The sequence below is a fragment of the Ostrinia nubilalis genome, chromosome 8, assembly GCF_963855985.1.
Source record: "Ostrinia nubilalis chromosome 8, ilOstNubi1.1, whole genome shotgun sequence".
NCBI classification, from domain to species: Eukaryota; Metazoa; Arthropoda; class Insecta; order Lepidoptera; family Crambidae; genus Ostrinia; species Ostrinia nubilalis.
The window spans coordinates 13,836,407-14,413,122 of record NC_087095.1 but is presented as its reverse complement, the minus strand read 5'-3'; the positions used below and the strand labels follow the sequence as shown (position 1 = coordinate 14,413,122).

Genomic DNA, 576,716 nt, shown 5'->3' with positions numbered 1-576,716 from the left:
CACCCAGTTGTGTATACTTGTGGGCACGGTAAAAGGTAAATGTTGGTTACGGTAGTTAATGCTCGGTACAGTTTGGGGCTTTGTCCGGACAAAGCCGATGCCAAAAATGGATGGCTATTGTTCGTTTTGTATCTTTTGGTCGCATATCCGATTATCTTCATAGGGATAGATTAGCAAAAATTTTAAATTGTGTGTCATATTTAACTTTTTAGTGATATTTCATGCTTATTTGGGTCTCGTAAAATGTTATTTTATTTTTTGCTCTGTATTACTCGTAGTTTAATCGTTATTAAATTTAAAAGTATTTGCTAAGCTGGCATGCACATTCTGTATTTAATTCTACAGTTTATGAATCAACAGTTTTTAATCACCAAACATAGTTCTAAAATTTTTCATATACCTACTTTTTTACTCTGTCGGAATTATTGAAAATCATTTGAATGTCCTAGCCTCGTAAAGTCCTTTTTCATTTACCTAATAATTATAAAGAATCAATGAAATTACTAAGTGAACATTTATTACCCATTTATTCACAAATAAAAACAAAATCCTTTGTACAAACATGACTTACACGTGCTTGTTGTAAAGTGAGAAGATACCGTAATTGACGTGATCAAATGTCGTGATTTAATTGCAAAGAAACAATAATATAGTTCACAGACAGGGACAACACTGAAGGAAGCAGGTACATCCCTACTGGTAGCGTAGGAAGTAACTGTACATTGAGTGTCTCTGTCGAAACTAGATGATGGAAGTCATGCATGCTCCTCCATTTTGCAGATGGTGGATCTGTAACATTTTAATGGTTTAGTTGTTAGTTTTCATAGTCATAATACAGATGTTTTAATCTAAACAACATTCAGAACTTATGGCTTTGGTGAAGCCCTTAGGTACTATTTACTAATATTGGGTTTGACGCAGAATGTGCATTGTCATTGTTACTGACGCTAGACGTAGTCACAAACATTACTATGAGGTCGCACAGGGTGACACGCGAACCACAGAGCTCTATTCAACGTTGATTGTTCGATTTGCTGCTTCACTTATGCAAGCACTAGCTTTTGCCAGGGGCTTCACCCGCGTGGAATTAAGTTTGTCACAGATCGTCATAAATTATAACCTATATGTTATTCTGGGTTATAAACAATAATAATGTAAAGTTTTATCAAAATCCGTTCAGTAGTTTTTGCGTGAAAGTGTAACAAACATCCAGACATCCAAACTTTCGCATTTATAATATTAGTAGGATCATTTTTGTATATACGGGCGGTGAAGCTGTAGATACTGGCTACACAGGAGTTGCAGTGATGGGAACAATAGGTGGGAATAGTCCCGTTATTGTTATATATAAATACCTGCGTGTATAGAAAGCTTGCAACAAACTTTCGCCAAGAATAGTTTCAGTCTCACAACTTCGTTTCTCACACTTTGCCCTCTTAAAGCTATGATCACAAATAGCATGCTATATATACAAAGATGAAGAAAAATGTTTAGCTGTGCCGCTACAGTGGTGTCTTTCTGGAAAGAAATACACTAGACTAAATATACATATTTGTAGAAAATATAATATAATTTTATAGATTGAAATATCACCTGTGTAAAAATTATATTAAACAATCTATATACGATAAAGATGAAGTGTGATGCCGCTAAAAATAGATAAACGAGAATCTGAAAAATGAAAAAAATCAGTTAGGTAAGTATATGAATTTTAAAATAAAGTTAATAATAGGTACAAAATGTATTAAATAATGTAATACTTGTTGACCAAAACACTTGTTCAGCAATCGGCAAGATTCAACGGATTGTAGATAAACTGACACATGAGTATTTAGATTGAATTCGAGTGAGTCATTTGTCTCTTGGTCTTTCATTAAGTTATTAATGGTATGAAGCATATTTCGTACAATAGCAAGTACTGAGCAATAAGTGATTAGACCTTGCATGGCCCGCGATACGCCTAATATCTCAACGATGAAATACAAAAAATATGCACTCCACGTCAGTGAATCATATAACAAATTCAGAGCTATTATCAATTCAAAAGTTGTAAATGTCTTTATTAAAATAAAAGCAGTGATAGAAATTGAGACTCTCCTTTTAAGTTTGATCAATAATTCACTGTAATAAGTTTGAGTTATTAGAATATTGTGTGAACGGGACAACGTTGACAGTAATTGCTTAAAGTCTTTTCCAGAACGAGGAGCGAAATATGAAATTATGAGGTTACTATAAATTATGTATAGTGAATAGAAAATATAAGGGAGATAGTTATTAATATTGTTAGACTCTACAATATACGAGTATGTTGCATAATGATATCTTTGGGCAGATACACTTATGACAAACTCGAGTAAGTTTACAAATGCTATGATTAATTTCTGTATGGTCGTCAAATACAAATAATCTCGATGGATGTTTAATATTTTTTCTGTCACACGAAAACGTTTGAAAACTTCAAAATTCTCCATAGCACCGCTTTCGACGTCTTACTTTTCTTAACTGAAGCAATATAACTTAGACATTATAAAATATTTAATTTCCTTATTGACACTTTTTACGGTAATTTCGTCTATCTTTAAATTGCGTCTTAAACACATAGAAGTAAAATAGATGTGTCTGTTTGTAATGACGATAATAAACAGCTCACTAATATTATGAAAGTATTATAAAAGCATTACAAAAGTATTTTCAGTACATTACTTACAAAAAAAATCTAAATATTTATATAACTCAAAGGTGACTGACTGACTGACTGACAAGTGATCTATCAACGAACGCACAGCCCAAACCACTGGACGGATCGGGCTGAAATTTGGCATGCAGGTAGATGTTATGACGTAGGAATCCGCTAAGAAAGAATTTTACGAAACTCCACCCCTAAGGGGGTAAAACAAAAATAAAAATAAAATTGGCAGTTGGTCAGTTTTATGTTTGTATGCTGATCTTCGAAACAGTTGCATGAGACTAGACTGTTACTGGCGACTGATTCATTTTTTTATAAATAATAATTAAGTTTTAAAAGCCATGAAATAGTGAACAAAAACCGCCACAGACCGAATCCATGCGGGCGAAACCGCGGGCTGAAGCTTGTAGATAATATATTTGAACATTGTCAAATATACTTACTCGAATGAAACGACTTGAATGATGACCAATTTAGGATAGAGCTTATGGGGTTCCCTGTATTTATATTTGTTATAAGTTTATATTTGTGTTTCACTATTGTAATCTAGTTTTTTTCTCATTACATGACATTGGTCTGCCCTCATGGTCTGTATTTCAAGCTGCGATGAGATTGATAATACAAAGTAGCCTTACACTATTCTAGTCATTTAGGAAGCGTCTATGCTTTCTTAAAGAAATGCGACTACCGACTGTGCGAATGTTGGAAATCTTTATTGCAGCATACAATATCTCTTGCGCCTTCATCAAGCAATCTGACACTGACTGAACTGTAGTTCAAGAACGCTAGAAAAGGTAAAATTAAGGTATCCGTACTATTATCATGACTAACCTCTATGTATTAGTGCTCTTAATCCAATAAGCGCCAATAACATCACCGCTTTCCCGGTGACATCTAGAAGGACGACCATTTTAGTCCGAGAGGGGGACCGTAAGAAACCCTACGTCATATGGCCGAAACATGCCCATTAAATATGTCAAACTTTTCAATTTTTTTTACCTTCGGCTAAATTGGAATTTAATAATTAATATTCCAAGCTTAGCACAACTTTTCTGAACGTGTGTTTCTTACAGTCCCCTCTCGGACTATTACGCAAATGCTGCAATTTATTGGAGAAGGCAGCTTCGAGCTTCAATACATAGCATAAAGCAGTGTTTTTCAACCTTTTTCATGACACGACCCCCCTTGTATAAAAACATTTTTGGCGACCCCCCGACCGTTGGTTTTTTTTCATGCATTTTATAATGTTGCAAAGATGTTTGTAGGGACCGAATACTTTCAATCCATACAACATTTGCATAATTCGATTTCGGATTAATATGTCTTTATAAGAATTTTTTTTACTGAAGTAGTTTTTACGACCCAGGGGATCGCGAAACCTCAGGTTGAAAAACACTGGCATAGATAGAGTATGCAGTATCATCATACCTGATACTAATCAAACTGCAGACCAAAAAACCGGCCAAGTTCGAGTCGGACTCGCGCACCGAGGATTCCGTTCCGTGACCACTGATTTATGAAATTAAAATTATTATTTTTTATTTAAGTTATTAGTATGAAAGACTACGCGGTAATAAGCGGTTTACGATTTACGAGGTATTAAAAAAAAACTACTTACAGATCTCGTTCAAAACAATTTTCGTTGGTAGTTTTTATAGTAATCATAGGATGTACTATGTTTTTTTTAGATTTTTCATTTTCTTATTTTAGAAGTTAGAGACCAACTTTTTTCCACTTTGGAAGCGTCTGTCACGCAAACTATTCGGTTTAGAAAAAAAGTATTTTAGAAACCTCGATATCATTTTTGAAGACCTATCCATAGATACCCCGTATGTGTTTGACGAATAAAAAAATGTTGAGTTTCAGTTCTAAGTATGAGGAGCCCCCAATAATTTTTTTTATTTTTGCATCAAAATCTTAATGCGGTTCACAGAATACATCTACTTACCAAGTTTCAACAGTATAGCTCTTATAGTTTCGGAAAAAAATGGCTGTGACAGACGGACGGACAGACAGACAGACATGACGAATCTATAAGGGTTCTTCTTCCTTCTTCTATGTATTTGTGCCCTAACAAAATTTCTAAACCATCGCCTTTTCAAGTCTCTAGAAACTTGAACGTTTGTTTCCTAAATAATTTACTGTAACCTCTTGTCAAAAGTTAGTCCCGATTAGCCCATTTACCTCAAGTTGGGGCAAGCAAACCTTTCGGTTGTAATTAGATAGATCAACATTGACAAGACGGCGACCCCTTCAATGTGATTTTGGGTAATTTTGAGCAATCCCTTCGATGCAGACAACTTTGTAATGGAAAAAGTTGGTTAATGCAATCGTGCGAGGTATTAACTTGCTTTGTAGCTGGAGTTGAGAAAATAAAGACGTATTGCAACTTTGTTACATAGCTAACTGTATATAAAATAAATATTTGTGGTTCTCAACGACTGACTACTACTTAAGTCTGTTTAGATATATACGAACGTATTCACAAACATTAGAGGTCTCACAGTGCGCGTAGACGCACAGGGTGACACACGAACCAATCACAGAGCTCTATTCAGCGCTGTGCGTTCGATTTGCTACTTCACTTAAGCGAGCATCGTTTGTGAATACAGGCGTTAGAAGATCCTTAAGGGCTTAGTCCCATCTCTCAATGCCACTAAACTGTTTATAGAAAGAATCTCAATTTTGAATGCCAATGACAAAGTGGCATAAACACGACTAATCGTAGCGTCTGTTTTCAATAGAATAGTGGCATAAAGACTCTCATTTTTCATACTCTGCTGTCTCATCACACCGTATCACGTTACACACAATATACAATAATGGTGATTGATAAAAATAAAAATTTACGAAGTATTCAAATGTGTTTGAAAGATAATAAAATTGTTCAATGGAACTGAAAACTTAATCGCATATAAGTGGTAAATCTATTTTACTTATATAATGCGTAATACGAAAATCGTTTGCTCTATTTAACAAAATGCTCGATTATTTATCTTTGATTGATTGCTAATGCATCTATAACTGTACATTTCTTAATAAGCAAGTCTTGCCACTAATTAAGAACGTAGCTTATTGTCAATCCTTATTATAATATCATGGATAATTTTTTTGCAACATGCAAGCCTCTGACTCAAAATGAGATGGAATGATGATGATCTAAATTTTGGATTTAGTTATATTGTTATAACAAATATAATGAAGACGCCACGTCACAACAAAGCGCCATTTTCAACCGACTTCAAAAAAGGAGGAGGTTCTCAATTCGACCCGTATGTTTTTTTTTTTTTTTTCTATGTTTGTTACGCGATAACTCCGCCAGTTATGAACCGATTTGAACAAATCTTTTTTCGGCGTATAGGTAATACCTCAAGGGTGGTCCCATTTAAATTTAATAATAGAAAAAACAACCCCCAAGGGTGGAAAATTGGGGATGAACTTTTTTATACGCAATATCTCCGCCGATTATAAATCAATTTGAACGATTATTTTTTTGTTGAATAGGTATTATCAAAAGGGTGGTTTCATGCGAATTTGAAGAAAATATTTCACCCCCAAGGGTGGAAAATTGGGGATGAACTTTTTTATACGTTTTTTTTTGTGTTCACGCATTTGAAGTCGGTTTTATTTATTTTAAAAGTTATAGAATCTCGCCTCATCATTTGTATTGTATAATCAGTTTTTTATAAGTTTATATAATCATCTCTCACTTAGCCTACCTTGGAAAGGCAAACAATTCGAACAACAAACGTACTAAAGTGGCAAAAAGTTTTAAATACGGTAAAATGTCTCTTTACGACGCTCCCTCCATCCCTCCTTGGTTGTTAGCTGAGAGTAGGGCTACCGTTTATGAGGATATGTTTAGATATTCAAGTTATGCTTGGCATAACCTAGACACAGTTACGAACCAACGTCTCGATCATCCAAGAGCTTGATGTCAAACAGCGTCTTTCTTCCATTGTCCAATGTCGTATACTCGCTTTCTTTGGTCATATAACACGTGGAGACGTCGCTTCTGTTGAACGACTTGTCGTGCAGGGGAAGGTTGAGGGCACAAGAGCGCGCGGCAGGTCGCCAATGCGCTGGACTGACCAGGTCAAAACCGCACTCAATGGTCCACTCCACGAGTGCACAAGAAAGGCTGCAGTGCGGGAGGAATGGCGACGGAGTGTGAGGCTTGCTACCGGACCTGGTGTGACGACCACGACCACTCTGGCAAGAGTGTAGCGACGAAGAAGAAGAAGAAGTTTAGATATTCAGATACCTGAAAAGAGAATATCTGAGCATAAAGTTTTGATATTTAGACGTTTCTTTTTTTTCAGCGTTTACTTTTTTATCGCCATAATGTAAATTACATTTACTGATCAAGTTTTTTTCTAGTTGGACAGTTCATTATCACTTAATTTACATTATTATACGGTTATCAAGTGGCGACCACGGGCCAGTAGTGTGGACAGGCCCCCCACTAACTAGGTGGACCGACGATCTGGTGAAGGTTGCAGGAGTTGTGGGTAAGGCCTTTGTCCAGCAGTGGACGTCATTTGGCTGAAACGAACGATTATTTACTTATTTTAACTTGTATTTAAGATTTACCTCTATAAAACGGGAACGATAGCTCTTTAAAAACTCATAAAACGAATGCTGAGTTTTTTATGATCACTATAACACTGGCAGGAACATTTTTATGAAATGTTAGACAGATATTTTCAAATTTCTTTCTTGTGGTAACCCTAGTCTGGAGAGCCCTCGTCAACTCGAGGTACTTAAGAAAAATTTTTAATAATCACGGTTAAGTTTGTGATTATAATTTAGATGTGCTTGTGTTAAGAAGTAAATAAATAAAGTTAATGGAAAACACTAGAACACGCTCTTAGATTTCACAAACAATTATTTATAACTTTTATTAATATACCTCGTGTCTTTTTTAGATATAAACTTCGCGAAAAAGCTCAGTGATATTAATTTCTACATTTTCTTTAATATTTTAACGGTTACAACTCACAGTTTTCCATAAAACACACTTTAACAGATAAGCATTTTACAATAATGTAGACTGTTCAATATTTTATTTCCATCAAAAATTACAGACTGAAAGTCTTTTGTATATTTCCATTTCAATACTAAGAATTTTTCGAACAAATTCAAGTACCCATTTCCCCAGTAATAATACACTTCTTATAAATCAAAATAAGCAAATTCTCGTTCATAAAACACAATAATTTCTCTATCTCGGATCTTCCTTTGTATCTTTTGCACTGTCCCTAAGGATGGAGCATAATCAACATTCAGTGGAACTCATAACAAATTACCATAATTATTGTCTGCGATCTGTTTGATGTATGCATGAGGCTGTTATTAAGTAATAATGCGTTGGGAAGCTTATTATAATATGAGATCCAATATGGCTTACGGTATTCAGTACCCAGTGGGTAGATTGATGTAGAGTTGACAGCACATCGGACTGCACATTTACGTTGCAAAATGACCCCTATTTTAAGCACATAAGATGCCAAAGTGTTAAGCTTAATGTGTTTTCGTTTGTACGAGTATGATGTTTGTAAACCATCAGTATCGGTAGTGATAAGTTATTAAAATGGTAATCGATTACTTTTAGAAGTCGTTAAATTAATTGGAAAGGACACATTAACAGTGGCATGTCATTTTACAAAAAGAAATAGTTTTATACTTGGATAAATAACTACAATAAAATCTACTTATGGAGCCCACTTTTTGGCTTATAAAATGTAATTGAGACTTGTACGAGTAAAAGCTCTTTTCTTTCCGTGTTGCTCTAGCAACACATTTTTTACTCTTCATATTTTTTAAACATTTTAAAGATTTTAAATTAGTAAGTTAGTATGAATAAGCCAATTGAGTTTAGGTTAGTTAATTCGAATGTTTTTTGTATAAATGGTATAAATGGGTAGTACCTACCTATTCTAAACCTAGTGACATGCTATAAGAAGCATAATTACAATCCGACCAATAACTAAGACCATGGGAACGTGCCAGCTTCGCTTGTAGCGGTTAGCACAGAGGCTCTACATAATTTCCATATAGAGGGTGTCCCGTAATGATTGAACTGTGGTGAAAGCTAGTACCGGTTAACCGAAATAGCTTTTGTAGAGCACCATTTTTGAGACTGGTCATTTATTTGGGCTGGTTGTATTAGTTTTTGAGAATATTTATAGCAATCTGTGAGAAGGTTATTGAATTTGTATTTGAAAGTTTCAGATAAGTAGGTATCTGACAAGATGTTTACTTATATGGACAAATAAAGATAAAGTTTGTATGAAAATAAGTCTTTATTTGTTTTATCAACAAGTAACAGGCCTCTAAGCTGTTGTACAAACATACATTACAATGCTAGATCACACTATTATTTGAGAAAAGTAAACAAATAATAACATTTTTTCTGATTATGTATGTAAGTATGTATTGTTTTTTCAAACATACCTATTGATTGAATATTATTCCAAAATTAGAATTGTTGTGAAGAAGAATGTAAAGTTTACAGTGCTCAAATGCCAATAAAGTGCTTGTCAAAAGAATCTCCACCAAGTTTCGAGACTCGATTTAAAGTTTAAAGTATCAACTCGCTATTTCCGACCATAATCGGCTTACTCCAATCGATATACTCTTAGATCTTTGAGTATATCAAAATTAATCCGACACAAGTGTTTGAACTTACCTACAACGCTGTCTGAAGTTGAGGTTTTCAATCTGACTGGGGAAGTGGGGAATGATAAAAACGGACTTAACAGAGCATAAATTAATCAAATAATATAATAACTACATGACTAAAACCCACAAAATAAAAAAACGGATTACCTATTAGAACGGGTTAGTCAGTCATATTAATTAATTAATAATGGTACGACACTTTTGCGTCCAAACAACAACAAACCATTGTGTAAGCCGATTGCGTGCCATAACGTCGCATTTTTCGTTCCCTTTTGTTGTAAATCGACAAAATAAAACAAAAGAACGTTAAAATAGTAAATTAACCCACGTGTTTTATTGCAAATTATTCACATTCTGGTCTCGGTTGCGTTCAGCGCAGTCCACACGTGGACCTATTAATCCGGGTGAAATAAAATTGGGTTAAGTTAATGCAAAACCGGCCACAGATGGAGGCAGAATACATTCACAGCCTATGGAAATATTATACAGACAGGCCACAAAATAGGCCTAGTTGTATAAAAACATTTCTTTGTGTGTATTTTTTTGATTAAGGTAATGAAATTACAGCAGTAAATCCTTAATGGCAGATTAGGCCGCGTTCCAACTTGATAGATCGATGACCTGAAGGAGATAGTTGGCTGGATGGATAAATCGAGAGATCACTTTGGCACCCCTTTAGGAACTACTGGCTGATGATGATAATCAAGGTTCAAGGCTTTAGTCGATATGTTAGGTTAATGCATCGCCTAAAAATAATTATTTTTAAATGGATGACTGTATTAATAATTATCTATGATGATAAATTAACGTAATTTCAGAAAAATACATTGTTCGCGTACTAGTAAATTTGAAGTACACTCACACAAAAGTTGGTCAACCATAACAATTCGTAAACTTATTCACCCAACATAGTCTCAATGATGAATATTTCATGTGTTCACTTCAATGCTATGTCAATGGACAGGCCACATTTTTACCTACATTTATATGCACTCTCTAATATCCAGTGGCAAATGGGAGATCGCCTCTTCGACCCGTCTGGCCAGTGCGGGGTGTGTTGGCCAAATCCTCCATTTTTCTCTGGTACATCAGACATTGGAAACCAAAATAATTATGTCCTGATGTCGAAATGAGAGATTTGGCCTAAACTATATAATTTATTTCATCCATAATGTTAAAAAAGGTAGTATGGTAATGCTAGATACAATTATGGACCCCTCAGGCAAAGCATTTTACAAGAGAGGAAGAATATTTGAAGGGTACAGGGGCAAAACAAAGAATGTCCCTAAAATTCAAAAGTATATTTTTGATGGCAATATTTTCGATTTCCCGCGTATTTTTATTTGAAATTATACAAAAAGCGTAAAAACAAGTAATAGTCATAATTATGTATTGATATTAGTAGTTTATAATTTTAAGTGACACATAAGAATATTTTAAACTTTAATAAAATTAAATGTTCATTACATAACTTTTTGTTTTTGTGACATTTCTTGTTTTGCCCCTGTACCCTTCATTTTGGCTGTTTGGGGAGGCTGAGACCATAATGGTTTTGTATAAAAAAACTAAAAAAAAACTGGACTGTAGCTGTTCTGCTTAGGCTGGGAGGCCGAATCGTCGGGAATTCAAATTTGTTTTATTTAAATTCAACTCAGCGGAATCCAAAGCAAATGACCACTGTGCAATTAGCGCGGCGTAATGCAGCACGCGTCCGCTGTACTCAAATGTACCAGGACCTACACAGTGGGCCCATTCATATTTGGGTGTACTTTATTTTTAGAGTTTTTACTTTGGATCTGAATCTGAGTTTTTCCGCTATTCTGGAATGTACCACGACATGCACAGTGGGCTCACTAGGGTATTCTTTTATTTTGAATTGAAGTGTAACTGGATTTTAACATAAATAAAGGCTGTGGATTTATGAGTTGTTTTCTATTTGTTTCGATCATCATAGTTTTTGTAATTTGTACTAATAGCATACAGCATGAGCACGGATAGATAATATTCACATAATTTATATTAATTTATTCGGCTCAACAGTCTTTGATAAAACCATATTTAGTTGAATGTCCATTCTCTAATTGACTTATAACTAAAACAAGAAATCCAGAACTAACTTAAAAGTCGGTTTCCAGACCACTTAGATACTGCTTAGATAAAACCTTTAATATTTAAAGAGCAGAAAAACTTACTGTGTAGCATTTTTATTGTGTATGAACGTTTCGCCTTTTTACCAAATACCGCTCCACTGTGACGCTGCCTCAATGGATTTCGTGGGATTTTCGAGGCTATACTAAAACTTTTGCTAAGGGCCGGAAAATGGCTGCTACGAGGTAAATTATGCTTAAACTGAATGTGTAAAAGTGTTTATACGATGTATAAACATTTTTCACACGGACAATATACGAAATCTGTCGGATATAGGGATAGAAAAAGGTCTATAATATTTGATTATTGTAAATATGGCTAATAATAAAGCACAATCTTTTTATGTAGAAGAAATTGACCCTTCCTTCGGCCTGATCATCACTTATCATCAGGTGAGATACAGGCTAAGAGCTTCCTCGTTGTGGATAAAAAAAATATTTTAAAAAAATCTGAGCTAAAATTCTAAATGATTACTAAAAGTGCGATGATGGAAGATAGCTTTTCGCATATGCGTAAAATTATGATATAAATTTTATAAATGTAATCTACTCTTCAATTTTTATCAATACAAGTAATAAGAAAGAAACAATCCAAAAAGAGACAATAACTTTTTCTGAATATTTTTTGCAAAAAAAGTTGCCAGTGAAATCCGAGCTCAAGGCGCAAGTAAAATAACACGGTAATTCATCAATCTTAATTCTTTAGGACAGGCGAGTCAAAAGATTTTTCCAACTGGCAAGACAGTTTCATTATTCCTTTCTTTTGAGGAGCAGTTTTCCTGTGAGGGGATCAATACAATTCGTCCAAAAATGTGATCTAACTCTATATTGTTTAAGTTTCAATGTCAGATTTGTGTTAGGTCTCTTGATGCATTCGATTCTCTAGTGCTCACTACTAGTTACTTGTATAATGGAAAATGAATTTGGTACCTACCTGGTAGATATGAAAATATTCCATACATGGAAATCGATGGTTTTCAAAATAAAAACGAACTAGCCTAATAAAAGTTTGATAAGAGTTTTATACACAGAATCACTTCAGCCATTGTAATAATAATATGTTAGATCAAATTGAATCTACCATGAATGTTAAATTGCTGAACTAATGTACATGATTTTTTAAGCATAAATTCATGGGCTATTCTTAACCTTCAAGCGGGCGCGCGGCGTCGAATCGACCGCGCCTAACACATTTTCGTTCATAACTTTTTTTTAACTTGTTACACATATTTTTCATTTTCAGTAGCCTGTCGCTTGCTCATTGTGAGTGAAAAAAAGAGTTTACCTCAGCTCTCCGCGCTTTTCCCACCCCATGGCTTGCTATTGTTTTGGTCGCGGCGCCGGCGTCGAAAGCACGCCACGCGCCTGTCGTCGAAAAGGTTACGCGCGACTCTCTATGCGATATACCATTTCTTCGGCTATCACTCAATATTATTGAATTAAGCTTGCAATACTGTTTTTTCTTATTATATAAGTCGTAGACTGCTAGTACAAAGTGAAATAACAGAGGCATCACTAAGAAAAAATGAAAAAGAGAGTGAATCGAAGCTCATAAACCAAGCTAAACTGAACCAAAATTATAAAATTATTTTTTATCATTATTTTGCCATTTTTATCTTTTTTCCCAGGTATATGAAATATTCTGAGGTATTTTAAAAGAGTTTGTGTTCCAAAATTGGTTTTTGATCCAAATAATATTTGCGTTATGTTAATTGATGGACGGATGGACTTCAAAGACGTTTTCTATACCACCTTGCGTATTCTAACAACAAATGCCGTAATTTAACGTCCTACACTCAACGCCTTTCGTACTATAAATTGGAGCCACTGTACATTCGACGTAAGAAGTCTGACGTAGTTTTTGCCTGCAAGTTGCTTCGTGGATCTTTGGAGTCTTCTTGCACCCTCGAGCGACTGTCACTCTCCGTCCCACGCCCAAGCAGCCGCCTACTGAACCGGAAAACTTTCGAAAATCCTCTATGCAAAACCAATCTCGGTCAGCATTCACCACTCTATCGCATTGCGTCGGGCTGTAATTCTGTTCGCACCGAAGTTGATATTTTTCACGGTTCTATCGCCTCTATCAAGAACAATCTAGGTAAATTTTATTGCTGCTCTAATGTTAAATGAAACTTTAAGTACATAGGCCAATAACTTCTTTTTGCTAGCATTTTCTGTTTACACAATATTATTATATGCATGCGGTGTTTGCATCTAGGAGGTTTTACATTATTAATGCCAACTAAGTTAAGTTTATTTTATGTATGTAACTTTGTAAAACCAGTTTTGCAGACCTAATAAAAAAAAAAAAAAAAAAATTGATGAAATAATTGTTTCTTTAACTTAATTCAAATTACTTATGACTTTAATACAATCATAATATATCTGCGTACAAAATAATAAATGATTATTGGAAAATAAGTGCTTTATTTCTCTACTAGACCCTATAGGTCTTTTCGTTTACGCGCGACCGCTGCCGTTACAAAAGACCACGCGCCCGCTTGAAGGTTAAAATGCCTCTTTCTCATGATTATGATTCTATTTATTATCTTTTTTTCTTGCTCTAAGTTTTAAAACATTTTTTGATACACATAAAGAGTTAACAAAACAAAATGTATGTTCATAAAGAGCCCAACAACAAAAATAGCGGTCAATAATACAATTTAACTCATGAATGTCTGGCTATCACAGCGATTCCGTTCAAACGTCCGGATGCGGTCTTAAGTCACGTCCCAACAATGCACTAAATGCCAATATTTGTCCATTAAACAGAGCAAACAAAGCCGTTGTACCCATGTTTCCTGTTTCAGTAATCGCTGAGAACCTACGGCTCTCAAACTTCAAGAAATTACTCTGGAAATGTCCAGCCCTTTCTCTTATGGCTGAGTAGGTAACTAAATTTTAATTATAATTTAAGTGATCCAATTGCATCGTAACTACATTTTAACTTAATTCCAAACGTCAAGCTCTTACTATGAAACTGCTTGTCGAAACGTGTCAAGTGACAAGCCCTGCCCACCAACTTGACAGAAAAATCAAGTAAAAATTTAGTTACCTACTTAACTACATACTTAACACGTGTAAATCAGCCTTTAATCTGCGCAATCCGTTTTGCAGTATTGGATTGTATCTCTTTTCATATTTTGTGTCAAATAATTATGTATTTCTTACACATTTCATAGATTCATGGATTTTCAATCATGAAAATCACGATTTTCAGTCCCGAAGCCATCGAAAATGAAATACATTAGCCAATATTTTAGTTCCACCGAATCTAATAACGACGAAATAAGCGCTGAAATGTGCTCATATTTGAAAATAGGAAGATTCCTAAAGAAACTAAGTAAGCAGATACTTGCTTAGTTTCTTTGTGTGTAAGAGTGAAATCGATTAGCATACATATATTTGCCCAATAAGATATTCGATAGAATATGGGAACGAACTCATTTTTATCACTTTGAGAACCACTGCCCCACAGTGACTTGATAGTGTTAAGATGCTTTAGCTTGGGATTATCTATATTATCAACTCGCAACATAGCTTAGTAATGTGTTTTAGAAGACATCATTACTTGCTTCAAGTGCTTTTAGTGCGTTTATGGCTTTTGGGCCCTAATAGCTCTCTAACTTATTATTGTATTATTGTAGCTTAAATTATTGTGGTCGGTTGAGATAATATTTTACCCATACATTTCTACTACACTAACTTCTGCCCGCAGTTTCGCTCGCCATTTAATCAAACTCTTTCAATTTCTTATCTGAAGTTTAATTAATGTAACTATTCATATCCCTACTTGAGAAATGTTGGATTCCCCTGTCGAATATTTTAAAAGAAAGTTAAGATAAATAAAAGAAATAGTGTTGTAATAATACGTATAATACAAGGTGTCTCAAAAGAAATTTTACTTTTAATGGATCGATTTAAAAAAAAGTAAGCCGTGTATCAAAAAAATGTTTAGTAACTATTAAAGTACACATTTTGGGAATTTATTTCTTAAAAATAATATTGTCCAAATGTAGACCCTCGCGTTCGTAGCACTCATTTAATCAAACAGTAAAATCACTTATGACGGCTCAGGCAGGTAAACTCAGTGATGGCTGCCATTTCATGACGGATATTTTCTTTCAAATACGCCAGGGAAGTTGGTTTAGTGGCTTAAACTTTAGATTTAAGTTAATTCCATAGGAAAAAGTCCATACTGGTTAAATTAGGACTGTGTAGAGGCCAATTGATGTCATCTCTCCTGGAGATCAATTTTCCAAAGAAAATTTCACATGACCAGCCTCTGATTGGCATCTTGGGGCTTTAACTCTTGCATCAATTGAATTTTGTAGGAGTGTAGCTTTAGGTCTTTGTGAAAAATGCGGTGTAATGATGATCTATGCACATTTAAAGCACTAGTGCGCTTTAGAATTGAAAGGTTCGGGTCGTCACGAGCAGACTGACTAACACTCTCCACGTTTTCTACCGTTTTTGAAGACCATAGTCGCCCGGATTTTTACTATTCCAGCGTAGTACCGGTCTCCTAAATCTTTTTGGCCCATTTCCTAATAAGGAGAATGCTTGGAGCATCATTTCGGTGGCGAAATCTACGCGCTACAGTCGCAGAATAACCATTTTTGTAAAATTCTCGCAAGGACAACGCGCGGTCTGCTCCCGAGAAATACTCCATAGCACCTAAATTCCCAAGAGCCAGGCTACTGATTGACATAACCCTCACACTTCTCGGATTTGTTGCGTTCACGCAGTAAGCTAATCAAATGTAAACTTTCTTTTGAGACACCTTGTATTACGTACCTACGCTTCATCTAGAAACAAAACAAAAACTAAAATCCATCCTAATAGCTAATTACAAAGTCACAAACGGTATCTATCTAACTGATAAACAAGCATAATCGTTAATAACGATTGAATCCAATAAATCTGCCGTTAAAAGGTAAATCGTTGACACTCCTCCCTATTCCGTTATAAATCGAGTGGTCATTCGAATCACGGCATTTAATACAAAGAGAGATAATTTATGGCGGCCATATTTTTTCTTTTAGAGCCGCATCGAAAGGTAAAAGGGCCGATGCCTTTTAAGGGAAAATCAATTGACCAGTAAAAATACATACGAGCCCTTGTGAGTCAAACACAAAGTTATTGGACCGTGATGCAATTAAAAAAATATCTTGCAAAAATAAAATATATCAATGAATGTTATTTTGTGCCGGTTGTTTTGTAATGTTGACAGCTGCTTCGTCCTATGAGATTTATTTGAATCCATCTGCTGTCTTCCGGATACGATGTCCAGGTGGAACAAACATTGTAAATTAAATCACCTTATTGGTTCCCAGTTTGGTTGGATCTTTTTCTTCTTCACAGTCGTTTCGCTCTTGGTAGACAGCGGCCGTAGTCACCATGAGGCGTCCACGTCGATTGTAGAGGTGAATATAGCTCTCTGCATGATCTCCTATCATCATCATCATCATCATCTCAGCCATAGGACGTCCACTGCTGAACATAGGCCTCCCCCAATGCTCTCCTATATCGCGAAATAACCTACTTTGTTAGTAAAACGTACATACCTTACATATACGAATTCGAGCACTTTTAAAACAGAACCATGCGACATCGTGAAACTTTCAAAAGCATCTATAAAACTGATTTACCTCCTTTTGTCTAACTTCGAACGAGGCCCGCTCGAAACCGGAAATACGTTGTCTCGACAAAGACAAATCTCACATTTCGGTCACACCCCAAAAGTTTTCGTAGTAAGTGTTTGTAATTTATCCGGAAAAAGTTTCGGCTTGATACTGCAGGGTTTTTAGAGTTTGGGACTTTGGGTACGTTTGCTGATATTTGGACGATTATAATACATAATGTGTACCTACATAAGTAAGTAATAGTGACTTTTGTCCGCGATATCACTCACGTGAATTTTATACTGTCTCAGAAAGAACTTACCGTTTTACCCGGCAACGAAAACGTGATAAAAAATACCTATCCTATTTTGTTCCTTCAAACTCTCTTTACCAAAATTTAATTAATCCTACTAATCCTACGAATATTATTATAAATGCGAAAGTTTGGATGTCTGGATGTCTGGATGTTTGTTACTCTTTCACCCAAAAACTACTGAACGGATTTTGATGAAAATTTACACTATTATTGTTTATAACCCAGAATAACATATAGGCTATAATTTACGACGATCTGTGACAAACTAAATTTCACGCGGGTGAAGCCGCGGGCAACATCTAGTAACTCTATAAAGTTCACATAAAAATGGTGAATATGATTTAACTAGCGGTAAAGTTGCCGCAATGTTGCTGATTACAGTCATAATGATTAAATTAATATAAATTGCAACATGTTAGCGGTTCAATTTATCAATATGTCGATCATTTCCAGCTTTGCTGTTTGATTTATCAATTAATTGTATGATTCAATTTCAAGCTATATTACAAAACAATTCCGTCAAAATTAATATCAATTTGATTCCTTCTAAGTAGGTACTTACGGTTCTATTCAATTCCCTTTCATGATTTCGTATCTAATTCATTCAATTAAGCCAAATAGAACGATTTACTTCTCGATTGAATTGACTGTTATGCCAATTATAATAAAACCGAAACCCAACTATTCCTTCGAAATGGCTTTGACAAATCGCTCCCCAATTTTGCTCCTTATTGATACGTAATAGGCGTCCCATTGCATTGCCAAGTATCGCCTATAAGATTTATTTTTTCCCCTCACCTTGATACCGTGACATTATACGAACTCGTGTTATTTCCAGAGAATGCTTGATAAATTTTATGATACATTGCTGTGTAATACACTAAGGGGGTACCATATTTTCCGCATAAACAAGTGGTGTTCAGTACAGTCAGTAAAAAAAGCTATTAAATGCTTTCTACGCCTACTCCTCCTCAATAGTTTTCAATATAACTTTACCTGCATAAAGTGACGGATTGTGATGTATTATGGCATGTTAGCATTGCGTTTTTACACAAACAATAATAAATCTCGATGCTTTCTACTAAAGTCGGATTCTTTAGAAATTTCCCTATATGTAAACAAATATGGCCAACTGACATTAAAACATTTATAATCTGTGCCCTAGTGAGGCGACAAAACCTCTCGTTAATCGCGGATTGAAATTATTGTAGTACTTACGTACCTATAGAAAGAATTTATAATGCTTTATAAAGCAGTGCATTAAACAATTAGTAGTACATTCAATAAAGAAAAAATACATTGTTGATTAAGACCCTATTTAAATCTATTTAAATGCAATCAGTAATAAAAATTATTGAATAATTGAAATAAAATCGATTAAATTTACCGATTATTGTCTATGACTTACAGGTTACAACACTGATGTGTCAGAGACAACATGGAGATAAAACATAATTTTAAACTTCAAGTCAATTTGACAAGTCTCACAAATTTTCAACGTCCACATATTTTGCTAAAATAATTTGTTTAAAGATTGATTCCAAACTTGTATAATCGTGAGAATAAAGTTGGTTTCATGGGCTTGTGAAATAATGTGTATGATATTATGAACACGTAAGTGATTATGGTGTTATTGTGTGCACAAGTGTTTGTTTACATTTGAGGAAATTTCTAAAGAATTTAGGTATACAGCAAAAGCATATCAGACTATATTTTTGCTTCAAAATAGACCTTATATCAACAAAATAAGTTGTCACAGTTGACGTGCCTTTCCAATATGCGATCTTCTTCTTCTTTTCGTGTCGACAACAAACCTACACAGTGTCAGCCCAAAACTCCGCCACAAGGGTAATATGCGATTAGGTCCTGTTTTTATCAACACACTAGTTGTGCCCCGCGGTGTTACCCGCCTATGTCCAGCCTATGTCTTAATCCAGGGTGTCAGCTAACTCCAAACCAAATTTTATTAAAATCGCTTCAGCCGTTTAGACGATAAAAAGTAACAAACATACACACTCACAAACTTTCGCCTTTATAATATTAGTGTGATTAGTATTTTGTAAACCTACTTTCCAACCAAAGTGGGGTATGAACTATTCAAATTTAGAGTGAACGGGTCCCGAGCACATTGACAGCCTCTGTTATGATGCAAATGTCCATAGGCGAGGATAGCCAGTTTCCATCAGGTGGATAGCGAAAAGCTTCTGCATAAAAATAATATCCATACACGAAGAATAGATGAAGCTCTATTTGAAGACTCTCGAAACATCCTATTCACACTCGTCTATGCTTTGAAACATTTCAATGGACTAATCAATCAAATTGAAGGCTTAAGTCTCAAGTCTTAATCGCGAATCGGACAATCTAGATAGCTGATTCAGTTTTATCGTAGGTACTATCAACTGTTTTGTTTTTAGAATTAGTATAAAGATAACGGCATCAAAATTTTAAAGGAATTACAACTGTTCCTTTAAGAATCTACAAAACAATGAAATTCATCATTTCCCGGGATATCTATATTATGATATACCTACAAATGGAAAATGGTGTGGCTCGATAAAAAATAGTTGTATACAATTTCGAGCGACAGTTTTCTCTATACAGCATTGAGAGCGTATTCCTTTTTCTCAATTATTTTCGAGCCCTCAGGGCAAGATCAAATTTAGATAAAAGCTGATAAGTTTGCGGGTTCACTGTACATCTTGCCATGCAAATTTATGCAAAGCACGAAAGTCGATACGCGGTCTCTTGATAAACAGGACTAGCATCTTCATGTACATGCCCCGTAGCTATGGCAGTTCAAGTGCCCCGTAGCTGTATAGAGCTCAAGTGCCCCGTAAGCAGTTTTAATACTCGCAAACCGCTCGAAAGTTAAGGGAAACTACTTATTTATGAATCAGCGTAAATCGTACTAAGTTGTTACATGATATTTGCTCAGCTAACTTTATAGGCAGCGTAATTGACTAAGGTAGAGTAGGGACTTGGTACCTACACGTTAAATGAGTTAGAATAGGTTAGTTTCCTAAAAACTCTTAGTCCGTCAATACATTATCAATAAATAATGGACACGTATATTTTAATTTGTTAATCAAACAAGAAGTTAGTAATTACGAAGTTTTGATGCGTTGAAGTTCCGCGTGACGTCACAAAGTGCTACACTTTTAAGCATGCCTTGACGACACAGTTTTTGGCGCTCTCTTTCAATTTTTATTAATTCGAAAAAGTGAAAAATAAGTGATAAGTTTTTACTTTTTAGCTTATTTACCTACCCAGATAACATACCAATTTCAACTGACAACGTCGATTAGAAAGAAATGCCTTATGGCCTCTTTAGTACCAATTTATACAGTGTTCTAAGAGTTGTGTGATCATAATCTAACTATAGATGTAAAAGTATGACATTGAAAAATTCAAAGAATTGTAGAGTTCCAAATGAAAGAACATTTTGAATAAATAAACTAAGCTTTTATCCTTAACAACCACTGACGAAAATAAATATCAGTGGGTGCATTTACAAGCTTTTGCTATTTCATTAACCTACACATGTCGTATGTATAATTAGCTACTCAAATAAACATAAATGTATATTAGGTACGCCCGTATTCAAAACATTACTACGAGGTTTCACAGTGCGCGTGGACACACACACGAACCAATCACAGAGCTCTATTCAACGCTGTGCGTTTGATTTGCTTCTTTACTTAAGCAAGCATCGTTTGTTAATACAGGCGTTAATGTGGGTTTACTTCTCCTAAGCCAACTGCGAGAACTGTTAGCTCACATTCGTTTTCATTGCGTACCGAGTGGTTATTTGACTTTAAATACTGTGAACGTTTTTCAACGACCGCAGCGAAGTCGGATTATTTTTTAACTTTGTCGAAGGGGAATATTACTAATTTTAATGCTATAGAGACATTGGATGGGAGTTTAAGTACCTAAGCTATTCCTTTAGCTTCATTTTCAACTTCAACTTATGTTTCCAACTAACCATGACTTCGTTTATTGTTAAGGGAATCCGTCTAAGGGTGGATTTGACCAAAATATAGTAAATATTATCACAGATATTATTCTCAGAATAAACTTGTCATTTTGACATAATATGTATTTCCCATTCTGAAACTGTCAATGTGCCAGTTATAACCGGTAGTTATTCTCGGATAAAAGTTTGGTCAAATCGGGCCTAATAAATGCTATTATATCACAGGATCACAGGATAATATTATGTGTATCCTGGATGTTAAACTATTATTATTGTAATCAAAATTAGTGAAAAAATCTAAATGGTAGTTGTAGAATCCATAGATATTCATGCTGAAATTATGAAAACTAGAATTTTGCACTCTACAAGTCCTTAATTGATAGATCTGGCCCTGCCTTCTTATCAAACGTAATAAAAATATTTTTTCTAGAGTTTCATTACATTATTATAAGTAAAGGTGGTTGTCAAATAAAATATTAACCCCCTCCTAACGACGAGTTTTCATAAACCCATATTGCTGTACAAAGCCTCCCCATGCTAACTTTTCTCATCATCTGTCATGTTACTGCGAGAAAAAGCTCAATATTGTTCCCACAAGGAATGTTAGCAAAAACCGGTAAAGGGCACCGAAAACGAACAAACGGTTTGAACCAACGTTTGATGTTGGTTTAAAGACTCCTCAAACCAAAGTGAGCGTGTCCACGATCAATCGAGGCTTTAAGGCCTATTCAAACCTGAGCGATATTCGCTGCCGCTGTGGGTAGAGGTATATACCGCGCGGGTTTCGCTCAGGTATTTAGTATCAAGTATCGCGGCTAGAGCGACCTGAGCGATATTCGCTGCCGCTGCGCGCTGTGGGTAGAGGTACATACCACGCGGGTTTCATATACTATTACATACCGCTTAGGTCTGAACAGTATTATTACCGCATACCCACTGGGTTTTCTCTGCCGCAGACGGTAGCGAATACCGCTTAGGTCTGAAGGAACTGCAGGTACAGTCGTCAAATAGTTCGTGACACCCGAAGTAGCCAAAAAGTTCGCAACGTCTTTGTTACAATTGGAATAAGGTTGTTCAACTTTTTGGCAACTTTGGATGTCACGAAATATTTGACGCTGACTGTACCTACAGGCGACAGGACATCAGCGTAAAAACTAAACGCTTAATGAAAAAGCTTATGTAATTGTAATAAGAGTTATTTTGCAATAATATTATGTATAGTCAGATGTGTGTCGACTCTACGTTACCACTTGTTTCCAATGTTCATTAAACCTTTCAATGTCATACGAGATGAAACAGTCCTAAACACCATTTTTTCTGTGCTTTTACTCATTTACCTTTTATATTAGTTAATTTTTAACGGCCGTATTCACAAACATTACTATGAGGTCTCACAGTGCGCGTGGACGCACAGGGTCACACACGAACCAATCACAGAGCTCTATTCAACGCTGTGCTGCTTCACTTAAGCAAGTATCGTTTGCGAATACGGGTTTAAGTGAGTTGTGTTTTAAAATAATGTCGAAATATCATTACCGTTGTTCTTTGTAAAGATTTTAATTAAAATCCTTATGGTTATATGTTAAAGCCAGGTTTCCATCTCTCCTGAACAGTGGCGGCGTAGCATGGGTTGGCACCCGGGGCGATCACCCCCCCCCCCCCCCCCCCGTCACAAGTCCTATGGCACCCCCCGGTACCCCCCAGGACTTTGGGGTTACCTACCGATTCGAAGATTGAAAGACAATTACACCCCCCCCCCCCCCTTATCATGACATAGACCGCAGATTTGCCATGCAGATGTGCCAGTGAGTACTAATCTGCGCGACTTGTGTCACCCCCTGATGCTTGGCACCCGGGGCGGACCGCCCCCACCGCCCCCCCCTTACGCCGCTACTGCTCCTGAATGTTATCTCCTGATAAAAAATGCTGATTTTAAAACTAAATCATAGACTAACCTTTATTTGCCATGGAAAAGTTTCTGAAAACTTTAATATAAACATCATGATTGTAAATTCGTTAGCACATAATTACAGTATCAAAAGCAACTGGGGCGCCATTTTCTAATATTTTATTACGAGCGAGCAACCTCATTTTGTTTTTATTATGTGTGGGTATTCGAGCCTGATAATATCATGGTCGTTACGTGAACTTAGCCTTTGTTCAATAAAGTAGGTGCTGGTATTTTTCCCCATATTGTAGGTAAATGTAGGACTATGGCAACTCCTTGGATAGGGAGTATTATAGAATATGTTTTAGGAAATATGTAAGTTAAGTAATTAGTATAGATCGTTTCATCCACGAAGATGCTCCCCACCATTCTTCCACTAATGTTTGAGTGTTATCGGTACACGCTAATATTGAGTCTTTATTGCTTTCACAAATTATACTTACTAAAATGTGTGATTAATGTAATTATTAATAAGAAGAAAGCAACTGGAGGTGGCGCAGCTAACGCTGCCTAAGAATATTTCAGACAGCGCTGATTTTCAGTCACTCCCATATCTCTATATGTGGATGTTACGCGAGAATTGGGTAATAAATTATGACTAAAAGTATATTTACAACAAGCAAAAAAATTTGAAAAGCCCTTTGCTACATAGTGATCGTAGCCAAATATCGTAGCTGACTAGTGACTACGCAGTGGGAACAAAAGCTCATTTCGAAGCTGGTCAGTAATACTTTTTCATTTCGGTTGAAATCATATCTGCAAATAAAAACAAATTCCATAAATGTAGCTGAGCGTAAAACTCTAGGAGTAAAACAATCAATGTTGAAATCCAAGAATTGTACTTAGTACTGAGAAAAATTGCAAAAATGTTCCCGGAAACATTCAAATTCGGAAAACACTGAGCGTTCTTTTTTCTGTGGAATAGATTACAATGGAAATATTTTTCAAACAAATATTTTAGATACTACCAACCGGGCGATGTGGAAATAATTGAGGAGGCCGTTCAGCAGTGGCCGTCATATGCCTGAAATGATGATGATGATTATGATTTTAGATTAAACTGAATTTAGGCATGTAGAAGGAAATTTGATGTTTATGCTTTGCTCTTTAAGACTCTCTTTACTTGTATTACACGTCAAGTTTTAGGATCCCTTTCTCTAAGGCCCAGAACAGACGGTGAAACGCAACTGCAACGAAACTGCAACTGTTAGTTACTTTTGAGTTGCATCTAAGTTTCTGGCATAGGGTCCGTTGAGAGACCACACATTACGCGACCAGTTTAAAACTTTCAGTTTCAGTTTCATTCATCAGAATCATCACAAAGTTACAGTTTCGTTGCAGTTGCGTTTCACCGTCTGTTCGGGGCCTAAGTGTAACGGGACTGTTTAAAATACTAATAATTTCCATTTAACCCAATTGCAACACCGCAAATCTATTAAACTATCAATTCGTCTGCAAATCAGTCGGTCCTGTATCAGCGTTTTGCTTTGTTGCGGTTTCGACCAGACATATTTATTTTGGTATTCGCTAATGAGCTGTTTTCCGCCACTAACATCAATACATTATTTCCCATGTTGACTATAATGTCTGGTTCATTGTTGAATTACCAAAAGTACCATTTTAATCAACATTTTGCTGATGATTGGCACGATAATGCGGCGGTTGGATGGGATATTGTAAAAGCTCAACGGAAGTAAATGGGCTTTTTCATAACAATTTTCATAATTTCATTATCATCATTTCAGCTATAAAAAATATTTTTTTTAAACGTTAAGAAGTTAATATTTTGAATTTAAAGGATTATAAAATGTATTGAAACTAAAAATGGTTGATTTAATATTTGAGATAATATTAATATATCCAACAAAGTGCTACAACATTAAGGCTGGGTTGCACCATCTTACTTTAACTTTGACAAACGTCAAAAATCTGTCAAACTCCATACAAAATACACCGGTTATCGTCAAAGTTACCGTCAAAGTTAGGTGGTGCAACTCACCCTAAATAGGCTATTTATAGAGTTTCATAGCAATGAAATACGTTCCAGGTACGCTTAGCTTTGTAACTTACATTTAAGTAAAAACACAGAGTAAGAACTTTGGCGCGATTTTAGAGCTTTTGGCTGCTACTTAATATTATAGCAAATATAAAGTTTATAGTTGGATCGTTTTACTTCCATTTCAATACGAGTATACCATAATGCTTGGTGACAAGATGCATGTTTTATTACTTTGGGTAGTAAAACCATAGTAGGTATAATAATTAGTATTGGTAAAACTTTAGGCTTCCAAGCTTTAGTTACATCCATAATAAGAGCATCGGTGTAACGTTCTATAAAGGTTCGGCCAAACCAACGCGATCAGCCGGCGTGCAGCGATGGCGATCAGAGGTGGAAATGTGTAAAGCACTCGTAATCATTTGACAATTCATAACGTACGATTATTCTGTCAAACGCTTTGTTTAACTGACTTTATCGTACGTTATGAACTGTCAAATGATTACGATTGCTTTACACAATTCCACCTCAGACTTAAATGCATTGATCGCCATCGGTGCACGCCGGCTGATCGCGTGTGATCGCGTTGGTTTGACCGAACCTTAAGTGATTTCACAACTCCCAACTTAAACTTCTATTCGAGTAAACTAGGTTCGCTCTTTATGTAAATAATTTTCTTTACCAAATTCAATTTATTGAGCTTGTCTAAATAATAATTATGACGTGATTAAAAAACGACTAAGGGACAAAATAATGTGACTATCAAGCCTCATAACCCGTCTGATCAAGTCATTTATTTGCCACTGCTTAAAGTACCAGTGGCAAATAAATTGATTGAAGAGGGTTGTTAGGCCCAGAACAGACGGTGAAACGCAACTGCAACGAAACTGCAACTGCTAGTTACTTTTGAGTTGCATCTAAGTTTCTGCCATAGCGTCCGTTGAGAGACCACACATGACGCGACCAGTTTGAAACTTTCAGTTTTAGTTTCATTCATCAGAATCATCACAAAGTTGCAGTTTCATTGCAGTTGCGTTTCACCGTCTGTTCTGGGCCTTACTTTACTTTGTGTTTAGCTTTCAATATCATTTTGGATTTAAAATATTCAGACGTAAAATAAAACACTGAATTGAAATACAACTCTTTATTAAAAATGAATTGAAACATCCATTCGATATTAATACGGGAACATTCATAATGCAATCGAAATCAAATATTCATCGATACGTTATAGTAAAGTAAATAAATTTAGGATTATTAAAGTTTATACATTCAATTGTTTTCACACTATTTTAGACAATTATTTTACTGACATTTTGGTCGTAATGAAATAATGGGATAAAAAGCAATATTTAATGTAGAGCTTAAATTCTAGTTGTTCCTCATTTACAATTCGAAACTTAGGTTTAAATTTAGTTTATTTACATTACAAATAATTTACTTTTAAGTACATCTATATAATATTTAATACAGATTATACAGAAGACTGAGGAGTATAACTTGCCACTATGCTTGGCGTTCGTGGACTATGAGAAGGCCTTCGATTCGATTGAGACTTGGGCAGTGCTACAATCTCTCCAGCGGTGCCGTATTGACTATCGGTATATCGAGGTGCTGAAGTGTTTGTACAAAAACGCCACCATGTCGGTCCGAGTACAGGAGCAGAGCACGAAGGCGATTCCACTGCAGCGAGGCGTTAGGCAGGGAGATGTTATATCTCCGAAACTGTTCACCGCTGCATTGGAGGACGCTTTCAAGCTCCTGGAATGGAAAGGATTCGGCATAAACATTAATAGCGAGTACATCACTCACCTTCGGTTTGCCGACGATATTGTGGTCATGGCAGAATCGTTGGAAGATCTTGGCACAATGCTCGAAGACCTTGATCGAGTTTCCCAACAGGTAGGCCTGAGGATGAACATGGACAAAACGAAGCTTATGTCGAATATTTATGTTGCGCCCTACCCAGTTTCAGTTGGGAGCTCAATTCTCGAGATTGTCGACAAGTATGTCTACATCGGACAAACGATCCAGCTAGGTAGGTCCAATTTCGAGAAGGAGGTCAATCGTAGAATCCAACTCGGCTGGGCAGCGTTCGGGAAACTACGTAACATCTTTTCGTCCAAAATACCCCAATGCCTGAAGACGAAAGTCTACAATCAATGTGTGTTACCAGTGATAACTTATGGCTCGGAAACGTGGCCTCTCACTATAGGCCTTATACAGAAGCTCAAAGTTGCACAGCGTGCTATGGAGAGGGCTATGCTTGGTGTTTCTTTGCGAGATCGAATCAGAAATGAGGAAATCCGTAAACGAACTAAAGTCGCTGACATAGCCCGACGGATTAGCAAGCTGAAGTGGCAATGGGCAGGGCACATAGTGCGCAGAACTGACGGCCGATGGGGCAGCAAGGTTCTGGAATGGAGGCCGCGTACCGGAAGGCGCAGCGTGGGACGTCCACCTACAAGGTGGACCGACGACATCGTGAAGGTAGCAGGGAAGCGCTGGATGCAGGCCGCTACCAATCGATCAATGTGGAAAGCATTAGGGGAGGCCTATGTTCAGCAGTGGACGTCCTATGGCTGACATGATGATAATGATGATGAACTGTCAAATGATTACGATTGCTTTACACAATTCCACCTCAGACTTAAATGCATTGATCGCCATCGGTGCACGCCGGCTGATCGCGTGTGATCGCGTTGGTTTGACCGAACCTTAAGTGATTTCACAACTCCCAACTTAAACTTCTATTCGAGTAAACTAGGTTCGCTCTTTATGTAAATAATTTTCTTTACCAAATTCAATTTATTGAGCTTGTCTAAATAATAATTATGACGTGATTAAAAAACGACTAAGGGACAAAATAATGTGACTATCAAGCCTCATAACCCGTCTGATCAAGTCATTTATTTGCCACTGCTTAAAGTACCAGTGGCAAATAAATTGATTGAAGAGGGTTGTTAGGCCCAGAACAGACAGTGAAACGCAACTGCAACGAAACTGCAACTGCTAGTTACTTTTGAGTTGCATCTAAGTTTCTGCCATAGCGTCCGTTGAGAGACCACACATGACGCGACCAGTTTGAAACTTTCAGTTTTAGTTTCATTCATCAGAATCATCACAAAGTTGCAGTTTCATTGCAGTTGCGTTTCACCGTCTGTTCTGGGCCTTACTTTACTTTGTGTTTAGCTTTCAATATCATTTTGGATTTAAAATATTCAGACGTAAAATAAAACACTGAATTGAAATACAACTCTTTATTAAAAATGAATTGAAACATCCATTCGATATTAATACGGGAACATTCATAATGCAATCGAAATCAAATATTCATCGATACGTTATAGTAAAGTAAATAAATTTAGGATTATTAAAGTTTATACATTCAATTGTTTTCACACTATTTTAGACAATTATTTTACTGACATTTTGGTCGTAATGAAATAATGGGATAAAAAGCAATATTTAATGTAGAGCTTAAATTCTAGTTGTTCCTCATTTACAATTCGAAACTTAGGTTTAAATTTAGTTTATTTACATTACAAATAATTTACTTTTAAGTACATCTATATAATATTACTTCAATTACAGACGAATCCAGATGTACAAATACAGAATTTTGTCAACAATAAATATTAATGTAGAAAAACGTAACGTAACTTATTAAGTTAAAAAAAATGATTACATCGTATAAAAAACTTTTGATTTCACTATATTAAAATAAATAAAAATTCAAATATTGACAATAATTAATATTTAAGTATTTAATTTTAAATATAAATGTTCAAGAGTTAAATTACATTTTCATTTATTTACAGTCATATGCACTAATTGTAATACTTTACTTTTGTTATATTCTAAACAATAACATATCTACCTAGTACGGTAGCAAGCTATATCACAAACGCGTTTTAGAGCTATCCAATAACATACTTTATTACATTTAGTTGAAGCACAAAATCCATTATTCTAAAAATATGTTTTCTAGTCGAACTAGATGAGTACAAAACTCGGGACTATACACTATTTATACATTATAAAGTTAACATTTTATATTTATTTTATAATTTACAGCGGACCAGACAATGTCAGTCATAATGACATCAATATTACTGTCATTCCTTCCTTGGTAATGACATTTTAAATCTATTTAAATACAAAATAGCCTTGTAGCACAATAACCGTTATTCCTTCATTCCCACCCAGTGTCCGGTCCGCTTAAGAGTAATGTAATAGTATTATGTTACAAGAAACATACAGGGTGTATTTTTTGATTGGGGTTACGGCCCTGACCCAAAAATTACAAGTATGTCACCCAAATTACAAAGCAAACAAGTAATTGGAGCGATTGGGAAAAAGGGAAGGGAAAATAAAAATGACATTCGCTAAAATCGTCAATATTTGTGTCAAAAACATGACAAAATAAATAGAAAAATGCCAAATAAATACGAAATCAAGTAAAGTGGTTCGGTCACAAGTGAAACGTGGAGCGAAGAAGTTACATGTTTTCGTTTTATTTATTTTTATTTCCTCTCAGATTTTGTATAAAATCCAGTCGTACTTCTCATTTCAAATTGTTAACAAAATGGGTATTTGGAATTTTGGATACAGAATAAAAAGGGTTTTAAGCTGAAAAATGTCACATGCTTCGTTACTTAGTCTGCACATAAGCTAGAACTAGCTGCTTCTCAAGAAATGTTAGAAATTTTTGAATAGGAAACAAGGATACATATTTATCTTAACAAAACACACATGTATTAAATACAACACACTATATTACTTCAAGTGTCGTATGCAATAATACAATACAAAAATCTTTAGTTACATCAAAATGTCGTATCATATCCAATCCCGTGTTTTCACGTCACAAAAAAGTCACTTACAACATAAACGCAACTCCAATAAGGGTGAGTACCATCATGAGCGACGCGACAAGCGGAGCGGAATCGCCGGCCGCTGCGAGCGCGCTAGCGGCCGCCTCCACACACTGGCGGTAGGCCAAGTGCTCAAGACACGTGATCGCGCAGAAGTGCTGGTGCGCGCACGCACCATCGCAGTTGTCGCTGCTCTCGTATCGCACGTTGTATGCTCGGAGGTATCTAATGGAGAAAATAATAGAAAAGTATTTTATATGCACACACACAAAACTTCTTGAAAATGTCTTATATTCAACAAAAACAAATACGAATGTTTTTGAAATTTTTCCGTGGTATCTCTCCAGCCCCCCTAGACAAAACGCACTTTTTGATCGAATCGAAAATCGAATCCGTCAAAACTCCATACAAAAAAGGGGCTTTTCGACCACTTTTCGACTGGTTTGCGATTATAATTTGCACTTTGTCTAGACCCACAGGACGTGCATGAAAATAGACTTGGTGCACTGAAATGTTTCATTTTAAGTAACAAACCTACACGCCCAGTATTTACACTCCGCTTTAGCCTGTAGAAAAAAATGGTCTTATTCTAATGCATTTCTTTTACCAACGAGACAAATGGGAGCAACTGTGCGAAATAAAATCGTGACTCATTAATTTAGTAAACTCTATCATAACCTCACTCTAATGGATTGTGAGTCTAGTAGAAAAAAGTAAACGTAAAAGTATTTCAATAGACTACTTAGATGACTTTCCTGCTTTGGGTATGGTTCTGACACGGGCGATAACCGCACGGTTATCTGGATAGTTCTCATTGGCGAGGCACTGAGGCTGTAACGTAAGTACGCGTGACGCCCATGGGACTACGGGTGTCTATGGGCCACGGTAATCATTTACCATCAGGTGATCCTGTCCCATAAAAAAAAGATACGGTTTGATGCAAAATTACGAGAACTGCTCACCAACCGCGCAATTATTTCTGTGTCTGTAAGGCCTTAAAGTATAAAGTTCTTACTTGTAAAACACGTTAGTTTCATGCGGAGTCCCTATCCGCAGCTTGTCGGCCAGGTTGTGCAGCGAGATGGCGGAGACCTCGTGGAGCCCATAATACTGAGTGAGGTTGTACTCAGCCGTCCACTCCGCTGCGCCTGCGTTGCGATTCGCAGCAGCCAGGTCTAGGTAGTACTGCGTGTAATCTAGCACCTGGATTAAAAAGTTATAGGTTTGATTTTTATTTATAGGTTTAATGTTTATTTTTAATGCTTAACTCAGTCAGTGAATGGGTATGGGAGCGACACGGGAGGGTATTTTTGAGACGTCAGCGTGACTTTAGATATTCTTCAGATTTGTATGCTCTGTCATCCCTCCCGTGCCGCTTTCACACCTAAGACACTAAGTTAATCGCTACCTATAACAAAAATTATAATTATTTGTATTTGTTTTGATGGATAAAATTGGCCTATTTGAAGCAAACCCGGTTTCACCAATGACGAGTGTAGAGAAGACATGCACAGCGGAGTTTAAAAGTTTTCCATGTTATAAGTATTTATTATTGATAATATTGCTCAGAATAATTACTAACTGAATTAAAAAAGCAAAATACTATCGTAAAATCAGTCAGGAAAATCATCATTAATCAAACTCAGAAAGTTTATAATTAAAAAAAAAACATCATAATTAAAAATTGTATCATTATGTCTAGTGACCTTTAAACGGTTTCAATGTATAGACTCTACCTATGGCTTTTACATTATACCAGCTACAAGTTTTTTTGCTATATACGATACTAGAGATTATATCCAAATAATATTATTTCGTAGAATAGTGTTTATGTTTCCAACAGCCTACATGTAACAGAATTTAGCTTAATCCCATAATGTAATTGAATAATTACAATAGCCTATATTATGAGACATCTAAAATATCCTTACATTTAAGACGCATCGTAATTTTCTGACGAAAATATGCAATAAATAAAAATAAATAGTGTTTTTACTATACCACCCAAAACATGTTTAAAATTGTTATGGCGCAGTTACACTATGCGGAAAATCGATCGAACAGAAACGCGACCACGTACACCGAAGTATGCGCGACGCACGGCGAAGCTAACTGAAGTGCGTCTTTACACTTTGTCTCCATCAATATCCTGCATAGTGCAACTGCGCCATCACACTTAATAATGACTTAGAGTAGGCGCACACCGTTGATTTTTCGTCGGCCGATAGTTTAGTCGGGCAGTTGATCAGTATGGGCATGTATGGGAGTGCGCACACTACGCCGATTCGATTTGGCCGATTCTTCATACAATTTAAAATCGGGCACAACTATCGGCCAACTAAAAATCAACGGTGTGCGCGTACTCTTACCTTTCCATTGTTGGTGTCAAACTTATAAAGCCTAAGGCCGGGGTTGGAGGATCCTCCGGGTTCGCGGTGCGGGCTCACTGAGGGCGCCAGGAGAGCCCATGATACTGGGCGATCTAGACAAAAAAGACACGTTTTATTTTACTATAACATTTTTAGGGATTATCAGAAAATAACCCATTTTCCACAACCAAACCATAAGTTAAATTATTCTTAGATAGTTCTAAGTTAGGCCAGTGCCTAGCTAGAAAACTTAATTTTCATTTGACCGTAAATACAATTTTAGTGCAGAGGGCTATCTTGTTTGCGCTAACAGTTGACGTGACCTTAAAGTAAGGTTGTATCAGAGGCAGACAGTGGTGTCAATAGGTGAGTGCTGAAGCGGTAGGAGAACTATCGTAATTACATTTACTAGAGCAGCGCCAATCGGTACGATAATTGGTGAGAAAGTAACGTTATTGTTTGTCTTGCTTGCTTGTTTAACCACAATAATATGGCGAAATTGCGTTTTGACTACTCATAAAAATACCTATGTAAGGGGGTCAACTAGCCGATTGATTGCGTGTGTCAAACGCCACCAAGAAAAAAGTATTACCTAGTATTCTTACCATTATCGTAAATGACTCTAAACGTATCAGCGTGGAGGTGTCCGAAGAACTGTCCGGCGATGATGCGCGCGTGCCGCCTCACCGTCCGGAGGTATTTCGCGTTTGCGTCCGGAGACGTGTCGTACGGATACCGGGAGTCCGAACCGGGGGCGGCGTGGCCTACTATGTATACCTGTGAAAGAATATAAGTCTTGTAAAAGTGTTTTGTATGGACGAAAGAACATTAGACACTATATGGCATATTAGGCAAAATAGTCCTCAATAGCCCTGAATAGAGATTCAGGTTTTTTGTGTGATTGAGTCCCGGTAACGGTCTTTTCACAGACATTACTGTGAACCCTGAGTAAGTCTGAGCCACTACTTGTTTGAGTACTTCCTTTATGTATATTCAACTCAAGCTTATAAGATCAGCGTTATGTTCTTCACACTTACTCGTATTACATGTTTTACAACAAGCAATGCAATATTGCAATGCCTGTCATCGTCTGATATAGAAAACGTCCAACATAATAATGCATATTAAAAGATAAATGAGCATGAAATTCTACACCAAGTATGGCTTCACATCTAAATACATATAACTCAAAGGTGACTGACTGACTGACATAGTGATCTATCAACCCAAACCACTGGACGGATCGGGCTGAAATTTAGCATGCAGGTAGATGTTATGACTACGTCCGCTAAGAAAGGATTTTACGAAACTCAACCCCTAAGGGGGTAAAACGGGATCTACGCGTACGAAGTCGCGGGTGGTCGCTAGTTAACTATAAAATACTTGGGGTAAGCCAAAACTAGCCTCAGTTAATTCAGCTGAAAATGCCCTCAAAATTTCATGCTGATGAAATTTGATTACGTCCTTGGTAAATAATTATTTTCAGTCCTAATGTCAAAGCTTTAAGTTCACTGGTCCAAACTTAGTCATGAGAACTTTCCACTGAAATAGTTTAATATTTCGTGACTTTGGTTAGCAGCTAGAGGATATAATTTAATTTGAAATAGAATTCTGTAACACATAAAAATGGATTTTACTGTCTCGTAGTTCTTGCAACTCACGAAGGCGAGTGAGCTTTACTTGTGTTTGTTTATAGCGTAATGTCTATCAAAACTTTTGAAAAACGAATAGTGGCGAGCCACCACACGTGTAAAGCTCACTCACCTTCGTGAATTGCAACAGACTTTCTAAGGAAACCTGTAGAACAGTGATCAGCTTTATATCTATGTCCTTCCCAACATACTTACGTAACCAAAGTACTTACTTCTTTTCAAGGGGATTTTCAGATCTTAGTTTGAGAAACCAAAAGAATTCATCAAAAACTTCATACATTTTATTCCAATAAGCAATTTAAAACAATGGAAGTCTCATTGGAGTAAAAATGCAATCGAACAACGTAAATATTATGAACGCAAAAGTATAAATAAGATCCGAAATTGGGCATATTCTCGATGTTATATAAATGAAAAACAAACAATCGCAAAAGGAAAACCGACCGGACCGGCTTCCAAGAAAATTAATTTTAGTTACGCAATTACTGCTTCACTAATTGAAATAGCCTTCAAATCCCTAGTTAATTTCACAAACGTACCTACTACAAAGTGGACCTTCATTAAAATGCGTACGCGCAACAAATTGAATTTAAATCCAGAGATTTACGGGGAATATTTGTTGTGGAAAATAAATTGGATTTTTCCAGGCCCGCATCGTTTTCAAAGCCTTCGTGACGGGATCTGTGTCGTATGGTGGTCAGGGATTGATATTTTTCCATGAATACTCGTACACACGTAATTTTTAATTACAGATAGCATTTTGAGCATGTTATTATGTCGCAAACTTTGCAAGCTTGGACAGTTATGCAGCGAATGAAAAACTTTTAGCAATAATTTTCAAAACTTTACGAGTTCATTATTTTATAGTAGGTATATTGAAATTTCTCATTTCATTGTTTTTATTTACAGTGATTTATTGATTGTAGAAAGAATTCAAGTTTTGAATGTACAATTCAATTCAATTCAACACATAAATGTAAACATGCCAAACATTACTCTCTATTCTGCCATCAGTTAAAATTAAATATACAAAACCCTCTCATTTCTGAATAACATTAAGTACTTTCTAAATTTAGGTCGTGTTCGTTGTAAATATTTCATACATTCGTATTTACGCTGGACAATTTGTTTATTTTATTTGTTCGCCTAAACGTGCCTAGACTATCCCGACGAGTATTTCGCAAAATTAATATTCAAACGTATATAAAATCAGAAAATTTTAGTACATTTGCAACTCATCACGCTTTTTATCCGCCTGAAAAGAACCACGATTGCGGGTTTTGTGATGTACTATTACACCGTGGTACATTGTTAATACTGAACTGCTATTGTACTTTTAGCTGTATCAAATTACTTTATTTCCGTTTTGAATACACAGCGTAATAAGATTCAGTATGCAAGATTGTATCGCGGATCTAAGTATGACTATAAATATCACTTGTTGTAGTCTAATATAAATGTGGCTAGATTTGTAACTGGATTGCTACGGGTCAAGTACCTACTGTAATAGTATAGTATGTAATATAAAAAATCTTGTAAAATGTTGGGAATTAAACTCATGATCCTATTTTGAAAGTCATATTATTATTAATTTAATTGAAGTGATCATTCTTTTCTCACAAAGCAGCGCGCTTACACTCACGATCAACATAACTGGCTTAAATGTTTTTTTAATAAATTTAAAACATTGGCACCACAAAACGATGTAATTAGTAATTTGTTAAAAAAAACTCTAAATACACCTCTTGATCGAACTCTGATTTTTTTGAAGGATCAAAAATTTGTGGGAACTTCAAGGCGAGGGTGAATAGGGACTTTCAGGACAGCTAGGTACCTACCAACCTATACTGCATCTCACTTTGTGCTGCATAAAAAAATATCTCAACTACTGGGTTGGTTCTAGTTTCGTTCTAAATAACACAAAAATATCATACAAGACCGCCATTCCAAAATACAAAACGTATCGGCAATCTATTACTCACACCACACGGGCACTATACGGCTGTTAACCGCCAGCCCAAATTCTTGTTCTTCCATATTTTTGCTTAATGTATTTACCATTACATAAAGTTTCCCATGTCGCGTGTGTGTGATTTGTAACTGCAATGTTTATTTGAGTCACGTTGGAAATACATTATTCCATGTTGGCCAGCTGTTTTTATCTGGTCCGTAATACAGGTGAATGTAGTAAACATACTTCTTTCTTATCATACAAATATTAAAAAGAGGTATAATGTATGTGAATGTGAGTAACGTATAAACTCCAAAACTACCAAATTGATTTCTAAAATGTTTCACTGATAGAATGATACATTTTACTTAGTAACGTAAGGTTATAGACAGTGGAAGCAGCATGCAAAAGCTAGTTATATTAAGCTGAAAACGAATAAGTAAGGTAAGTGCCCCCTACTTCGGTATATTAAGGCTCTTACGACTTAAACATTTTATTTAAAAATAACCAAGCATGATATCAGTATGAAAGCTTTTTTATGCTAAACTTTGGTCTTTTGACAGTAAGTTAATACATAATTTATAGTTATATAGTTTGAACTTTTTTTTATATTAATTGTTCTGCGGACCTCTTGTTTGGATCCTGTTTCGTGACAAAATTTTGCTCTGTTTCTAAGTTCGTGAACTCATGTCCCCTATTTCGGGATAAGGTTTTATGCATCCAGTTAGGATATTTTAATAATGATTAAGGGTTTAATAAATTTAAAAACGATAATATAAATTTAGAATAAAATAATTATGTGAAATTGACGATATTACTTTCCTGAAATATTCATAAGAAATAATGTGAGTCTAGCTAGGTACGTACCTACGTATAATATTTTGATTTGTTAATTCTAACAATATGTGAAAATATTTATATGTATAACCATTAGTAATGTAGGGGGGGGGGGGGGGGGGAACTTACCCCCCCCCCCCTTGGTACCCATACAATTTTGATTTGTTATTTCTAGCGATATGTGAAAATATTTATTTAACCATTATTCTCCCCATAATCCCACCCCTGGAGCTGTTTCAAGTGAGGGTAGCCCCCCCCCCTGAAAATAACCCCAGATACGCCAATGACTCATAATAAAAAGTAAGTAATTAATTAATTTCTTAGGTAGGTAAGTATTAAAAACTAAAAAATATGTCGATTTCTTTAATGGTATGTGTCATAAAAGTACCTAACACCATACATTTCTATATCACGAACTTGGAAAAAAGTAACAATAATACGGTTCCTTGTTTCGTGATACTGATTATTCCAAATTCCCCAAGTAAAATTCATGGATTATTGTCAAAATGTGTCAATTAACTATTATCTATCCCATATGCAATACAAATAAACAAAGATAAATGAAATAAATCGAAATAAAACCAAAATTATGCTGGTACTACTTATGCTAATTTATCTTAAAATTGGTCATTTATGTGAACTTCAGACTCGTGTCATATAAATTCTAGTGGACGAAACATATACCGAATTTGGGTCATGAGAAACTTAAATAAATGCATTATTTGTTTCATAACTTACATTTAAATTATCATAAATAATTATTTAAAAACCAAGCATCAAAATATTATCCATAATATCCTTGAATCGGTAGTGTCACGAAATAGGGGACACCCGAAAAATAATATGTACGTTATTTCGTGAGTCAATTAATCGCAGTTTTAAAGGAATTCTACGTTTTCATATAACTTTTTTCTAAGCCAAATCAATTGTCAAGGAACACATGAAACCACTATTACAAGTTTTATTTAAATGGACGTTCCTTCGCCTTTTTATAAGCTTAAGAAGTTGGAGCGCTAACCTTACGGTGAGAGCAACCTTTGCAAGCCGCACGGATGTTTTTGGCTCTCTGAGCGTTTGAAGCTTCGTATTGCTCTCATTTTTGGCGCCACAATGTTGGTACTTGATTTTTTAGATAGCTTAAATAATAGAGTTTTTGTAGTAATGAAGATATTTTATAAATAATATTCCATTTGCTTATTATTTGAGCTAGAAAAAAAAGTTACGAACTTACGTACTATCACGAACTAGTAGCCGTTTACCTTAGGGGAAAGTAGTACGAGTTGATCCCCTGGGGTAAGATGATCCTTCGCGATTGTGCTGAAACCACTCACGTCATTTAGTTTCTTTCACTGGTAAAACATAGCTCTGGACACCTCCCTGCCTCAGTCAAATCGTAATGGTGGCGTGAGCGATACATCGAATTTGACGAGAAAAAAGAAAAATTGTGTACTTCTGATCTAAAATAGGCATGACTTTGAGCTTATGTTACTTTTATTCAAACAATGTTAAATGTAATTACTGTTGTCTTTAGGCTTTCTTTTATGTTTAATTTTAATATTTTGGCCATAAAAACATGGCCGCGTACTTGTAGATTATTTTAGCAAATATTTAACAAATCCCTTCCTATATGTACGAGATGATCCCTGGGAATTAAAACAAAAAAGTCAATGTAGTTGGTAAAGGGAAGTGAAATAAAAGAAAGAGAACTTCATATAAGTCACTTGAATCTGAAGAAGATGATACTGAGTGGCTGTACTGAACAGAAAAGTTTTTAAGCGATACCAAGGGTGAAGGATGGATAAAATGTTATGCATGTGGAAAATGGGGCCATAAAGCATGTGCTGGGGTAGAGGGTGATGAAGCAGGTGAATTTATTTGTGATATATGCAACACAGCTCCAGCCAAAAAGCGTTTAAATTATTTAAACGCTTTTTAGCAGGTACTTAGAAAGAATAAGTTATTTTCGTTATTTAATTCGTAAATGTTTTTCTTTTCTAACTTTTTAACGATTTGTTCGCATAATTAGATACTCCGAAAGGAATACAACCAGAAAAGAATAGATCATAGAATAGAATCATAGGGATCATCTTACCCCTACCTGGGGGATCATCTTACCCACAGGGGTGTACAAGATGATCACTTTGTAAGGTTTTGCAAAAAATGTAATATTTTAATGAAACCTCAATTAATTTCTGGTTTTGAGTATAAGGAAAGTTGGATAGATAAATATACTAGTAGTAATCGTCTTTATTTTTGGTTTACCTTGAAAAATATGTATTTTACAGCGATTCCCGCTTAAGGGGATCATCTCGTACTACTTTCCCCTACACTTATGAGAGCTTTCCCTGAGCTTTATCGAATAACATAACTTATGACATTGTACTCATTTACATTTACTTTCGGTGCTCGACATTATATTTGCTTTAATATGTAGGTATTTAAATAAATAATCCATTTTACATACACAAAAAAGTATAGGTATTAAACCTGTATGTCTGTTAAGGTAAGGTAATAAGTTTTTCATTTTATTACTACACTCTGGATCTTGTGATTGTTGGATTAATAATGTAAATTTTTATTTTTTAAACCTACTCCATTTTTCTCCACTGTGCCTTCCCTCTGCCTGGGCCCCGCGGCCATTTGTAAACTTGAATTATCACCGGGCCTATTGAAATGATTCATAATTGTAGCTGAAAACACGTGCCGTGGCAGCTAAAACCTAATGTAACACAACATAGAGGGTTGTTACAGATAACGAAACGAGGTTACAACGTTTCTTTGGTAACAAAGATTGAACAACTTTTGTTAATTTGATTTTATTGCTCAGGTCTTTTTGTTTTGGATGCTTTATTAAAAGACAACATACGACGTAGTTATTTATTTAACATTTTCTTGTTAAGCCTGGAAATAATATTTATTAGAGTTTTATACGAATTCTTGTAATACTTGAGAGGAAAAAATCATATAGACTTTTTGCTGATGTTAAAAAAATAGTAGAAGTTAGTGTGAATAAGCTGCAGTTTGAACTAAAATAAATAACTTATTTATAAAATTGAGCAACACATAAAAAAAGAAAAAAATGATTTTAAGTGATGCGAGTAAAGTGAAGCTTCACCCCTAAAATCATTCAATTCATAAACTGTAGCTATAATAACTTTTTACTAAACGAAATAGAGTTAAATCGGCTCCGACATCAGAAAACATTGATTTATGACAGGAGAATGACGCCCGTAGTCACAAACATTACTAAGAGGTCTCACAGTGCGCGTGGACGCACAGGGTGACACACGAACCAATCACAGAGCCCTATTCAACGCTGCGCGTTCGATTTGCTGCTTCACATAGGCAAGCATCGTTTGTGTTCATACGGGCGTAAGGAATGTTACTCAATCAGTGTGCGTACCATGAGTTTACGTTATGTGAGCTCGCTAGCGAGTACGTCAAAAAAATCTATGAAGATTATATTTCTTGAAAGTAGCCGCTAGGGTAGCGCATTTTCTTACATAACTTTTCAATTCCTATCATTGGAGGTCCGAAAATATTTCTCATACAATTTGATACCATAATGATCATTCTTCATAAAAAATTTAAAACCTACATATTTAAAAACATAATCATTGATATTCATAATATCAAAAATCATACACTTAGTTTTTACTAATACTTGTTTTCATATATTTTTCTATACTAATGATCGAAACTCATAATCATTCGAATAAATAACTATAATATTCATAAATGTGATGTATCCTAATATTTGTTTTCATAAATTTATTACTCATAAGTGTATTTATTTATCCATATTATTGAAAATCATGATGTCTATATTCGTATTAAATCGTATTTTAACATTAAATTAATTTGAAATGGTCCAAAACAGGCAATATTTTGTGCCAAAAAATAACATGACAGAAACGAATCGCTGCAAAACCGACTCCACGTAGTCTTGTCTGCCCTACCCCTAGAGTGTAATTTAACACTAGAAGTGCCGAAGATTGCGACCCCCCTAAAAGCGCCACTGGGTCAATTTTGTCCCAGCATATATTTTGTAACATTTTTTAGTTTCAGACATGAACATTATGGTTAAAACTATTTGTAGTATCCTTAAAAAAAGGTATATCTATATAATTAAATCAATATGTACTTATTTCTTTAAAAATACAAATGTATTCAATTTTAATTTTGAATTATTAAAAGTTAGATATTTTTGGTTTCGTCTCATATTACATGGTGTTATACTGTATTTAAATTATGAAATCACATCTTTCACTAGTCATTATTCTTTTTGAAAGAAAAATAAATATCTTAAAAATATCAGTGCACATTTTGCACAAAGTGTTTTTGTATGTTTTTTTTGTCTCTCTGGTGTACTATGTGTTTATGAATGTCTATAGGTATGGTTATTTTTCTGTTATCCGTACACGTACAGTGAAGTTTTTTACCAGTTACAATGAAAAGTATGTACGTAAAATTTTCGAAATTGTATAAGTCACACATTTTAAAAATGTATCAAATCATAAAATCTATGAAATTGCCAATGTCTAGAAGCCACCTTTCTTCTAATATTATACATGTAAAAGTTACTAAAGATTGATGAATTGAAGGATGGGTGGACTGATGAATGGATAGGAAGGATGAATGGGTGGATATATGCCTTGAACTTGAACTAAGTGAGTATGGATTCATGGTTAGATCGATGGATGTTTTTTCACTCTTTTACGCAATAAATACTAAGCCGATCCTAATAAAACTTTGCAGTTTTATTGCTAATACTTCAGAATAACATAATATAGGCTATAATTTAGAATAATGTTCAGTTATTTGGTCAAATAACAACGATAAATGTAAAGGAATTAGGTATTTTTATGATAAACTTAATTTCTCACGGGTGAAGTCACAGGCAAAAACTAGTACAATATATTTACATTTCTGCATTGTCACGACTCGTGCTCGTGGCTCACGAGTCACCTAAACGCTCCTCACCTCTCCACTCTCGTATCTCCTCGAAACAAGGACTCTTCGTCGAATAATTGTTGCAAATACCAGGGTGGGACAAAATTGACCCAGTGGCGCTTCTAGGTAAAACCGATTTAAAAAAAAATTCTATTAATATTATAGTATTAAAAACATTAAAAAATAATAAAACTCAATAAATCAGAAAAAGTCAAAAAGTTTCATGGACTTTCGTTAAAAAATAAAAAAGTTAGAGACGATCAAACTCGCGAGTGGGACAAAAATGGGACGGCGGCCTTTCTAGTGTTAAAAGCCGGAGGCGCGGAGGGAGGGCAGCCCTCGCCCGCTGTAACGAGGCTCAGGCGCCCGGGTGAGCTGGAGTGGCTGAGGCTGGTCGCCGAGGCGCCGAAGGCGCCGATGGCGATCCAAAAAGCCGAAGCTGCGGAAGCAAGCGTGGGTGCCTGAGCCTCGTTACGCAAGGGCGGAAGGGCTGCACATCCCGCAGCGCCGGAGACGAGGAGATACCAATGCATGCTGCATGCTTGCTTTCATGCTGCATGCTCTGCATGCTTATCTACTCTATTAAATTATATATTATGATTTTTTTAAAGATACCAGTATGTCGGTTATAAAGTAAATTATTCTGAACAACAACATTATGAGTTGAAGAATGTTCTTAGTAACAACATTATTAATTAAAACAATATGATCAATGAATGTTATGAAGAAAAAAGATCTGAAAATAAAAATTATGTATTTTAAATGGTTCTTGGTAGTAACAGTATTGATAAAAAAATTATGATTACTAACTGTTATGAGCTCCGATGGTAGTAATAAAAATTTATGAATAAAAAAAGTATGAAAAATAAAATTATGAAGAGAGATTATTATGAACACAAATCGGTAGTAAGACAAAGAATAGGATTTAGAATTTTATGTGAGCCAATATAGAACCAGCCGCTAGGGGCGCTGCACAAATTATGTCATATATTAATGTCATTTTTTACGCAGTCGCTAGCGAGCACACCTAACGTAAACTCATGGTAAGCACACAGAATAGTGAAAGTAAATATTCAAGGGTTCGACTTTTAAAACCGACTTTCACTTGTGTTTGAAAGCGATTAGATTAACGAGTTTCTAATCTGTAATTTATTAGAAGCGGCGGCGCCGGATTTCCTCGCCGCTGTTCCGGCGGGGTAGTTATGAGACCGCCCGTAGTGCATTACTTGTTTTATCACATGCCGGCTAAAATGTGGTGAAAACACAAAATAAAAGTACAAATTAGTACTTTTGTTACGCCTATTTAAAGTTAACTGGTAACTTAATAATAGGGGATATTATGCAGTAAAAATAAAGCAAGTAGGTAAGTCGAGGTTTTTGGTTGAAAAATATAATTTACTATCGGCCGCCTGTGACCTAGTACGCGCGATCTCCATTTACCCCCTTAGAAATTGAATTTTGCAAAATCCCCTTTTAATAAGCTCCTACGTTCTAAAAAGAAGCCCCATGCAAAATTTGAGACTCCTAGCACTTGTAGTTTCTGAGATTTCGTGATAAGTCAGTCAGTGACCTTTCGCTTTTATATAGGTACATAGATTGCAACTTATATTAAATGCTCCAGTATTAAGTCTGATTTGTAGCTGTCCGTACCTGCTAAACTCAAAAAGTTTTGCAGTACAAAACTTTTTCCAAGAAGGTGTTCAAAGCTTAAACTATGCGATTTCAGGAAAACCTGGGAGCTTTAGAACTTCCCAACATCTGGATTGCAATCTTTTCTCTTTGAAATACGAAAGAGTTTATCCTACATAACCAGATATCCCCTTTTCAACCGACTTCAAAAAAGGAGGAGGTTCTCAATTCGACCCGTATGTTTTTTTTTTTTTTTTTCTATGTTTGTTACGCGATAACTCCGCCAATTATGAACCGATTTGAACAAATCTTTTTTCGGCGTATAGGTAATACCTCAAGGGTGGTCCCATTTAAATTTAATAATAAAAAATACAACCCCCAAGGGTGGAAAATTGGGGATGAACTTTTTTATACGCAATATCTCCGCCGATTATGAACCAATTTTTTTTGGTCTCAGTGTACTGCCTACCTTCAGTGGTAACATCAAGGTAATAATTAGTTAACTAAAAAGCAAGAAATAAGTAAAATTTTATAAAAAAAAAATAAAACCGACTCCAAAAAACCTACACTAAAACGTAGAAAAATAATTACTAATTACCTACTTATTTATTAGGACGAATTATTAATATTTATGTAGGTATACCATGATTGATACTTTTGGAGTCGGTGCAGGCAAACTTTACATGTTTCATAATCTTGGCACTGGGAGTGCTTGGATGAAAAACAATTTAAATTAGTCTTCAACTTCAACGACCGGTCTGCCCACATCCTTTCCGCGACCTTCACCAGTTCGTTGGTCCACCTAGTGGGAGACTTGCCACACTAAACTGGACACACGTGTGTCCAGTCTCTTTCGGCATGGGGCACACTGAAAACCAGCGTCGTGGCCTTCCTCACGGCATATGCTGAGTGGGCTCCCATTGCATCGCTGTGCGACAGGGTGGCACTGCTCAGTTTACTTTCTCTTCCATTGTATGTTTTATGTGTTACCTCTGTCTTGTTTGTTTTTTTTATTTACCTCTTTTGTCCATTGCAATAAATGTTTCTTTCTTTCTTTCAAGTTGGTAAATAAGCCAAAATTGGGTTGTAGCCCGTGGTCGCCACTCGGGAACCACTATGCCCGGGCCCATTCTAAAAACTATGTGAGCCATCTATTGCCATTTAAGTTTGACAATTCTGCGATTCAATCTGATTAACTTAAAATAAATAAGATTTCTTGTTTTTAGAGGGTCCTATTGAGTTTTACAGATGCCTATGGTGGCTCATTGAGTCTGACACCAGTGTGCTTATCATGACGGTGTGCTCGCTAGCGATTGCGTAAAAAAAATGACTTAATAACACGATATTGTGCAGCGCCCCTAGCGGCTACTTTCAAGAAATAAAATCTTCATAGATTTTTGACGTACTCGCTAGCGAGCATACCTAACGTAAACTCATGGTAAGTACACAGAACTGTGACTTCAGTTATTGCAATCCACACTATACATATTGCCGGCCGTTTGCTGTAGTGGTTCGGAACGGACTACTATGCCGAGAGGTCCCGGGTTCGATTCCCGGCCGGCCAAAAATCCCAACTAATATTATAAATGCGAAAGTAACTCTGTCTGTCTGTCTGTCTGTCTGTCTGTCTGTCTGTCTGTCTGTCTGTCTGTCTGTTACGCTTTCCCGCTTAAACCTCGCAACCGATTTTGATGAAATTTGGCATAGAGATAGTTTGAGTCCCGGGAAAGAACATAGGATAGTTTTTATCCCGGTTTTTGAAACAGGGACGCGCGCGATAAAGTTTTTCTGTGACAGACAAAATTCCACGCGGGCGAAGCCGCGGGCGGAAAGCTAGTTGAATTTAATTTTAATTTCTGTGATGGGTCTGGGTATGTTCTATGTATAATATGTATGCATTTACAAAAATAAAGTATTTAAGTATGTTTATATCCGTCGTCTAGTACCCATAGTACAAGCTTTGCTAAGTTTGGGACTAGAAGCGTAGTGTAAAATGACCAAGAATAAAAAAAAAAAGTGTAAAACAAGAAGACTAACTAGATTAAACTATTAATACACAATATCGCGAGGACAAAGCCAACATAAAAGTTCCCGAACCATTCAAACAAGGAATCTAAAAGTCTTTGCCGCCAGCTGAAACCACGAAATGAGTTCCCCAACTTTTGATTAATACTAAAGGTATTATGAAACTTTTATTGGTTGTTGTTAGGTTCAGGCAATTAATATCAGTAATATGAAACTCTGAATGGATATTATTAGTTTGAATATAATAGAGCCTTGGGGAGTTAGAGGGCACTGGCAGAAACAGGCAAGGGTTTCCTTTAGTGCTTTACTAGCAAATAGCATAAAATATAATCATGCTTACACGACCCAGATATCAATAAATCTAAAAGTTTTTACACGTGTATCATTGAAAGATCCAATACATAGTTAATTTACTGACGGAAACCATTGAAGTAAAATAAACATCAAAAACAATACTTGTCAAAAAAACCAAGTCTCGCAACTCAGTTGTTCTACGGTAAAAAGTTGTGAGATCCATGTAATACCAAGTCCAGGCCAGGAAATCTTTAACGTTTTACATAAATTATTGACTTGGCCATCGCATGAAAACACGTGTAAATTAAATTATTTAGTGCGATGGATGGATGGACTACTGGTTCAAATTGAATGAAATTTGAAATATACCGTGTCTTTACAATGCCTGCATGGATACTGAAAATTCAGTCTTCTAGTTTTATCCACAACGATGATACAGGGGGTCGAAAATGGCCAGAATTGCTTCGAGAAAAGGATGGTACGGCCGTGCCGCTTTTTGCTCGACTTGGTGGGGGCACGGCAGTGCCCCCAGATAATATCGACGGCTTCCTAGCCATAGAGGAATCATTCCTCGCACAACGAAAATTAAGACTCCCATGTTATTCACACAAGGGATATTACCCAGTTTAGCATAGTATATGTACACATCTAGGGATGTCAATACCGTTTATAATGGCGTGCATTTGCCCAGAATTCTCAATTCCTCATGCGATGCTTTTGAAAGTGAATGACAATATCCTTGTGGAATTATCATTCGGCAAATCTGAAAATCCTATGCTCAGCAGTGACGTCCTGTGGCTGAAATTATGATGATGATGAATGGGTCCAAATTATGGCTGATTAAGCCCCATTTTTTTATTCTTAGTTAAAAAACTAAGGCTGGATTGCACCATCTTACTTTAACAGTAACTATGAAAATAACTGGTGCTTTTTGTATGGAATTTGACAGATTTTTTACGTTTATTGAAGTCAAGTAAGATGGTGCAACTCAGCTTAATTGTAAAATTTTGCTACTAATGGTTAATTATGAACAAAATGTAAACAAATAGTTAAAAAATGTACTAAAAGTCAAGCTAACCATTGTGCGAAAAACATTTTTTTTTCTGATGTTTAACCACTTGTCATTTGACATCTGTCAAATTTGACCATTAGTTTTTTTTTGTCTTCGGCACTTTTGCGATTTTGGTTAAAGTACCTAATAATGTGCTCACAGTTTTTATTGAACTTCGAAAGTTCTGAGCTCAAAGGGCGTTTAGTTGCAGTCTGCTAATGGATACAGTCTGCTACCAAACGTGAAAAGAGAGAGAGATCCAACAATACGTAGCTTACAAGCTATGTTTTGTTGATCCCCTTGAGTTGATGGACTATTGAGTTGATGAGGGCTATGAACGTGACGATTGGTTGGGATTTTGTTATGATTTGTTGTGGTTTATAGGGGTCAATCCTTAAATTGTTACATGTCATCTCGTGCTCATGCCGGAGTCTGCTAAATATTGGGCAGTCTCGCATGAGAAGGTCAATATCCTGTACGCTGGAGTCATCGTAGGGGCAGTAAGGGTTGTCTATGATCTTGAAGCGGTGTAGGTAGGATTTGCGAAAACCGTGGCCAGTAAAAATCTGCGAGCTTTCAAAGGACGGCCCCTGGTTATTTTAACTACGAATCAAAAAACCGGGCCTTATCTGTAAATCCTTACCATATCCTTATTAGTCGTAGCCTTCTCTAGCTCAGCGTCCAGCCAGTCCCACTGGCGCTTGGCGTGAGGGCTGCTCGACTCTCGCACGCTGAACAGGTTGGTGTTGAGGACCACTATCCTTAGCTTGCTGTAGGATTGTTCTATTGTGTAGTACCCGCCTGGGGACAAATTATTCAATGTAGTTAAATTAATTGTTCCAAGGGCTGATCTTATTTATTATGTTTTTCTTCTTGCATTTACTGATTGGTAAGACTAGAGGCAGATAGTGTCAACTAGAAAAAGTCTCAGCAGCTATCTGTGTGCTTACCACGAGTTTATGTTAGGTGTGCTCGCTAGCGAGTGCGTCAAAAAATACTATGAAAATTTTAGTTCTTGAAAGTAGCCGCTAGGAGTGCTGTACAATCTGTCCTACATTTAATGTCATTTTTTCAAGCAATCGCTAGCGTGCACACCTAACATAAAGTCATAGTAAACACACTCATATATTTTTATTAATTAACTCACAAGAAGATGATGGCGTATGCATAAGCTAAACTTAGCAGTAATTGTATAATTTAGCCCTAACGAGCTCTAAATCTTATTCAGGGCTGTACCCACTTGTCATTAACTACCCATAATTTATTATGTTCACTTCCGTAGTCTTCATAAAAGTTCTGGCAGTGACGTAACTGTTAGGGTTTACCGTGTTTGACTCTTTAAACACTCCATTAAATCAGTGTGCTTACCACTGAAGCCATTAAAGAAGAATAATTAGTACTAACCGTTTTGAAAGGTCTGCATAGCCTCCAACGGCAGCCAGTGCATCCACAAGTTAGTGAGGCTGGCAGACGGCGCTGGATCCAAGTGACCCAGCACTGGGAACACGAAGTGGGAACTGAAGGTCTGGCTCAACAGCTCCGTCATGTTCCTGATCGCCTGGTACTTTGTGTCTTCGTTGCCGGTGTACCGGGCGGCTATGATGTCACTGATAAAAAGAGTGATGTTAGACGTTTCTTTATAATAATAAATAATTTATTTCAGACTTTCATAATTTTATGCTCTACGATATTTAGGTTGATGTATATTGTTACTGAAAGTGTATTACCCCAAAAATACAGTATACTTTGTTATGTTGCCTAAAAAATATATTAAAAACTCAGCACAGACATTGAATTTTGAGTTTAAATTAAGGACAGTTTTTCAGAAGCGCAAAATTTATGTACAACATACTAATGTGTCATTAAAAAGCTCTTAGATTTATTCCTAAAATGGTATCAGTTAGCGTACCAAACACCAAACACGACAAATAATTTAGCTGTCCCTCTAAAATTCTGTCCAAATTGAATAGTTTATTGCAATAAATGCATCACAAAAAAAAAACTCTGCATCGTGAAACGAAGTAATCGTAGGATTTATTTCGGATAATCATACTTTTATTTTTGTCTGGAGATTTGATTTTTTTTTTGAAGGGACACGCGCTGATATCTTCAAGAGCTTTTCCAGCTTCACCGGGCAGAGTGGTGAGTACAGAAGGTACTCTAGCCGTTTGGCGACCACTCTCGTCGAGTGTGGGCTTCGCTTCGATTTCTTACCCTGTCCACAGCACGAACTCCACGTTCTCCGAGTGACGCGTGCGCATATACCGCGCGGCCGACTCGATCAGCTCGAGCGAGCTGTCGCAGGAATAGTCGCCGAAGCGGCCGAGCGCTCTATGGTGGCCGGAACTGCCCCGCTCGTCCGCTCTCCGACAGTCTGGAAGAAACGATGGCTTTATTATTACGTTCTTCTTATATCGTGAGTCGGAACATATGAGGATCAACCCTAGAGTCAGATTCAATGAGTGAGCGCTTTTTAAAAGTGTAATTGAGAAAGAAGACTTTTATGAGTCATAAGGAGCTACGAGTATGCACAAGGCGATCAGCTCGATCGAGCTGTCGCAGGAATAGTTGCCGAAGCGGCCTTGCGCTCTATGGTGGCCGGAACTGCCCCGCTCGTCCGCTCTTCGACAGTCTGGAAGAAACGTTGGTGTTATTGTGATATTCTTCTTCTATCGTGAGTCAGAACATATGAGGATCAACCCTAGAGTCAGATTCAATGAGTGAGCGATTTTAAAAGTATAATTGAGAAAAAATACTTTTAGGAGTCATAAGGAGCTATGTAAAAGGCGATCAGCTCGAGCGAGCTGTCGCAGGAATACTCGCCGAAGCGGCCGAGCGCTCTATGGTGGCCAGAACTACCCCGCTCGTCCGCTCTCCGACAGTCTGGAAGAAACGATGGTGTTATTGTGACATTCTTCCGTGTGGATGAAAATAAATGAGGATTAATCTTAGTGTCACAAAAAATAAATAACTTTCATGAGTCATAAGGAGCTATGCACAATCTCAGCTCGAACGAACTGTCGGAGGAATGAGCGCTCTAAGGTGGCTCCGAAAGTCTGGAAGAAACGATGGTGTTATTATGACGTTCTTCTTCTATCGTGAGTCAAAACAAAATTAAATTAGAATCAACGCTAGGAACAGATTCAATGAGTAAGAGCGCTTTTTAAAAGTATAATTGAGAAAAAATACTTTTATGAGTCATAAGGAGCTATGCAAAAGGCGATCAGTTCGAGCGAGCTGTCGCAGGAATAGTCGCCGAAGCGGCCGAGCGCTCTATGGTGGCCGGAACTGCCCCGCTCGTCCGCTCTTCGACAGTCTGGAAGAAACGATGGTGTTATTATTACGTTCTTCTTATATCGTGAGTCGGAACATATGAGGATCAACCCTAGAGTCAGATTCAATGAGTGAGCGCTTTTTAAAAGTATAATTGAGAAAAAAGACTTTTATGAGTCATAAGAAGCTATGCAAAGGGCGATCAATTCGAGCGAGCTATCGCAGGAATAGTCGCCGAAGCGGCCGAGCGCTCTATGGTGGCCTGAACTGCCCCGCTCGTCTGCTCTCCGACAGTCTGGAAGAAACGATGGCTTTATTATTACGTTCTTCTTATATCGTGAGTCGGAACATATGGGGATTAACCCTAGAGTCAGATTCAATGAGTGAGCGCTTTTTAAAAGTGTAATTGAGAAAAAAGACTTTTATGAGTCATAAGGAGCTATGTAAAAGGCGATCAGTTCGAGCGAGCTGTCGCAGGAATAGTCGCCGAAGCGGCCGAGCGCTCTATGGTGGCCGGAACTGCCTCGCTCGTCTGCTCTCCGACAGTTTGGAAGAAACGATCGTGTTATTATGACGTTCTTCTTCTATCGTGAGTCAAAACAAAATTAAATTAGAATCAACGCTAGGAACAGATTCAATGAGTAAGAGCGCTTTTTAAAAGTATAATGAAAAAAAACGCTCGCTCGTCCGCTCTCCGACAGTCTGGAAGAAACAATGGTGTTACTGTGGCATTCTTCTTCTACCATGATGATTATGACGGAGTCGAAACTGCCTAGTTCACACCAATACATAGTTTTATAGAGGCTGAGTATAGGGACCGAGCGTCTAGCTTTGTTAGTTCTCCTCAGAATTAGCCCATTATGAAATTTGTAAAACTAAGTCCTTCCTTCCTTCCTTCCTTTATGCATAACAAGGCAGGTATTTGACCACAATCGCACCTGATGTTAAGTGCCTTATTTTCCACTTATTGATAAAGTCTTTGATAGCTTATTGGAAAGTAAATGTCTACTAGATAAACTAAAATGTTGTATTCACAAAACTCTTAGATAGAGATATCTAGCAGATTATGTAACTATTAAGTAACCTGCCATTACTTAGAAACTTTATCAGAAACCTGTAAACCTAAAGTAATTAATGTCTCTCTGCTCTACCATTATTGAAAGAGCTTGATCTAATAAATCTTTTATTAACGAAATGAGTAAACTAATGGTTTTTCCAGCTAAACCTTTTCTGTCTAAATTTTTTATAAGTTACGAGTACAGAAAATTTCTCAGGGGAAAACGTAAACTTCAATATTCATTAGATCATTGTTCCATTATTTGAAATATTTTCTTTGTATTTCACAGAAATGAATCCCATTTTAACGTATTACTTTATTTTGTTTGCTTTGTGAAAACGACATAATTTACAAGTAATCTTGTAGATTATTTTGTGTTTTTATACCATTGTAAGTACACCTACCGCATTGTTTCTTCTTTTTCATAGATTTTTAAAATATTAACACAAACTTATTGTTCGCAGACCGACGTTCGCGATCGGGCTGTATCGAGCGCATAAGGCGCCCGATCAGTAGCGAACCCAACTAGAGGGTTGCCCACCGCGGTGTTGGACCAAAGTCTAGCCACTTTAGCTCACTCTAGGGGGGACCACGGACGCGGCCTGAGGGCGCCACGGTAGGCTCGGACCTCGGCTCAGGCCGTGTCCGGGGGACGGATTGGGACTTATTGTAATCAAACAAGTGAAGGTTTTATAAAGGTGTCAAAAGAGTTACGTTCAGAAATAAAAATTGCGATTAGTATAGATAAGTTAAGACAACTTTTACTGGCGGTACGAAGTTCGCGGGGTCAGTTAGTGTTCTATAATTTTTGTAGTAGTTCTAAAGCACTTCGCAAACGAGTCATTTATTGAATAATAAGCCTAAAAATAAACATACAATTAACATAAAATTACAAAGGGCGTATCTTAAAACGTTTGTCACAAGTCACAACACATTTAACTGTATGAAAACATATTTTCCAAAGCTCGCGTAATTGGAGGACGCTTTTATACATTATGCTCTGATTTTTTACGCTACAACTGTTGCCAAGTCAATAAAACCTAGATTTTATTATAGGGCTATTTCCTAAAACGGCCAAAAATAAAATGGCCGTAAAGAACAGGCTTACAGAATACGAAAGTGTCATCCGTGCTATCTGACCTTCGATTTGCGTGTATTTTATTCCCTTTGATGTTATAAATCGTATCCACTACTCAACTTTAATCCTGTTACCGTTTAATCTTCTTAAGTACTTAACTATTTATTGCCCACGCAAAGATACGCTCTTAGCAATTAGATTTTCTTTAATGCCAGAAGCATTTGTTTTGGTTCAACTTTTAAACGATTTTTCTTGATAGCGGATATCTTTAATTTCTAATACGGGATAAATTTAATTTGCGAAGGTACGCGGTATTTTTGTAATCGACTGAAAATAGAGATTTGCGAGAAAAAGGATTTAAAAAGTCTGACATAAAAGATGATAAATTAAATTTAGGTTTCCACTTCTACCGAAAACAAATCTTACGTAACTAACGCCCGTATTCACAAAGGATGCTTACGTGAAGTAGCAAATTGAACGCACAGCGTTGAATAGAGCACTGTGATTAGTTTCGTGTGTCACCCTGTGCGTCCACGTGCACTGTGAGACCTCATAGTAATGTTTGTGAATACGGGTGTTAATCTTTATCATCATAGCTAGGTAGATTCGAACTGTCCTTTTTTCGGGACATATTACGATGTTTTAATACGACCTAGATAATAATTATTATATTTTAATATAAATAACATAGTAGAGCGACTTTAGTTCGTTTACAGATTTCCTAAATCTGATTAGATCTCGCAAAGAAACACCGAGCATAGCCTTCTCCTAGTACTGGAAAAAGCAGCGTAGGACGTTCACCCACTAGATGGACCGACGACCTCATAAAGGTAGCAGGAAGGTCCTGGATTCAGGCCGCCAACCGACCTTTGTGGAAATCATTGGGGGAGGCCTATGTTCAGCAGTGAACGTCCTATGGCTGAAATGATGATGATGATTAATAAAGTAGAGAATAGGATCAAAGTCAGATACATAGATCGTTGTAGAATATTCAACAAGAATAAAAGGCTTCCTAAAAGCCCTCTTTTTTTAAAGTTCCCGTTATCCTGAGCTCACCACAATAGTCGAGCGGCGGCGGGGACCGAACCCGCGTTCCCCGGATCACGAATTCACGAGTCGGCTAGTCCGATCCAATCACCGTTCGGCTATCGTGGCTTCAATATTGTCTCTTATATTGCAAAAATGTACGCGTATTTTGTACCTACGTCTTCTAGTGTCGCCTTGAGGGGTGTACAGCGGGTCGTAGTGGAAGTCCGTTATGTGCCAGAAGTAACCTGAAACAAGGAAAAAACACGTTAATTAATGTGCCGGTAAACAATTATTGTCGAAGAAAATTGCCGTTAGAAAGAAAGCATTATGATAAGGTTAATTGCTTACAGTTCAGTTTACATTTGAGTGTAGGCTTTTTTTAACAAATCTTGGAATAAATTAGTAATTACAAAGATTCGTAACATGACAGTAATCCTACATTTGTAAATTAAAACCTAATTTAAAAAATAAAGACTCATCATACTAGGTAATTTTACAAGTCAAAAGCATTTATCATGAGACAACTCCCAAGTAACATTACAATTACTGTTTTGGTCAAACCAAATTCAGTTTACGTGAACCCCCTTTTTCCCAACAAACTTAACTTTAATGAATGACTAAATCTCTATTTCGCAAACTCTGAAGCTGAGCTTCATTACTAATGTTTCTCTACACTCTGCAACCGAAACTATTGCACTCTAGGGTATAACTATACTCGTAGCAGGGTAATTGAGATGGCTGCCAAGAAACCCCATTCTCTATGTTTAATGCTCATAAGCCAACAAATTAATGTTTCAAAAGGTTATACCGCAAGCGTTTTTGTACGGACAACGGCACATAAAGTTCAACACTTTGGTGTCTTATACCGTTTGTAGTAGAGTCGATTTTGCCTCAAAAATGTGTAGTATGACGTCGACTGTACGTGGTAAAGAAACGTCATCGTTATAATTCGCACGAGAAACGCAAAAACGTGATTAATGGCGTTGCGCTAACGTTGCCTTTTGACAACTGCTTTATTAGGTACAGCCGGCGGAATGTGTTCTGCTACAAGGTTGAAATTCGCTTGTACGATTAAACGGCTAGTTGTTTGCTGTTAATCTTGTATGCTAGAATTTATACACGCAAAAATAGCCCTTTGTGACTTTGTATCCACGCCTTGCGACTAAACTAATGTTTAACATTTTTTTCTATACTAAATACGTAGTACTTTGAACCTGGGATAGAAGACGTTACTTATTTTATTGCCAGAATTTAATTTAAAGGGGATGAAATAGGAGGTCGAATCTTTATAGAAAATCCATAATTTTTCAAGTAAAAAATAACGAGTGATTCAAAGCCTAGTTTGAGGGCTGAAGGTTCAATACTTACGACAAACCAATTCAAGTATTTATAAGCCCTTTTTCTTGGAAAACTGTACCTTCTTAGTTATAGATACTGTGTGTGATTTGTTCAGAGGTAAGTATATTCTCGCAGCTCTCTTAACAGTTTTCTTTAGTAGAGTAGGCGCACGCGCACACCGTTGATTTTTAGTTGGCCGATAGTTGTGCCCGATTTTAATTTGTATGAAGAATCGGCCAAATCGAATCGGCGAAGTGTGCGCACTCCCATACATGCCCATACTGATCAACTGCCCGACTAAACTATCGGCCGACGAAAAATCAACGGTGTGCGCCTACTCTTAGTCTCGTTTTTGTTAGAATTTTTTCATGCAAATTACTACCTATTCATACCTGTTATTACTTTTTTATTGTCAACTATAATGAGTATAGTGATTTCTCAGGACTATTTCTTTTTATGGCAATATTAAATAAATACATAAAAAATATTACTTCAAGGTTTGATTTCCCTTTATAACTTTTCTTTGAAATAGTTACCTACTTAAATTAAGTAAAGCCTATGGAACCACTGCGTGCTTTTATAATTACTAAAATACCTAATAATATCATAATCCTTGTCGTATCTAAAGTGCCTTTTCAAATGGCATATGTTCATGACATTATCTGTACATGCAGCAAAATTACACTAGACTTTTATTACCATTCTTATAAGGCCGAGATTAGTGACTCTTGGAAGTTGTACCCCCAAGAGCAAACTTGGCAGATCCAGCTGGATTCGTAGAATAAATGAGGCAAGCGATTTGTATGGCGCGGGATTAAATTGTCTTAATTTATTAGATGGCCCTTATAATCGTGGGGGAACGCTACAGTCAAATGTACGGCTGGGGCGTGAGTGAGAGTGGATTAGACATGACAGCTTTGAATTCTATAAAAAGCTTGTTTAAAAATATCTTCGAAAATATATTGTTCGTGTGTAATGGGCAAGCTTTGTGGATTAAGTTCATCGTTTTATTAAGCCTTACCTGATTACTTGATGAGTGACACAAATAGAATATTGGATTGGATAATGAAATGTTCAGCAGATCGATTATTTACCAATCTTCAAGCAGTTCAGATTTCCACATCAACAAAAGTAATCTATACTAATATTATAAATGCGAAAGTAACTCTGTCTGTCTGTCTCTCTTTCACGCCTAAACCACTAAACCGATTTTGATGAAATTTGGCAGGGACATAGTTTGAGTCACGGGAAAGGACATAGGATAGTTTTTATCCCCGGTTTTCAAACAGGGACGCGCGCGATAAAGTTTTTCTGTGACAGACAAAATTCCACGCGGGCGAAGCCGCGGGCGGAAAGCTAGTTAGAAATAATGCCATTCTCATAACTACGACAAAAATCTTAGAAACAAGGAAAATAAAGCTTAATAACTGTTTGATTATTAAAGAATGGTCCAATAATCAACTGAACTTCAAAGACAACTTAATTAAAATTTTCCTTATTCTCATAACCGTCGCTTAAGGTCAGACCCGTACCGTAACAAGGTATGATATTATACTTTACACGTGCCGTTAACCCTTATAATTTGAGTTTTACCTTGACCTATTCAGTTAACGCTGTCGTAACCCAAGAAACACAGCCTGGACTATCAACTCAGAAGTTCGTAAATATTATATTGGGGTCCATATTACAAAACAATACTCAAAGCTTGGTTTTATCTCAGTCATAGAGTCTGTCCTGACTGGCAAGACTTAAAAAAAATTTCATCCTAAATTAAAATCTCAATTGGAAGACGTAGCGTGGGCAGGCCTCCTACTAGGTGGACCGATGATCTGGCAAATGTCGCGGGAAGAGCCTGGATGCGGGCAGCGCAGGACCGTTCATTGTGGAAAACCTTGGGGGAGGCCTTTTTCCAGCAGTGGACGTCATTTGGTTGAAACGAACGAACGAACGAAATTGAAAATAAGTTTTAAGCTTCTATTCGTTCTGTAAGGGCTTGTGCCTACGGCATTCTAGTAATGAAGGATCCCACAAAACTGGCCTGCCATGTGAACACAAATGCCATGCCATAAGTTGTTTGAAATTCTAAGGTTGAGTTGCACCACCTAACTTTATCCGTAAGTATAATGATAACCGGGGATTTTTTGTATGGAGACAGATTTTTGATGTTTGTTACAGTTGAAGTAAGATGGTGCAACCCAGCCTAAAGCTACAAATTCGAACGGATTGGTTTTTTGCGGGACACTGTAAACGGGATGTTAGTTTGAACGTTGATCCTGCAAAAATGGTTCATACTAAAAACGGGATATGTCTTAATCAAATCAAATCAAATCAAATTTCTTTATTTGCGTAATTCCAGGTACATAATGCATCGATAGTCAAAAGTAAGGACAGTTTTCTCAAGTTATTACTCAAATGAAATGGATAAAAGCTAGACCAAAAATACGCTTTATACAGACTGCCTCTTCTTTCTTAGCTACAGCAACGTTACTTCAAGTGCAAACAATTAAACCGTTGCCATTCATATAAACCTTACTTCACCTTTCACAAGTTCCAGCCGAAATTATTTTCACGGTAGTAATTGTTCGCTAAAATAGAAAACGTGTCTGTTTGGGAAGCGTGGAGGCGTAATTTTAATTAATATTAAGCTGATAGCATCAGCACGAATAGCACCTGGTTTTATAAAGCTATTACGAAGGCTGTTGTGGTTCCAATTCACAAAGATGGAGCTGTGGATGAAGTGTCAAACTATCGGCCTATCTCGCTCCTCAGTACGATAGGTAAAGTAATTGAGAAAGTTGTCAACAACCGCCTAACCAACTACCTAGAGTCTAACCTCCTTTTGTCGCCTAATCAATATGGCTTTAGGTCGGGTAAAAACACAGAAGATGCCGTTTCCTGCCTGGTGAACAAAGTAACTGAACAATTAGACAAGGGACACAAGTGCGCTGCCGTATTTCTAGACCTTAAGAAGGCTTTTGATACTGTGTCCATACCGATACTTTTAAACAAACTGGAAGGGATGGGGGTTCGTGGAGTTGTACTTGACTGGTTTCGTAGTTATTTGACGAATAGGAGCCAAGTTGTCAAAATCAGTCAACAGTATAGTGATAGCTCTCCGACTACATACGGCATTCCACAAGGCAGCACGCTCGGACCAACTTTATTTCTGGTATACGTGAACGATTTGTGTGAATTGAACTTGAGAAATGGGTGCACGCTTTCTTTTGCAGATGACACGGCCTTAGTTTTCAGAGGTGAATCATGGCAAGACGTGCAAAGAAGCGCAGAAAAGGGACTGCAAAAGGTGACAGAATGGCTAAATAACAACTTGCTCACTCTGAACATTAAGAAAACAAAATATATCTGCTTCAGAATAAACAACAAAACAACGCAGCCCTCACATTTCAGTATCAGGGCTCACTCCAACTGTTGCTCTGGGAACGGCGGTATCGGCGCTGGCTGCGACTGTACTTCGCTAATCCAAACAGACTCTCACAAGTACCTTGGTGTCGTAGTTGACCAAAATCTTAACTGGCAATCACAAATTTCAGCGCTAAGTAAAAAAATAAGGAGGCTTTTGCACATATTTAGGAACCTGAGAGATGCTGCTGACCAAGAACTAGTCACACAAGTCTATTACGCTTTGTGTCAATCCGTGCTGACGTACTGCATCTCAATTTGGGGCGGTGCAGCTGTCACTCATCTTATGGAAGTGGAAAGGGCACAAAGAGCAGTCATTAAAGTCATGCTTCATAAGCCAAGAAGATACCCATCCGACCTACTTTATGAGGAAGCGAAACTATTAACGGTCCGGCAACTGTATATTATATCTTCAGTGCTTCGCCATCACCGTAACATTGATCCCCAAAAATTGCCAAAGGGCAAGAGGAGAGTACGCACCACGGTACAATCCTGTAACACACATTTCGCACAACGACAAATAACCCATATGGGTCCATACCTGTACCGACATTTTAATGATTTAAACCCGATTTTTAACATGAATCGCAAGCAGTTGAAATCATTTATGACCACAGCCCTGCTGGGGCTTGATCATACCGCAACGGAACAACTGCTAATAATCCAAAAATAATAACCTTGAGCAGTGACATCGCTTGCTAGACCGCTTACATATAGCACCCACACACACAAACACACTCACACACATAATCACCAAAATAAACCTCAAAAATTATTTAGTATTAATTATTTAGCTAATAGTTACAAGTAATCAGTAGGTATGTAATATAATTAAGATTTTTGCAGAGCCCATAGTAGTATTAGAGGTGGAGGGTTGGCAACCTGAGATACAGGATCTTTCCTAGTTCAGGTGTCAACCCGCCATAATCGGTAAAATGTTCATTTTTCAGTCTTATGTACCTTATTTGTAAGATTATGGTGAGAATAAAGATATTTTATTATTATTATTATTATTATTAATTTTAAGCAAGAGTAAAACTTAGCGTGGGTTGCCCCATTTTACTTTAACTTTGACAAACGTCAAAAATCTGTCAAACTTCATACAAACAACACCGGTTATCGTTATAGCTACGGTCAAAGTTAGGTGGTGCAACTCAGCCTAAGTGTGCTGTAGTTACAACGTCTCTAGTTTATTGATTAGAGTTGGTTTTCCTTGACTTTCAAGGTCCTTGATTTGATTCCCAGATGGAGCATTAAAATCAAACAACATTAGGCTTCAAAGGGCAAGCCGGAAAGCAATTCTGTAAATGACAGAATGAAGCATTGAGCAGTGTGATTGATCCTTGTAAAACCTCTTTAATAAAGTATGATGCGGGGTTTTGTGTTACATTTATGCGCCCATATTCACAAATATTACTATGAGGTCTTACGAGTACAGTGCGCGTGGACGCACAGGGTGTCACACGAGCCAATCACAGAGCTCTATTTAACGCTGTGCGTTCGATTTGCTGCTTCACTAAGCAAGCATCGTTTGTGAATACGGGTGTACACATTATAAAACCTCTTTAATAAAGTCTGATACGGGGTTTTGTGCCATCAACTGCTCAGTTTGCAGTTAAAATAATGAAGCATTTGACCGAAATAACTACGTATCACTAATGAAAATAGCCCAGACACAGTTCACTAATTAACGGAGTGAACTCCCAACTGGGTCAACTACGACTTCCACTTAATGAAAGATACAAGAACAAAAGGTCTACAAAATCAATACAGTTAAAAGTACAGACGTGGCATGTCAAGCTGTGGCATCTTAAGTAGTTATATTAAGTGCTGTTTTTCAACAAATAATGTAGAGTCGGGAAAAAATCGTTTATTTTTGTAAGTAGGCTTTTGAAAAGCACATTTACAGGTCCCAGTATTAACCCTACCACTGCTTCGGGAAAATACCACTACTATGAGCCAGTGCTGATGTGACATAAACTGTGCAATAGACAGGTTAAATTAAGATTAAATGTAGGATTTTTCGTTTTTATTAACTAACTGTGTAGTCTTTTTTACGTAGGTAGGTTTAAATTTTTGTAAATATCGGTCAATTAGTTTATTCGTTTCAGTCCTGCGCTGCCCGCATCCAGGTCTGACAACCTTAACAAGATCGTCGGTCCACTAAGTTAAATACAGTAACTTAGTTAACTACAGGAAATTTTAAAATGTTCAATTTCTTATTGTTACAAGATGTCACATGTTTTATTAAGTAGACAAAAGATTATTTCTAAAATATCAAGTTACTATATATAATAATTTTACCCACATTATATTATCCGTACTGCCCAGAACAAGCACGTTTCGTTTTAATAAATTTCAATGAAATATAGTATCTCTCGCACCCCTGAGTTATGGGGAATCTTTGTTAGAATAAATCAGGAGAGATATTAATGTTACGGCCGAAACGTACTGACATAATGTAAGGAGAAATAGTAAGTTAACTTACACTTTTCACGGGTAATTTAAAGCTTGGAAATTTGACGTGTTTTTCTGGGTCGTGGGTATCATAAGCACTAATATTGTTTACTGATATGACATGGCCCAGAGACTAATCAGAAAAGCTATTTAGACTACATGGAGAACAAAGGTAAGTACCTACAATCGATAGCACATATTTATGTAGCCAAGTTACCACAGATTTAAACTTTAATGGTGTAGTCTGTACATCAAAAAAAGAATAAATAGTTATACACTTATAACAACTATCATTTGGCTTCCTTGACAAAAGCCTAGGCGCAGGCCACCGATTTTTAGTTGGCCGATAGTTGGGCCCGATGCTAATTTTTTTAAAGAATCGGCCGATACCAAATCTTTGCAATGTGCGCACTTTCATACATCTCCATAGGTACTGATTAACAGCCCGACCCAACTATCGGCCAACTAAAAATCGGTGGTTTGCGTCTAGTCTAAGTAGTCTTACTTCTAACTGCACTGTGGTTATGACGTAGTTCTGTGACAGATGTAGAATGGATAAGGGATGAGTAAGTGTGAATTAAGCTGATGTAAGTAAGTATAAATTCGTTTGAACATACTATTAGGAATGAAATAGGTTTATGTTATCCTATCTATGAAGATTTACGAACTTAACGTTGTGGGTGGGTTGAGGTAACATTAAGATTAAATAATAAAGAAGAAAAAATAATACTTACCGCGCACCTAGATTAGGGCACCATCTTACTTTAACTTTGAAAAACGTCAAAAATCTGTCAAAATCCATACAAAAAGCACCGGTCATTATTGTTAATGTTACTGTTAAAATAAGGTGGTGCAACTCAGCCTAAGAGTAGTATATCTCAGAATACTTATTTTACAAGAAAAGGACAGTAGTTAACGTAGTTTTTGACGCAGATTTTGATAAAAACAATAACTCGATGCCGTTATTACGTATCATATCGAAAAAAAGTAATATCTATTACAATAAGGCCTAGAACAAAAGATAGAATAATCATTCATTTGTTTCTGCACCACTACGTTCAGTTCTCGACATGCTTTTAGCAGTCTAATGAATGGAATGAATGATGACATATTCCTGCAACTAAGATTGAGCGAGAGATGGACAAATTGCTGGATAAAAGGTTTTTAGCTCTTATCCATCTGATTATTATAATTATGATGGCAATTGTGGCAAATGTGTCATTGTTGTAATATTGAAAAACCACACACCAAAAAATAATAAAGGAGGCAGCACAAAATTAAATGTGTAACGAATAGATTTTTTGCCAAGTGATTTAAAATTAATAGAAGTTGTTGTAACACTTTCTGGTGAATAATTTATTGATGAGAAAGGTTTTACAATTCTAAATAAAATTATGGGGAAGAATAAACAATGACGTCTACGTTGTTTCAGCCAAATGAAGTCCACTGCTGGACAAAGGCCTCCCCAAGGACTTACATTAATATCTTGCTTGTAGATTGAACATTGTAATGTATTCTCTTTGACACTACTTTTTCTAACAAATTACACATTTTTATAAAACACCGAAATTGACTGTACAACCAACCATACTGTGGTACAACTAATGGAACTAACTCTACATTAAGGGTACGAAAGCCAAATTGAAGCCTTATAGTAAAGCATAATGCAAATCAAAGTCGTGAAAAACCTCATTTTGGCCTTAATTCACTCACATCCGGAAGTTCCGGAAGAATTTGCTGACTAGCTAATTTATGTGAAAGTCACTCGTCATCGAATGAAGATTTAACGCGAGCCTTGGAGTTGCGTGTTTTACCTTCGCGGGTTAAAATGGTACAATCAGCAACGCAATGTAGACGGAATAAGTACCTAACTTTAAAAACTTTTTTTACCTAGTCTATTTATCTTTTTGCACTGTGGCAATTATGTATTGGACTTAATTGAAATTGCAATATCAGTATGCTATGGACGTAATAAAAATAAGTCCATATCTATTCATTTTAAGTTTAACTAGCGGCCCGCCCCGGCTTCGCACGGTTGCAATGGAATTTCTCGACTTTTCTCCTCTATAAATACATGTTTTATACATAAACCTTCCTCTTGAATCATTCCATCTATTAAAAAACCGCATAAAATCCGTTGTGTAGTTTTAAAGATCTGAGAATACATCTTTAAAAATTTTGTACCAACTCAATGCTTTAAGCATAGTAGAATTTAAATCTTTAGCCAATCAATCAAATCAAATCAAATCAAGTGGCAGTGGGCGGGGCACATAGTTCGTAGAGACGATGACCGTTGGGGCTGGAAGACGTAGCGTGGGCAGGCCTCCTACTAGGTGGACCGACGATCTGGTAAAGGTCGCCGGAAGAGCCTGGATGCGGGCAGCGCAGGACCGTTCATTATGGAAAACCTTGGGAGCCTTTGTCCAGCAGTGGACGTCATTTGGCTGAAATGAACGAACGAACGAAATCTTTAGCCATCCATCATTAGATAAAAATTACATACAAATAACTTATCGCCGCTCGCGCTATATCTATGTAGTAAGGTATAAGACGGTGAGATTATTGATCTATACTTGAAAGGTGCCTTCGTATTAACTCACACAAGTTTATCACTATTAAGGGCCTGTCAAACTTTACAAGTGACATAGTTTTGAAGACAATTAATTATGTACGAAGGTACTTGCGTACTTGAAGTAATTAATAATGGAAATAAGTTTAATATGAACCTTAATCTCCATGGAGATAACTGGGAAAAATGAAAATGCATTAACAACATAATATTCATTATTCAGTTTTCTTTTTTTCCACATCACTTCATTTGCAATCAAGACTAACTTTCTAACTCACTAACTGAGGGCTTAGTGTGAGTTTACATCAAACGTCCTCCCTAGTGAGCGCGTCAAAAAATACATGAAAATTTTAGTTCTTGAAAGTTTCCGCTAGGGGCGCTGTACAATCTGTCATACCTTTAATTTTTTTACGCGCTCACTAGTGGACGGCGTTTGATGTAACTCACACTAAGCCCTCTGTTGGTAGTCGTCATTTTTATTCCAACGCAGTTGTCACAGAAGTGCAGACAAGTAAATGGATGACTCCATGATAGTAATTCAATGATTCCAAAAACTATACGATATTTTAATACTGTCGGTCTTTGTATGCATGACAAAAATAATGTCACTGACTATTTTACTACAATCCATCAATCACGCGTTTTGTAGCTGATTGTCATTGACTTTACTGTCATGCGCCATCATGCGCTCAGGGACATCAATTATTAACGATTAATTAATGGGAAAAGCATTATACAAAATTTATTATTCTTCAGGGATAACGGAGGCGCGAAATGCTTTCACGCTTTACGCACTGCGTCACATTTTCAATGTAAGTTACTCTTGTAAAGCTTAAAAAGTAATTATAAACAATGAACATCCTTAAAACTTACTTATAAGTAAGTACACTCTTAACATGACATTTAATTAAATTAACCCAACAATTTTGGTCTAGTTTATTAAGGCTGAGTTGCACCAACTTACTTTCACTGTAACTTTAACAATAACCGGTGCTTTTTGTATGAAGTTTGACAGATTTTTGACGTTTGTCAAAGTTAAAATAAGATGGTGCAACCCAGCTTATTACTGCTATACTGTATTACCCAAATATTCTTTAGAACTAGTAACTACATTTTCCTTTATCTACCGTTTATTTGATAAAAAAGGCAATTTTCGCAGTTCCAAAAGAAGGTTAAGCAAACATTAGCCACTTTTTCCGACTGTACTGCCACAATAGCCACAGTGATTGATGAACTTGTCCACGTCTGGCAAAGTTCAGACACCTCATCGAGTTCGTACAGTAATTACACCGGGTTTTAACTATGTGTAAACTTATAAGTTTGCTCTATTACCGGCTACGGCGTAGAGCCGTAGCTGCGCAGTACACGCGCTACGTTGTAGCACTGTAGTATACAAACGGATTATGGTAAAAAATATTTTTTTCGTTTGCGTTCGTTTTATACAATTGTTTTGTTGGGCGTAACAATAGATAATTCTATATTGATGTTTTGATGACAAAGCAAAAATCTACAAACGAAAAAGGATGTTTTGGTTTGAAAAGTAGGTATTCTTTTGTTACTTTGAAAACTTAGGCTGGGTTGCACCATCTTACGATAATACGGTTAAAATAACTTTGACCGTAACTATAACGATAACCAGTGTTTTTTGTATGGAGTTTGACAGATTTTTGACGTTTGTCAAAGTTAAAATAATGTATAAGTATGAAAAAATACATAAAATATACTCTTGATATCATTTCAATCAGGGTTAAAATCACTACTTTGCATTGATTTGAAAACAAAACACAACATATCGCCCGTGTAGCTACTAGAAATGTCATTACTACATATCAAAAGCTAAATATCAGCGTATTTAAACTCACAACCTGCCAATTAAGATATCAATCACAACGATAGTATCGTTGAAATGACCAAATGAGTACAGTCACGGAAAAAAGAGAACAGCTTTTTGCTTTTACAAGAAGTACAGTCGACAGCACATCGGACTATACAGTTTTATTGCAAAATGGCTCGTGTTGCACGGGAATATGATTCCATAGTGAATAGCTTGACATGCTGTAGGTAAAAAATGTAGAAAATGTATACCTACCATGTCACACTGGAACGGTGTTAGCGAGAGGCAGGTTTTTAAACGAAAACTTTCCCTGGGTGACAATTTAATTGTTTTATTGCTGCTTTTTATAAAGTTGGCATATTGTGAACAATTTTTACAAAATTGTACACAGAAAAGTTTTTGCCCGTATTTACAAACGATGCTTGCTTAAAAGAAGCAGAAATTCGAACGCACAGCATTGAATAGAGCTCAGTGATTGGTTCGTGTGTGACCCTGTGCGTCCACGCACACTGTGAGACCTCATAGTAATGTTTGTGAATACAAGCGTAAAGCATGGCTCATATAAGATATGACCTAAATGCTGAGGATCTATTATCTAGGTAGTAATATTGGCTAAGATATTAGCTTTGCTTAGGTAAATTGAAATTAGTGTGATACTCAGAATAATTTACTATTACGGGTATTATTAATCTGTGTATCTTTCTTGAGAATTGACGCAAGAAATATTACAAGGCAACTGATATAATTACAGCCAATGATAGCCCTATGGGCATAAGTTATCAAGGAGCGCTTGCTTATCACGTTCTTTTTTACAACCTACTTATTCAATTTGATGCTGCCTACTTTCTTCTCAAAGTCGTCAGTCCATCAAGTAAGGGATATTTGCCAAGACGTGGTATTTTCTCCAGAACTCGTTTTCTCGACCTTACATTGCTTCAAGCAAGCATTTACTGAACCAGCTTATAATTTTATTAATCAGCGTGTAAGATCGTCTTACTACTTAAATGTTATACTAAAACATACCACAGATTAATTATTTAACGTAAATCTTACCCCTTTTGTCCAAACAAAACAAAAACAAGTGAAAAACTTGCAAAAGAAAAGAAAGATTCCAAGCAGTTTTTCCGTAACTGCGTTGTGTATAGAAAGATAAAGGGCAGTGTTCACATAAGCTAAACTACTTGCGCAAAATAAAGGCCAGTGTTCACATAAGAAAAACTACACGCGCAAAAAGCGTAACATGTGCGCCCGAGGCCACAGGGAGGTAATATCACTTGGCATTCACACGTCGTTCTGCTTTTTACGGACAAGTATTTCCATCATGAATACTTAGGGGTGGTGGATTATGGGGATCAACTACACAGGCTGGTATGAGAGCAAATACAGTTGTAGCTACGGGTTACTGATTACTAGGGCGAATTAAAGTGGCACAGTAAAAATGTCCTGACTCTAACTACTTATTCAGTCATAAAATTTACGCGCACAAAATCGAGGGTACAGCTAGATTGGATAAGATTCAATATTCAACTCCTCAAAGATAAGACATTTCATAAAAATTATAATGCGTCATGAAAGTAGAATATCTCAATAAACCCAGTGATTTTTATATCTCATAAAATAGATTTCCCTTTTTATTGGATGCCGTCTTAAATGTTAAACTTTTTTGCTTCGTAGCAAACTTAATTGAACGTTTCGCGTCTACCAATAAATTACTCGTATGTCAACGTCAGTGCCCATGAATGTCAAACTTCTGGCGTGTTGCAAAAAGCCTTATTAGAGTCGCTTCAAACATGCTATATGCGGGGTGTTCTCCCCGTATTGTGTTGAAGATTAACTCCACACTGGTGGAGTCGGATCATCAATCAAGCTTTCCCTTCGACAAAGGGAGCGGGCAGCCTGTGATTAGCGCTTCTAAATTATCTACCTTCGTGCGTGTATCACGTGCCTACTAAATCGGGATTTAAGGGTGTGTTCCGTGAAGCTTTGCAGCGAAACGGATCGGGAATATCGGTTCCGGAACGCGGATCGGTTTCGTTTCAGCCAATGACGTCCACTGCAGGACAAAAGACTCTACTCGAAAAAGTTTCGAGTCTGCAACTTAACATATCACCGATTCTGCAACAGATGAGCCCTCTGGTACTTCAACTGGCAACATTTTGCATTTTGTCCATTACTTTGATTTTCCACCTTATGATCGTTCTGGATTTTATCCCAGAAATAAAGTCCTTGTAACTGATACTAAAGTCGCCATAGCACAAAGTAAAAGTACCTACAGTAATCTAAGGCTGAGTTGCAACTTTGACCGCAACTACTCGTATAACGATAACCGATGTTTTTTATAAAATATGGAGTTTGACAGATTTTTGACGTTTGTCAAAGTTAAAGTAAGATGGTGCAACCTAGCCTAATTCTTATGATATTAGCTCATCGTGGGGTTTATCACTGTGGTATTTTCCGTCATTAAAAATACATGTCCACGATGAGCAATTACATAGTTGAGGCTTAAACAGACTTCAAGGACAGGAGACAAGACAGTTTTATTGTCTCTTTGTCGTAACTTTATGTAAGTACCCTGAACCAATAAATACAATTACACATTTCACTAAACTATCGATAGTCGACAAGAAACCTTTGCGCGATTCCATTTTCAGTGCAGTCGATAATTGGGAGCTAACTGCAAACGTTTCTGATTTGCAAAGCGCTGGTAATGTCGTAACGCAGAGAGGAAGCCGCAATAGTAGAGCGCTGGTGCGAAATTGGCAGTCGATTGGGCCTTATTACTTGCTTGCTATTCGGGGAATTTTAGAGTGTGCGTGAATAGCTTTATAGATTCTAACTATTATGTACATACCGCTTTAGATGAGGTTGTATGTATGAGATGATGATGAAAAACAAGTCTTTTTAATCTTTGTATCATCATCATTAGGTATTTTAGTCTCCACTATAGGTGCATGATGGATAACCCACTTTGTGCCAGACAGAGGGAAAATGAGAATTTGTCCTTCACTGACCAAACACTGAATTTCTTCTGTGTAAAAAGTATTTATTGCATGTAAAAAGTTTGTCTAGTGCGGAAAACGAAACCACAACTAGTACAATCTGGATGCGAACTGCTAGGCTAGCGGCCATCTAACAGTCAACTAGCATTCGGCGCTAAATAAACAAAAACATATCATGATTAGCGCTGCATACAAACTTACTATCTATATCCTGTAACTTTGAAGGGCCAGCCCCCTATAATTAGTGTTTTTTTATCTTGTCAATCTCGCGTGTGAAACACAAACAGAGCAATTAGACAGTCACGTTTCAAATCTAAACGAGGATCATTTGAAGCCAATAGATTTTTATTACTATACCGTTTACTGTCACGCTCTTTTGCATGCACTATTTTGGGAAAGGCCAGATACTTAATTGATACAATATTAATCAGGACTGGTTTTCATGTGATGGTTTAATAGCAATATTTATTTACAACTAGCTTTCCGCCCGCGGCTTCGCCCGCGTAAAAAAATGGCTGTTTTTAGGGTTTTCCCGGAAATTATTCGACTTTTTCTCGCCTTAAAAACTATTTGATAAAATTGGTCAAGGCGTTGTTGAGTTATGCGCTTACCAACACATTTTGCGATTCATTTTTATATTATGGATGAATACGTGATATGAAATCATCAACATCAAGACACAAAGATAAATTTATCACTTGAGTAGTTTTGTAAGTCATAGTCAAAGTAAAATATACACCCTAAAGTACAGATTTAAGCCTGTTACCTACATGTTATAAAGTTATGGAATTAAACATTCTTGAATATACCCGAGTTTTAGTCGCAGACCATCGACTTTTAGTCGGCCGATAGTTGTGCCCAATTTTAATTAGTATGAAAATCAAATCGGTGTAATGTGCGCACATCCATACATGCCCATACTGATTAACTGCCCGACTAAACTATCGGCCGACGAAAAATCGGTGGTCTGCGCCTAGGCTTAGTTGACTTGTTTACTGTTTTATAACACAGGTCAAATGTTACACCCACCAAACAAATTTTGTTTATCTTTCACGAGCCAAACGTTCCAAAGCTACATCAAGGAAGAATTTAAATCGGACCCTTCATTGAACCTGTGACCAAAAAAGGATTGTGTATCTAACCTCCATCACGACATCGGAAAGCACGTAATAAAAGAACAAAGCATATTCGTGGAGGGATAAAGGGGAAAAGGAAGGCTAAAACCGGATACTTTAATTTGAAAAGAGCTAAAGCACAATAAAGAAATGGTAGGAGTAGGTCCAGAGGCTGCTGTATAGAATCTAAATTTATATAACACAAAGGTGACTGACTGACTGATTTAATGATCTATCAACGCACAGCCCAAACCAATGGACGGATCGGCATCCGCTAAGAAAGGATTTTACGAAAATCCAACCCTAAGGGAGTAAAACGGGGTCCACGCGTACGAAGTCGCGGGCGGCCACTAGTCGGTTCATAAATTGCTGTGCATACTGTGTTTTTTTGTGCGTTTTCATCCTTTTTTTTTCTTCTTCTGTAAATAACTTGAATCATTTTAGCTCATGGTACAAAATAATGCGTTTTTTAGAAAAAAACGTGTTTTTTTTGTAGTGACAGTTGAACCCCAAAGATATCAAACTTGGCTCTTCGTCGCAGACTAGGGAATTGCACAAAAACAAGATTATTTCACAGGTTTTATTGGAAAAAAATCAGGTACCTAACATCTAATGGTAGGTTTCATACGAAGATTACACTAGTGTTACGGTGGGCGTGACTGAGCGCAACGTAATTTCTCGTATTGATTTCTAAAGATGTGTTGTGTAAATAGATTCAGTGAACTGAAACACCTCATATAAAAGAAAATAAATTGATATTTAATTATTGCAGACATCAAAAGCTATTTTCGGACAGAGCATACTGGTCCTACTTACATTAAGGAACGCAAGGCAAGACGGTTATTCCTAAAATAACCCATGCCTCGTTAGTTTTATCCGGAAGCTGCTTGCTATAATAGAGGTATTTCGCTTTTGTCAAAGTATTTGCTATATCAGTTGCTCTTTTCTGTGCTGCAAAATGCAGTTGACAATGCAGTTTTATATCACAACTTTGTAACTGAGTTATTTATCAAATAGTTTAAATTATGATTTTAATAAAAAGGTTTACTTTCCACTTTGTGTATTTTGGTGCTATTTAATTTTATAAGATAAGAGCTTCCGTTATGTCTAAATATAACTCAAAGGTGACCGACTGACTGACTGACTGACATAGTGATCTATCAACGCACAGCCCAAACCACTGGACGGATCGGGCTGAAATTTGGCATGCAGGTAGATGTTATGACGTAGGCATCCACTAAGAAAGGATTTTACGAAACTCCAACCCTAAGGGGGTAAACGGGATCCACGCGTACGAAGTCGCGGGCGGCCGCTAGTTTTTACAATATTTACGCAGCTCAGAGTAGGGGTAGATGATTTTCTGATCTGTCAAATTGCCTACTCTTGTGAGCATTATGTGAATCTTATTAGCAAAGTGACTCTTAAAATGTTTTCAAAGAGTTTCATACCAAAACTCTTTCATCGTCAACTTATGTAATAAAAACTTCAAATAACATACCAACCTCGTCATGCGACCTTTGCATCTTCACCAATTTACCTCATTTACCTTGTAAATAAATGATATTCAATTCCAACAAAGGAAATTAGGGGGATGCTTGGATATTACCAGGCCTGCACACGTCTGCCCGCTCACCGTGAAATGAGGGCGTAGGGTAAGACGTCCCTTGTTGTTATTAGATTTTTTAATCCCATCAACTGCTCTGCCTAAATTGATTGCTCTGTCTTAAATGTTTTTCGCCTACAGAATAGCAAAAAACTGACATATTGCTAAAAAATAAAAGTAAGATTAAAAGTACTTTTCTTGACCGTATTCCGTCATACCACAGATAAATTAATAATACTCGTAAGTAGTTTTGTTTAATTTGTTTTTACACCAACGGCACTAAACATTTTTATTGCAATTTAGATTCACGTGCTGCCGTCTGACTTCGCAATCACCTACCACCTTTTTTTTTCTTGAATTACTGTATGTATTCTAATTTATATTTGGCCTAAAGAATATCAAGACATAAAGAATAACATAGAATATCAAGGCCCCTTTTACCCGATTCTTTGGTAGGTATTTAATTAAGTTTTAAATGCTATCAACTATTCATGCCCGTATCACAAACGATGCTTTCTTAAGTGAAGCAGTAAATCAAACGCACAGCGTTGAACTCTGTGATTGGTTCGTATGTCATCCTATGCGTCCACGCGCACTGTGAGACCTCATAGTAATATTTGTGAATACGGGCGTTAGCCAACAATTATTATTATTATCTCTAACATCTACAAAAAATATAACACAAAATTATCTGACCGTTCAGGTGATAAAGCCATACTAGGTCAAATTCTGCCCTAGAATATGATTGAAAATGTCTAGATGATAGGATGAGAATACCTCCACTACATGTGGGTCAGATAGTTTGGCATCCGTGAAAATATGTAGCCTCGCGCGTTGTACGTTTTATCTGCTCCAGATACGTGTTTATGACCCGGGATTGAAGTCTGGACTTTATGGTGGCAGTCGATTATGGCATAGTGGAGGCGATCGCAATGTGGCACGTTTTAGCTTTTAAATATAATATGTATTTTGATCTAAAAGGTTTGCTGAAATTTAAGAAAAAATCGTCTACACTAATATCCGATGGGGCAGCAAGGCTCAGGAGTGGAGGCCACGTACCGGAAAACGCAGCGTGGAACGTCTACCCACAAGGTGGACCGACTACCTGATAAAGGTAGCAGGAAGGCGCTGGATGCAGGCCGCTACCAACCGTGCGATGTGGAAGTCATTGGGGGAGGCCTATGTTCAGCAGTGGACGTCCTGTGGCTGAAATGATGATGATGATTATAATAAAATAGTAATGGGATAACTTACGATCAGATAAAACGCAGTTCAATAGCAGGCTAGCATGATATTTTTAAGCCTAAATGATCAAAATGTTGGAAAAATTAATCAGTTACGACCATATCAAAATAATTCGTACTGAGATCCAAATATTTCGGTCTATTCACACAAATATCCACGTACCTAAATTAATTCTAACTATCTTTGTTGTTCCAATGCGGTGCGGCATACATTAGACCTAATGTAGTGCCTAATATTCAGATTTAGTTCAGCAAATATTGCAAGAAATAGAGTTTTCCACTTTTCAATTTGGCTATCTGCTCTAATCGCTAATCTACTATAATTTTTTTAACTTTCTGTGTCTTTATTTAGCCAACTGAACCCAAAGCTCGATTCCAAAGCTCTTATAACTGCTGCAATCACACTAATATTATAAAGGCGAGAGTGTGTATGTTTGTTACTTCTTCATGTCTAGACGGCTGGAGCGATTTTAATAAAATTTGGTATGGGGTTAGCTTACAACCTGGATAACAACACTGCGGGGTACAGCTGGTTGTTACTTAATAATTACAATTTTGGAAGACGTAGCGTGGGCAGGCCTCACACCAGGTGGACCGACGATCTGGCGAAGGTCGCGGGAGGTGCCTGGATGCGAGTGGCACAGATCGGTCTTCCTGAAAATACTTGGGGGAGGCTTTTGTCCTCCAGCCGTGGACGTCTTTCGGCTGAAACGAACGAACGAATTACAATAAAGGGCAGTAGCACCGCATTCGCTTTGGTATTATAAAAGTATGTTGTCGTGAAAAAGTGTCACGCGCCCTTTACGTTACACGTTTTATCGGGTCGCACGATACATGTTTATAGCCGCGATGTGAGATCGAAAACCAGACTTTATGGCATCAATCGACTATTGAAGAGTGCGCGTTTCACATTTTACGAGCTTTTTTTCTGATTAAATTCACATAATTTGATCAAGCAATAAAATTGTTGTGAATGTGTCTCGAGATAAAAACAAAGTACATTATTTGTGTCGTTATAGTGTAAGCACGAATAGACAATTTAATTTTGTTTGCTAAAAGTTTTGATTGGGAATCGAAACTTACACTTGAACCAACGTGTCGCGTTGTCAAAATGAAAGAAACGTATTTGCTTTGGTCATTGTCATAACATTTGCATTTTTGATCGACTTTCAATGTAGCCTTTTTCAATATTACGTCTATGATATCTGACTTCAACAGTATAAAGAATCTCTTGCCCTCTCCTATCAAGTCCATTAAATCACAACAAACTTTGAAACGTCATCCTTTCTGTTTAAAGCAACATAGCATCCATTAATAATGTTCAAAACTCAACCCATATGGAAGCTAAAAGATTTTTCTCCAAAATGTTTGCCTGAAACTTGGATGGAACATCGCAGACTCTCCGTGGACTCATGCATAAATAATAGGGGACCGGACAGCAGCCTACGTCTGCTTTAAGACAATCGATAGGTCAATTATTTAGTCTGTGGACGTGACCTTAGAACTACAGTTGAGAGTCCGAATCAAAATACAGACTGCTAATCTAAAACACTAATAAAAAATACGGACTGCTTGTAGATGGTATAGTTTTTATGCCTTTGCCTACTTTTGTAATAAAAAGTTTCAGGAATACGTATTGTAGGTTTTAATAGAAAGGGGCAGAAAACCTGTTTCTACTTACAGGCATTTGGTTAGTCACGTTATGAAGTAATGGTAGAATTTCAATAATTATGCCTTTGCCTAGTTTTCAATAAAAAAGTTTCATTTCAATAGGCTTCAAATTGAAATCTAGCATGTTATGTAAGTAAGCCCACAAGGTGGAGCAACGACATCATAAAGGTAGCAGGGAAGCGCTGGACGCAGGCCGCTACCAATCGATCAACATGGAAAGCATTGGGGGAGGCCTATGTTCAGCAGTGGACGTCCTATGGCTGAAATGATGATGATGATGTTATGTAATTTAAGTACCTAAACGTACGTTCGTATCTGGGGGCACGGCAGTGCCCCCACCAAGTCGAGCAAAAAGCGGCACGGCCGTACCATCCTTTTCTCGAAGCAATTCAGGCCATTTTCGACCGCCTGTAACTTCGTTGTGGATAAAACTAGAAGGCTGAATTTTCATTAGCTATGCAGGCATTGTAAAGACACGGTATATTTAAAATTTCATTCAATTTGAACCAGTAGTTTAAGAATTATAACGGGTCAAAGTTACTTAATTTTGTCACTCACTGACTGACTCACTGACTGACTCACCGATCATCAAAATTCTAAGGCACTTCTAGCAGACCTAGAAGCTTCAAATTTGGAATATAAGTAGTGTTTGGTGTATGAATCAAGGAAAAACTAAAATATTTGGGGGCACGGTAGTGCAACCGCCAAGTTGAGTAAAATTTTTCAATTTCGGTCCAGTTTTCTAGATACATAACTGCTGTCTACAAAATACAAAAAGAAATGAGATTTGGGGGCACGGTAGTGCAACCACCAAGTCGAGTAAAATTTTTCAATTTCGGTCCAGTTTTCTAGATACATAACTGCTGTCTACAAAATACAAAAAGAAATGAGATCCCATCAAAAACAATACTTGTCAAAAAAACCAAGTCTCGCAACTCAGTTGTTCTACGGTAAAAAGTTGTGAGATCCATGTAATACCAAGTCCAGGCCAGGAAATCTTTAACGTTTTACATAAATATATTGACTTGGCCATCGCATGAAAACACGTGTAAATTAAATTATTAAGTGCGATGGCCAAGTCAATAATTTATGTAAAACGTTAAAGATTTCCTGGCCTGGACTTGGTATTACATGGATCTCACAACTTTTTACCGTAGAACAACTGAGTTGCGAGACTTGGTTTTTTTGACAAGTATTGTTTTTGATGGGATTAAATTTACCTACGCCTAATGCTTTTTTTTGAGTTTGAAGTTTAAAACTTGTAATTGAAACGCCAGACTTGACTCTTCTAAAAGCAATCGATCACTTCGAAGAGTTTACTAAGTAACTTGACGTAGACTATTAATTCATTAAAATTGCAAAGTTTTTTTACAACCTTTAACTGGGTAAATGAATTATACAATGTAAACTAACTCGAATACCCGATTCACTATAAAATTCCGTATCTACAACCACTTATGACGTCAAACGTACCGAACTAACTTTATTTAACGGACTCCACATAAACCCAATTAGTTTCAATTAGTTAATTAATGTTAATTACGGAATTAGTCCTAATTAGTATACGAATAATTTATACGGACAGCAATTGAATCAGGCCTCGCAAAATTAGCCAACAGTAGACATTAAGAGCTTTACCCTTTTATATTATTTATTATTATCTAAATATAAGGTGACTGACTGACTGACTGATTGACTGACTGACTGAATGACTGACTGACTGACTGACTGACTGACTGACTGACTGACTGACTGACTGACTGACTGACTGACTGACTGACTGACTGACTGACTGACTGACTGACTGACTGACTGACTGACTGACTGACTGACTGACTGACTGACTGACTGACTGACTGACTGACTGACTGACTGACTGACTGACTGACTGACTGACTGACTGACTGATTGACTGACTGACATAGTGTGATCTATCAACGCACAGCCCAAACTACTGGACGGATCGGGCTGAAATTTGGCATGCAGGTCGATGTTATGACGTAGGGATCCGCTAAGAAAGGATTTTACGAAACTCCACCCCTAAGGGGGTAAAACGGGATCCACAGGTACGAAGTCACGGGCGGAAACTAGTTATACATATGTCAATTAGGAATGTGTATAATGAAAAGCATGGAAAAAGTTACTCGTAGCAATAAATGACTTAAGATGCAAACAAAAATGACTTAAGTATTTATAAGTAGTACAAATAGAACTTAAAATGTTTTGTTTCTGAAATTCAACCTAAGAGCGTTTTCACATTTAGGCGAAAATTTCATACAATGTGACAGCGGATGCATACCTTATACATTCATTCACATACATTATAAAAACGCCGCTGTCGCGCTTTTAACGCCTTAATGTGAAAGCGCTCTTAATCAGCTTAGTCATGATAGTCTGTATGGTTTATTTTTTAAGTGTTTAAACCCTTATTTTAAATATGCAACTTTGTTTACTATCGTGTAACATAAAAATTAGGAGGTATTTCATTCGAATTTGAACTCTAGTGCTTTGAAAATTGATAATACGTATCCGTTATACATCTGCCATTCATAACTTTATAATGATAGCTTGTTATTGAAGCAAGCGATTTATACAATTATAGTTGAATAATAACCAAGTAATTTAAGTTTCAAATGTGTTGTGCCAGTATTACGTTACCTTTAATTATGTTCAACAATACCATACATTATTATGTCCTATAAAGTGCTCGTTTAATTAAAAAGATACTTATTTAAAAATACTGAACATGAAAAAGAACTTTAAGTGGCTGTTACTACCCTAAAAATTACAGTAGCAATGTAATGATTATCTTATTTGAATCTAATAACATTGACTTGGTTTAAAACAAAAAAAAATTAACCTGCCTACGACGAAAAGAAGCACCAATATTGGTGCAACAAGAACCTTAATACAATGACGTTAATAACATTTCAACTGACAATATACTTTCTATGGGTATTTTTATTTGTAGAAATTTCTAAAGATGGTAGTTACTGACAATTTTAGAATGTAGAGTCCAGAAAATCCCGACTCAAGCAACCGAGGCACAAAGTAAGTCAATAAATACAATTGAGGCTCAACGTCATTAAATACTCAATAGTTATTAGGAAGAAAAATAAATAAATCAATTCTTACCTACTAACTGTGCTAATGAAACAAAAATATTCCTAGACTAGTTTCGGTTCTGAGATTAAGAGTGGGCGCACACCGTTGATTTTTAGTTGGCCGATAGTTGTGCCCGATTTTAATTTGTATGAAGAATCGGCCAAATCGACACGGCGTAGTGTGCGCACTCCCATACATGCCCATACTGATCAACTGCCCGACTAAACTATCGGCCGACGAAAAATCAACGGTGTGCGCCTACTCTAACGTTGAGCCCAATATCGTAGAGTCAGAAAAAAGTTCCAACCAGTGATCCGGAGCGCAAGTCATCAAAAAACTTTTGTGCTAGCGCTACCGACATAGTCACAATCTATTACGCGCTCTCATGAAATATTATTGGCCTACGGTGTTGTATTGATTCCGTGTAGTGACTCTAGCAATGTCAGACGCCTGTGCTAGTTCGAAAAGTCCTAGGAAAAACTATGAATGGTACAGAATAGTTACAAATGAAAGAATGAAAAATAGTTATAGGAGCCCTGCCACACGGCCACGCCGCTTAGAAAACGCTTGCAATCCACCAGTGTGGCAGCTAAAAATGGGTGCTTAATGATTTTGAATAATGTATGAAATAAGAGTATTATCTGTTTATCATTAGGGTAATTCCAGGATAGGTGCCGCGATTTTAAGTACACTATGTTACAAGCAACTTAGCATAAAGTTATAGTATGTATAATAGAAAGGGACCTCCCCGTACCACTTTTCGCCTCGCAAACCATCAAAGAGTGAGTTCGTTTAGCCAGTGAGAGCAAAAATCTTCCGCGGCCAAACCTTAGCGAGCGTCGAAATAAAATTGGTAAGTATCTTTTAATGGATAATTTTTTTGTCAGCTGTAAAATGAAGCAGATTTTTATATAATTTGACAGACTATCTTATAAATTAGACGGGATAGCTATGTTTAATTCCATTTTTAGTGTTATTATATTTTTTATTAAAAAAGGCACCTATCCTATGCTAAAAGGATAGTTGCCTAATTTTTTTTGGGTATAGATGCCCTTAGAGCCCTGTCCCATGCTCCTAGGGGCATCTATCCTAACCTGCTCTTTTTGTCACAAGTAGCAAGTAAGTAGAAAAAAAGAATGTAGTACGGCTAACCTTAGGAAAGTAATAAATAGGGTGCCCTTCTGATCGAATTACCTCTTTTCCCGACTTCAGGTGGATGTACTATGTACTATTTTTAATAAAAAATATTAAATTTCATATTTAATTCATTTAATAACAATTAATCTTAAATAATAATACTTGGCTTGTTTGATTTCAAAAAGCATTTGATCCTTAGAATTCAAAAACTGTATTAACGAGTCATCTATCCCTGCATCAGGCATCTATCCTTTGAAGCAATTATACAGTGAGTCTTCTATCCCCCACATTAGGCTTCTATCCCACTTTTTAGAGGTCAATTAAAATGCTATTTACTCAGAATCGGTATAACTTAAACTTGCGATGCTGTCGCGCGCTACAAAAAGTCGCATTGGGCAATGTTTAAACGATAGTTCGCGAGCGATACAGAGAACTATTGCCCGTTTTCACCATCAATCCCTTATTTTTAAGTGACCCCTGTGAAAGGAATTTTGTTTTTATAAGGGTCACTTTAAAATAAGGGATTGATGGTGAAAACGAGCTTATGTCACGTAAAGGCGACAGAGATAAGCGACTAAGACAAGAGACCGAGAGGCGAGTCCGCGACCATTACCTACTTGACTTAGGTTTTAATTCCTGTCTCTGTCTTGCTCGGGAACTGGACGCTTATACATTGTTATTTAATTTTAAGCGTTAAGAGTCGCATCTCAAACTAATTTGAAAATAATAAATAACTTGAAAAAATCGAACTGCCTAAGGCTTGAAACTGCGTTAAGCGGACGCCCGCGCGGTTTCATACGAAAGTCCCCCGCGCGGGTGCCCGCAACGAAGCACTTTGTATGAAACCGCGCGGGTGCCCGCTTAACGCAGTTTCTGCCCAAAGGCTTGCCTAAAGTCAAGTAACGGTCTTCCGTCTCGCTCTCGTGTCTCGGTCGCCTGTCTCTGTCGCGGTGCGAACCGCTACCTTTAGTCTGTGCGAAGTTTGAACCGCCATAGATTATGTACGAGCGGGGATTGACAGGGGTGCACCGTTTGATGTCTTTATGAAACAGGGGCAAAGATTACGGAGCTTTGGAGACTTGTCGAGGGAGAAACGGGTTAAAAGCATTTAAATCTGTTGATTAGCAAACGTCAAGGAAAACAATTACGTACAGAATTAGAATTTTGATCACATATAGTTGTGTATCCCTGCCTCACACTTTGGGTAACAAAGCTTTGGCCTAGTTTATTTTATTTTTAAGAATCTAAATTGTGAAGGGCTTAATAAATATTGTGAAATTTTCATCACGCGATTCGAGTAGCAATAATTTGTAATATCACTTGTTTATCAACTCAATCAACTACGAGTATAATTCGTATATTTTTATTTCATAGCATTATCAAACTTGTCAAGTTAAAGATCCGGTTCTATGACCTAAACTGAGTTTTGACACCATCGGACCCATCTGTTTCTCATTAATTTGTATAAAAATAGTTTGTCATTAAGACAATAAAAGGAGCAACGCCCCACGAAAAATGTAGCTATTTTTACAGCCTTGCGGGGCTTCTGCAAGTTTCTACCTACAGTATGGAGTACACAGAATTAACTAGTGTTAAAACTGCATAATCGAGTTACAAAGTATGTGAAAGTGGAATCGTGGGAACTCGTACAAATTGACGGTAAAGTCTGCAGAAATTTTCTTTGTAAAGCTTGCAGAGATCGTCTAGCAAATCTTAAACATTTGAGAGGGTGTAAATAACTTACTGGTTTTCACGCAGTTAATTTAAAGCTTAAATATTTAAACGTAATTTTGACTAGTGGTTTGGTGTAAACACATTATTTTCTAGTATTGACCTATTCTATAATATTATAGAATTTGCTTGACCTGAATAGGTAGATAAAAATACTTCCATGCCTTCTCATACTACATAATTATTAACCAAAGGGATCAAAACCGTGACATTTGAACACAAACCCCCTTAATAATAAAAAATTACATTCTAGCTTTAAAGTGACATTTACATACTAAACGTCACTTCAAAACAGGGTTCAACTATGGTGTAACTTTTATTAATAAGGGGGAATATTTTGATAAAAAAAACACCACCTGAGTCTAGTCTACGAGTTAAATAAAAACGTATACTTTTAGCACTATTTCTGCAAAACATTAGACCATCCAATGTCTGCCATGATCGCACCCTGCATTCAAATAGGCTTATAAAAACAGAGAAGAGATATTCAGATATTATGTTAAGGTGGTTCCGTATAGAATTTTATTAAAGTCTACATTTTTCAAAACCTGAAATTTAAATCATTGATTGCTTTAATAAAAAAATATATCAAATACAATAGAATTAATTTCTTACAATTCAGACAGTTCTACAAATGGGTCCAGGTAAGGTACAGCAACTTTGCTTTGGAAGTTTATCTGCTATGTTGAATTTTACTATATTTTTATCAATATTATTAATTTATTTAACCACAGACCCCTAGCACTCATAGAAATAGTTAGTGTCACACGATCACGTCCCTCCCAATCGGTTTTTGTACAATAATATCGTTTTCACAGGTGCCGTTTAATGTGTGAGCCTACCCCATTGGTATTCGAGGCACGATCCACTTCACAGGCTGGAAGTGGGAATAACCCTAATAGAGAACCTAGCTTGGAATGCGGTGGCAAATATTTAATTTTTAACAGGCCTCAGGGTTCCGTATGGGAGACCGAAGTGAGTTGTAACAGAGGTAAGTTGCAACAAAGGTGAGTTACAAAAGAAGTGAGTTGTAACAGAGGTGAAAAGTAATAAAGGTAAGTTGTAACAAAAGTCAATTTATCTACATCTTAAACGGCCAACTGTCAATTTCACGCGAAAAATTAAATGTGAAGTGGCAAAAGAGCAACGAATTCACGAAGATGCAAGCATCTTCAATAAATTGTTGTAGATTCAGAGAAATTGACTTTCTTACAAATTTTAATCTATTCTTTTACAGTTCTCCTCGGTCTTTGAGATATTTTTATGCAGAATAAGGCAAAGATGATTCGAAATCACATCCACAAGTCTAAATATTGACTCTGACCCGTATGTATACTCGTAAAATACAATTCAAACTAGACAGACCTAACGAGATATCTATGTTGAGACGGGACTCGTATTATCTACGCCTCGTGATACCCGAAAGATCCAAGATTTAGGGCCTGTCATGTCAGCCACGCAATATCCTTGTCCAGAGCACATGCGTCTTATCATTTCCTCTGCTAGTCTTGTCTGAGTCTAGGCAGACGCGAGTATTCAGGTCACGCGCCTTCCCGACATTTATAAGTGAACATGAGCCGTAAGGCTTCGCGCAAACTGGCTATAGCCACCAGTGGCTAGCGACAAGTATAGTAGGGAATTAGTCCCGCTATTCCCACCGCTGCAACTCCTGTGCAGCCAGGATCTACAGCTTGACCGCTAATAAAAACCTAACCAGTGAAGACCAAGTTTGTCCCGGAAAGTTAAACTGTGATTGGACCCGCATCATTAGAAGAACATAAGAGTTTGATATTAAGGATAGACCTCTCTCTAGTGCAAAGCAGATGGCAGGTAAAAAGCCCGAGGAAAAAAGCTGTTTACATGGTTTAAACAAGTTTTGTATGGTTTGTAACACGTAAAGCAGGCGACAGCCACTCGATAAAAATCGATTACAAGTTGTAGCGGCCATCGACTACTTACTAGTGGCGGTGAAGCACCTTAATTTGGTGCCAAAGGACGTAGCGCACGATAGCCATTGGTGGCTATGGTCAAATGCACGTGTGCGCAAAGCCTTATCGCGCCGGGAATCGAACGCGGAACGGCCGAGGCGACAGCGTGACTGATGACCGCGTGTGAGTGATAAGCCCGCATTTTCTTGTATTGTTAATGTGTTTTACAGGGGTGGGCTGGTTTATTTTCTAGCTTTAGTTCTATTTTATTTATTATATTAACTTCAACTTCAAGTTATTGCTTAAGGTGTGGTATGTAATGTAGGTATTGCTGCTCTATTTATACCTACGCATCTATACACACTAAGACACTGTAACTGTAAGTTTTCTATGGATAAAATTATGGTTTAAACCATAAAATAAATCTTCTGTGAACCACCAATTTGCCAATATTGTAGCATTTATGAAATTTCTGAATCCAGATTTTTCAGTATACGCATACTGCTTCAATATGAAGTAACTTTAAGGCTGAGTTGCACCACCTTATCCTAACCGTAACAATAACAATAACCGGTGCTTTTTGTATGGATTGTAACGTTTGTCAAAGTTAAAGTAAGATGGTGTAACTACTTCCAACGTTGTCAACCTGTATGTAGTTATGCTATTTGACCAAGGCTTTTATTTCTTTTGTCTCCCAAAATCTCGAACAAGCCAAATCACTTTGCTAACTCTCCTTACTTTCTTCATAACATCAACCAGGGTTTATTCGTCTTTGTGGAGATTACCAACGTAACTTTCAGAGTAAGTCCACCTTGGAGACCACAAATTGAAACTGGGATAAGGGACAGCGACCCTGGGGAAATTTAATCTTTCTTGAAACACGCAACGGATTTAATCAGATATAAAAATCCAGGTATACGGAGAAATCTTGGGGTGAAACGTTGGACACGCAATTGGCACGATTGTTACGGATGAAATCATGCTGTTTTGTTTTTTTTTTTCGTTTTTTTTTTAACTCTCATTATGTTGACTTGTTTTTATATATCTACTTTTTCTCTTTATTATAATACAGTTTTGACATGTAGGACGCCACGCGGCTCACCGATGAGCCCCGAAAAATTATAAAATTTCTGTTGTGTCTAGTGTCTCGACAGTGTCGACAGTCAAAGGCAAAAAAAAATATTGACGATATTCAGTTTAAAATCCTTTGCTTATCTCAGATTTTATGTCCCAGTAGAATTATAATAATTATATTGAAGGGTGTTGTGTATCGCTGTTAACTACTGAGAAGCAATTTATTTAATGCCTACGAGACATATTACACATTAATGACGTTACTCATTCATGAAAGTAGAGTGATAATGTATCTGAAATATTCGAGAATTTTTGGTATTTATTGCGTTCCGTTACAGTTATACCGAGGTTAAAATCGGTCTGCTTGTGACTGCTGTAGCTATACAGCTGAAATGCCAAACATTATATGGCTGAGTTGCACCATCTTACATTAACTTTGACAAACGTCAAAAATCTGTCTAACTCTATAAAAACCACCGGTTATCGTTATAGTTACGGTCAAAGTTAGGTGGTGCAACTCAGCCTAAATGTCGGGTTTATGTAGCGTTGCTTTGGTATTTTGGTGGATTGGTTTAAAATATAAAATGACTTACCTATTTTCGCGTGCGTGCATGTGAATGAAATGACACATATGAGTGTCAAAACTAAGTTTGCGATCTCCATCGTGAACACTGCACTTAAGTCACTTGCATTTTCACTGTTTCACTGCTGGGATCTGGAACAAAAAATAACTCAATTTTAGCAATCTGCTAAGTGACAGCTACATAAATGTTACAATTTGACATATATTAAATTAATGGCCGTACACGGATTACTAATGTTTGGCCAAAAAACGTTTCCCAAATTATCACATCGCAAACAACGTTTCGCAAATTTTCATTTGGCAAATTCTCATTTGGCAAAACAACTTATTGCAAACTTTTAATTCGCAAATATCGTTTTTGGCATATTATTGTTTAGCAAATTATTGTTTGGCAAAGTACGTTTTGCCAAATGTTTCATTTGGCAAAAATATTTCACGATAAACTATTTACAAAATAATTTGATTGGTGCATAAAATGGAATACAAATTAGCTTGTGGTATTATTCTGTTTAGTGGGTAGTCAATGGGTACTTCTCATTTACACTCAAATTTGATGGTCACACAATAATAGTTCATAAACGGTATAAGTTAGAACAATAACTTTGAAATCAGATGATAAAATATCTATTTAGCTACATACAAAATAAATTTTATCGTAATAGAAGCAAAAATAATATGAAAAAATCACATGAAACCATAAAAAACGGGGTAATTTTTCGCGTTCTCATCGTGTCACACCTTCGGTTGCAATGAAACATTTGGTTACTGCATTCACAATTTTCATTCATTTTGTTTGTAGCATATACTAAAATCATCGTTATTAAATATACTTTCCACACAATAGTCAAAAAAATATCTTCTTATAATTATTTTGAATTGAGAAAGCGAAATACGTTGGTCACACGATTTTAGGTACCTTGTAACACGGCGCGCCCTTTTATTTACTTCGAGCGACCAGCGCCGAGCCGGCCACTACGTCACAGCGAGATCTACGCGCGCGCGCAGCCGGTTTACCCTGCCCCGAGACCCCGCACGCCGCCGCGTACGTCACACGCGCTCACCGGCTGGCTATAAAAGGCGTGCGAGCCGGCCTAGAAGTCAGCCCCTATCCGTCCCCCGGACACGGCCTGAGCCGAGGTCCGAGCCTACCGTGGCGCCCTCAGGCCGCGTCCGTAGTCCCCTCGATCGGGCCCACTAGAGTGAGCCCGCCGTAGGCTGGACTTTGGTCCAACACCGCGGTGGGCAACCCTCTAGTTGGGTTCGCCACTGATCGGGCGCCTTATGCGCTCGATACGGCCCGATCGCGAACGTCGGTCTGCGACCGACGCGGACGAGCCTGGGCTTCGCTTCGCGAAGCCCACACTCGGCCTCGTCGGCACGTGCACCGACGATCGCCAAACGGCTAGAGTACCTTCTGTACTCGCCACTCTGCCCGGTGAAGCTGGAAAAGCTCCTCAAGCTACCAGCGCGCGTCCCTTCAAAAAAAAAAAAAAAAAAAAAAAAAAAAAAAAAAAAAAAAAAAAAAAAAAAAAAAAAAAAAAAAAAAAAAAAAAAAAAAACTAGAAGTCAGTTCGTCCGCGACGCTCCGCGCTTCCGTACCACGGAACACGATGCGTCCGCCGGATTGAACTCGCACACACCACATGGTAAGGTCTGCTTCCGTAACACGGAACTGACTGGACATCGCGTTGTATCGTCCTATGCACGCTTCACGTGCTGATAGATAGATAGATCTATAGATATTTAAATGTTGCCTTGTAATGATCAATTAACTTTGTTTCGCTAATTAGATGTTGCACATTATTTATATTCATGCTTGGTTCAAATGCATAATCCAATCCTGTTTTTATGACTTAGATAATTATTCACGCTTCTTGCTATAAATTTATTAAGTGAATGCTATTGTACTAAATATGGCCCTAATGCATACGCCGATCCTAGTTTTATGCTTTGCACATGCTTTTGTTATGAACTTTATTAATTAGACGCAATTGTTTAGTTTTCAATTAAGTTTAGATCATATGCATAAACCGATCCTTGTTTTGTGTTCTAATTGAATTACTCACGCTTTTGTAACAAAGTTTATCAAGTAAATACAATTGTATAGCTTACTATTGGATCCGGCTCAAATGCATATACCGATCCTCATGTTTCGCTTTGAATATTTAATTAGTCAATGCAATTAGTATTGCTTTGTTCATATGTATATGCCGATCCTAACTTTACTGTGATATTTTGTTTCTACCGACTAACTAGCTCCGTAATTGAGAGGTTGTCTGCTTTGATTGTGTAATTTAGTCATAGGTTGATTGGCAATAAACACGAGATAAAGCCCTATAAAATTGGTTTTGGTCATTTCTCTCTGTAGGTTAGGCCCCCCTCCTACAAATAGGGCGACCCAACGCGGCGCCCTCTTACAACCTAAAATTTTGAGTAATAATACAAGATTGCCGTTAAACCGAACACCAGCAACCAATCACAGCGTTCTATTCGGTTAACGTCAGTCGCGCTTCGACCATTGGGGATGTGAGATAGGTCGATCGTCGCTCCGCGAAAAAAATACGTAACTTTTTGTGATTATCCATAGACATACCGTCGCTTGCTTGAACAATATTTTCTACCTCTAAAATTTAAACAATTTAATTGAAACTTTGCCATTGAAAACTTAACATGTTAGACTTATGTGTGTAGTATTCGACTTGAACCGTTAAATTCAAATTTAAGGATAATTCATAAAAAACTGAAATTTTCGTCACCTTCGTGGCATCACCTTCGTGGTGTTTTATACACGAAGGTGATTTTAGGCCACGAAAGTGATTTCTTGCTTTAGTTTATTTTAAAATATAGTGACTGGTGTTCATGTTTTTATAATATTTTAATAACTAATAAATTATACGTGGTGTCTAAGTAGAGTTCAGTACATCAATAAAAAAATAAGGGCCTCGTATTTTTGTTGTCTGTCTGTATGACTGTATATATGTCTGTATATGTGACTGTGTATCTGTTTGTAAGATTTTAATCTGAAGTTTGAGTTAAAAGTTGTACAACAAAAATACGAGGCCCTCTGGCCTAAATAAAAAATATATTTTTGTTGAGGGACTAATAATCAGTTAGAGTTCTTTTTTATTGAGGTACTGATAATCCGTTTTTTGCTTCTTTAGCATTTCAGAATGCCACCAGTGTCACCCTTAAAACCAATTGCGTAGAATCTTGTAACTTAGTAGGTGACGTAATCGGTAAAATTTTATCTTGTATTTAAGTAGGTACCTATTTATATTATGTTATTGCTATTTATCTATGAAAATAAGACAAAATATATGTTTTATAAACACTTAAGAGTCATTTACAGCAGTAAAGTTTGAAAAAATTATTGCTGTGAAGTACAGAATCACTTTCGTGGCATCAAAAAATTCAAAACGTTAAAGCTTCCAAACGAGACTCACTATTTGACTGATTTACTGAGAATACAATCTTCACATCAAGCGCTACAATTTTTGTTTACAAAAAGTTGAAATAAGTTAGAAATAAAATTCGCCACGAAGGTGACGATGAGAACCGTGGCGATGAGAAGTACCCTAATATAAAATTTGTTCTAAATTAATTTTCATATTTCATTCTTTTTATCGTTTCCAAATGATTAATTAACAATAGAAGTGATTCTAGCGCTCGGCGGCCGCTGCCGCGGCACGCTTCGCTCGCCTTCGCGCGTTAAGGGTCACTGTTCTAACCTAACCTAACCTACTATTTTCTGCAATACCTACTTTCTGCAACCATACTATTTTCTGCAATGCAAAAACCATGATCATCTGCCTTATGCTTTGATTTGTGGGAAACGGTGGGTAAGTATGTGAAGTGTCAATTTGACCAAACAAATTATTTGGGATATAATATTTGGCAAAATAAAACATTTGCTATATAAACATTTGCCAAGTAAAATTTGGCCAAATGATAATTTGACCAAATGAATTAGTTGCGAAAAGTACAGTTGCTAAAAGTTTATTTGGGAAATGAAACTTTGGCTATAAGTTGTTTGCGAAGTGAAATTTGGCGAAAAGTAATTTGGCCAAACGGAAGGATACCGGCCGTACACATCTTCTATCAGAGGGCTTAGTGTAAGTTTACATCAAACGTACTCTCTAGTGAGCGCGTTAAAAAAATGTATGAAAATTTTAGTTCTTGAATGTTTCCGCTAGGGGCGCTGTACAATCCGTCATATAGTAAACTCACACTAAGCCCCCAGAAGACTTCCTTTGTTTCGGTTTCACACTCAGGAATTACAGCTTGACTACTAACAAAACCCAAATACCTAGTCCATTCGCGTTAATAAATTAGTGACACAATCAGTGCTAAGGCTAAGTTAGTAACTACGGCAATCGTAGTGTAAGATGCCTCCCACCTAAGCAGAGTAAAAATTTGAGATCAAAGACAATATTAATTTCCTATAGCAACAGGTCATCACCATCAGGTGATGCTGAAAGATGTGTTCGTAAAATGAGATTGAATAAGAAATAAGTTTCAAAACCAATCAAAATCATTCGTTCGTAAATGTTTAATCAACTAACATAAACTGTCAATAAAGAACGATAACAAGATTACTCCCAATCCCATTCCAAATCACTTAACTACGTATTCAGATGTATTCTTACACAAATTCAATAAGATAACAATCCTATTCGGCGAAACTATTAAATCAGCCGCAAAATCTTCCATTACACGCACGAATATTACACGCAAATACATCTTCGCACGTTCAGATGAGCGTAAATCTCCTCTCTTATCTCCAAATATGAATATCAAAGTAACGATTGTGCTCCGAATGTCACTAGTGATGTAGCTCAATAAGCAAGTATCGATAGAATTAAGTATTCGTATCCCTACTGAAAAGAGTCGAGTAAAATTGATCACTTCAAAAAGAAGAGATTAGGTACATGAAAAAGTATTTGATATGAATTGGAGTAAGTACCTACCTACTTATATAAAATTATGTTGCTTTGCCTGAAAAAGTGTTATTACACTCAAGAAACCCTTAGGAGAATAGAAGATTAAAGCTAGTATTTTACACTTCACTTTAAAAGTAGCTTAATTAGCATAACATAAAATATTAGTACGAGTACTGCAAGAATCATGTTCCTCTAATTACAACGAAACAGGATTGACTAACAATATTTTCACATACATCGACATCGATAATCCCCCATCCCCAAATGTCACACCCCACGGAAATGACGTAGAGTGTAGTTCGGTGGCGCCACACGGAAATGACACATCGCCGCGTGACAGCCAGAAAATGTGTCGCCTCAGTAAGGAGCGTCACAAAGTGACATAGCTTGTGTGCTTGTCGTTCTAGTTGACAATGTTCACTGGCAACACATTTTGGAAGCTTTTTGAAGTTATAAATACGGATGATTTTAATGAGACCAATTTTGGAAAATAATGAGAAAAAACTCGATGACTACCAGAAATGGGTGACGGATGTGTGGAGTATAGTGAAAAAGAAGAAAGTCACTTAGTCGAAACTAAAGGTAGACTAGCGGCCGCCCGCGACTTCGTACGCGTGGATCCCGTTTTACCCCCTTCATCTATCTTACGCGGTTTAGATTTTTGCATTCAATTTTTTTCCCGATAACTCCCGTTTCCGTGGGATCTTTGCAATATCCTGTTGTAACTAAGCTTTAAGTTTACTAAGGTACCTACATGCCAAATTTTAAGCGTCTAACTTAAGCGGTTTAGATTTGTCATACAAAAGGATTTTCCCGCTAATTCCCGTTCCCGTGGGAATTTCGGGAATTCTTTTCTTAGTGCACCTCTACGGTACCTAAGCTACGTCCCTTTCAAATTTCAAGTGCCTACCGTACCGTTTAGCCGTTTAGGCTGTGCGTTGATCTGTCACTAAGTCAGTCAGTTTCTCCTTTTATACGTATATTTAGATTAGATAATTGTATCAATGTGTACATAGCAATGCTCTCTCTGTTTGCGAATATTTTAGTCCATACTTTCCAAGATTATATCACATTATCATTCCAGTAACTTCATTGTTAAATCCAAGTTTAAGAACAAGTTGAATAAAGTAATACACGGCAGTTCATAGCCAAGTTACATTACCATAGCCTCTGTGAAGAAAAAAGTTTTTACTATTCAAACTAAAAGAAGAAGTTTCCATTATAACTGGTTCCTTAGCTACCTTAAGGTACAGCGGAAGTTTTAATGAATACAAAGCAATGGTTATGGTGATTTGGAACCTGCTGTATTGGATGGTAGATAATAGTTCGTTCGTTCCTTCGTTTCAGCCAAATGACGTTCACTGGTCAAAGGCCTCCTCCAAGGATTTCCACAATGTCCGGCCTATCGCTGTCCACATCCAGATGTTTCTCGCGACCTTCACCAGATCATCAGTCCACCTAGCATCTAAAATTTGTCCACAGTGATTTCTTTGAATAAGCTTACATACAAGGTACACAATCAGTACCTTATTTCTTACCAGTACCTATTATGTGAAACAATGCCGAAAACTCGAATCAATCTCAAGATTATAGAGTACCTGTTTGGCTTAAATTATTAAGAGAATAATTTCATAGGTAACATGAGTTCATGTTTTAGTATAGCTTCTAAAGTGCTATTGAAACTAGAGTATAATTTCACAACATGGCTTTAAAAGTTTGATATAGGTACTATTAAAAATAATAACCAGTAAAACATTTGAAACGAGACGTCCAACGCAAGTGGTGAGCCCGTAAATCTAGCGGCGAAAGTTTGCGAGGAAGTTTGTGCTCGCCACTTCTGTCTAGTCTGGTTTTAAACTTCATATTTCGTTTCGTTAAATAACTGTCTGGGGATAGGATTAAGCTCCTATGTAGGTTTTATGGGACGCTTGATGTTAGATTATCAAGGAAATAACAGCTGTGGCTCTATTATAATAAAATGTTATCGGGGAAAAGGGGCGTTCTTGGCTTAAGCATTATTAGTTCTTTAAGAAGAACAAAAGATCTGCATGAGAGATAAAGTCATCATAAAATAAAGTTTTCAAATTTTATTCACCTGTTCCACTTCAAAAAGAAAACAGGTATCTAAGGGTGAGCAGGTATTTGTGTTATTAAAGATGCCTTTGCCTAACAGTGAGATATTCTGAAAAAAAAAGCTTCAAAACGAGTGCAAACATCAATCATTAAGTAAACTTTTTTGGAACATCAATAAAGATACTAAAATCCAAGACTGCAAACAAAAGTATTTTCTACGTGACATTTGAGCAAAAAACAGTATTTATTTAAAGATGCTAAGCGTTCAAGCAATGCGCTCTTAAAAGGCAACTTGGAGGCAATTAAATAAACTTCCGAAACGTCTCGCAGGCTGGGCAGGCCATTATTTTGTGGGAAACTCGCTGTCGCCTTAAAAACGTACGGCAAAAAATAGGTTGGCTTCTCCCACAGGCCCGAACTTAGGGCCAAAACTTTTGGAACTTCAGTTAAAACACTTAATTACAAACTAAAACCACTTTAACTTAATACCGTAGTAAGCACTACTATTTAAAAGCCTAATTTTTGAAGTACCTTTTGACTTTATTACACCAAAGAATTAAAGAAACATTGAAAATGTTTTTCTAACTGTCAGCCCTTGTTAACTGACAATATTTATTCAAGAATTATTGGAGAAAAATGATATTTTTCAGTACACAATAGAGAGGGTTTATTTTTGTTACCTTTTATAGCAACACTACATAATAACGTTGATTGATACAAAAGCAATACTTGTGTTAAACCAGTGGTTCTTAACCGATGGTCCGCGGACCACTGGTGGTCCCTGGAGGCATTCCAAGTGGTCCACGAAGTGCACTTGCACGCCTTACTCAAAACCACTTAACTGATTTTTGCAGTCAAACTGGTTTACTTTTGACCGATTTATGATTATGAGGTGGTCCCTGACAAGACAGAAATTTGGTAAAATGGTCCCTCATGATAAAGGTTAAGAACCACTGTGTTAAACGGTTCAAATAAAATATAGTTTCTCTGAATTTCAAATAAAACATTTCTACAGGTAAATTAGATATTACTTTATGTATCTGAAGAAAGCCCGTCTAGGTAATAATAAAAGACTGAAAGGCCGAGCGAGGAACTCGCGAAGTATTTTGCATAAAACAACGGCACCCACTATCAAGTTTCTTTACGCTCGCTGACTACGAAACTTTTAATTTTAAATGTGGACGGCACGTCAAGCTAAATACTGTTATCTTATATAGAAGGAATGGGCGCTATTTTGCAATAAAAATAGTTTAATTTTTTAATAAATTGTCATTTATTGTTATAGAGAATACGAATCACGTTGCATTCGATTAAAAGTATACTTTTACTGTCTATTCGCTGGGTGCGAAGTACTGGGTGGGGGTAACATAATCTATCGCAGCGCTCATGGTGGTCAAAAGTAGAAATAATGTAAGCTCTGTCATCAGATGTATCTGTCAATGGCAAAGCGATTCTTCATAATACATTTTAATATCATTAATTAATCACATGAAAAGGGTCCTACTGGGAACTTAAATAAAAGAGTGAACTGTATTTCGATAGGGCTGGTTTAATAGCCGTTTACAATTTGGAAATAACTAGACTATACAACGTGGTAGTACAAAAATGAGTCACAGTAGTTGATGTGCACAGATGTTCGCCTTATGATGAGAGCGTGAATTATTGAACTCTGCCCTTGTTTTGTTCTTAATTCTTCTACATCTCGGACTTGTCCAGCCAATACCAACAACTTTCCTTTAAATACGGTTTGTGGTTGGAATATAATATTGTAACACTCACAAACCCGGTCTTCAAAACAATACTCATTTCGATCTGAAAACGATATTTAATTTATTACTAGCGATACAGGAACATTTAAATATATTTACTGTTATATAATGAAACCGTTAAAGTAGCTTTTTCTTTTTGTTTTACTGTAAAACTACAACTATAAATGAAGTAAACAAACCCTGACACAATCAAAAATAAACACACTTTTTGGACTTACCTCATTTGATTTGAATGACCTAAATGATTTCAAAACCTTTTTTCCACCCAAATCGTGGTATCACAACAATTTATTAGTCGAAAATATTTGTTATTTTTTCATTTCGATATTTTTTCACAAATAACGACCTAAATGTCAATGTGACAGAGCCCATAAAGTTGTGGACGCTAGTTGGCGCTGTAATCGTGCACAGAGCCAATAGACAGTGAAAATGCCTTGCGAATTCGTTAAAGATGGCGTCTGGTTACTAAAAATATGCAATACATGCGTTATTATATTGAACACTTGGCGCTAATTGGATTTTGGTGTAAGAGTATTTTTATTTCTCTTTTTCATTCACATTTATTTTCGCTGTGTGTGAAAGCGTAAAATATGAAATATTAGTTAAAATGATGTCTTAACACTTTGGTGGACAGTATAAGTTTAAAATTACTTACCAAATGACACTACTTATTCACATAAATTGCTTGGGCGTAGTGTTAATATGTAAAACGAGTAAAAACTATGATGTCTATAGGCGTTTTATCGTATCATTATATTTACTATCTGAACGCCCGTGGACGTTACTGTCCATCAATGTGTTAAGTTTGCTTTTGGTTCCAGTGAATTAATCCTTGTAGGCTTAAATTATTTCGATTGAATTAACTATCAAATAGCAAACTTCACTCGGCCGTTTCCGAGAATCTGTCGTAAATCCCAAATGCGGCCCTGTCCAACGGCCAAAATTCTGGCATAAAACGAACTATGTAACATCAGGCCCAACGGATCCCTCGTAATAGGTCTGTCACGGCTTTTCAATCTCTTTTGATAATATCTCCACTATTATTGAGGATCGAATATGCAACCCAGATATTCGGGAGCCTCCAGAAGGAATGTAATACAAAGAAATAGTGGTCAAAGATATTGTAAAGAGATAGCCAGTCCTTGGCATTTTTTGGCATTCCGCAACCTTTACTATGAAAATGAACGAAGGTTTATTTTGATGATATATTTGAAAGGTTTTATTATTAATTATTCAGGTATTTGTAATTGTTTTTCGAAATACGAGTAAAGTTGATTCTTAGAAAAAATATTGCCATGATTTAGCTGGTTGTAATCTAAATATTTTTTACTTTTTACCTATGTTGACTACAAACTGCGCTATTACACGTACGTATTTTGTATAATTATCAATCGAGGAAAACGGTAAATAATGATTTGTACTTCACTTTGTGATCGATTCACTACATAGTATAAAACAAAGTCTCTTTCTACTGTCTGTCTCTATGTATACTTAGACCTTTAGAACTACGCCACCGATTTTGATGCGGTAGGAACCCTAAAATTTACCCTATTTAATAGATAGAGTGACTCAAGTGGAAGGTTTATAGATATTTTAAAAACACGCATATTATAGAAGAGAAAAGCCAGGAAATTCCATTGCAACCGTGCGAAGCCGGGGCAGGCTGTTAGTTTAAAATTTTAAAAATCAAAATTATATCTTCACCATCCTGAAAATAAATCAGTTTGATTCTGGCTCCTGTTCTAAATACTTTAATTTTCTGTTGTTTTTCTAGCTAAAGTACCAACTAATCAAATCAAAAAGAATCGGAAAATGAAATCTTTCAGTCCTCAGCTCTAACATTATTGGAGTCATGATTACATTAAGTTTTTGCGAATAGCGACCTAGTACTTAATGAATTGAATCACACCAAGTTCCTGGCGTAAATATCAGTTTGCATGTAGCACACGTGATTTCATTTCTATTCGCTATTGCTTGGGCTTCCTAACATAGTGCAGATAGGATAGTAGGTTTACTGAGGGCTGAGTGTGACTTTTTTTCAAACGTGCTCACTAGTGAGCGATTGTACAGTAGGGTGTCCCGAAATATCTTTTTTATATTTTCGCTACACAAGACCCCTCAAAACTTGCGTCATAAGATGTAGATTATAATAAAAAAAATAAAAAATAATGTCTCAAGGGCTCTACCGGCATTTTTATGTCTCAAAAAATCACTTAATCAGCCCTTCACTGTTTGTCATCTATTATATTTTTTTCACAATTATTTCATTTTATTTTGTTATTGCAGTGGTAGTGGAACCCTAAGATACGATTTGCAGGCAATGACAGATCGTTTCCAGTGAAGAATAGGTTTGGTTCGAACTCGCAGAATTCATATTTTGACTTGTTTTTCTCAAATTTTCTACTTCTTCGGCGAGGCTGTTGGTATTATTTCTGTTGAGGTTTTATTGCTGTAAGGTATCGCACCGCACTTTTTTGTTATAATATTAAATAATTTTAGCATAAATTTAACAAAAATTTACCAAATTATGGTAGTAATATATTTTTTGATTTTTTCAGGTAGAAACTACCTAGCCAAAAATCTTTCAAATATTATATTTAAACAGAATACTAATTAACATGTTTAATAGTTTTAGCATACTATTAAATATAAATAACATTTTTGAACGTTACATACACTTTCTAGCTGAAGTTTTTGTTCTGTACGCAGTTTTTTATCAATGGTGAACTTCAACAGAAGTAAACATATATTTTTAGCTATGAAACGCATACATGTTATATATCAAATTAAAAATAATTTAATACACTTCTTTGGTTTGTGTAAAACTTTTAGTAGAGTATAAGAAATTTTGTAAAAAATTGATTTAAAAAGTAGCATCACAAAAATGTAAAAAAAATCAATTTTCCTTTAATTACTAACTAAAGATTGATGTTATCGACACAATTTATACCAAAAAATATCAAGCGCACACGTAGAGCTTTGATTTAAATAAAAAAGTAATCAAATCGGACAAATGGTTTTCAAGTTATGGTTGATTTTCTAAAATTGACTGCTGTTTTTGTTAGCTTCCACTTAGAAATGCCAATCATTGTTTTATAATAGCGTGATAAAATGATTAACCAGCTGTAAGAAGGGAATTGAGTACCCCCAAATTAAATCGATATCTTGGCTGACCCATGGATTAATTAGGAACACATTAAAATCTCGCGCGTAAAAGCCTAATTCTGGTCAAAAAGCCAATTCTGTTTTTAAAGTATTTATGGATTTATTGGTTTTTCAACTATTTTAAACCTTGCTATGACTCATTGTGTACCCTCAAATTTCATAAAAACGCTATTTTTGTATTATTTATAGTTTATGTTAGGAACCCCTAAAATAGCAATGTTAAAATTGTTCAAGGACAGGTAGAGGCCTCAAGATGACAGATACCTAATTAAAGGACATTGTCAGAAACCGCCTTAGATTCCTGGGCACAGCAGTAAAGTATCAAAATTAATCTCTTACTTTTTGAATACTTAAATATTAATTAGATTGTAACGGACACTTGAGGATTAAAAAATGAAATAATAAAAGTATTTTATATGTATTCCATAATACTATGACGACATCCGGACATTTTAGGGCGTGGCCTGCTCCATATCCTATGAAGTTCCATAATTTGTGTCGATAAAATCTATGTAAAATCGGCACAAGGCAATGCCGTACTTCATTGTTAGGAATCCATGTAATAGTGATGTTGACTGCGGTCATCATAGACAATAAGATACCGATCTTGTAAATAAAATAAATCGTCCAAATTGCTACAGTATGACTAGATTTTAATTAAAAGTTAAAAATATATTGCACGATACTACAAGAAGCTATCTAATGTGTCCAACTGGTCGAAGGTCATGAATAAAATAAAAAGAATTGTGATCATAACACTGATATAGACAATGACAACAATATGGGTACATCTTTAATATATCTGTTACAGTTTCAAAATTCGATGAAAAATCCAATGCCGCTTAAAGTGAGAGAAATGTCTAAAGTTCTAATAAAATTGAAAGTTTTATTCGCTCAAAATGCTTATAACAATAATTGGTAATACATTTCAAATATTAAGTACCTTTATAATGTATCGATAGAACCAAAATGATATCCTCTCAGCTTGGAAAGGGAAAACCCAGGATTGGGGGAGCGCTCCAGGCAATTTTTAGAACATTTCATAGGTGGTAGTAAATAATATTTATTTTATTATTAAAATTGAATATTTTGATATTGATAAAATTGAATATATCTTTCGATTCAAATACCGAATATTTTTCAATCGATAATAATTATTGAGAATTGTTAATAATATTCAATTAAAAGTTGTTCAATCCCTAGTCATGCATAGACTAAGACGGTAACCATGGAGATAGTTAGTTTGGTAAGTCACGTGTTAAATGTCAAGAGTGGAAAGTAAACATAGGATTCATGTTATTTATTTACGTGCAAAATGTAAGTAAGTAAATCATAAAAGTGGAACGCCGAGCTATTTCCAAAACCCGTCCAATATTATAATACAATTTGGCTGCGACAACTACAATACAGAACATCTCCCAAATCGATGTGCATAAAATAATATAATACAATACTAGTAAGTAAGAGGTTATGATAACAATATTGCTATCAATAAGTTTATAGAATTGGTCCGCCAGGAATAATTGTTCTTACATAAAGATTTGTGTCATTTAGAACCTAGAAAGTATTATTTCGGCACTGTTGATCTAACGGCGAACAATGTATGGAGAACGAACATTGTCCTTTAATGTTAATCGTAATTTATATGTCAAAACGCAACTTTTGATAACTCTTGCGTAACCGTAGCTCAATAAAAATTATTTCCCATACAACGACGGGACACCCTATTGTACAGCGCCCCTAGCGGGAAACTATCAAAACTAAAATATTCATACAATTTTTAAACGCGCTCACTAGTGAGCGCGTTTGATGTAAACTCACACTCAGCCCACTGTAGTGCTTAGAATTTGGTTACTCCTCTAATGTATCAAGAAACAGTCATAGATTTATGGCTTATTTAATTCCTTTTGTCTGAAAATAAGCAAGGTAACAGGTACTTAACAAAACAAATATTCATATAGACAGTATTCAGTTGTGTTGTGAGCTTTGAATTAGTAAACACTTGCACGAAACACAAATCCAGGTGACTTTCAGTTTATGTACCTACTAAAAACTTTATATTATGACGGTGACTAAGTTTTCAATTAATTTGAGAAATAAAATTTTGAAATTAATCTTCAACTTTTTCATTTGCAACTTTAATAAAGGCTTGCTTATGTTCAGGTACTAATTATGACTTACTGTAATTATTTTCAACTGTGGCCCCGTGTGGTGTGAGGTTGGCTTTCTCTCACAAATTAAATTTCCGATAGCACGTCATGGCCCGCTCTGTTTTAATTTTCTATTACGCTATAAATTGAAGGATTACCCACACCTCTATTATGAACAGAATATAATTTAATATAATTATAACTAGCTGCAATAATAATGGCGTGTAGTTTTTCAGTAAAATTCATAATCGTTTCAGCCAAATGACGTCCACTGCTGGACAAAGGCCTCCCCCAAGGATTTCCATAAAGACCGGTCCTGCGCTGCCCGCATCCAGGTACTTCCCGCGACCTTCACCAGATCGGTCGACCTAGGGGCCTGCCTAAACTATCGCCCGTATACACAAACATTACTACGAGGTCTCACAGTGCGCGTGGAAGCACAAGGTCACACACGAACCAATCACAGAGCTCTATTCAACGCTGTGCGTTCGATAGCTGCTTCACTTCAGCAAATATCGTTTGTGAATACGGGTGTCAGTCTTCCGGCTCGTGGTCGCCACTCGAAAATTCATAAAGAAAAGTCAGAATAATAAAATCAATTCGTCCGAATTTTTAGCAGTGTGCGTTCTCGTAGCACCATTTAGTTTCAATTTTGTAACTAAATCGCGCAGAGAGGTTTCACATACTCGGATAATATTTTTTGTGCCGACTCGCCTGCTATGACTTTTTGCAATCCAGCTGTATTTTAGGGATTTTCCTTACCAATGCCCGATTGATGAGAGGCGTACGGTTTTTTGATATTTTTCGGTCAGTGAATTGCGATCCACAATTTCACAACCACGGATTTGTACACGGTTTTTAATCCTAACTTCAAAGGAGGACTTTTTGAAACTACCTACAAGAGGTTGGAAAATCATTTTCGTCTGTACTACGAGATTTTGGTATACATTCTTCGCATGCAATTTTTACTGTTTCAGTGCTAGCTTTTGGTGTATTTGGTATTTGACCTCTAGCAAGAATAAGACAAAAGCTGAGATGGGTTTAAACTAAAAATTAGTAAATCTAGCTATCTATAGCAGCTTTTGGGGATCGTCTTCGAACATACGCCTCCTCTTCAACCTTCCAACGACTTCTGGTCCTGGCCACTTGCATTCAGCTTATTCCAGCTTGTCGCCCAATGTCATCTGTCCATCGTTTCTCCGGTCTTCCTCTGCCGCTGTATTGCGGTAAAATGAATAATATTCGATGTCAATGGGCTTGAATGTTCACACTAAAAACTATATTTGACTGTCACGAGATTGGAACTTGCAAAAGCAGCTAGTTTTAATCTCATAAACGGACTGAATTTGCTAAAAATAATAGGTTCGCACTAGGTACAGTGTAAAATATATGAAAATTAAATAACCCATTTATAAATGTCATGAATTTGAAAAATAATTAAAATATCAAACCAAATTGAAATATAAAAACTGCCAGTATCTGTCCTATCGCAATCTACAAAAATACTTTTATTAAATTCAAAAGCGATCCTCGAATGGGAAAGTCCAACCCATGTCAACTACCTACAGACCGATAGAGGGAAAGATAATTAGATTTTACTGAGGGAAAATAAAACTGGGACGTGTTTTCTTTCTTAAGTGAAAACCACTTCGATTCCACCATAACGCTTCGGTTCAATTCATTAAACTCTTAGTTTTATGTGCGTTTTGTTTAAATTAGTTGGGTTGAAGTCTAGATATAAATGAAATCGGTTAAAAATAGAAGATAAGTAACGTTAAGTAGATATTAGTTACTCAATTTAAGTCATAATTAAATTAATTAACTATGTACATCTCGATATGTTGAAATGTGAAAAAAAAAATGAAGTATCAAGGAGTTATTGTAAAAATAATATTTATCATCACAGTTCCACGAGTAATATTAAAAGACGTGTGTGAAAAACCTAAGCGATCATAAACTAGAAAATTACGTTTTCCTTTTAAGCTGATACCTTCATCACACATTAAAACCAAAACATTGGTCTGCAATTTTCATTGCCTCAGCTTCAATTACAAACTTCGTAATGAGAGTTAAATTTCTAGAACGTTACTGCATCGTACATTAATTAATCTGCCGTATTAATTTAGCCTCGCTTCCGCTTTAATATAAAACGAAGCCTTTAATTATGACATTAAGGCTCTTTCATTAAATTTCACATGATTAAGCTAATGCGTTATACGGGTAGAGATAATGGTTTACTAAGTTAGTTGTTTTTAATTGGCATTCTCGTTTCAGTAATTTTCATGGTTTATTTTTCCACTGCTAAGTACCTAGGTATAACTGGTCAAGAAGTGTGTTAGTATGTTGTACTTTGAAAACATGGAAGTGTCTAAGTCATGTCATGTATCGTACTTAATCAAAACAAATATTACAATTGTCTGGATGAAAACGAAATACCTAGTTGATAGATTTTCGAATGACCTTTCTTTATCTCATTACTTAGATCTGTATTCAGATTTTATGAAAATAATTTCACCCCTACTCCTTTTTAGGGTTCCGTAGCCAAATGGCAAAAAACGGAACCCTTATAGATTCGTCATGTCTGTCTGTCTGTCCGTCCGTCCGTCCGTCCGTCCGTCCGTCTGTCCGTCCGTATGTCACAGCCATTTTTTTCCGAAACTATAAGAGCTATACTGTTGAAACTTGGTAAGTAGATGTATTCTGTGAACCGCATTAAGATTTTGATGCAAAAATAAAAAAATAATAATAAATATTGGGGGCTCCCCATACTTAGAACTGAAACTCAAAAATTTTTTTTTCATCAAACACATACGTGTGGGGTATCTATGGATAGGTCTTCAAAAATGATATCGAGGTTTCTAAAATACTTTTTTTCTAAACCGAATAGTTTGCGTGACAGACGCTTCCAAAGTAGAAAAAAGTTGGTCCCCCCCCCTCTAACTTCTAAAATAAGAAAATGAAAAATCTAAAAAAATCACATGATGTACATTACTAAAAAAAACTACCAACGAAAATTGTTTTGAACGAGATCTAGTAAGTAGTTTTTTTTAATACCTCGTAAATCGTAAACCGCTTATTACCGCGTAATCTTTCATACAAATAATTTAAATTAAAAAAAAATAATTTTAATTTCATAAATCAATGGTTTTGTGCGTGAGTCCGACACGCACTTGGCCGGTTTTTTTGCCCTGATTCTAAAATAACTTATCAAAAAGATATTTAAGGAATGTCAATGATCTCCAAACTTCTAAGGTAAGTTATACCTAATCATCCTTTTTTAACTGGCAGCTCAAAGAGATTGAATTTCCTGATAGTTTTACTTTATAGAGCCAAAAATCACAGGGAAATTCTCCAACTTTCATACTTCGCACTTCTATAACGAGTGCCACGAGGAAGCTGGTATTTCGAAGCTTCCGTATAAAGCAAAGTTGCACGTGTGTAAAAATGGTTTAAATTGACACCGAATTTTTGGTTATCTTCACTATGTTTTAGTTACTACTGAGCTGGGGACACATCATCATCATCATTATCTCAGCCACAGGACGTCCACTAGTAAACATAGGCCTCCCCCAATGCTTTTCATGCTGCCCGGTTGGTAGCGGTCTGCGTCCAGCGCCTTCCTGCTACCTTTATGATGTCGTCGGTCCACCTTGTGGGTGGACGTCACACTTCGTCTTCCAGTACGCGGCCTCCACTCCAGAACCTTGCTGCCCCATCGGCCGTCAGTCCTGTGTACTATGTGCCCTACCCATGGCTGCTGGGGACACAACACTCTCATATTTATTAAATTATTTTGGTTTGGATTGAATTGATGTTTAAGTTCATAGGTATGCATTTAATTTAGGCGACAATTATAGCCCAATGGTGTTAGACAGTTTCAGATTCGGGGAATGCTAGTTCGATCCCCGTCAACCGCTGGACTATTCTGGTATTCAATCACCACCAACTCTTAACGCAAGCATACTTATTACATTCGCTTACTTAAAAGAGTGACTTACGTGATCGAATCAGAAATGAGGAGATTCGTAGGAGAACCAGAGTGACTGACATAGCCCGCAGAATCGCTAAAATAAAGTGGCAGTGGGCGGGGCACATAGCTCGTAGAGCTGATGGCCGCTGGGGCAGGAAAGTTCTTGAGTGGCGACCACGAGCCGGAAGACGTAGCGTGGGTAGGCCTCCCACTAGGTGGACCGACAATCTGGTGAAGGTCGCGGGAGGTGCCTGGATGCGAGCGGCGCAGGATCGGTCTTCGTGGAAATCCTTGGGGGAGGCCTTTGTTCAGCAGTGGACGTCTTTCGGCTGAAACGAACGAACGAACTTGGATGAGGTAACAGGGATAAGTGATTTGTTTTAATATTAATTTTAATGTAAAAAGACCAAATAATAACAACTTCACAGATATTTCCTCTGTGTCAGTGTCTCAAGGAACTATTGGAAATAAATCCGGTGTCAATAAATCTAAACGCGATAAAAAGTTGCATAACACTATAAACCGATTGATTTTTTCGAGTCCAACAACGTCATTGCTCTTGCTTGTTGAACATTGAACACGCTTTGTTCTGTGGATACAACCGTTGCATTGCACATTTTTATTTTATTACTAGCTTTCCGCCCGCGGCTTCGCCCGCGTGGAATTTTGGTCTGTCACAGAAAAACAATATCGCGCGCGTATTTGCTCACCGTTTAGACATACCCTGGACTACGACAAACATTTTAAAACCAAAATCAGCTCAATCGGCTCAGCCGTTCTCGAGTTATAATCAGACTAACGAACATCAATTCATTTTTATTTATATAGATTTCGGATACGTTTTTACATATAAAGAGAATAAAGCATTAGCTTTTATTGATTTGAATTTGTAAATTATGCTCAAACATGCATTACGCAATAATGCCCTTGCGACCATGTTATCTGTTGTTTAGTTTTTTAGCTTAATAATTAATGTTGTTGGTATAAAGGTACTAGTTGAACTCTTTTTCTACGTGGGCTCATTTTGGGAATTGAAACAAGTATCTTCAAGGTAAAGAAAGTTCATAAAAGTAACACTCTAACCGCACCAATGCGTCCTCTTATACCAAAATACCAAAACACCGTGTGACTACAGCCTTAGTCGCGTTGGCCGTCCGGGTCGAACGTAAGAAAAATCCAATTTCCTGTATAAAATCCGGACAGAATGCGTCAGGAATGGACAACTGACATATTGACCGTTTTACATAGGCATCCTGGCTATCCACTCTTGGACGACACGATTTCAATACACTACATTCTATCTACGATTTTTCGATCGATAATAAACGCTACACTAGTTTCTGATACATTATTTGTCACAACAAAAAAGTTATTAAAATAGGAGTAATTTCTTTTCATAAAAAAAGTTCACTTTTTGTACAGTAAAATGAGCACGAATTTTCATACCAACCATCGTTAAAGCCTTTCAGAATATGAAATAACTTTTGTAACTTATTACTTAATCTGGAGAATTTATCACGTAAGAGACAAATTTTGTATGAATATCATATTTTGTTTTAAAGTCTGCTGGAATAAAATTTTATGTCGCATCATACTCACGAAATTTTAAGTGGCTCCCATAACACTGACGTACTACATAATTTAAAATTTTAGCATCCAGTAGGATCACCAATCTTCTTTCTAGCAATCGGAAACTGTCAAGCTCGTCTCTAGATGAGGGAGGAAAAGACCACATAAATAAATAAATAAATAAATAAACCCTTTAAAATCATCAATATGATATTGTGGGTGGTACTAGGTGGACCGATGATCTGGTAAAGGTCGCGGGAAGAGCCCGGATGCGGGCAGCGCAGGACCGTTCATTGTGGAAAACTTTGGCGGAGGCCTTTGTCCAGCAGTGGACGTCATTTGGCTGAGACGACGATGATATTGTAACATTATTTTAAGTTTGGGGCTTAACGGAACTATTCCCATCTCTCTTTTCCACCACTGAATCTCTGACATAGACCGGATCTAAGATTGTAGACCTTAGAACGTAAGCTTAAACTATTCAACTTAAAGGCAAAGAAAGGCAGAATAAAAAAATTGTACCTCCTTTTATCAAAATAATGAGGGTAATTTGCGCAAAAAGCTGATTACAAAGATACTCGACGGCTAACGAGTACACTAAGCCAAAAAGCCGTCATTCCTTCAGCCGCTTAAACGTCTCAGGCCTAGTTATTATTCATTTGCGCCCTACGCCTGATAAATGTAAGTGCATTATGGGAACATGAAACTTTTACGATCGTCCGTGACGTTATAATGTCGTCGACGTAATGATGCGCAATTTAATAAAGCACCCGCCTGAACAGCGTTTTTAAACTTTTAATGGATCGACGGTTGAAGAACCAACCATTGTCTATCATTCTTGAGAGACTTTTGCCAGTATCCGGCATCGCTTCCCGCTTTCTCGTTTTTGACGTCACCCTATTCCTTCCGAATTAGCCAGATATTCGGAGTTTGGGAAACTTATTCCCTTTTCATATTTGGGTATTGTGTTGTGCTCGGAGGATGCAATCAAAAGCTTTTTAACTTCTTTCGGTATTGTCGAGTTCTATTCAGCAATTGTAATTCTTATTTAACGTAAAGAGTTTTTGCTTCAGCTTTCTTTGTATTGAATTTTGACTGTATTAGCTGTCTAAATGCTTAGTGCCTTGTTCCAATTCGGTATACAGAAATATGGCTCGGTAATCTTAATTGAAAATCTTCAACCCACTTCCATTGAATGTTTAGAGAAGTTTGAAGACAATTTTATGTAACGCCATTTTCTTGTGTTGTTTCTTTGACAAAGTTCTGGCGGCTGAAAATCCGGTATTCCCAGATTCGTTGTGAGCCGGATACATTTCGGGATATAATAAAAGTTTTGATCGATTCCCATCGGTCACGAAGTGTTAAGGTTTGTATCAAATCCCAAATGACACTTCTGTTTCAAGAGACGTTCGGATGGGGCAAAATTACTTTTTCCTGCTAAAAGTAAAACTAAAAAGATTTCGTGAAAGTTTTCCTTTCACAATTCGGAGAAGTACTCGATTACTGAATCGATACTGAAAGATAATACCACATAGTTGTTTCTTCTATTAGGATGATTTTTGGAACCAAACTACATACTCGTATCGTGACATTTTGATAAGTAATCAAAATACATTGAATTATAAATCGGTTACATTGAATTTTAAAAGCGTTATTAATTTTTTATAAACTCAAAACATTGAAAATAGCACGTCGATCAATAAATCATACGTTTAGTTCTGTCCACCTTCGCCTAGCCTAACCGCATAGCACCGAGGCATAGCGTACTTAGTTATTTATCAAATCGATCATGTCAACTTCACCAGGAGTTCCAATTAGCATTTTTTATTTACAAGTACTTAATGGTCTTTGAATAGGTCGTTATAGTTAATTGTTTATTGATCTCAGTCGATTATCACAGTCGATTGGTAAAATAATTTTAGAGACGCAAAACGTACAGTCAAAGTTACATTAGGTCTCTCTAAGCAGTTCGTGGAAGATTAATTTGACTTTTTAACAGTGTTCTTTTCCTGAGCAATAAAATCTTAATAGAGCTCAGCATTATTGTTAAATGTAGTTCAATGGAAATCAAAGAGGGTGTACCATGTTATCATGATGATTTTAGCCACCAAATGACACAATATTTATGCAGAGTTATGAATGTCCCATGCTTTTGATTGCAAAGGACAATGTTCGTTCTCCATACATTGTTCGCCTAAGAACCAACAATTTTGACATATTACTACCCGAAAGCGAAATAATACGATTCTGTGTGTAAGAACAATGATTCCTGATGGACACTTGCCATAAAATTAATGATTAAGAATATTAAATCACAGCGATTTTATAATATGTCGTTTATGACAACATGGCGTCTAATGTATTGTGTGAATGTATGAACACCGATTCGCGAAAAATATTTTGTATTGTCGTCACGCCGAGTCGCAACCAAATAGTATAAAATAATAGAACAAGTTTTAGAAATACAACTCGGCATTCCACTTTTATAATATGTCCACATATTGCACGTAAATAAACAACATGAATCGTAGGTTGTTTCCACCCTTGTCATCTGACACATGAAATAAACTCCTATTGTATTATAGATATCGAAGCCGAATCGTATATAATAATAGAATGGGTTTTGGAGATCACTCGGGGTTCCACTTTTATAAAATACCTACATATTGCATAAAAATAACACGAATCATGGGTTTCTTTTCACCATTTACATCTGACACGAGATAACAAACTCCTATCTCCATGACTACCGTCGTAGTCTATGCCAAAGACTACAATATTTCAAGCAAGAAGTTTCAAACCTTAGCGGCTACAGTAACCCCTGGGCCACATACATCGTGATAACAGTCGGTCGACACCGGAACGAAGTTTTGCGATTATGCAAAAAAGCACCGTATTCTAGTGCGGCTATATCACGTTCAACCGGGGTTTTAATTCGACTAAAGTCCTGACTAAAGACTAGAAGAAAATACGCCGCATTGTATGAGCACTTCGTGTTCGTTAAAGCGGCTTCAGATCTAGAGCCTATATAGTTTTCTTGCCAATAATATCCGCAAGTAGCGCTGCATGATCTTTACAACAAAAACAGCAATAGTTATTAAGGTGCCAACATTATAATTATGATTACTTTGGCACGGTATTATACACGTTCGAAGATTTGTCATTTTCATTCATTTCATCATCATCATCATCATCATTTCAGCCACAGGACGTCCACTGCTGAACAAAGGCCTCCCCCAATGACTTCCACATCGCACGGTTGGTAGCGGCCTGCATCCAGCGCCTTCCCGCTACCTTTATCAGGTCGTCGGTCCACCTTGTGGGTGGACGTCCCACGCTGCGTTTTCATTCATTTATTATTTTCTTAAAGTGCCGGAAAAAAAATAGTTTCTAGCTGTCCCAGCAACTTCGTCAATAAAAAGTTGTCTTGTCTTATCTTTAAAATCGTAATATTAATTTCTGAACGTATCCTGTTCGACACCTAATAATATTATTTGACATAGCGGGCTCGGCGAATTTCGGCAAATTAATTTTGACATTGCAGAATATGACTTTTGATAGGTTTATCATAGAATTCGGCGGGGATATCCTCACGGAGGAAGTTCGAAAAATGGCGGAACAAGATCTTATAATAATGCAAGGCCGAAGCTGTAACGCGCGTGCTCCTACGTGTAATCCGGCGAGTATACAATAAATAGTAATGTCTGGTAAATAGTGGTAATACGTATCGTTCGTTCGTTCGTTTCAGCCGAAAAGACGTCCACTGCTGGACAAAGGTCTCCCCCAAGGATTTCCACGAAGACCGATCCTGCACCGCTCGCATACAGGCACCTCCCGCGACCTTCACCAGATCGTCGGTCCACTTAGTGGGAGGCCTGCCCACGCTACGTCTTTCGGCTCGTGGTCGCCACTCAAGAACTTTCCTGCCCCAGCGGCCATCAGCTCTACGAGCTATGTGCCCCGCCCCGTCTATGTCTATATGCGCTACGATTACAGGGTATCATTTTGCATAGTCGCAAGACTTCACTCCGCTGCTGTCAAATCAATGTCGCATAATGTTATCGCAATGTGTGTGGCCCTTGGCCAAATCACAGAAGCCTTTGCGAAGAAAGAGCACTTGAATGACAATGAAAATCAGGGTTACCATTTTGTAAGATCTCCTCACTATTGAGGGTAACAAAGTAACATTAATAATCTAGCCATTAATTACATTTATTACCTATACGAGAAAGTAAAGCAACATGCGGTTTTATTTTAATTTGTAAAATATTTGTAACAGTTTGTTCTAAGTTTAGTTTTACAACAGTATTGCTGTTTCAGCTGTCACTGTGAAGCTTTGGGAAAATAAATAAATAGAAAAAATATTAACATAAATATTTATTTAAGTTTTTATGTTCATTATCATAATATTTTATGCCAATTTAAGTTACACTGTGTGACAGTCTTTGACACTAAACAAACTCTTCAGCTTAATAATACCTACCTACAGGGCGTTTTTATAGTTACTCTTGCTGATGAAACAAGAAGGGTTGATTCTACTACTGAAATACAACTACTTTTCTTACAGGACCAATATCAAATTCTCAAAAAAAATCACATCCTCGTGATGGTGATAATTTCTATGGAGAGGTTTTTTTTTTATATTCAGTCTCTTGGGATAAGTTATTCCATTTGAGCAGTAGAATTAATCCTTTTTATTTGATCACATATAAAAATAACACAAGTTTTTAGGAAAACTTCTTCTTTGGTATGGTATCACCACGGAGTTATAATGGCGGCAACTCTGTATCACTGAAATGTAACTTTCAAACAGTATGAATAATAAGGGCACCACATTGGTTTTTTTTCTGAAAAAAGGCTTTCACTTTTAGTACTAACCCTTTAGCACTATTTCATTGAAATAAAAATACAATAAACGCACAGAAGACTGAAATTGAGTCAACTGACGTGACATTTATAATTTGTTGACATTATGACAGTTTGACAAGACTAGGGATTGAAAAAGTAAAATGACAATTTATTAAAACGATTCACAAGGATATAATCGATTAAAAATATTTATAAAATGTTCTGATACTTGCCTGAAGCGATTATCCAATCCTGGTTTCTACTGAAAAACTACCTCGTGGCAAGATTTTAATAAAATAATAAAATCTTTATCTTCTCTTTTACAATCTATAAAAGTTCATTTGGTCTATTATTATACATGTGCTATGAATGAGGGTTTTCGCGATTGAAAAATCCGCGAGATGGCAATACGTAGACGCGAGGTCCAAATGCTGCATGATTGGTGGATTTTGACATATCTGTCAATGTCATGTCAAAAATAACCAATCATGCAGCATTTGGACCTCACGTCTACGTATTGCCATCTGGCGGATTTTTCAATCGCGAAAACCCTCATTGGCATAGATTATGAGAGACTGGCAACTATACTAGGTTGATATATGTTTCACTCACTTCAACTGGCATTGGATTCAACATCGGATTCTGACACTTTTACAGTTATGATACCATGAATATCAGTTTATGGTCCTAATTATTTTTATTTTATTTACGACCTTCGACCAGTTGGACACTTTAGATAGCTTCTTGTAATAGTGTCAATATCTTTTTAGCTTTTAACGCAAATCTAGTCTTCAAAGCAGTTTAATCGATTTATTTTATTTTCAAAATCGATATTTTATTGTCTATGATGGCCGCAGGAACATCACTATACATGGACTCCCAGCAATAAAGTACGGTAATGCCTCGTACAGATTTTATCGGCAAAAATTATGGAACTTGATAGGTTTTAGACCATGCCACGCACCAAAACGTCCGGAAGTTGTAATAGTATTATAGAATAAACGTTAAAAGACTTATTTATTTAATTTTTCAATGCTTAAGTGTCCATTAGAATGAAAGGGTGCTTAATGTATTAAAAAAATTAGAAAATAATTATGATGGGTTAATGTTTTTGGGCGGTTTTTTAGGCGATTTCTGACAATGTCCTTTATAAAATGCATTTTCAAATTTCACCACCCGTGTTTACCACACCAATGTACGTTGTAACTTTGTAAAAAATCTACGAACCGGAACGCGGCCGGTTATAAATGTGTTGACCGTGATAGAGTAAGAGCTAGTGAACGCAAGACCTACGTCATTTTATAAAAGCTGAAAGTTTGTCAGCGTATGCTCCCAATATAGGATATAATGTTAGTGAATTATGAAGTTTGGGTCATCGTGGCTTTGGCAGCTACCCTAAAAAACTGTCTGCCAAGGAGCTGGAACTGTTAAAACTGTCTGGCTGTTGGGGAAAATACTTCTAATTATTGTCCAAATATTATGTAATACATAAGAATCAAATTTAATCGTTAGTAGAATTACAGTCTATTGAATATACAGAAAAAGCCATCGTAAAAGTTAGACTTACGCTATACCATAAAATCTGATTTTTTGATGACGTAGGTCTGGCGTTCACTAGCTCTTAGTCTATGAACGCGCACTGACTTTGACGAGTCGATCGCATTCTGCGGAATACTGGTGTTACAGTTTTTATAGACAGGAATAGGTTTTGCCTTTTTTTAATACTTAATGGACTTTCTCACATGCCTTTTTAACACTAGAGTTTTTCAGACGCTGTGAAACACCTACCAATTATAAGTCGATCGCCCTCTGCGGAATAGACAGATTTTTTACCCGACTGCGCCAGAACTGACTGATTTTTAATACTTAGGGACTTATCCACGACTATCACTTGATTACAGAACTGTAAAAAATGGTCCCATAAATTGGCTTTTAATGAGTCGATCGTATGTGTGTGTTTCACTTTAGTACTTGTTAAATAAAATTTTATTAAACCTACTTTTTCAAATTATATGCAAAATGCGAAAGTTTACCCACAATTTACTCATTTAAAAGAGCTTGCAATATTTTAAAATAGCTCGCACTGGTTACTACGGGAATTTCAAGCAAAATATAGAGAGTTCAAATTCTACTTATGGCAGTAAATTTTTAACGTGAAAAATTACATCGTCAAGAAAGGTTAAATGAAAGTTTTCCTTACAAAAAAAATATGCTGAAACCACCAATTACGGAAAACAAAGCAAACACGCCGTCTGTTGCTATACAGCAATATAATAATTATAAACAGACACAGACGTCATTACGAAATGTTATTTCACCGAATAAAGATAAAAGGCGTAGGCCGCAATTAGATCTAAAGACAAGACAGAGCTAGTTATAAAAGTAAGGTAAAATTAGTCTCAAGATTTAATATTATCGTGATATATTTAATTTTATAATAATCATAATAGGCTGGGGCTGGTCTCTGGCTACATCCCATGATATAGTCAGAGACTAGATCCAGCATGTGCACCACTTTCACTTTTGTCGATTATTTTGCGCTTAAAACGGCCTCTACGTGTTGGATCTGTATCCCCACGCAAGCCTTATAAAGGACCGGGCCACTTTTGACCCGTGAGCTCCAAAGCGTACAAACATACCTAATAATAATAATAATAATCTGTATCCCCACGCAAGCCTTATAAAGGACCGGGCCACTTTCGACCCGTGAGCTCCAAAGCGTACAAACATAATAATAATAATTTATTTAATAACCAAGAAGATGACGATTTACAATATTGTACAATGTATTAATTACTTAAACTACGATTGACAATCGTGTTAATCTTAAGTATGTCCCTGCCAACTAAACTAGGATTAAACCTGTATCTTAGATGACAGTGATTCCTCCAGGGTGAAGAAAGTAATGTAAGTTAAGTGAATCAAAGGAAGTTTAAAGTAAGTTTACAATTATTAAGGTTAACGGACAATAAGTACTTAATAAGCTAAAATAATAAATTTATGTTTGTGGTGCAAACGAGCACAGGAGCTGTGGGTGTGTAATGTGGAGTGTAAGTGTTGAGTGTAGTGAATGTGTATAGTGGGATGTGAGTGTGTTAGATGTGATTTCGCCTATGTTAGTTGTTTAGCAAGCTTTCGGTTTCTTTATAATTTATTGTAAGAAGGAACTTTAGGACTATTCGTTTAACTTCAAATTTGTTGTATAAATATATATGTAAGGTGTTATTAAGTTTGTTATATAATTTGGCACTTAGTGCACTATATTGTCTTTTAGCCCAACCAGTGCGACATTTGGTCAGAGGGCAAGCTCTCATTGCCCCTCTACGCCTAGTCGCAATTTGAGGGTCAAACGGTAGCGAAATGTGCTTGCGGAGGACCGAACGGAAGACCGCAAGTTGCCTGACAGTGAGAACTTGACACTCGTTATACAGTTCAGCGGTTGGGTATATTCGTCGCTTTCTGGTCATAACCTTAAGAACAGCGCGCTGAGCACGCTCTAGTTTTATCATAGCCGTCTTATCGGCACCACCCCATACAGGGATGCAATAAGAGATGACCGACTGGCATAATCCAAAATATACCGTAAAAAGTGTACTTAGATCGGCCGAGTTTCTAAGATTCTTAAAAATGTAAATAAGTTTACGAGTTCTTTCCTTGACAGTTTTAATTTGAACATGCCAGTCGAGTCTCGCGTCAACATGAACTCCCAGGTATTTAACGCTCTTTACCGACTCCAGAGGCGCACAATCACATGAACTCTGATCATCGTCCTGACAAGTATGGACAACCAAGCGGTCCGATTCAGGGTCATGATTTGTAGCTCTGGCGATATCGAAGCGAATGAGTTGCGTTTTTGTCAAATTAAGAGTGAGAAGATTATCGGCCAGCCACTTCATTACGGAACGAATTGCATTTATAGCATTTGCTTTGGCCGTTAACCAGCAATCTCCATGAACAAGTAGAGCGGTATCGTCCGCATATGTAAATATGCTGCAGTTGTTGAGTGACATGTTACAAAGCTCATTTATGTAAATGAGGAACAATGTGGGTCCCAGAATGCTACCCTGTGGGACTCCGTAAGAGATACGTTCTTCTTTACTGACTAAAGACCCTATTTTCACACACTGAGTGCGGTCGGAGAGGTAGCTGGCAAAGATATCAAGAGGAACGCCGCGGATACCGATCGATTCGAGTTTGGATAAAAGAATTGGAACAGAAACAGTGTCGAAAGCCTTTGACAGGTCTAGAAATATGCCATAGCATTTTCTTTTATTGTCTACATTGGTGACAAGGGTTTCCGTTAATTTCAACACAGCATCTTCGGACGATTTGTCATTACGAAATCCAAATTGGTTATCTGATAAGATCCCATGGCAGTGGAGGTAGTTTTTTAGTGATGAGTTCAGATAACGCTCAAAAATCTTCGATAAGGCAGTGAGGACTGAGATAGGCCGGTAGTTTGTGACAAGGTCTCTGTCACCTCCCTTGTGAATTGGGTGGACTACAGCCCTCTTAAAAACCGCAGGGAATACTCCTTGGGAGATGCACAGGTTGAAAATGTGGGTTAGTGGGCTTACAAGGCGATGACAGGACTGTTTGATCACTCGAGCGGGGATGTCATCCCAACCAACAGCACAATCTGATCGGAGATTCAGAATCAGTCTTTCCACTTCTGACTCATGGATAGGGAGTATAATAAAGGAATTCAACGAAGTGTTTTTTGTGCTTATGTGATTCGGGTTTAGTGGCAGAGAAGCAACAGGGAATTTAGATGCCAACTTTTTCCCAACATTGACAAAGAATTCATTCACATGATCAATTGATGCCTTAGTATCACCAGCATACTGAATCAACTCTTCGGGCGATTTATGTAAGCGCTTTGTATGGGTAATTGTTTTGACAACGTTCCATAAATGTTTGGGATTATTTTTTGCCTTTTCAAACTGGATTTTTTCATAAGAGATTTTTACTTTTTTCAATAAAGATTTACAAAAGTTCCGATATCTATTGTATGTAGTTTTTAAGATGTCATTTTCTTGATCTTTTCGTAATTTTTGATGCATTGAGTCCCGGTTGCGAATACAGCGAAGTAATCCCGGCGTGATCCAGGGTTTAGTAATTTTAGACTTTCTCGGGATGGATCTAGCAACCTTGTGTTTGTTAACTACTGCATTTATTAATGAGACAAGGTTGGTCGAAGCCACTTCTGGATTGGTTTCTCTAAGTATGCGATCGAAGTTAGTATTGTCAAGTTCTGTTTTAATACGATCATAATTAATATTAAAGTTTGTGTTAGATGACCGTTCATTAGGGTTATTTTTTAAATTAAGCGACAGAAGTATAGGGTAATGATCGGTGATCTCGGTCTGTATAACAGCCACTGTGGAAGTCAGTTTAGTTTTGAGCATTATATGGTCTAAACAGTTACCATCTCTAGTAGGGAGTAGATGTGCTGGGAAGAGACCTGAAGATGCCATTAAATTCAAATAATCATCAGAATCGGGATGTACATTTCCTTGCTTAATATCAATATTAATATCTCCCATAATAATTACATTCTCAGAAGAAGTAGATTATATAGTATTTTCAAGACTATTAAGAAATCTGTCCAGTTTGTCATATGAAGGAGAACGATAAATAGCTATGATGGAGGTTCTTCCGAATTGACATATCAAAGAATTTGCATCCATTATTAAAGGTTCGGTAACACAGCACTTAATAGAAGTTTTTATGTAGAGAACAACGCCATCATTTTGTATAGGATTCTTGCTGGAAGAGTGAACCGAGTAGCCATCAAGGTGCGGAAGAGAAGGATTACGTTGAAGCCAACATTCCGTCAAAACAATGAAGAATGTTCACTAATTTTGTTTTTTAGCTTTCTGTATTCTCTGTTAAAAATAAAAAATACACGTGAAAGAATTATTTCGATACGTCAATTAGTTTCCAAGATATTGAATTTTAAAAGTGCGGGCGGCGGCCGGCCCGCCATTTTATGCGCGTGACGTCATATTACAGTGACTGGCTCATATTTGTATGGGTGGAATCTTGCAAGCTGAATTAAGACCCACTTCCAGGCTACCGATTAAGCTGAAATTTCGCAAACACATGTGATTTGGATGACCATGCAATATTATGATGACATGGAGCTGATCTGATGATGAAGCTGGAAGGTGGCCATAGGAACTCTATAATAAAACGACTTAAATCCATCGAGTTTGGGCTCGTTCGTTTTGTATTGATGAGTACTTTAATTGTTTATAGTAATCAGGGTCTAATGATGGAGCTGGAAGGTAATTCGCAATAAAACGACACAATCGCATCAAGTTTGGGTTTGGTTCAATTTTAATTTCTGTGATGGGTCTGGGTGTTAATATGTATAATAAGTTTGTATTTACAAAAAAAAATGTATTTAAGTATGTTTATATCCGTTTTCTAGTGAGCGGACACTGTGAATGTACGTCACGCGGGGTCACGTGACCGTCGGCGGGACTCAATATTTAAGCGAACTTTGAATGCCTATAAAATCATAACTACTGGGTATTTTTGAATGAAATAAAAACTAATGTATTTGTAAATGTAAAAGCCTAACTGTAACATAGGTTTCAAGTGATTTTGCATACCTAGTAACATTCTCAATTATATCATAATCTAAGGTGGTTGTCGTCATAGTAGCCAAAAAGTTGTCGAAGTTTTTACCGATGCTTCTAATATTGAGGTGGATTATTGTGAGTCTTGAGCCATCTGTAGATATATAATCCTTACATTTCTCAGGGGTGCAATAGTATAGCTGAGTGACATTGATGTTATCAATGTCAGTAACAATGTTTTCTATGGAGGCCATTTTCTTTGGTCAACTGGGTTATAAAAAAGAGCAGCAGGCATAGTGCCTACTACTAGAGTGAGTAAGATATAGTATACTATAGCGATCTCCTTCAATGTCGGGATTATTGATTTTCTTGATTTATAAAAGTTGGTTAGCATCGGCTGGTTTATAAAAAATATGATCTGATAAGTAACAAATGTAATCACATATGTAGGGGCTAGTTGAGGCGATGGATTTTGTGTAAAATGTGTGCATGTTGTGTATGTGTGCAGTTTGTGTGAAATGTGACTTCGTGAAATTGTTTGGCTGTATTTACTATTAACAATTTGATATATTTTACTTAACATTGTCCTAAATAAAAATGTATATCTAATTATCATCCTTAAGCAAGTCATGCAGACAATTCTCAGTTTTGATATGGACATATGAAGAGCTTGGATCTTTGCGGAGGAGCACTCGACCCCGTGATGTCCAACAAAAGGAATAATTATGTTTCTTGGCAAATTCACGGGCCTGAAAAAACAATTTACGGGTAGAGAATGGTAAGTGCTCGTCCACATAGATCGGTTGTAAGTCACCATTTCCTCTGATTTGTCCATGGTTAAGTCTGTCCGATCCTTTTCTGCTCTTATTCCATCGCCGAGCGGAACTGAGGATGTTGTCCTTGACTTGAACGGAAGTAAATTCGGCAACTATCGATCTTGGTGTCCCAGGCTTCCCAGGTCTGCGGTAGACGTCTCGAATGTCTTGGTCTTGAATCTTAACATCCAAGATAGAGCCTAATTTTTGAATTATTTGAATAAGTTCAAATTCCGTTTCTTTTTCTTTGTTAGGCACATTGCGAATCTCAATGGATGAAGATCTCGACAGCTGTTGTAGTTCGTTCAGTTGGTTACCCAAGGAGACAATATGTTCTTTGGTTTCATTTTTCTCAAGGTCCAATTTCTTGATTTTACATTCGATATCTTCGAACTGTGTCTTCATTGAAGAGATCGAGGATTCAATTTCTGAATTTGTTTTATGGATTTCAGAGCACTGTTTTTTCACGTGAGCGACGTCCTCGGTTAGCCTCGCCATGGAGGCCACCTGTTCCGACCTCCAGGAGCTAAGCATCATCATTATGTCTTTTTTAAAATCATCTAGGTCTTGACGTGCTAATGGCTGCCGTCCAAAGTCCGCAATCGGGGGCGAGGCGTCCATTCTGGGGCGTTTAGTGCGTGAAGTTACGTTGGATGTACCTTCCACTTCCTCACAAGTCGCTAAGTCCGGCTCCGATTGAGATTGTGAAGTTGCCAGCAATGGCGAGGCCGGTGGAGTCCGTTGTAATTTGTGCATAATGAGTAGGAAATAAGGGTTAATTTGCTTATCTGTTCGTAGCAGCGATGTTCTTAGCAGCCAAAGCACTGTTTATCCGTAGCGCTGTGATGTCGTAGCACTCTGTTGTTGTAGCACGTCGTAGACGACTACGGGGCCCCGGAGTCAATGAAGTAGAACTATGCGTAGTTTCGGCGCGTGACGTCAAGCTCGATTGGTTTCGTGGTTAGCGCGGCGACTCGGGTGCCGTCGGATGCCGGTTCGAATCCCAGTCAGAGCCAAGCCGAGAGAATATCACCATCCAGCTCTAGGACCGCCCAGAGGGAGGAGTCTTTGAACTTAAACGTCTCAAGAGTAACAAGGAATTGAAATTCGCACTCACAGCCAATCAGAAAAATAGACTTCAACACTTTGTGAATTAGAGAAGCACAGGTCCCGCGCACGACCGCTCCGGACCACGGTAGGCGGAGGAATCGATGATGTGGGTTAGCTACAGAAATTACGGCCCTAGAGTCAGTGTAGTAACGAATATACCATTTTGACATTCATCATCATCATAATAATTTCAGCCATAGGACGTCCACAGCTGAACATAGGCCTCCCCCAATGCTTTTCACGTTGATCGATTGGTACGGATTAGCAAGCTGAAGTGGCACTGGGCAGGGCACATAGTACGCAGAACTGACGGCCGATGGGGCAGCAAGGTTCTGGAATGGAGGCCGCGTACCGGAAAACGCAGCGTGAGACGTCCACCTACAAGGTGGACCGCCGACATCGTAAAGGTAGCAGGGAAGAATTGAACGCAGGCCGCTACCAATCGATCGATTTTGACATTACCTACTCAATGAAATCTGTTACAAAATCTCCTCATTAAGAGAGTTTAACTCTATAACTATTGGATCAGGGTAGCGTAATGATAAGAAATTTAAATAAATCAACGTCACATCAAAATAATATAAAACGCTTTAAAAAAACAACCGTAACATTTTAAACTATTATGTTGCATTTTTACTATAAAATTATCACTTCACGGGATTTATTGCAACAATATCTATTTTAACGGTAAATAAAATAGATATTGCTCTTCAGTCTGCCCGCGACCATGACTCGTGCAACCGAGCCGAAACGTCGGGAGGGTAAATATTTTATTTACCGTTAAAATAGAAATTGTTGCAATAAATCCCGTGAAGTGATAATTTTATAACAACCGTAACCTCCACTTTCAGGCGGCTTTCTTACAGACCTACATTTTAAAGCAGTCGCTAGAATGGTTCGTCGCCGTAGGCACGTGTATACGACATTTTTCTACACAACTGAGCATACATACTTCTACTTCGCCCAACAACGTCGCAACTCCAAACCATACCGAAAATTACTCGCCACTTTGACGTATTGTTACTGAAATTCGATTAAAAGTTCCGCGAAATGGATTTCGGATCGTGATAAGACGCGGTGAAGTAATATTCGTATAATAATAATAGCTATAAGTTTCCGTTAATGACTAAAGTTGGATGTATTGAAAGTGTTAAGGTTCCGTTGTTGGAGCGGTTAGCGGTGTAGTTACCCTTTTCGTGGCGAAACTTATTATAGTAATTGATTGGGAAGTTCTCATATTGAATTACGTATAACGATACATATATCTATACTTATCCTTTAACCGACGACGTGATTTTTTTGTCACGCCGTCTGCGACGTGCGGTCTGTGGGACCGCTATACTGTTTACTCAAAAAGTAATCATTTTTTGTATAAAAGTATATTGGTTTTATATTTTTTGAGAACATTATAGTATTACAAATAAACATACGTATAATTTGTGAGGAATCAATGTATATTATTTATTTAAATATGGCTAAAACTTTTTTGACCCTTAATTTCATTGAAATTACACTAGAGCTCCATAATACCTATATAACTTGTAAATTTTAATCAAAGCAAGAAAAACTTTACTCCTTCCTAAATATAGTGAACATAATTAATAAAATAAAAATAAATGACACGTACATCACATGCACAAAAAAATTTTGACGTAGGGTAAACATTAGGCACAATCAGGACATTATTTTTTACCGCATGCCAAGCATTTTCGGAATGCATAGGTAACACCTGTAAGATAATTTCGTTTTCAATTTAGGTGGACTAAAATGTACGTCCTTTTTGCAGCTGGTGCAATGACATCAGGCTGAATTGGCATGTCAGAGCCTAGAATAGATGTCACTGTTTGCTTTACCACCCGTTTCGCGGTATTTTTTTACAGACTACCATCTTTTACATAATAATAAGTCCTAATATCAATATATCATTAGGAAATGTCTTTTGCTAGGTTGTGGTGGCCCAGGATCCATCAATTTTACAAAAAATGAGTCGTCTAAAACAAAAACGCATGTTTTAGTATGGTACAAAAAAGTCACGTAGTCTGCGACGTGCGGTCCCACAGACCGCTGTTGAACTTTAAATCGAAATGTCTTATCAAAACTGCCCTTATCGATGTAACCACTACCTGTAATCGCGTATGGGCAACTAAACTCGAAGGTACTGAGACGCTCGGGACACGGGAGTAAGTAGAACATTTCAATCCAGAAATTTCAAAAACCGGAGCGGTCTGTGAGACCGCACGTCGTCGGTTAAAGGTTATAATAGGTAAATCTGTAGAGAGGTCAATTCTGTACATGAAGAATATTTTCAAAATAACTATCAGGGGGTGATAAGTGATCGATACTGATGCCAAAAATGCAATCAGTAAAATTTTTGTCTGTCTGTCTGTCTGTCTGTATGTTCCTTATAGAAACTTGGTACAATTATTCTTCATACTCCTGAGCAGGTTATACTTAGGAATTCCCACGGGAACGGGAATTAGCGGGAAAATCCTTTTGTATGAAAAATCTAAACCGCTTAAGTTAGACGCTTGAAATTTGGCATGCAGGTACCTTAGTAAACTTAAAGCTTAGTTACAACAGTATATTGCAAAATTCCCACGGGAACGGGAGTTAGCGGGAAAAAACATTTGTATGAAAAAATCTAAACCGCGTAAGATAGATGAAGGGGGTAAAACGAGATCCACGCGTACGAAGTCGCGGGTGGCCGCCAGTCACAAATAAAACTTGTCGCCAACTAGTATAGCAATCTATAGAAATGAGGTAATCAAAACAGTATGGTTTAGATTCCGACTGCTGGTCTGAGGTCATCCCAGTTCGAACCCCGTCAACCACTGGATTGTGGTAAACTCCAACACAAGCATAGTTAGTTGGCTTACCAAGAGAGGTTAACATACATAATAATAATTATTATTATCAGGTAAATAATTTGTTTATCATAATAGTAATCGAATGATATTTTAGACGAGTCAAAAAATAGCTCTCGTCATTGATTTTCTCAGTGGAGTTCGAACTTTCATATGGCGTTTGGTATTTAACCCACTAGCTCAAGGCTTCGTATAAATAAATGTCTAAATGCAAGCTTATTTTTACAGACTATAATTCTAAAATTGCCATCTACTCGTAAATTGGCTTAAATTATTAATTGTTTTAAATTAAAATACCAATTAAGCGGTTGATCATGATAGAGCACGAGGTTTGTAACAAAACAAAAAAGGAACAATCATTCATCTTTGTTAATTAAAAGGTCATATTGGATCATTGTTTATTATAGAAAAACCAACCGTAAGTTATTGTGTATGAATCATCATCATCATCATCATCATCATCATCATCATCATCATCATATTAGCCAAAGAACGTCCACTGCTGAATATAGGCCTCCCCCAATGATTTCCATAATGATCGGTTGGTAGCGCCTTCCTGCTACCATAATTAGGTCGTCGGTCCACCTTGTGGGTGGACGTCCTACGCTGCGCTTTTCGGTAAGTGGCCACGACTCCAGAACTTGTGAATGAATGGCTTTCAATAATTAATTTAGGCATCTTATTTACATGAGTAACTTAATGTAATTCGATTGCGAGTAAAGTAACTAACTTATGTAAATTAGAATAAATATCAAACCGAATCCTACTTAAGCAAACCGTATTATAATAATCTGATTAAGGTTTGTTTACCCGAATTTCAAATCAAGATTATGTAATTATAAGCCCAGTTTAACACTGTAGAATTTTGGGTCGATAAAAATTACATGCTAAGTGAGATGTTATGGGTATTACTAAAAAAAAATACGCTCGTCATTTAGACCACTTTCACATCAAGGCGACAGGAGCGCGACAGCAGCGCGACAGTAGCGGATACCTGCCTTCATATTATAAAAATACTGCTCTTGTCGTATCTCGTTTTAACCTTCCTATACCCGCGCGTTGGTCTCTCAGACCGACGAACTAATAAATCGAAGTTTTTTCAAAAAGTAATAACTCTATGACTTTGCGGTTTTTAGTAGCTTCATGATTTGTGGCCTGCCATTGTTTAGTGTTGGGCGATCGCTGCTGCCAAGTGTACATGTGTCACTTTTTGCTGTTATTCGGTCTGTGAGACCGACGCGGGTATACGTGTATCTACTTCAGGTATGTTACTATTATTTTATTTTACAATATTACTCAATAAAATGTATTGTCATATTTTAGTGGCGTTTCATATAAATTAAGTATTACTGTATTTTATTATTATTAATTTGTTTTAGCCATTTTTGTCGTCATAATGAACGAAGAAAGGACAAGGGCGCTGTTAGAATGTGAAGATTCGGACTCCAACTATGATGACCAGAGTGACAGTGATGAGGTGGAGGATGATTTAGAAGTGCAGGAGAACAACACAGATTCTTAGCAGGAGGGTGATTTGTCAGATGCAAAAAGTATTTTTGTCATCATACGAACATGCAGTTATGGTATGTTTCGGATATTATTCCACTGAAACCACTGGTGATTAATGCTGTTTTGTTCTATTATATTACTAAGGATACTTCCATTTATTGTATTTTATAGTAATTTTTTAGGCATCAAAAGAAAAAAAGTTTTTTTTTGTTATTAAATTTAGGAGATGTATAATTTTGTTTGAATTTTAAGTCTGATTTAAGAGGCTGATTAAACCAAAATATCTATAAATGTAACATTGGTTTTAATTTTTTTATGCAATTATAACCTTAACGTATAATTTAAAACAAATTATAGTACAATACAGTACAAAATTATACTATAAAACACGAGCTCAACTTTCGGTCTGAGAGACCGTGCGCGGGTATATGTGTAATGCTTTTTCGCGCGGGTATACGAAGGTTAACCAAATGACCAAATGAGGAGGTTCTGCGCCGCTCGTGACCTCTCTTAAGGATTTTCATATCGACAGGTTTTGCGCCACCCGCATCCTCGAACCTCCCGCGACATTCACCAGATCGTGGAGTGGGTGGCCTGCCTATGCTAAGTACGTCTTTCGGCCCGTGGTCGCTACTTGAGAACTTTTCTGCCCCAAAGGCCGAGACGAGCTATGTGCCCCGCTCACTGCCACTTGATTTTAGCAATTCTGCGGGCTATGTCTGTCACCTTGGTTTTCCTATGGATCTCTTCATTTCTGATTCGGTCTCATAAATCGATATAGTTGTATGGTATGAAGATAATATCAGCAGTATGTTTCGTGCGTTTGTCGCGCTACTAAAGTCACTTAAATGTGAAAGTGCTGTTATAGTCACTTCAATTAACCGCCCTCTGGTGGCGAACGGTGGGGAAACTTGGATTACCGCACAAAATATTAACAGCCCTGAAGGTAGGGCTTATTAATTTTTACGATAACGACTTCCAAAGACATCAAGCGTTCCATTAATTGTGTGAAGTTACAGGTTTTGCTCATCGAAGTTTGGTACCGTTTTCTTCATATTAATGGTCACTCTAGTTTATGTTTAATGGAGCCGTAAAATACTAACTAGATTTGGTGATCCTCGTAAAGTTTCCATCAAAAGGGATGGATACAATTTAGATATACTTAGATGGTGGTCGGCAGCCGTTGGGATATTAAAAACTTCTATACTACATTGGGCAAGCTGCTCAGCAGTAGTGGTTATCTAAAAAAACTTAACACTGTGCAGTTGTTATTTTAAAATAGCTTACAGAATATGTTACACTGTTACAATTAATACTTACCTACTCCTATAATTTGTCGTAATTTAAAAATGGCGCAGTGCGCAAACTTCATTTACTTTTTAAATCTCTAAATTATCTTGAATTAGATAAAACAATAGAATATCATATTTACAAACGATTATCATATACCCATCAAAATCTGTAAAAATGTCATGAACCTAATTACTCTGTTGTATATAGGTATATTAACACCAACATTAGATTTAAATAGGAATACATTTTTCTTAGCCTAATGTGACGTGACGGTATCTGTACGTGTTCTTTTAAAAAGACACAGAAAATGTCCGTGAATTTTAAAGTACACAAAATTAAATGCATACCAGATTCCTCGTCCACAACAAATTACGGAGGCGAATAAGGAAAATGTTTGGACTTGTTTTAAGTAGCGGTATTTTCTAGACACACCAACGTTATCACAAAAGTTTTAAAGTCGAACAAACAACATGCATAAACAATTTATATTACGATTCATTTCAGACTGTAAACATATTTTTTTGCTAATTGTATTAACGCCCGTATTCCCAAACATTACTATGAGGTCTCACAGTGCACGTGGACGCACAGGGTCACACACGAACCAATCACAAAGCTCTATTCAACGCTGTACGTTCGATTTGCTGCTTAACATAAGCAAGCATCGTTTGTGTATACGGTTGTTAGTATCTGAAGAAATAAATAGGTAAAGATTTCAATTTCGATATAGCGCTGTGACAATACATTCTCGTGGCTAGTTGATGAAGTTAATTTCGAATTCTATAAAGAGTAAAGTATTCTGGGACAATTGCTAAAGATACTTCGGTAAACTCGTTTAATAGATCCAAAATAACAAAATTCAAGGTGAAACAAACAAAAGCATCTCATTAACATTTCAGAAAGTCTTATTTCAAAGTTTAAATGAGAAAATTATCTGACAAACTCAATAATGGAAATCAATTAAAATTAATTCAGTCAACTTGCGAGTTGAAGTTGACACAATGCTCACACAGTCAAGTTGTCAAGTAACTTCGTACATTAATTAGTGACAAATAAGCATGTTGCTTGGTATGTCATGACCGAGATATTGAACATTAACAAAGTTTTGGTGTAATTAAGCAATTGGTAAATGTTTTAGCTTGGCAACTGGCAGTGTTATGGTAGTTTTAGAAAAATACCTTAATAATTGAGTAGCTAAAAGCTCACGATATACTCGTAGGTTCCTATAGTAAGTGCTTAGTGTTCACTGTGATTTGACAATAATAATTGTCCCTCACAGACTGCCACAGTGGTAAACATTTTTAGCCTGTAGCTTGAATGAGCCACTGTTAGTGTTAAAGCAGGGTTAACCTGGCTCAGACTGCACGCTGTGTATAAGCAACGTGTAATTTTTGTTAGCAGATGAATTAGCAAGCTGAGGTACGCAAAACTGACGGCCGATGGGGCAGCAAGGTTTATGGGAAAGCATTGCAGGAGGCCTATGTTCAGCAGTGGACGTCGCAGATGATGATGATGATGAATTTTTGTTTTTAACAAAAACCTATTGTCTTCATTGACTGAAAGATCTAACTCCAAGGACCTCACAAACGAAGACTAAAACGTCCCGATCTTTAATTCTAAAATGGTTATAGGCAAGATTTACTGCGAACTTGTAAGAACTATTTATTAGTCCAAACAAATAAAGAAATTTTGACTTTGACTTTGACTTTGAACCGATTAAAATGGAAAGCAAGCTGTTCTTGCCTGGGCACACACCGTTAAACTTACTTTATGTCCAGGAACCGCACAGAGGTGACGATCGGCAATAAAATCGGAATGGAGGAATTTTACTCTGGTCATAAATATTGCCATGGTTCAGGTTATACGAACAATAGGCTACCTGCGATGCGCTATAACACTAATGTTGTTTGAAATAGCTTATTATCAGTAGGTATGTCTAGCTTATTTTTGGAACTTCTGTAACATTGCGAAGTGAATAAATGAATATGAATATGAATCAGTAGCTTTTTATTTTCGAATTGGACATATTATCATGATTACAGGTTTTCTACTATGTAATAAACCATAATGCAATAAGCTCGACTATCTAGTAAAGCGCAAAATCATGTTTCTTATTCAGGCTATGGATTGTAGAATGGATTATGATTATAAAATTACTTTACATCCAAGTTTACTTTAAGATTGACACAATTGCCTCCCTAGTCTAGAGGTAGGTATGCGACAAAACATTAATTACCTACAAAAGTACCTTCAAAGGGCGCTTAAATTTATTTACTCCTAATATTTAAGATAGTCTTCCACGAAGTAGCTCAGAAACAAAAGTTCATTTAGTGTATTTTAGGAACGTCTTTTAATAAGCTTCAAAACGTAACCAAAACTTCTTGCTTTAAACTTTTGGTGTTGAGCTAACCAAAAACTGTTTAAACTTCACCAAAATACCAACAAATCATGATTGAACCTCAATGCATTTCGCAGTTCCAGATAAGCACATTCTTAAGACTTTTGTTTATGTAAGAATGAACTGGACTCAACACGAAGGTGAAACGCCATAAACGTCCTGACTCTCGTTGTGGACATTAAACGGGAACAAGCCACTGTTTCACAGTCGCATAAAACGGTTTATGTCACACATTTAGACTTTGTTTTACACAATGTGATAAGGTCTCAAAATTTCACATAATTCTGTACCCCCAGTGAAAAGGGATATAACTCGACTCTACACGATTTTACACGTTGTGAATCTCTGAAAATTTTGCTATTTTTGTTATTTAAACGGTGTTTTTACGACTTATAGGCCTTTGTCCAGAAGTGGACGTCTTTCCGCTGAAAGGAACGAACGAACGAATTATAGAGATGATTATTTATTATATTTACTAAGGCTGAGTTGCACCACTGAACTTTGACCGTAACTTTAACGATAACCGGTGTTTATTGTATGGAGTTTGACAGATTTTTACTATTTGTCATCATCATCATTATCAGTCATGTTTCGTCTCCATTGCAGGAGACCGACTCCCTCCAATTTATTAGAGGGTATCTCTAATTAACACTTTCCCGGACAGTAACCCAGACACAATAGAAGTTTAATTGTTATGACGGCTATAGCAGTTCACTGTCCAGGAAAGTGTTCAAGAAAAGTTCTCAAGTGGTGACCACGAGCCGGAAGACGTAGTGTGGGCAGCCTCCCACTAGGTGGACCGAACATCTGGTGAAGGTCGCGGGAGGTGCCTGGATACAGGCGGCGCAGAAGCGGTCTTTATCAAAATCATTGGGGGAGGCTTTTGTCCAGCAGTGGACGTCATTCAGCTGAAACGAACGGAACGAATGTATCATTTATGTACGAATTTATTATTTATGTAAGTATGAATATAACAATAGGTAGGTACGCTTTAGATTCATAAACAAGTGCGGTAAAATGTTAGTACCTATCTGACGGGCTAAATCTAATGTCATAACTTGCAAAGCAGCTTAGAAAGCACCTTTCTTATCGGAAGAATAACCTAAGATCCAAAAGCGAAAACAACGAATTTCCCACAAAATTCAAAAACCACCATAAAAGCTGTTTGGTCACATATCTCGCTTGACGATCTATATTTACAACCATAGTTTCGATCGGCTTCAAAATAAACATTATTTTTCAGCATTATCTGAGTTTTGACATCGGCGCGGTGGACGGCGTAAAGGTATTATGCTACTTTATGTTATAGCAATAGATGCGATTTTACAACCAAAATTTAGTTTCGTGCGGTGCTGAGTGCAGTAGACTCTACTCTATCATGAGTATCTGATATTTACTAGAAATTTTGTGTCTCTTAAAGTATGCTATTTGATTATATTCAGGCACTATCGTCTTTAAATTTTAGACTTACGCCCGTATTCACAAACATTATTATAAGGTCGCACAGTGCGCGTGGACACACTTTTTTTCTGCTTCACTTAAGCAAGCCCTTGGGTTAGAATTTAATTGCAAGACAAAATGACATAGATATAAAACAGGTTGATTAGTTTATTTGTTCCCGTAACGTTTGACAACTTACTTTAACTTTAACAAACGTCAAAAATATTTAAAACTCCATACAAAAATACCGGATAATGTAATAGTCACGGTTAAACTAAGTTGGTGGAAATCAGCCTTAGTTTAAGCAAAGGGCAACATAACAACTCACAATTATTTTAATATTTCGCTCATCTAGGTAGGTACTACGACCTTATAGAGACAATGACACTAACACTAACACTGTTAGTGACACAAAGTCTCCCAAAGAATTGCTATCTATAGAGGGGACCCCTTTAGACTCGGTTAATCACGTAAATGGATACTTTAGAAATGTTGGAAGGACCCTTGCTGATAAAATAATCTCAAAATTGAACAAAAGTCAAACCGAATTAGCTGCTTCGATCACAGATACTTCTAGCCCACTGAAATCGTTTATGTTGCTTCCAACCGATGATTATGAGATTATAAAAATCATTCGAACTCTAAAGTCTACTGCATCGACGGGCTGGGATGGGATATCATCGATCTTTTTCAAGATGGGAGCTGAACACCTAGCGACACCGATATGCCACATCTGTAACTTATGCTTCTCTACCGGGACTTTTCCTAGACTGCTTAAGAGATCAGTTGTTGTACCTGTCCATAAGTCCGGAGATAGAGACAGTGCCAAGAACTATAGGCCGATTTCACTTCTCCCAACCCTAGCAAAAATATTGGAGAAAGCAATTAACACTAGACTGGTCAATTACCTGGAAACCAACAAATTGCTTTCCCCAAACCAATTCGGGTTTAGAGAAAAGATGTCAACCACAGATGCAATTGAAAACGTAATTAAACACATTGTTAATAAACTGGACACAAAAAATAAGTGTTTAGCTATTTTCCTAGATTTAGCTAAGGCGTTCGACACTGTCTCTATTCCCATCCTGACTCGCAAATTGGAATGTATGGGCGTACGAGGGATTCCGCTTAATTTATTTCAATCGTATCTTCGTGAGAGGACTCAGTGTGTCTGCATTGATGGTGTGCGGAGTGATAATTTGACTGTTGACTATGGCGTACCTCAAGGTTCAGTACTTGGTCCTACGCTATTTTTGATATATTTGAATGATCTTAGTCAAACAGTCCTAAAAAACTCGAACATAGTATCTTTTGCTGATGACACTGTGCTTCTGTTCCACGGATCAACGTGGGATGAGGTTAGGGAATCGAGTGAGAGCGGCTTTGAGATGGTCTTGAAATGGCTTGAAAACAATATTCTAACTTTGAATTTAGACAAGACAAAATATATGACTTTTAGTATCTATGCCAATACTCAACCAACGAATCTCTCTATAACTGCACATAGTTGTACTGACCGCACTTCATGTCACTGTGGGAAACTTTCTCCGGTGTCATCAATAAAATACCTGGGCATAACTATAGACAGTAATCTCAATTGGAAAAGCCATATTGACACGCTCGGGAAAAGAATTCGAAAATTAATCTGTATCTTTAAAAAAATTAGACATATAAAAGACCCAAACACTATCAAAACCGTATATTACTCATTGTGCCAATCACTGTTAACCTATGGTATAGTGGCATGGGGCGGAGCCAAAAAATCTAATCTCATCAACATAGAGCGTGCACAGAGGGCCGTTATTAAAGTTCTACATTTTAAACCTTTCCGTTATCCTACGGCTAAACTTTATCAGGAATTCGAGGTACTTACGGTAAGGCAGTTGTTCATAAAGGCTGCGATCCTACACCAACATCGTTTACCACAACCTACAATTATATCAAGGAGACGTGTGCCTCCTGTTTTTAAGGTACCGAAATTCAAAACTTTGTTCGCACGCGATTTTTTACCCTATCTGGGCCCTTGGCTGTATAACAAAATTAATTCTGCTTTTACTTCTATTCGGGATGTAACGTACATAACATGCAAAAAAATTATAACAACCCTACTATTAAAACTAGATTATGAAGCTACAGAGAAATTATTGAAAATATGAGGCATATTACTGACTATATATTTTATATTATCTACATTATATAAAACTTTATTAATTATTCTATGTACGCTATGATATAAAATGGCGATTTTGTAGGTAGGTATATTATTACGTTATCATATTATTAAGTATTAAAATATCATACTAAAAAAAAGTATTTTACTTTGGCGTACTCAAATATAATAAATAATATGCATTTATTTCGTCTTACAAATATTTTAATTAGATAAAAATACTATACATAGACCCTAAATTATATTATCATTATTCCTTTTGCTCATAAACTGCATCATTTGGTTGACACAATATTTTATTTTATCACAATAACTAATTTGTTTATAAATATTACACATTCGAGTAAACCTAGCGAATGTGTACTGTCTGTTTTGATTGTGCTATGTGGCTATCATGGACGACGTGCTGTCACTACTCTGCCGCAACACAGTTTTATTACTAGCGCGGAGGGTAGTTGTCAATCTCGCCTACCAATGTACTACATAAATTTTTAACATGTACCTTATTTAACATCACGATTGTGTTTTGGACAAATAAAGTTATTATTATTATTATTATTATTAATGATTGACAATAGAGCTCCCATGAATTCATTGAGCTTCAAAACCGGTGTATTTGACGACTCTATTATAACATCGATATGACAATGGACTCGATACAAATCGTTCAGTATCGATTACCGAAGCGAAACAAAGGAAAGTATAGAGAAGTTATTATTCGGACGCAAAGGTCAATGTGAAAGTAATAAGTAGGTAGTAAGTTAATAATATAGTAGACTCACCTTCAAAGTTCGCGTATAAATTGATGGGTTTATTATAGAAAGATGTTTTTATGTTTTAATATAATAAATAATTTATAAATACTGTACCAGAAAATAAAATAACTCTAATCTATACTTATAATAAATCTGTAGAGAGGTCAATTCTGTACATGAAATATACTTTCAAAATAACTATCAGGGGGTGATTAGTGATCGATACTGATGCCAAAAATGCAATCAGTAAAATTTTTGTCTGTCTGTCTGTCTGTCTGTCTGTCTGTCTGTCTGTCTGTCTGTCTGTCTGTCTGTCTGTCTGTCTGTCTGTCTGTATGTTCCTTATAGAAACGAAAACTACTCGACGGATTTTAACGAAACTTGGTAAAATTATTCTTCATACTCCTGTGCAGGTTATAGTATAGGTACTTAGGAATTCCCACGGGAATGGGAATTAGCGGGAAAATCCTTTTGTATGAAAAATCTAAACCGCTTAAGTCAAACGCTTGAAATTTGGCATGCAGGTACCTTAGTAAACTTAAAGCTTAGTTACAACAGGATATTGAAAAATTCCCACGGGAACGGGAGTTAGTGGGAAAAAACATTTATATGAAAAATCTAAACCGCGTAAGATAGATGAAGGGGGTAAAACGGGATCCAGGAGTACGAAGTCGCGGGCGGCCGCTAGTGTTTTAATATAATGAATAATTTATAAATATTGTATTAGAAAATACAAATACTCTTCGAGTACCTACTCCAAGTATTAGATACTCGTATAGTACGAAGTATCTGTCAAAAAAATATATTTATTTTAAAAATTATCTTTCATGCATGAATAAAATTAGAAGAGATCATCATCCAATCTGACTCAACCAGCATCGAATCTGCGACACTAAGGTATTTTTACACACCATACTATGAAGCCGACAACAATCCCATAAGTTGTGCTTTTACATAATCAAATCAGTAATTGAAGAGCTTTTCATTCCAAAAATACGATGTTCATATTTATTTACCCGAGGGCCTAGTGAGCGCGTTAAAAATGACATTAAATGTATGACGGATTGTACAGCGCCCCTAGCGGGAAACGTTCAAAAACTAAAATTTTCATACATTTTTTGTTTGATGTAAACTCACACTCAGCCCACAGCTCACCAGACTATATTTTTGTATTAAAAAATAGCTCTTATTTCAATTAAATAGGATGCCACAGTGTACAACTATACCTTCATTACATTGTCACATAAACAAACGTTTTAATGTCAGTGAGACCCGTAGATGAGCCGGTGAGTCGCTTGAGTGCTATGGCGGCCATAAAATCTGTCGCTAAAGCCTACGCCGTAAGCCCGAGTTGTTAAACTTGCTGTAAAGTTTAATCTGATGGTAATCTAAAGTAGATAATAATAAACTCTACTTGGATTTCATATTTAATGAGTTCCTGGTTAATTTCGTCCTCGCTTAAATTTAAATTTGAGTTCTGTGATAGTAAGGCTGGGTTGCACCATCTAACTTTAACTTTGACAAATGTCAAAAATCTGTCAAACTCCATACAAAAAGCACCAGTTATCGTCATAGATAGGCGATAGACTTTTTTCTCCGTTTATAACGCTGGCGCATCTTCTATATCCGATTTTGAGATGACCACTAATTCAACATGCAGAGCTGAAATGCTTGATCTTACGACAAGGATTTGACTTTGAAATGCATAATCATGTATTATTTTCCTACGACAATGGTTCAATCATCCTCAAAATCATCCATAATATTATCATGGCCATTTTCGGAATTCTGTCTTATTAAAAACATTTTCTTAGGTCCGCATTAAGGTCCTTAGACAACAAAGATCATTTTTAGTGTACTTATCTGATAAGTACATGAAACCTCGCCCATAACTTGTGTACCGCTTAATTCTTGGAAGAGATAAGCTGAAAGGGTCCTTTGGTCCATAATAACCCGTTCTGCTATACATAATCCACGCTAAGTTACATCCTGAAGAACCTTGTGTATATTGCGAGTATTATTTTAGGAAATTTCATAGTTAATACGGCAGTGGAGAGCTAGTTCATAAACTATGTTAATGATCCACATGCACCTTGATTACTGAAACGAGTACCTACATAATACATCATATGATGCTCAAATAAAATATTTTATATTGAAAGCATATCCAATTCAAATTTGAATTCAAATATCTTTTTAGTCAGACAACAGTTGGTATCGATTTTTCATTAAAATTCAGCTAGGTAGTAAACATGAGTTGTTGTTTTTTTTTTTCAGATTTAAAATTGTATTTCGCAGATTTTTCAGTATTTATAATTATGCACGAGAATCGCTCTCTTTTGAATCAGGCAGGGTATTTCTAACATACTGTAGAGCATTGCGTAAATTCTAATGCTCATCACACTTACATTTATTTCGGACCCAGTGAGAAAATAACTTCTCAATTGGTGTTGAAGCCTATTTCCACTGTCAAGTTAATATAAAACACACGTTGGTTTTTCGGTAAGGATGTTCCAAAAAGGTGTCTTTATCTATAAAGCTATACTCAATTCTAAAAAATATTTTTTTTTTTATGTAGAGAACAACTTTTTCGAGTTATCGTGAAATCTACACGAGGGTAAAGTTAAAACGGAACTTTACAATTTTAGTATTTGTGTAACTCTTCAGTGTTTACACAACAACTTGGCTAACAGATAAATACACGAAATTTCTAGCTAAATACAGCCTACTTCTTTACTTGCATAGATTTATTCTTTCCCAAAATATCTCAGCATGGATAAAATAAACTATAATGTTGGTAAAATGCATATTTTGCCCAATTTGTGTGTTATTATATAATATTTGAAACTGCAGGAACACGACCCTCTCTAATACACCAGAGGTAAATGTAGGATTTGACCCACACACTCCCACGCAAATCATTACAAACGGACAAAATAGCCTTTCTTATTTATTAATACAGTTCACTCAGAAGAACAACGCTGTGCAAATGACGTGGAAGTCCCAAAACATCGTAATTATTAGCACAATGTTGGTTCCAATGCATTAACTTTAATCGCAAACGAAACAAAGACAGAGTCCCAAACTACTGCAGAAACTACAAAATTAATTCAGAGATTTCCTCTTATTGCGTTACAAATAAATATGGATGAAGCCGACGGATTCTATATGAATATGGAGGAGGAAGAAATGGGCCTAATAGAGACAAATTGTTTAACAAGCAACCTGAAGTGTGCGCATGTTATTAGTGGTAATATACCTAATGCTAATACTGTTAATTACTTATCTATGAAATTGCTGAAAGTTCAAACACTTACTATAACTAACTCAATGGTATCTTTATTATTTAAGTTTTTTGATTACAATGTTTTTATTTTAATATTAACTAGCGACTCTCCCCGGCTTCGCACGGGTGCTAAGTACATAATATAAACCTTTCTCTTGAATCACTCTATCTATACTAATATTATAAAGAGGAAAGATTTGTACCTATTTTTGTATGTTTGTATGTTTGTAATGAATAGGCTCAAAAACCACTGAACGGATTTTGATGAAACTTTACAGTATTATTGTTCATAATCCAGAATAACATATAGGCTATAATTTATGACGATCTGTGACAAACGTAATTTCACGCGTGCGAAGCCGCGGGCGGAAAGCTAGTCTATTATAAAAAACCGCATCAAAATCCGTTGCGTAGTTTTAAAGATCTAAGCATACATAGGGACAGACAGCGGAAAGCAACTTTGTTTTATAGGTACTATGCTTATGCAGTGATACTGTTAGAAAGTACAAAATGCTTTTATTTAAACCACCTTATATTTTCATCTTTTGTAATGTATAACAACCTTCAAATACATTTCTTCCCAAAGGTAATCCGTGTCAATGACAAGTTATTCAAAAATGTAATGCCTCACGGACCGCATCGTGATAAATGTAGAGTCCAAGTTGTCCTAAGATTTGGATAAGGGTTGAATTTGAAATTAGGCATCTCAGCAAGAAAATCACGCTTCAAATAAAAGGTTTTCTGTACAGAAGAATGAACGCGAAATAGGTACATATCAGTTTATTTAAGTAATAAGTAAATCTACTCATGTGCCGAGTAACCTTGATTTTAATTTCATAAGAGCCTACCTACGTATTTAATTTTCCTTATACCACTGTAAGTCTTAGCCAAATTGATCAATAATGTAAGCAACTGATCTGCGATGTTACGGAGAATTTACAATACGTTATTGGTATTATTAATAGCGCCCCGCCCCAGTTTTGCAGTGCTATGTCATTGTATTCTAACTAAATCTTCCTCTTAAATCACTCTGTTTTAAAAATCGCATCAAAATCTGTTGCGTAGTTTTAAAGATCTAAGCATACATAGGCAAAAGGCAAAAGGGAAGGAAAAGCAACTTTGTTTTATACTATGTAATGAATATGAATAAAGAAATATTTTTTATCTATTCAAAGAAATAAAGAAAAACCAATTACACTTAAGTGAGTCCTTTCACTGACCGATAATCCTCAATGGCTTTTAACTATCTAAGATCCAATTGAAACGTAGCTTAAATACACATCAAAGGTACAACTTCAATTAGAAACGGGCGGTCTACATAAAAAATTACTTCGACAGTGTTTAAGTGAAAAATTTAATGAAAATCTGTTTATCTAAAAGTACGTACACTGCGCTAGTCTGGGTCAGATACTTTTGAAGATATAGTAGATTTTCTAACTGCCCCTTTTTTGCTGTCCAGTGTATTTATCTTACCTAATTTAAAATCCAAATAGTACTAACTATAAAACTGAGTTTACTACTATCCCATATTACAGCAATAAATACTAATTCCGGAAAGTTTTCCCTAAAGCAACTTGCTCAATGGGAAAACTGTTCGACCAAACGAGCCATTAATTTTGGCACTAATCGTATATCCTGTACATCGCATACTATATTCACTATTCTTCCATAAAGGTGTATATAAAACCTCTTTTTATAATTTGTGGCCCAAGTTTTAAAAAAGGGAATACAAAAATATTCGCACGTTATAATGTGTTATTTAACATTATGAAAAGTTTCATTCAAAAAAATACTGAAACAGGAGTTAGAAAGTAGTAATAGTATGAGTTGGATTTATCCTTTCCTTCTTTCATACTTTGATTTATTGGTACATAATTGTTTATCAACTGTGAAAATCCAAGAAACTTTCATTGAAGTTGGCAATGTTTTGAAGTTCCTCATTTGCCCTTAAAACGTAATAAAATGGATATGTGGATTAAAATAAATCGGTAAATTGAAATCAGAAATTACTTACTTTCTGACTAAATATTTTTAACACTTTTTTATTATTATTAGTCAAGTAAAATCGTGTCAACTCCTACTTTTAACTTACCTGTTTCTATCCTATAAGGTTTGCATGCCAATAAACACGGCACTCATGTCCAAGCACTTTTAGACACGACTATACCACTGACACAAAACGATCGCGCGGTAAAATCAAAGGGCTTAACACGTCCGCCCCCGACCGAGACCACGGGCGCACTGAGCTTCAGCAGTGCCGATCCGAATATTCTGAAGATCGGAGCACCTCGGGAAACTTCGTGTTAGGTGCAGTTACATATCTTTTGCATTACAGCCTGTTTGATATGTGAATAATTTAGACACTGAAAAAGGTGAGGCATCTGACGGCTTAATTGAGCGTTTGATCATGCGGATGATGGAAGGTAAACGGTATATCAAAGTGACCTAAACCTTTTCTTGGTCCTTTTTGATGCTTGTGTAATCGTATTACGTATAATCTAATTTATCCTTAACAACGTTGTATGTAATACTAGCAGTAATGATTCGGCAACCTTTTCAAATAACAGTTTTTTTACATAAAGTTTATCTAACTATTTGGCAATTTTGTTAAGAATTTCTTTGGTTATGATTTTTTTTGCCAAGTTCAAAGCCCGATTTTTCTCACTGTATAAGATACAATACAAGCAATGAAGATTATTTGTTTTTCTGTACTACGAAATAAACGCGTAGCGCTTCTATAGACACGTCGTAACGCATATTGCTACGAGTAATGCTACGGACTACGAGAAATATCTACGTTAAATACTAAACTTCTATACCCGTACAATGAAGGCAAGCTTCTGGTACATGACGACGGCATGTCAAGGTAACCACTGCGGGTTCTTGTGCAGTTGTAATAGGGGCGAGTTTGCAACAAAAATGGGTAACCTGATGTGCTGTCGTGTGTACATGAATTATTTTCCTTCAATGGAATGTATTCAGAGAACTGCTCCTGAATTAATATACCTACTCAATACTACTATTTATTTCAACCGACAGACAGTGGTGACTGAGTTTGTTGCGGCGCTTCTTCTCAGCACTTGCCAAATATTGGTCTCAAAGCGCTGCACTGGTAGGACAAAAATATTATGAGACGTGTGAAGGCTCCATAAGAGCAAAACTTTAAAGTTTTTTTTAATTAGTCCTTATTGGGGTTCCGTAGTCCTGACAAGGAACACTTATTTAATTTTAATTTTGGATTTGTAAGCACTATTTAATAGTCCATGCAAATAAAGGAATTTTGAATTTGACTTTGCATTTTGTAATAATGACATAATTAATGAATAGGGATATTAGTTCACACATGGTTAATAATACCAAATTCCATGTAATTTATTTCAAAAGGCAATCGAATAATAAATTTCTGTCTAATTACCGTTTCATTGAACATTTAAATCTAAATTAACGATTAATTTTCAAGGAAACGAATCAGTCGAGCGTATCACCTAATTGCTTGCCGCAATGATGTCAAATACCCAATAGGCATATAAAAAAAGGAATCTATCTAAATATATATAACTCAAAGGATGAATGACTGACTGACTGACTCACTCACTCACTGACTGACATAGTGATCTATCAACGCACAGCCTTAATCACTGGACGGATCGGGCTGAAATTTGGCATGCAGGTAGATGTTATGACGTAGGCATCCGCTAGGAGGTAAAACGAGGTCCATGCGTACGTAGTCGCGGGCGCTTGCTAGTATCTTATATTCACACTAGCGAAAAGGCCGTTCTTAGCGGATGTCTACTACACCCTTTATGGAACCTATCTGCCATTTTTCAAGTTTGTAGATGTTTTAGTTTCTGAGATTTCTCTTTTTTAGGTATACTCTACTTAGAGCACCTACGTTCTAAATGGAACCCCCATGCAAAATTTAAGACTCCTTAGCACTTGTAGTTTCAAGATTTCGTTATAAGTAAGCCAGTCAATCAGTGACCTTACCTTCCCTTTTATAGATATAGATACCATCACCATCCTCCTCGTTACTATCGCATATTTGCAATGCCTGGTAGTTTCTTAATACTTTGGCCTTGTTTCATAGAATTCAATAAGACCAAAGTAAATTCCATACAAAAGTTTGGAAATAACGAAAGTGCCCGTCGCAGCCAACCGGCTAACAACGAGGGTCACAGCCTCCTAATTATCGCATTAATCATACGAAATCGTTAAAAACCAGTGAATGGGCCTGCGATAAATTCGGCAACTTCTTTTATTAGAAAGAAGGTCAAACAATGTTTCATGTTCGATCCGGGATAGGGATGTGCTAGTGTAAAGTAACCGGTTTCGGTTCAAGACATCAGATGTTTTTTTTTGCTTTTTACAAGCGTTTTTACAAGAACTGTTTTTTTATTTGAGCAAATTATAGTGAGGATTTGCGTGTAAACGGATGATCGGGATTACTGTAAATAATTAAAATGTAAACTTTCAATGAGGATCATTTCGATTTTTAGCTGTGAATGCAGATTTATAGGGCTAAGAAATCCTTAATACACAGTGCAAAAATTTTTGTTCTACGACAAAAATTGACGAAGTTATGGCCAAATTACTAAAAAAGTTCACTGACCGCCCGGCGCGGGGACGATGACGTCATTATATCCGAACCGAACGCTGCCGGCGTACTGCGTGGATAGAAAATATTTTTTTCTAGCCAAATTATCAGTTTTAGAGAAAAACTTGTAATGACATTTATTCATCAGAATAAAATAAGCTATCGATAGGTAATTTTAAAAAATAGAAATTGTGAAAAATAACGCAAAAAATCCATACGCTCATACGATTCAATGGCACGCAGAGACGCGATTGGGGTCTCCGCGGTGGTATATTTGGCGATTTATTCAAATAAAGTGTTCATAAGTGTTGTTAGAGTCATATCTTCTTCCAAGTAAAATATAAAAATGTATAAGTATTAATTTATTTACTTCTAACAATAAGGTATAGCTGAGGCAGATACACTCTGCCTAGGCTACAAGACATTGCTATGAAAATAATTTCGATGTACACGCAATACCTACCTGTTATTTAGTTTTTCTGAGTTAAACCTACGCACCTACCTATCTATTCGCCGTTCCCATGGGCGGGCCAGCTGCTGCAGGAAAGGACAGCCGCTCCGTGCTGGAAATCTATTTAATCTTAGCCTAGAAGCTGGGTATGACTTGACCCCTCCCCCTCCCCCCAGGCAAGAAGCTAGGTAAGGCTTGCCCCTACCCCCAGGCCATAAGCATAAGCTGGATATGACTCCCCTTCGGCCAGAAGCTGGGTATGACACCCCCTCCATGCCAGAAATGCCAGAAACTGGGTATGACTTGACCCCCCCCCCTCCCCCAGGCCATAAGCTGGGTAAGGCTAGCCCCTCCCCCCAGCCCATAGAAACTGGTTACGACTTGACCCCTCCCCAAGCCAGAAGCTGGGTAAGGCTAGCCCCTTCCCCCAGTCCATAAGCATAAGCTAGGTATGACACCCCCTCCGTGCCAGAAATGCCAGAAACTGGGTATGACTTGACCCCCCCCCTCCCCCAGGCCATAAGCTGGGTAAGGCTAGCCCCTCCCCCCAGCCCATAGAAACTGGTTATGACTTGACCCCTCCTTTCCCCCCCCCCCCCCTCCCCAAGCCAAAAGCTGGGTAAGGCTAGCCCCTTCCCCCAGTCCATAAGCATAAGCTAGGTATGACTCCCCCTCGGCCGGAAGCTGGGTATTACTTACCCCCCCCCCCCCCCCCCCAGGCCAGAAACTGGGTATGACTTGCCTCTCCCCCCCCCCCCCAGGCCAGAAACTGGGTATTTGCATCATATTATGTATTATTATGTTCAATTCATACAATCATTAAGTTACACTCACCCCAACCGCGTCTCCGCATTGCATCGAATCCTATGAAAATGTGGTTTTTGGACATAGCAATATTTAATTTTCACAATTTTTATTTTTAAAAATTACTGGTCGATAGGTTACTTTATTTTGAAGAATAAATGTTATTAAAAGTTTTTTTCTAAAACTGATAGTTTAGCCGGAAAAAAATATTTTCCATCCCAATAGTACGCCGGCTGCGCTCGATTCGGATATAGTGACGTCACGCGGCCTTGCGTACGTTGACTTTTAGCGGCAAAAACGGCCTATGTTTATTACTTAATATCTTCGTAAGTAATGGTCCGATTTGGATAATTCAAAAAGATATATCTTTCTTATGTCTTAAAGATTAACGTAGATACTAGTTTTATTGAATTTTCTACAACAGTACTGATCCTCATTGAAACAAATATAAATTATACAATAACGCTTAATGCGTGTTTTACTTAATTATAGCGGTGAAACGCATTGGATAAATATTTAACGCAAAAAAATGGTTTCAATAAAGTCTTATGCTGAGTTAAACTTTGACGATCGTCAAAAATCTGTCAAAGTCCATACAAAAAGCTTTTTATAATGAAAACTTTTTATAATGATTTCAAGTTGATAGAATAAGCTTAAAATATTCAAAGTAGCGTGACCTAATCGGTTTTTCCGAAGAAAATTGTTTCCCTTCCCTACTGACCAATGGGCACGCTTTATGCCAACTCCAGTTCTTTTGAACTTTTGTTCGAATTCATAGAAATTTTCAGAGTCACTTAGCTCTTTTATCTTTGGCCTAAAGTGTTCCTTGCTGTGACGTTCGTTAAGGTAATTAAGTTCCTTACTCACGACAGGTTTCGCTTTAAAAATAAATCGCATGGAAAAATTACAGTTACTGTGCAGGTGAGGTTTAATTTCAGTTGGTTGGGTCAGGTAATCATAATTATGCTTAACTAGCTTTCCGCCCGCGGCTTCGCCCGCGTGGAATTTTGTCTGTCACAGAAAAACTTTATCGCGCGCTATCCTATCTAAACTATCCTATGTCCTTTCCCGGGACTCAAACTATCTCTATGCCAAAGTTAATCAAAATCGGTTCAGTGGTTTAGGCGTGAAAGCTGACGACAGAGAGACTGAAAGGCAGATAGACAGACAAACAGACAGAGTTACTTTCGCATTTTATGATATTATACTATAGATTTAAGAGTATAGTGTTTTAGGGGAGACATATTATGTTCAGTAGTGGACGTCCTGTGGTTGAAATGGTGATGATGATGGTGATGATAGTTTGATGATTAGTGACTGACCGAAAAGAATGAGAATTGTCACAAGAAATTAAGAAAAATAGTTTAAGCTCTTTAAAACTATTAATTGCTTAAAGTATGCGTCTCCTAGTATATCAGCATCGTATACAAAAACGTTAGTATTAACTTCGAAAGTAAAATCACACAAACGATTGTATAAGTACAATCGACAAAAGTACAAGACAAGTACAAATATAATGTATGATAAGTCATACATAATATTCCGAGAAAATCAAATATCTACCAACACGGTTCATGAAAGCTCGCTGACAGACGGACTGACGGCAGAGGTATATAGGAGAGACCCTTTGGTTGCTAGGGAAAAGTCTTAAAAGTTCATACAAAGATTTAGACAAGCTGATTTTTTTGAGATGAGGATTTTAGTTAATGAGATGTACATTCAGTATCCTCTAGACTTAGGTACAAAGTGAATGGCTCTTAGCATTATATTTGCCTGTTCAAGAACTGAACTCCCGACCCTTGTCTTTGTCGAGGACGATCCACTAGACCAGACAACTATTTCGCTTATTGCCAGTCCAATACGAACTTCATGCTCTATTGTATACAACTTCAAATTGTCATTAACTAAATTAAATTCGCCATTATACGTCTGCTAAAACGAGACACTTATTAAAACTTTTGTAACTTAAATATTATAACAATATTTTATAATTAAAACCGATGGAATAAAGTTGGTCCTTTGATTGCTAATTTAATTTCGAAATACTTGCAAATATTTATCCTTTTTCATTACAAAGTAGATAATTTAAAATGTTGCAATTAATTTCTCGATCTATTTTTGGCAAAGAATTTTTGAAATGTCATCAGTGAAAGTTCTATGTAAAATAAACCAGCCTATTTTTAGTTACTACAATCTGTATCTAAAAGATGACTCGCGAATGTTGGTGAACATAGATTAGGTATTATTACTCCTACACACTAAACTTTACTAGACCTTTCATGAACTTAAACTCCTCTCTTTAAAGATATATTTTTATAGCAGATGATAAGCTATAACTAAGTACTGTCTTTAAATCTACACACGAGTAGATAGCAACGAAGGCATTTTTCCGTTCGTTCAAGTGATCTTATTTATGTCTGGCGACAATAATGCGCAAAAATATTGGTCTAACGGTTGCAAATCGTACAACAAATATGATTCATCCATTCACCAGCATGAGGAACGAAAAATGAAGCATATTCTTTCACTGTTTATGACCAAGCAAAAACATCATGCGTAGTTGCAAACCGAGAACACTTCTTGGCAGAGCTTTCCTTAACAATATGCCAAATATGAGCTAGAAATTTATTCTTAAAGTTTACGGAAAAAGTGATGTTACTGATCATAGCTCCAATATTGTTACCAAAGATTAAGTTAATATTATCGTAAATTACATTTAAGCTGCTAATCTAAATTTAACAGCTGATACTGTATCCCCAGACACCAGACGTAACATAATTTGACAGACGGCTCCTAAAGAGGTTAGCATAACTTTGCATACACTATTGAAAAGCTGGAAAGATAAAATATTCAATAGGTACTTTTAGTTCGTGACAGTTTCTATTAGATTAAGTATGGTAATAAGGGTTTGCGAATTTGGACTTTGAAATAACAAAGGCATAGTTGAGGCGAACTATGTAATTGTGAAGAATATTAATTATTTTTGGAGCCTTCTAAGGCCGTCTGCTCACTAGCTGTATTTGTAACTACGCCTGAAATTATTTTCGTTTTCAAAAAATCCTAGAGATATTGGTATTTAGTTAACAATCTGTAAGTAAATAATTAACATTCATATAGTCGAGGTTCTAATGCTCGTAGCAATAATAAATATTCGTCATTAAATATTAGTCATTTTAGTCTTTCAGTCACTACACTACTAGACTCTAGTGCATTGGTTCCCAAAGTGGGGGGCGCGCCCCCCAGGGGGGGCGCAAAGACTTTTAAAGGGGGGCGCGGGCCATCTGTATACTTAAGTATAAAAACCTGCGACCGCTGAGAGAATGCATTCCAGACTGCTCGATACGACCAATAAATGATCTTGACTGGAGGAGGGGGGGCGCGGAATTTTAGTATGGTCGAAAGGGGGCGCGTCTCAAATAAGTTTGGGAACCAATGCTCTATTGTATATGTATCGAAAAATCTATCCGACTCTATCTGCAGTATTCGTTGGCCTTAATCGGCTTCCTGCACACCGTGCATTCCGTTCTGGCGAAACTTTCGAATGTACCCAATATTTTGGTAACAGCAACGTGAAACAGATACAGTTTGTTTACTAAGAGTTTACGTTAGGTGTGCTCGCTGATGGCGAGTGCGTCAAAAAAATCTATGAAAATTTTAGTTCTTGAAAGTTCTTAAAGCCTCTAGGGGCGCTTGTACATAATAATATAATGTAATTTTTTGTCATACAATTATTATAATTTTTACGCAGTCGCTAGCATCTAACGTACTCATGGTAAGCACACTGTTTGAGTTCGCTAGTGCGTACTCGGCCTAAGACGGCAGAGTGGGAATGTACCACACCACAATCCTGACCGATCCTAATTTAGAGCTGCCGTAAACTGGTACCAGCCAGTGATTATAACCACAAATAGATTTATTCACTCATACATAACTCAAATATGACGAGGTACATAAGGAGCCTTCATGCACATTTAGAATAAACATTTTTATTTTAAATCGCCCTCCCTACTGGATTTTTTGATCCAGTGAGGCTGGATGCGGGCAGCGCAGGATTCATTATGGAAAACCTTGGGGGAGGCCTTTGTCCAGCAGTGGACGTTATTTGGCTGAAACGAAACGAAACGAAGACTCTAAGTACGTGTATTACAATATTCCATAAGTAGTGTGTATGGCTTGGTGGTTACGCTCTTGACTTTAAATTACTGTTTGCGTTGGCGTGGGTTCATATCTCGTCCATGTCAAATGTTAGACCCTTACCATAAATGTGTTGAACTAGTCGCCGCCGCAGTTAAATTTTTCTACCATATCATGATGTGATTATTAAGAAAGACTATTAACTTTAATACCATGAAAGTGTAAAGTGTTTCTACGGGTAGGTGCGTTTATGGCAAACTGACTGACAACGTTTCAAGATTATTTTCTTTTCAAATTCCCAAAATTAAGTCCTATTTTAACAAATGGGCAACCTTCAAGTGATTCAATTCCGCGTTTAAGGCTTGGTATTTCTTCTCAAGTAGGTATTTCGCGCTGTCAAAATCTGCGCGCGCAATTCTTCGCCGAAAACAGCGCGTCAAAGAGCTCCCGCCACAATTTCCAGCTACACAGTATAGAAATACGCAGTTGGTTAGGTTAGGTTGACTTCCTTCCCTTCAAGCGTCACACTCACAACACTTTCTAATACAAATCATATCCAAGTGATACAAATTAAAACACCTTTCAGACTTTTTGGGAATATATTCTAGAATCGAATAAATATAAAATATAACTGCAGAAGTAAACACGGTTCAAAGTGGCCGTGGCGTCGCCCGACCTTCTGGAAGTGCTGCGCCGGCTTAAAGAATTTCAAGATTACGTCACCCGACCTATCGGTAGGCCCTTGGGAGCTTGAGCGTTTGGATTTTTTTTTTATGATAAGTTACTCTTAGTAGCGATTATTTAGAGCTTGGATAATAAATTTAATTATAGTTGTTGCAATTCACGAAGCTTTGCATGTGGTTAATAACATTAATCAGTATAGGTACGCATCAATTTTGTTCAGTCTCTTTGTTTATTAATAAATAAAAATATCATACTAAAATTGCAGAAACATATTTGTTTGTATTGGTCTGGGTGTTTTCTTTCTATAATATGTATGACGTATGTACGGGGTTCTGTACCTATCGAAAATTGCTATGAGCATCACACGCAGTTACCTGCGTACCTCTGTGCACTCATGGGAGTTTAAGCAGAGGTCCCTAGAGTTTGACTTTGAGCTTTGTTTATAGTCATTACGAAGCAGACTGATGGGAAACTGCACTGTCTTGAATTCGAAAGGGTAATTTGACGGTGTTTGGGGAATTCTAGGAATAAATACAGAGTCTCCTCATTGAGATTAAGACATTTCAATTTGAGATTTCACTTGACATTGAACACAATCTAAAATGGAGTTTTCAAACACTTGTAAAAATAAAAAGTAATTAAATCAAAGGCACTAAGTAGTATTGATATCAACTTCGAAGAAAATGACTGCCAAAATTACTTTCTACCCGTTCCACACGTCTTTCATGAATTATTTAAGGTATTGTTAAACTAAATTTCAAGTAGATTGAACCAAGGAATCACTTTGTCCCATACAAACTTTGCCCCCTTTTTTCACCCCCTTCATTTCATGACCCCATTTCGGAAAATCTTTTCTTATGAGATGTCTACGTCATAAAAAGAACACACCTTCCAACTTTCAGGTCTCTACGATATCCGTCAGTCATTTAGGACAAAGCATTTTTATTAGTTGTTCAAAACTCTATCGTTCCAGGTATGTCATTGACAGGAGGGCGCTACTATCTTAATGGGTTATTCATTAGTCCACTTGACATTTCAGAATCGTTTGACTTTAGATACCTAAGCGATTTGAATCAAGTTCTGAAATAACTTGAGGTGTTGTACCCGATCAAGCTTTTCATTGCAGGACAGTTAAATAGTTTTATTATTAGTTTCTTCTCTAAGTCTTAATTTGTCAGAGTAGGTAAAGGCTCCATGAGAGCAAAATTTAGCTTTATAATAGTTTTTATTTTTTTTCTTGAAATATTTGACGCCTTGTAATCTCTCGTTAATATAGGTCCACACAAATAAAGAATGTTTGACTTCGACTTTAATAATTATGCTCTTACATAATTATAAATAAACTAGCTTTCCGCCCGCCGCTTCGCCCGCGTGGAATTTTTTGGTTTTTATATAACCTATTATTACACTCAGATAAAATATAATGTGGCTTTCTATTGGTGAAAGATTTTTTAAAATCAGTTCAGTAGATCCCGAGATTACCCCTTACAATTTAACAAATATACAAACACACAAACTTTACCTCTTTATAATATTAGATTATAGATAGGTAATTTGAAACCCTATTTTGTTTTATTATTTTTTTTATTTTAAATATTTCACGATCCAAACTAATATTTACTGTAAGTAAATGCTAAATAGTAAATATTAGTTTGGATTGTGAAATATCCTACTAATATTATAAAGGCGAAAGTTTGGAAGTCATGATGTCTAGATGTTTGTTACTCTTTCACGCAAAAACTACTGAACGGATTTTGTTGAAACTTTACAGTATTATTGTTTATACCCCAGATTAACATTATGACGATATGTGGCAAATAAATTTCAATAAATAAATAAGACGTGTCTAAAAGCGCCATCTATCGTCATTGGTTAAAATCTACAGCACTGGACAAACTACGGTATGACGTTCGTAAATATTCATTCGGGGGAAACCGTGAAACGCCATCTATCAACATGGGTAAAATGAGGTAAAACATCATATCTAACGGGGGTAAAACGAGGTCCACGCGAACGAAGTCGCGGGCGGCCGCTAGTTTATAATAGGTAGCTTTCCCTCCGCAACCTTATTGGTATTCCATGTATAAGTCTTTTAACTGAGTTCTGTTAAACATTTCATGTAAAATTTGTTCAATTATAACTCTATTTACATCTGCATCTGTAAGCAAGGATTCATGTTCTCCAGCCCAGATGCCGAGTAAACAGAATCGTCTTTCAGTGACGTGCAGCTGCCCCTATATTTGACCCACTGACCTAATTTTTTATTATTTATTTGTGTCAGTGTGCTCTTCTAAAGAGTGAAGACGATTGTATGTAGGTACTATTAAAATGTAATTTTAACTCATTGGTTTTGTCTCATATTTGAGGAATGTATCATGAGTAGAGTCTTAGTTTAAAAGGATGCCAACGATTTAAATTTCAATAGGTAGACAAAATTCAGAATTCTTTATTATCAAAAATTTTAGCTTTCTCCAGTAACACTGGTATTATTATACTGTGACTCATCAAAGTCATCATTGTCAAAAATATTGACAAATCGAGAACTGTCACGGCCAAAAAACTGGCACGCGTCCGTCCTCCGTAAGCGCCACCGCGCGACTGATTGAGATTGTTCAAGCCGTCATGGGCGATTTTTTCCACATTTTTTAACATAGTAACTAAATAAGACGCAATATAAAAATTTCATCCGTTAAAAGCCCTCAAGTTATTTCTGAACTTTAGTTTAGTAAAAGATTCAGAATCTCAAATCGCTTATTTTAAAAATAAAACCATAATTAGAAAACGAATAGAGGTAACTTTGGGAATTTATTCTATCGAGTCAACTTCATCAAATCGTGTTTCCATCCGTTAATAGCCCTAGAAAATATCCTCAACTATGCCCAAAAAAAATCTTAGCCTTTTATTTTACTGTTTAGTACCTCAAAAATGAAAAATGAAAACCTCATTTTCGCCATTTTCTCTGTTACCCGGCCTTAAAGGTTAAACCATACCAGACGTAGGTTCAGTAAGCCCATAACTTAAACATCATCTACAATTCTTTAACATTAATTTTGATATAAATAAATTAATAGTCTACTCGTATAAATATAAACCAATCTTTCCCTTGGCCACGCCAATCCTTTTTAATCGGATATTTTCAGAAAACTCGACAATACTCTATCTTCGTGCGTTTTATGATTTACTAACCCCGCGATTTCGTACGTGTGGATCCCGTTTTACCCCCTTCATCTATCTTACGCGGTTTAGATTTTTTCATACAAATGTTTTTTCCCGCTAACTCCCGTTCCCGTTGGAATTTTGCTATATCCTGTTGTAACTAAGCTTTAAGTTTACTAAGGTACCTGCATGCCAAATTTCAAGCGTCTAACTTAACCCTTAAGTAACATCCTTATTTTTGGTTACACTTAGAACACCCTGGGGTAAAAAAAATACCCCAAACGGAAATTGAAAAATTTTAAGTAAATATTTAAAATCAATTTAATTTGTGATTTACAGTGTATTAATAGACTCACTAAATTATACTATTGTTTTAAAAGAACGTCTATCTAGCGTAAAGAAACATCTTAAATCAATCATAACAAAAAACAAAGATTTTTTCATTGGCAACTAATAGTCTCCACAATGGTCTTCTAGAAAAATCTTGGAAAGTTATTGTGGGAACCAAAAACTTACACTAATTGGACATTGAATAGATGTTTTATACATATTTTAAACACAAAATGAAATAAAACGAAAATTTTTGGCTTTATAATAAAGCAAAATAAAAAACTTTATTTTTTATAAAATTATGAAAAAATATTTTTTTATTTATTTTATTCCTAATTATTTTTTTCAAAACACATCAGACACGCTGAATTATTACATAATTATCACTTTTGGGCTCTATTTCTGTGTCGAATTTATGAACGCTGTGTTCTGAGGGGATGTCTTCAAATTTCGGAAAGTATTATGTAAATCAAGCTCTATTTATTTCTCTGCATTCTCGAGACAACGTGCTACTTAATCTTCATATAAATTTTTACTCATTTTGTTTAAATATTGTAAAAACCTATTAATAAGATATTAGGTGATAATAAATTAAAGCATGCGTAACTAACACCCTGGGGTAATTTTCCACCCCACCTACCTGTACAAGCCAAACAGATGATTTTTTTCACATCCCGCGTCTACGAGCTTAAAGCGCACACTCTGCATTGAGAATACACAAAACGACATTGCACTAGCTTCGGTAGAAAAAAAGATATGTCAATTTTTATGCGCCTGGGGTAAAAAATTACCCCACGGTGTTACTTAAGGGTTAAGCGGTTTAGATTTTTCATACAAAAGTATTTTCCCGGTAATTCCCGTTACCGTGGGAATTTCGGGAATTCCTTTCTTAGTGCACCTCAACGGTACCTAAGCTACGTCCCTTCCAAATTTCAAGTGCCTACGTTTAGCCGCTTAGGCTGTGTGTTGATATGTCAATCAGTCAGTCAGTCAGTTTCTCGTTTTATATGCTGTTGCGGGATATTTTTTAGACAATTTTATGTAGAATATATTTCCGTCATACATGATTTCTATGTAAATTTAACCATTAAGGCTGCACTCGCGACGGAAGCTTAAAAAATGGAGTAACTACTACTCTGCTCCTAAGTATACTATAACCTGCCTAGGAGTATGAAGAATAATTGTTGTAATTTGTAGTTTTGTTAAAATCCGTCGAGTAGTTTTTGTTTCTATAAGGAACATACAGACAGACAGACAGACAGACAGACAGACAGACAAAAATTTTACTGATTGCAATTTTGGCATCAGTATCGATCACTAATCACCCCCGAGTATGAAGAATAATTTATTGTTGTAGTTTGTAGTTTCGTTAAAATCCGTCGAGTAGTTTTTGTTTCTATAAGGAACATACAGACAGACAGACAGACAGACAGACAGACAGACAGACAGACAAAAATTTTACTGATTGCAATTTTGACATCAGTATCGATCACTAATCACCCCCTGATAGTTATTTTGAAAATATATTTCATGTACAAAATTGACCTCTCTACAGATTTATTCGTATAGATTATGGCGCATCCACACATGCCGGGCGACACGGCCGTTTGACCATAATAGGGAGAGTAATATTAACCCTACTCTATGTATCCATATTGCATTAAATTATGTAGGTACCAATTTCCGCAAAAGACAAACCACATCGCGTGCCGGAAACGATAGAATCCGAATTGCGAGTTACGGCCTATATTTCAAAATCAAATTGGTCCCGAGCGGCGTCAATTTAAAGTAACAATAATTTTACAGAATCGTCCCCCCTTAAACGTTTTAAAAGGTTGTTTTGAGAAGATTTCGCTAGTCAATACGCGATTGTCTGTACCATTGACTTGTTTACAAAAAAATTTAAACATTGTGGCACATTTTGGCTGAACTGTGAAATACAGCTTAAAATTAATATTGTAGAGTCGGCACTATATCAAAGTAATGTCCCCCGACGATGACGCTTCGATAAAAATATTACTCATATACTTAAAAGCTTGCAATAACCAAGTATTGGTTATAAGTAAATAATTTAAAAATCCTTGCTTAATCTTGGCTCAAGGTATTTTCAAATAATTTACATCTTACATTTTGAACGACGTAACGTAATGTACTTTTTTCTAATTAGGTACGTACTCTATGTAATTACTTGACACTGTTTATTTCTTTTTACAGGTTTTTCATTGTCCGAAGACAAAACCTAAGTTTTGTTATCACATGGCGTGTATGTAAAAGCATGAGAGGCTCTATCGACGCCATAGAAAAACAGTCAATTACAAGAAATATTAATATAAGAACGGCACAAATCGGTCTTCACCGCGGGTTGGGGGCGAATAATTAATTAAAATATTTAAGTATTACATAGCTTTAGAACTGTAATTAGGTATTAAACTCGTAACACACTTTAAAGGCTAACAACGTTACCTATTACTAGGGTTTGATACCCGCCTTATGCAGTGTTTAACTTGAGAACAACGCTTGTTAGTGAACAAAGCAGATCCCGAATTTAGGTTCGGTTATTAACATTTAGTTGGGGAACGTAACTTTGCGACTGAATCTCACTTAGTACACCCACGTCTAGTTATACCTTGATATTTGTAGCGCATCGGTAACGTATTATGAGAGGACGATCTGTGTGAGTTTTAGTGCTAAAGTTAGTCGTATGGTTCTGCCAAAGTAGAATAGGACCCCACACTTCTCGTAGATGTTATAAGAGACTAAGGAAAAAATATGCAAACATCAGGAATTCTCAACCCAGCGTGGGGAGTGTAGGTCAAATCCACCATTTTCCTCTGGAAAATAATAAAAGGTTGTCCTCCTGTAGTAGCGACCAGATAACCTAACGATGATGATGGTGACAATAGATTAGAAAATAATGAATTCTCCCTGGAAAAAGCTGTATTATTTATTGTATAGCTACTGAACTTTTCGTATCTCTCGTTCCCACTGCTGCTAGTTCTGCGTAGCCAGGATTATAGATTTTAAATAATAGCAGAACAAATTTACTAGGCAATTAATACGAGTAATTTTCTTGCAGATCCGCTCGTGTGGTTTTCGCTTAGTCAGTTATACTGGTTATACTTAGGACGTTCACAGTTATATTGTGTGTGAACTAGTTTTTCTATACTTACTCGTTATGGAAATCAAGAGTCTTCGGTATTTTCGGGACACTTATCTTCTGGTTATTATTTCTATTGTAGTACAAAACCTAAAAAAAAATTATAACTCGTTATTGTAATAGAAAAGGTAACGTTACTGTTATTTTACCACAAAGGTTTACAGTTTATTTACAAAAGAGTCGATGACAAACATCAAAGCAAACACTGGCAATTAGGACCATTTGACGCGCGCTGTAATATAATACTGACATTAATGTGACGCACTAGTGATGCCTGTAACAATATCGATAAAATTATGAAATTAAAAATTATGTCTTAATTTTTATTATTTATAATTTCCCTTTCGTCATTACCGCGCCTTCTGTTAGGTACCTGGGATGAAGCGACTGGCTATGTTAAACTACTTTCATGAGTAATATCAATAAATATGTCCTGTTACCGTGTAGCTTCAAAATTTTAATGACATTACAAGTCTTAGTGATCCCAATTTATTTACCTAGCCAATACAATGTGAGCATCAAAATTCACCTTTTGCCACTGTAGAGCCAACAATACTCAAAGAATTGTTTTTATTAAGTTCTATTTTAGTACCGCTTCGAAACATAAAAGTAATAAATAGGCTACAACAAACTCAGTTTTCTTCATTTTATTCAACTTCATTGATTATTATTTATTGCTATAGGTACACCGGTTTTACGTCGATTCCTCTGAATTAATAATTGGTATTTGTTATTTTATACAGGGTGGCCAAAACAGTGAGGTCTAAAAGAAAAATTTAGATTCCTTACATCAATGTGTATCTAAATCACCCCCATGTGTATCATACGATTGTGCTTAGTTTAGGAGATAGAGTTCATTTTGTGATATTTTAAAATTTGATGACCTAGTAGGCTTTAAACATTTTTATCTTTTTTTTGGGGTGACTTTTCTCAGATTTCTTTTTTTCGACACATTTGTTATTAATTGCAGATGTTTGAAAAAAATAATCACTTTCCTATCTTTGATTCAAGATACAAAAGTTTTGCTAGAAACATTAAAATTATGCATTTATCAGAACACTATCAAATTTTCAACTTAAAAGTTTAAGTAAAAAAAAGAACTTCCATAGGTCCAAACCATTTTAAAAACTGCGCCGTTTCCTGAACATTCCTAATAATACAAAAAAATATGTACTTAATGGGCCACTATTTCCTGTAATCGGTCCACTAAAGTGGTAAGTCGGAGATTCCGTTACATGTTTTTGACTTTCTTAGAGCGAATTAATATTGGGAATCCTCTAAGTTTACATTACGTAGAACAGATTTAGAGCAGTAACTGGACAGAACATGTTTTTATTCTCAACGATTAAGCTTTTGCCCTTCATCACACCCGGTGGAAACTGATGATTAGGCTGAAGGTGGAAAGGAACTTCAACTACAGAGGAACTATGGCTTCCTACCTCCAAATGCCGGAATACAGTAATGCTATTAACATTATTGTGTAGTGACAGACTTAGGAAAATAGAGTTGTTAGCCAGGAAGACTTAGATCAAACCCTACCACCAACCAAACCGAGCAGAAAATTTCGCCTCCACTGGGAATCAAACCCGGGACCTCTGATGCTTACCTTTTACCACTTGAAGACAGAGGCAGAAGAGCAGTAGAAGTACCTACTACAGTGAGAAGAAGAAGGAGGGATATTTGGTTTATGTTCATTAAAACTTACTTAAAATAACAATGTGTTCCGGAATTTGGAGGTAGGAAGCCATAGTTCCTTTGTAGTTGAAGTTCCCTTCCACTTTCAGCCTAATCATCAATTTCCACCAGGTGTGATGAAGGACAAGAGCTTCCTCGTTGAGAATAAAAACATGTTCTTTCCAGTTACTGCTCTAAATCAGTTCTACGTAATGTAAACTTAGAGGATTCCCAATATTAATTCGCTCTAAGAAAGTCAAAAACATGTAACGGAATCTCCGACTTACCACTTTAGTGGACCGATTACAGGAAATACAGGACCATTAAGTACATGTTTTTTTGTATTATTATGAATGTTCAGGAAACGGCGCAGTTTCTAAAATGGTTTTGGACCTATGGAAGTTCTTTTTTTTACTTAAACTTTTAAGTTGAAAATTTGATAGTGTTCTGATAAAAGCATAATTTTAATGTTTCTAGCAAAACTTTTGTATCATGAATCAAAGATAGGAAGATGATTATTTTTTTCAAACATCTGCAATTAATGACAAATCTGTCGAAAAAAAGAAATTTGAAAAAGTCAACCCAAAAAAAAGATAAAAATGTTTAAAGCCTACTAGGTCATCAAATTTTAAAATATCACAAAATTAACTCTATCTCCTAAACTAAGCACAATCGTATGATACATATGGGGGTGATTTAGGTACACCTTGATGTAAGGAATCTAAATTTTTCTTTTAGACCTCACTGTTTTGGCCACCCTGTATGTTCCTTGACAGCTAACACGACCAATAGTTATTTCATAGTTGATTAATATACAAAAGGGCGTCGTCACCGTAGCATTCATTTATTTAATTGTGTTATCTACAAAATTTGTTGATGGTTAAATTAATTGACTTTTAAGGAGTCTATACTTTTTGATCACATTTTTGATACAATAATAATAGGTTTAGGTGGTAACACAAAGTAAGTTCTATAGCAAAGCTTTAAAAGTGTGTAAAATGACCAAGCATATTCTTTTATTTTTAAAATATTTTATTTTTCTCCGGCTACGTCGAAAATGACACTTACTAAATTTGTTACATGAAAAAAATCTATGAGACAAACTTTTGAGATCATCGACATTCCCACTTCACTACCCCCGGCTGTAAGCTCAAAACAATAAAAGTTATATTATTATTCCCATAATTATAATGAACGAAAACAGAGTAAATTCTGAGCAAGAGCTCCTGGTAGCCATAAAAGATCTGCTCAAGAAAAGTGGCCATTTGAATAAATTACAGGCTGAGGTAATTAACAATTTGTTCGTTGTTCTGTGTGTAGGTAATTGAGGTTAAGCCAAATGGTATTGGAAAATAATAATTATGATGGAACGAAGATGGAACTGAATACGTGAAATATGTGCGTGAATTTGAGTGGAATTGTTTCAAAACTTTCTCAGAGTTCAATGCCATACTTATGACATGCTCTGAATACATTCCATAACAATGCCATATTTTTTTATGGTTTTGACAAAAATTAGGTGCTTTTGATCTAGAGACTCTTCTTAGTCAGACACTCTTGTCAGAGTGGTCGTGATTGCGCTGACGAGGCACATGGTGGAGTGTTCGATATCATTTCCGAGGGTAGGTAGATCTGGAGAAAGTTGTGATTAATCAGTCTGTATTTTTGGAATACTCTTGTGAAGTCTATCACGATACACCATATCCTCAATCAGAGTCGACCAACGAACTGCCTATCCCTATGAAAATCAATTTAACTAAAGACATTTAGTGACGCGATTCTACTCCGTTTCAGATGCGTGCCAAAGTGACTGAGGTGCTCCAAGAAAGGCAATTCTCGATAAATGCCGGTGAAAGGAAAACCCTGATACCCGCTCCAACTGATGAAGTCCTTTTAGTGAATGAACTGGTGCGGGAATACCTTGAATGGAACGGGTACTTGTATACAGCATCGGTGATGACGTCAGAGGCAGCCATGGCTAAGGATAAAAGAACAAGGGCGGATCTGTGTGCAGAGGTTGGTGTGAGAGATGATGAGAAGTCATCATCGCTGCCGCTTCTGTCAAATATAGTGGCTGCGTATACTGAGAGGATTAAACGCAAAATTAATAAGAGCAAGAAGGATGCTTGTTAGTAATTTTGTTTTATTTGTTATGTTTGGTTGAATAAAACTTGCACTTGGATATTTTTATGGAGTGTTTTTATGTTTGAAGAATTTGGGGCTAGTTAATGTGTTTTTTTAAACAATTACAACATAATTATTATTGTGAAGATCCATTCAACACCCACAATAATACTTTAAGCCCATTTAGTACAAATAAAGTGATTTGATTTGATTTGATTTGATTTAAAAATCAATTGAAATAAGCATCCAAATACGTAGAATAATTAAGTTATGCTCTATTTTGCACACCCTTTGTACTCGTATAACCTCGATTAATGCAGTTGCAGTCAGGCTAACAAAAATAGCGCGCGGCTTAGCGATATTTTCTTAGCTTTGGAATAAGAAAACGAAGTTAGCATCTTAGATGGTTAGCAGAATGGAAACTTGCCGGAACAGTCAGCTGATACAACAATGTGTGCTTGCAAACTGTTTACGGTGTGTGAACTCTGCCTACAGTTGATAAAGGTGCAAGTATACTCGTAAAGGCCTATTCAAACCTGAGCGATATTCGCTGCCGCTGTGGGTAGAGGTACATAGGTAGACGGTAGCGAATACCGCTTAGGTCTGAACAGTATTATTACCGCATACCCACTGGGTTTTCTCTGCCGCAGACGGTAGCGAATACCGCTTAGGTCTGAATAGGCCTTTAATGTTGCGTTCAAAGACTAAAAATGCTCATTGGAACAAAACAGCGTGTAGTTCGTTGTGAAACTCTATTTCAGTCCTTTTTAACTGACTTCAACAAAAGGAGGAGGTTCCCAATTCGGTTGGTTTTTTTTTCTATGTATGTACTTACACCGATTACGCTGAGATTTCGGAGCCGATTTGCGTGGTTCTTGTTTTCATCAATGCGAAATAGTTTCAGTTTAGTTAGGCCTAGTTTCCACGCACAATAAGGCGGAGTAGAGCGGAGCGGAGCGCAGAAGTGTTTTGACTATTTCCATTTCTTTTCTCCGCTACAGCTCCACGCTATCAAATTCTATAGAAAAATTGGTCCGCCCACACTTCTCCGCTCTGCTCATCTCCGCTCCGCCTTGGTGGAAACTTTGTTGGAAACATATTATCGTGTTATGGATCTTACCAAATATTAGTTTTTTGTTATAAGTAGTTATGAACTAATCGACCTTAGTTATGTAAAAACAACTGAAATAAGAAAAGATTCATTTATATTTTAACAAAGCAATCTCTGTCAGCCAACGGTCACGTGGATTCCAGGAACAGTGCCTTTGGGACCTTTGTTTTTCCCAGAATATGTTTATGTTAACAGAATAATTATGGAAATACAGCAGAAAATATGATTGTGAACATGAAGAAAGTAAAACATGCAGATTAATTTTTTGTTTGACTGTAGTTTTATTACCACTTGGCAGATTTTAAAGAACTTTGAATCAAGAAGTTCCTTTGGGTGATTCTGTAAAAAATATGTGAAGTTTGATCTGCCCAGAATATTTTTTTGTAGCTACAAGTATAATAGTGTGTAATAGGTAATAAAATAACTTGTTGTGACAGTTGAAAGCGCTGCAGCTTACTGCAGCTGTCTTTGAAGCCGGTGGGCATGCTTATTACGTTAATAAATTAAAAAGGCACTTTACGTGGTCATTAATTAAATTCAAATTGGATTGCCTAGCATAGTAGACATCAACGTAGAATAAATCACCTCATCCATACCCATTAAGGTGTATTACGTGATTGATTGCTACCCTGCTGACCTTCAGTCAGTGGTATGTCAATGAGTTAATAGCCTACGTCTTGGCTATTCATACCCTGCCCCCTGGGTGCCCCTTGGCCATCAGTCTTGGCGAAGTGCAGGTTATTTGTTATTGTCCCCAGTAACGCCGTGCTGATTGATGGTTTTTGGGCATAGCATCTTTAATTGACGACCAAAGGTGGATACCCTTTATTAAGAACTTTCATTTGACACGTAGGTACACCAAAGTAAGGTTTCTCTTATATGTATGTATAATGTGACACAACACAATGCTAATTAAAATATGTAGAGTAGAATAAAATATTATTTAATGCTATGATATCTGTGTACACTTGTACAGTTTGCATTATTTTGATAAAGGCTTATAATTCGTTACAACTTTTGCTCATAGCGTAGCGTACGTTAAGAAACCGGAAAGGGTATTCCTTTACGTTAGTTTGATCGCGCTCGAGTCTAACCTCTAGTTAAACGACTCTATTAGTTGTCCAAATTCAACTCAAAATTGTGCCACCTGCGGCATTCGAACCCGCCACCACGCATAGTCCTTTACACAAAAATTAGACAAGGAGACAAACTATATAACTTTTTAGTTGATAACAACAAGTTAATTTATTTTGAGTATCCAATCCAAAATATTAGGATAACATATTAATACTTATTTTCATCAATCAATAACAGCTTAGTCAGAATCGCTTCAGTCACGCAATCAACATTAGGAATAGCTCTAATTATGGGACGTAAACTTCACAAAAGTGCACCATTCGAAACACACCTTTACTCCGCCCACGAATCAGTTTAATGCCAGTTTTTGACACAGCGCAGAAAAAGTAGTAAAGCAATGAGAAAATGCAGACACGTTCAAATTATGTATTAACGTATTTCAATGCAAGTAGGCAGGTAAGTAGTGGTTTACATACATACCTACCTATATCATCATCATCAAAATTTAGCCTCGTCTACAGAAACACGACCCACTCTAATAATTTTGTAAAGGAAACATTTGGCCAAAGATCACCCCCTTTACACATCTGGGCATAACAACCGCATTTCAATTTGTTTGATGCGTACTGAAAATGCTCAATACTGTTTAAAAGTTTCGATTACTATATCTCAACAAGGAGAAGTAACTAGAACTAGTTTTTGAAGTATAAAATATACGTTAACAAGGTTTAAAGAACTCTCCACCAAGCTACGCTTGATATAATTATAATACTACTTCAATTTACACTATGACCTTACCTCCGAGCCATTTTTGAAATGGCCACTCAAAGCCACAATGAACGGTAACGGACGAGTACATTTATCTTCGGAAATCTGTCCGCTATTCAATCGTGTCAAAGAACCATTGTGCCCTAACTGATTACTACAGGTAATAGAAGCGAAAATACGACTTGTACAATGGGATCATCACGGATGCCAGCTTAGGCTACTCACGGGCGATGGGGTTTTAACAGCTTGAGTTATGATTTTCCGTTTCGTTCGTTCGTTTCAGCCGAAAGACCGGTCCTGCGCCGCTCACATCCAGGCACCTCCCGGGACCCTAACCAGATCGTCGGTCCACCTAGTGGGAGGCCTGCCCACGCTACGTCTTCCGGCTCGTGGTCGCCACTCAAGAACTTTCCTGCCCCAGCGGCCATCAGCTCTACGAGCTATGTGCCCCACCCACTGCCACTTGATTTTCCGTTTAATAATGACTAGTCATTTAAAACTGAGTTGTAATAAAACTATACACTCGTTTTGATACTGCTTCTAAAAAGTGAAGCCAACGGACAAAAAACAATGCCAATATAGTTTCCCAAATATTCATAGAGCTCCAGAATCAGAAAAAATGAGGAAAAATTGATTCTGTTCTAACATCAAACAGCCATTAGCTTAAATAGAAAAGTACTTTTAACATGATATTATAATTGCAAATAAAAACTAAGTATTGATGGATACCGACGATTAGCCATGAGGTTCAGAATATCCTTGTCGTCAAAATACGAGTATGACAGTGTGACTGTGAGAAAAAAAATCTTCTGTGCCACACTGGTGCCTCAAAATGGTGTGACAGGGTATTCTCTCAAATCATGGCTTGTACTTGAAACTTGTCAGTACCTAATTATCTAACAGCCAATTATTATATCCAATCGAAATGCTGGACGTTCTTCCCTTCCATGTGTATCCCAACAGAGCTCTTCCTGAATGGCAAGCGATCTAAGAGCAACCCCATGCACGATTTAGGCCAGTATGGGATTCAATTTGCCCGGGAGACTCCATTAAAACTACGCGACCGTATATCAAAACGGATTATAACTAAGTACATATCATGTCGGAATTACGTTGGCATTCCATACAATTAATCACAAACTGTATGGGATTAAATGGTCCAATTCAACAATTAAATTAGTTTACTGTGGAAATGGGGGGTTGCATTTAACGAGTTGTGGATATAACGTTTATTACTAGCGGTTTAGTCCACATTTGGAATGTGGTTTTGGGTACGGAATATTGATAATTTTACAGCGAATCTATCATTCGTTTTAACGAAATTACGAAGCAGTCAAACGAAATTAATGATTTGTGTACATTAATTATTAATTCACATCAAAGCTTGTGATCAAGCAATTTACAGTCAGGAATCGGGAAAGTAATTAGTATAATATTTTACTGTCCTGAGCTCGGGATAAATACTATAGATACATTTAAACAAAGTTGAAAGAAGTTACACAACTCCAAAATCCTAAATACTTGCAATTATGTATTGATAAAATCTATGCCTTATGAGCTTTGGACGAAACTTGGCACAAATAATGCTATTACCGTGCCTAGCTTACAGACATAAACATTAACTCACTTGTCACATAAGCACTTAGGCGATTAAGTACAAAAGGCTAGGTAAAAACTGTTTTCCTGCCAAATCAGGTGACCCCAATAGGTATTTTGCCAAGTGAGATCGTCAAATACTTATGTCTAAGAGTCCTCGACTCCTCGCAGACTACATGGCGCAAGTACACTATGCAGAAAATTGACCGAGACGAAGTGCGAGCCGGCACACCGAAGTATGGGCGAAAGTGGAGTGGGAAGGAGAAAGTAACCGAGATGCGTGTTTACACTATTACGTGTCGGTCAATTTCCCGCATAATGTATTTGCGCCAACAGACTTTTTGTCGACCGAAAGTTTCATCGGGCTAATTCTGTATGAAGAAGTGAGAAACTATACACATAAAACCGATTTGGTAGGACCGGCTGATTTCTCAAACAAATTAGTAGCCGACCAAAGTTACCGCCTGAAAAAAATGTGTAGTTTGCGGGAACTTTAATAAGTAACTATAACGCCCGTATTCACAAACGAAGCTTGCTTGCTTGAACGCATAGCGTTGAATAGAGCTCTGAGATTGGTTCGTGTGTCAACATGTGCCTCCACGCGCACTGTGAGACCTCATAGTAGTGTTGGTGAATAAGGGCGTAAATATTGGAAAAAGTCAGTGAGACGCAAAATAATAAAGTACCTAGATGACGTGACGCGTTCTACGACCTTTATTTAAATTCTAGTCATATTTTCTAGGCTAATGGATGCCATTGTGGAGAGAGTGACATTTTATTTCTATTCATTCTGTGGGAGTATGAATTGTTAGTCTTTTAGGGTAATTAGGTTGTATTAGGCCTAGTTGAGGTTTTCCATGACGCTTTAAAAACCTAGTTAATGCTTGACAAGTTCATTTTTACACGCGATATTATGTCCTACTTATCTTCTATTAGTATAATAAATCTGTAGAGAGGTCAATTCTGTACATGAAATATATTTTCAAAATAACTATCAGGGGGTGATTTTAGTGATCGATACTGATGCCAAAAATGCAATCAGTAAAATGTTTGTCTGTCTGTCTGTCCGTCTGTATGTTCCTTATAGAAACAAAAACTACTCTACGGATTTTAGCGAAACTTGGTACAATTTTCTTCATACTCCTGGGCAGGTTAAAGTATACTTAGGAATTCCCACGGGAACAGGAATTAGCGGGAAAATCCTTTTGTATGAAAAATCTAAACCGCTTAAGTTAGACGCTTGAAATTTGGCATGTAGGTACCTTAATAAACTTAAAGCTTAGTTACAATAAGGAATTCCCGAAATTCCCACGGGATCGGGAATTAGCGGGAAAATCCTTTTGTATGAAAAATCTAAACCGCTTAAGTTAGACGCTTGAAATTTGGCATGCAGGTACCTTAGTAAACTTAAAGCTTAGTTACAACAGGATATTGCAAAATTCCCACGGGAACGGGAGTTAGCGGGAAAAAACATTTGTATGAAAAAATCTAAACCGCGTAAGATAGATGAAGGGGGTAAAACGGGATCCACGCGTACGAAGTCGCGGGCGGCCGCTAGTTTAGTAATAAACATCATTTTAGCAGACACAGTGACGTGCAATTTAAGTTAATTATGCTAAATACAACAAGTAACTTATGTAAAAGCATAAACTGTTTCTGTTTCGGTCATTCTTGCTTTTTTCGAACCAAAAATCTTTGGTTCTTTTCCCCTCCTACCCAAACTCAAAGTGGCAAACTCCGGGTCCCAGAAACGTTTAAAGACGAATACTTACAAGTTTTCCGGACAGCACCCTGTTTTAGGGATGTCTCTCTATAATCAACCAATCATAAAATCATTATTAGGACGGGTAAACATCGTAAAACTTACTCAAATACCTATTGTGAATACTCGTAGGTAAAATTGGCATAGTTTATTTGATTGTTTTTTTTTTAAGTTGATTACCAGTCTTTATTGATTTAGGCCTGATTTTTCAATCATCGGATAATATCTTGCTGGTCATTTTGACACATTTCCCATATTGAGACTGTCAATGTGCCAAACTTACCTATTATTCGGTCAAAAGTTATGACGATTGAGAAAAGAGCTCAGAAGATTGACTGAAGTATTATTCGCCTTTCCAATTCAAGTTGGAACTTCTATACATATGTGGCAAAGACTAGTGTGTCTTTTTATGCTGGAATCCTGATGATAGAATCGAACGGATAGAGTCTACTCGTAATATTTAACAACGCTAACCAGACTTTAAATGCAAAAATGATGTGTACTCGATCACTTGCAAGAAAAACAATCGACTGCCGACTCGATTGGAGCTCGATGTGATCGCAAATCGTTTCTGACGAGTGCATCCCTAGTGGGTTTGCCGGAGCGACAAATTAGGCAATTTGCGGCGCTGGCCCGGCGCTCGAGCAGCCGGTGTCCGCGACTCTAATTGATTGTGCGTTCCCGTTGCGTATTAGTTGATCAACCGTCAGTTGACTGCGGTGATTGGGTGTGTTTGGCCGAAATGATTACAGCTACAGACATGAGTTCGACAAAGGAACGAAAGCTACTACTAAAGCCTACTCCAGCGCGTGTTTTGCCGTACACAATCAACAAAAACATGTCAACATTCAACACTTTTTGTAGGCAGTGCAGCAGGCACGTTAAATATTGACAGAATTTTGTTGGTTGTGTACGGCAAAACACGCGCTGGAGTCATTGCCAAAAATAGATACTCAGCAATCATGAGATAGGAGACTCTACGTCCTGTCAAATATGTGTCCTGTAACTTTAGTTTTTTAAAGAATAATAAGGTAGGTACCTGAAGGGTGCAAAGACGATTTTGTGGTTTCTCATAAAATGCCTATTCTTTTTTTACGCGTTCAGTATTTAAGAAAATTACTGGAAAATCCACAGGAATCTGGATGGTAACCAACGGAAAAACAATGCAACGACGTTTTCAGCTATTATTTTGGATTTTGAAGCATTCCAATTTCATTGCATCAATAAATTACATTCATTCAACAAAGTTTATCCACATTTATTTCAATAATTTAACCATGTTTTAAAAACTATTGCAATAAAAACTGGATAGTTTCCAGTTAACCACAGTTAAAATCAGTTTGAAATACTGAATTGAACTCTCTATATCGAGTTAATACACCGTGGCACCTCATTTTTGTTACCCACCTCTTGTGTAAGTCTGACATGCTTATTTTGGGACACCCTGTATTTGAATTAATTGCAATCATCTCCAACAAACACAAGCTTTGAATTATGACCTTGCTGGGATAAGCCTGTACCCAAAAGCAATTAGTTAATTGACTAGTTCTAACGATTGATTGACTAACCAACCCAACCCTAATTCTCTTGTAATTGGAGTTGGTAATCACGACCAGAGTAAATACAAATGAGTAGGTCATCTTCATAGAAACGCACCGAGCGCGTTTTGTATCTGAGCGCGTGCCAATACGTAAAAACACAAAATTCGGGGTAACTCACCGCTAATCAACGCTAAATTTTGTCAGTGTGTGCGTGCGCGCCGCATACGTATTGGCGCGCGCTCACATACAAACCGCGCTCGGGCGTTTCTATGAAGATGACCTACTCATTTGTATTTACTCTGTCACGACGCAACCTCAAGACCGAACAATCAGTGTTCTGGGTCGATTTAAATAGGCCACATTTGTCACAGGTCAATATATAAGCGGTACTCCGCTAATGATGCTGTTTTAAGACACATAAGTATCGATAAAATAAAGATTTTTCATCTATTCGTGATCAAAAAAACTCTCACCATGAAACAAGATTCTACAGATTTTGAAAATTGTACGCAACAACCACTAAGGTTGATGGTGCTAACGGATGACAGAATCTTATTGGTTACATTAACGTTAATTGCTTTTATTACGATTAATCAAGTCGATTAAATCTTCAAGTCCTAATGAAATTGGAAACCGTAACACCTAACTGGAAATGGAATGATGTTACTAAGATACTGGACTATTAATTAACGTCCATTCAGTCCAAGACACATAAGAGTATTTCTCAAAAAAAATGTACGTAACGAAACAGTAGTAACGAAATAGTAAGGCCATAAGGCTTGTTATACATTGGCGAAATATTGTGAATGCTCTTCATTTATTCAATTCGAAATATTTGTAAGTATGCACCCAAATACGGGGTAATATTAAGGGGTTAGAAATAAAATAAGGGAGTAATCATTCATACTATTTTAATAAAATTATTTTTGTTCCATCATGTTTATCCATTTTGAGATGTTCTCTGTAAGCTTTTTGCCTTTCGGCATTGGTTTTTGGCGGCATTCCTAAAAAAACAAAAGAAGAAATCACATAAAAACGTAATCTAAATGATTTGATTATTTTTTGCTGGTGGCACTTCGGTAAAGCACATAGTATCCAATCCTTTTGTTATTGACGCTCTATATTTTTTGAAATAAATTAAGTAGTGAATGTTACTATGCTTAGTCAGGTAATAACAGTATACACTCAGCATTATGTTGTACTTTTTCGTAACGTAACGAAATTCGTAAAAAACGTAACGAAATATTAGACAAAATGAGATCAGAAACAAGTATTTTTTTCATAAAATTTGTTACAGCAAATATAAAAGCTTACTAAATGTTCGTACCACACGTATTACAAAAAATGGTTAAATGAAGACTTACCGTTCTATATAAAATCGCTGATTTTACTGCCTGTTACGAAAAAGTAATCCCACAAAACACACACGTTTTCACTAATTTTCGCGATAGATGTAATGGCGGAGACGTCAGGCCAACAGCCATTCAGAGTGCAGCTATTGTTGTCCGTGTAAAATAAATACGGAATTGTTCAGAAACCATGGGAAAGTAGAAATAAATCGTAACTAAAGAGTAAATAACGAAATAGTAAATGAGAGCGACTCATATTGTTTTTTTGCTTTAAATTGCCAATTCATTATGACACCCCATAGAAAATCAATTTGATATAGAAACTGCGATTACTGTAGAACGATAATACAAAGAAATTTACAATAATTTAGTTACGTATCGCATTTTATGAAACAAAAATACATGAAAAAGCTAGGGTGGCAAACAGGTTTTTGTATGAAAGGTAAAAAAGGACTATTTTTAAAATATCTAAATATTTGGTAATAAGTAGGATTATAGCTATAATTCTTCGTTATCTTAAAGATTAATATTCATCCTTCAAAATTGTGTGTGTTTTTTTTGTGTGATGATTTATAAATATAAAACTTTTGAACTGTTTCAAAGCACACTTTTTTTTTTCAAGATGTACATTTTTTTTGAGAAATACTCATAAAAGTAATCCAAAGGGGAAGAATATTTTTTTAAGAATCCAGTTGATAACCTTATCGATAGTAGACATACCTAACTATCGACATTGCACATCACTAAGTCCAACTAATGGGCAAGAATTGGACCCGATAAATAAGGTGGTGGCCGTGTGGTGGCGTTGGCAGCGACACAATTAATTACCACACGGACTATTTACCTTGTGTGTAAGGCATTTTACTGTATTAACAGCAGTAAACAAGGGACATTAATTTAATTTAATATAGTTTTCGCACATGTATTGTTTAAGTATAGTAGAAAACTTCAAGACATACAGAATAGCTGGTGAGATTATCCTTACCAAAATTTTTCTTCTAGCGTGATAATACTAAAAAATATGAACACCATGTAAAATCCCCCATTTGACCCCCTAAAGGGGGTGAGATTTTGATTTGAGCATCACAATAACTCCTTTTGCGTCAGTTAGGGTTCGCATGCTATAATTGTACCTTTTGATATGAGAATCCAAAATTATTCTAAACATACTCGTAGTACAGGCACACTTCGGGATGCATAATAATCAAAAGCTGATAACGTTTTCGTTAATCAATACATTTTTAAAGTAATCACTTAAAAAATAATATTCTCATGCATACCGGATTAGTTAACCCTCGAAAGACATAAATTATGAAATGATATATTATGACACGTTTAAATGAGTTACCCCTTACTTTACGGGTCTCACAACCCCATCATTTATAATTAAATATTACATTCAAAGCCAGAATTTTCAAAGCAATGTTTTAGGTAGTTCGCAAAACTCATTAAGGCGTACAATACCAAAAATAAATATATTTCCTCAGAGCACAGTTGAGCGAAATTTTCAACACCCACAAAATCATTTTCCAATCTCGGCCTAATCTTCGTTTGGTTCATAAAGCTTTGAAACTGTATTCAAAACGCGAAATATAAAGGAATCCTTTGTAATAACTTATATGAGATCTTGAGTTTGTCTGTATGGTACAGAAATAACAATATGTTATTTTAAGCTAAACTTAATGACTTGCAAAATATGCCAGCTGAGACAAATGCCTTCCCTAGGTGCTCGACATTAAGTAAAAAACCTAATAACATTGAGAAAGAAAGATTCTTGAGACCGCTTAGTACTTACCTACGGGAAAAGGTAATAATAGAAGACTACAGGAAGAAAATAATAGGTATGTATGCTGCCAATATTCACTCTTTCTAGCTTATTGGGCAGTTAATAATTTACGTACAGCAAGCTAGGGGAGCAAGCAAGGTAGTGGACGTCATTTGGCTGAAACGAACGAACGAAGCTAGGGGTTAAATATATCAATTATAAAGAAACTAGCTTTCCGCCCGCGGAATTTTTCGGTTTTTATATAACCTATGACACTCAGCAATAATGTGGCTTTCTATTGGTGAAAGAATTTTTAAAATCGGTTCAGTAGATCCCGAGATTACCCCTTACAATTTAACAAATGTACAAACACACAAACTTTACCTCTTTATAATTTAGTATTAGATAAGAAGAAACACACAAATTGAATAGGTATACCTAACCTTAACCTGCTTTTTTGAAGTCAACTAAACTGATGGCATATTTAGACTGGACTTTAATACTGATGTAGGTAGGAACGTATATTAAAATCTAATTTTGAATTTCCTCATAAACATAAAATCCACGTATAAAGTAACATGATTACCTTGGCTTCAAACAAAGCATGTAAACTCAAACGGTAGGTAATTCCATACAAATTGTATGGACGAAATAAAAAGGGTTGAAGTTTACAAGCGTTTTATTTTGGCATACATTACGAAACAAGAATATATTTCACCCTATTGTATTAGACTGGGAGATCGAACACAATAAAAAGGCAGTCAATCACACCGAACTGAACATTTGAAGTACCTACCAAAGCCTAGGCGCAGACCACCGATTTTTAGTCGGCCGATAGTTGGGTCAGGCTGTTAATCAGTTCGACATGTATGAAAGAGCGTACATTACACCGATTTGATATCGGTCGATTCTTCATGCAAATTAGAATCGCCCAACTATTGGCCAACTAAAAATCGGTGGTCCTCGCCTATGGCCTAGGCTAACTAATCTCCCACATTAACAACCCGATAGATAATAAGATTGGGATACCTAACCTATTGGGAAGAATCAATCATTTCACCCTAGGGATCATTGACAAGATGATATGAAGAAACCAAATTAATTGTTTGTCAAAAAGATGATTTAGTTCAGAGGGCATCACTTCTATCACTTGGCACATTACAGCGCTAGCAGCATCCTCTAAATTTAGACCAACCGATCGCCCGGTTATTAGCGGCCAGCATCCAGCGCCTTCCTGCTACCCTTATGAGGTCATCGGTCCACCTTGTGGGTGGACGTCACACGCTGCGTTTTCCGGTACGTTGCCTCCACTCCAGAATCTTGCTGCCCCATCGGCCAGTGACGGATTTACAGTTTTGCCGCCCGTATGCTAGGGTGGGGTTGGATCTTTATTTAACTTTTATCTTCTGAAATCGAGTAAGCGTCATCTGAAATCTGCCGCCCCTAGGCCACGGCCTATACGGCCTATTGACAGATCCAGGACTGCCATCGGCCGTCACAAACTTATGAAAAAATTATAACAAATTCCAATATTTACGGTTAACTTCGGTGTGATAAGCAGTCGCGATCACGACCTTCCGACTGAAATGGGGCGTGAGCACTTAGATGTGTGTTTATCTTGCAGATAGTACTTGCTAATGCTCCAGCTACTTTTTGTTTGGCTTTGGCACGGGCTTTCTGAGATGTAGATCTTGAACGGTTCTACTCGGTAGGTAGGGATTAATTTGTTTCTTTGCAGTTAAGGTAGACAATACTGAAATTAAGCCTGCAGATTAGGCATTTCAGCGTGTTATTCGATTATCTGATAGAATATTTTTGTTGAAATATTTAAATGAGATTTTTTTATGAAAACGTATTTTATTAACGTTCAAAGTAAATAATAATAACGCCCGTTACAAAAGTGAATAGGGAGATTCAAAAGAATACATTTTAATTTATTGACGATGTGTTACGATATGTTAAAGCTTGGAAGAGCATGGAACGACGTGGGATGCGCACAGTAAAATCATTTTCTTTGACGTAGTTACATTATTACCTAATATTAATTGTATCATGATAGGAGAAATTCAAATTCAATAATTTATTTGCTAGAATACATAATAACATGCTCGTTTTACAAAGCAGATCTTATATCTATTAATGAAAGTTGAATCGACAGAGCATAATATCAAAATAACATTGCACCTACTCAGTGTAGCTAAATAAATAGCCTTGTTTTATAAAGACAACCTACAAACAAAGCATTACTCGTCATTATTTACCTACCTGAGATTTTAACTCTTCAGATGCAAGTCACACGACCTATAAAAACGTAACAATGAGTCTACATAACTTTTTAACCTTACAACCGTTTTCTGTTGTTCAAATATTATTTTTCGTGCACTTTTCATAAAAGGCAAGCACAAAACACGCATGAAATTAATTGAAAAAGATGATTAAACAGCAACCCTCAAAGTACAAATCACACGCCCTTACAAACGTCCCTTCTGCAACAATTGGACGGGAGAAAAATATATTATTCAAGACAACATTTTGTTGTCCCGGATGAACTTTTGGGTTCACAAACGCTCCAAAGAAATTTATTTTACCATGTTCGTGATTTATGCATATTATGCAAGTAGGTATATTGATTAATATCTTTATTTAAAAGCAACTACTTATTATAAGGCAAAGTAGATGAAGTAGTCAAATATTTTAAGATAATTTTACATTGGTCACATTTGACACCAAAATCCTCCATACAAGTACATCATAGCGAGCGCTTCTAGACCATTTATATCTAGTGGCATCTCACTTTTTTTTTACCCGACTGCGCCAGAAGGAGGGTTATGTTTTTCAAGTGTATGTATTTAACTAAGTCATTGGTGAACCAGCTGATGTACCTACGCTGCATTTTTTTAAATGACACCTTCACACCTACTTATGATGCCGTGCTTAGTTGTGACTTTATCAGTACTTACAGTAAGAATAAGTCATTATAATATTAACTCGTTTGTAACTTTCTGCCAACTTACTATTTGGAACTGGGATTAAGTAATTTAAACGTTTTATCTGGTGCTTATGCAAAACCAGTCTTGGCACATAATTGTGTATTAAAACCAGTTTAGGTAAACAGCCAAGGAAGAGTATATTCTAGATATTTAGGTCAAAGGAAGTTTCGGCTGGAGAGTACAACGTTAGTGCTTACATCGATCGTTAGAATCACAAACTAGCTACATACTTTTTAGCCACTAAGACTGTTTTGTAATTACATTAATATCGAAATAAAAAATAAACAACTCCTTCAACAAATTGTAACAGCTGATCGATTTATTAGATTTTAGTGACGAAGAGTTAAAAGACAAAATAGCATGGCATAGTGACTAAAAACAGGACCATGTTATAAGTTGGTATAACTTTCAAAGGCTCTCAATCAACATTTATTAAAAAGACCGCATAGACAACTTTTAGTAGGTACCCTTGTTAATTTGCTAATGCATTTATGAAAACTATAACTTATTAACTGAGTTACAAAAATATTATTCCGAGACAATGGTTCTAATTCATCAAACTTAAAACAATGGCATCATTTCACCGTCAACTCTTTACCACTTCGCCAATATAAAAAAGGTACCAACAAGTACTAAAACAAAGAGATTAATTATAAGTCCCGTCCAAGTATCTCCTAATTAAACGTTTTATGAAAGAAGAAGATAATTAATTTACGCCTCGTAGGAAACCGCTTGCGAAATCCACGAAAAATTCGTACTCCAACAAAAAGGACAGATAAGCGTGAAAATTTTTGTTACTTTGGGTTCCGTACTTCCTTACAATGCTGTACAGGTGTAGCGATGCTAAAGGTTGTATTTAAACCATTGTCATCATAGTTCCAGCCAGACTTGACGGCTTCCTGCAACCAAGTGGTTTGTGTCGGTGGACGCCACACGCTGCACTTGCTGGTTACATGACCTCCATTACAGAACCGTGTTGCCACTTGAGTTGGAATTTAGTCTTTGCTCAGAAAGTTAATAATTAATGGCTAATTATCACAAAATTTGCTTTATTTTGAAATCTTTTAGAATTAATTTCCGTAGTCTTTTTAATCAAAATGTAGGTATATTGTAGAAACAAAGTTGTATTTCTTTTTCTAGGTTAGAAATTTCCACACCTTTCAGATTATGTCCTCTCCAAAGACAGTCCCAAATGTCAAAGAAAAAAAGTTACCCATTAATTCAATACGAGTACAGTTGATGGTCTGCCCTTTGACATGCGAATCTCTAAACGTCTACTTAGGAGGGAAAAAACAGAATTTCGCTCAGACATTTGACGCAGCCCTAACAATACGATGGGACCCGGAGTGCCCTTGAACAAGGCGCCATAAAATTGAAAGAAGATTTTGCCCCCGAATTGAGCAATTCGGTAATGTTTTTCACGCGTTCCTTTTAAAATCTGACGCGAGGTTGCGGAGTAAGGAAATATTTTTTCGGGTGCTTTATATTCCTGATTGAAAATGTAACAATAGGTAACATATTATTACAAACCGACGATCTGGTGAAGGTCGCGGAAGGTGCCTGGATGCGAGCGGCGCAGGACCGGTCTTTGTGGAAATCCTTGGGGGAGGTTTTTGTCCAGCAGTGGACGTCTTTCGGGTGAAAAGAACGGACGAACGATGTAAGTCCACTTTTGGACGCAGCTGTCACTCTAAAAGAGAGTAGAGGTCTATTTTGCTTTGAGTTTTAAAAACTAAGTAATACTTATATCCTATAATCAAATAACATCAATTCTCTACAGTCCTCATCAGCAACACATTGCATCCATCGTTCGACTCATCTCAAAACTGAGCTCACTTTATAGCAAATTGGTCTCCACAAAAAGTGCTGGCAAGACGATCACGAGATAGACAATGAAACAAATGAATCTGACCGCGATCACCTCGATGCAACACAGCTGGACTCAGTAGACATTATAAAACTAGGCTTTTTAAAGTCATTTTTAATTAAAATTTGAGTGGTAGTATTTGTTTCATTGGTTATGGTATTTGTACAACCAATGTGTGTTACCAGTGATAACTTATGGCTCGGAAACGTGGCCTCTCACTATAGGCCTAATACAGAAGCTCAAAGTTGCACAGCGTGCTATGGAGAGGGCTATGCTTGGTGTTTCTTTGCGAGATCGAATCAGAAATGAGGAAATCCGTAAACGAATTTAAGTCGCTGACATAGCCCGACGGATTTGCAAGCTGAAGTGGCAATGGGCAGGGCATATAGTACGCAGAACTGACGGCCGATGGGGCAGCAAGATTCTGGAATGGAGGCCGCGTACCGGAAAACGCAGCGTGGGACGTCCACCTACAAGGTGGACCGACGACATCGTAAAGGTAGCAGGGAAGCGCTGGATGCAGGCCGCTACTAATCGATCAACGTGGAAAGCATTAGGGGAGGCCTATGTTCAGCAGTGGACGTCCTATGGCTGAAATGATGATGATGATGATGATTCAAGTCCACCTGGCTAGCTAAAATCATCGCACCTTAGTCAGTCGCCAAAGCAGCGATACAGCTTGTTGTGTTTCGCCAGTTGGGTGTGAGCTAGTTCTTTTGTAGTCAAAGAGTGCGGGTGAACCTCACTTCCACCATCAGCCTGATCATCACTTAGCCCAGGGATTAATGGGCCGTTCTGTTGGATGACACCTACCAATAACGGCTGTCAGCCGACAAATACTAGTGCAGGATGGGTTCAAGCAGTAGTGGATCACCCTGGCATCACCTAGATGCCTGCTTGAACCATGAGTGTCTCGACTCCCTTAACCAGAGCGAAACGACTGGTTTTAACTTGACCTAGTTCTTATGGTCAAGTGACCCTTAGGAACATAGGCTGATGTATGCTGTTTAGTGTATTCACCAGTCGCAAAAAAATACGCGATGCAGAACAGCTAGTTACTATTCGTTTTTCTTTACAACAATGTAACCCTTCTGTGTACCTGTATCGTATTGACGTCTTCAGCTAGAAATGTAATACCAAGTTGCAATAGTTGAGTCAATACTTGCAATCAGTGTCGCCCCCTGGCGGAGCGCCAAACGGGTGCGGCTAAGGACTCAGATTCACTGGCAGAGGTACAAATCTTGCTGCGCTGAGAACTTTTGTGGCAGAAAATGTACTTAGTAGTAAGTCACTTATCTTTGAGAAAGAAAATCTTTATTCGATTAACGAGTTTTAGGAACAAGAGAGCGTGTCTAAAATAGCATATTATTTAAAGATTTTTGTTACACATTTTGGTAAAAATTCGTAATATTCCCGCTACACTATCCAGATAAACTAATTAAGCATGCTTGAAGTTCACCTCAAATGTAGTTCAGCGGACGACAGCGATCGCACTTGCGACCCTCAACTAAGCAGTCCAATACAACTGTTGGGCTAACACCTAAGAGTCATTTTACAAAAATATGAAATAAAAACAAACACAACACAACAATCAAACAACAAATCATAAAGAGCAGACAAAAAAAATACAACAGGAACGTATATAATATGCCTGTCTGTATTTTATATCGATTTAATTCTGAAACAGTTACAGAGCACTAGTAGTAGGTACCTATTTTGACCTCTAAACTAAACAGCGTCCCATAAAGTGAGAGGTTTCAATCAATTTCCACGCGTTCAAAGTCACAGGTACACCTTGATAATGTTAATTCAGTACATGACACTACCGTAGCCCAAAAGGTTAACCAAAGTGGCAATAGGCCCAACACAAAGCAAACGCAGTCACTCAGCCATGTTAGGTTGAGTCAAGTGGACTCGAATGGAGTGTGATCAATAAGCGATGACCTGCTCAATGAACTGATGATCAGTTTCTGGGAACCAATAGATAGCTACATATTAGTGATTACTAAAGTCTTGGGTTCTGTTCATCGTGGTACACCAAGGAAATTTACTTGGAGGTTGGAGCGAATGGGTTTCCCACTGAAAACCAGAAACATAATGACGTCTGAATTAGGATTGAGCCCGTTATCTAATTCTTAAACATCAATATGTTTATTATGTGTCAATAAAGTTGTCTGTATCTAAGTAACTATTTTTTTTGTGTCTGGCTTGATTGCTCATTCATTGGTGATTTAAATCTAGCAGCTAGAGCGTTGTGTGACGTGAATCTACATAGTTTGAATCGTTACCAATTTCATTTGAACACATGCCTAGCCCAGTCCTACAGTAGGTACGCTTCATACATTTTTTCAACTGCCGAAGGTGACTGAAAACTGTAACGCAAAAAATACATAGGTTTATTCCTCAAAGAAAACAGACATCACATGTTAAAAACAAACATGTTCAAACATTTAAATCCCCTGTTTCCCCGTACGTCTAATGAAATTTCTCGCATACTATATCTTAGGGCGATATTTATACACAATTGCAATGTTTGCTCGAGATCTCACTGTCCTCTAAGGCACTGTTGGCCCGAGAACGCCCCTTAATTGAATAACGGACAGGTGGGGGTAACAAGGAAATCTAATATGCCGGCATTCCTTTGTTTTTGCGAAGAAAAAAATAACGATCGCGACTGGATTAGGTTTGTTAGTTGCGATTTTCAGGATTTTTCGCTTTGTTTTTAGGTTTATTGTGGCTGTTTGTTTAAATTGTTTTCTTTAAATGAGGGTTTTCGCGATTGAAAAATCCGCCAAAATCCACCAATCACGCAGCATTTGGACCTCGCGTCTACGTATTGCCATCTGGCGGATTTTTCAATCGCGAAAACCCTCATTGTGATTAACGTTTTTCATTTATTTAAAAGAAATGGTTAGAATACCCAATAACGCTATACCTGCTCTGCGATTTGCTGAATATAAACTGAAGGGTGATGTTGATGATGACCATTTTGTTTCCCTATGCTATGAAAATTGTGAGTTAAAAGTTCTCTTCTAAAATGTAGGTCTGTACGTTTTAAATATAGGTACATGAACTATGCACGATATTCTTTCACCATGTTTGTGATTAAATAAGATTGTTTTTATACTTAAAAATCTTTTATTTAGTTTTTTCAGATACGGTCTAGACATTTTAATTTCGATTCGATTCTAATTTCAAGTAGACTGGGACAGAAACCCTATGAACATAGTAGAAATGATTACTGTTGGTTCTATACTATAAAGTTTTTAATTAAAACGAATAATTGAAATCGTGTCTACCAGACCAACCCTTTTTGCGAAAGGTCGATAGAGTATAAAAAAATTGGCCAAGTGCGTGTCGTGCCACGCGCAGTGTAGGGTTCCGTAGTTGTCCGTCGTTACCACAATATATTTCAGAAGCAAGCAATTTCTTCATCTAAAGTAACTTTTAATATTTTCTTCTAATGAAATTTTACTAGGTACGAAATTGTATAATACATGAGTTAAACGACTATTACTCTTAAACTAACTGATCTATCTTAACCGTTATAGTTTTGACAAAAAACTAAATTGGAAAAACCATATAGAGGAACTAAGCAAAAAAACCTGTAGTTCAGCTTTTGCTTTGTTTAAACTTTCCACCGTAGTAAGTACTGATGCTCTGCTCACAGCCTATTATGGACTGGTGGAATCAGTCCTTAGATATGGTATCATTTTTTGGGGAAACTCAACGGATAAAGAAATAGCGTTTAAAAGTCAAAAACGATGTATCCGAGCTATGTTTGGCCTTCAGACAACCGATAGTTGTATTCCATACTTTAGAAAGCATAAAATTCTTACACTTCCGTCATTATATTTATTGGAAATAGCACTATTTGTAAGAGCAAACTGTCACCTGTTTCCGCGGCTTGCTGACAAAGTTGTCCGCAATCGTCGCGATGGTAGCAAATTATGCTTGCATAATGCAAAGACAACTCTGATGCTGAATAGTGTAGTATGCATGGCTCCCAAAATTTATAATAAGATTCCCCAGGCCTATAAATCGCTTAATAATAATCTCTTCAAGAATAAATTTAAGAAACTATTAATTGAAAAATGCTATTATTGTATAAATGACTTTCTTAATGATAAATTTTGACATTATATATTTTTAAATTAATTTGTATTTGACTTCGATGTATTGACTTATAATGATAAAAACAGACTAAGTAATTATAATTTTTACACGCCGAATATCGGTAAGACATGTTGATACTAACAAAATCTACTAACACCAAAAATATATTTCTGTATTGTCTCACACATGGTCTGATAAATAAAAATATCTTTATCTTTATCTTTATCTTTCCTTGAAAGTTCATAAAAAGTACTATTATCATGAATTTTTCCAGATTTTTTACGCCTACAGCCCTACTCGAACAAAAATTGGCACTTTAAACTTTAATAATTTGCAAACAGATTCCTAAATGGAAAAATAGTCTTAGAAGCCCCTAAACCATTTTAAAAGACCTATCCAACGATACCCCACACGATGGGGTAGAAAATGAAAAAATCATCATCCCCTCTTTAAATGTAGGAGAGCCACACTAAAAATTTTTTTATCAAAATTTTATTTAACAGTTTTGTTGGCGTTATTAATATACATACTTCCACAAAATTACAGCTCTCTAGTGCTAATAGTTTCCAAGCAAAACCCCGGACGGACAGACAGACAGAGAGACGTACATAACGAAACTATAAGGGTTCCTTGTCAGGACTACGGAACCCTAAAAATGTAGGCAACTTTTCTCTAAAAAGCCAGTTTGTGAAGACTTTAAAAGTGTTTGTTTTTACAAGTGTTGAACGGATTTTGAATTTCCAATGATTCTGAGAACAGTAACTTTTTCGATACCATTTTGTTCGGACTTTGTTACTAACTTGACGCGCTTCCAACGCCAAACAAAAATTACCATACTGTGTGCACGTACAAAGTAAATAAATGCAAAAACACAAAACACTATCAAGCGTACAAAGCAATATATTCCAAAAAAACAAAGAGTTATGGCATATACGAGGTGTGTTCAAAAAGTAAGGTGACTTTGTATTTTTAAGAAAAAATATTTATTTATTTATCAATATTTATGTTGTCCCCTTCAAAGTAATCCCCCTCAGATACAATACACTTATGCAAACGGTTTTTCCAATCCTCAAAGCACTTCTCATAAGCACTTTTCGGTATAGCCATTAGCTCTTCCAGCGATGCAGTCTTTATCTCCTCAATCGTTGCAAATCTCCGTCCTTTCATAGGTTTCTTTAATTTTGGGAACAAGAAAAATTCACATGGGGCCAAATCCGGTGAATATGGTGGCTGAGGCATGATTGTGGTGTTGTTTTTAGCCAAAAAATCTCTCACAAGCAAAGATGAGTGAGCAGGGGCATTATCGTGATGCAAAAGCCATGAATTGTTTTTCCAAAACGTTAGAAAAAAATTCATGGCACGAGCCAAGCGATATGCCGATATCCTCAGCAACTTCTCTGATAGTGATTCGACGATTTTCCAAAACAATTTTCTTCACTGCTTGATCGTTTTCATCAGTTATTGACGTTCTTGGGCGTCCAGAGCGAGGCTCGTCATTGGCATCTTCCCGGCCATCTTGGAAGAGTTTGAAACATTTTTTTTTACTCAGAACAGTTTCACCGTATGCCACTGTCAACATTTCAAGTGTTTCGGAGCATTAAATTTAAATTTTTTTACACAAAATTTGATGCAAATCCTTTGATCCATATTTTTCGATAGCAAAAAATCGCCGAGCACGCAAAACACTTATAACCTTTACGCCTCTCACAACCAAACAAAAAATGCTATACACTTGAAACTTGGTACAGATGTTCGGGAAGAGTGTACCAACATAACAAAACAAAAAAATCGATAATCGAAAGTACGTTGCCCGGGAAATTTGAAAAGTCACCTTACTTTTTGAACACACCTCGTATTCCCATCAGAGGTATGTGGAGTAGGCCCACGCACAATCATTAAATGGGTCATTTGTAGTTTTTACCGGTCATAAAGTCTGACTATGGTTGTAATTTTGAGAAAAACCTAATTTATTATTTGATGTCTCTACTTACATAAAATTAAATTCAGTTAGGGGCTTTCGAAGTGAAAATATAACACATAATTTAGTTAGTCGGAAAAGAACCTAGATGATATTTTCTGTTCCATAAAATATGATGAAATACTGATTTATCTAACCAGTCTACCCAATCAGTTGTCTACGAGTCAATGGAAAGGCTTCGCAAAGTACCTAATGTTGTTTCTTAGGAGAGCCAAGACTCTTATTTTTTCCAGTGATGACAGATAATATCGAAGGTCACCCACAAGAAGTACAGATAATCTCAGTTAAGTATGTAAGCTAGGAAGGCGCTGGATGCAAGCGGCTACGAACCCTCTGGAAATCATTGGTTCAGCAGTGGACAGGACAGTAGTAATGGAGTTCTACTGATTTTTGAAAGAATGTATACTGAATCTCGCTCTGCTATGTGAATGGCATACATTGTAGGTTACTCACTATTTTCGCCAACGTTCAGTAGACTATAAAAAGGTCACAATGTATTGGCTTTAAAGGCGGTAGAGCGTGAACAACAGATAAATAAGGATAGTTCTACACGCTTTGAGGAGTCCCGTTCGGTTTCCAATAGGACAACAGTTGGGAAATGTGTGTTGAGTATGAAAAGAAATACTTATTTTGTATTGTATTGCTTCAGAATATTTTGCATTTTGTCATGGGTTATCTTAATCAAATAGAAGTAAGTAGAGTTAACTCTCACATTATAGATCGTTCCATCCATGAAGACGCGCCCCACCATTCTGCCGCTTATGTTTGAGTGTTATCGGTACACGCTAAATTATCCATGAGTGCATGCGCACAATGCAATAATGACGCCCGGATTACTTGGATCAAACTCCCCGCGCTTCCCTCTACCAAAAAGTAGTGGGGCGCGTCTTCGTGGATGAAACGAACTACTGCTATTTTTTTGCAAAATTCTGTATATTTTATGTAATGTGGAAGATCCTTGTGTAAGAAGTTCGTTCACCACAAAAGTCTACTGGTGAAAATGGTATAATTCTTGGCGTGTGCTTTGCAACAATTCGGTAGAGCGCTTACCACAATTACCTTCTATACCTTCCTTCACTGTAGTGTTATCAAGCCGAGTGCCAGAAAAGTTAGACCGATTTCTGCCAAATAGGCAAACTGTGTGCCTATTTATTGTCCTAAGTTTAAAATAACGCCAAATCTATTCCATTGTCCGGTGCGGTACCGATAAATCGTAGTTAGGAACTGATATCGATTTTCTTGAGACCACAAATTGTGAAACTTGGCTATTGTGATACCAGCCAAACCGCACTTACAATGAGATAAAAGCACTATTGAAACGTGTAGCAATCAAATGTCGAACTCTACCATCTTCCCTCGAAGTAATTTTCCCTCTTTTCAGAAGGAAAAATTCCAATCTTCTTCAATGAAAAAAAGGAAAAATCCTTACTAATAAATCAAACTGTAAACGCAAACTGCCGAAAATAGGTGCACCCAATGCACAAAGACGACGGAACTTGGTAAGCGTTCGCAATCTGGCGCACAATGGGCGAGTTCCACAATTTGTGGCCGCACGGAATCGATGGCAGTTCCTAACTATTGGCAGTGCACAATGGCTTAGTTTTGGCCGTCTTGGTTTGGGCAAAAGTAAGAAAAATAATTATCATTTAAAATTATTCTAAAGTATACACTGAGCCTTAAAATTAACAATTCAATGTACTATTCCTGCTTTTATAAGTTATAATGGATTTATGTAACATTGCTGGTGTGGTATCCTCCCATATTGGAATACAAAGCCACCTGTGGTTGCAGGTTCAAATCTCGCTGGAGTCAGATAATTCATTCCTATGTCTCTATTTTTATCTACTCGCAAAACTGAATTGTTAGGACGAGTAATTAATATTATGACAGGTAATTAAGTAGAAGATTGAATTGCACCACCTTTTTTTTTTATCCCAGTGCTAGACGACGGATGCTATGCTATATAGTTAGACAATTTTTGACGTTTGTTAAAGTTAAATTAAGATGGTGCAACCCAGCCCAACTAGGTAATAGATAAATTTTATTACTGATTTAGTTTAAACTTATGTTAATGTACGTGAATTCAAATCAGTTCGGTGTCACAAACACCGTTATGGCTCACAAGTCTGCCACAAAAGTTGTTTCAGTCTCAGTATTGGATTATTGTCCTCTATGACGTTAATCAATTCTGAACCCAAACAATATAATCAATCAATGCGGTACAGATCCGGACACAAGTTCCTACTGACCAAATAGATACGTTTAGGCCAATCCCGGCCGTCAATCCTGCACAATCGGATAAGGCGAACTGCGTAATATCAATTACAAACATAACTAAAGCTTGAGGTGTACACACATGAGTTATACAGCTGTGGTTTGGGGACCAACACTGGCCACATAGCAATAGGATTATTCAAAATGTCTTAGGAATATAAAAATATTTTTAATGTAGACAAAAAAGGACAACATTAAGGCTGGCTTGCACTATCTTATTTTAACTTTGACAAACGTCAAAAATCTGTCAATCTCCATACAAAAACACCGGTTATCGTCATAGTTACGGTCAAAGTTAGGTGGTGCAATCTTACCTCAATACACTGCTGGACAAAGAATATCCCAAATTCCCAATATATGCCATTAACACTAATAATTATGTAGTATAGCTTCTTTACGGAAAACGCAGCGTGGGACGTCCATCTACAAGGTGGACCGACGACATCGTAAAGGTAGCAGGGAAGCGCTGGATGCAGGCCGCTACCAATCGATCAACGTGGAAAGCATTAGGGGAGGCCTATGTTCAGCAGTGGACGTCCTGTGGCTGAAATGATGATGATGATGGTGATAGCTTCTTATCAAGGTTCTATTCGAAGTTATATGTGCACGTAATCTTCAGTTTTAATTTCTCTCTCTCTCTGTATAAAAACAACCAAAATGACAACCAAAACAATCTTTTTCAGTTTCAGTCACTTTTTGTGAATAAGGAAACCTAAAGGTTTTTCTCAGTGTTGTGTGCAACACTTGTATAGAAGCAACCAAATGCTGTTCATTTATTTCCAAACGTATTGTTTTTCAGTTTCAGCACTTTTTGTGTCTATGGAAACAAGAGTCGATCACTTAGGCCGAGTTGAAGCATTTTACTTTAACTTTGACAAACGTTAAAAATCTGTCAAACTGCAACTCAGCCTTAAACGCTTTTCTCACGCCCGTATTCACAAACATTACTATGAGGTCTCACAGTGCACGTGGACGCACAGGGTCACACACAAACCAACCACAGAGCTCTATTCAACGCTGTGCGTTCGATTTGCTGCTTCACTTGAGCAAGCATCGTTTGTGAATATGGGTGTCAGTTTTGTGCACACGGCGTTATGGTCGGTTCACACATGTCTCCGTTTTACTGTTCCGTTTTATCGTGTACGTTTTTTTTCGTCGATGTTTGTATTACTGTATATGTTACAGGAAATGTATGAAATCCGCCATTGTATACAATTCCTAAGATTTGTGTATAAGTCCTAAAATCACCCGGAAATGTGTGATGTAAATTATATTAGACACATTTCCTAGGAAATTTACACATTTCCTAAACAGCAATCGGAAATGTAATTAAGATGAATACGCGTGGACATACGGTGCGAGGGGAGGATATTGCATCATCCGATTACGCGGGGTCTCTATCGAATCGTAAAATTTTTTGCACGCCTAGTTGTCTATGGCACACAAATTTTAAGCCAAAAATTTTTTTACACAAAATTATTTTTATTACGCCACTTTTTTTTCTCCGAAACTTTAATGCCGATACCGCGCCGCGGCAGCTGTGTATGTGTAAGGTCGCAAGTCTAACCTAACCTAACCGAGACTTTGTTATCCAGCTACAGAAGTATTAAAACTTTCATGCCAATAAGTTTAATAAAAGAGATGTTAAAATTAGGGATTTCCAATACTTCAGCGTAATATGCGTGATGCCGAAAGAAAGGATGCCAATAGGCAAATATTTTTTTCGGCCAAAGTATAATAGTGCGAAAACAACTGGCAGGCTAAACAATAATAATTGTGTGTTAAAAGTACCTATCGGCCAATGTGGTTTGGCTAAATGAAATTTTAAGCGTACCGAGGGGCACCCAAACACGCGACCGCGCTTGTGCCGCTTAGTTTTATATATTTCCTAATACAATATTGGAATTCTATAAAATTCCTAGGAAAAGTATACATTTCCTAGGATATGTGCGTATTAAAAAATCTCTGAAGCAATATTTTATACATTTCCTAAATAGCTTCGGAATTGTATACATTTCCTAGGAATAGTATACAATTCCTAGAATTCATACATTTCCTGTAACATATACATAATACTGTGTCATGTGTGAAGTTACTCATACAACTACATACGCCATCGACGAAAAAAAACGTACACGATAATACGGAACAGTAAAACGGAGACATGTGTGAACCCGCCGTTACAGTGCTACGTATACGATATCAGATATTATTGCAGCTAAAGCAACACAGCAAGCCGCTCTAATTTACTTAGCGAGTAAGCGCAAGATAGTGGCGCTTAGTACAAAGGGGACATTAGTTTGGTTCCAAAACTATTGGCAAGTAGACAATTTATGCTCACTGTACTTCTTGCCAGGGTCGGACTGGGTTTGAAATTCGTAATGCCTGAACTAACGTGATTAATACGCTTTGACTTTTTCAAATAACACAAGAACACATAAATGGAGACGTGAACCTACAGACATCAAGGTATCTTATCAAGGTAAAGACGGTATGGTAGTTAGGCATCAACTGTAACATTTACCTAGTTAAGTAGTTTTAATAATATGGTGCTTCTTATCTGGAGAGTGGAAAACATTTCAGAAGTTAATTAAAAAACTTTTCTGTCGCCTATTTAGGTACTTGATGAGTTAACGAAGAGATTGGACACTAATAACCGATGAAACTCAACGAAAAAATAATTTGCTGAATAAAATTACGTCATTATTATTCTGTGGTCAATGCTTCTGTTTGGCGTATAGTGGGAGATTCTCGTGGTATAAATATTTGAGGCCATGAAACAGTTTTCTCATGCAAATTCCATCAGTCCCCGAATCCAGCTCCAGCTATTGGTAAATACGGGACTGGCCCGCCGTCAGTTCGGTTTCGCTAAGATTGCGCCAGAGGTCGCCTTTGTCGGAGGGAAATTGGAAATCATTGTTTATGTGTTCCGACCGGGGTTTAATGAAACCGATGTTTGGTATAGTATCAATATTAGATGTAATTAACAATGGCGTTGAAATATTGGGACGGCAGGAATGGAAAGGTTCCATATCGGTGATTGGCTTAGACTGGTGACTCTACATTCTTTTTTATGGGTTGATAACAAACCCACATTCTAATTCACTGTCCTAAATCAGATAGCATTTATTTATTTCTCTTTCAATTGTTGTGAACCACCCATTTGGCTGTCACCAATTTAGATCAGCTTGGATGAACTGGTACTGAACTTCTTGGCTACTTTGGGTGTCAGGAACTATTTGACGCTGACCTGCTGATTCAGTTGAACGCAATTGTTTTGTATTTTAAAGCTACGTATCCCAAGCTTCAACGATTTAAATTGTGTGAAATGTCTAAAGAAACAAAATGCAATAAAAAAGTTTGTGACAGGACGAGCATCACAAAAACGGCATATTTTTGCGATTCGCTGCACCTAACCCGTGCCAACTTTGGAGCCACTTTAAAAATACATTTTATGTCACAATTTCGCGTCACCACAATGGTCGTTAGCGTTTGTTACGTAGGCAATAAAGTCTAAAATCAAACGGTATAAATCAAATTTTGATTTGGGGCTCGCTGAATGCATAACAATCGTATCACGCTGGTGGCGCGAGTTGAATAAACAAGCAAGGGACAACTTCACTGATCCGTCCCTTACTGTTGGTTTACTTACTATACATCACTACCACTACATAATTATAAAACAAAGTTGCTTTCATGTCTGTCTGTCCCTATGTATGCTTAGATCTTTAAAACTACGCAACGGATTTTGATGCGGTATTTTAATAGATAGAGTGATACAAGAGGAAGGTTCTTAAATATAATAAGTACACATACCTATGCGAAGCAGTGGCGGGGCGCTAGTCTATTTTATTACAACATACCAAAATGGTACTTTCAGGTACTTAATAAAACTCGACTCTCAAAACAGAAAGACTTATTATAAGATTTTAAACTTTTAACTAAAATAGTAAGACACGTGCGAAAAACCCGTGTCATAGTCATAGTCATCTATTCCATAAACAATAACATCTTACTATTTTAGAAAGACTTATCCCACCAAAAACATTCTGTAAAAAACTAGCCAAGTCTCGATGGAGCTGCTTGTTTATCTCTAAAAAGTAATGAAATCTAGACAAAGTCGTGCCAAGTCTATGGTTCCTTACTGCGATTTCTTTATTATTATAGTTAATGTTGTGTGACTTGGCCGTTGAAGGGTACAAAACGAGGTGCTCCATGACACCATTGCACCAATCTGTCTCTAGAACCGCTACCCATTGACGATGGAAAATTGCCACTTGGAAAACGTTGATTCAACAATAACCAGTCAATTGTAGGTTTAATAAAGCTGCGTATTTCAATAATACTTATGTATGATTATCTTAATAAAGATTGTTCAACGGCCAAGTCACATAACATTAACTATAATAATAAAGAAATCGCAGTAAGGAACCATAGACTTGGCACGACTTTGTCTAGATTTCATTACTTTTTAGAGATAAACAAGCAGCTCCATCGAGACTTGGCTAGTTTTTTACAGAATGTTTTTGGTGGGATTTCACTTCTTTTTGTAGAAAGTGGCAAAATTATTTGACGTCGTCGTTTTATCAACATTTTTTACGATATTAACGAAATTCAAATTACACAACATTCAACTTAATCGACGGGGGACTCAAGAAAGGAAAAAAATCTGGACACCGCTTGCTAGTGCTAGCGCCACCTAGCGGTGAGCGATACATGCGAACACCACGGTGCCGGAGTAGTATTGATTATGAATGTGGTGTTACTCCAGATCTTCGATTTTCCTAGTTTTTATAGTTTTCCCTTTATGTGGCCATTAAACCCTAACTCTGTACCAAATTTCAGCTCTCTGAGTTTATGGGAAGTACTAGTTCTATTTTGATGATCATCAGTGAGTGAGTGAGTGAGTGAGTGTCGTAAATGCGAAACTATGCTTTCGCTTAACTTTGGAAATAAAAGACCTACAGACTTGAAATTTTGGATTTTAAGTATGTGATTATAGCTTACTAGATGACGAAAATTTCTGCGTTGTGGTCTTATCCAGAGGTTCTCAAATAGGGGCCTGAAAATGCGGCGAAATGGTTCCAGTAAAGGATGGTACGGCAGTGTTTGCTTCCCGCTCGACTTGGCGGGGGCACTGCCGTGCCCCCAGATTCATCTCAAATTATTTTTACCACACAAGATATCAAGCTCCGATCGGCGGAGTAGGTAATATTAACGAAAGCCTGAAAGACAACGGGTTTGTTACTTTACTTCTTTAATACCTACTCAATTTATTACCAAACAATAAATGTACTAAAGGCGTTTACGGCACGCAAATTTTCCGTCACGGGCTTAATAAGTTTAGGCAACTGGGAAGCAAGCTTTTGGGATTTGCAAGTAAGCTCCCTGAATGGCTCAACTCACTAATGAAGATTTGATTTTCCTTTACAAAAAATCTTACATAGCAAGTAAAATATTCGTATAAAACAGGCGTTTCTCGTAACCCTTCAAGTATCAGCAATAGAAAACAATTGTTACCGCGGTCTCATGCGACCACTTAAATTCCACTACTTAGATTGCAACTAAATTAAGGTAAACAAGAGAGTTCTAAACAGTGAGTACCAAGTGAGTACCAAGCGAGTACCAAGTGAGACCCAAGTGAGTTCCAAGTGAGTACCAAGTGCGTACCAAGTGAGTATCAAGTGAGTGCCAAGTGAGTAACCAAGTGAGTTGCACCAGTAGTTTCCGAGCTGATCTCAATTTCCATGTAACATGTCGAACTACGCCGCGACGCTGTCTGGGCGACTGTCCCGGTTTCTATTTCGGATCCATGTTGACAGCGGAACGTACTATGGAATGTCTAATTGTTAATTTACATTACTATGCATTGGAATATTAACTTCTGTTAACTTATATTGTCCTATAATGTTGTGTAAACTTATGTAGGTAAACTTCCAGTCATTGAACTCTACCAGCCATTGACAAAACACAATAAAACCAAGTTGTTCTAAAACAGGAACACTGCAACTGATGTCTTCCTATAAAGATATCAGTTGGTGTACCCTTTTTAAAGCAACACTAATCAAAATAATAATATGGTTTTACTGTATTCTGTCCTATGACTAAGCTTCCAATCTGTATGGTGCCATTCTTCACCATCATACACTTTTTAAGCGTTTAATAAGTTTCAGTTTAATAGAATAAACTTTTGAATTAGTAAATCACTCGGACACATTTTAAATGATAGGTACATTAATAATGATTCAACTCTTTGAACCGCTCGACGTTTTCTATTAAGCATTTTCTCCATGAAGTATCTAATAAATATTCAAAAGTTGCGGTCTGGTATTTAGAAAAACATTTTGCTTGGTAAGCTCTCACAGCAGTCTTATAGAAAAGAATGTAAAACTTCCATGGAGTAGAGGCGTGTTTATATGGGTAAATCTATAAAATACAGCTGAAGAATTTGTTTTAACGCGCTAATCTCAAAAACTGCTGGTCCGATTTGAAATATCTTTTTGTGTTGGATAGCCCTTTTATCGAGGAATGCTATAGGCTTTATAACATCGCCATACAGCCAATAGGGCCGGAGTAGTAAAGAAAATTGTTGCAAAAACGGGAAATATTATTCAAACTATTTTCACGCGTACGAAATCGCGGGCACAGCTAGTTTTTAATAATTATGAAAGAAGGTTTTATTGCACTGAAATTGTGGAAGACAAGTCGCAGTTGCACAATGAGCTTTTGTTACCTTTATGAGAAAAGGAAATACATCAGAAAATCGTGAAGCTCGGCTTTTGCAGGGGTCAGAGCAGTCGGATTATTTTTCGAGCTTTATCGGTGCTCTTTTAATGGTAAGCTATTATACTCGTATACACGTATAGGTATGGTTTATCAGTAGACATTAATTTATCTAAGTGGTAGAATATGTACCTATAATAACAAGACAAATAAAATTATCATTCATGACGACCTACTAAGTCAACGAAAATCAATAAATCACTAATATTATAGTACCTACTCTGCCGGAAACACGCCTAATAATTTACTATAACTATTTAAACTCTACCCAAAATCATTACATACCTTTAACAAAACTTAACTCGGTAAACAATTTTAGATCGATAGGTACCTAATACTTGCATACCTAAACATAATTGTGTTATATCGGTAGATGATGAATTTGTTACTATTAATAATAATTATTAATCATAAAAATGTTATCTAAAAAAGGTTTTTCCAGCAACTTCATGAATCGACTCCATAAAAAAACTTACTGCTTCTGACCGTTGGGGATCTTTTGAAATAAAAATACCCGCTCTCAGTGGACTCCGCCTTACAATCGGTGTCATAAGTTTTATAACTGAATTTATGGTACGTCCCTTCACAGACATTGACATTTGGAAGGGGACTTTAAACTTTAGATTTTCTTTTAAGTTGTTCCTCTGATAACTTTTTGTGAAGGCGCCCCACCACTGGGGACATTCGTATGTAATGGAAAGGTTCATATACTACTACATAAACATAACGTAGAAATCAGTGAGCGAGTAAAGATTGGTACAGTGCGCAAATTGTAAAATATGACATCAATGAGTGAGGATACTGAGCAGTGGTGTGGTAAGTATAATTCAAATTATTAAGATTATTTGTCTCATTATAGGAAAATACTTTACACTCTTGCTTTACTGATTGCCTTTAAAGCAAGTGTTATAATACCTAGGTACATCTTATATTTTAAAAGTTTATAAATTAAAATGAATGAATTGTTTAATTTTAATGAAATGATATTAGTTACTTACCTTAGGTTTCAGTAGTAATTATGAACAGTCACGCAGACTTTCTTGAGAGAATCTGAAGACGTGACCTTGCGGCGTTTTGTATCACTTGCACACTTATTTCACAAACACTTATACCTACGTATTTTATCATTAGGTATTGCACGTGAATATTCGATTCGAACATCTTCTTGGATTTTACATTACAGGCAATAGTCCCGGTGAATGAGCACCTTAACGAGGACCTATCGGGTCTCATAGATGCCAGATGATAATGTTATTACAGTTTGACATCTCGCTGCTAGAAATTTCTTCGGAGTTTCTTCGAAATATTCTGGCGATTGTTGTTATATTGTACAGTCGTGGACAAAAACTGATACAAGCCAAAAATGAGTGTTTTTGCTCCACGACTGTTTTCGTGTTTCGGTTGAAAATTGGGACTAACAGTCACTTGTTTCTATCAGAAGTTGTTGATAATTTTGTTGTGTAACCGTGGTAGTGTACAGAGGTAAAAAGTTAAGGTAAATAGTGTGCTCGCCTTATGGTGAACCATAAGGCGAGCACACTATTTACCTTAGGTGACCGAGTAGATGAATCTACTCGGTCAAGTGTATAAGTTTTTTAATCTTGTTATAGTAGAAACACATAATAAATACGTAGTACTAATAAGTATTAATTCTGAAGATAAATATCATTTAAATTACCATGTACAGAGCCTTTTCCGCAAGGAGCACTATGTAAAATAAAAAGTAAATTTTTATAAGCCATTAATTTGTAAGATTATTTATTATTTGGTTAATAACAGTAGGTACATTTTAATTGCTACATTATACTTAGTAAGTTGCACTTTTAACTTTCACTATTGGTGACCGTTGGTACTTCTTTGTATTTAGTTAAACGATAGTTTACCGTCCTCTGTCTACGTGGTCGACCCGATAAGACAGCATGACTTCTGTTGGTATAATAAATCGTCATCACAAAAATCGGCCCACCTACGTTTTACAGGAAAACTCGTTTCTACTGACACAATCATGGTGCCCCAACAATATTGGTGTTATTTGAAAGCCCAATAAATATCCTTAAAGAAAAACACATTTAATTTCCTAATTAACGATTAACATAATATACAAAAATGTGACTTGAAAAACTTGAAAAAAGACCTCACTTTGGGCTCATCTCTGGGATCAATTAGACCAATTTTTATGGTTATAAAACCAAATAATGATCTCACGTGTCCTCTTAAACAGATGGATAGCGATTAATCCCAACTTAACAGTTTTATAGCCATAAAAGTTGGCTCAAGCGTAACTACCTATTTTTTGAAGAAGTGACTCTGGATTCTTCTACAGACACATTTTTGGGGTGAAAACCTTTCCTTTAATGAAATGAAGTTTAGAACTAGGCTTTTAAATGGTAATATTATAGTATAGTGATATTGGTGGGAAGTGGGGATGCATACGTTTGAAAGTGCTTGTCGCGGGTGGGTCGATTTTTATGATGACCAGTGTAGTTATAGCTAATGCGTCCACTTTTATTTATTGATAGTCTTCTGCTTGAGAACATCGTAAGGCGCGAGCCAAGTCGCTGTCAGCGCCATCTATTACTGACTATTAGTCCGTCCTTGTATTTAGTTGATAAAATAAAAATAAAACTTAGAGTAGCCCTTCAGTTGGCGCCTTGAACATGGCATATATCTCCAACAGTTGTCGCGTGCTCTTGCAAGTCTTAGCACATCTGAATTCAGCATAGTGCATCACTCAAATTGTTCGGTCTCAGTAAATAAATAAAATAAAAATAAAACTTAGAGTAGTCCTTCAGTTGGCGCCTTGAACATGGCATATAACTCTAACAGTTGTCGCGTGCTTTTGCAAGTCGTGGTACCTCTGACGTCACCAAACTGCATCATGTGACCTTCTGAGGTATGTCACGTGATCTACAGTAGCCCTTAATTTGGCGCCTTAAACAGAGAGTATAATTATCCCCAACAGTTGCCGCGTGCTCTTGCAAGTCTTGGCGCCACTGAAGTTATCATAGCTAAATAAAAAGTTTCATAAATAAAAATAAAACTCAGAGCAGTCCTTCAGTTGGCGCCTTGAACATGGCATATAACTCTATCAGTTGTCGCGTGCTCTTGCAAGTCTTAGCGCCTCTGACGTCACCAAACTGCATTACGTAACCTTCTGAGGTATGTCACGTGCGTGACCTACAGTAGCTGTTCAGTAGGCGCCTTGAACATGGCATATAACTCTAACAGTTGCCGCGTGCTCTTGAAAGTCTTGGCGCCTCAGACGTTAGCGCGGCGTATAAGGTACGTCATAATAGAGCAGTTCTCGAGTTGGCGCCATAATCACAGTATAATTATGTAACTCTAACAGTTGTCTCAAGCTCTTGCAATTCTTGGCTACTCGGTGGAATGTCACATGACCTACAATAGCCCTTCAGTTGGCGCCTTGAACATGGCATATAACTCTATCAGTTGTCGCGTGCTCTTGCAAGTCTTAGCGCCTCTGACGTCAGCTCAACGCATCACGTGCCCTTCTGCAGTGTGTCACGTGACCTACAATAGTCCTTCAGTTGGCGCCTTGAACATGGCATATAACTCCAGCAGTTGCCGCGTGCTCTTGCAAGTCTTTGGCGCCACTGAAGTCAGCATAGCTAAATAAATAGTTTCATAAAGAAAAATTAAACTTAGAGCAGTCCTTCAGTTGGCGCCTTGAACATGGCATATAACTCTATCAGTTGTCGCGTGCTCTTGCAAGTCTTAGCGCCTCTGACGTCAGCGCGGCGCATGACGTGTGCGCGTGCGCCTTCTATGCCCGACCAGGCCTTTGCGCAAGCGACCAGCTTACTCCACGGCATTGGCCATTCGTTGCGGAGGAACTGTGAAAGAAAACTGACTTCAGTGCAGTGCAAAACAACTAGCATAAAGGAGCACGTCCAATGCTGGAGGAAAGGACTATCCAAATGATTTCTACAACGACCGATCCCTTAAAAGAATGCTTATTTGAAAAATATTTGATTGAGGACATCCTATCCTGTTATTTAATTAGGGTTAAGCATTGATTACAATTACTGAGATGTAATTTTAGGCCAAATAACTCAACATTTGAGTTAACTGAATTGTTAAAATAAACGTCATACAAAAAAAAGCAGTAGAAATCAAGAGATTAACGGGATTATTAACCAGGACCTACACTCTGCAGTTTGACCGCTAACCAGGACCTACACTCTGCAGTTTGACCGCTAACGAAACTTAACCAGTGAAGTCTTGTATAGCTAGAATCTACAGATATTGTTTTTTTTTATACACAACGAGGCTTGGCCTGTATCTCACCTGATGGTAAGTGATGATCACGCCGAAGGTGGAAGCGAGATTCACCCGGAATCCTCAACCTCGGAGGAACTGGCTATTTTAACTCTAACTGCCGGAACACAACAATGCTGTTAACATTATTGATATGGCGACATACTTAGGTAAGATGGTGGTAGCTAGCCAGGCGGACTTAGAACAAGCCCTACAACCAACCAAACCGAACAGAAAAATCTGCACCCATTGGGAGTCGAACCCGGGTCCTCTGCGTCTGAAGCAGGCGCTGTACGACATAAAGATCAAGAGATTAATAAAAATATTACCTGATCAAACGGTCGCCTCCCAATGTGGAACATGATGTATATGAGCGGAGCCTTGTTCAGCGGCACCGAGCTGTCGCAAGGCTCTTGCGTACCGAGTTCCTTGTATATCCTCTCTGCGTGTAACTGGAGGTGGTCGTAGATTACCTAGGAAATATGTTAGACTAGCTTTCCGCCCGCGGCTTCGCCCGCGTGGAATTTTGTCTGTCACAGAAAAACTTTATCGCGCGCGTCCCTGTTTCAAAAACCGGGATAAAAACTATCCTATGTTCTTTCCCGGGACTCAAACTATCTCTATGCCAAATTTCATCAAAATCGGTTGCGAGGTTTAAGCGGGAAAGCGTAACAGACAGACAGACAGACAGACAGACAGACAGACAGACAGACAGAGTTACTTTCGCATTTATAATATTAGTTGGGATTAGTATCAAGCACATTGTTAGCTATCACATCCCCAAGCAGGCTCTGGATTGAAACCCCCAAGGAAAACTCAAACGTGGTCGCCCCAAGCAAACTTGGCGGCGCACTGTAATAGCAGACGAGGCGAACAAAATCGGCAAGACTTGGAGCGAGATCAAACGAGGACTGTTGTGGACTCCCTCTGCTCCATCTATGGGACATAGGACCTTAACTCAACTAACTCAACATTGGTAGCTATAGGTCTAGGGCCTGAAGCGGCATGGGAGAGGTGACATATTATGACGTGACAGGACAGAGCATGGAAGTCTGACGTTTGACATCACAAAAAACCCTCCCGTGCTTACCATGCCTCCCATACCTTACGATAGACTACTCATCTCCATAACATTGACATTCAGTGACATTATTAATTTTTATTATTTGCTTTGTATACAGGGTGTTAGGTAAATGGGTATATGAGCCGACACTAGCCCATGTTAACATGGGCATATAAATGGTATGGTGAAGTCAGAAATTTGATATCGTAATTTTTTTATTTTTATTTTCATACAAAATAAATTTGATAAAATCCGATTTACATGAAAATTAAAATAATTAAAATGAAGATATCAATTTTCTGACTTCACCATACCATTTATATGCCCATGTTAACATGGGCTAGTGTCGGCTCATATACCCATTTACCTAACACCCTGTATAACTTGTTGGCGCTTTGGAATCTCTGTGAGCCTTCAAGCAGCTTATTATAAACTAGCGGCCGCCCGCGACTTCGTAGGCGTGGATCCCATTTTACACCCTTAGGGGTGGAGTTTCGTTAAATCCTTTCTTAGCGGATGCCTACGTCATAACATCTACCTGCATGCCAAATTTCAGCCCGATCCGATGGTTTGGGCTGTGTGTTAATAGATCACTATGTCAGTCAGTCAGTCCGTCAGTAAGTCATTTCAATAAATAGGTTTGGAAGTTTTTTGGGACACCTGTATACATATTAGTAACATTTATTATTTAAAAAGTTTAGTATCATATTTTTTATATTACTTACCCTCAAGCTATCTCTCCCCGGTGCCGACATCAGAATTTGACTAGTCAGAGCCGCGGCGTCACTCGCCCGTTCTGCGTTAGATCCTGGTACATCTCCCTAGAATAAATAACATATACATATTCAGTCTGCTTGTGACCACGGCTGCAGCATCGGAGCCGAAACGTCAAGCCGTGAGTACATAATGTAACTCATTAAGAGCCATTTCACAAAAATATTCCGCGCGAATTTAGGTAAAAGCTGTCAACGCAACGTCAAAAGAGTAAAAAGAACGCTGAAATTGACAAAAAAATCTTGAGCCGTGACCGTATTAAGACTTGATTTAAGTTATTAATTTTAAGGTAGAATGAGGTATTCAAACTTGATAAATTAATTTAAATTTTTAATAGAGTTTATTAAGTCTTTTATATTTCGATTCATAATGAAACACGAATAATATGTAAAATATATATTAAGTACAAAATAAAGACAGTCACATAGCGAAAAAAAAATCTGCCCCCTTCCGGCTCCATCATCGGACCCTGGATACGAATAATGAAACACGAATAGGTATAATATGTAAAATATATATTAAAAAACGAAAATGTATAGCTTGATGTGCTGTCGACTGTACAAAATAAAGACAGTCACATAGTGAAAAAAAAAATCTGCCCCCTTACAGCTTCATCATCGGACCCTGGATACGAAATATTCGTCAAGGCAAATCACACAAGCCCTAACTCCATAGGGTTCTATTGTTTTGTTACGGAGGTGGCCATTGCATCTCCTCCAGATCCATTTATCAGACAGAGCTAAGAAATAAATAAATAAATATTATTATAAGTAACCAAATAACTAAAATAATTCATCTTACTATCTTACTTCTTACTAGTCTTACTAATATTATAAATACGAAAGTTTGTGTGGATGTCTGGATGTTTGTTACACTTTCACGCAAAAACTACTGAACAGATTTTGATGAAACTTTACAGTACAGTACAGCAGTACTAGGCAGTCTGTGTTCAACTATCACTCGGGTCGGACGTTCCTATCGCAAGACCTTTGGTTCACTCAGTTCCGATACGACTCTAATGCTGTGTGTAATTATTTTCGTGAATACACTGAGTTTATTAATTTCTACGAGTGGATTTCATTTTGCCTGAGACCTACGCCATGAACCCTAAACCAGAAGACCCTGTCGCCAGCGACATCGACGCTCATCCATCCCTGGCGTCGACCAGAATAGCAATGTATAGGCTATAATTTATGACGATCTGTGACAAACTAAATTTCAAGCGGGTGAAGCCGCGGGCAATACTACATATTTCATACTAGCTTTTTGCCCGCGACTTCTTCTGCGATGAAGTGGAAAATGGTTCTAACAGAATTAAAATATTCTAAGAAAATTAATTTTGTTAAATGATTATAATATTTTTTGATATAAAATCTACTAATTATTATGTTTAAATATTTGAATACTTACAAAATTATGAGATCTTTCTAAAACAAAATTAAAACACTACACCTGCCGCAGATTTCTTTGTAAACAATGTTTTTTTGTTTTTCCTTCAGGTGCTAAAATAACCAGACTATTGTGTGCGCATACTCTGGAGTATTCCACATACAACTGGTTGTCGGAGAAGCATAGATTTCCATTAAGTCTACTCCCGCTACCATATGGAACTTCGCTAAAACTCGTGAGGGCGCCAACACTTGCTTTTGTATCGAAAATTAGTATGAGCAGCTGCGCACGCGGTTGCCCGTTGCAGGCTCTATGCAACCACACTATTTTAAACCGTGGTCCCTAAGCATGAGATGGGAAACTGCACTCTCTTGAATTCTCTTGAATTTGATGGTGTTAGGGGAATCCTAGGAATGAATACAGACTTTCCAATGGAATCTCCTCATCAATATTGCGAAATTGCGAGTTGCAATGCAATGTTACGTTTTCACTTGTTATTTTATTGTAAAAGACCTTGATTTTTCAAACACGTGTCAAAAAAAAATTTAAATCAAAAGTACTAAGAAATATTTCATTGATATCAACTTAGAAACAAGCACAGATCACAGAAACTAAAGGGAAATGTGACAAGGGACAAATTAGAACATATTGCTTGTGAAAGCAATGATGACAGTAGCGACGTCATTATGTAAACAGTTTATATTGCTTGCATAGTACTAAAGATTATTCGAACGTTGAATACTGATACCGCAGTGGATAATGAGCACATATATTGATTTCTTTGTGTGTGTGAATTTCTAATACGACACTGAGTTTCGAACTCAGCGCATTACTTATAATAATAATACAAATAATAATAAAATCATTTATTTGCAAACTTAGCATCTCTCTATATTTCTATGGAACCAAGTTATCTCCAAAATACCATTCCACACCTTTTTAACCTAGTCAGGTAATAATTTTAATAAAATACGAAGCACGTCATCTATCAATAAATGTATATTTTAGAAGTTAATAAATTATGCATAAAATATTAAACACTAGACGTTTAGTTAAATCGTAGAATTTCTGAAAAACAAGTACTAAAATCGTACTGAAAAAAAAGTATTAATATGTTATCTAATTTATTTATTAAACGTCGAATTTTATCAAAGATTTTGGACTAAAGTTTTTGAAAATATTTTATGGCCTAAATAGAAAAAAATTAGGATTCTAAATCGTGAAAGAATTTTTTTTCGGAGCCTATTGCCTCCAAACAAACAAACAATTAAATCTTTCCTCTTTTATTAGTATAGATTTAACAACAAAGCTTCCCTCTCGAAACAAAACGCTTCTTTTTCTTCTTCACGAAACAAAACTCAAAGCGGATAAATCAATAAACAAATCTTTGGACAATTTCACAGCGCCATCTAGTCCAAAAGTAGGCAACTAATATGCTTGTGTTAAGGGTGCTCGCATAATGGATATTCTTTTTTATAATTTATTTATTAAATTAAATACTATGTACCTACATATAATACATAGTTACACCCAGATCCGTCAAAGAAATTAAAATACATCATTTCAATTTCTGCTCGGCCGGCCAGCCTCTCGGCATAGTATCAAATGTATTTGGTCGCCGTACAAATCACCGCTTTACGACACGAACGCACGTAAACGTCACGGCGGGAAAAATGACACAGGTCCTGCCTTGACGGGCGCTCGCGCCATACTAATCGATGTCGGCTTGCGTATTGTAATTTATACTGATATTCACATCAATATTTTGACAAAGTGGTTACTAATATTTAAACAATAACTGTAGAAATCAATTCTACAATGAATATTCTATATTTTGGGATACTTTTATTGCAGTTATTGCTGTGTTTTTAAACCAAAAACCACGATCAAAATGTGACGTTAATCTTCAAATTTGCCAAATTATTTTTATATTTTACTCAATAATGGTAATGAAATTCAAGAATCTATTTCATTAATGGACTACAAGAATATATGTCCGATGATTACTATATATTTTTAAGCTTATTATATGAGCATAAATAATAGATACAGGACTTTGAAAATGAGTCTGCGGCAATTTTTCCGTAAAATGGTTGTGGGAGATGGGGCACTGTGAATTAAGCAAAAGAGTTTTAGTAAATCCGTTTCATTAATGGTCAACACCAAGGATTGACCTATCTTTCGCAGTTATTAAATAATCTCTGGGTGTTGCTTAAGATAGTAATTCATGCTTCCAAAATCTTAGAAATTCGCACGAAAATGTAAAATGGCTCTTAATAAACGTCGCGTTAAGACCCGTGTCTTACTATTAAAATAACATATTATTAGGTATTTGGTTATTCATAAATGACGTCAATGTTCTTGATAAAACATCAACCGTGTGTAGCAAGGATATCTACTGTGGATCTAGCTTATCCAAAAAAATGCCGCATGCAGCAAAATGGGTAGAAAATGAGAAAACACAAAACAAGGCAGATATGTACAATCCTAGACTGCATCTCTCTTAACACCAAGTGTGGTTGCAGTCAAATACCTGCTTTGCCATGCATAAAAAATGGCTGTGACATACGGACGGACAGACGGACAGACAAACATACATGACGAATCTATAAGGGTTCCGTTTTTTGCCATTTGGCTACGGAAACCAAAAAAAGCCGGCCAATTGCGAAATAGACTCACGAACTGAGGGTTCAGTATCCTCCAACTCTTTCTCACAATCAGTTAACTCCTTACTAGAAATAAAATAAAAAAATACCTCTTCAAAAAGTTCCGCGAACTCCGGAAAATCCTCCAATCCAAATATATTGGACAACGCAAACGTTTTCTTAGTCTGTGCCACTAATTGAACAATTTCTTGTGTGTGTTTGTCATCTTCGTCTATAGAACATAGCGCTTCGGCGATCGCTAATGCTATGGAAGATGGTGAACTGTGGCTTCCATCGAAACTCAGCGAACTTGAGGTATCTGAAAATTAGACTTTATTACTGTGACATAAAGATGATGTCAGCTTCGTCTATGGAACATACAGCTTTGTCAATCGCTAGTGATATCGAAGACAGTGAACTGTGGCTTCCATCGAAACTCAACGAGCTTGAGGTATCTGCAAAAGTGGACTCTATTACTAAGAGATAAGATCGCAGAGCTTCGGCGATTGCTAGTGCTATCGAATATGGCGAACTGTGGCTTCCATCGAAACTCAACGAACTTCAGGTATCTGCAAAAGTGGACTCTATTACTAAGAGATAAGATCGCAGAGCTTCGGCGATTACTAGTACTATCGAATATGGCGAACTGTGGCTTCCATCGAAACTCAACGTACTTCAGGTATCTGCAAAAGTGGACTCTATTACTAAGAGATAAGATCGCAGAGCTTCGGCGATTACTAATGCTATGGAAGATGGTGAACTGTGGCTTCCATCGAAACTCAGCGAACTTGAGGTATCTTCAAAACTAGACTTTATTACTGTGACATAAAGACGATGTCAGCTTAATCTATGGAACATAGAGCTTTGGCAATCGCCAGTGCTATCGAAGATTGCAAACTGTGGCTACCATAGAAACTCAAAGAGCTATAAAATTGGTCTTTATTACTAAGAGATAGAGATGATATTGTATGTACGAACAATACTCACTGGTTGTATGAGACAAACTCATGATCCGAACATGTTTCCCTCTCTGTCTTTTTGACTTGCTTCCCATATTGTGCGGTTCTCCATTGGCTGTAGCAGCTGAAACATTAAATTATAGATGAAATAATTAGTAAAGAGCGTAAAACGCGACAGCACATAGTAGTAAACACTATGTGTAATTGATATAAGTGCGATTTTTCAATAAAAATATAGTCTGAATCTGAAATATTTGTGGTTTCAAATTCGTAAGTACAGTTATTACATCAATGTATCATTTCGTTGCATAATAGGTAGCATAACAGGGCAGATATGTACCATCCTAGACTGCATCCCACTTAACATCAGGTGCGATTGTGGACAAATACCTGCCTTGTCATGCATAAAAAAAATCTATCACAAACAGAAGGTATTCGCACCAACTAAAATGGCTATCACTCAGCAGCTTCATTCGTCCATACATTTGATTAACTAATAGTACTTTTGTTACTAACTATTTAACTAGTAATTATTGAAGTTAACCACTGAACCAGAATTAATGTAAACAATATTGACCCTTATCACTATCCAATTCAACGCAAAACCTCACCTTTTTCCTTCGCAGCTTCCTTCTTCGCCCACTTCAGCATTTCTTCATACGTCACTGTAATCAGCATTTGTAGTAACACACAACCTCCTACAGGGTTGACGTGGGAAGGCAAAGTCTTCTCTATGATTGTACACGCGTTAGTGAAGCTACGCGGTATGCAGTTTAACGAGCGGGATATGCAGGTTAGGCAGAGAGACATTGTCTGAAACGAAGAAATTTTATTATGAAAAGAAATATATTTTTTGTAATGTTTGTGGCGTGATATAACGCCCCGAAAAGGGCCAACATACTAATAAAGAATTTGATTAACATGTTTCTATAGGTTAACCAATCAAAATGAAGAGTTAAAGTGCCTGATTTTTTTAATTATAAAACGGAAAATAAATCAACTTAAACTGCTGAATACATACAGAATCTAATTCGAATCTAAGACGATTTATTAAAATAGACTTCTCTTTACCCCTCTTTCTCTCTTACCATCACTGTGATTGGGACGAGACGAGAAACAACACAATTAACACATTGATAAGAAAAACGTCATTTTTCCTGGAAAAAGTACAATTTCGCGTAGTGACAGTCCTTTTATCAATGCGTGGATGAGAATGGTTCTGACAGTGATATAATAAGATTTAATTATAGGTTACCTGATACATAGAAGCTCCTGAAAGAACAGCATTGACTAATATTGGTGGTATGAATTCCAGCGCTGTTCCGACGATTGCTAGAATCCCGGCCAACCACGGAGGTCTTCTGTCGCACCAAACCTTGAAAAAGAAGTTACAACATTTTAAAACCATTCAATTCACCCAGCTTTGTGATATTTAGCTAGCTTTTTTTGATTCAAGGATATAGAGGGAGACTTCAAATGTTTACGCCTAAGTTTAAAATTAATTCAAGTAGCTTAAAACAATTTGTACAGGCTCCAACAGCTAATAGCTACATCTCAGCACCAATGAATTTTATAATAATAATAATAATAATAATAAATTTATTTCAACAACAAAGTGTGACTTACAGAATAGTCGTATACTTGTAAAGTAAGTAGGTAGTTATACAAAAAAGAAACTATAAATCTAAAATGCAATTTAAGTAATCTAAGTAAATAAAAATAATAAATACAGTCTTTTAAGATTAAAAACTATGATGGAATACATTAATAAATGTGGGTATACGGCTAAAATCCTTTACCTCCCGTACTAGTTAAAACTGTGTTACGGCAGGCCTGGCTCACTCCGCGCGGTACATCCGATAATTACCTACAGCGAAGCGCCCCGCCGGCGGGTATTATATCAGTCGAGTGTCACGCGCGCGCCCGTCAGGACGCTGGCGTGCGTTGTAGTAGGTAGGTACGTACCTAATTCTATGATCGAATTATTATTTAAAAATTGACATAAAGAGAAAGAAATAGTGTGCGGCGTTCGGGTGTTTAAATTCGAAAAGAAATCTACACCGGATTTATATTTTTTTTCGCTTCCCAAAGATGCTGAAAGGTATGTTGGCCATGTAGGTAATCAATAATTCTTAGGATAGTAGTATAGGAACCTAACCTACCATGACTACTGCTCAGAATGCGTTCGTTCGTTACAGCCAAATGACGTCCACTGCTGGACAAAGGCCTCCCCCAAGGTTTTCCATAATGAATGCGTACTTACCTACATACGTACCTCATTACATATAAGTAGATTAATTAATTTTTCACTAGACAGCAACCCTAACAGCGTAAGAAGAGTTCAGAGGCACGCGATAGAAAGAGATAAACTTGTAGGTGAATAAAATTGTAGGTACGTAGTGCTGTGCGAGCTGAATTCCACTGTATCGCGTCGTAGCAAGACTCGCATTTATTTAAATCTTCTTGTGGAGTAATCCTTCTGTACCTGTACTATTACTTATTCTGTGGTTACGGCAAGGTAGTGATTCTCGCTCCATACAGATAAGAACCATATTAGCGAGCGTGCGTGTTGACTCGGCCGAGAAACCGGTCGCTGCGTTGAGCATGATGACGTGAACTAGCGAAATACAGTATACGCGCGGAATACAGATAAATTTTATTTCGCTATTTAGATCATAATCTGTATGGCTAGAATGTAAATAGTTCTGTTATTTGACATCAGACTTTTATTTAAAGATATGAATTAGTATGTAGATGTAGAAACATTTTTTTTTTTATTTTTTTTTATTTTTTTATAAGTAAACAAATAACAATTATGTAAATCTAAAATACTGAGATCAGATTTATATTGCTGAAGATACGTAAACTGGTAAATTTTTACATTTCTTTATATTTAATTAACATTGTGCATTACTTTCTCTTCGTGTGTTTTAAAGATACTATCTTAAAATGTACCCTATCATGGAAACTACGTTATGCGTGGTCATGGTCCTCTTACCTGTCGTTTATCTAAACAAGCGGCCCAGTCTCTGCCTGATATCTCCAAGGCGTAACAGAGCGTGGACTTCAGTTCAGCTTTGCTTCCAATAGTGGCCAGAATGTGGGTCAACGCTCCAGCTGTTCTGGCGTATTCTTCTCTGGCTGAAAAGTTTTTACCGATTAAATAACGTATCGTCACCATCAAAATTATAAGAAGTACTAAGACGGTCAAGATAGTCAAGCGTAGTGTGGTTCAAAAATAATATTAACAAAAAAATTTAAGTAACTCCAACAAAAGTGTACTAAAAGTGAAAAAATAAAATTCATTGTTTTTATTAGAACCAATTTTTAACAATGATTAATATGTTCAGAGTCATTGCAAGCATATCAAGTTTCTTCATGACTTGAAAAAAGATTCTCAAGTTAGCTGTATGTTTTATTTATATGTTTGTTACCGCATTTTTATACTATTTCTTTTTTTCTGAGTCTGTCATTAAAATTTGAAAGAAAGAAAGATACATTTATTACAATGGACATCACACAAATACAGGCAATTACATAGACATGACAGTGGCACATAATAATAAAAGAAGAAAAAATAAAAACAAGAGTAAACTGAGCAGTGCCACCCATTCACCAACAAGATGCCCACTGCAACGGGACCCCACTTAGCATATGCCGTGGCCCACGGTGACGAAGGCCACGGCGCTGGTTTTCAATTTAGTGATGGATTAGCGATAAATATTGTTTTACGGGACCCAGGTGCCTATCTCCTCATATTTGACTCACCATCACTATCTCCTTTAAACTTGCAGAATCCGTCAGCCGTGCATAGAAACCCGTTGCACTTCTGGTTTTTTCCATCCACACTGTACCACAGACCATCAGCTGGCCAGCGAGAGTTGTCCGCTGACATGTGCTTAATAGCTCGGATTAGCAGCATTCGGGCCAGGTGGCAGTTACGCATCATTAGGACCTTAAGAACGTGGACATAAGGTTGATTATAGTGTCACTTAACAAATTCAATAAGGTCGTTTTTGGAGTTATGGATCGTTTATGCTGATATACGAATGATAGCTCGGATTAGCAGCATTCGGGCTAGGTGGCAGTTACGCATCATTAGAACCTTAAGAACGTGGGCATAAGGTTTATTATAGTGATACTTAACAAATTCAATAAGGTAGTTTTTTGGAGTTATGGATCGTTTATGCTGACATATGTATGATAGCTCGGATTAGCAGCATTCGGGCTAGGTGGCAGTTGCGCATCATTAGAACCTTAAGAATGTGGACATAAGGTTGATTAGTGTGACTTACATTTATAAGGTTGATTATAGTGTTACTTAACAAATTCAATAAGGTCGTTTTTCGGAGTTATGGATCGTTGCGGCGAGAGCCAGCGAGTTGTCAGCTGACATGTGCTTGATGGCGCGGATTAGCAGCATTCGGGCTAGGTGACAGTTACGCATCATTAGAACCTTATGAAGGAGGACATAAGGTTGATTATAGTGTTACTTAACAAATTCAATAAGGTCGTTTTTCGGAGTTATGGATCGTTGCGGCGAGAGCCAGCAAGTTGTCAGCTGACATGTGCTTGATGGCTCGGATTAGCAGCATTCGGGCCAGGTGGCAGTTGCGCATCATTAGAACCTTAAGAAGGAGGACATAAGGTGGCTTATAGTGTTACTTAACAAATTCAATAAGGTCGTTTTTTGGAGTTATCGTTTCGAGCTATTTTTGGAATTATGGAGTTTTTTGGAGTTATCGTTTTTTGAAGTTGTGGCGAGAGCCAGCGAGTTGTCCGCCGACATGTGCTTGATAGCTCGGATTAGCAGCATTCGGGCCAGGTGGCAGTTACGCATCATTAGAACCTTAAGAACGTGGACATAAGGTTGATTATAGTGTCACTTAACAAATTCAATAAGGTCGTTTATCAGCCGGCCAGCGAGAGTGTCAGCTGACATGTGCTTGATAGCTCGGATTAGGAGCATTCGGGTTAGGTGGCAGTTGCGCATCATTAGAACCTTAAGAAGGAGGACATAAGGTTGATTATAGTGTTACTTAACAAATTCAATAAAGTCGTTTTTCGGAGTTATGGATCGTTTATGCTGACATATGCATGATAGCTCGCATTAGCAGCATTCGGGCTAGGTGGCAGTTGCGCATCATTAGATCCTTAAGAAGGAGGGAATAAGGTTGATTATTAGTGTCACTTAACAAATTCAATAAGGTCGTTTATCAGCTGGCCTGCGAGTGTCAGCTGACATGTGCTTGATGGCTCGGATTAGCAGCATTCGGGCCAGGTGGCAGTTACGCATCATTAGGACCTTAAGAACGTGGACATAAGTTTTATTTTAGGGTCACTTAACAAATTCAATAAGGTCGTTTTTTGGAGTTATGGATCGTTTAGGCTGACATATGCAATTATGCATGATAGCTCGGATTAGCAGCATTCGGGCGAGGTGACAGTTACGCATCATTAGGACCTTAAGAACGTGTACATAAGGTTGATTATAGTGTTACTTAACAAATTCAATAAGATGGTTTATCAGCCGGCCAGCGAAAGTTGTCCGCTGACATGAGCTTGATGGCTCGAATTAGCAGTATTCGGGCCAGATGGCAGTTACGCATCATTAGGACCTTAAGAACGTGGACATAAGGTTTATTATAGTGTCACTTAACAAATTCAATAAGGTCGTTTTTTGGAGTTATGGATCGTTTATGCTGACATATGAATTCGGATTAGCAGCATTCGGGCGAGGTGGCAGTTGCGCATCATTAGAACCTTAAGGAGGAGGGAATAAGGTTGATTGTCAGTGTGACTTAACAAATTCAATAGGGTCGTTTATCAGCCGACCAGCGAGAGGATTAGCAGCATTCGGGCCAGGTGGCAGTTACGCATCATTAGAACCTTAAGAACGTAGACATAAGGTTGATTATAGTGTTACTTAACAAATTTAATAAGGTCGTTTTTTGGAGTTATGGATCGTTGCGGCGAGAGCCAGCGAGTTGTCCGCCGACATGTGCTTGATGGCTCGAATTAGCAGCATTCGGGTTAGTTGGCAGTTGCGCATCATTAGAACCTTAAGAAGGAGGACATAAGGTTTATTATAATGTCACTTAACAAATTCAATAAGGTCGTTTTTTGGAGTTATGGATCGTTTATGCTGACATATGCATGATAGCTCGGATTAGGAGCATTCGGGTTAGTTTTTAGTTGCGCATCATTAGAACCTTAAGAACGTGGACATAATGTTGATAATAGTGTGACTTACATTTATAAGGCTTGAAGTATAAGTTTCAAGTGGTTCCTGACTAAGGTCCTATTCTTATTGACTAGCTTTTGATTGTGCCTTTGTCCGCGTGGAAATATTTTTTATGACAGTTTAGCCTATATTGGCTAAACTTCATGATTCATAGTGGAACATTTCCCGGTTTTTGAAAGGGGTAGGGGGATACTTTATACCCTTATGTGATAGACCAAAATTTACAGGCGAAGCCGCGGGCAAAAGCTAGTAGGCTTATCCAGAAATCTTTGAGCATGTTCAGCAGTAGATGTCCTGTAGCTGAAATGATGATGATAATGATTACCTACCTTCACAATCAAAGCCCAAGATGGCTGGGGTTGCGCCAACAAGACAACCAGCTCCAGTCCAATAGCAGTCTTGTTGGGCAGGTCTTGTGTGCTTTTAACATTCAGGGATATGTCATCAAAACTGCCTTCGAATAGATCCGGACTGACGAACGTGAACCAAGGGTAGGGGCTGTCTTTGGACGAGACTGCTGGCTTGTCCTGCTCTTTGAAAGCCTGGAATTGGTGTAATAATGTTAAGGAGAATCGACCTAAATGATATGAGTGAAAGGTTCAAATTACGGTGGCAATATATGGGACAGAGCGCTGTTATTACAAGTTTAACCCTCATTTACATCAAAGATTGAAAATGTTAATCGATTTTCGACCTTATAATAAGTGAATAAGGTAAGTGGACATCCCTCACGTCTCTCGTCTGCTGTTTTATGTCCAGTCCAGCCAAGTCTGCACCGGTTGAGCAGATTGATGAAGTATCTGAGCTATGCTGAGCAAACTTACTTGATGTATGAAATGTAGCTCAGCGCCCCTATACTTGAACAGCTTGTTGCACTTCGCATGGACATCCCTAATATCTCGAGTCTGCTGTTTTATGTCCAGTCCAGCCAAGTTTGCACCGGTTGAGTAGATTGATGAAGTATCTGAGCTATGCTGAGCAAACTTACTTGATGTATGAAATGTAGCTCAGCGCCCCTATACACCAGGCACTTGAACAGCTTGTTGCACTTCGCATGGACATCCCTAATATCTCGAGTCTGCTGTTTTATGTCCAGTCCAGCCAAGTTTGCACCGGTTGAGCAGATTGATGAAGTATCTGAGCTATGCTGAGCAAACTTACTTGATGTATGAAATGTAGCTCAGCGCCCCTATACACCAGGCACTTGAACAGCTTGTTGCACTTCGCGTGGACATCCCTAACATCTCGAGTCTGCTGTTTTATGTCCAGTCCAGCCAAGTCTGCACCGGTGGAACAAATCGATGGAAGTAACTGAGCTACACAGAGTAGGATATTGAGAATGTCGTTGAGGAGCAGGCGGTTAGTAGCTTCTGTTGTTGTTGTCTGGAATAAACAAAAAAATATTTTTAGAAGCTAAAACTGGGCTATTATAACATCATCAGGTCATTTAGTTTATATTACAGGAATACAAACATATTTAATTTACAGGAGGCAAATGTAAGATTTGGCCTAACATCCTCATTCTGGCCAGACAGACACGTTAGGGAAGTTTTATAGCAAAAAAAAAACTAAATATATCGAAACGTTTTAGCACATTATCATTTTAATAGCTATCCACCATGCACCCTACTGTTATTAAAATTTTACGTAAGTATAAACCTATTTTTTTTTCTCTTTTTATCTCTGTAGCGACTGTGCGACGGGCGCCAGCAGTGAGTGTGCGAGCGCGACAGCAACATAATTACGCGCGAGCGATAAGGATGGGTAGCTTGGGGTCATTGGACAAAATTCTACGTGCTCGCAGACCAGGCTTTAGTAGAGATAATTCATTCAATTCATGGATAGATAGCGTGAGCGTCCAGCGTAGCTACTAACGTTAAATAATATTTACCGTTTAAACCAAAAATGCACCTTATTTACCTGGCAATACCGCACAGTCAATATGGTAAGAGTCTCATTCAGCATGCCAGCAAAGATTCTTTGAGCCATTCTCGGAGGCACGGTATCCCATAGATCTTTTCTACTACCTGTAACGAAAACAAACATTCAACGATAAGGAGGCGACTTTAAGATGGCCTTAAAATTCGTAATTATTACTATCCGTTCGTTTTAAGTTTCCCGCAGACTAAAGACTGTTAGTCGGCCGATAGTTGGGCCCGATTTTATTTGTACGAAGAATCGACCGGTACTAAATCGGTGTAATGTCAGGCCTGTTCATCTCCGCGAGTTTACATCGAAAACAAAACACGCACGATGGTCCACCTACAGGATACTATTCGACAAGGCCTCACATACGAGCGAACATTGACTCACGCACGCGTATTCTTGTGTATGATGTAAGAAAATAAAGAAAATGGTGTACTAAATACTGTGCAGTATTTAACTGCCTAAATAATAATAAAAACACAGAATGTACTTTTTTAAGTTGCCTCAAGACACTGAGAGGTAAATAAGTAGTTAATATTATTCATGATATTTCCTCCGCCATTTTCCGCAGTTTGGCACCTCACGTCACATCATTTTACCGAAGTCAGCCCTTTTGTCGGCCGATAGTTTAGTCGGGCAGTTAATCATACGCATGTATGAAAGTGCGCACATTACACCGATTTGATTTTCATACAAATTAGAATCGGACCTAACTATCGGCCAACTAAAAGTCTAAACAACTAATGCATACTACCTTTCAAGCTGTAGATCCTGGCTACACAAGAGTTGCAGCGCTGCAGCGGTGGGAACCAAAGGTGGGAATAGTCCCGTGTCTGTCAGTATAAAGCAAACGTACCGTTCATATAAAGCCACCATCCCTGCACAGAGGGTGTTCCGGCTTCATGCACCGTCCGCGTCTGCCCGTCTATAGGCCGGCCTCCGGAGTCCTGCAGGATGTATAGAGAGAGCACCCTGTTGTGGAGATCTAGCACCCTCTCTGCGACTGCCTCTGACATCGTTACGTAGCGTTTGTAACAAGCCTGTACAAAAAAAAATTAGGCTTAGTGGAATAAGCCCAAAAAAAAACAATAATCTTATCAATAAGCTAGCTCGATTCGTCTTTCTCTCTCTTAGACATCATGTTAGCACATGAGACCAAAATAATACAAATCATAAGAAGTTTTTATGAAGTAAACAAAAAAGTACTCGTCTCGTATAACTTAAGTAAGATGCACCTTCAGGTTCAATATTGACTGCTTTTGTAATAACTGTTAGTTCTCCACTAATCCAATGAATAAATTAGGCCCGATTCGACCAAACTTTTATCCGAGAATAACTCCTGGTATAACTGGCACATTGATTGTATTTATCTTTAGAAGTAGTTTTCACTCCTATGACGAAGTGGTTACTTCTAACTCTATGTTTGAAGGTTGACTTTATGGAAGCAACTTTGAAGACTTATTGCAAAATGTATACAATTAGTCGAGTGAAAAATGAACTACATTTTTTTTGGAGTTTAAACCATATTACATTAGAATAAATTACATATCAGTGCTTGTGACGGAAATATCTCTAACCTGCAGCAAAGACAGTCTCTCCGAGCTCCCCATATCCTCAACGTGTTGCAGATAGCAGAACAGACTGTTCTTCAGCAGGGCAGCTGCTCCAAGAGTAGCCGTCAATACTGGCAAGTCCGCGTGATCGAGAGCTTCTTGGGCCAACATATGCAGGTGCTCTAGAAGTTGACAAAAGAGACTTTATGACGTTGATGATAAGGGTGTGAAAGTTGAGAGAAACCCTGATCAGAATAGATATGTAGAAACATGCAAATATGAACCTTAATGCTGGAGAACAGATGTTCTGAAAGTTGACAAAAACATGAATAAAAGAAACTTTATGACGTTGATGATAAGGGTGTGAAAAGTTGGGAGAATCCCAGAGCTGAAAACATATGAAGAAACATGCAAATATGGACCTTAATTCTAGAGGACAGTTGTTCTGGAAGATTACAAATAACATGAATAAAAGAGACTTTATGACGTTGATGATAAAGGTGTGGAAAGTTGAGAGAAACCCTGATCAGAATAGATGTGTAGTAATATGCAAATAGGGCCCCAAAATGCTGGAGGTGTTAATACAAAGGACAGCAACAAATCAGTTTAGGTTTTATTAGTGTACAGAAGACATCATATCAATGTAAACACTGGGACATCTTATGTAGCTGTAATAAAAGCGATTTTGCAAACAAAAATAGGTACATATTTTAGTCTAAAGATAAATTAACTACATAAAAACTTACCAAGCAAAGAATCACTGGATTTAATGGCTAATTGCACGAATTTGTCAGGATCTGAAGTTTTGGCGACACCAATATCTCCAGAATCATCTTCTTCAGTCTTGACAAACATTCCTGAGCCTTGTCTGAAAGAAAAATAAGTTCAATTTTTTTAAAAATCTCAATTTTGTAGTTAACAAAAATTTTATCAAAGTGCTCATAAAACCTTTCATTAACAAAGGCATACAGTTACTTAGGTGTCAGTGTACCTATTTAACTGCCTAAATAAATTAGGTAATTTCATTGCCTCCAGTCATTCATTGGATCAGTCAATAGAACAAATTCTAGATCAAAATGATTTTCCACCTTCTTTTATAGATCTACACCAGTAAATAACTATGTACTCACTTGAAAGCAACTGAAAACTCCTCTTCCAACCACAGCACAATTTTCACCGCTGCAAACGAGGCATTTCTGGGAAAGTCCAATCTCCCACCGACTACTCCAGGACAAATTGTCTCAGATAATACCGTCTGGTTTGCCTGGAAAATGGGATCAAATTAATTATACACTCGCAAGAGCTAGATAATTTTTAAAAATCTAGATATTACAACAGAAGAAAAAGGAAAACAGCCTGAATAATAAAAAGTGGTTTTGTAGCCTAAATAAGGTATACTATAGTGCATATTACCTGATAATATTCCAAGTCCCTTTGCAATAATATGGGAATCCGATCCATAATATTTCCATCTTCTATCACCTCCATCTTGATTTAGGTGAAAATAAAACAAAATTGGAACAAAAAAAAACTATTTACTTACAATAAATAACTAAAAAATAAACTAAACTAAACTATGTGCACAATTTTTGAATTGAATTTTGTTGTCGACTATTTTTGATATTTCTTCTTGGAGTAACCGGTGTAGAGGGACGCCGTCGTGTTTGTAGATCCAGTAGCCTCCGTTTTTAAGAATCAGGTCGTAACGCTTGGGTCCGGAGACGGGAGAACTGAGCCAGATCTGTTTGTTCGGTGTTTGTCTATTTATTACGTACGTTCCGTATTTTGGACCAAGCGCTACAGTTAGAACTCCATCCTGAAATAAGTGTTAAATCTTTATTATTATTATGGTAATAACCAATATTATGAAATGAGAACCAGTTAATGATACAGAAGGAAGACTTAAATGAAACCTGATTTTCGTTTGTTTTTTAAGTTTGCCATACTTTGAAGTATTTAAACCAATGATTTAGTTATTTATGGTAACAAATTTGGGGGAGGCCTATGCATAGAGTTAATGGGCCTATGTTCAGCAGTGGACGTCCTATGGCTGAGATGATGATGATAATGGTGGCAGCATTCATGCATGATCTTTGATTATATTTGTATACTCATAATATAATTTGTCCACAACACAGGTAAATAATGAAGTACTCACACTGTACATAACATCTGCGCCTTTAAGATTAGGCGAGTCCTCGACAATTTCTTCGAAGTAATCGCATAAAGATTCTAGAGTTTCATTGCAGATTTCTTCAAAAACTACCTGGTCAACTTGATCAGCAGATTCAGTTTCAGATGAACTGGAAAAATTTCGCGGAACATGGAAATAGGGACTTTTTACACTATGTAGGGCACACGACTGTTGCCGCACTACTAAGGGTAAAATATTGATTTGCCTCCGCGCCAGCCACCGGCTGGTACGAAGAATATTTCTGAGCATTTTACGAAATATCGAACGACTGAATTTGAGGTTACTTTTTTGTTGACTGACTCACTGTAGGATTGGGTAAAAAATATCGATATATCAAAATATCGATATTTTTTCAGAAAAATATCGATATAAATTAGCGATATTTTTTCCGGCGATATATCAATTTTCGATATTTATTTTCAGATATCAAAATCGATATATTTTAATATTTTTAAAGCTCTACTGTCTGCTCATGCGTCACATCATTTATGTTTTTGACCAATCCGATTTCTTATATTTAGTAAATATGCAGTAAGCTGTATGGGTTTAGTTTCTTTGCTTCAAACACAAACAAAAATTACGCTCTATGACTTGCTTGTCTATGCACATCAAACAAAGAGTGCTCCTGAGCCCCGATTACGGTAACTTTTAACGTCTACAATCCAGACACGCTTCATCGATTCTGCGATACGATTGGTCAAAACAGCTGACGTACGCTGTTGAACGACCAATCGTATCGCAGAATCGAGAAGCGTGTCTGGATTGTAGACGTTAAAAATTACCGTAATCGGGGCTCTGATGTCAATATCAGACAAATACTGGTTTGAATAATGTTTTTTTGTCAATGTTTAATTGCTAATTCGAAAAAATAAATTGAAATTTTACAACTTGAGTTGAAACAGCGACATGTGTTTTCTTTAAAATTTAGATAATTTTGGCCATTTTTATAAATAATTGCAAATTGGACAAAAAATATCGATATATCGAAATATCGATATTTCTTGGGCGATATATATCGATATATTTGAAAAATATCGATACGATAAATATCGATATTTTTTTTCCGTTTGCCCATCCCTAACTCACTGACAGAACAGCTGATTCGAGTCTGTCATTGTCAATGTCATTTTACTATTTTAACGTTCTACGGAAAAAATATTTGTTTTTATCATTATTTCTTATGTTTAAATTAAATAAAAATATTAAGACTCTTTCTTACCTCAATCGATAAAGATAACAATGGCGCAGTCCCTTTTCCAAAAAAGTATGAGCGTGAATTCGGAAACAAGGTAGTGACGACAGCGACATCTATTTTTTCATGACGCCAACATGAATTGTTGCCCAAAGCAAGCAAACCTTGGAAGGTTTTAAGCCACAAAACTAGATGGCAGCACTAATTTCAAAATAATTCTTCGCTGAGACTGAAAGCTAAGGAATGGATCGAGTCGTCTTTTTAGAATTTTTATTTTTTATAAATATTATTTTTCATTTAATTAAATACTTAGTTGTCGATCTTTGCATTTTTCCTGAAGCCTTTATATCATGCAGTGGCGTAGCTTGGGGGGGGCAGGGGGGGCCATGGCCCCGGGCGGCATATTAAAGGGGGCGGCGGATAAGAAAAAAAACATTGCATGAACAAGAAAAAAAAAAGGTCGACTATGTCTACGTTGAGACTAACAAATCTAGCTATACTGGCAATGAGGATCATTTCGATTTTTAGCTGTGAATTAGGGGTCGCAAACCGGGATACCGAATTTCGAAAATACCGGAATACCGGGCCAAATTTAGGTCTAATTAATACCGGTATTCATTTCACAAAAACCGGGATTTTCGGTATTTTCGGTTTTAGTAAAATAAATAAAAAACAAATATAAATAGAAAAATTTACGCGCCGTGCCGCCGTGTAATTCAAAATACGCGCGCGCGAGTTCTTTTTGAGTTGATTGAGTGATAGTCGACGTAAACTCCGCCGCCGACGTCCTGACACCTCTCATCGACAACATCTGGATGGAAGAGGAACTAATAAGGGGCTTTTAATGACTGTGCCAAAGAAAGGGTACATAAGCTAGTGTAGTAATTGGAAAGGTATCACTTTGCTCTCGATACCGTCAAAGGTTTTCTGCAAGATTATCTTGGATAGGTTATCGGGGGCCGTTGAACCTCTTTTGCGTAGGGAACAGGCTGGCTTCCGCCCGAACCGCTCGTGCACCGACCAGATCAATACTTTGCGTATCATCTTGGAGCAGGCATCAGAATGGCAAAGGGACTTTGAAAAAGCCTTTGATACGCTAAAGTGAGCAAGCATATGGTCGAGACTCGCTGACATTGGTGTCCCGCCGAATAATATCCATCTACTTAATGAAGGCCATCTTCAAGAAATATTCATGTACTGTCACTCACGACGGCCTCATCTCCGAAGACATCGAGGTGCATGCGGGCGTCCGGCAAGTCTGCCTACTTTCGCCGCTTCTCTTTCTGGCTGTCTTGGGTGGAATCATGTGTCGTGCATATCAAAACCAACGGCGTGGAATAGAGTGGGGTATAATCGGAGTCTTAGAAGACTTAGATTATGCTGATGACCTCTGTTTGCTGAGCCACACGCATCACGATATGCAATCCAAAATTGATGACCTACATCGAGAGGCGGGCATCACGGGGCTCAAAATTAACTGCTGGAAGACCCAAGAGATGCGATCTGGAGTGAGGAATTGCACACCATTACGGATTGGTGCAGAGGATGTGGAACGTGTCCACAATTTTACCTACCTCGGGAGCGTCGTGTCAGAGACTGGAGGTACCGAAGAGGACATCACTTCGCGCATTGCCAAGGCTAGAGCTACCTTCGCACAACTTCGCCCCGTATGGCAGTCACGGAAACTGACCCGAAGGGTCAAGATCTAAAATTTTCGGGTCCAACGTTAAATCCGTTCTGCTCTATGGGTGTGAAACGTCACCAAGGTCATCTTGCTCCAGCTGCAGAACTTCGTCAACCGCTGCCTTCGCCGAATTCTCGGCATATACTGGCCTCAGAAAATCTCCAACGTCGAGCTATTGGAACGGTGCCACGAAATTCCGATCGACCAGCAGATCAAGCGCCGCAAGTGAAACTGGATTGGCCACACTCTCCGAAGAGATCCCGATCACATCGCCAAGCAGGCTCTGGATTGGAACCCCCAAGGAAAACGCAAACGTGGTCGCCCCAAGCAAACTTGGCGGCGCACTGTGGCAGACGAGGCGAAGAAGATCGGCAAGACTTGGAGTGAGATCAAACGCGAAGCTCAAGACCTAACGCGATGGAGGACTGTTGTGGACGCCCTCTGCCCCATCTAGGGGACATAGGACCTTAAGTCAAGTAAGTCAAGAGTGATAAAAGTTTAGATACTTTACTGTTTCTACGATCTCATTACAAGGCCCAAAAATTTAATCTAGATTTAATAATATTTAGATTACCTCTTTATAACTCAATTTGATTTGGACTGAATTTTGTTTTATTTAGAAGATAAATTAATTTAGGTTAGGTACCTACTTACTATACCTCCGCAAACTAACTTTATTATACTAAATTTGCTAAATTAAGCTTAATCTCGGAAATATCGAAAATACCGGATTATCGGTATTTGTCTAGAGCCAATACCGAAAATACCGGTTTTGCTGAAATGATTCGGTATTGCGACCCTTACTGTGAATGCAGATTTATAGGGCTAAGAAATCCTTAATACACAGTCCAAAAATTTTTGTTCTACGACAAAAATTGACGAAGTTATGGCCAAAATACTAAAAAAGTTCACTGACCGCCCGGCGCGGGGACGATGACGTCACTATATCCGATCCGAACGCTGCCGGCGTACTGCGTGGATAGAAAATATTTTTTTCTAGCCCAACTATCAGTTTTAGAGAAAAACTTGTAATGACATTTATTCATCAGTACCTCTAGTAGGAAAAACTTTCGAGTTCGTTTCGTTGCGTATTCAAAGTGTCATCGAAAAATTTTGTATGAAAAATTAAACAGCGCCCCCTATATTATAGCCGCCCTAGGGGGCGCTGTTTAATTTTTCATACAAAATTTTTCGATGACACTTTGAATACGCAACGAAACGAACTCGAAAGTTTTTCCTACTAGAGGTACAGAATAAAGTAAGCTATCGATAGGTAATTTTTAAAAATAGAAATTGTGAAAAATAACGCAAAAAATCCATACGCTCATACGATTCAATGGAACGCAGAGACGCGATTGGGGTCTCCGCGGTGGTATATTTGGCGATTTATTCAAATAAAGTGTTCATAAGTGTTGTTAGAGTCATATCTTCTTCCAAGTAAAATATAAAAATGTATAAGTATTAATTTATTTACTTCTAACAATAAGGTATAGCTGAGGCAGATACACTCTGCCTAGGCTACAAGACATTGCTATGAAGATCATTTCGATGTACACACAATACCTACCTGTTATTTAGTTTTTCTGAGTTAACCCTACGTACCTACCTATCTATTCGCCGTTCCCATGGGCGGGCCAGCTGCTGCAGGAAAGGACAGCTGCTCCCTCCTGGAAATCTATTTAATCTTAGCCTAGAAGCTGGGTATGACTCCCCCGCCCCCCTCCTCTCCCTAGGTCATAAGCTGGGCATGACTTCCCCCTCGGCCAGAAGTTGGGTATGATTTACCCCCCCCCCCCCCAGGCCCGAAACTGGGTATGACTTGACCCCTCCCCCTCCCCCCAGGTTAGAAGCTGGGTAAGGCTTGCCCCTCCCCCCAGGCCATAAGCATAAGCTGGATATGACTCCCCTTCGGCCAGAAGCTGGGTATGACACCCCCCCCCCATGCCAGAAATGCCAGAAACTGGGTATGACTTGACCCCCCCCCCCCTCCCCCCAGGCCAGAAGCTGGGTAAGGCTAGCCCCTCCCCCCAGCCCATAGAAACTGGTTATGACTTGACCCCCCCCTCCCCCAGGCCAGAAGCTGGGGTAAGGCTAGCCCCTTCCCCCAGTCCATAAGCATAAGCTGGGTATGACTTACCCCCCCCCCCCCCCCAGGCCAGACACTGGGTATGACTTGCCTCTCCCCCCCTCCCACCAAGGGCAGAAGCTGGGTAAGGCTTGCTCCTCCCCCCAGGCTATAAGCTGGGTATGACTTATCCCCCCCCCAGGCCAGAAACTGGGTATTATTAGCATAATATTATGTATTATTATGTTCAATACAAACAATCATTAAGTTACACTCACCCCAACCGCGTCTCCGCATTGCATCGAATCCTATGAAAATGTGGTTTTTGGACATAGCGATACTTATTTTTCACAATTTTTATTTTTAAAAATTACTGGTCGATAGGTTACTTTATTTTGATGAATAAATAAATATTATTAAAAGTTTTTTTCTAAAACTGATAGTTTAGCTGGAAAAAAATATTTTCCATCCCAATAGTACGCCGGCTGCGCTCGATTCGGATATAGTGACGTCACGCGGCCCTGCGTACGTTGACTTTTAGCGGCAAAAACGGCCTATGTTTATTACTTAATATCTTCGTAAGTAATGGTCCGATTTGGATAATTCAAAAAGATATATCTTTCTTATGTCTTAAAGATTAACGTAGATACTAGTTTTATTGAATTTTCTACAACAGTACTGATCCTCATTGAAAATGAGATACAATTTGATATCGACGATTGTGTAAGAGATTTTGCTTTGAAAAAAGCACGAAGAGTACATTTATAATCTATTTTTTTAAGTAATAGTAACAAAAATATTTAAGGAGCTTACTTACCCCTCTAAAACTTGCGCCACAGATAATCTTTCGTGATTTCTCTTGTTACAAACCGAAATAAAAAAGTGGTTTGTAAATAGTTAAAGCCATATCTAAGCTACTTTTAAAACCGTGTATTTATTATATTCTGCAAGTTCGAAATTCAAAATTAGCTAAAATGGTAACTTTTAGCAGTAATTAAATCTGTAACTTGCTGCAAATATCTAATGAATTCAAACAAATTATTTTAAAAAATAGCTTCGATACATATTTTATTATACATTTTTCATACCACTTTTTTAATTTCGGTCTATAACAAATGTAATCAAGAAAAAATATGGTGGCGCTGGTTAGCTAGGGTACAACCCTTAATAATATTAAGCACATTATGTTAAGTATTCCTTCTAAGTTCAATGAGCACTATACAGTGTGAGTCACGTTAAAGTGTACATATGAAAATATGTGAAACTAGACCTATTTTTATCGATAAAAAAGAGGTCAAAAAATTTTTATAGAATTTTTTTTCTTCCAATTACTTATTGTAAAGAAAACGTAATAACTTTTAAACTAAGCGGTATATCCTGATAAAATAAAAACAGTAATAATGCTAAATAACAGGCAATACTAAAAAAATACATGAAATACCTAGAAAATGCCAACAAATAATAAAAAATGATACTTTTTGAAAAAAATCTGCTTAAAAATTCGTATTTATTTGGTTATTTGATAAATTTCTCCAAAAAATGCCCCTATAACAGGTAGTTTTTATTACTTTTTATTATTCTCTATCGTATTACTTTTGTAAAACCAAAAATTGCATGTCTCTATCCCCATCACAACGTTTGCAATGATCGTTTGAACTAAGCCTCTCCGGGCGCGCCATTCAACGCTTCGTTAACAACGGAACTGAAAGTGACTCTAGATTTGTAATTTTGATAAAGACAAGTTAGATTTTAAATAAAAACAAAAGATTTCGAAGTAAAATAAGCATTTGAGTTAAAATTAAAATTGTCTCTACCTGTAGCGGAGAAAAATGTGGTGGCAGGCCTTGTTCAAACGATCATAGCAAATGTTGTGATAGGGATAGAGACATATGATTTTTTAGTTTTACAAAAGTAATACGATAGAGAATAATAAAAAGTAATAAAAACCATCTGTTATAGGGGCATTTTTTGGAGAAATTTATCAAATAACCAAAAAAATACGAATTTTTAAGCAGATTTTTTTCAAAAAGCATAATTTTTTATTATTTGTTGGCATTTTTGTGTATTTTTTGTATTGTTTTAGTATTGCCTGTTATTTAGCATTATTAGTTTTTATTTTATCAGGATATACCGCTTAGTTTAAAAGTTATTACGTTTTATTTACAATAAGTAATTGGAAGAAAAAAAAATCAATAAAAATGTAAAAAAAAATCTCAAAAATTTTTTGACCTCTTTTTTGTCGATAAAAATAGGTCTAGTTTCATCTATTTTCATATGTACACTTTAACGTGACTCACACTGTATAATTTAAGATAATATTTACTCTCAATTGACAAATAAATACTTTAATACTTGTTATTATTGTTTATTGTTATCATAGCTGGGCACCGTTAATCAAATAGTTAACTTCGTTAATCGTTAAACCGTTACTAAAAAAATTAACTTCGTTAAACGTTAAAACGTTACATTTCGGAAGATTTAACGCAAGTTAACGTTAATCGTTAATCCGTTAACACGTGATAATAAAACAAAAAAAAAATGTTCAAATAATTTCGAAAGCTTGTATCGCGCATGGAATTTATTCCTCTTTTATGTTTGCGCTACAAACTTTCGAAATTATTTGAAACTTGCATAATTACAATTATTTTTTTCGTTTTAGTACAACTGCATTTCAGGATAAAAGCTTTATTAAAAAAAAAGTTTTTTTATTATAATTTTATTACGAGTATACACTTTTTAGTTGTACCTATCTCGATCTCAGAGCCTTGATACAATTACAAGTACAATACAATTTAGCACCAAAGTGCTCAATAAGACAAATCCAACAAACCCAAACTCGATAAGTTTCCACCGTTTCGTTTAGGGATTCCTATGGCCACCTCCTGACTCCATCATTAGGATCCTGGACATCATCTAGTACTAAAGTGCTCAAAAAGACAAATCCAACGAACCCAAATTCGATGCGATTCCGCCGTTTCTATGGCCACCTCCTGACTCCATCATCAGACCAGCTCAATGGTACCATAACATTGCATTGTCATCGTACTTACATAAGTATACTTTCAGCTCAATCGGTTGAGGATAACTGGTCTTAAATTCAGTTGTAAATAAATCAATAAATAAATTGCATTTTTTATATCGTCGCGTTGGTGATCTGGTTACAAAAACTCTTGTTTTGGGTTCTGGAAGTTCTGGAAGCCCGAACGTTTTTGTCAGAACGCGTTTTTCAGCGTGCCTGCTGTATCTTTTTGGTAAATATTAGGTACTGGATTAACGATTAACGGACTTAGGATAATTTAACGGAAGTTAACGAGCCCGTTAACATTTTTTAAAGTTAACTTAAAAGTTAATCCGTTAATAGAAATGTTAACTTCGTTAATTAACGATTAACGGATTAACGAGTTAATGCCCAGCTATGATTGTTATACACCTTGTGTTACATAATCAAGCTGAGCTATTTAAGAAAATCAAACTTCCTGTGGGTTTCAAGCAATTGCTTCTCTTTAATGTATTTTCCTTCTGAAGCAGTGCGTGGTAGTTTATTTTGACTTTCAACAAATAAGGTGAATATAGTGTACCTGAAGTCCATTCAATATAATATTTAAACTTTAAAATATTTATAATTAAAATAAAGGGCGGCGGATTTCCGGACGGCCCCGGGCGGCGAAAAGCCACGCTACGCCACTGATATCATGCAGTCAATCAGAAGCAAATTCGTCGAAATCAGAAAAAAAATGGAGTAGAAGAAATCAAATTTCCAAACAAATAAATTTTATTTTGACTTGACACGTTATAGAAAATGAGGAAGTGCTTATCTATTTCAACCTCCACAAGCAGGTTCATTCTTTCTTCTCTTCCTCAGTCTTTTCCTCCTCTGGTTGTGGTATCATGTACGCGTTCTGTGGCGGGAGCATCCAGTAGTTAGCTTCGTATGCTGGCGACAGCACCGATATGGAAGGTTCTGGAACCCTCGGGATAGGCAGCAAAGAGTTGTACTGGCTCCAGTGCGGGCTTATGAAGAAGACGTGGCGGTCCTCGCGTTCTTGCAATGGCCTGTTGTTGCCGCGATTCGGCTCGTCCCATGGGTCCCATAGTTTTCGGAAGGCTTTCATCTGTTGTGGAAGATAAATTGAAAGTATACGACTTAGGCCCGCTTTTCACCAAGGCAGAGCGGAGCGGACTGCGGAGCAGAGCGGCGAAGTGTTTTGAATAACCAATCAGTTTTTATTATTTCTACATCTCCTCTCCGCTCCGCACAACTCTGGCCCACGCCACGCCGCCGCTGTCAAATTCTATTGAAAAATTAATCCGCCCGCTCCGCCTTGGTGGGCATGTTGCATTAGTGCTAATCTTTTACTTTACGAGTAAATCTTCTTCCCTACATTACTGCTTAATTTACAAACAGTTTTAACTACTGACGTTTAGAAGCCTCTGGCATGAAGAATAGGTACTTACTTACCACCCAATTTCAATGACGGGGTTCTAAACTCCCATCTCACCTGGTCAAAAGAAGCAAACAATGTTATTCTCGGCACCAACCACCGGACCGTGAACTTCTCTCCTCTGACCGTGCTCAGGCTGCCCCAATACAAGAAGTAGTCTTCAAAGAACATCGGCAGCAGACGAGACATCGGATACGGGCCTATCCGAGTGCTGGTTTGGGCTTCTTGCACCCGAGGGAAGCCTTCGATCACCCAGCTGAGACGGTCGTCTGGGTTCACACCGTACTGGAAATAATAGAGGTGTATTTAATAACCACAATAATTAATTATTCATCAATTTTAAACAACAATGACATTTCTTCAATACCGGGTGTATTCACATCACCATGCGTTACCCTGCTCGCTCATTCCTACTGGTCTTAGCTTTCTTGATTTTATATCGGTAGGTGCACCCCTGAAAATCTAAATTATTTACCTGTGACCAGTAGAACTCAGCAATGGGATCGCAGGCAACACATGCATAACTATGATACCAATAAGAAACGTTCACAGTAGGTAGTCTAAAAATGAGTTATAATATTGCTAGCAATAAGAGATGTAGAGTTTCTGATATAACAAACTTTCGTCCTCAGATAGATTTTTTTTTAAAGATTATTTCACAAATTACTGATCTTCCCGTTAGCCCTTCATGCTAAGCTAAGCTAAGCTAAGCTTCGTAATAAGTATATGCTTGTGTCACAAGTGAGCTCACCACAATAGTCGAGCGGCGGCGGGGACCGAACCCGCGTTCCCCGGATCACGAGTCGACCAGTCCGACCCCTTCACCGTTCGGCTATCGTGGCTTCAGGTTACCTCTTGGGCATTACTATGTGAGGGCGAAGATTTTGTAGATCTCGTAGATTTTTACGAGATAAAAAGGTACCTGCTTATATCATGGGAATGTTCCATGATTTAAGCTTATTAATAATTTCCTCTTGCACAATGATGCAACGGGTAATGAGCCTGGTTTTGCATGAAATCTCGTCTAAATTAGTTTGGGAGATAAATCCCGTAGCAGAAACTACGCTTAAGCCCTAATTGCTCCTTTGATACCATCCAAGGTAGGAGCCGCTCTATGCGTATGACAAAGCACGTGGGTACCTTACTTATGTATTAATTGTATACCTTAATCAAACTTTACTATATGTTAGACAGAAGTACTAAATCTACTCGGTACAAATCAGGCGCTATTATCGCTAGCAAAAGGTTTCTTCCAGACAACCCTCTTCTTAAGTAATAACCAAGTACCTAATTAGTATTGTAACTTTGTATTAGTACTTATAGATAGAACAAAACATAAGACTTTTTCAAAACACGATAAAATACTACCTACCTCTAATAACATATCCTGCAAGTAATATTACGTAAGTAAACTTAACCTCGTGTATCGTTTCTTGCTAAAACACTAGGCCAATATTCTAACGCTCGTGGATTCTTGGAATAAACTGAACCTTATAATTGGAAAAGTAGGGTACGGAAGTATGTTTGTATGTCATCCGGCCGCAAGGATTAACTAGAAGTTATATCATGTGTAAGTAGGTAGTGGTGTGTTTCAGAATACTTAGTTAACACAATACAAACAATCAAACTAGGATAGGATATTTTTTACTATGAGTACATACATTCCTGAAAAAACCTCCTTACTTTTTGTAAGCAATGAACAGAAATAATTTAAAAGTTTTATTAATGCCTAATTATTTTAATACTTAAATAAAATATTAAGTCTAACTTAGACTTGAATAGTGTCTAGAACTTAGTTTAGAAAAGTCTAAAACGAATTTGTTCGCTATTGTATTCCATATTTTCAGCATGAATAAAATCTTTCTGAGTGAGGATATTGTTCGCTCCTATTCTGTATTTTGATATTTACGTCGAAAGTTATTTCTAAAGCTGGAGCTTCCTCTTTGTATGTGCTCTGCTCATGCTTTGTTTTAGTAATCTCTTTAAGGGTTAAAATATTACAGGTTTTGAAAGATATTAAAGTTTAAGCCTTTGACTGTGGGCTCAAAATTTAGGCAGATGTTAAAGATAATTCTTTCTATTTTTATGCGGAACAAAGCAGGTATTTGATTACAATCGCACCTGATTATAAATAATTAACTTTTTAAAAAAATAAAACCGACTTCAAATGCGTGAACACAAAAAAAAACTAAAAATTAAAAATATTGCGTATAAAAAAGTTCATCTCCAATTTTCCACCCTTGGGGATGAAATATTTTCTTCAAATTCGCATGAAACCACCCTTTTGATAATACCTATTCAACAAAAAAATAATCGTTCAAATTGATTTATAATCGGCGGAGATATTGCGTATAAAAAAGTTCATCCCCAATTTTCCACCCTTGGGGGTTGTTTTTTCTATTATTAAATTTAAATGGGACCACCCTTGAGGTATTACCTATACGCCGAAAAAAGATTTGTTCAAATCGGTTCATAATTGGCGGAGTTATCGCGTAACAAACATAGAAAAAAAAAAAAAAAAAAACATACGGGTCGAATTGAGAACCTCCTCCTTTTTTGAAGTCGGTTGAAAATGAGATGCAGTCAGATGAGATGTGATGAGAAGTGATACATACCTGTAAGTATACCTACCCACTATCGCCTTGAAGCGGCCCGGATTTATTACCGTTACAAGTTCTATTTATTTTCGATCTAGTTACGTATGTAGGTTTTAAATTGATTACCTTGATTAAATAACAAATCATTACAACCCCGTCATCGTGACGCAAAGCTTCTTCTTGCGTCATGTATTCGGACCTGAAGAACGTCACCTGAAATCAAAAGTAGAAAATTATAATAAAAACTTTAGCTATGGCTTCTACTTGTACCTACCTAGACTCTCTCATTTTTTAAGGGACAGCCATGTTCAATTTTATTAAAAGCGAGTCTCTTGCATGTCATGTATCCTCTTTGAAAATAACAAGCATTTTACATTGAGTTATAATGTACTACGTAGTAATATTACTTCAATGGTATTTTATGCTAATTAATGAGGAATATTTTCTTCTAGGTAAATATTTGTCTCAAAAAATACTTCAGTTAGCAGTTAGAGCATTATAATTTAATCAATTTTCTCGGAATAAGAACGAAGTTTTTGATTTCATTATAATTACATTTCCAATTAATTCTGCCTTTGAATCATTTGATAAAGTTTCGAAGAAATAAAGTCAATTTCTGCCTGGTTTCTGCCTGATACCTACAGATTCCAAAAAGGTTTAAAGAACAATGACCCTATAAGTGGTCCAAATGTCCACCACTAATGAGACCTATATTGGCTTATTGTCCATCAAATAGAGATTAACTTTCAGTATGGGACAAAAAAAAATAAGCTGTCAGTAAAAAGTTATGACTGTTTGAAGTAGTGTAGTAGTTTACGCGCTAATCTCAGTCCGATTTGATTTTTTTTTTGTTATGGATAGCCCATTTATCAAGGATGGTTTTAGGTTATACAACATCACCCTACAACCAATAGGGGCGGAGCAGTAAAGATAAATGTTGTAAAAATGGGAAATATTATTCAAACTATTTTCACACGTTCAAAGTCGTAGGCACAGCTAGTATAATATTTAATAAAATTCATCTATAACCCCATGCCACATGCGACATGACATAACATACGTAGATTAGTCCAAAATGTGCGATGGATAGAATGATATCAATAACATTTTTCGGATGAAAAGGTACAAAACATGACTTTTCATTCAGTCATAACTTTTTACTGACAGCATATTTTTGATTGCGGTTTGTTTATAATGAATCAGTATTTAGTAGACTATTTTACTACATAGGTCTGGTTAGTGGTGGACATTTGGACCACACTCTATACATTTTTGGTCATTGTCCTTTACAAAAAGATTTCACCATCATCATTTCAGCCATGGACGGCCACTGCTGAACATAGGCCCCCCCGAATGATTTCCATTTTGATCAGTTGGTAGCGGCCTGCGTTCTCTACCTTTATGATGCCGTCGGGCTACCTTGTGGATGGACGTCCCACGCTGCTTTTCCGCACAAAAAGGTTAAGCAATAATGTAATTTCTTACTACTGCGTTGAGTAATTGCCTTGTTGACTTTCTAAAGATTTATACTATCATTACTTACTTGCATTTCCCCAGGATACCTCCTCTTGTCAATAGTGTGATCACTCCCATCCATCATATCTGGTCCCCAATGAAAATGGATTTGTGATAGGATATGTTTAGATAAAAATGGTCCACCTTCTAAATATGGTCGCTCCGTCTTCCATTTCGCTCCTATAAGAACTAGTAGACACAAAAAATATGAGAGCCTAACGCCCGTATTCACAAACGATACCTACTTGCTTAAGTGAAGCAGCAAATCGAATGCACAGCGTTGAATAGATCTCTGTGATTGGTTCGTGTGTCACCCTGTGCGTCCACGCGTACTATGAGACCTCATAGTAATGTTTGTGAATACGGGCGTTAGTTTGCCTAGATTGCATAGTTACCCTGAGAATAGTGGTAATTTTGGGAAGCTGTCGTAATTATCATTTAATTAGAACTCGCTGACTAGGATTAGGCCGAATGTGTTCATTAAGCTTACTGAGCTTTCCTTGAATAATGATTATCATTTTATTTATTTAGGTAAAATGTAATTCTCCCACCCAGTATGTGAGTGACGATCGTATTCCTCCCGCGGTCAAACATGACCGGTTGTAAAAAGTAAAGTTTTATAAAAAACAGTTAGGAGATAAGGAGACTTACGAGTATATCCCGTATTGGTCATCTTGACCTTATGAGGGTAGACATCAAAGTTGTACCACTTTAGTTCAGGGCAGGAGTATTTAAGGGACCCCGTGATGGACACATCTATGGGGGTAGGAAGGTGACCCTCGAACTCACTCCAGTAGTATATCCATTCTACGGTTCCGTATGGAGGTACAACTTTTTCCTCTTCTTTCGGAGCTGTTGTTTCTTCCTCCTCTGAATTATTAAGAAATAGGTTACAAGCTTATGATGGTAAGGCATGAATATAATCATTGGTAGAGATTGCGGTCTTTCGATTAGAAATTATGAAACTGAAAGACACCAAAATTTCACTACTTTCTTGCTATTTGTAACATGCTGCTGTGAAGGTAGATAATCGTACTAATCGTAGTAGAACAGAACAGACTTCAATAGTAAGCTGCTAGTTCTATCTTTATGTATTTGTAGTATAGAAAAGTTACCTGTTTGTACGACCACAGCTATCTGCATTATTTAGTACACAATAATTTTTTGATAAGAATTTGTAAAATAATTTTATCCCAACGCTACAAACAGCTACATTTTGAAATGTTTTGATGGAAAATGACACCAATATGACGTAAATAATTTCCTTATTACACAAACTCCGCTTAATATAAAGCTAGATTAATATAATTAAATTCATGCTTACAATACATAACTGTATTGTTTTCCATACTGTAATGAAGAGATTAATTATTTTACATTAAGGTTATGATAAGATGTAGCATAGCATGTAATTTCTTTTGCTATCATTTATATAAAAGACAATTTTATTAATATTGGACTCTTTTGTATAAACGCCCAACGTCAATCACCAAAATAACTGAGTTAAAAAAGAAAATGTAATGTCGTAAAAGTTATAAATTGGTAAAAAATAAAACAGATTATTCAAATTGATTGAGGTTTCAACAAACAAACATGGAGAGAAGGGAAAATATCGACATAAAAGAGATTATCAGGATGAGCGATCACATCGAGCCAGATCACGAATTACTTGTTTGGGAAAAATGGATCAAAATTAGGCAAGAGGAAACTACGAGACTGGGAAAATTAACTAAGCGCCCTCCAGCCGATCTGACAATGAACCTTTTAGAGAAAATTCGTGAAGATAAAGAAAGGAAAGTTGCTTTAGAGCATGCTCAAATTAAAAAGAAGCCTTCGTTGAGAGGAGGTCTTTGGGAGCAACCTCTTAGATTAAAACAAGCATGTTTTTGTCAGCCCGTTTACGAAGTGCAGAGAACAGCGGCTGAAAAAGGAACACCAGCAGTAATTGAGCACATAGGTGTACCAGATTTTGTCCAGGAGAAAGAAAAGGGGTTAACTGGAGAGCCTAAACGCAAGCCGTGTGTGCAATTAGATGCAGATTACGTAAAGTACAGGAAAGATAGAGAAGAAAGACTCGCCAAGAAAATCAAGAGAATTGATCCTTTTAGGTAAGTTCGATTTATTTTATTACAGAGTACATACCTAATATACCTATTTCAATTTCATCTTATTTTTATGAACACGTGATATGTATGCAGTGAGTTTATTTCAGACCTCTCATTGGTGAACTGATAGTTCGTGGTGGAAAACCCAAGACTCCCGTGAAAAAACTTCCTCCGTCACCTAACATTACTATCACGGAAGATGGTCCATACGAGCCCGAGATTACGGCTGTCTACGCTATCAGGATTAACAATACCATAATTTACAAAGATATACCTGGACAGAATTTAGCATGTTTGGATAAAATAAAGAAAGAGAGCTGGCATGAAGAATGTACCTCTTGGACGTACTATTTCAAAGTACCAATAAAAAGGGCTGGTCGTTGTAAGCTCTATTTGAAAAACTTAGGCACCGTCACACTTCGTTATTGCTGGAAGAAACTTAAGAAGACTATCCCATTTATACCAGAAGACATTTACGAGCAGGTATTTTTCTTCAACAAAAACGAAGATGTCATATCCCCTGGACAGAGCAAAGTATTTTTCTTTACTTTTGTATCCGATAAACCTGGGATATTCAGCGAGTTTTGGGAACTCAGTTTCTGTAATATTTGTTTCTTCGATACCTTAGCTGATAAAATAGTTGTCAATTTGTACGCTGATTCCATCGAAGATCTAGAAAGCCTTCATAGAAAAGTTAATATACTTAAATCGAGAATTGATATCAAAGCGGTTTATAATATCGTTAGAGATATGGTCGACGATGCTGTGACAAAAGCCAGCACTATAGAGCCTCAAATATATCCATACAAGAAACTGTTTTTGGAGTCTGAAATGTTCTTGATGAAGAATCCAGTATGTTATTATCATCAGACAGAGGTGATGAAGATGAAAGATCTCTACACTGAAATGGTTCCAGGAGAACTTTGGGATTTGTCCATTACTTCGTGGAGGGCAGCAATGATGGATAAATTATATGATGAAAGGATGAAATACTTTGAGTTATTGAGGAAGTCTCATAGTGAGATGCTAAAGCCCTGGTATGAGGGTGAAAGTGTACTGAATCAGAAGTATAGAGCTATGAAGTGGTTGCTGGGAATGATGGCCGATAAGTTTGATGCGGAGTATGAGCGTTTGTTAACTGTCAGTGGAATTCGACTGCCAGCAGAAAGTCAGTCTGAGATCCTAAGTGAAAGCAGACTTGAGCTGGATTTGGATCCACGTAAAGTGAATTTAATGCGAAACCTTTTCTACATGTACGCGTATGAACACGTCGTCACGACCATCGAGATGTGTGCTGGCGTTTTGAGTAGCATAGATTTGAATAGATGGATCGAATTTGACTTTTGTCGCTTTTGAGTTGCTTATTACTCTTTAAATTGACAAACTTATCATGTACTTTTTTCTTATTATTATTATAATCTTGTTATTATATTAAGGAATGGAAGGTATTTTGATTAAATCTCGTAATACTAATTTAAAGTTTTTATGATTCAACAGTAGGGCGAAATTCGTAAAAGATTTTACGACTTGTTTAACTTTCGAAGAATTCACCCCTCCTAGAGTGTCACACTGAAATTGGAGTTTGTTTTGGTTGTGGTTTAATGAAAATGTCCCTACTTCTAAGCGGCCCTACTTCTAAGCGGCGTGTAATTTTTAAGAAATATTTTATTTGAACAATACTTTTGCCTCTGAAGGGATTTGAACCTACACCATGCAACCTTTCTCTAGTCGGACGACTGATGTGGCTATTGAGCCTCGTAACATTAATTTATCGTGTTGAATTATTTTCAGTTTGAAATTGTTATTGGCAGCGGAGTTCTATCATTGAGAGCTCCAATCACTTTTCCCTTTTCCTCCAACTAAAAGTAAGAAAATGAAACGAAGGAGTTTTGAGTAAAAATATATTTTCTAATAAACGTTGTCATAGCTTCGCCTTGACTTGCTTGACGTAAATGACGGAATGACCTGGGGGATGACGCTGGGTGGGTCGCACGTTCCTCTCGATCGGCTTGTGGTCGAAGCCCTCCAGTTGCCTCAATAGGCCCAGCTGTGGACAATAATTATCATCAGAGATCAGTTGCAGAAAGCAGAATAATCAGCTGGCTGACAATAGTGACTGAGTTTCTTGCGCTGTTTCTTCTCAGCACTGGCCTATTTATTGTCCTGAAGCAGTGGTAGGATTAAAAGTAGGACGTGTAAAAGTGCTTTTTATAAGTCTACTTGCATAAATAAATGAGTGAGTTTTTATGAATTTTTGAGTTTAGTTTTGTAAAAAAAGAATTACCCATTTAAAAAAGGGGAGGTTTTCAGTTTGACCTACACGAGTATGTTCGTATTTTTGGTTGAACCGATTACAATTTAAAATTAAACTGGATTTTACTCGTAAAAGAGAGAAATTCTTTTTTTTTATGAAGACACCGCAGTGCACATTTATTAACAACTAGCTTTCCGCCCGCAGCTTTGCGCGCGTGGTCTACATTATCTACATATTTTACGGAACCCTATTTTTTTCCAAAATAAAATTTAGCTTATGTTACTCGTGAATAATGTAGCTTTCGAATGGTGAAAGAATTTTTAAAAACGGTCCAGTAGTTTTTGAGCCTATTCATTACAAACAAACAAACAAACAAACAAAGTTTTCCTCTTTATAATATTAGTGTAGACTGCAGACATCTGATCTCAAATAAAGATTAAATCTCTCCCGTATTTATGTGCACAAGAGGTTTACGTTCGTTCGAATTCGAGTCCGAGCTTTACGTAAAGATGGTGAAATTCAGTGTGTAAAATTACCAGCATCTGCAAACCCAATTTCCGCCTCCGCAAATGATCCCAGCATATAAGTTCATCGTCATATCATATTAATATCATTATAATTATGTTGTTAAAATATTTATGCTCATGTTGACTCAATTTGATTTGGTATTTATAAAATGACAACATTTTGTTTAGCGTTGTTACCAGAACTTCATGAATAAGAAAAAGAACCATTATGGTTCGACACAAGACAAGAAAAGAAAGAGAAAGAATTTTATTATACAAAAGATACGGCATACTTAAGGTGGTCTTATCACTATAAGGCGATCTCTTCCAGACAACCTTGAGGATAGTTATTTAGAATCAGCAAAGTATTATTTTATTTGTAAGAGATCCGAATTCTTTCATCCGTTCGTTCGTTTCAGTCAAAGGACGTCCACCGCTGGACAAAGGCTTCCCCCAAGGTTTTCCACAATGAACGGTCCTGCGCTGCCCGCATCCAGGCTCTTTCCGCGACCTTCACCAGATCGTCGGTCCACCTAGTAGGTCCTTCATCCAATTTTCTGTATTTTAATAACATACTGAACCATCGTAAATCGCGCCATTGAATCTCGTCAAAAAAAGGTCAACAAATTAAAATTGGAGCTTTTGATATTATTCCACGTCATTTAATAACGGACGGGAAAACAGGAAAACGTTTAAATTACTTTTTTGTAGTAAAATATTGAGAATTGTTCGCTAATAACGCTACTTTATTATTTATTATTTGATTGCTTAGTCTCTACAGAAGACTGGCTACATCTTTACAATGCCCATAGGCAAGGACTAGAATTGTATTTGCCTGTTTCTGTGTTTCCTAGCTCTTTCCCTAAGTGCTACTGTACACGTAGGCTTACTTTATAAACGAGTGTTCGTCATTTTCAACCGACTTCAAAAAAAGGAGGAGGTTCTCAATTCGACCCGTATGTTTTTTTTCTATGTTTGTTACGCGATAACTCCGCCAATTATGAACCGATTTGAACAAATCTTTTTTCGGCGTATAGGTAATACCTCAAGGGTGGTCCCATTTAAATTTAATAATAAAAAAAACAACCCCCAAGGGTGGAAAATTGGGGATGAACTTTTTTATACGCAATATCTCCACCGCGTATTATTTTACGCTAGACATGAAGAAAATGGTCTCAATGTATACTGCCTACCTTCAGTGGTAACATCAAGGTAATAATTAGTTAACTAAAATGCAAGAAATAAGTAAAATTTTATAAAAAAAAAATAAAACCGACTCCAAAAAACCTACACTAAAAAGTAGAAAAATAATTACTAATTACCTGCTTATTTATTAGGACGAATTAATATTTATGTAGGTATACCATGATTGATACTTTTGGAGTCGGTGCAGGCAAACTTTACATGTTTCATAATCTTGGCACCGAGTCCAGAAGTATCAATCATGGTATACCTACATAAATATTAATTCGTCCTAATAAATAAGCAGGTAATTAGTAATTATTTTTCTACTTTTTAGTGTAGGTTTTTTGGAGTCGGTTTTATTTTTTTTTATAAAATTTTACTTATACTTGGTGTACAGTACAATGTACACCAAGTGCAAGTTCCTTCAAGTCTAGTAAGTATTTTTCTTTCTAGAATTTTTACCTGTTCCGCTCCAATTTGCACTGGTTTCTCGTAGATGATCCAAGTGACGCACTCTGTGTAGGGCGGCGTGGTCAATGAACCTTTGTACGTCACGTAGTTCCCTTCTTGCAGGTCTGACGAGTCCATCCAGGATAAGGAGTCTGTAATTGTCAAGGGAGTTTGATTCTTAATTCTTGAAAAACAAAGGCTTTTTTTACACCATGATTGTGGAAACGATTTGAACGATTGGTGCCGTGCTTTGAATTGTGCACCTGTTTAAAATTAATCATTATGTTTTGAATAAGACTTCAAAGAAAAAATATCTACTGAGTGTAATTTAATAGGCAAAAGGAAAAAAGATTGTTTGGCCTGGTTTAATCATAATGAAATCTACGATAAAAGATTTAATTAAGTAAAAAAGTCAATTTTGATTGACCATTAAAAGGAAAGATCGGGAAAAGTTAAACCCATTGCTTGTTAAGACAAGTCTATTTTCTTTTCAGTTCAATATAATGTGTAGCGGATTTGGACGCTTAATTCCGAATCAGTTAACTGTCTAGTCTTTTATTGCAAAAAATCATAATAGTTTATCTCTCATTTCAATGTTCTGCAAGATGCCCTAGGCAAACAATGATTCTTTGTTATCTACTTAGAATCCAAGGGTATCTTATAATGGAAACGTCAAAAAGAAAATTAGTTTTACAGTCAACGTAAATAATGTCCTCACAGTCAAGCCTTTACACATTTACTACATACACTATCAATAAAGATTTTGTTGAGCTCTTTGTAAAAATATTTTAACCGTTAATATTATACATATTTTATACGTTGACTGCACCACGACTGCATATTTCATATTGCTCTACAATTTACTGCATCTCTATTACTTATTACTTTACCACTACGTCTAAGGTTAAGGAACTGACCTGACGTGACCTGGACTGCCTTCTCCAGCTGTTTGATGCCCTCAAGTCCCTCTATAAGTTTGTCAAACCGCGGATTGGGGGCGTTGACCGCTTCCAGAAGGAATCCCACCACCGCCAGTCCATCTGGATGGCCTACAGCTGCTTCCAACGAATGGTATTTGCTATTGTAGTGGACGAAGTGGCATTCAGCAGCGTATCTACGGATTCAAAAATGTGCGGTGTTGAATTGGAATAAGGTATACTTTGGCATACAGCGCATTGCTGCAACATATTTGTGAGATATTCAACTTGGAAATCATAGGCGTATGTCCAGTCGTGGACGTTCTGTGGCCAAAATGATGATAACATTTTAGTAGTAGTACCTGCAGGATTGATACATTGATAGGTACCACTCAAGGTCGTATGTTGTTGGTATTATCTTCATCTTCTCTTATTCTCTGTCCCATGTGTGTCTATTTGTGTGATTTTGCAACTTCCGTACTACAGTTTGAGCGCTAATGATTTTACAGTAGGTTGTTATCTTTATTCACACTATTTCGATTCATTAGTTCGATAATAAGGGGTCGAAATGCGTCCTCTGACATAAAACAAATTAGGCAACCATCAATAATTGCTTTTCGTATTACTAGAGGACTAAAGTCTATTATGCTCACCCGTGTCCATCTAAAACGTGTTCGCATCCAGTGAAGTCATCAACAGACCAGTGGAAGTGCATCTGCTCGAAGATGTACTCGCCCAGCAGTGGGCCGCCGTTAAGAGTGGGCTTCGCTGAAGACTCGAACGTGAAGTAAGCTGAAAAAAAAATTAAATAAGAATATGTCACAGGAAAAGAAGCTTTTCATAAAAGGTTCGAATTCGAAAAATCTTTGCTTAAATGGTAAGATTTTCTATCTATTTGATGTTCCACTTCCACGTTCAATTAAACAAGTAATCAACGTTTATTCGTTTTTCCTTGATTTCTTCCTCGATTCCAAAATAGCTGAGACAGTGTTTACGTTCTTATAATCTGATGTTCTCCTTTAACTATGTGCAAACTTATGGATTCTTTTGTTCATGTGTGAAATGATAACTATCATGTTTGATAACTATCATGCTGAATGCAAAGAAGCAATAGGAAATGAAATATTCGGTGTACCCTTCTGACCCACCTACCAGTAGTGTCGTGGGGAATATTTTTCCCTTCTACACTACCAAGCCAGTAGTGTCGTGCGTGGGTAACTTACATCTTCATTCCCATCGACACTGTTTTAAACAGTTTTCATAGTAAGTTTGCTATTGATTAGTATAAACAAAGCAGTTCTTGGTTTTCAGATCAATACAAATATTTGTAGAGTGGCTCAACTAGCCACTCTTAAGTTTTTTTTTGTTCTTATTAAATCCAGTTAAATAACTTTGGACAATTCAAAGGTTTTTCTCGTGAATAAATAACAGAGGAATTATGTTAATATCGTTACCCTGAAAATGTTGTTTACAAAAAAAGAAAAAGGAAAATGGTTAAAATATTAACAGCAGTTAAACCAAGTCATTTATCAGTGTCAAGAGAAACACCGAATTTATCATGTCACCTAAATACAAATGGTAATAATTCAAGTTCAATATAAATCCTTACTTGTGTTACCATGTCATAATATTTGTTATCTTATCAACTTGTCGATAACAGGTCTCTGATTTTGTTTGATATAACTTTTTGTTTTCGACTTGTTTAGCACCGAAGTTAAACGCCCGTGTTCACAAACGATGCTTTCTTAAGTGAAGCAGAAAATAGAACGCACAGCGTTGAATAAAGCTCTGTGATTGGTTTGTGTGTCATCTTGTGCGTCCACGCGCACTGTGAGACCTCATAGTAATGTTTGTGAATACGGGCGGAAATCTTGTTAGCGTTTGAACTGTTGACTGTAACCATGAGTAAATCCCTAAATACTCCATGTTTTTATAGGAATGCCACAAAAGTTTTATGATTATAAAGGCACTCGACAAGCTAAAGGTAGTTGGTTCAAGTCTTATCTGAGCCTTTTTAGTAGAATTGATCCACCTTTTTCAAAAGCCAGCCAGAAAGAAGGAGAATTTGTTTTTTTTTTGCGTAAATTTTGATCAAATAGGGGAGAGTTCGGTATTTGTACCGCCGGGTAAATTGTACCACCCTCATATTTCGTAAAGTATTTATTGAATTTCTGTAATTGCAACACTCAGCGATACACAAATAAATTCAATTCATATCGGCCATGTGGTTTTTGCCGTGACAATTAACACGTGTATTTTATTTTGAAAAGTATTTTTTCATTGTTTTCAAGTAACTTTTGACAATGCATGTTTAGTTTGTAATTTTGTTAAATTTAATCACAGGGTGTTTCTAATATATTATTTAGAAGCGTAAATTAGTGTGGATTACAATTATTTGAAAGATTTTTCGGTATTTATAAGCTATATTTTTTTCCGATTTTTTAATAGCACTATCACCTAGTCGGCTAAATTGTACCACATCAAGTTGTATGGAACTTTACCAAAGGATTTGAAATTTTTTTTAGTAAATCATATTTTGAAGTTTTATTTGCGTAGTTATGTTTAACTAACAATAAATGAAAGCAAAAGACTGGCAAAGTAGGTTAGGTACAAGTGTGCGTTACGATAATTGGAATTACAAAACTTTTACTCAAAATCGTGATAACGTGTAAAACAATATCGATTGTGTATGTTATTAACTACTGTTCCTTTTCGTTACCTAATTTGTTAAGAATGTATCATATAATATTTTGCCATAGTTTTTTTATAGGCTTGAACTTTATTGAAATCCAATTTAGTAACCCTGTGGTACAAATTATCGAACCGGTCGGCTAAATTGGACCGAAGCTCTGAACTCGTATTTTGTTGATTTGTGCTAAATATACAACAATTATGTTGATTAATACCTATGAAATAGTCAATTGAATAATTTCTCTATAATTATACACCATGAACATTAGAAAAAACAAAAGAAAACTATGTGTAAAATGGGATTGAAAAAAACTGGTCCAAATTAGCGGACTCTCCCTTAGCTAGAGCGGTTCAGATTTAAAAGCAAACTTTTCATTATCAGCATAAAGTTTTCTAACAAGGAATATTTCATTACCTGTCGATTCAGTAGGTAATATACATAATTATGTAATCCTGAAACTCAGCTGGTCTCTTACCTGTGTGTCCATTGTTGACAAGAATGCCGTTGACCTCGTTGTCCCAGTAACCCCTAAAGCGCAGTGGGTCCAAGGACGACCAGGTGGGACACCGCTGCAGCGATATGGCGATGGGGGACTGTGACGCTCTGAGCTTTGAAATTTGTTCCGCTGGAAAAGTGATAAGATCTGAATAAGTACCAAAAATAATTGAAGTATGGTTAATTTTACAGACTACTCTAACACAACAATATTTGATATAATCTTGTCTAACTAAACCTGTCCTATCTCGTTCTTCTTAACATAATTCTATGACTTACAATTTTGGACTCGATTACACTGATTTTTTCTATAAAACAAACTAACTAATAATAATGGGAACCTCATCCATTTAAATACATAAGAAGGTACAAAACTGATTACCATAAAATAACTTTTCTATTTATTTGAAATCAAAACCGAGACTTATGATTTAAACTTTATTCAAAACGCTCTACATTGCTAAAATATTCTTCCACGGAATTACTTAAGTAGGAGCTGAAACATTTAATTCAACGAATTATGGAAATAAAAGCGTGTAAAGTCTAACTTTAAGACATTAATGGAACGTTTACAGTATGTTTATGCGAATTTGCATAGTTCAACCGAAGTTTCTGACCTGAATTAATGTTCTAGTTTCACAAAGTTCATCATGGATTTATTTATTTAAGACTTGCTAACGCCAACTTATTTTAAGACGAAATCTGGTGAATTGCTAAAGTTTTGAAGTCTATGCTTGGTGATAATGTGGGCACAATCGTTTTCGAAATCGATTCAAACACTTTCAGTTTTATTAATGCCTCATTGATGGAGATAATAACAGCATCATGCAATAAGTAGTACGCAGTCACCGTCAAATAGTTAATGACACTTAGGCTGAGTTGCACCATCTTACTTTAACTTTGACAAACGTCAAAAATCTGTCAAACTCCATACAAAAAGCACCGGTTATCGTTATAGTTACGGTCAAAGTTAGGTGGTGCAACTCAGCCTTAAAGTGGCCAAGAAGTTGATAACACAACATTATTTTAATTGTAACAAAGACGTGTTGCGAACTTTTTGGCTAATTTTGGTGTTCGTTCGTTTCAGCCAAATGACGTCCACTGCTGGACAAAGACAAAGGACAAATTTTGGTGTGCTGTCAAATAACTTTGTACAGTCGACAAACGAGTTTGTATAACAAAGAAGCAACTCTAACATTTACCTAAGTAAGAGCCCGCAGTGTTTGGTTTGTACTAGTTATGTAATAAATACGCCAAAGATAATTACGAAGCGTAATAATAAACACAACCAAAATAAAACATTGTAGTAATATAACGTACGTAAGTTAGTGTATAATATTATCCAACAATCTCCAGTCACGTATAATGTACCTACACGTCAGTATTATGCATAGTTTTTCCTACAACTTCAGGACAACATAATCGGTATTGTGCCGTTTCTGGGAAGTTAGTACTTATTCAATTATAAGGTGAAGGTCAAACCTGAAACCACAGATGAGCAGTGGCAATGTTACGTAGACGATATTGATATCGATATTTAGGTTATCATTTGAAAAAGGAAAAATATAGTTAATTTATGGTAACAAAACCCAGCTCATGAATCAAAATCGTATTCGAATAGTTCTATCATTGCAAAAAATTGAAAATCAAACACGTTTCTCAATTGTTTTCAATCTAATAGAAACAAATGACATTCGGAAAAGTCGTTCTCATGTTTAAATAGAGAACCTTTTATATAGAAACTAGCTTTCTGCCCGCGGCTTCGCCCGCGTGGAATTTTGTCTGTCACAGAAAAACTTTATCGCGCGCGTCCCTGTTTCAAAAACCGGGATAAAAACTATCCTATGTTCTTTCCCGGGACTCAAACTATCTCTATGCCAAATTTCATCAAAATCGGTTGCGAGGTTTAAGCGGGAAAGCGTAACAGACAGACAGACAGACAGAGTTACTTTCGCATTTATAATATTACTAGCTTTCCGCCCGCGGCTTCGCCCGCGTGGAATTTTGTCTGTCACAGAAAAACTTTATCGCGCGCGTCCCTGTTTCAAAAACCGGGATATAAACTATCCTATGTTCTTTCCCGGGACTCAAACTATCTCTATGCCAAATTTCATCAAAATCGGTTGCGAGGTTTAAGCGGGAAAGCGTAACAGACAGACAGACAGACAGACAGACAGACAGACAGACAGACAGACAGACAGAGTTACTTTCGCATTTATAATATTAGTTGGGATAGTTGGGATGGGATAAGCGTTATCTATGTCCAAATCATAATAAGTCCACTCTTTTACCGGGATTTGGAGGCCTGTGTAATCAACCACACACGCCTCTCCATACCGATTTAATGAAGAGGATACTTTCTCCTTATACAGGGTGATAGGCGAAATGGTCGACTGGTTTCTGGAGTCGACAGAGGACACCTAAATATGATAATTTTAAGTCATGTCCCTTATTGTGAAAAGAGTGATTAGTAGTTTTAGTTTACCTTTTTACCTTTACAAAAATGTTTGTGTGTCACCAAATCCCATTAGCTTTTAGCTGTCATCAAAATTATTTTTTCGTAATAGGGACAATACAGGACAAGGAAACCTTTGTCAAGCAGTGGACGTCTTTCAGCTGAAACGAACGAACGAAACGAACGGACTGGGAATAAATCTCATTAGGACCAAAAGTCAAAATCATAATATTACCAAAGCAATAAGCATCTAAAACTGAGTTGCATCACCCACCTTTGACCGTAAATATAACGAGAATCAGCGTTTTTTGTATGGAGTTTGACAGATTTTTTGAATTTTGTCAAAGTTAAAGTAAGATGGTGCACCCAGCCTAAACATTTTTGACTATAACAAAAATGATCACCCTTTTCACAATAGGATAGATGAATACCTATGATTCATGAGTCAAACTGATGATAGGTATCCACTGTCAACTCCAGAGATATCTATCCAGGGTCGGACTGGGCCGGAAGGGCCCGGGTGGCTGATCGCAATCACGAGGCCCGAGACTAGATCATGGTGATGGGATACTATCGAAAAATACTGAGATACACAAATTGAGATAAACAAATGTAACGGTTCTAGCTACTAAAGAAATAAATAAGAAAAATTTTTCAGTTTAACTAATGTTTATTACAATAAATAATCTAATTTAATTAACGCTAAATAAGAGGTCAGCAGAGCTGGGCGAGGGTGTAGTATATATTCGCTGAATAGCCGAATGCGCAACAAAAACTTAGCCACAGTCACTGGCCTTATCAGTAGCAGGTTGACGGGTACTGGGAGTCCGACGGCCGGTGATGTAAGTGGGCGGTTCTTCAGGGCGATATTCAGGGAGACGGTGCTGCTCGTATGTTCTTCCGGTACTGGAGCGGAGGTCCCTGGAATGCCATAGAAACCAGAGACTTTAGAATCACCCTAATTTTTATTTTGACCGCAACATTCGTGATCCTCGGCCGGAAGCGATGAAGGCGAAATTAATGACTATGGATAGCACGAATAGTGATCAATGATGAGGCTTACAATAATCAACTATTTAAATGACATTGGGAACTTTTTGCCCCACTTTTCGAAAAGTAGCGGACACAAACGAAACCTATCACAGGTGATACATACTAATATCCAATGAATTTCCGTGCATTTTTTTTTTCTCTCTTATATGGGAATATTGAGAAAATGAAGTTTTAATATTTTATTTTATTTTACATTTAGGTAACATTTTTGACGACCTCCGTGGCGGAGAGGCGCACACACCGGTTTTCAAGGTGTGCCGGGCCAATCCTGAGGTCCCGGGTTCGATTCCCGGCCGGGACAATATAGAAAACGATCTTTTCACATTGTCTCTGGTTTGGGTGTGTTGTGGTTCGTCGTTCCCGATTTCCATAACACAAATGCCTTAGCTACTTATTTTGGGTTGGAGTAATATATGAGATGTTGTCTAATATTAATTTAAGTATTTATAATATTTTATTTATTTATATTATTTTATTTATATTTTTTATTTATTTATATTATTTTATTAACTTTTATTGGTTACTCTGCAATGCCAAACAACATAACATGTAAAAATATTCATATAAAAATAATCATTTTAGACAAATATATTTTCAACTTAGACTCGTCATATCTCAGAATTCCCTTATCTCACAACATAGCGCTTTAAGTGAATATACCTACAAGTATAAAGCTTTGAAATAAAATACGTTTCATCTTTGTCCGCCGTGGGGCATTTTCTCATATTAAAGTTCCCAATGTCCTTTAAAAGGAAAAAGCGTTGGTGATTGTAATGTTAGGTATAGGTAACTTATTCTAATTATGTAGGTAGGTATAAAATTATAAACCCAACAAGGGCGGTCATTTACAGTAAATTCTAGTTTATTTTTATTATAGCTAATCTATGATACTTTTATAATTGTATTAAGGTGTAGCAAGCAAAAATGAGTTTGGTAATGACAATGTATTGATTGCAATAATTTCATCAGTGAGAATCATGCAACGTCATGGACTCGGTAGGAAAATAAAAAGAAGACATCAATAGCAAAAGAGAATTAATTATTACCGTGGATAAATAGCTTTGAACGTGCGTTTTAATAAAGTAAATTTTGAAAGCATGACGTAGCATAACTGTCATCGACCAATTTTATGATTTAACTACAGCTAAGTTTTTATAATTTATGCAACACTTACCCAATTTCTGGGGATTTCACTTCACTAAATAGCAAGAAAACTGTTTAATAATAATATAGTGATTATTGACTTTCGGTACTTAGTACTTAGAAATACGTAAGATAGGTTCGTATTCGCAGTATTTAATAGTAGGCGGACAGCCAGTCAGTTCACTGCCGCAGAAGAGAATGGTCAGTTTTCGTTTCTAAGATGGCGGCGGTAGACCCGGTCCGGGAGAACAATAGCGCACGAGCACGGCGCGTGCTACATGTTGTGGCACGAAGTGTAAGATCAGCCATTGCGTATAGTTTCTAACGGGCATTATTTGAAATGTCTGTTATTTTTTTTATTAGATCATATTTTTTTTTGTATATAGGTAAGTATAGGTAGTTAATTATATAGTTTAACAATAAATAGATTATTTAGGTTGTATATTTTTATTTGTTATTAGTTTTATGTATAGTCGTAACGGAACCGTTACATACCCCCCTTTTTAGGTTAGGATTTTTCTTATAAAATCCGACTGCTAACACTTTAGGTTAAAAAAATCTAACTGAAAAATTAAATATAATAATTATGTAGTTTTTGCTATTAGGTTAATTTAAAATCTTTGATATGCCAGGCTCCTAGTTTGTTTCCTGCCATATCTTCAAGATAGTAAACTAGTTTTGATTTCTTTTCAGCAATACGACATTTAATGAATTTTGGTGCAAGTTTTTTTGAAAATTTATTATCTTTGTCACTCTGATAAAAGGTTTTTCTCCAGATTATATCTCCCACGTTAAAATCTATATTCTTTCGACGAAGATTATAATTTGTGCTATTCCTTGAATGTGCTTTTATTATTGAAGCTTGGACCTTATCAAAAATATTTCTAAGACAACCGAGATTTTCGGCATAGGCATCTCGAGGAGCGAAGATGATGTTATCTTCAATATCAGCATCATTGTAATGAGAACCGCAGATCACCATTTCGCGACCAAATACTAAGAATGAAGGAGTGAAACCTGTTACCTCATTTACTGAGCTATTCAAAGCGAATTTAATTTTCGGAATAAATGTATCCCATGTCCTATGGTCATTTTCTATAAAGGTAGAAATAGCTGTAATAATAGTTTTGTTATAACGTTCGACGGAGTTAACTTGTGGTGTGTATAAAGGCGTGTAGAAAATGTTAGGTATGTTATAGGTTGTAAATAAACTTTTCATTGTATTGCTAATAAATTGTCTACCGTTGTCCATTAATATAGTGCTGGGTACGTCATGGATTAAGAAAACGTGTTCTTCTAAAATTTTACTAATTATATCAGCGGTTGCGCGACGGATCGGGAACATTAAACAATATTTTGAAAAACAGCAGTTGATAACTAATAAAAATGTATTTTGTTTTCTAGTCGTGGGTAAGGGTCCTACTAGGTCGATGCTGATCATTTGAAAGGGACGGCAACAATCTTTTGGGCGGCCCATTGTACCGAGAGCAGTGTGAGTAGGGTGTTTATAAGACAAACAAGTATCGCAGTTCGTTACAAATTTACTGACGTCAAGATGCATACCTGGCCAAAAATATTTTAAAGACAGACGTTTAAAAGTTTTGAAGATGCCAAAATGTCCGGAAGTAGGTTCCGAATGATTTTGAATAATAATGTCTTGTCGGAATTCAGATGGTATCACTTCCTTCCATTCAAATTCTCTAGTAAGAGGGTTGATGGATCTAATGTATCGAAATAGTTTACCATTGGAGACCCGGTAATTCTCGAATGAAGTAGGGGAACTTGAGCAACCAGCGTACATCTTCAAGAACCACGGATCATCCGTTTTATAAATAGGGTAGTTTTGTAAGTCCGTTTGGTTGTTAATAGTAGCAATAGGGACTGATCGGGATAAACTATCTGGAACGATGTTATCTATGCCCTTGCGGTGCTTGATGTCGAAGTTAAAAGCAGAAAGACGAACGCCCCAGCGAGCCAACCTGCCGGTAGGATTGTTTAGGTTAAGAAACCATTTTAGTGAGGAGTGGTCAGTGAAGACTGTAAATTTGAGACCGTTCTCCAAATAACATCGCCAGTGTTCAATAGCGGACAGTACTGCCAAGGCTTCGCGTTCAGTGGCACTGTAATTTCGTTCTTGCTTACTTAATGATTTGCTCATGTACGCGATCACCTTTTCTTCGTCTTCGAAGGTCTGTGTTAAAACTGCACCTATTCCATAGTCACTGGCATCAGTATGAACTGCGAAGGCTTTAGTATAGTCGGGACATGCTAAGATAGGTGCAGTAACGAGGTGGTTTTTTAGTTTTTTAAAAGCTTCGTCGGCTTCTTTAGACCATAAGAAGGGTGGGGCATTTTTACCCTGTGAAGTTAATTTATTAAGGGGAGAGGCTATTTGGCTGAAATTTGGAATGAAGCGGCGATACCAGGAAGCCGTGCCAATGAACCGCCTGACCTCTTTAGCATTATTAGGGATAGGGTATTTAGAAATGGAGTCCACTTTTTCAGGATCAGCGTGTAGGCCATTAATATCTACAACGTAACCAAGATATTTGAGTTGATGCCTGAAAAACTGGCTCTTCTCGAAGTTTATTGTAAGGTTGGCAAGCTTTAATTTTTCTAGGACTTTATTTAAAAGTGTGATGTGTTGGCTGAAAGTTTCAGATACGATTATTATGTCATCCACGTACACAAACACTTTGTGTTCGAATTCTGGTCCATAGAACAATAAATCTACCAATCTTTGTTGCGTTGCTGGTGCGTTAGTCAATCCAAAAGGCATAGATTTGAACTGATATGTACCGCGGGATGGAATATAAAAGGCAGTCTTGCACCTGTCCTCATCGCGTATTAATATTTGCCAAAAACTTTTTGACAGGTCGATACTGCTTAGGTATTTGCAATCTCGTAGATTATCAAGTATTTCTGTTATGTATGGTAAGCTGTAGGCGTCTTTTTTTGTAACCGAGTTTAGTTTTCGGCTGTCTAGACAGAATCGTAGTTCACCGTTCTTTTTAGGGGTTAGAAGAACTGGTGACGACCACGGACTCTCACATGGTTCGACAACGTCGTCCTTAAGCATCTCATCTAGTTGGGAAACCAAGATGCGCTGCTTTTCAGGGGACATACGGTAGTAACGTTGGCGAATGGGGGCAGCATCCCCGGTATCAATCGGATGTACGATTAATGAGGTTCGACCTAAACCTCTTTTTTCATATGACATATCATAGAATTGTGATATTAAGTTGTCTGCAGTACGCTTTTGAATAGCTGATAGTTTATCATACGAATATAAGGCCGGCTCTAAGGAGTTGGTAGTAAATTGGGTAGCAGAGGTAGCAGATTCAGAGTCTTTGAGAAAACTTACGGCATCAAGGTGTTTTGGAAAGAGACCAAACGTCCGCCAGAAGTCCATCCCTAAAATAAGTGGATTTTTAATATCAGGAACAACATATACGTTCAAATAATGAATTTGTCTCTGGAATTGAATAGGTAGGTTAATGACTCCTATTGAATTTAGTTTTTCGCCACCAGCAGACACGAAGTGGGCATTATTAGTCTCCAGAAGTTGGAATCCCAAGCTCAAAAGATTTTCATGAGATCCATTACCTAAAATTGTGACACATGAGCCTGTGTCTAGGAGTCCAGTAAAGGTTTTACCGAGTATTTCTACAGACACATAAGGACGAGTAGTATCTAAGTTTGATTTGTTTTTATCGATTGAAGCGACAGAATTGAAAGCAAAAAAATTTTTTATAAAGTTTAACCACTCCTTCCATTCTTTGTATTGGTCACTCCAACCGACTGTATTTAGTTTTTTGGCTGATCATTTTTATTTTCACGTAAGTGACAGCTCGGGCATTCGGCGTAACGTACACCCTTCTTTCCGCATTTAAAACATATTAAGAAGCGCGGTTGTTTGCAATTAGAAAGTGAGTGAGAATCTGATCTGCATCTAGGACAATAGATGTGTCTATATTGAGTTCGTTGAACAACAGCGACCTCATTATCGGATGTTTCACAGAGATCTACAGCATTTATTTTATTATTATTGTTGGTAAAACCTTTGTAAGTATTAAATGAGTTTGAGTTAGTTTGTTTGTTTTGATTATAATTATTTCTATATTTATCGTTATTTTTAGCATTATTTGTGTAAGTTGGTTTATAAGCAAATTCAGGGGCAAGTGTATTACTAGTTATGCGAGGAGGTTCCTGAAATTGGGTAAATCTTGATTGAATATTTTCGTAATGACGGCAGACAGTCTTGAGTTCCTCAATAGATCCGATGCTAGGAGAAGCAGCTAAGGTGTTAGCGTAACATGGGCGTATGTTATGCATGAGTATCTCTAATTTATCGTCATCGGACATTGGTTTGCTCAATCGCGAAAACATCCCATGCATGATTGACAAGTAGACTGTGATGTTTTCTTGTTCGCCCTGAGTACGAGAGCGAATTTCATCAGCAAGGCGGTAGTCGTAGTCCTTGCTGCTGAAATCTTCCTTGAGTAGCATACATAGCTCATCCCATGACTTAACCCTATCTTTATTGTATCTATACCAATGAAGTGCGTCATCGACGAAAATTTCATATGAAAGAGACAGTATTTTGTCAAAGGAGATCCCTCTTGATTGAAAAAATTCATTGACTTTTTGTATAAAAGAATGAACGCAGGTTTGACCTGAAAATCTAAGTTTATGGATATCATTAGATATGCTGCGGTCGCATGTGATAGATATATTAGAAGGGCCGGCAGTGTTGTCCGTTGCTGTACTAGGAGTACTTTCTTGAGGGGCTAGTTTAAAGCTCGTTAGCTCGTTATATTGAGACTTAAAATTGGATGTGCAAACGTTATGGGTGTCATGAACATCCTGTGTTTTAGAGATTCTACTAATACGATGGTAGATATGATGTAAAAGAGTCTCAGTTCTGGTGAATAAGTTTTTGTCAAACTGTCTTTTAAGAGATTCCAAATTATTTTGAGATTTTAAAAGTGACTCTTTTACTTCTTTTAGATCGACAATGGGATCTAAATGTGACTCGAGTACGTCTTCGGATGGTGAAAGTTGAGATAGTTTAAGAATCTGTTTTCTAAGTTCCTGGACTGAGTCACCGCTACCGCCTCGTAGTTCTACTTCGTATTGTAGTTCTGCTTTTTGAAGAGAAAGGTACTTAATTGGATAAGCCATAGTAGAAATTTAGGTATGTGTTGCACAATATAATTTCCTTTTCACTACAACTACGTTTGATTACAAAGCGTAAATATAAGCTAATGTGTGGCAACAGTACTGTAATACAGTTAAATGAACAACTAATTATAAAAATGTAGAAGATCAATAAATAAGCTTAAAATCAGTCTATTAGCCACACAAAAGTAAGTTAGCATAAATCAACCTTAATCTAAGGAGTTAGGCCAACACCAAAGAAAACTATTAAATGCAACAAAGCTCCAATTACGCAATTCAGCAGCGAATATATCCTATAGTTGGGCGCCAATGTAACGGTTCTAGCTACTAAAGAAATAAATAAGAAAAATTTTTCAGTTTAACTAATGTTTATTACAATAAATAATCTAATTTAATTAACGCTAAATAAGAGGTCAGCAGAGCTGGGCGAGGGTGTAGTATATATGTTACGGTCAAAGTGATAAATGTGAAAATTATGAATAATCGCCGGTTATTATGAATAATTACCGCATGATTTGGTAAATGTGATTAATATGAGGTCATTTATGTGTGTATAAAACTAAATAGGCGGCTTAGGGGTGGCCCAAGGGCCACCCCCGCCGCACCTTAACCTATTTTTCACTTTAAAACAAAACATTATGTTATAGGCATCATGGAAAAGTAATATTATGCAAAAAACATTCCAAACTCATTATGCCAAATTACATTAATATATGATATCAAAACGTTCAAAAGTTTGGCTGTACACGAGCACGTACACAAGATATTGTTCTCTTTAATGAAATTTGTTAGTACTAAGGTTGAATTATTAAATAATCACTGTTAAATGTGATTAATTTATCACTTTTACCGCGACTGTCGGTAATTATTCATAATAACCGGTTATTATTAATAATTTTCAATTTATCACATTAACCGTAACATATAGTTTAACAATAAATAGATTATTTAGGTTGTATATTTTTATTTGTTATTAGTTTTATGTATAGTCGTAACGGAACCGTTACACAAACTGTAAAAAATTTATTACAATACTAAAATAAAGTAAAATAATAAGTAGGTATTTACTAATAACAAATAATAATATAAAGCTAGCCAATCAACATTTTTATTAAAACAGGAGAACTTTCAGCTAAGCAGTTAATGACTCGATCGTTAAAGCTGCTGTTTTCGTAATCCTTGATTAGATCCGATTCTGTATTTAATACAGTGTGAGTTACGATAAAGTGCACATATGAAATTAGGTGAAACTAGATCTATTTTTATCGACAAAAAACAGGTCAAAAATTTTTTGAGATTTTTTTTTCATTTTTTGTAGATTTTTTTTCTTCCAATTACTTTTTAGGGTTCCGTACCTCAAAAGGAAAAAACGGAACCCTTATAGGATCACTTTGTTGTCCGTCTGTCCGTCCGTCCGTCTGTCAAGACCCTTTTTCTCAGGAACGCGTGGAGGTATGAAGCTGAAATTTATATCAATTACTCAGGTTTACTGTCCCTTGAAGCTGTGAAAAAATCAAACTTCTAAGCCAACGCAATCAAAAGATACAGCCGTTTATGCCGCAAATTTTCGACACTTGCAAGGGAATCAAAACCTACAGGGTGCTTCCCGTGAACTCAGAATCTTGAAATTTGGTACGAAGCAACGTCTTATAGCATAGATAAAGGAAAAATTACGAAAACCATAAATTTTTAGTTACATCACATAATATATATTTTTTTAATAATTTTAAACTTACTACCCATTTCCTCATAAACGCGTAGAGGTATTAAATTGAAATTCATACCAAATACTCAGGTCTATAATACCTTTAAGCTGTAACAAAATCAAACTTCTATGTCAACGCAATCAAAAGAAACAGCAATTTAAACTGCATATTTTGAAACTCGCAAGTACTCGCAAGGGAATCAAAACCTAAAGGGTACTTCCAGTCGACCTAGAATCTTGAAATTTGGCATGAAGCAACGTTTTATAGCACACATAAAGGAAAAATTCCGAAAACCTTAAATTTTTAGTTACATTACAAAATATATATTTTTTAATAAATATAAACTTATTACTTTTTTCCTCATGAACGCGTAGAGCTATCAAGTTGAAATTCATATCAAATATTTAGATTAATTGCCTTTAACCCGTGAAAACCAAACCAAACCAAACCTTGAACCAGATTTCTAAATAGTGACTAAAAAACTTAGTAAATAAATAACTTTAATAAAAGAACTTTCGCAAGTCTGCTGCAAGGCTAGTATAAGTGTTTCAGTTATATTATAGATAAATGATATGTGTTAATATAAAATAAAGGATTACTTAAACGATAAAGAGATCTTTGTCTTAAATTTATGCTCCTCCATCTTTCCCCATTGTAATGTTATGAATTTCATTTTGCAATAAAAATACCATAGTTATGACTCGATTTTCGTAATGAACGAACTTTGTAAACCTTGCAAGTTTGTACGGAACCCTCGGTGCGCGAGTCCGACTCGCACTTGGCCGGTTTTTTGTAAAGAAAACGTAATAACTTTTAAATTAAGAGGTACATATCCTGTAAAAACAGTAATAATGCTAAATAACAGACGATACAAAAAAAAAATACATAAAATACTCAGAAAATGCCAACAAATAATAAAAAATGATACTTTTTGAAAAAAATCTGCTTTTAAATTCGTGTTTTTTTGGTTATTTGATAAATTTCTCCAAAAAATGCCCCTATAACAGGTGGTTTTTATTACTTTGTATTATTATCTATCGTATTACCTTTGTAAAACCAAAAATCGGATGTCTCTATCCCTATCACAACATTTGCTATGATCGTTTGAACTAAGCCTCTCCGGGCGCGCTATTCAACTCTTCGTTAACAACGAAACTGAAAATGGCTCTAGATTTGTAATTTTGATAAAGACAAGTTAGATTTCAAATAAAAACAAAAGATTTCGAAGTAAAATAAGCATTTTAGTTAAAATTAAAATTGTCCCTACCTGTAGCGTAGAATAATGTTGTGGTAGGCCTTTGTTCAAACTAAATAAAATAAATAATTTGCATTTTTTGGAGAAAACCAAAAAACACGAATTTATAAGCAGATTTTTTTCAAAAAGTATCATTTTTTATTATTTGTTGGCATTTTCTTAGTATTTTTCTAGTATCGTCTGTTATTTAGCATTATTACTGTTTTTATTTTATCAGGATATACCTCTTAGTTTAAAAGTTATTACGTTTTCTTTACAATAAGTAATTTTAAGAAAAAAAATTATATAAAAAATTAAATAAAAACCTCAAAAAAAATTTGACCTCTTTTTTGTCGATAAAAATAGATCTAGTTTCACCTAATTTCATATGTACACTTTATCGTGACTCACACTGTATAATTAACGAATCTAACAGTTCTTGCCCCAGTAGAGAACGAAGTCTCGTTTTAAGGCGATTAGAGTCCTCAATCCGCGCCAAATGGGCATTTTGTAAAGCCTACTCCTCTTTTACCGCTGGATAGAAATAGTTGAAAAAAATATATGTTATACAACAGTTCAAGGACTACATTTGTGACGTTTGAATTTTCGCTACGTCTCTTTGTTTTGGATTAAAAAAATAAATACGGGACATCGATTTTTTACTTAAATTCCCTACTCCTCCAAAACGGCTATGTTAATTTAAAAGATTTTTGCACGAATAGATTAGGAATTCTTTAATCTTTAAATGACACGTTGCGTTTTTCAATCGAACATTACTTTCATTCATAAATTTTACTTTTGATAAATTCCGAACGTTTTGCTGTTGAGGGGGCCTTCGCGGGGTGCGGGCGGCAGTCGGCCGCTGGCCTTCAGACGGGGAGGTTGTGTCACTCGCTGCAAACTGACATTAGCGATCAAAATGAATTTTTTCTTTGGCTGAGTTGCACCACCTGACGTGACCTAACTTTGACCGTAGCTTTGGCGATAACCGGTGTTTTTTGTATGGAGTTAGACAGACTTTTGACGCTTGTCAAAGTTGAAGTAAGATGGTGCAACCCAGCTTTTGTTCGACAATAGATTTTATGTCAGAATTGTTCAAAGAGTACGTGCAGTCAGACGATACAATTGAATTATGACGCGCTCAGACGCTATTTTCTACCTGAATAGAATCTATTAGTGTAAAAAAACTATAATTGACTCCAAAACAACTGCACTAGATAAATACAAGTAGAAAAATTATTACGTTATTTATTTACTAGGCCTTTGCAATCAGTATCCAAATTAGGAGCTAGTCAGAATCTGTAACTTAATCGATTTACGTGAAGAAAACAATTTATATTTTTCATACTTATTAGAATTAGATTTTCAATATGTTTCTTCGCGAAAATACCACAATTAAAAATAACACCTGTAACGCCCCTGGGTCTGCGGGTGTCTATGGGCGACGGTAATCATTTACCAACAGGTGATCCGTTTGCTCGTTTGCCTCCTGTCACATTAAAAAAAATTAAGATAAGGTGGTATTGAATTTTTCTATAGAGTTTATAAAAAAAATTGGATACTGATTACAAAATTAGCCATTTTCGGAGTCGGTGGCAGCCTACCCTTTGGTGAGTCGTTTTGGAGTTGGTTTTAATTTTAAGTGAAATTAATCTATTTCATGCCTTTAGTAGACTATAGGTACTCAGTAGACCTTGTTGTTGCCACTGAAGGTGCATAGGTACACAGTACATTGATACCATATTTTTCATGTTAAGTGCAAACAAACTTCCCTAAATTACCAAACCATGAAACGTACCTACCTATATTATTGAAAAGTTTCGCAGATAAAAACTGAAATCCTCTTATAAGGTGATGAATTTTAGGAGCATGTCATGAAACCAAAATTATTAGCATACAAGAGCTTATTTAAAAAAAAATCTTTTTATTTATGATGGGGAATTTACTGCGGCGTAGTAGCAGAGATTGTCCGTTTGTAGATCGTAATAATTTCGAAGAATAGGGATGTTTTGTGGATAAAGCAAGAAAGTAGCAAGAGTTTGAATTAGTCCGTCGGTGAACTTACCAAAAAAAAAACTCTAAATGTATTTTTCACTTTTTTAAACTTATGAAAATTTAAAGAGATGAAGCGCACCAAAGTTCAGAAGATGAGGCACATGACGTCAAGGCATGCTTAAAAATGTGGCGATTTGTGTCGTCACGCGGAATTTCATCGCAACATATCTTCGTAATTACTTGTTTAATTGACAAATAAAAATATCCTGTGTCCAATATTTTTTGATAATGTAAAATTGACGAACCAAAAGTTTTTTTTAAGAAACTAGCCTATTCTTATGGCCACATTCCAGCTCCATCATCAGACCCTGCAGTTTACCTTAGAGAATTGAAGACTCATGATTTTCAAAGTAGCGTACATACATAACATTAGGTACTTGCTTATACAGGGTATCCCAAAAACAATGGATAACCCTTCAACCATCGATAGGCCTCGCCATTGTCTCCCTAACGTCCAATTTTGACCCCAGTAAAAATATCACCGTTTTCAAGATTTTTAAGTTTTTGTGCATTTTTAGAAAATTGTAATGAAATTATTTAGGTATAATAATAAATAAATACAAATCAAACGAGCCTAAACTCGATGGAATCGTTTAATCCCGGAGTTGCTATGGGGCCACTGGCATTCCAGCTCTACCATCAGATCAGCTCCATGTCATCACAATATTGCATTGTCACCCGAATTACATGTATATCCGAAATTTTAACTCAATCAATTGATGAAGGATTTCTAATAAAAAGACAAATACATTTTCAGTTTATTCTTCATAAGTGACACAGAGAGAATGACAATAGACAAAAGCAGAAACATTTGCTTTTTTAGGCCATAGACAATACTAGGTACTAATGCGTTCCAATAGGGATGATGACTGGGTAATGAAATCGAAATTCTATTTAGTCCGTCAGACAGATAATTAGAAAATATTAGACTCATATTTTTTAATTTTTTCCATAATCGAATAATTACAGTATTATATTGAGTTGAAATGTCGCGTGACGTCACATTTGAGTAAAAATTCTACTCAAGCGTGGCGTATCGCGCCATTTCAACTCGATGTAGCACTGTTATTATTTAATTATGAAAGAAAATAAAAAATATGAGTCTAATATTTTCTAATTATCTGTCTGACGGACAAATAATTGAAATTTTGATCTAGCCTATGTCGTCAGGAAGTTGGTCTAACTAATTCAGCTTGCAAGATTCCACCCGAACAAACATTTATGTAATTACCTACATACATCATAAATTGCAAGCTAAATAAAAGCTTGTAATAAAGTCGGGTTTGTTCAAATTTCGAGAACGACTGAACCGACAAAAGCATTAGAAAATTTACGAAAAATAAAATAAAATTTTATCCCGTACAAAATGTTCATGGATTTTGTTATTTTTATTAAATACCTTTACGCCTGAGTTAAATGACACCGACATCAAGGTTCATCAACTTAAGTTTAAAATAATAGGCAGTAATGTATGAAGAAAGAGCTTCTATTCTGTATCTACCTATGCCCGTGTATTTTTGATCGGTGTCAAATCGGAGTTTTTGGTGCGGGGTACGCGGGTGTTGCTCGCGGCGTGAAGGTCAAACGCCCAAGGTCATTGAGGACTCTAATCGCCTTAATGCGCTTTAATGCTGAAAATCGTCTCTCACAAGTCACTTGGGTGAATGAAATTGTGAGAATTAAACACTGTAATACATAAAAAAAGCAAAATAAAACTCCCATCATTTTCCGGCAATTTTCCGAGTATTGCATTTATTAGAGAACGCAATTTTATTTTTGGGACATGTGTGGGTCAATGTGGTCAATAGAAGCTTAACCTCAAGTTTTTGGGGTCGCCACCCTTGTCCCCCAACCGCCATCTTGAAAAAAGGGGTGAAAACACTTTTTTAAGCGTCTTACAAAAAATTCGCTATGTCATAATTTGTAGCAAATTTTTTGCCTACAAATATGTTTACACAGGCCCCTCTTTCCCACTGGGCACTTTGGGCACGTGCCCAGGGCCCCACGACGGAAGGGGCCCCCGTCTGCTCAAAAGACCTTTTTCCAGATGATAAGACCCCCCTTGATCCTTAAGTGCCCAGGGCCCCTAGTAAGTTACTCTTTCAAGGTCACTAACATAATTATTATTACTGGACGGGATTATTACTGATGGAAGAAACATATTCCATAAACAACAACCACTCACCGATCACAGCGGGCATCAGCTCGTGATACATGATGTGCTGGTACCTACATAGCAATGTTCACGTCCCTGGCGACGTGGTAAAGCTTGTCGTCGCCCCATCAAGGGTTGAGCTCGTGCAGTTTGTCGGCCAAGTAATTGTGGTTGCGGAACAGCCAGAAGATCAGGTTGACCTGATCTCAACATCAATGCCGTGGAGAGCGTTGCGCTTAGCTAAATTATGTTTGTGTGACGAGTGGTTTCCCCACAATAGTCCAGCGGCGGCGGGGTTCAAACCAGTGTTCCTTGGATCCCGAGTCGGCCAGTCTGACATCTTCACCGTTCGGTATTGTAGCTTATTTGTTCTATAGTTCAGGATTCTATGTGAGTATCTACTGCTTGACTGCCAAAAATCCAACCAATGAAGGCCAGGGCATCATGAAAGAAACATAAATGGTCAAAGCCCTCTTTCCCACTGGGCACTTTAGCCACGTGCTCAGGGCCCCGCGACGGAGGGGGCCCCCGTCTGTCCGTCTCAAAATACCTTTTTCTAGATGACAAGGGCCCCCTTGATCCGTAAGTGCCCAGGGCCCCTAGTAGGTTAAAGACGGCCCTGTGTTTACATAACTTTTTGTCCTAAATTAAATTAGAGAAGTTATACATAAGCAAAAAGGATTTTTTTTGCTTATAACTTCTTTAATCTTTAATTTAAGGCAAAAAGTTATATTAACATATTTGTAGGCAAAGCAATTTTCTACAAATTATGACTGTACAATTTTTTTGTACGACGCAGTTTCCGAGACATGCACGCGGGCAACCGTAGCTCAGGGCCCACGCTGCGCGGGCCCCCTGCGCTACGGTTGCCGCATGCCCCGCAACCCAGGCCCGTGGGGGGCCCGCGCAGGCTGGGGCCCGGCTGGCAAATGCCACCCCGACTGTATGGCCAGTCCGACGCTGTATCTATCTATATCATTCCGCCTAACGCCCTGTATAATACGAAATGAGCATTATTTGTACAGGCTGCCCCGTAACGCGTGGATCATTGTCAGACGATAACTGGACTGGCCTGTATTATTTCCTATCTAAACAACCTTAGCCCTCTGTGAAATGCTACAACTGAGATAATTTGACTTTAAATTACACTATGTTACCCTTTTATTCTTTAACTAGCTTTCCACCCTGAATTTTGTTTTTCACAGAAAAACTTTAACACGCGCGTTCCTGTTACAAAAACCGGGATAAAAACTATCCTATGTCCTTTCCCGGGACTCAAACTATCTCTATGCCTTTAATCAAAATCGGTTTAGTGGTTTTGGCGTGAAAGAGAGACAGAGTTACTTTCGCATTTATAATATTAGGTAGTATAGATATAGATTAGTATAGATTTAGAGTAATTCGTTTGCCCATAATAAAGCCTAACTTTTGCCCGCCTGGAATTTAAATATAGCTAATATCACTCACAGGAATTAAAGATAACTATCTTAATTTCAAGGTTAGGTTCTGTTCCAGAGATTGCCTACTTTAAACAAACTCTTCAATAAAAATGTAATATATATATAATGTAATAAAGACGATTCATTAAAAATGTTAATTCAAACAATAAATTGATTATATTGATTAGGGAGTAAAAAGAAAGTAATGATTAATAGTAGTGTCGCCTTCATATCTTGATGATTAATTTACAGGACAACATTCCTTGTATGGGCTGACATCAGACGGACTGCATCGCAGCTACCGTGCGCGGTCATAGCGCGCGGTCGATATATTTAACTGCATGCAGTTGTACACACGGCCAGAGTGTTATCTATCCATTTCCGTTTTTGCGCTCGCTCTCAAATGGTGATTCTTTGCGATAGAAAGAGACGACATGGGCAGTCATTGTTGCCGATAGAACGTTCGACTTCGTGCAATGGTGCAGTCTAGTCGTGCCTTCAACTTCACGCGGTCGGCTACACAGTTACATTTTGTGGTTGTGTAGTGTTACCGCGCCGCTCCGTTCGCATACAGTTATTCTGCAGTTAGTATTGGAGCCGAACGCGCGTCGGTTGCGTCGAATGGTTTGAAAAATGGTTTTCGACACCGAATTCTTTATTTCTTTAATAAAAAGTAAAGTCAGCATATGGAATTATAAAACTCCAGAATATAGTAACAAAATAAAGCGCAATAAAGATTGGGCTTTTGTATGCGAATCAATGATACCAAATTTTGCAGAAAAGAATAATAAGGAAAAAAATGCTATTGGTAAGTTTTAAATTTTTTATTATTTTCTTATACACCACTAAGTTTTTATCACCGAAAAAAAAATCTGGGTAATGAGTTATTGATACTGATCCTATTTATGTAAAAAAAAGTTAAATAAAGTTACTTAATATTTCATCCCAAAATTGGTAATTTATGGACACACGCGTCGCTAGCACTATTTACGTAAGATAATTAGGTACAACTCAAAATTACTTGAAATGGTCTAAGTTAGCTAAGTAAGTAATATAACACAGGAAGCGTGGTCGAGGCGTGAGCGAGACAGACAGATCGGGGCAATTTACGAGCGCGTACGACTACTCTAGCGAGCAGCGGAGTGCCCCAGCTGTGACGCGGAAAATACGGACTAAAGAAAATTAAATTAAAAAATTAACTTTATGAAAATACTCTAAATTTTTCACACATAACCTGTTAAAATTATTTCGTTGATAAAAATGTAGTGGTGTATTAAAAGAGTTTTGATAGTAATAAACAATCCCATCCCAACTAATATTATAAATGCGAAAGTAACTCTGTCTGTCTGTCTGTCTGTTACGCTTTCCCGCTTAAACCTCGCAACCGATTTTGATGAAATTTGGCATAGAGATAGTTTGAGTCCCGGGAAAGAACATAGGATAGTTTTTATCCCGGTTTTTGAAACAAGGACGCGCGCGATAAAGTTTTTCTGTGACAGACAAAATTCCACGCGGGCGAAGCCGCGGGCGGAAAGCTAGTTATTAAATAAATCGATATGTAGCCTAAGATGTTTTTATGGCACGTTGACACGTTGACATGAGCTGTCAGGGTGTTCAAAAATTTGTATGCAAAAAATAGTTCAATCGTATCTAAGCAGGCGTTGTGGTAATAAGAATGTCCCCCGCCCCCTCTAAAAACTAAACTGTTGGCTTGAAAAATCTGGAAAAATTCGTAATGATAGTGCTTTTTATAAACTTTAAAGGAAAACTATAACGGTTAAGATATGTAGCGTCAGCGTTTGTTTAATAGACAAAACTGTAGGTCGCGCGTCACACGACTGACGGACATCTTATTGGTATATAAGCAGTTAATAATTCATAAACTGTGCTCTTGATTATCGCACACGCATCCAGCTGTTTCATTTTGTCGTCTCCCTGCTCAGGAGCCAAAGATAGATCAGTTTAGTTTAATGCCCGTTTTCCCATCAATCCCTATTTTTTAAGTGACCCCTATGGTAACACATAACAGGATTTTTGTTTTCATAGGGGTCACTTAAAAATTAAGGATTGATGGTGAAAACGGACATAAGAGTAATAGTCGTCTAACTCGTGTATTAAAAAATTTCATACCTCATAAAAAATCCTTAGAAAAAAATATGAAAAGTGACTTTAGTTGAAGTATAATTGCTTGCTTCTGATATACAGTGTGTCCGGGCATGTAGTGATCAAACTTTAAGGGCGTAATCTATGGACAAGTTTATCGATGAAAATACTTGAAATTTTGGGCTTGACCCATTTCTCGAAAAATTACAGCGATTTAAGTTTTTAATTTTTAGTTTACACCTCTTCTTTAAAAAACAAGTGAAAGCGTGGGTAGCTTAACATTAATAGGCAAATATTTTATATCATGCGATAGCCAATAAAATTATCTATTAGTAGAAGAAGAAAGCAGACACAAGTTTCGTACATTTTATAAGAGTAAGAATGGATTTAATTAGAAAAATACATTACTTTTTTCACTTCTTTTTCAGTTATTTTCCAACACAAGAAAAACCAGGTCGTTAAGGTATGTTTTATTTGCATTGTATTATCAGTGTTTGAGCTATTCTACAAAACGAATGTAAATTTATTAGCCTACGTCTATTAGTTTCGACGTAATTGTTGAACAAAGATACCCCTTCCCAGCGGTTTCCATAGTAATCGGAATAGGTTGTGTGATTCTTTCAGGCAGTGCATTTTCGCATGTCGCGTGCGCTATGGAAACCGCTGGGAAGGGGTATCTTTGTTCAACAATTACGTCGAAACTAATAGACGTAGACTAATAAATTTACATTCGTTTTGTAGAATAGCTCAAATACTAATAATACAATGCAAATAAAACATACCTTAACGACCTGGTTTTTCTTGTGTTGGAACTTAACTGAAAAAGAAGTGAAAAAAGTAATGTATTTTTCTAATTAAATCCATTCTTACTCCCATAAAATGTATGAAACTTGTGTCTGCTTTCTTCTTCTACTAATAGATAATTTTATTGGCTATCGTATGATATAAAATATTTGCCTATTAATGTTAAGCTACCCACGCTTTCACTTGTTTTTTAAAGAAGAGGTGTAAACTAAAAATTAAAAACTTAAATCGATGTAATTTTTCGAGAAATGGGTCAGGCCCCAAATTTGAAGTATTTTCATCGATAAAATTGTCCATAGATTACGCCCTCAAAGTTTGATCACTACATGCCCGGACACACTGTATATTGTGGTAACGACGGGCAGTGCAGGACCGTGCATTGTGGAAAACCTTGGAGGAGGCCTTTGTCCAGCAGTGGACGTCATTTGGCTGAAACGAACGAACGACAGACAACTACGGTACCCTACACTGCGCGTGGCACGACACGCACTTGGCTAATTTTTAATATACTGTGAATAATCAAAATATTCAAAGACGCAGGCCGCTACCAACCGGGCAGCATGGATAACATTGGCCTATGTTCAGCAGTGGACGTCATATGGCTGAGATGATGATGATGAATGAATCAAAATATAAATATTAATATCATGTTTTTGTTTATTTACAGCAATTAAACTACAGGGCAGATGGAAGGTGTTAAGAGATGGTTTTATGCGAAGTATAAAAAATCAAACTAAGAAAAGTGGAGCAAAAACGAAACTGTACAAATATCATAAACAATTATTATTTTTAAAAGATACAATGACTGTTAAAGGCAGGCGTGATCCAGGCGGCGCCGGGACTTCCAATGTACAAAGTGAAATTACACCTGATGAGATTCCTACAAAAAAAACAAAACGAGCCTCAAAGGAAACATCATTGGAAACATCATCTGACGATAGTAATATTTTAATTGAAAGCTTGACTAAAAACGTGATGGAAAAATTAAGTAGCGAGGAAAAAGATTCCGATAAACAATTCCTGTTATGTCTGCTGAATGATTTCAAAGCGATACCTGCTGATGATAAACTAGACGCGAAAAGTGACATCATAAATGTAATTAGATATTACAAAAATAAATCTTCACATCAAAACGAACCTCAAAGAAACCAGCCTTCGCCTCCAGACTATTTCAGAAGATACACTACTGCTACACAATATTCGAGAAATGTGGCAAATGACTCAACACAAATTCAAAATTACAACAGTTTGCAATCAATGGGAAGTACACACCTCTCTTGCAACCAACAAACTCCTAGCCAGAGTATTTCATCGCCAGAAATGTATGAAGACAATATCATGATTGATGTCAAACCTGACACTGACCTACTGGTCTAGAATCTAGATGCTTGGCGTCAACTGCGTGAAGTCAGATCCGATTGCAGACAACTGCATGCAGTTGATTATAGCGACTGCGTGCGGTTGCTGATGCGACTTCGTGCGGTTGTTGTGGTGCAGTCCGTGTGATGGCGGCCTAAGCATTATTGTTCTTATTTTTACGATCTATTCATAAGTTATAGATTTTATCTTTATTTCTGAAGGGTTACCTATCTCGTGTGATAAAAAAAGATAATACGTAGTGGGAAAACACGCGCGATATACTATACGGAAACATCAATTTCTAAGCCAAGACTTCTTTCAACCCTTCAATGGAACTCTTTCTTAAAAATCACTGAAGTCAAAGATTTTTTGTCTTAATAAAATTATGGAAGTGATATTGTTTATAGCTGAACATCCACGTAGGAGATGCCAAAATTATAATAGATAATTTGAGGTTATTAATAAACTTGAACTGTGGAGCTAGTAAAATCACTAGGATTGCAAAATGGAAGAAAACAACCGCCACCCACTCTATAATTCTCTCTCACTGGACTGAAAATCACCACAAAATGGCCACGCCAGTTGAAAAGAACAGAATGTGGCTGAATTCTCTCTGAAGTACACTTCCTTTTATTTAGCAGAGAACTCAACAACTTCAATCTTTTAATCCTTTTCAATCGAAGTACAGAGAAGTGAAGTATACTTCAAGTTTTGCAGTTTTAAGCTGAAAACTTCCGTATCTATCATTAAAGAGTCAATTTTAGGGCAGATTTCCTCTGATCTTGTAGAATTTTCCATTCTTTAGTAAGTACAGTCAGCGTCAAATAGTTCTTGACACCCAAATTGGCCAAAAAGTTGACAACATAAACTTATGCCAAGTAACAAAGACGTGTTGCGAACTTTTTGGCTACTTTGGTTGGAACTAATGAGGGTTTTCGCGATTGAAAAATCCGCCAGATGGCAATACGTAGACGCGAGGTCTAAATGCTGCATGATTGGTTATTTTTGACATGACATTGACAGATATGTCAGAATCCACCAATCACGCAACATTTGGACCACGCGTCTACGTATTGCCATCTGGCGGATTTTTCAATCGCGAAATCCCTCATTGACGATGACTGGACCTAATCTACGCAAAAATATTGATCGCATACTTGCTGTAAACTCTAAAAAAACTAATCCCGAGCGTAGAGCTGATTGAGATTAATTCCACCTTTTGTGGTGTGTTGTTCTTTTGGTTTAATTGTGTTTTTTTTTAATTGTGGTGGATATGTTTTCGCAAGATGAAGACTCTTTCTAAATAACAAATGGTATTGGGACTGACATCTTTTCGAACAAAAATCCTTAAATAAACTCAGATTAAAAAAAAACCTTAACATTAAACTTTCAAGTCATGATAAATCGATAAAAATGTAGTCTGTAGAAGTACAGTCAATACTTAGCATGTCAAGTAAAACAGTGGAGGATCTTATTTAATTGTAAGAGTGGCGATTTTACTACAAAAATGTGTAGTCTGATATTATGGTAGTCGACTCTGATACCTTTTGTCTCCGGATAAGATAGTAAAACGTTAAACTATGGCTGAACGTTTGATAAATTATCCTGTTATCAAATTTTTCATTGATTATTTATTAAAAGGCACTACAAAAACCTGCACCTGGTCTTCGTAAAAAAAATAAAAACTTTATTAAAAATACTGACTCACCATTATGGGCCTAAAAGGTTCTGATTGGGTCAACTAACTCGAAATTATTAGTAATAAACCAAATCTAATTTAAAATATCCTATGTTTGTTTTTATTAGATTAACTAATTTAATGTAATGATTACGATTGCCTTATCTTGATCATACATTGATGATAATTATTGATGTAAATGCCTCGTTGCACGACTTACCTTTGAAACACCAATCAGATGTAGTCGTATGTAAACGTCAGCATAATATCATGTGCGTTTGAACTGGTCTCTTAGTTCACACGCATATATGCCGACGTCACACGGAACATTGCAAAAAAAACTAAATCCTATGACATCTTAAGCAGTTTTAATAGGTTAAGTAAATGAAAAAAAAACCTTGATAAATGCTGTCGACTCTACATTTAAAATATATTAAAAATACTTACCATCAGAAGATGATGTCCCCGACGCTATGGCCGTCACAGACTTCGGGTTGATTCGCATTATCCTTTTCTCCATTTTAAAAATTAAATTAAAATAAATATAATAAATTATTCAACACAGAACACGTCTGGTTTCGGATTGTGTACGTCCGAAAACAAATTGATTTCTTCATACCTACATAATCCAATTCTGATTAGATAGTAGCTACTATTTTATCTTGTTTTTGACATAGCTGAAAGGATTAAACATAGGTATACATATTTATACGTTTATAAAACATTTTGCATTATTAATTTTATTTATAAAAAAAATGTTTTTTTTATTAACACTTTCACCGACAATTCGTCATTTTCGGTACTTCCACACATTTCTTCATGTGGCATTTTGCAGACCGTAAATGGTCATGCAAGTGACTGGAATGTAATATTCTTCTGTAATACGCAAATAAATTTGGTCCAAATCAACTGAATTCTGTCGACTGTACAAAATATGAGTCGATATTAATATGTCAAGACACAAATATTTGAAGATAATATTAATAAATCAGTGATTAACAAAGTTATCTCATGTAAATAACTCATAAATGTTTATGTAATATGTAACCATTAATATGTTTTGTTATCAAAAAATTATCTTCAGCATGTCAGAAAAAAGCACATAAGTAAATCTACGAATAAGAACCATGGTATCGTACCTCAGAATACGGAACAAACCAGAAACCGTCAACGGGCGTAAATGTGTATTCATATAAAGTACTCCAAATCGCACTACTTTGACTTTAGAGCAATCAGTCAATGGCCGGCGCGCGCATTGTTTACATATCCGTCAGATTGACACTTTATAATTAAATTATGCCGTCTTGTGCCGTTCCAACATGTAAGAATGCTACTGGAATTACGAAGAAAGTGCATGGGATCATGTTTTATCCGTAAGTAGGTAGCACATTTCCAATTCATTTTAATTAAATAATAATTTTCAAAAAAAATCACGGTTGTATTTTGTAAGTGTTGCCACAGGTCAACGGAATATTTTACCCTACTTTTTTATATTGAATTACATTTGTCTACTTATAAAAAATTCACGCGTTAATTTTGTTAACGTTACCACAGAATAATGGAATATTTTCCCCATCCTTTTTGTTTTAATTAGTTTTTAGTGTAATTTCATCCATGACATGACAACCTGATTAATTAAATTATAAGTGCCACTTGTGGTCTAAACTGAATAAATATTTTTGATTTTGATTTGATTTCAATATATTGAATTAATTTATAATATTACTCCCTAATAATGAGGAGATAATAAATTACTATCGTGAATTTCATACTTTCCCATTTATTCAAAAGTAAGGCATTGGTCCAGCAGTGGACGTCATTTGGCTGAAAAGAAAGAAAGAAGAAGAAAGAAGGCATTGGTATCAACAGATCAGCAGCAGCAATATTTGTATATTTAATAATATTTTAAGTAATTAATTATTGCTTACATACTTACTCTGATTTTTTTTCAGGATACACAGCCAGAGTTGCCTCGCAATCAAATTTAAGTATTGGTGATGTTTTTGATTTGGATTCTGTTTTTGACTCCAAGAAAAGTTAAACTAAAAGCACTACTGCGCCGTAAACAAATGTTTTGTTGTCGATATGTTTACATAATAAAGAACCTTAAGTTTCTTTTTTGTTTTACTTGGCATTCTAAAATTTATATTCGACTTTTGTAATTGACTTTTAAATAACATATTATACCTACATAAAATATAGTACATATATTACACTATTTAATAGAAATAAATAATCATCTTACACTTAGTTACTTCGGAGTAAAAATTAAATTCATAGGTAGGTAGGTACTATCTATGCCTATGGCCAGTCATGTCGTCTCGTTCTATCGCAAAGAATCACCATTTGATAAGAGCGAGAGCAAAAACGGAAATGGATAGTTAACACTGGCCGTGTGTACTTATTTCACTTACTTATTTTTTACTTGTTTAACATCTCTTTAAAAAATTACATAATTTTACCCCAAAAATGGGGGTGTCACACGGCGCTAGTAACACTAAAGGGGGTAGAGGGGCGCGGGAGGGGAAGTATTTTGGACACAAGTTGCCGCGTAGAAATGTTATCGAACACTCCTTCTAGTTTGTTCTGTATTCTGAGTATCGTACCTATGTAATATTAATTATTTTTAATGTATTATTCATATTAATCAATAGGTGCGATTTTGCAACAAACAAATCTAGAGCCAAGTGTATTAATGATTGTTTAAAATTATGAATTTTGGCCTTGTTTGGACATAATTTTCTCTAAATTATTGTATTAACTACGTCTTTAACGTAATGGAAGAAACCGCTATTAGCGTATTTATTAAAACAAAGAAAAAACAATGAAATTATACAAAGTTTTGATTGGATCTTACAAGGATCCTTAGCAGCCTCTTAGCGAGCCAGTATTTTAAATTATATTGTCGTGAATAAATCTTTGAAAATTGTCTTATTGTTTTGTTGAAATTGAATGCCAAATTGAGGATGTCTAATAAAACCGAGCAATTTTCGTGAAAAATGTGGGTATTTCTTTGTGTTTTCATACATTTTCAAAGTAATTTACATGCAATCCTATCGTGTATTTCACGCTCTCATTATGGCGTGGTCTTTACGGATGATTTTTGTGCAGATCTCTAACACGTTTCGGCCAAATGACGTCTACTGCTGTACAAAGGCCTTCCCCAAGGATTTCCACAACGAAAGGTCCTGCGCTGCCTGCATCCAGGCTGTTAACGCCAATCGCGCGCCGGCGCAGGAAACTGGTTTCGAAAACTGGACGCGCACCGTCGACCAACGACGAAAACGCCCTCGGCTCCACTCGCCGCAAACCGCCGGGCAAGACGCACGTACTTAGCCTACTCATATATTTTTTTGTAAATTTCACGTTACGAAGTAAATCGTTGTAAACATCAAGAAGTCTTTCATTTCTCGATAACCACATCGTCGTCCTTCAAATGGGACTGATTATTCTAATACACTTTCCAATTTGAAACACACTGAAAAACATCTCATATCTCTATCTAAACGACACTGATGCATGTTGTTTCCATCAATAGTTCGAAGATGAAGGATTATACGTTTGATAGAAAGAAGTTCAGATAACGAAAACAAATGGCCAACGGAACGGCTCTTCCGATAAGATAGTCCGCATTAACTGGTAGGTTATGAATAAGGAAAGTGACTTTTAAGCTGGGTTTCTGTGAGAAAGGCTATGCAACGGGTTAACATTTTCTAAATTTGCAAATGTCGAAGGGTGGTTGATTGTTTATCATCAGGTCATCCATATAAATTCTTGTCTTGCTACACTCTTTTTTAATGAAACATTTAGTGCCATAAAAGTAAAGGATAATAATGTTTAGTCAAACTGACGACTTATAATTTGGATTAACCCTTTAACAGCCGTTCACATACTCGGTCTGTGTTTATTATGATTATACGCATATTCCGCCGGTTAAAGTGTTAATTAACTCGTTCGTTTGAGACTGAAAAAGCGCCTAGGTAATTAATAAGTTCATAGAAAACTTTCCCTATTTTAAATTATTACTGAAATCAAAATAATTTCTTGAAGTTAAAGACCCAAAACTTAGTTATTGAAATTAATGACTAAAAAAACGTTAGGTCGAAATAGATAAACGTCTGTTAATAATTATTCATCATCTCCACTGCCTAAATAAAAAATCGATCTGTAGGCCTCAGAATACGGAACAAACCAGAAACCGTCAACGGGCGTAAATGTGTATTCATATAAAGTACTCCAAATCGCACTACTTTGACTTTAAAGCAATCAGTCAATGGCCGGCGCGCGCATTGTTTACATATCCGTCAGATTGACACTTTATAATTAAATTATGCCGTCTTGTGCCGTTCCAACATGTAAGAATGCTACTGGAATTACGAAGAAAGTGCATGGGATCATGTTTTATCCGTAAGTAGCACATTTCCAATTCATTTTAATTAAATAATAATTTTCAAAAAAAATCACGGTTGTATTTTGTAAGTGTTGCCACAGGTCAACGGAATATTTTACCCTACTTTTTTATATTGAATTACATTTGTCTACTTATAAAAAAATCACGCGTTAATTTTGTTAGCGTTACCACAGAATAATGGAATATTTTCCCCATCCTTTTTGTTTTAATTAGTTTTTAGTGTAATTTCATCCATGACATGACAACCTGATTAATTAAATTATAAGTGCCACTTGTGGTCTAAACTGAATAAATATTTTTGATTTTGATTTGATTTCAATATATTGAATTAATTTATAATATTACTCCCTAATAATGAGGAGATAATAAATTACTATCGTGAATTTCATACTTTCCCATTTATTCAAAAGTAAGGCATTGGTATCAACAGATCAGCAGCAGCAATATTTGTATATTTAATAATAATTTTAAGTAATTAATTATTGCTTACATACTTACTCTGATTTTTTTTCAGGATACACAGCCAGAGTTGCCTCGCAATCAAATTTAAGTATTGGTGATGTTTTTGATTTGGATTCTGTTTTTCACTCCAAGAAAAGTTAAACTAAAAGCACTACTGCGCCGTAAACAAATGTTTTGTTGTCGATATGTTTACATAATAAAGAACCTTAAGTTTCTTTTTTGTTTTACTTGGCATTCTAAAATTTATATTCGACTTTTGTAATTGACTTTTAAATAACATATTATACCTACATAAAATATAGTACATATATTACACTATTTAATAGAAATAAATAATCATCTTACACTTAGTTACTTCGGAGTAAAAATTAAATTCATAGGTAGGTAGGTACTATCTATGCCTATGGCCAGTCATGTCGTCTCGTTCTATCGCAAAGAATCACCATTTGATAAGAGCGAGAGCAAAAACGGAAATGGATAGTTAACACTGGCCGTGTGTACTTATTTCACTTACTTATTTTTTACTTGTTTAACATCTCTTTAAAAAATTACATAATTTTACCCCAAAAATGGGGGTGTCACACGGCGCTAGTAACACTAAAGGGGGTAGAGGGGCGCGGGAGGGGAAGTATTTTGGACACAAGTTGCCGCGTAGAAATGTTATCGAACACTCCTTCTGGTTTGTTCTGTATTCTGAGCTGTAGGCCTAGGATGCGCGCAGCGATAAGCGGTTATCACGCCATTTTATCGATTTTGCCCATACATTTTGACATCAATAAAGTAAGTATATCTAAACAAACCGCAGACCGTTTAATATTCCATCCACACAATTGTCGGAAAAAACACGTAAATGTCGGTCGTCGGTCCCATCGGTCTAAATCCCGCAAGCACACATTTCGGTCAACCCACCACTAAGGGCAAACCGCAGACGCAGTGGACAAATTTTGCGAAATCTGATCACGGTGCGCACCTCAATCCGGCTGATGTGTCAAGTCAAAGCAGAAATAATGTTATCACCTAGTCAGAAGTTCAGTGGAACGGTAGCTTAGAAAACTACTCCGTCTAGGTCAATTTAAACTGCGAGGCTAGTTGATAACTCCGCGATCAATAAATAACAGCTGTTCTGTTCGACACATGGACACATGGTGCAGCCTTCGTGCTGATTGCAGGCAATCTTATTTATTTTTCACCAGCAATGCCAGCCACTTTGGATACGTGCTCGTTTTCTGGTCAATTCATCCGTTTATTCGTTTCAGTGACGTCCACGGCTGGTCAAAGGCTCCCAATTGCTGGTCAATTAACCAGAACTAATAGGAATATCAATTAACTAAAAACTCTCATTTCAATGGGATTAGGTTTAACCAAAAATTCGTTCGTTCGTTTCAGCCAAATGACGTCCACTGCTGGACAAAGGCCTCCCCCAAGGATTTCCATAACGACCGGTCCTGCCCCGCATCCAGGTTCTTCCCGCGACTTTCACCAACCAAACTAAAAATTAACATAATTAGGTATAATCGATATAAATACGATTATATGTATATCATCATGCTAGTCAATAACGTTAAGTTACGTAACATCAGTGGGTCAAGCAGTCATTTCCGTTTTTTCTTTTGCTCTCAAATGGAAAATTCGTTGCGATAGAACGAGACAATTATGACCGGAAATTGGTAGTTAAAACTGTGGCTGAAGGATATAAAATTATCGTTGCACCGACTTAGAGCAATAACAAATTATGAAATCAAGTAACTAAAATAGGATAAAGTAATGTCAGAAAATAGAAGAGCTTGCTAAAATCCAACTTGCCATAGTGACTTTTATTTTACGAATGATCAGTCATCAATTCATTAAACTGTAATCATTTAAATGTAAACAGTGAAAATTGATTTATAAATAAACACATTACAAATATTTCCATGAAAACGCACGCAGAAACCAGAAATGGCAATGATTAATGATCATTACACTAATTGGATTAATATCGGAACATGCATTTTCGCTCAGCGTCAATTTGGGTAACGTGATGCTCCATTTAGTGAGTTCCCATGTGTAATTGTCAATTGACCTGAACGTTTGCGTTACGGTGATTGCAAATATAGCAGAAGAGTAAATAATGGCAACATTAAGCTGATTTTTAGACTTGAATTCATGACATTGTCGTGCGTTTTCAGGATCGTACATGGTAAATTGTAGGTATGACCACTAGGTAAGTCGGAATAAAGTTGTCTGAAATTAACAATAGTAGTGTGCGGTCTTGCAAACGCACGGCAACACGACTAAATTGAAAACACCCTTACAGTTTTGCAATCGGTCTGCAATCGATGGAATATTTAATTTTACTGCCCTAGCTACTTGATTTTCGATCAACAAAGTAGATAATCTACTTCAGGCTTTTGGCTAATAAACTAATATTTTGTTTATTGCCGCGAACATAGTGATAAGGTGTTTACATAAACGGTAAATAGTTTTGAAGAAAAATTACCGATCACGAAACAGCAGAGAAATTAAATACACATCTACAGAAATGAGCAGATCCGCAAACGAACTTAAGTCGATGACATAGCCCGACGGATTAGCAAGCTGAAGTGGCAATGGGCAGGGCACATAGTACGCAGAACTGACGCCAGCTGGGATGGATTTCTAGGCTGCGTACCAGAAAACGCAGCGTGGAACGTCCACCCACAAGGTAGACCGACGACATCGTAAAAGTAGCAGGAAGGCGCTGGACGCAGGCCGCTAGCAGGGGCAACATGTAAAGCATTGGGGGGAGGCCTACGTTCAGCAGTGGCTGAGATGATGATGATGATGATTATGTGTAGTCTGATATCCTGTCGACTGTATCCCTCAAGTGATTTTTCCTTTATGTCTTATTACTTTATTTTAGCAACTATTATAACAAACGATATGAGGAAAAGTGAAGGCAATAAGGTTCAAGTTACTGATAGCTGAACAGGTACTGAATTAAATTAGTGAACACGAGAACCCATTTTATTGGTCATTCACATTATGAATTAACCTTTGCTCTAACTTCAAGCCGATCCTACACGAGCAGAATAATACAGGGCGTAAGAAATAGTTTGGATTTTATTTCGAAATTCAGCGGAATATGCTTTAGAAAATTAGTGGAATTTTCCGCTGAAAGTTCTAGATTTACTCATATTCATAGAAACATTAATAAATAATGAGTAAACCGAACACGAAATCGCTTGACTCTATTACCACAGAATAATAATAAGTACATTACTACGAAATAATTTGAAATAGCGAACTGAGTGGGTTTTGTTTACCCACAAACCACGAATAATAAAAACTTAATGCTCGTTTTGTTAAAAAAAAGTTTTTGCTCTCATTATTAATTCAAAGTTCGATTTTGCATAACAATTAGGCATTGGCGATGTAAGTATGTTTATTACAAAATGTATAAAACAAGAAATAGAGAGCTGAAATTTCTGATAGCTGTCAGCTTTTGCTTATAGTTCTTGCAACTCACGAAGTGAGCTTTATTTGTGTATGTACGTGTACATGCAAAACTTTAGAAAAACGAACAGTAGTGAGCCACCACACATGTATAGCCTGACCAGGAACATAAAAACCCTGGCATAGAGGCGCCTCAATTGCATTTGATAGTGCAACACTGAGTACAGTCGTACCTGTGTTAAATTAATAGGCTAACTTTATGTATCAGGATTCAGGATTACGGGCTAATTTGATATTTTCATAAATTAACGAAAAAATATTATTATAGGTAACCTGATTTAAATAAATTAAATGAAACCATCAATCGAGCTAGTAGATTTATTTTATTATTCATCAATAATCAAATTCAGAACTTGAATATTCAACTGCAATGTCTGCTCATGAACGCTTCAAACTCGGTACTTCTTTCCCAATCCCACAAAATTCAACACTTAGAAAGTGACAAAATTTTTAAAATAGGTAGTTGAAACAAACCACAGCTAATTTTCATAGTGGACTGTACTATACGATAAACATGTCAGTCAATTTGACAACCTTTGTCGGAAACATTATTCAATGAAAATATTGTCCGAACCCTTAGTATTTCTCTTCGACAAATACTTTAACACATTGTGAACCACTTTTCTTTCACGACTATAAAAATATTTTAGCAATTTAATTCATAAAACCAATTGCGCACATTTAAAATAAAGTTTGTTTACACTTTGACAGCAATAGACTGACATGCAAGGTGACATGTCAATGAAGTTTTCAGTTACTGTTGCCATTAAAAGAAATTAGTACCATTAGTTTTCCGCAACATGGCGAGGGTTTTTATGTTCCTGGTCAGGCTATAAAGCTCACTCGCCTTCGTGAATTGCAACAACTACCTACACCTGTTTCTACAGCCTGTATAACGTTCATATGGAACGGTATAAGCTTTTTAGTGGCAAATTAATACTGACTGCGAGTCTACTAAGTTACTAAATTTCATTTTACGAATTTCGCAAAATAATACGTAAAAATAAACTCCTAAGAACAAGAATACTCGTATACTCCTAAACAACTTTTTAACTTCTTAACGTATTTTTGAAGAGCTATTATAATAAATGTACAAAATATGAGTATTATACACTAATTGTTAACTAGCTCTTAAGGGTGGGTAATAAACTTTGTCGACACGCAACTTCGCAAAACAAAAGATAAACAATTTTAAAACTCACAACTCGCTGGTGCGGTTTTTAACCCTATGAGGATAGGATTTTGACCTCTCGTTACTACCCACACCATAAAGGATAACTTTATTAAGATAACTGAAATTATCAGCTGCAATATCAAACATGCAATGACGTCTACCCCCAACGTCTGGTTAAATGTTCTACCAATTATTAGTTTCTTAAGTACCAACAACGGAGTAATATCATGTACTTATAACGGAGTATATTATGTACTTGTGGCAATTATGCGACAGCAGATGAGGTCTTTAGTGTCCTAGAGACACTAAATTGGTCTTTATTAAAGATCCCAGAGCAATAAAGACGGGTTTACATCATATTTCGCTACATTCTCTCTTGAACGATGAAAAAGTTTTGTACCAAGACACAAACACGAACCTAGGTAGGTACATTTTGTTTTCGTTTTGGGTTACGAAATTACTTAAAGTAGTTGACTTGGTACTAGTTTGCACCAAGAACGTACAGTCTGAATTTTTCACTAACAATGACTTACTTATTAAGGTTTAATAAAGGCATTATTTAGTAGATGGAAAGTTAAATGAAATCGGCTATCAAAATAAAATCTACTATATAAAAATAAGTCGGGTTTTCCTCCCTGACGCTATAACTCCAGATAGTCCAGTCATTATAGTAAGTTCACCTCGGAATTCGAGATACCCAGCTGTAAGTCTGTAAATACGTGTATATTGACACCCTAAAAGTTGTCTCAAAACCTACATATGGTAGGGTGTAAGCAACTATTAAAGGACAATGTTCGTTCTCCATACATTGTTCGCCTAAAGAACCAACAATTTTGACATATTACTACCCGAAAGCGAAATAATACGATTCTGTGTGTAAGAACAATGATTCCTGATGGACACTTGCCATAAAATTAATGATTAAGAATATTAAATCACAGCGATTTTATAATATGTCGTTTATGACAACATGGCGTCTAATGTATTGTGTGAATGTATGAACACCGATTCGCGAAAAATGTTTTGTATTGTCGTCACGCCGAGTCGCAGCCAAATAGTATAAAATAATAGAACAAGTTTTAGAAATACAACTCGGCATTCCACTTTTACAATATGCCCACATATTGCACGTAAATAAACAACATGAATCGTAGGTTGTTTCCACCCTTGTCATCTGACACATGAAATAAACTCCTATTGTATTAGAGATATCGAAGCCGAATCGTATATAATAATAGAATGGGTTTTGGAGATCACTCGGGGTTCCACTTTTATAAAATACCTACATACCTATTACATAAAAATACCACGAATCATGAGTTTTCTTTTCACCATTTACATCTGACACGAGATAACAAACTCCTATCTCCATGACTACCATCGTAGTCTATGCCAAAGACTACAATATTTTAAGCAAGAAGTTTCAAACCTTAGCGGCTACGGTAACCCCTGGGCCACATACATCATGATAACATTCGGTCGACACCGGAACGAAGTCTTGCGATTATGCAAAAAAGCATCGTATTCTAGTGCGGCTATATCACGTTCAACCGGGGTTTTAATTCGACTAAAGTCCTGACTAAAGACTGGAAGAAAATACGCCGCATTGTATGAGCACTTCGTGTTCGTTAAAGCGGCTTCAGATCTAGAGCCCACATAGTTTTCTTTCCAATAATATCCGCAAGTAGCGCTGCATGATCTTTACAACAAAAACGGCAATAGTTATTAAGGTGCCAAAATTATATGATTACTTTGGCACGGTATTATACACGTGCGAAGATTTGTCATTTTCATTCATTTCTTCATCATCATCATCATTTCAGCCACAGGACGTCCACTACTGAACATAGGCCTCCCCCAATGACTTCCACATCGCACGGTTGGTAGCGGCCTGCATCCAGCGCCTTCCCGCTACCTTTATCAGGTCGTCGGTCCACCTTGTGGTGGGTTGACATTGCAGAATATGACTTTTGATAGGTTCATCATAGAATTCGGCGCCCGGGGATATCCTCACGGAGGAAGTTCGTAAAAGGGCGGAACAAGATCTTATAATAATGCAAGGCCGAAGCTGTTACGCGCGTGCTCCTACGTGTAATCCGGCGAGTATGCAATAAATAGTAATGTCTGGTAAATAGTGGTAATACGTATCGTTCGTTCGTTCGTTTCAGCCGAAAAGACGTCCACTGCTGGACAAAGGCCTCCCCCAAGGATTTCCACGAAGACCGATCCTGCACCGCTCGCATACAGGCACCTCCCGCGACCTTCACCAGATCGTCGGTCCACCTAGTGGGAGGCCTGCCCACGCTACGTCTTTCGGCTCGTGGTCGCCACTCAAGAACTTTCCTGCCCCAGCGGCCATCAGCTCTACGAGCTATGTGCCCCGCCCAGTCTATGTCTGTATGCGCTACGATTACAGGGTATCATTTTGCATAGTCGCAAGACTTCACTCCGCTGCTGTCAAATCAATGTCGCATAATGTTATCGCAATGTGTGTGGCCCTTGGCCAAATCACAGAAGCCTATGCGAAGAAAGAGCACTTGAATGACAATAAAAATCAGGGTTACCATTTTATAAGATCTCCTCACTATTGAGGGTAACAAAGTAACATTAATAATCTAGCCATTAATTACATTTATTACCTATACGAGAAAGTAAAGCAACATGCGGTTTTATTTTAATTTGTAAAATATTTGTAACTGTTTGTTCCAAGTTTAGTTTTACAACAGTATTGCTGTTTCAGCTGTCACTGTGAAGCTTTGGGAAAATAAATAAATACAAAAAATATTAACATAAATATTTATTTAAGTTTTTATGTTCATTATCATAATATGCCAATTTAAGTTACACTGTGTGACAGTCTTTGACACTAAACAAACTCTTCAGCTTAATAATACCTACCTACAGGGCGTTTTTATAGTTACTCTTGCTGATGAAACAAGAAGGGTTGATTCTACTACTGAAATACAACTACTTTTCTTACAAATAAGATATAAAGAAAATCTAAGTATATCTTACAGGACCAATATCAAATTCGGGATAAAGAAAATCTAAGTATATCTTACAGGACCAATATCAAATTCTCAAAAAAATTCACATCCTCGTGATGGTGATAATTTCTATGGAGAGGTTTTTTTTATATTCGGTCTCTTGGGATAAGTTATTCCATTTGAGCAGTAGAATTAATCCTTTTTATTCGATCACATATAAAAACAACACAAGTGTTTAGGAAAACTTCTTCTTTGGTATGGTATCACTACGGAGTTATAATGTCGGCAACTCTGTATCACTGACTTGTAACTTTCAAACAGCATGAATAATAAGGGCACCACATTGGTTTTCTTTCTGAAAAAAGGCTTTCAGTTTTAGTACTAACCCTTTAGCACTATTTCATTGAAATAAAAATACAATAAACGCACAGAAGACTGAAATTGAGTCAACTGACGTGACATTTATAATTTGTTGACATTATGACAGTTTGACAAGACTAGGGATTGAAAAAGTTTTAATTGAAAAAGTAAAATGACAATTTATTAAAACGATTCACATGGATATAATCGATTAAAAATATTTATAAAATGTTCTGATACTTGCCTGTAGCGATTATCCAATCCTGGTTTCTACTGAAAAACTACCTCGTGGCAAGATTTTAATAAAATAATAAAATCTTTATCTTCTCTTTCACAATCTATAAAAGTTCATTTGGTCTATTATTATACATGTGCTATGAATGAGGGTTTTCGCGATTGAAAAATCCGCGAGATGGCAATACGTAGACGCGAGGTCCAAATGCTGCATGATTGGTGGATATCTGTCAATGTCATGTCAAAAATAACCAATCATGCAGCATTTGGACCTCACGTCTACGTATTGCCATCTGGCGGATTTTTCAATCGCGAAAACCCTCATTGGCATAGATTATGAGAGACTGGCAACTATACTAGGTTGATATCAGGTGATCCGTCTGCTCATTTGCCTCCTGTCACATAAAAAAAAAATATATATGTTTCTCACACTTCAACTGGCATTGGATTCAACATCGGATTCTGACACTTTTACAGTTATGATACCATGAATATCAGTTTATGGTCCTAATTATTTTTATTTTATTTACGACCTTCGACCAGTTGGACACTTTAGATATCTTCTTGTAATAGTGTCAAACTGTCAATATCTTTTTAGCTTTTAACGCAAATCTAGTCTTCAAAGCAGTTTAATCGATTTATTTTATTTTCAAAATCGATATTTTATTGTCTATGATGGCCGCAGGAACATCACTATACATGGACTCCCAGCAATAAAGTACGGTAATGCCTCGTACAGATTTTATCGGCAAAAATTATGGAACTTGATAGGTTTTAGACCATGCCACGCACCAAAACGTCCGGAAGTTGTAATAGTATTATAGAATAAACGTTAAAAGACTTATTTATTTAATTTTTCAATGCTTAAGTGTCCATTAGAATGAAAGGGTGCTTAATGTATTAAAAAAAATAGAAAATAATTATGATGGGTTAATGTTTTTGGGCGGTTTTTTAGGCGGTTTCTGACAATGTCCTTTCAAGGTCAACGGTCACAAAAATCGGTTTTTTGCGCTTTTTTTAGAAATATCTCATTTCCTGTGGGTTTTTTGCTATTTGTATTTATTATCAATATTGTAGAATACTAAATCCTCTACAAATTTTGTTTAAAAACTTTTTTTATACGGTGAACCGTTTTCGAGATAGAGGGCGGAGAGCGCGCGGTCACTGCATCACTTCAGGTCTACTTAAGCGGTTTAGATTTTTCATACAAAAGGATTTTCCCGCTAATTCCTGTGGGAATTTCGGGAATTCCTTGTTGTAACTAAGCTTTGAGTTTACTAAGGTACCTACATGCCAAATTTCAAGCGTCTAACTTCCGTTAAGCGTTTAGATTTTTCATACAAAAGGATTTTCCCGCTAATTCCTGTTCCCGTGGGAATTCCTAAGTATACTATAACCTGCCCAGGTGTATGAAGAATAATTGTACCAAGTTTCGTTAAAATCCGTCGAGTAGTTTTTGTTTCTATAAGGAACATACAGACGGACAGAATTCTATACATGAAATATATTTTCAAAATAACTATCAGGGGGTGATTAGTGATCGATACTGATGCCAAAAATGCAATCAGTAAAATTTTTGTCTGTCTGTCTGTCCGTCTGTATGTTCCTTATAGAAACAAAAACTACTCGATGGATTTTAACGAAACTTGGTACAATTATTCTTCATACACCTCGGCAGGTTATAGTTTACTTAGGAATTCCCACGGGAACAGGAATTAGCGGGAAAATCTTTTTGTATGAAAAATCTAAACGCTTAACGGAAGTTAGACGCTTGAAATTTGGCATGTAGGTACCTTAGTAAACTTAAAGCTTATTTACAACAAGTAATTACCGAAATTCCCACGGGAATTAGCGGGTAAATCCTTTTGTATGAAAAACCTAAACCGCTTAAGTTGACCTGAAGTGATGCAGTGACCGCGCGCTCTCCGCCCTCTATCTCGAAAACGGTTCACCGTATAAAAAAAAAATTTAAACAAAATTTGTAGAGAATTTAGTATTCTACAATATTGATAATAAATACAGATAGCAAAAAACCCATAGGAAATGAGATATTTCCAAAAAAAGCGCAAAAAACCGATTTTTGTGACCTTTGTCCTTAAAATTTAATAGTTGCTTACACCCTACCATATGTAGGTTTTGAGACAACTTTTAGGGTGTCAATATACAAGTATTTACAGACTTACAGCTGGGTATCTCTAATTCCGAGATTCTTACCTAATTTAAGCTTAAATGACTGGACTAAGAACGCACGAACCGATTTCCACGGTTTTGCATTCGTTGGAAAGGTCTCGGGCTCCGTGAGGTTTATAGCAAAGAAAATTCGGGAAAAGGGGGTAAAACAGGATCCACGCGTACGAAGTCGCGGGCGGCCGCTAGTGTAAATATATTTCCTGGATAATTTACCTTTAATATTAATAATAATAGAAACCAGGGGTTCAAGCAAGTAAAAAAACTAAAATAAAATATTATACCTTTTTATTTACGCTACCACTGAGGCCCCAACACAAACACATTGATATTATATTGCTAGGACTTGAAGTAATAAGCCTTTCTATCGTTCAAGGGCTGTGTACTCCTGAAGAATACCTTTCCATACTCGCCGGGGAGTCCCAGTAAAGTCCGTGCGGACTCCACAGTTTCCTGAAAATAATAATAAACGATGTGATTAATAATGATAAACTGTTTCCACTTTTTGTTGTTTTTATTGCTGGGCCACATACTAAGAAACTACACGAGTAAGCTCGTAAAAAACATACATTGGTAATAAACTATAAGTTTCATAGTTTTCCGCACAAACTATAGTACACAAAAGTACAGTCTGCGTCAAATAATTCGTGACACCCAAAAGTGGCCAAAAAGTTGACAACATCATTCCATTTGTAACAAAGCCGTATTGCGAACTTATTGGCTACATTGGGTGTCACGAACTATTTGACGCTGACTGTACCAAAATAAATTAGTGAGGATAACATTTCATCTAAAATAGAAAATCAGTTTGCAAAATAATTGAAATCAATTATTTTGCAAACTGATTTAAATAATTTATAAGATTTAAATAATCGGATTTCCAGTTGTAATGAAAGTTAAAGTTCCCATGAATATGTATGTAAAACTGCTGTTTTTCAGAATTTAATAATTTATGTAATTCTTCACGTTGGACGCCACGCGGCTCACCGGTGAGCCTCGAACAATACAATTTCCATTGTGTCTAGCGTCTCGGCGTTCAATGACTTAAAACTTTCTCGTTGCATAATTAAACTATTCATAATAATCTAAAATACTGACTAAGCAAATTAAAGAAGTATGACGGATAATTAAATTGATTAAGAGGTTATTTCAAAACTGAACATTCATAAAATACTGGTAGTAACTTGACTTCTTTAAAAGTATTTATTTAGAAAAGTAGGTAACTCTTGCAACGACAGTGACTTATCTGTTCTTTCTAAATTTGTCTTTCTAAAAGTACTAATACGATTGGATAAACTTTGGGAGTTTCAAGTTCCTTATCTATAATTACTTGCTGAAGTACAGTCGAGAGCACATCAGGATTTACTCGCACTTATTTTGTAACTGTTTAAGGTGCTACAGAGTTAACTTTGACGTGCCGCCGTCTGTAATCCTCTAAAACTGATCTATTCTAAGACAAGAAGGAAAACGACACTTCTGCAGGTGGAATGCACTTTCAATCTATTTTGACTTTCGTCTAGACAAGTCGTAAAATATGATGCAGGAAAATCAGATTTCATCCCTAAAATTTTTGACCAGTGTGCTTACCATGAGTTTACGTTAGGTGTGCTCGCTAGCGACTGCGTAAAAAAATGACATTCATTGTATGACATATTGTGCAGCGCCCCTAGCAGCTACTTTCAAGAAACAAAATCTTCATAGAGATTTTTGACGTACTCGCTAGCGAGCACACCTAACGTAAACTCATGGTAGGTACACAGTTGGGTGTAAAAATACGAAAGCATTTAACATGCAATTTTTTTTTTTTTTTTTTATTGGGGTAAACAAACAGTGACAAACGAGAAATTATACAAATAAGTATACATTACAATAGTAAGTGTCCATTTGTCACCAACACCGTTTACCACAGATTTATTAAACAAATACACATTTTATGCAAAGTACGTAACAGATAACGTCTGCATTCACCAAATCTGCATACCTATCCAATTTAAATCATCTACCTATTGATCAACCGCTCAAATCAGTCAGTTCCTAAGGTATGAGTGGCACGAGGGTGTCCCTGAGACGTCGATGTCAACGAAACTTCAATTACTTTGACTTTAGCAAATGTCAAAAAATCAAAATCAAAAGTATTTATTCAGTTTAGACCACAAAAAATCTGTAAAACTCCACCCAAAAAACGCCGGTTATCGTTAAAGTTACGGTCAAAGTTAGGTGGTGGCAACAAAATTATATTTTAGAATTTGTTGGGGAAACTATCTTTTTTTTTTTCAAATTTAAATTCTTTAAGTTTCTAAAACTGTATTGAGAGTAATACGCTCGATCTAAAATACATTACACGTTTGTAAATTACTTGATTTATTTTACTACATTAATTTACTTCCCTACATCCTACTAATTTATAAATGCGAAAGTTTGGATGTCTGGATGTTTATTACTCTTTCACGAAAAAAGTACTGAACAGATTTTGTTGAAACTTTACAGTATTAATGTTTGTAACCCAGATTAACATATTATTATAGGCTATAATTTATACCGATCACAGCACATAATTTCACGCCAGTGAAGCCGCGGGCAAAAGCTAGTATGTATACCAAACTCTATCATACGTCATACCACGAGTTTTAACAGGTATTTTTAAAAGATGTTTATTAATATCGTAAAAATTATAGCCTTAATCTGACCTATAACAATACTGTATAGTGTTCTTAATAATTTTTGCATGATACATTAATAAGTATACGAATCCATCATAAATACTATAGGGTAGGATGAGAGGGTAGTAGACTTACGGCCGAATACTGAAACACTACTCAAATCTGTCACTCAGCTGACGGGCTCCTAAATTTAAGTATCCTTCAATTTTAAATGGTATTCTCAAACGCCACTCAACGGATTTGAAGCCGTGATCAGCTAAGCAGCTCTCAAATGTTTATATAATGGCAACATTTACCAAAAAAAGTATGTTTTCATTTACACAAATGATAACTTTACGTTTTTTATCCATTACACGCAGCATCGTTTGGTTATGTATTGTCTTTTATGGAAATATACTCAATCAAGTTAACATAGAACAGTTTATTTTTAGTTTCTATTATATATAAATCTCGTTTTATCATATAAAAAAATTAATGCTTGCATTTTTATTTAATTAAAAGAATAAATTTAAAGGTGATACTTTTTATTGTTGAAATCTATTAAGTGGCGATCGTGGACCGAAACGTAACCACAATTGACATTTATCATTGTTGACAGAGCATCAAATTGACAAATCAACAACTCTTGGAAATGCTGCTATAGATGACCCACGCTGAACTATCCCACCAAACTCAATGACAGGGGGGCGCTACCATCGTTCAACTAAATGGTTTCCAACATGGCAAAAATCGGAACCAGCGATCCGGTATTGACGGTGGCGCCCCACTGTCAATGTCATGCATAGGACAGTTCAGTATTTTGCAACTATATGCGATGTTCCCATATTCCTCAGAAATAGGCATGTTTATGTAAAGCGATTTCATAGCAGCTATTTTGGTTGTTACTTTGTGCACTAGTACTATGCACAGTTGGCTGTTCGATGTGGAAGATATCACCTAGTACACGTTCATAACTTCCCGTTGCGTAGAACAGTAGGGTTAATAGGTATTTGGTCTGGTTGTATGGCGTTTGGTGAGGGGTTTCAAAGAGCTTCCAAATTATGAATCCAGAAACAACACCGTTTCTTTAGAGACGCGGAACCTCGCTCGGAATTGCATGTCATTATAATAATATTTTTCAATAGCGTTCAGCCTTATTGCGTTCCTGCAATTAGATCTAGGTATTTCCTCGAGGCTCGAAAGAAATGATAACGATGACACACATTATTTACCACTATTTATGTCGATTTAGGTATAAGAATAGGATTTAAGATACCGCGCAAGCACTCTCAAATTTAACGGCTGCTCAAGACGATTTGACAGTTGTTTGAGTAATGCTTAGCGTTGAATGGCGTTTCAGTATGCGAAAATTCATTTAAGTGGCGTTTGAGTGCAACTTAATTTGAGAGGTGCTTAAAAATTGAGAACTGCTCAGATATTGTTTTGAGTATGCGAAATGTAAGTTTAGGAGCTGCTTAACTATTTGAGAAGCCGTCAAATATTTAAATGGCGTTTCAGTATTCGGCCGTTATATTTCATAAAATATACTTACACAACTTTTATAATTCTAAGAGATCCTTATACATTAGCCTAAGAAGGATCTCTTTTCAAAAATTTACTAAATGTTGTGATTAAATATATGTACTCGTATAACTTGACGTATAAGGCACAGTTTGAAGCTGGTAACCATAAAGGTACTAATAAATTGGAAAAAAATCAAATGATACCGTGAAATAAAATAGCACAGCGCCATCTCATGGCAGCCCTTAAAACGGAATTTATAACGAGATGACTCGGCTAGTCGCCAGAGGTCGCGATTCGATTCTGCACAGATTCTCAACAATTTTGTCGGCTTGTAACTAATATTTTAATTTTAATAGCTTACATTATGATCCAATATGCGACAAAATTCCGATGTGACAACTCGTATCTAAAGGTGAGTATAGACTAGTCACTAACTAGAGCATTTCTTTTTTATCCACAACGATGAAGCTCTTGGCCTGTATCTCACCTGATGGTAAGTGATGATCAGGGCGAAGGTGGAAGCGAGCTTCACTCGGAATTCTCAACCACGGAGGAACTGGCTATCTTACCTCTAACTGCCGGAACACAATAATGCTGTTAACATTGTTGTTATGGCGACAGACTTAGGTAAGATGGTGGTAGCTAGCCAGGCGAACTTAGAACAAGCCCTACCACCAGCCAAACCGAACAGAAAAATCTGCCCCCACTGGGTATCGAACCCGGGACCTCTGCGTCTGAAGCAGGTGGTCTTACCACTAGACCACAGAGGCGGTTAAAATTCTATGTAATGTATCGTTATTCCAAATGGTCTAATACAGGGAAAATGTACGACGTTTGGTTCGTGAAAGTGTGAAACGCTAGAACATTTCACAAAGCGGATCGTTTTTAGTTACGATTAGGTATTTTTTTTTATTTATTTATTTATTTTATTTATTTATTATTCATTATTGAGCAATTACATATTTGATCCAAATAGCGTCCTAAATCCTCTAAATGCTCTAGTGTCTATACTCACCTTTAACTTTTTGATGCAGAAGTTTCGTTTTTACTGTACAAAGTGTTACTAATACTCGTCTACTTTCTCTAATAAAATAATTTTAACCTAGGTTTTTATTTTACAAAAATTAAGAAAATAAAATATTATTTTCTTATTTTTTGTACAAAATAAAATCATCTTGATGAGAGCTATAGAATTTGTACCAACCCTAGTAACAGGTAAAGTCCTTCCCCTAATCATCCATAACACAGCCTCAGTGCATGGCGGCGCAGTCATCGAGCCCTGGTAGCATGCGTATTCCTTGAAGGGTGGGCTGAAGTGACTCAGGGGCTTTGGAGCCAAACAGCCCGTAATGGTGGTACTTGTTAGGTCGCTTAAGCCTATATGAAAGCTATAGAATTCGTACCAACCCTAGTAACTGGTAGAGTTCTTCCCCTAATCATCCATAACACAGCCTCAGTGCATGGCGGCGCAGTCATCGAGCCCTGGTAGCATGCGTATTCCTTGAAGGGAGCGCTGAAGTGACTCAGGGGCTTTGGAGGCAAACAACCCGTAATGGTGGTGCTTGTCAGGTCATTTAAACCCAGATGATAATAGAATTCATACAAACCCTAGTAACTAGTAGAGTTCTTCCCCTAATCATCCATAACACAGCCTCAGTGCATGGCGGCGCAGTCATCGAGCCCTGGTAGCATGCGTATTCCTTGAAGGGAGCGCTGAAGTGACTTAGGGGCTTTGGAGGCAAACAACCCGTAATGGTGGTGCTTGTCAGGTCATTTAAACCCAGATGATAATAGAATTCATACAAACCCTAGTAACTAGTAGAGTTCTTCCCCTAATCATCCATAACACAGCCTCAGTGCATGGCGGCGCAGTCATCGAGCCCTGGTAGCATGCGTATTCCTTGAAGGGAGGGCTGAAGTGACTCAGGGGCTTTAGAGTCACACAGCCGTTAATGACGGTGCTTGTCAGGTCGTTTAAACCTAGATAAAAGCTAAAGAATTCATACAAACCCTAGTAACAGGCAGAGTCCTTCCCCTAATCATCCATAACACAGCCTCAGTGCATGGCGGCGCAGTCATCGAGCCCTGGTAGCATGCGTATTCCTTGAAGGGGGGGCTGAAGTGACTCAGGGGCTTTGGAGTCAAACACCCGTCGATGGTGGTGCTCCTCAGGTCGTTGAAGCCTAGATAAAAGCTAAAGAATTTATACAAACCCTAGTAACTGGTAGAGTTCTTCCCCTAATCAACCATAACACAGCCTCAGTGCATGGCGGCGCAGTCATCGAGCCCTGATAGCAGGCGTATTCCTTGAAGGGGGGGCTGAAGTGACTCAGGGGCTTTGGAGTCAAACACCCGTCGATGGTGGTGCTGGCTACGGCTGTCTTGATCAGGTCGTTCAGACCTTCCTGGGTATGGTTTGAGTACTGCGAACATAGGTAAGTGCTGGTTTAAAAAGGTCTAGTTGGCATACAAATTATTCAGTGTCAGATTTATTGAGATATCTGACATGGGTCCATCAGATGTGTCCTCCGAAGCATTCATATTTCTTAGGGGACAATGAGTTGACTCAAATTTGCGATGTGATTAAAGTGGATTAAACACAAAAATCACATAGATACCATAGATACACCGCCGGTTCATTATGACCCATTTGGGAATTGAATCTCTGAGTAGAGGAGAGCTAAATTTTCTTACAGTCAATTAGTTCGTGACACCCAAACTGACCAAAAAGTTGATAAGTATGTAACACAATTTTATTCCAATTGTAACAAATACCTATTGTGAAAGTTTCATGCTTACGCTGCGAACACAAAAAGTAGCTAAACGTTTATAATATAAAATTATTATTATTGATAATATTTTAATCTTGTCAACATGGAATAGTTATTTCCGACTTTCAATACAAACTTATTACTTATGCTTATCGTATATCAGACGTGGTCTATGATTGATAGTAGCAATCGCACGCTATCTGACATAGTGAATGATAAAGACAAAAATATACAATCGTCGTACATACAGTTTAACAGTTAAGATACAGGCAACACGTGCAAATACAAAAGTACGTGATAACGTATTTTTTTACTTAAATATACATTCCATACCCTGTGCCTTATGTATTTATGTATACTCTTGTAGAGAGTTCTACGAAGACCTTGACCGTGTGACTTTTGTCATTTAGACATTAAGGATGAAACAAGAGAGGAAAGGAAGCTATAAAATGAAATTATTGCTTACAGAATTGCCTATAATAATAAACAGTGGTTTATTTTCTGTCTTCAGCTATTTCGAAATGCAAAGACAGCAGTCATATACTGGTATGAAACGTTTGCTAGCAGCTCAAAATATTTAACCTAACATTGGCCTTTGCAATAAACAATGTCCAGCTCTCGTTCCAACAGATGCAAGCCTAAGCCAGGATCTACAGCTTTATTATTAGCTTATTATTATTATTGTTATTTTTTATTGTGCTAAATTATTGTTTCTTCTTTTTTTATGTGACAAATAAAGCGTGAAAGTTAAGCTGTTATTGAACCCGCAACGAAATTAATCATAGGAGGAGTTCGAAGTTAAAAATTGACTTCCCTCTAGTCCAAAGTGGATGATAGATGAAAAACTATGGTAAAAAAACAATTTACTTATACTTGATCCAATTTGATATAAGAATAAAAGAGTAGAAGAGTATTAAAAGAGTAATATTATGCTTGGTGCACATAGTACAAGCTCTGCTTACTTTGGGACTGGACGGCGCAGTGTGCGAAGTAAAATCAATTTAATATTTTATAAAGAAAATGTATGTACAGAGGTAAAAAAAATAACACACCACAGAGCCGTTGATCTTTTTAACCCATATCATCGCTCCGACCCTTGTTCCCGGTTCTCCAGGGTGCCATTACGCAGTGCGTCAAATACTGGAAAAAAGATTATTCCGTGGACGTTGCGACCGAGAGGCTTATTTCCCTTGATATTTAGCCTGATTTCCAATAATACACTGAATGATAGAAATGGATTCGGTTTCTACCTTTGAAAGGGTTTGGCAACCCATGACCTTAGCTAAATCTAAATTAGGGACTTATCTACTTATGTTACTATTTTAGTTAGCGTAACGTGGATAATAAAGCCTCCAAGTCATTTTACAACTTTAAATACTATTGATTCTCATTGTATTTCGTAAATGTAAACAGAAACAGAAAATTTCAAACAAAACATGTTTCTTGTATAGAACAAAAAAATCTAATTAAATAATAAGACTATGAAATAAAGCAAAATCTTCACACCATTTCCCAAATTTCTGAAGATTCAAAATTATATCACTTATCAGAATTTCCTGCAACTCTGAAGATAGTGTAACCAGATACATTCAATCTTGATCAATTCAGCGACTATAGACTATGAAATTCAACCGTTTAACCGCTGTAGCTGTAATAGTCTATTTGCTCAACCTGCGCTCAGTTATGCTTGTGAACTCAACTGGAAACTACGATTGGTATGGATCGATCTGTGGAACTACTGTTCAACCATGGGATTCCATTTGTTCGAATCAAGCGAAAAATGCACGATTCTGGGAGTAGAGATGCTACAGTAAACATTATTTCGTATCTTATCTTTAAAACCACAACCATTAAATAATTTTAGCTTGTTTTTCCAACAACACAGTACCAACTATTTGTTAAGCAAGGAAAACCTGTTATTTTCCAACATTTTGGACAAGTTTTAGCGATAATTTATCTATTGTAATATTGTTTGTATGAATTTCCGTTTGTCGGTGAATAATTAACCTTTGAACGCGATGTATGTTATTCTTTTAAAAATTTCGGGACAGATTTTATTGATGATTTCCCTTTATCAGAACAGCACAATAATTTAGGCTACTTTATTATAAATATAGGCGGGTGAAGTCATGGGAAAAAGCTAGTAAATAATGTTGGTTGAGCTTTATTCCGAAAACTGTGCCCCATCAGAAAATTTGTTAACTTACTCAAAGCTTTTAGTAAATTAACTTTTCAAAAATATCGGTACATAGTGGCGCAAATTTTACACGAGTATTTACTGAACACTTACGTAAGTGACAATCTGTGTCGACCATTGAACTAAATATAAGCGCCTGCAGTTCATCGTCTAGAGCCAAGTAGAGCAATAAATCCCTGACATTTAGCTGTCAATGTTTGGCGAATTTCATGAGTGTGGAAAGGTTAAAACCAGAAAAGAGTGACATTAATTGAATTTGTCTATTTCCTTAACTCATCGTTAAATTGCATCTATTTAACCAAATTACGGGTTCTCTTCTACGTACAAAAGTTATTAATTTCCGTAGCAGATTATACTCTATGGTACAAACAAAAGGCCGAAACTTTCTAGCAGACTGAGCTTATTATGAGCATAAACAATAATGTTGGGTAATCTCTAAACGCTTACAACATGTTTCCCTATTAACCAGCGGTCGTTCATCAAAACAATGTTGAGATCCTGGTTTGACTACTCATGGGATATCATCTTACGTTATTGAATGTATACAGGGTGTTAGGTAAATGGGTATATGAGCCGACACTAGCCCATGTTAACATGGTCATATAAATGGTATGGTGAAGTCAGAAATTTGATATCATCATTTTATTTCTTTTAATTTTCATACAAAATAAATTTTATAAAATCCGATTTGTATGACCATACCATTTATAGGTATGACCATGTTAACATGGGCTAGTGTCGGCTCATATACCCATTTACCTAACACCCTGTATATTTCAAGACTAACAAAAGACAGTAGATTTATAATGAGGGTTTTCGCGTAGGAAAAATCCGCCAGATGGCAATACGTAGACGCAAGGTCCAAATGCTGCATGATTGGTTATTTTTGACATGACATTGGCATATGTCAAAATCCACCAATCACGCAGCAGTCAGACCCCACATCCACGTCCCGCCATCTAGCGGATCTTTCATACGCGAAAACCCTTATTGAATTAAAATTTAAATAACCTTATTGTAAGTTACGAAAATTGTTACGTATTATTTTTACGTGATTTAAAGAATCCGATTAGGATCTATTACGATTACACTTGCTCATTCATCAAATTAAAATTAAAAAGATAATAGAATTTTTACCATCACATTATAACTTAGAACAGATAATATCTGAAAACAGTTCAGTTTATCAACAACTAAGAAATGTTGGCAGAGGGAACATTTCGAATGAAGCACCAAGCGACAAGCCAAATCCTATTCTAGATAGAGTTGAATATCTAAAAGATGGATGCCCATTGAGACAGCTTAATCTAAATGAAATAAATCTGAGGCCAACGTTCGCCAAAGACAATGTCTTTAAATCAGTTTACAATATTATTAATTTCCTATTCAAAGTTCTGGTAAAGTTATTCATTGAACTTTAAAATTTCTATTAAATTTTAAATACTGTAACATTTTCTTTGTAAATTCACTTTTTCAGCACAAAGTTAAAAAGTATTTGTTTAATTTCATGGTTTACTCAATTTTGAATTGTATTTTATTTAGCAAATGTAATAAACTAATGTGAAGTTTCCGAAATATGGGAAAGAAAGTTCAATCGTACAGTCAAAAAGTTCATATAAACACGTCTTTGTTACTTAAAATAATATTTGGTTGTGTTTTCAACGTTTTGACCATTTTGGGTGTCACGAATTATTTGACTTGAGCCGCTAAAATAAATTCAATCTTAACTTTACATCAATGCTTTAACGATTTTGATTTTTGCTCTTAAAACCTCTTTGTCAAGTTAGAGTTTTGATTAATAAAGACACATTTTAGGTGGTTTCCGCGATCCATTAGGATTACGAGTTACTTTATACATTGAAAGATTCCTATGTTCTACGAAAACCAATCAATTTTCTGTTAACTTTATGGCGGATAAGGAAATTTCTAACAGAGCTGTTATGTCTAACAGTTCTGTTAGAAAGTTTGAAGAGGAAGTTTGTTCCAACGATTCTCTTTAGCACTCCACCGAATGTTTATTCCGAAACGCTTTTAGGGCAATTATGACATAGTTAAGTAGAATGTCTTGTTTTTAATATCCTGTTTAATTGTTTGTTTTGATTTAATTAACTTAAAGTAAGTACGAATATAACTTCATTTCACTTTTGTTTCATAATAGTACAAGTTTCTTTTCACCACCATAGCCCTGTGATCGACTGGAATCAAACGTGGGGTCCTCTAATCTCTGATAGGGAAGTTATTGCTAAAACTCTAGGGCTTTCAAAACCTGGACTTTGCTTATTAGCAAAATAAAGCCGACCCGAGCACACTTATTGATTTTTGGAGCAGCCATTACGCTTAATTGCATCTTCTTTAATATTTAAATTGAAGAGTTTAACAATAACAAAGCTTTACTGGTTGGGTTTTTATTGGCGGTCAAACTGTAGTTCCGGGCCACATAGGAGTTACAGCGGTGGGAACGAGAGACTATTCTCAAGTCCCGTAAATAACATAGCTCGGTTTTGTTTTTCTTGAAAATGTCCCTATTTGTACTGTTAGGCTAAGAACTCACGGCGCGATTTTGCGCGGGTGAAAATCGCGCCGCGCGCTATGAAACAAAATGATCGCCCGCCGATCGGGCGGTGCAGTTACCGCGGCCCGCGCGATTCTGCCGCGCCCGCTGCGGGCGAAAACCGCGTCGTGAGTTGTGCATTAGTTTTTTCATAAGTATTTGCATTCTACAGAAGCTGCGGGCCATGAGTTCTTAGCCTTAGGAATCACGGTCACGGACTGTCCTTTGTAAGGTCAGTGTATCAATCAGTCAGTGCGCCACGAATGGAAAGACAAACGTAGACTTACATGAAAGGATTGAATAAAGGCCAAATCTATATTCATTGGTGGAATCAAGTAGCATCAACCATTCCGTCTGTAGTCTAGACGAATGAATTTAAAATATGGCATTGCGTCTGCCTTAGGGCATTTTTTGTGGATCAAAGGCAGTGTTTTGTATTAATTAGACTTTTTTTTTACATTATCTATTAGAGCTCACAGACGAGCGATAATATATCGGCGACTGCTTGCGACTTAAGTTGGCGACAGTCACCGATAATAATCGCCGACGACAGATATTCAACCTAAAAACTGTCGCCGATGTATCGCGAATAGGTACCACTGATGGTCGCTGGCAGTCGCCGATGCTGCATCGCGACTCTCTAAGACGGACTGTCACTAATGTATAATGTATAGTCAGTGTCAACATGGTCATGACAGCAAAAGGCAGGAGTCGGAGACAGGCGCCGACTATCACCTAACACTGTCGCAAGCAGTCGCCGACATGTGTTTTTATAGGTACCTTTTTACTTTGAAGTCTTGTCATAACAACGTAAAAGTTTGCAAAGAAATAATTCCAATTTGCAATCGAACACGAAACCTTTCCACTTCTTTGCAAACGCATTCGAAGGTTACTTCTCAAATGTACCAATCATAACAACAAGCAATCTTAATTCATGTTCATATCAGGCAATGTCTCTTCTCGAGGGTTGTGTTGATGTTTGCAATAGCCCATTAAAATTTAGACAAATAGACCCCATAGTTATTATAAAAACTTTCAAAGAACTAAATATAAAAAAGACAGAGGATATATGGGGCATATCAACAGACATAATAAAACCCATCATTCCTCTTATAGCTCCCCATTTAGCTCATATCTTTAATGAATGTATTAACGAAGGTCAGTTCCCTACCCTGATGAAACATAGTAAAATCATACCATTATTTAAAGCAGGAGACAAAAGTGACCCATCCAACTTTAGACCTATATCGATACTACCTGCGCTCAGTAAAATATTTGAAAAAATTATTTTCAATCAACTACTGTCTCATTTTAACTTAAATAAACTGTTTCATGAAAAACAATATGGGTTCACAAAAGGGAAAAGTACGACCGATGCAGGGGTTGCTCTTATCAAACACATTTTCGATGCTTGGCAGGAGAAAAAAGATGCTATTGGTGTATTTTGTGACTTATCGAAGGCGTTTGACTGTGTTGATCATCAAACTCTGTTATTTAAGCTAGAACATTATGGCGTATCAGGCAAGGCCTTAAGCCTATTACACTCTTACCTCTCAGACAGATTACAAAAAGTAAATATTCACGGAACTAACTCTTCGGGCGCCCCCCTAAAAATGGGAGTGCCCCAAGGCTCAATACTGGGACCATTGCTCTTTCTGATTTATATAAATGATCTACCTTTTTATTCAAAGGACCTTTGTGAGATAGTATTATTTGCTGATGACACTTCTTTAATTTTTAAAACTGACAGGCGTCAGGAAATATTTGACGACGTGAATAATGCTCTTTCCAAAGTATTAGACTGGTTTACAACTAATAATTTGCTATTAAACGCAAAAAAAAACCAAATGTTTAAAATTCACTATGCCTAATGTCAAACAAGTTAATACTAATATTACAGTAAATAATGAACGCATTGAACTGATAAACTCTACTGTCTTTCTAGGTATTACCCTAGACTGTAAATTACAATGGGGCCCCCATATTGCTGCCTTGGCGGGAAGACTTAGTTCAGCTGCCTTTGCGGTGAGAAAGATCAGAAACTTGACTGATGTTGAAACAGCAAGGCTTGTATATTTTAGTTATTTTCATAGTATTATGTCTTATGGTCTTTTACTGTGGGGCTCAGCAGCAGACATAGAATCAATTTTCATTTTACAGAAAAGAGCTGTTCGGGCAATATACGGTCTTAAACCACGTGACTCGCTTAGAGAAGTTTTTAAAGAAATCAATATATTGACTGTGGCTTCGCAATACATATTTGATAACATTATGTATGTCCGTAAACATATACATTTATTTACTAAGAAAAGTGACGTCCACTCATTTAACACGAGACATAAGAATAAACTTGCTGTTCCATCATTTAGGTTGCATAAGATAGGTAATTCATTCTTGGGGAAATGTATTACCATATTTAACAAAATACCACACAACCTTGTCGAATTGCCAATAAACAAATTTAAGATACATATAAAAAATACCCTTATGTCCAAAGGGTACTACAAGGTTCGAGACTATATTGATGACAAGGATGCGTGGTCAGTTCAGTCTGCACATATTTGATGTACTTAAATTTGACTATTCTTACCGTTAGATAATTCCTGGCAATAAGTGGTGACTGAGTTTGTTCCGGCGTTTCTTCTCAGCACTTGCCATATGTTTGTCTCGAAGCGCTGGTAGGGCCCAAAAGATAAGGAGACATGTAAAGTGCCCCATAAGGGCTACCTTTTTCTTTTTTTATTATTTTCTATTGACGTTCATAAGTGCCACTTGTGGTCTAAACTGAATAAATATTTTTGATTTTTTGATTTTGATTTTCTAAGGTACGATAACCATTTTGTTCATCTGTTACTCGACAAAAATACAAGCAATAAAATATATTATTGTATGTTGTTTTCTGATTTCTTCCAACAAATTTTATTTTGATCTAGTTATTTTACCACATTTGGTAATTGACATTTCATAACAATTGTGTTCCCCCTCCCCCTTGACATGGGACAATTAGTTTAGGACTAGGTAGAGTCAGCATCAAAATAGTTCGTAACACCCAAAGTTGCCAAATAGTTGATAACACGAACTTATTCCAATAACAAAGACGTATTGCGAACTTTTTGGCTACTTTGGGTGCAGTCTAAATAAAATGTCGTACCTATTTATTTGCTATTTCCATACATTTCGTTTAGACTTAAAATCCATTCCATTTTTCCATTCTATTTAATAAAATAGTACGACCGAAATGTCATCATTAAAAATAATCTACAGCTGATACTTTCAATTAAAGTGCCAGTTGGTTTTCAATATTGAAAGTCCTCTTTAAAATTGAGAATTTATTCGAATTTAAAGTGTCACATTGACCCACGGTCATCGCGTAGGCAGAACAATATTGCGAATTTGCGATTCATGTGCGTAATTGTTGTTGTTGAGAATGTAACCACATTCTTTGAGTTTTTGTCTTTTGATTTTTATCCCTGATCACTGAGTATTTGCAGAAGTATAATTGTTTTAATTTGACAATTACAGTCCAATATTTGAAGCGAATATTAAATTATTTAAACCATAGAGTACCTACATTATATGCATCCCACTTAACATCAGGTGCGATTGTGGTCAAATACCTGCCTTGTTATGCATAAAAAAAAAAAGGATTTAAACTATTATTTCTTATCTTTGTGACACTTTCAACTTTCAATAGTTTGTAGTTAAAACAACTTTGTAGTTTGTAGTGACACCTAAGTTATTATAGGTATTGAACTCAAAAGAAAACCGAGAAGTGAACCAATATTATAACTTGCAAGATACAGAAGAAGACAGGTAAATGTCTAAAACCTTGTAAAATCAGTCAATTTTAGGTGGAATTTAACTGCCTATTAACAACAATTAAACTAGAATATTTGGCTATTAAAACACTTACCCGATACAACGTAGACACTGCCAGAAACGCCAACGGATCGCTCACAGATCCTTGCAGAGCTTCTTCCATGGAATTGTATTCTGCTGACAGGTGCATAACCTGGCTCTCTATGGGGTACTGCAGACCACCCACTGTGTGTTCAGAGGGCCAGTGTAGGGTGAGGGAATGGAAGACGTAGCGGCGGCTGTGCGCTGCCCCTCCGTAGATGTAGGGCCGGGTGTTGTTCTTCCATTTGGCGATTAGGGTCACTGGAAATGGAGAAAAAGGGATTTAAGTTGTGAGGACGGGACTATTCCCACCTCACATCCCCACTGCTGCAATTCCGTGTAGCCAGGAACTAAAGCTTGACCGCAAATAAAAACGCAGCCAGTGAAGGTCAAGTTTCCCCGGGGAAAGTTAAACTATCATTGGACCCGCAACGAAATTAATGAGATCATAGGAGGAATTCGCAGTTAAGATCAACTTCCCTGCAGTGTAAAGGTGCTGTGGATGGGTGGTTAGAGGATGCCTCAACTGTGAGATGATTACATCGTTATGGCACTCTGGTAGTTTCTTGAAATTAAAATAAAACATACAATGTAGTAGGTACTATGATAATTAGATATTAAATTATTTATGAGGACTTTCTTAGACCTAGCGCCTCATCTCAAAATTATCAGTTAATCAAACTTAATTTCAAAATCTCAAAAGAAATGTATCTGAAATATCATTCAAACTATTCATAATATCATTTATGATGTTTTAATTAAGCTTACAAAATATCGGCTTAAATATAAATAGTTACTAAGATGAAAGTGATTTAGATGTCAAATTAAACCAACATAGATTTTTACAAGACTAATTTTATCCTCAATATATTCTGTTTATTTATCAAGGTCAAGCAAACTGGGGCAATGCAGACAACAAAACAAAGCGAATTTATGCAAACGTCAGCCTCCCATTTTATTTCTTGCTGAGATTTGCCCCACAAAATTAGGAGGGTGGGGCAAGTCGTCCACTTCTACGCATTATGGGGTCGCCCCGAAAGTTAGAAATATGTCTTGAGACTAAGACCAGTTTATTTGTTTTGCGACTGTGTTAAACAACCATAATACGGTGAACTACATCTGATAAAAGTTGTATTGTTTTCGAGAAGTTTTTCGTAAACAAAATAAATAGTTCAGTTTTCGCTGCGTACTGCTGCCACTTATAAAAAAAGTAAGTTTAACGGTGTTGTAAATTAATAGTTAAAGACTTAGTTGCATCAACTTATTTTGACTTTAACAAACGTCAAAAATCTGTCAAACTCCATACAAAAAGCACCGGATATTGTTAAAGTTACGGTCAAAGTAAGTTTGCAACTCAGCCTTATAAATAGTATCATTGGAATCTTCTACATTGTTTTTGGAGCGTTAGGGCCTTTACACACAGAATGCTATTATTCGATGATTCTGAGATGACGTTAGTTAAAATAATACCTAAATCCTAACTGTAATCTAAACAGGGTAGTGTACAGTTAACAAACAGAACATGAAACTATAATTTTTTGATGCAGAATAGCATCTATTACAATGATATAAGATGCCACAATGTATAGCTTAATGTGCTGTCGTCTGTGTATTATCAATTTTTTTTGTTTAACATTTTTTTGTGAATACACCCAGATTATGATGAAGTCACATGTTGCAGTAATAAATTACGATAAGATTTGCAGCAGCTATTAATCAACTCGCTAAATCTGAGATTATTATTGATAACTAAATCTGACTGCATATTTAATTAAATAATCGAATTAATGACTAATACCTGATATTATTTGTAGGTCAGCTTAAGGTGAATCAAAAAGGGCAAGATATTCTACTTAATGTAAACTAGGCTACATTGGGGTCTAGGTTTATGGCCTAGCAAATCTGGCTTCATCAATATGAAAATGGGCTGTGAATATAAAGTGTTGTTTACTACATAATCTAAAGTTTTGGTTTATCGATTCCTAGACGACTGGGATAAGAATTGAAATTCATGTGCGTTTTATTGATAACAACATTCGATCGATTTTTGAGCATTTATTTATTTAACAACGTTAAACACCTAATCTTTTAGTCATAAAATAACTCTCACCAAGACTATCGAAAGAACTATTTTCTCATCATAAAATATCTCGTCACAAACTTCTCATATCTTTTTGAAAGTTCAATTAGTTCTAAGAAGTATTTTTTCGCATGAAAAGATGACGAGAAATGTCACTTTAAGAATTAGTAAAGTGCAATCTTCGAAAATATTACTTTGTTTTATTCAATTTTGTAAAAATAAAATAAGTATTTGTCTACGACTACTCTCTAGTAGATATTTTTCACAACACGACCGTAAGTCAATCTGTATTTGAATTAAAAATACTAACTAGATCTGTATTCGAACTGGTACTTAACCTGAAACCAGTTTGTAATATTTACTTCCCGAGTAAATTTTGCAAGGATAGAGCTAAATTTACGGTTTTTAAACTGAAAATACAAAAAATACACCTGTATTCAATAGTGTCATTTTTTTAGTGTATAAGTTATACTTACTGCCTGAGCAATATTTGCAAAGATAATGCTAAAATTTTACCAAAAATGGTACCTTTATTATGCAGTACTCATTTTTGTGCAAGTGCACTAATCCTGAGCAAAATTAACAAAGGTAGACTAAAATACAAGATTTTAAAACTAAAAATTCTCTCTAGCCTTAGTACTTTAGGACTCTGGCTCGTTGGGAATGCCATTCAAAATTCCTCACGAATATTTTACCTTTGAACAAACGAAATGTGCGGCCGGTATCAAAGTTGTAATGAACAAAAGTTTCTTGAATAGGAAAAGGCTCAGGAAAAAGTTATCTGTGAATACATATAACTAACAAGAAGAAAACTGGTTGAAAAAAAGACCTTTGAAACAATGCAGCAACAAGATGATAAGTTAGCTTTGGTCTAGCTACTAAAACAGGGTTTAAAAAAGTAAGAACGAGTATAATAACGCCTTCCTAATATTAAAACTCCTCATAAGAAGGCTCAAGGTCACCCAAAGGGCGATGGAGCGGGCTATGCTCGGAGTTTCCCTGCGTGATCGAATCAGAAATGAGGAGATCCGTAGGAGAACCAAAGTAACCGACATAGCTCGCAGAATTGCTAAAATCAAGTGGCAGTGGGCGGGGCACATAGCTCGTAGAGACGATGGCCGTTGGGGCAGGAAAGTTCTCGAGTGGCGACCACGGGCTGGAAAACGTAGCGTGGGCAGGCCTCCTACTAGGTGGACCGACGATCTGGTAAAGGTCGCGGGAAGAGCCTGGATGCGGGCAGCGCAGGACCGTTCATTGTGGAAAACCTTGGGGGAGGCCTTTGTCCAGCAGTGGACGTCATTTGGCTGAAACGAAAAAAAACGAACGAACGAAAATATTAAAACACGGTGAAGAAGCGCCCAACTGAAATATTCCTAAATAACGCTCTGAGCTCTCGTTGACCTAGGTTTGATTTTGCTTTCATCGCCACAGATCTCTACCCTGTTTTTAGGGTTCCGTAGTCCTGACAAGGAACCCTTATAGTTTCGATATGTCTGTCTATCTGTCTATCTGTATGTCCGAGGTTTTGCTTAGAAACTTTTGAAACTAGAGAGCTGTAATTTTGTGGAAGTATGTATATATGCGGCATTCATTGCTATGCGGACGACAGCACGGTTGATGCCGCTTATACCGGCCGCGCAAATATCTCTCGGGAGAACGTCATTGAGAGCCGTAACAAACTTGTGTCCGACATTGAAACCTCCTTGAAGGAGGTCTCAGACTGGGGTCGACGCAATTTGGTCCAATTTAACCCTACAAAGACACAAGTTTGCGCGTTCACCGCCAAAAAGTTGCCGTTTGTCGTATCCCGCTGTTTCGAGAGCACTCCCCTAACTGCCTCAGCCAATATCGGAATCCTTGGTGTCGACATATCGAGCGAAGTCCAGTTCCGTGGTCATTTAGAGGGTAAGGCTAAATTAGCCTCGAAGAAGCTTGGTGTGCTCAATAGATCGAGACGGTATTTCACTCCAGCCCATCGTCTGCAACTTTACAAGGCGCAGGTTCGGCCTCATATGGAATACTGTTCTCATCTTTGGGCAGGTGCACCCCAGTACCAGCTTCTCCCTCTGGACCGCATTGAACGGAGAGCAGCTCGAATCGTTGACTGCCAGGACATTTCGGATCGGCTTGACCCCTTGGCGCTGCGTAGAGATGTATCCTCACTGTGCATATTCTATCGCATGTATCACGGGGAGTGCTCCGAAGAATTATCCGGACTTATTCCTGCCGCCACTTTTCGCCACCGATCTACCCGACAGCACTTCCACCCCCAGCACTTAGATGGTTGGCAGTCCACAACAGTACGTTTCTCTAGAAACTTTCTGCCCCGTACAACCAAACTGTGGAATGGACTGTCGTCTGCGGTGTTTCCGGACGGATACGACCTGCAAGCTTTCAAGAGGAGAGCGTATCTTTACCTTAAAGGCCGGCAACGCACCTGTAACGCCCCTGGGTCTGCGGGTGTCTATGGGCGACGGTAATCACTTACCATCAGGTGATCCGTTTGCTCGTTTGCCTCCTATCACATAAAAAAAAAAAAAAAAAAAATATTAATCACGCCGACAGCGATAAAACGAGAAAATAAAATTCAGATTTATTTATATTGTAGCTCCCCTACATGTAAAGTGGGGATGTTTTTTTTTATTTTATACCGGAGGGGTTTTTCGACTATTTATCGATTTAGGGATCCGTTAGCAAAATATAAAAATTTAAAGTGCCAATTTTTGTTCGAGTAGGGCGTCCCCCCTCTAAAACTAAACTGTTGGCTTGCAAAACTTTAGATGAAGTAATTGCTAGCTTAAAAAAATAAATTGTACGACGGACAACTACGGAACCCTACACTGCGCGTGGCACGACACGTACTTGTTCACCGTACTTTCACGCCCCAATGCTAATCTTCCGAGTGCATATCCGCGTACTCAGCAATCAGTTATGTTATCCCAGTCGACCTGTAATAGGTGAGTATGTTTGATATGTGGCCGATTGACCTGGATTGCGAGTTTAGCTGAATTAATCGGCTTACCTATTAAGTGGTGGGCCCTGTTAGATCAGATCACTGAAAGTGATTCGATTCTTATCATCGATATCAATGAACGACTAAATCTGCTTTCGACTGACGTAGATATGTTACTAAAATTAGCTTAAATCTCACTTGTTTAACTAGATTGGATTTTTTTAGAGTGAAAGTATGAGTAACATAATTATGTCTAAAAATTTAAGAAGTAGTTCAGGGGTGATTTATGTAGAGCTGATGGTCGTTGGGGCGGAAAAGTTCTCGAGCAGTGACTATGAACCGGAAAACGTAGTGTGGATAAGCCTCCCACTTGGTGGACCGACCATCTAAAGTCTGTTCGCCGAGAGTTGATAAAAAAAAAATTAAATATCAGATGTTCTAAACTCATTATAAATTGCGGCCCGCTAATTATTTTTGTCGATGTAATGAAAAAGTTGGTAGATTATCATTATTATCTCTTTTAAATTTACGGGAATTATTCCGGTTAGGGCATACGTGGGGATACGGATCAAACACGTGGCGTCCATGTGTTGGATAAAAAGTATTTCATTATTATCAAGTGGCTTATAGTGTATCCCAATGTTGGGCAAAGCCCTACCCACTGTCATACCATTCATTTCGGTCTTATCTATACTTATAATAAATCTGTAGAGAGGTCAATTCTGTACATGAAATATATTTTCAAAATAACTATCAGGGGGTCATTAGTGATCGATACTGATGCCAAAAATGCAATCAGTAAAATTTTTGTCTGTCTGTCTGTCTGTCTGTCTGTCTGTCTGTATGTTCCTTATAGAAACAAAAACTACTCGACGGATTTTAACGAAACTTGGTACAATTATTCTTCATACTCCTGGGCAGGTTATAGGATACTTAGGAATTCCCACGGGAACGGGCATTAGCGGGAAAATCCTTTTGTATGAAAAATCTAAACCGCTTAAGTTAGACGCTTGAAATTTGGCATGTAGGTACCTTAGTAAACTTAGAGTTTAGTTACTAAAAGGAATTCCCGAAATTCTCACGGAAACGGGAATAAGAGGGAAAATCCTTTTGTATGAAAAATCTAAACCGCTTAAGTTAGACGCTTGAAATTTAGCATGCAGGTACCTTAGTAAACTTAAAGCTTAGTTATAACAGGATATTGCAAAATTCCTACGGGAACGGGAGTTAGCGGGAAAAAACATTTGTATGAAAAAATCTAAGCCACGTAAGATAGACGCTTGAAATTTGGCATGCAGGTACCTTAGTAAATATAAAGCTTAGTTACAACAGGATATTGCAAAATTCTCACGGGAACGGGAGTTAGCGGGAAAAAACATTTCTATGAAAAAATCTAAACCGCGTAAGATAGATGAAGGGGGTAAAACGGGATCCACGCGTACGAAGTCGCGGGCGGCCGCTAGTGTAAAATAAATCTATTCCGTTTCACACATTGCGGCCCGCCGGCCGGCCGGGGCGCTTGACGACAGCTGCGTGGCTCGTACCATGGTACTCAGTGCGCGTTGTGACAAACGACGCCCGCCATAGTCGCTATTGCATGACATTTCATAATATTTATCAACTCTCGGCGAACAGACTTTAGTGAAGGTGACGGAAAACACCTAGTTCGTTGTGGTTATCTTTGACGTTCCCTTGTCCACCAGTGGGCGTCATTTGATTTGGTTAGCTTAAATTGTAACAGAAAGACAGACTTCTTTTCCCATTTTATAATATTAGTCTGAATAAAATGCCTCTTCAAAGTCTCGTATCTTATTGACAGTGCAGACACGTAGTGCTCCCGATTTGTATATTTCCCAGAGAGATAAAACATTTTACTACCTAAACTCTGTGATAAGAATCTCAATGTTTATAAGCGTTTTTGTTTTAATTTTATCAAGATTTTCTCTTTAAAACTAAGATCTTGTTACGATAGATGAATACTGAGCCCAAAAGTTTTAAAAGCGTTGGTCTCAAGTTAATGATGATGTATGGATTAATATTTTAGTGCCTAAAGTACATGAACGTTTATAATTCATGAAAATATTTGACTTAATTTTATTCAAATTTTAAGGGTTCTAATGCAGGCACAAATACTTTTAGGCATTTACCTCGGTAGGTATTCGGTGCTCATCGGAAATCAAAACTCTTGAACTCAAAATGTCTAAATTTAATACGCACTAAATTACTCTCTCTTCATAAGACATAATCCAAATTCATAATAATGTGGTTTTATATTGTATTTTGACATCACCAGAATACTTGTTTACCCTTTTTATGACATGCCTAAGTATTGTAACAAGGGAACAAGTTCTGAGAGGGTACAACGACGTCATTAAACAAATGTTAAGACTTCCTTTATGTAAATAAAAGCTAACAACAACAATGAACATTACTCCCTGTTTTACCATGCCGAGATAATATGCTAATGCCTTTTTATGAATTACGTCCTGTACAAGTGTACATAGACCCGAGAAGTCCTTGCATTAGCATTTTCATGGCAATTCCTGTCGGTCGCAAGGTACTAGAGTTTATTGATATCCTGAATCAAGTAAACAATGGGTCTATAATATCCTAGATAGTTTAATAAATACCAGCTATCTTGGTTTATCTAGCTCAAGATTTAAGTATTTTCAAGGTAAGTAAGTATCTGTATCTGTATAATACGTATGGTCAATCTAAAAGATACTATTGAATAAATTTAATAAAAGAGACGGCAAATAGACATTTACTTCTATAATTTGTATGTTTTTGGAGTACGACTACGTACGGGAACGCTACGAGAAAGCTACGAAAATGCTACGAGCATGCTACAGATATGCTACAAGTTAGTTGTTACGGATATGCTTTTTGTCTTACGATTCCTGTGATTTTTTTGTACATAGGCTACTAATTGCATCAAGATAACAGGAAAAATATTTAAAAAAAATTTGATCTCACGGAAAAGCTGGAAAATGGTGTTTGATATACGGAACGCTAGTAATATGTACGGCCGCTTGTATCAACTTATAGATAATACCAACTCTTTGCGATCTGTATAAGTTATTAATAGTATTTGTATAAAATATGGAATATTTATAAGTAAAAACATAACCCTCTTTCTGGCGCAGTCGGGTAAAAAACATTATGGTTAAATCATAACACAAGGCAATAAGTCTCAAATAAAGTAGTAACTACACGAGTAATATCTGAGGCTTTTCAATGCGGTATCAATGACCCTATCAATGGGTCCGTGGCCGAGTCCCCCTGTGTTCGACGCACCCGTGGTCGACGCCCCCGGTCAGGTAGAAGCAATTTTTAATCAAATGTACAGTCAGTCACAAAAATATTTATAAACGAATAAATATTTATACTGATCGTAGAAATAAATGTTTAATATTATTTTACCATAGTGATACCTAAAAATATTTTAACCTATCATATTTTATCATAGGTTTTATTTACCTATAATAACATGTAAATCGTTTTACTTAATCAAAATAATTGTAACAATCAGTCTTTAAAATAACTCTACTCTCTCTACATTTAACTAACTACAAATAAAAGTTTAAATTATGAAAGTTTTAAGTATTTTTAACAAAAAATTAAATACATCATTTTAAATAGCGTCAAACATGCATGGTTTTCGTTGACTGTACTTAGTGCAAAAGCCGAAAAAAATATGATATTAAATTTATTTAAATCGGGGGCTTCAACCACGGGTGCGTCGGATACTGGGGGACTCGGCCACGGACCCGTATCAATACCTCTGTTCCCATCGTTAATGAACTTCATGGCGTCCGGCTTGACGTCATAGTTTTTGAACACCAGTTTCCTTCCAGCTCTTGCACCAACCAGGCCGTGGTAGGGAACGTCGACGGGAGACTGCGACCGCCCTCCGCAGTCCGGGAAGATCTTAGGCCAGGTTCTTTGATCTGATAAAAAGATTAGAACCAAAATAAATGACCTAAAAGTAGTAAATCTGAAACGACTAGGGAACCTTTTTGAATCGCGTTTCAAAGTGCGTAGTAAGTATGTCAGAAAATTCCAACAGAAATACAGCTTCTAGAAGCAGTTTTGTGTTTCACCGTATTTTGAGTTAACGACATTGTAATATTTGCGCCGATTCAGATCGTTTGATGGATACTAAGAGCGTAAAAATATCTTTCTTTTATTACACGCTTCAGTCAAACGCTTATCTTCACTTTTACAAAGAACACAATTGATAATATCCTAATTATGGTTCAATATGTCTCATCTGGAGGTTTTTTAATTTAGTCATTTTGAGGTAAAGTAAGAGCGCGGCGCTATCGGTGTACGCGTTGCTCTCTAAGCTCCTACGTGATTTGAAGGTATTTAACGAACTTTAATTTCTATATTTTTTATTATTTTAACATCATTTTACAATCTGATTTCATACGCAAATTGTTTATCTTTGTTTTATAACCCAGCTCTACCTAAAATTTTCACTCGTAAACCAAGTAAACAGTGTCGATCCGGATCGTTGGAAGGTTTCCTTTTAATTTGTGCCGACTATTTGCCGGCCAACAACCACAGCTCTGTGGCGAATACAGAATTGTTGAATTCATTTCATTTGTTGGAACAGAATCGTGTTATAAACTGGTCCCATTTATTTTCAATTGGTGAGCGATATCGTGTTTACAGTTTGCTTGAAATATTGGTGAGATATGTATTGATTTATCAAATTGTATAGTAGACACCATTAGCTCGTGAATCTGATACACAACTTTTTTTTAAAATAACTTCATTCTCAGTCAATTATGTTCGAGTTGAAAACTAGTATCGTCATAGTTCCCTTTGCCATATCAAATCTACAGGGTGTCCCAAAATGTGCACGTCACTCTGACACCAGGGGTAAATGAGTTTAAGACGCATCTAACAAGTATATTAAGTCCATTTTAAAAAATAACTAATATGAGTCATATTTCAAAACTCATCATACTTTTCAATGGTAATGAATAAATAAAATTGGTCATATCTTAAAACTTATGAAACTTTTCTTTGGACATAAAGCTTGTTCGATGCGTCTTAGACTCAGCTACCTCCAGTGTCAGTGTGACGTGCTAATTTTGGGACACCCTGTATAGGAGATGCTCAGCCCTTCAGCTCATAGAGAGTTTATGACAATAGACTAGTGTTGTCAACTACCCTATTTTGAGTATCTAGCATTCGTCAACTGATTTTGTCTGTCGCACAATACGAGCAAAATAGCCATACAATCTAAAAAAAATTAGTCCTCTTTCTTCATCTCGCCTACATTATTGATTAAATACCAATAGTTTACTAGCAATACCTGCAAACAGTTCTATAACATCAAACATTCGATCTCAGCGTGTACATTCATCTTAAAAACTTAACACAAAAAAGTGTATTGAACATTTCCGCCGATAAATTGAATGGGATTGTTGAATGCAATTTAAATCTCTTTGCACCGGGTTTCAGTGTTTAGGATCTCGTGAAAGGTTTCATTTATAAGTTGGGGACGAACTAGTGTTGCATTTAATAATAATTTGACTATCGATAGTTATTGAGCTTTTTTTTAAAATGCTAAGTTTAATCACACTTTATTTAATAAGGTCTGATTTTTCAATAATTTCGGATAACTTTTAACTGAAGAATAAGTTTGGCACATAGACTTTCAGTATAGGAATTGGGAAATATGTTATCCGACGATTGAAAAATCAGCCCATAAAAATCTAATTTGCCTGAGATGAGACTTGAATCCAAGACCTTCCCTTTGCTGCGTGACTGTATTGACTATGTCATTAGAATGTTGTCTGAACTATGTATTATTTCGTTACCAAAAGAGCAAAACACTTTTGCTTTGGTTGTCACAAGTTAACAACACCGATAGTTTAAATCTTATAGCACTTTCGATTTTATCGATAGCTCCTATGATTTATTCTTACACCACTACACTTCAGATTCTCTCTGAGTGCGGGTTGATTCGAATTTTCGTGAACATTACTGCTTTGTGGGATTGTTACTCGATTCTCGCGATAAAAGCATGTTAACTTCGCATAGCTTCGATAAAGAGATTTCGCGGTCACCTTCTGATTGTATTTGCAGCAATATTTTTTATTATACTAAAGATAATAGGTCTATTGATGATGTAAAATTAATTTATAATTTGATATCGCGACCGATATTATAAGACTCTAAGTTCCCAAGTCGCGTTGAAAGTTTATAATCTAGATAGTTTGCATTTAACAAGTGTCATTTTTGTAAGGTTTTCTTGTGAATGCTACAATGTAACCTTGCCTACTGTTGGAATTGAGGACAAAGTACACGATCCGCTACAAAAAATAACCCTCCTTCTGGCGCAGTCGGGTAAAAATTGTTAATCTGCTAAATATTTAGACAATAGCTCTCGAAATCGCAGTATCATTGCGCTAACGACCTCAATTTATCAGCTAGCAAAAAACAAAAGAAAGTCAAATTTCGTTCTAAAAATAAATTCTCGGAGTGAACCGACTTGTTTATTAAGGAATAAAGTACTCAATTTCGTTTCCGAGAACAATAACTCACCTTTGTAACTCCATTCCTTGAGCGTTTCCGCTGCAACAAAAAGTTTTAAATGAGATCTTAATGACGTAGAAATTGATATGTCTGACTTTATGTTATACTAGCTGACCCGGCGAACTTTGTTTCGCCTTAATGGCAATAAATAAGCAGACTTTTTTTTTTAATTTCGAACGGGATAAAAAGTATCCTATGTCCTTCTCCTGGCTCTAAACTACCTCCCTGACAATTTTCAGCTAAATCGGTTCAGCCGTTCTTGAGTTATAAGTGGAGTAACTAACACGACTTTCTTTTATATATATAGATTAATTTGAATCAGCATGAGTGTTCCCATATACGAGTAAATGGTAGTCGTGTATAGCACATATAACTAAGGCTGAGTTGCACCACCGAACTTTGACCGTAACTATAACGATAACCGATGTCTTTTGTATGGAATATGACAGATTTTTGACGTTTGTCAAAGTCAAAGTAAGATGGTGCAACCCAGCCTTAGTCAAGGTAATAAATAGCAAGATGAAAATAAAATAAACATTGAGTAACTATGTTCTTTACCTAAATATATTATATCTCAAAGGTTACTGACTGACTGACTGACATAGTGATCTATCAACGCACAGCCCAAACCACTGATAGTTGGCATGCAGGTTGATACAGGTTGGTGTAATATGACTGGCTGAGAATGCTTAAATAGCATTAAGTCCACCTTTTGTACTATTTTATTGTGCAATAAAGTTTTATAATAATGTTATGACGTAGGCAGCCGCTAAGAAAGGATTTTACGAAACTCCACCCCTAAGGGCATAAAACGGGATCTATAAGCGTACGAAGTCTACAAAATATTTTAAAAATAATTATGTAGATTAAGGTTATAAGTCTACTTTAACCGTAAATAACCGGTGTTTGTGTATTAAAGTTTGACAAAATTTTGAAGTTTGCGTAAGATGGTGCAACCCAGGGTAACTAACTGTTAGAGAAGCGACTGTCAGTTAAAGTAGACCCTTGTTTTGCTAACAAAATATTACATAATACAAAACCTTAACATCTTCCGGCATGTTTCCAATAAATAAAAATATCCGTTTCTGAACTGAACTGAACATTTTCCAAATTGCGGAGTATTACGTCATAGTTAGACAGGGGACAAATTGTTTTGTCACCTGCAGTCGACAAATACTGGCTGTCAGTAAAGTTGAAGAAGGCCTATAAGTTAACTTTAGTACACTGTATCCCAAGCACGACTGAATCTCGTAATCCTATAGTAATAAATAAATTGAAAAAACTATGAAAGAGCGTTAGGTTCTGCGCGCACGGGTTACTTTTTGTCATCGTGACAGTATATCTTTCTCTTTTACACTTTTAAAATCTGAAAAAGAGAAACAACCTTCGACTTATTCTTATCTATGGAAAAGCATACACTTAGGTACTGTCAGGTGACAAAATGTAAAGTCACACGTGCGCGCGCGCCTTTAGCCATTAGCTTTCTTCGAAAGATATATTTTTTTCATTTATTGATTATTGATAAACAAAATTATTTTCCTTTGCAAACAATCCGTTGTCATGATAATGACAGCTTTACGATTACGGGGGTTTTTCGTGCTTGGGGTACTGATCGCGATTATGTCAAGAAATGTTCCAAATGGGTTTGTTTAAAATTAATTCAGGCGTCGGATAAAATTAACCCTTTTAATTATGTATCAGATAAACATTTCTATTTTAAGCGCTCATTAAGTACTTTCTGTCAGAAAGTGCCTAGAAGCTTCACAACTTTGTTTAGATAATAATGTCTGCTATTTTTAAATACATCAACTCCGTGGAAACTTACAAGCCAGTTAAATGTTTTACTAGGAGAGTTTTTAGATATTGAGTTAGTTGCCAAAGTGTGAGAGTAAAACTCACAATTTTGAATTTAATGTATTAAATTCAAAATTGTGAGTTTTTTACTCTCAAACTCAAATTCAAAGCTTTCAGAATACGGGGCTTACTCACTTCCCTCTTTTAAAAGCAAAATATCATTTCTTGAACAAGTTCAAACTATTGCTAGTGGTGATATTTACCAGACGTGCCTTAGTACGTATGAAATATCATCACCGAACTTTTTTACGATTCAAACATGTCTGTGGCAGCTGATATCTAGAATTTCATAATTAAATTCTCCTAGAAGTCCTAGAGCATGTTTTTATCACTCAATTTATACGACAACAGCGTTTCAGCTATGGTTCCTAATTAGTTCCCAAATAGACAACCCTATCAGTGTGGAAAGAAAAACGACAGCAGTGAAACAAAACAAGTTTAACGCCCTTAATCACAAACATTACTATGAGGAGGTCTCACAGTGCGCGTGGACGCACAGGGTGAGACATGAACTAACCACAAAACTCTATTTAACGCTGTACGTTCGATTTGCTGCTTCACTTTTAAGTAAGCATCGTTTGTGAATACGGGCGTTAGTCGCAACCTTTTTGTTCAAGCTTTTCAATGAAATATTTCAACATTGTCTGTACTGGGAATAAACTTTGTTACAGACAGTTTAATGCATTATTATACAGGCTATGTGAACTGAGATGTTGCTCAGTTGTTGATAGTAAACAACTCATTTAGTCAAATAATTGCGAGCTAGCGTTAAAACCAGATGCGCCATGCGACCCGCAAACATTTTGAACTTTGCTTATTTACTATTTGCAATTTTATTCATGTAGTTAACTTAAGTTCTTGCGATAGTAAAAAATCTTTATATCGATGCAGGAATACCGAATACAGGTAAGGTTTATTTATTTGTGTGATTATTTTCACTTTAGGTTCCGTTAAATCTGACAAAGCGGAAATGCTGGCAGCAGCAATGATGACGGCCGATTTTTCAAATTGCAACCAAATGGAACAACAAATTGAAAAAATGGCCGCCACACCTGCCGCTCGCTATCACATAACGTTTATCCTATGGATATCCCTTAGTAACTCAAGCTTCGGCCAAACCAACGCGTCAGATCGCCTCGGTGATGGCGATAGCGATGGCGATCATTGCGCCTGCCGTGCATACATCGCCGCGACCAATGACAGGACGCGTTGATGTGAACTCAATACAATACAAATTCATACACGACATCTGATTGCCATCGCCATCGCACACGCAGGCTGCACGCGTTGGTTTGGCTGTACCTTCACTTTAACCGCATTTGTTTTACGTGTCTGTGTATTTTATGCTTTATCTATTTTCCTGCTAATGTAAAGAAAACATTTACCTTTCTTTTGTCCTTTCTTGCCTCGCCGAAGAAATTTCTGGAACAAACGTTAGGATTGTTATTAGGCAACTAAATTGCTTATTTTGGTGTCTCTACTCATATTTCTTTTAGGAGAAACCTACGTCTTTATTAATACAACAATTTTTTGGTGATAGTTTTTTAATTTTGTTTGAAGTTGACAAAGATAATAATGATCATTCCAATTAGGCTGCCCTTTTCAGCTTTAATCTAAAATTTCCATTTCGAAGTTTTCATAACATTAAGTAGGTATCGTATGCTTTTTCACTGAGCAACTTTTTCAGTTAATTAATTTTTGTTACATTATGATTTAAAGCTATAAAAGCTTTTTGTAAAATAGGTTAGTGGTGAAACAATAGAACCAAATTAAACTCGACCATAAAATTTAGAAAGCAGTTAACATTCCAATTAGGTGTTTAATGAGAGAATATACTCACTACTTTACGTGGAGGTCTCGTGGCCCTCTCTACAAGATTGATGTCAGGAAATTGGGTTGGGAAGTGGAACACCCAAATGGTCTTCGGCTGTGGAAACAATGTCTGGGTTTATAAACTAAATAATCCTTAGATTCTAAGCTAAGATGTACGGTACTGCAAGTTTTCACTATTAGTCATGATTTTTCACCTGGGTGTGTCTTAGGCTTAGGCTGATACTTGATCAACCATGACTTTTCTAATGAAGTTTCTTAGTCGATGCTGTAAATCTAAAATAGCCGTCGACCATTGAAGCTTTAGCGGCCGAGTGTACCGCTAATTTATTTGTATAGAAGGAGTGCGAGGAAGAAATAATAACGCAAAGTTACGAGTGATAGTCGCGTCAGCCGGTAGGTATAGTGAGCGAGCGAGCGGCGTGCGCTCCGCGTCGTGCATAGGTTCGGACTAGTTTGAGGTGCGGCGGCGCACGCTCGGCCACGATCGCCGAACGCTCGGCTCGAACAATAGGCGGGCGCGGTGACGTAGTAAGCGGCACTCGCAGGCGGCGAGTACACTGTGCCGCGCCGCGATAGCTACTTCGCGCGATAGATGCGCGAAGCTATAATTCGACTTGTTGGCTACTACGCGTGTGTAAATATTTGTAGGATATGAAATGTTATTTATGTATGTGTATTTAAATGTAAATAATAAATGTAAATGTGTTAATGTGTAAATAAGTGTAAATATGTTTTGTATGTAAATATAAATTACTTATATTTAATTTTATTATTTAAGGTTTTAGTTTAAGTTAATTATTTATTGTTGTTGACATTTACATAAATATAATGAGTAGCCTACATCATACCCCCCCAGAGACCGACACTACGGGCGATAATAATCAGGGAACCTAACTTTTCGGCCAGAACGTGTGGTTCTAGTTACTGGCGGATTGTTAGCATTGGTGTTATGATGGGCAATGATATCTTGAGCAAGAGATGTCGGCTCATTTAAATTATTTTCGGGTGACAGTATATAGGCTGGTTTGAGTCTTTCTATGGTTACTGTCACCGTTTTACCTTTAACATCTAATTTAAATGTTTTATGTCCTCTGTCCAAAACTTTATATGGGCCTGTGTATGCGGGCTGTAAAGTGCCTTTAACAGTGTCGTCGCGTAAAAATACATGGCTACAGGTGGTTAAATCCTTAAACACGAATATTTTATCGGAACTGTGACGTGAGGCTGGACAAGGTTTGAGTTTTTGAGCAAATGATTTGAGTCTTGCGATAAAGTCGGTCATGTCAGTCGTGCCATCTGTGTAGGTATTAAAAAAGTCTCCGGGAAGTCTCAGGGGCTCACCATATAATAGTTCAGCTGGTGAACTTTGAAGATCTTCCTTAAGTGTGCTACGTATACCTAAAAGTACTAACGGTAACGACTCTGTCCAGTTACTTTTAGCGTGACAAACTATGGCTGCTTTCAACTGGCGATGAAAACGTTCAACAAGACCGTTACAGGCTGGATGATACGCTGTAGTTCTGCGGTGCTGGAATCCAACTTTTTGGGACAGATAAGTAAATAGTGCGGATTCAAACTGTCTGCCACGATCTGTCACAATGATGGTAGGGCAACCGAAGCGTGCGATCCAGACTTCAATGAACGCTTTTGCTACTGTTTCAGCCGAAATGTCAGTTATTGGTATCGCCTCAGGCCATCGCGAAAAACGATCGACTGCTGTGAGGCAATATCGGTAACCGTTTGATATAGAAAATGGACCGATCAAATCTATGTGCACATGTTTGAACCTACCACGTGGCAGTTCAAATGTACCTACAGGTGTGGAAACATGTCGGTTCACTTTAGCACGTTGGCAGTTCAGACAAGCTCGTGCCCACTCCCTACAGTCTTTGCGTATACCGGGCCAAACGTATCTTTGAGCTACGAGCTTGGCGGAAAACTCTTACACCAAGCCCGATCATCTGGCTATACCATCGAATTCGCGTGGATTAAGGCCCACGCTGGATTCGATGGCAACGAAGAAGCAGACTTGGCAGCAAAGGCTGCTGCAAGAATGCACAGAATACCAGACTTCCAAAGGGTACCCATCAGCCTCGTTAAACATCAAAATAGGCAAAAATGCAAAGAATCGGCCAAAACTTTGTCAAATCTATGTGCACATGTTTGAACCTACCACGTGGCAGTTCAAATGTACCTACAGGTGTGGAAACATGTCGGTTCACTTTAGCACGTTGGCAGTTCAGACAAGCTCGTGCCCACTCCCTACAGTCTTTGCGTATACCGGGCCAAACGTATCTTTGAGCTACGAGCTTGGCGGAAAACTCTTACACCAAGCCCGATCATCTGGCTATACCATCGAATTCGCGTGGATTAAGGCCCACGCTGGATTCGATGGCAACGAAGAAGCAGACTTGGCAGCAAAGGCTGCTGCAAGAATGCACAGAATACCAGACTTCCAAAGGGTACCCATCAGCCTCGTTAAACATCAAAATAGGCAAAAATGCAAAGAATCGGCCAAAACTTTGTATATGGACCCGAACACCTGCGTCCATACAAGATCTCTCCTGCCAACATACAACACCTTGCAGGAGTTCATAAAGATCGTTCGGCCGGACTTTGCCACCACCCAGGTCTTAACCAACCACGGTTATCATAAGGAATACCTACATCGTTTCCATATCGTCGCAGATGACCGCTGTCCCTGCGATGACCAGACTCCACAGACTTGGAAACACCTTTTAACACAGTGCCCTAGATTTGCTTCAGCCCGATATAATCATGAAATGATATCCCGTTTGTTAAACATCGATCCATACAATCTCTCAGAAATAATCAGAAAAGAAGATACAGCAAAAAGTTTTAAAGCCTACATTACCAATATAGTCGATCATTTAAAAGAATTCAACCAAACATAAGCAGCCAACACATTACAACAATAAAAATCACAAACTAAATCACCGCACTGCAATTGGAGTACTCCACTAGCTCCAATTGCAGGTGCATATCAATAGCACTCATTAAAAAAAAAAAAAAAAAAAAAAAAAAAAAAAAAAATCGAACACTTGACGACGCATAATTTTCGGTATGAATGGCCTGGGAGTCGATGTACTGACGTCACAGAACAGTTCGTATCGACTTCCTGGTATTTTCATTTTCTCCAAACGGAGTGATGTGCCGTCCGTAATTATAGTTCTGAGCTCGTTGTCCGCGTCTTGGGCCTTGGCGAGAGAATCATGATCTACAGGACTTTCAATCTCCTCAATACGCGAAAGTGTGTCCGCGACAACATTGTCTTTACCCGAAATGTGCTGAATATCCGTAGAAAATTGCGAGATAAAATCTAAGTGACGATACTGTCGCGGTGAGTAGCTAGACTTTCTTGTATGAAAGGCAAAGCTGAGTGGCTTGTGATCAGTGTAGATCGTAAATTCTCTCGCTTCCAGCATATGGCGAAAATGTTTAATTGCCTGGTAAATGGCAAGGAGTTCGCGGTCGTATGGAGAGTATTTACGTTGCGCGGGACTCAACTTGCATGAATAAAATGCTAATGGCTGCCAGACGCCTTCAATTCGCTGCTGAAGAACAGCGCCTACTGCCACATCTGACGCATCTGCGGTAACGGCTAACTTAGCATGACAGGTGGGGTAAGCTAAAAGTGTTGCGTTGCTGAGACTGTCTTTGCAATCGTGGAAGGCTTTTAGCGCGTCTCCTGTCAGTTCGATGGGGTGGTTGCCTTTTACTGAGCCAGTTAAAAGAGCATTAAGAGGTGCCTGGATTTCGGCTGCACGGGGAATAAACCTCCTGTAAAAATTAATCATGCCGAGGAACCTCCTAAGCTGTTTAACCGTAACTGGCTTAGGGAAATCTTTAATAGGCTGAACCTTCGTGTCGAGTGGTTTAATGCCGTCTGCCGATATCCTGTACCTCTGAGGCGCCAAAAACGCACTTTGACGTGTTTATTAAAATACCGTATTCGGACATTTTTTTAAAAAGTTGTCTTAGGTGGTTTTGGTGTGACAAGGGGTCAGGGGATGAAATTAAAAAATCATCCAAATATGGGTAATCGAAGTCCATGCCGCGTGTCAGCTCATCTACGAAACGCTGAAAAGTTTAACCTGCGTTGCGCAAGCCAAATGTCATATAAGGGAATTCGTAGAGGCCGAAAGGTGTTGTGATCGCCGTTTTGGGAATGTCGTCCTTATTGATAGGTATCTGGTTATAGGCTTTGACAAGATCTATGGTTGAAAAGATTTTGCAACCTGAAAGATTGTGTGTAAAGTCGTGAATGTGCCTTACCGGATATCCATCAGGGATCGTACGCGCGTTCAATCGACGGTAATCACCGCAGGGACGCCAGCCGTCTTTTTTGGGAGCCAAATGCAGTGGAGCTGACCAAGGGCTGTCAGATGGTCTTGCTGTGCCCTCTTGCAACATGATGTCGAACTCTTGTTTGGCTATTTTTAATTTATCGGGGGCTAAACGACGAGGTGTACTAGCCACAGGTGGACCAGGAGTTGTGCGTATGTGGTGGACTGTATGATGTTTAGTGTAGCGTGGTGAGCCAGCAGGTCGAATTAGGTCTGGAAATTCCCTAAGGATTTCGTGATAAGTGGAATCACCTGTCAAAATTTTAACAGACGAGATGTCACTATGTCTATCGGCTGCTACGGCTGAAGTATTTAATGACGTAACATTATCGATCAGTCTCTTGTTTCTTATATCTACTACAAGGTTATAGTATGCTAAAAAGTCTACGCCGATGATAGCTTTATTTACGTCAGCTATAACAAAACGCCACACAAAGTCCCGACGCAAGCCTAAATCTAACCGAAGGCTTGCATAGCCATACGTATGTATTACAGTTCCATTAGCCGCACTTAGTTCATAGTCAGTTTTAGTTCGTCGTTCCTTAAATGCCGTACGGGGAAACACGCACAAATCACTTCCGGTGTCAATCAGGAATTGGGTTTTGGTGTTCCGATCGGTGACAAATAGGCGACCGTGGCTGTTAGGGTAATCGTCCGTCGCCATTACCGACCACCCTGTCCGTTTTCCGCTTGAAAGTTGCAAGGCTTGACACACGAATGAGCTTTGCTGCCAAACTTCGAGTGGTACCAGCATACTGGATACATTAATTATTTATTGTTGTTGACATTTACATAAATATAATGAGTAGCCTACAAAGCTACAAATCTAATGGCGCCAAGAAAACCTACATAAAATACCTTAAGTTTTTCAGCATTTTTAGATTTTTTTCACCGTAGAACATGATACCAATCTAATGAATTTTAAATCTTATTTGTTTCAGAAATCTATTATCCGAGCTTTGTTTACAATTCTTAGACCGTTTCCTTGCTCGTGCAAAAGGTAGGTAGTAAACTCCAGGCCCGAAGAAAGCAATAAAGGACAATGGGCAAAATGGTACCCGGCTCCAATAGATATGATTCTAGTATCGTTTGAAAGGTCTTACCAAGATGAACAACATTTACTATGGCCACCAGCCTCAGATCTGGTTGCGTTAGAAGATAAAGATACTTTTTGTGTAACCTAAGTATCATACAGTATGAAGGGGGACGCGCTCGGGGCAGGGCACCGACGAGATGGTCGGACACGGTGAGGAAGACGGTGGGCGGGAGTTTGCATCGTGCGGTCCACACAGCTAATGACCGCAGTCGGTGGAGGAACACTACCTGTGGTCGCGATCCTCATCAGTGAGGGAGGAAGAGACCGAGGAAGAAAAAGAAGAAGTATCATACGTGTCCATCGTATGGTACTTAGGTAGGTTATGCGAGTCAGGAAGGGTTTACTGTTCCAGCATCCTTCCTTAACTCTATAATTATTGATGGGGATGATTGTGAAATAAATATTTTTATTTAAAGAAGTACTACCCCCTTATTAATAAAAAGTTACACCTAGGAAGAACCTTGGATTAAAATGACATTTCCATACCAAATGACAATTTAAGCCAGAGTTCAACTAGGGTGTAACTTTTGTTAATAAAGGGGTTAAAGTTTTATTACTTCTTAAGGGTTTTATTATGGGTTGCTAAAGCGAATAAACCCACAAGACCCAACAAGTCCACCCACAAGATGGACCGACGACCTCACAAAGGTAGCAGGAAGGCGCTGGATGCAGGCCGCCACCAACCGACCATTGTGGAAATCATTGGGGGAGGCCTATGTTCAGCTGGACGTCCTATGGCTAAAATGATCACGATGATGATGATGAAAGCGAATAAAGGTCTAATAGCTTGGGTAGTTCATCGTAGGTATAATCCTTTCCTTTTCAATGCTTCTTTTAGTTATATTAATAGATTGTAGTCATAATACATACTCGTATACATGGATGATTGTGTTATACTTTCATTATAATACTTAATGGAATTACTGCTTTTAAAACGTGAATTAGATCTGGCCCCATAGCAGACATTTACCTACATCTAAAGGCCTTTTAAAACATATATTGGTTATGGCTATTGGAGCGGGTACCACTTTCCATACATTTGTGCCCATCATCCTTTTATCTTGAAATGTAAAAATTTGGGGCTTGACTGACCCACTTTCGTACTAAAACAACTGAAGCTATAAAAACTGGCCAAGGTTCATCCACGGGACCTATTTACGGTTTTAATCCGACATTTTATTGAAAGCTAATTACAATTTACGACGACCCTATAATTTTATTAATCCCGGAATCGGGTGCCATCGTGTGCATCCCGAATTGCGGTGTGGTTAATTTAGTTTAGCGGAAATATGATATTCGGTACATTTTATGATCTTTTGGGTAATTTTGTCTCTCTTTTGACTATGTTTAAATGATACTCATACTCAAGATTTTTTTGGAGCAAGATGCACAAGAGTGGTAGAGATTTGGTAAGTATTCCATAAGACTGATAAGATAATTAACTGTCGTAAACTTTGTCATATCATTTGATTGAACAGGTACTCAGATTGAATTTGTTCTAATCTTATCTATTGAGATACATCTCGACATGTATTCGGCATAAGAGCCAAAGCCAAATTTAGTCTAAACAAATAAAAATAATTTTGATTTTTTTTTTAAAGCACACGATACGTTGCGGCTAAGATTTCACCGTATCGCGCGACGCTGCATCGCACCGCTCGTGTGCCCGCCTCAGATATTTCTATGTAAGACGACGTAAAGACACCGTTCCGGCGTCACACCGCGCCGCAACGGATCCCAATCAATGTGATCATCATCAACAGCCCTTTACAGTCCCCAGCTGGAATATGATCCTCTTCCATACTTAATATACTTTTGCCATACGCTTGGCAGGCGGGTTGGAGATCGCAGTTTAAAACATTGATGTTTTTCAGAGAGCGCTAGCTGCCTGTTTTCTGTTTGATGAGTAGCCCCTAAATCGGCTCTTACGACACCCGCGGGAAGAGTAGGGGTTGGTGACAAATCAACGTGATATTTATATTTAATTATGAAAACGGTACAAACCCGTCCATATTTGATGCGGTCCCTCGCCTCGTTGTCGAGCTGTCTCTGAATGTCGTCGGCGTCGTCCAGTAGAGTGTTGGCCCTGGCACTTGTTTGGTCCTGGGTCGCTTCTGTCAATCACGAGAAACTTGTAAGGGCAAACTACCTGTTTGTTACAAATGTTTGGGAAGTCCAAAAACACTATCTTTAACCCACATACCTATACACATACATACATACAAGTTGAAAAGACGAAGTCTAATAAATAAATAAATTATAGCTTAACGATGAGCAAGTTAACACTTTCTTTATTAAAATTAAGGTAATACAAAAATGTTCATATTTTTTTGTTGCAACATTGGCAAATTCCACTATGAATAAGTACTCGTCGATTGGTTACATTTAATTATACCCTGAACACGAATAACTCTCGTACCTAATCATAGCACCTAGGTCTTATTCCAGAAACAACCGAGACTTTGTGGTTTTTACAAAAAAGATTACCATACCATAACGAGAATAAAGAATTTATCGTGCTCCAGGTACAGTACCCAAGTTTTATAGCTTAGTAACTTTTTATGTTATATTATAAAATCTCCATGAGAAGTTTGATTGGAAATTTGATATTATGTAGCTATGAAGATAAGAGAATTCGCAAATATCCGAAGGCCTTTATACACAAACAAATAAATGCGGATGCTATCAAGGACGATAATAGTCATAAATTATGTTATTAGGTCACAATAACAATGCTAACATATGAGAAAAGAAAATTGGCTATTATGTAACCAATAAATTGAAAGGTTACTCATACTCAACTAAGAAAGGTATAATCTATAGCTATTATTAGAAACCATCAGATTAACTAGAACACAAAGTAGTAGAAATCACACTAATAAAGGCGAAAGTTTGTGAGTGTGTATGTTTGTTACTTCTTCAGATCTAAACGGCTAGAGCAATTTTAATAAAATTTGGTATGGAGTTAGCTGACACCCTGAATTAACACATAGGCTACTTTTTACAGCGGGTAACACCGCGAGGCATAGCTAGTATCTAATAAAGTACATTACCAGCAAAGTTCGTAGCTCGTGCACATCTTCCATTGCACGACAAAAGTAAACTGTATGAAATAAAACTTATCAACACCACATTAAGAATCATACATTCGTGTCATTGAAAATATCATTAATTATTTGATTTTACTTAATTTATCAAAAGTATAAACGAAATTACAGCACCGTAACAAAATGACAAGAATGGTAAACAATTTTTTGTTTTTGTATTGAGCAAATGTCATTTAAATTGTCATTGTAATTGTTGAGGTTTTATATCTGACGTACATTACCAGAAATATATAAAGGCCTTCTTTCTTACTTAGTTAAGGCTTGATATACACAGCCTAGCAGCAGGCAGAAAGGTTCTGGAATGGAGGCCGCGTACCGGAAAACGCAGCGTGGGACGTCCACATACAAGGTAGACCGACGACATCGTAAAGGTAGCAGGGAAGCGCTGGACGCAGGCCGCTACCAATCGATCAACATGGAAAGCATTGGGGGAGGCCTATGTTCAGCAGTGGACGTCCTATGGCTGAAATGATGATGATGATGATGATGACACAGCCTAGACTGCTGAAATTATTGAACAGCTGAGCACACACCTAGTAGAGTAATGATTTTCACTTGCTCGGCAAAGCTGCACAACACCGACATCGATCTTTTAAAATGCGTATAATAACAAAGTCCTCCGCTGTTGCTGTCTGTCTGTTCACGATCAATAATCCTTTCAGTAAGATTTTCATGCGGTTTTCACCAATAGATAGGGTGTTTCATGATGAAGGTCTCTGTAACTTTCAGTCGTCGTTCGTCGTTGTCGTTTCAGCCAAATGACGTCCACTGCTGGTCAAAGGCCTCTCCCAAGGATTTCCATAACGACCGGTCCTGCGCTGCCCGTAATCAGGCTCTTCCCGCGACCTTCACCAGATCGTCGGTCCACCTGGTGGGAGGTCTGCCCACGCTACGTCTTCCAGCCCGTGGTCGCCACTCAAGAACTTTTCTGCCCCAACGGCCATCGTCTCTACGAGCTACGTGTCCCGCCCACTGCCACTTGATTTTGGCAATTCTGCGAGCTATGGAACTTTCTGGAACAGACCGTAATTCACACGGGAGAAACCGTAGACAAATGCTAATTTCACATAACAATGCTCATACTAAATGATAATACTTCGCGAAATTCGAACCCGTAATCAAAGCCTTCTTGTAATTCATCTAAACAATACCATGATCTTCACACAAATACTGATTGATTTCTCAAAATCTTCTTACATAACATCCCCAAAATAGAATACAGAAACTCTGGAACAATACATGTTCCCTTCGACAAATAACGAAGCATTCAAAACGTCACAAAGGTTCACGTTTGCTAGGGTGCGAAAGGGGGGTTACCTACGTATTAACTTACCCCTTTTTCTGGGTATTTCCCAGGTTCATTAGCCGATTAGAAAGGCTTTTATACAACAAACTGCTGAAACACGACACGAATAAGCTGTCATTGTGCTGAGAACAATGGGATATTTTGGTAGAAGTAAATACTTTAGCTTTATTAGGATGCTTGGATATTCAGCTAAATAATAAATAAGGAATAGAATAGAAGTGTTCTATTATAATAATGATCTTAATGTCTCGTCTCACTAAAAAGGTACTTACCAATACCACAGCCAATACATAGTTTCAAAGTTTTCTAGACTCATCCTCATCAAAACTCTACTATGAAATATGAAACCAGAGGATACAAATTAAGTATACTTACAGAAAACACTACGATCTTCATGTCATTTTTATGATAATTGTATTTGTTCAATAATACTCTTCTCTTATTGTTCTAACAGATTAAATGCTTTAAAATGAAGTTAGTAAGTTGAAATTGTAAGAAATCTTCTTAAAAGCATCAACAGTGTGGACTTACGAGATAGACTGGAGAGCAAAATAAATGCAAACTTAGTTCCAAGAAGATTGTACAAACAACTGAGAGAGATGCAGGTCTCTAGGTTTGTTCTCTTTGATATTAAAATAAATAATTTTGGCTTAGGTAAGTTAACATACCACTAAGTAACTATAAAATCTCATTGCTAACTTAGGTGTGGTCTCTCTTGCAATTCATTGTGTTTTTCTGATTAATTTTTGTTCAATAGATTTATTAAAATCTACAGAATCACTTTAATCAACGTGCTATTCTTTTCTATTCAGTTTTTCTTCTCCTTTTATTATTTTTCCGAATATAAAAGTGTAGTTTAGTAAAAGAAAAAATACTTAAATTTTTAAGCTTTCGCATTGGCTTTGAAAAGACTTTAGTAGGTACCTTAAAGATTACTTATAATAAGTGCCATTGAACTTCGGTCATAGAACCCAACACTTAATTGTTTAAAATAATTACGCTCGCATTAATTGACACCTCACGTTTACTAAATGAAATTGCCGATCAAATAACGTGCGAGGGAAGCCCTAAGTTCATGTTGCTTTTCCAAGAAACCTGTAATATTTCATGCACACGGAACTTATAAGTTTATTAATCTTTGCGCAATAGTTGGTAGCTTAAAGTATAAGAGATTCAAAATGAGAATAGTCTCATTGATTGGATCAGTATTGATGATATGACAAACATTTAATTTTCTTGCCAGCTGAGTGAATTTTCATTGTATCATTATTAGACAGCACATAATTATTAACTCGTAATCCTAATGAAACCAGGGTGATGAAATACTCGTAAAATAATTCTTTTTCGTCTATTTAATGTGTCGATATAAATTATTCGGTTTTCGGCAGTAGGTACAGAGTCAATAATTATGAAAAATTCTAGTAATTGGTATGAATTTAATCGTTTTCGTGAACTTTTCAAATAAGCCAATAGTTATTTATCTACTCTATCTTCAGATCCTAAAGTGAAATCTATCTATTATATAAAAGAAAGTCGTGTTAGTTACTCCACTTATAACTCAAGAACGGCTGAACCGATTTAGCTGAAAATTGTCAGAAGGTAGTTTAGAGCCAGGAGAAGGACATAGGATACTTTTTATTCCGTTATTTATTGCCATTAAGGCGGAACAAAGTTCGCCGGGTCAGCTAGTATGAAAATAATTAAGAGATTGAAACTCGAACGAAAATTTCTGCAAGGAATAATATTTCTGCCAAATTAAAAACGAGAGGTTAGTTTTAATTTTAATTTCAGAATAAACAAAATATAATTTTCTTAGCTTTTAAAATTAAAATAGCCACAATTTAGAATTCAGTTTTTTACCCAAGTTTTATAGAAAGCTATTTTGCACGAATGCTAATGCGACAATTATATTTAAAGTGAAGATCTATGTACCGATACATAAAACGCCAATAATCTAAAATTAAAAGCGTTTTGTCACGGCATATTTTCCAAACATTTGCCTTTATTAGGATGGCACAGTTCAATCAGTTAAGTAAACTGCACGGTTTGAAAATGTTAATTTTGTTATTTTTACTGATATTTGAAACTAAAGCGAGGGTAAACCCATTCGGCCCAACAATCACCAATGATTACGCTGGTTGTATTATTCAGCTAATGGAAGAGAATTTCAAAAATTCTGGACTTCTTGTGTTTGCAGACACAGACGATGTTAGCAGTTCGGTGGCAAGAATTCGTGGAGAAATTTTGAAATACATCCACCAAAGTATTCACTATTCCGTTCAAGTTTCAAGTCCTGACAGTGAAATGATAATTTGCGGAGACGATGAAGATGTACATGCTCTACATAAATCGGATGTTTTCGTTGAAGCGGTGCCTCCTGCTGAATACTTTATTATCATCGTTGACAACTTCAAAGATTTCACTCACCTTATGGGTAAACTTATAAGGTCGCGTAGTTGGGACCCGAGTGCTAAGTTTATTGTATTACTTTTCAACTATGCATCAAGTGATGAAACCAACGTTCACTTTGTTGAGAATATTCTCACCTGTTTATTCAGATATAATGTTATTAACATAGTAGTAATCGTACCCCAAGCTAATAAAATCAGAAACGCTTTCGTGTATGGATGGAGACCGTATGATCCTCCTGTGTATTGTGGTTATAGAAATGAAACAGCTAAAAACAGACTAATTAAAGAAAACATTTGTGAAGAAGGTAAAGTAAAATACAAAAAAGATACATTTGTAGATCAAACTCCAAGTAATATGGAGGGTTGTGTTCTATACGTTCTTGCTCTAGAAAGGCAGCCCTTTGTTAGTTCAGATGATGAAGATCCTAATATTGAAAAGCTATTGATGACAGAAATGTCGAATAAATTTAAATTCAAAACAAATTATGAGATTATCAACGCGTTTAGAGGTGAAAGAGAAGACGGACAGTGGGACGGCGCTTTGAAAGAGTTAATTACGGGAAGAGGAAATGTTTTATTGGGAGGAATATTTCCAGATTTTGATGTCCACGAAGACTTTGCATGCAGTGAAGCATACTTAGCAGATTCATATACTTGGGTTGTACCAAAAGCCTATGCGTCTCCACGTTGGTTGGCCTTAATAATTATATTTCAGAAAGTTGTGTGGATTTCTGTAATATGCGCTTTCATTGTTTGTGCATTTTCTTGGAGTATTCTAGGCCAAATGAGTAATGATACAAAATATAACAAGTCATTTGGTCACTGTTTTATCAGTACTTGGATATGTACATTAGGATTCGGTTCATATTTTCGGCCTACCAAAGAAAGCTTGAGAGTTTTCTTCGTTTTCTTTAATTTGTATTGTATACTATGCTTGACAGCTTACCAAACTAAGTTGATTGATGTTCTAAGAAACCCATCGTTTGAATATCAGATAAAAACTGTTGAAGAATTGGTTATGAGTGGGTTAAAGTTTGGTGGGTTTGAAGAGTTGCACGATTTGTTTTATAATTCAAGCAACCCTTTTGATTATCGTCTTGGAGAACAATGGATAGATGTAGACGACATATCTAAAGCAATGATAGACGTGGTTGTTCATCGAAATTTCTCGCTACTCTGCAGCCGTCTGGAGCTGGCCCATCTCTCAGCGAAAATGCCTGAACTCAGTGATAGCTTTGGAAATTATAAGTACTACCCTTTTGAGATGAATGTCTTCACAGTACCAATGGAGATGGTCGCTATGAAAGGATTTCCTTTCATGGATGAGTTTTCAGACACATTGGGAATTTTGAAACAAATTGGAGTAAATGATGTTATAAAACGCTATTTTGATTCGTATACCAAGAGAAGGAGAGCGAAAATTTTGCATTATATTGAACAAAAGAAGCCTGACATTGATGCACTGACTCTGCAGCATTTACAAGGGGGCTTTTTGGCTTTAACACTTGGGTATATTTTTGGAACTTTTGCATTGTTGATAGAAATTATTGTTAGCAATCGTTATGTCAAAAGTAAGTTATCTCAATGTAAGGCCGCTTTCAAAAGAGACTAATCTTAAATTAAGAGGTACGAAAGATAGTAAATATTTACTAAACAAAACATTTATTCATTACGAAAGTGCTTATCATTAATACAATAATGTTAATGCTGTACAGGTTCTAGATTACAATAACAATATTACTTATGCATTACTCCATTTTTATTTATCTAAAGACTAGTTCTTAACTACACGAGTAAAACTTATGCTAAAAGTATTGCCATACCCTAAATTAATCTCAGTTTTATTTAATATTTTTAATTTAATATTCATAGCTTGATGCAAATGACCATAGCGAGATCTCATAATTTTGAATCGTATAAAATTAAAACAGGGTTATTGGGACGAATGATTAAGAATCGGCATGTTCCTCGACTGTTGAAACTATACAGGGTGGAAACGTTAAGTGATCTCATTCGGTTATTTCTAAACTATACAGGATATCGAAAAACTGGTTACTGATCCTGAAAGTGCTTAACGAGCTCTTTCAAACGGCATCAGTAGTAGTTTACAGAATTAACTGGATCTATCCGAAAATTCAATGTTTTCAGCCTCCATACTAAATGTATGCCAGCCACACAATATTAGAAGTGTTAAATGTTTTTAAAAAGTAATAAACACTTAAAATGAACTCTTAATGCATTTTTATTTAAAATTATTCATGGAAAACATTGGTTTTAGGCTTTATTTGCTAAAATATTATCAAGATATGAGTGCCATGACTGTGGCAGTACTAAATGTATGGAAGCTGGAAACATTGAATTTTCGGATAGCTCCACTTTATTTTGTAACTTATTATTGGTACCGTTGGATAGAACTCGTGAAGCACTTTCAGGATCAGTCACCAGTTTTTGGATATCTTGTATAGTTTAGAAATAATCGAGTGAGATCACTTATCGTTTCCACCCTGTATATGTTGAGAAACTGTTTGATTTATTTATGAGTAATTTATGTTTTTTTTTCTTTTATTTTGTAATTTTAAGCAAAATATCCAGTGAATTCATAAGTTACTTTTAAATAGAAACATATTTTACGTATTTTTTTCGAAAAGCATGATCGTTTTTCAATTATTGTCTTAACTAAACTTAAATAAAACTGTTTTACGAAATTGCCCTTTTATTTACATTTTTTAATTTGGGCTTCAACTTGCAGTTTTGGTTTCGTTTTAGCAATGGCTCACTATCTTAAGTGGACGGTTACAACTTCACTGCCCATACGCATCTGTACCCATAAAAGACGCATCTGTACCCATAGCAGACGCACCTGTACCCATTAAAGTCAAAATCACAATGTCTTATAGACTTAAAGTTTTTCCCCGTCCAAATGTTGTACATTATAGTACGAATGATCGGGGAATCTTTCCAGCTCGATGTAGTCGGTCTCGGTGCACAGCAGTCGTTCCAGCATGGCCACGACTTCTGGAAAGTCTGGACGGTCTGTGGGCTTCGCCTCCCAGCAGTAGTACATAATGTTGTAGAGTTCGCGGCGACAGTGCTCTGGCTTTTCTAAACGGTAGCCGCTGTGTACCTGGGGAGTATGAACAAAGTATTTGAAATAAAAAAGGAATAAACTTTATAATACTCGAATAACCCAAACTAAATACAAGGTCTGTTTTGGTATAAATGGCCATGAAGATCAATCAACTATTCTTAAAGAGAGGACTCTATAAGAAATATATAGTTCGTTCGAGTACTTGAGTAAAGTATTCGGATAAATCTTTGTTATTAGTTTTTCACAAATCTATGACTACATGGACTAACATGGAACTGGTTCAACTAATGGTGCCCATAGCGTGAATTATAACAATAAACCCTATCTTCTTGTTTCTACGTTCGATTTTCAGATGGGATAACACAAATTTAATCAACCTGATTGTTTGAAAACAAAGTTTCCATGCAACGGAGGGTACGTACTTTTGCCACCAAGGTTGTAACCTTAGTTGTTACAACCCAAACAAAGGAAGATGATTAATCTATTCAACCAAATGTTTATTCATTTGTTACCTTCCGCATGACGTCACCAGCGGACATGCCTGGATAAGGGGTGGAGCCAAGTGTCACGATCTCCCAAAGCAACACTCCGAAACTCCATATATCAGACTTTACACTGAAGATGTCGTCGTAAAGAGACTCGGGTGCCATCCATCTGAAAAAAAGACGTATAAATTGAACCTTATCTGTTAAGGTTAAAGGCTAAGTTATTTGTTGTACAATCAGCGTCAAATAGTTCGAAACACGTCTTTGTTACAATTGGAATCAGGTTGCGTTGTCAACTTTTTGGCCACTTTGAGTGTCACGATCTATTTGATGCTGACTGTACTTGTTCTTTGAGAACTAAGTGATTGGACTAGATTTTAGTATCTATCTATTGAAGCTCATTAACGTCAGTTGTCCATCGTTTATTAGATAGATAGAAGAGAGTAAGATAGAAATAGTTTATTGATACAAAACATTTAAGAAGGTTCGTGACAAAAAAAGGTATAGGTAAAAACTGTGCCAACAGGCCACCCTTTCAGCTTTTATCGTGACATACCCTTTAGAGCACGCTATATTAGCTGATGTAAAACTAATAATCCGATAGAAATGTACAAAATCAAGTGACGCCTAGCATGTCTAAAGAGACATAATTTGATTGTATACGAGTGTAAATTAATAGCAAGTAGTTTTATAACAATGCAATTTATTTGTCGCAAATGCAAAATGATTTCATATTATATCGAAACAAACAACTTTTTATAAAAATATCATCTAAGACGTTCATAATGTTATATTAATATTTATTTTATTAAAATAGAACAATATCGGAATACGTGATTCTCGAAACTAAAGTTATTTGGGTACGCAGTCGCAAGAAATCTAATACTAATACTACAATGTAATAGTTCAATTTCATCATGGAATACAAAGACAGTTTTGGAAAAAGGGGAAGCCTAAAAATAACTTAATCAAACTTCTCAGACCTGCCTAGAATAGCAGGAACGTGAGGGAATAGTGGAATGAAATAAAGTCTATAGATACCTAACCTAGGCCTAGACTGAACGTGACGTGTCCCAGTTATGAATTTTCCTAACATAGACAGGCTGCAAGCCAGAAGTGGTTTTTTGTTTCGTTCGTTAGGTTTTAGTTGGTACTTTCATATTTGAAATTTGTTTTAGATGGTTGTTTTCACTTTAATTAATATTTAGCTAATGCCCATTTTCACCATCAATTACAATTTTTTTTAAGTGACCCTTATGATAACAAAATTCCTGTTATGTGAAAACGGGCATATTAATAAGTCAACTATTGCGAAAAAAGTAGGTAAACTATAATTTTACAGACAGTTTAAGCTACTTAAAAATTCTCACTATTTTAATCAGGCCATTAAACGAGTTGAAACAACTGGGTTACTAGAGGAAAATCTATCTATGAATGTCTACGACATAAGTATTTTATGCCTCTCATGTTCATTTTGTTCGGTGAAACTAGAGGTAAAGACAAAGATTCCAAGTTAAAGGTAGCCTTTCGAACTAAGCGTCAAAGACGCAGCGTCTGTAGCTTTGGTCTTAAAGGTAGCCTTTCGAAGCGAGTTAGTGACGCGGCGTTGGTGGCACAAGACCAAAGCTAAAGACGCTGCGTCTGTGACGCTTAGTTCGAAAGGCTACCTTAAGCCATCTCCTTTCGATTAAATCTTGTCCAATGCTCATAAATCTTATCTCAATAGTACCCATAGATAGAAATGTGAAAATAGAACTGGCAAAACTGCTCATGTATGCAGACTGCAGCTGTCCCTTGATAAGTTGGAAGTCGGCAAACTTAGCTTGACTCAAGAAAGTTAAGTATTCCCAGTAGCGAGGCGGAATCAAGTCCCAACCAGCTGTTTGGCAAATTAATTTCAGTCGACTGTACATCCTGAAAGAGCATACAGTAAACTGTATTTTACATAACAACATCTGAGAATCTTAAACATGTCTTTTGCTAAGGAGATAAAAGACATTTTGAACGTTTTAAATCTGAGCAGTACAGTCTGCAATATTAAACAGCCAGATAAAAGAGGTTTTGCTGTTTGCCAGAAAAATAAAATAGACAGTGAACTGGCAGACAACGGATTTTTGTGTCTCAATCTTAAGCCCCTACATGTTTTAAAGACTCTACATTGGCAGACTACTCTTGTTAAGTTTTCATTTGTTTGGAGAGTCGTTAAACCTTAAAGCTCTGTAAGCTTCATTTGCGGTAAGAGTTTAAGGCCGGGTAGCAGAGAAAATGGCGAAAATGAGGTTTTCATTTTTCATTTTTAAGGTACTAAACAGTAAAATTAAAGGCTAAGATTTTTATTGGGCATAGTTGAGGATATTTTCTAGGGCTATTAACGGATGGAAACACGATTTGATGAAGTTGACTCGATAGAATAAATTCCCAAAGTTACCTCTATTCGTTTTCTATTTATGGTTTTATTTTTAAAATAAGCGATTTGAGATTCTAAATCTTTTACTAAACTAAAGTTCAGAAATAATTTGAGGGCTTTTAACAGATGAAATTTTTATATTGCGTCTTATTTAGTTACTATGTTAAAAAATGTGGAAAAAATCGTCCATGACGGCTTGGACAATCTCAATCAGTCGCGCGGTGGCGCTTACGGAGGACGGACGCGTGTCAGTTTTATGGCCGTGACAGTTCGCGATTTGTCAATATTTTTGACAATGATGACTTTGATGAGTCACAGTATAATAATATCAGTGTTACTGGAGAAAGCTTAAATTTTTGATAATTAAAAATTATCAATTTTGTCTACCTACGAGGGCCGGCTGATAATTTCGCGGCCTAAGGTACTTAATGAAATAAAATAAATGGTTTCTATTTTTTATTTTGTAATATAATAATCTCCCTCAAAAGAAATACATTTCTTAAATCTCGCATACAATGCCTTTTACCGACCCAAAAATTTTTTTTTCAAAATGACGACCAACCGCAGCTTTAATTTCGTTGTCATCTGCATATCTCCGGCCCCGTAAGTCCTTTTTCAAATCGAAAAACAGGAAAATATCGCTAGGTAATAGGTCTTGGCTATATGGTGGGTGGTCAATCTCTGAGAACCCGGTGTCTTTCAGGGCTTGGCCTCGCAACACGTGCGGCGTGAACGGGCGCGTTGTCTTGCGGAAAGAGCAATCCGCGTGTCAGTTTCCCCCGTCATTTCTGTACAATAGCCTCGCGAGCATAAAGAAATATTCTTCAGCTATCTGCCACGATTTAATTCTTTGGTCAGCCGGAACGATTTTTTCGACTTTTGAACGTTTCCTTCACTCAGTATCGTGACAGGGCGGGGGTCGTTTTCACAGGTCTCTCGTCCGTGTTGAAATAGTCGGGCCCATTTTTTAACCATAGTATATGAAGGTCCAGAATCCTGAAGAACCAATGACATCTCTTCAAAAATGTCTTTCGGTCTATTTTCCTTCTTTACGAGGAATTATGTCCGCGGCGCGCGGTGTCGAAATTCCGCAAATCTCCAGATTCGGCGGACATGGTGATGTCATTTGTTCGATAGAAATTGAACTATCAGTGCACACTTAATTAGTGATTGCTTTTTATAATACTACTGAGTGTCGCAACTAGTGATATGAGTAACAAGCTAATTACTCATCGCTAGGGCATGGATACCGGTATACCGGTATACCGAAATACCGGTATACCGGTCAAAATTTTCGGTATTTTGATACCGGTATTTAAGGGGAAAATACCGTTATTTCGGTTTTTCTAAAAAAGTGATCTAATTTTGCGATATCGGCAGTTTTTCAACTAATGGAAAGTCATTGATAGGTTTTACACCATCTCTCTTTATTTTTATACTTATTTTTAATATTGATTCAGATGATAATGATTCGAATCATCATATCGATTCCAATAATCGATTGAGTCAAGTCAGTTCTGCTGATATCATTGAAGCGAGCACATGCATCTTAATAAGCACGAAAATATACGTATTAATTAATGACCCTCTCTACGTCCAATGGCTCGTCACCACACGGCTCCCAAATCTTGAAAAGGGCTGTCTTAACCAGCGTATCCATGTCAAGCCACACGAGTTGGATTTGCCTATCCTTGTTCCCAGCCGATCCTTAACTACGGTTGCCGAAACTCTTCCCAGCACTCTCTTGAACGACTCTGTGTTATCTACTATGGCTGCTCCTCTTCCTTGCACCCTACTGCACGACTGCGTTACCTAGCCGTATACCTGGTCCAAGGTTCGACGCCACGAAATCAACTTTGTACGCGTGAAAATAGTTTGAATACTATTTCCCGTGCTTGCAACATTTTTCTTTACTGCTTCGCCCCTATTAGACGTAGCGTGATCGTATAATATCCTATAGCCTTCCTCAATTTACGAGCTATCCCACACAAAAATAATTATTTAAATCAAACTAGTAGTTCCTGAAATTAGTGCATTCAAACAAACAAACTCTTCAGCGTTTTAATATAAAACTGTTGTTGTTGATTATTGGAGTCGAACCTTGGACCAGGCATAAGAATAGGCAACGCAGTCGTTCAAGAGAGAGCAAGGAAGAGGCGCAGCAACCGTAGTAAAGGAACGGCTGGGATGAATAAGGATAGGCGAATCCAACTCGCGAGGCTTGACAGGAATACGCAGGTTAAGGTGGCCCTTTTCAAGGCTTGGTAGCCAGCGGGTGACGAGCCATTGAACTTAGAGAGGGTCATTAATTATACGCATATTTTTTACTTTGTCGAAGATAAGCACGAAAACGGTTTGTCTAAAATATATGAATTTCGTCTTATTCAATGCAGGATTAAATGCCCTTCACCTGCCATGAAGATCAATTTTCTATACTGCAAGTCCATTATTTATACGGTATAACCATAAAACCGGAAAAATGCCCCTTTCGGGGGGCCCCACCACACCTACTTCGATGTCAAAAACTTAGGATAGTCTTAATGAGCAACAAATGAAGCTATTAAAACAAAACCTTTAGGAATTATTTCCGATTTGATTAATTTTCACGTGTTATTCTACTGGCCTATTAATAACTTTTCACAAACGAGACTTACTAATCGTTCTTGGAAACATTTAAACAGTAAATAGCAGTATCTCAAGAAATACCGAAAAAATACCGAAATTTCGGTAATTGAAATTTCAATACCGGTATCAATACCGGTATAAAACTTATTCCGGTATTCCATGCCCTACTCATCGCTAAGTACCTTAGGCCGCGAAATTTTCAGCCGCCCCTCGTATTGAAATTTAAATCGTTCGCATCCTTTTAAACGAAGACTCTACTCATGGTACATTCCTCAAATATGAGACAAAACCAATGAGTTAAAATTACATTTTAATAGTACCTACATACAATCGTCTTACACTCTTTAGAAGAGCACACTGACACAAATAAATAATAAAAAATACTGTCTAAGGTCTGTAGTTAAAGGTCTAAGCTGTAAGATAGAAGAATCTTCTAGCCAAAAAGATGGCAGATGCAGCAGATGTCAACGGATTTAAAACTGGAGTTCATATGACTCCTTGTAGACTTGAGTCTCTAGAGCGTCCCTTCCTTCACCATGCGTAAGAATTTTCACAAAAATACTGTCTAAGGTCTGTAGCTAAATGTCTAAGCTGCAAGATAGAAGAATCTTCTAGCCAAAAAGATGGCAGATGCAGCAGATGTCAACGGATTTAAAACTGGAGTTCATGTGACTCCTTGTAGACTTGAGTGTCTAGAGCGTCCCTTCCTCCACCATGCGTAAGAATTTTCAGAAAAATACTGTCTAAGGTCTGTAGCTAAAGGTCTACGCTGCAAGATGGAAAAATCTTCTAACCAAAAAGATGGCAGATGCAGCAGATGTCAACGGATTTAAAACTGGAGTTCATATGACTCCTTGTAGACTTGAGTCTCTAGAGCGTCCCTTCCTCCACCATGCGTAAGAATGTTTCAAAAATACTGTCTAAGGTCTGTAGCTAAAGGTCTAAGCTGCAAGATAGAAGAATCTTCTAGCCAAAAAGATTGCAGATGCAGAAGATGTCAACGGATTTAAAACTTGGAGTTCATATGACTCCTTCTAGACTTGAGTCTCTAGAGCGTCCCTTCCTCCACCATGCGTAAAAGTTTTCCAAAAATACTGTCTGAGGTCTGTAATAAAAGTCTAAACTGTAAGATAGAAGAATCTTTTAGCCAAAAACATGGCAGATGCAGCATATATCAACGGATTTAAGACTCGACTGGCACCACCTTGCAATGTCATCCTCTCATTGTTATCTGTAATGTAAATTATTTTTAAAATGTATTTAAAAAATAAAATGTTCGTTTTATTATTTCAATAATCTGACCTCTCAACTCAACTACACTACACAAACACCTTTGTTCGCAACTGTACTGACGAAACCTCGATATTATACCGTTCATTTAAGATGGCAAGCTTTTTGCTGCGGTAATGCACTCCAGGTAACAGTGTGTTACCTATTACCGTATTGCTCATAGTGATTTTCGATACAGAGCCCCGTACATACGTTATACATAAATTATGGAAAGAAAACACCCAGACCAATACAAACAAATATGTATGCAATTTTAGTGTGATATTTTTATTTATTAATAAACAAAAAGACTGAACAAAATTGATGCGTGTACTGATAAATGTAATTAACCACATGCAAAGCTTTGTGAATTGCAACAACTATAATTTATTATCCAAGCTCTAAATAATCGCTACTACGAGTAACTGATCATAAAATGTTTTTCCAATCGCTCAAGCTCCCGAGGATCAACCGATAGGTCGGGTGACGTAATCTTGAAATTCTTTTAGCCGGCGCGGAACTTCCGGAAGGTCGGGTGACGCCACGCCTCTTTGAACCGTGTTTACTTTGGCAGTTATAATTCTATATTTATTCGATTCTAAAATATATTCCCAAAAATTTTGAAAGTTGTTTTAATTTGTATCACTTGGATATGATTTGTATTAGAAAGTGCTGTGAGTGTGACGCTTGAACGGAAGGAAGTCAACCTAACCTAACCAACTGCGTATTTCTATACTGTGTAGCCGCGAAAGCTCTTTGGCGCGCTGTCTTCGGCGAAGTATTGCGCGCGCAGATTTTGACAGCGCGAAATACCTACTTTAGCAGAAATACCAAGCCTTAATGCCACTTGTGCCCATAAAAACTTGAGAGATGGTTTTTTTTAATACTCACAAGTATTTTGAAAAAACAATTTTCTATATCCATTTAATGTAGGCGCACACTAGACGACACGCGACAGCGTCAGCTCGACGAATTAGACGCGACGACAGGCTGCAGCTGACATTGTTCAAAGCTTCGCACACTTGGCGTCAGAATCGCAGAGTCGCGACGACAAGCTAATATATGAAATTGACAAGAACAGGCGTCTAATCGCCCAGTGTGCGCCCACACTAAATGGATATAGCAAATCGTTTTTTCAAAATACTTGTGAGTATTTAAAAAGGCATTTTAATTTCTTGTGGGCACAAGTGGCATTAAACTCTCACCGCAATTGAAGCTTACAGAGCTTTAAGGTTTAACGACTTTCCAAACAAATGAAAACTTAAGCTCTAAAATATTGTTGAGATTTGTCGAAGTGAATATTTTCCATTTCTGTAACTTCATAATCACTACAGTATTTAATTTGTCAAACAATTGCCTAAAGCTATAAACTTGTAATTGGTGTTGTTTTGTTATAGTTAAGTCAACTGCTAGTTTATAAATCAATTAATGTTACTTCAAGTCAAACTAAGTTGTATATCTAAGAATAATATTAAGGTAAAATTTTATTATAGACTTACTTCACCGATCAATAATGTTTAGGTTGGCTGGAGTTGTTCTATGTATATCCGGTTGCGTACATAAAATTGTTATTGTGGTGGTAGACATAAGTAAGATGGTGGTAGTAGCTAGCCCTACAAAAATTTGCAGAGAATTTTGCCCCCACTGGCAATCGAGCTCGTATTCTCTGAGTCTAAAGTAGGTTATCCTACCACTAGACCAAATAGGTCTTATGAAGCTATCTGAGACATGGCTTATTAGGTCAATCCATAGCATTGAGGATTTCAAGGCATCCGCAATCGTCCCTGTTAGCTGGGGCACTCATATAGAGTGCCTACGTCCGAGACAGTTAATCAGATCAATCAGCATCCAGGATCTAACAAACGGTTGATCAGTCGGCGTTGCTTTTGCATAACCAGATTAACTGACGTTTGAGGAAATTGACACTGTATAGAGTGTACTTTGTTAATTGTTTGGGTTTATTGTCAGTATTGTCTTAAACCCATAAACAGCTCTATTGGCAAGTCAGTTAATTAGTTATAATATCAGTAATTAATAAGCTTTAAGAACCATACTATAAGAGAAGAGTAAAACGAGTTTCACAAAAACCGAGTCTTCAAGGCCGTAGCACATTTATCAACCCGGAAAGGGAAACTCGATACTTCAACGCACACTTATCCGCACCGTAATGGAAACGCCTCGCTTCGCTATTGACAGCTCGCGAAAGGCAATGACAGCTCGCGAAAGGCGATACGCTGTTGATTCCTTTCCGAGTTGATATGTCTGCTATGACCTTTAGTCAACTTTATTCTAATTTCTGCAAATACGCTAAGAACCGCTTTGACACGTCTTAGTACAAATTTTAACACTGCTACTGCTTCCTTTGTCACGTCCTCAGTCACGTCTCAGTATAGGTACATTAAAACTCTACCACTGCTTTGGGCCAATAAAGTGTTAATGCTTATAGTTCTTGTAACTCACGAAAGTGAATGAGCTTTGTTTGTGTACGTGTAGGTACATGCACAATGCACATGCACAACGATATTGTAATGTCAATCAAAACTTTTGAAAAATAAACATGTAAAGCTCACTCGCATTCGTAAATTGCAACAACTACACTAGTTTTTTTTTTCTCTTTACCTTATCGGTAGACGTCCATCGCTCTTTCTTTCATACACGTGTGTACCTCCGACGTCTCTCGCGAGTCCGAAGTCCGCCACCTTACACGTTCTCTCTTCGGTTATGAGCACGTTTCTTGCTGCTAAATCCCTGTGGATTATCTGGAAATTAAAGAAATTTTCGGTCTTTAAAAACAGAAAGTCAAAAAATCTTGGCCATTTATGAATGCTACTTACGCCCATATTCACAAATATTACTAAGAGGTCTCACAGTGCGCGTGGACGCACAGGGTCACTCACGAACCAGTTACAGAGCTATATTCAACACTATGCGTTCGATTTGTTGCTTCACTTAAACAAGCATCGTTTGTGAATACGGGCGTTAAATATCAGGTAAATACTCGTAAACATCACTACCTATTCTTTTTGTGGTGTACATTATAGAATCACACCTGCTAAAGTAAATTATTATGTAACTAGCTTTTGCCCGCGGCTTCACCCGCGTGAAATTCAGTTTGTCACAGATCGTCATAAATTATAGCCTATATGTTATTCTGGGTTATAATTATACTGTAAAGTTTCATCAAAATCCGTTCAGTAATTTTTGCGTGAAAGAGTAACAAACATCCACACAAACTTTCGCATTTATAATATAAGTAAGATTATTCCTTTGATAGCAGGAAGTTAGTATCATAGAGGTTTCAAAGGTGACAAGATAATTAAGTTATGAATATCTAATGACCCCCATAATAATTAAATACCGTTGAGAACATGAATATATTGTCGATTTATCACCATAATATATCACGCACGCGATGTTATAATAGTGGTACGGGGTAATGCCTCCACTTAGAGCCAAAGCATACGATGCGTTGCGGCGACGGTGCGATACCGGAACGGTGTCGCTGCGTCGTCGTACATAGAGATATCTGTGGCGGGCACATGAGCGGTACGACGCCGGTCACGCGATAAGGCGAAATTTTTCAGCAGCAGCATCAGCAACAAACTTTGCAGCTCCTCAACGCATCGTGTGCTATGGCTCTTACAGTTTGCGACACACCAAGGTAAACATCGTGGCATATTATGTGGCTGTAAATAGTTTGATATGCTTTCAACTGCACACGATAAAATACATGGTGTTTATAGACAGATTAGAAAAAAAAACAGATAACTTCCCTGATACTGCAGGTTGAAGAGAGGAAAAAGACAAAAATTGTTTTATTGGTCTTTCATTTCCGGGATAAGGCAACTACTTAATGATGCTAAAAAGTATCCTGTTTGACCTTGTTTGACTTTGTGCTCTAACTCACCGTTGAAAGTTTTTGCGAACCCAATATTATCTGCCTATCCATTAATCTATTATTACTTAACGCCACTGTGAATTAGCGGTGAGATAGTGAGACTTTTTAATCAGAGATATTTCATCTACATTACGATATGTGAATAAGCTCTACTTACGAGTAGGCTGAGTTGCACCACCTAACTTTAACGGTAACTTATACGATAACTGGTGATTTTTGTAAGGAGTTTTACAGATTTTTGACGTTTGTTAAAGTCAAAATAAGATGGTGTAACTCAACTCTCGCAGAAGGAAGCGGCGGAGAGGGAGCGAGAGGCTTCGGCTGATGCCCTTATGATCCGCCGCCGTCGTCCAGGGCGACGCAGGAGGGTTTACAACCTACACGCTCCTCCTTAGGAGTCTCGACCGCTGGGTATGGGGATGCCCGGCGGGCGCCTTACGAGACCCGTGGCGCCGGCGCACCAGTGTCCAGTGCGCCGTTAGCGGACGACCCGAGAGGAATCACTATTCCCCTCGAAGCTGGAGGGGCTCGCCCAAGAGCGAGCTGTAGCCTGAGACGGAGCCGCGGACGAATGTCCAATAGGACAATAACTCGCGGCTTCGTATCAATGGCCCCGGAGGACACCGTCGGGTTTTAGTGGGTAGGCCCCGCCCTCCCGGCGGGGAGAGTCCCACATAACCCACTGACTGACTGTCCCCATCAGCCAGTGGGCATGCGCAAAGCATTTCGCGACGCAAAAAAAAAAAAAAGTGTTGTATGGTGTGCCATCGTCATAATGTCCATAGTTAGTGCACAGCTAGACACTCCCCTTATACATGTCGTTTTACTGTCTTCAGCATTTCGCTACCAGCTTCTGCTAACGACTCTTCGCAAGTCGTCACTTCACCTGATAAAGAACATCCTACACTACGTTTGCCGAGACGCATTGATGTGATCGTTGGATCACTGTATCTTTCTATCTATTACTACTGCCTTTTTCTACTCACCCCTTTAGAACTAAGGAACTCCATCCCTCTAGCAACTTGGAACGCGAAGTGCGTCAGGTCCCTGGACGTGAGGAACTGGCTTCCATGCGTGTTCCCGTAATGCCGTTCCGCTCTGGAGTCTCTAAGGAACTGCTGCAGCTTGCCTATGCTCACGAACTCCATTATCACTAGGGTTGGCTCCTGGAAAAATAGGAATTTTAGTCATAGATTGCGATCAAATGACTCGCTCACTTTAGGTAACTGATGATATTAAGACGCAAAGTTTCAAATGGTCGAGTCCAAGTCACAAGTAAAGCCGCAAATTCTGCAGCTTAAAATACAGGAATTTTTAGTATTTTCATCGTCATCATCATTTTAGTCACATATTACAAGCCCAGCTATAATATTCTACATTGCCAGGTTAGTAGCGGCGTGCATCCAGCGCATTTCTGCTACCTTTATGAGTCTTTCAATGGGACGAACTAACTTCCTTAATTTAGGTTAATGGTGGCTACCACAATTATGACGTCTACAAAGTTTCCAATGGCTGCGTCCAAGCCACAAGAAATGTACACATTACGTAGTTTATGGTGGTCTTTGTGGCCTTACCGTAGCCACCGTAAGCGCCCGAACACGAATGGGAAACCCTGTCATCATACCTACCCATTGATTAATTGACTCGCCGTAACATTGAGGTCATATTCGAGTGAATAAAACTAGGGGAAAGGGGAGTAAAGTTAGTTTGTAATCCCGCTATTTAAAACTACCTACTCAAAAGTATAGATTTATGTTTTGGGATCAAAACTTTTAACTTTACGTAAGCAAAGTCAAGGGCATCCGCTGGTTCGGGTAGAATAAAATATTCGTACTCGACAATTAAAAGATTATATAACGTACGGGCCTGGAAAGATAGCGCTAATAGGGTCAAAGGATTAGTTGTGATGGGTCTGCAGAAGTTATTTTATGTTGGAATAAAATTTCAGAAAAAGGGTTTATTCGAGCAATAGATAATATCATTTAATACAGTCAAGTAAGGACTTTCGCTAATGCGATGGACAGACCAGATCAGGTCCGCTTTGGTTGACATCTGCACGAGAGCATTGAGTTGACCAACAGGGAAAGATGGCGAGATATCATTAGGTAAGCAACATCAGCCTAAAATAAATGAAATCCACTGCTAGCCTTGAGGTATTTGATCTTCGAGCACGGTCTAGAGGTTTAAACGCCAAGATGAGTCTTCATGTACTATAATAATTTAGGAATACAAAAAAGAATAGAAAAAAGTTTATTGCGCTACTTTTTCTCAATACATAGGGACTAGGCCACTTATTGCCCAGAAGCAGTGGTTTCTAGGATTAAAGCAGATCTAGATTATTCATACGCTTCATAAAAGTAAATTTTCAGGAAACAAAATTTAATGATTTTTATCAGTTTGTACAAATCTCACCTTTTCCGTGCAGCATCCAATAAGTCTGACCACATTTGGATGCGTTCCTAGATTCTTCATCACGATCAACTCCTGTAATAGATCGGTCTTCTCTTTCTCGGACGCGTTTTCTTTGAGCGTCTTCACAGCCACGATTTGTTCACCTTTTTTCCCTGAAATCAATTATGATACTTATAATATTAACTATTTAAAGATCAAAATTGAATAAAATGAGGAACGTGAGATAATTCTGCTACGGCTGACCTTTAAAAGTGGAATTTTCTTATTAATCACATTTATAGAATTGAATGTTCCTAATTCTTCGGATAAATTTGATTTCAAATATTCTAGATTTCAGAGCCTGAAATACCAGCCTATATTTAGTTAGTATTTCGCCGAAATCCATTTGGAAATATATAAAGCACTAACTAGAGCCAAATTATCTAGACCATAATAAATTAATTTGTTAGCTAATAATTACAAATTGCGTGGGTAATTTTTATTAGTTAATAACACAATTATAGAGTAAACCTAACTATAATATTTTTTTATAGTAATGTCCATTCTTGGCTTCATTTATTAATTAAAGTTTAAATTGTATTACATTCATAATTTAATCACTTTATTATAGACATTGAGGAAAACATTAAAATTGCGTACAAATATTTGGTTCGTCAAGGAAAATTTTGTGTGGGAAAAAGATTTCCCCAAAGTTCGGAAGTATTGTGGATTGTTTTTACACAATAACAAGAATTTTGTATACGATTATTGAATACACGATTTGGGAGGAGCGACGTAATATTTTATGTGTAAATTCTTCTTTCTTACAAGTTGAAATATGTGTAGGTTAAAACGTAGAAGGAATAAATCAGAGAGAGGTATTATAATGTATAACGTTATAATTGTATAACTAGTAGTGGATATTGATCCACTACTAAATTCCGATGTGCAAAGCACACAGAGGCATTACGGAATCTAGTCAAAAATTTCCAAATACACTCAACATCAAATAAACCGCACCTTCCGCGACGCGAACTTTAAAGATTTTCTTCTGACACAATCATGGTGCCCCAACAATATTGGTGTTATTTGATGAAGTCGCATGAAAATGGATTTCTATTGTGTCTCGATTCGTTGATACTTTAAGAGTGAGCTTCTCGTTTAAACGAGTTGGCATTTCCTAGGGTTAGATTAGTAAGCAAAACGTCTTCTACGCATTTTCTTTGTCTCAAGACATTTTCAGGCGGCGACATTTCACGCAAGTATTTCGGCCAACGTGATATTAACCGGAGGGTGTATACACCTCACTGTGATCCATTTTTATTATGATTTGGGGTGTGTTTAAGTGTTCCTTAACTGCGGACATAATAGCGGAACAGAAGGCCAGATGTCGCGTACGAGTAGCCACATATTGTTGTTATGTGGCTTTATTTTGTCACGCCCATGATTTAAGCAAGCCTTTTGTCTTTATGGTGGCCTTAGAAGGCGACATATAGGTAAAAAATTTTAGGTAGAAACCCGGCCAAGTGAGAGTGAGCTCGCGTGCAAATGGTTCCATACAAATTCAATAAGGAAAACCTTTCAAAGTATTCCCTTACCTAGAGCTAAAAAAAAGCTCCTCCGGAATTGCAAGCAAACTAATGATAGAGCTTATAAATCACTTTCAGGATCAGTAACCAGTTTTTCGCTCTTTTACGAGTATAGTCCTACTAATATTATAAACGCGAATGTTTGTATGTTTGTTACTCTTTCACGCAAAAACTACTGAACGGATTTTGATGAAACTATACAGTATTATTATTTATAACCCAGAATAAAATATAGGCTATAGGTTATGACGATCTATGATAAACTAAATTTCACACGGGTGAAACCGCGAGCAAAAGCTAGTTTAGAAATAATCGAGAGAGATCACTTATCGTTTTCACCCTGTATACTAGTATATGCCATTGTGCTATTCGGCTTACTATCCACTACATTGTGCAGCGAACCCTCAAAAGGCTACTTACGAATTTCGGTCAAACGAATTTTCTCATCAGGGGATTAAAAGTAGCGGAAAATGGTGGGCAAAAAATAGGCACAGAGAGCTGTTCATTATTTTGTATGTACTCATACAGAGGACAGCCCATCATAGTAAGCATTGTGGACCTTTATGTAGTTAGTTTAGGTTCTATTTTAGAACAAATTGTATGGATATGCTGTCGACTATAGATAATATTATATGTATAATATAAATAATATTATAATAAAACAGCTATTAGGACCTCTGAACTCGGAACAAAAGTATCTGCGACTAATTACCTCCGAACACAGGAATATCTTAAGACAACCCTTGTAAGGACTATTTTGCTTTTGCCTAATGTCCTGAAAATGATCCTAAAGACCTACAGCTAAGTTGAAGAAATTCCCAAGTAATTTTCGTCAAAATGAAGATGACCTTTCATTACCTAGTTGATTAGTGGTAACAGAAGAAACAACGCTAAATTTAGCAGGGCGTGGACTGGACTGTTAACCATCTTTTTTATACGTCTGGCTAGAAATTGACTAAGTTTATCTTTAGTTAATTCCGGTAGCTTGATTGCCTACGAAATATTCTTCTTTCTCAAACCCGAGATGATTGTTAATAATGAAAAGAACACGGAGTTATTTTTAGAAATGTTCCTAGTCAGGCTTTTCGGTATTCTAGAAAACTAAATTAATTGGCAGGAAAAATTCCTCCAAGTCTAGCCGTCTTCCAGATAAAATAGCCTAGCAACCATGCCACTTATAACAAAGCATTTTTATTTAAAAAATCATAAAGTAAAAGAATACCAGCATAATGAGCTAATTTATTAGCAAAAATTAATTAACACTATTAGTTTTACAACCAATCATGAACTTCTAAACAAGACTCTTGAAACTAATATTCCTTTTATTTGGAGTAGCTTTTGCCTGCGGCTTCGTTCATCAAAATTCTTTCAAACTTTTGCGTTTTTAATAATAGGTAAAAGTTGAGGAAGTAACTTTTTCTTGGTAAACATACCTACCTATATGAAAGCTTTCGTTAAAAGCATAAATATTATTCCTATTTTCCGATGCCTCAAAATTTTGATAACGGGTACATTTTATGGTTCCCGAGAAAAGAGTACTAATTATTTTCGTGAACAAGTAGGTAATTAGGTAGGTATCTCATAATCATTATTGGGGGGAGGTCTTTGTCCAGCAATGGACGTCATTTGGCTAAAACGAATTAGTGTCCGACCGAAACTAGTTCTACGACCGAAACCGAAACCGAAAACGAATTTCGGCAACGGTGTCTATTTCGGCCGAAACCGAAACCGAAACCGAAACTTCCTTACAAGGCTCATATTTTTAGGGAAAAATAAAGAAAACGTTATTATAATCAGTCAGTTTTTATTGATTTCTCTTTAAATTGCATTAAAATTTAACTTATAAAGCGCCTTTTTACTCTAAAAGGTATCAAATTATGTATTAAAAAAACCGGCCAAGTGCGAGTCGGACTCGCACACCGAGGGTTCCGTACAAACCTGCAAGGTTTACAAAGTTCGTTCATTACGACAATCGAGTCATAACTATGGTATTTTTATTGCAAAATGAAATTCATAACATTACAATGGGGAAAGTAACTACTTAAAAGGAGAATGCCCAAAAGTGGTATCGCTCGAAATCTAATTGTACATTGAGGGTACCACACCGTAAATTCCTTTCTTCATTTGTAATGATTTGCGAAAGTAGTAAGAAATTGTAAAACCTCCGGAATAAAATCCGATTTTAATAAAAAGTATTGTAACAATGAGCTGCAATCAGCAACACCTATCACCGAGCAACGACACTACGTAGTTCGCACGGTTGTCAATAGATGGCGCTGTTCGTAGTTAGCTCGCGGTATCATTTGATTTTTTCCTGTCCTTAAGTAGTCAGGGCTAACCACAAATCCCTTTCCCCTTGCAAAATGGTATAAATAACATTGGTATGCACGCAAGATTATTTTGTGTTTATATCTGATCCTTATCAAATAACGCTAGCTTTGGCGTAGCTAGGGTTTTTTTTTAGGCAGACACTATGTAACTATCTACAAATATAAAACAAGTATTCTAAGGTAAAACCTGTAGCTATGCCAATGGACACCATTCATTTCACTTAAACCAAAATTACGTCAAAGTCCGGAGTTTTATAAAAAAAAAATTTGCGGTATGATTATTTTTTATTTATTTATTTTTCCTATATTTGCATTATAGGTAGGTACCTACCTCAGCGTTTTGAATTTTTGCGTTGATTTAGAATTTCTCACGGTTTAGAGGCAATTAGATTTAAGAAGTGTTTGATATGAATTTCAACTTTAATATCTCTACGCGTTCATGTGAAAAAGGGTAGGTAGTAAGTTTATAATTATTAAAAAAATATTTTATGTCATGTAAGCAAAAATAATATTTTAAATTTTATATAACTTCAAATTTATCATTTTCGCAATTTTTCCTTTATCTGTACTATATAACGTTGCTTCGTGCCGAATTTCAAGATTCTGAGTTCACAGGAAGTACCTTGTAGGTTTTGATTCCCTAGCGTGTGACGGAAATTCGTCTAAGGTGTCGGTATAAACTGCTGTATCTTTTGATCGCGTTAACTTAGAAGTTTGATTTTTTTACTTCTTAAAGGGACAATAGATCTAGGTATTTGGTATAAATTTCAATTTGATACCTTTATTCGTTCGTGAGAAATAAGGTAGTAAGTTTCATTTTATTAAAATATTTTTATTATATTATATAACTAAAAAAATGTAATTTTCGCAATTTTTCCTATATTTGCATTATATGACAATGCTTTATGCCAAAGGACATTGTCAGAAACCGCCTAAAAAACCGCCCAAAAACATTAACCCATCATAATTATTTTCTATTTTTTTTAATACATTAAGCACCCTTTCGTTCTAATGGACACTTAAGCATTGAAAAATTAAATAAATAAGTCTTTTAACGTTTATTCTATAATACTATTACAACTTCCGGACGTTTTGGTGCGTGGCATGGTCTAAAACCTATCAAGTTCCTTAATTTTTGCCGATAAAATCTGTATAGTTCCAAAATACTGGACTGTCCTATCGATGACATTGACAGTGGGGCGCCACCGTCAATACCGGATCGCTGGTTCCGATTTTTGCCATGTTGGAAACCATATAGTTGAACGATGGTAGCGCCCCCCTGTCATTGAGTTTGGTGGGACAGTTCAGCGTGGGTCATCTATACGAGGCATTACCGTACTTTATTGCTGGGAGTCCATGTATAGTGATGTTCCTGCGGCCATCATAGACTATAAAATATCGATTTTGAAAATAAAATAAATCGATTAAACTGCTTTGAAGACTAGATTTGCGTTAAAAGCTAAAAAGATATTGACACTATTACAAGAAGCTATTTAAAGTGTCCAACTGGTCGAAGGTCGTAAATAAAATAAAAATAATTAGGACCATAAACTGATATTCATGGTATCATAACTGTAAAAGTGTCAGAATCCGATGTTGAATCCAATGCCAGTTGAAGTGAGAGAAACATTATATCAACCTAGTATAGTTGCCAGTCTCTCTTAATCTATGCCAATGAGGGTTTTCGCGATTGAAAAATCCGCCAGATGGCAATACGTAGACGTGAGGTCCAAATGCTGCATGATCTCAGACTAAGGATAAAATAGACTTGCCAGCCGCGTACACCCCTGTGAGACAGACATAGAGTACATTCAAAATTTGGGGTAGCCATGTTTGAAAATAAACTCCCCAATTTTTAAGTTTATCCTAATATGAATATGAGAAGATTTGACAACATTTAATCATTTAATACAATAGGCATACAGGAATAAAACGAAAATCATTTAAAAATAAAAATATTTATTACACGCAGATTCAAATATTATTATTGGCAGAATGTTCTGTTTAGAGGATAAATTAAATCAAAATTATCTTTATTTGTATACATACACTAATTAAATTAGTACTTACAAATTGTCAATTAATGCTCTAAGGAGCCTATACATGTCTCATTTTTTTTTGCCCTACCAGCCACTCTACACATTTTCTTATTGACATTTCATCAAAGCACAAACTGCATAACAGTTTTTTCGAAATATTATTTTTTGCAATTTTTTCTATAGCTTGAAGAGCTTCAGATGAAAATCCTGGTTCACCATCTACAGTTGAATACCAACGTACTAATGTACGTGTATGGGGCAGGCAAGTTTTAAAATGCTGGCGCACATGATTATAGGCGCGTGGACTGATGAAATGAAGATTTAAAGCAAATTTTCGCACTTCGGGTGAAAATTTACTTTTGTTTGGCTTAATGAAGTCCGAGCCATTATTAAGCACAGAAAGTAAATCCGCTGCTTCCTGGTTGATGAATCGCTTTGTTTTTAAATTTTCTATAATATCAGTCAATTCTGCATTTTTTTTACAAGTCTTCGAGTCTTTGATCTCAATGCGGCTATTTTTTTCTTGCGGTTTTCAGCTATTAACGTTCTTCTTTGTAAATTCATTGTCAGCTTTAACTTTCTTGGTGTCATCGTGTCTGCTAGATTATTTGACTGCAAAATAAAAAAAGATGAAATAAGTTGAGGGATTCGCAAGACCGCAACTCAAGAAAATAATTTCTCAAGCTCCACCTAGTAAAATTATTTATTTAACAAGATATTACTTACTGCTTGAATATCGCATTCCATGGGTAAAACTTCGGTAGTTTCGCTAGATGAAGCTTTGTCACAATGAACTGGTACATCCTGCAAAATAAATTTATACAGGAAAAACTTTATATCTAAATAACTAAAAAAATGTTTGAATAAAGATAACAAAAATAGTAAGTATACTCGAGGTCATTTATGAAGACCCAACGCGACGCTGTGAGAATAGTGAATTAAAAGCGTTATTATTTACATAGGTATGCATTGAGGCTTTCTAAACTTACATGAACGGCTAATGTTGGTATTGAATAATTTGCCAAATACATTTTCTGCTGCTTTTTCTGAAAGCAACCAGCTTGAAAATGGACAGAACACATGCGAGTGTGCTGAGTGGGCTGCCAATTTTGCCGTCCAGTCACTGCAATCCAAACACTTCGTGAAGTCTTGTCCTTTGAGAATCTATAAAAAATAACAAGAGTCATAATTAATTTAAATAATACCTAACTATCACTCCAAACCAATTAAGTTCTATCTATCAAATAAAATTCCAATAAGTTTTCTATGTTATAAATTCAGAAAGTGTTACATGTAAAATGAACATATTTGCGGAAATAAAAGGCTTATTATTATTATCAAATTAAATTATTAAACGATTTCTTAGTCAAATTTAAATTACCCTTTAAATCGGGAACTTTTACCCTTTTGTATTATGGTATCCCTGAAAGGATAATAATCCGGCTAAATTTAAAATACTCAAAAAATGGCTGCCTTTATCGTCATAGCTCTCCGAATTGGGCCATAGACGACCTCTTATTATTGGTCAGGTATTAATAGAAATACATTTTTCAATTCAATTTACAATAGTCTTCTTTTTACCATTGATATTATGTTGTTATAAAGGATTAAAGATCAATACACTTAAATAAAGGTAAACCATGAGAAACATAATATAAAGGAGGCTTACTTACGTGTGAAATGTTATGTATTCACATTTTCGTTGAGTACGGTTTTTACAGCCAATTACGCTACAATTTACCATTTTTAATTATTAGAAGAATCACTCGGCAATCCCTAAAACACTTCACATTAACAAAATGTCTTTTTATTTAATTCAGTTTCACAATCGTTTTGCACACGCGTCCTTTGTTTGCCCCAAACAAGTTTGGGCAGTGTTGCCAGTCGGGTCTTGTCAGAAATTACCAGAAATATAAAAAAATGTAACCTTTTTGAATAAAAAGTAACCTTCATACGGGGGGGGGGGGGGGGGGGTGCGGAGCGATTGTGTAAGGTTGTTCATGGATGGTTCATGTTTACCTAAATTCGAAATTTTGACCATTCCATGAAGACCGAAAAGTGACCGGTCGTATAAAACCGTTTCATGGATTTGCGTTTTATTATCAAAAAAACATTTGCTAAAACTCATTGTCTTTAACAAATAATAAATCAAATTCATGTTTAAATGCACTTTATGACATAATTTTTAAATTGTCACTATTAATATTTTTACTGAATAACCTGTAAAAGTTAATTCTACAATTTCTGAAAAATCACCTAAAAGTAACCTTTTCATTAGTGTAACCTAAAAGTAACCAATGCAGTTCAAAAGTAACCTAAAAGGTTACAAAAGTAACCTTCTGGCAACACTGAGTTTGGGGCAAACAAAAATTACCTATGTACGCAGAAAGGGACAAAAAACAATTTGTGCGTCTCTGTCACTCTTATTGATTGTTGTATATAACCATCAGGTTCTACCTTGCTAATAATAATTACATGTCAGCCCCTTGTGCATGATTGGTTATTTTTGACATGACATTGACAGATATGTCAAAATCCACCAATCATGCAGCATTTGGACCTCGCGTCTACGTATTGCCATCTCGCGGATTTTTCAATCGCGAAAACCCTCATTCATAGCACATGTATAATAATAGACCAAATGAACTTTTATAGATTGTGAAAGAGAAGATAAAGATTTTATTATTTTATTAAAATCTTGCCACGAGGTAGTTTTTCAGTAGAAACCAGGATTGGATAATCGCTACAGGCAAGTATCAGAACATTTTATAAATATTTTTAATCGATTATATCCTTGTGAATCGTTTTAATAAATTGTCATTTTACTTTTTCAATTAAAACTTTTTCAATGCCTAGTCTTGTCAAACTGTCATAATGTCAACAAATTATAAATGTCACGTCAGTTGACTCAATTTCAGTCTTCTGTGCGTTTATTGTATTTTTATTTCAATGAAATAGTGCTAAAGGGTTAGTACTAAAAGTGAAAGCCTTTTTTCAGAAAGAAAACCAATGTGGTGCCCTTATTATTCATACTGTTTGAAAGTTACAAGTCAGTCAGTGATACAGAGTTGCCGACATTATAACTCCGTAGTGATACCATACCAAAGAAGAAGTTTTCCTAAACACACACACTTGTGTTATTTTTATATGTGATCAAATAAAAAGGATTTGCTCAAATGGAATAACTTATCCCAAGAGACCGAATATAAAAAAAAACCTCTCCATAGAAATTATCACCATCACGAGGATGTGAATTTTTTTGAGAATTTGATATTGGTCCTGTAAGAAAAGTAGTTGTATTTCAGTAGTAGAATCAACCCTTCTTGTTTCATCAGCAAGAGTATAAAAACGCCCTGTAGGTAGGTATTATTAAGCTGAAGAGTTTGTTTAGTGTCAAAGACTGTCACACAGTGTAACTTAAATTGGCATATTATGATAATGAACATAAAAACTTAAATAAATATTTATGTTAATATTTTTTGTATTTATTTATTTTCCCAAAGCTTCACAGTGACAGCTGAAACAGCAATACTGTTGTAAAACTAAACTTGGAACAAACTGTTACAAATATTTTACAAATTAAAATAAAACCGCATGTTGCTTTACTTTCTCGTATAGGTAATAAATGTAATTAATGGCTAGATTATTAATGTTACTTTGTTACCCTCAATAGTGAGGAGATCTTATAAAATGGTAACCCTGATTTTCATTGTCATTCAAGTGCTCTTTCTTCGCATAGGCTTCTGTGATTTGGCTAAGGGCCACACACATTGCGATAACATTATGCGACATTGATTTGACAGCAGCGGAGTGAAGTCTTGCGACTATGCAAAATGATACCCTGTAATCGTAGCGTATATAGACATAGACGGGGCGGGGCACATAGCTCGTAGAGCTGATGGCCGCTGGGGCAGGAAAGTTCTTGAGTGGCGACCACGAGCCGAAAGACGTAGCGTGGGCAGGCCTCCCACTAGGTGGACCGACGATCTGGTGAAGGTCGCGGGAGGTGCCTGTATGCGAGCGGTGCAGGATCGGTCTTCGTGGAAATCCTTGGGGGAGGCCTTTGTCCAGCAGTGGACGTCTTTTCGGCTGAAACGAACGAACGAACGATACGTATTACCACTATTTACCAGACATTACTATTTATTGCATACTCGCCGGATTACACGTAGGAGCACGCGCGTTACAGCTTCGGCCTTGCATTATTATAAGATCTTGTTCCGCCCTTTTACGAACTTCCTCCGTGAGGATATCCCCGCCGAATTCTATGATGAACCTATCAAAAGTCATATTCTGCAATGTCAACCCACCACAAGGTGGACCGACGACCTGATAAAGGTAGCGGGAAGGCGCTGGATGCAGGCCGCTACCAACCGTGCGATGTGGAAGTCATTGGGGGAGGCCTATGTTCAGTAGTGGACGTCCTGTGGCTGAAATGATGATGATGATGATGAAATGAATGAAAATGACAAATCTTCGAACGTGTATAATACCGTGCCAAAGTAATCATATAATTTTGGCACCTTAATAACTATTGCCGTTTTTGTTGTAAAGATCATGCAGCGCTACTTGCGGATATTATTGGAAAGAAAACTATGTGGGCTCTAGATCTGAAGCCGCTTTAACGAACACGAAGTGCTCATACAATGCGGCGTATTTTCTTCCAGTCTTTAGTCAGGACTTTAGTCGAATTAAAACCCCGGTTGAACGTGATATAGCCGCACTAGAATACGATGCTTTTTTGCATAATCGCAAGACTTCGTTCCAGTGTCGACCGAATGTTATCACGATGTATGTGGCCCAGGGGTAGAGATTGCAAATATTCGATAGTTTTCTATTTCGAATATTCGAATATTTTTTCAGTGATATTCGAATATTATTCGAATATTCGAATACTTTCAAAAAAAAAAAAAAAGTACTTAAATTATCAATGCTTTATTGCTGGTTTTATTGCTTTAGGAACTATATTTTAACTATTTAACAATATAGTTTTTAAAACAGTTATAAAATTCTCATCATCATCATTTCAGCCATAGGAAGTCCACTGCTGAACATAGGCCTCTCCCAATGACTTCCACAATGACTGGTTGGCAGCGGCCTGTATCCAGCGCCTTCCCACTGCCTATATGAGGTCTTCGGTCCACCTTTGTGGGTGGACGTCCCACGCTGCGCTTTTTGGTACGTGGCCTCCACTTCAGAACCTTGCTGCCCCTTCGGCCATCATTTCAGCGTACTATGTGATCTGCCTATTGCCACTTCAGCTTGCTAATCCATCGGGCTATGTCAGCGACTTTAGTTCGTTTACGGATCTCCTCATTTCTGATTCAATCTCGTAAAGAAACACTGAGCATAGCCCTCCCCATAGCACGCTGTGCAATTTTGAGCTTATTTATAAAGCCTATTGTAAGAGGCCACGTTTCCGAGCCGTGTGCCATCACTGGTAGAGGTAACACACTGATTGAAGAATTTCGTGTTTAGGCACTGAGTTTGGACGAAAAGATGTTGTAAAGTTTCCCGAACGCTGCCCAGCCGAGTTGGATTCGACGATTTACCTTTTTCTTGAAATTTAATCTACCTAGCCGAATCGTTTGTCAGAGGAAGACATACTTGTCAACACAGCACAACAGTCTCGAGAATCAAGCTCCAACCGAAACATGGACGTTGGACCTAATCTTCGTTTTGTCCATGTTCATCCGAAGGCCTGCCTGTTGAGAGACTCGATTCAGGTCTTCGAGTATTGTGCCGAGGTCTTCAAGCGATTCTGCCATGACCATAATATCGTCAGCAAACCGAAGCTGAGTGATGTATTCGCTATTGAAAGGTAATTATGCCTAATCCTTTCCATTCAAAGAGCTTGAAAGCGTCTTCCAATGCAGCGGTCAATGGTTTCGGAGATATAACATCTCTCCTCGAAATATACCACCTCACGCCTCGCTGCAGAGGAATCGCCCTCGTGCTCTGCTTCTGTACTCGGCTCGACATGGTAGCGTTTCTGTACAGGCATTTCAGTATCTCGATATACCGATAGTCAATACGGCACCGCTAAAGAGACTGCAGCACTGCCTAAGTATCGATCGAATCAAAGGCCTTCTCATAGTCTAAGAAAAGCATCACCACGCTTCTATCCCATGCCTCTGGCGTTGTTCCTTAGAGTAAGACGGAACGAGTTTCGGTGTTCCACCCGCGTTCAGAAGCTCCCAAGCGTCATCACTCGGTGCCTTGCTGTTCTTTAGCTGTTTGAGAGCCTTCCTAATCCATCTCGTATAGGCTGATATACGGGATGTCTTTGGTATAGTGTCGCGTTAACCTATTCGATCTCACCCAGAACCTCGGCTTTTGTTGACGTTACCGTCCGCCGTCTTCAGCATCGTTAGCTGACTTTGCTCAATAGTTGTCTCTTTAAGGTAATTTGGAACCTTGGTTTCGCAAGACAACTTAGTGTTCACCAATGAAGTCGGAAGCATCAATGACTAGTTCTTTTAGTTGATGATATGTATTTGATGCCTCCGACCACATTTGCAAACACTAAGTTGTCTTCGTTATATCTTTTCTGTTAATTTTTTTAATATTCGAATATTCGAATACATGTTAATTTACTATTCGAATATTAAATTTGGAATCTAAATTCGAATATTCGAATATTCGAATATTCGATTGCAACCCCTACCCAGGGGTTACCGTAGCCGCTAAGGTTTGAAACTTCTTGCTTAAAATATTGTAGTCTTTGGCATAGACTACGACGGTAGTCATGGAGATAGGAGTTTGTTATCTCGTGTCAGATGTAAATGGTGAAAAGAAAACTCATGATTCGTGTTATTTTTATGCAATATGTAGGTATTTTATAAAAGTGGAACCCCGAGTGATCTCCAAAACCCATTCTATTATTATATACGATTCGGCTTCGATATCTATAATACAATAGGAGTTTATTTCATGTGTCAGATGACAAGGGTGGAAACAACCTACGATTCATGTTGTTTATTTACGTGCAATATGTGGGCATATTATAAAAGTGGAATGCCGAGTTGTATTTCTAAAACTTGTTCTATTTTATTTTATACTATTTGGCTGCGACTCGGCGTGACGACAATACAAAACATTTTTCGCGAATAGGTGTTCATACATTCACACAATACATTAGACGCCATGTTGTCATAAACGACATATTATAAAATCGCTGTGATTTAATATTCTTAATCATTAATTTTATGGCAAGTGTCCATCAGGAATCATTGTTCTTACACACAGAATCGTATTATTTCGCTTTCGGGTAGTAATATGTCAAAATTGTTGGTTCTTAGGCGAACAATGTATGGAGAACGAACATTGTCCTTTCAAGATTCTGAGTTTACGGGAAGTATCCTGTAGGTTTTGATTCCTTTGCGAGTGTCGAAAATTTGTTGAAAATATCGACATAATCGGCTGTATCTTTTGATTGGCTTGGCTTAGAAGTTTGATATTTTCACAGCTTAAAGGGACAATAGACCTGAGTATTTCATGTGAATTTCAGCTTGATACGTTCACGCGTTCTTGAGATAAAGGGTCTTGACAGAAGGACGGACGGACAACAAAGTGATCCTATAAGGGTTCCGTTTTTTCCTTTTGAGGTACGGAACCCTAAACAGAAAAAGAAGGATTTATAGTCTAGATTTTTAGGGTTCCGTAGCCAAATGGCAAAAAACGGAACCCTTATAGATTCGTCATGTCTGTCTGTCCGTATGTCACAGCCATTTATTTCCGAAACTATAAGAGCTCTACTGTTGAAACTTGGTAGGGAGATGTATTCTGTGAACTCCATTAAGATTTTGATGCAAAAATAAAATAATAATAATAAATATTGGGGGCTCCCAATACTTAGAACTGAAACTCAAAAATTTTTTTTCATCAGACACATCCGTGTGGGGTATCTATGGATAGGTCTTCAAAAATGATATCGAGGTTTCGTTAGTATCTACTGTGTACTTGCCACTTGAATACCTTGGTGATAAATACTAAAATGAACTTTGAAACTCTGAATCCATAATATTATCACCAATGCACTATAGTCATTACTAACTACCTAACTAATGTTTGTTTACGTATAGCATTTGCGAACCAAAAATATTTTTTTTGATGTTTACTACCCGCTCTTATGTAATAACGACATAAAACGAGATAAAACTTACCAAATTCAAAATAAATCACTCGAAAACTCGCCACCACAACAAAACAAAACTAACAGCAAACAAACAAGCGAGCGAATCACGACATTGGCTCTGATCGGATTCATTCACTCTTTCAACGCGCCGAACATGACCGATAACAGCGCGGAAACTCCCGAATGCACATTCGGTTTCGGTAGTAGTTTCGGCAAGTTTGCCGCCGAAAACGAAACTAAACCGAAACTCGTGTTTTTACCGAAACTCAACCGAAAACGAAACCGAAACCGAACATTGGGTCGGACACTAAAACGAATATAATAATCATCCCCACATTTTACAATACAATTCAAAAACATGAACTAGAATTTTTGTAACAATTACTGGCATCCATACTCTTTTATTAAGCTCAGTTGCACCACCTAATTTTGATCGTAACTATAACGATAACCCGTATTTTTAGGAGTTTGACAGATTTTTGACGTTTGACAAAGTTAAAGTATGATGATGGTGCAATCCAGCCTAAATCATTATGGGCTGATTTTACCATCGTCGGTTAACTTTTAACTGAAGAATAAGTTTGGCACATTGACAGTTTCAGTATAGGAAATATATCAAAATGACAAGTTTATTCTTCAGTTAAAAGTTATCCGACGATGGTAATCAGCCCTTAGGATCCAGCGAAAGTAAACATAGGATAGTACCACAGATGTCTCAGCCAGACTTAACTCGTAAATACCTAACTTCGCAGACAGTTAAACTGCTACATTTACTCAACGGACCTAATGATATTGGACATTTGTAAGTAATTTTGTAAGATCAGGACTCAAGAGATCAAGTTTCAGTGAAGCTGGACGTAGAATGGATTGATTAAATTGAAGTTTTCTAAATAAACTAAATGCAGACAACATCATATCAAACTGATGTGGCATCTTCTGTCACTGTAATTTTTTTTTAAGATTATTAGTAATTTGTTAACTTATACAAAATACTCGAGTTAGCTCCTCGTACTAAGCTAAATATGCTTGTATCAGGAGTGAGCTCACCACAATAGTCGGCGGCGGGGACCGAACCCGCGTTCCCCGGATCACGAGTCGGCCAGTCCGACCCCTTCTTCACCGTTCGACTATCGTGGCTTCTTAACGAATAAGAAGAAGAAGATCTAAATTACAAAACTACTAATAAATAAGCGAATCTGATAGCTCACCATCAATATCTATAGCCTGAGCTCTGAACACCTGGCCGAAGGCACCTTCTCCGATGATATTGAACACTCTCAGGCGATGTCGCGGGAATTCCCACTCATCTGGAGGCTCCTCTTTGGTGATCGTAGTTTCTTCGGAATGCTGTAAATCCAAAACAATACTGATGAGGTTTTCTGATGATGAAATTCTTTAAATTAAAGTCCGTAAGCATAATAAAATTATTTTGATGATATACGTATAAGTTAGTTGTCATGAAATAGAATATGGACATTTTATGAAGCAAATAAAAACAGTATAATCCCCAAAGAAATGTAATATGAAATATTGCGGTTTCGTGAGAAAATGTTATTTTAAATTAATGAGAAGCAAATACATACTCGTAAATACGGTAAAATGCGAAATAATGATAATTTCGAATTCAAAATTAGAAATTCAATACAAAAATTTAAATAAATATGCAATTAAATAAATTACTCGTACAAATATTTGCTAAGATCAATGAATTACATAAAGTTATCAATTTATAACTCTAAGACATTGAATGATAAGCATTTGAAAAAGTATCCAGGCCAAAACTGACCTGCAAGTGATTGTTGTCCCAAGACTCGTATCTATTCGAGTAAGTCCGCGGTCGGTTCCACAAGTTTATCGAAGAATCTTGGAGGACTATACCGCTCGAATCTTTGCTCTGTGGACGACAGAGATTAGTTAATAATAGGCTGTTAAAGAGTTCAGTAGTTTCATGACAGTAGAAACTCCACAAACTATAGTTCATTAATCAATTATTTTTATAGGAAACGCAAATTTGAATGGTTAAAAAAATAATTCTGAACTTCACGAAGCGCTACTTTGGTGTGGCACTGCTCATCGCTTTGGTTTCGTTTACTGATTTAAAGCTTTCAAACTCTAGTCAGTAACGGTATAATGTTAGTCTAGCCAGAGTTACGCCTGAACACACATGGATGAACTAAAAAGTAATTATCTTTACAACATTAAAATTTAACGATTCTAAGAATAAATAAAACTTTCGAATGCAATTTTTAAAACGCTTTTACTAAGTCACGAATCAATAGCTGGGATTGTATCGTTACTCAAATCATGCATGACGAACGTTTCTCTATTCTTTGAAACACTAAAAAACAGTTTAATGATGGCTGAAATCAAGTAAAAAAGATTTTACATTCCAACTTACCATGTCATCTTTTTTCGATTTTGTTTTGGTGGAATTGTTCTTTCTCCACACAAAAACTATGACAGCAACCACAATGACCACAAGGCCTCCGATCGCGATAACAGGTATGACTGCTAACGGTACATCGTTTCCTAGTGGCTGTTCATCACTTGGTTCAGATATATTACTAGTGCTGTGTCCTTCGTTGTCTAACTTCGTGAACTTCTCAGTGACGTTGTCTGTTCTTTTAGGTGGACTATTAGTTGTGACTGTTGTTGTATCAGGTACAGTTGTCGGTACTTCTATAATTTTCTCCGTTGCTTTGGTTGTGCTTTGCGTAGTTGTAGGGTACTTTGGTGGCGGCGGCAGTGATGGCAGTTCTAAGCCAGGAAACTGGTGCGATGTGCCAGGAAACGGCAGGTACGGAGGTGGATGGGGTATCGGTCTCTGGCCCAAACTGTTAGTTATTGTTGCTAACACTTCTGTCCGTTGAGGTATAAACCCATCGAATGCTGTCACCCATAATGAGTAGGAACAGTTTTCCTGTAACAAAAAATTCGTAATTGAATTCAGTTATATGTTATTATCATCATAATTGTTCTCTGTTTAATTGTTCTCTGAGTGAATTCGTAAGAGCCGCAGTTTTTATTGTTAGTTATAAGTAGTTAGTGTAAGTAGATACAGTGTACCTGCCTACAAAATAATTTATGCTATCGCATTAGGTTATTGACCTGTAAAGATAGTTTAAGTTGGTGAAAATAAATAAATAAATATTAAAAATTTTAGCCTATACTAGTCTACAGCTGATAAACCTCCTCGAACACGAGCTCCAATTATTGCCATCTATCTTTTTAGATTCATTGTTGGTTCATACTGCAGGGAGGTGTAAGTTCTAGGGAACTTTTTACAAGTGCCATTTTTTAAGCTACAGCTAATTTTATGACAAACTCCTCAATAGACTTTACCTTATCTTTAAGCGTATCGTTGACAGTGACCACTCCAGTCTGCGGATCGATGGTGAAGGGGGCTGGAGGCCCAGAGGTCTCCAAGCCGAAGGTAACATTCTGGTTCCAAGTCCGTTCCCTGTGGACCCTCGTGACGACGGAGCCCACAGGGTCTGTGGACATCGCAAACCAGTTCCGATCCACCCTGGTGATGGCTGGGATGTTGAACTCTGGAGAGAATTGAGCTGATGCTGGAAAGAGAAAACAAATTATGAGTAAAAGAATACGCTAAAAAAATTGACATTGAGAGTGATCTTACAGAACTACATTTTACGCAAAATGAAACTAATTGCTATTATGTGGGTATTTTTTTATCCACGATTCCCCATGAAGCTATTTTACTTCCTTTCACTTCATTTATGCAAATATAAACATTTCCTCGGGAAATAATATAAATTGAAACAATAAATTGGTGGTTTCATAATTTCTTCACTAAAGTAAATACATAGTATTATACCGCTCATACACATAATAAGCCGCGAGAGATTCTAAGTCAGAAAATGAAATGGTCTTCCTCATCCCCAAGACCCCAACTCAACTCATGGGCTTCTAAGAAAGTAAAATATTTAACACTAGCGGCCGCCCGCGACTTCGTACGCGTGGACCTCGTTTTACTCCATTAGGGGTGGAGTTTCGTAAAATCCGCTCTTAGCATCTATAGCGCATACATTTTAAATTTCAACTCTCTTACTTTAAACACATAGGACTTTCATAATATAAACTTCCAACCCTCCTTTTATCTCCTTAGCCCCCGTGGTTGAATTCTAATGATACATTTTCAGTATATGTACCACCACCACCACCACCACCATTTCAGCCATAGGACGTCCACTGCTGAACATAGGCCTCCCCCAATGCTTTCCATGTTGATCGATTGGAAGCGGCCTGCGTCCAGCGCTTCCCTGCTACCTTTACGATGTCGTCGGTCCACCTTGTAGGTGGAAGTCCCACGCTACGTTTTCCGGTACGCGGCCTCCATTCCAGAACCATTCTGTCCCATCGGCCATCAGTTCTGCGTACTATGTGCCCTGCCCATTTCCACTTCAGCTTGCTAATCCGTTGGGCTATGTCAGCGACTTTGGTTCGTTTACGGATCTCCACATTTCTGATTCGATCTCGCAAAGAAACACCAAGCATAGCCCTCTCCATAGCACGCTGTGCAACTGAGCTTCTGTATAAGGCCTATAGTAAGAGGCCACGTTTCCGAGCCATAAGTTATCACTGGTAACACACATTGGTTATACACTCTAGTCTTCAGGCATTGAGGTATTTTGGACAAAAATATGTTGCGTAGTTTCCCGAATGCTGCCCAGCCGAGTTGGATTCGACGATTGACCTCCTTCTCGAAATTGGACCTACCTAGCTGGATCGTTTGTCCGAGGTAGACATACCTACTTGTCGACAATCTCGAGAATTGAGCTCCCAACTGAAACTGGGTAGGGCGCAACATGGACATTCGACATAAGCTTCGTTTTGTCCATGTTCATCCTCAGGCCTACCTGTTGGGAAAATCGATTAAGGTCTTCGAGCATTGTTCCAAGATCTTCCAACGATTCTGCCATGACCATAATATCGTCGGCAAACCGATGTGTACACAGTACCACAGTGTACCAAACAGTATATGTACACCTCCACAATATCTAGAGATCATATGAGCATACATTTTAACTTTCAAGTCTCTTACTTTAAAAACCGAGGACTGCAATACAGACTTCCAACCCCCTTTTTAACTCGCATAAGGGTTGAATTTTGCAAAATTTCGTCTTAGTGACTACCTACGTTCTAAAAGGAGGTGTATTACTTACAGCGACAATTTAGTGACCTTTGAATTTATTCTGTGCCTTTGATCACCCACGGATACGATGTCCTGGGTGAGCCAAGTGGACTCTAGTTAAATTATTATTTTAGTGTCCTTTAATCATCTACAAACAAAAATTCACCTCCTCTGAATAGTCACATGTCCAATTGTTGTACTACATATTTTGATTTGTAACATTTTTGATATTTTCTAAAAACCGCAATAAACAAATTGGACATGTATGTGACAATTCAGAGGTATGATTTATTTAGAGGTGATCAAAGAACACTAAAAAAATAATTTAACTGGAGTCCACTTTGATCATCTTGGTGGTCAAAGCCAGGTGGAATAGACCATTAACCCCTATGAGAACTCTTTTGAGACTTGTAGTTTCTGAGACTTCGTGATGAGTGAGTGAGTCACTTAGTCATTCAATTACCTTTCTTTCTACTAAAATTATACGTACCTATAGTAATTATCATTAAAATCAAATAAGTAAGTACCTACCAACCTAAGTAATTAAAATAAAGACCCTACCAAAAAATTAACAAATTACATACAGAAAATAAAAACGAAGTAATTCTTATCCTATTTAACTACAATCGCCCACGCGCCCATCCCATTTGTCCGCCGCTGAACCGCACCCTAATATTCATCTCGGTAGATGGCGGCACATAGTAAGAATTTGCAAGGAAGTTTGTAAAAAGTCACTAATTAACACTTTGACTTGCTCGTTTAAACACAGTTAATGATTCAAGTAGGTTCATACAGTGAATGGTTCAATTACATAAAATATCTTTATTTATTAAATTTTCAATATTATTTACGAACAGCGCTATTCATAGTACCTACATGTAATATTTAGTTACTAATTTACTAATGATGTCGATAGATGGCGTTTGACAGCTTTGCCTTCATGAATATTTACGTAGGTACCTCAAAAATTTTTGTCAGGCGCAAGAAGATTTTAAGCAATGACGATAGATGGCGCTTTTCCACGTCTTATGAAAATCCCAAATATTTTACGGGACCCTATTGTTTTCCAAAATAAAATTTAGCCTATGTTACTCGTGAGTTATGTAGCTTTCGAATGGTGAAAGAATTTTTAAAATCGGTCCAGTAGTTATTGAGCCTATCCATTACAACTAAACAAACAAACAAACAAACAAACAAACAAACAAAGTTTTCCTCTTTATAATATTAGTGTAGATAAAAACTGCTTACTCTTGTCACAAACTTTAATCAAAATTCCTACGAAGGAAAAATACAATACTTTTATTTTATCAGAACAGACCATAGCACACACAGGTTACCGGTAAGTCACCGAATAAAAAACAAACGAACGACTCACCAAATGAAAAAGTGGGTAAGTTTTTAAGTATTTTTCTATCCGTTATCTAGTAGGTACCCATAATGCAAGCTTTGCTTAGTTTAGGACTAGAGGCGCAGTGTATTGTCCAAGGATATTTCTTTATTAATAAAAAGTAGACCTACGATTTTACAATGTATGATGTGCTGACTTCTTCAAGAATTACTTTTTTCATTGTAGCTCAAATGAAAATATATTATAGGTAACTTAGGACAAATGTAGGATTTATGAAAGTACTAGCTTTTGCCCGCGGCTTCACCAGCGTGAAATTTAGTGTCACAGATCGGCATAAATTATAGCCTATATTATGTTATTCTGGGTTACAAACCATAATACTGTAAAGTTTCAACAAAATCCGTTCAGTAGTTTTTGCGTGAAAGAGTAACAAACATCCAGACATCCAAACTTTCGCATTTATAATATTAGTAGGATTTTGTAGGTATTGTGAAAAGTCCTTACGTAGGATGAGCTTATGATTTTCCTATGACAAAGAAAGCTTTTATAGGTACCTAATTTTGTCAAGGTACCGACTTGGTAAAACGTTTCGTTTGAAAAAGTATTTTATAAAATTTTATCAGTAGACAACACAACATATTTTATTCGTTTCGTACTTTTGTTCTTAAACAAAACTCTACCGAAACGGCTTGACTGATTCTTATATAATTGTGTGTGTATAACTATTCAGTAGGTCTAAGAATAGGACGTTATTTATTTATTTAATACTTTTATGCCAAAATTTTAATATAAGGCATACATAATAATGCATTCTAATCCAGTTTACCTTCGAGTTATGCAGAAAAATTGGTTTGGCGGTATAACAAAAAAAAAACAACAGAAAAACAAATATGCTAACCTTAAACTATTTTTCATACCCCTAGGTGCAATACAACGTTTTATGGATTAGCTAGTATTAAAAAAAACTCTAAATGGTCAACTAAACAAAATTTTCCCAAAGTGTGAACAATCATCCATAGGCGTGTGATGATTTTCTATTTTTCTACTTACATAGTTTCACGCATATGCTATGCATAGCGATAACCCGTGAACAAACTTTAATAGCTACACCGCATTCTCACGGAAACAAATGAAAGTATACCTATAAACTAATCAATGGGCTACATACTATGGTATTTAGTGAAAACTGTGTACCTACCATGAGTTTACGAAAAGTGTGCTCGCTAGCGAGTACGTCAAAAATCTTTATGAAGATTTTGTTTCTTGAAAGTAGCCGCTAGGGGCGCTGAACAAGTAATGTCATTTTTTTACGCAGTCGCTAGCGAGCACGCCTAACGTAAACTCATGGTAAGCACACTGGTAATGGAAAATCGTATGGTGTTTGTTAAGTAGAACAAAGACGCTCTTACACCGGTAATTTCACCAAATTCCTTTAGGAAAAACAATTCCGATCATTATAATTTATGCCACGACCTTTTAAAGTATTATAGTATCACGGAACAATTAAGACAATCTCGTCTCCTCACATTTATTCGTGTATACTAATATCATAAAGCTTTTTTGAATAAAATTACCCAAGCATTTTCAGCAGTTGGAGAAATCAAACACAATATTGCTAAAATAATGGCAGCAATATCATGGAGATATTGACGAGGAAGAATTTGATTTTGTTCAATTTACCAGTGAGGCAATATTATGTAATTTATTGTTATCGCGTTTTGAAATATTTTATTCGACTATATACATATAGTTACTTTATTAGAGCTAAACAAAACACAACGGGTCTTGCACCTGTCGTAAAAACATAAATTGGATAGTTACGTTAAATTACTATACGAGTATAAACTAGAAAAACATCTGTGTATAAAAAAGGTCACTTTAAAGAGACAACATTGCATGTAGAGTGTGAATTAAAACGATATTAAAAGAGCAACGTCAGGGAAATATCAATAGAGATCGACAGATAAAGTTACAATTTCTGGACCGTCGTAAAAAAGAAGGTTAATTATTTTGGATCAAATTGCATTTTCAACAATTAAAATTTACGTATTAATTGATACTTACACACACTTTCAAGTGTTGCGTAACTTGTTGTTTAATGTCTTTTGTCGTAATACAATGCTTTTAGGTAAATATTTTTTATAACTATGGTAATAAAAAAATATAATTTCATGCACTTTTCTCTTTCAAGAAATTAATCCGGTTAGGTAATGTTTAAAAAGCTTTGCTTTCATAATCCTAGAAAATTCAGTTATCGGATTCGGCTCGAAAAAGTAGCATACGTCCACAGTTTGAGAAACAAAGAAATAAAAGTAACTATAGCGGCTGCCCGCGACTTCGTACGCGTGGATCCCGTTTTACTTCCTTCATCTATCTTACCTGGTTTAGATTTTTTCATACAAATGTTTTTACCTGCTAACTCCCGTCCCCGTGGGAATTTTGCAATATCCTGTTGTAACTAAGCTTTAAGTTTACTAAGGTACCTGCATGCCAAATTTCAAGCGTCTAACTTAAGCGGTTTAGATTTTTCATACAAAAGGATTTTCCCGCTAATTCCCGTTTCCGTGGGAATTTCGGGAATTCCTTTCTTAGTGCACCTCTACGGTACCTAAGCTACGTCCCTTCCAAATTTCAAGCTTAGCTTAGCAATAACTTTTCTACATTAATTCCACAATTGAGTGCTTTAAGGCTGTTCCACAAATAGAGTAAGTAGTGCTTGGATTTCAAACTGTCTAACTGACACTCAGTTCATAAACTAGTAAATTAAATAAAAGTCAGAGAGAATTGACTGGATTTCTTGTGCTTACTTCCTTTAATAACTAGTTCAAAATATCGTATTGAAAGAGTGTTTTAATATGGAATTTTAGTATACTTGGAATAAAGCTTAATCCAAGATATTAAACTCCTTTCCAAGTTATTAAGGCACTTTATTTAGAAAAAATGTTTTTATTATGAATCATTTTGGATTACGTACGTCACATTCTTGTACTTCATCATCATCATCATCATCATTTCAGCCGTAGAACGTTCACTGCTAGGCCTCCCCCAATGCTTTCCATGTTGATCAATTGGTAGCGGCCTGCGTCCAGCGCTGGTGGTAATTCATGTACTTATTATGGCATTTACTATGCAACGTCCTATCCAAACAAGGCACAGTGATTGTTCAAATCTACTTCCTTCTGGGAATCCAACTCAGAACTTTCAGATCGAGTCTACCATCTCTCTAACTCTCTCAGTTCACGTAGCAACATTTAATACCAACAAAGTTGGTTTTATGAACAGTTACTCCAAACGATCGGGGGGCGTATTGGGTAATGAGGACAATATTAAACACTGTATTTACCGAAAGACTATAACAAAGCTCTTTATTGCTTTAACAAGTTACGAACCTCGGTCTATAATTCTTAACGCCCCAAAATATAGACACGGAGCCAGTGAATCATACAAAGATTGAGATTTTAAGTTTTATTACTATTATTTGAGGCCGTGGAAAAGAAAGTGATGATGAAATTCAAAGGTTATAAAACAACGTGTGAAGTGAAGACCAAAAACCTTAATGTGTGTGTCTGTTATCTTTATGAATCGTATTGATTGTCCAATTCTCAATGATTTATTGCTTCCATTATGAATTTAAAAACAAGGACATTATAGACCTTGTAGAGCACGGCAATTATTATCTGAGATAAGTGTAATAAATAAGCTGTTACTAACGTTAAGGTAGTATGTTTTATTACAATCAATTGAATCATTATTTTGCGTCAAAAGTTAAGAAAAGTTACAGTAAGATGGCGCTTACCTTACGAGAGTACATTATCAACATTATTGTATGCTTTATTTCACTACAATCAGTTTAGTCGTTTGCGTGAAAAGGTAAGGAAAGTAGGAAAATTATTTATAAGAGTTACCAAACTACAATGTTACCATGTTCTCTACTACTACGTACAGTAAAAAAATCCTTCTCCTTCGAACCATGGTTAGTTTAGCTCTGTTATTGAGACCCAAACAAGGCTGAACCGGTTTGGTATCTCACCACGTGGTCCACATTCCGAATCAGACCTTGTGACTCAAAATATACAGTCATCTACATAAAGCAACTGAGTTGTAACATTGGCATTGTTTTGTGATTTAGACTTGGGGGTAACGACAGCAGACTTAGTATACCTTTGTTGCAACTATGCAACATACATAGGGTACCTATTTATGCTGTACTGTACTAACAGAATCTATTAAAACTACTTTAGCTTGATGTAATATCGTCATCGTCACTACAAAGTGTAGGCTCAAAGAGTGTTAAAACTTATTTTTCAATGGACATTTTAATGAATTAATAATATTTAATCTATGCAAATTGACTTCACTTAAACGTTGCGAAATTAATTGATTAGAAAGAAAATATTTAATTTGGCACTAAATACAATTAAATAATAGCCATTGGATACATAATCTTGTTTATTGCATATTTATTAACACAATCAATTAATTAGTGTGCCAAAAGGGACTCCTGATTATTCTGATCGCTTAGATTTTTGACAGTTTAGGACCTAAAACTTTAGGTATACTCCTATTAAGGTTTAAAAATTGAAAAAGTTCATTAAACTTCCTGTTATTTTATGGTATGGGTTATAAAAGCTGCGGTCACAACCGTATCTTCAGACTTTATGAGTCGCCATAGCGTCCGAGCTTTCAATATCGGATAAAATACCTAATCAAAATTCAAGGACATGCAAAAGCTTTCAAAGCGCGAAAACATGTTTTGGCAAACTTAATTTTGAAAGCCACACCTGCCGTCTGGAAAGAAGTGTTTTCAATTCACAGTTAGTTTAATTCCAGTGACTCTATATCTTATACCTACTCAAGTGAAAAGGAGCAATTGGTTTTCTTTTCAAATAGAAAATTTATGTTAAAAAATAAACATCTGCCAATTTTGGCATTTTGGGTAAAAAAAGAAAAGCTCATATTCAATGTAAATTAAGTCTTTATTTTATAATTTGTTAAAATGTCTTAATAATAATCATTTTGTGGTAGGTTGAATGTATAATTTAGTAGAAATAACTATTAAAATCACATAAAAATCGACCAAACCATTGGAAAATTAGAGTAATTTGCTCATAGCATTGTCATAATTATGTTTTTACTAGCTTTCCGCCCGCGGCTTCGCCCGCGTGGAATTTTGTCTGTCACAGAAAAACTTTATCGCGCGCGTCCCTGTTTCAAAAACCGGGATAAAAACTATCCTATGTTCTTTCCCGGGACTCAAACTATCTCTATGCCAAATTTCATCAAAATCGGTTGCGAGGTTTAAGCGGGAAAGCGTAACAGACAGACAGACAGACAGACAGACAGAGTTACTTTCGTATTTATAATATTAGTTGGGATTTCGTTCATTTAAAATTCAAACTGAGAATAACGGTATAATTAATAGTAATTCGATACCTAGAGTACATTATTAAGAGAGACGCATAGTGATAAAACTTAACACGTAACCGTATTAATGATAAAACTTTTGTCCCATATTTATTATGGAAACATCGATCGAATAACGAATCGTAAACACGTAAGAAAAAGTTATGCTATTGTCCCGAAGCAGTGGTGGGGTTAATATTGGGACGTGTAAAAGTGCTTTTTAAAAGCCTATTTGCAAAAATAAATGAATTTTATGAATTTTATTTTATGTATAAGTACCTATGTATTTTTTTAGATGCTGACTATTAGTATACCTACTTACAAGATATTCAAATTTATCTGTTGAATATTATTATTATTATTAGAAATGCAGCCAGCATCCTCGTCTCTTTGCCTCGCGGACACACTTTTACTTTTAAGTAGTAAGTAAGTTTATATTATTTTTTTGTTTAGAGTTAAGTTTGTTTTTATTTGAATAGCCGAATAACATGAAAAATAGAGCCCTTATTCTACATTTGGATAGCCCTTTTTAATCCTATACCCTTTAAATCAACCTTTTTACTTATGTTTCTAAATTATTTATTTGATTTTAAATCCTAGAAAACAAGCGTTGTCGCAAAAAATAACCATTTATTATGGTCCAGTTTTAATTTCAAAGCTTTCCAGACAGGCCGTCCACACGTGATAATGATAAAATTTCTCTGTCCCGCATTATTTGTTATGAAACACCGATCGAATTCATAAACACAGTAACGTTACGTGTCCCAGCCGTAATCCAAGGCTGAGTGAAAGTGTGAGGTCACGACTTTCACCGGTGTTTGCTTAAGCACGTCCCTTTCCAATACCATATTGTTTGAGAGAGACAGACGCATTGTGATTTCGAGTCGAGACGGCTGGGTTTTAGTGGGTTAAGCGCGGAGGTTGAGGCATCATTCATTTTTAATGTCAGTTTAATGTCAGTTCACTGGTGATGGTGCATGCAACCATGCGAAAAATGAAATAAGTATTAAAACGAATGTCGAAACCTCGATAAAATCAACACGAACTTAGTGCATGTTAATTAATATCCTTATTTACCTTACAAAAACATAAATGCTGACGCCAAACGAGCAGAATTTCTGTAGCGTAATAAATGTTCAAGTTCCAACACATTTTGCGTCGTTTTGAAGTCCATACAGTATGTAAACTCAAAAAACGCGTAATAAGCGCTTGTTTGGCCTTAGTCTTAACATTATCAATGCATTCGTAGAAACACTAGGGGAATAACAACATAAATATCTAAAAATAGTAGTAACAAAAATACCGTTTGACCCAGTAAGGAAAGTGACCATAAACACGCGATGTTTTGGTAGAATTCCCGATACTATCTTGGCCGTGAAACCTTCGCTGAAAACCGATGCCTATCTCTAATTAGATTTTATCAAGGAAGAAAGAAGAAGCCCAATTTTGTTAAAAAAATCAAAGCCAGTAACTGATTAACGCCCGTATTCACAAACGATGCTTGCTTAAATGAAGCAGCAAATCGAACGCACAGCGTTGAATAGAGCTCTGTGATTGGTTCGTGTGTCACCCTGTGCGTCCACGCGCACTGTGAGATCTCATAGTAATGTTAGTGAATACGGGCGTAAGAAGTATTTAGGGGAGACCGAGGTGAGTAGTAACATAGTAGAGTTGTAACAGAAAGATTTGTGACATTGTTGACTTTTGGAAACCTACTAGCTTCAGCGAGCTCACAACGGCGCGTATTTATTAGCTCGAGACTTGAACTAAAAACGCGCACTGTTACGAGCTCGCTAGTAGTAAATAAGTTCAAAAAAATCGCCAATGTTACAACCCTCCTTTGTTACAACTCACCTCGGTCTCCCATAAAAACAATATCTTGATAGGTTTAGGTAGGTACCAATATTATGTAAACGAGTCAAACCATAACTCGGTTATACTATAAAGTACCAATTAGACCTTGGGACGATTATTCAATGCCATAACCCGAACCACCTGCTATAGCCTGGCCAATAACGGCTCGAGCCTTGTTGCTTCAAATTTGCAACAAACGCAGACTATCTTACAAATAGATACCGCTTTGACTTTTTTATTAAGTCTTCATTTGAATATGAAATGTTTTAATTTGTACCTATTTTTCCTGGACAGTTTATGTATTTGTATATCCGCTCTATCTTACTATCATCCATAGCTGTTTTCAAAGTAATTGCGTACCAAAAAGATGCGTCTGAAGCGGCCTTTACATCTAAATCTATAAAAGCGAAAGGTCACTGATTGACTGACTGACTCACTCACTCGTCACGAAATCTCCGAAACTACAAGTGCTAGGAGTCTCAAATTTTGCATGGGGGTTCCTTTTAGAACGTAGGTGCTCACTAAGACGGCATTTTGCTAAATTCAATACCTAAGGAGGTTAAACGGGATCCACGCGTACGAAGTCGCGAGCGGCCGCTAGTCTTTAATATCTCCATGAGATTGTAAAAACAAATTCTTTTAAAACAAAACAGTACTCATTATTATTTCCAACACTTGAATCAACTTGATTGTTGATAAAAAACACGCTCCCATGTTTTGGTCTGTGAGCACGTTCAACCAGAGGCTCGCTATACTCGTAAAGTCTAGCAAGAGCTTTACAGCCAACATGATTTTAAAAAATCATCATTAATTAGCCCCAAGTCCAATTAAAAGAACTAGTATTTTTATAAAGCGTAATATTTTTCAATGGCTCCGGGAAAAAGTAGCACATTCAACCTTATTTAAAAAAGGATTAACTGAATAAATATTTATGTACAAAAAACTTTTTCATTGTTTTTTAGTCCCGTTAACCCCTCGTGATAAACTAAATACTTGTGCTGTGTTACGAGTAGATTGACTACAGTTATTGAGGAACTATTATTGTAATCCAGCGTATGACGGGGGGGTCCAACCCGCGAATCCGCTAGTCCAACATTGATAATATCGTTGGACTTTGTCACCTCGTTTATTATTTGTTTCTCTATTGTCAATATTGAAGGCAGCATCTATTCGGCTAACTAGTCTTTTAGCCATAGGACTTTATGGTACAGCAATGTTAATTATTATGGCCGATAATAATAACTCTGTAGCGCTTATATTTCCTAGAATTTGAACGTTATATTCGTAAATAGCTCTTGTTAATAGCTGCTAGTTGATGAGATTTAATAAGCTTTCAGGTTAATGAAATTTCAGTTTAGAAATTGATTTTGTTTACGTTTGATTAAATTCTAAAGCGTTCGTCTCACTTATGAATTGACGTAAAGAAACAAGTAACAAAACGATTTTTAAAACTACATTCAAATCTCGATTTTGACTCAAGACTTGTTGGTATTATCAATCTAAATATATAACTTAAAGGTGACTGACTGACTGACATAGTGATCTATCAACGCACAGCCCAACGGCATCCGCTAAAAAAGGATTTTATGAAACTCCACCCCTAAGGGGTTAAAACGGGATCCACGCGTACGAAGTTGCGGGCGGCCGCTAGTATTAAATATTTTAGCTAGAATTTCGGGTAATCCCAAAAGAACTATGTATCATTTATCCTTTGGCAATACTCCTCGGAATTTCAGGGTCACTGATATCTTTGAATATTATGGTATCCTGGCTGACTGGCTTCCAAATCATAATAAATCTTTGATTTCGTAATATTGAAGTAAGTAGTTACTTAGTAAATAAATCATTTTATCCTTTGTTTTTTGCCCTTGATATGACGCGAATCGTCCTATTGGTATTTGCTACAGTAACTTAGACCCAATTAAAAAAAAAGAAAAATATTGTGCCAGTATCAATTACAAGATGGCTGACTTTGTATTTCAAATTCAAATATCTTTACTTTGAAGCTTAGAAAAGGAGCTTAACATTTTATTGGTCGTTTCGATATAATAAAGCGAAGAATATTTACGGTTCAATAACGATGTTTGCGGATTTAATGTCGTTGTTTACTTTGTATTATATTACACTAATGGTAAAATATTCTAAGCTGAAATTCAAGAACGGCCGGACCATTTTCGGCTCTATTTTTTTTTTAAATATTTCAACCCAGTCGTGATCCTATGCTGGTTCAATCAAACCCGGTCACCCGTTAACGGCACTATAATTACTTGTAGTATTTTGTAATTAGAAATTACTAATATTCTTTAAAAAAATAGTTACATGCTAATCTCGAAATTCACAAAAGACTGGACCATTTAAGCTATATTTGGGTATTTGCTGTGAGCTAGTTTATAATAAAAGGAACAATCATTGTAGTCCAGTCAATAAAGCATTATAGATGGAAAACTGTAGAACACAATTTCTGACTTCAGGACTTTATTTAGACTAGTTAGGAGGTGAACATAGCAAAAGTCCCCGTCCTTAGCCCTTGAGCCGCGGGGAGAGGGGGGTTTAAAGGTGCCACTTTTCGGTTTTTCGCTTAATCCTCGGAAACTATGCGTCCTAGTGACATGACTACTATGAACCAAAAAAAGCATATTCAATTTGCTACAGGTGAGATAGTCAACTTTTTTGATAAATTGTATAGTTTTCGCGGCACCTGCTCTAGAAGGTCTGTAATATTAGAAATTTTATTTTTGTCTTACATGTTCCCATCAAGAGAAAATCGACTAAATCAACATTGAGCAATCATTCTAGACATGCGGGAGCATGTTAAGCCTAGTTCCAAGGAGGGGACTGCACCGTGCGTATATTTAGACGAACCACTTTGAGCCACTATTGACTCCTCATCACTCAAAAACTACTGTGCATTAACACTTCAAATTTGGCTCATGTGTTGAGACTTGCAAGATATACATCAGCTTCAAATTTCATAAATATGCCTCAAACGGTTCTTTAGGTATTGACGTCCAAAAATCTACATGTCTGACCTATATACCAAATAAAAAACCAGTTAAATTTAACATTTCACAGGTGATAGATAGATTTTAGTGTTCTAAATGTCGATTTTTGAACGTCAATACCTAAATAACCGTTTGAGGTATATTTATGAAATTTAAAGCTGATGTATATCTTGCAAGTCTCAACACATGAGCCAAATTTGAAGTGTTAATGCACAGTAGTTTTTGAGTGATGAGGAGTCAATAGTGGCTCAAAGTGGTTCGTCTAAATATACGCACGGTGCAGTCCCCTCCTTGGAACTAGGCCTCCCTGCCGGCTCAAGGGCTAAGGGCGGGGACTTTTGCTATGTTCACCACCTAACTAGGCTAAATAAAGTCCCGAGGTCAGAAATTGTGTTCCACGGATTTCTCTCTACACCGTCGTTAAGGCATTCATTGACTAGACTATTGTTTCTAGCGATCTTATGACTCTATGACACAGTACTACTTAGTTCAACCTTTAACCGAGATTTATTTTCACACTAATTTGTTACGGATTAGATAAAGAATATCTTCAAAATCATTCCTAATTACTTTCTTCTTACTTTGATTTATCACTTTCCTACTGGAACGATCTTATCTTTAAACTCTATTTTTTTCTGATTTTTACTTTTTAACCGCGTTCGGGCCCAAATGCGTTTTATATTTTCCCAGAACGAACTTAACCTTCACTTATTTAAGTAGTAGTATATGATGTACACATAATGGTTTAAGTACATAATATACTCACAATATGAAAACGATTTACACACGCACAAAATCGATGGCCTGTGCCATTTTTTTAGTTTTAGTTAACAAATTATGTTAAAGCATAATAATATAATATTAACAAAGGAAGTAGGTAAGTATTACCTTATTTTTGCGCTACAACAAAGAACAAAAGAAAACGAACATTCTGTGAACTCGTTGTTAATTAACCGTAAAGCATAACTTAATTAGGCGTTATTAATTTAAAGTAGCACTTATTATAATTTATATATCGCTTGTTAATTTTAGTATTACCTGCTATAATTCAATGTTTGTCGGCTTTTTTTCAAACTAACAGGAATTCTAAATAAAAGATAATTGTTAAATATTACGTTATTTTATGAAATATCGAGGTTACATAAATTATCGCCGCGCCTATTAAAAGGGGCTAAAAGGCACCGGATAATGTCTTTGATAAAATCTAATCAAATTAACATTTAAATACCAAGGAATAAAGATGTATTTTAAAGAAATGCTAAGGTAAATAGGTTTTGCGACAAGGTATAATTACATACTCGTAAAAGATAATTTATTGCAATGTTGTTTCCTTTGCCAGTGTACCTATGTAGATTATTAAAATTCTGAAATATTATGATAACTAACACTGATTCACACAAATGCATACCAATCACTTTCCAAGTATCGCAAGCGACGTAAAATAACATGTTTTGGTACCTTATCACAATTTCTATCAGAATTAGGTGGCTGCGTCCGCAAGAAAGCCCACATACCCCGTCTAGACGTCGAAGGCACATCAACAATACGGATAGCCTGCTCATCCCAACACCATCTCATAACGAGTGAAAGGGACAGAGAATACCATATGCATGCGAGTCTATCTGACCTTGATATATGGAATGGACCCGCGCGACGTGTGTGTAAGCGTACCAGGCAAGCAGAAGTGCATCGGAGACGCACACGCTAGAATGCCAGTCGAAAACGAAGCTTCTGCAGAATATACTGAGATGAAAATCGATCGCGCCGAAGGAGAAAACTCGAGGAAATACCTCACCACGTTTGCTGCACACAGTAATTTTACACATGTGTGTTGTATGATAAGGTTGTTTGTAGAATAAAGTAGTCGGTATATTGTGTGCGTAAACGCTCACCTGTGTGGCCGACTGCTTGACATATTTGGTAGTTGATGTGGCTTAACTGAGTTGAACGTTGATGCAAATGACAATGCATTTTGTGCTTTACGTAACGGTGATACGAGTAAGTTTGGGGGAAAGAGATTCGCGAAAGTTTGCATTGATAAATGTGACTTGTAAGACACTTGAATGAATTTCGCGGGTCGCTAACGTATTTATCTAAGCGCTATGTTACTTGGAGGAAAATTGTAAGTCGATCTAACTATATTAGCTACAACTATGATAGCAGCGCTGAAAGCACTCACGTTTCGGTAAAGCATAATAAATCTTTTGATAAAGAATGTCGTGCCCAGTTGAGCTGAAGATATTTATGGGCCTTCGTGTTTTTTCCGTTTTATAAAAGAGGTTATTGAGCAGCAAACGATTTGATCTCTACCGTGTATCCTCATTTGATAGGGACTACTTTACGGTACCTGCTAAACTATAAAAAAACATTAGCAATTATGTACTATAACCATTGGAAAAAAAAACATCAAAACAAAAACCGCATCAATGCAGAATGGAGAAACCACATGCCGTGCACAATTTCCGCACGCAAATGATTTGGTAGCGTGCAAGAAAACCAAATTGGTTTCAAATTCTTTCGAAATACCTTCGTCTGATCCATGATTTAGTCGAATGCTCAGTTTAGCAGATCCATTAGACTTGGAGACGTTGACAAATGAACTCTTTAACGATACAAACGGAACCATTTTCTTTGTAACTTCCCTTCCGCGTTATTCGGGACAATTCTAATATTTGCAAGCGCCCATTTGTCAGGCTCCACCGCAAACGCACACCATTACAGTTCTATTCACGTAAGCATAAGTCGTGACAACTTCTATTGTATATCTAACAAATTATCTATGCAATGCTCGCGGCGTTGCTGACTCGGTAAACAGTTTATTTCGTTTTGTGCTGTGCGTTTGTTAAGACCATATCCTGCAGCAGTGTATGTATTTTCATATACATTAGATTATCTTCATAACGAATTTTGAAAATATAGTAATTTTACTATCATCATTAGGTCATTAGTCTCCACTGTCTCCACACGACCCTCTCTAATTTACCAGAATTCAATATGTAGTGTTTATATTGCTATACTTAGCTACCTCAATATAAACCTAGGCGCAGACCACCGATTTTTAGTTGGCCGATAGTTCGGCCCGATTCTAATTTGTATGAAGAATCCGCCGATACCAAATCGGTGTAATGTGCGCACTTTCATACATGTCCCGACCCAAGGCTAGGCTAAGATTCATGATGAAAAAACTGAAGATGTTCCATTCCCTACATGCAACAGTTCACTATGTAAGCTAGTAATTTTGCTGATGAAGAATGAAAATAAGTAGGTTTTGCTTTTGGAAATATTCGCTACTTTACAACAACAACTCATGAAAAGCCTTCAGGTAAGTACGAGCTTTACCCATTTGATACCAGTGAAGGTCAGTGACAGACCTTTAATGACGCATATAGGAATTTGATATTACGTTTCTTTCGCGTCACAAAATTACGCATGTCGCGTTTCACCATTAGACTACATATGATGCAAGATGATGCCAAAACTGGTCGGACTGGACCTTTCATGTCGAAAATAAATGACCATGACCGTTGTTATGTGCTTTTGCTTTGTGTTCTGGTACAAGCACAATTGTCGCTAAGAATGTTATACATACACGTACATATGTTTTTGCAACATAGCCTTTTACTGCTATTTAAGATTTCACAGTAAAATAAAGGAATGTTTTCTTTGAGATTTTTTTTCTATCTACAATATTAAGGGTACTTTCCCTCCAGGTGGCATTACAAAATACCACCCTGTATAGAATTTCAGCAAACAATTATGTATGCTGTAATATCCTTACGATAAAATTGATTCTACATAATATATTTAGCGCTCGCCCACACAAGTCAATGTTACCTCTAAACTTGGGCAATAAATATTAATTTCATATTTTCATAACATCTCATAAGGTAAGTTTATAGACGTCAGAGCTTTTTCAAAACATTATCGAAATCAAATAAAGATGTAAGTTCCAAAACTAAATGAAATTGTTTCAAAGTTGCATTTTATTGCCTCTATGTATATAAAATATCAACTAAACTGCAGTTTCTAAGGCGAACTCAAAGTGTGAAATCTTGTGATAACAAAGACATCCAAAGTAAATGTCGAGTTTGATGTACGAGGAGCTAAGTAGCGCACTCCAGCGCATACATCAACCGCCTTCAAACTATGCCGAAGATAGTGTTGTAGAAACATTGACTTCGATAACTTAGCCTATCGATTATCGAGTTAGTTGATCAATCTATGGTAAGAAAAAGTACCTTAAGGAGGCACCGTAGACCACCGATATTTAATCAGCCTGTAGTTTGGTCAACGTCTAATTTGTGTAAGGATAGCAAATCGGTGTATGAAAGTGCGAGTGCGAAAGTTCATACATGTTCGTTCATCCTACTAATATTATACGCGAAACGCGAAAGTTTGTATGGATGACTAGATGTTTGTTACTCTTTCACGTAAAAACTACTGAACAGATTTTGATGCAACTTTACAGTATTATTGTTTATAACCCAGAATAACATATAGGCTATAATTTATGACGGTCTTTGACAAACTAATTTCATGCGGGTGAAGCCGCAGGCAAAAGCTAGTACTAAACTAAAATATGTACATTAACATCCCGACTAAACTATCAGCCGACAAAAAGTCTATAGTCTGCAGGGGGTTTGTGTTTGTTTTCTCTTTATTTGAAAAAAAAAAACAGTTTCTTTTATCCGCTTTTCAGAGGTCGCCGATCCTTGGCACAGAACTTTTCTTTGTTTTCTTTGATACACTTGACAGTTTTCCCTCCGTACTACTTAGGCATTGATATATTGGGGTTTATAGGATCCAGCTGACCTAATTAAACATGAGTTGTAGTGATTCGAATTTAATATCGATATTAAATTAGTAAATTAGACTGAGCGTGCTCTTGTAGTAGAGACAATGACCAGAGGATGATGATCATTCCATATTTTACAACACTGCTATAAAAAAAGATTGGTCCTCGATTATCGATAAACATTGACCTTCTGACAACACTGTGTCATACATTTTCTGCAGAAATGCACAAGCGATGGAAAGTTGTCGTCTACTTTATCGAACATTTTCATTTGCCATTGATAGATATTATGTATAATTTTATAGTAAGTCTAATAAGTTCAAAGATAAAGCTTGATAAGAATGATTTATGAAGCTTAGGATTTTCAGATGGCCACCGAAATAGATGTCCCGAGGTACTTTAGTAGGTATTTGGTAATCGTAATAAGAATTTGATAATCGGATCGGCATTTCCAGAAATTACATAAACTACATATATTTACCGATATTCTGTGTGAGTACATCGTGTGGGTTGTATCACTGTCACATTATTTTCGTGTTATGTTAAGTTTTTTCAGCCGTCACGGGTTCCTTTATATGGTACAGTAAATAACACATTAGAATAAACCTCTATGTTGCAAAGAAACCCCTAAAATGCTACAGTTTAAGCTTAATATGCAGTCGCCTAGTCGTTAGAGGCTCACCGTTTCCTTGCAGAACTTTTTTCAGACAGTGAGAATTGAGTAGGTCCTATACCTATTTACTTCCACGTATAACTAGTGCAAAAAAAGTATTATTTTACTCTTTCCAACTTGATTTATCTATACCATCTATTACTCGTCCTCAAGACTTAATTTCTAAGAACCTAAACGACAGAAACTGGAAACGGTGAAAGTTTTTTTATTCGATTTCAATCTCTTTGTTTGCAAATACAATAAAAGATAGCAGACGGTTTGTTTCGTATGTAATCCTGTCGTGTATTCTTTCGAGACAGTACTTTATCGTTCCGGGATTACTAAATTGAAAGGGGAATGTTATTTTTTTGTATTATAGTGCTACTATACCGGGAAATTGGGAAAAATAGTGACGGTAAAATGTTTGTTCTTGGAAAAACGTATTATGTTCACGTAAATGTTATTATATTTTTTATCAATATTATATTTTTCTTAAAATATTATACATACAGGATAAACATAAATGCAAGAATGCATAAGAAGTTGTTTATAATCTATACTCTGTACTATCTATATCTATACTTCTATACAAATATTATAAATGCGAAAGAAACTCTGTCTGGCTATCTGTGTGTCTTGCTTTCACGCCGAAACCACTGAACCGATTTTGATGAAATTTGGCATAGAGATAGTTTGAGTCTCGGGAAAGGACATGGGATAGTTTTTATCCCGCTTTTTGAAACAGGGACGCGCGCGATGTGACAGGGACGCGGGTGGAAAGCTAGTCTGTTATAATCCTCGACCAACAACACCAATTAGATATCGGATTAGCTCAAAAATTAGGTTCCATACGAAATAACAGCGCACTTGAGAAGTAGTTCTTATTTAATTAACGCCAACTCACAGTTAGCGGGATGTACAATGTACAATGTACATGGGCATTTTAAAGGCCATCAAATATTAAATTACTTTGATCCCAGACGAAAAACCCTGCCAACGTATAATATCTTTAGTAATTAGTAAGTAGTCATACAACAGAAAAAATAAAGTTCTAGCTAGTCATAAAGTTTTTATAGCGCCATAATTCCATTTAATTTACTAACACTGGTAAAGAAAAACAAGTAAAATGTGTTTTACTTTGCAGAATTAAATTATCATAATTAATAATAACGTACCGCTCGTCGACCCGGCAACAAGTTCAAGCAAAATAATATACATAAAAAGTAATAGGCATATTATTATTCCAAAGAAAATCTGTTATGACAAAAACTAATAACAAGGAGGCACGAGGAAGGAAAAGGCGTCCTTACAAAAACTTTCATGGTGAAGGATAATTTAACATTCCATGTCGTTCAAACTTCCAAAGAAAAAGCTACCGACAAATTACAGTAGGTCTTGAAAAGAAATTATCATTAAATTAAACAATAGAAACATTAAAGTAATTTAAAAACGCTGCACGCTACTTTAGCTATCATCAGTCTAAGTCCTACTTTAACATTCTGCGACTGTACAATGCCATCCCATGGTTTCTTATTTCATATTCCTCCTATGTTATGCTTACTTGGTACTTCAGGGATGGCAATGCCGCTAGTTACGGAAAACAGACTGTACCCGATTCATCTAGAAAAACTTGCAAAACGTAGTAACCCTGTCACACAGGCACAGCGCAAACCCGATACTGCTTGCCGTCTTGCTCCGACAGTTAGATTTTAATAGGTTAGAGTGAAACAGAAACAGGGATCATAGAAAAGCAGTTTGTGTGAGTGTGTGCGTGGACTCTGGACATGCGTTCCATACGCGATGCTAGGCTAGACCTGCTCGACGGTTCTTATGCCCTGGTACTTTCTAAGAACTTCTAATACTCTGTGGAATCTAATACGGGCTTGAGAGGCTTAGTTTCTTCACTGGAATCAGTTTAGAATAAATTCTAATACAGAATCATGTAAATTGAAACTTTTGATACAAAATTAATTATAACTAATTAATTAATTACTTCATAATAAGACTTCAGTGGAATGAAAAGAATGACTTAGCGATTAGAAAATTATTAGATGCTCATTTTCTAAAGTTGTCAATAAAATGTTATCTTTATCCTTAGGAATAAGAGATAAGGTTCAAATTCGACTGTATTGTGTAAATAGTTAAAATATGTATAGAGTCGATTTATGAAAAGTAATAGACAAATCGTACCTAATTAATATTAACTGCGTTTTTTGGTTTAGAATTTTAGAATAACGAGAGCAATTAAATAGTTATTAGTGGCAAGTAATTAAAAACAACATTTCAGTTCTATTCGTCCTTAGATTTTAGAGCGTTTTGCTTGAAAATAAATATTAAGGTTGGTGCAGACTGAATTATGGTGCCCGTGGGGTTTTCACGTGAAGGGTAAACATTGAATCATGGACCTCATGTTTGTAATAGAGGCTCATTAACAATGTGTTTATCTTACAATGGGAAGAAATCGTAACCCTCTTTATCCCTTGAAATTTATGAGGGTTGTCTTCTAATTTCAACGTAATGCGACAATTTACGAGGAAGAAGATAATGTAGTGATTTTTGATTTCGTGATTCAATTAAGAGATAATGTTTAAATTATATCTCAGTGCAGTATTTATAGTAAGGTATGGAATAGCTAAATCAGGTATACATTTAGACTTGTAAAAATAGGTAGTTCGTTACAAGTAGAGCTATTATGCGTTGTACGAGTGCTCTTGTTCTTGTAGTAATCGGTCTTTATAAATGTTACTGACGTTACTATATTTAAGCCTTGATCACACGTACCGAGTAAACGGGCGAGACAGTGCTCTCGGCCGAGTACTCGGTGTGTATGAACATTACGCCGAGTGCTCGGCCGAGCGCTCGAGTATGAGACTCGCTCACCCAACTGTCTCGACCGAGTAAATATTTTACTGTCTCGCCCGTTTGCTCGGTACGTGTGATCAAGGCTTTAGAGTTGAGTTGCACCATCTTACTTTAACCTTGACAAACGTTTAAAATCTGTCAAATTTTATGGTTATTTCACGGTTATTGTTATGGTTAAAATAATGTTAGAGTTAAGAGTTGCACCACTCCGCCTTAGATTGCAGCCAAAATTGCACTAGAAAACATCATGTTTAACATCTACTAAAGAAGGTTCATAGATAACTTTTGATATCTTACGTGACGTGGAACGCGAGCTGTGCCTGCTCCCTAAAATATGTTAAATAATAGCAAATTAACGAGTTCTATTAATATTCTAATTTCCAAAATGCTCATCCAAAGCTACTATCAGATCGAATAATCAATCTGAAACGCTTTTGGTGGATTATGCCACCCGGTAATGGAATATGAATGAGCTATTTAATTGAGCCTGATTATTATGGAATTAACTGAGTCATTTAGTCATTCAAATAAATCCGCCATTATTTAGTTTATGGCCTTATTTACATCGGTACAATATCTGCATGTAATCAACATTTAGAATAACGACCGACCGTATCCTATTTTAAATCAGTAGGCCTAGGATGCGCGCTGTGATAAGCGGTTATCAGTTATCACGCCATTTTATCGATTTTGCCCATACATTTTGACGTCGATAAAGTATATCACGGCGCGCATCCTACGCTTATGCCCGGCTGGTCTACGCTTAACTGTTTTTGTGATCCGAAAATAATAATATTTTAATCAAATTCTTTTAATCAACCAAATTAAAACCCAAACCAAATTAAGCAAAATCTTCCTAAAATTAATAAATTGCTCAAAATCAATTTTGTTTCTATTTTAAGCCCTTAAGATAAACAGATACAGATGAAGCAACTAAAGTTTTTTATTTCCTTTACAACTTAAATATTTGTTGCGAGTGAATTATTTGATTATTGTTAATAGATTGAGTTTTAGAATAACAATTTTATTGAGTTTATTCCAAATTTTCTTGATTGAATTTTAACTGCTTTATCAATTTACAATTTGATGTCATCAGTCAAGGTATTTCAGACTAGGATTTTCCTATAGCTATCGGGAAACGTGTGGAATTCGGTCTTTGACAGAAAGTCATTTTGAAATATTACAAAAAAAGTATCACAATCAAAAATGTCCGTATGTCACTAAAGAATATTGTAGCACTCTGCTTGGCTTGAATGATGAAATTTTCAAAATACAGCAGTTCAGAGTTTACATCCATAAACTCATAAACTGCATCTTTATAATGTTAGTGTAAACTAGCGGCCCGTCCCGGCTTCGCACGGTTGCAATGAAATTTCCCTGCTTTTTAACCGACTTCAAAAAAGGAGGAGGTTATATGTTCGACTGTATGTATTTTTTTTTTTTCTATGTATGTTCACCGATTACTCCGTCAATTGTGGACCGATTTTCAAAATTCTTTTTTTGTTCCATAGGGTACACTTCTGAGGTGGTCCCATTGTCACCAAGTCAGGATCTGATGATGGGATCCTAGGGAAATCGAGGGCAACCCTCAAATTTTATAGGCATGTATATCGTTTTTCAAACTTTTTCTTAAGTTATTCAAGTATTTGCTCCTGGAAATTATCATCTCATATTGATGAGCTGATGATAGAAGGTGAAACTCCTTAGTGCTTAGGAGTTGGAGGATAATTCTTTTAATTTTATAGATAAGTATAGTTTCTAAAGTTATTCAAGTGTTTACATCAGATATTAATCATCTCATCATGATGAATTGGTCATGGTAGGTACAACTCCTTAATGCTTAGGAGTTAGAGGATAATTCTTTAAATATTATAAGTACAAATAGACCAACAGTTGTATTCTTTCATGTTTTTAAGGTGGGCTGACGGTTTAAGGTCTTTTAGGTTTCCTATATGGTAACCTGTATTTTGTATGGAATATTATTTACACTAGACATGAAGAATATGGTGTCAATGTACTGCCTACCTTCAGTGGTAACATCAAGGTAATAATTAGTTAACTAAAAAGCAAGAAATAAGTAAAATTTTATTAAAAAAAATAAAACCGACTCCAAAAAACCTACACTAAGAAGTAGAAAAATAATTACTAATTTCCTACTTATTTATTAGGACGAATTAATATTTATGTAGGTATACCATGATTGATACTTTTGGAGTCGGTGCAGGCAAACTTTACATGTTTCATAATCTTGGCACCGACTCCAGAAGTATCAATCATGGTATACCTACATAAATATTAATTCGTCCTAATAAATAAGTAGGAAATTAGTAATTATTTTTCTACTTCTTAGTGTAGGTTTTTTCTCTTCTATGATATGCATGTTTTATACCTATAAACCTACCTCTTGAGTCACTCTATCTAAAAAACCGCATCATAATCCGTTGCGTATTTCTAAAGATCTAAGCATACATAAGGACAGCGAGTACATATGTAGCGATATTATATATTATTATGAAAAGTAGCTACAGACGACAGCACATGAAGCTCTACATTTTGATTGCCTAATAGCATTATTACAACCATATAAAATGCCACATGTTTATCTTGATGTACCTTTGCCAATAGCTCGAATTGTACTTCGTTGTCGAAGGCAAAAACAATGGGCTTGAAAGTGGAATGTCCCTGCAGACGATGACGTCATACGATGAAGCGTCGCTCCGCATACAAACGATACATAACGGCGAAGACCCGGAACCGTAGCGTTAGAATGTTTTAGAGATGGTCCCTTGCCTAACGATGCCCAATTTTGTGAGGGTAAATAAGTAAGATAAAGGACAACTTAGAAATTTATTTGAAGAGCAAATCCGTATAGGAAAAGGTCGCAAATCCGTTGAAACGCAAATTCAGAGTGGAGCTGAGAATAACTCCAGTAGCTTGCTAAGTAGGTACCCTAAGTGCCCTAAGTACTCGTACGTAACTATGTTTGTATTTAGTTTTCCGTAGTTGTCTGTCACAATATACAAAGTTATAATGCTCCTAGTTTTAACAGAGTTAGGCGGATTTGACGATACTCCTTTATAATTTTGTTGTTTTACTACACAACCTCAAAAACTGCTCTAAGGTACACACACATTTACAAAAAGACTATTGATCTGGCTACAGGCCTGGACCCATACATTTAAGTGGCATGTCCAAATTGAGCAAACAACTTTCATACTGTCAATAATGCGCAGAAGTCGAACCCGGAACTCCAGGATCGACCAAACGAGTCGTCATGAGCACGTATTGACGATTACCACAGTACAAATAGATAGAGTAGTATTTAATAAGAATCCAATAGTGAGTCAAATATAATTTAAAAAATGGAAACTCATTATTAATTTGTTTGCTTAGCTAGTCATTAGTTAGTCATACTCCTCCTATGTTCTTCTGATTAATTTCGTTGCGGGTCCAATGACAGTTTAACTTTCCCCCGGGACAAACTTGACCTTCATTGGTTGGGTTTTTATGGCGGTCAAGCTGTAGATTCTGGCTACACAGGAGTTGCAGTGGTTGGAACGAGAGGTGGGAATAGTCCCGTTTTTAGCTAGTCATTATGATGCCTTAGTAGTCACAATTGTTGTTTAAGACGATGAGAGAACAAACTAAAAAATTAATTGATGAGAGGGTAGACTTTGGTTATGCGACATACTCCTTGAGTATTGTTCTTTAATTGATAACCTGATTACTCGTTATCGAGTAAAATAAGCTACTATTTTATGTCATTCTCCTCTCCATTTGTCTCTGGTAAATCAGAAAGTGTCGTGCTCCTGAATTGAACACTAAATGATGATGATTCGTGTGACACTTGATGGAACCAAAGAGGTGTAAACTTTACTTGATAAAATAAATAAATAGACGAAGATTGACTTGAGTGAGAAAGACAAATAAGAACAAGCGTGAATTTGCTTATTTGCTGACGTAACATAACTAACATTTGTGTTAGTCGAGCAAACAACAAGTGATTCTCTCGCAACACAGTTCTGCGATATAATTACCAATTAGTGTTGGAATCTTGACGCTAAGCTTTTGTCTCTCTCAGTTACATAAACAATTAACAAGATAGACAGAGACTGGTAGAGATAATAATCACTATTCAATACGACTTTATGGTTCTATAATGCTAGACAAAGGTTTTATAAATACAAATTATCGAGGTCATAATGGGCTCTGTAGAGCTAGCAGGAGAGATGACAACTTTTATTTGTGGTTTGATCAAGTTTTTTTAAATATTAATCTAATCTCAGGAACTATTGGTTGGGTTTGAAAATATTTTTGTGTTGGATAGCTTGTTTATCGAGGAAGGCTTCAGGCATTACAAAATCACAGTAGTAGGCACAGCTAGTGGTGTAACAATATTATGACAGTTGCAAAGTAAATATATAAAGACTTTTAATTTAAGCAATAAGTAAGCAGTATGCTCCATGAAACCCCGTTTTGTTTTCTACTCCATGCACTTTATTTGTGGCTATATCGTGCTCAATGAATGTGTGAATCGTGGGAACTCTTAATGCCAATCCAATTCTCTTGAGAGACGTCAAGGCTTTCAAGTACAAAAGGTAAAGGAGCTGGATTTAGCGAAGACGTCCGATTTTATACTTTATTATTTGGTGAGAGAATACTTTTCACTTTGTTTATTGGATACGAAAATTGTCGTCAGGATTTTTGTCTTAGTGTCTGTCATGTCTTTAAACCATCAACATTATAGAGTTATGTGTAAGTACGAAATTACATTTTAATGGGAGTACTACAGGGTACCATTTTAAGACCATTGAATTTTACATATTATTGCAACTTGCAAGCAAAATTCAGATTTGTATATTTATATGTGTGTATGTAATACTTATCTGTTATCAAAATGATTAAAGTGTTTAATATTATTTTGCTGCCCTACTTGGGTATAGTGTTTATAACAATTTACTGGTTTTATTAATTATTTCGCATTTTTACAATTAGATCAATAAAATTGGCGATTGTCAATGACGTGATTTTAATTGAAAAATATGATCTTTCTTAATACATACCTAAAGCAATACATCCTGTGATGAAAATCCAAGTACTTTCCACGATCATTGTTCGGTATTCACTGCACAGCGGTTGTTATTGTAACCACTCTCAGTCGGCGTCGCTTCATTTGTGTTGAGTTTTCACTGCACTTCGCTATCATCACTTCACTTCATTTAGCACTTGTCAACACTTTCTCACTTTTCACTAGGAAATTATTCTGCAAAATCTGGAACAAAAGATAGCAAACGTTAATTTTATAATATTGTTATTATACTCTACACTGGTAAGCAATATTTAAAGAAGACAATAGAGAAAATAGGTTAATCGAAAAACTGCCTAGGGCCTACCTAAGAGTTAGACGATCTCGGCCGAAAGTTTTTAAAATAAACAAATATACATAATAGGTAAAACTTTAGAGCTGTGTGACCCATGTCAGACGCTCATGGTGGTTGACTAAGTTTGACACCAGTTATGACCTTAGTGTCAGCTACTATCACTCACTTCATAAAAGCAGGTGCACGAGATGTAAAAATCTTTGTTCTTGAATAAGTGATCGCGAAACAGGTTTTGATCATCTTAAATTAATATCATTTGAACTGTCCCTGAGTATTTCTTTTTTTTGTTCTTGTTCTGTGTGTGGTGTAGGTACAATAAATAAATAAATTTATTTATTTCTTTCTTTCTTTTTTCCACGCATTTACACTATCATTAGGTACAGGTAAGACCTAATGCGATAGCATAACTTATTCTAGTTACTTAATAATAAATCGTTCTTATTATATTATTATTATGTGATTACAAGTTAAAAAGTACTAATTATTCATTTTTTACTACGCAGTAATTATTCATGATAGCTTTCGAAACAATATCCACTTATTACTATTTCCTGCCAGTTTTCAATTAATAAAATTATTTTCACAAAAACTTCACTGAATCCAAGTTCAATTTCACCACACCAATTCAGTACACGACAATTAATTCAGACATTCAATTACGAAGCATAATGTACGTGATTAATATTCAATTATGTGCATATTATTTTAATTCATCAGTAGGGGCAGCAACGTTTGTGTATTTCACTGTGGTCAGTCTTGCGGCCATCGTGATAGCACTGTGCACTGGTTTGATGATAATTTATCGAACAACTTTAATATCATGACAAAATTATTGATAAACATTTTAAGGCGAATCCATTCACTAAATTGGTTTGAATAAAAGAGCTGAAGAGTTTGTTTGTTTGTTTACTTGAACGCGCTAATCTCAGGAACTACTGGTCCGATTTGAAAAATTCTTTCAGTGTTAGAAAGCTCATTTAACAAGAAAGCTATATCGATGGTGGAAATATCAATTACTGTAAGGGACAAAACACGACTTTTCAGGAGAGCCAAAAAACGATTTTTTTTTTCTTTATACCTCAATATCTTTTTATGTGATGTTACGATTTAAATAGTTTCTATGGCAAAGTTTCTTAGAATTTTCTGTTTTTTCATAATATAAACGCCAAATTTTCGAAAAATGGGTAGTTTAAAAGATAGCATGTCCCTTACATTAAAGAAACGAGCTTGACTGTACTTTACAATGTTGAAATTTCACAGTATGGAATGTCATGTATGTTGTAAGGTACATTTAAGAATAAACACGACAGTAATATTATTGTAACTTGACAATTTTAACATTGAAACCTGATGTAAGTAGAGGTTGCATTCAAGTTTTCATTAACAAAACGAAGAGAAGAGATAGAAACAAGACCACTTAGTGTTCACAAATACAGTTGGAGGCATCAAATACACATCACCAACAAAACATTTAGTCACTGATGATGCGTACGTCTGCATTTGTGAACAAGTTGTCTTGTTTCTATCTTTTTCTGATCATTTTTACGCAGTTAGGTTTTTTTTTAATCATCGTTCGTTCGTTTTAGCCGAATGACGTCCACTGCTGGACAAAGGTCTTCCCCCAAGGATTTCCACAACAACCGGTCCTGCGCCGCCCGCATCCAGGCACCTCCTACAACCTTCACCAGATCGTCGGTCGACCTAGTGGAGGTCTGCAGCACATTACGTCTTCCAGCTCGTGGTCGCCACTCAAGAATTTTTCTGCCCCAGCGGCCATCAGCTTTGCAAGCTACGAGCTCCACTCACTGCCACTTGATTTTAGCGATTCTGCGGACTATGTCAGTCACTTTGGTTCTCCTGCGGATCTGCTCATTTCTGGTTCAATCACGAAGGGAAACTACGAGCATAGCAAGCTCCATCGCATTTGACCTTGAGCCTTCTTATGAGGCCCAGTAAGCGACCACATCTCAGATCCATAAGTTATCAAAGACTTGTAGCTTTAGACACTGCGATATTTCAGACGTGAAGAATATCACGAAGCTTCCCGAACGCTGCCAGCCGATTTGGATTCGACGATTGACCTCTTCCTCGAAGTTAGACCTACCTAACTGGACTGTTTTGTTTGTACTAGGTTTCAATATTTGTCGACAACTGCCGAGTGTAGAGTATCCAATCTTTAGAGGAGCGTGTGCAACACGGACATTTGGCATGACTTTTTTTTTTTTTTTTTTTTTTTTATGTGATAGGAGGCAAACGAGCAAACGGATCACCTGATGGTAAGTGATTACCGTCTTCGACTTTGTCTTGTCCATGTTCATTTTACGAGGGGTTCGTTGAGAGGCTCGACTAAGGCCATTAAGAATAGTGCCTAGATCTTCCACGGTCTCAGCCATGACTATTATATCGTCCGCGAATCGAAGGTGGGTAATTTACTCGCTATTGATATTTATGCCGAATCCGCTCCAGATCTCCAGGTGGTGGTGAACAGTTTCGGAGTTTTCAGTTCCCCCTATCTTACCCTTCGCTGCAACTGGATAGGTTGTATTGAGTATTGAGGTTTTAAATCTTAATCCTGGAGACGTTTGACTGGCGTTTTCGTACAATCCTTTCAACACTTCGATGTATCGATATAGTCAATTTGACACCGTTGGAGAGAATGTAGGAGGTACTGCCCAGGTCTCGATCGAAGAAAAGGCTTTCTCATAGTCACAAACGCCAGACAAAGTGACTAATTATACTCCTCGGTCTTTTGTATAATCTGCCGTAGCATAATGGGGTTATGGGGTCTATGGTACTAAAGCTTTTGGAAACCGGCTTGTTCGAGAGGCTGGAAGTAGTCGAGCATAGGAGCGAGACGATTTATAATGACTATCGAAAACAACTTGTAGACATGGCTCAGTAGTGAGATGGGTCTATAATTCTTCAACAAGGTTTGGTCGCCTTTTTTGAAGAAGAGTATCACCACAGTTCTGTGCCATGCCGTAGGCGTTTTTCCTTCGAGTATGATGGAATTGAACAGCTTCTGAAGAAGCCCCTCCGTCAAAAAGCCAACTGCGTAATAATGAACAGAAAAAATATAGAAACAAGTGTTGTTAGTGTTTATAAATGTAGTGGAAGTGGGAGGCATTAAATACATATCACCATTAACGTAAGGGCCTAATTGTGATAAATCAAAAAGTTTCAAATGAAGTAAGGTTCAATGTTAAAACCAAAAGTTTAGGGTAAGGGCTGAATTGTATTATTAAAACAAATTTACGTCCTTTAAATCAATTGTTTCCCCAAAAGTCGTATTCAGACGACTAAAAATGTGTAAGGTAAGGGACATTTTTTTAAAGATATCAACATTTCAAGTATACCAATCGATAGAGCCGAAAATTCTGAATGCGTTGGTATATATAACTCATTTTGGCCAAAATGTCCCTTACATTAATTGATACTTCCACCATCGATATATTATCACGGTACGAGTAATAGGAGCAGAGCAACAATGAAAAATGATGCAAAAACGGGTTTTCACGCGAACGAAGTCGCAGGCACAGCTAGTTTTCTTATAATTGGACAATATTTTACTTTAAAATGCTTGTACGGATAAAAGTTTAAAATGTTTAGCTTTAATAATGATTTACAAGATAGTCTTTTATAGTTTTAATAAAAGACTATCTTGTAAATCTTGCAAAACTACCTAATATTGAGAAAAATATTTAAAAAAATCCTTGTGCCTTGTGTAAATATATTTATTTAGTGACAAAATTTCGTTTAAGCATTTCTTTGAAAGCAAACAAAAGTTACAATGCTTTCTACAAGTTGAATCTGTGAAGAATTTTCCATAGTATTCTTTGGTCTAACCTCTACTATATTATTTAAGTACTTGACTATACAGGTTTTACTAGGAAACAATAAAATTCGGCTTGGGTTTAATCTTTGATTGAGCAGAAATTATAATATGCTTGCGGCAAAAGTTGAGCTATTATTCTCAGAATCATCTCCCCAATCAGGACCCCATTAAACAAAGAAAGATTACAGTAAAGATTAATAATACTTGTGGAGTTTCACTAAACTATAGCGGCAATCATTAACTTGATACCCACACAATATTGCCAGTGATTCTGCTAATCAAAGCTACTATAGCCACAATGACAGAGCATACTACTAGCGACTTTCACAGGTATACATATAAATAACGACTAAAATTACTCGGAAACTTTTTATTTAAGTAGCAGAGGCGGGTGAAAGTTGCTTTAAACGCAATACTTCAATCGCATTCTCATGGGCGTTGTGACATATTTCTATAATGATGAGCGTTATCACAGCGCAGTTTTTGTATGTTATTTTCTACGATTTTTCCTTAGACAGGTCAGAACGTGTGTTGATTGATGGAATTTGGTCAGAACGTGCGAACAGTGCGAAACTGTCTGGGTAAATTTTGCCTTAATCTTATTGGTTCGGGCCTTGAGTCATGTAAACTCATCCAGTTCTTTTTGTCAGCTCTTAATGTTGATCTGCAGCGGTCCCTTAAGAATTCCACCATCAATCTTATCACATAAGTATTTAGATACGCCATTTCTACAAAACTGGTCCAAGCCATTGCGTCGTCAATCAAGCAAAGGTATGTTATATTCAGTAAGTAAGTACTTCGTCCATATTCCCAAATCATCACCTTTACCTTCAAATACAAAGACCACAAGGTTTCTGTGGGTCTACTTGGCAAGCAAATTTGGCACCTATGATATGACAGAAGGCTTTCCTAAGTAAGCGTAATACCACGGTGGGCCCGCACTTAAACTTAAATGACGTCGTTATTCGGAATTAAGTTCAATATGGCTGCTTCAAGGTCTATAGTTGATACTCGTACTTATCCTATGTCTAATTTTTGATTAACTGAGCTTTGAATAGACAAGAACTCTAAATAATCAATGTTACGAGTTTTGAAGGTCTTCCAAATTTTACCCTGCTAATGTTAGATGATGTAAGGAAATTCAAAACTTAATATTTTCATCTGTTTCTGAAGCAAAAGTTTTAGTTTTCGATTCGAAATAGTGCTTGCTTTGATGTCCACAAGTTACGAACTTAGGTACGACTATATACCATTACGTTAAATTGAAAACTAACAGTTAACATTAGTTATTTAATTTTTAGCGTTAAGAGTCGCATCTCAAACTAATATAATTATAATTTTCAAGTTAACATTAGCACAGAGGATCTTTTAAAAAGACTCGATGAACTGTTTCATTCTATATTAAGATTCAATTTTATTTACATTTTATGCTGTCTATGATTATACAAGTAAGCCTCAATCGTTAATATAATTCACCAGACGAGACTCCAAGTTGTCATTTTGATAATTAGATTCAAACTAACTGTTTAAACTAAATAGTAATGAGTTTTTAACCACGACTATGCGCGAAATAATACACTTTTCATTTGCTTTTACAAAGTAAGTTTTATTAGTTACCAAGTAAACTTCTTACAAAGTACGCAGTGAAATATGGTTATCTTACTTATGCACGATATTCAATGAGGTATGTTAATACCAGCATTATTTATTGAAGTGCCAATTATAGCACTTTATTTTTTACTAGATTTTGCCCGCGGCTTCACCCGCGTGAAATTAAATTTGTCACAGATCGTCATAAATTAAAGCCTTTAGGTTATTCTAGGCCATAAACAATAATAATGTAAAGTTTCATCAAAATCCGTTTAGTAGTTTTTGCGTGAAAGAGTAACAAACATCCAGACATCCTGACATCCAGACATCCAAACTTTCGCATTTATAATATTAGTAGGATAAGTATTCAGATTTATTAGAGAATAAATTTTATAATAATACATTACATTAACTTAAAATGACTTAAAAACTAAAATTTAAAAATTACTAATGATAAAAACTATTTACAAAATAAAAAATACTTCACCCCCAGCGCCGCAGTCAGGAATGGTGCCCAAAAGGCTGGCAGCATTGCCACGTTGAATGGCCAGGCTAATTCTCTGACCAAAATAGCTGCCAGCCTTTTGATCACCGGTCACCTCGGTGAGCCTCTTTGCCAGTTCCTTAAAGTAGGATAAGTTAACCTGTACAGTAAATGTGTGTTTACTCAACTACTAAAAATACAAGTAGTAAGTACTATTTATTCGATTTTGTTTCATACTTGCAACGCGTTCTGAGTTTACTTTGAAGATGCAGTATTTAAACTAATACTTATTATAAATGCAAAAGTAACTTTGTCTGTCTGTCTGTCTTGACTTCACGCCTAAACCATTGAACCGATTTTGATTAAATTTGGCATAGAGACAGTTTGGGTCCAGGGAAAGGACAGGATAGTTTTTATCCCGGTTTTTAAACAGGGACGCGCGCGATAAAGTTTTTCTGTGACAGAAAAAATTCCACGCGGGCGAAGCCGCGGGCGGAAAGCTTGTTTATAATATACACATTTCAATATGCGACAGCATTTTTCTTCCGCGACTCTACACAAATTATAGATTTTTGTTCAAATATTGCACATACAGAAACATCTTTGATTTGACAAAGTACAAATCCAAGACCAAGACATATAAAATTTCAAAATACCAAAAACAATTTACGCTATTTAATGCGTTTCTTCTCAGCACTTGCCTATGTTTGTCTCGAAGCGCTGGTAGGGCCCAAAAGATAAGGAGACATGTAAAGTGCCCCATAAGGGATACCTTTTCTTTTTTATTATTTACTAATTATTTTGACGTTCATAAGTGCCACTTGTGGTCAAAACTGAATAAATATTTTTTGATTTTGCTTTGATTTTGATTTTGATAATGCATCAACACAAAACTAAGATACAAAATACAAAAATATGAACAACATTTTACGTTCAAATGCGACAGCGCATCAAAAACACGTGAAGTACAGATCAGTCAAAGGAAAAACACCGCAGTTATCGCTTTTCAAAGCCATGCTTCACATAATGGTGTTCGAATTACAGTGTTATCCCTTTGAAAGGGGTGCATTATGACTTTTGCAAGCTGTTATGTATTGCTCGTTTGTTCTTTTAAAAGGGATAGTATGATCCGACTAAAAAAACTTTTGAAAATTGATAGATGCATTATTTCCAAAAGTCAAGGCAAAGACAAATGAATCCCTAGAAAACCTTGACCTTCATTGGTTGGGTTTTTACAAAAGCTCATAAAACTAATTTTATTTTTGCAAGTCTGCTTTTAAAAAGCACTTTTACACGTCCCAGTAAAAGGGATGGGACAATAAATGGACCAATGCTGAGAAGTAGCAGCGCAAGAAACTCCGTCAATATAATATAGGAGATCAAACTGTAGATCCTAGCTACACAGGAGTTGCAGTGGTGGAAACGAGAGGTGGGAATAGTTCCGGAAAATCCTCTGAAAACCCACAGTGCCATATTTTGATCCGTTAAGATTTGCTCACAATGCTGTAAGTGGGACAAAGAGAAACTATGTCACGTATTTTACTAAACATTTTAGTTAGTATGTAAGTAAATCTTCCTCTTTTAGAAACAAACACGCTAAAGTATTTGAATCGTTTAGAAAGTGGAATGTCTTAGTATTAACAATTTAATAACCAGCCAGCCAGGAAAATAAATTCACTTTCTTAATATGATTGAAACTCAATTCTCGGAGCTAGCCGGCTAATTAACTATCTAACAGCATATAATAATAAACCAGATGAGTAATAATTGGGGATTTTTTTTGTTATGTCAAAACTAACAATGTATACAGAGCTAATAGCCAGTACAATAGTGTATGATGCAGCAATATTGATTTTGCATCGTTGAAATTGATCATTTTATTTATCTAACGCTAGAACTGGAAATCCATTAGGCTAATATCAGTTTAACCAACTGTTGTGATACCAACCGTATAAAGAGTATGAGCAGAAAGAAAACAACGACCCAAGTTTTGAATATAAACATGATTTATGAAAGAAATATGAATGAGACCGCTTGCCACCTGTCACCGTATTGATGTTGTTATACTCGTATCATTAAAATTCATGATGACGAATATTATGCTTTTGGATGATGTCATAAATATCTAACTATCTACTGCGTTATATTTTATTGTAAGTTTAATTGAATTGTAAATGATATGTTCAATATTAAGAAAGATAATAGACCAGCAGGTCTATTATCTTTCAAAACTATTCAATAAGTTTTTCATTTGAAATTCTACACTAGCAGCTCACCTCAGCGTGGATATAATAATAATATATCCACGATGAAGTAAGAAATATTCGACACATAGTCGTACAAATTGCAAAACAAGCAAAGTTGATTTTATTTTGATCTGGGGGCACGGCAGTGCCCCCACCAAGTCGAGCAAAAAAGCGGCACGGCCGTACCATCCTTTTCTCGAAGCAATTCAGGCCATTTTCGACCGCCTGTAACTTCGTTGTGGATAAAACTAGAAGGCTGAATTTTCATTAGCTATGCAGGCATTGTAAAGACACGGTATATTTAAAATTTCATTCAATTTGAACCAGTAGTTTAAGAATTATAACGGGTCAAAGTTACTTAATTTTGTCACTCACTGACTGACTCACTGACTCACTGACTCACTGACTCACTGACTCACTGACTCACCGATCATCAAAACTCTAAGGCACTTCTAGCAGACCTAGAAGCTTCAAATTTGGAATATAAGTAGTGTTTGGTGTATGAATCAAGGAAAAACTAAAATATTTGGGGGCACGGTAGTGCAACCGCCAAGTCGAGTAAAATTTTTCAATTTCGGTCCAGTTTTCTAGATACATAACTGCTGTCTACAAAATACAAAAAGAAATGATATTTGGGGGCACGGTAGTGCAACCGCCAAGTCGAGTAAAATTTTTCAATTTCGGTCCAGTTTTCTAGATACATAACTGCTGTCTACAAAATACAAAAAGAAATGAGATCCCATCAAAAACAATACTTGTCAAAAAAACCAAGTCTCGCAACTCAGTTGTTCTACGGTAAAAAGTTGTGAGATCCATGTAATACCAAGTCCAGGCCAGGAAATCTTTAACGTTTTACATAAATATATTGACTTGGCCATCGCATGAAAACACGTGTAAATTAAATTATTTAGTGCGATGGCCAAGTCAATAATTTATGTAAAACGTTAAAGATTTCCTGGCCTGGACTTGGTATTACATGGATCTCACAACTTTTTACCGTAGAACAACTGAGTTGCGAGACTTGGTTTTTTTGACAAGTATTGTTTTTGATGGGATTAATTATTTTTCGAACATGGCCTATCACTACCGTGCCAGCCCCACCATCTTGGAAACTAAAGGTGATCCACTTGATCACAGCGCGTCGGCCATAATGCACCGAGCTTTCTCTTGACGGACCGCGGCCGCATGCGTAATTATTGGAGTGAGCCGATAGTAAACAAGTAATCTCTCTCACTAAGTAAATAAAGAAGAAACTTGCTTAAAAAATTCAAATAATTACACGAGCTGATTCCACCAGCCCTCTTTCATCACCGGGGAACCAGACGCAGTTTAGCGTACCATCCCTATTATAATTGTCGACATTCCACCAGCTCAAACCACTAAGCGTTTCGATGACTCTTTTATAATGCGAACAGCTAGGTACTGGAATTCGCTGCCTGCTGCTGTCTTTCTCGAAGACTATGTTTTTAAGGCGAGAGTGAATAGTAACTTATAGGACAGATATGTACAATCCTAGACTGCATCCCACTTAACACTAGGTGCGATTGTGGTCGAATATCTGCCTTGTTAGACTTACATAAAATGACATAAAGATCGCAAAATGAGACGTTCACTAGCGAACATCAACATCCCTTATTAGGTATAACTTCCAGAAGAGCAGAATCTCCTATTCCTTCCGTGGATGGCATAATGCGACTAAGGGACAAGACAATATGCAAAGATTGTCTCCCCAATCGACCAGTAGGGAGTGATGGTCAAATCTTCTAATTGCCAAATAATAAAGGTCGTGTGTGCAGTGATTTCACAAATTAAAATTGCACTAGTTAATATTGTATGTTTAGACGATTTCCCAGGTACTACTTATACTCTTAAGATTAAAAACTTGGTTAATCGGTAAGCAAGTCTATATTTAAATACCCATTTAATTAGTTAGTTAATTTATTGCAATTAACAAAGTAACGAATAAAACTTATCATTATTTTATATTAGTGCTGTCAATAATTATTAGATACCTATAAGTTAATGTCACGTAAACGTAAACAAAAGTATAAGCCAAAAAATGTTCTCATTCTCTGAACTTAAGTGCCATAAAACGTCCCAACAACATTTCTTTATGTAACAGGAAAATTGGCATTTCTTGAAATAAACTTACTTTGTGTTTCGGAATTCACAAACTTTGTGTAATTCAACAATACGAAAATATCATAATGTTTCGGAATTTGTGAATCATAATAACCTTTGTAAAATTAACCAAGAAATTCATTCCTTTTTTGTTGATTCAAACAACAACTTCTTTTAGGCTGAGTTGCACCACCTTAAGGTTGGGTAACACCATCTTAGTTTAACTTTGACTTTAAACATCTGTCAAACTCCATTATAAAAAGCACCGGTTATTGTTATCAAAATTAAGGTGATGCAACTCAGCTTAATACGGAAATCCATTTAATAGATTTTAACAGACTTGACGTGTGTTATAAAAATATGGTGCAAACCAGCCTTAGAATTCTTTTAAACAGTTTTCACATACTTCAATTCTCGTGTCCACTTGCAATGACAATCAATTAAATTAACATTAAAACGTGTCTTTTAGTAATTGCAATTGTATAAAAAAAAATTGTAGTAGGTAATTTGATGCGAAGACATGTTGCCTGGCATGCAAGTTAACTGCGATCGGCCAGGCGACATTAAATACATATTTACCATTCCCAGTACGTCATTAAAGTTTAAATTAATACGGTATAGTGTTGGGACGCTTTGATCTATGTTCGATTAATATCGATGAGTCTATTGGATCGTGATTAGAGGACATTAATTTAGAACAATAACAAGATAATAAAAAAAAATATTGACCAGACCAATGATGTTATTGGCCAATCAATAACTATTTAGTGTAATTTTTAGAAACTCAATACAGGGTAATTATGTTTGGAGAAACAAATTATTGAGCATTTTATTACACCTATACTTAATCGAAATAAATCAAAATAATAAAAGTGACTTTATAGTATTTATTTATAAATATTTGTAACTTATTTTAGTTATGAAGTAAATACGAGTAGGTTCTGTAGATATCTTTTCTTATTTGATAGTCTAAGGGACAAAATAAAACATAAATAAAACGTAACGTATCAGGTATAATTATTGAATATCCTTCAATTAATCGATGGTATCGAATTGTCGATGGACTCTATCATCGTACAGCACTAGCCTACGGACTACATAACGATTGTACGACTAATGACTGACTGATGTAGTAATTACATTGCTTATAAAGTCACGCGTTACTATGATTAAATTGCTTTTGTACTTTGACGTCTTCGTGTAATGGAGGCAAAAAATGGAAACTTAACGACTTTTTATACTCGACATAGTATTAACGTACGTTAACAAGTACATCGTGTACTTACATATTAATTACAAAATTAGTAGACGAAGACTAAGTGCGTATTATTCTTTTGTAAATATGTATGTAAAAAATGTCAAGTCAACATTGGAAAATAAGAAAGCAATGACGCAATGCACAGTTCAGCATTAGAGAAAGTATAGACAGAAAAGCATCAAAGTGCTTCGTCACTTGATTCATATCCAGTGTTCATTCATTAAAGTAATAGAAAGCTATTGATGTAACCGACACCACCTGATTGATCCGGATTGGTTAATCGAGACACATTTGGAAAACTTCCGTAATTGCGATAAAGACCATTTAACAGTACCTTTATGACGAAAAACAGCTGTAATAGAGCATCCTTATTGCAAGTATCAAGAAGATTTGCTTATGTATTTCACAATTCTCAACACTTGAGTTCACTTCACACATCCAAGTAATTCGAAAGTTTGAAAAACAAAATGGCGTTCGAGCGACGCGCGCGCACCGTATCTTGAGGCGGACTGGTCTCACGTAGGGATATTCCGATACTAGTAAATACGAGTAGGTACTCGATACTTTTGATTCGATACCAAGTATTTATTGTATCGAATCAATTTTGCGATACATAATCGGTATCGAAACAAAAATACTTGGTATCGAATCGAATCAGCAAAACAACCGAAAACAATAAAAAAAACCGAGAACGCATCATACAGAACTGAGAGAGTAAAAACAGTCAGATAATTAGCTTTAATCGGTTACCGAGTTACCGGTATTCGTCGCGTGGCGGCGTGAGTGACGCGTTGTCTCGCGCTGGGCCAGCCGAATTCGTCCGACTTCAGCCGAGCCTGAGCCGAAAGCGAGAGAAGGAGACACCCGCACCCGCCCGCAAATCATCTCGCCATTCCGCCATTGTGAAAGTGTTAAGTGATTATTTACAAGTAATTTTATTAATTGTAATCATCAAATTCATCGGTTTATTCCAATGTTATCATGGCATAAACCGATAAATAAATAGTTGTTTGCTTCTCAATTTTGTTTAAATTATTGTCCTTCAGCGTTCATTGATAGCACCCTCAAAATAATAAAACAAAAATAAAAGTTCCAAAAAGTATCGATATCAGTAAGTATCGATACTTTAGGAGTACTTATTTAAGTAGTATCGAAAAAAGATTTGAGTATTATCGAAATGAGTAGGTATCGATACTTAGGTGGTATCGGAACATCCCTAGTCTCACGCAGTCATGACAATGACATCAAACCCCACTACTAACGAGAGCCACAACGCAAATAAAACCGTAGAGCGAATGACGTAAGGCGCATAATAAGTTGTGAAGGCGTTTCGAATTAACAAGTTGGTGTCGAATTGGGGAAAACACAAGATTTGATTGCAATCGGCGATGTTTAAGCTACTCACGTCGTTTGTGAAGACAAACATGCGGTCAATAGTTTGGACGACAGGTGGGCACGAATGTGCTAACAGACTGTAACATTTGCAAAGTTTCAATAACATTTTGAGAACCACTTTTTGATGATTTGATGTGTTAGTAAACATTCATGTGATTTTAAGTAAGAAGAGATGACAAATATGGAAAATGGAAACCTGTTTTAAACGGCAAGTAAATCTAGACCTCCGAGATATAAGTTGGTTGATTAGACGATTGTGTGGTGAAATCATTATAAAATAATATTTATCTTCCATTTTGGTAATTGAAAGGGATTTAGGGTCAAAAAACTACAAAAGGGACTATTATGAAAGGGAATTAGGATCCTTTATATTGGACTATTCTATTTTCAAGAAAGGTGTTAGGTTAGACTATTGACCTGCTAGTCTCCGACCTAGATTCGTGGGTCAGCCGTTAATAAGATTTAGCGTTGTAGATCCAGACTTTAAATGTCCGATAAGAAGTTCATTTCGTCTTCAGTCCGATGGAGCCAAGCTAGCCTATGGCGGTTCATTACGCCTGACATGGGGTAGAGACCAGACCATAGATAATATGATAAGGCAGCCCATTGTTTGAGGCATCACGTCGTGTCCGACTCGGACCATCTATGAATGAACTAACGAGCACATCAAGCCAAGCTGTAGCATCTTATGTTAATGTAATAGATGCTATTTTGCAATGAAATTGTAGAGTCTGATCTGCTGTTGACGTAATTTCTTATAGGCTATTAAATTCAAACTAAACCTCGCATACTCCTAGAATAAGGACGACGTCATCGCATCACATCAAACTCTACAAAACATCTACTAATATCAATCACCGTGACGAATAGAACTGATGCTTATTTGGGTTTTTAATAAAGTTATTATGTATTTAGGTATCTATAGATAAATGAAAATGATTGCGCAATAAGTGTACACAAAGATAAATCCCCCGAAAACTCTGCTCAGATGTTGAAAATACTTTTTTTTGCATCAAGTCACTTAATTTATCTCCCTATGTGTACAAGAAGCCAAGCCAAGCCAAGCCTATACAAGACATTGCCTGACTATATCTTACAAACTTTGACCTCTTACATAAACATTGTGATTAGTTAATAACTGCTCTCTCTCTTTTTATCGGCAATCTGACGACCGACAAAAAAACAAATGACTATCTAACAAATCGCTGGTCACAAAAAGTTTATACTGTAGAGCGTAGTGCACGATCAATTTTAAATCAAAGATTATTCTAACTGCTCAGATACGCGATTAAGAACTTTATGATTAGTAAAATATTTAGCGAATTTGTGAAAAATATTATTGGCAGGTAGTTGCTAATTGCTCATAAGATAGGCCCCCTTAATTTAATTTATTGTCCGTGGTGCATTATCTTTTCTTAAAGGTTTTAAACCTTTGTTTGTCACCTGTCATCCGCTTTGCAATGGAGGGAAGTCGAACCTTAATTTCGAACTCCTCCTATGTTCTTCTGATTAATTTCGTTGCGGGTCCAATGACAGTTTAACTTTCCCCCGGGACAAACTTGACCTTCATTGGTTGGGTTTTTGTGGCGGTCAAGCTGTAGATCCTGGCTACACAGGAGTTGCAGTGGTGGGAACGAGAGGTGGGAATAGTCCCGTTTTATGATTAGTCAGATATCAAACGATTTAGTTGAAAATTGTATAAAAATGACAGTACTTTGACAACAGTGTTATCTGCCCATTGCCGGTCATGTCGTCTCGTTCTATCGCAAAGAATCACCATTTGATGAGAGCGAGAGCAAAAACGGAAATGTATAGTTAACACTGGCCGTGTGTACATCTCGATTGATTTCATATTGATTACTGAATCGACTACCAGAGCCGATTTGACGAACAGTCGTTTAACTTTAAAACAGTTGGCTTATCCGTAACCAATGGTAAATAGATGAGCTTTGAACAGCAATTTAAATGAAAGAACTTTTTTTAATAACCGTCCGTTGACGTCCTACCATCCGCTCTGCACTGAAAGGAAGTCAAAAGTTAACTTCGATCTCTTCCTATGTTCTTCTGATTTTTATAGCGGGTCCAATGTCAGCTTAACTTTCGCCCGGAACAAACTTGACGTTCACTGGTTGTGTTTTTATTGGCGGTCAAGTTGTAGATCCTGACTACACTGGTTGCAGCGGTGGGAACGAGAGGTGGGAATAGTCCCGTAAACGTCTGTTGAGTAATCCAAGCTTAAGATACTCTTTGTTAGTGATTCCCATATTTAGAACAGTGACACTTTAAATCAAAATACAGTACATTAGCTTATACATTTTTGTAGCTAAATAGCACTTATTACAATTGTTTAAGATGCCCCAGTTAAGCTTGATGTGCTCATTCACATTAATGTGCCAGTACAAGTATTACTTAAGTAGGCTTTCAAGAAGAACCCACATTGAAGACGTTGTATCGTGTAATCTAAGCCAGCTTAGCTCAGACTTAGGAGAATACTTTTCATATTGCTTGGAGAGATTTTAAAGAACAATAAGATTAACTTCATAATAGGTAGGTATTTATACAGATTAAGGTTAATAAAGGAAATTTATTAAGATTTTATTCAAACTCATGATTGAGTTGTGAAAAGATACAGCATTTATAACTTTTGTAACTATAGTAAATTGTTAAAGTTACTTTTTAAGCAGAAATTAACAAGAAATATGTAAAACATTCCGTCTTAAATCAGCAGGGAGTTTCCCTGTTGTTACGTCTTGGATTTTTATTTTCCTGGAATTTTTAGGTACAAGCTTTTTGTACTGTGCTTAAATCATAGTTTCGTCTGAAAAATAATTACTTAAGACCCGATTCGACCAAACTTTTATCCGAGAATAACTCCTGGTATAACTGACACATTGACAGTTTCAGTATGGGAAATATGTCAAAACTGACGATTTATTTTGAGATGAATATTTATTCTTGTTTGGTTGAATCCATCCTAAGTAACACAATCTACATTTTCCTTTATGACTCCGAAATTCCGAATATCGAATCACGTTATGAAATATAAATTTACATTTTTCTAAAGCACCTACAGTTTGAAGTCCAAGGTTTCATTATTTTAATGGCCATTAAATAGGTAATTCGCTTTAAATGTTTTTTGAAACATACAAACTCAAGTTTACTCTCCGTCGCGGGTGTAATCCGATGGATTTTACTTGTTAACTTTCATTAACAATGAATGATCGATGCCCAGTATCGTAATGGGATTTATTAACATGCTCACAACTCGATGATAAATCAATCATTTTAATACGATGTCAGTGATTGTACATAATAATATGACCGCACTAGAGCCTAAAACTATGGCATCTATTGCAGTTGTTATAGATGCTATATTACAACCAAAAGTCGTGTTGTTGCTGTACTATGTCGAAAATAGTTCTCTTCACTGAGTAGGTGAAGACACCATAATATCATTGCATATAAGTAGGTACAAGTTCGCTTTGAAATGCAAATGGCATACATCTTGATTTATTAATCATCAAAGAGCCTACATGATCCGCTAAAATTATCTGACTGATCAAAAGCAATAATAATTAATTATTTACCTTAAGTTTGCTTCTATCCCAGACAAAAAATACATTAACCTAGCGATATCATTTTGTTATTTTTGATAGACCATAAACTTAGGCCGGGTTGCACCATCTTACTTTAACTTTGACAAACGTGAAAAAAAAACACCGGTTATCGTTTTAGTTACGGTCAAAGTTAGGTGGTGCAACTCAGCCTTAGTTCAGAGACGCAAAAGCTTAGTTAAACAATACGAATGAAATTATCCTTGAACTCTCTAAAACCACATTGATTTGGAATGTCAACGTGAAATTGTAATCTCCGTCAGTTTATAATTGATTGAGATTCTAACATTGAGTTAGGTTAAAAAAAAAAGAAAATGGTTAGATTGTAATCTAACTAGGGTTCAGATTATAATCTGACAGAATTGATAATTTTACGGTGACATATAAATATTGAGGCTTTTCGTATATCACCTTTAAAGCGCATATTCAAATTAATGTTCGTATGAATATTATTCTACGTATAAACCAAGAGCTTAATTGGCTCGAACAACTTAAGGCTTGTAATAAAATCTTAACTCAACTTGCTTTAACAGGATTAGCAAGAACTATCCCGACTAAAAAGTGGTCGTGTGAACAAGAAGAAAATTTCCGTTTACCACGTACCTCTTATAGAAACGATAAGTAAGGGCCCTTTTCCACGGTACTCCAGTTTTGGGGGATCCAAACTAGATCCCACAAAACTATATTTATGTGCTTACACGATATTATCCCGTTTTGGATAGATTTTTTGCAAGAACGATTTTTTCGGAAACGGGTGTTTGCAAAAAATTTTATGTACGAAGCTGCTGGTGGGAACACTTCTGTTAAAATAATACTTGTAATTAAACTGGATCTTGTTTTTACTAGCCTAATTTAAAGCTTTGCAATTATCCACCTGTCCCATAAAACAATGACATAACTAAATTCGGAATACCAACGGATTGTTTTTTTGCGGGACACTGCAAACGGGTTACTCGTGTGACTAAACACTAAACAGAATCCTGCAAGAATCTGTACCTACAAAAAACGGGATGTCCCCATGGGAATGAACCTTTATAGAAACGATAGATAAGTCCACAATCAATCGCGTAGTACATCGAGTGCGACGGCGGGATGTGGCCGTGTCTCGATTGGCTTGGCATGACGCTACCGTTACAGCGAGTCACTGACCAGCCGTGTGTGCCAGCTACGATTAGACGATGAGCATTCAATTATTTGGCGTAGAACAAATAAACACGTCGGCCGTTTGATGGTTGACTACTATGCCGAGGCCGCGGGTTCGATTCCCGCACTGTACAAAGATTTGTGTGCAGGAACATTTGTTATTAGTCTGGGTGTTTTCTCTCTACAATGTATTTTGCTTAGTTTGGGTGGGAGTAGAGGCGCAGTGTAAAATATCCAAGGATATATTATTTTATACTAGCCTTTGCCCGCAGCTTCACCAGCGTGAAATTTAGTATGTCACATCGTCATAAATTAGTAAATGTTATTCTGGGTTATAAACAATAATACTGTAAAGTTTTATCAAAATAAGTTTAGTAGGTTTTGCGTGAAAGAGTTACAAATATTCAGACATCCATACAAACTTTCACATTTATAATATTAGTAGGATCCGTAGGTATGTTAGCTTAGGTATCCTTCGAGAGTGCTTTAGGTATGAAACTTCAGTATTATGTTTGAGGTTGGGAACGAAACATGTCTACAGCGTATTTGAGTTCTGGAACTAAATAAGTTTTAGACATTATTTACAAACTTATGAGTGAATTGCCTAAGTAGACAAGTTTCGTCTGTGGCATTGAAAACTTTTCTCACATCAGTCTTTGGTTTCAGAACTTTAAGAAGAAACAAGAGTCTAAGTAAAACTGAGAAAAAATTGAATCTTTTGTTATAACAGGATATTGTGTGATACAACAAAATAATATCGGTACTAAAGAAACAAAACAGACAGAAATTGATAGAACCTATTCGGAAATAATTATAATTCCAGGAAAACCAGCGCATAAAATTTAACTAAACCGCCGCGAATTAAAACAAAATACTTTATCAATTCTGCTATTCCAGTATATTAACAGAATAACCAAAATTTTAGGGAAATAACGAGTTGAGGTGTTTTTTATTTACAAGTTGTAATGACTCACATAACTTTTTGATAAGTTGCTCGTTTTCATGAAAATGGCTCATCATACAAACAGGAAAATATTCAGTATATTCCTTACATCTTAAGCGAAAAGAAAAACATACCCACCGAATTGAGAACTCCTTTTGTTGATGGTCGGTTAAAACATACAATGTAAGTACGGTGACTGGATTTTTAACGCACTTTCCTCCACGTGCGAAACGATGCCTAGCCAAAAGTAATGGTCCCATCACTTTTCCCTGGGGTCACGACTTCGTGACTTAAAAAAGAGAAAACTAGGCCAAAAATATTAAATTATTGGTTTTTCTATATGTAGAGATATCCAATTACGGCTGAGCTTTTTATTAGCCAATGATCATGGTCATCGATTTGGCACATACATTTTACATTCATCATTTTGTGATTAATTCATAACAGAATTGTTAGTTGCTCTCTAGTTATTATTAACTAGCATTCCGCCCGCGGCTTCGCCCGCGTGGTATTTTGTCTGTCACAGAAAAACTTTATCGCGCGCGTCCCTATTTCAAAAACCGGGATAATAACTATCCCATGTCCTTGCCCGGGACTCAAACTATCTCTATGCCAAATTTCATCATAGTCGATTCAGTGGTTTAGGCGTGAAAGCAAGACAGACAGATAGACAGACAGAGTTACTTTCGCATTTATAATATTAGTATAGATGACACTCAGTAATAATGTGGATAACTATTGGTGAAAGAATTTTTAAAATCGGTTCAGTAGATCCCGAGATTACCCCTTACAATTTAACAAATACAAACACACAAATTGTATTAAATATTAGTCTAGATATTCTGACTTATTTATAAAACTCTTTACTGCAGTTATTAGGAACTGGAAGATGTTTATGTTATTTTTTATTACTAATGGAATTAAAATTTTCTAATTAAGATGCACTTATGCAGCACAATAAGATATTGTATTTATAGTCGTTTAAAGTATGTCAAGAATTAAGCGCATAGTAATTGTATTAATTACTGAGAGTGCACGAGGTAAACTGGTAAGACGTTTTAAATTAGTTTTATTGTTAATCACGTTAATAATGTGACATGCAGGACAGTTACTGTACTACTCGATAAACATAATCAATAACAGTTATAACATACTAATTACTACCTATTTTGTAGCTTTCAAATAAATTCTATTTTCGTACTTAAAATATTTTGAGAGATTCTACACGTTTCTTAAGAAAACATTTTTACTAAGCAATTTCTCAAAACTACGCAGTTCAAAACACTCCTAATCTTAGAAATGAGTTCATCTTCCTAGTAATGTTATATCGTGATGCACGCGTGGCGTGAACTAGCTCAGCCTTGTCGGCCAGCGGGGCTTAGTCTGAAATATTAATGTCCTTTTGTACTGCAAGTCAGGTCTAAAGGATAAGGACGATACTATAAATAACTTATATTTTCTACATTATTTTGGCGCTTACTGCGTTTATCAGTTTCATTCCCGTTTTCACTATCAATCTTTGTAGATCTTTGTCAATAAATAATAATAAACAATAAAGAATAATAATATTCCCTAATTTTTAAGTGACCTATATGAAAACAAAATTCCTGTTGTTTTACCATAGGTCACTTAAAAATTAGGGATTGGTTATGAAAACGGGCATCTTGCGCCCTAGAATAATAATATGGTTAAGTATTAATCGCAAGAACCACTGGCTTAGTTTTTCTCAAACATTGTAACTACCTATTTACAAAGATAAACATTTGATACTTTTTTTCCTAATTGTACTAAAATTGCTTATGTGCTTCTTAATTAACTATTTTTATGCAAAATTTACCTTAAAGCTCTATCTACTTTATATGATAAAGTAGGTAAATCACTAAGTTTGATTATAATAATCTAATCGATTAGGACAAAGCCCTGACGTTCAAAGAGATTATGTCATCAATCAATGCTGAATTATTTGGTATTCAAATCAAAAGCAGATTTCAGGCTTTCTCTAGAATACTCTGTGTGAAATGAATGTCTAATAAGTTTTTAATACAGGTATATGAATGCTAAATTATTTTAATTTAGATCATCGTTTTGTACTATTCCGTTTTTAATAAAAAAAATATATTAGGGAGCAGTTTTTAGGGTTCCGTACCTCAAAAGGAACGAGTCGGGCTCGCACACCGAGGGTTCCGCCGTACAAATGTAGCGGTTTACAATTTATGACGTATTAAATCAAATTACTTACTTGATTCCGTTGCGAGTAGTGGCGAATTTCAAAATATGCGGTATGATTATTTTTTATTTATTTATTTTTCCTATATTTGCATTATAGGTAGGTACCTACCTCAGCGTTTTGAATTTTTGCGTTGATTTAGAATTTCTCACAGTTTAGAGGCAATTAGATTTAAGAAGTGTTTGATATGAATTTCAACTTTAATATCTCTACGCGTTCATGTGAAAAAGGGTAGGTAGTAAGTTTATAATTATTAAAAAAATATTTTATGTCATGTAAGCAAAAATAATATTTTAAATTTTATATAACTTCAAATTTAACATTTTCGCAATTCTTCCTTTATCTGTACTATATAACGTTGCTTCGTGCCGAATTTCAAGATTCTGAGTTCACAGGAAGTACCTTGTAGGTTTTGATTCCCTAGCGTGTGACGGAAATTCGTCTAAGGTGTCGGTATAAACTGCTGTATCTTTTGATCGCGTTAACTTAGAAGTTTGATTTTTTTACTTCTTAAAGGGACAATAGATCTAGGTATTTGGTATAAATTTCAATTTGATACCTTTATTCGTTCGTGAGAAATAAGGTAGTAAGTTTCATTTTATTAAAATATTTTTATTATATTATACAGGGTGTTTGGCGCATCGTGTGCCAAAATGATTTGGCGGATAGAATGGGTCATTTCCTATATTTTCAGCCCCCATAACACGTTCCATGTCAGGCGGCTACTTTTATATTAAGTTTTTTAGTGATTTCACCAAAATACCCAAATCGCATCATTTAATTTCGATTTAAAAAAAAACTACTAAGCGTAGCCTCAAAGTAAATATTTTGTTTTGACGTGCATTGATATAGGGTTGCATCAAATCTAAATTTACTGGCAAATATCATCTAGTTTTTTTTTAATTCAGCTTTGAACTTTTCCGAAAAGTTAAAAATGGACTGAACATTTAAGTTTACATGGCTATAAATTTTTTTTTAAAAGAGATAGCGATCTTCGGATTTTACCAAAACTTCTCTAGTCTATCCCCATTCAAACGGTATACTAATCTTGTTTAAATAATAACAACAACTTCACAAATTCCCTAAATTAGTGCATTGACTCTATTCGGACTGATTTGCGAAATTTGTGTTTATAGCCCCTTTTTGTGTAAATAACACGTTAAATACCTACAGGTAAAAATATTTATCTTATGCAATGTAAAAACTTTTTCCCTATCGTTTTTCAACGTGGATTTCTTGAAATTAAAGACGAAAATAATTATTTTGATCGTTTATTAATTATTACAAATTTTGTTCAAAATGTCCGCCTCGGCAACGTATACACTCACGACATCTTCGACTGTTGTCGTATGCAGCCTCATTTCTCTTTTTATTACTATAAAGGCGTTTTCTATTCGTTGTTGTAGTTCTTCTAATGTTTGAACTTCCGTTACGTACACCAGTTCATTACCTCGTCCCCAGACGTAAAAATCTAACGGAGTTAGGTCTGGGGAACGTGCAGGCCACTGTATAGGGCCAGTCTAAATTAGAAGAAGATGTCGTTACTTAGTGTATACGTTGCCGAGGCGGACATTTTGAACAAAATTTGTAATAATTAATAAACGATCAAAATAATTATTTTCGTCTTTAATTTCAAGAAATCCACATTGAAAAACGATAGAGAAAAGGTTTTTTACATTGCATAAGATAAATATTTTTTACCTGTAGGTATTTAACGTGTTATTCACACAAAAAGGGGCTATAAACACAAATTTCGCAAATCAGTCCGAATAGAGTCAATGCACTAATTTAGGGAATTTGTGAAGTTCTTGTTATTATTTAAACAAGATTAGTATACCGTTTGAATGGGGATAGACTAGAGAAGTTTTGATAAAATCCGAAGATCGCTATCTCTTTTAAAAAAAATTTTATAGCCATGTAAACTTAAATGTTCAGTCCATTTTTAACTTTTCGGAAAAGTTCAAAGCTGAATTAAAAAAAAACTGGATGATATTTGCCAGGAAATTTAGATTTGATGCAACCCTATGTCAATGCACGTCAAAACAAAATATTTACTTTGAGGCTACGCTTAGTAGTTTTTTTTTAAATCGAAATTAAATGATGCGATTTGGGTATTTTGGTGATATTACTAAAAAACTTAATATAAAAGTAGCCGCCTGACATGGAACGTGTTATGGGGGCTGAAAATATAGGAAATGACCCATTCTATCCGCCAAATCATTTTGGCACACGATGCGCCAAACACCCTGTATAACTAAAAAAATGTAATTTTCGCAATTTTTCCTATATTTGCATTATATGACAATGCTTTATGCCAAATTTCAAGATTCTGAGTTTACGGGAAGTATCCTGTAGGTTTTGATTCCTTTTGAGGTACGGAACCCTAAAAAACGGAACCCTTATAGGATCACTTTGTTGTCCGTCCGTCCGTCTGTCAAGACCCTTTATCTCAAGAACGCGTGAACGTATCAAGCTGAAATTCACATGAAATACTCAGGTCTATTGTCCCTTTAAGCTGTGAAAATATCAAACTTCTAAGCCAAGCCAATCAAAAGATACAGCCGATTATGTCGATATTTTCAACAAATTTTCGACACTCGCAAAGGAATCAAAACCTACAGGATACTTCCCGTAAACTCAGAATCTTGAAATTTGGCATAAAGCATTGTCATATAATGCAAATATAGGAAAAATTGCGAAAATTACATTTTTTTAGTTATATAATATAATTAAAATATTTTAATAAAATGAAACTTACTACGTTATTTCTCACGAACGAATAAAGGTATCAAATTGAAATTTATACCAAATACCTAGATCTATTGTCCCTTTAAGAAGTAAAAAAATTCAAACTTCTAAGTTAACGCGATCAAAAGATACAGCAGTTTATACCGACACACGGTGGTCCCGATTTAATAAAACATGGACATTGATGCTAGAAGCACGAAATTTTTTTTGATGGTTACTGCTATGATAACTAATAAGGCAAAAAAATATTACAATCCTACGACGTCTATTTCGTAGTAAAAAAAAATATAGATATTTTTTGTATGGAAGAAATTACGTTTCTGTAATTTTTTCGAAATTCTTAAACGATGTCAAGATGCCGATCACACATGTTATAAAACAAGTGATTCTGAGTATTTCATGCGAAGATACTTGTCACTTATCTCTGCGTACTTTTGAGTTATCGAGGGTTGAAAAATCGATTTTTTTATATTAAATATTTCCACGAATAATTGCCAAAATTACAATATGGTGTATAAGGGACACCTTTGATGACACATAACAACGACTCGCACTCGCGCGCTCTCGTATGCATCAGTTTTTAATAAAATAAAATAAAAAATTAAGGGAAATACTTAATACAACGTTGTATGTATAGGTCCGCTGGCCGTCAAAAAGTAGCTTATACGAGAGGTTGCCCAATTTACAATATGTCCATCATTGATAACTCATACAAATATCATCTCTCTCTGAAGGATAACAAGTTTTTTTTGTTTCCAGAAGCTTTTGATAGGATGGAAGCTCATAAATACTCTTTGAAGTGAGAATGAATCTCAAATTGCGATATTGCCATTTTGACAAATTACATGATGTAACTAGCGCTAACGTTTATCTTCAGGTAGACACAGTTTTAAGTTAAAAGATTGTCTACTATTTCACACTGTTTTTCGTTTTGGAACAGTTCTTTGATTATAGGTAGTCGCTAATTTCGTTTTGTTAGACTCTTTCAGTTTAGCACATAAAGCGTAAACTAATTCCTCCTCAGAATGATCTAAAAGTGTAAAAGAGCGCCTCTTCTCCTGCAGAAGAAGAATTTTGCATAAATCTTCAAAAGGTTTTTTATTTATACCAGAAGTCGATGGTTGCACATCTACTTCCGCAGTCTCATCAACTGGAGCGTCTTCCTCGGTGTTAACGTTGTCTATGCGTTGTGTTAACTCGGTAAAAAACATTTTTTAAATCTATATTTTTACATTTCGGCCAGACCATTTCAGACTAAAATGACGAACGTATTGGCATTGAATTTTCTTCCGAAGATTTGAGTAATTATCAAATCATTAAGTCGTAATTTTACAAGAAATATATCAAAGAAGATATGGTCTGCTTCCAGCAGAGCCCAAAAGACATTTTTACACCAGAATTCGCATTGGCTAGACTCTGAAATTGTCTGGCCGAATTGTAAAAATATAGATTTAAACAATGTTTTTTACCGAGTTAACACAACTTATAGACAACGTTAATACTGAGGAAGGCGCTCCAGTTGATGAGACTGCGGAAGTAGATGTGCAACCATCGACTTTTAGTATAAATAAAAAACCTTTTGAAGATTTATGCAAAATTCTTCTTCTGCAGAAGAAGAGGCGCTCTCTAACACTTTTAGATCATTCTGAGGAGGAACTAGTTTACGCTTTATGTGCTAAACTGAAAGAGTCTAACAAAACGAAATTAGCGACTACCTATAATCAAAGAACTGTTCCAAAACGAAGAACAGTGTGAAATAGTAGACAATCTTTTAACTTAAAACTGTGTTTACCTGAAGATAAACGTTAGCGCTAGTTACATCATGTAATTTGTCAAAATGGCAATATCGCAATTTGAGATTCATTCTCGCTTCAGAGAGTATTTATGGGCTTCCATCCTATCAAGAGCTTCTGGAAACAAAAAAAACTTGTTATCCTTCAGAGAGAGACGATATTTGTGTGAGTTATCAATAATGGACATATTGTAAATTGGGCAACCTCTCGTATAAGCTACTTTTTGACGGCCAGCGGACCTATACATACAACGTTGTATTAAGTACTTCACTTAATTTTATTTTTATTTTAGTAAAAGTTGATGCATACGAGCGCGCGCGAGTGCGAGTCGTTGTTATGTGTCATCAAAGGTGTCCCTTATACACCATATTGTAATTCTGGCAATTTTTCGTGGAAATATTTAATATAAAAAAATCGATTTTTCAACCCTCGATAACTCAAAAGTACGCAGAGATAAGTGACAAGTATCTTCGCATGAAATACTCAGAATCACTTGTTTTATAACATGTGTGATCGGCATCTTGACATCGTTAAAGAATTTCGAAAAATTGACAGAAACGTAATTTCTTCCATACAAAAAATATGTATTTATTTTTTTTTACTACGAAATAGACGTCGTAGGATTGTAATATTTTTTTGCCTTATTAGTTATCATAGCAGTAACCATCAAAAAAATTTTCGTGCCTCTAGCATCAATGTCCATGTTTTATTAAATCGGGACCACTGTGCGACACCTTAGACGAATTTCCGTCACACGCTAGGGAATCAAAACCTACAAGGTACTTCCTGTGAACTCAGAATCTTGAAATTCGGCACGAAGTAACGTTATATAGTAGATAAAGGATAAATTGCGAAAATGATAAATTTGAAGTTATATAAAATTTAAAATATTATTTTTGCTTACATGACAAAATATTTTTTTAATAATTATAAACTTACTACCTACCCTTTTTCACATGAACGCGTAGAGATATTAAAGTTGAAATTCATATCAAACACTTCTTAAATCTAATTGCCTCTAAACTGTGAGAAATTCTAAATCAACGCAAAAATTCAAAACGCTGAGGTAGGCACCTACCTATAATGCAAATATAGGAAAAATAATCATACCGCATATTTTGAAATTCGCCACTACTCGCAACGGAATCAAGTAAGTAATTTGATTTAATACGTCATAAATTGTAAACCGCTACGTTTGTACGGCGGAACTCTCGGTGTGCGAGCCCGACTCGCACTTGGCCGGTTTTTTTTTTTTTTCTGTACTCGTTTTGATTTTGACATTTTGATTGTAGGTACTCTTCCATCTTGTAAATGTTTTAGCCTAAACGCAGACCGCCGACTTTTGGTTGGCCGATAGTTAGGCCCGATTCTGGTTTGTATGAAGAATCGGCCGATATGTACCAAATTTGTGTAATGTGTGCACCTTCATGATACATCTCCATACTGATCAACATTCAACAGCCCGACCCAACTATCGGCCAACTAAAAGTCGGTGGTCTGCGCCTAGGCTTTAAATAAATACAAAAGTTCACAACCAACTCATCTGTGTACCTACCATGAGTTTACGTTAGGTGTGCTCGCTAGCGAGTACGTCAAAAATCTCTATGTGAAAAACTGTAAATGAAACCTGTTTTGAGACAAATAAATACTTTCTATTTCTATTTCTATTTTCTATGAAGATTTTGTTTCTTGAAAGTAGCCGCTAGGGGCGCTGCACAATATGTCATACAATTAATGTCATTTTTTTTACGCAGTCGCTAGCGAGCACACCTAACGTAAACTCATGGTAAGCACACTGATTATGTGTAGGTGGTATGGTAGGTAGTATTAAGTATTCATACCACAATGTTCGGGGAAGACAGCGTAGGTAGTAAGTTTCAGTTCCTACGCAAAAGAAGTCATAAAATTATTTTACAACTTATTATCAAGTCAAATACTTCTTAGTGCTAACATTTCTTTCAACGTCTGATTTCTCTACTGGCACTGAATCCAAAAACGGCATTAACGATAGCTACGTCCATTAAAGTTTTCCTTTTTTAGGGTTCCGTACCCAAAGGGCAAAAGGGACCCTATTACTAATAAATACTCCCCTGTCTCTCTGTCTATTTATTTATTATTTATTTATTTATTTATATTAGGAAGTCTATTACCAGTCTATATCTCATGAACCGTGACAGCTAGGCAGTTAAACTTTTCACAGGTGATGTTTTTCCATTTCCGCTATAGCAACAAATACTAAAAACAGAGTAAAGTTAACATTTAAGAGGGGGCTCCCATACAGCGAATGATTGATTTGCCGTAAACTATTTACCTACATACTAAGACCTAGTAAGGGCCTAAGTAGTGAATAAGATCTTTGGCTTTAACTTTGGCTTTGACTTTGGCTTTGACTTTGACTTTGATACCTACAAGTTGGAACCGTCAGGGCGCGAGTCCGACTCGCACTTGTCCAGTTTTTTTAAGTTTGCCTCATTAATAAACTAGGAGGAATTTCTCAAACGAGAGCGTAGGCGAAGTCAAATACTTTTCTTCTAATTAAAGGCTTTGTAGCATTTCCTTCCTGAATGCAATATTAGCGAATAAATGCCTGCTTTACTTAATTGGTAGTAATTTGTATTCTATTTGCAGAACTCATTAGGATGTGCTAAGGCGAATTTCATTCATTTTGGGGAAGAGGATATTTTTAACGCTATGTAGAGTCAACCGATAACATCGTACCATACATTTCTGCTGCTGAATAGTAACTTTTACAATTAAGTAAATGTCAATCAGCCAAATAGGAGTTTTGTTTTTTTTTATGTGACAGGAGGCAAACGAGCAGACGGATCACCTGATGGTAAGTGATTACCGTCGCCTATAGACATCCGCAGTCCCAGGGTTTCAGCAGAGTGTAAAAAAATTAAGAAATGGCTTCGAAACTTGAATTAAATTAAATCTTTCAAGTCAACAATAGCCAATTCCTCTGTGGTTGAGGATTCCGGGTGAAGCTTCAACCTCCAGCCTGATCATCACTTACAATCAGGTGAAAAACAAGCCAAGAGCTTCCTCATTGTGAATAAAAAAGTCTCTATAAGTGTAGATTATTACACAAAACAAATTTCATCCTCTTATTAATATTTTATTCTAACAATACAAAAGCTAGTTAAAATATAATACCAAAGGTATAAAACGCCAATAAATACAGCAAAATGAAGATGTATTACAAAACTGTTTGACGTAATAACAGATCCGCAAACTACGCAAGTGACATCCGTTTCAAATAAAATACCAGACGAAGAGAAACCTCTATAGGTCTTGCTTAAGGCCGTGTGGTCTAAGTCAGGAGCGTTTAATATCTAATTGAAAGAAAGTAAGAAAGAAATATTAATTACGATGAACATCACTCAGAGGACAAAGAAAGAAAGAAAGACAGAAATAGCACATAAATATTACAAGGAAATAAATAGTGAACTGAGCAGTGCCACCCTGTTGCAACAGCGATGCCCATCGCAATGGGACTCCACTCAGCATATGCCGTGGCCCACGGTGGGGAAGGCCACGAAACTGGTTTTAAGTATGCACCATGCCGAGTGGAAGTCACGGACACCGACCTAAACTGCATATAAAACAGTTTAAAAATAAATATAATTGTGTATACAGAATGTACAAGAAATGGTATATACCATGATCAGAGATGCTATCCCATAGCATAATCAGAATCTGAGGCAATAACTGTGAAGTTAAGAGTACCTCATAACTCATGAAAAAAAAATTTAAGTGACAACCAAAAAATTGCTCAAAAAAATCATTCTCAAACTCTACATTATTAAATTCAGAACTATTAATCATCATCGTTTCAGCCATAGGAAGTCCGCTGCTGAACATAGGCCTCCCCCAATGATTTCCACAATGGCCTGTATTTTCTATTACGAGACATCAAATATTTTCAAAAATATGTATTTGTAATGGTGACGATGTTCTACTCGTATTTTACTTTCGAGAATATTCTTCCATTTATTAGCGCATTAAATCACTTTGGAATACCCTGATGGAGCCTTTTACCAGAGTAAATACAAATGAGTAGGTCATCTTCAGAGAAACGCACGGGCGCGGTTTGTATGTGAGCGCGCCAATACGTATGCGGCGCGCACGCACACACTGACATTTAGCGTGGATTAGCGGGGAGCCAGTCGTGGTTGCGCCGAATTTTGTCAGTGTGTGCGTGCGCGCTGCATACGTATATTGGCGCGCTCACATACAAACCGCGCTCGGTGCGTATCTATGAAGATGACCTACTCATTTGTATTTAGTCTGCTTTTACGCTGTATTTTGTAACTTGAAGCCCATTTGAAGAGCTCGACCGCTCGTAACGTTGTGAAATCCGGCGGCGCACCAGGATCTCAAGTACCTGCGAGTGTCGACGGCAATTTGCATCGCCCTTACATAAGACATTATCCTCTTACTTTGATTAAAGGGCCTTCACACAAGTGATAATGGGGTTTATGACACCACGTAACAAATGGTAGCCTTTAAGAAATTGGGACTATTCCCACCTCTCGTTCCCACTACTGCAACTCCTATGTAGCCTGGATCTACAGCTAGACCGCTATAAAAACCCAACCAATGAAGGTCAAATGGTAGCCTTTGTATGAACTGTGTACTCTCAATTTCGCGAAGATTTATACTAAAAGAACCTTGTTTGAAAACCTAAAAAGTTTTCCCTAAAAATCAAAAGTTTAGCTTATGTTTCAGTAAGAGGGATTTTCTCAATATTCTGGTTCAAACGTGAGTTTATTTAATAACAATATCAATTAAATACTTTTTGTTTAATATCTATTAGATAATATTTTTAGCTCGCTACGCATTTTGAACAAGAAGTAGTAGTATCTATCCTTAGTTTATTGTTTTATAAGATTTAGCATTATATTTGTTGAGCCAAAGGTTTATTAGCTGTTAGTAACTTTTATTACATCACCTATCGATCTGTAATCTAGAAGTTATAAGGTTCCTAGACTTACTTTAATTACTTCTTGAAGTTGCTTACCAGATCCAATCCAACTTTAGCTTTCTGACACGCCATTTAATTTTATCGTACAATATTTTATGATTTAGGGTCGGACGAGAGCACTTCAAGCTAAATACGATGGAGTCTTATCTCGTTTTATGTTGTATGAATTTTTTTAAATGTTCATACAAAATAAAATTTATAAAATCAGATTTGTATGAAAATTAAAATAATTAAAATGATGATATCAATTTTCTGACTTCACCATACCATTTATATCTATATATATAAAAATGAAACCCGTTTCGCGTTGTCACGGCATCACGTGTGAACGGCTGAACCGATTTCGATAATTCTTTTTTTTAAATGTTTGTGGAAGTCCAAGGATGGTTCTTACAGAAAAAAATATTAAGAAAATCTCTACGCTAAGGCGGTACGAAGTTCGCCGGGTCAGCTAGTGCATAATAATATGTTAACATGGGCTAGTGTCGGCTCATATACCCATTTACCTAACATCCTGTATACATTGGGTTGCTATCTCTAAAATTCGGCAACCAGGACTAGATGCGTGAAAACCCCGGATTTTAAAGCCCAGAACCCGGTCGCCCTCTAAACTAGGACAAATCCGTGGAAACCCGGACAGAGGGCAACCGTAGTTATACATGACCTTATACTGATAATTTCCTGCTAAATGAAAACACTAGACTGGAAGACGTAGCGTTTGCAGGCCTCCTACTAGGTGGACCGACTATCTGGTAAAGGTCGCGGGAAAAGGCTGGATGCGGGCAGCGCAGGACCGTTCATTATGGAAAACCTTGGGGGAGGCCTTTGTCCAGCAGTAGACGTCATTTGGCTGAAACGAACGAACGAACGAAAACACTAGTGTACTTTTGACTTTCGAAGATTATTAAAAATAGCACTGACCAAACTGCCAACAATAAATGAATGCTTTCATTTCGCTAAATAACTGCTTTGGTTTAAAAACGGACTCGTCATTGAGAGACTGTGTAGTGTGTAGGCTGCACGGTCGTGATTTGGCCTCGAAGTTCAACGCTCTATCACGGCTATGGTTGGCAAAAACACAGGGAAAACAGACAGCTTACTGCAATCTAACTGGGCCCTTTTTATAGAGGTCATACCTAGTGAAACCCAGGCCTAAGAGAAATACTGTCGTTACAAAAACAAAAATATATTTTTCTCAAATGTCAAACTTCAACTTGTTTACCAGCACTTGTTTTTTTTTTCCTTGGTAAAGTTTTTAATTGATATTAATATGTTATACCTTGGTCAAGTTATTAATTGTTAATTATTGACTTCCTTATAGTCTCAAATATCTTGTAAACAATATTTATAATTGGTATTAAATCATAGCGACCTGACGTCATGTCCAGAAATCTTAGAAAATACAATATTGTAGATACGAATAAAAATCTTTGTATGAAGTAAAAACTTTTTCTTTGGTTAATGTAAGAACTATTCGTGCACGTAACATTATTAGTGCAAAACAGAATTGATTAATGGATACAGTTGTTATTTAATGAATGACAGTAACATTTTTTGTAGACTTTGAAAGAGTTTTTACTTAATTTTTCAACAAGTATAGGTATAGGTCGCGCAGTAGTAAGTGAGTAGAGATTTAGATCTGAGGTGGAATTGTGTAAAGCAATCGTTATCATTTGACAGAATAATCGTACGTTATGAACTGTCAAATGATAACGACTGCTTTACACAATTCCACCTCTGTATACGCCGACGTCTTGCGTATTCTGATTTGTGTATTCTGCATTCAAATATTACACCAGTGTGAGTTGTGTGTCTCAACTTTTTAACCGACTTCAACAAAAGGAGGAGGTTCTCAATTCGGTTGTTATCTTTTTTTTTGTACTCGAACTTTTGTGCGCGACCAATAAGATCATGCATTCAAGTTTTTTAATCGAGCCAATGGTGGCTCTCTTTCTTTAGCTGTGTTCCAGCTTTGAGTCATATTATTTTCCGCTTGGCGCGAAGTTTGTACGTGTTTCCATGATTTATCATCTTCGTTAATAGGCTAGCTTGCCTCAGGCACATGGATTTAATTTAAACAGAATCACGAAATTTCTTCCTTCAATTATATCAAGTTAATAATAAAAAGAAAACATAAAATTTCGTAATTGAAACTCACTTGACAAAATTTCGTGTTGTCCGTACCTATTGGAATTAATAGATATTTATAGACTGAATTGATAATATTATTTTTAACACTGTCGAAACTATAATCTGAATAACTTGCATCATTCTATTAAAATAGTCATTCATCAAATGTCAATTTGATGTTCAAAAATTATTTCTGTTTTTGAATTCTAGAAACTACATTTTTGGATTCTTTTAGTCCTAAATAAAATTTTATCTTTTTTGCAATAATGTAATAGTTAATTTCTTAGAATGCTACTTTTTACAGTAATTTTATGTCTAGACATATCTAATATCAGTTTTTGGTATTTTTATTTGGAAATTGGTTCGTTCGTTCCAGCCGAAAGACGTCCACTGCTGGACAAAGGCCCCCCCAAGGATTTCCACGAAGACCGATCCTGCGCCGCTCGCATCCAGGCACCTCCCGCGACCTTCACCAGATCGTCGGTCCACCTAGTGGGAGTCCTGCCCACGCTACGTCTTCCATCTAAATTGGTAATATTATTGAAATGAAGAATCAGTGCTAACTTTCAGGAGAAGTTTAATCGCACTGGGATTGAATGAAGGCAGGTGCGCTAAACTTCATGGTTCCGTACCTCGCAACTTTCACCGTTTAGCCAATTACTTTTCACGCGAAATCGGACCTTAGTGCAAACAATAAAAAGTATCGGACTATCGATACTGTTAACATGAGCAAAGACAGAAAATTGAACTTTATGTCCTTGCTCACAAGGTGCGTATTGACGCTTTGTTCAGTTACACTTTGAATACGTATTACGTAATATTGGAAAGATCGAATTCGGAAGACCGTCTTTGACATGTAATGATGAATGACACGGGTCCCTCGTAATGACAAGTCAAATATTCGCCGATACTTTCATCTTATGTTTGGCATGAAATGTTCAGCAGCTTATTCAAACAGATGTTATTGGCAGATAATACCATAAGACACTTTTTATGCAGAATAAAGCAGGTATTTGATCGCAATCACACCAGTGGGCTGAGTGTGAGTTTACATCAAATGCGCTTACTAGTGAGCGCGTTTAAAAAATGTATGAAAATTTTAGTTTTTAAACGTTTCTCGCTAGGGGCGCTGTACAATGACCGTCATTTACATTTAATGACATTTGCTCACTAGTGAGCGCGTTTGATGAAAACTCACACTAGGCCCTCTGATGTTAAAAGTCTTGTCCTGATGTTAAGTAATGCCCTGAAAATGCCTATTCACTCTTGCCTTAAAACTTTTATTAAGGTCACCTTGTGTACTAGCTGTGGCGTCAAATATTAAATACTTGCATAAATAAAATACCTATATCACTAGAATACCTAAAGCTCATATTTTAGACCTAGTTTGAAAACACTTGGTAGGCGTATAAGCGTATTTTTTCTGATGTCTAACAAACAAGTATGTGGAGGAACACTGTGTGTGATCCTCATTAGTGAGGGACCGAGGAAGAAGAAGAAACATAATTTAGAAAATAATAAGTTGTGCCCTTATTTCGCTAAGGCGGCAGAAGATCCCAAGTCTTGTAAAAAGAATCTTATGAATATGCATCACCGGCGCTGCATAGGTGTAACGTGCATAAATAATGCCCTAGTGTGAACTCCGGGAATATCTAATTAAACACTTTTTATTACCATTGTGTACAATGTACGCTTCGTGTGAAGTGTAACTTTCCGCAAGTGGGTAGGTTAAATCTGTCTTTTGTTTTGTAGCTCATTTCTCGCGTACCATATTGACCCGTTGGAAGAACTTTGACAATATTGGGTTTATTAATCCAATAATAGTGTAATAAAGAAATTATTGTCTCTATTATACGTTTTGTTTTCTGTAACGCAAAATTAATACAATACTTTTATACGAGGGGCTCAGTAATATAAGGGCCAAACTTTAAGTAGTAGAAGTAGATGTCACTTATTTATTATCAAGCTATACTTAGACTTGAATGTGCACTGGAAAGGGCCTTCCCTACATACTAATTGATTTGATTATAAAATTATGATAATAATATTTATTATCACAGAAGAGAATATTTAATTTAATATTTCTTTACATTTTTACGTTGCCTGCTGCTGTCTTTCCCGAAAACTATAATCCGGGCCTCTTCAAGGCGAGAGTGAATAAGCACTTACAGGGCAGATATGTACCATCCTAGACTGCATCCCACTTAACATCAGGTGCGATTGTGGTCAAATACCTGCCTTGTTATGCATAAAATAAAAAAAATGATTTTCTCCTTTTAATATGGCTTCATCTAGCCTTGACAACAGTGTTCAAAAATAAACGGCAAATAAAAATTCCGCGGCGTCTCACAAATCTCATAATTTAAGTCCATTAGCTCCAGAAAACACTAAAATGTGAAACGTAATACAAAAGGCTCACCATTAAAAACAATGACGTCTATTAACGCTTATTTCCCTGTTTTTATCTCGCATTTTGCGAATAAATAAAATACAGGCTGCAAGTGACGGGTTGACGAATACTTAATTCGTTGTCATAAGTATTTTATTCGGATATGAAACAGGATATTTCTTTGTATTAATCCTTTGTATCTTCGTCAATGTTCACATTTCTATTTACTGTTCTCTGCAAAATTAAATATGTAGTAAAATAAATCCCATCAAAAACAATACTTGTCAAAAAAACCAAGTCTCGCAACTCAGTTGTTCTACGGTAAAAAGTTGTGAGATCCATGTAATACCAAGTCCAGGCCAGGAAATCTTTAACGTTTTACATAAATTATTGACTTGGCCATCGCACTAAATAATTTAATTTACACGTGTTTTCATGCGATGGCCAAGTCAATATATTTATGTAAAACGTTAAAGATTTCCTGGCCTGGACTTGGTATTACATGGATCTCACAACTTTTTACCGTAGAACAACTGAGTTGCGAGACTTGGTTTTTTTGACAAGTATTGTTTTTGATGGGATCTCATTTCTTTTTGTATTTTGTAGACAGCAGTTATGTATCTAGAAAACTGGACCGAAATTGAAAAATTTTACTCGACTTGGCGGTTGCACTACCGTGCCCCCAAATATTTAAGTTTTTCCTTGATTCATACACCAAACACTACTTATATTCCAAATTTGAAGCTTCTAGGTCTGCTAGAAGTGCCTTAGAGTTTTGATGATCGGTGAGTCAGTGAGTCAGTGAGTCAGTGAGTCAGTCAGTGAGTGACAAAATTAAGTAACTTTGACCCGTTATAATTCTTAAACTACTGGTTCAAATTGAATGAAATTTTAAATATACCGTGTCTTTACAATGCCTGCATAGCTAATGAAAATTCAGCCTTCTAGTTTTATCCACAACGAAGTTACAGGCGGTCGAAAATGGCCTGAATTGCTTCGAGAAAAGGATGGTACGGCCGTGCCGCTTTTTTGCTCGACTTGGTGAAGGCACTGCCGTGCCCCCAGATGAAAAAAAATTGACATCCTAGGGATTTTCAACTCAAAAGGGACTGAAAAGTTGACAACTGGAACTTTTGACTTCACTTGACATTCTATTTTCAGCTGTATTAACTTTGTAATCATATGAAAATTGCTTTATATTACATATTCTCTGAATGGCTGTTGGCAATGTTTTACTGATATTTTCGCTAACCTGTCGCTTCCACCCTGTATACCTACGAATACGAATATTTTATTTTTGTTACAGGTTCATCCACAAGCGAAGGTTATATTGCCAATATTCTCGTAGTTAGGACGCTTGATTATTACTGACTTAAAGTATGATGACTTTGTCCAACAGTGGACGTCTTTCAGCTGAAACAAACGAAAGAAAGAACAGTATATAATTATCATGCTTAGATCGTTGCTCAGTTTTGGCTTTCGCTTGGCTGCCACAAGATACGTGACACAAACGTCAGTTTCACTTGTCATCACTTTCAATAAAATGCACTAACATAATCCTGCAGCTGCGCACGCGTTGATTTTGGCTTGTCATTATTGTGCAAAACAGAGAACGGGCAGCAGCGCTCTCTGAAAAACATCAATCTTTAACCTCCTGGGGCCCGGGAATTATTTTTATCGTGAATTCATATGAAAACTATCCAAATAGTATTAATAATTGATATAATTATCTTAAAAAATAAAATAAAATTTTTTATCTGGAAAACGGCAATTTTCTCAATGTCATATATTTACGACATCGGTTCCCAATGTCAACGACTTTTTTATTTCATGTACAGGATGTCCCGTAATAAATTGCACAAAAGTAATTCCTAGTTAAGTTTCTTGACTATCTACAACGAATTTGAATCGATTTTTGAAATATATTGAGATGCCAAAAAATTTTTTGCTATATTTTAAATTTTTTTTCTGCCTGTGCTTACTTTTTTCTATGCAGTGGATGCAAATATTGATATTTTTTAAGTACCTTTTCGTTAAAATGTAGCTAGATAGATTCTTTATCAAGTTTTATGTCATTTTTGGGCAATAACATTGCATCTCTATTGTTAACGCCAATCGCGCGCCGGCGCAGGAAACCGGTCCCGCAAACTGGACGCCGCGCTGCCCGCCGCCCGCCGACCGACGACGATAACGCCCTCGGCTCCACTCGCCACTCGCCGCAAACCGCCGGGCAAGACGCACGTACTTACATAGCCTACTATTTGTAAATTTTACGTTACGAAGTAAATCGTTATAAACTTCAAAAAGTCTTGCTCATTTCACGACCCTGGAACCGGGTTAGCCGAAGAAGATTCCCGCCAGTTTTTGGACCTTCTCACTGGATTCAATTCACACCGACGTGGACGCGCGACCTTTGGACTCCGGGAAAGTGGCTCGACGGCAACCTACAACGGACGCGAACGGTTCCAGAACTTCCAGCACACGAAGGCGCAGTCATCAAGTGGCAATTCAGGGCAGTGCAAATCCGATTTTCCTTTACTTTCCTTCCCTTTATTGTCCGCTTTGCATACACGGACCTTAATTACGTGTAAAATATTTCTCGAATACCTTCAGTACAAATATTCTTCTCTTTCGCTTTAAATCTTCACTTTCATTAATCATTACATTCATAAATCTGTCTACACGGACTTTAATTACGTGTTTATCAGTTTTTATTCAAATTTGCATACCGTTAAACACTATTTGCCGTGTGGTGACGGCAGAGTAGAATACATTTGTCACCAACCCCTACTCTTCCCGCGGGTGTCGTAAAAGGCGACTTAGGGACAAACATCAATCGTTTAAACTGCGATCTCCAACATCAATCAACATTTAAATACATTCCCTTTATTCATACCTACCTATACGCGGACCTTAATTACGTGTTGGGTTTTTTAAACATTATTTCACATTATTTATTTCTCGCATTCCAGCGCACACGCAGCCAAATCGTGCGTTTGCAACGCTCGTTATACCTACCCACCGGTGCCTGCCTACGTACCTACGCTTGCGCCTAACGGTCGGTCAGCTGATTGCTCCGCCAAGCTTGCGCTGTTTCATTGCCTTCTTCACTGCACATTACGCTTTAAGTATTCGTTCCATTGTCATCACTTTATTTTGCACTCATTAATATTATCGAAAACTTTAAACTTAGTTTGTAATTATCATTAAATTAAATTTACATCATGAGTAAGTTAACTGAATTGAAAAGGAAACGTAGTTCCTATAAATCCAAGCTTACGCAATTTAAAACATACTTTTCACGAATTTCTACTTGCGAAAAGCCTAATCCTGTACAAATTAGCGATTTAAACTTAAGATTAGCTAAAATTGAAGAATGGTACAGTGAATATGACGCGTTGCAGATTGAAATCGAAAGTTGTTTGGAAATTTCAGACGTTGACTGCGAAAAGGAGTACAAATATCGCGAGGAGCTTGAAAGCGAGTACTTTGCGGTGGTCGGCAGCGCGCGCGAGTGGGTAAGCAGGTTGACCTCTGCGCAGCACGACGAGGGCGCGTCGGCCTCTTCCGCGGCAGGTACTGTCCTCACAGCAGGTACACCGACTTTAACATTACCTACTATTGCGTTACCTACCTTTTCTGGCCATTTCGAGGAGTGGTTACGATTTCACGATACTTTCAAGTCGCTCATACATTGCAATGATAGTATTCCTAAAATTAACAAGTATCATTACTTACAGTCGTCATTAAAGGACAAAGCTGCGAACGTTATAAGTTCATTGGAATTTTCAGCAAGTAATTATGACATTGCTTGGCAGTTATTATGCGAACGTTATCACAACAATAAAGTTTTAATAAATAACCATATTCAAGCGTTATTTGATATGGAACAAATTACGAAAGAATCTTCAGTCGCTTTAAGAAACTTAATAGATTCTTTAAATAAACATCTCAGGGCACTTGAGGGGTTAAACATTAACACTCATAACTGGGATACTTTATTGATTCATATGGCTTCAAGCAAACTTGATAATTCAACAAATAGAAAATGGAAAGAATACACTAATAACTTTGATAAAATTCCAGATTTAGAGAAGTTCATTAATTTTATTAAAAATCGCGCCAGTTTGCTTGAAACTATCAATTTGAGCCAAGTTAAACGTAGACATAGTGAACCAATCACTTCAAGGTCACGCGCATTTGTTGCTAACACGAACGCACAAACAACAAATTACTCGTGTCCTTTATGTAAACAGAATCACGCTATTTACCAATGCACAAAATTCAAATCTTTATCTGTTCACGCTAAAATCAATAAAGTAAAACAATTAAAACTTTGTCTCAACTGCTTGCGTCACGGGCATGACGTTAGCAAATGTAGGTTCGGTTCATGTAGGATTTGTTCTAAGCGACATAACACGATGTTACATACAGAGGAACAGTCACAGGTTGAGCCTAAGGGTTCCGCACCCTCTAACATTTCGTCCCACAGCGACAAAGGTGTCACGTTAGCTACACAAGAGGTCGTTGAACCCGAGTGCTATGATAATGACTCGAGTTCTGATCATGATTATGACGATACGGCGGAACAAACTGAAGTTGTATTGTCTTCCACTCACAACTGCTGTGTCCTGTTGTCTACAGTCCTCGTTGACGTGGTTGACGGCAATGGCATCCGTCACACTGTCCGTGCTTTACTGGATAACGGTAGCACGTCCAATTTTATAACTAAGAAGTTACTTAATAAATTAAATATTCCCCATTATTCAACTTCGACAGCCGTTGAAGGATTAAGTCGCGACTCAATTCGCATTCACTTCCGTTCCAATGTAACATTGTTTTCACGAACTGAAAAATATAGTACAAAAATTAATTGTTTCGTTATTCCTCGCATTACTCAGATGTTGCCCACAACTTACTTTGAAATTCAATCTTTAAATATTCCTAAAAATATTAAATTAGCTGATCCAACCTTTAACACACCTTCTGACATTGATATGTTACTTAGCGCTGATGTTTTTTGGAACGTATTATGTAACGAACGTATTTCTTTAGGAAAAAATAAACCGATTCTCAACAACACTAAGCTTGGTTGGCTGGTGTCAGGTGCGATGCAGTCGCAACAGTTGAATAATAATATTCAATCTACGCACATGTCTACAGTCCATTGCCATTTCATAAACGAGGTTGAGCTACAACATAAATTAGATAGGTTTTTTGAATTAGAATCAGTTCCATCACCCCGTAAAACTACTAATCAAGAAAATCATTGCGAGATTCATTTCAATCAAACAACAACTCGACAAACTGACGGTCGATTTGTTGTAGAAGTTCCAATGCAACATTCACCTGAATTGTTAGGTGAATCATATGAACAAGCTTTCAATAGATTTCAGTCTTTAGAACGAAAACTAGCTCGTTATCCATTACTTAAACAAAAGTATTCTGATTTTATTCAGGAATATATTGACTTAGGTCACATGTCATTAAATACAGATAGCAAAAATGATAAATATACATACGTACTTCCTCATCACGGCATATTAAAGGAATCTAGCCTCACAACGAAATTGAGGGTTGTTTTTGACGCATCCGCCAAGACAACATCGGGTTTATCATTTAACAATCTTCAATATATAGGGCCGACCGTACAAGATGATCTCATTAGCATTTTAATCCGTTTCAGACAGCACAAATACGTAGTCACATCCGATTGTGAGAAAATGTACCGATGTGTACTTGTCGCAGAACATCAAAGATGTTTGCAACAGATTCTTTGGCGTTTTGACCCCAAAGAAGAACTAAAAATGTACAAATTAAACACCGTAACGTACGGCACAGCCTCCGCTCCGTATTTGGCTACTCGCTGTCTTGTACAGTTAGGGAAAGAATGTACTGATCCTTTAGTCCGTGAAACTATAATACACGACTGCTACGTAGACGACTACATAAGCGGTCATGATTCAAAGTCGACAATTATACACATAATACAAGGTGTTATTTCTCAGCTCAAGAAAGGTCAATTTCATTTACGAAAGTGGCGTTCTAATTGCCCTGAAATATTAAATAGCATTCAAGAAGAGGATAATCACGATGGTTTGCTTAAGATAGTAAATGATGATGATGCAAAGACTTTAGGCTTGAGGTGGTCTGCTAAATCAGACACGCTTCTATTTTCTGTTAACGTTGAGTCACCATCAAATAAATTGAGCAAGCGATCAATTCTATCCACAATAGGACAGGTGTTCGATCCTTTAGGACTTATAAACCCATGTATACTGCAGGGAAAGATAATTCTGCAAAAACTCTGGGCCTCTAAAATTTCATGGGATGACCCCTTACCTTCTGAAATCGAAGAGGAATGGTTAACATTCTTGAGGACCCTTCCACAATTAAATAAAATCATTATTCCACGACGCACATTGTGCAATTCACCTATACTTATAGAAATACATTCCTTCAGCGATGCATCTTTACACGCTTACAGTGCTTGCGTATACTTACGGTCTATATCAGCAGACGGTACCATCACTGTCCAATTAGTCATGGCTAAGAGCAAAGTAGCACCTTTAAAGGGCATGACGATACCACGATTAGAACTTTGCGGTGCACTGTTAGCAGTCAGAATAACTGAAAAGGTTCGAACAGCTTTAAGGTTGAAGGTCAAGCGTTGTGTTCTATGGAGTGATTCCACAATTGTATTGGGTTGGATTCGGACTCCCAAATCCTCTCTTAAAACGTTTGTACTGAATAGAATAAACGAAATCACTGAACATAGCGATTCCCACGCCTGGAGGTACGTGCCAACCAATTTAAACCCGGCCGACATAGGATCTAGGGGATGTAATGCAAATCAATTGAGTGGTTCTCAGATATGGTTTAATGGCCCGTCATTTTTAATACAGTCGGAATCTCAATGGCCTACTCAACCCAACTACATGCCCAGCTCTTTGCCAGAGATAAAGGTCGAATGCAAAGTTGCCACTGAACAAAATAACTACACTCAAAATTACTCAAATTTTGCTAAATTGAATCGAATCACTGCATACTTATTACGATTCATAAATAATTGCCGAAACCCAAGAAATAGATTCACTGGTCATTTAAAAATAAACGAATTGAACTCTGCCACGCTTACTTTATGTAAAATAGTACAGTTGGATGCATTTTCACATGAGCATAATATTTTAACTAAAAATAAACAACTGCCAGTTAAATCTAAAATTTTGAATTTAAATCCTTTCATGTCAAATGAAAACTTAATTCGTGTAGGTGGAAGGTTGTCAAATTCCAACTACGACTATGACACAAAGCATCCCATCTTGCTCCATGCATCTCACCACGTTACTAGGTTGTTATTTAGACATTATCACAAAATACTTATGCACGCAGGTCCTCAGTTGATGTTATCTATTTTAAGACATAAATTTTGGATAATAGGAGGTCGCAATTTGTCAAGAAAAATTACGCATGAGTGTCACGCCTGCTGTAGATTTGCTGGAAAGTCCATACAGCCTATAATGGCTGACTTGCCTAGAGAACGACTTCATAGTCAATTTCCATTCTCCAATGTAGCAGTAGATTATGCTGGCCCTATTATGCTAGCGGACAGAAAAGGTAGAGGATGCAAATTGATCAAATCATACATTTGTGTATTTGTTTGCCTAGCTGTGAGAGCAGTACACCTGGAATTGGTAACCGAGTTAAGTACTGAAGCATTTTTGGCTGCTTTAAATCGATTTGTAGCTCGCAGAGGTAAGCCTGACTTAATTCATTCCGATAATGGTACCAATTTTGTAGGAGCCGCTAATGAAATTTCAAAATTTTTAAAGTCAAATTGTGATGACATTAGTTCGAAATCAGCGGAGCAGTCAATTCAATTTAGATTCTCTCCTGCTTATAGTCCTCACTTCAACGGCTTAGCCGAATCTTCAGTAAAGGCAATTAAGCACCATTTAAAAAGAGTTCTCTCACTTGCTGTATACGGTACTTGTAGGTATCGAAGGAATATTAAATTCTCGTCCATTGACCCCCCTCTCCTCAGATCCCAACGACTTTAGTCCATTAACCCCATCACACTTCCTTATCGGACGCACACTCACGATGTTGCCTTCTCCACAGATGGATCTAGAAGAAACGACCAGAATATGCGCCCTGCCTCGATATCGGAGAGCTCAGATCCTGACTCAGCACTTCTGGAATAGATACTACATGGAATATATTTCAGATTTACAAAAGAGGCTGAAATGGAAGCGCAGCAATGGAGGAGAATTGCGCACTGGAGACCTGGTGGTGGTAAAGGACGACCGGCTACCACCTAACCGCTGGCTGCTCGGACGTGTCACCCGCCTCTACCCTGGCTGCGATGGCATCGCACGCGTAGCAGACGTCACCACCGCAACTGGAGTGCTGAGAAGAGCATACAATAGATTATGCTTGCTGCCAACCGAGGATATTTTGGAACTAGACGTTCCAACCCGGGGAACTTGTTAACGCCAATCGCGCGCCGGCGCAGGAAACCGGTCCCGCAAACTGGACGCCGCGCTGCCCGCCGCCCGCCGACCGACGACGATAACGCCCTCGGCTCCACTCGCCACTCGCCGCAAACCGCCGGGCAAGACGCACGTACTTACATAGCCTACTATTTGTAAATTTTACGTTACGAAGTAAATCGTTATAAACTTCAAAAAGTCTTGCTCATTTCACGACCCTGGAACCGGGTTAGCCGAAGAAGATTCCCGCCACTATTTTTTATTAAATAGTATTTCAAAATTTTATTGCATTTCATTTGGATGACTCAAATTAAAAAATCCTCGTGATAAAAAAATGTATCACACCAATGTGTAATTAACATTAAGATGATTGATGAAGATAAGGTCAATAGCAATAAAAAAGATAAAAAACAATTTGATTAAGTGTCTAATAAAATTATTTTAATTTCATAAAAAAAATCAAAGAGACTTGAGGTGTTGATAATACTTCTGGGCCGACTTTACCAGTAAAATCGAGTTTTGAGTATATCTACCTAAACAAATAAGAAAATAATATCAGATTGTATGCTATTTAATAGAAAATGTATAATGTCATACAGGTATTACACTGGGCTCTGTCAGTTTACACTAGTAATTGGGACCTCATGTAATACCTGTATGACATTCAGATTTCACCATGGTTTTCGTAGTTTTCATACGTATTTCCACAATCAGTGATACTCAGATAATAAAACAGTTCAAATCCCAAAACGAATAATAACATAGGCTTATAGAAATCGTTCATATTTTAGTAAAAATGTCATTATTACTAACCACTTGTTCCCGGTCGCGGCACCGTCGCTAGTTCAATTAAAGATAAAAAAATATAAATGTCACTTCACTAGCCAATCACAGCTAAGAATGATGGACAGATGCACCATCTAACTAACTAACGTAAAAGTTCTGGTAAATTTCAACAGATAGCGTTGATTTATATTTTTTTGTTTTATGTAATAAATATATGACGCCAGGCCCCAGGAGGTTAAAACTGCGATGTCCAACCCGCCGGCCAAGCGTGGGGATTATGGCAAAACCCTCCACTATAGTGGAGGAGGCTCATAGTCCAGCAGTGGACTGCTGGCTGGCTGTTGATGATGATGATGATTATTATTATTGTGCAATGCATTATTTAGAAACTGCATTTAATAGGACTCTACATTTATCCAAAGTTCGATTCCCACCTTAGGCAGTTCGATGTATTCAAGTTATTTATAATTTAGTTTGAGACTCCATCTCCAATCGCTAAGAAATTTTATCCAAAGTGTGCCTTTTACTTTATCCCTACTACATATTATTATCATCATAATAAAGTGCTAAACAAATTAACAAACAGTATTTCATACCATTAGAAGTTTAGAACACTATTCAAAACTACCTCGTTCCCTTATTATGATAATCCCTCTGTTTTGCTCCCACTGGAGGCATTTGGAATTAAAACCGGCCAAGTACGTGTCGGACTCACGCACAAAGGGTTCCGTACTATTGATTAATGATTTTTTTTTTTAATTTAAGTTATTTGTATGAAAGATTACGCGGTAATAAGCGGTTTACGATTTACGAGGTATTAAAAAAAACTACTTACTAGATCTCGTTCAAAACAATTTTCGTTGGTAGTTTTTATAGTAATGTACATTATATGTTTTTTTTTTTAGATTTTTCATTTTCTTGTTTTAGAAGTTAGAGGGGGGGGACCAACTTTTTTCCACTTTGGAAGCGTCTGTCACGCAAACTATTCGGTTTAGAAAAAGAGTATTTTGGAAACCTCGATATCATTTTGAAGACCTATCTATAAACACCCCACACGTATGTTTGATGAAAAAAAAAATTTTGAGTTTCAGTTCTAAGTATGGAGAGCCCCCAATATTTATTATTATTTTTTTATTTTTGCATCAAAATCTTAATGCGGTTCACAGAATACATCTACTTACCAAGTTTCAACAATATAGCTCTTATAGTTTCGGAAAAGAATGGCTGTGACATACGGACGGACAGACGGACGGACAGACAGACATGACGAATCTATAAGGGTTCCGTTTTTTGCCAATTGGCTACGGAACCCTAAAAAGGCCCGTATCCCGAATGAGATTGAATGGAGTTCTGATATCTATGAAAGTTCTACGTACGAGTATACATATAAATGTAAGACAAAATCTCTTTTTCATTCTCTTATGATCGCTTAGCTACGAGTATATCGCAAAATATTTTTGGTAATAGGAAGAATTTGTAGGCATTTTATTATATGTATACCTACTCCTAATGTACCTTCTACTATGAATATGTAGAGTATCCTTAACTCCTTAATAAAAGCAAGACAGAAAGATCATGATAGATCGGCTCGATTTCATTTTAGTAAGTCGTAAACAATTATCTTGCAATATTACGGCTTAATTGTCAACAACTTCGAGTGTAGTGTCTCCAACCTTCAGAGGAGTGGGTAAAACACGGGCATTTGACATAATTTTTGTCTTGTCCATGTTCATTTTAAGACCCACTTGTTGAGAGGCTCTACTGAGGCCATCGAGCATTGTGTTTAGGTCCTCCACGGTCTCAGCCAGCTACAGAATCGCTAAAATCAAGTGGCAGTGGGCGGGGCACATAGCTCGAAGAGCTGATGGCCGCTGGGGCAGGAAAGTTCTTGAGTGGCGACCACGAGCTGGAAGACGTAGCGTGGGCAGGCCTCCCACTAGGTGGACCGACGATCTGGTGAAGGTCGCGGGAAGAACCTGGATGCAAGCGGCGCAGGACCGGTCTTTGTGGAAATCCTTGGGGGAGGCCTTTGTCCAGCAGTGGACGTCTTTCGGCTGAAACGACGATTACGGCTTAACCATAAAAAATACGCTATAAAGCAAACAGTTTCAGATTTCTCAAAGCTGGTACTCAAATGGACCAAAGTTTTAGCGTCCAACACTCTGCTAAGATTCGAACTATAGAGCTGGGTTGCACCATCCTACTTTACTTTGACAAACTTCAAAATTTTGTCAAACTTCAAACAAAAAACACAGGTTATCGTTATACACTCAGCGGCACGGAATTTGGCCCAAGCCTAAACACCCAGATATGAGGCCAACTAGGTGTTGTATGTCTAAGTTTCGTGTGACATGTTAACAGAACATTTGTTTTTGTTAATTTAACAGGCTACATTAATTAAAAAATGGGTCTGTTTAACTTTTTTGACTCTAGAAACGCATTTCGTTGTTGGAGCGTAAAGAGTACGGGTAAGTTTAAATTCGATATTAAATGTTGTAAGGGGTTAGCGTTTTGTTTTTTGTTTTTAAATTAATATTAGGGTTATTCTCGTTTCCATAATTTGAGAATAATGCCCATTACTCCAGCTCAAGTTGCTCAAATAATGTTGCTTAGAAGTCAAGAGCGTATGCAGCGGGAGATGGCTGAAATTTTCAATTTATGGCGTACAAACTTAAGATACACGTTAAAAAGGCATGACCAGACCGCCTTTTACACAAGAAGACCAAGAAGTGGGGAATTAAGGTGTATGTCAGCTCGCGATGACCCGATTATCGTGCTTGCAATATCAAGAAATCGGGTTCTCACTACGTTTGAGATACGCCAGCGTTTACAAACAGCAAGCCCAGTGAATGTCAGTGAGCACACAATAAGAAGAAGGATGGAGGATCATAACCTGCATACTCGAAGACCAGCTCGAGGACCAGAACTTCTCCGACACCTTCGCGAAGTGCGACTTACGTTTTCTAGAGAACATGCAAATTGGACGCAAGGCTAATGGAGTAAAGTTCTATGGATCGATGATTACAGAGTCACCTTAAGAGCTCCAGACGGCCGTGGAAGTGTATAGAGAAGGTGCGGAGAAGAGTTACTACGCAAACAGACAGTTTTCATAAAGAGTTTACTCCATTAGTCTAACGTCCAATTTGCATGTTTTCTAGAAAACGTAAGTCGCACTTCGCGAAGGTATCGGAGAAGTTCTGGTCCTCGAGCTGGTCTTCGAGTATGCAGGTTATAATCCTCCGTCCTTGTTCTTATTGTGTGCTCACTGAGATTTACTGGGCTTGCTGTTTGTAAACGCTGGCGTATCTCAATGGTAGTGAAAACCCGATTTCTTGATATTGCAAGCACGATAATCGGGTCATCGCGAGCTGACATACACCTTAATTCCCCACTTCTTGGTCTTCTTGTGTAAAAGGCGGTCTGGTCATGCCTTTTTAACGTGTATCTTAAGTTTGTACGCCATAAATTGAAAATTTCAGCCATCTCCCGCTGCATACGCTCTTGACTTCTAAGCAACATTATTTGAGCAACTTGAGCTGGAGTAATGGGCATTATTCTCAAATTATGGAAACGAGAATAACCCTAATATTAATTTAAAAACAAAAAACAAAACGATAACCCCTTACAACATTTAATATCGAATTTAAACTTACCCGTACTCTTTACGCTCCAACAACGAAATGCGTTTCTAGAGTCAAAAAAGTTAAACAGACGCATTTTTTTAAATTAATCTAGCCTCTTAAATTAAAAAAAAAATGTTCTGTTAACATGATACACGAAACTTAGATATACAACACCTATTTGGCCTCATATCTGGTTGTTTTAGGCTTGGGCCAAATTCCGTGCCGCTGAGTGTAGTTACGGTCAAAGTTAGTTGTGCAACTCAACCTTACATTTCTTCGGTTTAGCAGTAGTAATAAAACGGATCGCTCATAATGTTAACGGGCAGGCCCAGACTGAGTTTTATTTTAGCACTTGCCTTTTATTAACGGTGAAAGTGAATCAAAGAAAAGCTCTGTTCACCGCCTGATTGAAAGGCGATATCGAAAAGTAAAAATCTTAAGACGATAAGAATAAAGCTGAGAATCCAATGATTTTTTGTTCTAACCTGTACATGCTTGTAATTTGATTTGTTGGTTAAATTGCCCATTCGGTCAGATTAAACGATTGGTTCCATTGTTTGATGGTTTTTTGTTCTTATATCGATATCAAGTAATAATAGATCGCGTTTTGGCAAGTAAAGACCGATTTAGTTAATAATACATTATTTTAACATCATTTAATTAGTCAATTGGCACTTTTAATACTCACGTTGTATATTATTATGATGTTGCATTTGCAAAGAATATTGGATTGAAGTAAAATATTATTAACCATTTAGTTAATACATATAAGCACCTATGCACCTAATTTCTATCAAAAAATAATTACGTATAATTGCACTAATTAGGCAATTAGTAAATGCAATATTATGTTATGCATACAACTGTACTTTCTTGAAATCAAGTTTTTAATAGATTTTAGAATTAAAGCAAGAGGTAATGAGATGAGTGTAGAGACGATAGCTCGTGGCGTATCCTGTACTAAACCAGGGCTGTGCAAGCTTAGATTGGTTGTTTACAGTTTGAATCTTCTGAAAAGTATACAAAAATATGAAAAAGTGTCCATATAATAAAGCATTGCAAGCTTAAGATACTCTACGTCTACGGTCTGGAAGAAAAAATAAATTCACGAAATGTAAAAAATACAGTCAATAATTTTTGAGTCTCAGTCAATAAAGAACCAAATACAATTTTTCGCTTCTTTCAATGTTATTAACTCACACTTTCATAGGTTTAAATAACACTACTTGTTAGCATTTTCTACCACTAGTTACACACCCACGAAATAAATCATTACTGTGACAATGTATTAACTTAAACTTTCTAGAGTTTTGCGATGTGAGGAGAACATCTTTCATTACTTTGTTCTACCAGTAATTATGTGGTTCTACGTACCACCCTTTTATAACCAATAGTTACTAGTACATACTAAGTAAGCCATAACTTCTGTACGACAAACTCGTCCACTCCAACGGGTGGGCTGCTCCAATTTGCCTGCACCTGAAACTGGCCATTATTTTCCGAAACAACATACCACCTGCAAGGATGGCACGGACGAATTTCTTTTACAACTGAGATGACAGAATTTCGTCAGCGTAATATTTTGATAACATTGTCGAATTTTTTGCTTTTGTTAGAAATATTGGTATGGTTAAAATTTGATAAGCTCAAAATTATTTTTTCATTTGTATATCCAAAACGTCATTCAAATATCACTATCCGTCGTATAATGTTCTGAATAATTGTAATAAACGTTTCTTTCTTTTCTTTTTATCCGATAATAATCATTGTCATTTTGTCTCGATGAAGGGAAAATCACACTGTTATTGCCAATACGCTTTGAAAATATTATATTCTAAAATAATCTTATCTTAATTAGCAAATCTATTCAAGAAATCGATGTGAATACGCTGACTTACTAAAAACCATTTTTTTGTTAGAATGCACATTACCTAATGGCCCTATTAGTATTGTTATTAATGTTCTCATTAGTTTTTTGTTATTATTATCTATATCTAAACAATACATTTAAAAGAATAATGCATTCTGCATATCAAATGTGTGAGTGAAACATAATTGTTTATTTTTAATTGGAAAACGGAATGTATTTCCAAACTGGAATCACTGGAACGCCATTTGGTCGTAAATTGTTCTGTTAGAGCTTCAATTGTATGCATGAAAATTTTAACAAATCACTGGGAATCAAACCTCAAAGCTAATAGTTTTCGTATCAGTTCAGTCACAAAATTTGTAGCTTACAAAGTTTTAAAAGATTACATAACTCACGTCTGGCAGCCCTACGCTCCTCCGGTCGACTGACCCAGTAAAACCAGTACTACCTCTCAATTACTTGCTGGAAAACATGAAAAAAACGTTATAGGATAATGTATTGTAATGCAGGGACCGTACCAACGGGACCGCGAGTAATATGCACTATGAGTTTTACCGTATGTACAACAAGCGACAAGTTTCAGTCTTTTTTGTATTTATGTTGAATATCTAGTGACTTTGCTAATCTATATTTATAAAAGCGAAAGGTCACTGATCAACTCACTCACTGAGTCATCAGGAAATCTCAGAAACTACAAGTGTTAGGTAGGAGTCTCAAATTTTGCATGGGTTCCTTTTAGAACGTAGGTGTTCACTAAGAAACTTACGAAACTCCACCCCTAAGAGGGTAAAACGGGATCCACGCGTATGAAGTCGCGGGCGGCCGCCAGTGGTTGGATTTATTTGATATTTGCCTAATTTCTTTGATATTTTGTATACAACAAAATGTTGTTAGGACGAGATCATAAATAGCTCTACATACATGAGATCTGATGATTAAAAGATTAAAAAAATATCAGATCTCATGTAGAGCCAGGCTTCTCGCTCTAAAAGCATAAATAAAGAAAACAACCCTACACCTTATTCCAAATATTATGAGGACCGAGAAAATATTCATTGTTTTAATTATTTTTCTACATAGGTATTTCTCTTTTGGACTTCTTGAAATTAACTCTTGAGATTATTCGCTAATACTCAAGACAAGCCAGAAATATTTGTTGTTAATTGACATCATGTACTTGTCAATACTTATGTTTTTGTATGTGTGTTCAATTAGCAGGCAGACGTGCAAACATTTGATATGTTTTTAAAGTTACTTGAAAAAGAAACGATATCAAATTAAATTAAGCATATACCTAGTGCTTCAAAGTAAACAAACCAACTTAATTAACTGTACAACAAAATTTGCAAAATTGATTTACTAGCTTCAATATAAAATATCAATTTGTGTATTAATTAAAATTCTTAATTAATTTACTGATTTTGTAAGTGATTGTTATTAAAGTTATTTGTTTATATGGTTACAAAACTTTTATATCTAATATCTAGAACTAGCTAAGCCCGCGACTTCATACGCATGAAAATTGTTTGAATAATATTGCCCGTTTTTGCAACATTTTTCTTTACTGCTGCGCCCCTATTGAGGTTGTAATCGGACCAGTAGTTTCTGAGATTAGCGCGTTCAAAAAAAACAAACAAACAAACTCTTCAGCTTTATAATTTAACATAGATTTAAATTATAACTTTGTCACCTTACAAATTATTATTCCTAAACAGTACTATCAGTCAATTTTCCTACACAGCACCGTGAAAATGAACTTCAAGAGCTACAAAATAGGCAAAATCGTAGTTCCCATTTGACGCAAAGCTTTCTCAAAGGATCCTGTTAGGTTCAATCAGGCTCCGTTCTAAGAAACCGTATCGCCTGGCATCGGGGGAATTCCTGTATCGGAAAGGTCTAAAAGCCACGTCTCGTAGGAACAAGTCTGCATGTCTGCAAAATTCCATTTCATCATAAAATATGTGGGTAAAGTTTGGGTTATTTGCTCATATCGTTGGAAAATAAATAACATTACAAAATTGGTGGTATTCAACATTAATATTTGGTAATACGAACTTACCTATTTATATTTTCTCTTTTGTAACAAAAAATATAGTTTGATTTTACAACCAAAGACATAGTTCAGCCAAAATAAAAGAAGTAAAACATCACTAAGTTTCAGGGAAAAAGAAGTAACCGCCTCTGTGGTCTAGTGGCTAGACCACCTGCTTCAGACGCAGAGGTCCCGGGTTCGATTCCCAGTGGGGGCAGAATTTTCTGTTCGGTTTGGTTGGTGGTAGGGCTTGTTCCAAGTCCGCCTGGCTAGCTACCACCATCTTACCTTCTGTCGCCATAACAACAATGTTAACCTTCAACTGGTGACGTGAATATGGGTCACAGTATTGGTGAGGTGACGTCATTTTGACGTAATACTAAAAATCCGAAATTCAGGAGACTTACAGCATAAGCAATGTAATAAATTACATTATTTATAAGAATATGAGTTCGTTTTCGAAAATAAAACACACTGGTCGCAATAAATATTGAAAATTTTAATTAAATAACGCTTAGAAACATGGCAGTCATTTTTGGTCTGTTTTTGTAGGCATGAGATCAATCATAATAGAATTTAAAAAAAAACAAAGGAATTTAACAAAAATTACTTTCTTCTTAAAAAACAATAAGTAAAAAATAAGAATCAATCATTTTCAGTATTTTGTCCCATAGAAAAAATTAATAAGATTAATTATGGAAACAAACAACACAATCTTTTTCTAGGCAATCAAAACATGCGGGTTTCTTGCACTTTTTGCAGAGGTATGATGTTCTTTTCATCTTCTTAGCTGGACATATAGTGCTGGATCTTGATTTTCTATGTCGCATAGTTCACTCGCAGTATTGTGATCCGATTCTAAGCAGTGAGTGTCGTGTAAAAATCGATATTCCGTATCGCTGATGTCACTCACATTTTCTTCTAATAATCCCGATACAACACGTTTGAAATCCTCGTCATTTGGATTCATTTTCAACCACAAAATGAAACAAATTATGAAATAAATCACTGACACTAATGGTGACGTGACGTCAAATTGACGTTTGGTACCCTCTATCTCACTAATTAAGCGCGTGCAACATCCGATTTTAGTCACGGCAGACGCCAAACTAAGAAAGAATCAGCTACTGAAGGGTGCGGGGGCGGGGAATAAGCCGTTTGAATAATATGTAACGTTTTCTCCTGTGCGACGTCAATTTGACGTCACGTCACCAATTGAAGGTTAACAGAATTGTTGTTTTCCGGCAGTTAGAGGTAAGATAGCCAGTTCCTCCGTGGTTGAGGATTGCGGGTGAAGCTCGCTTCCACCTTGGGCCTGATCATCACTTACCATCAGGTGAGATACAGGCCAAGAGCTTCCTCGTTGTGGATAAAAAAAAGGAAAACATGTCCATTATTTATACTTAACAAGTGAAACTTATTCATTGGACTAGAAGAATTTCCATTTAGAACAAAATTAGATAGACACAGATATTGATGTGCCGTTCCCGAGAACGCTCTCCCAACTGAGAATATTCTCGGGAGCGCTCCCGGGAGCGTTCTCCTAAGTGAGAAAGGTTGAGAATCATGTTTATCAAATGGAAATAAACAAACTTTCTTAAGTAAATTAGTATTAAATTAAGTCGACGGATAAGTGTATATTAAACAATACACTCTATTTGCAGTGAAAGGCTATATTCCCAGTGTTCCCGAGAATATTCTCGGGAACTTTCTCGGCAATATTCTCGGCAACTGCACCTTTATTATATTTTATTTTTTTCGTCGTGAAATGTCGTTTTAATGATATGTAAGATGACAGAAATTTCTTTTTACATGGTAATTAAATAATGTAACTGTCCATTTTTTCGTTTTTAACACGCTTTTATTAGGTCGTCGTGTATGTAACTAACTATGTAATGGAATCTTAGAATCTGAATTACACGTACTTCTAAGTCTTGTATCATCATTAAACTTGGCAATTATAATGTAGATTAGATGACAATACAATATTGTGGTACCAGCTGGTCTGATGATGGGACTGGAAGGTGGCCAAAGGAATTCCTAAACGAAACGGCGGAATCACATCGAGTTTGGGGTCATTGGATTTGTCTTTTCGAGATCTTTAAGTGCTAGATAATGTCCAGGGTCCTAATGATGGAGTCAGGAGGTGGCCATAGAAACTCCTAAACGCAACGGTGGAAACTCATCGAGTTGGGTTCGTTGGATTTGTCTTTTTGAGCACTTTAATGCTAGATGATGTCCAGGATCCTGATGATTTTTGGCCTTTTAGTGCTGTTAGTAATTAAAAGCGTGTTTTTAGTTTTTTAAACTATTCTTATTTGACATTAGGGAAATATTTCACAATCGCTTAGTAAGGGCCTGTTTCGCCACTTCTGGATAAGTTGTGGATAGCTTGTCTGACGGATCATTTGACACATTTTTATAGAAAATACGTGCTAGCTAGATTGATCCGACACTTACCGAATATATCCCGGACATTAGTCTGTACGAGATTAGAATGGTTCCCAAACAGCTGAAAAACAGCAAGGCACCGTAATCACGGCTGAGCTTCTGAAAGCAGGCGGAATGCCGGCACTAAAGGCTTTTCAGAAGCTGCTCGATTCCGTCATCCTCGAGGGCATAACGCCTACGGCATGGCAAAGAAGTATAGTGATACTCATCTTCAAAAAAGGCGACAAGACCTTGTTGAAGAATTATAGACCCATTTCTCTTCTGATGATGTCTACAAGCTGTTTTCGATAGTCATTACGAATTGTCACGTTAGCAGGCTCGACGACTTTCAGCCTCCCGAACAAGCCGGTTTCCGAAAAGGCTTTAGTACCATAGATAGACCATAACAATATACGCTACGGCAGATTATATGGAAGATCAAAGAGTATAATCAGCCGGTTTGCGTTTGTGAAGTATGAGAAAGCCTTCGATTCGATTGAGACATGGGCAGTGCTGCAGTCTCTCCAACTGTGCCAAATTGACTATCGATACATTAAAGTGTTGAAAGGCTTGTACAAATACGCCACAGTGACAGTCCGTTTCAAGACCAGGACCCGAAACCTATCCAGTTGCAGCGAGGGGTGAGACAGGGAGACGTCATCACCATCGCCCTGGAAGATGTTTATAAGCTTCTGGGTTAGAGCGGATTCAGCATAAATATCAACGGCGAGCACATCACCCAGACAACAGACGATATCGTAGTCATGACCGAGATCGTGGACGATCTAGGCACAATGCTCGATGGCCTCAATAGAGTCTCTCAACGAGTGGGTCTCAAAATGAACATGGACAAGATTTAAAACTCATGTCTAAAGACCGTGTTGCACCCACTCCTCTAAAAGCTGGAGACTCTACACTCGAAGTTGTTGACAATAATGTATACCTGGGACAAACAGTCCATTTAGGTAGCTTCAACTTCGAAAAAAGGTCAATCATCGAATCCAGCTCGGCTGGGCAGCCTTCGGGAAACTTCACGATATTTTCACGCGGCGTCTCCGTCGCGTTGCCGCTCCGCTTTAAATCCGCTTTAAATCCGCTTTGAATCCGCTTTAAATCCGCTTGCAATCCGCTAGGGTGGCAAGGGCCTTAAAACTCAGAGGCACACTGATGTTCAAATACCGTAGCCGAGTCCTAAAGCCGCGGTACGCGTTCGCCACGAAAAGAGTGAGCAAGACAGCAATATCTCACTCACACATGTCATGCCTTGTTTATAACGACTAGTCTTAACGCCCAGTTTCGAAACATTACAAATAATATCACATAAACAACAAAATTAAAATTAAAACTAAATGTATTCTATCGAGAACACTGAGAATATTCCCGGGAGCGTTCTCGGTTCTCGAGAATATTCTCACTGGGAATATTGCCGGGAACGAGAACTTTCTCAGCGGCACATCTCTAGACACAGACCAGTAGTAGCACTTAGACTTAGATCTTACTTGACCCAAAAGAGCTAGATAATGGGTACAGACAGAACAGCTATTAAGTAGGCAATGAGTTTATAAGCCAAGCAACATAACCATCAAAGCATCCGACGGAAATAAAGGAATGTCGTTTATGACTAGCTCGCTGCCAGTTTAAACTTGTTCACCTTTAATCATGGCTTTTAAGTAAAATGCGTCGATGTATGTCAGATTATGTTTTGCATAGTAAGTGTCGTCTTGAGTCCGATGAGGAAAAGTAATGATTGTTATTACGTCCACCTATACTTTTCAGAAATCATTAAAAATTAAGTTTTCAAGATTTTTTCAGACAGTCAGTCTCATCATAACCTAAACTTAAATAATATCTCAATATCAAAACAATAAACAATCTGTTATGTTTTAGTAACTTCTACCATTTGTGGTTTGCTTTGTGAATATTGTAAGATTTCTTAGGTATTGTATTATTGAAGTAATATTAGTTCGTTTGGCTAGCAATAGGGTGTTGATTGGCATTTTATTACTAGCATTTGTTATTATCTTGTTCCTACCTAAAGTTTGTAGACTAATTAATTAATGACTTTCTCGTATTTTAGAAATTACGAGTACTACCTTATTCTTTATGACCTTAACATGATTATTGTTTTTTTTTCTTCTTGTTTCTTACTGAATTAATATTGAATGTTGCCAGACTTAAACAAAAGCAACCTTCATTGCTATTTGTCGTTTTTAAATCCCTTCTATCCGGATTTAGCCTTCGAGCCACGCGGAAACGATTGCAAATTTATTGCTATAACTTCCTGGTTATCTCAATTGGCTGATAATTGACCATCTCATTAAACTGTAATCAGATACAGTTTCAAATTACACTGGGCATTGTTTGGTCATTGTGATGTCGAACATAAAAACTACATGACGTGACTTAGTTACTTGATTGACTTTGTATAGAATGTTAACATCATTCTGCACTTTTAAATGTAATCACATACCTTTTTTGTCTAGTTACATAAAGAAGAAGTCTTCATGGCTATAGTTTAAAGGCAGATTATCTTAAAAATCTCTACTAAAAATCTCAAGATAAGTTTGAATGCTCAAAAGAGTTACTTACCGAGCGGTGCATCTGCTGGGCAATCCAAGTCACCTTTTCATATACCACAGAACTGTCGAGCAATCACTTAACATGTCAGATGCACTTTCACTCGATTGAAAGCAGTTCTATTCGATTCCGCTTCGATGGCGAACCGTCAAAACTGCTACGCGCGGCGCGGGCGCACTCGTCATACTAACTGCTTGTGCGCAAGCCTGCTTCCCCCTCTACGCGTCACGTGACGATCTAATAATGTAATGCCTTATTGTCAAAGCTTTAAGGTTCAGTTTAAGTTGTGCTTTAAGTTAGAGAGCATTGTCATGGATGTTTTGACGCTATTGAATGTGATAATCATGGAATAGCTGGTGTTTTGTGATTGTCTCTGTTGAGGTTGTATTTGTGAACAAAATTTTACATGCAACAAGTCAATCTTGTTTCTTATATAAAAGGTTACTTATTTATAACTGACCGTAAAGTCGATTCCTAAATGTATGTAGAGTTAGTAACTATCCATGAGATTCTTCTATCCTGAATTACTTATCCTGACAACTGCAGTCCATCAAAATGCTGCCATTTTCTGATGGCCTCTGGAACTCAGACAAAAAGCTAAGTCAGAAACCCAAATATACACTGATGAATATCGATTAAAGCCAGTTAAGGAACTAATACGAGTACAACGATTATCCTTTTTTATTATATTGTAATCAAATACCATTAAGCGTTATCACTTGAAACATTAAAAAGCGATTAGTTAAAATCATTGTTAATTGCTTACCTATGTTACATTAATCACTATTATTTTTAGGGATTCGTATGTTTTTATTAAGCGGAGCTTTAAATAAGGTTTTTAAAATATCATAAAATATCCTTCCTTTCTTCTCTTTATTTCCAAAATAAAATAACAGTCCACCTAGTGGGAGGCCTGCCCACGCTACGTCTTCCGGCTCGTGATCGCCACTCAAGAACTTTCCTGCCCCAGCGGCCATCTGAATCAGCTCTACGAGCTATGTGCCGAGGTGGACCGACGATCAGGTGAAGGTCGCGGGAGGTGCCTGGATGCGAGCGGCGCAGGATCGGACTTCGTGGAAATCCTTGGGGGAGGCCTTTGTCCAGCAGTGGACGTCTTTCGGCTGAAACGACGACGACAATAACCGTAAAGGCATGAATAAACAGGTGATGAACTATATTACCCTTTTCTTAGCATAGACAAACGCGTACGGAACCTACTACATTCGTGGAAAACTCGCACTTAACCTGGTTTTCCTAATAACAACGTCACTCCTGACCTAACAAATAACTTTTGTTACAATTTTTCAAATTTCATTTCAATCATCATTAAAATTTATTATTATTAGTAGGTAGGTATTTATTTATTTGTATCAAGCAAAATATTTTGTGAACCTTTTTCTTCTATCGTGCTTACAGTTTGGGACTTTTATGGCTCATCTTAAAATAATATTTAATCAGAGATACGCAAAGGGTTAATGTGCCCTCCGAAGACGTATTTCAATGTCCAAAATACGAAATGGTAAATTTTTACACTGTTTTAGTATTTCACTGGGGATTCAAACCCCGTGATTCTTCAGTGGCCTGCAGTTGTAACTAAAACAAGGCTTACTTAGTACTTTTAATAAATATTCAAAATTAACAATGCTCGAGGTACATCGAATTTCAAAAGTAATAAAATGCTTTATTAGCAAGGAAAATGAAAATAATTGCACAGATGTTTTGATACTTCACGCGCTAGTGGCTTATTGGAATACACGTCGATGCCGTTAGCGAGTTCTTTCTTTATTTTGCAAAAAATCACCAACCATGTCTTTGATGATTAAGATTTATACGGTACAAGTAAGACGGTAACACCAATTATTACCATAGGTTAAAGTAAAACGAAATATGGAAAATTTTGGATCATGTATCTTCCAGATTTATTTCTTAACCTTTCAGTACAGAAAAAAAAAAACAGATTTTTTGAACCTATATTGAGCAAAACCGAGACAATGCATCGTGAGTTAAGACGGAAAGGCCAATATATTTACTAATCCGGAAACGGAAAGGAATCATTTTCCATAGCGACAAAATATAAGTGCGCAATGATAAAAGTTAAAAATAAAATAAATGAAAATTGCCTAGTATCTCATAAAATACAAAATTTCTTCGAAAAAGGAGAAAGAAAATTTAAATTTGATTTATTTTTATTATAGCCAATGATGAACTAGCAATAAAATGTTCCACGTAAACAATTTCATCGTTTCTTAAAATGTTTTTATGAGGCACATGCATAAGAATTCAAACAGAATTCCAAATAGCCAGATACGAAACAAACACAATTTAAATTATATGACCGTTTAAGTCTACAGGGTCTATACGACCCCGTCATTGAGAGGTTAAGGGATAACGTCAGCACTTCAGCAGGCCTACTCCATAAAGGCTTGTATAGTTTCGGGTCTATCTGTCACTGTCGGTTATGCTGGCAGCTCGCTTTGCGTGAAAGAGATGGAAAGATTCGAAGCTTTGGAAAACGTTTTTTAAAATAGGCTGGTAGTACACTTCTGTTCTATTTGTTTCGCCGTAACTCCTGGTTTTCTTTACGACTGGCCTGTAATTAGGCATCGGGTTCGGGATATTCCGTCCCTACTTTAAGGCCTATTTCCATTTAAACGTTTTCCTTAATGTAAATGGATGCCCTGAGTTACTTGAGGGAAAATTTTAGGACGTAGACCTGTTAATAGTGTTTGTAGAGCTTGTTTTAGGTAAGTAAGTCTATTTAATCTTTAAATAAATTAAATTCAAATATAATATATATTATACATTATATTATTTACAAATTACAAACATAAAAAAAAAATAAAAATTAAATAAATAATCAAATTTAAACAATAAAAATAATAATAATAACCCGCCAATCATCATTATTAAGTTATAATTAATAAGATGAGTAAGTAAATTACAAATATGTACATAATATATTATACTAATTAATAATAATATACATAAAATACACTTATTAATACCAATTATAATATTAATAAATATAACGTCAAAAACTAACAATCATTATTTTATCATAAAATCATTATAAAATATCAAATTTGTCAAATTATTATGAAAACAGCCTATAAGCCACTCGCTCAAATGTTAAATGTGTCCTATCCCGTACAAAACATGTTTTCGAATTGTACCTATTCATGCTCGCCGCCGCGCCGCGTAGTGACTTACTGGATGGCTTGTATTTTATTTGCACCTACCTACTTTAAAAAATAAAAAATCACTTTTAATAGAACTGCTACGCTAAATCGTTTTTGTATTGTTTATTATTATTAAGACAAATTAATGTTTCTCTGTAAGTGATTGCATTGTAATCTTTTTGAGAAATAAATATCTTTAACCACAAACAAACTCTTGATAATTTGTGAATTCCTATTTATGCACAGATCTCAAAAAGTGCCATAATTTTACGAGTAGGTAGGTATGGTAATAAGGCACTGAAAGATGTTGATAAAATAGGTTATAAAGCTTCTATTAATAAACAAAATAGCCCCATAAAAAGTACCTCCAAAGCCTAAAAATCTTCTTAGTTTTAAGATAATTCGGTAATAAAACCGCTCTTACGTAAGCAGTTGCCCTGATTTTGGCAGAGACTAGACTTAACATAATTTGTGCTAAAGCATGAGCTAAATAACCTAGAGGCTTACAAACTCTAAATCTCTAAATTGTATGCTAATAAACTAGACATTAAAAATAAATTTTATTAGCATACAATTTGATGAACGTGACGTCGTAATTTCAACGCTCGCAGCTTATTACGAGGTACTTGCTGCAATATTGTATCATATTGCAGGAGCACAGCGAATAAATGCGAAAGTTTGGATGTCTGGATGTCTGGATGTTTGTTACTCTTTCACGCAAAAACTACTGAACGGATTTTGATGAAACTTTACAGTATTATTTTTTATAACCCCGAATAACATATAGGCTATAATTTATGACGATCTGTGACAGACTAAATTTAACGCGGGTGAAGCCGCGGGCAAAAGCTAGTTTACCATAAGTAGGTTTAAGGATGAATAAGCCCACACTTTTCGCGCTAATTTGTTCCTTAGTCGTTGTCCAGCTATTCTGCAGTATGTAGGGTCGGGTGGTCGACAGTGAACGCTCTATGAAATGTCTAATGTATCACCCTGTCTCGAACCCAACGTCATACATTTTACCTGTATTGTACCATTTGGCAAGAACGTTACATTACAAGGAAATGCTCTAATCTAGTCTTTCATCATCATCATCATCATCTCAACCATAGGACGTCCACTGCTGAACTATTATAGGCCTCCCCCAAAGCTTTCCATGTTGCCCAGTTGGTCTAGTCTAGTCTAGTCTAAACTCACTTTTAATTTATAAAAACCCTAGTTTACGTATTCTTCGCATAATTGCTTACTCGTTAAACTACACTATGATACAATGGTGCTCTTGTCTTATAAAGAAGGGAAAGGTTAAATATTCGGATAATCGAAAGCTAGACAAGATCCCTGATGGCAGATCCCTTTTAGGCTAGTTAATGTTGGACCCTTTTTTGCATTGGTAACCCCAATACGTCACTACTAATGTAATGACGGTCGCGCGTACCCCGCATGTTGCTACATGGTAACAAATCGCCACTCGTTGTGGTAACAATGTGCTAACTCAGCTCTAGTTCTGTATTTTGGAGCAGGAAACTGCGCTAGGGTGCCGTAGATAGGTGCGCCGTAAACGAACTAAAGTCGCTGACATAGCCCGACGGATTAGCAAGCTGAAGTGGCAGTGGGCAGGGCACATTGTACGCAGAACGGACGGCCGATGGGGCAGCAAGGTTCTGAAGTAGAGGCCGCGTACCGGAAAACGCAGCGTGGGACGTACACCCACAAGGTGGACTGACGACATCGTAAAGGTAGCAGGAAGGCGCTAGACGCAGGACGCAGACCAACCGGGTGTGAACAGGGCAACATGGAAAGCATTGGGGGAGGCCTATGTTCAGCAGTGGTCGTACTATAGCTGAGATGATGATGATGATGATGAACTGCGCTAAGAGTATTAAATCATTTCATTTTGAAGCACAGCGCAACATTAAAAGTGATTAAAGTCAACTCATTTTTATTTTGCTGAACCGGGAGCTGCGCGAGAAAAAAGTTGGTGAGTTTGTCAGGACTGTAGATTCTAAAAACATTTTATACACTATCCATTTCTCTTACATTACGCACTAGACGACCAAAAGAGATTTCGGATTGCGCTAAAAATACTTTTTTCAATCGCCGAAAATCCACGCTAGCTAGGTCTCGGAGGAAAATTTGGTAGTTTTTTATTGCTAGAGATAGTCAGAAACCCACAGACAGAATACATAAAATGTTAATATTTGTCGACCTCTGGCGTACAACCTAGGTCACTGTAACGTAAACAAACTTATTACAATTCATCAGCTTGTTCAGCAGCAATACGTATTGTATCTCGCATCACGTCCTAATTTAGAAAGCCATCCTAAATGAAAATAATAGTATCAATTGGTATGCCTACGCGCCGCTTACATGTTTACATGTTTTTTATTACGTCAACATTGTCCGCTCATACAGTTGGAATCCTCCACATATAATGAAAAAGAGAAAAGGCGAAAAATACACGGCAAAATGGGATAATCTTATTAGATTGTCGTCTTACTATGGGAATAGTTCAATGTTCATACAAACTAAGGCTCTATTCCTAAAGCAAACTTATATTTTTTTTATTAAAAATATCAAGTAAAAATAAATTTAAATTAGATAATCTATAAAGATGAAGGCAACATTTAGAAAATAGGGATGATGACTGCGTAATGAAATCGAAATTCTATTTAGTCCATCAGACAGATAATAAAAATAATTTGGACACATTATTTTTTATATTTTGTCATAATCTAATAATTACAGTATTATATTGAGCCATAGTGACCAAAAAGTCTTGTTACAGTTGGAATAAGGTTGTGCTGACGACTTTTTGGCCACTTTAAAATAAAAAAATAAAAAAACGTTTATTTGAATGTCACAAACTATTTGACGCTGACTGTACTTTAGAGTGATGATAATAATAAAATAAAAAATTCATAACAGTCGTAATCTGCGCTATAAAGAGACTAATATTTGATTCAAACAGCATGTTTCATCGTATGGATAAATTGGTCTGGGATTAAGATTCAAATTTATTTTGGTCAGCATACAAAAATAGAAATATTCATCAATCGCAAATGCTGAAATCAATCATGTGTTTTGTAATAAAAGGTGTGGAATTTTGCAGTCGATAGTAAACATAATTTAGAATCAAATACGTAGGTAGTTGATGGGAACAAAAAATTAAGGTGATTAAAATTTGTACTATATGACAATCTGTAAAATTTTTGAAAGCTTTAGCTGTAAAAATATTTTTAATCTGAAACACTTCTCATTTTTTATAAAAGAATAATACTATTATCGGTAATCATCATGTCATGTCATGTCATGGCATAAGTTTTACTTGCAACTATTGAGAAGTTCTTTTAGGCTGCTATCTTACTTTAACTTTAACAAACGTCATACAAAAATCTGTCAAACTCCATACAAAAAACACCTGTTATCGTTGCAGTCACGGTTAAGGTTAGGTGGTCAGCCTATATTGTCACTATACCTAAAATAGTATAATTATTCCCGCGTGAACACAAAGATCCAATAGACAGTTTATTTTAATACTATTAAATGTTCCAGTAACAGAGTAAATGACGGTCAAATTAAGTAGAACACATACATCTGGCTGAAGCGTAAACATTTGTTGATTGTCTGTAATTTGGCCCGTTTTTCTCGTGCTCGGGTTAATTAGATGACGCAGGTGCTTTCGTTCGTTTCGTTTTTTATCCGCTGTACCCATAACGTCAATTGTTTCGGGGATCAGATGCTTAGTCCGGGATGTGATGGAAGTTTTATTTAGCTCATTTTTAAGTGAAAGTTATTTACAATTATTTGACTACGCCGTCAATTCAATAAAGTTCAAATTTACGGCGTGGTCTAATGTTAAAATAATGATACATTTTGTCCTGAAATTTTTTTTTTATGCTAGACAAGGCAGGTATTTGACCGCAATCGCACCTGGTGTTAAGTGAGATGATTTTAGGGCACGTTGAGCGATCTCGATTCGGGATTGGGCCATTTATAGAAGGTACCCATGGCGTTCGTCAGATTAGGGTTTCTAATATCAGTTGCTACAACCCACGCGATGGATAAAGACGCTCGTAAGATCTTAAAATAATCCTCAAAATTTTCCATTCCCTAATGAAGAATGTTCACTAATTTTGTTTTTTAGCTTTCTGTATTTTCTGTTGAAAATAAAAAATACACGTGAAAGAATTATTTCGATACGTCAATTAGTTTCCAAGATATTGAATTTTAAAAGTGCGGGCGGCGGCCGGCCCGCCATTTTATGCGCGTGACGTCATATTACAGCGACTGGCTCATATTTGTATGGGTGGAATCTTGCAAGCTGAATTAAGACCCATTTCCGGGCAACCGATTAAGCTGAAATTTCGCATACACATGTGATTTGGATGACCATGCAATATTATGATAACATGGAGCTGATCTGATGATGGAGCTGGAAGGTGGCCATAGGAACTCTATAATAAAACGACTTAAATCCATCGAGTTTGGGCTCGTTCGTTTTGTATTGATGAGTACTTTAATTCTATATAGTAATCAGGGTCTGATGATGGAGCTGGAAGGTAATTCGCAATAAAACGACACAATCGCATCAAGTTTGGGTTTGGTTCAATTTTAATTTCTGTGATGGTTCTGGGTGTTAATATGTATAATAAGTATGTATTTACAAAAAAAATGTATTTAAGTATGTTTATATCCGTTGTCTGGTGAGCGGACACTGTGAATGTACGTCACGCGGGGTCACGTGACCGTCGGCGGGACTCGATATTTAAGCGAACTTTGAATGCCTATAAAATCATAACTACTTGGTATTTTTGAATGAAATAAAAACAAATGTATTTGTATATGTAAAAGCTTAACTGTAACATAGGTTTCAAGTGATTTTGCATACCTAGTAACATTCTTAATTACAACTTGTTAACCTAGATCCTATTAATGACGGAATTTTCTCACTAATTAGATCTTATTTTTACCGAAACAAAATATAGAATTTAGGCCACTTTTACAGCATCAAAATGTCGGTACTTTCTCCTCCCGGACTAGGTAATTTCCTGCGCAGTTGACACATTAAGCGTTTGGTTTCACAAATTGAGCGACAATTTGTATCGGCTGTCGTTTTTCCGATGATTGCTATTTAAATATTCAGTCAGGATAACTAACACGGTACCTTGTGACAAGGTCACAAAGAAAAAATAGAGAAAGAATACAAAGAGAAAACAAATAAATTAGATTCTGTTTGTTTACAAAATAGGACTGACGACCTATTTGCAGAAGTTGCTAACTTTTTACTAGATACGCCAGAGGTCAAGGTTTTTATATCCATCCACACATTGTAGGTCACCCATGCATTAAATGAAGATAAACTTTTATTTAGTTTGGAACTATCCAGTTCCATCATTCTGTCACATCTGTCACCATGTAAATGGCTTAGGAATATTTTCTTTTTGTAGAAAAACATGACAAAAAAGGACACAGTAAAGAATAAGGATTATATTGGGATCTGCTTTTGATTTGATTTTTATAAGAATAATGAGAATCCAGTATTTCTCTTTCGGTTTATGGAGGTTTTTCTAAAAATGCCTACGTACTCGTATTGTTCAGAAATGCAGTGTTATATTTTGCTACAGTTTTGTCTTCTTGTATTAAACCAGCTCTAAAAGAAAAATGTAGGACCCTAATTAATGCATACGGGCGTTACATACAAATACATGAATCGTAGTACATCAAGGTTAACACTTTTACAGCAAAAGTCACTCTTACAGCCCCAGTAATAAGGGCGGCCTCAAGGTCAACATGTTACGCTAAACAAGTTCCATTGTTTGTATGATGTAAGGGTGAGTGCTGCTTACTGTGTGTCCTGGGCATTCAGGCTGCATTTCCACTAGAAATAACAGAGTTAAGCTGAGTTGCATCACCTAATTTTAAAGGTAACCGGTGCTTTTTATAAGGAGTTCGACAGGTTTTTGACGTCTGTTAAAGTTAAAGTAAAATGGTGCAACTCAGCCTTAGAGAAATTGTATGCGGTATAACACTACCACTTATTCTATACGAAGATTTCATGAAGACTAATGTATGAGCGGGAAATTACACCGTCTATTGACATTGACATATGGACTCGCACACAATAATGTCTCTGGCACGTACTCGTACCTCTCACTTGTTTACAAATTGTTAATTGTGAAAAATATAAAACGTTAAAATAGCTGTATCGTTATAGCCAATGAGCTGCTGTCATAGTGACATTGACGTTATGTCAAGACGACTCCGCGCGCTTTTGTGCTATAGTTCCAAAATACTGTGGGTCTAGACAAAGTGCAAATTATAATCGCAAACCAGTCGAAAAGTGGTCGAAAAGCCCCTTTTTTGTATGGAGTTTTGACGGATTCGATTTTCGATTCGATCAAAAAGTGCGTTTTGTCTAGGGGGTCTGTGGGTCTAGACAATGTGCAAATTATAATCGCAAACCAGTCGAAAAGTGGTCGAAAAGCCCCTTTTTTGTATGGAGTTTTGACGGATTCTATTTTCGATTCGATCAAAAAGTGCGTTTTGTCTAGGGGGGCTGGACTGTCCTGTCGATGACATTGACAGTGGGGCGCCACCGTCAATACCGGATCGCTGGTTCAGATTTTTGCCATGTTGGAAACCATATAGTTGAACGATGGTAGCGCGCCCCTGTCTTTGAGTTTGGTGGGAAAGTTCAGCGTGGGTCATCTATAAGTGATGAATTGTATCTAAAATAAGGCAATATAATGTGAAAGATGAGTATCCAGTGTTTTATTTATGAGAATAGATCTACCGGCCTCTAAAATGTAGCTAAATACTGAAGTAAGTACCTCAAGTAGCTGTAAGTGCTATTTTCAAACCAATGTGTACTATGTACTGTCGACGATATGAAAAGACGCTTCGATTTTTAGTGCTCTACACTGAATAAAGTTATGAAACATAATTCATTATCTGTATCTTAATATCAATTTAATCAATAATAAAATAATGAATTATCAGAAGCAAATGAGGGATTTGGCCTACACCACGCTGACCAAACGGGATGGGAAGATCGAGTAACTACTTGAAATTCAATAAATTGATGTCAATTTATGTAGTTATAAAAAAATTCATGCAATAACCTCTTTTTTCCATACAAAATAAATAGGGAAATCACCTTAAAACAGCTAATACCGAATTAAATTTAGTTTATCGACTTTTGGACGGCATCAACTACAATTTGTCGAGTGTATAAACAGCTTTAGCTAGCAAACTTCAGTGAACTCCCAGCCCTACGTCCCAGCTGCACGAACATTTTCAACTCGATCCGGTCAAAGTTGGTCACTAGCGTCTGTCATTTTCCACCGGGACAACGCTAATTACCTCCGTGTTGACAGCTATTTGGAAATAGCCGTGTGTTTTGTCTTTATTAGATAACGTTGTATTTGGTTTGAGCTAATTTGCAACCAGTTAAAATTAGAATCTTCTTGACAACCTGTTTATAGACAGTAAATGAACGAGTTTTATGCACCAAAATGCTTATTCAGATTTGATTGATGACAATGTTTTAATACGCATTTTGTAAGAGCAGAAATAGTAGAGCTACACTTTCTACGATTAATAGCAAGGGATGTGCTAAGTTAATTACCTACCTACTAAAGCTGGGTTGCACTATCTTACTTTAACTGAGACAAACGTCAAATATCTGTCAAACTGCATACAAAAAACACCGGTTATCGTCATAGTTACGGTCAAATTTGGGTGGTGCAACTCAGCCTTAATGTGATTTCATGCAAAAGCCTAAGTAATTTATTCTATCTAAGTACCCAATAGGTATAGGTAGTGGACTGATATTATTAACAAACATTTTATTCCTAACCACAACTTGGTTTACAAAGTTCGTAATTGATGTAGATACTAGATAGCGAACTTTTATCGTGAAAATTCGGATATTCTCAGAATCTCAAATCTTCCTTCTTTGATGTAATCACGGCTTTCATTTACCTTGTTTATGGTTTCGTAGCAAAAGGCAAATTGAATAATGTGAAAAATATGTCGTTTAGAGCTTCAAAGGGATCAAACATTTAAAGATTTTAACTGTATTTTTGTATTCTAGCTAGGTATTTTGTACTTAAGACTCTGTTTGGTGAATTTCATAATGGAGAAATAAACAGCTACAACTTTAGTTACTGTAAATGATTAGTTAGTGCTGATTTACATTTACCTACATTCTCGGGTGAAAATTAAAATTACTTAATAGCAAAATATTGAAATCAACTTTTATAGTGCAGCCCGACGAAAGGATTCACTTCTCATCTCTTGATCTAGACTCATTTTCATTCCATTCTCTAGAACTAAACTAATATTCTCAAACAAACTTTTTTACAATATAACTTGCTCGCGAACTTCTAATTACCGTGGACCGTAACGTGACTTCCATGGGGAAAATTAGCATTTTCTCATAATTCTATAATCTTCGGTTGTCTACCTTAGTAACGGAATTCATTTATCTCGTTTATGGATTCGCTACAAAAACCAATTTGAAGTTAGAGAAATAAGATTCAAAAGGGTCTCTATGTCAAACGTTTTAAAAATACAGCACTTATTTATTACTGCAACTTTAAAACTCGTTTCTTTTCTTAAGTACCTATTTAATTTTGTAACCTTATGCCCTTGTTATAATTTTGTTTTTGTAACTTTGTGACATTCAAAGATAACTCGTTATGTTATATTCGAAACGACTCTTTATGTTATATCCTGGAACTATACAAGACGTGATTAAAACATATTTCACTAATCGGTATAGGTTGTTATTATACATTGATTCTTTAAAACTATCAAAATATTGTAAGACGAAATATAAAGATTTGTGAATCTTTTTTCACCACTGATTGGAAAAATGCCGCAGTAATTTTATAGATAACTTAAATATCTTATTAATTTGTAATATGAATTAAATTAATATCTACAATATTCTATTCTTTCATTGTACAGATAAATAACAGTTTTAATCTTTAGTTTCCTTCCTTTGTTGGAAAACGCATTCAGCGCAATTTACTATTCCCTTTGAATTGTTTTCTAAAAGCTGGTTCACCAAAGGAACCCATTTACTTTGTTGAGCAGCAATACACGGTTAAATAAATCTAAACAAGGATCTCAGGCAATGAGGACAAATAGACACGTGTAACGGACATGTAGGTAACTCAATTAATGATTTTATTTACTCAAAAAGGATGAAGTTTGGACATAAAATATAATGGAAATTAATGTAGTAGTCTTACATACCTACTTAATTTTTAAAAGAAGCTAGAATGTAGAAATAGGGTTGTAACAGAGTAAATTATTTTTCATCTGATGTTGATTCTACGAGTGAATTTTCGATTAGTTTGCCGAATCGAAAGAGATACGAAGAATTAAATTCGTGAAAAATAAAACAAGAAAATTTTGGATAATTCTAATTCATTCTGCACAGTGTGGGACTTTGGGTGTCACGAACTATTTGATGCTGACTGTCCCTAGGGTCTAATTAACATAGGTCGGGCTTAGATTTGCGGTCCGTTGCCACACTAGTATTTAGTCCATTTAACATTTACAAGGTGGTGATATTAATTGGTAATTGAAATCTAAAGGTTAATCTACTTTGTTTTGATGCGTGGGAGAGAAAGATGCCCCTTTGTATGGAATTTGATTCAATCGAGTATACATAAGTATCTTTATTCGAGGTGGCCTTTTATTTGAGTATCCGATCAACATTAAATAGTGGAATAATTCAAATGATGCTTGAATTATTTTCAGGGTAGAGCACTGATGTATTTATAGAGAGAATATTTATTATCTGAATTGAATGTGTGTACAAAAAAGGTAAAACTTTTAACGCATTTTTTTATAGTATGATAATTTGCTTAAAGTGTTTATTAGGTAAATCTAAATTAATGGACCTAGCTGTTTAAAGTTCATAAAAGGTTCACTAAATCATTTTCGAAACTAAAATATTTTTAATATTAATTTAATAATAATAAATAATAAATCTTTGGACAATTTCACACAGCGCCAGCTAGCCCCAAAGTAAGCAACTTAATGCTTGTGTTATGGGTGCTAGCTTAACGGATATACTACTTATATACTTTTTTTTTTAAATACATACATATTATACATAGTAACACCCAGACCCGTCACAGAAATTAAAATTCACCATTTCAATTTCTGCCCGGTCGGGAATCGAACCCGGGACCTCTCGGCATAGTAGTCCTCTCTGAACCACTACACCAAACGGCCGTCAAATTTGAGTATTATTAAAATTCTTTTAAAATTACTTACTCTTTTTACTTCTTTGCGCTGTTTGAGCCCACTGCCCCTTCTTCTACCCACCGTTTGGCGTAAAGCCACAATATAACAGGAAACTATACTTCAGAGGCTTTAACTATTTGAAACGTTGTGGTTTTATCTACACTAATATTATAAAGAGGAAAACTTTGTTTGTTTGTTTGGTTGTAATGAATAGGCTCAAAAACTACTGGACCGTTTTTAAAAATTCTTTTACCATTCGGAAGCTACATTATCCACGAGTAACATAGGCTAAATTTTATTTTGGAAAAAAATAGGGTTCCGTAAAATATGTAGATAATGTAGTTCACGCGCGAGAAGCCGCGGGTAGAAAGCTAGTCTGTAACAAAATGGTTTCATATCAAATTATGGGTCAAATGAAAGGGTTTGAGGAGTCCATAAGTATTACATTTACACGTGGACTGTAGCCTCGGGGCTATGTGGGCGACTTTATAAGTTTTGGTGGATTGACCTTGACCGTATTGTGGAATAGTGGGATAACCCCACTAGCACATTTGGTGTAACTTACCTAACTTAAGCGTATTCTTGACGTAAACGCCAATATAGTTTTGAGCAGTTTTGATTTGTATAGTCGTCTTCCGGTTAAATTGATTAAGGGTTATAAGAAATAAATATTTTTAAACATTTTCATGGCGCCACGCGCCACTTTGTTTTAAGTAACAAAGCTAATGTGCCGGACATGATAATGATGGAAGACAATAGATATACATATTTAAGTCAATACTTTTGTTATAAAAAAACTCATGTCAAGCTAAAAACCGGCCAAGTGCGAGTCGGGCTCGCACACCGAGGGTTCCGCCGTACAAACGTAGCGGTTTACAATTTATGACGTATTAAATCAAATTACTTACTTGATTCCGTTGCGAGTAGTGGCGAATTTCAAAATATGCGGTATGATTATTTTTTATTTATTTATTTTTCCTATATTTGCATTATAGGTAGGTACCTACCTCAGCGTTTTGAATTTTTGCGTTGATTTAGAATTTCTCACAGTTTAGAGGCAATTAGATTTAAGAAGTGTTTGATATGAATTTCAACTTTAATATCTCTACGCGTTCATGTGAAAAAGGGTAGGTAGTATGTTTATAATTATTAAAAAAATATTTTATGTCATGTAAGCAAAAATAATATTTTAAATTTTATATAACTTCAAATTTATCATTTTCGCAATTTTTCCTTTATCTGTACTATATAACGTTGCTTCGTGCCGAATTTCAAGATTCTGAGTTCACAGGAAGTACCTTGTAGGTTTTGATTCCCTAGCGTGTGACGGAAATTCGTCTAAGGTGTCGGTATAAACTGCTGTATCTTTTGATCGCGTTAACTTAGAAGTTTGATTTTTTTACTTCTTAAAGGGACAATAGATCTAGGTATTTGGTATAAATTTCAATTTGATACCTTTATTCGTTCGTGAGAAATAAGGTAGTAAGTTTCATTTTATTAAAATATTTTTATTATATTATATAACTAAAAAAATTTAATTTTCGCAATTTTTCCTATATTTGCATTATATGACAATGCTTTATGCCAAATTTCAAGATTCTGAGTTTACGGGAAGTATACTGTAGGTTTTGATTCCTTTGCGAGTGTCGAAAATTTGTTGAAAATATCGACATAATCGGCTGTATCTTTTGATTGGCTTGGCTTAGAAGTTTGATATTTTCACAGCTTAAAGGGACAATAGACCTGAGTATTTCATGTGAATTTCAGCTTGATACGTTCACGCGTTCTTGAGATAAAGGGTCTTGACAGACGGACGGACGGACAACAAAGTGATCCTATAAGGGTTCCGTTTTTTCCTTATGAGGTACGGAACCCTAAAAATAGATATTAGGTACACGAACAGCGGAAATCCTCCTCCCAAACCAGGAATCAGTGTGTTCCTATACCAGCAACAAGTAGTTCGATACTTGAATAATCACTCCTCAATTCCTATTTAGATTATCTAGGTACTCTAGGTACAAGTAAGTTCAGTTAAAAGTACACTCGCTTACTATCAGAACACCCAAGCACTTATTTACTACCACACTTAGGAGCTAGAACTAAAAAACACCTTACGTTTGTAGAAGTGGCGATAAAGTAATTTTATCGTTGATGCTCACACGCCTTTATAGTCAATGAAATAGAATCGCTATTCGGTCAACTATTACTTCAGCCGTTACATTGAAAATTACTCTTGCAAAGTTAGCTCATAGGGTTGCTTCTGAAACTTGCGAGTAAAGCTGCATTCCCACCAAAGATCTACACAAAATGCGAGAGTAACTGAATCATTAAGGCTGAGTTGCACCACCTAATTTTGACCGTAACTATAGATAACCGGCGATTTTTGTATGGAGTTTGACAGATTTTTGACGTTTGTCAAAGTTAAAGAAAGATAGTGTAACCCAGCCTAAATGTGTAGCGCAGCTTTGATAATGGTATCATAATAATTATTTTCATTATAATGTAGGTGAGTATAGACTAACTACTAGAGCATTTACTTGTAACAGACCATTCGTAAGAACGTTATATTACATAGAAATGCTCTAGTCTATACTCATCCTATAGGTAGGTAAATGCGAACGAGCGTTTGTAACGACCTATATTGTTTCTCGTGCGTATCATACACTCAGCTGCATAATGAAGAAAAGGTCCCAGCTAAAAATCAATGTTGCCACATGGATTTTGCTTTGAAAGAAAGAAAGAAAGAAAATAATTTTATTTTGACAACCACAGATACAGGCAACAAAGACATACATAAAAAAAAATTTACTATGCTGCCAAAAAGGTCACCCACTCAGTAATACCTTTTTTGCCAAGCACGTAATAATGAACATTATTTTCTCGTTTCTGATTTATCGACACAATTTTCTCATTTGCTTTGACATTGTTAAAGGGAAACAAATACTCGTAGGTCCAGTCAGCGTCAAATAGTTCGTGTAACCCAAAGTAGCCAAAAAGTTGGCAAAACGTCTTTTTTTAATTGCAATAAGGTTCTGTTGTCTACTTTTTGGACACTTTCGGTGTCACAAACTATTTGACGGTGACTGTACCTCAAGCTATCCCTATAAAATTAAATAACCCTAAGTTTCTTTTCATTATACGAAACCATCTCGCTACGTTTAATACCCAGTAAGTACGGATTTAGTGGAAACACAGCCTAACCCTTCTAAACGGAGTAACGAGCGAATCGCTCATTCCACTATCTTGTTGTAAACGATTTCTGCACCTTTTGTTCGCGGACTAATAAAGAGTCTTTTGTTGCACCACGTCCGTTGGAAGTTTTTCAGAATGTTTAAAGGATTCTTCCCCTCGTTATAATGGAATACTTGTTGCTCAGAAAGCCTTTTTTATGAAGTTTCCACGGCCTTTGTAAGTAGCGAATATAATATTTTAATCCTGGTTAGTGTACAAACTACTAACGATGAAGAAAACTACGTATACAAAGAGAACATATTCCTGACGTGTTTTTAATATGATTTTTACAGTAAGTAGGTACATAGTAATTATAAAATAACAAAAGTGCTAAGCTACAATTGATAGCACAGTACCGAATTCATCTACCTTGAGGTGTCAGTTACCTTAATGTTCAGTCAACTAGAAAGACAGAACAATATTCTTAATTAAAACAACTCGCTCGCATTTGTGTTTAAATTAAAAACCTCGTCAAATGTTTCTATCTAATCTGTAAACAAGCAAACCACCCAGAAACATGTTAGGCAATGAAGTGGCAAATCACGTAACCCATTTGTATTGGCGAAGTGCCAGTCTTGGCGGATACATCCGTATTGCCCCTGAGGAATCCAAATTCAACATACACATTATGTATCTTTTCAAATATTTCATACACGAGTAAGTTCGTCGAGATATTCTGCTTATGTAATGCTTAATTAGTTATACTTGATTGGAGGTACTGACAATTAAGCTAATATTATGTTCTTGCAAATCAATTAATGAATATCTGAGTCTAACTTTACTACAGTTAAGCCTTTGGGCTACTACTTCCTTGTTATACTCGTACTGACTAGTATTTATAACAGTCATAACAAATAAGTAATAAACAAATAAAGTACTTAGTATTATTTTTCAGTTTAGGTTGGTTCTCAACTTTTTTGGATGTTTGAAATGAGTCTATGACAGACTAAGGCTAGCCGCGGACCACAGTTTTTGTCGGGCAATAGTTGGGTCAGGCTGTTTATCATTAGGTATGGACGTGTATAAGTGCGTACATAGGAGCCGATTCTTAATACAAATTAAATTCGGACCCAATTACCGCCCAACTAAAAGTCGGTGTGCTTACCATGAGTTTACGTTAGGTGTGCTCGCTAGCGAGTACGTCAAAAAAATATATGAAGATTTTTATTTCTTGAAAGTAGCCACTAGGGGCGCTGCACAATATGTCATACATTTAATGTCATTTTTTTACGCAGTCGCTAGCGAGCTCACATAACGTAAACTCATGGTAAGCACACTGGTCTGCGGGGAGTCTTAAAGTGACATAATGTAGGCTATTCTCGAATTAATTACCGTTGTATTAATAGCATAAACAATCAAACACAGTTTCTCTCTGTCATGCCATTAGTGATCCGCATTCAAGTGACGAAAACAAAAGAGCATTATCTTATTATTATCTTCCAACTAAGTAAGGCACTATTAGGTATCTTAGTATTATTCTCTAAGGCACTACTCAACGTCGTTTACAGTGTAGCAGAACAAAAGATAACGTGAGCTAAAGAAAGTTATTGCCAGTTATTACGGTGTTATTAGACATTATGTAATGGAATTAACCCGCAGGGTGAAACGGTTACACAATCTTGGCTAATTAGACCAGATATTAGACTCATTGTACAACCGATAAACAAAGAATAAGGCCCAGAACACACGGTGAAACGCAATTGCAACGAAACTGCAACTTCTAGTTACTTTTAAGTTGCATCTAACTTTCTGCCATAGATTCCGTTGAGAGACCACACATGACGCGACCATTTCAAACCGGTTTCAAACTGGTCTCAACTGCAACTCAAAAGTAACTAGAAGTTGCAGTTTCGTTGCAATTGAGAATGTTACTAGGTATGCAAAATCACTTGAAACCTATGTTACAGTTAAGCTTTTACATATACAAATACATTTGTTTTTATTTCATTCAAAAATACCAAGTAGTTATGATTTTATCGAGTCCCGCCGACGGTCACGTGACCCCGCCTGACGTACATTCACAGTGTCCGCTCACTAGACAACGGATATAAACATACTTAAATAAATTTTTTTTGGTAAATACATACATAATATACATATTAACATCCAGAATCATCACAGAAATTAAAATTTAACCAAACCCAAACTTGATGCGATTGCGAATTACCTTCCAGCTCCATCATCAGATCCTGATTACTGTATAGAATTGAAGTACTCATCAATACAAAACGAACGAGCCCAAACTCGATGGATTTAAGTCGTTTTATTATAGAGTTCCTATGGCCACCTTCCAGCTCCATCATCAGATCAGCTCCATGTCATCATAATATTGCATGGTCATCCAAATCACATGTGTATGCGAAATTTCAGCTTAATCGGTTGTCCGGAAGTGGGTCTTAATTCAGCTTGCAAGATTCCACCCATACAAATATGAGCCAGTAACTGTACTATGACGTCACGCGCATAAAATGGCGGGCCGGCCGCCGCCCGCATTTTTAAAATTCAATATCTTGGAAACTAATTGACGTATCGAAATAATTCTTTCACGTGTATTTTTTATTTTTAACAGAGAATACAGAAAGCTAAAAAACAAAATTAGTGAACATTCTTCATTGCGTTTCACCGTGTGTTCTGGGCTTAAGAGACCAAATTAATATGTATAGGCATAATATTTCTAGAAATAGAATAAGTGAATAGAAAACTGTGCCGATTACAACCCGATCAAGCTTACTGCGCACCTCGCTGCGACTCTCCCTCGCACTCACCCGCACACCTCCCTGCGTTCGCCCCGTCCGTACCAAAGCGTCGATGCGACGTCACAGCTGCAAGGTACGCAGTTAACTCGATCGGGTTGTTAAGGTATCAGATTTCTAAAAGAATCTGAAAATAGTTTTCTAGAAAGCCTAATTTTCTACAAACCTAGTCACCCCAAGCAAACTTGGCGGCGCACTGTAGCAGACGAGGCGAAGAAAATCGACAAGACCTGGAGCGAGATCAAGCGCGAAGCTCAAGACCGAACGCGATGGAGGACTGTTGTGGACGCCCTCTGCCCCATCTAGGGAACATAGGACCTTAAGTCAAGTAAGTCTAATTATCTACATTGTAAGTTACGCTTGAAAGCCTAGTAATAAGATGATATTATTTCGACAAAGCGACATAAATTGACGATGACAAATAAAGACATTAGCGTTAAACATACACCGCCTCGTTAAGTCTAACAATTTTTTCAACTTGGAACATGACTGAATTTTCTCTAAAGGCCTTTTATGAAGGATTCTACGAGTAATTTGACTAATGAGAGGAAATATTATTTGATTCGTTTATGAGGAAAGAAGTACAAATGTAAATTAAGGTTACATGAAAGTACTTAAGCCTATTATGTTTTGGTTTGGAATTTGTGAATCCATTAATGTGGTGAAGTGAAAGTAAAATAAAATAAAGATTGTATCAAAGCCTACTTGTTAGTATTAAGTACCTACACAAAGTAAGTATTCTGTTTTCCTTATAAATAAAATGAAAAATTATTCCAATAGAAATCAATTTCTCTAAAAGGTCGGACCGTCGAAAATGATTGATGATTTTTAGTTCACTCTCGGAGTACCATATCTGCAGAACGGTTGAGACGATATGTTATTTCCTTCGCTATCTTATTATTATACTAGCAGTGCCCGCGACTTCGTACGCGTGAAAATCATTATTTTTTGCTCTGCACCTATTACTCGTAGCGAGATGGTATATAGCCTATAGCCTTCCTCGATAAATGGGCTATCTAACCCTGAAAGAATTTTTCAAATCGGACCGGTAGTTCCTGAGATTAGCGCGTTCAAGTAAACAAACAAACAAACTCTTCAGCTTTATAATGTTATAAGTATAGATTTTCTCAGATCTGTGAAATAATAAAAGCAAATTTTATATCACTTCCTACCTTCATTACAGATAACATAATTTTCACAGGGCACAATGAACACCGATTGCATTATTGACTTACAATGCCTGATGACAACCCATCACGATTTAACGTCGATGTCGAAGGAAAGAAAATATATTGTTCCCATCTTAGGCGCCACATTTTGGCACAAAACGTTTTTGCAGGAGTTTACTGCCGTAGTCGGTTTTTAAAAGCTTTCGCCCCGAACAAATTTACGAGGAAAGAATTTTCCTTTGGAATTTCGTCCGGCCATTCGTTTGATTTGGCGATAAGAGTGCCATTGCATAGAATTTCATGTTCTGAATTCTGAAATTTATTGAATTCAAACATTTCAGTATTTTTGAATGCTGTTTTTTTACCGGTACAATTCTAATTTTAAATATTTTCAGTTGAGATTTCACTCGAAAGAGCACTCATCTCTTGCATTCCAGCAGTCGCTTGCATTCTCCTTTGTTGCAACATAAATATTTGTTGCTTGTACTAATACAAATATAATATGAAACGATAACACAAAGGATTTCTGGCAAAGACCCGGTAAAAAAATTCAAGTACCTAAATTTTTATGATTTGTGAAAAACGTATTCAAACATCAAAGCATGTTTGTCAAATTATTTTATAGTCAGAAATGAAAAACATGTGCCTTTGTTAGATTAGGTACATAACCAAACACTGAATTTCTGAAGCAAATAATTTGCAAATATTACGATTATAAACAATTGTGTACGTAGAATCATGACTTTATGATGATAGAAAAAAAAGAAAAATGTTTCTTAGAAAACAATATTTAAAAAAACAAATCCTCATTATCACCACAAAAGGAAACATAAGTATCTTTACCTTGAACATATTTCATAATCTGCTTACCGCGATGGAAAAAATATAGGAAGAGTTCTACATATTTCGTAGAAATTTTCACGAAATTATTTTTATTCCACATTAATTTACGTTACCATTATTACTGGGAACATTTCGCTAGTGAAATGATACAGGCTAAGGTTATTTAACTCTGGAGCTTGGTACCGTTTTATTTCCCTTTCAAATAGGACTGGTACGATGCGAGTGACATAATTCTCTGTAAAAATGGGGTTTTTATACCAAGGAGCCGAGTAACCAGTACAGTATAAAGAAAAGGTTAAGTACAATAAAGCGAGAACTCAGAAAAGGGTACTTAAAATTTGAGTGTAGATAAAAGAATATAATTATTTTAAAGCATTCCCGTGCCGTTTGCAGATTTTAGCATTCATAAAGCCGACATTATGTACTCATAATGTGTATTCTCTTAATTTATTGTAAGTCCATAATTACTACGTCACTGGCTAAGTAAATGTTTATGTTGTCACAGTGTAACACACTTAAGTCATGCTAACTTAAGATAAATGTATGAACAGTGATTTTCTACAATAACGCTAAGTAAAACTTTGTTTTATAATATAAGAAATAAAACACTTTTCTAACGACATAGAGCGACTGGTCGTCCAAGGAAAAATCTAAGGAAAGCGATCGCTTGGCAGGTCACCTATGCGCTGGACCGACCAAGTGAAATCGGCAGTGGGAGACGGCGTATGTGACTGCACCAGACAGTCTGCCAATAGAGAGAGATGGCGGGAGATCGTGCGGAGAGTTGTATCCGCCTCTACAACCGATGTGAACAACGCCTCAATGTGACCACGAGCGTTCTCCCAGAACCGAAACGAATAAGAAGAAGAAGTAACGGCATAACGATTTAGTTGGTTATCACCACTATCTTCTTCTTCCTTATCACACAGAATAATATTCCTTAAACAGATGCTCCTGGCCATCCCGTGTTATTCTTCCCGTCATCAAGGAACATTTACACGGCACTGTTCCCGCACATTAATCGGGACGTGTTTACCGGTCTTGATGAAACTAAGTCTCGTTTAACTGATATCTCTTATCTTGGGACAGTTTCGTTTTACGACTAACAGTATTACGCTCATGTACTGGACATCAATGGACGTCGTGACGTCATAATGGAAATGTTATCAAGTAGATTCCACCGAAGTATTAGGTACCAAGTAGTAAGTATTTAGTACCAAGTTACTAAAGGGGACCTATCTAGTGAGCGTTTAACTATCTGTTAGAATAGGCGTGGCAAACTGAATGTTAAACGATTGTTAAGTACTGGTAAGTACTTCAACAGAGATATTTAGATATGGTTGATTACACATTAGCCATTTGGTTGAATCCGCTCCGATTTTCTACTAGCAGCCGCCCGCGACATACCCCCTTAGGTCCGGATTTTTGATTCGTAGTTAAAATAACCAATGGTCAAATTTGACACATGTCAAATGACAAGTTTTTAATTATCAGAAAAAAATGTTTTTCGAACTATAAAGGTTAGCTTGACTTTTAGTACATTTTTTAACTATTTGTTTACATTTTGTTAATATTTAACCATAAATTTAACAATTATTTATCTATACTTATAATAAATCTGTAGAGAGGTCAATTCTGTACATGAAATATATTTTCAAAATAACTATCAGGGGGTGATTAGTGATCGATACTGATGCCAAAAATGCAATCAGTAAAATTTTTGTCTGTCTGTCTGTCTGTCTGTCTGTCTGTCTGTCTGTATGTTCCTTATAGAAACAAAAACTACTCGACGGATTTTAACGAAACTTGGTACAATTATTCTTCATACTCCTGGGCAGGTTATAGGATACTTAGGAATTCCCACGGGAACGGGAATTAGCGGGAAAATCCTTTTGTATGTAAAATCTAAACCGCTTAAGTTAGACGCTTGAAATTTGGCATGTAGGTACCTTAGTAAACTTAGAGCTTAGTTACAACAAGGAATTCCCGAAATTTCCACGGAAACGGTAACAAGAGGGAAAATCCTTTTGTATGAAAAATCTAAACCGCTTAAGTTAGACGCTTGAAATTTGGCATGCAGGTACCTTAGTAAACTTAAAGCTTAGTTATAACAGGATATTGCAAAATTCTTACGGGAACGGGAGTTAGCGGGAAAAAACATTTGTATGAAAAAATCTAAGCCACGTAAGATAGACGCTTGAAATTTGACATGCAGGTACCTTAGTAAATTTAAAGCTTAGTTACAACAGGTTATTGCAAAATTCTCACGGGAACAGGAGTTAGCGGGAAAAAACATATGTATGAAAAAATCTAAACCGCGTAAGATAGATGAAGGGGGTAAAACGGGATCCACGCGTACGAAGTCGCGGGCGGCCGCTAGTTTTAACTAAGAATAAAAAAACTGGGCCTTAGAGGTTGAATTTTGGAATATCCCGTCTTAGTAGGTGCTCACTAAGACGGGATATTCCAAAATTCGTTCTAAAAGGAACCGCCGTGCAAAATTTGAGACTCCTAGCACGTAGTTTCTGAGATTTCGTGATGAGTGAGTGAGTCAGTCAGTCAATGATCTTTCGCTTTTATAAATATAGATAGACTTAGATAGATAGGTACTTAACATAATCTGCACTCGTTGTAATCAGGAACTTACGTACAATCTTGTCATTTCTTTGTAATAGAGGATGCAGGCCGCTACCAACCGGCCATTGTGGAAATCATTGAGGGAGGCGTATGTTCTGCAGTGGACATCCTGTAGCTGAAATGATGATGATGATTTTTTCAACCGACTTCAAAAAAGGAGGAGGTTCTCAATTCGACCCGTATGTTTTTTTTTTTTTCTATGTTTGTTACGCGATAACTCCGCCAAATTATGAACCGATTTGAACAAATCTTTTTTCGGCGTATAGGTAATACCTCAAGGGTGGTCCCATTTAAATTTAATAATAGAAAAAACAACCCCCAAGGGTGGAAAATTGGGGATGAACTTTTTTATACGCAATATCTCCGCCGATTATTAATCAATTTGAACGATTATTTTTTTGTTGAATAGGTATTATTAAAAGGGTGGTTTCATGCGAATTTGAAGAAAATATTTCACCCCTAAGGGTGGAAAATTGGGGATGAACTTTTTTATACGAAATATTTTTAATTTTTAGTTTTTTTTGTGTTCACGCATTTGAAGTCGGTTTTATTTTTTTAAAAAGGTAATTATTTGAATTCAAAATTTCTTTATTTTCTTATAAGACACATCTACAGGGGTTGGGAGTCTCCTTTTAAGTTTAGAAAACCTGATGGACGCCCGCTCTTTTGATCAACTTTACTTAATAAGAAAATAAAATAAAAATTTACATGATTTTTTACTTAACACCAAATTAATTAAGGTACTTGATACAAATAAGGCCTACGTTCTAATAAGGCCTATGCATCAGAAAACACAGATAAATAAATCCAACCAGGATAATACTTCAAGGACACGTACTCATATGCCCTATAACCCGGTAGAGTGCAAGAGCGTCCCGATCGATCCCAGCACCAATTGGCACGCGTTCTTCTACGGTGGTGGGTGATTTCGTGCTGTCTTATAAAAATCTGGCGATTTCATCTTAAATTTTCGGTAAAATGACGCTGTTTTAGATTAAGCTTTTCTTGGTAATCGTTTCTAAATATTTCTTACTAGCTAATAATTACCTTAATTTGTACTACTGGCTATAGATGCATTATTGGTAAATTTTTAAAGACAACAAGAGCGAGATATCTAATAAGGCCTAGGCCTTATTTCAGCATGGTAGGCCATATTAGATACTTATGTTAACACCTGATTACGGATAAATTCATTAAACTAAATGAGTAAAAGAGTAACTAATATTTATTTAATAAGAATGTTACTAACAGCACAGAAAAGAAAAAGAAAACAGAGTCGAAAAAAATTACAAACCCTGTAAAAAAAAGAAAAAAAATACAAAATCAATAAAAAAAATAAGAAACAAAGCCGTATGTATAATTCTAAAGGAAAGAAGAATAAAAGCTGGTATTATCATGCCTGTCTCGAAGACAAAGTAGCAGATATGCGACCATAAAGGACTGCTTTTGGTGGTATCACAAATATTGTGTAGGAGTTCGTAAAGATGATTCAGAAGCCTTTTTATGCCCTGGTTCTAATAAAAATAGAGATCTCATTTTGTTTACAAAAATTCAAGACTAAATGATATTCCTAAACTGATTTATTTAAAAGGTTTTATGTGTAGGCCTTATTCGAACACGGTGTTTTAATAAGCCCTATACAAAAAAAATACATTGTTTGTTTTTGATATTTTTTTCAATAATATATGTAAGGAATCATTACTTTGTTACTATGAATATTTAATTTTATCTATAATTTATGTATAATTCTTAATAAGTGGAATTTAAGTTTATCTAGAGATATACAGTATATTTCTGTTTACTAGTTATGAAACATTTTAATAACGCAAACAAATCGACGTGTTTAATGATATAAGACCACATTTTGTTTATTACAACCTCAATTTTAAAGTCTAGAGGCATTCGAATCATATAGGCCTTATTCCGTGTAGGTGATTTATTAAAGCCAAAATCAGTGGTTTCGTAATTTGCTTATTTTGAAGAGATTTAGTTAAAAATTGTGTTATTTTTTGTAATATTGCTAAAATTAAAGGATGGAAGAAGTTAATTAACCTTGTTTTTGTAGATTGGCGTTAATATTTATTAAAATATAAGCATTTAAAGTTAGGTAGGCCTTATTTGTATCAAGTACCTTAGTACCAAAAGTTGTGCGAGTATGAGATTTTGTGTGTATGGGTTTGTGTGAATGTGTGCATGCGTTAATTGTTTCTTGTGTTTGCTTGTCCTATTGTGATTTATCTGTGTAAGTAGGTAACTGAACGGCTATTTCTGCGGCGAAGAGGTAGCGACCGCTTTACCGCAGAAGTAGCTGTTCAGTCTGATCATAATCAAGTTCCTTCAACTAATTTATTAAAGATTGTTTACACTCATTAGAAGACATTGTATAAATATGTTTTAGTCTGTTTACTTTATTATTATATAATCTAGATTGTACCAAGAATTGCTGTCTAGCAAATAGTGTTTTAGCTGGAGGTTTAATAGAGACAAATTATAAACAAACATTGTTGTTAGGATTATGTGCGATCTTGCAAGCTTTCATTGTGCAGTTCAGTTTAACTTACGGCAACTTAGGCTTACCCCATCAATTGCTGAGAAGTTGCGTTCCAAATGTGGTACAGTGTTGCACCTTCGAGTTAAGTACTTCTAACTTGTGCATAATGAGTTTAAACCATAAAACAAGTTACTATAGTTGCAAGTTTGTTACGTGTAAGGTCCAAACGTACAAATTATATTTCTTCAACGAAAACTATTTCCCTAGTATTAAATCCATTCCGTTTTCATTCTTCATTTTTCCATTTCCATTACAAATTATTACATTCAATTACAAATTTCCATTTTTCATTGAAACCAATACCTACCAATTCTTGTTCACACAAAATTTTGTGACCAAAACTTAGAATAATAAGTAACCGAGAAAAATTACAAAAATATTCAGTAATGTCCATGTTTATCAGTAATACACGACCTGCAGCTGAATGTTACTATAAAAATAAATAAAAAAATACAAAAAAAATGTAATTTTGGTTATGTAATTTGTATAATTTGTTTAGAATGTCAATAAAATATTGCCCCGTCATAGTCGATCCCTTTACAAAAACAATTCGTCAAGTTGAAAATAGAATCAAGAATGTCATTTTTAATCTGTGTTTGCTCCTGACATTCTATTGAATTGGAATTGCAAGGGTTAAAATCGACTCAGCAAAAAAAATTAACCTTTTTAGTATCCAAATATAATTGTGATCTGAATTAGAGAGGATCTGAATTAGAAACTATCGATGTTCAAATTGGCTGAAACTTAAATTTCAAAAAGCTATTTTATGCTTCAAAAGCATATTGCCTTGAGTTCTAGGAATTAATTTTGTTGAATGAGTACGAAGAATGATTAATTAAAATTTCGGCATGGCGAAAATTAAAATGTTCTATCATGGAAAAGTGCAACTTACGCTGAAATTGATAGCAAAGTTTTCTCGTTACCACCCAGAAATTAGTCAGCGAATAGTTTTGATATATTGCTAATATTCTTGTCAAAAGTTTGTGGGCTTTGTGGCTAATGTTGGGTTGCACCATCGTACTTTAACTTTGACAAACGTCAAAAATTTGTCAAACTCCATACAAAAAACAACGGTTTTCGTTATATTTACGGTCAAAGTTAGATGGTGCAACTCAGCCTAAAAGTAATAAAAAGTTACAAAAGCAACAAAAGATGAAATCGACAATACGGTATTATAAAATACGGTAAACTAACTGGCAACTTTAGTTGTGTCTGAAATGTTGCCACAGTATTATAAAATAAGGTCCAAAGTAATAAATAAATATTAGAACATACACACACAGTTTTTTTATTAGGTACACAAAACTAATCAACTTTAAAAAGATATTTTTTGCATTTCAAAAAATGAAAAACTTTTTTACAATATTATCTAGAGAGAAAATTAGCAAATCATTATTTTCAGACGTCATTGAACGCAATCTTAATATTTCAGACTTAATTTTAGTACCGCTCCAGCTCCATGAATGTTTCTGTCTACCCACACAGATCCAAACGCGATAGAACACGAAGAAGCCTAGTGTCAAATTTATCAACGAAAGCCGCTTCGAAGAAAAATTAGTAAAACAGTTTGGTTTTCAATCTATCACAAAAAAGACGCTCCTTAACACGAACAAATTTCCAAGAAGTCTTTTCCTCACAAATTTATCAAAGTATACTTACTTGTGATTTGTTGAACCTTAATTAAAGATTAAGTACCTAAATGAAAGATCCAAATATAGACCAATTGATTCTTTAATGAATGGCAAGTGGCTTGAACTCACTGCCTGTACACTTAGAGCTGAGGCTCTAGGCAAACTTAACAGGCTCTTACTATTTAAGTATGTTCAACTACAATTAACTGAAGAGATTGCAGTCATATAATTATTACTTACCCATACTTTTGTTACACACGTGAACATCTGTTTAAACAAAATATGATAACATATTTAAAAACTGACAACAATAAATATGAGTTCTTGCACTGCTTCACTTATCCACTTAGGCTGGGTTGCACCATCTTACTTTAACTTTAACAAACGTCAAAAATCTGTCAAAATCCATACAAAAAGCACTGGTTATTGTCATTGTTACGATTAAAATAAGTTGCACACTCAGCCTTAATCGCTTTGAAAAAGTGGGTAGGGTTAATGTACCTAATATTTTGAACATTCCTATACTGAAACGCGTAAAAAGTTGAATGGAATGAGTTAATAATAATAAGTATTCTTTACTACTCACCTCTGTTATAAATGTTTCCCAATACTCAGAATGGACGTCTTTAGACTAAAGTGTACTCAACCATGATCAAGTTCGGAAATCTGTAGCGTATTTTACCTTTTAATTAAATTATGAATGAGAACCACTTCACGTTTCGTTCCAAGTTCAATAAAAAAGAATCCAATTAGTTGTGTTCGTTCGTTTTGACGTTAATTTTACAGGATTTCATTTAAGGTGTAGCCTGGTGAAGGAGATTGAATTTGCGCTGCGAGAAAAATTATAAATCTTAAAATTGTTAATTGAGGCCACGGAAAAAAGTTATGAACCATTGATCTTTTTTGTGAAATATTTCATTGGGCTATTTGAGGGAAAAAGTATTTCGTAGGTAAAGGCTACATAAATAGGTGATGACGCAAAAAAAAATGCGGTCTGATAAAAATAAATTAATTGAAGTCGATCGTCGTTTGTGTTTAAAATGTCTTAGAATGGAAAATGAAAAATGATGATGGTTCCTTCCTACAACATAGGTTACACTTTGTCTCGTAAGCCTTATGTGACCACATAATATACAGGGTGGAATTTTGTAATGCCACCTGGAGGGGGGGAAGCCGGGGCATGGTCTTGGTGGTAATTGCTGACGTAGTGAGGTCAGCATTGCCTACAAAATGCCAAGAAACCATCTGCTGTGTTAAGTAGTGAAACACCGATGTAGCAGAACCCCGGCCAGTCCGCGTCATCCACGTCCTCGTCGTCCACCCTGGGACCTGCTGCAGCCACGCTTTGCGTGCCCACTACCTAGACTTGCACTGTGAGCACGGAGGCTCTGCCAGTCCTGGCTGGTGTACTGCCGGTCGACTTAGAGGTACAAAAGCGTGCGGCTATGTACTTCGCATCAAGGGAAAATATAACCTCCGATTTCTTAAATAGCCGCGATCGTTCTAAAATAAGTCGATTATTTGATTCCCGAGAAGTCGTTGAAGAAGATTTACTTAATGAATGGCAAAAAAGATGGGATACGTCAGTCAAAGGACGTCACTTATATAAATTCTTCCCGAATGTACGCGAACGTCTAACTAGGCGATGGTTAAAAATCGACCATTGCTCGTCGCAGTTCCTCACGGGACATGGCAACTTTAAACATAAACTTCACGAATTCAAACTAGTTCCGTCTCCTTTTTGCGAGTGTTCCACTGATGATGTCAGTCATGATCAGTCTGCCCATCATATCTTGTGGGAGTGTGATCTTTGGAAACATGAACGTGATATAATGCTTAATTCAATACAACATACATCTGTTTCCGCAATTTATTACACCGATCTTGTCGCGACAAGGAAAAATTTCCGTGCTTTTAAGCGATTTTGTGAAAAATATTATTGGCAGGTAGTTGCTAATTGCTCATAAGATAGGCCCCCTTAATTTAATTTATTGTCCGTGGTGCATAATCTTTTTTCTTAAAGGTTTTAAACCTTTGTTTGTCACCTGTCATCCGCTTTGCAATGGAGGGAAGTCGAACCTTAATTTCGAACTCCTCCTATGTTCTTCTGATTAATTTCGTTGCGGGTCCAATGACAGTTTAACTTTCCCCCGGGACAAACTTGACCTTCATTGGTTGGGTTTTTGTGGCGGTCAAGCTGTAGATCCTGGCTACACAGGAGTTGCAGTGGTGGGAACGAGAGGTGGGAATAGTCCCGTACCTAGACTTGCAGCTGAGCTGAGGATGCAGGGCGAAAGGCGAGTATTCTGCGCCTGAAAACAGAATCCCATCACTAGGGAGGATACCCGGAAAAAACCGAGCGAGTCCAGAAGCTCTGAGGTGGCAGCCCCACCACTGGACTAGGGTACAGCAGGTTAATCACCCACTTGCCCGAAAATACTCGATTAACGAAACGAACACATCAGAAAACCGGACCGATCTTTCAACAACGACCTTTGGCATGAAGAAACGGACCTGGAGGGAAAGTACCTACTCTTAATACTAGAAAAGAAAAATTTACTGAAAGAAAGCATTCCTTTATTTTTGAAAAGAAAAAGTGGAAAATTTTTCAAAAATTCACTACTATACCATACAATTTTCTGTAACATAATTAAAATAATTTAAGATTTCATGGTTTTCCTTTCATTTGATTTATCAAGTTTGTTAAAGAGATTTCATCCTTAAACTTACAATCGATTTAATAAAAATCCAGGGTGTAATTTTTAACAGATTTTAGTTAATTTTCTATCTACAATATTAAGAGTACTTTCCCTCCAGGTGGCATCACAAAATTCCACCGTGTATATTGTCGAGTCCATATTACCTAATTTGTGGACTGTAAAAATATTCATTGAAAACGTGAGTACTTAGTATTTTGGACGTGACCTCAACATCTAGTTGAAGTCCAACGAACCTCGACTTAACCTATTTGTTCCACAAGTTTCGGGTACAGTCGCCTCTAATTCTGGCAAATCGAATCGAATTCCGATAGTGCCTTCCTTTAGTTAGGACGTCGAAAACTTTGCCTGCACTGTTTTGGTCTACTGCAATATAATATGGAGGCTTTGAGTCCACGTCAATTAAAGTTTGATGGAACTACTTTTAACTTACAACTAACATTGAGGTATAAATTATATTGTTATAAGCCCATTGGTATGTTGAATAGTCAAAAAGGAGAGTAATAAAATAAGGGTGGTAATTAAATCAGCTTCTTTAAAAACACAATCTTAGCCACTATTTATGTATAATTATTTTCAAATTCAATTTTTTTATTTGATCAGACTGCAGTTGGTTCATTGGTTAATCTTCGATGTAAGACTCTGTAAATATAACTTAGCATGGTAATTATTACTTAGCATCTTTTGTAACTTAGATTTAGGCAGTAAACTTCTAAAATAATTAAATATGGCACCATTTAATAACTGTATCGCCATCTAGTTTGTTAATTAGGTGGTGATGTATAAATAAATCAGGGGGACAAGTCATAATAATTGTTGCTCTTTATTTGAGGCTTTCTTTGGAATATTTAGGTGGCATATAAAAGAAAGACTGGAAGACGTAGCGTTGGCAGGCCTCCTACTAGGTGGAGCCTGGATGCGGGCAGCGCAGGACCGTGCATTGTGGAAAACCTTGGAGGAGGCTTTTGTCCAGCAATGGACGTCATTTGGCTAAAACGAACGAACGAACGATATAAAATAAGGCATTTTAATATTCTCGTAGCTTAGTTATAAAATCAGAGGTTTGAAAAAATGCCGTGGCTAAAAATATATTTGCGGCTTGACTTGTTATTCTCCATAAAATAATCTTCATTATCACAATGAAACAAATTGTAAGAAATACTTATCACCAATTATTAGTGCGCAACATCGACTTTTGTTCATAGAGAGTATATCTAATTAGGTAACAGAAGCAGCTGCTGCGCTCAAATGTAGGGCCTTAAGTAATGTGTGGCGACACCGACGATACGCCACTACAAACTATGTACCAACAGATGGCGCTGTCACTACTACACTATGGCACAACTCCGTCGCTCATACAAACCTGCATCGCGGTGACGGAGTTTTATATCCTGCCAAGTATATATAGACAAACCAAGATGGTGTAAATTGGACCTTGGTCCCCGAGCACAACACCCGCTCGGAAGGAAGCACTAACATCTAGCTTCCTTATTGTGGTTGAGCATCATATCCCACATTGGTGACCCCGACGTGATGTGAGACGTGACCTCCATCGCCACCATCTTCGGCATCAGCCTCCGCCATCCTCACCATCTCCGCCACTCCGTCATCAGCTCCAGTCTTCAACAAGCCAGCATCCAGCCTTCAGGGACCATCGCAGATCGCAACCGACCTTCCTGGTTCCTCGGCAGCAAGCAACCGTCACTTCACTGGTCACGGGTACAGCTCTGGCCCAGCTCCACGCCCGACCATCGAAGACGCCTCCGCTCACTATCCCGACTCACCGTGGATAGAGCACCGCAACCTGCTCGTCTCGACTCACCGCAGACTTGAGCACACTGGCACTTGTAAGCTCATCACGCACAGACTGCTGAGCTCATCCTGACGTCATCCACCTCCGGTTCTTCCGGGGGGAGTGGTGTGGCGACACCGACGATACGCCACTACAAACTATGTACCAACAGATGGCGCTGTCACTACTACACTATGGCACAACTCCGTCGCTCATACAAACCTGCATCGCGGTGACGGAGTTTTATATCCTGCCAAGTATATATAGACAAACCAAGATGGTGTAAATTGGACCTTGGTCCCCGAGCACAACACCCGCTCGGAAGGAAGCACTAACATCTAGCTTCCTTATTGTGGTTGAGCATCATATCCCACAAATGAATTAATATCGTTAAGCACTAACAAATGTAACAATAAAATTATTGTAGGTTTTTTTGAGAAATACTAAGGCTGGTTGCACCAGGTCACTTTAACTGCAACTCTAACAATAACCGGTGTTTTTTGTATGGAATTTGACAGATTTTTGACGTTTCTTAAAGTTAAAGTAATATTTTCTGCGTAAAAATGCTAATAGCACATCATTATGTACATGTAATATTGAACTAAAGAAGCTTCTATCAATACTTATTAAAATCATTGGGGGGAGACCTAGTTCAGTATTGGGACATCCTGTGGCTGAAATGATGATGATGATGAAAGTGACTCCTAGAAAAAAACTGTAAAATCATAGAGCTAATATTGCTTACCGCATTCCGTCTAAATCCAATTATTAAAGGTGATAGTTTTGATACTTGTGACACCTATAAATGATGATGTCTATTTATAACAGACTAGAGTCTCGTTAATTACCGTTATTAACCTAACAAATAGCTCCATCAATTGAGACTAGGACTGAATACTTAAACCACTTTGTATTTCCTATTCGTTTTGCTAATTGTACTATCATTTCGTAGCATTTCAAAACTAGCACAAAGATATTTTTTATGGTCGAAAAAATAAAAATTCTATTCACAGCTACTTTTTCTTAGTTCGAGAACTTGCGACAAACTTTGGTCTGCTATTAAGTTTAAAATGAGCTATTGTAAAACTTGATTTCCGGTCATGCAATTAGCTTTAACGTTAGTGAAAATTAAGTTAAAGAAAGAAGCTTAAATGTTATGCTTAAATTATTGTGATTATGAAAATCATATTGTAGGCATAATTACCACACCAGTAAATTAATTAAAAAAGGCAGGATGGATATCCTGCAGATTGAGTACTGTCCGTTAACTTTATTTTTGTAGCAAACGTTTAATAAACAAAGTTTTAAGCACTCGCTTTATGCAGAAAGTATGAATAAATCACAATTAATTCCTTAAAGTTTTAAGGTTAAAATTTTTCGGAAAAGCTTTTAAACATAAGTTCGTTTAAGGCAAGAAATTGAAACATATTTTTTATGGTATTTCCAAAAACTGTCCTCCCCGAGAGTTATCTGGAAGAGATTGCATCCTAGCGTTAAGATCACTAATAATGCCACCATCACGTTTTTTGTGTGATGTGTAATAAAGAGTATCTATCTCGCTTTAATCTTCTTTTATTCGTATTAGGGCTGATTTTTTAATCGTCAGAAATCTTTTAACTGAAGAATAAATTTGTCATTTTGACATATTTTCCATACTGAAACTGTCAATGTGTCAAACTTATTCTTCAGTTAGGGTGGGTTGCACCATCTAACTTTAACTGTGACAAACGTCAAAAATCTGTCAAACTCCATACAAAATACAACGGTTATCGTAATAGTTACCGTTAAAGTTAGGTGGTGCAACTCAGCCTTAAAGTTATCCGACGATTGAAAAATCAGCCCTTAGAAGTTTAATCCAGACTAGAGTTTCGGTGAAAACACGGACTTGTAAACAAATAATTTCAATACGGAATGCGTATTGATTCTTGTTATCTTGAATCTTGATAGCCCAATGATAAATAATTCATAGGTTACAGGGCTTGGTGGAATCGACGAGCTCTTTGGAGGCTTCATTAATTTCATTCGCCATTTCCCAAAGTAAAACAATGTCGACAATTTATTAACGTATCAGAATTTGTGAGGTCTTTTCCCTATTTATTAACCTTTATCGCTCCCGGAATCTTTTTGTAAGTGGAAATGCTTTAAGACTTCACGGACATTAAACCGTGACTTACTTACAGTAAATAATCTCTTCTGTGAAGATTAATTATTATGTTTTGTAGACAACTTATACTAAATCTATATTACAGGTTAGTATAGTTGTTGCAATTCACGAAGGCGAGTGAGCTTTTCATGTGTGGTGGCTGGCTACTGTTCGTTTTTTTTAGTTTTAATGTACACGTAACACACACACAAGTAAAGCTCATACGCCTTCGTGAGTTGCAAAACTAATATTTAATTAACTCCTATTCAGAGAATAAATATGAAGAATATCTTACCTTTTTAGTCTATATCGGTCCTTTATGAAACAGTCCTGTTTTACTTCTTCGTCTCCGCCTTGTTGCATCCAACTTCCACGGTGGACCGACGACCTGATAAAGGTAGCAGGAAGGCGCTGGATGCAGGCCGCCACCAACCGAGCGATGTGGAAGTCATTGGGGGAGGCCTAGTTCAGCAGTGAACGTCCTGTGGCTGAAATGATGATGATGATCCAACTTCTGCCAGCTATTTTTCACAATTCATCACTGTACCCAGCTGGAGGGCATTCTACACTACAATTGCCAAAACGCGGTCTCCACTGAACTCGTATTAATTCATTTAAATGAAATGACACATAAACATAGTACAATAGCCAACAATTATAGACCCATAGCTCTTCTACCAAGTTTTGCCAAAATATTTGAAAAAGCCATGTGCAACCGATTATACGCATTCTTAGAAAAATATAGTATATTAGACGAAAATCAAAATGGATTCAGGAAAACCAAATCAACAACGTTAGCTGTATACAAATATATCCAAACAGCCCTCGAACATATAAACGACAAACAGTACGGCCTAGGTTTACTGTTGGACATGACAAAAGCATATGAAACAGTTGATTACAATATTTTGTTAGAAAAACTCTACGGATCTGGAGTACGAGGTCCAAGTTACCAATGGTTCAAATCTTACCTCCAAAACAGGCAACAAATAGTACAAGTAGACAGCTATGACAATAAACAACACAAAATAATAACCACAAAATCGAGTAGTAAATATATGACCTGTTCCATTCCCCAAGGAAGTGTCCTAGGATGTGTACTCTTCTTAGTCTACATCAACGACCTTCCTAAAATTATAAAAAACGACGTTATCCTACCAGTCCTTTTTGCTGACGACATATCAATTTTAATAAAATGCAATAACATCATAAGTGCAAATACTTTACTTACAGAAACTTTACAAAAAATAACAAATTGGCTCCAAGATCATAATCTCCAAATAAATTTCCCAAAAACCAAAATAATACAATTTAGATCATATAAAAAAAATCCATTAAAAATAAATAATACCTTTTTAAATAACCAAATAGAATCTGTAGATACTTTCAAACTTCTCGGCATTGTAATAGACACGCATCTTAACTGGAAAAACCACATAGAACATATTAAGTCAAAACTATCCAAATTCACTTACGCTCTTTATGAAATAACGCACAGTACACATACAGAAGCAGCATTAGCAGCATACTACGCCTACGCTTATTCCCAATTAAAATATGGCATCATACTCTGGGGAAACAGCACAAACTTCATTGATCTCTTTATAATGCAAAAGAAATGTATCAGAATAATAGCACAAATAGACAATACACAATCATGTAAACCTTACTTCATTAAATATAATCTACTTACGTTACCATCAATATATATCCATGATACATGTATATTTACCTACAAAAATATTCACAATTTTACAAAAGTTAAGGACACACATAATATAAATACCAGGCATAAGGATAAACTTTACTTACCCCCATCAAGAATAAAAATGTTAAATACCAGCCCCTACTATATGTCGGTAAAATTATTTAACAAACTTTCAGAATATATAAAAACTGAACCAAATGTTAAACGCTTCTCTAAAGCCCTTAGACACTATTTAATATCCAAATGTTTTTATTCAATTAATGAATACCTAACAATAGACCATAAAAAATATTATAGCAACCAACTACTTTAGTCAATAAGTTATCAACCTTAATCCTACTTAGATTGTAGTTATTTTATAAGTTGTTTAATAATATTATTACTTATTATAGTTAATTAATATTAATAATACTACCATTAATGTTTAAATAGCCACCTACTCTATTGCGATACCACTCAGGTAACTAAGTTTTTAAGCTCCTGTATATTATGTAATTTACTCCATTACAAATTGTCACTTAGTAAGCAATAAATATTTTGAATTTTGAATTTGAATTTTGAATTTTGAAATAGCTTCAAATTCAGCCTTTTTGAGTAATTGATTTCCTTACCTACCTACCCACCGACTTAAATCTAATCTTGACTCTAGATTTTATAATTCAGAGTAGTTTTATAATACCTGTCTTAGTTTTGTGTCACCGCAATGCATGAGTATTCCGGTGTGCTGGCATGGATACAATTTAAATCTCATTTTGTATGATATTTCCCTCCAAAGAGAATTTTGAAATGGCATCATTTTTAGATTTTGCACAGGAGCAGGAAGTGAGATGTGATTTAGATTTGATATGTTAGGTTTGAGAATACGAATTTGTCGTCTTTGGTATTGTAAAAAAAACTGTTTTTTTTAATGTTTAGTTTTAAAATGTACTTAGTTATCAATGTACCTAGTATTGCAAAAAAGGACACTTTTAAGATTTTAAGCTAGTTTTAGATTTGTTAAAAAATTGTAAAAATATTTTCAAGCACTCACCTAAAGAATTATTGTAGCCATTATTACTCCGAAACACACGAAAGATAATTTGCCCCTTAATTCTGAGTATTAAAGCGAGATCGTTAAGATGCCGAGGTAGGTAAAATTACTCTGTACTCGTTAATTAATAAGATTATTTAACCAAATACCTTCTCTCTGTCTAAAAGGAAAACGTTTTAAAACGTTTAGGTGTGTAACTGAAAGATAATGACAATTGTATAAGTCATGGGAATTTTTTGTTTGTATTAAAAATGTGTAGTGCATTTCTGTATACAGAGTAATAGTAAGGTAGGTAGGTATGTGAGTCAGCACTAAGTTTAAAAAAAATTCAAGCTTAACCAAGTGTCAACGGTTATAGACTTAGGTATCAATGACTCGCGTTCCGCACTGATCCAGTGGACAATAATTAATTTCTTAGTTGCAAGGGAAATTATCATTGTCCTATAGGAAAGAGGCCTAGAGGCCTAAATAAATGCTATGCTGCTATATTTTAAATCATTATTGAGGTAGATACCCATGTCTCGTTGGAACCAAATCCTCAGATTATGTTCACCCGCTACCATAATACCAGCTATCTTATTGTATGTACAACACTTGATAGGTATCCACTATACAACTTAATGTATACGATTCGATTTTAGCCCGCAAATGGATCCTGTACAAACATTGGAAAAGCCTATAAGACTTAAATCGACACATGCCAATCAGCACTTAGCTTAGGTATTGGATGTACAAAAAGGGTAAACAAAAATGTCTGCCAACCGCAGCTAAAATTTTAATGTGTTTATTCTATATTCATTCTTGATAGCATCCAGCGTATTCCAAGGGTAATAAAAAGTCAGCAAATTATTAAAAAATTCGGATTTTAATTGGTCGAAAAATATTTTTACATCTTTCGTTTCAATACATAATTCACATCAATATTTTAACAATTATTTATACAAATCAAACATGCATGAACATTTATCATTTATACAGATAAAAAGTATTTACAATTATTGTGAAACACATTTTATAAGTACACAAATATTTTTCGTAGAGATGAAAGTATCAAAGAAATTTCAAAATTACATACCTAGATCATTTTTCAATCGTTACTTAACATACAAATAAATAATCTAATTCTGAGCACATACTTTTTTATATTTTAAACTTGCATTGACAAAAATGTTAAACCTACATTACTTACAAAACTATTCTTTATGAGATCATCTATATGTATATTCGATAAAATCGTTGACAATCATATTATTAGTCTTATAAGTTCCAAATAATTTACATTCAGATTTCAATAGAGCCTAAATATTTAATTTAGTGAACTTTGGTGACACTAAACTAAATCTAATCCTTTATTTAATAACTTAATGTATCCTAACTGTAATTTAAATACAAACACATTTAAGCATAAATAGGAGTAGGTATGTATGTTTACAATTTTAGTTATCCTTCTATTATAGGTTACACCGAAGAAGAAAAAAGTAACTAAGGCATAGACAATATGTAGTTATCCCTACTTTTAGTATATTATTGCTCCGTGAAGAAAGTTAATAAAAACAAAATATACCAATTATTTATTGCATTATTTTAATGTAGCTGTAGATCAATTGACATTATCAGTTGTAAAATAATAATTTTAATTTTATAAGCTAAGCACGGAGATAAAATTTTGTTATTGATGTTTATTAAAAATGTGAAATCACATGGTGCTCCGTCATGGCCGCGTTTCAATATTTGTAATCTACGAGAGACTATCCAGGATATAAAAAGTAATTTATTAAGAAAATTTTTTGTGAAGTCACAAGATTTTCAGTAAACATTTATGAAGGGAAGTCAGTACTTATTGACCTTTTGTTTTGAATCACAAGATAATTTTCAATAAACCTGTAATTAAATTTGAAGGGTCCAGTTACAAAGGGCATGTCATTTAAAAATATTTCGATGACATCAAATTTAAGCGTTTGCCCTTAAAATGTTGATTATTTTGGGCAGTTCTCACAAAACGACGTTATTGAGCTCAATTAAACTAAAATAATGACGGGCAGCTCTACATTAAAATTTAATTTAGACCACTGGAATAAACCATTCATTAGTGAAACACGTTACATTCGGGTCAGATACGTAAAATAAAACAAAATAAAATGAAACTACATTTCCGTTGTAAAATCACACTTAATACTATACTTACGAGCAGAAGTATGGAATCACCCCATTGTGTTTCGAGCGATCTTAAGAACTGAATAACTACGTATGTATCTATGGTATCAATTTCAAGTTTATAATATCACATTTAAAATGGAACCATTTTTATTGATCTTCTATTAGTCATTTAATTCTTATGATCGCTCGGAACAAATAGGGTGATCCCATATATTTGCTCGCGAGTGTAGTACACAACTTCCAAAGTGTCTCGATACACCGTTGCCTGTCTAACGAAGACGGTCTGCCTCACTCACTGAAAGTTCTTTAGTTCACATCCTTACTTGTCAAAAGTTTAGATCGAAAACGGTTACCTATTACTTTTTGGAGCTGTGTTTATTTATAAAAACAAGGACACTGGGAAAGTTCAACGACTCCTTTTTGTATTCCTTCGGGAAAAGCGATACATCCAATTTAAAAGAGTATTTTTTCTTTTTGTTATTCACGAAGAGTATATAAGACAACTGATATTAAATAGAAAATGGTAAGTTATCTTGAATATTTTTGGGACGTACTAAGCTGAATTATCAGCATCCGTAATTGTGAAACCATCAATATACAAAGAATGGTATGACGTTAATATAATAATTACATAAGTAAATCTTCATCGAGTGATAGGCGCAATAACTCAACAATTTCCACAGCTTATTTGAATTGCTCCAGATTCCAATAGAAATGTCTGTGTCCTCGTCTTCTGAAAATCTTTACAAATAAAATACAATACGACATTTGACAATAGAAGCCTTTGCAGAAGAAACGGAAAAAAAATTCAAATTGTCACATGAAGCAAAATTACCTTTGATGGGCAATCCTAATGTCTATTCGCACAGCTGCCTATTAAGTAAATCTAGAAATTAATTAATTTAAATATTTAGTTCTAATATTCTTAATTCCTTTATACTCAACATCGAGAAGGAACGTTACAAAAGCACCTTTTTTGTAATTATTAAAATTCATCGGTGGTTTTTCATTGTTCACTTGTTTTTAACAAAAGATTAATTTAAACATGATATTATTATCTTAATTAGGTAATTCCCCTGTTTAGATGACGTAAATATTTAACAAAGTACATAGCGAGGAAAGGATTTATTATTTTCCCTAAAATAGGCAGGCAGTATAATCATTGTTTGTATTTATTAACTCAGCAAGCGAGCTGACAACAATTGGTTTATTCAAAGTGTGTATTAATTTAGAATATCAATATATTTTCAATGACAAAGTCTAAAGGGAACCGGTTTCAAAATGTGACTATTGTCAAAACTTATTAAATTGTATTGTTATGGAAACCTCTGGAATTTCTATTTAATAGACTGAAGTTAACCCTTAACCCGAATCGTGGGTCAATATGATCCTAGCGCTAGCAAAAAAAGGTTTCTTTGGCTAACTAGTGGTCAAAGATATACTTACTAGCTACTGTGAAGTTACTCATACCTTGTAGCACGTCTACGGTTCTTGCTTGCTCGCAATCGACTTAATAAGTTGTAGAAAAATTACAGTGCCTTAGTGAGCGAGTACCTTAGTACCGCGTTTTTTTATCAGTACACATAGTATCCACTATAATAATTAAGCAAGTGGTGCTAAAGTTTGTAGGTAAAACCAATCACTGTGTGGAAAAAATTCTTCGTGGATGTAATTATAATAAGTTACTGTTTATCAAAATAAGGATAATAGTTAAGGGTTAAATTATACCTTTAACTGGTAACCGTGAATCGTGGAATATTCCGACGGAAATGATACAAACACATAGAAACTTTCATGCTTCAAATGTTTACCCTTATACTCGTATAACATGATTTAAATAAACCCACCTGCTTAGGCTGTGTGTTATTCTTGAAGTGTTTGAGTTATGTATGTAGGTGACAAATGAATAGTAAAAGGTTAAGTTTACATAACCTATTAGACCTGACTTGTGGAATTTTCCAATAGAGACGACTGAATAGTCGTCCTACTTTCAAGATTTATTTCGTAAAATATCATACACACCTATTCGAACATAATTATTGCAAATCAACCAAAAAAATAGTATTTAAAGGAATTTATTTTATTGTCTAAATATAACCTAAACGGTATTAAGCCCGAGCTACGTGCATATGTATGAATATTCTGCCGGATCTGGAATTTCAATTTCATTTCCATTCCACACGTATTGAGATATTCCACGAAGTGATCGTAAATTTGGTTGGAACTGCAGATGCTTAGGTACTAGATCCGGAATAAATTCATATTATGGCTATTTGGTCTTTTATTTCGCAATTAGAAAATTATATCAGTTACACTGCTTAGGTCGCCAGTTTTTCATGAAATTGGTAATTTCTATTATACATACATATACAGTGTGTCCGGGCATGTAGTGATCAAACTTTAAGGGCGTAATCTATGGACAATTTTATCGATGAAAATACTTCAAATTTAGGGCTTGACCCATTTCTCTCAAAATTACAAGGATTCAAGTTTTGTTTGTTGTGTTTTGTTTTGCGCACGCGACATGCGAAAATGCACTGCCTGAAAGAATCACACAACCTATTCCGATTACTATGGAAACCGCTGGGAAGGGGTATCTTTGTTCAACAATTACGTCGAAACTAATAGACGTAAACTAATAAATGACATTGGGAACTTTTTGCCCCACTTTTCGAAAAGTAGCGGACACAAACGAAACCTATCACAGATGATACATACTAATATCCAATGAATTTCCGTGCATTTTTTTTCTCTCTTATATGGGAATATTGAGAAAATGAAGTTTTAATATTTTATTTTATTTTACATTTAGGTAACATTTTTGACGACCTCCGTGGCGGAGAGGCGCACACACCGGTTTTCAAGGTATCCCGGGCCAATCCTGAGGTCCCGGGATCGATTCCCGGCCGGGACAATATAGAAAACGATCTTTTCACATTGTCTCTGGTTTGGGTGTGTTGTGGTTCGTCGTTCCCGATTTCCATAACACAAATGCCTTAGCTACTTATTTTGGGTTGGAGTAATATATGAGATGTTGTCTAATATTAATTTAAGTATTTATAATATTTTATTTATTTATATTATTTTATTTATTTATATTATTTTATTTATATTTTTTATTTATTTATATTATTTTATTTACTTTTATTGGTTACTCTGCAATGCCAAACAACATAACATGTATGGTTTATGGTTTTAGATATTTATTTTTCTAAAAGAATACAATTATATTCACTTATAAGAAAAATACAGAATACACTTTATAATAAATAAGCAGCAAGTGCACGCAACAGACAAGCTCGTTTCATTTATGTATTAAATGAAACTAGGTACAGAAAATAATGAAGTTAAAATAAAATAAAATAAAATAATAACAAACCGCTCAAATGCTATATTTTTTCAAATTCAAGTGTAGTTTTATTCTTAACCTACCCACACTGCAACTACAAAACCAGCAACCTGCTTGGCTTCCATTACGTAACGCTCAACAGTTGCTATCACAGTTGCTATGTGACCGGTTTTTTTTTTTCTTACATTACGAGTAGAATCTATATATGTTACGGCTAAAGATATGTGTGAACATAAACTTAAGATTAGCCGGCTAAACTTAAGTTTATCTTTGACGAGGTGTTAATGTTAATTTCTTCTATCTTTAGCCGGCTAAACTTAAGTGTAACCGCAGGCCCTTGGCTAAAAATGTAGAAGGACTATTTTTACACGAAAACTTTATTAAAAAATAATCACTTTCATTACACATACTTTTATGTACTTATGTAGGTATTTAAAATTACAATTATTACAATAACAAAATATTAATTACTTAAACCAATATCTAGGTACATACCTTATCATTAAAATAAAATAATAAGGAACCATTTGGTAATTACAGAATCTTCTGTAAGTAGGTATTTAAAATTACAAAATAAAACATCTTCAGTGTTAATTACTTAAAACAATATCTACTCACAATTGTTAAATAATATGGAGCTATTCGTTGTATCCCTACCGCCTCCTCAAGCCCTCGGCCTGGCGCGCCCATCGAATACATTTTTAGCCTTTTCGTTTTGGCTAATGTGCACATTAGCCGGCTAAAGATGGAATATCACGACGCAAACTAACATGTTATCGAACTTTAGCTGCTTCTCGCAGATAAACTTAAGTTTAGCCGGCTAATCTTAAGTTTATGTTCACACCTATCTTTAGCCGTAACATATACAGGGTGTCCCGTAATGTAACGTCAAGCCGGAACTGGGTGTTGAGGCAAGTTATGCTGGTTATCAGAAAAATATAAAAAAAAATCTATGTGGCATATTTTCAAAATAATGGGCATTTAAAAAAAAACAAAAATTTCTACTCCAGGTGACGGTCTTTTTACTCGTGTTGCCACAAATCTTCACTTTTTCCAAATTTTTTTTTTGTTATGTAACCCTGAATAATGCTTCTCTAAATTGTTATCAAAATTACAAAACCAGCTGCTCCAACTTGGATGAAAAAAATACATTATTCCCAAAAAAATTTTCAAAATAAAAATTTTGCCTAGTTTAAACTGACTGTACTGAAAAAAAATTGTACTACGCGAGTGTGGCAAGTGACGTCATAATTTGGCGCATTTAGTAAGGATTCCAAAATGGTATAACACTTGGTAAATTCTTGCTGTAATTGTCGACAATTTTTGTTTTTTTGGAAATAATCCCGTTTTTAACTTTATCTACCTTGGTTAAAAATTATTATTCTAATGTGCCCAAAATTCAAGTTTCTGGCTTAAATGAGGTGGAGAAGCCATTTTAAAAGGTATGAGCGGGACGGAGAGGGCCATCTTACCAATCAGGGATGTTATGGATATCCGTAACCGTAACCGAAACTATCGGATATCCGAAATAAAAAAATATCCATAACCGTAACCGAAACTGATTCAAAAGTTACGGATAGTTTCGGATAAAGGCGGAGTCTAAGGGTACAATTATTCCAAACTGCAAAACTCTATGAAATCTGCAGTATACACGCCGCAGCAGCAATGCCGTGCTGCCGATTTCATAGAGTTTTGCAGTTTGCGGTCTGCGGCCCGTCTTGGAATTGTACCTTAAATCTTAATATTTGTTACCAACTTGTCTGGCATTCCCTGGCACCATCTAATATGCCAGCCTGTTTAACCTTTATCATACATAGGTGTCGTCTTAGTTGGTACATAAAGTAGCTATGTGGGTCACGCAGCATCTTGCTATTTGAATTATACCTACATTTTTGAAATTCTAATTATTCCGTAACCGAAATTATCCGAAACTTTCGGATAATCTGAAATGATTTCATATCCGTGACCGTAACCGAAACCGGTATAATATTATTCTAATATCCGTAACCGTATCCATAACCGAAACTTCATATCCTTATTATCCCTGTTACCAAGTACAAGTGCAGGCAGAGCAGGTAGTAACGGCGCGCACGCACGGGTGACTTTTGTCACAGTATGTCAACTACTAATTACTGTCATGGTGACAAAAATTTCTGTGACTGACTGTACGGTAGTCAGTCACAGAAACTTGAATTTTGGGCACATTAGAATAATAATTTTTAACCAAGGTAGATAAAGTTAAAAACGGGATTATTTCCAAAAAACCAAAAATTGTCGACAATTACAGCAAGAATTTACCAAGTGTTATACCATTTTGGAATCCTTACTAAATGCGCCAAATTATGACGTCACATGCCACACTTGCGTAGTACTTTTTTTTTTCAGTACAGTCAGTTTAAACTAGACAAAATTTTTATTTTGAAATTTTTTTTGGGAATAATGTATTTTTTTTATCCAAGCTGGAGCAGCTGGTTTTGTAATTTTGATAACAATTTAGAGAAGCATTATTCAGGGTTACATAACAAAAAAAAAATTTGGAAAAAGTGAAGATTTGTGGCAACACGAGTAAAAAGACCGTCACCTGGAGTAGAAATTTTTGTTTTTTTTTAAATGCCCATTATTTTGAAAATATGCCACATAGATTTTTTTTTATATTTTTCTGATAACCAGCATAACTTGCCTCAACACCCAGTTCCGGCTTGACGTTACATTACGGGACACCCTGTATATAAAAATGAAACCCGTTTTCCGTTGTCACGACATAACATGAAAACGGCCTGACCGATTTGGCTGATTTTTTGTTTTTGTATTTTTCTAATACTCTGTACAAGGTTTTTACGGAAAAAAAATATAAAGAAAATCTCTACGCTAAGGCGGTACGAAGTTCGCTGGGTCAGCTAGTTTTTAATAAAAACGCGAGAATGTGAATGAATGAATGTGCTCGTACAATGAACCAGATTGTTTTTTTTTTTTTTTTTTTTTTTTTTTTTTTTTTTTTTTTTTTTTTTTTTTTTTTTTTACGAGAATTCTAAAAAGTGTTTTGTAATGTAGTGCTTTAATTTCTTTTTAAACGAGAAAAAAGATTGCGTAAATAGTTGTGCCCCCTCGTACATTATATTTTTCTTGCCATAATTGGTTCTAGGTGACGGTAATTGAATATCGTAAGGTCTTCTTAAGGAACGCTTTTGTGATTGTGATTTTGTTATAAATGATAGTTGTGTGTGAATAGTTTTTCTTAATATTTTATGTACAAGTAAACATGTATTAAATTTATACATTTGAGCTATTGACATTAAGCCGGTTTTCCTATAGACTTCTGTTGTTGGTGTTAAGTAGGGAAATTGGAACAGTAGTTTTATAATTTTGTTTTGCGATGTTTGTAGTTTTTTCAAGTTCGTTTTGGGAGCGCTACCGTAAACTTCGATCAAATAATCCAGGTGGGGTTTCACTAAGGAGTTGTATATAGTGTACCGAACAGACATGGGGAAGCAGCGAACGTTGCCACGGAGAATAGACATAAGGGATGTTAATTTAGAACGAGTCTTTTCGATGTGAGGTTTCCAGGTGAGGCGGTTGTCAAGCGTAAGACCCAGATATTTCTCAGATTTTACTTGGTTTAATGGTTCGTTATTGATGGTTAACGGATCAAAATGGGAGATTTGCTTATTTTTGGCGCTAAATATTATGTAATTGGTCTTGGCTATATTTAGAGTTAATAAGTTACACTGAAACCAACCAAACAAAGCGTCTAAGTCTTTTTGTGCTACTTGCGCCGTAGAAACAATATCATCTCCAAAGTAAAACAAACAAGTGTCATCGGCATACAGAGAAACATCACCGCATAGACCCAGATCGCCAATACCGTTTACATAAATAAGGAACAATAGTGGCCCCAGAATAGATCCCTGCGGAACACCATATCGATACCTCTGGGCTCAAAGGTCGTAAAGGACAAAATACCGAAAATGAGTTATTTATACAGTTGTACTCAGAATTTAATTCTCTATCGATCTGTATATTTAGTTTGCCGAAATTCTCAAAAAAAGTGCCTTTACGACCCATTATATTTGATGAGCTAAACAGAATTCATCGTGAAAATTGGGATGTAAATACCATTTGATTTTTTAGTACAGTTAACATGGTAGTAAAGAACAAGTAAACACAAATTTTTGGGCGTATAATATACATGTAGTATAATCTATTGTCCTTTACAACCTAAAATTTTCATACCAAAGTTAAGTAATTTGTCCTTTACGCCCTTAGATTATCTAAACCAATATTTCAAAAATCTACAAAGAGAGGACATTATAACAACTAAGTAGGTAAATTTTATAGACGTTTCTTATTGTATTTAAGTATGTGCGTTTAGAACAAACGAAATAACTAAAAAATCATCAAAAATATGTAAGAAAACTATTTTAGAGTGTAACGTTTATGTGATTTGTACATATAAAATGATGACATCTATCCACATCGGGTAAAGTAATAATGATTTTTATTATTTCTCATATAATTTGAAGAAACTAGGTATTTGTCAGGTAAAAGATAATTAAAAGATGATTTAAGAAAATGAAAACATGCTATAAAATAAAATAATTATTACCTTATTAAGTTAGGATAGTCATTATACAAATTTAAAAAATGAAAAAGCTAAATGAGAAAAAGAAGTCACCTTACTGTAGTACCATAAGGTGTCATTATTACCCGACTGCCGATATGTTTTGTATGCATAAATCACACAAATGCTACACTTTACAATTGTTTTTAATGATTTCCTAGGAATTTTGACTAACGCCCTTGGTCAAAACCACGTTTGAGTTTTGACTGTAACAATTATAGATAAGTATAGTTTCTAAAGTTATTTGGATCAGCTAATAAAGTATAACTAGTAGGAAAAATATTTACGCTTAACATGGGAAAATATAGTGTCAGTTGAGACTTAATGTACTAAAAAGCGTGAATGCACTTTTTGTCGGAGTTATATTTTTATATTAAAAATAATTGGCTTTTAAAAACGGTATTGTGTAGGAGTACAGAGTAGATGTACTTTACTGGAATGAAAAACTTCCTACTTGTAATCTTACTTACCTAACCTTTCTACTTTTGTACCAAGTACAATGACATAATTTCAAGCTATGAATAACAATGTTTAATCTATTTAGAATTTAGAATAATTATTATTTGTTTTTCATTAGTCCTAATTCTATCCTATCTGCATTATCATAAGGTCAACTGGTTGACAGACTGCCCTATGGTATTAAGTCCACCATTTGTAGTTTTTCGAAACAATAATAATGATTAAATAAATAAATAAAATTAAATTGGTTTCGGCTTTTCGTATAAAATAGACATAATTTTATGAAGTTTTACTTAAAAGCGTCATAATATTTATGCTCTATATTCGCTCTTATATCGGAAATGGTATTTTCTAGTTCGAAGATATCAAAACTTCTGCTTGCTTAAATAATAGTTTAATAAATTGTGTGCATTAAATTATGGAGCTACGAAAAATCATTTTATTTCATTTAAAATACCATAATTCATTAAAAAATATGTAAAGAAATGGTATTCACATATCAAATACCATAAAATATTAAATCTTTAAGCTAAATTATCAATTTACCCTTGCATAATACCTTACTTGGGTGTTCCGTTACGACCTATGAAAACCTATAAAACTATTTAAATTGTCATTTATTACCTTGGTTTTGTAGTTTTTTAAAATAAAAATAGACTTATAGTTCCAAAATACTGGACTGTCCTGTCGATGACATTGACAGTGGGGCGCCACCGTCAATACCGGATCGCTGGTTCAGATTTTTGCCATGTTGGAAACCATTTATAGTTGAACGATGGTAGCGCCCCCCTGTCATTGAGTTTGGTGGGACAGTTCAGCGTGGGTCATCTATACGACCTGAGTAACTTGCCTAGGACGAATATTTGAGGGGCGTAAAGGACTTTTTATTGTAATTTTGAGGGCGTAAAGGAAATCTAACTCAGTAAATACAGCCCTAGTCCAGTTCTTCAATACCTCTTCGGAAAATGCTGTAAATTCTAAGCACTTTCTTCTTAGGTCATATTTTAGTAGCTCAAAAAACAAAAAAGTTACTGTCGAATAAAAAAATAAAAAATCGTTTTTTGCTTCTCCTGAAAAGTCGTACTTTGTCCTTTACGACCTTTGAGCCCAGAGGTATCGATATATGATTGATTCTGCTGAACTCTGCATATTATCGATCCTAACAATCTGGTATCTATTTGTGAGATAGGACTGGAGCATTTTATGTACCATTCCCTTAAAGCCGATCGATTCCAATTTTTGTAATAGTAATTTGTGACTTATCGTATCGAACGCCTTCTTAAGATCGATGAATATACCAAGGGCAATCTTTTTGTGGTCGATTTCCGTTTTAATTCTAGTTGTAAGATCTATACATGCGGACAGGGTATTGGATTTTGGACGAAAACCGTATTGCTTACTAAAGAGAAAATTAATGGAATTTAGGTATCGTTCCAGTTGTGTATAAATAACCTTCTCAAACACTTTAGATATAACAGGCAATACAGATATGGGCCTGTAGTTGCCTGCATCAGTTCTATTACCCGACTTAAAAATTGGACTAACCTTGGCTATTTTCAGTGAATCAGGGAAACAACCTCTCACTAGGCACTGGTTAATACATTTAGTTAATTCAACCAAGATACATGGCTTAATACTCTTAACAACTTTACATGTTATGCCGTCTAAACCGCTGCTGGTATTTGGATTTAAATTATCAATTATTTTTCCGATTTCGTCAGATGCAACGGGGTCAAAAATGGAAAACTCACATTGGGAATTCTGCCTATGATACACTGGTATATTATTTAAAGTAGGTATCTGATTAGCCAATGTAGAACCTATGCTAGCAAAAAACGAATTAAAATGGTTACATATATCTGCAACTTCGGTAATCTCACCTGAACAGGTTACAAGTTTAGCAGGGGCAGCGTGGGTTTTAACTTTCCTATTGTTTAGGTTGTTAATAAGTTGCCACATTTTAAGCGGTTTGTTTACACAGTGTTCAAATAGTTTCAGGTAATAGTTAGATTTTGTCTTCTGTATGTATCTTCGCACTCTTCTCTTCTCTGCAAAGTATTCTTCTTTAGCTATTTCATCATTCGGTCTTCTAATGTGATTGTATCCTAGTTTGTCTCTTGTGATTATTGCTTTTATGACATCCTTATTTATCCAGTCTTTATTAAGAGGGTTGAGTACCTTAGTTTTTGTTATCTTGCATTTGGTAATGGCTTCAAGTAGCATTTTTTCCAGCTTATCATAATCACCATTGCAGTCACCGAGCTTCATCGTGTTCAGTTCTCCGGGTAGTTTATTATAGTTGATACTTTGATATTCAATTTTCAAATTCTTTTCTGGTTGAAGTTGGTGAATCTCTAAGTAAATCTGTTTATGGTCTGATATTACTGATTCCACAATGGCTAAGTGGAAAGTGTTATTCTTTATATTAGAGCAGACATGATCAAGTATTGTTTTCGAGCTTTCAGACTCACGTGTGCAATACTCGGAATCTACTTTGTTTAATATCAAGAATCCAGTCTCTTTTAACATCTGCTTATAGGCTGTGGACGGTCGATTTCTTTTAAGTAGATTGTAGTTAACGTCTCCAAATACCAGTGCTCTTTTTCGTTGTAATAATTGCTCGGAGTACGTTTCGAGAAATTTAGGGTTATTGGTTCTCTCTGGTTTGTATACGGCGCCTATGTCCACAGAAAATCTATCCAGGTGTACCCATAGAAAATGATTGTCGTCTTCACAAAGATCGTGGATGTAATTGTGTTTTAAGTTCTTGTGCACAAATATCGAAACTCCACCTCCCCTCATTCCACTTCGGTAATTATAATAATGTGCATAATTTGGAAGTTGTATACTCTGTCCTTCTGCTTCTGTTTTTATCCAGGTTTCAACCAATACAATCACATGAATTTGATGCTTTGTTGAGCTTATAAGGCATCTCAATTCGTCTAGTTTACCTGGTTTGACAATACTTCTAATATTTGCATACAGGAACTTCAGTGATTTCGCAGTTTGGTTTATACTAACGTGGTCCTTTGTGAGTTCATAAGTTATAGTATCATTATTATTTGAGCGCTGGGTTTGGGTATCTGAATTGCTTAGTTTTTTGCAACTGTTTTTATTATTCTTGGAGTGCCTTTGACGTATTTGATAATTAGGTCTTTTTCACCTAATTCTGTTCGCTGTTTAAGTTCATTTCTTAAAGTTTCCATCGCCTTTTTCTGAATAGGTGTTTCGTCAGAGTATATTTTGATTTTAGAAGATTCTTTTTGTATAGTGTTTTTATTTCGTAGGATTTTCTTTGGTGTTTCTGGCGTTGCAAAAAATGCTTTGATGGGACGAGTTCTATTGATATCAAACTTGCCCAGTCTCATCACTTTTACAGGTGCCTCACATTCTGGAACAATCATATTGATAGCTTTATTTACTTGATCCATATCGTAGTTGCGTCTTTCTTCAGCGTTTTTAGAAGACAATTCATCAATTCCACTTATAATCAGATTTTTAGCCCTTTCTGAACGCTCGTGAACTTCGGATATTAGATTATCATATTCACTTTGCAAACTCTTGCTCGGAGAAGTTGATTTCAATTTATCAATGTTAGTTTCTATTGTTTTGATTCGGTTGTCAGTATCTTTGTTGAACTTTGTGACTTTTAGTAGTTCTTTTTTCATTTCATTTTGCTCTTCAGCTAGGCGATCAGTTGTATATTTCATCTGGCTAACTTGGTCTTTTATCTGCGATATATCTTGCGATATTGTGTTCAGTTTTTCGTTTTGTTTTTCTGTCATCGTAGTCAAAATTGCCATTACTCTGCTTTCAAAGGCATCAAATTTGGCACTCAAATCATCATCGTAGTGTTTTCTTTTATTTCTTAGCGTTACTTGCTGTAATTCGGAGTCAAACAGTTGTGGTTGTCTTAGGTCGGGCTGTGATCCACTGGCCACAATCGTATGAGTTGCCATCAAACCGTCGCTGTCGCCATACGTAATGAGCCCCTTGCTTGGTGAGTGACGCACGCTCATGTTGTGGCACTGCGCTGGTAAACAAGCGAGATGAATTATCGCAGTCTGTTTCGTTCACCCGAGGGGGTGAAGAGGGTCTTCTTGTCTGGCTCGCTGATGTGACAACGACTTATGTCACTTACTGCGTTCAGTTGATAATGAACTCCGTTTCTTTCACTATTGAGTTTAGTTTACTTTGACTAATATTTAAATATTTTGAGAGAAATTTGCAACACGTCCGCTTCGTACACTCGCTTGCGCGAACATGTAAAAATATCAAATCATTTTAGACAAATATATTTTCAACTTAGACTCGTCATATCTCAGAATTCCCATATCTCACAACATAGCGCTTTAAGTGAATATACCTACAAGTATAAAGCTTTGAAATAAAATACGTTTCATTTTTGTCCGCCCTGGGGCATTTTCTCATATTAAAGTTCCCAATGTCCTTTACATGCGTTTTGTAGAATAGCTCAATTACTAATAATACAATGCAAATAAAACATACCTTAATGACCTGGTTTTTCTTGTGTTGGAAAATAACTGAAAAAGAAGTAAAAAAAGTCATGTTTTTTTCTAATTAAATTCATTCTTACTTCCTTAAAATGTGTGAAACTTGTATCTGTTTTCTACTTCTACTAATAGATAATTTTATTGGCTATCGCATGATATAAAATTTTTGCTTATTAGTGTTAAGCTACCCACGCTATCACTTGTTTTAGAAGGAAGAGGTGAAAACTTAAAATTCAAAACTTAAATCCTTGCAATTTTGAGAGAAATGGGTCAAGCCTCAAATTTGAAGTATTTTCATCGATAAAATTGTCCATAGATTATGCTCTTAAAGTTTGATCACTACAAGCCCGGACACATTGTATACAATAATCACGCCCGTAACAAAATTCAATATTTGTGTTAATGTATTTAATTTTTATACGCTTAAAATTACCTATTTGTCATAAAACCAATTGGCACCTTATTCTAGCCACCTACAGTCCTACACGCTTAGAAACGCAGACGGTAGAGCTTTAAAAATACAAAGAGACATACGAATTTATTTCAGACTGTAACTTATCAAATATTATACCTATTAAGTATTTAAGATATGAATATCGAGAGACAAAATACTTACATTATGTAGCAGCTGTGAGCAGAACTAATAAAACATTACCTACTCCTAAGTTATATTTACCAATAAACACTAAAGTTGACAAGATAATGTTTATGATTGTCTTTTTAATGAATGTTTTGTGAATTCAATAAATTATTGAGTACAGGCAGAGTATTGAATATTGGAACCAACAGCGTGACACGAATGTGAATCAATTTGAAATAGGATTTCTAAAGCCTAGCCGTAAATATCTATCATGACGACCATACGTATTCGTTATGGACCTAGTGATAGGTTGACCTAAAAAAATACTCGTAAAAGCTGTCTCAGACACAGTATACAGAAATGTATAATATTGATGAAAGAAAAAAGTACTTTATTAATTAGGAAGTAACAGCCATTGACAATGTCAATTTGACATAGAAAAGATGTTTACGAATGGATGATAGTAGAGACGGTTCAAAGTAGGCCGAAAGAAGCCCTATGAAACTTAATTAGCTTTCACTCAATTCATTTTACTAATAAAATGTAAAACCTGCGAAGAAATTTAATAATAAAAACTTTGAAATATTGTGAGCTTAGCCCGAAATTCATTATTTTTACCACAAAATAAACCTTTTGAAGAACAAAACAATTGCAAATATTAAATCTAAAGTCTCAGACGAATCATTAAGGCAAGGTCAAGCTGCCAAAAAACACTGGAATTGAGCTCAGAATAACTTAATTAGAGAACAAAAAACAAATCCTAACAGTATGAAAATTTCCTGACCCGAATTTTAAATATTTAGATTGCAAAGAATTTTCCACGAAAGTTTTTGCTATCGTAGATTGAATAATGTAGAGTAAACATTGTGCTTATTAACTATGCTGCAACCGAGATTGTGAAAACAAGGTTTTTTAAAGTTCTGTCATGCCAATTCAATTAATGTACCTACTGATCGTACCTAACTAAGGTTCTCTTGTGTTACAAATCTACATATTGTTAATTGTGAAAAATATAAAACGTTAAAATAGCGGTATCGTTATAGCCAATGAGATGCTGTCATAGTGACATTGACAATACGTCAATGTCACACGAGAATCAAACGTCAGAATAGAGGGACGCGCGGAGACGACTCCGCGCGCTTTTGTGCTAAGTGATGAATTGTATCTAAATTAAGGCAATATAATGTATAAGATGAGTATCCAGTGTTTTATTTATGAGAATAGATCGACCGGCCTTTAATAATATCTATTCCGCATAATAAATTAGATAAATAGACTCTTTCATGTTATCACACCTAGATAGTTCCGTGAAGTAGAGGACAGATCTCAGAATTTGCAAATATTACCTTCACTGCAAACGACCCGAAAAAGTTTTCAATAGGTAACTTTCTGAAATGCCGGAATACTTACCCGGTCAAGCACCGCAAAATGATAACGAACCCCACTTTTTGTTGCGAGCTTCATAGTCCAAAAATATACCTTATTACCTTTTCAAAGAAAATTTCTGTTACCAGGTATACAACTTGTAATACGCAGAACTCTTCGCCTAAAAAGAGCTTTCAAAATCGTAAACGACAATTTAAGTGTTTATTGTAAAGCTGTCCTTCATTTTGAAGTAACAAAGACTTTTGCTAATTGACTTTGAAATCTAGAAAACATTCAGAACAGAAATTAAATCAAAGATTCTTGTGACTCAAAACAAATTTTATGTCAATCACTATGCCAACTACATTTAAATGAAATTAGCCCTTTCTGGGGAAACATTTTTGTTTTCATTTAAAAGCAGTAGTTAAGTTTCAGAAGATAATTATCCTGGTCTCCGGAAAGTTATACTAATAATAATTATTAAAATACTTATTTACACCAATGAATCTTTGAAGATTAATAAATATACATTTCGTACATCTAAAGTATTATTAAAGTTTCCTTTAAATAGTCTAATACACATAAAGATCATCTTGCAATTAATTTATTTATTTATTTATTTACACTTTTGCACATATAACTGTACAGTGGCGGACTTAATGCCAGGTGGCATTATCTGCCAGTCAACCACAGGTCGAGCAGAGAGAATTAATATCATTATTCCTCAAATTTACAATTCAATTTTAAAATTTTATAAATACTCACTATACAGAAGTGTATACACTCATCATCAGGTCATTTAGTCTCCACTGCAGGAGCACGACCCTCTTTAATTCACCAGAGGCAAATGGAAGCTTTGGCCTACACTCCCCACGTTGGCCAGACGGGTTTGGATAACACTAATGATGATAAAATCCAAACACTCACTGTGCCTAGTACCTCGGATTGTTCGTTCTCCTCATATTTACACTTTCCTCCCGTGGATGTACGCTGAAACAAAGGTGTTGTGTTATCAGAAGCTCGTGGTTGGGGCCACTCATGAAAGATTTATGTGTGATAAAGGTTACTTTACTGAATTGTTTATTTAAACCTATACTGTCTGTTACTTTGTGACAAGAATACAATTCTTGAGAGATAGTTTACAACTTCATCTAGAATGCTACTTAAAGTGTTACGTTTTCAATATCTAGTAAATAACGTTTGTGTGGTTAAATCACTCGTAAGTAACACAGGCAGGGGTTCCCGTAGACTATGATTTCTGTTAAATACACATACTAATATTCTTTAAAAAAAAAACAAGCATATATTAAAAATTAATTCAAATTAGATAAAATAAGCAATTTGTAATCACATTTTACAGACACCAGAACTAAGTATGACTTTCTAAATTAAGTCTGCTATAAATAGGCCACGGATAATGAAAAGAGAGGCAATTCGTTTTTGGTTCCTGTAAAATATGACAGCAATTTTACTGTAATAGCAATTTAGAATCACCGCTCAAATTTATATTTGGTACTGTGGAATTCTGAATATTACTAATATTGATGCTGGTACGCAGGCTCTTTATGATTCCGCAACAAATATTTATGTTATACAAAACCCCTGCTATAAAAAGGATATCTGAGATATTCACAATATTTGGTATACAAAGCTGTTTTGCTACCATTTTACCTTTACACAATAATGTTACAAGGCAAAATTTGAATAATTAATTGATAACACAATAACTTTTGCAAAAGTTATAATCATTTAGGTAAAAAAGTCACAAATGATCTCACGGACTCTCTCTTACCGGACCATTCATTATTTGTTGCCTGAATTATTTTAGGTAAAAGCGTATACGAAAGAAATAATGAGAAGCTTTTGCCTCAATTAATTCAGGGTCACTCATTCGTAAAGTATATTTATGTAAACGCATTAAGGGAGGTTTTGTGTAAATACTAGAGATGGGTTATACTAGGTAAATTTGATACTAGGTGCACCTATTCCAAGTATTTATTAATACGTGATCCAAATACCTGTTCCACTTAGTACGTAGTAATTTACCATACTTGACGCGACTAGTGCGGACTAATCCACGTATTATGACTTTAAAATACAATTTTCTTTGAAAAGATCCACTCGTAGTATTAATAATGCAATTTGAAATTGAATAATAATGTTTTTGCTGGTTGTTGATTGATTGATAATAATATCCTCCCTTCATACTTCAACAGGCTTAGGACTGTCAAGTTAAAAGTTGGCGTATTTAAAAGATATCAATTTCATAAAAATATTTACATAATTTTTTCTATTTTCAACCGACTTCAAAAAAAGGAGGAGGTTCTCAATTCGACCCGTATGTTTTTTTTTTTTTTTTTTTTCTATGTTTGTTACGCGATAACTCCGTCAATTATGAACCGATTTGAACAAATCTTTTTTCAGCGTATAGGTAATACCTCAAGGGTGGTCCCATTTAAATTTAATAATAGAAAAAACAACCCCCAAGGGTGGAAAATTGGGGATGAACTTTTTTATACGCAATATCTCCGCCGATTATAAACCAATTAGAACGATTACTTTTTTGTTGAATAGGTATTATCAAAAGGGTGGTTTCATGCGAATTTGAAGAAAATATTTCACCCCCAAGGGTGGAAAATTGGGGATGAACTTTTTTATAATATACATTAAGAATATGGTCTCAATGTACTGCCTACCTTCAGTGGTAACATCAAGGTAATAATTCGTTAACTAAAAAGCAAGAAATAAGTAAAATTTTATAAAATAAAATAAAACCGACTCCAAAAAACCTACACTAAAAAGTAGATAAATAATTACTAATTACCTACTTATTTATTAGGACGAATTATTAATATTTATGTAGGTATACCATGATTGATACTTTTGGAGTCGGTGCAGGCAAACTTTACATGTTTCATAATCTTGGCACCGACTCCAGAAGTATCAATCATGGTATACCTACATAAATATTAATAATTCGTCCTAATAAATAAGTAGGTAATTAGTAATTATTTATCTACTTTTTAGTGTAGGTTTTTTGGAGTCGGTTTTATTTTATTTTATAAAATTTTACTTATTTATTTATGCAATTATCACGGACGCGTGACAACAAACCAAAACAAACCTGTCGGAAGAATAAAAACTGGTTTTTTACCGGCTAGTCAACAAGGAGTGAGCTGGATGAGAAAGAACAAAAATTAAAATATTCAAAACCTTACCTGTGTACAAATAGAGTTTAAATTACGTAATACATCAAACACCTATTCCTATCTCACACCTGCCTGCGCTCAAATTTGTTTGTCAGACAGAGACGGAGTGAATCTCTACGTTCGCACATAAGCTTAGCGAGAAATACGCGGTGCGCGTAACACACGACTACGGATTATGCAATAATAACCTCTATTACTTTGATGGTAGGGTCGGAAATCGTGTAATTTAAAAAATACTTAGCGAGAAATACGCGGTGCGCGTAATACACGACTACGGATTATGCAATAATAACCTCTATTACTTTGATGGTAGGGTCGGAAATCGTGTAATTTAAAAAATACTAGGTGGATCAAGTATTTTAAAAATTGGAATAGGTGCCACTTAGTACTGTAAAATACCTAGTGTGTGGATCTGTTCTAGTAAATACGTCTCATCTCTAGTAAATACCCCACAGGAGGCCAATCCTGTAAAGTTTTGATAGCTTGTTTTTGTTAAAAAAACATTTCACATTAAGGCTGAGTTGCACCACCTCACTTTGACCGTAACTATAACCGGTGTTTTTTGTAAGGATTTTAACAGATTTTTGACGTTTGTCAAAGTTAAAGTAAGATGGTGGAACACAGCCTTAGTAATAGTTCGGTCAAAACTCTTACATGTGATTAAATTGACAAAATTGAATCAACTCCAACAGAAATTAAAAATATTCATGTGTGAATCGGGTGGCAATGGTCAGGGCGCTACCAACCGGGCAGTATGGAAAGCATTGGGGGAGGCCTATGTTCAGCAGTGGACATTGGCTGAGATGATGATGATGCTGGTGTATGAATCAAGTGAACTAACGTAACTTACCATCGTAGTACATGCTGTGGGGGCACTTGGGACAGCTAGCAAGCGAAGGCTGTCTCGGCGATCGGTGGTCGAGCAGAGTCCGAGACGACGAGAGCGGCCATTCGGCTACTGCATTTCCTCTTGAGTCTCTGAGTTCCTCGATACCTGTAGAACCGAATACTTCAAGGGGATTATTATAATAGTTAAAGACACGAACGTATCACGTCACGTAGCCTGCGCGACAAGTGTCCCGTATGTGAATTGATATTGGTGTGTACATGGGCCTCTTAGCTCCGTTACAAAAGAACTTTCAAAACTCGATTCGATCTCAGTAATAGATTTAGTCCCGTGACTAAATATTGAAATTTAATCAATCAAAAATCTCAGTTTATGCACGAAATTTAACTAAGTCTTGAACCTCTGAATAATACGCTCCTAGGGCGCTTTAATTTAGATGTTTCGTGTCGGACGCCTGCTGCGCGTTTCCGTGGATTCGCCAGATCGCCAGAAGGCTGAATTGCACCACTATCTTAACCGTAACAATAACAATAACCGGTGCTTTTTGTTTAAAGTTTGACAGATTTTCGACGTTTGTTAAGGTTAAAGTAAGATGGTCTTAGGCTGACTTTAGCTTTAACAAACGTCAAAAATCTGTTAAACTCCATATAAAAAACAGGGGTCATTGTCATCGTTTCCGTTTAAAGTAAGTTGGTGCAACTCAGCCAAATTGGTAATTGTCAATTTTATTCCGACGCAGTACAGCTGACGCGCGGCTGGCGCGCGGCACGAAACCTCTAAATTGAAAGCGCGCTTAGTGGTCTTAACAACTAGCACGTACGGAGCACGCCTCGCACTCGCTACAAACGTGAATATACCATTATCGTGTTCATGTGGAGCTTACCATAGACTTGAAGCAAGAGCGTAGGCCAATAAAATCAAACATGACAATGTATCAGAGGAAATTGCGCACGGAAACTTGCTTCACGCCCTGATACACTCCGAGAGAATAAACATGGTTTAGTGAGATTAAAGCAGTATGTACTGTTACAGAATCTAAGAATCTAGACTAGTGCTTCGGAATATAACCAGCACACGAAGATTTAAATGCTGCCAGATGTGTAGCGTTTGTGAATGAGTTATGGATTTATGACGATTGATTTTAAAGTACTTTTCGGACGCGAGTTAAAGGATGAAAGGATAAAATTAATATACACAACATTTTGAAGTTAGTCTTTATTTGAATAGCATTATCATTTTGCAACATGATTTCCTATTTTTTAAATAACGTCGATTAATTTTCATTTACAAAGTGACACGTAAGGCTATCAATATCGAATTTAACCAAAAATATAAAAGATCAAAGCAAAAACATTATCTTCTAAATATATAAAAAGAGAAACTGACTGACTGACTGACAGATCAACGCACAGCCTAAACGGCTAAACGTAGAAACTTGAAATATGGAAGGGACGTAGCTTAGGTACCGTAGAGATGCACTAAGAAAGGAATTCCCGAAATTCCCACGGGAACGGGAATTAGCGGGAAAAACGGGATTCACGCGTACGAAGTCGCGGGCGGCCGCTAGTTCTGTATAAAAAGGAAAGCAGCCATAAATTATTTGAGAATAGGACACCCGATTTAATTTAACGTTATCAAGGGATGTCGTCTAACGAGATGGAAAATGTTACCCTAGATCGTATAACAGCTACTCATGGATTCAATTTTCGGATTCTAAACTAGTATTTTCCCGCAGTTTTACTCAAGTGGAGTTTTTTATTCTTGAGTAATTCGACAACTAGTCTCTAAATATATGTAGGTATATAACTCAAAGCTGACTGACTGACTGACTGACATAGTGATCTATCAACGCACAGCCCAAACCACTGGACGGATCGGGCTGAAATTTGGCATGCAGATAGATGTTATGATGTAGGGATGCCTATGTCACAGAATGGATTTTACGAAATTCCACCCCTAAGGGGGTAAAACGGGATCCACGCGTATGAAGTCGCGGGCGGCCGCTAGTCTTTAATAGGGAACTTAAAACTTTGTATTTGTACCTAATGATATATCACATTTCAAGATTAGGTGGATTTTGTAACAAATACATACTTTTAAGCAAAATTTAGAGAGCACTGCAATGCTCTTAGTGCATGTATTTTTACTCAAAACGTTAGCAATCTCGGTTATCTAACCCTCGGCAATGATCAACCCACTTTCGCGATACCTGCAATAGTGTATCGACATAACTGAAATAAATCAATATTCAATCCAGAGCCAGTAGCCACGTTTACATTTTCAGTTTGTTCCTCTGTTATTTAAGCTCAGTGTTACTCTGAATCACTGTTAGGGTTGCCGATTAACAATCTACTGTAGAGAGCGAACAAGCATATAGATAGTAATCCGCTTTATTAAGGCCGGGTAGCAGAGAAAATGGCGAAAATGAGGTTTTCATTTTTCATTTTTGAGGTACTAAACAGTAAAATTAAAGGCTAAGATTTTTATTGGGCATAGTTGAGGATATTTTCTAGGGCTATTAACGGATGGAAACACGATTTGATGAAGTTGACTCGATAGAATATATTCCCAAAGTTACCTCTATTCGTTTTCTATTTATGGTTTTATTATTAAAATAAGCGATTTGAGATTCTAAATCTTTTACTAAACTAAAGTTCAGAAATAACTTGAGGGCTTTTAACGGATGAAATTTTTATATTGCGTCTTATTTAGTTACTATGTTAAAAAATGTGGAAAAAATCGTCCATGACGGCTTGGACAATCTCAATCAGTCGCGCGGTGGCGCTTACGGAGGACGGACGCGTGTCAGTTTTTTGGCCGTGACAGTTCGCGATTTGTCAATATTTTTGACAATGATGACTTTGATGAGTCACAGTATAATAATATCAGTGTTACTGGAGAAAGCTTAAAGGACAATGACCAAAAGTGGTCCAAATGTCCACCACTAATGAGACCTATATTGGCTTATAGTCCATTAAATAGAGATTAACTTTCAGTATGGGATGAAAAAAAAATAAGCTGTCAGTAAAAAGTTATGACTGTTTCAAAAACTGCAGTAGTTTACGCGCTAATCTCAGGAACTACTGGTCCGATTTGAAAAAATATTTTTGTTATGGATAGCCCATTTATCAAGGATGGTTTTAGGATAAATAACATCACCTTACAACCAATAGGGGCGGAGCAGTAAAGACAAATGTTGTAAAAATGGGAAATATTATTCAAACTATTTTCACGCGTACAAAGTCGTAGGCACAGCTAGTATAATATTTAATAAAATTCATCTATAACCCCGCGCCACATGCGATATGACATAACATGCGTAGATTAGTCCAAAATGTGCAATGGATAGAATGATATCAAGAACATTTTTCGGATGAAAAGGTAAAAAACAGACTTTTCATTCAGTCATAACTTTTTACTGACAGCATATTTTTTATTGCGGTTTAGTTATAATGAATCAGTATTTAGTAGACTATTTTACTACATAGGTCTCGTTAGTGGTGGACATTTGGACCACACTCCATACATTTTTGGTCATTGTCCTTTTTGATAATTAAGAATTATCAATTTTGTCTACCTATTGAAATTTAAATCGTTCGCATCCTTTTAAACGAAGACTCTACTCATGATACATAGTACATTCCTCAAATATGAGACAAAACCAATGAGTTAAAATTACATTTTAATAGTACCTACATACAATCGCCTTACACTCTTTAGAAGAGCACACTGACACAAATAAATAATAAAAAATACTGTCTAAGGTCTGTAGCTAAAGGTCTAAGCTGTAAGATAGAAGAATCTTCTAGCCAAAAAGATGGCAGATGCAGCAGATGTTAACGGATTTAAAACTGGAGTTCATATGACTCCTTGTAGACTTGAGTCTCTAGAGCGTCCCTTCCTCCACCATGCGTAAGAATGTTTCAAAAATACTGTCTAAGGTCTGTAGCTAAAGGTCTACGCTGCAAGATGGAAGAATCTTCTACCCAAAAAGATGGCAGATGCAGCAGATGTCAACGGATTTAAAACTGGAGTTCATATGACTCCTTGTAGACTTGAGTGTCTAGAGCGTCCCTTCCTCCACCATGCGTAAGAATTGTCAAAAAAATACTGTCTAAGGTCTGTAGCTAAAGGTCTACGCTGCAAGATGGACGAATCTTCTACCCAAAAAGATGGCAGATGCAGCAGATGTCAACGGATTTAAAACTGGAGCTGATGTGACTCCTTGTAGACTTGAGTGTCTAGAGCGTCCCTTCCTCCACCATGCGTAAGAATTTTCACAAAAATACTGTCTAAGGTCTGTAGCTAAAGGTCTAAGCCGTAAGATAGAAGAATCTTATAGCCAAAAACATGGCAGATGCAGCAGATATCAACGGATTTAAAACTGGAGTTCATGTGTATCCTTGTAGTTTTGAGTCTCTAGAGCAGTGGTTCTTAACCTTTAAGTCATGAGGGACCATTTTACCAAATTTCTGTCTTGTCAGGGACCACCTCATAATCGGTCAAAACCAGTTTGACTGCAAAAATCAGTTAAAAGTGGTTTTGACCAAGGTGTGCAAGTGCACATCGTGGACCACTTGGAATGCCTCCAGGGACCACCAGTGGTCCGCGGACCACCGGTTAAGAACCACTGCTCTAGAGCGTCCCTTCCTCCACCATGCGTAAGAATGTTTCAAAAATACTGTCTAAGGTCTGTAGCTAAAGGTCTAAGCTGCAAGATAAAAGAATCTTCTAGCCAATAACTTTAAAACTATAATTTGAACGAATTTTGCTATTAGTGGACAAATTTCTGCTCACGATGGACTAATTATCTGCTATACTCTCGACTCTCTAAAGCACAACATTTATAAAAATTTTGCTGCGGTAATGCACTCCAGGTAACAGTGTGTGATGCTCATTGCTCATAGTGATTTTCGATACAGAGCCCCGTACATACGTTATACATAAATTATGGAAAGAAAACACCCAGACCAATACAAACAAATATGTATGCAATTTTAGTATGATATTTTTATTTATTAATAAACAAAAAGACTGAACAAAATTGATGCGTGTACTGATTAATGTAATTAACCACATGCAAAGCTTTGTGAATTGCAACAACTACAATTTATTATCCAAGCTCTAAATAATCGCTACTACGAGTAACTGATCATAAAATATTTTTCCAATCGCTCAAGCTCCCGAGGATCTACCGATAGGTCAGGTGACGTAATCTTGAAATTCTTTTAGCCGGCGCGGAACTTCCGGAAGGTCGGGTGACGCCACGCCTCTTTGAATCGTGTTTACTTTGGCAGTTATATTCTATATTTATTCGATTCTAAAATATCGACGGCAGAAAGCGATTTTGTCGTATCTCAAAAAGTCCGATTTTACACCAGAGCAAAAAAACTATTTCAAAAATTCATAAATCTTAAATTAAGAAAGTTAGAAAGCTGAAATTTTACATGTTTTGTCTACTAATTAAACTTTATTTAATAAAGGTGATTGGAATAATCTAGAGTTACTACTTCATTGACTTTTGACTAGTTACAGCAATTGATTTTTTAATATCGAGCTGCAGAAATGTTGTATCAGGAAGGTAAAATGTATGGCTTATTTAAGTTGACTTCAATTCCCAGGCAGCGGATCTGCTGTATCTCAAAGAAACGATAAACTCTACAGGGCTATTTAGCTGTATGGACCTTATAATGAAATAACTTTCTACATTTGAAATGTTTTATCTACAATAAGAGTCAGAGATGTGAAAACAATAAAATACTGTATCTTTTTCTTAACTGTTTTATTTAAATTTTAAGAATGTAATGGCACAAAAAAATCAGTCTGTTTTTTAATTATAATAATCAGTCCGACAAAAATATTCTTCTTTATTAGTTTATCTCTCTTCTTCATTAATTTTAAGAAGCATACACTTTCTCTTTAAAAGTTTAACAATCAGCCTGCCATAGTTTTTCTTCTTCATTAGTTTCAACAATCAATCTGCTAAATTCAGTATTAGTTTTTAAACTAAATAAAAATAATCATCATGTTACTTTTCCTTCTTTGTTCATTAGTTACATAAATCAGTCTGCTATACTTTCTCTTTATTGCTTGCAACAATCACTTACTTATACTTTGTCCTGAGGTTTGCCATTTATTATTTTTAAACACGTAAACAACAAGTGCCTCGTGGGGGGGACGGCCATAAAGAATACTCTTCCCCACCGCCAACAGGAGGCGTGTCGTAATAGGCGACAAAATCCCTGCAGCACCGGACGGGCAGCAGCGTCTGCGTGCGAAACCTCACAAAAAAAACTGCGATCGCTAACCCGCCTGCCAAGCATGGCGATTAAGGCAAAATCCCCTCATGAAGAGACACAAAAAAACACGGCCCCTAGTCCCCAGCGGCCCCACTATCCCGGGCCACGGTAGCGGTCACGGTAACGTTGGCGCGAGAGGTGCTAAGAATCACCGGGTACCGACAGGCTACCAACCCCGACGACCTCTGGCCCTGGCAACATTTAACACTCGCACGCTGCGGACTGACGTGAGGCTCGCTGAATTCGAGGAAGAACTGAGCAGGTTGCGGTGGGATATCGTAGGATTATGCGAAGTCCGAAGAGAGGGGGAGGACACCATAATCCTGAAATCCGGAAACCTTCTCTATTTCCGGGAGGGCGACCAACAGTCCCAGGGTGGTGTCGGGTTTATCGTCCACAAGTCCCTTGTCAACTACGTGGTCCAGATCGAGAGTATTTCGGCGAGGGTAGCGTACCTTATACTCAGAATCACCAAACGGTATTCGCTGAAGGTCATACAGGTATACGCACAGACCACGGAACACCCCGACGACGAAGTGGAGACTATATTATGTATATGAGGATATTTCCAGAGCCATACATAGCTCCCGGTCCCATTTTACCGTTGTGAAGCTCGAGAGGCGTCGACTGATGATGTCTACGCTCCGCCCAGCGCCCATCCAACTCCAAAACCCCGAAAGCTTTCAGCTCGAGTTGCAAAATCGTTTCGAATGCCTGGGACTCTTGGGAGACTGCGAAATTGTGGACGAATACAATGACAGGTTCGTGGAAATTGTCCAAACGACTGGGTCTAAGTTCTTTAAAACCCGTCGTTCAAAAGAAACCAAAAAGATCTCTGACCTCACCAATAAACTTATAGAAGAGAGACGAAACTTGGTTCTGCAGTCCTCTGAAGATGCTGCTCAGTATCGGCGTCTTAACAGAAAGATCTCCAAGTCTTTGACTCCCGACCTACGCCAATTTAATACAGATCGTATTAAAGAGGCGATTGAGCGTAACAAAGGCTCTAAAGTGTTCGCAAGGGATCTGTCTGTTGACCAAAGTCAACTGACCAAGCTGAAGACCGAGGATGGCAGAGACATCTCGTCGGGGCCTGAGTTATTGGAAGAAGTTGAGAAGTTCTACGGACAATTATACACGAGTGTACTTCCCAAATCTAGCTGAAGACCCAAAAGCTAGATTCACCCTACACTACACCGAAGATATCCCGGACGTCAGTCTGTACGAGATTAGAATGGCTCTCAAACTGCTGAAAAACAACAAGGCACCGGGTGATGATGTAATCACGGCTGAGCTTCTGAAAGCAGGCGGAACGCCGGTACTAAAGGCTCTTCAGAGGCTGTTCGATTCCGTCATACTTGAGGGAAAAACGCCTACGGCATGGCACAGAAGTGTGGTGAAACTTTTCTTCAAAAAAGGCGACAAAACCTTGTTGAAAAATGTATAGACCTATCTCACTTCTGAGCCATGTCTACAAGCTGTTTTCGAGAGTCATCACGAATCGTCTCGCACGCAGGCTCGACGACTTCCAGCCTCCCGAACAAGCCGGTTTCCGAAAAGGCTTTAGTACCATATACCACATACATACGCTACGGCAGATTATAATCAGCCACTTAGGCGTTTGTGGACTATGAAAAAGCCTTCGACTGACCTGGGCAGTGCTACAGTCTCTCCAACGGTGCCAAATTGACTATAGATACATCGAAGTGCTGAAGGGCTTGTACGAAAACGCTACAATGTCGGTCCGCCTCCAGGATCAGAACTCGAAACTTATCCAGTTGCAGCGAGGAGTGAGACAGGGAGATGTCATATCTCCGAAACTGTTCACCACCGCCCTGGAAGATGTTTTCAAGCTTCTGGACTGGAGCGGATTCGGCATAAATATCAACGGCGAGTATATCACCCACCTTCGTTTCGCGGACGATATCGTAGTCATAGCTGAGACCGTGGAGGACCTAAACACAATGCTCGATGGCCTCAGTAGAGCCTCTCAACAAGTGGGTCTTAAAATGAACATGGACAAGACAAAATGCGTGGCCTGGATGCGAGCGGCGCAGGACCGGTATTTGTGGAAATCCTTGGGGGAGGCCTTTGTCCAGCAGTGGACGTCTTTCGGCTGAAACGAAACAACAAATAAAAATGTAAAATAATATTTATTTTAAGAATTTACAATTCTGCGTTCTCACTATCGGCGCTAACGCACAACTGCCGCGCGATCAGAATGGCGTATGACGCAGCGGGTGGAGGGGGTTTGTTTTGCTAGAGTGACGTATTACTTGCTGTACACAAAACAAGACTCTATTCTAATGATGTTAGTAAGATTTTCGCTATTAGATGATACGTTTGAAATGCAGTAACTATTTTATAAGTACTCACGTCAGTTCGGCGCATTTGCTGTATGTTCGACATCGTAAGATTTTAGGGCGGCTGAAATGCTGTATCTCCTTAAAAATCAATGTTCGACTCAGAAAAAGAGTGCTGTAACTGTTTAACATACTAGTAGTGTGGTCGTATCTATTTTATTTTCGAAAGTTGCGTTTTTTTGACCAGTTACAGCAATTGGTCAAGTAAATTGTAAAAAAACTGGAAAAAATTCTATGACGTATCTAAATTTTTTTTCATCGTAGAAAGACGATACATACACCATTCGACGCGGCTTTTTTTTCTTAATACAATACAATTAAAAGTCATTTTAGCCAATTTTTGAGATACGACATTTCCGCTTTCTGCCGTCGATATATTCCCAAAAATTTTGAAAGTTGTTTTAATTTGTATCACTTGGATATGATTTGTATTAGAAAGTGCTGTGAGTGTGACGCTTGAACGGAAGGAAGTCAACCTAACCTAACCAACTGCGTATTTCTATACTGTGTAGCCGCGAGAGCTCTTTGGCGCGCTGTCTTCGGCGAAGTATTGCGCGCGCAGATTTTGACAGCGCGAAATACCTACTTTAGCAGAAATACCAAGCCTTAATCTGTTACATATAGGCTGGGTTGCACCATTTTACTTTGACTTTAACAAACGTCAAAAATCGGTCAAACTCCATACAAAATACACCGGTTATCGTTATAGCTACGGTTAAAGTTTGGTGGTGCAACTCAGCCTAACTGTGTATTTTTTCTCTAAATTATTTCTTATATTTAGCGATAATCTCTGATTGAAAAATGACACCGTTTTGAAATTACCATTCTATTTAGCATTTTTAGACAATGCCTTATTTTTTCTCCAAAAATATTTTTACTCATAATATTTTTTTTTGGTTCAGGTAAAAGCTTTGATAGATAGATTTTGTTAATTTCACTACCAGACAAAGAACTATGGATATGTTTATCGATATAATGTCTTTATTTTTCGATAATATGCCTGTTAAAGATCTACTCTAGCTACTATATGATATTGCAGTAGAACGGTACGTTTCTTTTCATTGGCGTCCATTCAAAAATTGTGAAAGAGCAGCAGGCGTGAATGAATAGGCGTTGGCATGTTGACTGTAGGAGTGCAGACGTCTTTGTGATGCTTTTGATTGTTAAAAAAACTGGCACAGTTCAGCTTATATCTACGGACTTATAAAAGTAAAATATTTTTCAAACCAGAATATGAAGTAATTATTTTCTTTGTGTCCACTTCAGTTTGTTTATGTGTACAACAAGACTGCAAGATTTCAGACCTTACAGTTTCAGTTCAAGGTCTAACTAAAGGGTATAAAGCACAAAAATGTGAAAACCAAATAAATCTCTGTGTTTAAAAATTTAAATAAAAGTTTACAATATTACTCAGCTTTAAACCAGTGACATTTTTATAATTATTTTAGGGCATTTCTCAGAACGAAAGCTTTTCTTTCACGAACAAAAGTTCCCGAGATGGAACTGTAAGCAAAAGTTAGTACCTACCTACATATAAAATAAATGTTTAACAAAAACATGTGTGCATTTATTGTATTTCCACCAAAGCACGCCGAAACTCGTTTTCCACGAAAAACAATACATAAAAGTTTTGCTGACTAGCCATCGAAAGCTTTTTCAGGTCCGGATTTATCGAGACCTAAGCTTTCCCATTTATTTGCAAGGATATAGAAACGATATTTTTTGTTTGGCGCTTACGAACAATAGTATTGTTTGGAATACTACGATTCAGCAATCGTGTTGTTACATGCCTGTTTTTATTGCCCGTTCTGTTTATTAAAAATGTAAACACAATCCAACTTGTGTACGGTGCGAGGTTTTAAGGTAAACATTGAATCATTTCTTTTGGATTTAACATTGTCTGTTCGGATCATGGACCTAAAAACAATTCGAAACAAAAATAAAATGTTCCTCTTAAAGGTGTGCCAGAGAGTGTGTCAGATGGCTGTTTTTCTGGAGTTACGACTCCTTTCGTTTTTAATACAACAAAATCCTATTAAAAAAATATACAGTAATAGTGTTGGTTTTGATTTTTAAGAAAAACGAAAACAGGGAGAGCTGTAGTGAGGATTCCGAACCTTTATTTGCTATAAAATTTATACTTAAATCTGGTATGACTTATCACTTCAGAATGATGCATTTCTTGGGGATTTTATAAAGCGTGCTACAGGGAACCCTTTTCAGATAAACTTATTAAGCAAACCCCGAGTTTCTGATGAGTCATCATGATTTAGGGATACGTTACAGCCTCCGATCATATAAGCCGGAAGATATTTTGTAGTATGTTTTATGTTAAGGAGTTTAGGGTCTTGTATTTTATATCTGCTCGCATTTTCCCTTCACTCTTTCATCCCGGCGACCCGCGTTTATGGGCAAACATGCCTGTAAATATTACAGAGCCTTTTTTGTGACCCCATCAGTAATCATGTTTAAATTAGCTTAGGAAACATGGATACCTACGTTTTTCGTTATTTTATTTATAAGTCAGTCATCTATCAACAAATGGTTCCTATTAATAATGATACCTCTTAACTAAAGTCTTATGTAGGTACATTTTGGTGAGTTCATTTAAGTTTGTTAAAAGAATTACTCATGAGTCTAATAATTCGGATCGCTTTGATACAAAAAAAGAAATACTCTGTATATTTGTTTTACAACTATCCGCCCGCTACGATCGTGTGTTTTCATGATAAAAAGTAGCTTATTCCACAAACTATAAATGTGATTGATATTGATCCGTTACTGTTTTTGTGCCTTATAAGAGTTTTTTTATATCTAAAATAGTAGTAGTATGGATTATGTAAATGGGATCAGGTTAAGTACAGAATAATAAATTTAAAAAAAGGCAAACGAATACCAGTTACAAAATATTTTCAGTGGGTATACAAAAAGTAATGGTAGATACATAATTTTGTTATTATGACTTTTAAGATTGCAGGGAAAAACGAATATTATGATTTTATTTTTCTGTCAGGAAAATGATGTTGATGTTCGATTCCGAAAGGACAATGTTCGTTCTCCATACATTGTTCGCCTAAAGAACCAACAATTTTGACATATTACTACCCGAAAGCGAAATAATACGATTCTGTGTGTAAGAACAACGATTCCTGATGGACACTTGCCATAAAATTAATGATTAAGAATATTAAATCACAGCGATTTTATAATATGTCGTTTATGACAACATGGCGTCTAATGTATTGTGTGAATGTATGAACACCGATTCGCGAAAAATGTTTTGTATTGTCGTCACGCCGAGTCGCAGCCAAATAGTATAAAATAATAGAACAAGTTTTAGAAATACAACTCGGCATTCCACTTTTACAATATGCCCACATATTGCACGTAAATAAACAACATGAATCGTAGGTTGTTTCCACCCTTGTCATCTGACACATGAAATAAACTCCTATTGTATTATAGATATCGAAGCCGAATCGTATATAATAATAGAATGGGTTTTGGAGATCACTCGGGGTTCCACTTTTATAAAATACCTACATATTACATAAAAATACCACGAATCATGAGTTTTCTTTTCACCATTTACATCTGACACGAGATAACAAACTCCTATCTCCATGACTACCATCGTAGTCTATGCCAAAGACTACAATATTTTAAGCAAGAAGTTTCAAACCTTAGCGGCTACGGTAACCCCTGGGCCACATACATCATGATAACATTCGGTCGACACCGGAACGTAGTCTTGCGATTATGCAAAAAAGCATCGTATTCTAGTGCGGCTATATCACGTTCAACCGGGGTTTTAATTCGACTAAAGTCCTGACTAAAGACTGGAAGAAAATACGCCGCATTGTATGAGCACTTCGTGTTCGTTAAAGCGGCTTCAGATCTAGAGCCCACATAGTTTTCTTTCCAATAATATCCGCAAGTAGCGCTGCATGATCTTTACAACAAAAACGGCAATAGTTATTAAGGTGCCAAAATTATATGATTACTTTGGCACGGTATTATACACGTTCGAAGATTTGTCATTTTCATTCATTTCTTCATCATCATCATCATTTCAGCCACAGGACGTCCACTACTGAACATAGGCCTCCCCCAATGACTTCCACATCGCACGGTTGGTAGCGGCCTGCATCCAGCGCCTTCCCGCTACCTTTATCAGGTCGTCGGTCCACCTTGTGGTGGGTTGACATTGCAGAATATGACTTTTGATAGGTTCATCATAGAATTCGGCGGGGATATCCTCACGGAGGAAGTTCGTAAAAGGGCGGAACAAGATCTTATAATAATGCAAGGCCGAAGCTGTTACGCGCGTGCTCCTACGTGTAATCCGGCGAGTATGCAATAAATAGTAATGTCTGGTAAATAGTGGTAATACGTATCGTTCGTTCGTTCGTTTCAGCCGAAAAGACGTCCACTGCTGGACAAAGGCCTCCCCCAAGGATTTCCACGAAGACCGATCCTGCACCGCTCGCATACAGGCACCTCCCGCGACCTTCACCAGATCGTCGGTCCACCTAGTGGGAGGCCTGCCCACGCTACGTCTTTCGGCTCGTGGTCGCCACTCAAGAACTTTCCTGCCCCAGCGGCCATCAGCTCTACGAGCTATGTGCCCCGCCCCGTCTATGTCTGTATGCGCTACGATTACAGGGTATCATTTTGCATAGTCGCAAGACTTCACTCCGCTGCTGTCAAATCAATGTCGCATAATGTTATCGCAATGTGTGTGGCCCTTGGCCAAATCACAGAAGCCTATGCGAAGAAAGAGAATAAAAATCAGGGTTACCATTTTATAAGATTTCCTCACTATTGAGGGTAACAAAGTAACATTAATAATCTAGCCATTAATTACATTTATTACCTATACGAGAAAGTAAAGCAACATGCGGTTTTATTTTAATTTGTAAAATATTAAACCCCTCATATTTGTAACAGTTTGTTCCAAGTTTAGTTTTACTGTTTTGTTAACAGTATTGCTGTTTCAGCTGTCACTGTGAAGCTTTGGGAAAATAAATAAATAGAAAAAATATTAACATAAATATTTATTTAAGTTTTTATGTTCATTATCATAATATGCCAATTTAAGTTACACTGTGTGACAGTCTTTGACACTAAACAATCTCTTCAGCTTAATAATACCTACCTACAGGGCGTTTTTATAGTTACTCTTGCTGATGAAACAAGAAGGGTTGATTCTACTACTGAAATACAACTACTTTTCTTACAGGACCAATATCAAATTCTCAAAAAAATTCACATCCTCGTGATGGTGATAATTTCTATGGAAAGGTTTTTTTTATATTCGGTCTCTTGGGATAAGTTATTCCATTTGAGCAGTAGAATTAATCCTTTTTATTCGATCACATATAAAACAACACAAGTGTTTAGGAAAACTTCTTCTTTGGTATGGTATCACTACGGAGTTATAATGTCGGCAACTCTGTATCACTGACTTGTAACTTTCAAACAGCATGAATAATAAGGGCACCACATTGGTTTTCTTTCTGAAAAATGGCTTTCAGTTTTAGTACTAACCCTTTAGCACTATTTCATTGAAATAAAAATACAATAAACGCACAGAAGACTGAAATTGAATCAACTGACGTGACATTTATAATTTGTTGACATTATGACAGTTTGACAAGACTAGGGATTGAAAAAGTTTTAATTGAAAAAGTAAAATGACAATTTATTAAAACGATTCACATGGATATAATCGATTAAAAATATTTATAAAATGTTCTGATACTTGCCTGTAGCGATTATCCAATCCTGGTTTCTACTGAAAAACTACCTCGTGGCAAGATTTTAATAAAATAATAAAATCTTTATCTTCTCTTTCACAATCTATAAAAGTTCATTTGCTCTATTATTATACATGTGCTATGAATGAGGGTTTTCGCGATTGAAAAATCCGCGAGATGGCAATACGTAGACGCGAGGTCCAAATGCTGCATGATTGGTGGATATCTGTCAATGTCATGTCAAAAATAACCAATCATGCAGCATTTGGACCTCACGTCTACGTATTGCCATCTGGCGGATTTTTCAATCGCGAAAACCCTCATTGGCATAGATTATGAGAGACTGGCAACTATACTAGGTTGATATCAGGTGATCCGTCTGCTCATTTGCCTCCTGTCACATAAAAAAAAAAATATATATGTTTCTCACACTTCAACTGGCATTGGATTCAACATCGGATTCTGACACTTTTACAGTTATGATACCATGAATATCAGTTTATGGTCCTAATTATTTTTATTTTATTTACGACCTTCGACCAGTTGGACACTTTAGATATCTTCTTGTAATAGTGTCAAACTGTCAATATCTTTTTAGCTTTTAACGCAAATCTAGTCTTCAAAGCAGTTTAATCGATTTATTTTATTTTCAAAATCGATATTTTATTGTCTATGATGGCCGCAGGAACATCACTATACATGGACTCCCAGCAATAAAGTACGGTAATGCCTCGTACAGATTTTATCGGCAAAAATTATGGAACTTGATAGGTTTTAGACCATGCCACGCACCAAAACGTCCGGAAGTTGTAATAGTATTATAGAATAAACGTTAAAAGACTTATTTATTTAATTTTTCAATGCTTAAGTGTCCATTAGAATGAAAGGGTGCTTAATGTATTAAAAAAAATAGAAAATAATTATGATGGGTTAATGTTTTTGGGCGGTTTTTTAGGCGGTTTCTGACAATGTCCTTTTACTATTTCTCATGTGGATCGTTAAAGTGTTTTCGTTCTTGAAAGAAAAATACCGAGGTCAAACTTTAAATATCGCCAACATTTAGACTGGGTTGCACCATCTTACTTTAACTTTGACAAACGTCAAAAATCTGTCAAACTCCATACAAAAAACACCGGCTATCGTTACCGTTACTATCAAAGTTAGGTGGTGCAACTCAGCCTTAGTGATTGGGTTTTGCCGTTTTTAACGTATTACAAATTTCAATTCATCATTACAGAAAATATAGTAGGCATTTTGGAATCGATCTCAAATGTCATTGTGTGTGATAATAAAAACCATTTAACCTATATAGTCCAGTCAATAAAGCATTATAGATGGAAATCCGTGGAACACAATTTTTGACTTCGGGACTTTATTTAGACTAGTTAGGAGGTGAACATAGCAAAAGTCCCCGCCCTTAGCCCTTAAGCCGGCGGGGAGAGGGGGGTTTAAAGGTACCACTTTTCGGTTTTTCGCTTAATCCTCGGAAACTATGCGTCCTAGTGACATGACTACTATGAACCAAAAAAAGCTTATTCAATTTGCTACAGGTGAGATAGTCAAGTTTTTCTATATCTTGTATAGTTTTCGCGGCAACTGCTCTAGAAGGTCTGTAATATTGGAAATTTTATTTTTGTCTTACATGTTTCCATCAGGAGAAAATCGACTAAATCAACATTGAGCTAATATTCTAGACAAGCGGAAGTATGTTAAGCCTAGTTCCAGGGAGGGGACTGCACCGTGCGTATATTTAGACTAACCAATTGAAGCCACTTTTGACTCCTCATCACTCAAAAAGTACTGTGCATTAACACTTCAAATTTGGCTCATAGGTTGAGACTTGCAAGATAAACATCAGCTTCAAATTTCATAAATATACCTCAAACGGTTCTTTAGATATTGTCGTCTAAAAATCTACATGGCTGACCTATAAGACCCTATTCTAACCACTTCCAGATGACCTTGAAAGTTCAAATTTGGCATCCAGATAGGTAATTGTGTAAATACAAAGGAACAATTAAAAAACCAGTAAATTTTAACATTTCACAGGTGATAGATAGATTTTAGTGTCCTAAATGTCGATTTTTGAACGTCAATACCTAAATAACCATTTGAGGTATATTTATGAAATTTAAAGCTGATGTTTATCTTGCAAGTCTCAACACATGAGCCTAATTTGAAGTGTTAATGCACAGTGCTTTTTGAGTGATGAGGAGTCAAAAGTGGCACCAATTAGTTCGTCTAAATATACGCACGATGCAGTCCCCTCCCTGGAACTAGGCTTAACATGCTCCCGCATGTCTATAATGTTTGCTTAATGTTGATTTAGTCGATTTTCTCCTGATGGGAACATGTAAGACAAAATTAAAATTTCCAATATTACAGACCTTCTAGAGCAGATACCGCGAAAACTATACAAGATATAGAAAAACTTGACTGTCTCACCTGTAGGAAATTGAATAAGCTTTTTTTGGTTCATAGTAGCCATGTCACTAGGACGTATAGTTTCCGAGGATTAAGCGAAAAACCGAAAAGTGGTACCTTTAAACCACCCTCTCCCCGCCGGCTTAAGGGCTAAGGGCGGGGACTTTTACTATGTTCACCTCCTAACTAGTCTAAATAAAGTCCCGAGGTCAGAAATTGTGTTCCAGGGATTTCTCTCTACACCGTTGTTAAAGCATTCATTGACTGGACTAATAAGACGCGCATGAGTTGTAGAGCTAGGTTTATATCTGCATACTAAAATATTACTCAAAGTTCCTTGGTAAATGATTCCCACATGTTATTGAACGTTAAATGTTAAGCTTCTGTAAATTTATAGCTATGTTATCGCATGTTATTGCGACCATCAATTATTGATTTCGAAATAGATACAACGAACGTCACTATTAATCACGAAACATGGTCTTAATGTTTATTGGAATGAGGTTCATTCTAATATTTTATGCAAGAAGCCGTTCACATAAACTTTTAGAAGGATATAGGCTTCCAACAATTCATGCCACGCAATCCAATAACTCCAATATAAAAATCTCGGTACTTTTATTTTCCAAGTCAGCAAACTCGTCGTACCATGTCACACCTGCCAAGACTGTCTTTACTCAAGAACTTTTTGAACCAGTCGTCCATTTTGCTGCAAATTTGACAAGCCTACCTCTACTTCAGTTCTTTAGTTCAGTATTATTTTTAACTTTATCATTATAACATAATATTTAATGTTATTTAATAAATCGCGAAAGAACAATTTTGAGTATTATTTAAGTACGTTACCAATAGAATTAGTAACAATATTTGCAGAAGTTGTCCTTCAAAAACTTCGTTATAACCCTTTGTATTTCAGTTATTTTTTGCAAATGTTATTACTATTCCAGACCCCGGTATCCGAGCTAGCTCAAAGAGTCGATTAAATAACAACGGGCCTTTTTACATAGATATAAAGGTTAGCCTTTATTCACTCAAGTTTAAAACAAATAACATTTACTGGCTGATATTAAAATAAAATACATATAATAGCTTTTGTTGTATCTGGTGTGTAGTGACTGTACCTTTGTACAATACTGTGAAAGGCCCAAAACAATTGTCTTTATCAGCTAGTACAGACACCGGACGTAAAAGCCTTTTCATACTAGCGATTAGTCCGGTGATTTTACAGAATGCAAGCGGCTTATACGCCGTATAACGAAACAATTTAGAATTCTGTCTACCGTTGTTTCTATAATACTCGCCGGTCTAAGATAACTCGCCGGAAATCGCTGGACAAAACGCTGGTATGTTAAAGCTTTAAGGCCTGGTTCAGACATTGTGATAATCGCGCGGTTGCTGGGCAGTTCTTGTACACTTGAATCTAATGGAAACGCGTATCTGAACGAGGCCTAAACCTAGCTCAAAAACAGTGACAACATCATGACGCGTGCACTGATAACGATACCAAAGATATCACTTCATAATTACGTTAACGAGTAAAAACCTGATCGGGATCGGCTGCCGGACTGCGAGACACAGTCCGGCGGCGACTCGGGCAGCGGCCGCTTGCGCCGCCGGAACGCTTCTCGCCACCGGCACAGGATAGCCGTACGGAAGTACGCTCGGAACCTGTAACAAATATGAGGTTAAGTTTCCTTAGGCTTAAGAAAACCGATATATCATAGAAAGCCTTAATTGCGCGTGGGTCCTGCTTCTAAAAACTAGCCTGTTATTTCTTGGGTCTAAAACTACCTGTATAAAATTTCACCTAGGTACATATCGGGTTTGTAGTTTAAACGTCCATTTTCTAAAACTTTCACTATAAAGAAGAAAGTACATTTTCGCGGATGAAACGGAACTAACTTCTTTTACATCTTTTTCCCACCACTGCCACTCCTATATGACTTCTAATGAAACCCAACCTGTAAAAGTAAGTACTTTTTCTGAAAATAAAATCTCTACATCTGTCCTAATCTCCGCCTGCGTAAATTAAACTACAAACGGCAGAAAGAACTAGGTCACTCATACAAAACTATTCGGTTTCAAATTGTCAATAAACCGTTTTAAGCTGTAGGTACGTGAACCTGAACGAAACCCTTTAATTTATTTACGTCGGGACTCGGTGGGTTACGAGGATTACTTAAACACTCGAAGTCAACACCACAATAAGAATTTCATTATTTATACACGGTGTAAATAAAGACCTATTGTTTGACCCGAAAAGGGGTAATTTTACAATGTACTTTTTAAGGGAAAACTATTTCTTAATGTTATCGACGTTCAGAACGTTTCTGTTTAAACACCAGAATCGTCCCTTTCGGCTCGTATAGATTTTTTTATATAAATTATAGAGCAGACTCTTTACCCCGATCGTTAGAGTGTAAACTCAAATCAATCTCAACGAAAGCATTGATAGATCAAACTCTTTTTATCTATTGAATCTGACTTTTGATCACAATCTCAACCGAAGATACGAAGTTTGTTTGATCGATGAGCGAGCTTGCTTAGGAGATGCCTATTCAATTTAACTTAAAAGGTCATGGGTTTGTAACTGACGTCAATTCCACTTTCATTACTTCAGTGCTTTTTAAGACATTTTATTTTCCAGCCAGACACTATTCACAATAAATTAAGATCCAATTTATCCCCTAAGTTAATCATTGAGTAAGACAACAATATAAAATTAATTGCCTTAAGCCATCTGAGCTCTATTTACAGAATAACACGACTAAACAACTTGTAAACTTATCTCTCGATGGTTATAATTTTAGCAATTCGTAGAACAGTTCTTATTCGTCCCTTGTCGCTTGTCAAACTTGTAAATTATAGACTATTAGCGACAGTTAAGCTAGAACTTTAACAAAATACTATAATAATTTTTCCTAACTTTTAATATCTCCATATGGTTGGTTAGTCTTTTTTGGAAACTATTATTTTCTGGCTAAAAAGGTATAGGTAGGACTAGTTAACCGCCGGAATTTCTTAGAAGCATGACCGGATCTCTATTACCAATTACCAACCTCTTTGTTAACCTGTCCCTTACACCTGTATGAATAGAACTGCCCTCCTAGACAAAACGCACTTTTTGATCGAATCGAAAATCGAATCCGTCAAAACTCCATACAAAAAAGGGGCTTTTCGACCACTTTGCGACTGGTTTGCGATTATAATTTGCACTTTGTCTAGACCCACTGTATAGTTTTGAAGCCGACATTTCTCTCGATTCGCGTTATCGCTCTGTTGAACCGTCCAATACACATCCTGTCAGTAGATTTATGAAAGAGAGACAAGTCAGTCAGCCTTCTTATATGATCCGAACGTGCTCGAATCGTTGGGGAATATTGTTTTAACATCATTTACGTACACGAAAATCGTGTAAGCGTTTATGAAAATTGAGATTTCCTTTGTTTTTAAAATAAAGTCGAGTGCTTTTAGGGTTTTGAGTGCGCGCGGCCATATTAATTATTTTAATAAAAGTTTATTAACACTGTGTTTCATCTAAAATATGGTTGACGAAAATTTTATACAGAAGTACCTAGATTTTTATCTCTTTGTATTTTGGAATAACATCTTCACTAAGACGAAATAACCTCGTGACTTCCTGAAAGATTTCGCGTTAAGATTAATCCGAAAACTGATACTGGAAATAGATCGATCGGCTGATGACTGCCTTCGCAATTTCAAAGTTATCAGATGGAAACAACTCGTATAAACACAATCAAATATTTTCAAGTTCAGTTACTCAATAATAAAAACTTTAATCAGATGAACAGGAGGAGTTCGAAGTTAAGGGTTAAAGAATTCTGCGGGTCCAATGACAGTTTAACTTTCCCCCGGGACAATCTTGACCTTCACTGATTGGGTTCCTATTGCCGGTCAAGATGTAAGTAGATCCTGGCTACACAGGAGCTGCAGCGGTGGGAGTAAGAGGTAGAAATAGTCCCGTAATAATAAAAAGTCCCGTAATAATAAAAACTTTGTAAGTAATAAGTACGTAACCGTAAACAGTGTAATAAAAACAAAGATCAAAATAAAATCAATTAAGTCATAAATCGGCAAGTCAAAATTTTCTTATAGGATAAACTTAGTTGATGAAATAAAGTCTCTCACTTTAACTTTCAAATGACTCTTCGAAAAACAAATCTGTTTGAATTCAATCTAACAGTCAATATCCTACTCCGATCGCAAGAAAATTGAAATCTCGATCATGCTTTTTTCCTAAAATAAATCTCGTTACTGTTCTTGCAGACTAGAATCAATAATAATGGATCTGCAGAGATATATTTTCAAACGATTACAGAGCCTTTATTTTTTATTGGAGTTGCTGAAGTTAGAACAGGTAACCTTTCATCGCTGAAGTCTAAGGCTATGGCTGGATACTCGCGACACCCCCACTCGGGCGATGACGGAACGCCGCGGAAGTTTTAGTGGGTATACCCCGTCCTTTTCAGGACGGATCAGCGCCCTTTTTAGGGCGCCGGGAGTCCCACACACCACCCTGTCCCCCGGCAGTGGTAACGGTGCGCAAAGAATTTCCTACGCGACAAAAAAAAGGAAACTTTTCATATTCTAGCGAGTCTAGACGTGACTTATCACGGGTAGGCACAATCTAGACTCGCGAAAGTTAAATAGAACATTTTCATTAACGAAGTAAGAGAATCGCTTGCCAAACCGCACACCAAATTTTTCTGCTGGATCTGCAACATTCTGTTAGCAAACAAACTGACATAGAAGTGAATTAAAAATACTTACTTGGCATTCATCCAGTAGTAGATGATGGGGTTGACCATGGCATTGGCCATCGCCAGCCAATAGAAGCCAAGGTACACGTGTTGGACGTACTTCATGTACAGTATTGAGGGGTTGAAATGCGTGTAGATGAAGTAGCTGTGATACGGCAGCCAGCAGATTCCGAATATCACTATCACTAGGATGAACATCTTGACCACCTGTTGACAAAGAACATGGTTACTTTAGAGTTGATAAACTTTACACATGAGTAAGTCATAGTCATAGTCATAAGTTTATTCCATTTAAAAACAATATACATTGTGTTGGAAATAGGTACAATAATAAGCATAATATATAAGCATGCAAAATTACAATTAATCAGAATCTATACTAATGTCAAAAATAACCATGTCAATAACAATTATACTTGCAAATTAAAAAAAAAACAATTAAAAATATTATCTTATACATGTCACTCTTTTTAATTCAATCTAGTTCACATAATTTCAAATTCATTTCAATAATGTCACAACAATAAATTAATAAAATAAGTCAAATTAAAGTTGTGTCGGAAAAACATTGTGTTGGAAATAGATGCAATAATAATATAAGCATAAATAAATAAGCCAATAAAGTAAAGCCAATGGCAGACAGCTGGCGTGTAGGCGGCATGATGTCTTTTCTAATTTGGATTGTTTTAATTGTTTGATGACTTCGGCAAAAGCAAACAGCCTGCATCCAGCGCCTTCCCGCTACCTTTATGAGGTCGTGGGTCCATAAGCATGCAGTAAAAATAAAGACAGCACATTGTGATAAAATGGGATTATGAAGGATAATTCCAAATCCAAAGCCGTAAAACACAATATTAAAAAAAAAAACAATTTGTTTGCTCACGTCACGCTAGAGTCACGCCAGCTGTGTGTCAGAAGCTTAACGGTATACATACGAAATGCGATTATATTGTTTGCTGTATTATAATGGCTTTGATTTACATAATATTCATATGAGATTAGGATTGAGAGTCAAAAGTAAACATATTTGTTTTCACTTTATTTTCACATCAACACCTTGTACTTACAATAAAAATTATGAAAAATAATGTTTACCTAAACTTTGAAAGCATTTATAGTAACCCTCCTCATAAGGGTTTAAACTCAAAAAACGGATAAAATCAAATAAGATTTTTAAAAAAGAAGTCTTGCAAATAGATTACGAACAATATGATACTAGCAGAATGAATGGTAATAAAATAAAGCCAAGGCTCTATAAAGCCTTATTTTATTGGTATACATGATAAATCGGCCTATTACGTATTTAAAAGCTGATCCACTCAGGAGTATGAGTACCTATGTCTAGATTTATAACATCAACATGCTAAAAATATGAATAAAGAAGGCTTAGGGTCTGATTTGCATTATTTATCGAAAAGAAATTCTTGAGAATCATACTCGAACAAAGGACATTATCTCGCTTTCCGTAATAGAAAACTTTTTATAAAATAATTTCTTTTTGGAGCGGCCAGGATTTTTAACAGCAGTAGATAAAGTTAATATCCTCAGCTCATATATTGTGGAAAGTTGAGCATATTCAGAAATTAATGAAAGGTGGTGTCGGGTTTTCAATTCACAGCGCTTGGCGTGAAGCTCATTCATATTACAAAGTTTCACTATTGATTTTACATGTATAATGATACAAAATCAAAACGTTGTTAATATGTTCCTTTGCACAAAAGGGTCTTAAATCTACTAACGACTTATAGTCTTTTTCACGTAAGATGATCCGTATGACACTTCAAGGTTATCCATATTACGCATACTACATATCCCAATCCCAACTAATATTATAAATGCGAAAGTAACTCTGTCTGTCTGTCTGTCTGTCTGTCTGTCTGTCTGTCTGTTACGCTTTCCCGCTTAAACCTCGCAACCAATTTTGATGAAATTTGGCATAGAGATAGTTTGAGTCCCGGGAAAGAACATAGGATAGTTTTTATCCCGGTTTTTGAAACAGGGACGCGCGCGATAAAGTTTTTCTGTGACAGACAAAATTCCACGCGGGCGAAGCCGCGGGCGGAAAGCTAGTGCAGAATATATTTGAAAAAATATTTGTATTTTATTAGCAATATAATAAAAAAAATAACTACTTGTCTTGAAATATTATAGTAAAATCTGAGTCTATTGATTATATTTTAATTAAATACGATGTAAAAATATTTTTTATTTAATGTACGCAATGTGTGAAACGGAATAGATTTAGTGCTGGGGTATTTCTTGTATAATAAAATCGATTGTCTTGTCGTTGACACAATGGAGCCAAATAAAACTCTTGATGACTTTTTGAACTCTGATTATAATGCAATTTAGATTTACAGTGTTGTCTTGTAGACGACCAAAAGGTAAGTGAAGTTTTGACATTTCATTTTATTAAACCAAACTGACACATCTAACTCCTACAAAAAACTTGACGGCAATTGTCTCTTTATGAAGCACCACAACCAAACTGTGTGTAGGTGAATTATGAGCCGGAACATCTTCCCGCCCCGTTGAAAGTACTCTTTCAACCCTGAATCTTCTCTTCTGACAGCAGCGGGCAGAGTCGAACCAAGGGCCGTCGCACAGAACCTCGCAGCGTGTGGACATCAGCGACACGAGCGACTCCATAAGCTCCCGGGAATAATTTAGTGACCCGCCCTAAGCGCCAACTCAAGGGGGGTATGTTATCCTCTTGGATGAGTACCATGTCTCCAATCGTCAGACTTGCATTATCTGTTCTCCATTTCGATCGATTTTGAAGTTCGCTGATGTATTCCTTTTGCCAGCGGTTCCAGAAGTGCTGATGTAGTTTTTCCACCCTGGCGTAGCGACGCAGGTTGCTTTCTTTCACGTCCTTTAGGTTCGGTGATGGCAGCGCCGTCAAGGGTCTCCCGATGAGAAAGTGCCCTGGAGACAAGGAAAGGAGGTCATTAGGAGAGGAAGAGAGAGGACATAAAGGACGACTATTGAGTATAGCCTCCACTTGTGCGAATAATGTAGTTATTTCTTCCAATGTTAAATGACTATTGCCCATTACTCTCTTAATGTGAAACTTAGCCGACTTGACGCCGGCTTCCCAAATGCCTCCAAAATGAGGTGCGTATGCAGGAGTGAACATAAATTTTATTCCTTCCTGTGTTGCAAAATCAGACAAAGATTGTGTATTTTTAGATAAAAAACTACCAATTTCCTTGGCCGCAGCAACAAAATTTCGTCCATTGTCACAGAAAATTTCAGATGGCTTGCCTCGGCGAGCTATGAATCTACGAATCGTCATCACGAAGGCGTCTTTAGTGAGATCAGTGACCACTTCCAAATGTAAACATTTATATCGCAGGCAAACAAAGAGACACATGTAACATTTTATTAAGCGACTGCCTCTGCCCTTTCTATTTAAAATCATAAACGGTCCCGCGAAGTCCAGTCCTACAGACAAGAAAGGATAGTTAGGTGTTATTCTCTCTGCGGGCAGGTTTCCCATTTTTGGACACATAGTTTTACCATTTAAACGCTTGCAACGCACACAGTTAAAAACAACACTACGAGCGAGCCGCCTTCCATTTACCGTCCAGACAGTCTCTCTAGCCGTGGCCAATAATAACTGTGGCCCGGCGTGTAAATGCTTAATGTGCTCCCGTTCAAAAAATAATTTAGCTAAATGGTGTGAAGAATGCAATAATATAGGGTGCTTCTTTTCGTAAGCATAGCACGAAGCGCTTATTCTGCCACCTACTCTTATCAAATTATTATCCAGAAAAGGAGACAATGGGAGTATTTTTGATTTTGCATTTAATTGTTTGTCTTTACTGAGCATTTCGTACTCTGTAGCGAATGATTGACGTTGAGCGGCCGAGCACAAAAAATAAAAAGAATGATTAAGTTCGTCAATTGTTAAATTACCTAAGAGCTTATCTTTAGGATACCTCAAATTATGTATGAACCTCCTAACATAGGCAAATGTGCGTTGCAATTTCGATAAATTAGAAAAATTTTCAAAATTAATATATGACTCAGTAATTGTTGCATTATGACATTTTACTTCCGGTAATTCTATTTCCGGTATTTTATTATTTGTGAATTTAGGCCACTCCGACTCGTCTTTAGCCATGAAATCGGGACCTGACCACCACAGATTCATGTTTATCAACTTAGTTGCGTCTACCCCCCGCGAAACCAAGTCTGCCGGATTGAGCGAAGTAGGCACATAACGCCACGAAGCTGCCTCGGTGGTCTCGGTTATCTCAAGAACCCTGTTAGCGGCGAAAGATTTTAATTTACTTGAGCCTTTATGAATCCACGCTAACACGATACTCGAATCGCACCAGTGAATCATGCGCTTTGGTTGAATACGGAGTGACTCATTTACTGCCTTACATAGTCTAGCGGCTAGGAGTGCAGCGCACAGTTCTAGTCGTGGCATAGTGGTTGCCTTTAGCGGCGCAACCTTGGACTTAGCACACAACAATCTAATGGTAACTTCGTTCTGAGCATTGACAGATTTTAGATAAATGCATGCCCCATAAGCGTGCTGGGAAGCATCGCTAAAACTATGTAATTCTATATGTACTGGATCAACACATAACACATGTCTAGGTATTTCTAAGTTTTGTAATAATGGAATGTGTTTAGAAAAAGAAAACCACTCATTGGCAATAGATAATGGAACGGGCTCATCCCAGTCCAACTTCTGAAGCCATAACTTTTGAATTAATATTTTTGGTAATATTATGAACGGAGATAGCAAACCGAGTGGGTCAAAAATTTTAAAAGACTGAGACATTATAGATCGTTTTGTAATATTTTTGTTTTCTGCCAAAGGCTTAGTCGGAAAATTAAAAACATCTGTAGAAGGCTTCCACCCCATCCCTAAAGTGCTTGTTGATTCGCTAAAAGTTAAATTATCATTTGTATTCATGTCACAATTTTCAAAAACATCGGGTAAGTTACTTTTCAATTTTCTCAAATTAAAACATCCAGAGACAAGCACTTTAGAGACCGAGTTTAAGATGTAACGCAGCTGATCTTTACTATCACTGCCACAGATCAGGTCATCGACATAAAAATCGTGTTGGATGATGTCTTTGATCATCTCATCCTCACATTCTTCGCCTAATTGTTTAATGCACCTAGTACTTAAATAACTCGCGCTGGCCGTGCCATACGTGAGTGTGTTTAGTTTTAATATTTTTAAAGGTTGGGATTCCTGATCCCTCCACAAAATCAATTGAAGGTTACGATCACCTTCATCGACCTCTACCTGACGGTACATTTTTTCTATGTCTCCTGTCAAGATGTATCTATGTTGCCGAGCTCTAATCAATATAGCAAACAACGAATCCTGCACAGTTGGACCCACTGTTAAAATGTCGTTTAAAGAATAACCCGAAGAAGATGCCGCGGAGCCATCAAACACGACGCGTAATTTTGTTGACTCGCTGTCTTCCTTTAGAACGGGATGATGACACAAGAAACAAGCAATATCAGGTTTTGACTGACATTCAGATAAATGTCTCAATTCTGCGTATTCATCAATGAATTTTGTATATTGCAATTTTATATCTGGATTTCGCCTAAACCTTTTTTCTAGGTTAAAAAATCGCCTTTTTGCCAAGTTAAAACTATCCCCTAAACAGTCAGGTGACTCCTTCAAGGGTAATTTCACTCGAAATCTACCACTATCTAACCTTACAGTATTTTGCATGAAATGATTTTCACAAAAATTATCACTTTCGCATAATATATTTTTGCTATTTGGAATTTCTTCTAGATTCCAGAAAATTGGAAGCATTTTGTCTATTTCGTTATCAGAGTTATTTTGTTCCTTTTGCATAAAATTACATTGTATCGAATTTTTTGATATAAAATTTGAATTTGGGTTGAATGGACCAGAAACTAGCCATCCGAATTTTGAACTATGAAGTTTAGGGTAACCGAGGCCTAATGACAGCTGTTCATTTCCTATTATGTCCCAAAATATGTCAGCACCAATTAAAATATCTATCTTAGAGGGCTGACAGAAAGTGGGATCCGCCAAGGTTATATTTTTTGGAATTTTTAGTGAGTTAATATCAATTTGAATTGAAGGTATTTTGCTAGTTAATTCATTTAAGATAAAAAATTGCAAATCAATATTAAATTCGTTTTTATTTAATGAACTTATGTTAGCAGTGCATGTTTCTTCGATCTTACAGCATGAATTATTACCTACGCCAATTACGTTTATGTCATTTATTTGATTTGAATTTAGACCTAATTTGTTTTTTAATGATTTAGTCATAAATGACGATTGACTTCCGCAATCCAATAATGCACGAGCTCGAGTTGTTTTGTGTGTATTTGGATTGGATATTTCAATTATGGCAGTTGATAAAAGCACTTGCTCTTGTTTGAGTTTTGAAAAATTAACAATAGTTTCATTAGACGAAGTGTCTAATTTAGAATCATGCACCATGGCTCTTGGCCTATGTAACAAACTATTATGCCGTTCGTTGCATTCGCGGCAAGGCCCCATACGGCACTCGCTCAACGGGTGACCTTGACGCAAACAATTGGCGCAAAGCTTATATTTTTTAACATAATTCAATCGCTCATCTATGCCTTTTGATTTAAACATAGCACAATCATAAATTCTATGGTTGTCACCACAAATAATACACAAAAATGTTCCTGACCGTTGCGTATTCAGTGCAGCGAACGACTTAGTAGATCGGCTATTATTATTGTTGTAATTATTATGATTGCTCGTCGCTGCATAATTACGCGCGGGTGCCGCCGCTGATGACGCACCTTTTGCTGAATTATAGTTATTGTTGTCATATTTACTCCTATGTATAGATTCGAGCACGTCAGCACGGTCCGTTAAAAACTTATAAAATTGGTTTAAAGTAGGTATATCGTCTAAAACGTTGCGATATTCTTCCCACTTAGTGAGTGTGTGACTGTCTAATTTGGATGACAACATAAATATTAGTAACATATCCCACTTGTCCGTAGGCTGTCCCAAGCTGGATAATGCACGCAAGTTTTTCGTCACGTGATCAACTAAGAACCTAAGTGACTTTTCAGATTCGCGATTTAAAGGCTGAATACTAAACAATGAGTTTAAATGATGATTGGTTAACAATCTTTTATTATTGTAACGATTACACAACAATTGCCACGCTTCTTTATAATTAGATGCTGATATCTCTAAGTTAGATATTATTCGAGCAGCTTCTCCTTCCAGATATGAGACAAGATAATGAAACTTGTGGACAGGAGAAATGTGGGAATTATTGTGTATCAAGCTCTCAAACGTATCATGAAACTCAAGCCATCTGAAATAAGTTCCATCGAACTTAGAAATTTGTATTTGCGGCAATTTAAATCCCATTGTATTGCTATTAATATTACCGTTACTTTCTAAAGAACAGTGAGCATCCGCGTCAAAAAATGATTCGCGTCTTTGTTGTAATTTATTTTGACGTTCTATTATATTTTTTGCTAATGCTATGTTTGCCACGAAATCATGTTCAATATTTTCCCTCTCGTTTAACTCCCCGTCTAAATTCTCAGGGTTAAAAACTTCAATCTGACTTTGCAACTCATCGAACTTCATGGACAAAGCCTCAAACTTGCCGAGCTTCAAAGTCAACTCGGCCAACTCAAGGTTCGCCAATTCTTCTTGCTGACTTATATTCGACAAAAAATGTTTGAATTTAGTGATTTGACCTTTTACTGAACTTCGCTTTATACATAATTCTCTAACTCTTTTCTCGTCAGCCTTTTCAAAATTAGACCTACCCGATCTTTCAGATTCCATTGTAATTTATAGAAATAAATACAGCACAAACAAGAAATTTACAAAAGGCGACTGAATATAAATCAGCAAATAGTCAAGAAGGAATAATTAATTTAGCTCACGCTCCTCCTCGGTGTTTGCGCGTAGACTCGGGAAACCGGCGTCGACGCCGCTAATGCGCAGCACGGCGCACAGCTTAGGCACGCTCAGTGCTCCTGCACTTGATAATTTTGATGAGCCTGAAATATTCGGCAAACAACTATGACCTACGTGTAACAACTTGAGTTTCAATTTTATGTAAAAGTTTAACGTTTTAATTTCAATGGGCCACCAAACTCGGTTATCACAAATAAATAATAATTCCGAGTTAAATAATTGAATGAATATAGACTTATATAAAAGTTAATGGATTTTGCTACGATAATTATACACAATTTTTGAAAGTGGGTAGGTGGGATGTACCTTGCCTCTAGAATTATTACGATATTTTGCAATATTTTACCTAAATAACTCCAAATATCCACTTACAATTATCGTAAAACTTGGATAATTTGATTGCAACAAGTGAAAACGATCCAATAGTACGGGAATGAGTTTAGGTTATGTTTTAGGTATAGACTTGGATTTAGGAATTTGGTAAAGGACTGGGCACTTATCTCATTAATCCGATGGCACGATGAGACGGCGTAATGCTTTGGCTGCCTTACTGCTCCGCTTTCCTCAGCTGCTCGAATTTTTGGGAATTTGCTCGTCCTTCCGTTGGTCTTGAATTTCGAATTTGTTGAACGGTTTTGTATCTTCTGCAATTTTGTTCTGCGATTTTGTTCCCCTCATGGGCCACCAATTTATGTCTTGTCGTTGACACAATGGAGCCAAATAAAACTCTTGATGACTTTTTGAACTCTGATTATAATGCAATTTAGATTTACAGTGTTGTCTTGTAGACGACCAAAAGGTAAGTGAAGTTTTGACATTTCATTTTATTAAACCAAACTGACACATCTAACTCCTACAAAAAACTTGACGGCAATTGTCTCTTTATGAAGCACCACAACCAAACTGTGTGTAGGTGAATTATGAGCCGGAACACGATTATTTCCGCGGTTCATTAATCGATTGCAGTGAATACTTAGTTATTAAAAACATCACAAAAATAAACTATATTTTTCAATTATTGACTTTAATAAACGCATTGAAAACAAATTAATAGGTTTTAATTTAAAGAAACAGAACCAGTACTTTTTAGGAATCGTTTTTTTGAACACGAACCATGAAATTTGAATATTATCTATAAAAAATTGTTACAATAATATTTGTAATTAAAAAAAACATGTTTTTTGTTAAATAACACCTATACAAAATATTTCTCTAAAAGTAGGTTTTACTAACTCTTCGAAAAAAATCGATAGATAAATCGCTATGGTTTAGTTATGTGACATCTCTAAATCTTTCAAACTCGAAACGTCATACGGATCATCTTAGGTGAAAAAGACTTTAATGAGTCTCACTCGAGCGACTTGGCGGGACTTTGTTACTGCGGAAAACCTCTTTTACACAAATACTGATATTGTGGTATAGATTTGTAATATCTTCAAACAACAGTATGATTTACTTTGCACAGGTACTTTGCGTATTTCCTTTCACATGCCTTTCATTTCAGCTTCCAATTTGTCCATGTCTTCAAACGAATTGTAAATAAATAGCTGTACATTTTCCGATAATAACTGCCTTTTCCCGTTTCATTCTATCGCTCTTGGTTTAATTAAAATATTTTCCGTTCTTCACATTTAATGACTTGTTAAAAGTACTCAACTCAGCTTTCTGTAGTAATGCGTAATGCCTATGGTAGCTCATTATATTTTGCACGAGGATTGAATTTGGTTGTTACAACCCACACAATCTACTTTCTTGACTTTGGTATACACAGAGTCTGATAACATAATAACAAGAAGTAATCTCAATATTATAACTTCAAAGTAATAGGGTGAGACGCACTCTTTGAACATACGCTCCAGTTTGGTATGATTGTCAAAATGATTGAATTAATAATCACTTTAGCGTATGGACAACTATAAACGAACACAATAAAGAGTGAAATGTCAACGAACAAAAATGGTTAAGAAGACTATGTTATCAAGGTTGGGAGACAGAATCTATTGTTACTGTTATGTAAATTCACTAATTAACATTGAGTGAATGTTCCTAGCACCTGTGTTTATCCAAATTCACACATACCTAACGAGTTATACGGTGAATTGAGCTGCTGCCAATATCCGGGGTAGATGCAATATCCGATCGGTAACACACTCGTGGTATCACTTTCCCACTTGCTAAAGGCATGTAGCATCACTAGTGTGAATATATTTAGTGTATGCTCGATCAACTAAATGCAAGTAGGTAATATTTAAATGTAATCTGCGTAAAGTGGTGATTTCATTCTCAATCAAATATTCTACTCTACTTTCTGAGATAGGTGCGTAAACATTCACAAAATATAACATCTTTAATAAAAAATTAACCGTTCTCAAATATTATGTAGTAATTAATTTGTGCATTCTATCTTTATAAAGCATAAGTTTAATTAAGAAAACGTAAGCTTCAGCAACTCCTCTTAATTTACGATCATTACTCTGATGTTATCCCTATTGTTTAAAACTGACGTAGCAAACGCCCTTCTGATGTTGCCCGTTAAAGTATACATAGTACTACAGTCAGCGTCAAATAATTCATGACACCCAAAGTAGCCAAAAAGTTCGCAACACGTCTTTGTTACAACTGGAATAAGGTCAACTTTTTGGCCACTTTGGGTATCACAAACTATTTGACGCTAGCTGTACCAAACAATAAAGGCTTCCACAGACCAAACGCGGGTCAGAAGCAGTGCGGGTCAGTTGCAGCGCGGCAGTAGGCACACTGAAAGCAGCGCAGTTTCAAAGCAGTTGCAACGCGGGCGGTTGTCAAAAATTTCAATATTCGAAAAAAAACCGCTTTCAACGCGCTGCTACCGCCCTGCCTCCGGTGTGTCATGCTAATATGGCCGCCATAGTAATACAACAGCGCGGGCTTCTGTCCCGCTCCCGCGCTGCCTGGTTTGTCGTTCGGCAGTTGCAGTGCGGCGCGGTTGGAGCGCGGGCCCGCGTTCAAATTTGGTGTGACACACTTCAAAGAGTTTCTTGTACTACTTCCTGCTATTCAAACTGCGCTGCTACTGCCCCGCGTTTGGTCTGCCCAAGGCCTAACTAACCTTTCGTTTCGATCGTATCGAGTCCACCTGTCGCTGCGTCAGTTCCCCGATGGACCCGGACCCCCATAAAACTTTACCCATTGCTGAGTAGAAGAACGTCATGCCCAGCATTGGGACCGCGTATGTGACCACGAAGAATAGCACTTGGTACCTGTGTAATAAGAAACATTTTCAATTGATATAGTAGCTGAAAACTGTAAAAAAGGCTTTTGTAGAGAAAGACTCTTAAAATAACAATTTTAAAGAAGATATTATTAAAATTAAGCCCACATTATCATGTATTATTAAAATTCAGTCTACATTCTCTTCGGTCGGTTGAAGTTACTGAAAATACCTGATTCAATGTAGGGAAAAAGGCAATATTATTATAACATAATCGAGTGTGCAGATGGGCCACGATATTTGAATACAAATATCTTCATTACAATCTAATATTATAACACTGAGCTAGAAACACAAAAGGATTTGAAAATGAATTCGTTTTGTTTTCACATACATATTATTAGTTTTACATTAGTTACTTAGATGGTAAATAAAAAGGAACACTAACTAAAACCTAAGACTGAAGGGATAAAACCATCCGGTCACTAAAAATATTTTATTTTTACAACCCTTTACTTCGGTGCTTAAGTTTCTTCAACCGCACAAGAGCACAAGTAGTCTGAGCTTTATGGCTATGATTATCCGATCTATCTAGGTCTTCACGTCTATTAAGTTTAGGTCTATACAGGGTGGAAACGATAAGTGATCTCACTCGATTATTTCTAAACTATACAAGATTTCCAAAAACTCGTTACTGATCCTGAAAGTGCTTCACGAGCTCTATCCAACGGTACCAATAATAGGTTACAAAATAAATTGGATCTATCTGAAAATTCAATGTTTCCAGCTTCAGCAGTAAAAAATAATCAGAAATAAAAAGTTGATAAATAGTCGTTGGAATTTAAGGCTGAGTTGCACCACCTAACTTTAATGGTAACTTTAGCCTCAGGCTGGGTTGCACCATTTTACTTTTACAAACGCCAGGAATCTGTCAAACATACAAAAAACACCGGTTATCGTTATGGTTACGGTCAAAATTAGGTGGTGCAACTCAGCCTATGACTCGCGTCTATAATGTCCGATTTACAGTTTGAAGCGTCACAAACTTTTTTGTTGAAAAATAGCTCTTATTCTACCAAGATAAGATGCCGCAGTTAGCTTGATGTGCCGTCCATACTAGATGCTGCAAACAGTGGTTTGGCGAGACGCCAGCTCCTACTTCAATCCTCAATCTGCAGTACGGACGTTGCAGGTCAAGATCCACTCGCACTAACGACCTGGACGTTTATCTTTTGTATCTAAATTGTGAATTAGCGAGCCCTAAGATGAATGACGAAGCAAGTATTAAATCTACATCATCATCACTTTTAATATTACATCTGTATAAATCCATTACGAATTCATAAAACCAACGCACGGTGACGCATATTGCCGCAGTAATGTATGAGCCCAACTTAAGTTAATGTATGTACAGTTGAAAAAAAACTATACGCGAGTGCATGTTTGGAACAAATCCCGTAATTTCACTTCCATTAAATTAAAAAGTTTAAATTGATAAATCAAACATATTTGTAAGAGAAAGTCTAATTAAAGTTTCTGCTTTTACTTGTAATGTTTAATGGATTTATTATTTATCTGTAAAAGATCTAAACTACCTAGTGCCTACTCAAAGATTATTAGCATGTAACATCTTTGTAAAGTTTTATATCATTTTAAAAAATATGCATCATTCAAAATTAATTTTAATAATTTTAGAGCCTCGTTTGTATTTATTAATCATCTATATATTGCTTTAAACCTTGGTACATTATTTATTTCATGTAGCAATCTGTGAACTTTTATAACTTGCGTAAATCAAATGGCAAATAGGTAAAAATTCTGATTTCGCCAAAAGGTAAATATAAATTGCTAGTTTTTACGACTCTCCCCAATAAGCTTTATAATTTACGAGCTACAATGGGCTTTAGTGGCATTATTATTGCATTATCTGACCCCAAATCTGTTTGTGCCATCCGTCAGATATCATCTATGGGCCCGCACGCTATAGCCTGGTTTTGATTAAAAACAAAATAGCAAACCAAATTGCTTTGTCGCATGATGTTGCAAAGTTTGGAAAGACAACGAAATAAAAACTATCATATTTACTTACAGTTCTGTAAGCAATATCAATATCAATATCAATCTCATATCAATTTCCTAGAAAGATATTAATATAGTATTATAATAAAAAGGTTTTAGTAATTTTGATGAAAACGACTTCGGGGAAGGTTGTATTTGACATCCCGTTCTGTTACTAGGTCAGATAGACGTTATTAGAAAACTCTTTCAACGCGACTTAGTACTTTAGTGGCTCTACTCAGGTCCGAAAATTACCTTTGGCGTGGCCTTCAAAGGATCATTTTGTCACGGGCTTGTTCCACAAAACGGCACTCGCTGCCTTTATACAAAGTTAGGTGATTCGCCTTTGCAAGGGGTTCGAATGACGGGCTGTAGTTAGGAGTCACGACTAATAAATTGAGTGAAAGGGATTTTTTAATTTGGTTAGTTAGGAACGCTGACATTAACGAAAAGGTTATTTTATTTGAAAGTCCTGTAGCACGTGCCTTTTTATGAAATTGTTTCGATTTCAAACTTAAATTGACAAATTGCGTTTTAATGTGTTTTAAAAAAACCTCCATATCATTCAATCTAAGTGTTACTTACACGAAATCCATATATGAGACATCGGGCAATCCATCAGGCCACGATAATAGGCACGCAGTTTTGAGGGTGCCCTTCGATCTGAAACAAGGTTTGATCAGTTAATTAAATTGCAATGTACTTGCATACATAGTTACTACTTCACTAGCACACAACTCGAGGAGGTAAGAGGCCTATTGTCGGAGGAAAACAAACTTTGCCTACCACTTCAGCAGACCTTGGCTAAACTCAAGTATAATATTATTGTAGTTAAACTTGGAAGTTACTAAGAAAGTTATTAAAGTTTGATTTATCAGAAAATACTAGTAAATCGTTTCTACTAAAACCTGTCGTGTCAACAAAGTGTCGTGTAAAAAGATTTAAAAAATATTACAGTATGCGACATGCGTGTTCCAAAATGTGGTCTTGGCAATTTTTTTCCAATCCCGAACTAAGAAGCTTAACGTTTTTTTTTTACTTTTCACCCAATTACTGGTATTTTCCAGGCTCTAAATCAATCAAGGATTAAAGTTCCGTCGGTAAATTAGTTTAGAAATGTCAAAAAAACAGGCTTTCAAAATATTCCGTTCCATAAATGTTTTCCTAGGAATAGCTTTTTTTGCCTCTATGAATTTCAATTTTTTCAGATTGGGATGTTAATATAATTTCCCTTCGATTCCAAGAGTCAACTTTTTATGAGAAATTTTAGATTGGATAAATAATTAGGTAGGTATTTAAGGTATTTTTGGGTAGTTATTTTATATTCGTAAATAGTTTTAGATAAGATACCAACGAGATAGCGTGTAGGTCTCACTGATAGTTCGAATATTACGCCAATATGAGAATTTACGTGTCAGCATGGTGTTGAAGGATTAGATGATTATGACTCGAATTTTTTAATCGGAAAACAAAGTTAATTTCAAGTAATATTATATTAACATTACCAAAGTAAACGTTTTTTATGGCCTATATGTTATCTAAACTATATACAAGTTAATTCCAAGCCATAAAATCGTTATTCCTTAATGCTCAAAGTCTTTTGTAAGTGATGAGGTCGTGTAGAAATCATAAAACGATATCTTATAAAAAGTGGAAGAGTCGTGACTCGCAAAATCTAGTCCCTTAAAAACGTATTTTCCTTTTCAATAAAGAATCTAATATTTATTCAACCTAATCCAGGGCTTCCTAGAAAAACGGCTCGAATATTTCTCGATAGCTGAAGGTTCTTTTTACATTGAAATGCGAGATCCAACTTGCAAGCTTCTTAAGTCCTTTGTTCCGATGAAAATAATATAAAAAGTGACAGGAAATGGATTGACTGAATGAATTGGGTAAGAAATTATACGAGCAAGATTGCATTTTTATGGCAGAATTTCTATTATGACGGTAAAATAAAGTTTCTCGTTTAGAATTTATCACTCAAATGCCACACTACTCAGAAAAATCATTCATCATTATTCATAAAATAAGCTTTAAGGTCTAGATTTTTACTTTGGTACCTACTCATAAATCTATGTTTAAGTATCATAACCCGCTCGAGATGTATTTAATTTTATTGAAACTTTGAATTATATTAAGTTCTGATTTAAGCGTATCAGTAATACATAAAAATCTGGGATGACTGAGTGAGTTTGGTGTTATGCTAAAAGTAAGAAGTTTTTTAAAGAATAATATTTTGGTGTCTATATATTACACACGATATAATTTAACTTGATACTACGAGTAAGTATGATACATACTGACAGTGTAATAGATTAAACGATACTCCACAAGGTCTCGGTAAACGTTTTTTTACTGTTGTGATGTTTTTGACATCTTTGATCATGTAACCTTTTAATACGCGTCTTTTGTAATTCTGTGAATCTTTATTCAGTGAGTTTTCGTTTTACTAAAACATTATATTGTTTTGGAGTATTAGTAACGGGATTTTAAGGTGATTATTTTAGGGAAACTAATTATTATAAAGCTGAGACTTTGACACCCCGTATTAGTCGGTTTCTAGGAATAGATACATAAGAGAAATGTTACTAATTTGTTAAAAAAACATTACTCCTACATATTTATAGAAAAAACATCTTCGTGGAAGCACTCAACATATTTTTATTTCTTCTGCTAAACTAAAATACTTATTGTGTTAATGTTTTTCCGTCAGTAAAACCAGATGGCTAGCCTACGTGGGCCAGATTTTGAGTGGGAGTAAAGATAATTTGAATTAGATTAAGAAGAAAATATTTAAGTAAGTTTTTGGGTTATTTTTCTCCAGCAAACAGCTGAGTATTTTCTTCGAAAACCCAAGTTTTCTTTAATAAAATAATATGTGTGGGTAGCAGCTACGATGTTTTACATGTACCTATTGTTATTTTTTTTGCACAAATCTCTGTGTTCCCCTTTTTACTCACTGAGATTATAAATAATTAAAGAGCGTTGTCCTATAATATTTACAGTCAGTAGATCATGAAGAAAAAAATGTTGGAACTAAATTAAAAGGTTGTTTTCTTTGTTAGTATTTAATTTTATTGTATTTCCCAGCTCTAAATGAGGCTTACTCTATCAACTAGTGCTGGCGGGCGTGTAAAAGTAAATTATGCTTTTTATTTTAAAATCGCTTGGTTTTAAATGATTTTGCTAGCGAGAGGCTAGCGGAGTAGGGTAATTGACAATTAGGCTCTTCAGTAAGTTTATTACCATAAAGTCAGGCATAGCACGGCATATTTATGTCACGTTCTGAGCATATTTTTTATTTGCCTTGTTTTACATCACGCACTTATCTACCGTGACGTGTAAAAAATACTTTCATTATACCAACAGTTACAATTTTATTAAGTTTCTTAAAGGTCTGAGCTTTAGAAAAATGTTCCTGTGTCTATCTTCTTCTTCTTTTTATCGTGTCGACAACAAATCTACCTACAGTGTCAGACCAAAACTCCGCCACAAGAGTGGCGTTGTCAGCAGCATTCATTAAATCCTCCTGGTTGCGTGCAGTTGCTCGGGCACTCAGGGTACGACATCAACCTGTATCTATGATTTTAAGGTAGACATTTTATGTACATTACCTGTATTCCTTAGTAGTGGAGTAGAGAAGACAGGGTATAGCGAGCAGCATCCCGCTGACCCAGATCCCAGCAATCATGATGAGGGAGCAGGTTTTGGACATGCGCGGCCGCATCGGCCTGACGATGGCTTGATACCTAGACAAATGACATCAAATTAGCACCTTAAGGCGATAAGAATCCTCAATCCGCGTCAAATGGGCATTTTGTAAAGCCTTCTCCTCTTTTACTGCTGGACTCTAATCGCCTTAATATGTAACATAATTTTCTACTAAAGTTTATTTCAAATTAGAAGCAATTGTAGCACCATTCATTAGCTTCTTGTCTAGTGAAGTACTTTTACTTTCTATAAGCCTTGATTTGTTTGATGCCGGTTGTACACCAAGAGCTAAACTACGTTAGCACGCATAGCTGACGCAGTTTATTATAGTGGTGTACAAACTGCAAAACTGCTTAAGCTAAGCTAAACCAACTTAGCTTTTCTTTTGGTCTGCAACCGGCATAAGAAGGCAATAGTAGAGGCGGTTCTTTCTGTTTGATGTTGATTTGATAATTTACTCAAGCAAGACTCCAAGGTGTCTAAGGTAAATAATTTTTATCCTTCAATTAGTCCCTACTTCAGTCTGAATCTTTTCAAACTTTGTCACAGTCACGATGTCAATTAATTAGTCTTAAGTTCTTAACTAACCTTTCACTTCGTCTTACTTGATTTACTTAAAAACTTTAACTTTTATTTACTTAGTTTGATTTCACACTATTAACTTAAACAATTTTTTTTTACCAAATCCTTTACTTTATGTTTTTATCGGTGTGTTATGTAACTTCGGTTACTTATTTACTTTAGATTTGTAACCTGATCAATCGTCTCAAAAAAAACCTTTTATTTCTTAACAAGTTATTGAAAACGTCTTTGTTTTTCTCATCTTACCGTAAAGGATATCCCAATTACGGCACATTTTTAATGAAAAAAAACGAATTCAATTTAGAATCTGTTTTCACGTTCAATGTCAATTTGAAGAAGGGTTTTTCGAAAATTAATTTCCCTGTCATTTCTCAAACAAATCGCTGTACGAAGGGGAAGGGATACATTTCGAACTCGTATCAATTTATTTTATGGCCTACAAACCTCAAGTGTACACCTACGCTTCTTTTAGACAGATTTATGTCGATATCGATAGGTATTTCATACAACACACTATCTAAAATATATCGTAACTATAAAATAATCGTGACAGTCAAATACGATAAATCATCATAAATACCTACAATGTTACCTATTTCCGCCAATATTAATTACTTACCAAATCATGCGGTAATAGACACGACAGAAATAATCTAATAATACGTCTAAATGAACACGTGGTAGGAATTTTTTCCTCGTATTATGTAACAATAATAATAAATCACTCATAAACGTGTTGAAACGTGACAAATGACTGAGGTATTAATAATAACTGAGACCGGTAACACTCGTATTTACCTAGCCCCAAACTATGGTGATCAGGTAAAGGAAAATGTTATTAAATCGGTTAAGGCATAGGTTGAATCTAAAGTTTGCATTTGCTACGAAAGTTAAAATTGCCAAACGCATTCCCGATAATTTTATCGGTCGACGAGAATCGAAACAAATGGAAAAAGTGACTTTTAAGCAGTAAGAAGAAATAAATACCCAAGTTGGAACAGACTTCAAACTGACGATCATAAAGCTTAGTATAGCGTCTTACTTCTAGATTGTTTTACACGTTTGCAAAACATCAAACGATAGTACCTACCTATGCTTTTGCGTAAAAAGTGACATGAGAAATTATTTATTAGAGCTGCCTAAATGAAACTTAAAGACATACCAGACTCCTTTGGAAACACGAATAGACATTTTTTTATTTGTCTAGATCTAGACCTCATCAAAATGACAGTCAAAGGGATACAAGAACAAATATTACGCAGCGTTTCAAAAAAACTTTGAGATGTTGAAATAGGTACTATTTTTTGTTCCTAGTTCCTTCGCTCACGTTTTATTTGCTCTGTAATTCATTATTAAGACTGTTCGTCAAATATTGTAAATTAATATCTGATAAGGCACAAATATCAAATACAACTAACTACCTATGTATCAACTGTGTATGTTGGAATATTAGGTTTTTAATCCCATGAGTTTCCAACCTCAAACGGACAGCTTTATCTTTTTCTATCAAATAAAAAGTAACCTGTTTGCCCCAGGTATTGGATGTACAGTGTACACTGATAGGTTTAGGCTCCATTCACACGTAAAGTTTTGACAGCTGCTGAATTTAAGGAATTTTGTAAGCATCTGTTTATACATACTATCAGTACCTCTAGCATGAACAACTTTCGTCTTCGAATCGTTTGCGTACTCGATAAAATTCGATACTCAATCTTCGAATTAAACGATAACGTGACAATTTTGATTCTCAAAATAAGTTTCGTGCAACCACATCTCATACTAAGTTCACTTTACGACACGTTCACAAGGGCGCTGTTGTAGTTTTCTTACTAAATCTTTTGATGGCGATTCGAGTACGCAAACGATTTGAACTCGTAAGTTTTTCGTGCTAGCCGTACAGATCCAAGAGTTTCTCGTGTCCATCGTACTAAAAATACGTCGTAGCTACGTAGTAGAGGCTCGTAGCATTGTAGCATCATACTTGACTGTTAGCATCTACGAAAGAGCAGCAAACTACGGTCGCTTACAGTCGATTTCAACATTCATTGAGTTTGATTGCCTTATGGTATTGAAACCTCCCAATATAGATTCTGTTCATGCTTTTACATGTGCGGTCGTAAATCAGTTTTATGGACTAAAAATAAATTGCATCTACCAAGGGTTTACTTTTAGTATCTTTTACCTGAAATAAACTTAACGTTTGTTTTTTTACAGCCAATGAACACCCGGTGGGGCTATGAAAAGCTAAGGGATATAATTATGAGTTTAAAATAGAAAACAATTTCGTTAGTAATAAGTTTGATGTGCCTACAGTATAGAGGATAAAGATATTTTTAGGACGAATTATTTTCGTGCTTGGTATTTGGTCTTAGTATAATGAAAGAGATTTCATAAAGTTAATTAGATAAGATTAATGCGATACTTAGTATAATATTAATATTATTTTCAACCGACTTCAAAAAAGGAGGAGGTTCTCAATTCGACCCGTATGTTTTTTTTTTTTTTTTTTCTATGTTTGTTACGCGATAACTCCGCCAATTATGAACCGATTTGAACAAATCTTTTTTCGGCGTATAGGTAATACTTCAAGGGTGGTCCCATTTAAATTTAATAATAGAAAAAACAACCCCCAAGGGTGGAAAATTGGGGATGAACTTTTTTATACGCAATATCTCCGCCGATTATAAATCAATTTGAACGATTGTTTTTTTGTTGAATAGGTATTATCAAAAGGGTGGTTTCATGCGAATTTGAAGAAAATATTTCACCCCCAAGGGTGGAAAATTGGGGATGAACTTTTTTATACGCAATATTTTTAATTTTTAGTTTTTTTTTATGTTCACGCATTTGAAGTCGGTTTTATTTTTTTTAAAAGTTAATTATCAAACTAACAATAAATCACTTTCTCGAATTTTCAAGGGCTGAGTTTTCTCATAGAGTAAGGAAACTTCTTTTCAAGCCCAGCAATTTATAAGCTCAAATATGCTCACGAGCGATTTTGGAATAAACAGTTTGGCATATTTTTGTATTGTTACATGAACTTTCGCTCTTCGATTGATGTACAGAAGGGTTTTTGTATCCAATCCCCCTTTACACGAGTAGGTTTTATGTAATATCTTACCCTTCCGCTTTTTATTACGATATTTTCGTCTAGTGGGAAATCATAATGGTAAATTGTCAATAGTCAATATCTTTATTGCATTCCATGTTGTTGTACATAACAATAGTGATACACATCCACAACACCACTTTTAAAATGGTAATTTATTAAAAATAGTTATCAACCTTATGGAGTGCTTAAGCTAGTTTATTCTAGGGCACCCCTTTAATTTCAATAAATATCCGGGATAATACATACCCAGTTAACAATTTAATAGCGTAGTTAGCCTTAACGGCGTCCCTTATGTTAAGTCGTGTATGCCATCTATAGTAACTTCTAAAACTCATATCATTAACTAAAATAAATGTGAATAACTTTGGGACATGTCTTGTTACAAGGTGTTTTGAGCCATTACAATTAAATGGCGATAAAATAGCACAGTAAAAGGTATAAAATATAAATACAGGGTGTTGGGTAAATGGGTATATGAGCCGACACTAGCCCATGCTAACATGGTCATATAAATGGTATGGTGAAGTCAGAAAATTGATATCTTCATTTTAATTATTTTAATTTTCATACAAATCGGATTTTATAAAATTTAATTTGTATGAAAATAATAAAACAACGTGTAAAAATTATTTTAAAAAGCCTACTTGAAAAAATACAATGTTTTTTTTTAAGTAGTTAATAAATGATCAGGTTTGCTTTGATCGCTTTATGGGGTATTAAAAATAAGCTTATCCCCCATTAATCAGAGGAAATGGGATCATTATTGTGAACATGGGAAAAATTAGACACACTGTTAAAAGGATTGCTTTGATATTAGGATTACGAGTTTCGTTAATGTTTTTTTAAATACCGGTTTATATTTTGGTGAAAATTTAAATTGAGTTTGGTTTTGTATGGCCTTTTCATAAAGAAGTAAATTTTCTGATAAATCATGGTGCCACGATAACAATATATCAAACGTGTCAGGCAGCGGTTGAAAAATAATAGCGGAGGATCGAGTTTAGTGGCATGTATACAGGGTGGAAACGATAAGTGATCTCACTCGATAATTTCTAAACTTTACAAGATATCGAAAAACTAGTTCCTGATCCTGAAAGTGCTTCATAAGCTCTATCAAATGGTATAATAGGTTATTGAATAAACTGGATTTATCCAAAAATTCAATATTTTCAGCTTTCATACTTACCAGTTTTGTATGAATGTCTGGATGTCTGGATGTTAACATGTTTGTTACTCTTTCACGCAAAAACTACTGAACGGATTTTGATGAAACAGTATCACTGCTTACAACCCAGAATAACATATAGGCTATAATTTATGACTATCTGTGACAAACTAAATTTCACGCGGTTGAAGCCGCGGGCAAAAGCTAGTCTTGTATAGTTTAGAAATAATCGAGTGAGATCACTTATCGTTTCCACTCTGTGTAGTGAGGTTTATGTTTTGCAGTGCTTGGATAGAAAATTCCTGATACCTATCAATATTAAGACTGGCATTTACCTAAGTGATATGCCTAACACCTATGTATTGTGTGATATTTATTTATTTTATTCGTTGAAATTTAGTTTACGCTTACGCTACGCCATTTTATGTACTAAGCTTCACAAAGCGTTTTGGTTATACCAGTTAATACATATTACAAAGAAATCCCAACTAGTCCCAACTAATATTATAAATGCGAAAGTAACTCTGTCTGTCTGTCTGTCTGTCTGTCTGTCTGTCTGTCTGTCTGTCTGTTACGCTTTCCCGCTTAAACCTCGCAACCGATTTTGATGAAATTTGGCATAGAGATAGTTTGAGTCCCGGGAAAGAACATAGGATAGTTTTTATCCCGGTTTTTGAAACAGGGACGCGCGCGATAAAGTTTTTCTGTGACAGACAAAATTCTACGCGGGCGAAGCCGCGGGCGGAAAGCTAGTCTCAAATAAACGAAACAGATGAGAATTTGAATTCGTTTGTGAAATTCCATGAGAAAATGAATTTGAAAATCTCAGAACATTTGCCCAGAACAGTGGACGAGGCCGAATACGGACTGTGGAGATCCCGAGAATGTGTTCATTTTATCGAGTTTCAAATGGCCTGTATGTGGTATTCGCTCGTAATTGCCTTTGTTATAATGCCTCTAGCTATCATTAGTTTTATTTACTAGCAAAACATGGAAATAAACAACGCCCTTTGATTGTGAAACATACTCACTTATACTGATTGCTGTTATGATTGATTGTAGTAGTTGTTTATTAGAAAATCGTAGGTTGTCTATTGTTTTCGATTGAGTAGAGAAATACTAGCTGGGTGGCAAAATACCACTTGTTAGATACAGGCACTATGAAACCTTATTGTGCCTTTAGTTTTTCACCCTTGAAACAGAGGAAAAGAAAAAGAACCCGGACATAACTTAATTTCAGTAGATTTATGATGTCAAACCAGGAAATCAAAGACAAAGATTCGTGTCATGTTATAATGAGTGTGTGACGGTATAAAGAGGCTTTTTCTCTATTAGAAAGAGTGTCTGTGTGTATTGTTTTATGACTAAAGTACCACAAAAAGTACCGTAACCGTGTCTTGACTAGTCTTTGTTCAAGTTTAGCAGAGTGTGATAAAAATACAGTAAACTGTTCGCACGTACGCTCACGTACTTTAATGAATACAGGCTCTAAAAGTAACGCCGTAAAAAGTAAAAGAAAGGGACCCAGATCTCGGCTGTCATTCAAGGCAAGTAATAATAAATAATAATATTTTGTGCCAGATACTGTTTACGAGTTGACAACCGACACTTGTTTCGCCATAACAAGGTTTATGTGCTCTCGGGACAACGCGTGTGCCATAAAACATTTTGACTGCTCCGTGATGCTGTGCGTGCTAAGGAATTTAAGAACTATATCCGTCAATGGCAATATTTATGCTCTATGACAGTGTGTCAGTAAGAGCCAGTAAACCATTTTATCATAGCACCACCAGCAAATACCAATTTGTTGTGTCGTTTAACAGTAAGTATGTGCAAACAAATGAACTCATGGAAATATACGTGGTCTATTTCTAAGAGGTTTTATAATGGCTTAATCCATTGAATTAAGTTGAATTACATTTAAGAATAATTTTACGGTGTTACGTGTAATTTGTACGTCTTTAACATTTAGTTAATTAGTCAAATTACTCATTAAACTTTGAGAATTAGAACGTGTGCCTAAACTTTGTCTCCTACAATTTCACTTTACTTTCTTCGTGTCGTCTTCTTATGACTTGGGTATGTAAAGTACCTACTAAGAATCCATTATAAGTATTTCAGAAAATCAGTAGGGGAGACCGAGGTGAGTAGTAACAGAGAAAAGTTGTGACATTGTCGATTTTTGGAAACCTATTAACTATTAGTGAGCTCGTAACAGTGCGCATTTGTTAGCTCGAGACTTGTCACAACTCTCCTTTGTTACAACTCACTTCGGTAGGTAACTTTCCTGAAAGTGTAATCTGCCCAGAATATGGGTATGAACTATGGATCGTAACAAATGGAGGCTAATTTGTCAGGAGGGTCAAGTGGTCAAGATCCTGCAATAAGGGATTAACCAAATACTGGCGTTCAGAAAAGGAAAGGACTGAAATGTCGAGTCAACCGATCATAATTATAGTTACTGAGTAGAAAATTAAATAATGTATCCACAATTAACAAGCTTTTCCATAAATCATTCCAACCATAGTGGTTTTTTACGTATTATGTCATGTAAATTATTTATTTATTTTAGGTACTGTCACAGTGCGTAGAACATAACACTTATTAATAGAAAATAAATACAGCCGGAAATCAATTTTCAAAACAAACATAAAGTACCTACATACCTACTAAAAATAAAATACATATTCCTATTGGATTGCAATCCCCTTATTTACTTTGGAGCGCCAATAAAATATTATTCGTAAAATAAGTTGCACCAGTGTGAACGGGAAATAGGATTTTTCCTGCTTACCTCTACGCAATTTATTGAGAGCTGCGCCAGTCTTTGAATTTTGTTTCCATATATCTAGCCTACAGATATTTTACGTAGGTCTGACGGTACATAAAAATGGAATCCAATACAACTTTTCATGCTTCCTACCTAACAATCTTGCCAAAATTACTCTATTTACTAAATTGGCTGGTGTAAATTTACCAGTTTACTCAAGTAAATTATGTAAAACCTTATCTTAAAGTCTAAAGGAACGTGCCGGTTCCTTGATAACTTGTTTTCGTCTAGAAACGTATAACGCTTTTCCAGAAAACTTTTGAGTGCTTTGTGTATCAATATCTGTCATTTCTGTAGATTCCTATAAGCGAATTCTTATTTCCTTTGTCCAACCATTTGGGGTATTTTAACGTGTTCTCAAGAGATATCAACGTCAATAACGATTTAGAAATGTGCGATCAGTATTTTCTGTTTGTTTTGCTTACTTTTCTCTAAAGGTACAGTTACATGCTCTTATAATGTCATGCTTAAAACAAGCGTGCTCCAACAATTCAAAATGAGCATGCTCATTATTACCCGTAGATATGTTTCGACACACATGGTACTAAGTAGCAATTGCTCAATATTGGCATGATTTAGTGCTAATAATGAGCATGTGTACCTTATTAATAAATACTAGCTTTCCGCCCGCGGCTTCACCCGCGTGGAATTTGGTGTCACAGAAAAACTTTCAAATTTCATCAAAATCAGTTCAGTGGTTTAGGCGTGAAAGCAAGACAGACAGACAGAGTTACTTTCGCATTTATAAATATTAGTATAGAAGTATAGATAGTATAGAAGTATAGATAGTCAAACCAAACCAGGCAGACGACTCTATGTAGAATAGCGTAAGTCAACCCAGCTGACATAAATTATCACTTCATGTAGGTAGTTTATCGATGGACCTTGTCCGCTTGATATAACTAGAATTTGGTGCTACTCTGGCCTACCCGCACTTAACACAGACCATATTTTATGCAGACTCTAATGTTACCTGTCAAAAGAGATGCCGGTGAGTGTAAACACGCTCGCTGCCACCGTCACGTTGGCGATAAAATTGCTGAGCTGGCAGTACCGGACGCCGAACACCCAGTCGCTAGAACAAAGAAAATCCATTAATATTGCCGCAAAAAACACTGGAAAATAAAGCCTTAATGTTATAGTCGACAATCTAATATTAATCTTTATTTTCCTTTTTTAATTGTGTTGTGAATACCTTGTCGAGTTCAATGTGCGCGATATATCAGAAGCTAGACGACAATATAGCCGCGAAGATGATCATATTTCATACATTTTTCTCCCATGTTTGCGGTGGCACTAATGGCGAAACACTCGTTATTGCTAGACACATTTATTATAGCTCTTTATTACACCAGGAATGCCACTCTACAAAACTTTCAACGGCGTTAAAATCAAATTGATTGTTAAAGTTCTCGTTACTTTCGTAGCCTCTTTGCGAGCGTTAACCAAAGTTTCGAACTTAAACTCTGATGTTGTAATTCAAGGGTTTCTTTAGACTTAAGATCTGAATTTAAGCTTGTGAATTATCACGCAATAACAACCGCACAACAACACTGAAATTTATTATATAGCTATTGGAATGATCAGATAAAAATTGGCTTTAGTAATTATTTTTAAATTCATGAACTACCCATATTAAAAATTTACATTCTAAGAACTGATTACCAATGTAATTGTCAGTCTAGTTGTCTCTCTCTCTCTCTATCAATCAATATGTTGAAGTTGTGATTACATTTTCATACTGTTCTGTAAAAGTAATGACAACACTATAATAGTTAATCACCTCTTCAAATAAAAATAGTAAAGCGTATACTTAATTTACCTATGTAAGCTATTTCAAACTTGTTCGTCGTAGACGATTTAAGCTCTGTTATTTATTGCCTCATCCAAACTAAGCGTTATTTAAACTCAAAGTTCTAAACTGTTTAGTCCGAAACGATAAATATGTAGCTTAATTCGTTGTTTGGGGTAGAAGAAATAAGAAACTAGTTTGGATACCTAATCCTTTATTATTTCCAGCCATTAATACAAAAGTAGTAACTAATATTCGTCAATATTATTCCTCGGTTTCCGGGTAAGTAGACACACATAAGAACAGGAGGTGTGGACGCGAAACATGCCTCTGTCTAATCCAATAAAGGTACGTTATCCGGTTTCAATATAATCCACCAGGAAAAAATATACAATCGGTCAAAGGGAAGAAAAGGTATTGAATTATTTCCTTGAGAAATTTCTCACTGAATGTGGCTTTAATTTTACCCGTAGTGAAGGCAAGAGCAACTCGTGCAACTACTTTATTCAGAAGTTATACTCGTATTGCCGTATTTTTAATTAAACAGAATTAATTTATTAGCATTTACTTTATAAAGAAAATGTGTTTTAATGGACGAATGACCTAGGGAATTTTCTTGTGCCATAGAAGGATTTAGTACAAGTGCAATATCTTTACGATCAATCAGGGTTGTAATAATAATTTAAAAGATATGAAAGTCATAAAATAAAGCACACAATATTGTGACTTTCATATCGTTTTATTACATTCACAGATGGCGCTTGGAGCGGAGCTTAAAATAGAAATGAAACTGTTGTGTGTTTTTATACAAGTTTGTCATAGTTTTAAAAATCTGGCTAAATCAAAATTGCAACGTGGAAGTCATTGGGGGAGGCCTATGTTCAGCAGTGGACGTCCTGTGGTTGTATTGTTATTTAATTAAATAACAATGCCTACGGCAAAACTCTAATAAGTTACTTTGTTCCGCTTCAAACCGTGTGTACACGTGAGTTTATTGCAAAAACTATTCAGCTAAGCTGTTGCTAATCCTGTCACACATCCACTTCGTATGTCAATCAACATAGTGTTTTTCATTATATGACGCTTGGATTTGAATCACTATTAAGCATGATACATTATTCACCTGAGACATGAAATCATTACTAATATTGATGTTAGACATGAAAACGAAATAATTTTGAATGTTGTAGCTCTTAACTCGAAATAATTAATATGTGGGTGTACCTACGTATTGAATATTAAATGAGAAACCGAAATTAAAACAGGTTATTAGAGAAGCCTTTATGATTATTTAATTTATTGCAGCTTTAAATATAAATTACTAAAAGCGTCAATTAGTATCTACAAACGGTTTCAAATAAAATCATGTTACAAGTTTATCGTCAAAGGTGTTACTTTTATAATGCCCTAAATAGGTATGATAATAATAATATTAATGTCACTTTGAATATGACAGTTCTGTGTTAAATTTGACTTTGAAGTATTTATCTCCCGTGATTGTCGCCATAAAATCGTACGTGTAAGAGATTTAACGGTCGTTAAAACCCATTCACAGTCCCATGGGAGCTATGGCAATATTTTACTGTGGTTAAATCCACACTTTTCTGTGTAAATGTTTTTATTTAGTGACGTACCTTTATGGCTATCGATAAAATTTAACTGCAGTGTTTACGGCAAGTAATTTTTTTTTTTCTTTTTCCACTCTTAGTCTTTATCAAATTTCTTTAAAATATAATATTGGAAATTAACGTTTGTTGGCAAATTTAAATTGAGGTACATTTCGTTGCTACAAATTAATCAGCAGGCATCTGTATCATTCATTGACGTCAGGGTTATAAAAGAATCCCACGGGTTTTTCTACTCAATTTGAGAAAAAAAATGCATATAAAGATACTATAGCACTTATTCCGTTCTACTCTTCGTTTTAGGGTGACTGAGATGTGAAAAAGACACAGTATCTATCGAGAGTTGCTCTTCAATCTCCGTTAGAATAACGATGTCCTCCACGAATTGCAAGTGGGTAACCTCGATTTATATTATTGCCTGCCATTTCCAGCTTGATTTACTGCTATTCGACATTGTCAATAGGAATGTCGACCATAACTCATAGAAAACCAGACACAAGATAAATGTTTTTCCATCGATTGTGTGCGGAATTAGCTTTGACGTATAGATAAAAGTTTGGATATTTTATATCGATAAAATGATAATTTAGTCGTATCACTAGCACTTCCATTAGGAAATAGCAACCAAAGAAAACTTCCAAAACGACCCGCATTTCCCATAATGACCTTAATGGCCAATCAAACGTGAAAATTCCGTGTGATTCCTAAGGGTCCCAGGTTTTTATGTCCCAAAAGGTTTTGGCACAAAGAAATGCGCTTATTCTGCGAACATATTTAACTTTGAGTACACTTTTAGGTAAGGGTAACTCAGAATAATTCCAGTTTATTTTTAGACTTGGCAGGCTTGAATTTACTAGTTTTTCAATAAGATAAATAATCCGATTACACGTGGACACCAGATTTGTTTGTTAATTAGCACGTATTAGAGCTAAAATGACATAGAGAGAAAGACATTTTTACTCTCAAAGCAAGGCAACCTTAAATAAATCAAGACATCTATACAAACTTTTAATGTCTAATGCTTTAGTGCTGTATGAACTCCTACGCGTGTATCTCAACTTTTTGAGTACTTTTTAGTTGAAAATGACAATGCAGCGTTTTCTAAAGTAAATACAGGATTTATTTACGAACCTAAACGATACTTGTTTTATTATTTCTATAAAGAAATTCACAGCTTATTAAAAGTTACTCTCTGTTTCTATTAATGAAAATGTCAAAGCTTGTCAAAAACAAAATGTAACCACTTTAGTTCTATAATGAAACTTTGTTTATCAAATAACAAATTGTTATTCTCAAGGTTTAGACTCTTCTTGTAAAACCAAAGTTTTATAAATTATAATGCGGTTGTTGATCGAGTCTATTTTTTGTTCTAACAAAAACTTTAAAAAAATATTTATTTCTTTAGTGAAGGCTGTACACTGAAGAGTAAATTCTCTTGTCCAATAGAAAACCATTGGAGGACAAGCAAGGGCCCAAAGACTTAATAGATTTAAGACCGTCGTGGACCGTTCTCACTGTAGATCAATAGCACTACATCTAATAGAATTACATCTTGATAATAAATCTTGAAACTCTACAATGAATTAAATTTAAATGAATATCTTGACATTTAACGAAAATATGACTGCGCTCACGAAATCATAATGCAAATTAAAATTCACTTGTTTATTACGAAATTTAATCGTTTTAATAGATCTCGTTTTGAACACGAGTGCATTGTTTGAAGTATAATAATTTTAGTACACGAATTGATAGCCTGGAGGCAAATGGACGTTAAATAGTGGACTATTGACTTTCATAGTATTGAAACTAGAACAGATTTATTGATATTTATTTACTGAAACTGATTTTGATATTTGGAAAACTTATTGTTTACAGAAGATTAAAAGTGTAAATTAATTAATTAGTAACACTTTTTATAGTATATCTTTATGAAACATTTTCCATTTCAACGCGGAACGAAACGTCGTTCTTTAATTTATTTTTAGCAAAATATCGTCTACACTAACATGGTCGTGTGTGGTGCTCAGAAAGGCGAGAAATTGCTTGCGATATATTCACATTTCGTGTTGAAAATACTTTTACTCGATTTTAAATACCTTCCTATAAAATATAATAACGGGTGTAAAAAAACCTATCCCGAAGCCGAAAGCTACTTATTCTCCACATCATGAGGATCATTTTTTTCTTTGGGACCATACCTGGGAAACTTGTGGTTTAGGAGATATTGAAGGTCAAAGTCAGAATATAGCACTCCATCAATCGTATGATTATTAAACTTCAGCTGCTTACTTAGTAGGTGTTTGGAACACTTTTTTATTCTTATTTTATGCAATAATTTTTTTGTGTAATGAACAAAGCGTGGGACGTCCACCTACAAGGTGGACCGACGACATCGTAAAGGTAGCAGGGAAGCGCTGGATGCAGGCCGCTACCAATCGATCAACGTGGAAAGCATTAGGGGAGGCCTATGTTCAGCAGTGGACGTCCTATGGCTGAAATGATGATGATGATGATGAACAAAGGATAAAACTAAGAACTTAAGTTACAAAGCTTCCACATGTTTTACATTGTGGTTTTAATACTAGGGTGGTGAAATTAAAAGAATTGCCTGACTCTAGAGATTTCAAGGACTTCCATTAAAGTGAAACATGACATAAAGGAAAATGAAATATCAACTCCAAGTGCTGTTTAATTAAGTTTCCATTGATTTAACCTAAATAATATTATGTTTGTCTTTGGGAGAGAATCTTAGTTTCTAATAGTTCAATCTACTTTAATTACAATTTACCTTGCGGCCAATCAAGAATCTATTAATCAAAATTCCCAGTATGTGACACGAGTATTATAGAAGACACGAGTTTATTGTATGACACGAGTATAATCGAAGCACGAGTTCGTAACTAAATTGGAATCAGAGTTAAATAAATAATCTGTTTTTGGCAGAAGTAATACTTTGCTTAAAATTGTTTTATTGAAGTATTTACAAAGTTTATTTGAATGAAAATTATGAGTTCTTTTAGATCTTTCATTGTTTTAAAACTATTCATTGATCAAACAGACACTTTCGACGGATAAAAAGGGTATTTGTTCAAACGGCAGGGTGCTCTTTGTAAGCCTAAACAGTGGGTCATGTTTGAACGATTTACGCCAAGTTACGTTAGAGAGTTTAAAATGTTTGACTTTAATAATGACCCCAAAACTTCTACACGGTGACTCTTTTGATCTTTGTTGAAAGGAAAAATATACCTATGTGAAACTTTCACGAACCGAAAATGTGAAAAAGAATTTTAAGCGCTTTGGTTCTCCATTTTCATTGTAATGTAATTACACAGGTAATTGAACTGAAATCTCTTTACACGTCGATCTTCGTGGAATGGAATTTTACCATGACGAACTCAAATATACATGCCAGTTTGTATTGTCTACGTTCGTCTGAATCTATAATTATTTGTTCAGGACGGTAGACGTTTCTGAAGTTACTCTGATTGAGATAAGTATTAGTTATATTGGTACTAAGGTTGTAAAAAGCATTGTATTTATACTATGTAAAATGAAGCAACCTAGCAACAGTTACAGGTCCCAGAATACGGAAAGTCGTAGACAAAAAATATTGTCTACGTCGGGTCGTCGCTACAGCTTTACTTTTAAATAATTTATTCAGACAGCTGTGACAGTGATAAATGCTTGCGATTAGTGGTTACTCTGTAGGCGTTTAAGTCATTGAGGGCGTATACATTCTATACAGTGTATTTTATATTCATTAATAATAATAATACGCTATAGATAAGGTAAGCATGGACAAGTAGGCCTAATTTCCTATGACGTAACACGTAAAGGTAGCGGGATCTCGTTCAGGTGTAGGATATTGCGCATATATCACTTTACACCTTCGGTCTGAGTGAAATAGTCTGATAACAACTTGTAGTTTTGGTTCTCAGAAGTGAATAATCTTGTAAGACAATAACTGAAGCGTATTATGTTGTCCCGAGTTGGTTTTGGTGGCAGGGTAAGCTATGTTTTGGACATGTAACATGTTAGAGCTCCGAAAAGTTTCTATACAATTTAAGGCCTTTGAACTAAATTACAACCTTTCAGCTCTACATTTCAATCTCTGTGGTTGAGGATTCCGGATGAAGCTCGCATCCACCTTCGGCCTGATCATCACTTACCATCAGGCCAAGACTTCCTCGTTGTAGAAAAAAAAATCTAGTCTATTTCTATCTGACGTGTGTGACAAAAAATGTGCTGAGTCGGCAGCAAGGATTAAGGCTCTGAATCACTCCAATAGCCCTCTGGGTACAATATGAATCAAGCTTCGCAAGATTAGAGTACTTTCTCCAAAAGGATGCTAGAGTGAAATTGAAACAAAAAAACTGTTCTTTGCCTCTGACGCCGTTTACAATTTATATTCACAGAAATTATTAAAAATAAAAACGGATACCTTTCTCTACCCTAACAAAGTACCTGCCTATGACTAAATTCGTCAGTTGCAGGTTCACTTGGGGTAACTGACAAAATACGGTTTTTGAGTTAAATATACAGTTTTTCTTAGTTTTTTCTGCTCTTTCCAATTGTATACGTAAAAAAAATTCTAGCTTTAAAAAAATTACAATTACACGGACATTTTCAGGTGTGAACTTTTCAGATTTCCTTTATAATTTTGGTGTAACTGACATTGTAATAATTTTACGAGGTTGAATTGGTGTATCTGTAATAATGTAAAAATTTTGCTACAAAACTTTGCAGTTACACTGATTTGCTAAGGTTTATAACATAAAATAAAATAGGAATTTAGAAAGTTTTAAGGCATATTACATTATTATTATACCAGCAGTATCAGTTAAAGAAGTTAAAGTTAGCTCAACAAAAAAAATATTGAAATTGAGCAAACTATCCAGCCAACTAAGCGTCACTGCGCGTTGCTAACATTAACCTGTTGTTACTCTGTTACTTTTACTGTTGTAGTATTCATGACCTTAATTCAACATTGCTATAAAGAGGTGGGAAATTAAATCCATTTTGTTTTCAGTTTAAGTTGCCCCGTAGAGCTAAATACGGTATTGGTAAGTCAAAGCTTAAAAAAATATTCAAATTACTTAGTTTCACAGTAATACTTTAGATATTTCAATATTTTCTGTCTTAAAAAAATTATATACACATATTTTCTTGATTTTCGTGGCTTTTTTAACATTTTTAATGGATAAAATAAAAGTTTCTTCTAATAAAATAAAAAAAAATTAAAGAAAACGACAAAATGTTATTTTTTTCATGAATTCTCTTATTTTTTAATACTTTTACATAAATTATACAGCAACTAAGTAAACAAAACCCAGCAAATTCATCAAATTATTTCAAATTTGGCAGTACTTACACCAATTTGACCTATGCTTTTTCCAAAAGTTTGGTGTAAAATTAGTGTAACTGTCAAAAGTACAAAAATACATTGGTGTAACTGCAATTTATTTCCTTAACTAAGACATATTAGATAACTCTTTTTATTTAATCTAAAACCGCGTAGAATTCTAAGCATTTCTGTAAAAACAGATCTAAAAAAGGTTAAAAAGGAAAAAAGTTATGTCCAAATTAAGACGAAAAAAAACTTTAAACGGCTCTACTGAAAAACTGTATTTTGTCAGTTACCCCAAGTGAACCTGCAACTGACGAAATTAAAGGTATCGCATTAGGCAAACGATTGATTCTCGTTTTATCTCAAGTACAAAATAGAATGGTAGATTAGGATCGATTTTAGAAACGAATTTCAAAATGTCTACATGCACCGTCACTGGCACGTGGCGCAGGACGGGTCATTATGGAAATCCTTGGGGGAGGCCTTTGTCCAGCAGTGGACATCTTTGACTGAAACCAACGAACTAAACAGGCACCGTAGACATGAGTGAAAGTATCTATGTCTTTTTGTCGAAGCTACTATTTTTGACCGAAAAATCTATATATGTATATAAAAGAAAGTCGTGTTAGTTACTCCACTTATAACTCAAGAACGGCTGAACCGATTTAGCTGAAAATTGTCAGGGAGGTAGTTTAGAGCCAGGAGAAGGACATAGGATACTTTTTATCCGGTTTGAAATTAAAAAAAAAGTCTGCTTATTTATTGCCATAAGGCGGAACAAAGTTCGCCGGGTCAGCTAGTATCTAATAAAATTCTGAAATCCGAACAATACTTAATAAGCGAAGAAAATTAAATACTTCCAACAAAATCTAGATGAAAATTTGCCAATTTTACGGTTTGGTGACAACGAATTTGAAGACAGTGACTGTAATTGCCTACGAAATTCTGATGATTAAGGTCTTAATCTTCATTTTAGAATCTGGAGTTCACCGAAATTTTAGGCCACAAAATGTCTTTGTAACTTAAAATCTTAGACATTCCAACATCTCTTATCTCCGACGTCTTTCGAAAATGGCGGATAGTAATTTACTATTACTTTTACTGGAATTAAATAAGTTGGGCAGATCAATTAGGTAATAATTATCTTAGGAAGCCTAAATAAAATATTTTATCAAGCACACACCGTTAATAATGATGAATCAAAATTCGAGAGTCGAGTAGATAAAAAATTAACAAAAGAATAACGATATTGGTCGTCAAAAAAAGGCTGAATTTCAATATTAGTACCAATTAGTAACTTTAAGCAGAAGTTTCAATGAATAACAAGACCAATAAAACTTTTTTGACAGTCAAAGATTCATTTATTTTAGTATTTATACAAAACCATTGAACACTCTAACTTGATAAAACTTCTGAAGTTATAGTATGTTTACAGTTACTGAATAGTAAATACCAAAGACTTGCGATTTAACTAACTCAAACCCTCAAGTAGTTTGAGCATTATGAATAGTTATCTACATTGTAGATTCAACAATATTGAACGAGGAATCTCATAAAAAGTGCAGCTTTGAAATACCTCCATCAATATACATAGAGCATAATAATATACAATCAAGACAGTTAATAAATAGCAACGAAGCCATTTGTTATAATAGGATGATGTCAGATGAATTTCAGGTGTTATCGCTTTCTTTTGCTACAAATATTTTTTTAAGTTTAATGCCCTAAGTGACCCAAAAGTCATCTACTCGTCGTGGCACACTTTGTCACAACTAATGCTGAGTTTGGGACTTTTTGTATAAAACCCTTTTCACTATTCAAAATATTGTGGGTGTCAAGAAAACTGATTCTATTTTATTTTAAGCGGTTATCCACTTTAGAGTGATAATATTATACAATAGTCTGAGTTGGACTTATCACTTAATAGATGTTCATAAGATAAAATTATTATTTAGATAACGATCATTTTAATCATTATAAATGGGTGTCTTACCTGTGTAACATGTAGATGAAGTTGAAAAGGCAGTTGAGGGAAGCCATCATGAGGTCTGCAAACGACAGGTTCACCAAGAAGTAATTTGTAACGGTCCGCATTCTTCTGTGAGCTGTGAACAAAAAAAAATTACAAATCTACTGTCATCGTCATACTTTAGGTATAATATTATGATAACACCCTATGCTACTTTGTTGATAAAGGTGGATAACCATGTTGAAACTTTATTTTTTATTGTTTTATTGACTACTGATAAAATTTAAGTATTTTTAGTTAAGAAACTTATACTGCCACTGCCCATCAGTTTGTGGACTCCAACCCAAACTATGCGACCTCCATCACATTCTGACCGTTACTAATTAGATCTGATTTTGATCTGGTGTACGCGCCAGCATTAAAACCTCATACATTTCAAACTCATGTCACACTATTCTATCACTCATTCTGACAGTCCTTTTTCCTATCCTCTCCCTCCCACCTTCAGTCTCGCTCTCGCATCGCAACGCGCCGCTTCGCCTACCTATCTGGGCGTTAATACTAAATAAGTATCCAAAATAAACCAATTCAAATAAACACAAATCGCGCGCTAAACTCATCTCAATAAAAATTCAAGTGTTTGTGAAAGTGAAAGAAGAACCAAGCTTGGACCGTCCTGTGGAGTCTGCTCAATCGAAGGTATCCCATCCCGTTCCTATCCCAATCTCCTACAACTCCTTTCTGGTCCTTCGAGCCGGATGGTTCATTTCCTATCCTTTACACTTACATAAAATCACAACTACACATTTTCACGCATCCGTCATTTTGACAACCCTCTAGAAAATTCTAGAAAATTCGCTCGTGACACATTCTTTCTAGAAAGTTCGATTCGTTTGACATTTGGCACATTCTAGAAATTGCTATTCACTCAAACGTCAACTCGTTGTTTGTAAACACGTATATTTTTTAAATTCAATCTTTTAAAATTTTATTTCAATTCAATTTCAAATTCGCTTACATACGCTACGCATTTTATTTTCCTACTGGATTATAAATAAATACGCACAACTCAACTCATTTTTAACGCTAGCTCTCGTGCGTGTGTTTGCTCACCTACAATACAATGGAGGGAGTAAAACGCAAAATTAATTTGCTTGAAGCTAAAAAAGAAGCGCTTTTTCAGAGGGTTCAGGAATTATACGACCTCAGCCTAAAGGTCTCCGACCCTCAGATTGAACAAATTTTCATGTCTCGCATGCATTCGATTGAAAAAACAAGATCGGATTTTCTTGATACTATTGACGAACTTAATTTGTGTTATATGAAAAATGATGAGGAACTCAAACCTACATTTGCCGCACTCAACTCGTTTGACGATTTGTACTGTAACATCCTTTCGGTGCAAAGCTCCATCGCACAACTAAAGGCCAACACAGAGCGACGCAAACAGGATTTCGTAAAAAAATTACCGCCTTTAGAACTAGTCTCTTTCGACGGAGCCCCTTCCAAGTGGCCCGTTTTCTACCAAAATTTTAAAACGCTTATTCATGAGAACACTGGTTTGTCTCCAGGTGAAAAGGCTCAATACCTTATAGGAAAACTTTCCGGAAAAGCACTTACAATTTGCTCGGGTATTCCACCTACTGGTGAGAACTATTACATAATTTGGAACAACCTATTAGAAAAATACCAAGACATAAGAGTACAAGCCTCTATGTATTTGGAACAGTTAATAAACTTCAAATCGCAATCTTTAGATGAATTTTTGGAACAGTATTGCTCAGCTGAAGCTGCCTTACGACGTTTACAGATTGATGACCTTTCCGATTTCATTTTGACTCATATTGCTCTCAGTAAATTAGACAAAGACACTCTAAATTTATTTGAACAATCCATTAAGCACGTAAAAATGCCTACGTTTAATGATCTCAAGACTTTTATAAAAGAACAGAATAAGATCCATTCTTTACGCTCATCTTTTACGCAGAATAAGCTGTACGTTAATAATAAAACGAATTTCGCATCGCAGTCTAAAAACTCGAAACCGACACAGTCGTTTGTTTCTAATACAGCTTCTGGAGTAAAACCCAATCAACATTACTTCCAATCTCAACCGAATTCGCAAGGCTCATACACTCCATCCTCTGTACGCAAGAATTGTCAACTTTGTAAGACGGAACCTGAACATGCCCTGTTCAAATGCAGTTATTTTCTCTCGAAAAATGCGCCAACTCGCCACTCTTTAGTTACGAAATGTAACTTTTGTCTCAATTGTTTAGGCTTTCATAACATCAAAGATTGCAGATCTCAAAATCGTTGCTCAGTTTGCCAACGTAAACATCACACTCTTATTCATATAGATAATTTTAACGTGAATAGACCTATGACGTCACAACAGCTGACTTGCAGCGCGACGCTTTCGCCGACCGACGCGTCCATGTCCGCGCCCGGTCCGGTCACGCCGCCGTTGCAATCGATGCCAACCAACAATGTGTCTCTCTCTGCAGTCACGCCGTCGATCGCTGATGAATCTAGTACCACGGTCTTATTACCCACCGCGTCAGTGTTTACTTATGACAATAATAAGACGTGTCAAAAATTACGCGTGTTTCTAGACACAGGTTCGATGAGCAACTTTATCACAAATAAATGTTGTGCGCGACTGAACTTAAAAGTCAATCCGCTACCTACCACTATTAAGGGCATAGGTCAGTCTGAAAGTGTGTCGCTAGGATATGTATCTTTCACAATTGCCTCACGCTTTGATCCCAGGTGTAAATACACTATTAACGCACGCGTCATTGATACAATAACCGATTATTTACCTAATGTAAGGGTTGACATAACCCAGTTATCGCATTTACAAGGTCTTCCTATGGCTGATGACAGCTTCGATATCCCTGCTGAAATCGATTGTTTGTTAGGCAATGAGATATTCCCGCTTCTTTTAGGTAGTAATAAAATAACTTCACCGCAATCCTCTGTCATCGCTATCGAAACCACGCTCGGATATCTCGCTATGGGACGCGCTCAGTGCTACTCAGCTCATTCACGCAATGATAATAAAGCATTCTTTTGCAATGTAGACTCGCACTCATTAGAATCACTCACGCAACGCTTTTGGGAGCTTGAAAGTGTACCTACTAAGAGACACATCAGCCCTGACGATGATATATGTGAAAACATTTTCCAATCAACTCATTCTCGCGACGACTCTGGGACGTATACCGTTTCATTGCCATTTAAACTCGACCCATCAGAACTCGGCGATTCTTACTTTACTGCTAGGCGTCGCTTTTATAACTTAGAGAAAAAGTTAGACTCAACTCCGGGCTTACGCACTAACTATAATGAAAATATTCAAGACTGTATCGATCGCGGTTTTCTGTCAAAAGTTGAAAACGCATCGAATTCAGAGGAAAATACTCCAAATTATTATATACCTCATCATGCAGTATACCGACCAGATAAACTCACTTCAAAAACTCGAGTCGTTTTAGATGCAAGTTGTAAAACAACCTCTGGAAAGTCGTTAAATGATGTTCTTTACACTGGCCCAAACTTACAAAGTAATATTTTTGATCTTTTAATTAACTTACGCATTTTCTCAGTCGCTTTATCTGCTGATATTGAAAAGATGTATTTCTGTGTAAAGCTTGATCAAAATCACCACCCGTTTCAACGCATATTATTTCGATTTGATCCTGAATCACCGATTGATACTTATCAATACAATAGGGTTTCTTTTGGCGTTTCTAGCTCGCCTTACCTCGCTATGCGTGTCGTTCGCCAACTCGCTGAGGACGAGCGCGCGAATTATCCTATCGCCGCGTCTGAAGCTCAATCCTGTATGTATATGGACGATTATGTCTCATCGATGGACGGGTTAGAAAAAGCTGAACAATCTTACCATCAAATGGTTAAGATGTTCATGGCCGGGGGGTTTAAAATGGTTAAGTGGATCTCGAACAACCCTGAGCTTATAAATAAGATTCCCGATTCGCATAAAAATCCACAGCTCGTCGATTTTGACACTGACTCAGAAATTACGACAAAAATCATAGGCATGCAGTGGCTTCCTAATGATGACGTTTTTCTTTACAAAATTAACTCTACTAACTCTGACCAATGCACAAAACGCACGATTCTTTCCGCAACCGCTAGATTATTCGACCCTTTGGGTTTGCTAGGCCCTGTGACAGCGTTTCTCAAACTCTTAATTCAAGAATGCTGGCAGCGCGAACTTGAATGGGACCAGCCAGTTCCAGACTCAATAAAAAATAAATGGAATCGGTTTGATAGTGAGATTAACTATTTATCGCAATTAAAAATATCTCGTCATATAGGAATCACCGCGGGTTGCCACGTCACTATCATGGGCTTCGCGGACGCCAGCGAAGTATGCTACGGAGCTGTGGTTTATGTGCGCGTGAGCTCTGATGCAGATTCACCCGGTGAAGTCTTTCTTATCGCATCCAAATCGCGCGTCGCGCCTTTAAAGAAAATATCTCTTGCGCGGCTTGAACTGTGCGCAGCGCTGCTCTTGACAAATCTTTTATTATCGGTTCGCGATAGTATAGAGAATCGTTATCCTGTTAACTCAATTTACGCATTTTCGGACTCGACTGTCACTCTCACGTGGATACATTCTCCCGCGTACAAATTTCACACATTTGTTGCGAATAGAATTACTGAAATTAATTCGAAACTCAACGCCAAAATTTGGTATCATGTTAATGGAAATGAAAATCCTGCAGATGTAATATCGCGACCGGTAACTCCTAAAGCATTATTAAATCAATTAAATTGGTTTCACTCTCCTCAATGGACAGCTCAGCCAATCTCGCAATGGCCTATCGAGCCATTTCAAGTTTCATCTAACAGTGTTCGACTGGAAGAGAAAACTATCGCTCTTGTTTCAGAGACAAGCTCTCAATCGAACTCTCACCCTTTCGATCGATTAATTGATCGCATTTCCACGTACCCAAAATTATTACGCGCTACTGTGTACGTGTTACGCTTCGCTAAAATACTACGTTCAAACGGAGTGGTTACATCCTCTGATTTAGAACTCGCTGAACTCTATTTAGTACGCCATATACAGGCACTATTTTTTACTCAAGATATGCACGCAATTAAAAATAATAAACCCTTTAACAAATCGCTTCTCAAACTTAACCCTTTCATTGACTCTGATAATATACTTCGTGTCGGAGGTCGACTCACTCACTCTCAACTCAACTATGGACAAAAGCATCCAATCATTCTATCGCCTAAACATCGCTTCACTCAACTTTTAGTTGATTACTTTCATGTATGTAATTTACATACTGGTCCTTCACTTCTACTCAGTCTGCTTAGACAGAAATTTTGGATACTTTCCGCACGTAACTTAGTACGTCAAAGAGTGCATCAATGCAATATCTGTTTTCGTTTAAACCCTAAATCTACAAACCCTCTTATGGGCGACTTGCCATCATTTCGCGTTTCAGAAGCTAAAGCCTTTGTTTATACATCGGTCGATTATGCAGGTCCCTTCTTTATTACTCACATTCGCCGCAGAGGTGTTAAAAGCCAGAAGGCTTATATTTGTTTATTTTGCTGTCTTACAACTAAGGCTCTACACATAGAGTTAGTTTCAGACTTAAGCTCTGATCTATTTCTCGCCGCTTTTCGTCGATTCATTTGTAGAAGAGGCCCCGTTTCCATGATATATAGCGACGGAGGTACTAACTTCATTGGCGCTAAACGCAAGCTTGACGAAATTTACGCTCTTTTAGAATCTGACTCTCACAAAAATTATTTAAGTTCACATTTGGCTGAACAACGCATTAAGTTTCTTCATAGTCCACCATATGGTCCGCACTTTAACGGCATCACAGAGATAAATGTTCGTTATGTAAAAACGCATCTTTATAAAGTTATTGGTCTTCAAGTGTTAACATACGAAGAGTTCAACACTGTACTTGTACAAATAGAAGGCTTATTAAATAGTAGACCATTGTGTGTTCTTAGCTCTGACCCATCTGATATATCCGCTCTCACTCCCAATCACTTTCTCAATATAACTCCACTGAAATTCTTACCAGTAGAAAATGTCTCTGATATTTCTGACAATCGGTTAACGCGTTATCAGTTAGTCAATAAATTAGTGCAAAGCTTTTGGCGTCGCTGGAGTCAGGAGTATTTAACTTCTCTACAACGCCGTGAAAAGTGGAATACGGTGACCAAACCGATAGATGTGGGCTCTGTTGTTGTTATAAAGGATGACAATGCGCATCCTCTTTGTTGGCCATTGGGTGTGGTTGTGGAAGTATACCCCGGAAAGGACAAAATCATTCGCACCTTAAAGATTCGCACTGCAACCGGTACTTATGTTCGGCCTGTAGTTAGAGTTTGTCCTCTTCCTTTACAGTAACTCAAATAATGCTCTTAATTTTAATATTCTTAACTTTAATTTAACTCAACTTTAATTTTAATTTAACTCAACTTTAACGCTAATTTAACTCGTTTAGTTCTCTCTAACGCATGCTTTTTACGTTTTTAACTTTATTTTTTCTTACAAACGCTACTCAATCTAGAGGAAGACCTCTAGGCCGGGGGAGTTGTACGCGCCAGCATTAAAACCTCATACATTTCAAACTCATGTCACACTATTCTATCACTCATTCTGACAGTCCTTTTTCCTATCCTCTCCCTCCCACCTTCAGTCTCGCTCTCGCATCGCAACGCGCCGCTTCGCCTACCTATCTGGGCGTTAATACTAAATAAGTATCCAAAATAAACCAATTCAAATAAACACAAATCGCGCGCTAAACTCATCTCAATAAAAATTCAAGTGTTTGTGAAAGTGAAAGAAGAACCAAGCTTGGACCGTCCTGTGGAGTCTGCTCAATCGAAGGTATCCCATCCCGTTCCTATCCCAATCTCCTACATCTGGAATGCCAGTTTCTGTTAATTAAATTGCCACCAAAACCACAAAAATGTAAAATAGAATTTCATTTATTTTACATTTTTATGGTTTGATTTATTTAAAGTAAAATTATTTTAGAATGCTAGTTACAAAAAGTTCTTGGAAAAGAACTTTTGAATTTATGATACGTTTTGTAGGTACCTACAGACAATGTGATTTCTTCTTGGTTAAATTCGAAGTTTCATTAAAGTTAAAACAATACCTATTCTAAGAGAATGTCAAAACTGTAAGTCGTAGTTTTTAATTAAAATACGATTAATTATTCGTGTTCAAACCCATTTATCGTGGCTTTAAAGAAAGAATAAAAATAGAATCTAAAGTTTTATCAATTTCAGTTAAAATTATTAACTCCCAGTGTATTTCTGGAAGTCCTTTTGAATGGCAGTCTACCTGAAAAGTGTTAATGAACGAAATGATTATCGAATTTGTCACTCAATGAGCTGCTGAAAATTATTCCCCTGGTCCGCGGTTTTACGCGACAAAAGCGAACTTTATGTACTGTTCCCCGAAATTTGTATTCAATCCGTCGGGTAAATACCCTGCCGCGAACAGTTGTTTTTTTTTTGTAAAGTGTTTCGTTTAATTTACACTTCAGTGATTCTTTGTTTATCGAAACAAACATCATGCAATATAGCAATCTCTCGTGACATTTGTTGCAATCAGCCGCGGTCATCGGCTGAGCTAACAAACCCGTGGGATATACCGAACACAAGTGGAGTTAGTAGTCTTAATACTCAGTTAAAGTGGATTCAAAAGACCGGTGTGACTTGATACAAGTTTATGTAGTCACTGATCGGTCATTGTAAATGACACAGACTTTTTAGGATATCACATCATTTCAAGCGCCCACCAGTAAATTATACACCTATAAAAGTTAATAGACACGTTTGTTGCCCTCAAAATATACTCAAATTGGTATGACACGTGTATCAGTATAATTAAACTTTACGGCTTAATTCAATTATTAATTGGTTAATGTCTAGTAATTACTGTTGTTATGAATACCTAATTAAGCAAGTTTGGTAACAAAGACGTTGCACGGTTATTATACTACAGGGTCCTTAATAATTAAAGGCGTGGCTCGGAGGGAGGATCGTGCAATGTGGCATTATTATAGGCCAGTTCAAAAGCCAACGCAAATGCAAACACTGAATAATTGCAATGCAGGCCTTTGTCACTGAGCTTGGATGCAAAACAGTATTATTATAGGCAAATACTACAAGCACGTTCAATATCTTAGTTCAAATTCCTTGAAAGCAGCTCTATTTATCTGTTTCTCAGATGAAATCTGCCGATATGGACAATCTTTTGTACTTCATTATATGGAAACTTTTTTAAAGAAAATACCTATTAGTAATTTGTATTTCACCAATTAGTTAGCCCCTCTTACTAAGCTAAATAATGCTTATGTTACTGGTGGGCTCACAATAATAGTCGAGCGGCGGCGTTTGAACTCGCGTTCCTCGGATGTAGAGTCGGTCAATCTTACCCCTTTGACCGGCTATCGTGACTCAAAGAATAATTTTAAAGCAAGATTAGCTAAGTCTTCTGAGTTACGCCTCTATTGTGCGTTATAAACCTAGACCACGGCTCAGTTCCGCAAACAGCGGCTGGATCGTCTCCACGCGCGGAATACACAATTACTCTCATACCCGAACAAACAGGCAGCTGAACGTGTTGACAACTTGCGCGCGTTCATGGGCACGCGGCGCTTGTGACCGCAAATTAGGGAAGCGGACTACATCAATCGTGCGTGGAAATGTGTGAGATAATTTGCCGCGGGTGGCTTCATATTGAAATGAAAACAACTTGTGAATTACCTACCTACATATTTGTTAATTTCTCATGTAAATGACTGTAAGGTTTTTAATGAGAAATAAATGTTCTTTAAACCTAATCCATTTATAAACGAGATTATTGGAGAGAGAATTAGCTCTCTCATTATAATTTCAGCCACAGGAGGTCCACTACTGAAAATAGGCCTCCGTCAATGATTTACAGATTGATTGATTGGTTATCCAGGGCCTTCCTACTTTTGACCTTTACAAGGTGGACTGTGTTCACCTTGCGGGTGGACGCCTTACGCTAAGTACGCTTGCCTGTAAGTGGCCTCCTCTCCAGAACCTTGCTGACCCATCGGCCGTCAATTCTACGTTCTATATACCCTACCCCATTTCCACGTCTTTAGATTACTAATCCGTTTAGCTTTCTACTTTTCCAATACTCTCACTCATATACAAACAGGCAGCTGAACGTGTTGACAACTTGCGCGCGTTCATGCGCACGCGGCGCTTGTGACCGCAAATTAGGGAAGCGGACTACATCAATCGTGCGTGGAAATGTTTGAGATAATTTTCCGCGGGTGTTTACGGCTTCGTATTGAAATGAAAATCCGAATAACGAGATTATTGGGGAGAGAATTAGCTCTCTCATTATAATTTCAGCCACAGGAGGTCCACTACTGAAAATAGGCGTCCGTCAATGATTTACAGATTGGTAGCGGCATCCAGGGCCTTCCTGCTTTTGACCTTTACGAAGTGGACTGTGTCCGTCAATGATTTCCAGATTGGACCATTGGTAGCGGCATCCAGGGCCTTCCTGCTTTTGACATTTACGAGGTGAACTGTGTTCACCTTGTGGGTGGACGCCCTAAGCTACGCTTTCCGATAAGTGGCCTCCTCTCTAGAACCTTGCTGCCCCATTGGCCGTCAATTCTATTTTCTATATACCCTACCCCATTTCCACGTCTTTAGATTACTAATCCGTTTAGCTTTCTACTTTTCCAATACTCTCATACTCATATACAAACAGGCAGCTGAACGTGTTGACAACTTGCGCGCGTTCATGAGCACGCGGCGCTTGTGACCGCAAATTAGCGTATGTGAAAGCGATCGTGCGTGGAAATGAATGATATAATATTTTGCGGGTACCTACAATAGGCTAGTTATATAAAAAAAATTTTTAGTCCGTCAATTTTAGTATAAAAAAATATTGGACACGTATATTCTTAATTCTCAATCAAACAAATATTTACAAAGTTATAGTGCGTTGAAGTTCCGCGCGACGTCACAAAGTGCTGCACTTTTACGCACTCACTGACGTCACGGGCCTTTTCTTTAGAACTTTGGCACGCTTTATCTCTTTACATTTTCATTAGTTTTAAAAAGTGAAAAATACGTGTTGATTAGTTTTTGATAAGCTAACTGACGGACTAATTACAACTCTTGCTTTTTTACCCAGGATACATCCCTATTTCCTAATGCTATGCAAATCTATTGCCACAGGAGGTCCACTGCTGAATTGAACTGTGGCTTCCCTCAATGATTTCCAGGTTAGCCGGTTACTTTAGGTAGGTTTCCAGATTGACCGGTTAGTAAGGAAAATTTAGGTATCTTTCTGTAACAGACGAGGGCAAAAGTTACTCTTTTCATAATCGAGATACTTAGTTACTTTTCCCATACCGTAAACCCTATTCGAGATCCTATAGAAGGCAGATGAAGTGTGATGGAACCTCTAAATCTAATTAAATGGAGGAGGTTATAATAATAGGTATTTAGATGTATTCACAGTGCATCTCGGTTTATTTACTGTTCGTATCTAGTCCCCTAGTACAAACTCGAAGTTTGTTGGGGCTAGGTAATTGGAATAATAGCTGTAATTATGTAGGTAGACAGTAAGTGCTAATTGCGCGGCGCAGTGCCCAATACCCATCCGAATATACCATCGTATGCAGTTAATTTGCAACGTCAGGACTAACTACTCTATAAATCGCTAGAGTTGGCATGGACCTCTAATTTAATGTGTAATATAGCAGCGCGTTGACAAGCACAGTGGTGAACCATTTTACCACTATAACTTTACTATATAACGGAACGTATGAAAAGAATAGCCTTGGATCAGTTTCGAGGTCCTACGATGTTATAGTAAGAACGAATTGAAATATGATAAAAAGCACGAATTAACGCCTTGGTTAGGTAAGCAATAATAAGTTATTACTAACATTTCTTTGATAGTAATCGTACATAAATTCAAGAACACCGAAAACCTTCGCCGGATAATTTGCTGAAGCGTGATTACAAAGATTTTGCACGCAACAATTATTGCTGAACTGGAGTCCAGCTACTGGACTTTCGAAGTTGGAAGCCAATTATAGGTACGGTTCGATTAAATACCTTGAAGTTTCTAATGGAAGTACTTTACTAGTTACAAATTGGAAGTTGTTTTGTTCTGACTGGTAAACAGTCCTGAATTCCGAGTATGAAGTAGTGATAATAAACAGCTACTTTCAATATCTGAGTACTTGCTTTGATTAATTAGTACATACGTCTAGTTAAAATCAATTAAAAGATCTGTGTGCTTACCATGAGTTTACGTTAGGTGTGCTCGCTAGCGACTGCGTAAAAAAATGACATTAAATGTATGACATATTGTGCAGTGCCCCTAGCGGCTACTTTCAAGAAATTAAATCTTCATAGATTTTTTTGACGTACTCGCTACCGAGCACACCTAACGTGAACTCATGGTAAGCACACTGTATTTTTTATAATATTACTCAGGCACAATTTTCAACAAATCACAAGTTTCAGCAATTTCAGAGTTTTCATCAATTAGTACTCGTAGTTATTGCCTACCTTTTGTTCATCTTAGCCATTAAAATTAGAATGATACCGGTCCTTTCTCAATTAAAACTGACACGAGGATGTCCTAATCTGATCTATTCTGTAAAAAGGAAAGTAACGAAGGTACGGTAACACGATTCGATGAGGATAATTATTGACTGATGTTCTTCCTAATGGTGTCAATCATAGTGCAGATTTGAGGCATCTGTTTCGGGGTCAAGGTTCCGCTTTCAAGCGTGTCATTATGAGGATTTAATTTTCCAGATTTTTTAATTTCATTGTATTAATATAATTAATAACCTAAAGCAGTTTACACACCGAACCCGCTGACCCAACGTCATGGACTTTTGACACGTTGTCTATAGTCATAGAAATTACAAGTCGTGGACATGATTCTTTTGAAATAAAGCCACCGACACCAAGCCGCCGGGCTGATCGGCGGGCTTGGTGTGTAGAGTCGTTAACTATATGATAATACAAACATATGCTGTACCACAGGCCGGTGACTAAAACTAAAAAATATGCCAAAATATTGTCAATCATTACCTTGATGCTGTAATGAGTTAACCCCACGTTTTTTATTTCTCACCACTTGTTTATGTTCATAATAACCTTAATATTCATGTAAGCTGTTTTATTACTTGATTGATTATGTAATATATCCTCAGCTTCATTATCTGGTGCCACGAACCGGCTTCCCCGGTGATTAATAACCCTTTCCGCATATCCATCATTATTTTTGCTAATTTAGTGTAATAGGGAATTATTTTCGAATTCATGGGAAACAACAATCCAAAAAAAAATCTCGTTTAAAAACATTGAATAATGAACCCAGGTGACCTTGTTTAAAATTTTGAACAACTGAACTAAACTGAAATACATTTGATCTAAACAAATGCTTGCAAAGGTCTTGTGGATCGGCTACATCATGCCAGCTGCAGTAACAGTCGGTAGTTCGAATGCCAGTGGGAGCAAAGGTGAGTATTAAAAGTCTTACATAATTATAATATTATCCAAATAGACGTTTATAAGTACTCAATAATATCTAAAGTCTAAAGCAAAAACTTTTCTTAGACTTATGCCTGTTTTCACCATCAATCCCTAATTTTTAAGTGATCCCTATAGTAACAAATAACAGGAATTTTGTTTTCATAGGGTCACTTCACATGCCAGCTACGCTGGTGAGATAAGCTGCACCTCTTTTTAATTTAAGACCACATATTTTATTGTACCACATTATCTCGGTGAATAAATAATCTTTGAATCTTTGAAAAAAAAATTACGGATTGATGGTGAAAACGGGCATTAAATCAATATTGTGATCAATCTTCAATCGAAATAAGTATCTACATCGATCAAATTATATCCTTATGTAAGACTAAGTTACTCACAAATACAATTTAGACCAAATAAACACGAATTAAAATTGCTTATTCATGTGCAAGTATTAACAAAATACCATAACATTTATCCATAGGTATGCAACCTTCAGGGCCAACGCTCAATAACATCTCCAGTCAAATGAAAATGATCACAGTTCAGTTCACCGCAAAATCGAAAATTACATGTAGGTAAGAAAATAATATTGTTGTGTGAATTATTACCCTTTATTTTGGCAATCATTTCCTCCACATCAAATACGAGTACGTCACGCACATAGAGGGAAATATAATATGTGTGTATTTCGTTTCTTAATTATTAATTGTAATAATATTTTACGTTCTATAAAATGAATAATTTTACAGATTTAATTTAATAACTTCGCTTCAAAATTAATGGCCGAATTCAAAATTTAATAACACCTCTCTTTTGTTGTTGTGTGGGGCTTAAAAGCAGCATATAATTAATTAAATTCAGCCGAAATAACAATATTACAAAATCTCTCTCAAAATTAATTGTACTGAACATTCAAAATGATTTTCCAAAGAGTCCTCTCCAAATTGAGACAGAAGTGCTTCATAAAGAGAAAACGGCAAATGCGAATCTAAATTCGCGGTGAAATGTTTTCAGGTGCAGGCGTGAAGAGAGAAAATGCAACGAATTCCTACAATGCATTTTAGTATGAATAGAGTTGTATGAGACTGCATTATATAGTTTAGACATTTAGAGCTGCATTGGAAATTTGCGCATATGCTGCTTTATTTTAAATTAGATTTTCTCTATTTAATCTAAATCAATTATGATAAAATATTTTCACTTAAGTAAAATATTTTTATAGTTTTAGCTCTAATATTGCAAGTGTACTGCTGCATTTTCTTATAGTACTTCATTGGGTTAAAAGTTAAACCAGGCCTGTTCATCTCCGCGAGTTTACATCGAAAACAAAACACGCACGATGGCCCACCTACAGGATACTATTCGACAAGGCCTCACATACGAGCGAACATTGACTCACGCACGCGTATTCTTGTGTATGATGGAAGAAAATAAAGAAAATGGTGTACTAAATACTGTGCAGTATTTAACTGCCTAAATAATAATAAAAACACAGAACGTACTTTTTTAAGTTGCCTCAAGACACTGAGAGGTAAATATTATTCATGATAATTCATGCTAAATCATATATTTTCTCCGCCATTTTCCGCAGTTTTACACCTCACGTCACATCATTTTACCGAAGTCAGCCCTATAGCTTCGGCGCAGTGCCGATCACTGACGTTTGTCAACAAAATGGTGCTTGACTCTTGAGACAGGCTAAATTACACCATATTGTTAATGACATTTAGCATACATTTTTTTAAATACCTTCGCGAAGTAAAACTTCTGTACGTAGTACTTATTATTATTCTGTGGTTAAACTGAAAATGAAACTAGAAAACAAAGTTGAATGCAAATTGTTGGAACCACTTACAGCTAGCTTTCTTATTCCCACTTAGTACATGCAGTCAAGAAATGGAATTTTCTCTTTCTCTTAATATTCCAAAACGATACAACTTTAGAAGTTTAATCCACGCACGGATGGTTTCTTGTGCTTTGCTTTTTGTTTTTATTTATACTGCATTACACGTCCATTTAACATTTAAGATTATTATTACATAAGTTTATGAAAATACAAAAGAACTTATCATTTTAACTGGTACTTATTTAAATACTTACATGGAATTTTTAATCCTTTCTTTGAATGGTTTGGTTTATATAAACGCATGCAGTGTTTACCTACTATTATATATTGTACTCTTAGAACATAGTATTAATGGATTTTTTTGTTATATTGTATGTATTATTGTACAATTGTTGGTAAACCAATGAATAAAAATAAAAATAAAATAAATAAAATCCTGAATTTAGTTATAGCATCCGAGATTAAAAGGTCCTCTAAACCAACAACATTATTGTATTTTTCTACCGACATTTTATATCAACTCAAACTTCCATAATTTTATTATTTAGATCATTAATAGGCTTTTCCCGGTTAGTATTCCGCAGGTGTCACATTTTAATAAAATTTATAGCATACTTACCTAGGTATTTTTTCTAAAAAATACGTATCCATTTTAGTCTGCTAATCCATTTTCTGGTTCCAATTTTCGGTATAATTTTTGAATTACTCAACCAATATAGACTATAAAAGTCACTGTAACAGTAGTACGAGTAGTTAATATTCCGATGGCATTTCCTTTAACGAAATACTGGGAATAAAGGTAAATAAATCATGTGACTGACATAATAACACACCAACCTAGCACTGCAGGGTCGATAATTTGATTGCTGTGGCCTAGTTGTCGAGGAACGAGTTATTTTTATTTGGAGATACATTGTGAGTGAGCACGTGCGGTGACATAAAAAGAACACGTTCTTGATCCTAGGTTTAGTTCTCGATCATGAGCCTATAGGACAGTGACAAACGTTGTTACGATCTTTCGTTAAATACCAACTATACCCTTTCGTTTCGTGTTTGGATAAACAAATCGATTTGGATTGACGCAAAAACCCACTAAATAATTGAAGTAAGAGTGGCGGTTCAGCCAGGGTTAATCCGGTCTGGTCCTCATCCGATACGTTAGTAATTCATTTTATTTAATTCATGGCCGACCCAGTACCTGTTTTATAACGCTGAATAAATCCCGTAACTTTTATTTCAGATAAATTATGGATCAAGAGAAAAAGCGAGGTAAACTGACTATTAAGGACTTAGTTGCCTACTGATTAGGATAAACAATTTTTGTTCTTTTCCCTCGATTTCTGAATTGCGATTTTAAGCTTGAGTGTGCATAAGTTATATGAGATGTATTAGGATACTAAACGTAATATTAATAATGTAGTTCACGTTACGGTCTTACGCAGAAATAAGCACGCTCAAGCTAAAAACCGGGTTTTTGTATTTTATAAAGAAAAGTATCAAAGCTATGGTATCCTAAAGAAAGGCTGAAGTTGTGAGGACATATTGTTAAGTGAGCCAGAACAAGATTATGCACACTCGCCACTATGAAAGTTTCAGCAACACTCTTAACTCATGTCTCACCTAACGACTAAAAAATACACTTAGTTATCTTTAGAAGAAACGCTAAGTTTACGGGTAAAAAGGTCATTTCTTTTGCAACAAAAGTTCCTATCGCCCGTATTCACTGCACGTGGACGCACAGGGTGACACACGAATCAATCGCAGAGCTCTATACAACGCTGTGCGTTCGATTTGCTGCTTCAATTAAGCAAGCATCGTTTGTGAATACGGGCGTATGTCCGCCTGATCTGATCTGAATCGCCTGACAAGGAGGTATACACACCTGTAACAATCCAAATGACGATCGCGTTCCCGCCAATCGCAACAGCTAGCATGGCAGCGAACAGGCACACCCAGGAGTTGTGCGCCCAAAGCGGCATGGTCATCGACGCGGGCGCAGAAGTGGGACTCTTTGGCACCAGAAGCGTGGCAGCGCTGAGGAGACTGCGGTTGAAGTCCATCTTCCATGTGTACACCACCTGGAAAGGAAACACGATAAATATCGCATCAATATTTATAACATGTACCTATATTTTAATGACTGTAAACCCTTGAAAAGGAGACTGGCAATAGTGACTGAGTTTCTTAAGCTGCTTCTTCTCAGCACTGGCCCATTTATTGTCCCGAAGCAGTGGTAGGGTTAATACTGGGACGTGTAAAAGTGCTTTTTAAAAGCCTACTTACAAAAATAAATGAGTTTTATATGTTTTTATCTGTAAGCTAACTTGATGCCTCTTTATTTTAACCCTTTCAGACCTTACTTAAATAAGCGTGCGCATTGACTTAAAATAAAAATTTGCTTGGCAAAATTTTGTTTTTCGGAACGAAATCGATACACTGCGATCGTGCGTATTATGATACTTTTAATAAAAAATATAGGACCCTCTTGCGGGCAGTTCGTCGCCGGACAGCTATTGTGAAAGATGTCAGAATTTTTAGGCGCGAACTCCCCGAGAGGTACGTATATAAAAAAAATAGTATTTTGCTAGTATTGTTGTTAAAATGTTATAAATTATAAAGTAAATATTGTATTCTAATAAATAAATGAAAAACCATTAAAATAATTTATAGTATTGCTTACTTAAAACTAACTTAAATTTAATGCGCACTATCGTAGCAGTTCGGTTTAAATTCATTTTTAAACGGAAAAAACGGCACGCTCGTGCGTATTGTTTTTTTGGATATTTAATTCAAATAGTAGTCATTTTTTAATTTAACTCTTTGATGTAGCAGTTTAATTATCAGAAAACATTATCTTATGCTTATTAGGCGATGAAAATGACTCAGATATTTAAAAAAATCCAAACGAAAGCTACTTTCTGCACCATTTAGATCAAAAGAAGGAAATAGTATGAAATGAAGTTATTTTATGCCAGCAATCCATTGATTTGGCTAGATCTGAGCCTGCAGAGCCATTAGGGAGTACCAGTAGTGCTCAATTCTCCGTAAAAGTAACTTTACCATGTATTACGCCAATTGAAGAGAGAAAAGGGCTAGGATATGGAGGCAAAGGGCATATCTGTAAATAAATGAAAGATATTGATAGATAAATCAATCTATTCGACTGTACAGACTCCAATGAAGTACTTTGGAAACTTCCTTGACCATAATTTTATAGACTAGGAGCCAAATGCTTCAATAACTATTACTTGAGAAAAACTGGGCGAGCCGTTAATACCTCCGCTGATAAAATGTTTGGTATGCTTTCATACATGGATTTTTTTCTTTCCCCAGTTGTATCTGTTCTGGTGACTAAATATACGATAAGTAGTCATAGGTGACATTCTGAAGACGTTAGGATTCGCAACGTGGCGAAGCCAATTGAATTTTGTTCCCTATGACCATCCCACTTCCCTAGAGGACATACCTTTTGTGGAAAGTACAGCCTTCAAAGTCTTGTAAGCTTGTCAGAAAATGGATAGAGTGTCTAATAGTTACTAAATAGATGAGTAACTTTTATATAATGAGTAGGTATATTATGTTACTGACAGATGCAGGTTGTAAGAAATGAATCTTGCTCTGTTTGGCTTTTAACAGCTGGAAGACTGATGCTTGATTTCAGTATTTATTTAGATGCAAGTCATGCAAGTACAGCTTTTGCTGAGTAAGAGCAGGATGTTGGTGCACTAGTAATTTTGTATACTTAAGCAGTTCCTCCACACAGATTTACAGCACAGGTTTTTCACCAGCGTCAGTCATGTTATTATAAATTTGACAGCGATTGCCTTTGATTGGCACTAGCACCATTATGATGAATGGTATTTTTCAACGAAAAACGTTAAATTTCATGTCTGACCATAAGATGAAAAGAGGAGAGTCAGAATAATTCGTGTTTGATGACTTGGCTCTCTTAAAATGGAAATACAACACATTTGTTATGATAATCTCTAACTGTTCCACCAGGAGCTCATAACACTTCAAGGGTCATGAGTTGGAATGGTTTTATTCAAGTAAAAGCTGATTATTATTAAATTTTAATAATAATATCCAAAAAAGTGGGTCTTTTCTTATGGATTTCCTCTAATTTATTAATTATGCACAAGCGTGCGTATAGTGCACTTAGTCCTAACCCGCACGGTAGTGCGGGTACTTTTCTGAAAAATTGGAATGTCGAAAAATTTTTATATTATTTTTCTTGTCTTCCTTATGGACCAAACGTTACATAAAATCCGAGAAAACATAAATTTTGTAGAAAAAAATTTTCAGGTCTGAAAGGGTTAATAATCCAAATAAAATTTAATATGGTTCAAAAGGCAAGAAAACGACAACTTTATAACAAAGTTAGTTGTTAGAGTTCTGCTTTTATTAGTTAATAGGATGCCAGTGATTGAACCAATGCGCTAGATTAATCTGCCCTTCAACATAAATTATGTAATATAGATTCATAATTTTCGAAACACAAAGCACTAACAGATTCAGAAAATGTTTGTCTTTTTGTGGAGGGTAAGAGAATGTAACTTCTGAATTAAACCTAAGGAAATTGTTATACCTACTCGGAATTTCCTTCATTTCATAAAAGATTTGTTGACACAGAAAAGCTCTAAAAGCATGTCAGTTAACATGGAAAATTGAAATTGTGTATTTATTTCTTCGTAGCAAACGCTACGAGTTTGCTACGAAGAAACATCGTAGCACGTGTACAAAATGAGTTCAACGAGATTTGTTATCACAATTAGGTGTAGTTTACACGTTAATTTTCTATGATGTACGTATAGATTCCAGCTTTTATATATTAGAACTTAATATGAATATTATTATTTATTTGTAAGTAACATTGTTCTACTAATGTGTTGGTTTAGTAACCTGTTAGGTAAATACTCTTCCTAGCCGTTGTTAAGAAAATAATATCATAATGAACAATATTGGTGAAAGTATTACTAAACATAAGAGCTAGCTCCATACAAATATACGTATAAATAAGGAAAGAATATGATTTAATAGGCAGGCCTATTACTGCTATGAAATAATTATGTGTCCTGAGAAAAGTCTTTAGTTTGTTAATAACATCAATTACTTCTACTTCTGCAAAACAATCACGTAATAAATTAAAGAACTAAGTACAGCAATTGAGCCTATAAATAAAACATGGTTAAATAACTTTGATTTATGTGTGAGATGAAATAAACTAGACGTTAATAGCCTGGGATTGTTACTATTCCCTTTACGTCGCAATTAAGTTAAATGTTACTGCCACTGCCGAAATTAATTACACTAGGTCACAAAATAACCTTTATGTCACAATAAAAGTAACAAAAGTGGGTGCACTTTTCGTAATTTCTGTTTTTCATTCGCACCTGTGTGCTTACCATGAGTTAACGTTAGGTGTGCTCGCTAGCGACTGCGTAAAATGACATTTAAATGTATGACATATTGTGCAGCGCCTCTGGGCGGCTACTTTCAATAAATAGAATCTTCATAGAATTTTTTAGACGTACTCGCTAGCGAACACACCTAACGTAAACTCATGGTAAGCACACTGATGTTAAGTGAGATGCAGTCTAGGGTGCTACAGGCAACGTCAAATAGTTCGTGACACGGAAAGTAGCCAAAAAGTTCGCAACACGTCGTTGTTAAAATATTGGAATATGTTTGTGTACACAATTTTTTGGCCACTTTGGGTGTCACGAACTGTTTGATGCTGACAATACAAAAATGCCTGTCACCCTCACCTTGAAGATTCAATACATAACATAGCTCTAGCCTTTATCTGTGTTTCTACAGGGTGGAAACGATAAGTGATCTTACTCGATTATTTCTAAACTATACAAGATATCAAAAAACTGATTACTGATCCCGAAAGTGATTCACGAGCTCTATTCAACGGTACCAAGCGCTGCAGGCTGAAAACATTGAATTTTCGGATAGATCCAGTTAATTCCGTAACATATTATTGGTACTGTTAGATAGGGCTCGTGAAGCACTTTCAGGATCAGTAACCAGTTTTTCGATATCTTGTATAGTTTAGAAATAATCGACTGAGATCACTTATCGTTTCCACCGTATGTATAATATTTATGTATTTAATAAAAAAGTATATAAGTAGTATATCCGTTAAGCTAGCACCCGTAACACAAGCATTAAGTTGCTTACTTTGGGGCTAGCTGACGCTGTGTGAAATTGTCCAAAGATTTATTATTATTATTATTATCGTTTCCACCCTGTATAGTCTAAAATCTAGTTTAGTAATCCGATAAGCGAGTCCAGTGTGTTATTTCAGTACGAGCAACGCTTACGGACTATAAGAAACACTAAAGTCTGCCATGAAAACAACAATTTACATAAATAAATAGCCGTGTGTAACAAAGGAACGACAACATTGCTATTATTATAATAAATTAGTAGTGGACAGGAATAATTTACTAACATAGTAATTCACAACTGCTTCACAAAATGTCTGGCAATTTTGGGGACTTACTTGCAGCAAAGAGGTCCATAAGCGTGTACAACTTTGATTTTCATGATTTATTTGTTCAGTAATAGCACTTCAAATTAATTTTCGAAGAAAATCTACGAATATTTAGAAAAAATAACACCCTACAAGCGTTGAAATTGGCGCGTGAAAATATTTGCAGTATAGAAAACAAAAGATGATCGGCGTTTTTTTTAAAAAGCGTTCTTGGTGGCCAGTGCGCGCTGTCGGTCAAAGGAGGATATGGTCTAGTGACGTATTACGAGTAATTTAATATTTTTAAACAGCCTCAAAATTACTTATTATTTTATGAAATCCTACAGAAAAAGTTTTATTTGCTCACATTCATAAATTCTTTTTTCATACTAATGTATGTACCTACCTTTTTTTCTTTCGTAGAAATGTTTAAAATGAGATCATAATGTAAGATTATTAGGTGATGAATGCACACTTCATAGGGAAGAACCTTATTGATTGAGACCACTGTTATAAATTACATTGTAACTTTAATTATTATCACGGAGTATTTAATGTCTACCATTCAATGAAGCCGCCACTAAATCCATACAAATACTTGAGCTCTTCTTATTCGTGTTCTATAAATTAAAACCTAAAACCTGGTCTTTAAAAGTTAAGAGAAACTTTATTGGGGGAGTTCTTATTATGTTTGCTATAAGTTTTCTTACCTTAACTACTAATAACGAGTAGGTACCTAAAGTCCACTTAAAAGGAACTTAGTGACTAATTTTAAATAATTTACTCGTACAGTCGACAGCACATCAAGCTATACATTTTCGTTGCAAAGTCGCCCCTATCGCAACTACGTAAGATACCACAGTGTTTACGTTGACGTGCTGTTGACCGTACATACATTCCCTCAAATTAGTTTGCAGCAAAATTCAAATTAGAACCAAACATTCACTTTAAAAAACAAACAAAAAATCTAAAAAGACTGCTGAGATGTTATTTGTAATACAAAAAAAAATATTTGTAAGAAAATTGTGTTGTTAGCAGATTTGGTGCTTATTTCTAACTGCTGTGATAATAAACACTGGGTTTATGCCGCCCCTTTGTAAATTAGTCTTAAGGTTTCTCAAGCTTATAAAAATGAAAGACAAATAATTTATCTTTTCTTTCTCATTTAAACATTCTCTGACACTAAAGGTCATTTGGCAGCCCTCTTTTTAATATGGGTCTATAACAACCATTCTTCCAGTCGTATGAAATAATTCATGTTCAGACCTGTGGCACGTCTAGCATCTATATAGGTACCTAGTTGTAATAGGCGCGATTTTACTACCAAATGCTTGTACGTAAAAGGGACCTTTCCCACCATTTCCTGTTATACGGTTACTAATGGGTATATTCCCGGTCCAAATCTTTAATCAACCCGTAATTTTGGCGGTAATTCAAAGGTCAAAAGGAATTTATCTTTAGCAAACTCAACGACACCTTTGTACGAGTAAACTGACGCATTCAATAGACTCTAATAGGTAGGCTTTGCTCTGGGAAATCAAGCAGTCGTTTGCAAATAAATCCCAACACCAAACAGAATAAAACAACTACTTCAATAGATTGCAGGCGGAGGTACAAATGCGAGCTTCGGGTATTGAACTTTAGAATCGACTTGCAATCAATAAATTCTATACATTTCTTTATGCTACTATTGAAAGTTTCTAGTTTCTGAATCATAATCGACCAATTTGTTCTAGAATACAGTTTACATGCTAGAACAAATTGGTCGATTTAAAATTATACATTGGGTTTGGTTTACCACAGTACAAAGGTAATTAGTCTGTAGCAGAATAAGGAACTTCGATTAACTCCAAAATTCAGTAGGGTAATTCAAGTGCAATCTGTCATTTCAATCTATTCTATTTGTCATTTAGCTTGTTTAATCTGTGCTGAATAAAGTGCACAATATTTAAGCAGGATATGGTTGCACGCGGATTTTTAGAGAGTTAAATCTTTTGGCCAATAGAAAACGTCATAATAGTTATTATATGAACTGGGATTGGTCAATGACTTTTGAAATTAAAATCCGATGGCCTGAAAAAATCGGTTTTCCAACAAACGTCAGTTACGCGCAAGGAGGTTTAGCTATTTATCCATCGAAGTTAATAAGGGAGAAGACATAAGACTAATTTTATTATTTGCCTGCCGCGACCCGGTTTTTACGAACAATGACGATGACGAACGATGAACCAGTAACGAGGAGCACACTTAGCAATGCTTCCAGGTTGCGCCTCGGTATCAATTAAGTAACATTTTCCGTTAAGTTTACTTTATGGCCAACTAAAGGACTTTTGCCGTCTCCATGGACAAACTCGAAGTATGATAACTACAGTCATTGTCAAAATTTTGCACTGCCATTGCCGCTGGATACCATATATCGCTACTATATTCATAGATAATAGACTTTCAGTTAATCGTCAAAATTGACATTGTTTTTTAAATAACAACAAATGGTATGAATTTTTAAATGTGATATTTTTATAAAGGTAAGTCCCCAAAACAACATTTGATAGCCTATTTTCTTTCGTTGGCATCTAAGTTCCTGTTGTCTACATATATGTTACTACTACCTATTGGATAAGTAACTAAGAACTTTGTCGTTTATTCCATGTGAACAAAATCCCTAAAAGCCCATTTGTAATAATATTCTTACTAAACACTGCTGAAAAAGGACTAAACTTCTGAGCTATGAACGTATAATCCAGTAGCATTAAGTAGGTAGGTACGTATAGCGACGTTGGACTTGGAACTTGATATAGAAGTTAGCTGTTTTATATTTTTTTTCACAGCAGAAATCTTTATCTTTGATCTTAATATCTGATCGTACGTATTGTCTTTTAAAATATTACATTTGCCTAAATAAAAATAACCGACCTGCTGCTTATGTAAATTATAATTATTTATAACCCTACTTACAATGCATAACAATCATAATTAGGTATTATAACCCTACTTAACAATGCATAACAATCATAAGATAGTTTGGCGTATAAGTAGGTAGGTAGGTACTATCTAGGCCGAAGGTGGAAGCGATCGACCCGGAAATATTCTCAACCATCTCAACTATCATAATATGTATTTAGAACAGTCCCTCCTTACCAATGATATTATAGATAATACCATTGCTCCTTACCATCAATGCAATCGAGCAGACAAAGGACATTGATAAAAATCGCCCTAAGATTTTCAAAGACTTAGTAGGTATGTACCATAATTTTATGTAGGTATATTTTATTTATTTACTTGCAAGTGTCCAAACCTATCGGACAAGTTGCAGTTCGAAAAAATATTTTAAAAGTATTTAAACGAAATCAAAGTCACCGACATATTGACAGAGCAGAGACAGAGATGCGCTTTTTTAATTCGATTTAAGTAAATAATGGTATGATCGATTAGACTAGAGTCTAATCATTAGACCTTTAGACGGGCGCAGATCCGCCGCGCCCGCAGCGCTTCAGTGGATTATTGCATTTTATGTATATTTAATCACATTTATTTACCTACATTTACATATTTACTCTTTTCTTTAAGTGTAGACACTGTTTATGTATAAGTCCACTATTGCATGCCGTGGCAACCTATAATTAAGGCAGCACTTAGATTAAGTTAAATACGTTGTAAATATTGATTGTCTTCCAGTGTATGTCTTGTTGGTTGTCCTATTAAATAAATAAAATAAATATTTATAGCAACACAATGTTTAAAAATAAAATTTTTCAAAAACGATCAATTTAATCGATTATGTCTATTCTAAATGGACATCCCTATTTGTTAGTCAAATTGTCATTCACTCGCATCACCTTTTCTCTCTCACTCACTCTTGCTGTGTTGCTGTCTTGCTTGATCCTTCTTTGTGATTCGTTTGTGTTTTAGCTTTTATTTTCGGAACTTTATTAACTACAAACTTGGCTATTCAAACGGACTCTGATTGATTGCAATAACGACATACTCAGCCTGGGATTTACTGTTTTTGTGTGGCTCGGCCAAGGCTCGGCTGGTGGTTCTATGGTGTTAGAAAATGAGCAACTTAATTATACACAACAATGGGCAGCACCTCGATCGGTAAGTACCTACATTTTGCTCTGCAATCTTATGAATAAGTACTAGCCTTGCCAAACTTCTGAATTGCCATTCTCATGGCGGGTTGTCTTGAAATGAATGTTCCGCTATTATCTGTGGTTCAACCCTGGACAGTGTGGACAGCCAGGCCCGATTCGATTGTAAGAAACTAGTCGATGGTACAGCGCAATGGAGGCATGAGCGAAACAACAATTATGTTGACAATCCAGCTGGTTTTGGTGTAAATCTAAGGAATTATTTACTTTGACACTATCTCCCTGCTCTCAATGAAAGCTTGTTTTGTTTTTTGGAACTAAGACTACTAGATTATTATTTTTTGTAACTAAGTTTGTAACACGTCATAATTAATTATTATAACAACAATGCTTATTTACTAAAGCTGTTTAACCCTACCCTCTGACCCAAAATTCTACTAACAGCACATAATATTGAATTATCATTTTTTTTATGGTTTGCGGCTCAATTTATTCAACGCACAGGAGTATGTGTGGCATGGCATGCAATGAATCTATTTATTTTTACAGGTTACAGCTCATGATCTTATATGCACAACATGTTGGACCCAAGCCCAAGATACAACACAAATGCATCTACTTCAAATCTTAGCAGAAAATGTGTGCTTTGCAGTAGAACACTAGAGCCTAGAACACGTTCACATCAGCTCATGTCCCTGAGAACTAACACTCAACATCATATTAACATCAGGAACATAATTGTGGAACGACTAACTCCATTAGAGGTAATGCACGCTAAAGTCCTTATTTAATAAAATGTTATTGGCTATACAATCAGTCTAATTCTTGTAAAGTTATTGGTTTCTGTAAATTAATACTAAAATAAAATAATTTAAGTGCGGGACATTAAAAAACTGATAATTTTTTTAAACTTATTTCTAATTATTATTATTTTTAAACAGGTTACTGCAAATGACTACATCTGTGGGGCTTGTCACTCATTATTGCAAAGAGATACCACACCTACTTCACAAGACTCTCCAGATATGCCAACCGGTGCCCCGGTAGGTCACCAACAAGTTTGTGTTGGATGTGGTTGTTCATTATTGCGAACTTGAAGTCATTGTTTGGATACAGAGAATAATCAAGATATATTAAACATTGTTCGAAATTGGATTCAACCCAGAGAGGTAAGAGCCCTGCCAGTTTTATAATACATAAAAATAATTATGCCGGCTTATTATAATAATAAAAAAGGTTTTTTCCGAATCAGCCTTCCCATCCTTCAACTCCTTCCATTGCTTTCAATCTGCCACTACTCTCATCCATACAGGTTATACAGGGTGGAAACGATAAGTGATCTCACTCGATTATTTCTAAACTACACAAGATATCGAAAAACTGGTTACTCATCCTGAAAGTGCTTCACGAGCTCTTTCTAACGGTATCAGTAAATAGTTACAGAATTAACTGGATCTATCCGAAAATTCAATGTTTTCAGCCTCCATACTAAATGTATGCCAGCCACACAATATTAAAAGTGTTATAGATCACTTATCGTTTCCACCCTGTATAATACAAATAGACTTATATTATTAAAATATTGCAATATTATTACTTACATAATATTAAACATAATTTTTACTATTATAAAGCCAGTTAAAAATTCCCTGAGCCAAATAAACTCAGTAAAGTTTTATTTATACTTCCTGCATAACAACAGACTACTCTTTTAAACTACCACTATTCTCACTCTCAATCCTCGTTCCTCATTCATCCCTTTCGTTTCCTCCATAGACCAATCATTCCTCATCATTCAGCGTTCAAATCATAAATTATCTTTCATCACTCATCTTACTATTCCGTTACACACAAAAGTCGTTAATCCTATATAAATATTGCTCTTCTTATTGTTGAACTGTGAATCTGATGTTTTATTTTATTTTCAGATTCGTCCTTCAGATCTTCTTTGCCATAGATACTATCAGAGAGCACGAATTACTACAGTTGGTGCTTATTTAATGAAGCTGAGGACCGGTGATTCAGATGACAGAATAGCTACATTACTTGGCATTTCAAGGAGTACTCTTACAAAATATGTAATGAAAGCACGCAGTATGATGGAGGAACATTTCGTACCAGCACATTTAGGGTTACAACGTATTAGTAGAGAGGAAGTAGCCCAAAGAAACCTTTATGTTCCAGTCTCTTTTCGGGAAGCCAGGAAACGATTTACCACAAAGAAAGGCTATTGTCATCATGGATGGTACATACATACATTTATGTGCAAAAAAGTAGCAATTATGCATACCAAAAAAAAAACTTATTCCCTATACAAATATCGGAATCTCGTTAAACCATTTATGGTACTTTGTTGTGATGGCGACATCATTGATGTATTGGGCCCATATTTAATGAAAATGTAGAACATGACCATTAATAAATAATAAGTACCTACATACGTATTTTCATTTATACCTACATAACTGCCTACTTACCCTTGGGTCGGAATAAAGATATTTTTGGATTTAAATGTAAGTAAAATATATTAACTTCTTTTTAAAAAATGTTTGGCTTTTCCGTAGGCATTCCTATTTTTCCAATACGCAAAGTTCTATTTGCTGCTATTCATACGGTTTGACAAAGGGGTTCTTTATCGATCTACGATTTAAAGTGTAATTAAGACGTCTCTCCTACATATCTATACCTACTTATAATAAATCTGTAGAGAGGTCAATTCTGTACATGAAATATAATTTTCAAAATAACTATCAGGGGGTGATACTGATGCCAAAAATGCAATCAGTAAAATTTTTGTCTGTCTGTCTGTCCGTCTGTATGTTCCTTATAGAAACAAAAACTACTCGACGGATTTTAACGAAACTTGGTACAATTATTCTTCATACTCCTGGGCAGGTTATAGTATACTTAGGAATTCTCACGGGAACAGGAATTAGCGGGAAAATCCTTTTGTATGAAAAATCTAAACCGCTTAGTTAGACGCTTTAAATTTCGCACGTAGGTACTTTAGTAAACTAATTCCCACGGGAACGGGAATTCGCATTATTATACATATAATTCTTGACAATAAATAGTTTTATTAGCAACTAGCGGCCGCCCGCGACTTCGTACGCGTGGATCCCGTTTTACCCCCTTCATCTATCTTACGCGGTTTAGATTTTTTCGTTCAAATGTTTTTTCCCGTTCACGTGGGAATTTTGCAATATCCTGTTGTAACTAAGCTTTAAGTTTATTAAGATACCTACATGTCAAATTTCAAGCGTCTAACTAAAGCGGTTTAGATTTTTCATACAAAGGGATTTTCCCACGAATTCCAGTTCCCGTGGGAATTAGTTTACTAAAGTACCTACGTGCGAAATTTAAAGCGTCTAACTTAAGCGGTTTAGATTTTTTATACAAAAGGATTTTCCCGCTAATTCCTGTTCCCGTGGGAATTCCTAAGTATACTATAACCTGCCCAGGAGTATGAAGAATAATTGTACCAAGTTTCGTTAAAATCCGTCGAGTAGTTTTTGTTTCTATAAGGAACATACAGACAGACAGACAGACAAAAATTTTACTGATTGCATTTTTGGCATCAGTATCACCCCCTGATAGTTATTTTGAAAATATATTTCATGTACAGAGTTGACCTCTCTACAGATTTATTATAAGTACCTATAGAAGATAGAAAATGGAAATGTACTTCTGTTATGCTAATAACCTCAAAATCTGAAGCATTTTTCCTATTGTAACGAATCTCCCGCTTATCCGTGCTTTAAGTATCTACACTAATATTATAAAGAGGAAAACTTTGTTTGTTTGGTTGTAATGAATAGACTCAAAAACTATTGGACCGTTTTTATTAAATTCTTTCACCATTCGAAAGCTACATTATCCACGAGTAACAGGCTAAATTTTATTTTGGAAAATAATAGGGTTCCGTAAAATATGTAGGTACCTAATGTAGGCCACGCGCGCGAAGCCGCGAGCGAAAAGCTAGTGGAGTAAGTATAAGGTGACAATCGTTAAGTAATTTCACATATAAAAATCATTATTTCATTGCTTGGGGGTCTTGGGGCGAACGATGTATGGACGCAGAACAATATCCTTTATTTTCAAATTTAAGCAAAAAGCATTCTGTGGTTATAAAATACCTATGCTTATTTGCACCTAGTTTATCAATCACCATGTTAATTCCATGCTTTCTATCCAGTCGACTGCTCTAACGACAAGGGTGGGCAGTCGTTGAGATGACAGCGCGAAAATCGTCGGCATCCACTAATTATGACCCTTATGTACCACTATATTGACAAAGTTCTCCGTCTTCGTACGCGATATTGGAAATTTGGCATCTACCATCGGCTGATCTGACATTAGGCGTAGTCTGGCTTTGATATTCAATTTTCAACTGTATTACCTTGACAATCAGTTCAAAATTGATTACTAGAAAATTATTTGACAGACGATTTCTACTCTCGACAAATGCATTTGAATTAGCCCAAGTCTTATTATGAACCTCAAAAAATATAGACCTAGGTACTAAAAATGACAGTTTCTCGCATGTAGCAGAGAAAATTATGTTGGCAAGTGAATTGTGAAGAGA

At 36.4% G+C, this 576,716-nt stretch overlaps 14 protein-coding genes and 5 long non-coding RNA genes across 23 annotated transcripts; 7 read left to right on the top strand and 12 right to left on the bottom strand.

Moving 5' to 3' along the window:
- Positions 1-28,625: 28,625 nt before the first annotated feature.
- Positions 28,626-134,202, bottom strand: LOC135074261 (acid sphingomyelinase-like phosphodiesterase 3a). The gene is made up of 12 exons (XM_063968547.1): positions 134,067-134,202; positions 83,274-83,395; positions 53,632-53,700; positions 50,485-50,586; positions 49,549-49,650; positions 49,233-49,392; positions 48,423-48,625; positions 47,662-47,819; positions 33,232-33,403; positions 32,627-32,739; positions 31,273-31,460; positions 28,626-30,482 (listed from the first exon to the last, which is right to left on the bottom strand). The coding sequence occupies exons 2-12, from the start codon at positions 83,341-83,343 to the stop codon at positions 30,263-30,265; spliced, it is 1,557 nt and encodes a 518-aa protein (XP_063824617.1). The 5' UTR covers positions 83,344-83,395; positions 134,067-134,202; the 3' UTR covers positions 28,626-30,262.
- Positions 83,358-115,905, bottom strand: LOC135074259 (uncharacterized). The gene is made up of 2 exons (XM_063968546.1): positions 115,101-115,905; positions 83,358-83,395 (listed from the first exon to the last, which is right to left on the bottom strand). Exons 1-2 carry the CDS (start codon positions 115,903-115,905, stop codon positions 83,358-83,360), a joined length of 843 nt encoding a protein of 280 aa, XP_063824616.1.
- A 17,889-nt stretch (positions 134,203-152,091) lies between the features above and the next one.
- Positions 152,092-153,148, top strand: LOC135074252 (centrosomal protein 20-like). The gene is made up of 2 exons (XM_063968541.1): positions 152,092-152,244; positions 152,753-153,148. The coding sequence occupies exons 1-2, from the start codon at positions 152,149-152,151 to the stop codon at positions 153,089-153,091; spliced, it is 435 nt and encodes a 144-aa protein (XP_063824611.1). The 5' UTR covers positions 152,092-152,148; the 3' UTR covers positions 153,092-153,148.
- Positions 153,149-186,693: 33,545 nt separating this feature from the next.
- On the bottom strand, positions 186,694-194,521 carry LOC135074251 (uncharacterized). The gene is made up of 4 exons (XM_063968540.1): positions 194,319-194,521; positions 190,126-190,221; positions 188,667-188,810; positions 186,694-187,913 (listed from the first exon to the last, which is right to left on the bottom strand). Exons 2-4 carry the CDS (start codon positions 190,153-190,155, stop codon positions 187,722-187,724), a joined length of 366 nt encoding a protein of 121 aa, XP_063824610.1. The 5' UTR covers positions 190,156-190,221; positions 194,319-194,521; the 3' UTR covers positions 186,694-187,721.
- Positions 194,522-194,883: 362 nt separating this feature from the next.
- On the bottom strand, positions 194,884-206,459 carry LOC135074256 (uncharacterized protein KIAA0825). The gene is made up of 13 exons (XM_063968545.1): positions 206,304-206,459; positions 206,021-206,154; positions 205,637-205,758; positions 204,915-205,072; positions 204,194-204,386; positions 203,332-203,438; positions 202,573-202,794; positions 201,741-201,953; positions 200,699-200,785; positions 196,423-196,542; positions 195,779-195,980; positions 195,196-195,291; positions 194,884-195,005 (listed from the first exon to the last, which is right to left on the bottom strand). Exons 1-13 carry the CDS (start codon positions 206,376-206,378, stop codon positions 194,884-194,886), a joined length of 1,851 nt encoding a protein of 616 aa, XP_063824615.1. The 5' UTR covers positions 206,379-206,459.
- On the bottom strand, positions 206,406-207,384 carry LOC135074249 (frataxin homolog, mitochondrial). Its single transcript, XM_063968538.1, has 2 exons — positions 207,049-207,384; positions 206,406-206,706 (listed from the first exon to the last, which is right to left on the bottom strand). The coding sequence occupies exons 1-2, from the start codon at positions 207,331-207,333 to the stop codon at positions 206,455-206,457; spliced, it is 537 nt and encodes a 178-aa protein (XP_063824608.1). The 5' UTR covers positions 207,334-207,384; the 3' UTR covers positions 206,406-206,454.
- Positions 207,385-215,779: 8,395 nt separating this feature from the next.
- Positions 215,780-221,801, bottom strand: LOC135074248 (carbonic anhydrase 1-like). The gene is made up of 6 exons (XM_063968537.1): positions 221,695-221,801; positions 221,231-221,449; positions 220,608-220,768; positions 219,191-219,277; positions 216,525-216,752; positions 215,780-216,137 (listed from the first exon to the last, which is right to left on the bottom strand). Exons 1-6 carry the CDS (start codon positions 221,720-221,722, stop codon positions 215,865-215,867), a joined length of 996 nt encoding a protein of 331 aa, XP_063824607.1. The 5' UTR covers positions 221,723-221,801; the 3' UTR covers positions 215,780-215,864.
- Positions 221,802-222,069: 268 nt separating this feature from the next.
- LOC135074247 (MYCBP-associated protein-like) lies at positions 222,070-224,157 on the top strand. Its single transcript, XM_063968536.1, has 2 exons — positions 222,070-222,687; positions 222,792-224,157. The coding sequence occupies exons 1-2, from the start codon at positions 222,173-222,175 to the stop codon at positions 224,038-224,040; spliced, it is 1,764 nt and encodes a 587-aa protein (XP_063824606.1). The 5' UTR covers positions 222,070-222,172; the 3' UTR covers positions 224,041-224,157.
- A 414-nt stretch (positions 224,158-224,571) lies between these two features.
- LOC135074001 (carbonic anhydrase 2-like) lies at positions 224,572-256,160 on the bottom strand. Its single transcript, XM_063968291.1, has 6 exons — positions 255,996-256,160; positions 231,164-231,313; positions 228,650-228,788; positions 227,997-228,193; positions 227,092-227,231; positions 224,572-224,731 (listed from the first exon to the last, which is right to left on the bottom strand). The coding sequence occupies exons 1-6, from the start codon at positions 256,066-256,068 to the stop codon at positions 224,606-224,608; spliced, it is 825 nt and encodes a 274-aa protein (XP_063824361.1). The 5' UTR covers positions 256,069-256,160; the 3' UTR covers positions 224,572-224,605.
- A 529-nt stretch (positions 256,161-256,689) lies between these two features.
- On the top strand, positions 256,690-257,663 carry LOC135074245 (uncharacterized). The gene is made up of 2 exons (XR_010257789.1): positions 256,690-256,921; positions 257,501-257,663. It is a non-coding gene; the product is annotated as an uncharacterized LOC135074245 (long non-coding RNA).
- A 2,059-nt stretch (positions 257,664-259,722) lies between these two features.
- LOC135074244 (uncharacterized) lies at positions 259,723-260,636 on the top strand. Its single transcript, XR_010257788.1, has 2 exons — positions 259,723-259,955; positions 260,474-260,636. It is a non-coding gene; the product is annotated as an uncharacterized LOC135074244 (long non-coding RNA).
- A 16,547-nt stretch (positions 260,637-277,183) lies between these two features.
- On the bottom strand, positions 277,184-310,392 carry LOC135074255 (carbonic anhydrase 9-like). Its single transcript, XM_063968544.1, has 8 exons — positions 310,211-310,392; positions 309,162-309,271; positions 301,702-301,788; positions 301,247-301,283; positions 298,017-298,046; positions 295,235-295,402; positions 286,433-286,680; positions 277,184-277,423 (listed from the first exon to the last, which is right to left on the bottom strand). Exons 1-8 carry the CDS (start codon positions 310,299-310,301, stop codon positions 277,184-277,186), a joined length of 1,011 nt encoding a protein of 336 aa, XP_063824614.1. The 5' UTR covers positions 310,302-310,392.
- Positions 310,393-313,622: 3,230 nt separating this feature from the next.
- Positions 313,623-315,593, top strand: LOC135074254 (uncharacterized). The gene has a single exon (XM_063968543.1). It carries the CDS (start codon positions 313,623-313,625, stop codon positions 315,591-315,593), a length of 1,971 nt encoding a protein of 656 aa, XP_063824613.1.
- A 31-nt stretch (positions 315,594-315,624) lies between these two features.
- On the bottom strand, positions 315,625-431,579 carry LOC135073998 (tyrosine kinase receptor Cad96Ca). Of its 3 annotated transcripts, none has more exons than XM_063968285.1 (11): positions 431,417-431,579; positions 374,374-374,582; positions 347,582-347,811; positions 346,638-347,159; positions 346,026-346,133; positions 345,448-345,586; positions 330,166-330,317; positions 328,740-328,919; positions 326,475-326,614; positions 317,582-317,723; positions 315,625-317,105 (listed from the first exon to the last, which is right to left on the bottom strand). In XM_063968285.1, exons 2-11 carry the CDS (start codon positions 374,420-374,422, stop codon positions 316,881-316,883), a joined length of 1,887 nt encoding a protein of 628 aa, XP_063824355.1. In that variant the 5' UTR covers positions 374,423-374,582; positions 431,417-431,579; the 3' UTR covers positions 315,625-316,880. The 3 variants fall into 3 exon arrangements, with proteins under 3 accessions (XP_063824355.1, XP_063824356.1, XP_063824357.1); XM_063968286.1 differs by lacking the exon at positions 431,417-431,579 and adding an exon at positions 386,560-386,724; XM_063968287.1 differs by lacking the exon at positions 346,026-346,133.
- Positions 336,006-337,242, bottom strand: LOC135074243 (uncharacterized). Its single transcript, XR_010257787.1, has 3 exons — positions 337,092-337,242; positions 336,829-336,906; positions 336,006-336,714 (listed from the first exon to the last, which is right to left on the bottom strand). It is a non-coding gene; the product is annotated as an uncharacterized LOC135074243 (long non-coding RNA).
- On the bottom strand, positions 337,844-338,546 carry LOC135074242 (uncharacterized). The gene is made up of 2 exons (XR_010257786.1): positions 338,477-338,546; positions 337,844-337,878 (listed from the first exon to the last, which is right to left on the bottom strand). It is a non-coding gene; the product is annotated as an uncharacterized LOC135074242 (long non-coding RNA).
- LOC135073997 (uncharacterized) lies at positions 411,700-418,284 on the top strand. Its single transcript, XM_063968284.1, has 2 exons — positions 411,700-413,112; positions 417,716-418,284. The coding sequence occupies exons 1-2, from the start codon at positions 412,819-412,821 to the stop codon at positions 418,085-418,087; spliced, it is 666 nt and encodes a 221-aa protein (XP_063824354.1). The 5' UTR covers positions 411,700-412,818; the 3' UTR covers positions 418,088-418,284.
- A 55,451-nt stretch (positions 431,580-487,030) lies between the features above and the next one.
- Positions 487,031-563,532, bottom strand: LOC135073999 (tachykinin-like peptides receptor 86C). The gene is made up of 10 exons (XM_063968288.1): positions 563,436-563,532; positions 547,144-547,255; positions 537,357-537,458; positions 528,598-528,732; positions 525,569-525,646; positions 522,824-522,974; positions 511,789-511,985; positions 508,525-508,665; positions 490,156-490,299; positions 487,031-487,086 (listed from the first exon to the last, which is right to left on the bottom strand). Exons 1-9 carry the CDS (start codon positions 563,530-563,532, stop codon positions 490,191-490,193), a joined length of 1,122 nt encoding a protein of 373 aa, XP_063824358.1. The 3' UTR covers positions 487,031-487,086; positions 490,156-490,190.
- An 8,363-nt stretch (positions 563,533-571,895) lies between these two features.
- Positions 571,896-574,520, top strand: LOC135074241 (uncharacterized). 3 transcript variants are annotated; one of them, XR_010257785.1, is made up of 5 exons: positions 572,300-572,376; positions 572,681-572,895; positions 573,073-573,300; positions 574,060-574,245; positions 574,278-574,520. It is a non-coding gene; the product is annotated as an uncharacterized LOC135074241 (long non-coding RNA). The 3 variants fall into 3 exon arrangements; XR_010257784.1 differs by lacking the exon at positions 572,300-572,376 and adding an exon at positions 571,896-572,138 and having other exon boundaries at positions 574,060-574,520; XR_010257783.1 differs by having other exon boundaries at positions 574,060-574,520.
- Positions 574,521-576,716: the final 2,196 nt, after the last annotated feature.

Bases quoted from the DNA above. Each gene is read 5' to 3' on its own strand.
- LOC135074256 (XM_063968545.1), bottom strand. From the start codon at position 206,378: ATGGAGGTGATAGAAGATGGAAATATTATGGATCGGATTCCCATATTA. The intron at 204,387-204,914 runs GTTAGAGATATT...GCCTAATTTTTT, and splicing joins AGAGACTGTCTTTGCTGCAG to TTTGTACAGGCTTGTTACAA. The intron at 201,954-202,572 runs GTAAGTTTGCTC...CACCAATTCCAG, and splicing joins AGCTACATTTCATACATCAA to GCTTTCAAAGAGCAGGACAA.
- LOC135074251 (XM_063968540.1), bottom strand. From the start codon at position 190,155: ATGTCGGCACCGGGGAGAGATAGCTTGAGG. The intron at 188,811-190,125 runs GTAAGTAATATA...CATATTTCCTAG, and splicing joins CGGGGAGAGATAGCTTGAGG to GTAATCTACGACCACCTCCA. The intron at 187,914-188,666 runs GTAATATTTTTA...TTTCTTTCACAG, and splicing joins GGAGGCGACCGTTTGATCAG to TTCCTCCGCAACGAATGGCC.
- LOC135074259 (XM_063968546.1), bottom strand. From the start codon at position 115,905: ATGCACAAATTACAACGGACTCCACCGGCCTCGCCATTGCTGGCAACT. The intron at 83,396-115,100 runs GTAAATTGTTTT...TTTTTGTTCCAG, and splicing joins GCACTTACCATTCTCTACCC to ATCCCAGCAGTGAAACAGTG.
- LOC135073997 (XM_063968284.1), top strand. From the start codon at position 412,819: ATGAGTAAGTTAACTGAATTGAAAAGGAAACGTAGTTCCTATAAATCC. The intron at 413,113-417,715 runs GTAAGCAGGTTG...CCTTCTCCACAG, and splicing joins TCGGCAGCGCGCGCGAGTGG to ATGGATCTAGAAGAAACGAC.
- LOC135074248 (XM_063968537.1), bottom strand. From the start codon at position 221,722: ATGCAGATAGCTGTGGTCGTACAAACAG. The intron at 220,769-221,230 runs GTAAGTCTCCTT...TGTGTCTACTAG, and splicing joins GACCAATACGGGATATACTC to TTCTTATAGGAGCGAAATGG. The intron at 216,138-216,524 runs GTGAGATGGGAG...CTTCCACAACAG, and splicing joins TGTTTGCTTCTTTTGACCAG to ATGAAAGCCTTCCGAAAACT.
- LOC135074249 (XM_063968538.1), bottom strand. From the start codon at position 207,333: ATGCTCAGAAATATTCTTCGTACCAGCCGGTGGCTGGCGCGGAGGCAA. The intron at 206,707-207,048 runs GTGAGTACTTCA...CACTTATTTCAG, and splicing joins GCGCAGATGTTATGTACAGT to GATGGAGTTCTAACTGTAGC.
- LOC135074252 (XM_063968541.1), top strand. From the start codon at position 152,149: ATGAACGAAAACAGAGTAAATTCTGAGCAAGAGCTCCTGGTAGCCATA. The intron at 152,245-152,752 runs GTAATTAACAAT...ACTCCGTTTCAG, and splicing joins TGAATAAATTACAGGCTGAG to ATGCGTGCCAAAGTGACTGA.
- LOC135074255 (XM_063968544.1), bottom strand. From the start codon at position 310,301: ATGATTCTTAATGTGGTGTTGATAAGTTTTATTTCATACAGTTTACTT. The intron at 301,789-309,161 runs GTTTGTACCGTT...TTGTTTCCACAG, and splicing joins ACCGCATCAAATATGGACGG to CCGAAGACCATTTGGGTGTT. The intron at 286,681-295,234 runs GTATTGATACGG...CTCCATTTCCAG, and splicing joins CATTAACGATGGGAACAGAG to TGACCCTAATCGCCAAATGG.
- LOC135073999 (XM_063968288.1), bottom strand. From the start codon at position 563,532: ATGCCGCTTTGGGCGCACAACTCCTGGGTGTGCCTGTTCGCTGCCATG. The intron at 547,256-563,435 runs GTGTGTATACCT...TTTTGTTCACAG, and splicing joins CGTCATTTGGATTGTTACAG to CTCACAGAAGAATGCGGACC. The intron at 528,733-537,356 runs GTAACATTAGAG...TCATTTGTCTAG, and splicing joins ACCGGCATCTCTTTTGACAG to GTATCAAGCCATCGTCAGGC.
- LOC135074247 (XM_063968536.1), top strand. From the start codon at position 222,173: ATGGAGAGAAGGGAAAATATCGACATAAAAGAGATTATCAGGATGAGC. The intron at 222,688-222,791 runs GTAAGTTCGATT...AGTTTATTTCAG, and splicing joins AAGAGAATTGATCCTTTTAG to ACCTCTCATTGGTGAACTGA.
- LOC135074261 (XM_063968547.1), bottom strand. From the start codon at position 83,343: ATGGAGATCGCAAACTTAGTTTTGACACTCATATGTGTCATTTCATTC. The intron at 32,740-33,231 runs GTAAGAATACTA...TTTTTTGTCTAG, and splicing joins TAGAGTCATTTACGATAATG to ATCGCCCAGTATCATGGGCT. The intron at 30,483-31,272 runs GTAAGAACTTTA...TTTCTCCATTAG, and splicing joins GAAACTAACGTGTTTTACAA to ATACCTCCGAGCATACAACG.
- LOC135074254 (XM_063968543.1), top strand. From the start codon at position 313,623: ATGTTAATTTTGTTATTTTTACTGATATTTGAAACTAAAGCGAGGGTA.
- LOC135074001 (XM_063968291.1), bottom strand. From the start codon at position 256,068: ATGGAGAAAAGGATAATGCGAATCAACCCGAAGTCTGTGACGGCCATA. The intron at 228,789-231,163 runs GTAAGAGACCAG...TTTTTTTTTCAG, and splicing joins TGTCAACAATGGACACACAG to CTTACTTCACGTTCGAGTCT. The intron at 227,232-227,996 runs GTCAGTTCCTTA...TGACAATTACAG, and splicing joins GGCAGTCCAGGTCACGTCAG to ACTCCTTATCCTGGATGGAC.
- LOC135073998 (XM_063968285.1), bottom strand. From the start codon at position 374,422: ATGATCGTGGAAAGTACTTGGATTTTCATCACAGGATGTATTGCTTTA. The intron at 347,812-374,373 runs GTATGTATTAAG...TTCTCTTTCCAG, and splicing joins CACAGGATGTATTGCTTTAG to CATCAGCTCAATTCTCTCCA. The intron at 326,615-328,739 runs GTGAGTAGAAAA...TTTAATTTCCAG, and splicing joins AGTTCCTTAGTTCTAAAGGG to ATAATCCACAGGGATTTAGC.